This window comes from Sinohyriopsis cumingii, chromosome 12 (assembly GCF_028554795.1).
Source record: "Sinohyriopsis cumingii isolate HCF-2022 chromosome 12, ASM2855479v2, whole genome shotgun sequence".
Lineage (NCBI taxonomy): Eukaryota > Metazoa > Mollusca > Bivalvia > Unionida > Unionidae > Sinohyriopsis > Sinohyriopsis cumingii.
Window position 1 is genome coordinate 40,708,402 of NC_142972.1, and position 561,216 is coordinate 41,269,617.

Here is a 561,216-nt window from a genome sequence, read left to right on the forward strand (position 1 = left end):
GTTCTCATATTGTCAGACATTCCAAGCATCCACGCTCTGCTGATGATATCACAGTTGTGATGGCAGGCCATGTAACGATTATGTCAGAAAAGCGAATACCAAAGAACATTTGCAACTGTGAGCTGAAGGAAGGAAAGCGATTTCAGGGTGGTAAGAAGAAACGCTTCGAACATTCCCTCATTTCCTCCCTGAAAACTTTCAATATTGACCGGGATTCGTTAGCAGATCTCGCACAGAATCTCTCGACCTGGCGAAGTTTCATCAATACTGGAGCTAAAGACCTTGAAATGATGGGAATTGCAGAGACAGTGCAGAAGTGCGAACAGTGTAAACCTCAGAACTGCTGCACGTAATCCGTTGATGAAGCAGCCCGAAGTGATCCCTTGTGCAGTGTACCACAGACTGTTTATAGCACAAATCAGACTGATCAGCCACTGACATACTCAAAACAGTTAGTGATGTCATGGCCATCTTCGAAGTCGAAGGACGAACAGCAACCGTTGCTCGTTATTGCACACATGTAAAATTAACAAACATCTCAATAAATTTGAATTAGCAAGTTACTTTTCTTTGCTTCGGTTATGTATAACATTTTTTCACAAATATGAATGCTCGATTATCTTCTATGATTGTAAATGATTAAATACTGCGATGGAAAAAATGTCATATATCCTGGGAGTAGCATTATTGCGTTTACCCTTCGTGCTTACCATATAATTTTACTAAAGTGTAACCCATCCACCATACCACCCAATCCTTCCGGCTCACATAATTTACTCAGGTTACTACAAAAAGAAAGACTGAATACTTCAGCTTGTTTGCTTCTTCTCTTGTTGAATATAAATCATACGTAGTGAGTTTCTTGTTTATTTATATTCACTTCCCCATGAAGTAATCGTTCAGTTGAGCTACCTGTCTGACTCTCCTCCATACATTTATAGCTGATCAATAGGTTTAGTACATTCTCAAAAGTCTATTCAACATATGATAATAAACTGATGGTAGAATGAGAAACAACATTTATCGCACAAGCTCCATTCCCACCAGCTCTGTGTGTGTGTGTGTGTGTGTGTGTGTGTGTGCGTGTGTGTGTGTGTGTGTGTGTGTGTGTGTGTGTGTGTGTGTGTGCGTTATGTAGTGATGTTGTACTATAAATTGCACATTTAAATTATGCAGAGGGGTAGATTTGATCAAGGCTGCTGGAACAGAATTACCTCAAAACTTAATCTTCTTTAACATTTAGGGTAACTTTTGTAATGAGTCATGCCATTCTACAAGTGCCACATTTTCCTGTTATGACTTAATTCAGATGGTTGAGAATCAAATGCCATGAACATTCTGTCAGATGCGAGATATCCTTCCCATTCGATCCCAAAGCGAACTGTCTTTTTAAAGAAGAAATACGTTCTTACTCAAAAAAAAGTTTCCGTTTTTCTCAAGCAAAGTTTCCGTTATTAAGTATGTAAAACACAACAAACGTTCGTCAAATTAATAAATTAAAATGCATAGAAACACTTTTATTGGTCTACACTACATTCCCTCGCCTTCAATTCTCCCAGCTCAGGACCATCTGTATGCAGTTGATTTGGTAGAATAGCAAATGTTGGTTAGATGTATTTGCCCAATCTTAATTTTATTTACCGAAGCCAATATATAACACTCCCACTTCAGCAAAAGCTTTAATTGTAGAACACATGCCTAAAAACTGAAAATTGTCATAGGTCACAGTATTGATTGTTGTTGTTCTCTCTCTCTCTCTCTCTCTCTCTCTCTCTCTCCGGATCTCAAAGTAAGTTTCATTTGTTTGATAATGTGAACAGTAGTTGGGGCTACATCTAGGACATACAAATGCGGAGGCAGCGAGGTATGGAAGGGCGAGACGGGAACTGGGGGTAGGTGAGTAAGGTTATCATTTTTTGGATTATAAAACGAGTAACTTAACCTGAAAATCCGAAAATCGCGCCGTATTGTAGTACCATCTGAACGAAATGACGAGTAAAATTCAATAATTAGCTTCCGTTTGTTTTAGTGGCTTGTTCCTCGAATTTGAGAGGAAAAAGATGTATTTGTGATGTATCTATCTGTGCTACGATTTCAGGAATGTCAGATCTCTCTCTCTCTCTCTCTCTCTCTCTCTCTCTCTCTTGTGTTTTTCATGTAAAAGGTTAAGTAGACAAGACTACTGTCATGTAGAGACATTTACTTTTACACCATGCATCGTAAGAATATATGACCTGTAATTTTTGCCGTCGTTGTCGTATAAAAAACTTGGCGTCATCATTTTACCAGCGATTCTCTGGAAAAGGTTCATTTTCAAACATAGTGCCAATGAGGGAAACAAAATTATATTGTTTAACATGCATATGTAAGCCCGAATCTTTGATTTTGTGTGTCCAATAAGATTGCTGCAAATCATACTGAAAAAATTAAACTTGTTTGGAAAATATGTTTTTAGATGTGAAATACTTATATCTGAATCGATGATTCAATACATATTGAAGTATATGTAGAGGATTGTTTCGCTGAGTCCTTATTTTGTTAAAAAATATACAGAAGGAGACAAAGGTTATGTGTAAATAATATTTCTGTGTTTTGATCAAGTCGGAGATGATGATGTGTCTATCCGTTATCAAAAAGTGATCACATTGATTCACTACAACAGTTTTTCGCTACGTGAAATTTTCTTAATTTTTTATATTAATCTCTCACTATTGCATTTTATTTTGTGGGGGAAAGAAAACATTCATCTGAAGATGTCTACTTACTTTTCATTCTAATGTTAATGTTGTTCTTGTTTCTACAAAGCGGTTATAAAAAGATTGCACAGAACTGAAGTATTCAGGAGAGGTATTTTGAATTAAAAAATCACTGATGAGAGAGAGCACATTCAATAGCCGCAAAGCTTGTAATTTACCTTGAAGTAATAAAGCACTGTAGGGAGAGAGAGAAAGAGACAGAGAGAGCACATTCAAAAGCCACAGGCCTTGTAATTTATCTTGAATTAAAAAAGCACTGTAGAAAGAGATCACATTCAATAGCCGCAGGCTTTGTAATTTACCTTGAATTAAAAAAGCACTGTAGAGAGAGAGAGAGCACATTCAATAGCAGAAGGCCTTGTAATTTATCTTCATAAATTATGATTTACACCTATTAATTGTTCTTCACTCAAGCGAGGGGACTGTTTAACAATCAATGCCTTATCCAGGATAGGCAAGAGAGGCAGACAGACAGACGGACAGAGATAAAACCATTAAAAAATTGCTTCATTGTTACATAAAGTTGCCATTTCTCATTGTCCAGGCAGATGAAAGTACATATATTGGGCATCACTGACAGAACACCAATATACAATCTGCAGAGAGTTCAGAGAAAACTATAATCTGTCCTCCATTCATGTGACGCAGTCTCTTATGCTCTTTAAAACGAAATATATTTTCTAAGATTCCTAAATTCCTCATGAAAGTAAACTACAATTTTGGCTGATACAACTACATCTCAATGTAGACGACTTCGCTTCTTCTAAAACTCATAGAGAATTTGATTCCTTCGTCACTGGTATAAATAAAATCCTAGCACAATACAACTCTTACAGTTTCTAAGATTTTGAAATTAATAATTAAGAAAAAGTTTAATATGACATAAATGCAGTACGCATATTTTAGAAAGATCTGCACTCGATGCCTCAAATTAAAGAGATTCAGTATCAAAAGAAAGGTTTACTCTCAGATTCATTACCAAATTATAATTATGATTAAATATTCTGGGTCGACAGGTTTTACTATGCATACGGATTAATATAGAAACCACTGTGCAGGATGATAAGCAGCCGAAACAGAGAAATTCAATTTTATATTGAACCCCAGCTTTTGGGGAAAATTAGGATCTTATTAACTCAAATAATCATGACATTCAATTTTTCACCACATCTACCAGAAACGTATAAGAACAAACGTACAATTAAAAACATCGTAGCACAAATCTACGTAAGCTTGCAAAATCGGGAGAAAACACGACACGGTGGTTTTGATGGTGCCAGAATACAGTTGATCGCCATTGTCCTCTGCAGGATATAGCGCAGAAAGGATGACGCAGAAGTCATCGTTGTGTTTGACATTGATGCATGATTCGGTGGCCACGATTTGCCGTGGAAGGGGCACGTGCTTACTTCCTCACAATGGAGTGAATTTGAAGTTTGAAATGAGCCATAATTGACTGCTACGAAGATCCATGCCGATCCCGGTTCCTGATAATCTTCGATGCGACGTTGATAAACGACCAGGCGACGACGACGATGTGACTGAAATCGTATCTACGATACGCGATCAGCGATTTTGCTCTGTTCCACACGTCGATGCTCTTTTGTTCCCGCACAAAATGAACGTTACGGCGTGCGGAATCCCTTCTTGGTATCGACTTAAAGGATCTTCTGACACATTCGATCAATTCGTTCAGGGAGGATTCGATCTGGGATAGGGTATGTGAGTACCTTGTATGGATCGAGCAATGTCTCTGAGTACCTTTGCGGAATTTTACGCTCCATTGGTACTAGGCAAGATTCTAGTCTATCCTTGCGATGATAGATGTGTATATAATATAGTCCCGTCTGTCATTTTTTTAATTGCTTGTTAAATTTTTCATCGTTTTAATTGTTTGCTATTTTTTGCGAGATAAAATGTAATATATTATATAGCAAAATGCCTCTGCGTGGACTTAACTGGTGCGCGTAGTTACTCAAAGGTAACACGGAAAAATTCAACAAGTCGTGCATGGAAGAGTATTGCCAGCAGGATAATAAACTCATCAAGCAGGGAAGTCCTGGATTTAAGTCCTACCTGTGTTGTCAAAAGGAGTTCGAGGCCAACTCCAGGTGTGTCAGCGCTGCGGTGGTCGAACCATCAGGGCGATTAAATATTACTACGATAAATTGAGAACCATCCAGCCACTCAAACAACATTCGGCGGTGTTCGAAGAGTTCTTGGCCATGATTAAGCATGACGCTGTTAACATAGTTAACCACGACTCGGGTAATTGCTTTACGTGGAACCAAGACAGCTTGTGTTTTGCACAATAATGTAATATGAAGAACCTCATATCATGTTATTTTTTTGAGTGACTAATTGTAGAAAGACTATGTTAATAATAAATCTAACTGAGATTGAAAATTAAAAGAACGTTTTGATTATATCGCTATCCCTGCCCACCTTGTCTGTTCTACAAAATGTACAATATAGTATAAAGTATATACTAAAAGATGAAAAGGTGACAGCAATAGATTCTGACGATAAATTAAGCAGATGTTTATGATCACTGTGCGATGTCAAACAAGGAACAATTACTTTATTTTTAATTGATGATTGTGCCAAAATTGAAGATGAAATAAAAAGTAACAAACTCAACCAAAATAAGTTCAGTGAAAACATTTTGAAACATTTGTACAATGTGGTACCAACATGGAACTGACTTGTTCGCGCCAATGTCATTTCTTACAAAAATATATAATACTGAGCTGTTTATGCATCTTTCCTTCACGAAAACACATTGTGCAAAGAAACGCACAGATGTGATGCGTTTGAGTCGTATATATTAAGCCTATATTAATTACCTGATTATCGCAACAAGAGATCATTTCAGGCTTTGAGATTTTTCAATCAAATTAAAGATTTGGGGACATACAGTTCGCATGAACCCAAAGTTCCTTTCGATGATCTATTCTGAAGAATCAAGTAAGTTTGATAATATTTGCATACATAGCTTCCACTTACGAACATTAAATATACGCTAAGACTTTTTTTTCAACTTAAAGAGCGGCACTGGATGTCCCAAAGCGTTCAACAAGTCGCATAGTATCATAACATGAATGTTCACAGTACAAATCTAGAATATAAAAGTATTTTAGGGAGACTTACGTACACCAAAGCCCAAATAATCGTCACTAATACGTAATCAATGTGCGACACTTGTTCCATTTATCAATTTTCCTGTACTCTTCAAAGTATTGATTTTGACTGAAAATATAATCTACTTACAATTCTCGCTCTTTGATGGAGTCTCTATCTGTTGTAACGTTTTCTTTTTAATGTATCATTTACAAGTTGATACAGTGTATTTAATGTATCATTTACAAGTTGATACAGTGTATTTAATGTATCATTTACAAGTTGATACAGTGTATTCGGATACTTGGGCATCATTTTATAACATTCTTGTAATATAAAACCCAACTGTTCTTCCTGAAAAACTTATCTATAGATGACCCTGATAAACACACGACATTTCCAATACGTCAATCAATTTATTACGGTTATCTACGTACGTAATAAAATACATATATCGATTATTTAATAAATTCTCTCCCGTTTAAGACGTACAAGTACTGTATATTCAAACAGGATGTTTGACCTAGAAACACGTAAGTACATGTAAAGACTTGGAATTATTATTGTTTAGTAGTGAAGGGGGACGATAGGGGGACAATGGGACCCTAATGTTAAAAAGTCGGTTTGCCTTATGGGGACAATGGGAATTTAACATGGGGAAATTTAACGTTGGTGGAACTATAGCGGTACAAGGGAAAGCTTAACGTAGCCTACCTACGTTAAGCTTTCCCTTGTACCGCTATAGTCCCACCCACCAACGTTAAATTTCCCCATGTTAACTTCCCATTGTCCCCATAAGGTATTTCACTGTCTATGGACAATATGAATGGAACAGGGGTGACGTTATGGTACTGGACACTCGCAACAATGTTGCAAGTGGCTGTAACAGCGTGGCAAGGGGTTAACGTGAATATGCGTTACTCTAGGGACAATAGACACAAGTAGAGAGACATAGACATAGACAAGTAAACAAATACACAAATATGACAACAGAGTAAATCTTTTCGAGGCTATGGAGTGGCCCTGAAAAGGGCCTTTGGGTTTTTTGGTAACACCATTCCGTTAACATAGAGGGCATCTCATGGATCTTCTCCTCTTCCTCAACTTCGTCTGACCTCTTGACCGTAGATTAAGACTCTCTTCAGACAGCCTTGTCTCTCCACTTAGATCCTTTTGTTTCCAAAGGGCTGTCTCTGTCATCTGGGTAATTTCACATGATGATTTGACATACATGGGGTAGTCCGGGTTGAACAGCATTGACAATAGGAGGGCAGACGATTCTACGTTAGTCCACATCTTGTGGCAAGAACAGGTGAATAGAATGAAGTGAACCTCGGTTATTTATAGTGGAAGATCGGATCGAAACGGATTGAGTTCTTTCACCAATCCTAACACACGTTACAAAATTCAGTCACAGTGCGGAGTAAATCTTACAATCCGAAGAGAGCTGTCTCTGACGACACATTCCCTATGTATGCGCGCTAGCGTCTGTGAACAGTGAATCAATGCACCAGAGTTATAACATGACGGAAACTAAGAAGATGATGAAATGGGGTGCATAGGCCGTGGAGACGAGAAGCGATTGCATAGCCGTGGTTACCAAGGCAAACAAACTCCTATTTCCAGAAGAGAACGACTTTAGTTGGGATTTAATTGATTTTCTCAGCAACAGCGAGAAGAAAAGGCAAGAAGAAAACGACAGGAGGAAGAAGACGTAGAGAAAAAAACAAGGTCTAGGAGAGAAAGAGGACGAGTGCCATCTGTTTGCTGTACACGCCGACGAGGAGAAAGGAGAAGAAGTCATATACTTGGACGTGTGTTCGCTATATCCCTACGTGTGCAAATAGTGTCAATATCCCGCAGGGCATCAGCAATTGCTGACGGAACACATCAACGTGGCCAATAAAAAGGATTGATTAAATGTAAAGTCTTGCCTCCCACGGACTTGTACCATCCCAATTTACATCACCATTGCCAAGGAAAATTGATGTTTCCATTGTGTCTCACTTGTGCCGAAACGTGTGTGTGTGTGTGTGTGTGGGATTTAGAGTTTTAACGTAGCTTTAACAATTTTCCAGTCATATCGCTACGTCGTCTGCAGTGTGGCAGTATTAAAGTGATATCTAGGACTGGGGCATCATGCCGCAGACATGTAGCATGATGTCCCACCCAGTCACATTATCCTGACACCAGACCGACCAGTCCTAACACTAACCTCTTAATGCTGAGCGCCTAGCGAGGAAGCTGTTAATACCATTTTTAGGAGTCTTTGGTATGCCGCAGCCGGGTTTCGAACCCACGACCTCCCGCATCCGGGGTGGACGCTCTGAGCACTAGGATACCGAATGCCAAAAGGTGAAACTAAGACCAACCTTGTCAGCACACACAGGAAGAACGCGCCTTGACAGGAACGTGGGTTAGGGTGCAATTGTTTAAAGCTCTGGACCTAGGATATCATTTGTTACCACTTTCCCAGGACAGAAAAATACAAGGGCAACGAGATTCAGAAAGGCATTTTCACAGACTACTATGCCTTTTTGAAACTGAAACGAGAAACCAGTGGCTCTCCTTCCTGGTGCCACCCTCCAGAAGACCAAGAGAAATTCAAAGAGAAATACTTAGAACAGGAGGGCATCCCTTTAGACCATGTGGATAAAAATGAAGGAAGACTATCGTTTGCCAAGTTGATGTTAAATTGTGTGTGGGGCGAAATGGCACAACAACCGTGTTTACCCAAGACAGCGTATTGTCCGATCCTTCCCGCTGCTTCCAGATGATTCACGACAAAACCAAATACATGAACAACGTGGACGCCCTAAATGAAGACATGATATTAGTCAACTACGAAGAAGAACTGGACTTTGTAGAGGCTGACGAATTTGGAAATGTCATCATTACAGCCTACGTGACACCCCATGCTCGCTTAAAATTGTACGAAACTTTAGAACTGTTAGGAAATCGTGTGCTGTATTTTGACAAAGACAGTTTCAGCTGCATTGATTGCCTGGGTTACCATGACCCTGACATCAGAGGAGACCGTTTAGTAGCCTGGACGGACGAGCACTCCGACGACAAGATTCTAAGTTTTGCTAGTGGTGGTCCAAACATTACGGCTACGAATGCCGTAACCCCCAAGGTGAAGTGCACACCGAGTGTAAAGTGAAATGATTGAGTCTCGATTATTGCACCAGTCAAGTGGTGAAATTTGGGGTATTGAAAGAAGCCTTGCAGTCTGGAGAGGATCAACATTTTAAAGTGACCACCTACTAACCTAACAAGATTGTACGTTTAGCCACACACCAAATCGTCAGTCGACCCTTGGAAAACGTGTATCAAATCATGTACCACAATCGAGTGCGACTTCCCAATAACTTCACTTTATCGTACGAACAGACTGGTGTAAAAAAAATGGTTCCAAGACGATAGCCACCAACAAGGACAAAGACTTCGACACAGAAGAATCTAGTGAGAGACCCACTGCGAACTGCGAAGTTCAAACAATAAAATTTTCATGTCTTCTTGCAAACGTTTAAGAAATGGCCCAGTTGAGGCCTGAGGTTGCGTATGGATCGATGTATCTATAAAGATTCAGCTATTCTGGAACATACCTCATGGTCTTCGCACTGTCGTTGCCTTTCAATGGCCTTTCCACCCATCACACTACCGTTCATGTATGACGGTACCTTAGAGAAGGTAGTACCGTTGTCTAGGAGGATAAAAAGGAACACTTCCAAAACTAGGCATAAAAAGGAAAGATTTACAAGCTCGAGACTTCATTACGACAAGTATAAAAAGGGAAAATGTTCAAGTTCGATAGTTCATTGTAACTACAAACTCGGTGATTCTCAAGTGGAGTGCTGTACCTTGCGATGTCAGGGATGCAGTACTCTGTGACCTCAGCGATTCAGTACCACATCATGAGAACTTTGCTATGACCACTACTACAATACCTACCATGGAAAGTGATGGTGTACTTGTCAAACCTGACTGATGCCAAAGCGATACCATTCGTTATCGTACACCTTATCACTTTGCTGGTTTTCATTGTCGATGTCATCCTCCAAGTGAAACTATGCGGCTACCACCCTACAGATGTCATCCATGCCTGAACAAACTACTACGGATTTCACCGTATCGTCATAGAAATGAACCTGTGAAAGAAGGATATTCGTTCCCTGTGCGTTTGTCTGAATACTGCGACTTTGAAAGTCGATTACAACGTTCAAAGGAAAGCGGCAACACTATCAGGGAGGGCCTACCCCCGAAGAATTAGCCATAGCCGGATTTATCTACTTGGGCGATGTGATAAAGTCGAGAGCTTCAGTTGTGGTGTGTTACTACATGAGTAGGAACAGAAAGATTCGGCTTACCTAGAACATGCTCAATGGGCTCCGCAATGTCACTGCCTATCTTTTGTGGGACGACCTCAATAATCTCGTGATGTATACTTTACAAGAGAATATTCTTGGTTAGCCTGTGGAGTTGAGAGAACGCATTTACCGACAGTTTGTCAAAATACAAGTCAAATGCAATAAACATTGCATCCGAACGATCATCAACTTTTAAATTACTGCTGGTACCTGAATGTTATCAGAGGACTGATTCATTTGAAAGAATACCAATGGTCAGACATTGGTCAACTACTCAAGGACCAGAAGACTTTGGTTGCTACTCATTCTACTTTCATACGTGTTGTGAATGTCTAGTTTAGAAGAGTACATTCACAATCTACCCCTGGAGCTGAGAGAACGCATTTACCGAGAGTTGGACAAATTGCAGGGCCAGCGAAAAGAACAATTGCATCCGTTACGTCACTGATGTTGGAATCACTGGTACCTAAATGGTATAAGATTCATTTCAAATTGTTCCATTGGTCAAACATTGATGAATCACGTGAGATTCATAAAGTTTTGGATGCCACTAATTCTACTTGCAAGGTGACCATAGTACACCGCATTCCAAAGGAAGAATTAAATGATTTAAAATACATCTTTACACGAACAAATCTTGGTTCAAGAGGAAACTTCTCTGCGACGTGTGGTGTGTGAGTTAGGGACTAAACAATTTTTGTACGGTACTGAAATAAAACCACTTCTGTTCAAACAGTACACTTATTACCTTCAACAAAAAAGGGTATAAAAACTGGCTTCCATGCCACGACCATTATAGCTTGTGATACAACTGATTCCGTGGAAGGAAATCAAAATCACTATTTAGACTGTGGAGGAATACCAATACTTGTGAGAACTGTGTCCATTGAATTGGGGTCGCCGTGTGCTGTGTGTCTTAGCGACTTCCTTTCTGGATTTCGTTTAACAGCCGATTCCTTGTGGACTCTTTATGAACAGTATTTACCACAAAAACATGAGAGTGGTGGTACCTTTAAATGTACACGAGAAGCTCATTCTGTTAAAAGCCTTGCGCTTTCATCTCGATACGTCTCAACTTCTACGGGGGAAAAAAAGATTCGTCAACTTTTAAGCACTTAAGATGTTTACGAAGATGTGTGTGTAGCTTGTGACTTACACTCTCACTGGTCAGATGTACGTGACAAAAAGTTTGGTTTCGAGGCTTGGACAAAAGAAGTGGCAAAATATGCCCACGACTTGTGATCATAAAATCAAACGTTCAGTGAAAAAGTAACTTTCAAACCTGTGTTAACCGCAGTGCCAGAAGAACCTGCCGTCGAGGAAAACGACTCCATTCAGGACAGGACTGTCATTGACAAGGACATCCTCGAAAGACCATTCCGAGAGGGTAATTGTGTGACTGTGCCAACTGTAGAGACTCTAAGAACATTACAAGCTTTCCCTAGGGCACCACACCTTCGTTACCAAATATTTTGTACCGTGACTTGTTTATATTCCACTTCGATCATTTGGATGTGTATTTTACAGATGTACTTACAGTTTTGGTTTTTATGTATTTTTGTCTTTCGTAATCCATTAAAAAATGTTTTGAAAAAAGGTGTCCAGAAAAAGGCATAAAAACTCTTGTCTTGTCTGTCTTCGTTTCAAAAGTGACATTGGCTACCTTTGCTGTCTCTGCTCCCTCTTCCTCCACTTTCAAAGTCATCGATGAAAACTTAGATCGTGCCAGTTGGGAGCCCTTGTATTTTCGCCATCCCTTTAACATGTTAATTGCTGGACCTAGCGGCTCAGGCAAAACCGAATTTGTCAAACGTTTGATCGAACATAAACATCATTTGATCGATCGTTCATCTCAACGTATCGTGTGGTGTTATAAAGAGTGACAATCGGCGTACAGCCTTCTGCGAGAAAGTCAAGGCGATTCCATCATGTTTATGGAAGGCATTCCTGGCGAAGACGACGGGATCGTGTCTGACCCCAGTCAAACTCATCTTGTCATCTTTGACGACATGCTAGGAGAACACGAAGAAGAAATTAAACTGTGGTTTACGCGCAAAGGGCATTATCGTAATGCCAGGCTCATTTACATCATCCAAAATTTGTTTCAACAAAGTAAAGCCCATTGCACCATCAGTCTCAGTGCTCATTACGTGGTCTTATTTAAAAACCCATGCGATAAACCGCAAGTGAAAGTGTTAGCCAAACAGTTAGGAACTCCCTGGCTGACACATCCGTACGCCAATGCCACTCAAACCCCTCACGCCTACTTACTCGTGGATTTAAAACCCACCACTCCCGATTATTTGCGATTTCGTTCCCATTTGTTTCAGCGCTGGTGCCAAGACGGACGGTCTGTCGTGTACACGTTCCCGTCGATTTAACCAAACAAATCTATAAAAACCTCGGACACTTTTGGTCTGTCTCACACATCGTCAATATAACGTCCCTTCAGTCTCATCTACCCCTCAAACTGATTCGTGCCTTGTACGGCATCAGTTGCGAACAAATCCACAAATACGTGCACATGTCTTAGAGGCCACTCTCAAAGAAGTCTTGCGATGGTTCACGGTGACATCACGTTAATTACTGAAAGGTATCATTCACATCCCTCATCAAACAAACGCGTTTTTTGAGAGAAACAAAGTAGCCTTCATGCAACTGGCAGATCCCAGCATCGACACACAAACAAAAAGCATCTTATTTAAAAACTGGAAATAGCGGTTCTCTAGGAGGTGGCATCACTCGTTCCCTCTTAAAATGGGATTCCAATTCCCCCAAAGTCATCCCCACGAAAATAGCCACCCCGACCCAAACATACCCAAAAGAAAGAGAACAGTGGTGTAAAAACCAGGTCACAGCGCCAGAAAAAGACAAAAAAGAAAAAGAAAAGTCCAAAGAAAAGACCTCAGAAAACAGCTTCTTTCCGCAAGAGAGGCAGTTCGGCCAGGACGCAACCGTACACCCTAAGCCACCTCCGCAGGCCGATGAACGCGTTTTCAGTAGACTCATGTTCTTCCACTTATCCGTTGCTGGTGTTGCCAGCCAAACCCGATTTAACACGCGTCTTTCCTAATTTGAGGAAACAATGAAAACCCTTGTCTGCAGGAACTTCTACAGCGGTGACACCCTCCATCACTTTAGCTGCTGAGGCAGCTGTTAACAAAGTACCTGCCCCAAAATCAAAGTCCAAGAGAGATCGGACATGTTACAGAGTTTACTGGATTTATCCAAGCAAGAACTGTCCCGATTAAGTCCGTTGATAACCCCACCACGTCGAGTGATGCCTGCCATGAAAATATAGGACGGACCGAAAATTAGTGGCAACGAATTCTACTATAAAAACACCTGGGGTAAACGATGGGTATCAGTGTTTTTGTGCTCCGAAAAAAACAAAGATGTCACCCCCAAGAAGTCATCCCTCCATTAATTCCAAATGAAAGAAAAGGAATGCACTTCTTCCTCGTTTAGCCAAACATTGTTGCATGTTCTCTGTCCTGTCCAAAGCCCCTCCACCCATGCGAAAACCACTCATTCAAACATTCTCCAAAGACGTCGTCGACACCGTGTGTGAATGTTGCCTGAATGTCTTTCCAAAAAGAATTAAAGAAACGAGGCTTTCTTTTTTCACCACCGAGAATCCCGAAACCAAAGTCAGCACATTGAAAAAACGCGTGTGGAAATAGTTTACGCATCAACACACTCTGAAGAATATCGACGTGTTACCGCACCTAGTGAAAGCATACAACCAATCTTACCATCGGAACATAGGATACCAACCCCCCAAGAAGTGACTCCCGACAACGAAGTGACCGTATTTGAGCGCCTATTAGGTACGTTCCAGACTGTGGCTGCCCTTAAGAAAGGTGAAGTGCTGACAACGAGTGATTTTTAAATTATTTCGTCAGCCGGTATAATTTAACGAAGGATTGAATTTGATCTCTTTGTACTCCGATGTGGTGGTGTACAACGTGGTGGGACACACTTCCGAACCGTTACTGTGAGTCATTCCTTTCAATGTGGATTCTGCCGTGACTGCTGACAAGGAAAGTGGAAACACCTATCACGTTCACCGCGAATTTGTACTTCCTCATATTCCATTCTCCAAAGGGAAGACACGGTGAAACTCCATTTTCGAAAATGATTCTCTAACGACTCGTAAGTCATGTATTCTGTGTACAGAGGAGTCGCTCGACAGCAAGGACATGGTTTAGGAGATATGTTGAAATCGCCGTTTTATTTGGTGGCTCCAGTTTTGAAACCGATGGTGACACGACGAATGCACGCCTGGAAAGATGCCGCTTTGACGCAAGGCAAAAAATTTCTCCTAAATTTCATCATCGACAAACAAAACCCTAAAGAAGCCTTCTTGAGAGCAGGCAAAATGTTTTGCTTCAAACTGACAAAAATAGTTTGGGTCGACGAGAAACTCCTGTACATGCCCTGGACGCTGCCGAGTCAAGCATTCCTGTTTCCCTGACGCGACAGCAAGGACAAGGCAGAAAGAGACGACAAAGACACCCCTTCATAGGTCTTCACACCCTCAGAGCTAAACGACTAAGTAAGTACTAACCGTTTTTGATTATTAAATCAAAGAGAGACAAAATGATACACCGAGAGTTTTGTGCATGTTCCAAGTCGGAACTGGATCTGTTTGCCATGCTGCCCACCGTGATGACGATGCGAGAATCCCAATGGGTAAAATTTCATCCCGTCTGCTCTTTGACGGATTCAGCTCCCATCGAGTTTGAAATCAAAGGACAGCCCAAAGATTACATCGATCTGAATAACAGTTACTTATGCCTCAAAGTCAAAGTGATCAAAACGGACATCACCGCTCCAGGAGCAAATGGTAGAGTAGCTCCTGTCAACAATTTTTTGCATTCCTTGTTCAAAGAAGTAGATTTATACTTGAATAACAAACAAGTCAGCATCAGCATGGATACTTACCCTTACAAAGCGTACCTGGAAAATCTCTTGACATACGGTAAAGAGGCCAAGAACACTCATCTGGATGCTTACGTTGTATGGAAACCTGACACGCTGAATAAGCTCAACGAAACTGTGAATGATGGGGATAACCAAAATTTTGGATTCAACAACCATGGAAATAAAATAAAAGAGGGACGAATTTTCAAACTGATGGATTGTTTGCATTTGGACATGTGGTTGCAAGACAAGTATTTGCTGAACGGAGTGGATGTCTGCTTCAGACTGAATCGCAGCAGTGCCGTTTTCCATTTGATTGCTCATGCCAACGACTATAAAACTAACATCCAAGAAGCCAGACTCTACGTGCGACGCGTGGAAGTATTACCTAAAGTGGGAAACGATTGCCATTGCCACTAGACTCCTATCCGAGATCTAAGATCATCTATCCCAAGGAAAGTTACCCAAACGTTAGGTCACTGGCATCGTTATCAATGCAGCCCTCAACGGTACCCACGATACAAATCCTTTACAGTTTAAGCATTGCAAAGTGAGCAAGATCGCAGTCAGTCGCGATGGCCAGACCTTGTGTACAAGACCCTTCGAACCTGACATTAGTGGTGAGAAGACTTACTTGAAATCGTACTTGTCCCTGTACGAAGCCAAGGAGACAGCTAGGGACCAACACCAGTCACGGGATTTCATACGATAATTATGCAGGAGGCTACGCTTTGTGGGTCTTTGATTTCACTCAAGACCAAGGCAGCGACAAGGGACATCCAACCTATAAAATCTGGCCAACTGCGTGCGGAACTTCACTTTGCAGAAGCTCTAGGCGAGACTGTGAACGTCATCTTGTGTGCCTAATTCGATAATACGATAGAAATCAACAGTTTGAGAAAAAAACGAAAATAAAATGGATATCTGGGAACTTTATTAATTTCTGGAATCCTGACGTGTGCGCTAAAGATGAACTTCTTTATCACAAACCTAAAGACCATCAAGCGTATCATCAACATGAACAACAGTCATCTCCCAGGAACCCACTGGGTAGCCGTCTACTTTCCCCACAATGCCTGTGTGGGTTATTTTGATTCGTATGGATTACCGCCTTTGGAAGACGACATCATCAACTTTATGTGAAGAAATGTCCAAACGACAAGATTCAATAATGTGAAATTATAAGGCACAGATTCCATGGTGTGTGGACAATATTGTGTGTATTTTCTTCAATACACACAATTGAAGAAACGTCCACTTTTCTTGTCTTGCAAGCTGGAACATTTCAAATATCAAAGCAAGTATCAGGTGAGATGTTTGTGGGACATACATGTAGACTTATCCCAGTAATATTCTCCAAGTCGTGATGCAAGTCTGAGTTATGCACATGATGAAATATTTACAAAAGAGTGTCAATATGGTTCACACAGTATGGCATGGATTAAAAGATCAATGTCATTTGGAATACGACTTAATGATGGGTAACGTTTTAGAATGTTGCTCTGTCATGTTAATTAACTGCTTAAATTGCACCAAAAGTAAAAATAGTGCGCTAGACAGGTTAAAATATCGGAATCTTGGCTATCGAAGATGGTTCATGGTCATCATGACGACATGGTTGGTGTTGATTAAGCGTTTCAACACACTGGAAACGTGTTTTCTTGAAAATAATGAGGTATCGTGGGGTGGTACAAGTTAGTCGATGAAAGAACTTTACATTTCAACAAACCTTTATATTGGCAATCGTATTTGACTTCGATGTGTTCTGTCAAAATTCCATATGCATATTTGCATACACAAGGATAAAAGGAACATATGTCGATTGGTGGTATTTGTTTTCAAACGCGTGGTCCATTGGTTCGTCCACCAAACAAACTATCGCAGTTGGATTCAAAGGTTCGATGTGCAGACTGATTCACTAACTTTAATGTCCCACATTGCTATTTTGAATATTGAACTGAATTTATTTTTAAAACTCCTCAAGAAGTGTTTAATATATAAGTTTAAAAGACCTACGGGAGCTCTTAGGTATATAAGTACATCCCTATAGTTCTTACACTGTCTATTGCATGCACATAATTAGTATAGCTATATTAGGCTAAGTATTAGACATCTTAGACCAGTGGTACCCAAACTTTTTCGGGCCACTCCCCTTTGGTTATCCTCAGCGCCCCTATCTTACCCCGTAACAAGCATTATTCAGCATTAGCGCCCCCCCCCCCCCAGGCAATCCCACCGCCCACTTTGGGAACCATTGGCTTAGACTTACATATGGTTATGTAAACTCGTAGAAATTTTATCCAAAGATACGAGGGGTTGGGGCAGTGGACGAGCACTCTCCTCCTTAATTTGGACTTAAATGTGGCAAGGTAAGATGCACAGTCCAATTGATCTGTTGACAGTGTATCGATAGGCTGTTAAATGCATATTATAGCAATGAGTGATGAATTATAGCCATGTATCAAGATCTGAGGGCATGAGAAGCACTTCAGCGCCTGTTTGCCAAGCTCTCTTACATGAGACGCTTACCATTTCGTGTATTTACAACAGGTGCGTAACCTATTCAATATTTTCGAAGACACTTATTATGTAAACATATACTCTGGAGAGTGTCCGTCTTAGTACGTCGATATGTAATCACTTCCATGAACTTTAGGACAATTAAATGTACTTGAAGTTAGCAATACTCTGCTTCCCGCTGCTGCCAGTGTAGTTGCTCTTTACTGCACACTGCTAATTTCACGAACATTTTAAAAATTTTAATTAGAAAGTCAATTGTCTTTGCTTAGGTTATGTATAACTTTTTTTAAATAAAAAAATCCTGAATATTCTACAATATAAAAAGATTGAAAACGATCAAATCGCTCTTTGGGAAAAAATGATCCATCTACCTGGAAGAGAATCATCCTGTTGACCCTTTTGCTCTTGCCAAATAATATTCACTATAATATAATCCATCCCCAACACCACCCATTCATCCAAGCACACTTGATTTAATCAGCTCATTACTGAACCTTATGCTCAGTACTATAGCTTTATCGGTGTTTCTCTTTGTGATAAACATAAAACAAGATGGCTCAAAAACGGGTGGTGTCAGTTTTGCAGCAGGTTTAGAATAAACTAAACAAACTGGTCAGTAAATATAAACTTTTATTTCACTCTGGGCATAACGCAGAGGAAACGACATTTACACACACTAGTGGAATCAAGAGCCTCGGAGCGGGCTCATTATTAATTTCTCTATTGTTTTTCTTGTATAACACGCCATTGATGAATAATAATAATAATAATGATGAATAATAATGAAATCTCCAGAAGAATCTCCAGAAGAATAACAATCTTTTTATCCTTACATTCTATGAATTTCGTGTGGCTTGGCTGTGATTTGTGTGATTTAATTTTTTAACGTAGCTTTAACAATTTTCCAGTCATATCGTTACGATTCTGCAGTGTGGCAGTTTAAAGTGCTGTCTAGCACTGGGGGCATTATGCCGCAGACATGTAGCATCATGTCCCACCCAGTTACATTATCCTGACACCAGGCCGACCAGTCCTAACACTGACTCTTAATGCTGAGCGCCTAGCGAGGCAACTGTTAGTACCATTTTGAGAAGTCTTTGGTATGACTCGGCCGGGGTTCGAACCAACGACCTCCCGCATCCGGGGCGGACGCTCTAACTATTAAGCTACCGGAGCGGTCTTAGCTTGACTGTAAAAAATATTACTGTTGGACGAACACAAGGATAAAATGGCCGTTATATTAAAGATTTTCTCTTTTCGAGAATACTTTGGACATCAGTGGTAGAGTTCTATGGTTTTTTTGTCACAACACATTATTCATGATTGTTCAAACTATTGTTGTGGATAGAACATTTGTATTTATTTTTTCAAATCTTTGAGTTCATTACAACTCGTTTTTCGACAAAATTGTCAAACTGTATACAAATCACATTTAGTGAGTTTTTCATTTCGATGTAAAGTATTCGCTGAAATAAATGAACTGTCATGCTCTTCATATAGATATAACAGATGTAGCGTATTCTTATCAGCGTATTCAAGATAAGATAATGAAGTTGACGGTTGAATGAGGAACGGCATTTATGGCACAAGCCTCAATATTATCAAATGTATGGGGTGCATTAGAATTTGATGTAAACAGAGGACATTTATTAGAGTACACACCAACATAGTGAGGACACACCTCCAACAGATGACGCTTTCGGTTGAAAAAAGGGTCAAATCTTGCATATACGGATAAATTTAGTCCAGAACAACGTGAAAGCATGATTTGTAGAAGTGATACCCTTTGTGCACGTGTTGCTTGTTTCATAATGATGAAGTTTAACGTTCCTAAAAAAACTGGAGATACACTCTTGTAAAAGCCATGTCCTCAATTGCCTGGTGGAAAAACTGTCCCGAGATCTTATTTATTAAATTATATGTTTCCGAATATTATTGTCTCCCTTTAAATCCAAAGGTTAAATACAACAGCTGATTTAGATGAAGTAAAGCTGGTGCTAATAACTGTCGATGTATTTTTATTATTATTTCATATATGAATGTCCACAGTGAGAATCATCTCGACATAAAATCATGATGTATATGTCAAACACAAGCAAATAAATCCACGACAGGTCATACGAAAGAAGCACGTGAAACTGCTAGTGAAACCACGTACATATTTGTTTATAGAGTTGTACCAAAATTGTGTAATGATCCTATCTGAATGTAAGGTCAATAAGCCTACTTTGTAATGAGGTTTTACTACTGTAAGGCTATTGAACAGAAAGACGTGGCATGAACCATCATGAAATATATACGACCATTTGGAATCATTCTTAGTGTTAAAAAGATCATGTTATCGTGACATGAATAACGACAAAACAAATTTGGAAGTTACTTGCATATAAATTCGATAGATAGATAAATAGATATAAGTCAACCATCAGTTCCCAAAAAAAGATATTTCATTACAGCAATATATATCAATCTCGCAATCACAAGATTTGCGACAAAAGTGCACAATTATCATAAACTGTTGTATGCATTCAGTGTACTTTTAGATGCATATGCCTGCTTCCATTAATGATTCGGTGGCTTTAATTTACTGATAATGCGGTATGCTTGCAGTCTCTTGTCAAGAAAGGCTCATAAAAACAACGAACAAGATTTGAATACTCCAAAAGCACTTTAACCGACGGTACAGTGGCATCAGTCAAGTACCATTAATATTTATATCCTTCTAAATTTAAACAGCTTTTAGATAAAGCCAAAACGCACAGAATTTTCTAACGGAACACCTTGTATACTATTACTGTGTGAAACATTCCTACTCATACAGTATTTTACAAGTAAGTCGCACTTCCAATTGTAATAGTAATAGAGATCAGTTTGACCCTTGTATTTCATTTCCGGAATTACAGAACGTCGGGGCTTCTACACCACACGTCACTGCTGTAGTTATATCAAGGGGTTTCAGTTCAATTAAAATATTTTGTGTTTTATTGTTTTTAATATTTTTTATGGCTTACGATACTGGTACTTTTTCTTCAGAGATTAATATAAAACACTCTACAAAATACAACAGAAACAATATAGTACGCATCATCAATTTATATGAATAGCGTTGCAGAAACAATTTAAATTCTATGTGTTTTTGAGAGAGAGAGAGAGAGAGAAGATTCATACATGTATTACAAGAAGTAAATTCCATTATTATTTTTATTCAAACTATTGACGATTAATTTAGTATAATAAACGCTCAAATCCAGCTAACTGGTATGATTTCCAGTGGTGCACTATTCCGAAAACAGGTTATTTCTCCCAAAAGTCTCAAGGCCGGACATTCTATCCACCAATCAATTGAACAATCAATTGCAACAACAAACACTTAAATAACAATGTATTTGCCATAAAGAACCCAGGACAGTTCTAGACTAAACATTTGCGGAGGTTGTAGTTAAGAAATACTATTATATGCTATGACGCAGTCGTATCTGATACGGTATCTAAATTATTTTGCTTTCTTTGACAAAGTTTTTAAAACCATATAGTTGACATACATAATAATTATCTCCTAATCAAAATATTTTATTATGCAAGTGGAGCAAAACGTCTGGTTTCTGTGCTCTTTTCTGACAATATTCCTAATATCACGAGTTGATGCAATTTCTATATTCAGAGCCGGTACTTGTGAACATTCTATATAGTGTAATTTATTCCATTCAAGGACATTCCATCAGTCCGAATTAAATTCCAACCCAGTTAGGCTCCGCTTGGTGCTGCGTCCTCTTAATATAACGACCAAAGTTATTATTAATGGTTAATTGATTTGATTGAATAATAACCATAGGTCCAGAAAGAGAACGAAAGTGAGAAAGACGATTTCACATTTTTATATCGGAAAAAACCTTAGAGATATTGAAAAAAATAAGTCTGCAAGGTTTACACAAATTTCTAAACGTGTATACTATACAAAAGCTGAAACGTTACGTTTAATTGAACAGATTCGAAACACAATCTTTCTTCTGGCGTGTACATGGGCGTTATAGCTAACGACTATTTCTATGGAGGTCTTTGATTTATCTGCATAACTTGATAAATTAATTTACACTTTTCATATTCACATTGAACTCGGCATACATAGGTAATGGCAAATGAAAAGAAGAACAATTCAACTAGAAACTGTCGAGATGCATGGCATGGCATGGCATAAATAACTATGCATGGCATAAATAACTATGCATGGCATAAATAACTATGCATCGCATAAATAACTATGCATGGCATAAATAACTATACATCGCATAAATAACTATGCATGGCATAAATAACTATGCATCACATAACTATGCATGGCATAAATAACTATGCATCGCATAAATAATTATGCATTGCATAAATAACTATTCAGTTTTGCCTAAGGAACAGATGCATAAACCGTTCACTAACAAAATAATCTTCTTTCTCGCTCTTCAAAGCGTCAATATATATTGTAAGTTTGCATCAAAGGAGACGGGCACATATTTAGAGCTATTTCACACAGGTTTACGAGATATATACAGTCAATGGGCACGTTGCCCTCGCAGAAAATAATATGTTTTTTGTTCCGATCTCTGAGGAGGCCGTGGTTTATTCAGAAATGTCTTTGCCTTTGCATGTGGAAATAATTTATTTAAACGTATGTAAGAGCTCACCCATATGATGAGTTATTTCAATTAGAGATAATAATCAGTCTTTTCGAATATATAGTTCTCAAAATTTCACTTGCAAGGAGGGCGTGATTTATTAAAAAATGTATTTGCCTTTGCAGGTGAAAAGTAGTCAAACTTAAGCGAGAACCCAAAAAATAAGATCAATTACCTTAAACCGTATAAATATTCTTACAAAACGCAGGTCTCCCAAGAATCTTTTCATAAACTTATTTGGCAAATTATACACGTTTACGCCTAAATAATATTAGAATCAAGCATCTTTGTCCGATTAATAACATTCTTGTTTATAGGAAAAGAATATATAAGGAAGAAGAACCTAAAAAAGTAAGTACAGAGAGGAAATAATTAGAATACCACAAAAAAAATCTTACTTTCCTTATTTTATTCATTTAATAAACACGCACTACACAACCCCCATCACGCGTTACTTTTTTAATGACGACCAATAAGCTACAGTGGACAGTGAGTGCTTGATTTGGTCTAAATATCTGAATACGTTGAGCGCAATCACACTCAGTTCACAGCCAGCACCGCGATATTTATTGTAATGTTTTTGTTAATATTACTTTTGGTCCGCTGTAACATCTTTTTCAATACAGAACTCCACTTCAAGATACTAAATAGTTGTGAATGTGTGTTTGGTCTCTAACTTATCATGCCAGCTAGAGACAACGGAAAGTTTTTTTAGACGTTCTTCATGTAGTCGCTTGCTGGCATGCAAAAACTAAGTAACTGATAAAGTGATCGTAGCCTACCAATTCTTGGCAATTGTGACAGACCATGAAATACATAAAACAACAAAGAAAATTCTGTTCTGTCATATCAAGGGAAGGAACCTTAATGAGTGCCTACCAAAGACAGAATAACTTTATCTGTTTTCTTCTTCTTATCATTCTTCTTATTTTTCTCCCTCCTCCTCCACCTCCTCCTCCTCTCTGTTCTTCAATCATAGTTAATCAAGTCAACTTCAGAAACTATCGTTATTGTCCACATATAAACGTGATTACACCACGTGAAAACAATACACATATTACCTACTGAGAGCAACCTTTCACAATATAAACCTCTAGTCATGCGTATAGAAAGTTTACCGTTGAATAAACATATTAACTCCTATTTTGACATGCACTCTCACAAGGATGCTTATAGTTAAGGCTAGATTGTATATACAGCATGCTAAATATTATGTTTTCATGAGTAACACAAATAATTATGTTAATAAAGCATACGTGTAGGTCACAGTGACCTTTTAGTTGAAAAGCGTAGTACTTGTAGAGAAGCATCCATTTATCAAGCTTTATAAATCTTACATGAACTTTAAATAAAAAATATAAAAATGTCGTAGAATCATTAATATTGGTCAAATATATATCTTTATGCACAATGGGTGAAGTATATATCAAAATGGTTCCCTTAAAAAGTGTCATGATAATAGGTAGGAAAGTTTGCCACTAAAATGCAAAATCCGATGTGGTCATGAGAGAAACACACCTTAACCAGAGGCAATGAAAGGTCAAATATAGGTCACAGTTGTTACGGCCATATAGACTTAAACTAAGAAACAGAAAAGAGCGAAAATAATCAAGTTTTATAAAATTCAGCAAATTATTTATTTCCCTAGAATACAAAAGTATAACACTTTCAAAAGAACTTATAATATTGTGAATTAAATCCCATATAGTCCTAAACGTTCTATCACAAGTAAAAACGTATGAAGTTCTAATTGAATTCCAAAGGCATTTCAAATAAATACCAGTATTGAATGTGCTGATGTGCATGTAACCTTGAATGTGCTAATGTACCAATTGCGTGAAATATGGCTATGTGTCAACAGTGTTTTAATGTATCACAAAAATATATTTCAAAATGTCCCTGACTGAATTCGCTATAATTCACAACACCAAACTAATAATTGTATCCAAGAGGTATTAATAAGAACTTTGTAAATCCAGTGAATATTTTAAATAAAGAAAGCTACCCAGATTGGAAATTGAAGACTGATTCCACTTCAGATGTTAAGGTAGGAATGAATATTATTCCAGTAAACAACATTGATATAAAAAGCTAAGACATAATAATATAGACAAGATGTAGTGCAATCTATGCTCTAAAACATTCTATGTTGTCAACATGTTTACGAATTTCCAAGTGAAAAACTAATATCATACGTTCAGATACATGTAAACATGTTTACTTCCATCAATAATGATATAAATATTTAATATATAATCATCGATAAATGTTAACTATGGAAAATGTTGTTTATGAAAATAAATTACACTTATCAGGTAGACCATGAACTTGATTCTGGACAACATATACAAAATACAGATATGCATAACATATGTTCATGTCGAAAAGCAACAAAACCAATATAAAAATATACATAACACAATGATGTTCGTTTACAGTGTGTGTGTGTGTGTGTGTGTGTGTGTGTGTGTGTGTGTGTGTGTGTGACACAGTGACCTTAGTTTACCTTGAGCGTTTGGAATAAACATAGGTGGATTGAAACTAATTAATTGAATATATATCATGCAACACGCAATCTTGTTTGGACTGACACTCTTTTCTTGTCCGGATAAATAAATCAAGCAAACATGCAATTATACTCCTAGATCATATCTTCCACGTTTTTCTCCACAAAGTCAAGATAAATTAATACAATGCTTATAGATCAAAGTTCTACTCTTGTTATTTGATATTTGTATCTGTGTACTACAATGGCAATCTATTTCATCTTGGACTTCCATTTTGTAGTTACATGGACGTCAAATCTATACCTTGCTTGGTTCTGAACATTGTCGCTATTTGATGTTTGAATTCAGTAGGCATGTTTATCTAATCATAATTTTACATAGTATTAACAATATCGCTATTTATAGTGTTTGTTTCTTTTCCTGAAAAGAATATTCACTACCAAATCAAAACTGTGCAAAATTAAGCCTTGTTAGCGATGGTATTAATTGCTGTTTCTATGGCAATGCACGCCTAATTACGATATATTTGTAGAGTCAAAAGTTACACGGTAGTCGTCATCAGCGTAGCTGGATTCTCTATGCCACCTTAGAACTGTGAGTTATATATCGATGAATTGAATAATTTTATATCCAATTCTAAACTAATGATCTATGTTCTTTCATACAAATGTATCTATAGGAAAAATAAAGGTAACCATCTGTTAGATTGTGCATAAATGACTGATTATTCAGTTAGTGTTCATTGGAACAACATTTATTGCCATGCGATATTCACGTTCTGTCTAAAATTGACGCGAACTAACGTGTTCGATCGTAAGTTTTATCTTAATTACCAAATATTTTGGTTTCGACTACGACAGCAATTTCCCGGTAACAAACATACATATTTCATTTTATACTGTTCTTTACAGATATATAGTCATTTCTAGTAAGTTAACTTTCGCGCGGAATGTGACACAGAATAAGATACCCGCATGTGTACGAAGATGTGATATGGTTTAAAATAATCACGATAATAGCATATAGGAAGCATACAACAGAGACGTATTTCAGACTCATTCTTCTCTCTGTTACAAGGTTTACCATCCATCATATAAGGAACGCTTTTATAAACTAATGACATGATTTATACAATGACATATTCAATAATTTGAGAAACTTACCTTGTCGTTTTAGCACTCCGCCTATATAAATTTGAAATTAGGCGCGAGCTGGACATAACTTTTGAACGAAAATGGCGTTTTTGTCTACTTAAAATTGACATCGGGAGTCATATTGTGTATGAATGCGCATTGCAACAACTTTCCCATCTGATCTGTAATAAATATATTTTGTGATTATGGACTGGATTTACCTGTGCCAATTCTATGTGAAGTACATCGGAGTTCAGTGGCGACAGAGCAGCGTGTCGACATCTGCAAGTGTGTTTCTGTTCTGTCATTGAATATTTGAAATCATAATGTAGGGAAAATATGGCGTTTTTTCAATTGCAATTATCAAAAAAGACGCTATGGAATATAATGTTCATTTCATTTTGAGTGCAGTAAGGGGGATATAATTGCACTTGGAATATACTCGAAATTACAGTACAATTTCGAAATGTGTAATCAAGCTTGATAGCCCATGACATGGCTCATGTAATTCGGATTTGCAGAACTAAGAAATTACATTTAGAAGAAATTCAGGATGTAAAACTGTAAGTATACTTGATACCATTCTTATTACCAGCTAAAGAAGACTACTTATGCCTTGTCACTTGCGTGTTATTTGGAGGGACCTAGCAATTTTATGAAATATGGCGTCTATCTCCCGCCAAAATCCGAAACATTGTATCAAAAAAGTTACCGCGGAATTTTACAAAGCAGCGGCTATGTGACAGTCCACGAAACATCTGCTTTAGTTCAAAAACAAATTTAATCAACCAAACTGTAATGCGCCAACTATTGCACAATTCTGACAATGAAAAGTAAACAGAGAAAAAAATAAGCATATTATAATAAAGCATACATAAGATAAACATGTAGAATTAAAACATAGGAAGTTGGTGCAGTTATTCAAGTTCAATGCTACTATGTTGGAAGATACTGTGCTTTATTTGAATTTCCCATGGTAAATGCCTGTCAGTATTCACATAAAGGTTTGTTGATTTCTCGATGTTATTTAATTTAGTTCCATGAATGAATATATTGATATCTTATATTTTCTTTATTTTTTGCTTTAATCCAGTTGTCATACAGTTTGGTGTTTCTGTATTTAATTACATTTTGTTGCATTTACACCACAATATACCAGCATTCAACGTCCTGTTGTAAATTTAGTTCAAAAAGACGGAATTGTATCGCTCATAACATGTAGGGTTTGCTCTAAATCTGGGTCAAACACACATCTTCTAAAGTGACACCCATCTCAGCAAATCAAACGCAATATCATTGCAACAACACACACTAGTTGTCGAAAGCGTCAGAGAGCTACCAAATCCAGCTATATTGATATAAATCACGTCCTAAGTATGCATGACATCTTGGTCATAGTTGAATTTGTTCGTGGACCTGATAGCATAACCTCACAACTCTAGTTTGTTCAACGCGGATTTGAAATATGGTCACCAGAGGGGTAATAAGCTCAGCCAGTCATCATGCAACATCCTTCCAGTAATACGCACTAATCTGGCTCATCTTGATGATATAAGCCCATATTCCAAGTTTGATCAAAGCCTTATCAGAAATATGACTCTCATGATGGTACAGGCACATTCAGTCATATCCAAGATCACTTTTTGTTGCTCATTCAGGTAAATGTCCCTTGGCGCAACGAACCCGGACAACTAAAACTCGTTGTTAAAAATATAAAAGTCCATGTCAGTAGCCAAATCTTTACAGAGAACAATAAATATATCTTCGAATTATATGATCATTTTCCTAGCACACCGTGGCAAGCTATGCAGTGAAAATTACAACTGTCGCCCACAGCATTACTGAACTCATCTGAGATCTTGATGATACAAGATCATATTCCAACTTTGATCACAATGATATCCGAAATAAGGATTTTATAACGCTATTAAGCTCAGTCAGTCAGATGCATGATCGCATAATAGATATGAGTTGATCTCGCTCATTATCGAACTACTCCAAAAGTTCGATGATAAGACCCTTTTTAGCTTAATTGCAAGGCTAATCAGTTACTTTTCATCATCGTCAACACGAAGCAAGCGAAAGATAAAATCACGAATCCAGTGGATGAAATCGTCTTTGCTATTAAGATGCTTACTTTCGAAGTGCATTGTGGGAAAATTGGTAAGTTCAAGTGGACAGGTACACTCGTCAAGAAGAATAATGTTCAGAATCGATGTATTCTTCTTGCTAATTCCTTGAGCTATCCCAACAAAATATTCCAAGTCCCCATGAAGTTCTTCATTTGTATACAGTATTAAGACAATGTGGTTGCTAGATTCCATTTGTTTTGTCTGTTCTGCCCACCTCTGTTTTCGGGGATCTGCATTCTTGCTATTGCTGGTGATTCTTAGCCCGAAATTCCCAGACAAAAAGTCCTCCAGTTTCTCAGCGAGAACAAATATAGTCTCATCTGGTTCCGTGTCTTCGTCATATAGGAGGAAAATGTCAAAATTTGATTTTGCTATGGAGTTTACGTAAAACGCCTGTTGAAATATTTCACCGGCGTTTTCTCTTTTGCCCATAGTAACTAAGTAGAAAGCACACTCAAGGTATACCAACTTACGAAACTTTATACTAATTTCAATCCCTTCCTTTTTGCTTTGTTCTAACATTTGAACTGCATCCTCATAACGATTTTCCTTTAGTAACGTTTTAATCTCACCGCTAATTATTGTGGGATCGTTTGCTTCTTTCCCACCCAATTTCAAAATTTCTTGAAGGAAGGATCGAGTTTCGGCTGGTCTCTCAAGTATTTCACCGAGATCTGCAAGTGCTTTCAACATCTCAACATCCAGGTCTCGGTGCAGGAACATGTCTTTTAGTGCTGGATATGACATCCACTCCTCTTTAAGAAAATGCAGCGTTTTACCTTCTTTGGATGCTGTTTTTTCTAGTGCTTTTCTCCAGTATATGACAGCATCTGTCTCCCCTTCTCTTCTCAGTTCCAAATCTGTCTCTTGTTCGGCAATATCTCTACAACAGGCGCCAAGATTTTCATAGCAAGCCACTTCTAGAATGGCTGTGATGTTCTCTTCCATTTTCAACGTCATCAAAAATATATCACGTGCTTCCTTGAATTTCTTTATTTGCCTCAAAACTATGCCTTTATCCAAAGAAGCCCAAACGTTGCCAAATTTTATTGCTTTATCTAGATGATATAAAATTTCTTGTACAATCTCCTCTTCGTCCTCTGGTATGCTGAAGACACGGTCCAACCCTTTAGCGCGTGCCCTCGTTGACTGTTTAGTGCTTGTATGTTGTAAAGTGCTATCATCTTCTCTAGTTGATGATTTAACACTTGTTTCCTTTTCTGAAGTAGCTGATACGGACTTTTCATTTCTTTCAACAGTTGTTCTTGTCTTTGTCTGAGAAAATTCTTGTTTACTGTGATCGTGTCTTCTAGCAGAGGACCGACTGGGAACATTGTTTCCTTTGGCACCTTGGGTCAAATTAGCTAAGAACGTTTTATGGCGAATACATGTGCTGACTAGATCATATCTATTACTGTTTCCATTCCTATGACGTCTCTTGGCAAACAGTTTGTCTTTCAGTCTCTGCTTCAAAACAAGGGCAAGATGATGATGAGCATATGCTGTTTTTCTTTTAGTTAAAGACTTTCTTAGTACGTATTCTGCCTTGTCCAGTTTCTTTATATACCTGTAAAGTTTTCCACATATTTTCAAAACGTGGGAATCCTCACCACATGTTTCCATTGCTAAATCAAGGAGACCTTCGACACCGGTGTCCTTTACATCTTTGGGAAACAATTCTTCTGTTAGATTTTGGTTTAGTCTAACACCTTTTGATGTTCTATGTAAAAGTTCTGCGAGGGATGCCCAGCATCTGCCACTCCATCTGACTGAAAAATTGGAACAAGCAACTTCATGTAGCAATTCTGCCCCTCTTTTTATGCACTCTTCTTCGTCCCTCTTTTCCCATCCTTGTCTGGGCTTGTTTCCTAAATTACATAACTTACGATATATGATTCCGAGATCAAACTTCCATAAAGTTAAAGTAATAGGATGGATATCTTTTTCACCCTTGTCACGAACTAAGTTCTCAAGCATATCTTTGGACTTCAGGAGGTATGATGGACCTAGTACAGAGTAGCAGTATGCTATTTCCGCTTTTCCAAAGAGGAGTATGTTATTTTTAGATTCTGCTAATTTGTTTAATTCTTTGTTTCCTTCAGTAAGATGACCTTCCTCCCTTCTCATCCAAAGCCTATTGAAGAGAGAGACAATATTTTCTTTATCCAGTTCTAAAGCCTTTCTGTTGTAACTATACGCAACATCTCCATCATTTGCACTCCAGTATAGAAAGGAAAGCAAGTTATATATCCTTACTTGCTCTGTAGTTGATCCATATTCATCGGACGATACTTTTTCCTCTAACTTCTTATTCAATTCTATTATCTTGCTGCTCTTCAACTCTTTAATTTCAAGGTTGAATGACGATGGAAATACTTTAAATTTTTGTCGAAACTGGACTTCTTCTTTATCCATTTTGCATCTTCCTATAATGAAAATAATAATAATAATAATAATAATAATAACCATACTGTTTTCTAAACACAAGTTCACACGAGATCAATTTTATTTCCGCCGCATGAATCTTTGATCCAAATGTTAAATACCTGCTAATATGGAATTGTACAAGGAGCAGATATCTGTTGTTTACATAGGATAACACACACACACACACACACACACACTTAAATCCATAACATAAAACTCTTCGCTATAATGCCGATACTGCGGAATATTATTTTTAGGAGCAATAGTAGCATTCCCGCGTTTTCAATGGAATTTTGTGATATTGTCTGTCTGGACGTGTATGCATGATGTTGCAATATTCTTCAAACACCACTTGAAATACTCTAAATCTATGAATAGTTCAGGAACCCTTCAGTATTTTTCAGTTCTTTCATATTATTTTACACAGAAAGAGAAATATATGGTCTAAGGATGTCCATGATATGAATGTATATTTCGTAAAACCTAGTTGGGGTGTGTAAGATTATTAACCAAAAGTCGGCAACTATAATCAACACTTAATCAATTAATAAATAATCATAATAAATAATACAACTGTCGTGTTCGTATGAACTCAAAAACAAATGTAATTTGAGAAGTTGCGAGTCTATCGGGTTGGATGGAAGTCAACTCTTCCTATATAATTTTGAATATATGATTCATGTTGATTCTAATATATCGCAGGAAATTTATATATTTGTTACGGGATAAATCGAGAGGCTTTAGTGCAAAATTTCTACATGCCTTGCCAATGGGTAGTATCTATCTTCATATGATAGATAGATAGATAGATAAAAGTTAAGGCCCTTGTTCTGCTTAACGGGCATCATTCGAAACCATATTCAGTCAATCAAGAGGTAGGACAAGGAAGAACGCTATCAGCATGGCTATTCTTAGTCATGATAAATGACCTAATATCCTTGCTGGAGTCAACAAAATCTGGAATGCAAGTTGGTACCTTAAGTATGCCCTGTGTTTTACTTGCGGATGACACGTCCTTGCTATCTTCGTCATTTAATGGTATGTGTGTTTTTCTTCGCAACCTCCATGACTATGCATCGAAGTGGAAACTCCGGTATAATGCTGATAAAAGCAATATTGTCATATTTTCGAAGAAAAGAATCATGCAAGAATATAAGTTCATGCTCGGAGATAAAAGGATTCCAATAGTCTCTTCTAGAATCTATGCTGGGGTTACTCTCTCCACAGATCTTTCTAATACCGGTGCAGTGAAAAATGCTTGTGATAAAGGAAGATCACTATTCTATTTCCTTGTTGGGACTGGCATTGGAAAGGATGGAATGAATCCAATTAATAGTTCTAAATATGATCAAAAATAGTACTACCTGCAATGACATATGGATGCGAATTATGGTCCAACTTGAGCCAGTCACAGGTATATGATCTAGAAGTATGTCAAAGAAAAGCTGCAAGAAGAATTATAGGGCTTGATCAGCGCTCTTCTACAGAAACAACAATTAGCAGTCTTGGACTTTGGTCAGTAGATATGTAGATAAAATCAAATTAGTTTTCTTCAATAAAATCTGCAGAGCTAATGGTTCACTAGCATGGAAAATTATATTCAACAGAAGAATTCTTGACTTTCTGATGCACGAGAGCGAGAGCGTAGGTTTTGTTAAAGATATATATCGTGTTCTTTTGAAATACCATCTTGGCGGTTTTTTTCCACCTATACGTAAACACCCTATATTCTGTCCCGAAACCAGTCTGGAGGAGAAATATTGGAACGTCAGTTCACTGCTGCGAAGAATCATTGTAGAGATCTAAACTTGAAATGAGACCTGAACTTATACATTATGCAAGTGTCCATACTAGTCTTCAACCACTCGCTGTCTGGAAGCTTGGTAAATGTTTTCCTAATAAAATTTGGACTTCCGCTAACATTGCCTATATAACTATGTTTTCAATTTCAACAGAGAATGAATATAGATGTAAAGTCTGCAAAAGATTAACTACAGACAGAGCCAAGCATAAATACTATACTGCCAAGCCCTAAACGACGAACGTAATACTATGTTTGAAAAACTAATAGATGCAATAGACATTCTAGACTCGCACTGGCTTTTTGGTCAGGACAATGACTCATTACTTCATATCCTTTTGGGCAAAAGAGTGGGTATCTTTGATCTACGGATGATCAATCATGGCAAGCATTCATGTGTGTGGTGGCTGATGGAATAGACACAATGTACAGAAGAACAAATGACCTTGAAAACGATATATGATACTATGCTTGTTCAGTAAATTTCATTTCGATCTTATAAATTATCTACATGTGTTCAAAGTGAGAGAGAACATAAATCGTTACCGTCGAATGTAAATAATTCCAATTCCTTTATTTTCCTCTCTTAATCTATGCTGCATATATATCTTGTTTGCAATGAGTTCTCTCACTCATGTGTTTAGATATTGCGTTTTCTTTACGTTTCTTTATATTTATATACATTTGTGTATGTGTTATATATATGTGTGTATGTATGTGCATGTATGTATGTATATGTGTATATGTGCATGTATGTGTATGTATATGCATGTATGTGTGTATATGTGTGTATGTGTATCTATGTATGTATGTGTGTATGTATATATGTATGTGTATGTATATGTGTGTATATATATGTGTGTGTGTGTGTATGTGTATATGTGTGTATGTATGCATGTATGTGTATATATATATATGCATATATGTGTGTATGTATATATCTGTGTGTGTGTATGTATATATATGTGTGCATGTATGTTTGTGTATATATATATATATATATATATATATATATATATATATATATATATATGTGTGTGTGTGTGTGTATATGTATGTGTGTATGTATATATGTATATGCATAAATGTGTATGTGCATATGTGTATGTATGTGCGTGTATGTATGTATGTATGTATGTATGTGTATGTATGTATATATGTGTATGTGCTTACATCTGTTTATATTTGTGTATATGTGTATGTATATGTATGTATGAATATGTTTATATATATGTGTATGTATATGTGTAGATGTGTGTATGTACTCATATATATGTATGTGCATATATATATATATATATATATATATATATATATATATATATATATATATATATATATATATATATATATATATATATATATATATAGTACTGTAAGTCCATTAATGTCAAGCTATGTTTTCTGTATTAACAAAAAATTAACTGAATGAAATCTCTTCTGAAGAGGAAATAAAGAAAATCAGTCAGTCATACATACATACATACATACATACATACATACATACATACATACATACATATGAGCGAGATTAATTAATATTTTCCAAATCATCGTGATCCTGCTCTTCTGGGCAGATATATTACACCAGTGATCGACTATGGTCTGTCGATTACAACTATTTATTTATGATTTGATTCAGCATCAGTGGGTAGAGAGTGTAGGATTGGCATGTGGATATGATGTTTGTCCATATAATTGAAACAATCTTTGAGTTGCTTGGCTTACGTACTGTGTAAGTGGTGTTTTAAATCATCGACACAATTGTCAACACGAAGGTAATGATCGAGATGCACACAAATGTGGCCCCTGTGCTGAGACTTCGCAACTAATGAGATATTGTATTTTGTGTATGGGCTAAGCATTTCTGACTTAGCATCGAATTCTTTCATTAATGGGTTGATAATTATTTTTGCATCAATATCCATTATTCACAATCAACATACATAATTAAAAGTTAACATCACTGTCTTATTATATTTCGCGAGTTAAGGAGGTTGCTTTTCTCATTCGGAAGACCCTCTACTAACTCTATTCTTTTTAAAACTTGATATAGCTCCAAATGAAGTGAACAATGACAGTATTACTATGTTTACCATCCAGACATTAAATGTTAAAAGAAATTAACGATTTTTCAACTTTCGAGCAGAGCAAATATTTTCACCTTTTGCTCATACTTTCATTAAGGAGCAGACGACAGTTGTATCTGCGAAGCATTCTTCCTGTATTTTATAAGAGCCTCTATATGATCTTGATGTTTCCAAACTGGATAAAGGTTCAGAACATCTGCTACACGTCCAAAATATACAATCCGGACGCAGCCTCAGATGTAAAGGTTATGTTCTTTCCTTGTCATCAAAAATGTAATCCATTTAATAGCAAAGGAGGTAGGTGGGAGAGGGAATGATTATTATAAGTATTAATGGCTGAGAATTTTATTGTTACATGCAATCTGTCCACACCTTAGATCAATCTCACAGAGAGTTAACAACTGAGTCAGGTGTAAAATACCACTTTATCTAAAGCTCGGGGTAAGCTAGACAAGAAAACCGTGGTCAGTTTCTTGTTTTGCAATAACTTGAGAGCTAATATTTGGTTTAAAACATTCCTAGCCCCACTTTCACCACTAATGAGATCAAGGTCTCGTCTTAACCTTCGAGCCAGGGATCTGTCTGCGTGTTGTAAGCAGCATCCTGTCAAGCAATGATCGACAACGGGTAATGACTGATCAAACTATTTAAAATGGTTACAAAATCACAGGCCTGCAGACACGAATGTGGGCCACAGAAAAACGGATGAAACACGTACATATAAAGACTACTTGATTATTGTTATTTCTTGCAGAGAATACAATTTCTTAAATTACTGACTGTGTACGCTGGCACATTTCACAAGGTATCATCAACGTTAGGATTAAGGATATGTTACGATTCTATCTTTATAAACTAAGTCAAAAAAGAAGCGAAACCAACAAGTTTTTGTAAAACTCAAGAAATAATTTAATTATCAAATTTATAAATGAAAAATGTGAGAGGAACTTAGAGTATTAGGACACGAATCCAAAATAATATTGACAAAGTTCTATGAAAGTCTAACTGAACGAAAAGTACCATATAAATTTCAAAACCGTAAATGTACTGGTCCACCAAGAATCGTGACGTTGTCAAGACAGCATTGTCAATAACTCCTTCGAATAATTCACAACAGTTCCAGAATAATAATATAGTAAACAATAATGAGAACTTTCTATTTCCAATACACAGTCCAAACTAATGTTTTTCCTCTCGAATAATATTTGAATACAACATAAAATACGTATGCAGCCTTACAACAGGAATGCAAGAAATGAGGAAGAGACCAAGACTAGGGATGAAACTGATTGCTCAGTTCTTTATATATATCTTCTATTGCGACTCTATTTCACAATATAGCTCACATAACGGATATATTTACCTAGATTACCTCGAAATTGCCCATTCATGTGAAGCTGCTGAATTCTTCTATAATAGTCCAAACCCATTCAACAAATTATAAATTAATTCAAAGGCGCCAATAAGTCTTAGTAATAAGATTAATATTAATAACTGTCAACACATACGTAAGCATCTATTTATATCAGGAGTTACAAAAATAACGATATACATAACGGATATGCCCCCCCCCAAAAAAATGTAGCTTATTACACAGATTTTTCAACAGTAAAGTTGATTAGATCGAGAGAAAAAAAAAACAACAAAGCAAATGTGGTAACATGCCTTTGATCCATATTGACCGTGAAGTTTCGTTTGGTGGCGGTGGGGTTACCCATAATAACAGATATCGGTCTGTATGAAATGTATGCTCAGTGGAGAGTGTATAGAGTGTTTAACAGCTTAATCAGCTGTGTAACAAGAGGTGCAACAATGAAGTCTATGATTAAATTATTACTGACAACTGTGCGAAATGATTAGTTATTCGGGTCTATTTTCAAAGTATAATTGCGCAAAAGTTAACTTACCTCGTGAATTACCAATGAGGGTCCTCTTTTGTTAATTACGAAAACATCAGGCGCTGCAAAATAAATTAGAAACGTTGTACAAAATTCTCTTTTGTTGAGATCAGTTTAATATTTTTACATTTTGGTAATGGGTAAATTTCCCATTTTCGGCTATATCTATTTTCATGCAATCAAATAACAGGTTGGTTCTCTAAAACGAACAAGAAACAAAAATAGACAAATGTGGTGATTGATTATTTATAAAACCCAGGATCTTTGTTGAATAAAAATGTAATATATTAAAACATTCTCTTTGGAAAGGAGTGGATAAGGGGTCTTCGTGCCTCTGAAAATAGTTCAGATATCATTTTTCAACAGTGAACATATCTCACTCAGGACATCGTCGCTTAAGGAGCTTTATTGAAGATAGTTCGCTAGCGTTTCCTTTTGTCTTTTTCGATAAGTTTTCGAAAAATATTTCAATTACAAATTAATTATCTCCTTGTAGAAAGCTTTCAAGAAAACTAGTATTAGTAGATGCAACTATACCCTTTATATGGAAGTATGTCTTTCATCGTACAATTAGATCTAGCCCACGCACAAGATGTGTGTGTGTGTGTGTGTGTGTGTGTGTGTGTCTTATCAACCGAATTGGGGGCACATTGATTTTGGAGTTCAAATATCCAATATGCAGTTAATTGTTTATGGGAAAACTAATGACTTAGTATCGATAATGTTGCGTTAAGTGATCAGTTTAGAGCTGTGTATTTCATTTATGTCTTTACCACTGCTGCAGGTCTAAACTAGATTATAGCTTCTTCCAAATTTACATTGTCTACTTTGGTTGATCTCAAGCAACAATTTGAATAATGAAAAAAATTAATTCCTTTACACGAAATATAATTTCGACTTCAACTAACATCATTTGAAATTTCACAAGATGTTTGTTACACACACACACACACACACACACATATATATATATATATATATATATATATATATATATATATATATATATATATATATATATATATATATATATATAGTCACAAAAACAGATAACTGCCCAAATGCAAAACGTTTCCCAATGTTACGGGCTAAACAAGCTCTTCGTCATGAAAAAAAGATTGTTATGTACAAAACAAGGAGTTAACATGAGATCTATGAAATATTCTTGACACTTACATGTTAGAATCACTATGGACAATTTGCAAGAAGAGATATAACAATATAAAGTTCTGCAGAAAATAATAAACGATTGGGTTCTTGTGTCTGTCTATCACAAAGCACCCTAGATATCTCTCTCTCTCTCTCTCTCTCTCTCTCTCTCTCTCTCTCTCTATATATATATATATATATATATATATATATATATATATATATATATATATATATATATATATATATATATATATATATATGCGTGTGTGTGTGTGTGTGTGCATGTGTGTGTGTGTGTGTGTCCTTCAAAGTGTCTCAAAGCATGTTGCTGCAAGACGGATCATACGGTGACGATTATATGTTAAGTTCTCAAAAATAAAATATCAATAATTGTTTTTTTTTCCCAAAAATTAGAAGATAAGTCATTTCACCTAGAAAAACAAGAAGTACTACAAAGTACAAAATAAAAGATAAAGATGTCTAAGTAGGTAAAACGTACATAATATAAAAAATATATTCCCTCACAAATTCCAAATTTTGTATGCTGGTATACCATCTTAATATTTCATAATAGACTTCACCTAAACTCGTATAAGCAAGTCATGTTTCTGCAAGATTTGGGATACTAACGGTATCAAATCTAAATATTTGCAATGCTTTCAGTGTGGAAAGAGAAACTGAAACGATAATGAAGTTTCCTTTTCAAACGTCCAAGTGGAATTGAGATAAATGACTATGAGTATAAATTCGGTAGCGAAAATGGAGTCTTTATCCATACAGATATCGATGTAGATCCAAGGAGTGTTGCAATGGCACCCCAAACCATGTCTCCATCATTCAAAATTTCGGTACACATTGACGCGTAGCCACTATTGCAGGCTCTGCTTACATTAAATTTACTCATAACACGAGATGATTTGTGGAGGTTCTTTTGAATTGACAATGATCGAGGTTTGATTGGAGGATTTTAATAAACATAGTGGTAATTTTGGGAATAAAGAATGGTACATCATTTGCATGAATGTTGTGTGCAAGGCAAGCTCGAATGTAATAAATATCCTCACGATTGCAACACCTAATTTAATGTTATATAACGACAAATTCTCTTATTTCTCTGTGTATGGTCGTAACAGGAAATTACCTGGTTTTTAGTAATTCCTTTATAAAGGAAGTTTGCTAAACTACATAAGAATATATATATATATATATATATATATATATATATATATATATATATATATATATATATATATATATATATATATATATATATATATATAGTGAGAGATGATAGAGAGTGTATATAATTTATTGATATATTTATTTATCGTGTGCAGTGCACGCCCAGCCATTAAACAACACTATTATCAGGAAGGTGCAGAGCCAGCAGTCCATCGGGGATCTTTGTCAGTGGACAGTTGATCACAATGTGTGACATGGTCTGCAGAACTCCACAGCTACAGGAAGAAGCAATGGCCTGGTCCCTGCGCACAAGAGTGACTGCACAACGCACCTGTCATGTTCGGAAACGGTTCAAAGTGGTGAATATATGTCGTAGAAGGTTGAAGCCAGGTGGGCAGACAGATGGCTCATTTACGAGGGAGTGGTTTACAACATCTGCATATAATGCAGATAAGTCATGCTAATTATTTTCCTGTACATTTGTTTCTTCTCCACGCTTGTAGAACATTCTAAGCTACCCTATTAACATGTTGCGTTCAAACTACTTGATACATGACAAAGGCATTCTATAGGCATTTCACTCTCAATACAAATGGCCTGATCTAATATGTAAATAAAATTTAATACAATTTTGTGATTTCGTAAATAAATATATCAATTTCTTTAGCAAGGTTATACCTAATGGTTTTAAGAGGGACCATGCTCTGTTACAAATATAGTAATGTCGCAAAGTATTGACTAAAAAAATATTTCATAATTTTCCACTTTTAAAGTACAATAAATAAATAGTGAATGGGCAATCTCATGCCACGGCCTCTTCTTCAACTTGTGACCTTCTCCACCAACAAATAAGTATGATAGCATGCCTTGAATAGCAATTAAAACTGCAGTGTGATTTGGTGAAAGATCTTGCATCCACCCCTTCTGCGACATTTGTATTGAATAGTAAAAGCAAGCGTTAAAAATACATATTGATAATCAAAGGAATATAGAAAAATAATGAATACACAGCTGTATCACAGCTGTGAAATTCAATTTAGTACGATCTTTCACGCGCGAGAATGAAAAACAAAATGATCCACTTATAAATTGAAATTCCATCAATCTAAACATAATAATTACTCTAGGAAACTCTGCGTTAGAACACTGTCAAACAATTGAATTGATAGTGTTAATTAGCTCACAAGTCCAACTAATGAATATACAGAGTTAATTTTAACAATAATTGAACCATATCTGCTGAGCACTAACGGCGCTCGAGTGCAACAAACTACACTAATGTGAAGTTTTTCAAGCAACATAAAACGCGGAATAAAGCTACATCATGATAAACCCGACATAGTTTGGAGGGATCAAAGACATACTTTATAAGTTCAGCATACAGTTAATAATTTCAGGTAAAAAAAATAATGCCAATTTGTTTGAAAGTTTGGATAGTACCAAGGTGTGTTAAAAGCTTTTTGTGTTACAAAATAACATACAAGAGAATAAAGATATAGCTTTGTTCCATACAACTCACATTTATGCGAAATATTCGCTTTAGGCTGAGACAATCTTCATAATCTCTATGGGGGGGGCTTCTATTTTCCGCGGGCAATCAATTTATTTTGCAAGTTTAGGGATTACAACTGAAGTGTGGCAACAGTCACAATCAGTGTGCAACCCGTTCGCAGTATTTCTTTGGGTTTTTCTTTGTTTGGTGGATTTTTATCACCAATCATCATGATGAGACTGATCATATCGTTTATTTAATATTAATGTCTTTTTCTCTGACGAGTATTATCTACCCCAAAGTAAGGTTATTGCTGATAAGAGATCCGGCAAAAGGGCTTTGCCAAATACAGAATCGATATTGCAGCAACATTCGCGATTGATCGTGCCAAGGGAGGGTAGTAGTTATTATAAGTGTTGTTCCTCTACCTCAACTGCAATTAACCCCAGCTGGCCGCCGGTTGGTTTCGGGTGCTCCAAGGACCCCAAATAGAAAATGTATATCAGTTTTGCAACTACGTTCCACCCTAAAATGAACTGGTAAGTGTAAACCAGCCCATGTCAGCATAGGAATCATTCCACCGACGGTTAATATTTCTTGTCAAGATCATAAACTATTTGCCCAAGCCGCCCCACTGTATCTTTGGGTACAACGTATGAATCCTTTTTTGGGATATATACAAGCCAGGGACCACTGTTGTGTTGCCGGTCGATGAATGACTAAAGATTGTGATATACAAGCGCAATATGAGGAATGTCTACTCCATAGTTAAGCCGAATTTCTTCAGAATGTTCTTGATGGCCTTTTAACAGCAAGGAAACTTCAGTTACTCCTGGTTTGTCAAATATATTCCTGTGTTTGGTTATTATCTCGATTTGCGTTACATTTGCATTCTGAAACGACACAAGCACATGTTTTGGTGTAGTAAGACCGTGTTGGGTACTTATTTGCCAAGTAAATTGCCCAGCTGTGAGAGTTGATGGGTGTGCGTCTATGGCATGCAAGAGAAACGATCGCTTTGAAATGGTCCCCGACTGCATAAACGATAAAAAACACAATTATTTAGCCATTTAAGGAGATAACACAGATATACATAAATTCATCTTAACATCAGCACCTCCTGTAGACCAAATTTCATCGTTGGCGTTGTTTTTACGGAATAAGGTGACCTTAGCTAAACAATAAACTTGCGCATATCTCTTCAACCCAAATATGTGACTGAGTGGTACTGCATACGGAAACCTCAATGACTGGCCAAGTTGTGAGTGACGCTGTCTAAATCCAAGGTTAAATGTTGGGTTGGGGGTAAGGACTTCGGTGGTGTGAGCAGCAAGGTTTGTTTCAAAAGAACAACGATTAGCAGGAGCTGTTGTGCATGGTCTATGATCTGCACGAATAGTCGCGTCTTTGACAATCATCAGTGTTGGTCCATCTGTTCTCGTGTAACCATCGCTGTATATGGCAATATCAAAGTTGTCAAGAATTGATCTGATTTTCTTTCCATCGATGGAATAATATGCACTGTTAAATAACGCCATGATTCGGTTCTTGACAAATCAACCCCGGACATCGACGGGGTAATTAGCAAGTCGACTTGTATCAGTTTACCCTCAATTTCCAAACATGTCTCGCATGGAAGGAGGAAAATAGACGTGTCCTGCAATAGCAATTCTTTTTCTAATTTATTAGGGTCTCTGGACGGGTATAAATGATACTGAAAATCTCATTTACTTCAATCCACCAACACAGGTGCGACAATGTCAAATGAAGGATAACATAACTTAGAATTGGGCTATTATTTAAACATTATGATTTTTGTCTGATACAGTTGCATAACGGTTTACCATCTAAATCCACTTGCAGCTGCCAGAATTGCAATCATTGAATCTGACAATCTTTGTTGAGCGGCTTCATTAATAATATTACGAACCCCAGCCAGTATTGTTTGCGTTGATGGCAGTGTAACTGGAACCTTCGGTGCTCAAGTCACTGATCGCCGCATGCGATCCCGGTTGTATCATCTGATCCACAGTAGCACTCTTAATACTATCAACGAATCGCATTGCAACTTATTTAGTGATTGGTGCAGAGCACCGAGTATCTTTGGTGCGCCTTTGACCAATCCACGAACAACATAACTGAAGCCAGTTCCATAATATGTCGCTTAAACGGGTTGTCTGGTGATAACAATGCGTACGAGTCTGACATGTCCACCTACGACTATCGTTATTATATTAAATGTCAGGTCGTTCTCTAATGTTTAGTGTAAAGTCAATATTTCACTTTCGAAGAGCAATCATAAACGTTCCCGACTTGATCCACAATAGTTGAACGAATATGTGTCAGTAAATTATTATGACACGGAAAATACCCCCCTCCAGGTGCTGCTGCCGTAATGAATATCAAATCTCCTGATTAGACTGTTGTCCAAAAGCCCAAACAGAATATACCCCTCAGCAACAATGCCTGTCGTTTCATGACTACTTTTATAACTACCAATGAGAGCGTCCCAAGTTAAATTGATCTGACTTGTTGAGTTAATCCTCACAATGTCAGGCTCGAGATGATATCTCACACGAAAAACTGTTTATCGTCTGAAATGTTGTCAGGCCAACCTAAAACTGATCTTATTGACGACAGTACAATGTCAACCGCATATGGTGCTAAACCAATTGAAATGGCAAAACTAAGAGAAGGCACGTAAAGAAATGTTAGAGTCCTTCCGGTCACAATGTAGTTCTTTATCGAATTTCTTCATTGAACGAGTCTATAACGTACGCACCAGCGGAAAGTTCATTAGTATTTGAGGTGAAGACAAATGTGTTGTTTGGGGGGCAGACCAACAAACGGTTGTGATAAGATTTAGGCCATATGTAATAACTCTCAGCGACGCTAGTGTGATCTCAAGTGATGTGATTCATCATCGGTAACAGGTGCAGAAAAAAGTCACACTTAACTCTGGTTACGATGATGAGATCGTAGGCATCGAGGGAAATCTCTGTATTGTATTTACAACAACCTACTGTATCGCAGCATCTTATAATTCACGTAAAACGTAACCGTTTCATATGGTTCAGAATTTATCAAATTATTCAGAACTTATCATAGGTGTACGGACATCGTTCGTCCTATTTATACATTACGGATATCTTGAACAAGTATTGTTGCCCATGATGTCACTGGTGACCAATCCCTGTGACAAATCGGTGTGGCTTGAATTATGATTTCTGGTGCGTTGTTGCCCGCACGAATTGAATCTACATGTGTTTATAATCGATCAGCAAGGTCATTAGGGTCACACAGTCCACCAAGGCCTTATTTCTTTCGTGTACGTTATTGGCGCCAGGTTTTTACCTGTTCTCTTATCAAGTTAGATTTTTCGTCTTCTTCGTCTATTTTACGAGAATTATTGTTTTTGCATGTTTTTATTTTTTGTGGAGGCTTACACTTTGAATGAGGTGCAGCTGCTTGGTCCGAGTATTCTTCTACCTCAATTTCTGGAGTAAATACTGGTTGATCCAAACATTCTTTTGTCGTAGTTTCAGGGCCTACTCCATACGAATATTATTCTATATCAGATTCAAAGATTGGTTGATATTCTCTTGTCCCATACAAGAGTCTCATAAAATATTACACCGCTTGAGCTGCTTCATTACCTTTTCCAGCTTTCACCAAGGTACGTACTTTATTATAAGGGTCAAACATTTTACTAGAGTCTCATTTTAGACCCAGTAAACTTCCCATATTCCAACTTGACCTAAACCTTTTTTATGCCCTTTGATTGTTCCACGATCAGTAAAGCGTTCCCGTTGGAGTTAATATAAGACATGAATGGAATGGGTTTTCTTTGATGCACTGGTGACCTTTATCATTAATAGTTCGATTCACTGTATCCATCAATGACCAGTAACTGGATGGTGAAAGTGATTCTTTGATGCCTCGATCTTTAGGCTCTCCGACATCGTCTTCTGTTTTTACTTCAGCCACCATCTCTGGCAAGCGTGTAATAACCTATGCAGTTGCCTGTGTTGCTTTTCTGATAGTTTTGGTGCATTGAATTTCAAATTGGACCCGGTTCTACTTTTGTTTAAGTTAGCGCTGACACTTCTTTCGCGGTTGCTCTTGTAGCCCTTTTATTATCCTTAACAATTTCATCAATTTCTTTTGTTGGTTTAATGAGCAGTGCAAGTGTTTATTCAAAACCTGATGCGAGGTCTTCTTGGGCAGTTTGTAACATATATTTGACTTTTATGCAGACTTCTTTAATATTACGATTCAGTTCACAAGCGAATTTACAGCGTCGTTTCTCATACTCTCTTAGCAATCACTTTGCAGACATCTAATATGATTGATTTATTTTGTTAAATACACCCGTCTAAACCCGCATGATCTTTACACCTGCAAGTTCCAGTCAAATCAATGTTGAGCAAACTATACGGGACCTTTGTGTTGCTCGCAAACATGACACGAAATACATCCCCCGTGTGGACGGCGGCACACCAGATCCAATGAATATTGCCAAGACCATGCTCATCAATGTCACGAAATATCATCAACATGTTACAGTTGTCGCTGATCACTCTAGGTATCATTGAGTCAAATAAATGACATCGGTGTTATTGTGTCGTCCTCGTAAAAATATTTATGCGGAATTGACTTGGTGCTCTAGCATCAAATCATTGTACACATGCATTCAAATCGCCAACTGTTATTGCTTCATCTGTAGTGTAAAATAAAGCAATAGACGTTTTGCTTCTCTTGGTGTTACCACTCTTGTCACTCAACGCTTTCTTAAAATATTTTAAGACATCATAACACAGCTGGTCATCAGCCGATGATGAAGTCACGTAAAACCGATCGCAATTCAGCCATCTGAGAACCATATTTAAAAACAGCTGAGTTTTACCTGATCTAGCAGGTCCTCGATCAGTTCATTAACAGAGTTTGGAAATATGGTTCCATCACCATCTTTGGACAGTTTAGGTGTTGCCTTAGCGGATAAGTCAATGACCTAAAAAGTATTGATTTTTCCTGAAGCATCTGTGAATATTTATTTCGTTAAAACCATATTGACTAATACAATGTAAAATACAATAATATCTTCATATTGTGCACTATGTCCCGCGAAAACACGTACGGCAATTATAACTCGAGTTCAAACACGTAATGGACGAGAAGCGACTCTTAAACTTGGGTGCGATGTGAAGCAAGGAAGTTCACGTTTATAGGAAATGTCGTGGAAACGCAAGGACTGTTCTTTTCAAGCGTCGGCGGTTATATCGCGGCTGTACTAACAAAGCTACCAGGAACAGCATGGAGTAAATATCCCGGTGAAAAACACATTCCGGGATGCAATTACTGTGGACCTGGTACACGGATTGACTCGAATCTAACAACCAACCTAAGCATGGTGAAGTACCTGCGAATCGCATTGATGGTGCATGGTACTGACACGAAATTGCTTATAAGGCATCAAACGATATCCATGCAAGTCAGTGCAATGATGTCAATCTTATCCATGATGTAAATGCGATAGTGGAACCATGTGCTGGAAAACAAATCGCAAGACGGGTCTTCAAAAACGGCAATATTCCTAATATTGCAATTGGGGGCTCTGTCTCATGTGTCACTCATTAAAAGTAAATAGTATTAATACAAATAATGGATACAAAATGTCGGACATTATCGAAACAATTATACAGTCCAAGTTCGTACTGGAGAGGTGAAGTAGCAGTGGAAAACATAGCAAGTGCTGCAAAGGTCACTCAATGGAGTTGCTCGAACATGGTTCTCAAAACAAGCGTTGGGGCGAAGTTATATTCCAGTGCCAACACAATTTCACGTGGTTGGTTTTGATATCCAAATGCCAGATGAGTATCGTCAGGCTGATTTGTTGTTTGCTGATCGTGTCCATGATCGACAAGAGAGATTTCGCACCTATAAGTATGCGTTTACCATTGTTGATGTTGCTACAAGACACAAAACACAAAGCAGTTGACGTTAAAAAAAATCTCTAAATGTGTCGCAGATGCACTTGAGCTCATTTATACATGCGGACCGGGCCCCGAGTGGCCGAGTGGTCTAAAGCGCTCGCCGTTACGGATCACTGCCATCTCACCTCTGTCTGCGTGAGTTCGAGTCTCAGCCTCGGCTAACGTTGGTAAGTGAGAAAGCCTGCCAGTAGCTTCTCGTGGGTCGGTGGTTCTTCCCGGGGTTTTCCAGGGTTCTTCCTCCACCAATTATACTGGCCGCCATGTATAGCCTATCTTGTGCTGAAAAATGGCGTTAAACCCTACAACAACAACAACAACATACCAGCTGCTTTGCTACATTCCGCGTTAACCTTTTTGATACAATGTTTCTGATTTTGGCGATAGACGATAGATTTCATAAAATTGCTTGGTACCTACAAATAACATGCAAGTTATTCAGGCATAAACTGTCACCTTTAGCTGGTAATAAGAATGGCAAAAAATATACTTACAGTTTTACATTCTGAATTTCCTCAAAATGTACTGTCTTAGTTCTGCAAATGAGCCGTGTCATGAGTTCTCATGCTTGATTACATATTTTGAAATTGTACTGTAATTTCGACTATATTCCAACTGCAATTACATCCTTCTTACTGCACTAAAAAAAAACCATTAAATTCAATAGCGTCTTTTTGATAATTGCAATTGTTTTAGACATTATGATTTCAAATAGTCAATGACAGAACAAACACACTAGCAGATGTAAACACGCTTCTCCGCACTGCTTCAATCCGATGTATTTAATGCACAATTAGTAAAGATGAATCCAGTCCATAATCACGAAATTTCGTAGAATCGACAAAAATAGCGAAATCTATTAATTCCAGATCAAATGGAAAACTTGTGGCAATGCGCATTCATACACAATATGACTCCAATCTTCAATTTTTAGTAGACGAAAACGCCATTTTCTTTCGAAACTTATGTCTAGCGCGCAACAAGTTCAAATTTATATGGGCGGAATTATGTGCGCATTAATAATGTTGTTGTTGTGTAATGATGAATCTGCGCTTGTGTATTTAGTTTGGAATATGGCATGCATTCATTTACGTTGTTTCTTGTAGTGTATTTTGTTTATATAATTAAGCCTTAGGTAGAATAAGAAAATGAGCATATAAATAAAGGTTATTGCAATTGTATGGGAAAATATAAACTCGTTTTGTCGGATGGATAAACTGCACTCCCAAGGTCGTGCAGTATTCCATCCAAAGAACTCGTTCATATTTTCCCATACAAATGCAGTAACCTATAAATACAGAAGTCCTCTTCAAAATCTTCGATAGTTATACATAATAAGGTAATATTATTAATGTGATGAATGTGTGTTTGGTTTTTAAATTATCATGCTAGTTAGAGACACCGGAGAGCTTCTTAGACGTTCTTCCTGTAGTCTCTAGCAGGCATGTAAAATATAAGTAACTGACAATGTGATCGCGACCTACCAATTATTGGCCATTGTGACAGGCCACAAAAGGCATAAAACAACAAAGAAAATTCATTTGTATGATTCCTCCTCCTCATTCTTCTCCTTCTTCTTCTTCTTTTATTTTTCTTCTTTTTCTTCAATCATTGTTAATCAAGTCAATGTCAGATACTATTATCATTGTCCACCATAGAAGCATGATTATACCAGTATACCAGGTGGAAACATTACACATATGCTCATTGAGTGTAACAATAAAAACGCCAAGCCATTAATATGGTAAGTTTACCATTGAATAAACATATTAACTCCTATTTTGAAATACACTCTCAGAAGGATACTTCTAGTTAAGTACTATTATGTATATAGCATGCAAAATGTTATGTTGTCATGAGCTAACACAAATAATTATGTTAATAAAACATAAGGTGTAGGTCACAGTGACCTTTTATTTGAAAAGCGTAGTACTTGTAGCGAAGCATCCACTTATCAAGCTTTATAAATCTTGCATGAACTTTAAATAGAAAATCTAAAAATGTCGCAGAATCATTACTAGTGGTCAAATATATCTCTTTATGCACAATGGGTGAAGTATATATCAAAATGGTTCCCTTGAAACTAATTAATTGAATATGTATCATGCAACAGGCAATCTTTTTTTGGACTGACACTTTTCTTGTCCGGATAAATAAATGAAGCAAACATGCAATTTATACTCCTAGATCATACTCATCCACATTTTTCTCCACAAAGTCAAGATAAATTAATACACGGCTTATACATCAAAGTTCTACTCTTGTTATTTGATATTTGTATCTATGTACTACAATGGCAATCTATTTCATCTTGGACTTCCACTCTGTAGTTACATGGACGTCAAATCTAGACGTTGCTTTGATCTGAAAATTGTCGGTATTTCATGTTTGAATTCAGTAGGCTTGTTTACCGAATCATATTCTCACATAGTATTAACAATATCACTATTCAAAGTGTTTTCCTGAAAAGAATACTCACTAGCAAAACAAAACTGTGCCAAATTAAGCCTTGTTAGCAATGGTATGTTTCCATGACAATGCACGCCTAACTACGATATACTTGTAGAGTCAAACGTTACAATGTAGTCGTCATCAGCTTAGCTGGATTCGATCAGTTTTATGCCACCTTAGAACTACGAGTTATATATCGATGAATTGAATAATGATTTATTAAATTCTAAAGTAATGATCTATGTTCTTTCATACAAATTTATCTAGAGGAAATAAAATGATAATCACCTGTTAGATCGTGGATAAATGACTGATTATTCAGTTAGTGTTCATTGGAACAACATTTATTACCATGCGATATTCACGTTCTGTCTAAAATTGACGCAAACTAACGTGTTCGATCGTAAGTTTTATCTTAATTACCAAATATTTTGGTTCCGACTCCGACAGCAGTTTCCTAGTAACAGTTAACTTTCGCGCGGAATGTGACGCAGAATAAGATACCCGCATATGTACGAAGGTGTGATAAGGTTTAAAATAATCACGATAATAGCATATAGGAAGCATACAACAGAGTCCTATTACAGACTCATTCTTCTCTCTGCTACAAGGTTTACCGACCATCAGATAAGGAACGCTTTTATAAACTAATGACATGATCTATACAATGACCTATTCATTAATTTGACAAACTTGCCTTGTCGTTTTCGCACTCCGCCTATATAAGTTTGAATTTCACTCGCGCGCTAGACATAACTTTCGAAAGAAAATGGCGTTTGGGTCTACTTAAAATTGAAATTTGGAGTCATATTGTGAATGAATGCACATTGCAACAACTTTTCCATTTGATCTGTAACAAACATATTTTGGTATTTTTGTCGTTTGTACGACATTTTGTGATTATGGACTGGATTACCTGTGTCTATTCTATGTGAAGTACATCTGTAAGTGTGTTGCTGTTCTGTCATTGAATATTTGAAATCATAATGTAGGGAAAATATACATTTTTTCAATTGCAATTATCAAAAAAAGACGTTATGGAATATAATGGTCATTTCATTTTGAGTGCGGTAAGGAGGATGTAATTACACTTGGAATATAATCGAAATTATAGCACAATTTCGAACTGTGTGATCAAGCTTGATTACCCATATCATGGCTCATGTAATTCGGATTTGCGGAACTAAGAAAGTACATTTTGAGCAAATTCAGGATGTAAAACTGTAAGTATATTTTATGTCATTCTTATTACCAGCTAAAGAAGACAGCTTATGCCTAGTCACTTGAGTGTTATTTGTATGGACCTAGCAATTTTATGAAATCTGGCATCTATCTCCCGTCAAAATCCGAAACATTGTATCAAAAACGTTAACGCAGAATGTGGCAACGCAGTTGCTATGTGGCAGTCCACGAAACATCTGCTTTAGTTCAAAACAAATTTAATCAACCAAAACGTAAAGCGCCTACTACGTGAGTGTACATGATTTGTGCACAAAGTAGTTATCATACAGCCATCGCTGCACATTTCTGATATCACGTTCAGTAGCATGCATCGTTGAATTGTGTTGGTTTTTTTTCTTCTTTTTTTGGTGAACTTTGGCATCTCTACTTTCAAAATGGCTCAAACAGCTGGTTTACTTCATCCACAGACAAATAAAATAAATTAAAAATGCTGGCTTCTGCCACCATTGTCTGTTTACAAATAGAAAGTAGTTTCTTTTTTCACGCAAAATATTGCACGATTCTGACAATGCAAAGTTAACGGAGAAACAAATGAGGATATTGTTAATGAAGCATACATAAGATATACATGTAGAATTAGAAGATAGGAAGGTGGTTTGGTTATTCAAGTTCAATACTGCTATATTGGAATATACTGTGCTTTATTTGAATTTCCCACGGTAAATGCTGTCAGTATTCACACATAAAGGTTTGCTCATTTCTCGATGTTATTTAATTTAGTTCCATAAATGAATATATTCATATATTATCTGCATTATTTGCCTTACTCCAGTTGTCATACAGTTTGTTGTTTCTGTATTTAATTGCATTTTGGTGCTTTCACACCACAATATACAAGCATTCAACGTCCTGTTGTAAATTTTGTTCAAAAAGACGGAATTGTATCGCTCATGCCATGTAGGGATTGATCTAAATGGGGTCAAACACACAGCTTCTAAAGTGACACCCATCTCAGCAAATCAAACGCAATATCACTGCAACAACACGCACTAGTTGTCAAATGCGTCAGAGAGCTTCAAATCCAGCTATATTGATATAAATCACGTCCTAAGTATGCATGACATCTTGGTCTTAGTCGAACTTGTTCGTGGACGTGATAGTATAACCTCACAACTCTAGTTTGTTCAACGCAGATTTGAAATATGGTCACCAGAGTGGTGATAAGCTCAGCCAGTCAGATACAACATCCTTCCAGTAATATGCACTAATCTGGCTCGTCTTGATGATATAAGCCCATGTTCCAAGTTTGATCAAAGTCTTATCAGAAATATGACTCTCATAATGGTACATGCACATTCAGTCATATCCAAGATCACCTTTATGTCATGTGTGGATGTCGCTCATTCAGGTAACAAATATTCCTTGGCGTAACGAACCTGGACAACTAAAACTCATTGTTAGACAAATACAATTTAATGTCAGTAGCACAACCTTTACATAGAGCAATAAACACACATTCTAATTATCCGATCATTTTCCCAATACGTCATGGCAGGTTAAGCAGCGGATATTGGAATTGTCGCCTCATGCCATTATCGGACTCGTATGAGATCTTGATGCTGCAAATTTATATTCCTAGACTGATCACAATGATATCCGAAATAAGGATTTTATACCGCTGTTAAGCTCAGCCAGTCAGAAGCATGATCACATACTAGATATGAGTTGATCTCGCTCATTATCGAACTACTCCAAAAGTTCGATGATAAGAGACAATTAACTTAATTGCAAGGCAAATCAGCTACTCTTCATTATCGTCAACACCAAGCAAGTGAAAGATAAATCACGAATCCACTGAATGAAATCGTTGTTGCTATTAAGCTGCTTACTTTCGAACTGCATTGTGGGAAAAATGGTAAGTTCAAGGGGACAAGTACACTCGTCAACAAGAATAATGTTCAGAATCGATTTATTCTTCTTACTAATTCCTTGGGCTATCCCAATGAAATATTTCAAGTCCCCACGTGGTTCTTCCTTTGTATCCAGTAACAAGACAATGTGGTTACTAAACTCCATTTGTTTTGTCTGTTCCGCCCACCTCTGTTTTCGGGGATCTACATTATTGCTATTGCTGGTGATTCTTAGCCCGAAATTCCCGACGAAAGGTCCTCCAGTTTCTCAGCGAAAATAAATGTAGTCTCATCTGTCTCCGTGTCTTCGTCATAAAGGAGGAAAATGTCAAAATTTGATTTTGCTATGGAGTTTACATAAAACGCCTGTCGAAATCTTTCACCGTCGTGTTCTGTCTTGCCCATAGTAACTAACTTGAAAGCACACTTAAGGTATACCAACTTACGAAAATTTCAAATAATTTCAATCCCTTCTTTTTCGCTTTTTTCTAACATTTGAGCTGCATCCTCATAACGATTTTCCTTTAGTAAAGTTTTAATCTCACCACTAATTAGTGTGGGATCGTTTACTTCATTCCCACCCAATTTCAAAATTTCTTGAATGAAAGATCGAGTTTCGGCTGGTCTCTCGAGTATTTCACCGAGATCAGCAAGTGCCTTCACCTTTTGCCTTCTTTCTATGCTATTTTTTCTAGTGCTTTTCTCCAGTATAAAAAATCATCTGTCTCCAATTCTCTTCTCAGTTGCAAATCTGTCTCTTGTTCAGCAATATTTCTACAGCAGGCGCCAATATTTTCATAGCAAGAAACTTCTAGAATGGCTGTGATGCTTCCATTTTTAACGTCATCAAAAAGATATTACGTGCTTCCTTGAATTTCATTATTTGTCTCAAAACTTATTTGTGTGATATTAGATTATACTTTTACCAAGTAAGTTTTCCTGCAAAGTAGAATAATATAAAATTATTCTTAACAAAATTGTCCATACCTTGCAAGATTTCTCCTTACAACCTATTGTTAAAGCTGATTCTGAAATGGAACGTCTGCTAAAGGAAACCTATTTGATTCACCGTCTTAATACGGTATATCCAAATGGTCTAAATTCAAAAACACTATATGACATTCATTAATTTTTTATATTTTTTTATTGATTTTTTATGAATTATGTCTCCTGTTTACAATTAGATAAGAATATTTTTTATATTATTCTACTTTGCAGGAAAACTTAATTTGCAAAAATATAATCTAATATCATTCAAATAGGTTTACTAATTCTTTAAAAATGAAAGTGCATTTCTAAATTAATTCTCAATATAATATGATTAATTATTTATAAAATACTTGATAGTAAGCATTATGCACACCATAGTTTTTTATTATATAAATTGATTTCCGATAACTACTTAACATTTGTCAAGAATATATCAAGATATATGTCTTTTACATTTTTTTTATTTTCTATATCTTTAATAAATGTGCATTATACATAATATTTGGAAAAGCATCAGTGTCGCAAATAAATCATGATAAAACAGAAATACTAAAAATAGGGAACTGGAGGGGAAACCACCTTGGTTTCCCACCACACTTGATCAAGGTAACTGTTAAAGATTTAGGAATCTTCTTTGGGAAAAACGAAGAAAGAGAAAACTACAAAAATATAGACAAAAAAATCAAAGAGAATATCGAAATCTGGGCACTAACGCCATTATGCATACTGGAGCGTGCACAAGTAGCAAAAACATACATGTACTCTAACATGAACTACATAATAAACTCCGTAGATTTAGAAAATAAAAATTTAGATAAGATAGATAAGGAAATTACAAACTATATATGGAACTTCAAGACACATTACGTCCAAAAATCAACATTATATAGAGCCAGAACAAAAGGAGGCTTAGCCTTACCATGACCCATTTTTAAAAAATATACAAATATTATAAACAGATTAAAAAAACTACCGACAATACCAAAAAGTCCATGGGAAACCTTATACGTATATAGGTACGGCTTCACCTTAAGGAACAGGCAAGATATTTATAAAAAAAAAAACAAGTTATGCAAAAAGTTAGAAGTACCTAGACATTTTAGACAAACAAAAGAACTTTTATGCAAGTTTAGGGACAAAATGAATCTCTGGGAAAAAGACATACCTAAGACATATGACTGGATTAGGGAATATGAAGCAAAAAATAAAAGAAACAAAGTAGAGGAGGAAAACATCCCTATAGATTGGGATAGAGTGTGGAGGCACTGGGCCAACATCGGATCAGTTAAAATACAAAGTCTCATATTTAAATATTTGCATAATGCGTGGCTAGCAGGCGAGACTGCCTTGAGAAGAAGGATGATTCGCACAATAATCAAATGTCCCATGTGTAAAACAGCCAACTTCACCAAATATCATGCCATCGCACAATGTGAAAGAAGGAAGGATGACCGGATTAAACTGATTATGGAGATATGTAAAAAAGAGAGATATCAAAGGAAACATTTTATATTTGGACGGGAATTTCGACAAAAGAAAACAATAATTAAGATAACAGGATACATTACAGGACAATGATGGCCTATGGCCAGGTAATAACAATTACAAAATAACTAATATAGGCCATCATAACCGACTGAATTATTTAAAATTAAAAAATTATGGACTAATTAAAGTCAGTAAAAATTACTTGATATCTCTCAAAAATTAAATATAAAATGGATTTACCCCCCCCCATAAAAAAAAGAAACAACAACAACAAACAAACATAAATGTAATATGCCGTTAAACACTAATAAATTTGCATGTGTTTATATACCAAATACCAAACAGGGAGTAGGGGTAAGAAAGGGGCCTTGGTATAGCGCTCTTTACGAGCGCTAACGCAAACGCGGGCTAAGACCTAGTTCCCACCCTGATCTCCTTGCAGGTGGCTAATATATCGTTAAACACTTATTAATTTACATGTGTTTATATATAAATATCAAACAATCCTTAGGGAATATTCTCCTTACCTTTAAATATACAAAAGGACAGGGTATATGTATGGGGAAAGTAAGAGATAATGACGTAATGGGGCTATATCACATGGCGCCACGCGAAGTGGAAAGGCCCTTAAAAGAGCCTAAGAAAAACAAAACACCCCATATGGAACACTAGTACATGCAAAACACAAAAACAAACATAACACCTCTACTTATTTCTAAATCTAGCTCTCTCTTAACAAAACAGCTCCCGTACTGTATAGTTGACTAATATAAACTGGAATTTTGGCCACAAAAAAATAACAGAGGGGGCCAAAACTCGAGTCGGGTGAAATACGACAAATAAATAAAGTATGGGCCCTCATTCGAGCACAGCCCGCCTCATTTCAAAATTATGCGATGAGCGACACATATAAGCACGCACATAAAACACTAGGCTTTTTCTTCTCTCTCTATTGAAAATAGTACACCGCTCAGTTGCTCTTTCAAAAATGATTAATAATGTATAATACAAAATAAAATAAAAACTAGTACTAAGGCAAACTGGGGAAATTTGACTGATATGTTGTCTCAACACGGAAACTCATATAACATTCACACACATAGCAAGCAATACACATAGCAAACACGAGACTAAGGAGACCTCTAGCAAAGGTCACAAACACGAACTAGGGGAGCGAATTCGAGCGGGTGAAAGACACTTGGCTCGGATGAACACCCTTATAGATAACACTAGGAAATATAAATACCCCATCAAAAATTTAAAATAATTAAATTTTTGATTGAAAATTCTTTTATAAAAATAAAATAAGCAACATACCTGGGGGATACACTTACACATAAAACACTTTTCACTTTTTTGGAAAAATGGGGGGGGGGGGCATCTGTCTGGTGCCCCAAAAAAATTATAATTTTTTTAATATACATAATACAAATATTGATAAAACTGTTTATCTCTATTTAGTCATACATTATATACAAAATACAGATATACATAACATATATTCATGTGGAAAAGCAACAAAACCAATCCAAATAAATGTACATAACACAGTTACCTTCCTTTGCAGTGTGTGTGTGTGTGTGTGTGTGTGTGTGTGTGTGTGTGTGTGTGTGTGTGTGTGTTTAACACAGTAACCTTCGTTTACCTTGAGTGTGTGGTATAAACATAGGTGCATAGAAACTAATTAATTGAATATATATCATGTAACACGCAATCTTTTTTGTACTGACACTCTTTCATTGACATGATAAATAAATAAGTAAATATGCAATTTAAACTCCTAGATCATTCTCATCCACATTTTTCTCCATAAAGTCAAGAGAAATGTGTTCGATCGTAAGTTGTATCTTAATTACAGAAAATTCTGGTTCCGACTCCGACGGCAATTTACGCATAACAAACATATATATTTCATTTGATATTGTTCTTTAACACATCGTCATTTCTAGGAAGTTTACTTTCACGCGGAATGTGACACAATAAAGTACCCCCATTTCATTATTAGAAAATTAGTTGTATATGTACAAACACGTGTATAAGGTTACAATAATTACGATACTATCGTATATTAAGCATACACCAGAGTTTTATTTCAGGCTCATTCTTCTTGGGTTAGTCAACGATCAGATTAGGAATGTTTGTATTAACTAATGACATGATCTATAAAATGACCTATTCATTAATTTGGCAAACTTGCAACAACACGCACTAGCTGTTACATGCGTCAGAGAGCTATCAAACCCAGCCATATTTATATAAATTACGTCCCAAGTATGCATAGTGTAATTTCACAACTCTAGTTTGTTCAACGCAGATTTGAAATATGGTCACCAGAGTGGTGATAAGCTCAGCCAGTCAGATACAACATCCTTCCAGTAATATGCATTAATCTGGCTCATCTTGATGATATAAGCCCATGTTAATTTGATCAAAGTCGGATCAGAAATATGACTCTCATAATGGTACATGCACATTCAGTCATATCCAAAATCACCTTGTTGTTATCTGTGGATGTCGCTCATTCAGGTAAATATTCCTTGACGCAACGATCCCGGACAACTAAAACTCATTGTTGGAAGAAATAAAAATTGTGTGTCAATAGCCCAATCTTTATGGAGGGGGATTACCGCCATAATTCTATCCATGTATTTTCGAATTCTTCCTTGATGATCCATTGTAAATGACTGCTTCCAAGTGCTACTTTCCTTCTGCATTTTTGTCAATGGTTGCTTGCAAGTGCTACATTCATAATTCTAGTCATGAATTTTCTATTCTTCATTGACGCAAGCTGTAAATGGCTGCTTAAAAGTGCATAGATTTACTTTCCTTCTGCGTCTTTGTATCTTGCAATTTGCCAACTACTGAACTGATTATGTAGTCCGTCATATGGCAAATGCTATGTGTTATTACAAGTTTTAACATTCTATTTATAATCTTGCTATATAACAAGTTACACAAATTGCACCTTCCAGAATCATGGCTATAATGTGGCATAAAGCACGTTGCAAGTTAGAATCAAGGAAGTTAGCATAAAATGATGCCTCATTATGACAACAGATGGCGCTCTGACACGTCACTTTCTTACCATACAACTACTCCCCTGACCCTAGCAACAAGAGGTTATACCACTTTATGGCATGTTTGGGCGTCTTATTTAAAATATCATTCGAATTAAATTACAGCAGCTGATGTCTCAGATTATTAACATTCGGAAGAGAGGTGGCCTGCAAGTAGCACAAAAAATGTAAATTATCAAACTGTATACAATTACATGTATTTAAACAACGTTATATTTCCGCTAACCCATCCCACAACATTTTATTTGAACATATTGTCTGTTTAATTTACCGCTGGCGTACAATGGCAGAATAGGGTAGCCGCTTACAATCTTGGCATCCGTCCGTCTACGGGAGACGATGGCGTAGCTCCAAAGTACGCTTTTGCTTATCCTTCTTTTTAGCTCTCTTTTCAGCTTGTTTTATTCTTCTCCCTTCCTCTGCGTTTTGAACTCCCTGCCTGACAGCTAGACGCTAGCTGGAACGGTTGTTTGCACAGCTCTCCCAGTCGTTGACATTGATGTTTGCCGTTTTCATATCCTTCTTGCAAAAATCTTTGTAGCGCAGATGTGGTCGTCCAGTTGGTCGTGCACCTTCTGCTAACTCCCCATATAAAAGATCCTTGGGAATGCGACCTGGGTCCATTCTCTTGACATGGCCGAGCCAGCGAAGGCGCCTCTCGCTGAGTATGGAGAACATGCTGTTCATGTTGGCGCGTTCTAAAACCTCTGTGTTGGGTACTTTGTCCTGCCACTGGATGTGCAGAATGCGCCGCAGACATCTCAGGTGGAAGCTGTTGAGTTTCCTCTCGTGTCTTGCATAGGTGATCCATGTTTCGCTGCTGTAGAGAACTGAGCTGAGCACGCAGGCTTGGTAGACACGCACCTTGGTCTTCTCTGTGAGGTTGGGGTTGTTCCAGACCCTCTGCTTAAGTCTGGCCATCACTGCTGCTGCCTTGGCAATCCTGCCGCTCACCTCAGAATCAATGGAGAGTGAGCTGGAGATGTTAGACCCGAGGTATGTGAAGTTCTCGACAACTTCCAAATTGTACCCATCGATGGAGACAGAGGGAAGGGAGTCTGTGTCCTGTGCCATGACATTCGTTTCCTTCAAACTGATGGTCAGTCCAAATTCCTTACATGCATGGGAGAGGCGGCATACCAGCTGCTGAAGTCCATCTAACGTGTGTGATGTCAAGGCTGCATCGTCGGCAAAGAGCAATTCACGGATGAGACCTCTGTGACTTTAGTCTTAGCACGGAGACGGGCGATGTTGAACAGCTTGCCGTCAGCCCTGGTATGGATGTACACTCCCTCGCTGAAGTCCCTGAATGCGTACAGGAGAAGCATGGAGAAGAAGATGACAAAGAGCGTCGGCGCAAGGACACAACCTTGTATGACTCCGCTGATGACTGGAAATGCTTCAGATGTTGCGCCATTGAAGCACACTGTGCTGTGCATGTTCTCGTGGAACGACATAATGACAGCAAGCAGACGTGGGGGGCAGCCGATCTTCTGCAGGAGCCTGAAGAGTCCACTCCGACTAACCATGTCAAACGCCTTCGTCAGGTCTATGAAGGCAATGTAGATGGGCATCTGCTGCTCGCGACACTTCTCTTGCAGCTGACGTAGTGAGAAGATCATGTCTACAGTTGACCTGCGGGCTCGAAATCCACACTGGGACTCTGGGTAGACGCGGCAGGCTAGGATCTGCAAACGCGCCAAGGCAACACGGGCGAAAGCCTTTCCGACGATGCTGTGGAGGGAGATGTCCCGATAGTTGTTGCAGTCGCTACGGTCTCCTTTGTTTTTGTACAAAGTGACGATGTTGGCGTCACGCATGTCCTGTGGGATGTATCCCTGTTCCCAACAAAGGCAGAGGAGTGTGTGTAGGGGCTGGAGCAGTGCTGGTTTTCCGCTCTTGAGGACTTCAGGCGGAATGCCGTCGCTTCCAGGAGCCTTCCCACAGGCAAGTCAATCGATGGCTTTTCCGAGCTCTTCCAGGGTGGACTTGTGTCTAGCTCCTCCATGACAGGCAGGTCTGGAATGGCGTCCAGGGCAGTTCCAGTGACATTGTTTTGGGTTGCATATAGCTCGAGATAGTGCTCAACCCATCGCTGCAGTTGTTTCCCCTGGTCTGTGATGACTTCGCCCGTCTTGGACTTGGGGGGGGGGGCGGTCTTGTAGCTGGGGGGCATGTCGCCTTTTTGATACCTTCATACATTCCTTTTGTATCCCCGGTGTCAGCAACTGTCTGTATACTGTTGCAAAGGTTCAGCCAGTAGGTGTTGGCACAGCGGCGGGCGGTCTTCTGGGCCTTATTCCTTGCAATCCTGAGGGCTTGTAGTGTTCTGGGGCTAGGTGCAGCCTTTTATGCCAGGAGGGCTTTCCTCTTTGCCTCTGTCACGGGCTCCATCTCCTCCCAGTTTGTCTCATACCAGTCGACATTCTTTCGCTCCCTCTTCCCGTAAGCTGTGATGGCTGAATTGTACACAGAGTCACGACTTGGAGTCAATGGTGTCATCAGATGTCACTTTGGTGAGGGCTTCCTTCAGTTTGCTGATGAACTGATGTGTTTTCTCTGGGTTGCTTGCACAGCAGGTGTTGATGTGTGGGTGACCCTTCTTCTTGGCATGGTGCAGCTTCTTGGGTAATATTCGCACCTTGCTGGCCACGAGGGAATGGTCCGTGTCACAATCGGCACTGTGGTAGCAACGGGTAAGGAGGACACTGGCCAGTTCTGCACGCCTGGTGATGATGAGGTCTAGCTGGTGCCAGTGGCGTGAACGTGGGTGTCTCCACGACACCTGGTGGATCTCCTTGCATTTGAAGAAAGTGTTGGTCACACATAGGCTGTGGGAGCAGCACATCTCCAGCAGTCGCTGACCATTCTCGTTGATCTTGCCCCTTCCGTAAAAGCCGAGACAGGTGGACCAGGCCTCATGGTCAGTTCCCACTCTAGCACTAAAGTCTCCTAGTAAGTAAAGGCTTTCATTGTTGGGGATTCTGGATATTGCCTGATCCAGAGCTTCATAAAACTTGTCTTTCGCCTCGTAGGTCGAGCAGAGGGACGGGGTGTACACGCTGAAGATGTTGACCGGGCCTAAGGATGTTGACAGCCGGAGGGCAAAGATTCTCTCAGTACCTGATGATGGAGGTTCAATGAAGGCGATTAGCGTGTTCTTGACGGCAAAGCCTACACATTGCTGCCTAGGTTCATCCAAGGGCTTCCCCTGCCAAAAGAATGTGTAATTGGCTTCCCTGATTGTGCCGCTGTCAGCCAGTCGGGTCTCCTGGAGGCAGGCAATGTCGATGTTCAATCGGGAGAGTTCTGTAGGTCAGCGGTCAATCCAGGACACATGGTCCTGATGTTCCAGGTTGCAAAACGAAGAGTTGGAGTCTTCTTTTAGTCTTTCCTGGTGAAGAGTTTTGTGGCCCACTTGTCGAGATGGTTCTCTAAGCTCCACGCACCCAGTGAAGCAGACAGGCCATGGCGGGCAGCACCTTACTGACTGGGGGCTGCCCAGCTTGAGGCGGGCGGTAGCTGTATAGTGAGACCTGGTGATCTCTCCCACCGTCTGAAGTAACCCCTGGCGCCAAGCTCTACGCCAATCGAGCTTTGACTTAGAACCGGTAAACTGCTACTTCTCGTGTTGTGCCGACGCCGTACGACGACGCTTAAGTGTCCTCTCCAGTGGAGCTATGAAGCCTGGGCAGGATGGCATGGAGAATCAGCTGTTGCCCATGCAGCAGATCCCCCCTCTCCACGCAGCTGATGTGCCCAAGGGAACGACGAATGCCGATGCAGCGTGGCACCAGGAGTTGCCGGAATGACGTTGAAGTCAATGTCATACCGCCTTAGGGACTCCATCTCCCGATTTTCTGTCGGGGTTTACTCCCTTAGCCTTTCCCATGAGTGGGTATAGCCACAAGTCAGCAGAAGTTTGGAATCGGAGTTTTCCTTCTCCTAGATGGGCTACCATCCAAGGTTTACGAGTCCCATCTACCCGAAGCAACTGGTTTTAAGGCGCCAGCGGGCCGCCTTCACCCCTTCTCCTGTCAGTAGAAAACATGGTCTGCCGGGCTTCAAATCTAAGCCACTCGCGAAGGCCAAGAGCTGGATTTTAGTTGACAGAGGCAGTAAGAGACACAAGCCGTATGGGGCATTTTGGAGGATTGGGGCGCTTGTCTCCCACTCCCACCCCGGGCAATGTCAACCTTACAAGCAAGATTTAAGGCCCTAATTTGTTTATATATTCTCGTTAACAATGTTATTAGTTTAGATCATGCTAAGTATTTTAGAGTGCAATGCAAATTCTGGATTTTGTAGCAGTAAAGACCTGATAAGGTTTCAGAAAAGTGCAGATAATAGCACCTAGAGGCCATACTTTTATTTCTGTATTCACGAGAGAGAGAGAGAGAGAGAGAGAGAGAGAGAGTACATTACAGAGGTTAGGATTCTTTTTATTCTCTCAACCCTATGTAATTAAATTTTGCTGTTAATATGCAGTTTACAGTGGCAGGTTAGAGAGAGAGAGAGAGAGAGAGAGATAACCGGAAGTAAGGTAAAAAGTTAAATTATAAAGAATTCTTATATATGAATGGCATGGATGATTATGCAATAGCCAGCAAGTATTGTCACTAGTTGTCTGTGACAAGTATGTCATATCTCCAATTTCATTTTATATCCCCAATTCCAATACAACAGCAAGAGGCAAATGACTTTAAACTTAACATACAAATCACATATGCTACAAAAATATGACTTGTTTTATTATATAAGAAAAGTAATTCTAAGAGTATGAAATATATTTCCTATATGTAAACATAAAGAACACTTATAAACAATTATGTGATACTTTATTTTGACAGATATTATTTAAAACCATATTCATCCATCTATGAAGCGATGTTTATAGTACAGATAAGATGACTGACTGTATGGTACCTCACTGATAAAACATAAGACTCCAGTTTTAGCAATTATAAAACTATAATATATTGAATATATATAACATTGCTACCTCTACCAGTAACCTGCTTAATTTGTTTGTATTATTACTGCTACAGTACAGTACTAAAAGAGCCTGATACATTTGGATATGAAATTAATGCAGTAGTTAAAAATATTAATTGACATTTTTACATGCATCTTCAACAGATGTGATCGTTTTCTGTTCGAAGAATAAGACCCTCCCCAAAAAAAAGTTTCTAAAATAACTTGTAGAGCTTTTAAGGCTTACACTTGTTTGACTCCCCAACTCCGTCCATCAAATTTTATGTTTGATTATTCCAAACAATGCATCCATGAATTAGACATCCAACAGTTTAATTTTTATATCTGTCACCCTGAAAGTAATGGCGATAGCTCAAGACTCTCAACTACCCAGGATACGTGTATACCATTATATTGAATCAAACCTTAAAAAGTACAGAGATCAGTACAATCTTGCATTGTATAATTTTTGAGTAAGATCAGTGAGTTTTTTCTCCCCCATATTGGTATTTACCAACAAATTAAAGACCCCATGACTACCCTAAAACAACAAAAGATTGTCACAAAACACCCTCAACTACCCAATATACATGTAGGCAATCAAATAGAATAAAACCAAAACAAAGACAGTGATCTGTAAAATTCTACCTTGTATAATTATCGAGTAAGATCAGTAGAGTTTATTCTTTTGTTGATTCTTGCTGAAGACTGTCCCAAAACACCCCAGGATACATGTATACAATTACAATGACTTAAGGAAATATGCAGTTTTGGTGCATTCTCTCTCTCTTTCTTTGATAATAGATAGTTCACTAAACTATTTTCATATTGCAAAGAGCAGCACAATTAACAAGTCAGAATCATGCGTCACTACATTCATATTTCAAAAATTCTTTTGAAGTTTTTTGTTAAATCTTCCATGTGACAAAGAGCAGATGAATAATTAGAATCCAAAGGTGCTATATTTATATTTTTAAAATTCTTGAACCCACTTATTAATTTTAATTGGTTTGATAATGGTAAGAATTACAATAAATAAAAGTTAAATCTCCTGTAACATCTTTTATCTCTGATTATTTCCACTTTAAGAAACAAAAGTTTTAAAGGATGCAGCCAGTTTTAAAGCCGATTTTGGGGGTTTTAAAAAAAATATAAATACATTCAACGGTTGAGGTTCGGTACATTAACAATGCAAGGTAAGTAGTGGAAAACAATTGTACACTAAATCTAATCTTTCTAATCGCAAGTAAACATTATTATCATGATACGATCATGATTTTCCACAGTTTGATTATTTCGGTTTTTGCGGCAAAATATGTTCCAAAATGAAGATCTTGATAAGAATAAGAACACCTTTAAGGAACGCTTAATCGTTTAAAAGTCATTTTACCAATAAATCTTTTTTTATGTACTATTGATGTTGCTCTGAAATATTTTATTTTCGAGGGAGCTTATGTACAAGAGTGTCACAGGAAAAGATAGACGTTTTTGGAGTGCGTCAAAATAGGTGACGTCCAATATAATCCTTACAACCAGGGTTCGTCTGATGAAAGCTCGTTAAGAAGAGTACGAGGGAATATATCGTCATTTATCATCCTTACTAAAATAACTAATGTTTCCAAAGTAATGAGAGATATCAGTAAGAAGCTGAAATCTTAAACGGTGTAAGTAAATACTGAAGTGCGTCAAAACTGGGGTTGAAAAAGATGGATCACCCTGCTGTACTGTATGCGTTTTTGATTTCGTAAGGTGCTATAAATCACTTAGATCTTCGAGAAAGCATATGGTTTTAGAAACGATTAAAACTTTGTTGCTAACGTACACGTTATAAAAACGGGACTGAAAGAGTTATCGACACAAAATGAATGTCGTAAAGCTCTATGGGGAGCATTCATTATTTCTGGTATAGAAAAACTTTAGAAATTTAGAGCGCCGTGTGTTGTCATAATGCCATGCTAATATCTAGTATGCCATTATGACAATAAATGGCAACACGAGTTGGACAACAAAGACGATACCGATTAAACTTAGTATTTATATTGTTGCAAGGCCAAATCTGTATGAAAACAGCAGTTGGAATGATGTAATTGTAAAGTTTATAAAAAGAATATACAAAACTTGTAATAACTGACATAGCGTTTGTCATAACGATAAACCGCAGAATCAATTCAGTAGATGGCACATCGCAAGATACAATAACTCAGAAGGAAAGTAGATCGAAAAACTTGCAAGCAACCATTTACAGCTTGGAGCAATGAAAAAAATAATTCATGACTAGAATTATGAATGTAGCACTTGCAAGAGGTCATTCACAATAATGAAGAAGGAAACTGAAACTTGCAAACTACCACGTACAATTGGCACCAATGAAAATATAATATACATTGATAGAACTATGAAAGTAGCACTTGCAAGCAGCCATTTACAATAATGCATCAAGGAAGATTAGGAAATATACGCATATAATTATGGCGGTAATGCCCCTCAATAAATCTTTACATAGAACAATAAACACTCCTTCGAATTATATAATCATTTTCCAAGCACACAGTGGCAGGCTATGCAGTCAAAATTAAAACTGTCGCGCACGGCATTGTCGTACTCATCTGAGATTTTGATGATACAAGTATATATTCCTACTTTGCTCACAATGATATCCAAAATAAGGATTTTATAACGCTATTAAGCTCAGCCAGTCAGATGCATGATCGCATAATAGATTTGAGTCAATCTCGCTCATTATCGAACTACTCCAAACGTTCGATGATAAGAGCCTAATTAGCTTAATTGCAAGGCTAATCGGCTACTCTTCATTATCATCAACACCAAGCAAGTGAAATATAAAATCACGAATCCACTGAATGAAATCGTCTTTGCTATTAAGCTGCTTACTTTCGAAGTTTATTGTGGGAAAAACGGTAAGTCCAAGGGGACAAGTGCACTCGTCAACAAGAATAATTTTCAGAATAGATTTATTCTTCTCGCTAATTTCTTGGGCTATCCCAATGAAATAATCCAAGTAACCACATGGTTCTTCATTTTTATTCAGTATCAAGGCAATGTGGTTACTAGACTCCATTTGTTTTGTCTGTTCTGCCCACCTCTGTTTTCCCGAATATACATTCTTGCTGTTGCTGGTAATTCTTAATCCAAAATTCCCAGACAAAAAGTCCTCCAGTTTCTCAGCGAAAATAAATGTAGTCTCATCTGTCTCCGTGTCTTCGTCATATAGGAGGAAAATGTCAAAATTTGTTTTCGCTATGGAGTTTACATAAAACGCCTGTCGAAATCTTTTACCGGCGTGTTCTGTCTTGCCCATAGTAACTAAATTGAAAGCACACTCAAGGTATACCAACGTACGAAAATTACTACCCATTTCAATCCCTTCTTTTTCACTTTTTTCTAACATCTGAACTGCATCCTCATAACGATTTTCCTTTAGTAAAGTTTTGATCTCACCACTAATTATTGTGGGGTCGTTTGCTTCATCCCCACCCAATTTCAAAATTTCTTGAAAGAAGGACCGAGTTTCTGCTGGCCTCTCGAGTATTTCACCAAGATCTGCAAGTGCTTTCAACATCGCAACATCCAGTTCTCGGTGCAGGAACATGTCTTTTAGTACTGGATATGACATCCATTCCTTCTTGAGAAAATGTAGCCTTTTGCCTTCTTTCGATGCTATTTTTTCTAGTGCTTTTCTCCAGTATATAACAGCATCTGTCTCCAATTCTCTTCTCAGTTCCAAATCAGTCTCTTGTTCAGCAATATCTCTACAGCAGGCACCAAGATTTTCATAGCAAGAAACTTCTAGAATGGCTGTGATGCTATCTTCCATTTTCAACGTCATCAAAAATATAGCACGTGCTTCCTTGAATTTCTTTATTTGTCTCAAAACTATGCCCTTTTCCAAAGAAGCCCATCCGTTGCCAAATTGTATTGCTTCGTCTAGATGGCACAGGATTTCTTTTACATTCTTTTCTTCATCCTCTGGTATGCTGAAGACACGGTCCAACCCTTTAGCTAATGCCCTCATTGATTGTTTAGTGCCTGTGAGTTGTAAAGTGCTATCAGCTTCTCTAGTTAAAGATTTAACACTTTTTTCCTTTTCTGGGGTAGCTGACACGGTATTTTCATTTCTTGCAACAGTTGTTCTTGTCTTTGTCTGAGAAAATTCTTGTTTACTGTGATCGTGTCTTCTAGCAGAGGACCGACTGGGAACAATGCTGCTTTTGGCATCTTGGGTCACGTTAGCTAAGAACGTTTTATGGCGAATACAGGTACTGACTGGATCATGTCTATCAATGGTTTCGTTGTTATAACGTCTCTTGGCAAACAGTTTGTCTTTCAGTCTTTGCTTCAAAACAAGAGCAAGATGATGATGAGCATATGATGTTTTTCTTATAGTTAGAGACTTTCTCAGGACTTCCTCTGCCTTGTCTAGTTTCTTTAAATACCTGTAAAGTTTTCCACATATTTTCAAAACGTGGGAATCCTCACCACATGTTTCCATTGCTAAATCAATGAGACCTTCGACACCGGTGTCCTTAACTTCTTTGGGAAACAACTCCGCTGTTATATATTTATTTAGTCTAACACCTTTTAAAGTTCCTTCTAAAAGTTCTGCGAGGGATGCCCAACATCTGCCCCTCCATCTGGCTGAAAATTTGGAACAAGCAACTTCATATAACAATTGTGCCCCTCTTTTTATGCACTCTTCTTCGTCCCTCTTTTCCCATCCTTGTCTGGGCATGTTTCCAAAGTTACATAACTTACGATATATGATTCCGAGATCGAACTTATATAATGTTAAAGTAACAGGATCGATATCTTGTTCACCCATGTCACGAACTAAGTCCTCAAGCCTATCTTTGGACTTCAAGAGGTAGGATGGACCAAACACAGAGTAGCAGTATGCTATTTCGGCTTTTCCAAGGAGGAGTCGGTTATTTTTAGATTCTGCTAATTTATTTAGTTCTTTGTTTCCTTCACTAAGATTACCATCCTCCCGCCTCATCCAAAGCTTATTGGAAAGAGAGACAATGTTTTCTTGATCCAGTTCCAAAGCCTTTCTGTTGTAACTATACGCAACATCTCTCTCATTTGCACTCCAATTTAGAAAGGAAAGCAAGTTATATATCCTTATCTGCTCTGTGGCTGATTCAAATTCATCGGACAATACTTTCTCCTCTAACTTCTTCTTACACAAATCTATTTTCTTGCTGCTCTTCAGCTCTTTAATTTCAAGGTTGAATGACGAGGGAAATGCTTCAAATTTGTGTCGAAACCGGGCTTCTTCTTTATCCATTTTGCGTCTTCCTGTAATAAAATAAATAAATAAAGAGATAAATAAATAAATAGATAAATAAATAAATAAATAAATAAATAATAATCATGCTGTTTATTGAACAGAAGTTCACACGAGATAAATTTTAGTTTCACCGCATGAATCTTTGAGCCAAATGTTAATTACTGCTGATAGGAAATTGTACAAGGAGCATATATTTGTTGTTTACACAGGACAACACACACGCACACATATACTTAAATACATGACAGAAAACTCTTCGCTATGATGCCGATACTGAGTAATATTATTTGTATGAGCAGTAGTAGCATTCTTGCGTTTTCATAGGAATTATTTGATACTGTCTGTCTGAACGTGTGTGCATACTGTTGCAATATTTTTCAAACACCGCTTGAAATACTCTAAATCTAAGAATATTGCAGGAACTCTTCATTATTTTTCAGTTGTTTCATATGATTTTGCATAGAAAGAGAAATATTTCGTCTGAAGATGTCCATGATATGAATGTATGTTTCGCAAAACCGAGTTGGGATGTATCAGATTATCAAACAATAGTCGGCTATAATAATCAACACTTAACCAATTAATAAACAAGCATAATAAATAATACAACTGTCGTGTTCGTATGAACTCAAAGACAAATCTAATATGAGAAGTTGCGAGGCTGTCGGGTTCGATGGAAGTCAACTTTTCCTTTATAATTTTGAATATATCTATGATTCATCTTGATTCGAATATATAATATATGCATTACAGATGTCAAAATTATATATATATATATATATATATATATATATATATATATATATATATATATATATATATATATATATATATATATATATATATATATATATATATATATTAGGGCTGTACCGAATAGATGAGTATCACTATTCGGCCGAATACGAATACGAATAGTGTACCAAATAGATCTTCCGACAACTTTCAAAATTTCAAATGTAAGCAAAAGTTTAAGTTCAGTAAATTTAATGCATAAACTAAAAGTAAACAGTTAATTGCATGCAATTTTTGCATCCTTCTGCTAGTCTGTGTAAACTAGGAATGGAACTAATTTAACTAAACTTAGAAATTATCACTTATAGTTCAGTTAATACATGAATGCTGCGTTAGCTTTTAAAAACACCAATCGTTCCATGTTGTCAGCATTAAGGCAGCTTCTCGTTTCACTGAAGGTATAGCCAGCTGTACAAAAGAGACGTTCGCTTGGTACGCTCGTAGGTGGTGCAGAGAGGTAGCGTTTTGCAGAGTGACACAAGGTGGGAAATCTTGACATGTTTTTTTCCCACCAATCCAGTGGGTCAGTGTCTTGGAATACACGGTTCTGCCAGGTAGTTGCTCACTTCTGTTTCTATGGTGACATACATGTCGTTGGTATGTGCCTCAACAGGCTGCAACTGATCCTATGAGGTGCAAAAGTCGTCTTTTTTCTGTTTTGTATGTTTGTTGGCAGTTGTTCGTCAGCTGCAAGAAAAACTTCAGACGGCTGGATTGTAGCTGTAGATGACGTTGGCTGGCATCACTTATCCATCACTGAACTAACAAACTGTAGGTTGAATTTAAAGTAAAATTAACTAAGAAGTTTAACTCACAATTGACCTGCTCAAGCCTCAAACGCTGAATGTTAACGTTCAGTCACTGTATGCAAAGAATGAGACTACTGACACTGCGATACCGCGGTCCAGGCAGTAGGCAACGCCTGGCTGCAACCACATCATATATTATGTTAATGAGAGAGTTACTTCAGTCCACTGGCTGTAGCAGCCGCATATGCAGAAAGAGAGCACCACTAGTCCTATTCGGTCAGACCGCTACTATTCGGCCGAATACCAAATAGCTATTTGGTCCACTATTCTGTCCCGAAGCGAATACGAAGCGAATGCTCGGTACAGCCCTAATATTTATACTATTTTTATGATTTGACGCTGCATCAGTGGGCATAGAGTGTGAAATTCGCATGTGGGTAGGACATATAATTGAAACAATGTTCGAGTTTCTAACCTTACATAACGTGAAATTGGTGTTTGAAATCACCGACACAAGTGTCAACACGACGGTAATGACCCAGACGCACACAAATGTGGCCCCTGTGCTGAGACTTTGCAACTAATGAGATACTGCATCTTGCTGTATGGGGTCAGCATTTTGACTTAACATAAAATGCTTTCATTTATGGGTTTATAATTATTTTTGTTTCAATAACCTTTATTGCCAATCATCATACATAATTAAAAGCTAACATCACTATATGATTATATTTCACGAGTTAAGGGGATTGCTTTTCTTGTTCTTATTTGTCCGGTAGACGCTCCACTAACTCTATTCTTTTGTTTTCTTCCAACTTGATATAGCTCCAAATCAAGTGAACAATGACAGTATTACTATGTTTACCCTCCTGACATTAGATGTAAAAACAATTAACGATTTTTCAAATTTTGAGCACAGCTAATATTTTCATAACACTTTTTGCTCGTATTGTCATTACGAAGCCGAAGACATATGTATCTACCAAGCCTTCTCCCTGTATCTTATCAGAGCCTCTGTATGATCATGATGCTTCTAACCTGGGTAAAGATACAGAGCATTATCTGTTACACGTTCAATTAATACATTCCGGACGCATATTCCAAGTTAGGGGTTATGTTCTCTCCTTGTCATCAGCCACAAAAATATAATCCATTTAATATTAAGGAGGTAGGTGGGAGAGATAATGACTATTATAATTATTAATGACTGAGAATTTAATTGTTACAAGCAATCTGTCTACACCTTAGATCTACCTCATAGAGAGTTAGCAACTGAGTCAGGTGTAAAACACCACTTTATCTAAAGCTCGGGGTGTGAGTGACAAGCAAACCGTGGTCAGTTTCTTATTTTGCATTAACTTGAAAGCTAATGTTTGGTTTTAAAACATTCCTCATCCCACTTCCACCACCAATGAGACCAAGGTCTCGTCTTAACCTTCGACTCAGAAATCTTTCTGCATGTTGTAAGCAGCAACCTGTCGACAACGGGAATAGATTGATCAAACTACCAAACATGGTTACAAAATCACTGGCCTACAGGCAAGAATCTGGGTCACAGAAAAACGGACAATACACGTACATGTGAAGACTACTTGATTATTGTTATTTCACTGCAGCTAACAGCGTTTGGATCAAGGATATGTTACGGCTCTATGGTCATAAACTAAGTAATAAAAAGAAGTGAAACCAACAAGTTTCATAAAACTTAAGAAATAATTTAACTATCGAAGTAAGAAATAAAAATGTGAGAGGAACATTCAGAATTGGGGGCGAATCCAAATAATACTGACAAAGTTCTATGAAAGCTTAAATGAATGAAAAGTTCCGTATACATTTCAAAACCCGAAACCTACTGGTCCGCCAAGAATTGTGACGTTGTCAAGACAGCAATTTCAAGAACTCCTTCGAATAATTCACACTAGTTCCAGAACAATAATATTGTCTAAAATAATACGCATTTTCTATTTCCAATACACAGTCCAAACTAATGTTTTCCCTTACGAAAAATATCTAAGTACAACAACATAAAACACGTCTGCAGGCATACAACAAGAACACAAGAAATGAGGACAAGACCAAGAATCTTAAACAATCGGAATGAAACTGATTGTTCAATTCTCTCTTTATATACACTTTATATTGCGACTATATTTCACAATATACCCCACGTGACGGATCTACTTATTTTGTCTCGAAATTGCCCATTCACGTGAGCTATCACAAATAATGAGAAGTTACTGAATACTTCTAAAATAGTCCAAACCCCATCAACAAATTATAAATTAATCCCAAGGCGCCATTAAGTCTTAGTGTTAAGATTAATGTTAATAACTGTCAACACATACGTAAGCATCTATTTAAGATTCTATCTAAATTTACCCTCTTAAAAGACTCGGTCAGGTAGGAGAGATCTAACTAAAGATATCCAGTACAATTTACAGCTATGAATATAAATTACAAAAATTAAATAAAATCATGCATCAAGAGTTACAAAAATATCGATATACATAAAGGATATGTCAATATACAATTAGCTCATTAATCATATTTTCAACAACAAAGCTGATTAGCTGGAAGAAACAAAACTAATATGGTAACATACCTTTGATCCATAGATAGATATATAGATAAGGTGATAGATAGATAGATAGTCAAAAAAATAGATAATTGCCCAAATGCAAAACGTTTCCCAACGTTACGGGCTAAACAAGCTCTTCGTCATGGAAAAAAACTTATATATACAAAACAAGCACTCAGCATGAGATATATGAAATAGTCTTGACTCTTATATGTAAGCATCACTATGGACAATTTACAAGAATAGATATAACAACACAAAATTCTGCAAAAAGGTAATATCAGATCGGGTTCTTGTGTCTGTCTATCACAAAGCAACCCAGATATCTCTCTCTCTCTCTCTCTCTCTCTCTCTCTCTCTCTCTCTCTCTCTACATACATATATGTAATTTACTTTAATCCAGTTGTCATACAGTTCGGTGTTTCTTTATTTAATTGCTTATTCATGGTTTCACACCATAATATTCCAGCATTCAACGTCCTGTTTTAAATTTTGATCCAAAAGACCGGACCCTATCGCTCATGACATGTAAGATTTGATCTCAATTGGGTCAAACACAGTTTCTAAAGTGCTACCTATCTCAGCAAATGAAACACAAGATCATTGCAACAACACATACTAGCTGTTACATGCGTCAGAGAGCTACCAAATCCAGCTATATTGATATAAACCACGTCCGAAATATGCATGAAATCTTGATCATTGTCGAGCATGTTCGTGGACTTGATAATATAACCTAACAACTCGAGTTTGTTCAACGCGGATTTAAAATATGGTCACCAGAGTGGTGATAAGCTCAGCCAGTCAGATGCAACATCCTTCCAGTAATACGCATTAATCTGGCTCATCTTGATGATATGAGCCCATATTCCAAGTTTGATCAAAGTCTGGTCAGAAATATGACCCTCATAATGTTACAGGCACATTCTGTCATATCCAAGATCACCTTTTTGTTATGTGTGGGTGTCGCTTATTCAGGGAACACATATTCATTGCGCAACAAACCCGGACAACAAAAACACATTGTTAGAAACATAAAATTTCATGTCACTAGCCCAATCTTTACATATAACAATAAATTTATATATTTGAATTACGACTACAATACCTTATCGAATGTCACAACGACAAATTCTCTTATTTCTCTGTGTATGGTCGTAACAGGACATTACCTGGGTTTTAGTAAATCCTTTATAACGATAGTTTTCAAAACTACAGAAAGATATATGTAAGAGTCAGTGGTATGGTCCCAAGTTAAAAGTGGTGCACATATATCGTGGAAGGTTGAAGCCTGTATGTCAGACAGATGGCTCATCTACGACGGAGTGGTTTACAAGATCTGCATATAATGCAGATGTCATGTAAATTCTTTTCATGTACGTTTGTTTCTTCTCCAAGTTTGTATAACATTCTAAGTTACCCTGTTGACATGTTGCGCCCAAACTACTTGATACATGACAATGTCATTCTATAGGCATTTCACTCTCAATACAAATGGCCTGATCTAATACGTAAATCAAATTTAATAAAATTGTGGGATTTCGTAAATAAATATATCAATTTATTTAGCAAGACTATACCTAATGGTTTCAATACGTTTACACGAAGAACAAATTCAGCTTTTTGCAGTCTTACTATATTGGGCGTGATCAAGCTATTCGAAAATTGGCATTAACCTTTTTATTTTTATGAAGCTAACACCTGGTTTCATCAACCAAAGCTGAATGACTAAGGAAACCAGGGACCATAATCTATTACAAAATTATTATTATCACAGAGTACTGACTATACAAATATTTGATACTAACGAAATTTTCCACTCAAGAAGTACAATACATAAATAGTGAATGGGTAATCTTACTGCCACGGCCTATTCTACAACTTATGAACTTAAAATTTCTTAATGATCAGTCTCCACCAACAAATAAATATAATAGTATGCCTTAAATAACCATAAAAGCTTCGATGTAATTTGGTGAAAGAACTCGCATCCCCCTTCTGCGATATCTGTATTCAATAGTAAAAGCAGGTGTAAAAAATATATATTGATAATCAAAGGAATATAGACGAATAATGAATACGCAGCTGTAGCACAGTTGTTAAATTATATTTAGTGCGGTCTTTCATGCGCGAGAATGAAAAACAAAATGATTCACTTATAAATTTAAATTCCATCAATCAAAATATAATAAATACTCTAGAATAATCGGTGCGTCAGAACACTAACAATTAAAATGCTGGTTTTAATTAGCTCACAAGTCTAACTAATGAATATATAGTGTTAATAATAATAATAATAATAATAAGGACTTTGTATAGCACCTAATCTTTAGCAGCTCTAAGCGCTTTACAATATTAGACAACGCCTTTAACATACATAATGATATGATTACAAAAACAACACCCTGAAATTAGAAAACATAAATTACAGGCTCAGATCAGTTACGATAGGAAACATTATTAGGTTTTTAAGTTTGTTCTTGCAGTCGAAATAAGTGAGTTTTAAGAGCAGTCTTGAATGGAATCACTCTGTCTTTGTGTCTAGGTTAAGTGGACAATTCATTCCACGTTGATGGGCCCTGGTATGCAAAAGAACGTTGTCCATATGACTTCGTTTTCATAATGGGAATAATTAGTATACAACTGTCAGAAGAGAAGCGTAAGTATGTTGCTGGTGTGTACACATGGGTGAGGTCGGATAGGTATGTTGGACTGGAGTCCGTCAATGAAACTTTGCACAGAGAACAAATTTTGTGTTCGATTCTGGATCGAATGGATAGCCAGTGTAGGGTACACAGCATAGGAGAGGTGTGCTATGATCGTGGTACTCTAAGTATGATCCGATCAGCTGTGGTTAGAACTGTTTGAAGTTTCTGGAGTAGATATTGAGATGAACCAGACATAATTGAGCTACAATAGTACAGTCTTGAAAGTACTAATGAACACACAAGTGTTTTAGTGGTATCAACTGAAAGATATTTGCGAATGGAACTGATGCGTCTCAGCTCAAGATATCCAGCCTTGCATATGTTCATGACATGTTGGTGCAATGTGAGAGTACTGTCAAGAGTAACACATAGGTTTCGTACTGACTGTGAATATAATGTTGGTGTTGCTGATACTTATTGTTTAAAGTAAAGGTTGTAAATGAGAAAGTCTTTGTGTTGCGATCAGAATGGCCTCAGTTGTATCATCATTCATCTGCAGCTTGTTACATGTCATCCATGATTACACGTCAGAAATGCACCTCTATACACCTTGGATGGTAGCATCAACTTCAGTTGGGTGCCTATATTTGTATATTTGGGTGTCATCAGCGTACAACTGGTGAGACATTGGATGATGATATATGACACTTGAGAGCGGCTGAGTGTATAGAATGAAGAGAACAGGTCCAAGAAAAGACTACTGTGGAACACCACAACATAGATTAAATGGGCTGGAGTATATTCCGTTTGCAGTCACAATTTAAGTCATGTTGACTAAGTACGGCTGTATCATGAATGCCAAATACATGCTGGAGACGGTGAAGTAATATATCATGGCCTATAGTGTCAAATGCTGCAGACAAATCAAGGAGGGTGAGGACTGTAATCTTTCAACTATCCAAAGCAGAGAGAATGTCACTAACTACTTTTAGAAGAGTAGTTTCACTACTGTGGCAAGGGCGATGTGCAGATTGTACATTGCTAAAATGACTGTTTGAATTCAGATGAGATACAGGCTGGATTAGAACAACCTTTTCTAAGATTTGTTACATGAATGGGAGATTAGAAATTGATAAAATGTTGTATTCTTCAGCAGAGGCTTTACAATGTCAGTTTTGAAATATTATGGGAATTCCTCGGATGAGAGAGAGGTATTAATATCATCAGTTAGAGAAGGCAATACTGGATCTAAGCACTCAAGCAGCAGTGATGTTGGAATTGGATCAAGTTAGAATGACTTTGGCGCATTCTACATCAGGATTGTACGTACGAAATCCATAGAGACAGGTTCAAATGCTAATAATAGTTGCCTCTCAAATTCTGTATCCCAACTGTATGGTGACGACGAATCAATTTAAATTGTGGTGTCAAGCTTATCTCTAATGGTTTGTACTTTGTCACGGAAGAAATTGGGAAACATGTCCGGTAGGTCGACTGGAGAGAAGGTAGTTGGAAGTGGTGTACATTTGTTCCTTGACAGTAGCTTGTTAGTAATCTCAAGGAGCTTTTAGCAGCTCGAACTTTCCATGATCTTAGTACTGTAGTTGGCTGATTTCGCTGTATGGACTATATATGTGACATTCCTCTTAGCGGCTTCATAGATTTGCTTATAAATAGTGAGTCTGGTGGAAAGCCAAAACCTCTCAGCTTTACGGCGGTCTCTTTTAGCAGTGCGAAGCTGGTCCCTAAAACTGCTATACCATGGAGAACACTTCTGAACTGATACTATGCACTTGGTAGCTGGGGCATGTTTGTCTAGCAATGAACGCAGCCAGTTATCGAGTTGTTCTGTGGTAGGAGGTAAGCAAGTTGTTAGGTTTGCTTAAATGTCGTGCATTAGTTGGGTTCAATTTATCATACGGAGGTTTCTCTTAGTGGCAGATAATGATAAAGGGTTAGGGACTGATAAGTCAAGATGGCATATAATGCAGAGGTGATCTGATGCAAGTTCGTGGGATACCAGGGAGGACCGTAGAATGCTATGATTAGGTCTATAAAGACTACAGTCTAAAATATGACCATGTTTATGGGTGGGTTGGTTAACTGACTGTTTGACGTTGAAAATGTTAATGAAATCTAGGAGTTTTGATGTATTTGGGTTTCCGGGACAGTCAAAGTGAAAGTTGAAATCTCCAAGAATAATCAGGTTGACACCTATCGAATTTCCATACTCCAGGAGATTCGGAAACTGCTCCAAAAAGAGAGATTCAGTCAGCTTGTTTTTACTACTAGGAGGAGGGCGGTATAGGCAGAAAATATGAACTGACCTTTGCTCCCGTGTTAGTGTGGTTTGGACTAGTTCAAACAATGTGTGGTCGAAATTGAATGATGTGGTGTGGTTAAGATGTTTGATCATGGATTTCTTTGTGATTACTACAATTCCACCTCTGCGAGAGTGGCGGGGGAACGACTTGATGGAGTAACCAATGGGTGTTAGATCCGCGCACTTGGGCTCATCACCTTATGCTTTTAGCCATGTTTCTGTCAGTAAAAAATCGTCGATATTCTGGTCGTTGATAAAATGAACTATTCCACCTCTGCGAGAGTGGCGGGGGAACGACTTGATGGAGTAACCAATGGGTGTTAGATCCGCGCACTTGGGCTCATCACCTTATGCTTTTAGCCATGTTTCTGTCAGTAAAAAATCGTCGATATTCTGGTCGTTGATAAAATGAACTATTTCTGTGCGCTTTTCCGGTGGTCCTACTGATTGGGCATTGAATAAATGAAATACGCAGAGGTATCTCTTGGATAGTTGACACAAAGGCCAATAATTGTACCATATCTGCTGATCACTAACGGCGCTCAAGCACAACAAACTACCCTAATGTGAAGTTTTCAAGCAACATAAAAGAACGGAATAAAGCTACATTATGATAAACCCGACATTTTGTAGAGGGGTGAAAGACATACTTTATAAGTTCAGCATACAGTTAATAATTTCAGGTTCAAGAAATAATGCCAATTTGTTTGAAAGTTTGGATAGTATCAAGGTGTGTTAAAAGCTTTTGTTGTTACAAAATAACATACGAGAGGATAAACATATTGCTTTGTTCCATACAGCTCACATTTATGCGGAATATTCGCTTTACGCTGAGACAATCTTCATAATCTCTTCGGGGGCTTCTATTCTTCCGCGGGCAATCAATTTTTTTTGCAAGTTCAGGGATTACAACTGAAGTGTGTCAACAGTCAAAATCAGAGTGCAACCCGTTCGAGGGGTTTTCTTTGGGTTATTCTTTGTTTGGTGGATTTTTATCACTAATCATCATGATGAGACTGATCGGTGTGGCTTAAATTATGACTTCTGGTGCGTTGTTGCATGCACGAATTGATTCTACAAGTGTTTATAATCGATCAGCAAGGTCATTATGGTCACACAGTCCACCAAGGCCTTCTTTCTTTCGTGCATGTTGTTGGCGCCAGGTTTTAACCTGTTCTCTTATCAAGTTAGATTTTTCGTCTTCTTCGTCTATTTTGCGAGCATTAGTGTTTTGCATGTTTTTATCTTTCTGTGGAGGCTTACGTTTTGGATGAAGTGCGGCTGCTTGGTCCGAGTATTCTTCTGCCTCAATTTTTGGAGTAAATACTGGTTGATCCAAATAATCTTTTGTCGTAATTTCAGAGCCTACTCCATACGAATATTCTTCTATATCCGATTCAAAGATTGGTTGATATTCTCTTGTCCTGTACAAGAGTCTCATAAAATATTCCACCGTTTGAGCTGCTTCATTACCTTTTCCAGCTTCCACCAAAGCACGTACTTTATTATAAGAGTCAAACACTTTACTAGAGACTTTTTTAGACCCAGTAAACTTCCTGTATACCAACTTGACCTAAACCTTGTTTATGCCCTTTGATTGTTCCACGATCACTAAACCGTTCCCGTTGGAGTTAATATAAGACTTGAATGGAAGGGGTTTTCTTTGATCCACTGGTGACCTTCTTCGTTAAAAGTTTGATTTACTGTATCCAACAATGACCAGTAACTGGATGGTGGAAGTGATTATTTGATGCCATGATCTTCGACGTCGTCTTGTTTATTACTTCAGCCACCATCTCTGGCAAGCGTGTAATAACCTTTGCAGTTGCCTGTGTTGCTTTTCTGATAGCCTTGGTGCATTAAATTACAAACTGGACCCGGTTCTACTTTTGTTTCAGTTAGCGCTGCCACTTCTTTCACTGTTGATCTTGTAGCCTTTTTATTATCCTTGACAGTTTCATCAACTTCCTTTGTTGGTTTAATGAGCAGTGCAAGTGTTTATTCACAACCTTATGCGAGGTCTTCTTGTGCAGTTTGTAACATATCTTTGACTTTTATGCAGACTTCTTTAACATTACGATTCAGTTCACAAGTGAATTTACAGCGTCGCTTCTCATACTCTCTTATTAATTACTTTGCAGACATCTTATATGATTGATTTATATTGTTAAAAATACGCGTCTAAACCCACATGATATTTACTTCTGCAAGTTCCAGTCAAATCAATGTTGAGCAAACTATACGGGACCTTTGTGATCCTCACAAACATGACACGAAATACATCCCCCGTGTGGACTGCGGCACACCAGATCCAATGTATATTTCCAAGACCATGCTCATCCATGTCACGAAATATCATCAACATGTTATAGTTGTCACTGATCACTTTAGATACATACTCGTATCAATGAGTCAAATAAATGACATCGGTGCTATTGTGTCGTCTTCGTAAAAATATTTATGCGGAATTGACTTGGTGCTCTATCATCAAATCATCGTACACTTGCATTCAAAATCGCCAATTGCTTCATCTATAGTGTAAAATAAAGCAATAGTTTTGCTTCTCGTAGTGTTACCACCCTTGTCACTCGACGCATTCTTAAAATATTTTAAAATATCATAACACAGCTGGTCATCATCCGATGATGCAGTCACGTACAACATATCCCGCTTGAGTCATCCGAGAATCATATTAAAAAAAAGCAGAGTTTTACCTGATCTAGCATGTCCACGATCAGTACAATATCAGAGTTTGGAAATATGGTTCCATCACCATGCTTGGACGGTTTAGGTGTTGCCTTAACGGATAAGTCAATGACCTAAAAGGTATTGATTTTTCCAAAAGCATCTGCGAATATTTATTTCGTTAAAACCATATTGATTAATACAGTGTAAAATATAATCATGTCTTCATAGTGTGCAATATGTCCAGCGAAAAAACGTACGGCAATTCCAACTCGAGTTCAAACACGTAATGAACGAGAAGCGACTCTTAAACATGAGCTCGATGTGGAGGAAGGAAGTTCTTATTTAGGAAATGTCGTGGAAACGCATGGTCTGTTTTGTTTTCAAACGTCGGCGTTGGTATTGCGGCTACACTTACAATGCTACCAGGACCTGCATGGAGTAAATATCCCGGTGAAAAACACATTCCTGGATACAGCTGCTGGTGATCTGGTACACGGTTTGATTATACGACTCGAATCTAACAACCATCCTAAACCTGGTGAAGCACCTGCGAATCGCATTGATAGTGCATGGTACTGACACAGACATGTTTATAAGGCATCAAACTATATCCGTGCACATCAACGCAATGGTGTCTATCTTATCCATGATGTAAATGCGATTGTGGAACCATGCGCTGGAAAAGAAATCACAAGACGGGTCTTCAAAAGCGGCATTTTCGAGGCACGTCCTGGTTGTCAAGAGCCCTATATAACGCTGACAAAACTGCCCATTCAACACGTCTTTTGTCAAATTTATTTACGTTTATCCCTGACCTTCGCTGAACCCACTCTGGCGTTGGTATTTAACTGGATCCACGAAACAGTTCATATGTAGATATATGTATCTCGACTTGCGGTTATATGTCGATAGTCCATTCCGATCCTGCATTGGAGGATTTCTAAATCTGCTTTAGAATCTTTTCAATACCTTTGTCAATTTCATCATTAATGGTAAAGGTGTCATTACGGTCCAGGACTGTACGTGCACCGTTGTGAATCCACGGTGTTGTCATAAATCCATACTTGTCACGACTAAGAGGCATAACTAGATGTATATTTAGAACAATATATGATTTACCGGCATAATGGCACTACTATGGTTATCTGATTTAGGTTATCTCATTGTCTTAAATAAAATCCATAATCCTAATCAATCTTCTGCGTAATACGATAGTAGAGAAAAGTTCGACCTTTTGTAAACAAATATATGCCTGCGCCCTCCCTTTAGCCCATCCCACATCCAATATCTTCTCCCCAGAGGTACGGCTATTGGGGTAAGAACAGATGCATGCACCAATTTTATTTGCATATCTTAAATCGTCATTTGGTGGGTTAAGTAAGTGAATGTGTGGATATATAATTGCTCTTTACGACTCATACAAATTCCAGCAAGGTAGGGATGGAACATTTGTCGATTGCATGCATAAATGTGCCTTTTCATGCTCAGTTCGTATATATATATATATATATATATATATATATATATATATATATATATATATATATATATACACACACACACAGAGAGAGAGAGACTGACTCCTATACCATCTCGACCGTGCACACATGACCAACATAGATAAATAGATAGATAGATATAGATAGACAGATAGATAGATAGATAGATAGATAGATAGATAGATATAGAAAAATAGATAGGTGGATGGAGGGAGGGACAGACAGACAGACAGACAGGCAGACAGATAGATAGATAGATAGATGGATAGATAGATAGATAGATAGATAGATAGATAGATAGATAGATAGATAGATAGATAGATTTGCAAGGTTGGAAGTTTAATAGGTTCTAGATTATGACCCAGTATCACAATTTGATCCCCAGAGTACATGAAGAAAAGAACTCAGTGAAACTACTGCAACATACCACCACCACTCACCAATCTCACCTGACATGTGCTGAAACTTTTGTCAGCAATCTCACAAGCGCCAAGACATGTTGGTCCACAAATTTAGTAATTTTAAATATATACAAAACAAAGCTACTAAAATCCCGTAGTCCCAGACCCAGAGGATGTATTCCATGGTTCAGGGCCGGCCTTGGGCCAATTCGTCCTACTTGGCCCAATCGGGTGCCGCTCTTACAAGGGCCCCGCGCGTTAGCAATTTTTAAAAACATATATAGAGAGAAAGGCCCGGCCCTAGAGCAAGGTGAACGAGGCAACTACCTTGGGCCCCTAGCTTTCTGGAAATGCAATTTTCTGCTTGAGGCCCCGATGTCATGCCTTGTTGCCTTGGGCCCCGCATGCTGCCTTGGGCCCCGCACATCCTAGGGCCGGGCCTGGAGAGAAAGTAGTTTTAAAGAGATGGAAGAAAACTTGTTTAAAAGTTTATTTCCAAATCGGGGGGGGGGGGGGGGCGCCAAAATGATCCAAAATGGGCCATGCGTTTGCTAAGGCCGTTCCAGGAAAGGTTTGAAAGTTTAATCTTGAAATAATTTAGGAGTTTCACAACATTGTAAACGCACTCGCTCTCTCACAGACGGGATTACATGATATATACTTTAATTTACAAAAAATAAGATGATGAAACGCTGAATAAGACTGACATATAACAAAAGCTGTCTATGACTATACGATAAAAGATAATGCCTACGCAGATCTCATGCCAGTTTTATTTCCACTTTATGGGTATCAGATAATATTAAGTTAACAGTCTTGATAGGTTGGTTGGTGTGGATGAGCCAAATATTATGTGTAGAGCGTAGTATGTATAAATTGTTATGATATTAATGGACACTGCCATACTGGTCTTATATTATACGTATATCTGTGACCGGATGGTTATCAATGTTTCCATATCGAAAATACAATTGTGGTCGGTACTGTTACTAGCGAACAAAATTCTGAAACATTTGTGAAATTTATGCTATCAACATTTTAGTCATTGCTTCCGTTAACTTGATTTTCCTCTGTCGATTCTCTAATATAGTTCTTTAAATATTAATCCGCCAAAATTAATAGCTTTCATTATTATCGGTAGTTCCGTCTTCTAAGGGATCGTGACAACTATGCAAATTTGTCTTAAAACGTAAATATGCATTATATTTCTTTGTAAACAGTAGATACATTAATTTAGCTTGCAGCTGGAAGAACTATTATATGTGTAGGATGTATCTATGCTAGTGTGTGAGAAGGCACTTTCCGCAAGGCCAAAAGTGTGGATGAAGAGACGATAATCGTTAATGATGTATAAATTAAGAATTGACCCGGAAGTATACATAAGAAATTGCATACTTTATAAGAAAGTCTCACCGTCAGATCTGTTGGATATTAGTAGTTAAGTGGGATACTATAGGGACAATGGGACTTAGCATTAAAAAGACCCCTGGGACACTTTAGGGACAATGGAAATTTAACATGGAGAAAAATCGTGGGTCACTTTAGGGACAATGGGAATTTAACATAGAGTTTGGGTCTGTCTAGGGACAAGGGAAATTAACATGGGAATAGAGTTTGGGTTTGTCTAGGGACAAGGGGAATTGAATATGGGATTTTTTTTTATTTTTTTTTAAAGTTTTTTTTTAAATTTAAATTTAAATTTAAATTTAGAAAAGGGGTAGGCAATGGAAAGGCTATCTCTTTTCGAGAAATATGGCTGGCCCTGAAAAGGGCCTTTGGGTTTATGTTAATATTAATATTAACATAGATGGCATCTGTCACATCTTATTCTTCTTCTTCTTAAACTCCTTCTAACTACCGGTCCATACACAAGTACCCTCTTGAGACATCCTTGTCTTTCTATATAAACTCTCCTCATCCATTGACTAGTATCTGTCCTATCAACAACAGTCCACTTTGACCTGACATACATGAGCATGTCCGTCCTAAACATCATGGGTGGATGACTCAATGAGCGGGTACAAACACAAAATCACAAACACAAACACACAAACACAAATACACAAACACATACGCTAAGAAACAATAAACAAATCCATAATCTACTATCCACACAATCGTACGTGAGCGGGTACAAACACAAACACACAAACACAAACACACAAACACAAATACACAAACACATACGCTAAGAAACAATAAACAAATCCATAATCTACTATCCACACAATCTTACGTGAGCGGGTACAAACACAAACACACAAACACAAACACACAAACACATACGCTAAGAAACAATAAACAAATCCATAATCTACTATCCACACAATTGTACGTGAGCGGGTACAAACACAAACACACAAACACAAATACACAAACACATACGCTAAGAAACAATAAACAAATCCATAATCTACTATCCACACAATCGTACGTGAGCGGGTACAAACACAAACACACAAACACATACGCTAAGAAACAATAAACAAATCCATAATCTACTATCCACACAATTGTACGTGAGCGGGTACAAACACAAACACACAAACACAAACACACAAACACAAATACACAAACACAAATACAGAAACACATACGCTAAGAAACAATAAACAAATCCATAATCTACTATCCACACAATCTTACGTGAGCGGGTACAAACACAAACACACAAACACATACGCTAAGAAACGATAAACAAATCCATAATCTACTATCCACACAATCTTACGTGAGCGGGTACAAACACAAACACACAAACACATACGCTAAGAAACGATAAACAAAACCATAATCTACTATCCACACAATCGTATGTGAGCGGGTACAAACACAAACACACAAACACAAACACACAAACACATACCCTCACACTATCTTAAAAAAGAGTTAGTGTTTATATTCACACTACTCTACCTACACATTGACAAATTGATGGTTATTTCTTTTCTAGAGTATTGGGTAGCCCTGAAAAGGGCTGTTGTTTTTGGAACTTCATGGACACCTGGTTAATGGTGGCACCTTCCAGGCCTGGCGCCACATGCACATCTTATCCCCCAGTTACTTTTTACTTTTTTGGGGGAGAGAGCAGAGGCAGGATATGTCGCTTCAGAATCCCAATTTTCGCTCTCTGGGATTCTGAAATTTATTCTTCTTCTCTTCTTTTCCTTCTCCTCCTCCTCTTCTTTGTTTCTTCTCTCCTCCTCTTTGTATCTTCTTTCCTCTTCTTCTTCTTTATATCTTCTCTCCTCCTCTTCTTTTTTTCTTCTTTCTTCCTCCTCTCTTATCCTTCCCTCCTCCACAATGGCTTCCGCGGCCAGTTCATTCAACAGGCGCCTGGCATATTCCAGATGCACATGAAGTTCCAACAGTTTAGACAGTCTCGTGTTCATTTTTGGTGTTGATCAATCAACAAGGGTAGCTAGACTGCCCAGCGAGTTTCAATTTATAGTGAAAGCGCGGACGTGAAGGAAAACATCCCCCTAAAAAATCATAAAATTGATGTTACCTACATCATGACCAAAAACAACAACGCGCGGACCTAAAAGAAACACTCACTCACTTTTTATGCTACCCATCACTATTTTAAAATTTTTTATAAATCACTTCAATAGACTATCCACATACGCAAAGCAATCCAATCTAACTCCAAATATACACCTCAAACACCAAAAAAACATGATTTTAATCTACTATTCATACCAACTTACTTAAGCACTTACTAACACACAAACACATACCCTCACATTTTTTAAAAAAGAGTTAGTGTTTATTTTCACACTACTCTACCTACACACATTGGCAAATCGATCGTTATTTCTTTTCTAGAGTATTGGGGTAGCCCTGAAAAGGGCTGTTTTTTTTGTTTGCTATGGCATTCTTTTTTTAGTTTCTAAGAATGCGATGTCCTCTGAGGATAGACTTTCTGGCGATAGGTCTGCTTCTTCGGAAAGAAAAGAAGAACTCTTTGGTGTCGATACGGCAATCGACAAAGCCTCTGTCAGGTTCAGGTTGCTGCTGTTGCTGCTGTCTCTGAAGTCTGTACTTCTCTGTCCATTCTTCTTTCTCCCTGTTCATTTCTTCTCTGAAGAGCTCTTCTATCAGGTCTTCAGTGATTTTTAACATTCTCACATTCTCTATTTCTTCTGGCTTCGGTATCAGACTGTGTCTGACCCTATGCAAATTCACGTAGGCTTCGTTGAGTTTAGCTCGTTTGGAGCACATCTTCTTAGGAGGATGAGTCGACAATGGACGGTTAGACTGGAAACAACCCGGTTCTTAAAGTCAAAGCGCGGACGTGAAGGAAAACATCCCCCCACACGGTTTTTGAGTCGCAACGTTTAGTGAGTGTCATGAGAGGGATAGTAAGAAATGAAAGAGCATCAATCCAACATTCTTATAGCTAAACAAAAGACAAAGGCATTTTTTTCAAAACACAACATTTTTTATTCAAAAATCACTTAACACTAAACAACAACAACTCTAACATTTTTTAACAACAATGCAACACTAAAAGTTTCTCCACTAGGTAAAGAGGGATAACAGTCTTCCATGGTTTCTAGTAATCTAGGATGACTTCTCTCAAACTGTTGATTTCTATGGTATTATCGAATTCTGCATACAGGATGACGTTCACCGTTTCATCAGGGTCTCGGTCTTTAAACTGAATTTCCACACGAATCTGGCCGGATTTTATAGGGTGGAAATGTCCCTCGTCGCTGCCTTGGTCCGGAGTGAAATCGAAAGCCCACAAAGCGTAGCCTCCTGCATAATCCTCGTACGTAATACCGTGACTGGTATTGGTTCCTAACTGTCCGGTGGCTTCGTACAGGGACAAGTACGATCTCAAGTAATTCTTCTTGGTAAAGTCAGGTTCGAAAGGTCGGGTACACAAGGTCTTGCCATCGCGACTGACTTCGATTTTGGACACGCCAAAGTGTTGAAAGTAGAAAGGATTTTTTTCGGCAGCTCCGTTGAAGGCTGTATTCTCGACGATACCAACGATCAAACGTTTGGGTAACTGTCCTTGGAACAGATGATCTTCGATCATGGATCGCTGTCCCTTGGGAATGGTGAAGGTTTTCACTTCCACGCGTCGTATGGGATACTTGGCGGTCGTTCTGCTCAACGTCTGACTGATGTCGTTTCCCACTTTAGGTAACACTTCCACACGGCGTACGTAGAGTCTGGCTTCTAGGATTTTGGTTTTGTAACCGTCACTATCAGCCATCAAATGGAAAGCGGCACTGCTACGATTCAGTCTCAGACGGACATCCACCCCGTTCAGCAAATACTTTTCTTGCAACCACATGTCCAAATGCAAACGATCCATCAGTTCTAAACTTGTGTCGGCTCCCGTGATTCTCTTTCTTCGTTCTACAAATCCATCATTGTTGTCTTTCTTTTCATCAGTTTCCAATATTTCAAACTTGGTAGGTTCGTCAGCTTCCCATAGCACACAGGCATTGAGATGAGTGTTCTTGGCATCTATTCCGTACGTCAAGAGATTTTCCAGGTAGGCACGATAAGGGTAAGTATCCATGCTGCTACTGACCAGTTTGTTATTCAAGTACAAGTCCACTCCACTGAACAAGGAATGCATGAAATTGTTGACGGGAGCTACTGCTTCATCGTCTATAGCACCTCCAGTCTTATCTAGAATTTTGACTTTCAGGTACAAGTAACTGCTATTCAGATCGATGTAATCTTCGGGCTGTCCTTTGATTTCAAACTCGATGGGAGCGGAATCGGTCAGTGAGGAGACGGGGTGAAATTCCACCCACTGGGATTCTTGCATCGTCATCATCGTGGGGGGCATGGCAAACAGATCCAGTTCCGTCTTGGAACAAGCGCAAGATTCTCGGTGCATCATTTTTTTTTTGGTCTCTTTTCTCAATAATCGAAAACGTCTAAGTCTCGAACGGTTCTTCTTTTCTTGGCCTTTCTCGCTTGAAGTCTGGTGAAAGAGTGTTTTCGTCGTAGTCTCTTTCTGCCTTGTCCTTGCTGAATGCCTGACTCGGTAGCGTGCAGGGCATTTATAGGTGTTTCTCGTTGGCCTAAAATGTCTTTGCCCGTTTGCAGCAAGACATTTTTGTCTGCCCTCATGAAAGCTTCTTTAGGGTTTTGTTTGTCGATGATGACATTTTGGAGAAATTCTTTGCCTTGCGTCAGTGCCGCATCTTTCAAGGCGTGCAATCCGCGTGTCACCATCGGTTTCAAGACTGGGGCCACCGAACGAAAGGCCGATTTTAACATATCTCCTAAACCGTGTCCTCGCTGTCGAGCAACCCCTCGGTACACTGGATACATGACTTACGAATCGTGAGAAAACCGTTTTCGAAAATGGAGTTTCACCGTGACTTTTCCTTTGGTGAATGGAATATTTTGTCCCAAATCTCCTTTTAATAGTAATGTTGACCGTGTCCAAATACGACTTACTGACAGGCAAATAGTGAGGATGTACAAATTCGCGGTGGACGTGGTAAGTGTTTCCACCTTCCTCATCAGTGTTCGTGGCAGAATCCACTTTGAAAGGAATGACACGCAGTAACGGTACGGAGGTGTGTCCCACCACGTTATACTCCACCACATTGGAGTACACAAACATCAAATTCAGTCCTTGGTTCAGTTCTACCGGGGCACGAAATAACTTGCTAAAAGACTCGTTGTCGTAAACGATGGGTAATTCGTTTTTCTTGATCATGGTCTTTCTCATGTCCATGTCTCCGCCCAACATGTCAAACAATTCAGGACAAAATAAAATGGACAGGATTTTACTCCGTTCAAATTTCATCAAGAAGCGACGAGCTGTTTTGTGGTACTCCATGGTGACACTTTTGTTGACATGCTCCAAAGCTTTCAGAAACACGACATTAAACCTGGAGGTTATGGTGCTGACCAAATGTTGACCACTAAAATAATAGCCTGGGGGAATGAACAAGTGATAGGTGGTGTACTTTTGATTTTGTGTACGGGTTTTCTTGTCATATTTGACATTGCTATCCATCCACTGTTGCATTTGCTCGTCATGAACTTCCACATCAAAAAAATTTTGATTGGGAAGGACATTGAGGACTTGGGTCGGGTGAATCATTTCTACTAAAGCCACTTCCCAATGGGCTTCGTGATCTAACTGGATGGCCTGAGGTAATTTGGCCGTGTAACAGCACAACGTGTTCTTGGGAAACACCTCCATGGAACTGTCACTGGGTAAAGTTAAGTAAAATTGGTTTTGGTGACTCATAATTCCAGAGTTCTGTGGCTGTCCGAGGGGTTACTGGACGTCAGAGGCGTGTCTCCTTCTAAAATGGGGTTCTGGTTGTGATTGAAGTGGTGACTGGCACTGGCACTGGACACAAGGTTCCCGGGGTTCCCGTTCGGGGTGAATTTCAGGGAGGGATTAGGAAGCAGGTAACCGATGCAACTGCTCAATAAAATGGTCCACAATTGTTTGTCTCCTTGTTGCAAACTCAAATTGGCGATGGCTGCCCCGATGACACAATACACCACGAAGATTTGGCAGAAAAAGACGATTTGCGTTTTAGGCACACGTTCTCCACACCACACCCACAAGGGTTGTTTTTGTAAATCTTGCACAGAAGAACTAGGTGAAGGAGGAGTGGTCGACGTAGCTGCGTCTGCTGTGTGAAAGGGCATGATGGTCACTTCTTTTTATAGTCGATGACTTGCGAAGCGTCGATCCAAGAATCGAAACTGGGGGGATATCCTTTCCAACGTATTTTGACTTCTTTGACACGTCGTTTGCCCACTTTACGGGTTCTGCGTTCGAGAATGCTTTCGATGTCGTACACGTCGTCTTCTTTTTTGGTAACACGTTGTAACTCGGGCAAATAAAACGTTCCTTTGAGCACTTCTCCGTTCATGTCTTCCAATTTATAGACGACAGGATGACGGCCATGCACTCGTCCAGTGACGCGAAACAATTCGGTCGTCCAGTTAGGTAAGTAACCTTTGTCGAAAGTGCGTTTGGTTTTGCCAATGCGCACCCAATCTCCTACGGCCAACATTCCACTTTTCTCGGGGACAGCCCTCGTCGGGGACGTACCAAACAGGCGCTCAAACACCAACACTTCGTTCTCGGGAGTCACTTCTTGCGGGGCACGTCCGATGCTTCGATGGTAAGATTGGTTGTACGCTTGCACCAGGTGCGGTAAGATGTCGATGTACTTCAGAGTGTGGTGATGCGTAAAATATTTCCACATGCGTTCTTTCAAAGTGCGTTGAAAACGTTCCACGATGCTGGCTTTCGTTTCGGGATTCTCGGTGGTAAAAAAATGAATGTCACGTTTCTTTAATTCTTTTTGGAAAGCTTGGTTCAGAAATTCGGTGCCTTTGTCCGTTTGCCATCGAAGAGGGTGACGACCGCTTTGTTTCAACACCCGTTGCAGGGCTCGCACTAACTCGCTGCTCGATTTGGAAGTCAAGGGCACGACCCAGGCAAATTTGGAAAAGACGTCGATGACACAAAACAAATATTTGTAGCCACGATTGTAGCTGGCCAAATGAGAGACATCGGCTAAATCGGCTTGCCATTGATGATCGATGCCTTCCACTCGGGTGCGACTTCTGGCAAACTTGCGTCGAATGGGTTTGTGTAAAGTGTAGGTAGCTTGTTCTTGTAACCATCGTTGCACTTGAGGTAAACGGAGACTTTTCAGTCGCGTTTTGGCAGCACGATACAATTTTTGAACTCCTGCGTAACCTGCAGGATGGGAGGGATCGTAGTAAATGCTGGCTAAGACTTTTTCCATTTTTTGTGTTGATTGGTGTGTTAATAAGACACCCACACTTGGAGGATGCTACTCTTTTTCTCTTGGGGTATTTTCTTGGATTGCAATGCTTTGCGTGTGCGGCCAGCAATAGGTGTCGAAGAGGAGAAGGATGTCTGAGCGGGGGATATCGGTTCTTGTTTCACTTCTGTCTTCACTTCTGTCTTCACTTTCTTTTTCTCTTGTGATGAAGAAGGGGTGACCATCATCTTTTTAATCCATCCAATTCTGGAGGTAGGTGGTGTTGTTAACTTGCGTACTTTTTCTGGTGGAGTTTGAAACCCTTCCTCTTCTTCTCCTTTTTCTGTCTTGGTCACGGGTACTGGTGGTACTGGTACTGGTACTGGTACTGGTACTGGTGATGGTGCTGGACTTTTCATCAAGGTCTTAAAATCTTTCAGAGTGGGTAGAGCTGTTTTGGCTAAAGCTTTCTGGTGAAAGAGTTGCAGTCGTTGCAAGAGTTGACCGTACTTTTGCGATTTTTCTGTTTCGGACAAATCTTGGCGATCCATTAAGGACTGCAATTCGTGTTGTAACTGGGACATCTCGCTCAAATGGGGATTGGGAGGTAAATGAGGGGTGTGTTGTTCTTGCCACCGATGGTATTCCATCCATCGTTTGTAAGGCACTAAAGCTAGTTTTCGTCCTTCCATGGGGTTGTCAGGGGTCGATTCTGAGATCTTGGAACTTCCGAGGCCTTTTTATCTTGCTCCCACCAGTCCTCCCAACATGGTTCCCAAGACTCCTTTCAGTATGGGGCCTAACAAGAGAGGTAAAATACCTCCACGTTGCACTAACATCTTTTTTTGACGAATGGGAATTTTCTTTTGAACCATTTGGCGAAGAACGTGACGATGTTTGCCTAAGCATTGTTTCTGGTGTTTGGACAAAGGGATCGTGCCTTTCAAAACGTTCAAACAACATTCGCACACGGTATCGATGACCTCTTTGGAGGCTGTTTGAATGAGTTTTTTTCGTAGGGGTGGAGAAGCTTTGGACAGGACAGATAACATGTCCCCATGTTTGGCTAAACGTGGTGGCAGTCCTTTCCTTTTCTTTCCTTGGGGTTTTCTGGAGGGTGACATCTTTGAGTCTTCAGGAGCACCAAAAAAACACTGATACCCGACTTGGTCACAGGCCTTTTTTATACTGGAACGCGTCGCCACTGATTGTCGTTACGTCGTATCAGTTTGAGGACAGGCATGACACGTCGTGCAGGGGTACGTAACGGACTAAATCGAGCCAGTTCTTGCTTGGACAAATCCAGTAAACTTTGTAACATGCCCGATCTTTCTTGAACTTTGATTTTGGGAGAAGGTACTTTGTGAGCAGCAGCCACTGCCACTAAATTGGAAGGTCCTGCCACTGGGGAAGTTCTTTTGGGGGTCATCAACGGAGAAGTTCTTGGTGTGATCAACGTCTCCAAGTACTCTTCAGTTATGGGTGTCATTAACGGAGAAGTGGACAAACGTGAAGCTGCCGGAGACGCAGTCACCGCCGTGGCAGGTCGTGGTTTGCGAGTGTAAGGTTGCGTCCTGGCCGAAGTGCCTCTCTTGCGACTAGTTTTCTGTGGACTTTTCTTTTTCTGGGGGTTTCTTTTCTTTTTCCGGGGTGGTGGTGGTGTCTGGTCAGAGGAGGGTCCTGCCACTGGAGAAGTTCTCCTTGGCGACCTGGTCTTTTTCTTCTTGGGGCTTCGTTGGACTTTTGTCTTGGGGATAACTTTGGGGGCATTAGGATCCCATCTTAAGAGTGAGCGAATGATGACCCCTCCTAGAGTACCGCTCCCTCCAGGTTTCAAAATGATTTGTTTTTTGGTTTGAGTGTCGATGCGGGGATCGGCCAGTTGGACCAAAGCGACTTTGTTTCGATCGAAAAAGCGTTTGGTTTGATGAGGAATCTGAATGATTCCTTGGAGTAATTGACGTGCCGTCACCGTGAACCATCGTAAGACTTCTTTGAGACTAGCTTCTAAGACACGAGCTCGTGTTTGTGGATCTTTTTCTCGACTGATGCCATACAAGGCACGAATCAATTTGACGGGAAGATGCGACTGAAGGGACGTCATGTTCGCACTGAGAGTGAGACAGACGAAAAAGGGTCTGAGGTTTTTATAGATTTTTTTATGGGGAGTGAAATGAAGTCGAGGACGGAGACGTGTACAGGACAGGCCCTCCGTCTTGGCACCAGTGGTGAAACAAGTGGGTACGAAATCGCAAATCCTCGGGAGTCGTAGGTTTCAAATCGACAAGTAAATAGGCGTGTGGCGTTTGAGTGGCATCGTCGTACGCCTGAGCCAGCCAAGGCGTTCCTAACTGTTTGGCTAAGACTTGCACTTGCGATTTATCTCGAGGGCTTTTAAACAAGACCACGTAATGCGCATTGAGACTGATGGTGCGATGGGCTTTACTTTGTTGAAACAAATTTTGGGTGATGTAAACGACACTGGCATTACGGTGATGCCCTTTGCGCGTGAACCACAGTTTAATTTCTTCTTCGTCTTCTCCTAACATGTCGTCAAAAATGACCAAATGGGTTAGACGGGAGTCAGAGACGATGCCATCGTCTTCTTTAGGAATGCCTTCCACAAACACGATGGAATCGCCTTGACTTTCTCGCAAGAGGCTATACGCCGATTGCCACTCTTTGTAACACCACACGATTCGTTGAGGGGGTCGATCGATCAAATGATGTTTATGTTCGATCAAACGTTTGACGAATTCGGTTTTGCCTGAACCGCTAGGTCCAGCAATGAGCATGTTAAAGGGATGGCGAAGATACAAAGCCTCCCAACTGGCACGATCTAAGTGTTCGTCGATGACTTTGACAGTAGAGGAAGAGGGAGCAGAGACAGCAGAGGTAGCCATAGTGTGAGAAATGTCACTTGTGACACGAAAAACAAACAAGACAAGAGTTTATATACTTTTTCAGAACACGTTTATTGAATGTTTCAAACATGAATACGAAAGACAAAAATGCATAAAAGCCAAAGGCTTAAGTACAAGAATAAAAGTCACATGATAACCATGAACGTGGAATAAACACAAGTGTCTGTACAACATGTTTTGGGTAAAGTTCTAACCAGTTCTATAGTAGGGGTAAGGTCACACAAGTGTCCTCCCGAAAGGGTCTTTCAGGCCTGTCCACGACAGTCCTGTCCTGGGTGACGGGTTCTTCTGGCACTGTCACTAACACAGGTTGAAAAGTAACTTTTTTCCTTGAATAACTCTCGTGCATACTGGGCCACCTCTTGTGTCCAAGCCTCAAAACCCTGGTCTCGGTGATGTCCAACATTTGACTCCTAACCAATCTGGTTTCTTCTTCGTCAACGACATCGTAAGTTACTTCAATGAACAATGAACTATCGATCTTGCCTAGGGTTCCTTTTCATATACAGACCAATACCAACGTGACCGTACGGTAAGGTGAAGTGATTGGGAAGTCGCACTCGCTTCTGGTATACAATTTGATAGACTTTTTCCAAGGGTCGACTGACGATGTGGTGAGTGGGTAAACGTACAATCTTGTTCGGTTGATAGGTGGTCACTTTAAAGTTTCCATCCTCTCCCGATTGCAAGGCTTCTTTCAATACCCCAAAGTTGACCACTCGACTGGTACGATGATTCAGAGTCAGTCCTTTCACTTTGCACGTCGTGTGCACTTCTCCTTGTTTGTCCCGGTATTCGTAGCCGTAATTTTTGGGACCACCACTGACGAAACTTAGAATCTTGTCGTCGGGATGCTCGTCTGTCCAGGCTCCTAAACGGTCTCCTTCGATGTCAGGGTGCTGTTGAATCGGGTGATGGATGTAAATGCAACTGTCCGTGTCAAAGTACAGGACGCGTTCTTCTAACAGTTCTAAAGCTTCGTACAATTTTAAGCGAGCATGAGCTGTCACGTAAGCCGCAATGATGACGTTTCCAAAAGGGTCGTCTTGTACAAAGTCCAGATCTTCTTCGTAATTGACCAAGATCAAATCCTCTCGAACGACGTCCACGTGTTTCATGTATTTGGTTTTGTCGTGAATCATCTGGAAGTAGCGGGAAGGTTCTGTCAAATATTCCGTCTTGGGTAAACACGGTCGTTGTGCCATTTTACCCCACAAGCAATTTAACATCACTTTGGCAAACGATCGCCTACCTTCGTTTTTTCGATGTGGTCTAAGGAGATGCCTTCTTGTGCGTAGTATTTCTCTTTGAATTGTATTTGGTCTTCGGGAGTGTGACACCAGGAAGGATAGCCGCTGGCTTCTTGTTTCAGTTTCAAAAAGGCATCCATGTAGTCAGCGAAAATGCCTTTCTGAGTAGGGTCACCCTTGTGGTACTGTTGTGTCTTGGGAAAGTGGCAAATTTCGTACACTTCTAACAGTTGGTATCCCATGTCCAGAGCTTTGAACAATTCCACGCTGACCCAGGTTCCCGTCAAGGCACGTTCTTCCTGGCTGTGATGGCAAGGTTGGTCCTGGTTGCACGTTTCGGCACAAGTACGGCACAAGGGAAACATCAGTTTGCCTTGACAATGGTGAGGTAAGACGGGATGGTATAGGTTCGTGGGAGGCAAAACTTTACACTTGATCAAGCCTTCGTATTGTCGAATGTTTTTCAGGTCGATGTGTTCCGTGAACAATTGCGGGTGCCCTACAGGAAAGCGACAATATTTGCACACGTAGGGATACAGCGAACACACGTCCAAGTATTTGATTTCTTCTCCTTTCTCTTCGTCGGCTTGGTACAGCAAACAGGTGGCATTGGTCCTTCCTCCGTACAAACTATCCCTCGGGTTCAACGGGTCCATGAACTGGTAACTTTCCACGAGGCGTTTAAACTCGGGATCGGTTTTCAAACGGTGATCGTACTCGTGTTCCCACATTTCCACCACTTGGTATCCTTGCTGTTCTAACTTTAGGCGTCGCTGACAAGTGTCCTGGTACAAGTCTTCATGGTTCGTTGCAAAAACTGATTTTTAGTGCCACGGTCAGGGTAACAGACGGGACATCCGTGAAATAAGCAACCGTTAAACTCGTACACGATCTTGGGGTTTTCTAAGTCCCAGCCATCTACCGAATACGTTCCGATGGTCTTTTCGCCTCCTCCGTTGCGGGCATGCTGAATCCATTTGTCTTCCTTGTCTCACAAGTAATGTAACCAACGTAGGGCTTTGACCGAGTATTGACGCTTGACATAGTGGGTCGTTTGAGGACTGATGACAGCCACGGTGTTTTCAGGCATGAATCGTTGGCGGTACACTAAGGAACACGCTTTGGCAATGGTGCAAGCTTCTTTCAAAGGATCCACCCCTCCGTGTTCCATGAACAGTTCTCGAAATTTTCCACAGCAACACCGTAAAATGTCCACGTCGGAACGACAATACTTTAACATTTCTTCCTGAAAGTCGAAAGGGTCCGAGGCGTGAGCCTGGTACCAAGCGTAGAAAGCTTCTCGTTGTTCGGTACGCATGTTGTCGGGGTCGTAATAGTGAGCCTCAGGCAAATGGGGTAGAACAGCATGTTGATTGGCTTCCGTATTGAAAAAGTGTGGAAAGTACCCTTTAGCCATTTCTGTCATTCCAAACGTTTTAGGCATTCGGCTCAAAGGCATGGCCAAGTAACTCATCGAATCTTTAAACTGTACTTGTCCCACTTGCATGAAAATGATTTTGGCTCCGTTCAAAATCACTTTAGGACGTTCGGTGCCATGTTCCGTATAGTACCTCAAAAGAAACTGTCCATCGTATCCGGAGAAATTGTGAGCCATCACCGTGGCATGACGATGACAATCTCCGTAACGTTCGATGTCCTCTTGGCTCCACGTCTTGTCGATGGGGTCTAAGACCCATTGGGCAAAATCGGCTAACGTGTTTGGTCCCCGAAAGATTTTTTCACGCCCTCCAGGAATCTTGCTGCAGTTTGGGCAATGACTGAAGATAGGTTCTTGAATGCACTTCTCGCACGCTCGATGAGCCACGCAGAAATTAGGGATGTGAATGCCAGTCTCTTGCATGCATTCGAAATCGAAAAAGATGAAATTGCCTTTCTTCTTGTGACCGTCCTCTTTCTCTGGTGGGGGTTGGTATTTTTGCACGTAGCATTCGTGTTCCAAGTCCACGATGTGGTGACAAATGTGACATTTTTTCTTTCCTCGACATACGTGTGCCTTGGCATTGTTGGTAAGTATGCCTTGTCCACAGGTAGGGCACAATCTCAAGAGTTGACAAGCACATTTCTGCTGTGAACTTTGCGTCTTCAGATGTTGCTGGTAACAGGCAGGGCTGACAAACGTACGCAGACAAGTTGAACAAGGCACTGGTTCTTCGCTCAGACAGGGTAGAGAGGCCAAACATCCTGGGCATTTCAATCCACAATGCTTGTGTTGCTCTCGATTGTTATAACCATAATCACATTTCTCACAATAATAACCGTATCCCAGGAATCCAGTGATACTGGTAATGGTATCGAAATGGTCATCGTGATGATAGACATGAATGTATTTTCCGTCCTTAAAGTCTTGGCCTCGAAACAACAGAGACCCGCGCATTTCTTGAGGGTGCACTTTCAAGGTGTAGCGTGGAGCTAGGGCATCTTGCAATTTTTGCATCTCAGGAATGCCACAGGGTGTGTCTTTGGACAGGCCAGCTTGTTGCAACAGGAGTTCTGCTTCGTTTCGTTGTTTGGTTCGGTTCGATTTTCGAATGTTCTCCCAGGTTCTTTTCCATTCTACCGTGTCGTTCTTGTTGGCATAGGTTCGTCCCACCACGATGGCACGGGCTAAGCACATCTGGTCTTGAGGGTTGTTAATTCGGACAAGACTACGCTTAATGTTGCGAAGGTCGTCCACCAATAACATCTTTTTGCGTCCTGTCCCTTGAGGAAGAGAGACGTGAGCCATTTTCAGTGTGGCTTTACCATCGGTGATGTCAAACTGGTCATTAGATTGTTGTACGTGTTGAATCTTGTCCATGACTTTGGAAGGGGTTAGTTCTGCAGGTCTACTAAACTCGATCCAAACAGGGGATTTCAAACCGTCGTGATCTATGGATAGTGTCAAGCGATCGTCTTCTTTGGGTTGACATTGTCGCTTGAGTGAGGTGAGCAAAGAATCCCACATCTCGGTGATAAACCCTTCTGCTTTCTCCAAGGGTACGTCGGCCTTGAAATCTTTAAACTTCACCGTGTAGGTGTAAGCCGTGGTTCTAAATTTTCTAGAGGAGCGCTTTTCCGTCTCTCGAATGGAATAGTACTTTTCAGGGTTGACTAAGGGTGGTGAACTTGGTTTAGAGGGTTCGGATTCTGGTTCACTCATGTCCTCTTCAAAATCACTGGCATGAATTTGTGCCAAGATTTCAGCCCTGGTACGAGGCGATAGATCACGTTTCTGCCTCTTACTTTCTTCTTCTTCTTTCTTCTCGAATGAATGGGATCGTTTCATCTTGAGTGCAGAACGTCAAATGACTCAAGTTTAAACACCACAGACTAATTTATAGTCTTGGCAAACCAGCGTATATAAAAAGGGTGTGTGTCTTGTCCTTTCACTATTCATTTCACTCTCAAGCTGAGCACAACGATGGAAGAGACTACCCAGATGGAACGTTTCGTCAGAGCTTTGCGAGGGGTCATTAGAAAATTCTCTTCAGACCAGCCGACGGACTACTCTCCTTCCTTTCGAGATAAAAGTCAAGATACTTGCTATATCTGTCAGAAGAAAGGGCATTGGTCTTCAGAGTGTCCAGATCGTCAAAAAAGAACAAAAACAGGGACTAAAAGAGACAAAAGTCAAGATACCTGTTATTATTGTAAAGAAAAAGGACATTGGTCTCCAGATTGCCCAAAAAAGAAACAAGAGGAGTCAGAAGAAAAGAAGGATTCTTCAAAAGAAGAGAGGGATTCTTCGGAAGAAGAGAGGGATTCTTCAGAGGAAGAAGAGGAAGAAAGAAGACAATTCTATTTAAAAGAAGCAAAGAAACAGGAGAAGAAAAGAAGAAGGGAAGAAAATGAGGTAAAAACGGTGAAGAAATTCAAAAAACAGAGAGACTAAACAAGGAGAAAGAAGAAGTCAATGAACTTTTAATTAAAGTGTTGTGTTGTGAATTGTGAATTGGATTGTAAAAAAATGGATAAAAGAATACATGAATGATATAAGGTAAGTGTCTTTGAGTTTTGATTTTAAAATAAGAAGCTACACTCACGCACTCATACACAGACACGTACTATAAGGGTAAAATGGGTGGGGTTTATTTTTGAGTTATTGGCAAATTGAAATTGTATTTCTTTTCGAGAAATGTGGGTGGCCCTGAAAAGGGCCTTTTTTCTTCATGGTGAAGGGGTGAGTTTAACCAATCAACTTTAACTGCCTTAAGCCTTTGCCACGGCCAAGGCCTACTTCTGATGATTGGGTTGAAATCACTAAGGGTGGTACGACAGGCTTAGTCACAGGGTTGGCGTGTTTAGCTCGGGAAGGTCGTATTCTCTTCGGTCGTGATAAAGAAGTCTGATACATTTGTTTCAGACTTCTTAACTCCGCTAAAATGTCCAACAGTACCGTAGCCGTTTGATTTTCACCCTCTTGTTTCTTTGCTGCTACTTCTTCTTGCTGTTGTTGCTGTTGTTTTTTTCTTACCTCTTCTTGTTGCTGTTGCTGTTGCTGTAGGAGAAAAGCTTGTTCCGCTTCCTTTTGTCGTTGCATAAATTTCTCCAATTCTTCTTTCTGTCTCTGTCTAAAATTCTCCACTTGCGGTAATGAAGAAGGTAACGAAGGTTCTGGAACAAATTCTTGCGAGGTAAGAAAATCCACAAAATCCCAGTGTACCTCTTCTGAAAGTAAGTCCGGGTTCCCTTGGGCAGTCTCCCCTGCTGGTGCACCCCAATGGATCGTTTTCTGAGTTTCCGTCATGTTGAATCACTGTCGCATAGATTGACTGCACACAAGCGCTAACGAATCTATATAGACCACGTGACGTCACAGACTGCTCTCTTCGGATTGGATGCGAGCTGACTGAATTTTGTAACGCGTGTTCGGATTGGTGAATGAATTCAATCCGTTTCAATCCTTCCTGTACCTATAAATAAGCACAGTTCACTGCATTGATTCACCTATTCTCGTCGCTTCAAGATGTGGACCACAGTTGAGTCATCCACCCTTGTGTCTTCCATGATGTTTAGGACGGACATGCTCATGTATGTCAGGTCAAAGTGGACTGTTGTTGATAGGACAGATACTAGTCAATGGATGAGGAGAGTTTACATAGAAAGACAAGGATGTCTCAAGAGGGTACTTGTGTATGGACCGGTAGTTAGAAGGAGTTTAAGAAGAAGAAGAAGAAGATGTGACAGATGCCATCTATGTTAATATTAATATTAACATAAACCCAAAGGCCCTTTTCAGGGCCAGCCATATTTCTCGAAAAGAGATAGCCTTTCCATTGCCTACCCCTTTTCTAAATTTAAATTTAAATTTAAATTTTAAAAAAAACTTTTTAAAAAAAAAAAAAAAATCCCATATTCAATTCCCCTTGTCCCTAGACAAACCCAAACTCTATTCCCATGTTAATTTCCCTTGTCCCTAGACAGACCCAAACTCTATGTTAAATTCCCATTGTCCCTAAAGTGACCCACGATTTTTCTCCATGTTAAATTTCCATTGTCCCTAAAGTGTCCCAGGGGTCTTTTTAATGCTAAGTCCCATTCTCCCTATAGTATCCCACTTAACTACTGATATTACGATTATCAATGATCATGAATTATTATTGAAGGGTAGCGTAACATGGTTAGAGTCGGTGAGTTTGTCATATATACATGCAAATGTCCTCGTGTTTTTCTACAGCAAAATCTACGGTGTGTATCACAGTGCCAAGATTAGGCGTCAGCCATATCATTTGATAAAGATGACAGGGATATACGCTCAAGAGCGAGTTACCGACATTGTTGTGAAAAGCATTTCAGTTCAGCATATTAGGAAGCTGTGTGTTTCAACAATTTAGTATATAAAAAAGCTACGATTCAAATAATGATCTGTAGATATTTAGGTTGGTTACAGAATGAAAAACCAAGAATGACAGTAAAAATGAGTAAAAATGCCACATAAAATTGAATACAGCCCAACAAGGCAGGCACAGAATGATAGACGTACAGCCTGTTTTGAAAGACATATTAACAGAGATTATTAAAATATTCTAAATTGTTCAGCTTGGAGATCATTATAAAGTTTTTCACTGACATTATTCTCGTTATTTAATATTGCCAAAAGACGTACGACTGTGTCATTGTGTTTCTCATAAAATGTCAATGGCCAGTGCAGGCCTCCATACCTTTCACTAAGTTATCTTCTCCAGACTATCAGGAATGACCAAAATGTATTTTATTGGCAAACAGTAAGGGCAGAAAACAGTTTATGTTCAATTTCTCAAAGTTTTGAACAAAATCTACTTTTCCTTGCCACTCAGTGGATTATTAATCAATGTCAGTGACAGTTCTGTTTGATTGCATACAAACACGATTCTGATGTACAACTTCAAGGTCGGTTGACAAGAAAGTATGTTTTATTACATGTACGTTATTCTTTCACAAGCTAACTGCTAAGAGTTACAGCATACTTATGAAAATAAATAGGACATCAATATTACCAACATTAGAAACCATTTGTATATTATCAGGGAACCATCCCCCACCCACCCGTACTAAATTGAGGATTAACAATGATCAAGGAAAAACCAGTGACCTATTCACAGTTGCAAACAGAAGACATCCCACTCTCCATTTCACGCATCGTCCTTATACGATTATATAAATTACTAAATATTAAAGATTTCTGATAGTACTTACCGCGATTTCTTTTTCAAACCAATCCAACGACAGGTTGAATTACGAGGTTATTAGCACGAATTCTAATTCGGCACAGGTTAAGTCGCAAATACACATTCCGTTACGTCATGCACTTCCCAGCTAGAGAGTACAAACTAAACAAGAATCGATCGAGTTGTGTGGTAATGGTTGTTCCTTTCTTTCGCCTTATTCTCTGTATGGGGAGCCACAGGGGCCACCAGCTTGTTAAACAAGAAAGTTGCAGTTGGAGTTTCAATGTTATTGACGAGTATTCCAATGTGACATGTTGAATCAACTTGTTGGTGTTCAAAGTTGCATATCATATTTCAGGCTTTGCAATTTCATCTGTTGAATTTTATGTGTTGCGGTTGAAGATTTTATGTTGAATTACACAGTGATGGTTGAAATTTCAGTATTGTATGTCGAGAATTCCAGTTACACATATTGAAAGTTCCATTTGATATGTCGCGTGTTTAAACTGTATTTGTTGAATTACACAAAGGTTATTGAAAATTTCATTTTGTATTTCGATAATTAGAATTTCACACGTTTAATCTAACTGTGCTGAAAGTTGGCGAGTTTAGGATTTTCTCTGCTGAATAACACAGCTGAGGTTGAAAGTTATATTTCCTATATCAAGAGATTCCCATAAGTATGAAAGACATTGTTTTATGTGTACTCCTTTTTTATTCTTGCATCTAGTTTTCAATTTGTGTGATAATGATTCCATTATATGTAGTTTTAATGATGTCATGAGATAAATATATGGTCCGTGATCGGGTGAAATGACTGGCTCCCTCGAAAACCCTGCCTAAACAAAATCCCTAATGATTTTCATTATGTTCGTAATTTTTTCTTTGTAAATCCTTACAAGGATAGGATGCTTTTTTTCTCTTTTTTAAATTATTTGGTTATTTCCTCTGGTATTCTAAGTCCCGGTGAAATAGAACGTTGTATGTAGATATGTCTAGCTGAGTACCACAAATACCAGCTAGAAATAAACAACTGTATTAATTGTATACCCTTCAGTATTTCACTAATAGTTTATTTTCTAGCCTATGGTAGTGGGAAGCGAGACATAACATTCACTATTATGAAGTTAAAGCTATTTTTGTTTCAGTTAATAATTTAAGTACATTTCCTAAACCGCTTTATAGAGTCTGGTCATACTTGGCATAAATAATTATGACCTTCAAACAGTATATTCTGTAACGTGCTCACTTGCCCCTTTGACCTTGGATTCAAGTTCACAGAAAGTTTTCTTTAATTTTTTATTCTTTTTTTCTTATTTGCTTATATTTCCCAAATTCCTTAACAGATTCTCATCAAATATGGTATTCGCCATTACAAAATTAAGGCAATTCATTCTGCGGCATGCTTGCTTATCCATAGTGCCTTGTTGAAAAGGTCACAACCGTATAAAGTTTACAATAAGATTTACAAGTGTTTTCATTGGCTTATATTTTCTAAACTCATTGATGGATTTGTTCACACTTGAAAATGAGTCGTAGCGAAGATAATTGTTCATTTCTTGAATGCACATTTGCCCTTTGACCTTAAGGTCATGGTCACAATAATAGAAAATTTGTGTTACGGTTTCTTTTTGAGTAAGGTTCTTATAGTTTTGTTTTGTTATTTCCTTATATTTCCCGAACCACTGATGAGTTTTCTTTATACTTGCGTTAAATCACTTGGAAGCCAAATTCGTTTTGCGACATGAACTCTCCTCCATGTGATCTTTGTTCACAGTCATATAGAAAATTTGCTTTAGGATTTTAGTCAAAGTTTTATTTTTTCATTCGCTTTTATTTCCTAAACACCTTGATGGATTTTGTTCATCCATTCGATTAATTATTATGAATGTAAAACGATTAATACTGCAGTATGCACGCTCCACCTCTGGGGGCTGGTGTCAAGGTCAGACGTTTATATCATTGTGTTGATTATGTGCTTAACATGCAGTTCTTGGCCTTCTTGTGTTTAGTTGAGTTTATCAAGGATTATATGCGTCATAAGGATCCTGCTTGGTGTTGATATATGTCTTGGTGTTGAGATATGTCTTGGTGTTGAGATATGTCTCGGTGTTGAGATATGTCTTGGTGTTGAGATATGTCTTGGTGTTGAGATGGAAATAGAAATAGAAAATACCGAAAACGAACACACGTAAAAACTGTAATAGCTGTGATTTTAAAAACATGTCTAAAATATGGTTTTCCATCTAGAGACTCGACTTTGATAGAAAGAACAAGTGTCAAGCATGACAGTACCATCAATGTGTATCCAATTGGCCTAGAGCACTCCACAGCACTCCAGAAATAAAGTTTTCAGTCTGGTCGCTGTGGGAATGAAACACTTGCGAGAGAGAGACAGAGAGAATAATCATTTTCTATCTCACTAGCACATTATTATTCGTTGAGAATATCGTACATTGCCTGCTATCTATATTTAGCACAAAAAATGAATTAAGTTAAATTAAAATAGAATGACTCCTTTGTTTGGAATGAATTTGGATGGGAAGGGGGTTGGTTCTTTGTACTTTGTAAATTTTCTTCTTCTTTCTTGCTGCTACTGGGAGGGGGATTTACAAGAATATGAAAGTACACCCGTCCCCATCCCACCCCATGTCCGATTTATTTTCTGTCCCTCCGTCAAGACACTGAAAATAACGACATTCGTTGTTTATAAAAAAAACCAAAAACAAAAAAAAAAACCAATGACTAAGTGCCATAAATATTTTCCGATCGCCAACTCCGCTCCCCTGAATGGTAAATACTAACACATTATTGCTGTCAATAAATATTGAAATCGACACTACATTTAATTTTTTGATGAAGTTTATTTATGAATCAGCGCAGACAATGAAAAAAAATCAAAATATTATCAATTAAAAAGATGTGAGTAGGTTTCGGCCAATAAACAATCCTGTTATGATGCAGACTGTAAAATCATTAAAGCAACGCACACCTGAAGACCAGGAACATTAGAAACAATAATGCGACAAATTATATAATTTTATATCATTACGATTATAACAAATATTTACAAAAATACAACCAGTCATAAATGTAATTTATAAAAAACAAATGAAAAAGTTATGTTAGAAAGATCCGAAACAAATGGGGGGGGGGAATGTCCAAAAACCAAGCTGAATTAGAACAAAATTCACTTTGAAAATAATATATTAATATAAATTGCACAGGATGGTACATGTACGTTTCACAATCATTTTTATACATTATGACGTGGATCAAAATTTCAGGCTGAATGAAACAACTAATACTCTAACAGTCATGACGGCCATGGTCTTAAGAAGAACTCCAGCCCGTTATGAAAGTCCAAAGTCTGGTAAATCTGGAGGTATTGATCACTTTTGAGTACTTTTTCAAAGGAACTGGAAATATAACGGTGCCTATTTTATATTCTGTTTTCAGTAGACTGGTTTATCTCATATCCTTCTTGAAGTGTTGTACAATAGCTGTTACAGTATCCGCCGATAAAAAAAGGAATATAAATATAACAAATATGTAAGGATTAACCCATTACAAACCATCAGCAAAATATTTACTTTGATTTTAAATGAAAGATTAATTAAATAGATAATTTAGTATCAGGAGGAGTTTAAATCACACAAATATACATCACAATCAACACAAATCCCCTGTTTCTTCTTATTTTAGAGTTAAAAGCACACAACCTATTGTAATGGTTACATGCATATTGACTATACTGTTGCTGATGATCACTGACTGGAAAAGAACTATTTAAGTTGTAAGGGCAGATGAATTTACTACTATAAGCAAACATTACTTCCAGGTATGCGTCACAATCGTGTATGTGTAAACACTGTGGAGGTTCAAAAATAAAGTCATCGATGCATGGGCTACAATATTTTAGGTATGCAGAGGTTTCACTCCATAAATATTATCGAACAACCTCAAATTTCACAATTCCAAAATCCACTTAAAAACCTGGTCTATGAGCATATTGTATAAATCAGTACAACATATGCTACGTAATATTATATGGTTTGTATTTCCTGATTGTACTTACCAGTAGTTAGTGAAGACGCTGTCTTGTACAAGCGTCTTGGCAAAATCTGAGCGTCAAGAGAACAGTATCAGTGGATTATGTCACAAACAAATGACTAATAAACACTTGGCTGAATAGTGTACAAGGCACAATAACATACGACGAGCTACCAAGCTCATTATTTGGCATGAGTTTACCAAAACGTAATATAGACGGAACGGAATCCGTTACATGGATACAGAAAAATGATTAGCATATTTTTGATAGATTTTAATGTATCAATCAATTATTATATCTACCGATCTCTCTACTCATTAAATTTACCTGTTTTTATATGATTTCCTCCATCAGTATATAGAAAAGCTCAAAGAAGCGACACAGGAATATGTTTCGCAATGCTTATCATGCTGATAAATTACAATCGTCTCTATATATCCGTCTATCTGCATTTTCGTTTATCCGTCTGTCCATTTGTTTCAATGTGAATTTTATTAAATATATTATTCCTAATAGTAGAAAAGCTGTCGTAAGTCCGATGTGCATAATATAAATATATTTACAAAATACCTGACATAGATATTATTCCCTAATTTTTGCTCTTATAAAGTATTAAAGTGCAATTTCCCCATGTTTCAATTCAACCCTGAAATACGAATTTCATCTCCGCATATGTTGCACTGTGCTTTACGATGTGTATATATGTCTTTGGTGCAGGTATCAAAAATACATTGTACTATGGGCTAGTCGTGATTATGACAAAAATACCAGGGGTATTTAAAAAGTTCTGAATATTTTGTTAATTTTTTTATCCTTGAGTTAAGTAATAAATGTAATACCAATCGATAGACAACTTATCTTTATATATAATGACCTGCAGCCTTGCGTGTGGAACGCCAGACACCTGCAGCCACATCCGTGTGATGTAACATAGGTAAATGTGAGTGACGTAAAAATGTATGAAATATGAGTGCTTGATATGGATTTTTCACGTAGCTTTAAAAAACATCAGTCATATCGTTATAATGTGTACAATTTGGCAGTTTATAATGATGCCTAGCACTGGGGCATCATGCCGCAGACATGTAGCGTGATGTCCGACTAAATCACATTATCTTGACACCAGGCCGACAAGTCCTAACACTAACCTCTGAAAGCTGAGCGTCTAGCGAGGCAGCTGTTAGAAACATTTGTATAGGTCTTTGGTATGTTACGAGTCAAGGCTCTTACAAAAAGTAACAGGAAAAAAAGGGAAGACAACAAGGTTTGTAAAATTTAACAAATAATTTATTAGAATACCAAGTGAAAAGTGAGAAAAACACAACCTACGGTTTTACGGTTCAAATCCAAAAATAATCCAAGAATTAAAAAAATAGAAGTCCTAGTAATAAAAAGTCCTGAATGAATCTGAATTTGAATCCCGATGAAATCCTAAATGGTAGAGGATGACGTCTGTTGTAACATGCAAGTGCTGCAGTGTCAACAGTCTCTTGTTGAATCACAGAAAATATTATTCCAGTGTTTAAATTCTGCATAAATTTCGATAAATGTCCTTTTCCAAGAATTGGTTTATAACACTAGCATTCCCAGGAGAAAAAAAATCACTTGAAATTCAATAATTTGAAGAAAATAAAATAATTAGTCTAAACTGGTCACAACAACACAGCTTAACGTGTCCAATCTTTAAAGACCACTGACTAATTCAAAATAAAACATTAGATATGAGGCTAAATTAAGACGCAAACAGATTTCTGGATGGGGGTCAAACTTCTAGATGTTTGTAACAATTGATATCTGCTATTTGTCACGTAATCAAGGTTTGACCTTGACTTAACTTTATAACTTTTACTCTGAAAAAGAATTTAAAAGAATTTTTAAATACAACTGTCACTGGTTCTGAGACAAGGTCATAATCTATATATAGTGTTTCTATTATTAGGTGTTTCACAATAAAATAAAAAGGCAGGTCAAACAGAACTGAACTGAACCCTAAAAAAATCAAGTCCAATAAACAATATTACATAACAATAGCATGTAATGGAATAAAATTTAAAAAATTAAACTAACATGCATACATAACAGGTATGACTCAGCTTGGGTTCGAACACTCAGCCCCCCGCATACAAGGCAGACACTAACCATTAGGCCACCAGAGCGATTAAACTATCGGATAACAATTCTGCTTTTGTGTTTAGGGTACTCGCTGGCTTATATAAAAGCCAACTAGAATAAAGTTTGCGCATGCAGCTGTCTGTTTATATCCTTCGATTTTGAGGAGGTTTCATTATTTTAAAGACTATCACGAATCCATATAATTAAGCACGTTTCAGAAGACCGTTGGATACGATTGGAAGTGACTGTTGTGAAGTGGCAATTGACAAGTATGTTAGAAATACATTGGAACACATTTGAAGTATCACGGTCAGCTGTATTAAAAATTGTTGATGAAACATTTAATGCTCAGAAAGGTTTGTACAAAATTGGTACGGCAAAACGAGCAGAGATCACATTTAACATATCGGTACCGGCAAAAGAGCATTCATTTTTCCATGAAAAGGCCCTGGTCGTCAGTGTATCTGTATTGCAATGTTATTGGTCTTAAACTAAGGTACAGAAATGAGCGAAAACCAAGAAGTTTAGTAAACATCAATAAATATTTTTTTTTCCTATAATACAAAGTGACGATTTAAAAAGAACTTATAGAATTGTGAATTAAATCCCCAAATTGTCCTTAAAGTTCTATCACAAGTCGATATGAATGAAGTGTCAGTTGAATTCAGGTGGTTTTCTTAATAAATTGCAATGTTGAATATCTTGATGTGCCTGTATTCTCGACTGCGCAAATATGTCAATGACCTGGAGTGTAGTGATGTGTTAACAGCATTTTGATTTTCATAGAGGCTCGTTATTGTCGCGTAAGAGAAAACAATTTACATTACTTTTTATGGCACATCTTCAGAAAATATTGACGGCACATACGTGACTTGGATAAACACTGCAGGAATTTGTATTCATATTTATGGAAAATAATTTGATGATGCGGATCTTTTATATGATTTCACCAAGCATGGTAAGTAGTTCGTTTTAGAATAAATACAAAACTTTTTAATATTTAATTACTAACTCAACTATCAGAATCAGTTCCGACTCCTGAAATGCATTTAATTCACACGTTATTTGTATTTTAGACGTAAAAACTGATAACATAGCATGTATTACAAGTCTGCTTCCCGTGTTCAAAACAATGTCAAAGGGAGTTATTAATGCTAAGACAATAAGGTTATGACTCAGATGAGAAAGATATGGTCAGATTCAGGAACTATATGATAGAGTGAATTTAAACTTTTATGTTGTTAGTAAAGGTGTATGTTTGTTACCAAGTGACAATTGTGAAAATATATAGTGTCACGTTTGCCTGCCCGCGATTACGTAAGTCAGGAACAAAGGAATGGGTTAATGCAATGAGTATGTCGACCCTGCACTGTTATGGCGATTTTTGTTTGTACAAAATCCGCCTCGTTAGGTGTTAACACTCGCATACAGATGTTAGAAGCTTTGTTCTAAGAACAAAGGACTCTCCACGCTATTGTAAATCTTCCCGCTTTGACAGATGGCCTGAGGCTCGTCTGTTAAACTCAACCGACTGGGGATAGAATTGATATCCAGTCAGAACTGAGGAAGTGTGGGGCCATCAATTCGAACCAGAACTTAACAGTCATTCGGAATGATAACGAATTAGTGATTCGTAAGCCGTCGTACTGGTAAAGCAGAATATACTCACTCCGAGCCACTCGTGGTTTGGCGGGAAAACTCTTAGTATATTCTAAGGACAGAAAGCTTCGGAAAGGTCAGTGAATTATTTGCTCGATTGTTGCAAAATGTTACGGCATTGTAATTGTAATTAAGTGCAGTATGTAGATTTACTTACTAGAATCGTTGGCACGTATAATTACCCTTGTATTGTTTAATTTACATGCGTACTTGAGAAATGAGCTATGATTATGTAGATTGCTCGCTCGTCAGAATTAATATTGTATTTCGATATTTAGTTACTAATTAGTAAACTAGTATATTTATTCATGTGATGTTCTAGATTTTGCCATTGTGAATTAAATGGTAGCTTGTAAAATGGCTGCAGTGTGTAAATTTAAATAATATGGATATTTGAATATGTGTGTACACTTGTGGGAGTGTAAAGTACAGAAATGCGTCGGATTATTGTGATATTGTTGAGAATAATGAGATTAAGAATATATATATATATATATATATATATATATATATATATATATATATATATATATATATATATATATATATATATATATTGATGTGACGCAATTTAGTGATTTCTGTATGATACGTAGGATACCGCTCTTATTGTAACGTTGTTTCTATAAGAACGTGTGTGTTTTTCGATGTGCACGAATGCGTGGCCAAAGATGTAGATAACCTTGACCTGATGATTGATTGATTGTTGATTTAATGTGAGCGAGATGGCTAACACAAATGCTAACGTCCTTGTGTTTTTCGTACGAAGCTTTCGGGGACAGTAGTCAAGTCCCGAGTCTCAGAGAGACAGGATAGAAGTAGCCGGAGAACAAGCTTCGTTGAAGGAGAAATAGAGAATAGAAGTAGGCGGGGAACAAGCCTCGTTGAAGGAGAAAGAGAGAAAGAAAAGGAGGAGGAGAAAAGAAGACAAAAGGGGAAGAGGACAGGAAGAATCGGAGAACGCCGGAAGGAGGAAAGTAATCGGCGTAGTAAACACAGATGAGTAGAAACCAAGTACACGGGAATGCCATCTCACACTATAATCATGTGATGAAATAGGTTGTCACACGGTCGAGAGGAAGTAGATTGGTTGAGAAATTAATATCGTTTAATTTGTATTAAATTGTTATTCTTTTGGATTTCACCTTTGTGTTCTTAATAATTTAATTGTCGGTATTGCTGACTGGGGGCTCGGGGCTTTACCTCTCTCTATCACTAATTTCACTTCCTACAAACGAGCCAGGGTGGGAATTCCACAGTAATTCAAATAAATATTGGGAGCACCCCACCCCAACGCATAACAGGGAGTCACATAGAACTTCACATATAGTATCTCTGGATACAGCAATTTAAAAATAGAATGATTAGGATAAACCTGATTCAAACCCTACCATCACTTCGAAAGTATTGAGAAAAAAAAAACAGTATTCCAAGTGCTGATAAGCCTTTTGCGACAGTAAAAAAAACTGATAACAACATAGAAGACAAAGTCAGTAAACATTATGCACAGAAGAAGATGTAACTTAGGACCGACACGATCTGCCTTCGTCGCGAGTGTATGTACCCACACTTCATGAACGATGAAACATGATAATTTACTAACGTTAAAAAATAATCTTCATCATGAAACAGACAAAAATTTATATTGGTCCTAATTGTTGCAGGAACTGATACCGTTTAACATTTTTGAATAGTTTATTTGCATATGGAGATGATCTTTCAAAGACATATATTGCCTACTACGTACAGCTTCGCTAATTTGATGCGGTGTCTACACCTTTTATTAGAAATACATCTAAGAAATTCACTAATCCAAAACAAGCATACTAACATGTTCAGCATGGAAAGAAACATATTCTGCTATTTTTAAAACCAGCTTGTTACACTGATGGTAATAATTTTCTATGCTGCTGCTGATTTTTATTTTCACTGAAATGATAATTATCAATATTTACCGGTTTTAAGCCGTTTTCAGTTTTGTCAACGGCTTGTACGACCTTTCATCATGATGTAGGGGTATCATCACGTGTTCTTCCAACTCAGTCATTTTCAAATGTTTTCATAGACATAGCAGTATCTAATATGGTCATCCAATCAGCAGTAGCTATCGCAGGAATTGTTCAGCGTTTTTTTCTTCTATGGTTGTTTCAGCTAATCACATAATGGTAAATTATCTTTAACTTTTGAACTAATTTTTTTGCAATATTTTCTTAAACATGTTTCTCGGTCATGCTGTGTAAAATGTCCAGGTGCAAGAACATTCTAACTTTTAAATATGTTTCCATCTGTTCTGGCAGATCACCTTTGTCACAACTCTTCAACCTATTGTTCATACATTTTAAGACCTGCTTTTATGCATTATTTTTAAAATTCTACAACATTTGCAATACCCCATAACGTTTTGGAATATTTTCATGGGAATCATATATTACATTATCTGTTTTTTTGAACTGTTTATTAAACTACTCATAATTCCATAATTTGCATTGCTATTTCTCCTGTTACTTTTATGGGTTACCGTTATACACGTTTGGGTTATATAGGGTATTTTGGCTGTGTAACAGGTCGGTAGTGGTCTCATATACAAATATGCTACCCTAACAGCCTACTTTAACGGACATATCATTTTCATCATGGCCTACTACAGTGATCGGCACTAGTATTCATTTGATGCCGAATTTCACTGAAATTGAATTGTCCTACCACTGAGCTGTACATGACAAAGAGTTTGGTTTGTACTTTTAAGTTATTTCTTTCCAATTATTCTTTGCCAAGTGTTTATTTTATCCCCTCTTTGTACGTATCAAAAGCTTCTAATGGACTTCTAGAATCTCATATCATTAGCAAGATTGCCCGCTAGGTCATGCTATATTAACATAGCATTTCAGATTTCACATAGCAAATGCAAAAGCATAGGAAGTTTATAAAAAAAGTGGAACAAAGTATTTTTAGGTGAAAAATATTTGCCTCCTGTACAATGGGAATACGTTTAATCAACCGTTCAATTTATCGTGGCAATTACAGAGATTGTATCTATGTCATTAATGACCCCACTACCATAGATACTTAGAGAATTATACTCATATAAGCCACTACAGGTTTAACAAAGACTCATATCTAATTCCAAAAGAAAGAGCTTACACGTATAAAGAGCAAAGGTGCGATAAGAGTGATCCAGAAAAGGTTTACAATTCAGCACTTAAACAATCTCAGTGACTACGGCATGTCTACAAAATATGGCTTATTCACCAAGTTTCCAAGTAGGCACCATTTTATAGAAGCCAACAACAGCAATCATAAACTGGTAGTGAACTTTGTAAGAATATTTACATTGGCCACCAATGTATCTGATTTCTTTTAGTGAGTACTCAAAAGACTTGATTGCAAGGTACTCATTATACATACGTATTGTCCATCAAGTTATACGCCTACATGTAAGCAGACAACTATATATATATATATATATATATATATATATATATATATATATATATATATATATAGTGTATGATGCTCAAGTAAACATTTAACACAATCAGTTCTTTGAGGTAGTATTAATTATGTTTTTTTCATGAATTACATGTAAGACAGCTTGTGTTTTGCACAATAAATATATATCAAGAACCTCATTCATGGTATCTTTTGGAGTGACTAATTGCAGAAAGACTATTTTAGTTATAAATCTAATAGAGATTGAAAAATAAAAGAACGTTTTGATTATATCAATATCATCTGCCCAGCTTGATTGTTCAACAAAATGTACAACTGAGTATAAAGTATATACTAAAAGATAAAAATGTGACACAATAGATTCTGACGATAAAGGAAGCAGATGTTTATGATCACTGTGCGATGTCAAACAAGGAACAAATACTTTATTTTTAATTGATGATTGTGCCAAAATTGAAGATGAAAACAAAAAGTAACAAACTCAACCAAAAGAAGTTCAGTGAAAACATTCTGAAACATTTATACAATGTACCACTCTGTTATAAATGACCTTGATGATAATGGTATGTTAATCGCACTCCACAGAAAAAAGACTCGTCATAGATGATTATACAAATAGACTTTAGAAAAGCTAAAACAAATCAAGGAATTAAACATTAAAAGCGTATCGAATTTTCTTTTCAATATTGGATGTTTAAGTGTCCGTATGGAGGAGAATTAGCCTTAAACGTCTATCGTACGTCACGATTAACGAGCTTCTTTGAAGCAACTGAATCCATCTTTTAGTATATGACATATTGTTACTTTCGCTGATCCAATGACGAACTGTCAAGTAATTCAAAAGCACACAATGTGCTACCAACATGGGACTGACTAATTCCCGCTAATGTACTTTGTTACGGAAATATCTATTACTGCACTGCTTTAGGCATCTTTCCTTCAAGAAAACACATTATGCGAAGAAATGCACAGATGTGATATGTTCGAGTCGTAACAGGTTTAGACTAGATTAAACACGGAATTAGTATTATAAAACCAAGTGGCTACCACGTGACCGCTCTATAATGAGAAACAAACAGACATTCTCTTCTAACATAAATGAAGGATACTACGACTGCGGATAAGTCTGTCCGCCGTTGTAGCTTCATTGACCAGTACAAAAGGAATCAATAACGATGTATAGCGGATTTGACCTACATCATAACAAGCTGTGGCGGGGCTCCAAGAGGGACAGATCATATCTGATTCTTTAGCAAGACCCTTCAGGACTCCTCCACATCCAACTCAAGCAAAACAAATGTGATTGAATACAAAATTTCAATTTATCATCTTTTATGAAGAATCTAGAAGAGGGATCAAAACAGGAGATCATCATGATCCCCAAAAGGGGCCTGCAGAGATCCCTCTGTTATAATAAATGGAAAAACATTTTCCTGTAATTTAATTTAAATTTCAAATTACAAATAAGGGCGGGATGCCATATGAGAGATCATATAAGTGACACCCGGAAGGGACTCATAATTGCTCCCCTTCCCTTATATTATAAATACATAAATACAAATTATTTAATTTTAGACCATTGTGACTTGAAGATTTATATATAAATAAAGACGAGGCATGGGATAGAAAATCATACGAGAAATGATATCCGAAAGGGAATTTATCCGTTACCCTCTTCCTTATAATTAAATACAATAAAACTGAATATGACCAAAAATAATGAAAATTTTCATTAAAATACTATTAATTTAACCATAAAATTATAACTTGATAATGAGATATCACAGTTTAATAGAACTTTCAAATTTGGAAAGTAATTAAAATAGATGAACAATGAATGTGACAGAGAGTTCATCTCAGACGTTTATTAAAGTTTCTGATGATGGAATCTCTGCCACAGTTGTATAACCATCTCATTCCAAATTCAACTCACTAAAATGTTTCCATATAAATGAAGAAGCCTGATGTAATACCAGCGACGTCCAGACGGACTTTTTACATCTGGACATAGATTCGAGAACCAATTATTCCATTACAGAGAATCCCGCTGTTTGTTGGCAGAAAACGCTCGAGTCAACTCTAAATTGATCTGTCGCGCCATGAGGCAATTTTGCCCACGGGTCCTTCCATGAAGATGGGTCCGAAGCAAAATTTTCCCAGTGGTATGCAATGAAATCCGTTCTTGAGGAAAATACTACACAATTGAATTAATTTAACATACTAAGACCTATCACATGTATATACGTTATACGAATGTAAACAAATTGACTCAACTGAAATAGGAATCTAATGAATATGTAATACTACATAACGTATACATAACGATTAGAAGTACAAAGTACTACGGTACATCAATCAAAACTTAATACATCTCAACTCCCTGTTTGACAAACGGGGAAGGGAGAATTACCCCGAATTAAGATATACGCACTAAAATGTGCCAATGTCTGAACTATAAAAAAACCGCACCCTTTAAAAAATCTAATAATATACAGTATGCTATGGCATACAATAAAACCCCCTACACCACATACAAACATATATACACACTTATTATTCTTATATACTTACTTAAGAAAAGACTGGAACCATTTGATATAGATAAGCCAAAATAAAAAATACATACGTGGAAAAAAAAGGGAGAAAGGAGAAAAAGATAATAAAATAATAATAAATGGGACTAAATGACTGGCAAAATCAACTAAATAAAAAACATAATAAAAGAAAAAAAGGGGGTAGGAGACTGGCCCATGACATTAACATGTCACTAGGGCAATAGTACGACCCTAAATCGGAAGTCCAACTTATGGAACTCGGACCTCTAAAAGTCCTAATGGAGGTCGGAAAGTACACAAGCTTTTGGCTTCATGAGATTTTAAAAAAATTACAAATATAATGATAAAAAAGAAATTAACCCTGCAAAATTTATCATTAACATTATTGCGTTATTGTTTTATACAATGAACATATACAGATGTATTATGGGAGGACAGGGTCAACCCACACTAAATACACTTTTAGATATAATCAGGGTGTCACTTCTAAGTTCTAACCAGCTCTATGTGCTGGGATGGGGCTAAGATGTGTCAACAACAGCCTAGATTAATTACCTGATTATCGCAACTAGAGATCATTTCAGGCTTTGAGATTTTGCAGCCAAATTAATGATTTGGAGACACAGTTCGCATGATCCCAAAGTTCCTTTCGATGATCTAATCTGAAGAGTCGAGTTAGTTTGATAATATTTGCATATATAGCTTCCGCTTACAGACATTAAATATACGCTACGATTTTCATTCAACTTAATGAGCGGCATAGCATGACCCAATCCACTTAGTCTCACAACAGGAATATTCACAGTACGAATATAGAATATACAAATATTTTAGGGAGACTTTTGTACACTAAAGCTCAAAAAAGTGTCACTAATTCATAATCAATGTGCCACACGTGTTCCATTTATCATTTTTCCTGTACTCTTCAAAGCATTGATTTTGACTGAAAATATAATCTGCTTACACTTCTCGCTCTTTGATGGAGTCTCTATCCGTTGTAACGTTTTCTTTTTAATGTATCATTTACAAGTTGATACAGTGTATTTAATGTATCATTTACAAGTTGATACAGTGTATTAAAGGTATCATTTACAAGTTGATACAGTGTATTTAATGTATCATTTACAAGTTGATACAGTGTATTAAATGTATCATTTACAAGTTGATACAGTGTATTTAATGTATCATATACAAGTTGATACAGTGTATTAAATGTATCATTTACAAGTTGATACAATGTATTCAGATACTTGCGCAGCAGTTTGTAACATTCTCTTACTAAACAACCAACTGTTCTTGAGGAAAAACATATCCATAAATGACCCTGACAAACACACGAAATTTCCAGTACGAAACTCGATTCATTATCGATATCTAGGCATGTAATAAAACACCTATATCGATTATTTAATAAAGTCAGTCCCCTTAAGACGTACAGGTAGATTCAAGCAGGATTTATTGACCTAAAAACGCTTAGGTACATGTAAACACTTGTAATTATTATTGCTTTCTACCCCCACCGACTTCGCTGTTTTAAGTCCTTTTATGTGTCCGTCATCGTGTTTATTATTTTAATTGGTTATCATGAACTATTTATAGCTATTCAAATCACAGTAAATGCCAGGTGGATTTACACTTAGGTTAGTAGTTAAGACTGTGATTAATTAGTCATACTTAGAATATTTTCAAACTTTCAGAAGTTAGTCATTTGCAACTAAGTCTGGCAGAGTTGCATTGAAATTTTTCAATCGAGTTTGCTCAGATCTTTTAAACTAAAATTGATGCACGCCAGGAATACTCACTAGATATACAAAGCAATGCTCACCACTAAATGACTCAACCAAATTATTAAGACATACACAATCTTCTTAAAGTTCGTAGAAATAATGACTAACTTAAATCTTGAATAACAATTAAAATTTTATTTTAAGACATGTTATACTGCTATATTTTATATTGTACCGTACACGTGTATTTAATTTCTTGTATGTTTTTAAGGAGAAAAAAATTAAAAGAGAATAATTCTGAAGTGTTACGAGGTGTCGTACATACTGGATGTCATGAAGTGCAAATTTAGACTAAAATTTATAATCATAATTCCAAATGTTTAATGAAAATCAATGTAATTTTTTATTTGTGTTGTCTTGATTTGTGTCCCATATATTCATTAATTTCCACTTTTAAATTTGTATTTTCTCTTATGTAATATTACACATTACAGAAGGCCATTAGCGAAATCAATTCACGGTGTTGATATACAGTTAGACAGAGGATTCATAGACGTCATTATCCTAGTCTCCTTCCTTATCGTTCCTTATCCAGGTGTCAGGCGACACTGCCCGTCTGTGCTGGCTGCAAGTTCATTTGTCCTCAGGTCTCAACTAAATCCAACTGTAAGTTCTTTCTGCTCCTTAGCTCAGTCTCTGCACTGTTTTCCGTCATCTCATTCTTATTCCTAGAGCATTGAGTATCCTCCAGATCGACTGCGCATGAAACCCTTGCATCGTACTTCCACCAGGATGGGCCAATTTTCCATCCCTTTTTCAACATCTGGTACTTTTCCATCTTCCATTTATGCATCTACTGTTTACCAGGACGGCCTATTCCATCAAGATAATCCTATTTATAATCCCGAACCAAATGATGTGTGGACGACGTCACCTCTGCACAATTTTCGGGAATATATGTAACTCCCCCCCCCCCCTCGTCTATTCTCATCTCCAATGAATTTGCTTCTTGGAATATTCTCTTCTCTTTAATGTCTTTGCTTCCTGGAATATTCCATCATTGCTTCCTGATGCAGTTTTCTTTTGTCCCACTTTAAAACCTGGATGACCTACGGTTGAGGCTAGCTGGGTTCTGGACTTTCCAAAGTACTCTCTGCAACATATATGCCATCTCTCTAATTATCTTGTGTCTCATTTTGTATCATTCGTTGGTTAAGGCAACCAAACCATACGATCGGATATGACTGAGTTTATCTCTTTTTTGGCATAATGGGCACGTGGGATCATCTGTCAGGTTCCATCGTACAGATTTGCTGGCGAAGGAAGCAGATGGTACACGGAATGAAGCAGGAGCTGTATTTAAAGTTGTTATTATTGTCAAAGGTCTAGCCATGTGAGTTTCCATCTTATCCATATTGCATGGGCACCCATTTGGACTGCTCTAGCTGACTCTCTTCCCTCTCACTTCTGAGTATCTCTTCCTGAGGTTGCATCATTCCATTGCATGGATGTCCTGGAGCCGAGCCCTTCTCTTCCTTCATGTGTAGTCCAAGTGATATCATTATGATTCAATCTAATCACAGTATCATTCACTGCTTTGCTCACGGACCATTTTCTTCCTATCCTAACTTCTAGTCTGGCTCTACATACTTTCTTGTCACTTTGAATCCATCAAAGTTATCAGCAGACCAGTTCCAGTTTCTCGACTGTGCTGATAGAAATTTCATACACCATATATGGCTATGAGAACGTTGACTGAAAACCACGTGGTTACATCCATACCATGAACTTCGCAGCACGGCCAGATTTGTCGTTTCCGCAAGCTCTTTTCCAGATGTTGTTTCAACATATGTCCAATTTTATTGCCTTGCAAGCTGGAACATTTCAGATATCAAAGTAAGTATCAGCTGAGATATTTGTGGGACATAGATGTGGATTTATTCCACTAATATTCTCCACGTCATGATGCACGTATAAAATTAAGCACATGATGAAACATTTACAAATAGTGTCAATTTGATCCAAACAATATGGCATGGATTAAAAGATCAATGTCACTTGGAATATGACTAAGTGATGGGAAACGTTTAGAATGTTTTCTTGGCATGTTAACTAACTGCTTACATTGTACGAAAATTAAAAATAGTGTGCTAGATAGGTTAACATATCGGAATCTCGGCTTTCGAAGATGGTTCATGGTCATCATGACGACATGGTTGGTGTTGATTAAACGTTTCAACACATTGGCAACATAAAGGAAACGTGTTTTCTTGACATTGATGAGGTATCGCGGGTGGCACAAGGTAGTCGATGAAACAACTTTACATTTCATCAAACCTTTATATTGGCGCTCGTACGTGACTTCAGTGTTTTCTGTCAAATTTCCAGACATATACCGATGCATTGTATATGTTTTCAAACAAGTGTCACATTGGTTCGTCCACCAAACAAACTATCGCATTTGGATTCAAAGGATCAATGTGTACGATATCGTATTCTTCGACTATGCGTCAAACGTTTGTTTCCAAACGTCAGTCGTAATTGTGCTACCACATTTCTACCACTTGGCATCTTTAACTTCCCAAATTCTGAAGTGAAGATTAAAAATTGTGTCGTACACTTCTTTAATGGTGAATACTGTGAAAGGATTTTTCAGTGAAGATAATACGTTGGGTATTTATGAACTTAAAATCCATTCAATTCGTACACAGTCTGTGTGATTTCTAAGGCCCAGCCGTCCACGGAATAAAACCCAATCTTCTATACTCCACAGTTTGTAAAATAGTGTATCCACTAATCTTGTGAATATTGATAAATCACTGCCTCTTGAAACTCGCTAGGATGAGTTTCCGCCAACACATCTGCCAGTATTGTTTTGGCTTGGTTTATCCTTGCAATGGTGTTATCTTGTCATAACAGTATACAATTTAAGTGTTATTTGATTTGCATAATTCGTTCACTAACACAATACTGTTCGTATTTAGAGCTCTTTCACATATGAAACGTTTGCGATATATATATACATTCAATGGGCACGTTGCCTCGCAGAACATAATACGTATTTTGTTCTGATCTATGGGGAGGCCGTGGTTTATTCAGAAATGTCTTTGCCTTTTCATGTAACAATAATTCATTCAAACGTATGTAAGAGCTCACCATAGGATCGATAATTTCAATTACAGATAATAATCAGTCTTTTAAGGATATAGTTGGTAACATTTCACTTGCAAGGATGGCGTGATTTATTTAAAAATGTATTTCCTTTTTGAAAGTTAGTCAAACTTACTCGAGAACCCACAAAATGAGATCAATTATCGTAATCGTATAAATATCCTTACAAAACGCAGGTCTCCCAGGAATCTTTTCATACACTTATTTGGCAAATTATACACTAAATACGACGAGAATCAAGTATCTTTGTCCGATTAATAGCATTCTTGTTTATAGGAAAACAATATATAAGGAAGAAGTATCTAAAAATGCAAATACTGATTATTTAAGTGGTTTGCCAAGTAACACAAATGTTAATGTGGAGATTACATTAGGTAAATTTATAGAACCCATAATATACATCAATCGGTTTCCATAAAAACTCATACCCCTTATGTCTATTACTTTTAAATAGCGCACATACAAGGATTGTTGAATTTTCAAAATGATTTTTTTAACCTTAAAGTTTTAAACATTGTATACATTAAAACTATAAGAAATGATTGGTTATATTTGCTGATTCAACGTCTCTGCTTCCAATATTTCCAAGTTTTGTCTCAAAAAAGAAAATCTACTTTTTCAGTTTCAACACCCACTCAAACTTTTGTATTTGACATATCTATGAATTTTCTGCATTCATCGAGGAGCTCCAGTTAATTAGTAATGCACGCAAACTTCTCTCTGGACTTAGGAATATCATGCAATCAAATCAATTAACCATAAATAATAACGTCTGTTAGGGCTATTATGTCATCATTATAAATCTATCAAAATGTCTGAAATGTGTTAACAAGAACAGACTTCCTCTCCTCACGTTCAGCAGGTATACTGATGGAGAAAAATATTTAAAGTAGAAGAATAATGTAATCTATTTGACAACGTATGTTGTCAGAACCTGATGAAGCCCGCTTAGTTTGAATAAACTGAACCACCTTTGCGACAATACGTTGTAGTATAGATGAAATCAGTAATAAATTGGAACAGGTATTTTAGGGCCAATCAAAGCTGTCTCCTTTTAACCGAAGTTTATTTCAATAAAGGATTATACTGACATGCAAAATTATATGATCAACAGTTGAAGATTTTGCACGAGTGCTTATTGTAGTTGAAATCCATGAAATGGTTTCAATGATTAAAGACTCACAAAAGATTGAAACTATTTAAGGTATTTCATTAATTTCATTTCAAAATGATCTCTGTGAAATTAAGTAATGTGTATCACATGACAAAAATACCAATGCTAATTAATAAAAATAAAAAAATAGTATAAAGTGCTGACTTTAAATAGCAATCGGATGCCTTGGTTATTACGCCTACCCCGTTTTATGTCATCATTCAGTTATTAGTTGTCACTGGGTGTTATTAGGACACTTTACTCGACTTGGTTCTGCACTAAATAACCTAAATGCATTCCTGTGGCCTAAAATGCTAAGCAAACAAACATAAATCTAAATAGCACAGTAGCCATGCGATACATTCATGTATTTAATGCCGATAACACACAAATTAAACAGTGAAGTGTTTCTTTAGATGTTGTAATTATTCGTTTTGATGCCAGATGCTTTTTTTTAATACGAAAGATGTGACGTCCTGATGTCACAAATGACAACAGTGATCACAACTTCAAAGTCACAAGACGACGTGATGTTCTCTTTTTATGTTATTAATTTCAAGTAATAGTTTATTCTTAATGCCATCATAGAAGAAGACACGCACGCACGCCTGACTCCACCCACAACCTTTACACGGGCGAATCAAAGAATATGCAAGGCTTGTAGAACTTCCTACTTTTCATAAATTAGTGTTTCTTCCACAGTGATATCAATATTTGACGAATTGGGCTATCCATTATCAATATTTGACAAATTTTACTATCCATTAGAGAATGTATTATTTACAAATATCATAACAAACCCGAGATTTTTTCTCAACATATATCAAACGTACTCAGGTATACACAGTAGTAACACGTAAACGATTTCTACCCCAAGGGATGAATCGAGTTGTAGGTTTGTATGGCTAGGCCTTTGACTTTTTTGAGTACCGACTAAATATGGATGTAACAGAATTTGATGTACCACTCTAAATGATACAAAACATTTAGGATTTTATTTCTATCCACATGAAATATTAAATTATTTCTCGTTAAGCTATATCATCCATCGCAAAGTGAACCCCTATTTACTACGAATAAGCAATGTCCGACTGAATATAAACATTATGATGTATCATGTGTATTACAGTATCATAGAAATTTAATACCACTACAACCAGCAGGTGATATAAAGATTGCCAAGGATTTTCTTGGCTTGGAAAGGATTTAATATGTAAAATGGAATACGCGACTCGTATTTCAGCAGGTTGAGCAGAGAGGAGATAATTACAATAGCACAAAAAAAAACTTACATTCCTTAGTTTATTCACTTAATAAACAACACTACACTACACGTATGTCTAGTGCGCGACAAGTTCAAATTTGTCTTGGTGGAGTTATGTGCTGATTGATAATGTTGTTGTTGTGTAATGATGAATCTGCGCATGAGTATTTAGTTTGGAATACGGCATACATTCATTTACGTTGTTTCTTATAGTGTATTTTGTTTATATAATTAAGCCTTTGCTAGAATAAGTAAATGAGGATATTATAAAAAGGTTACTGCCTTTGTATTGGAAAATATTAACTCGTTTTGTCTGGTGGATAAACTGCACTCCCAAGGTCGTGCAGTATTCCATCCAAAACACTCGTTCATATTTTCTCATACAAATGCAATAACCTATAAATACATAAGTCCTCTTCAAAATCCTCGATAGTTGTCCGTAATAAGTAATATAATAAATGAGATGAATGTGTGTTTGGTTTTTAAATTATCATGCCGGTTAGAGACAACGGAAAGCTTGTTAGACGTTCTTCCCGTAGTCTCTAGCTGGCATGCAAAACATAAGTAACTGACAAAGTGATCGTGACCTACACATTTTGGGCCATTGTGACAGGCCATAAAATGCATAAAACAACAAAGAAAATTCTTTTCTATGATACCTCCTCCTCCTCCTCCTCCTCCTACTTCCTCTTCAAACATTCTTAATCACGCCAACGTCAGAAACTATTATTATTCTCCACCATAGAAGCGTGATTATACCAGTATACCAGGTGGAAACATTACACATGTTACTCACTGAGTGTAACCTATTACAATAAAAAAGCCAAACCATTACTATTGAAAGTTTACCATTGAATTAATATTAACTCCTATTTTGAAATGCACTCTCACGAGGATAATTCTAGTTAAGTACTAGTATGTATGAAGCATGCAAAATGTTATGTCATCATGAGCTAACACAAATAATTATGCTAATAAAGCATAAGGTGTAGGCCACAGTGGCATTTAGTTGAAAAGCGTAGTACTTGTAGCGAAGCATCCACTTATCAACCATTATAACGCTAACATGAACTTTAAATACGAAATCTAAAAATGTCGCAGAATCATTACATATTGGTCAAAGAGATCTCTTTATGCAGTAAGGATGAAGTATATATCAAAATGCTTCCCTTTAAAACGTGTTATGACAATAGGTAGGAACGTTTGCCCCTAAAATGCAAAATCCGATGTGGCCATGAGAGAACACAACTTAACCAGAGGCAATAGAAGGTAAAATATAGGTCACAGTTGTTATGACCATATGGTATTAAACTAAGTAACACAAAGTCCGAAAATAATCAAGGTTTTTAAAATCCAGCAAATTATTTTTCCAAGAATATAAAAATAAAGAACAACTTTCAAAAGAACTTACAATATTGTTAATTAAATCCCATATAGTCCTGATTGTTCTATCACAAGTCCAAGCGTATAAAGTTCCAATTGAATTCCAGAGATATTCCAAATAAATACCAATATTAAATGTGCTGATGTGCATGTAGCCTCTGATGTCCTAATGTACCAATGATATGAAATGTGGCTGTCAACAGTCTTTATCACAACAATATATTTTAAAATGACCCTGATCGAATTCGCTATAATTCCTTATTCCTTATTCCAGATGTATCATTTAATCCAAGAAGTATTAATAAGCACTTTGTAACTCCAGTGAATATTTTAATTAAAGAAATCTACCCCAATTGAAAATTGAAGACTGATTCCACTTCAGATGTTAAGGTACGAATGAGTATTTTTCCAGTAAACAAGATTGATATAAAAATCTAAGACATAATAATAGAGAAATTCAATCTCTTTTCTAAAACATTCAATGATGTCAACATGCTTACGAATTTCCAAGTGAGAAACTAATAGCATACATTCAGATAGGTGTAAACATGTTTACTTCCATTAATAATGATATAAATATTAAATATATAATCATTAATAAATGTTAACTATGGATAGTGTTGTTTATAAAAATAAATTACACTGAACAGGTAGACCATGTACTTGATTCTGGACAACATATACAAATTACAGATATGCATAACATAAGTTCATGTCGAAAAGCAACAAAACCAATATAAAAAATATACATAACACAGTGATCTTCGTTTACAGTGTGTGTGTGTGTGGGTGGGTGGGTGTAACACAGTGACCTATGTTTACCTTGAGCGTTTGGAATAAACATAGATGGATTGAAACTCATTAATTGAATATGTATCATGCAACACGCAACCTTTTTTGGACTGACACTCTTTTCTTGTCCGGGTAAATAAATAAAGCAAACATGCAACTTATGCTCATAGATGATACTCATCCACGTTTTTCTCCACTAAGTCAAGATAAATTAATACAAGACTTATACATCAAAGTTCTACTCTTGTTATTTGATATTTGTATCTATGTACTACAATGGCAATCTATTTCATCTTGGACTTCCATTTTGTAGTTAGATGGACATCAAACCGATACCTTGCTTGGTTCTGAAAATTGTCGCTATTTCATGTTTGAATTCAGTAGGCTTGTTTACCTAATCATAATTTTACATAGTTTTAACAATATCGCTATTTAAAGTGTTTGTTTCTTTTCCTGAAAAAAAATATTCAGTAGCAAATCAAAACTTTGCAAAATTAAGCCTTGTTAGCTATGGTATTAATTGCTGTTTCTATGGCAATGCACGCTTAATTGCGATATACTTGTAGAGTCAAACGTTACACAGTAGTCGTCATCAGCGTGGCTGGATTCGATCAGTTTTATGCCACCTTAGACCTATAAGCTACACACAGATGAATTGAATAATTTTATATCGAATTCTAAAGTAATGATCTATGTTCTTTCATACAAATTTATCTAGAGGAAATAAAAAGATAATCACCTGTTAGATCGTGGATAAATGACTGATTATTCAGTCAGTGTTCATTGGAACAACATTTATTATCATGCGATATTCACGTTCTGTCTAAAATTGACGCAAACTAACGTGTTCGATCGTAAGTTTTATCTTAATTACCAAATATTTTGGTTCCGTCTCCGACAGCAGTTTCCTAGTAACAGTTAACTTTCGCGCGGAATGTGACGCAGAATAAGATACCCGCATATGTACGAAGATCTGATAATGTTTAAAATAATCATGATAATAACATATAGGAAGCATACAACAGAGTCGTGTTTCAGACTCATTCTTCTCTCTGCTACAAGGTTTACTAATCATCAGAAAAGGAACGCTTTTATAAACTATGACATGATCTATACGATGTTATATTCATTAATTTGACAAACTTCCCTTCTCGTTTTAGCACTCCGCCTGTATAAATTTGAATTTAGTCGCGCGCTGGTCATAACTTTTGAAAGAAAATGGCGTTTGGGTCTACTTAAAATTTAAATTTGGAGTCATATTGTGAATGAATGCGCATTGCAACAACTTTCCCATTTGGTCTGTAAGAAACATATTTTGTGATTATGGATTGGATTTACCTGTGCCAATTCTATGTGAAGTACATCGGAATTTAGCGGCGACAGAGCAACCTGTCGACATCTGCAAGTGTGTTTCTATTCTGTCATTGAATATTTGAAATCATAATGTAGGGAAAAGATGAAGTTTTTCAATTGCAATTATCAAAAAGGACGCTATGGAATATAATGTTCATTTCATTTTGAGTGCAGTAAGGAGGATGGAATTGCACTTGGAATATAGTCGAAATTATAGTACAATTTCGAAGTGTGTAATCAAGCTTGATAACCCATGACATGGCTCATGTAATTCGGATTTGCAGAACTAAGAAAGTACATTTTGAGGAAATTAAGGATGTAAAACTGTAAGTATATTTTATGCCATTCTTATTACCACATAAAGAAGACAACTTATGTATTGTCACTTGCATGTCATTTGGAGGGACCTAGCAATTTTATGAACTATGGCGTCTATCTCCCGCCAAAATCCGAAACATTGTATCAACAAAGTTAACGCGGATTGTGGCAAAGCAAATGATATGTGGCAGTCCACGAAACATCTGCTTTAGTTCAAAAACAAATTTTATCAATCAAAACGTAAAGCCCCAACTACGTGAGTGTACATGATCTGTGCACAAAGAAGTTATCATACAGCCATCGCTGCACATTTCGGATATCACATTGTGAACTTTGGCATCTCTACTTTCAAATGGCTCAAACAGTTGGTTTACTTCATCCACAGACAAATTATTATAAATCAAAAGTGCTGGCGTCTGCCACCATTGTCTGTTAACAAATAGAAAGTAGTTTCTTTATTCACGCAAAATATTGCACGATTCTGACAATGAAAAGTTAACGAAGAAAAAATGAGCATATAATAATAAAGCATACATATGATATATATGTATAATTAAAAGATACGAAGGTGGCGCACTTATTCAAGTTCAATACTGTGGAAGATACTGTGCTTTATTTGCTTTAATCCAGTTGTCATACAGTTTGGTGTTTCTGTGTTTAATTACATTTTGTTGCTTTCACACCACCATATACCAGCATTCAACGTCCTGTTGTAAATTTAGTTAAAAAAGACGGAATTGTATCGCTCATGACAAGTATGGTTTGCTCTAAATCGGGGCTTACACACAGCTTCTAAAGTGACACCCATTTCAGCAAATCAAACTCAATATAATTGCAACAACACAACACACTAATTGTCGAATGCGTCAGAGAGCTACCAAATCCAGCTATATTGACATAAATCACATCCTAAGTATGCATGACATCTTGGTCATAGTCGAACTTGTTCGTGGACCTGATAGTATAACCTCACAACTCTAGTTTGTTCAACGCGGATTTGAAATATGGTAATAAGCTCAGACAGACAGATGCAACATCCTTCCAGTAACAGGCATTACTCTGGCTCATCTTGATTATATAAGCCGATATTGCATGTTTGATCAAAGTCTTATCAGAAATATGACTCTCATAATGGTACAGGCACATTTAGTCATAACCAAGATTACCTTGTGGATGTCGCTCATTAAGGGAACAAATATCCCTTGGCGCAACGAACCCGGACAATTAAAACTCATTGTTAAAAACATAAAATTTCATGTTAGTAGCCCAATCTTTACATAGAACAATAAACACACATTCTAATTATATGATCATTTTCCCAATACGTCATGGCAGGCTATGCAGCGATAAATGGAATTGTCGCCTCATGGCATTATCGAACTCATATGAGATCTTGATGATACAAGTTTATATTCCTAGATTGACCAAAATGATATCCGAAATAAGGATTTTATAACGCTATTAAGCTCACCCAGTCAGATGCATGAAAGTATATTAGATTTGAGTCAATCTCGCTCATTATCGAACTACTCCAAAAGTTCGATGATAAGAGCCTATTTAGCTTAATTGCAAGGCTAATCAGTTACTCTTCATTATCGTCAACACGAAGCAAGCGAAAGATAAAATCACGAATCCACTGGATGAAATCGTCTTTGCTATTAAGCTGCTCAAATTTCAAACTGTGGTGGGGAAAACCAGCAGCATTTTAATAACAATAATGTTTCTCAGCAGATAAACAAGAATGCTATTACCAGAGAAAACCAAACATCGTTTATTTTACATATGTAACGGTTTTCTTTCTTCCAAATGACGATAGAGATCTGAGAATGCAGAGCACTGAACTGTTATTGCTAGCATAGTGATGTACCTTATCAGTTAATAAAATGGTTTTAAAATTCAGAATGCTCTCTAAATTTGCAAAGTGTTGGGCGTGTCCAGTGGAATTTTCAAGGAGGCGGGAATTGAAGAATCATCTCACTGCTGCCCCCCCCCCCCTCCCCATTCAAGACTACGCCTTGTCTGCGTTTGGGACACATATGAGGAAAATATGTTTCGCAGTATGGTGGACTTGAAGCAGCATGACATGCAGTTACATCCTAAAGTATATGATGTACCTTCGGACTTGTTTGGAGAATGGAATGGTTTTTGGATGGCCATTCATCAGAGGGACAACAACCATGTTGTTGGTGCTTTTCCCAAGGAGAACAGTGCAGCTGTTCAAGCTAGGGTGAAAGTATTAAGTTGCGTTGGAAAGTGCCCGAATACCTTCCGCTCCAGGATGTCAGAGAGCATGGGAAGTTATATACAGCTCTGCAGCTAGGCGATCCTTTGAAACCCCTTCCTTACTTGTTCGGAAGGAACATAAAGAGAATAAACATCTGACATATCGAAATATAGTTCATCTAAAAATGTGTTTATACTGATTATGAAGATGATATCGACGGCATGATGGCACCCCCCTACTCACCATCTAAGGCCAGACATTAAAAGGAAACTTAATACCCATCAGGTCACGAAACAAGCTTTAAATTCCGTTGTGGGGATATTTGATTTGAAATCAAACAGGTATGGTACTAGGTTGATCTCCTGTATCTGGATGAAAGAGATGAATGCTGCCTGGTAAAAAAAAAATATGGTGGTTACATCGGACAGTTTTCGATCGTTACCAGAGGGAGGCGGAAGCCAGAAAACATCAGAATATATAAATAATGAGATCATTGCTCTCCTTGTGGTTTCCAATGGTAGTTTGAACCAGGCCGTAAGAGAAAAGAGTCATCCGAAACATGTGTAATGTCAGCAAAGAAGGCGAAGGCTCCAGAACCATTTGAGAACCCTTCATCCGCTAATCCAGCAGCTGCTGTCTCTCCATGTTCCATAACACCTGTCACAGTACCAACTGGTCAGGTCCTGTCAGCTGTTGTCTCTGCAGGACCTACAAACTCCAGCTCCCCACTCACTGGAGCCAAGAAGCGTTACACCTCTGCATGATAAAAACGTCTTAGATCTGTCAATGAAGAGGGACCAACCAGTCATGCCAGGCAAACCCATTACAGAGTCACTTCCGCCTGTATCGGCAAACAAAACAAGGGCAGTCAACCTATTGGAATGGGGCTGTATGCCCTTATTCCCATCAGCCAGACGGGAGTGGCAGGTGGATGCAGTCATCCAGATGCAAACATGGTCAAGTATGTTGTCTTGGCAACCCAAGGATTGGAAGAGGATTAATCCCGATCAGAAGTTGCTTTAGTAGGAGTATACCTCCATGATTTTGGAAAATTCCACTGAAAAGCCAGCACCGTTCTCCCTATATAGAGGCGTCTTTCTGGACAAATTTAATATGCTGACCCTCCCTTGTACGTCGGTCCCAATATCGACATATGAATAACTGATCTACAGGAAGACAAGTTACTATAATTATGAGGCTTCAAGATCCATTGCTATTGAGAATACATCTGTAGAAGATTCAATAGTGGAGAAAATGAAGCTGACAGGAGGGAAACAACCACTGACTTCCTGATCAAATTAATCCTAAAAGCTGGAGTCAGCCAAAGAATTAAGAATTAGCTCACAGACATCAACACTAAATAGAGTATGTATGTAACCCGGAGGTTCACCAATTAAGTTGGGGAGGGTGTAATACCGAACTCAATAAACTAAAATACTCGGCACTCTTAAGAACTAAATTCCTTTTCCAATAACAACCCAAATAATGTAATGAATGTAAAATATCTGTTCTGAACTTTGGTCTTTTTGACACACACACACACACACACACACACACACACACACACATATATATATATATATATATATATATATATATATATATATATATATATGTATCATACATACATACATACATACATACATACATGCCATTTCCGTAGCAAGGTCCATCGATAGCAATAAGAAGCTTGCACCTTGTTTTGCACGTGATTGTAAGCATTCCCCACCCTTTTACTAATCCAGCATCACCTGGTCAAACTTATCTACCACAATCCATTTATCCATACCCCAGTCGCCGGTGAGAAACTTGGGACATGAGATATTTTATATCCGCGGAAAGGGGCGCACGAATAGCGGTTGCTCGCTCGTCGTCCATTTGGCAATCAAGATCAGTCGCCCACCTTGTACTTTGTACACACGTAGGATGTTAGTTTTTCCGATTCCAAGTGGATCATACTCTTCGATACGAAACGTGCTAAACACGTAGGCGGTCCCTCAACCTTCTAAGGATCCAGTTAGTCTTTGGGCATCTCAAGCTTAGTGTCGCTAAGGCTGGCAAGTTCCTTTTCTTCCCATTTTGTTGCTCGCGCTTGCACAAGAGCCTTTGCCTCTGATTCCAGGTCCTTCGCCTCAGCTTTTGCAGTCTTTGTCGAGCCACTGTTCGGCAGCCTAGGCGCGTCGCGGCTTCTGCGGGTAAGAAGGTCGATCCCTCGTGAGTGCCTCAAAAAACTCTGCGTATTGGGCTCATCGTATCTGTATGTGCCATGCCTAGTCGATAGGTCTACTTTGCTATTATATTTTTATGAATAAAAAGGAATTGTCAGCGTAAAAGTGACACCATCCACTCAATACCGGCCAGGCGCTGAATTCTCGTAAATAATATTTTGTTTCTCCCTTACCCTTTTCTAGCAAATCATAGCACGCATATGTCCTCCCCTGTAGCGCACATAGGAGGCGTAATTCAACTTTACTTCTATTCTGCACTGGATACAAGCGTACATTGGCGAATCATTTTCCTATCAACTTCATAAAATTCGTTTACGCATTTTGTAAACACCTTTTCTGCTTCTCAGTCCAGTTCAAGCACATGTGTTAGTACTCTCAGTCAATTTGGTATATTTTAACAATACACTTTATAAATAAAATAATGTGTGGCTTTTAATGGCTTACAAGAGTAATCCCACTATTTAAGTCGGGCGCCCTCATGGGGCGCCAGGCGTTTCGGTGGGAGTTTGTTTGTTTGTTTCCGCTCTCTTGTTTAAATAAAGTTCCTGGTACGATTGCACACATCTTCGAATACGCCGCATATTCGCATGCCGTGCTACCCGGGGTAAAAAAAAAAAAAAAAAAAAAAAACCTATTCCCCGAAACCATCGTTTGCGACATTTGTTTGACAAAATGTGAGAGATGACCATCCCCGTGCCACTCGAATAATCCTACCCTTTTCTGGGGTGACATTAGGTACGTGCATGTCTGAGCATTCCTACCATTGTTTCTCCTTTCACTCCATGTATGAAAGAATATTAGCATGTTTATGCGCATCGTATGTGTCTATTTCCTCTCTTGACGGGTCTAATAGCAAGTTTATGTATGTGTAAATATACGTACTCTTTTCAATGGTCAGAAGGTGTAGGTGTTGGCCAGCAAATTAGTGGGTGATGTTCAGTCAGATGTCTTTTTGTTTAGTAGGAGTAGCTTTAACATTACATATGTCCATGACCCTATAAATTTTAGTATGATCGTTTCAACATAGCATTTGCCTTGCCCCAGACATAGCCATCAAAGTACACCTATGGACAGCCTTAACATTACATTTTTCATGGTCTCCAAACATTTTCCTTTTGTCCCTATAATAACATCTATAGAAAATCCTATGTATATTTTTAATATTATTCCTTGTCCCATATTGCACTTTTTGTAAAAGTAAATTTATGGAGATATAATGTTCAACTCCTTTTGTCCCCATATTGACAAATTAATGTCAATTTCCATTTGTCGGCCAAGTGCCACATTAATCTTAATTCCATGGACTTTTTAACCTATAATTCCAGTTATCTCTCAAGTACAGTGTATGTTCCTCAGGTGCCACATGCTGCTACTTACACCGGCACCGTGATTAATACTCAAGCAGAAAACCAAAATATTTGTGCAGATGACAGTTTGTTTTCTTCGCCTAACAATGACTTTGGCCTTTTAACTTTTTGCCAATATTGACTTTACCAAGTGCACGTTATCCACAATCGCTGGTCCAGATTTGATATATAGATCTAATGTTAGTATGCAGAAACTATTTTTATTCTTTCATTCACGCTGTCCTTGACCTTTTATCATATGGCCAAGGAATCAACAGGGTTCCTACTTGCTCTAAGCAGAAGTCATGCACAAAAGTTTCAAATTTAAACGGTGGCACAATGAAATCATTTTGTGGAAAAAGAAAACATGATTTTTCTTTCAGTCATACTGACCTTGACATTTTTGTCCAATGCCTCCAAAATTGAAATGTGTCTTCCTCGATGTAAGCACAAACCATAAACAATGTTTGATAAATATACATGACTGAGTAATCCATTTATTGTACGTAAACCATTTTTCTTCTTCCATGCGTATTTACATTTATCATTGAATTTTGGTACCCAGAAATCGATAGAGTTCTTTCCTACCCTAAGTACAGACATGCACAAAGTAACTGTGTAAAATGAGCGACAACTCGAGTTGCTGTGTAAAAATGAAATATGCGACAGATGGACGGGCAGATAATGTCATAGCATACTAAGCTTAGGTTTATAGCGGGAATACGAGAAAGCTATCTGACAATAACAGAGGTTGCTGAGGGTGAATGAGGTTTCATCCTACCTGTTTAGAAAGAACGAAGTTCCGTCTATAGCCGCTACGTTTTTTGCAGTAACCAGTTGTCACCAGTGGTCCGCTTGTTAATATAAATTTGTCCTTTGTGTGAGTTCCGATATTATCGACGTCGTTTGTATTTTACCAGTCTGCAATCATGTTTAATAAATATGAGTATCTATTTTGATTAAGAACCATCAACACTGGCAAAAGTACTTATTCCTGTCAATACAAGAATATAATGGGAGACTTATCAAACAGTCAGAGTATTTGAGAAAATTACAACGTAAAACACATGCACTTTGTCGAATGCTACTTGTTGTGACACTGCTCTGATTCCGTACTCAGATAGTTTTTGTACAAAAAGTATTTTAGCAATTTTAACGGTTATCTCGCAGTCTTGCAGTAAAGCACACACTTCATCAAACCTCTGCTGAAAACGATAATGAAAATACTAAATTATTTGTAAACAAATATATACATGTGCTCTCCTGCCTTGCTCAGTACACATCCAAAATCTGGTCCAAAGGTTTAAGTCTAATAGGATAAGAATAGATGCATGGATCAATTTTATATACATGTCTAAAATCGTCTTGCCATTATCAGTAAGTATATATATGGATATGGGGTCGCTCACCAATTATTAGTATCTTTGAGACAGTGGCGTATGTAAGGTGAAGTTATTTGCACTTAAAACACGCACAGCGGAGAGAATGTTGGCATACATCTATGGTACTTTAATGTAATGTGACTGACATTTCTTTGGGTATTGTAATTTTGGAAATTGTACATGATCTAAGCACACTGCTAACTAAAATGACTGCTCCCTTTTGCTCAAAGGATCAGCCTGAATTAGTCAAAAGTACACTATACATAGCAGCTATTAAAATACTGAAAATGAATTTACCAAACTAGACAATGACAGCTTATTAAAGTGTAATGAATGAATTACCAAATATATAAGAAAGTTATCGGCCTTTTTTTAATAAAATTTACCTCTAAAGTTCAGGAAGTGAAAATGACCAAGTGAACTAGCACTTTTTTGAAAGGTGCACATCTTGAGTATGACCAAGCTGTATACTCTATAACCCAAATTACACCCATCAATCATACACCAAAATATACTCTATAACCCAAATTACACCCATCAATCATACGCCAAAATATACTCTATAACCCAAATTACACCCATCAATCATACGCCAAAATAGAGGGAATTAAAGGTTCTTTGAACTATACCTACGATATACAAGGTAGTTTTTAAATAGCCAGTATAACGAGTGAGGAAAGCCGGGAAAACCCGTTTTCTTTAACATTCTATACAAAATACGAAACTGTAGAGCGCCACCTATAGAATGTAGATTTCAATGACCCAAACAAAATCCATCGAGGTGGAGAAGGAACTCAGAGCCATTGCCGATTGTTACTCTTTCACAAACTCAGTGCTAGTGTTACAGGAAACGCTATTCAAGGAAATAGGGTATCGCTAATACCAAATATCCATTTCTGTATAACTAGTGTACGATCCCCCACCAACCTGTACCGAACTGTGCATTATGAGTGATCAAGGGAAACCCAGCGACCTATTAACAATTGTAAAGAATGCACATACCAGTTTCCATTTAGCGCGTCGTCCTAGTTGATTATATAATGATTATGACAGGCTCAACGTCCCAGATTACTTTGCAATACACTTTCCATTACGTCGTGCACTACACAACTAGACAGACTGGTGAACGCAATGAAGAAGAGTTTTTTAATCGATCGCGTTTAGGTTTCTCAGATCATCGCTGTTTTTGTAACGTAATGCGTATATAAGATCGTACGAGTTATTCCCCTTGTGCAGTTATTGTGGGCAGGAGTCCGTTTTATGTACAAATTTAGTGCCGCAATCAGTGACCTAGTATAAAAAAATCGATAAAAAAAATCAAATACGAGTGAGGTCAAAAAGGTCCTTACTTTTAAATACCTATATTAAAGTAAAGCATAAGAATATTATCCACTTGACCAGAGAAGTCAATGGCAGTTCATACCGGCAACTTTCATGTCGAAGGTCATTTTTGACACCATGTGATGCTCACAGTGCAAATACAAGCCCTTTTCCTAGATGACAATTCTGCAAAACAGTGTGTGCTAAACAGGCTGATGCAATTGAAGATAGTTGTCATCCAAGCCGTTTTTGAGATATTCTACTTGCCTCAAACCCATGTGTTTACTGTTATGGAAGGCTAGCTCTTCTTCCTAGCCGACTATTGGTATTTCACTATGAACATACTGCAGAATAGTTATGGAAGGTGTACATGCCTAACATCAATTTCAAGAACAACACAAGCCCGAAACACCTAGTTCACAAATATATCCATATCTTTAAATAGTAAACAATAATACCTGAAAAAGTCACACCATAGCCTAAAGTTAAGAAATTTGCGACGGACCAATTTACGAAACTGGACCCTGCTACCTATAATAGATCTGCTACTCTTCTTTTATAAAAAGAGGATTCGTGCAACATGTGCTGCCGGGAGTGTGAAAACACAGTCCTGTCTTGTGTATTAAATTAGTCCAGTAGAATAATACAGTTTGTATGTTGTTGTGTGTGTGTGTGTGTGTGTGTGAATTTAAATTTGCACCCAGAACGTTGCATCAAAATTGGAGGCCTGCAATATATATCTTATCTTATTCTCCTTTCTTTCCATTCATCCATCTATATGTATGTGTGTCAGTTTTTAGCACAGATCGGTAGTATTGGAAGTGGGCTGAAAGGTGTGAAAACATTCCTTGATTAAAGAGGCTCTATTGCATACATTTTCAAAAACTTTTATTTTTTTCTGTTTGATTCGAAATGTCGAAAGAAAATTAATTAAGCTCACGTTAAATGTAATAAGGCCGAAAATCTCATTTAAAGACCGTCAAAATTAGATGTGTGTTTGGGTTTCCTCGCCTAAAAATAGAGCTTGGGTACGCTAATATGATTCACGTGACAATTGAGAATAGGAGAAGGAAAACTCCGATTCCAAACCTCTGCTGCCTTGTGGCTATACCCACTCATGGGAAAGGCTAAGGGAGTAAACCCCGACAGAAAATCCGGAGATGGAGTCCCTAAGGCGGTATGACATTGACTTCAACGTCATTCCGGCAACTCCTGCGACGCCTTTGGTGCCAAGCTGTATCGGCATTCGTCGTTCCCTTGGGCACACCAGCTGCGTGGAGAGGGGGGATCTGCTGCATGGGCAACAGCTGATTCTCCATACCACCCTGCCCAGGCTTCATAGTTCCACTGGAGAGGACACTCCAGCGTCGTCGTACGGCGTCGGCACAGCACGAGAAGTAGCAGTTTACCGGTTCTAAGTCAAAGCTCGATTGGCGTAGAGCTTGGCGCCAGGGGTTACTTCTGATGGTGGGAGAGATCACCAGGTCTCACTGGACAGCTACCGCCCGCCTCAAGCTGGGCAGCTCCCAGTCAGTAAGGTGCTGCCCGCCATGGCCTGCCTGCTTCACTGGGTGCGTGGAGCTTAGAGAACCATCTCGACAAGTGGGCCACAAAACTCTGCACCAGGAAAGACTAAAAGAAGAAATAAAAAGACTCCAACTCTTCGTTTTGCAACCTGGAACATCAGGACCATGTGTCCTGGATTGACCACTGACCTACAGCAGATCGACGATGCACGGAAGGCTGCCGTCATTGACAGAGAACTCTCCCGACTGAACATCGACATTGCCTGCCTCCAAGAGACCCGACTGGCTGACAGCGGCACCATCAGGGAAGCCAATTACACATTCTTTTGGCAGGGGAAGCCCTTGGATGAACCTAGGCAGCATGGTGTAGGCTTTGCCGTCAAGAACACGCTAATCGCCTTCATTGAACCTCCATCATCAGGTACTGAGAGAATCCTTGCCCTCCGGCTGTCAACATCCTTAGGCCCGGTCAACATCTTCAGTGTGTACGCCCCAACCCTCTGCTCCACCTACGAGGAGAAAGACAAGTTTTATGAGGCTCTGGATCAGGCAATATCCAGTATCCCCAACAATGAAAGCCTTTACTTACTAGGAGACTTCAATGCTAGAGTGGGAGCTGACCATGAGGCCTGGTCCACCTGTCTCGGCTTTTACGGAAGGGGCAAGATCAACGAGAATGGTCAGCGACTGCTGAAGATGTGCTGCTCCCACAGCCTATGTGTGACCAACACTTTCTTCAAATGCAAGGAGATCCACCAGGTGTCGTGGAGACACCCACGTTCACGCCACTGGCACCAGCTAGACCTCGTCATCACCAGGCGTGCAGAACTGGCCAGTGTCCTCCTTACCCGCAGCTACCACAGTACCGATTGTGACACGGACCATTCCCTCGTGGTCAGTAAGGTGCGAATATTACCCAAGAAGCTGCACCACGCCAAGAAGAAGGGTCACCCACGTATCAACACCTGCTGTGCAAGCAACTCAGAGAAAACACAGCAGTTCATCAGCAAACTGAAGGAAGCCCTCACCAAAGTGACACCTGATGACACCATTGACTCCAAGTGGTCCCATATCCGTGACTCTGTGTACAATTCAGCCATCACAGCTTACGGGAAGAGGGAGCGAAAGAATGTCGACTGGTATGAGGCAAACTGGGGGAAAGTGGAGCCCGTGACTGAGGCAAAGAGGAAAGCCCTCCTGGCATACAAGGCTGCACCTAGCCCCAGAACATTACAAGCCCTCAGGATTGCAAGGAATAACGCCCAGAAGACCGCCCGCCGCTGTGCCAACACCTACTGGCTGAACCTTTGCAACAGTATACAGACAGCTGCTGACACTGGGGATACAAGAGGACTCTATGAGGGTATCAAAAAGGCGACAGGCCCCCCCCCCCCCAGCTACAAGACCGCCCCCCCCCCCAAGTCCAAGACGGGTGAAGTCATCACAGACCAGGGGAAACAACTGCAGCGATGGGTTGAGCACTATCTCGAGCTATATGCAACCCAAAACAATGTCACTGGAACTGCCCTGGACGCCATTCCAGACCTGCCTGTCATGGAGGAGCTAGACACACAGCCCACCCTGGAAGAGCTCGGAAAAGCCATCGATTGCCTTGCCTTTGGGAAGGCTCCTGGAAGCGACGGCATTCCGCCTGAAGTCCTCAAGAGCGGAAAACCAGCACTTCTCCAGCCCCTACACACACTCCTCTGCCTTTGCTGGGAACAGGGATACATCCCACAGGACATGCGTGACACCAACATCATCACTTTGTACAAAAACAAAGGAGACCGTAGCGACTGCAACAACTATCGGGACATCTCCCTCCTCAGCATCGCCGGAAAGGCTTTCGCCCGTGTTGCCTTGGCGCGCTTGCAGATCCTAGCCTCCCGCGTCTACCCAGAGTCCCACTGTGGATTTCGAGCCGGCAGGTCAACTGTAGAACTACGTCAGCTGCAGGAGAAGTGTCGCGAGCAGCAGATGCCCCTCTACATTGCCTTCATAGACCTGACAAAGGCGTTTGACATGGTTAGTCGGAGCGGATTCTTCAGACTCCTGCAGAAGATCGGCTGCCCCCCCCCCACGTCTGCTTGCTGTCATTATGTCGTTCCACGAGAACATGCACAGCACAGTGTGCTTCAATGGCGCAACATCTGAAGCATTCCCAGTCATTAGCGGAGTCAAACAAGGCTGTGTCCTTGCACCGACACTCTTTGCCATCTTCTTCTCCATGCTTCTCCAGTACGCATTCAAGGACTGCAGTGAGGGAGTGTACATCCATACCAGGGCTGACGGCAAGCTGTTCAACATCGCCCGTCTTCATGCTAAGACTAAAGTCACAGAGGTACTCATCCGTGAATTGCTCTTTGCCGACGATGCAGCCTTGACATCACACACGGAAGATGGACTCCAGCAGCTGGTATGCTGCCTCTCCCATGCATGTAAGGAATTTGGACTGACCATCAGTTTGAAGAAAACGAATGTCATGGCACAGGACACAGACTCCCCTCCCTCTGTCTCCATCGATGGGTACAATTTGGAAGTTGTCGAGAACTTCACATACCTCGGGTCTAACATCTCCAGCTCACTCTCCATTGATTCTGAGGTGGGCGGCAGGATTGCCAAGGCAGCAGCAGTGATGGCCAGACTTAACCAGAGGGTCTGGAACAACACCAACCTCACAGAGAAGACCAAACTGCGTGTCTACCAAGCCTGCGTGCTCAGCTCACTTCTCTACAGCAGCGAAACATGGACCACCTATGCAAGACACGAGAGGAAACTCAACAGCTTCCACCTGAGATGTCTGCGGCGCATTCTGCACATCCAGTGGCAGGACAAAGTACCCAACACAGAGGTTTTAGAACGCGCCAACATGAACAGCATGTTCTCCATACTCAGCGAGAGGCGCCTTCGCTGGCTCGGCCATGTCAAGAGAATGGACCCAGGTCGCATTCCCAAGGACCTGTTATATGGGGAGTTAGCAGAAGGTGCACGACCAACTGGACGACCACATCTGCGCTACAAAGATGTTTGCAAGAAGGATATGAAGTCAGCAAACATCAATGTCAACGACTGGGAGAGCTATGCAAACAACCGTTCCAGCTGGCGTCTAGCTGTCAGGCAGGGAGTTCAAAACGCAGAGGAAAAGAGAAGAATAAAAGAAGCTGAAAAGAGAGCTAAAAAGAAGGATAAGCAAAAGCGTACTTTGGAGCTACGCCATCGTCTCCCGTAGACGGACGGATGCCAAGGATGTACTGCTGTCGCCGATGGGATGAAAGAATAGCAGTTTAAAATCCAGTTTTAGAGCAGTAGATGAAGCAAGCTGTATGTGTAATGTGACCATGGGGGTCATCTCAAAGCGTCAGTGATTGAAAAGTTTAGTTCTCTCTCTCTCTCTCTCTCTCTCTCTCAGAATAAAATAATAAAAGGATTAGCCCTCCATCTGTTTATTTGTACGGTACACATATTCATCCCCTATTCACACACAGTGCAAGGTTAATGGTAACAATTGAAGCTTTAAAAGAGTTGTATCATAAATAGGACAAATGGATCCACAGTCGTAGATGGACAACGTAAATCCCATACACCGTCAACATAATGGCATGATAATGTAAACATATATTTTTTTACCGTTATTGCATTATACTCAAGAACGGCCCATTTAGTTTTTCAGGGGAGAAGACTGAAATATTTTAACACCAATACTATAAATTTGCAGCATTCAGATAGCTTTAAAAAATCCCTCTAATTTGTGGGGAAAACACATAGTATATCCAGTCATATCAGTTGAAAAGAATTAACTATCTTGAGATAAGAGAGAAAAAATATTTCTGGTTTGAAAAATTCAAAGATCACTCACACTCTGCCACCACCACCCCCACAAATTCTATCAACCAAAATAGTTGGTTTGTCTTTTAGCAGGCAGTATTTTATTCTCCCTACGCACAGCAATTGCAGAAAATATAAAATATATTTCTTTTATTTCTAAAGTTTGACTTAAATGGCCATTATAGATTTTAAAAATATTAAAGCAAGTTTCTACATGGCTGATATCAAAGATGCTTGGCTGCTATGGAGGCATACGAAACAACATTAAATAAAACATGTCATATTTGAACATTACTTGAACGTTTAAAGACATTAAATGAAATGGTTTTGAAGATGTGAAAATTAATTTTCTTGCCCGGCTGTCATGGTGATCAAGATACGCATTTATTTGTAGATTATTACATAATATATATTTAATTCAATGCTCTTATAAAAATGTAACCAGTGACTTTTCGGGGCAGATGATAAAACATGTCTTTTCTACCTGTGCTATGTATATTTTTTAAATATTATTTGTTGGCTTTTTAATGATTATATGCCATGTACATCTGTATTTTGCACTTGACTTGTCCAAAATCAAGTGTATTGTGTACTAGACCTATAACATTTACTTCGTAAGCAACATAATACATGGCTAATATTTCTCTATGAGAGTAGATTAAATATTCGGATCATTATCAACAAAGGTAAACATGTTCATTTGAATCTGAGTCTAGTACGTCAGTCTTCCACTTGGAAATTCCTAGCCTTGTTCAAAATGTTGAATGTTTTATAAAGGACACTGACTTACTTCCTGGCTCTATTAATGTGTCGTAGCTTTTCATACAATGTTGCTTACTTGAAAACAATTATTCAATTTTGCCTTAACAGCTGAAACAGAATCAGTCTTAATGGGGTTTTTTTGTGCTCAGTTTTAAATTTGGTTGGATTTATTTATTCAGATTCTTGTTCAAAAAAGTGATAAATAATATTCTTGGACTTAAACATTAATTTGGAAACATAGTGAATTCAGTCAAGAACATTTTGGATTATATTATTGTGCTACATCAAAAGACTGTTAGCATATTGGCCATTCGAGACTACAGGCACATCAACAAAATTAATGTTATAATTTATTTGGAATACCACTGGAATTCAGTTGCAATTGTATATATCTGGACCCGTGCTAGAACGTTTAGGACTATTTTGGATTAATTCACAATACTGTAAATTTCTTTTAAAATTTTAATTTTGTATTATAAGGAAATAAATTATTTGTTGAATTTTACAAAAAATTTGATGGTTATCGGTATTTTATGTTACTTAGTTTAAGACCATAGAGTCGTAACACTTGGTTGCTATGAAGTTTGAATGGTTGCTTTGGATGCTATAGAAAGTTTATTCTACTATTGTTATTTATTTAGAAGTCAGAGTGTATTTTTGATCTGACTGCTATGGGAAAACTTTCACTTCATAAGTTCATGCAGGACATGTGTGTGTGTGTGTGTGTGTGTGTGTGTGTGTGTGTGTGTGTGTGTCCATTAAACGTATATATATAGTTATAAGATGGAGATCGCACAAAATTCCATGTTATGAGTTAGGATCAAGTTTTATACCACAAGGGCACAACCTAGGGTCTGTGCCAGATATATGTCTAATTTTGTTTCATCGTGTCCTTCAAACCAATATATAGATATATACTGGGGACCTCAGCAGCTTCCAAATGATGACCCAGAAGCAAGTCTACTTCCTCAGGGTCTGTACTGGAAATCTATCTGATTTCTTCTCATGTCCTTCAACCAGTATATGTTTGGAAGGTATGGATCTCAAAAGTTTCCACTTTAAGACTCAAGGGCAAATCCACAACATTTAGAACCATGACCTATCTGTATTGGATATGCTGGTATGTCTAGGTCAGTCTCATGTCCTTCAGACTCATCTATGGTTGTTGACCGGGGATCTCAGCATTTTCCATGTTGTGACCCAGGAGAAGCATACCCATAGGGACCATCCCTGGGCAAGACTAGAGATTGTACCTCAAAAGCCCAATGCATATATTATAGCCCTGGAATTGAAGATGACACAAACCAACTTTTAGATTTCCACCTTCGATCCTTAAATTATTTAGATTGATGTAAACATATCAACCATCCATCTGAAACCACTGTGTACATCTAAAAGACTACCCCCAATCATACTGCCACGTTTAAAGTCTGTGTATTTCATGGTTTAGGAGACACGTGTCATTACTAAAGGAAAGACAGACAGACTTACACGCAGACAGGAGAAAATAAACCCAATCCTTTCAAAACGATGCATGGATATTAAAAGTCACTGTTTTTTGTTGTTAGGTTAAACATTATCATTTTTAGTGATAATCACGAAAAGATTTCAAAGAATATCAAGATTTTGAGAAATATCTTTGATTGGTTAACAAAGTACACCTTTGATGAAACCGATTTTCATGAAATGAGTAACAAAACAAATGTACATACATTTATATTTGAATATAATGATATAACAAAAATCTACACAAATTACTACATCAGCAAGACTTTTTTTATACAAGTTTCAATAGTATGTATACTTTTATGACAAATGTAAACAACATAATCTCTAGCTTAAACATTCTTTTTTCTATCTACCATACCATGTAGTTCTAATTTCCTTCCAATGTTTCATAAAATGCATATTTTCTTTTCAATTGACATGATGTAGAATGAATGTTTGCGAGGTACATACGAGTAGTGAGTGGGGAAATGGTAAACGACATATAGCAACCTATACACGTTGAAGTTGATTATTATTATTATTATTATTATTACTTCCTCCAGTTTTACAATTGAAAAAAGATAAAGCTTTTAACGTCGGTGGTTTTTGTATGAAACTGTCTGTAGGTTATTTCATGGCATTTGTGATAACTAAAATTCAAAGAACACAAATTTGAATGTCTTTTGTAAACAAAACCTAGTCCCATTCCTTGGAAACACTGTACATAAGATATAGATATGATCAGGTTACAAATAAACATTGAATCCTTCACCATAACAGTGTAACTATTTTTTTTACAATGGGTCTATACGGACAAAATATTTTTGGATTGTAATATAGAAGAATCAATGGTAGGCCTCTGCTTAGATTGCTTGAATAATTCTGTTAAATAATGGTTTAAAGGTCTGTTGTGTCATGAGATACCAGCACAAAAGATAATGCATAAGGAATATAAACTAAAACAAGTTCAAATTATAGGTCAGCCTGCTGAATACGTCTGCAGTCTATACAATACATAATAAAGTAATGTCGAGTAAAGAAATTTCGAGTTTAACAGTAACGTTCTTTGCATTTAGCAATGTTAATAACTGTTCAGATAAAGTTCAAATGGATGAAATATATATTTACACCTTTACTTGCCACGTTAATTTCCAGTAACGATAATACTATTCATTACATGAATCTAGCATAATTACCTTTTATTATAATAACAATATATATATATATATATATATATATATATATATATATATATATATATATATATATATATATATATATATATATATATATATATATATATATATATATATATATATATATATAATAAAAGATGATTATACTATATTAATGTGTCCTATTTGACAGTAACAGTACAAAGTTTGTTATTATTAAAGGTAACGTATACATGAAGAATACTTAAAATACGTAAAAGTACCGGTGGGACATCTACTGCATAACAAATATAACCAGCAACAATATAATTGATTTTAAGCCATGTAAAAATATGTATCAGATTTCTCTTTAGCAACGAAGGTAAGCACTGTTATTAATGCAATCCATATCTTCATTATGAAAAATTAAAATGCATTAGTTCAGTTTTATTTCTCTGTGTCAAACTAGTTTTCTCGATCTCTTGATCTCTTTCGATCAATAGAGTTGAAAATATGTTAAGGCTATTGACCCTCGGTATAAATGTATGTAATCAATGAGAAGGCATAGTCAATGATACCTAATACGAACCCTACACAACAAAATGCATAGTCAAGAATACCTAAAACGACCCCTACACAACAAAAGGCGTAGTCAAGGATACCTAAAACGACCCCTACGCTACAACATGCATAGTCAAGAATACCTAAAACGACCCTACACAGCAAAAGGCATAGTCAAGGATACCTAAAACGACCCCTACACTACAACATGCATAGTCAATAATACCTAAAACGACCCCTACACAACAAAAGGCATAGTCAAGGATACCTAAAACGACCCCTACACAACAAAAGGCATAGTCAAGGATACCTAAAACGACCCCTACACAAAAAAGGCATAGTCAAGGATACCTAAAACGACCCCTACACAACAAAAGGCATAGTCAAGGATACCTAAAACGACCCCATCACAACAAAAGGCATAGTCAAGGATACCTAAAACGACCCCTACGCAACAAAAGGTATAGTCAAGGATACCTAAAACGACCCTTACACAACAAAAGGCACAGTCAAGGATACCTAATACGACCGCTACACAACAAAAGGCATAGTCAAGAATACCTAATACGAACCCTACACAACAAAAGACATAGTAAAGGATACCTAAAACGAACCCTACACAAGAAAAGGCATAGTCAAGAATACCTAATACGACCCCTACACAACAAAATGCATAGTCAAGAATACCTAAAACGACCCTACACAACAAAAGGCATAGTCAAGGATACCTAAAACGACCCCTACACAACAAAAGGCATAGTCAAGGATACCTAAAACGACCCCTACACAACAAAAGGCATAGTCAAGGATATCTAAAACGACCCCATCACAACAAAAGGCATAGTCAAGGATACCTAAAACGACCCCTACACAACAAAAGGCACAGTCAAGGATACCTAATACGACCCCTACACAACAAAAGGCATAGTCAAGAATACCTAATACGACCCATACACAACAAAAGGCATAGTCAAGGATACCTAAAACGACCCCTACACAACAAAAGGCATAGTCAAGGATACCTAAAACGACCCCATCACAACAAAAGGCATAGTCACGAATACCTAAAACGACCCCTACACAACAAAAGGCATAGTCAAGAATACCTAATACGACCCCTACACAACAAAAGGCATAGTCAAGAATACTTAAAACGACCCTACACAACAAAAGGCATAGTAAAGAGTACCTAAAACGACCCCTACACAAACAAAAAGTTGGCTGCAAGTATTAACTTTTTATACTTAGTTTTCCACACGAATAAGGCAAATTGTTCGGGACTGAACTTAAATGACCTGTTGCCATTCCATACTCTGTCGCCCATGCAGTAGAGAATCCCTGTTACACTCAACGACAAAATGATACACATTTTATTTTAAATATTCATTAAATATAGTAATAAAACTGTTTGAAGTGGCGATTTTAGCTTTGATCAGTTTCATAATCATGTCTGAAAATGATATATAAATCGGACATTGATAAGTGTTGAATGCACTCAATATTTAGTGACAATCAACATTTGGGTACAGCATCTCTTACCGAAATTGACTTCAAGTTTGCGACCACACAAATTCAGGTTCGAATACATAAATAAACAAAATAAATCAGAGGCACAAATCCTTACAAGTAAACTCACTATCATTAAAATATGTTGTTTGATGATGCTGAGCTCTGGAGCCTGTTGGAAAGTTCCCTCATTTATGTACAGTATTGTAGCGTTACATTAGCAATGTTTACTGTATCAATCCGCACAAGAAATGTGTTAACAAACAAAATTATTTTCATTTTAATATGAATACAGTCATTAATTTGACGTAATACACAGTTTGAAGCATTATATGCGCAACCTAAATTTCCAAACGTCTCTATCCTAAAATTATTGTCAAATGATGGAACTTAATTTCATCGATGTAGCAATGGCGCCGTTAATCGCATTGACACAGAATGGAGAAGAAATCGATTCAGATCGAAGGATTTGCATTTATAACATATAATAAAATTATAACCTACATTTTTGAGTACATATGAGGAAACATTTTACGCGTGAAGTGGAAACATTTTGTAAAGTCGTTCTTTAAATATTTACATATATCCACTCGAGAAACGTAGCTATCCTCTTTTCATCTTATTTACTCATTAACCGGTGAAATGTAAATTGGTATCCACAGAATATATCTATTTTTCATGCAATCTTTCTTGACAACAGATACAAACACTGAAACAAAATTACAAACATCGACACCAAACAAGCTCAGATTCGTCATTCGCTATGACCTTACCCTACACCACGAAAAAGTTCAACCAAACCCCAGAACAGATCAATTCGATTGCAAGAAAAAAAGAGTGAGCTTGTAAGCTTATTTCTTTCATTTAAGAAGGTTTTCGTTGAACGTTGCAAAAGCCGGGGGACTATTATGAATTTTAACCAACATACTGTCTTATTATTATATCGCATCTCAGAAGAAAATTTCAATTTTGAATCTGGATGGCTTTAAGAAAAGCGGTAAACACTGCCTATAGCTAGTTGTTATAGAAACTAAATAATTGTTAAGGAGACTGACAAAGTGGACTTTCGTGAGATACTTTTTACTAAATTTTTAAACTGTCTGGTTGTTTTAGAGACAAGTCGTGAGATTTTTATCTGGTTGTTATGGGAATCCGAGGTTGCTGGAAAGGTGAGAAACTTGATCACTTTATAGTGTACCAAAACATGATAGGAAATATTTTCGCAAAGTTTGATTAATACTAATATAGCTGTTGTCATTGTCAAATTCACAACAAATTAGCCGGCTAATGTTTCCTTTCGGAGATATCTAGCAAATGAAAGAAAAACTTGCGAATCCAGGATGTGAAATTATCATCGCACTGAAATAGTTTTGTGTCAAAATTCATTTTTGGAAACACAGATAGTTCTTGGGGATATGTACACTCATTAAGAAGAATCAGACTCAGTTTGGATTTCTTTTTCTTTTCGATTTCTTGGCCAATGCCTATAAAGTACTCTAGTTCCCCTTGTGGTCTGTCATTCGAATTCAAGATCAAAACAATATGAATGCTTGAATCCATTTGTTGTGTTTGTGCTTCTCTCAGCTTTCTTCCCGGCTTTACATTATCACTGTTCCATGTGATCCTTAGACCAGATTCTCCGGGCACAAAATTCTTTAATTTGTTAGCTAATTTAAAAGCAAAAGACGGACTTTCCGCCTCATTAGTCTCGATTTCCTCGTCGTATAGAAAAAATATATCAAACTCTGCTTTTTCCCTGGGGATTTCGGTGCAATCAATATCAAATGCCTGTCGAAATCGTCGACCGGCGTTTTCGTGCTGTTTTTTATTGACCAAATGAAAGGCACACTCAAGGTACACCAACTTACAAAACTCTTTACTTATATCATCTTTTCTTTTTGTGCAGTTCTGAAGGTCCAACAAAACTGCTGCTGGCTCAAATTCTCTTTTTGCCAACAAAATTTCAATTTCTCCACGAATTATTTTAGGGTCTTTCAGCTGTTCTTCATCCATTTCCTTGATTTGCTCATAAAAATCAAGTGTTTCACCGTATTTTTCAAGCATTTTGCTGACCTCAGCAAGTTCTTTCAGCACTGTAATGTCGCCCTTTTGTGACTGAAACATATCTCTTAATGTTGGATACGCCATCGATACATCTTTCAAGTAATCCAGTTCTTTGCTGGCTTTATATGCTATTGCTTCTATTGCTTTTCGAAGATATTTAATACAATCTGACTCAAATGTTCTCTTGTCCTCCTCATTTACTTCATCCCTGGCCATGTCTCTACAACAGGCAGCAAGGTGTTCATAACAAGACACAGTTATCATCGTTGTTCCTAATCCTTTCATATTCAAAGTCCACAAAAATGTTTCAAATGCCCTTTTATGCTCTTTAACCTGCCGCAACACTATTCCCTTTTCAACAGAAGCCCATTCATTGCCGAATTCGATAGCTTTATCCAAATAATACAAAATTTCTTTTACCGCCTCCTTTTCAGAGTCAGGTATATGAAACACGTGACCGAAGCTCTTTGCTAGTGCCTTCTTCATATTTTGGTATAGCTCGGGTTTAATTTGAGGTTTGTCGGTGTTCAATCGAAGATAGGGGCTAGTCAACTGCTTTTGCGGGTCGCAACCCCCTTCCGGAGAAGCAAGTGCTAACCCTCCGTCTACGCGTCCCTTTTCAATTGCCATGTTTTGGGGATTCTTCTTGGATACAGATATATTAGCATTTATTGAAGAAAGCTGGCGTATATAATGGTCCTTTCTTTCCGCTGGGTGTTGACTGCTTGGATGACTAGCGTTTCTCATATGGGTCAGCTCCTCTGGTGGCATGATTGCAAAACTTGGGTCTTTCTTCTGTGAACGACTTTCATATTCCTTGATACGGTTTTCATTTTCATAATTCCTGTGACGGCGACGTCTTCTTTCTCCATAAATTCTGAATTTCAGTTGTTTCTTCAAGACAAGAGCAAGATGGTGATGACCGTATGATGTTACCCTTATGCTTAGGGATTTCCTTAGTACTTCTTCTGCTTTGTCTACTTTCTGCAAATATTTAAAATGTTTTCCACTTACTTTTAGAACATGTGAATCTTCCATACATGCTTCAAGGGCTAAATCAAGTAAAGTTTCGACGTCTTTGTTAGCAATTTCCTTTGGAAACAATTCTACTTGACTTCTTGTAACTTCTATTCCAGTGAAAATAGAATATGAAAGCTCTGCGAGGGACACAAAACATCTGCCTTTCCATCTATCTGGACAATTAGAACTAACCACCTCATAAAACAATAAAGCAGCCTTTTTAATGAAGTCGTCTATGTTTCTCTCTTTCCAATCTTGTTTAGGCAATTGGTTCCCGCAATTGCAATATTTCCTATAAATAATTCCCAAGTCAAGCTTCCAGAGCTGCAAATCTTTTACTGCAATATCTTTGTTACCTATTTCAACAAGCAACTGGGTGTAAATATCTACTGACTGCGAGAAATAGAGTGGACCAAAGGTAGAATATGAGTAGGCTATTTCTGCTTTTCCTTGAAAAAGTAGATCTTGATTACATTCCACCAATTTTTCAACCTCAGTCAGTTTTTTGTCTGCTTCTGTCAATCGGCCATCTTCCCTTAGCATCCAAACTCGATTGCAATGTGCAACAATATTTTCGTTCTGCAGTTCCAAAACTTTTCTGTTATATTCATGCGCTTTATCTCTTTCACCTGCCTTCCAGTGTAAAAATGATAGCAAGTTATAATTTCTTGTCCACTCTGTATCTGATTCGAATTCACCCGCCTCACATTTCAGTTGTACTTTTTTCTTGGTTAAATCTATTTCTTTGCTTTTGGTCTTGTCTTCAATTTTAAGGCTGAATGACGAATGCAATCTACTGAATTTTTGGAGGAACTGAGTTTCTTCTTCGTCCATTTCTAACATTTTCTGAAATAAATTGAAAGGAAATTCTTTAATATCCCTCGATTCTTCCTTTTTGTATACATATTATCTTTCTTGCTAGAATCAGTTTCCTCATTTGCATTTTATCAAAAGATGTACAATTTTGGCTTCTACCCTTACGACCATCGTCAATAGCAGCACTTTTTTGTGGAAATAAACCGTTTCTATAAAATGAAATGCTGCCCTTAAACGTATCACACCATGTTTATTTTATTTTCACCTGTTTCTAGATTAAAATTTCCAATGTAAGCGTGTTATTTACAGCCGTATGAAAATGAATGCTTGTCCTATGTAGTTAAGACCACGGACCAGACTAAAACCCGCCCCATTTCTGAAACATTTACGAATGGGCTATTTCCTCTTGCTTTTTGTTCTTAATTTTTTTATTAAAAAATATGACCATAAATTTTAATGATAGCCAAAAACCGTACATATCTAAAATGGGGATAGAGGCAAATGCTTCTTTTTATTCACATCATAAACCCTTCAAAGTATGTCACGGTTGATACAAAAAAAAAGATAATTAATAGTAATATAAGAACGAAAGAAATAAATAACCATTTATTTCCAGACCTTTGTGTGACGTCATAATGACATAAGTAATACCATTTAGCGTTAAATCATCGCTTCCGGTCCAGAGCTTGAACGTGGAACTTCTTTTTCCTTGCAGGAATTTCATAACTAGGATCTTCTTATAACTTGTTGTATGAAAGGTTAGAATATAAGTCTTTCCATTCTTTAACTGGTATTTATTGTGAGTTAAGACAAGGAGAAATTTCAGCATAATCACCCCCCCCCCATAATAAATAAATATATATTCTGACATGGAGATAGAGGCAATAAATGTAAAGATCAAAAGGAATCAATTTGTTTATCGAAGGAAAGGCAATGGATTGTTCTATGACAAAACTGAATGAAAATGTTTAAAACTTTGGGAGACATCCTTGTGAAATTGTGATTTCATACTAGCCAACAATCGCAACTTTTAATCCATAGCCCAAAATATGAAACATTCTCGTTTTCGAAAATGTTATTACCATGATTTGAAAGGTTAAATTATGAAATTAGGCAAGAGAATGTTTGATTGTGTATGAAATACTATATATGTTCAGAAATTAGGGAGATGTAAATGTTTCTAATTAATGAAATCAGAGAAACATTACAAGACACCAAGAATGCAAAGTGGGTGTGGTGGAAAGTGACACATTTGTTTCACTTTAAAAAGACGTAATTATTATAATTTTGCGTAAAATCATTACTTCTAGTCCAAGCGTCAAACAGTGAGACCTTATTAATCTATCTCAGGAATTCTGATGGCTGTGAATTTCTCAAAGAATTTCATAGGAAAAGTTCAATTCAATTGGGGTTTTTGTCATTTGTTACGACTCCATGGTCTTAAAATAAGTAACAAGAGTAAAAACCAACACATTCTGTAATATTTGAAACTATTCATTTATTTCCCTAATATGCACTGTGAAAAAACTAAATATTACTTACGTTATAGCGAATGAAATCCTCAAGTCATTAATGTTCTATCAATTTCAAAAATATCAAATAATCCGAAAGAGTCCCAAAGGTATTCCAAACGATGGTCTGTATTGTAATGATGTATCAACAGTCCAGAAGAATCCGTGATATAATCCCAAATTTAGTTTAAATGAATTCACGGCTGTAAATATCCAAATAGTCTTAAAATGAGTTTACAATAATTTCATGACAGTTATTAAATATCCAAATGTTTTTAAGGAATTCACAGTTATTTCCTTCACCGTTATCATTCCAATTAACCTGAAGATTTCGAGTACTGTACATAACGAATGATTAAATTAAATAAATGAATATAATCGATAAGTACCAGGACTGGTGGTACTCCTAAGAATGCCTAAATCTACGTAATAATTATATTATACAGAATAATCCGATCTCGTGAACAACATCAGCTGTTTTACACCGATTAAATGCATGCCGTGATGTTTACTTGTACTAAATGGTACTACTCAACCTTTGAACTTTATGAATGAATTTATAGAGTTGATACATGACTCGTCGTTAAATTGCAAAAATACAAACATTGGATATTAGTCTTAAAAATGTCATTAACTAAATGACCCTTACAATAGCTATTATGAAAGCTTAAAACAAGGAGACATTTTTGTGATGTCCAAAAAATTATATAATAAATTGGGAGAGTGGATAAGTTGTTATAAATTAAACTGATAAACATGTCTAAGAGAATCAAGTTTGCTACCACATGAAAGCAATTGGATTACTTAATGTTGCAACGAAATTAAATGATTTACTGAAATAGTCTTTACTTTGAACTTTTGCATATTTTATAACTAATTCCCCTTTCTTCAAACTAGTGGATGAAATCTTGGATGTGTCTTCAGGAGAGGCATTCGAGTGCATGTTACCATGGATATAAGACAAATGAAATTTGTTGAATTTTGTTGGATATATATCAGTCAAAATTAACTCCTATGGGTGGAACATGTGATTCTTCCCACGATGCTGTGATTTAAAATCTCCATTTTAGCACGTTGCGCTCAGTTCTGGCAGTGGCCTGTTAAAAGGACACGCATGTCTTTCCATGGTATGTACGTCAAAACCGTAAGCTGTAGTAATTTCTAACAGCCGTGACGAGGTCTATTAACTCTCTGCAGGGGCTGTTCCAGAGCCCTCCGTGCCAAAACTTGATGAATAGTCGACGGAACGCGGCTTCCAGGTACTCTGGGTTAAATGCGTACTTGCTGCAGACCTTGATAATCTCCATGTGCTTTAATATAGTTTCAAAAAGCTTCTCTTACCTTCTAATATGAACTACCAAACAAGCCTAAGGTTCAGTTTTTAACCCGCAATACATTTGACTCTGTCGCTGTAACCCTCTGGACGGTCTTCCAGTCATCACCCTCGTACAACTCTATTGCAGGGTGTAGGTCTTGTGGCCCGACATGCAATCTGTGGACAATATGGACATAGGACACAATTAATTTTACTATATGTTATCCACATTGGTTTCTCAGTACTGACCTTTCCACTGCGTGACAATCAATACAAATCATATGCTAATCTAAAATACCTTCAAAGATGACTTCACGGTGAAGTTCTCGTCAAAGGTTGACCTGCTGTTTTTTTAGATGCTGAACTGTCAACACATCACCATGTAAACAGAACACAGATTTCACTTCCGGAGCATCACCAAGGCCTTATTACTCACTGTGCACTGTCGCCGAAATACACACATACAACAACACCCTGAGCTCATATTATCAAGAATAAACAGTTACCTTTAAATCCCTACCAAAAATGCATAAATAAAACTCTTCTATCACCACCAAAATGAGAGAGGAAAAAATGTTCTAAAAATAGACTAGAACTACATTCGTGGGTACTGAACTGGAAGTATTAATTGTGAACCGATTCCTGACAGGGTTAGACAATTTCACCTCCATGGATAAAACTTCCATCCGTGATCAAATCAATGTCTCTTAAATGCTGCTGCAAAGTTTTAAGGACTTTCATCCATGAATAGGCTTTTAGCTGACACCACTGTAACACAGACACAACTCAATTCCAAATGGCCGAATTTCAAAAATGCACAAAACTTAAAGTTTAATTGTGATTTTGCTAATCAAGATAAACACTTCAAATAAACTGTAATTAGTTTTTAGTTCTAACACCAATCTGGAAATTACTAGAAATTAAACTAGACTGTTTAACTTTCTTAGAAAATTCAATTTTAAAAAATCATACATATTTTGATATGAAAATTTAAATTTAACTTAAATTTTAATGAAATTTTAAAACCTGAAGTTGACAAATTTTGTTCTATGGCAAAGTCGCTCCATTCCTTTGTCATAAACATCAATGGTTTTCCTTATCAGGTGTGAAGCAATTAAACCAAAGCTTGTCAATGAAAGGTAACACCTGAAATCTGGTAGCATCTAAATACGCAAGCTAGGTCTAACCAAGTACATGACATCATTTCCACCCATGAAGGGGAGGAGTCTTCAGATGTCAGGCTTCCAGTAGTATTGAAGAGTTGGTGAAGTTCTCTGAAACCAAGCTAGCATGCCTTCTCCTAACTATATAAGTGAGAGAGACAGGATGATTCTTGTATTTTACATGCAGTTATCGTAACTGAAACCATGAAAGGGTACAAGAAGAGGAAGACAACTTTTTTTAAACCTGGATATATTCCACATAACAAAGGAGTCACATATCTGACTGATGATACTCTACCAAGTTCCAGTGCTGCATCTGTTCCAGTGACCAGAAGAATGGATGCAGACAAGTTCTCTCTCATAGCAGTGACAAAGCCGACAAATGGGGGTCTCAAGTCAGTTCAGGCACCAGACTGTAATGGCACACCTGGGTCTGCAAACATTCTACAACCATCATCCAAAGCAAAACTGGACCTGAAAGAGACAAATTTAAATGAGCATGATGGGACACGTATGATCTGTATGAAAAAAAATGTTGAAATGTGGAATGATATCATTCTTCGCCATGGCAATCAAGTCAACATATGTGGTAGACCAGAGTTCCAAATTGCTAATGAAATAAAATGGGGACTTGCTTGGAAGCATACTATGATGTGTAAAAACTGCAGCTTTAAGTCACCAGAGTATAAGTTGTATGATGAGATAAAAACAAATAAACCTGGGCCAAATCCTGCTGCTGTAAATATGATGTTTCAAGCTGGACTACAAGATACACCAATGGGCAACACCAGGGCTAGATACTTGCTTGCAGCCACTGACATTCTGCCACCTAGCAGAACATCTATGCAAAGGGCCTCCAACCTTGTAGGCAAAGCAACTGTGGAGCTGAATGAAATGGACATGACAAAGAAGCTGAAACTAGTCAGACAAGTTAATGTTATGTGTGGTGTTCAGCATCCTGAGCAAATAAATGTTGCTTTTGATGCGAGATACAATGCCATTAGCTTTGGACATGAAAAGAAACCTGGTCAAAGTTCATCACAAGCTGTTGGAATTGCCTGCGAAACTGTTACAGAGAAGCAATACATTGTGGGAACTACAATAGAAAACAAGCTGTGTTGGACTGGAGCATGGCTGAAGGGAAAAGGTTTTGATGTGAAATGTCCAGGAGGCCATGTTGACTGCACAGCAAATCTGTCACCAGTTGCACCACATTCAGAGTATGAAATGGCAAGAGAAATGGGACAAAAGTTTGTTCTGCAAGAGATTCTCATTAGACATGCAACAACAGATGGAGATGCACAGGCTGCTGCTGGCTTCCAAAATGCTTATACCATTCTGCATCCAATGTGGAAAGTAGAAAGACTGTCGGATCCCATCCATTTGGGTCGTTTACAGTTCAAACGGTGTAATTCTGCAATATTTAGTGAAAACATGTTTCCAGGAATAAGAACAAGAGAAGGAAAAAGGCTCAAACAGAAAATTGTCAGCCAAGACATTAAAGCACGTTGCGGTTTAATCTTCAAGCAAATGATGGAGGACAATAGTGGTGATGTTACAAAAATTAAATGTCAACTTCCCCAAGTATTGGATGCCACTCTGCGTTGTTATTCAGGGGACTGCTCCAAATGCCGGCATTATTCAAAGGTCTGTGGGGGAGGAAGTACTAACAGCTGGTGGATGCGATCAGCATACTTGGGCCCTCATCAAATGACTCATCTCAACATGGCAGAAAATGATAAGAACATCCTGCTAGAAGTTCTGAAAATGAAACTCTCCTGTGATGTTGTAGAAAGATTGCGACTGAACACAAACACACAGAAATGTGAGGCAGTGAACAGATCAATCAGTGTTTCATTACCTAAGAATGTGAACTATTCCAGAAACTTTGAGGCAAGAGTGCATTCAACAATACACAGACTCAATAACAGCCTGGGATCATCACTGAAAAAAAAAGTGACACACTTGGGAGGTAAACTTTCAACAAGGACTCTGAGATCACTGGAGACAATGGATAAAGACTGCACTTACCATCAGTTGTATCAAAAGCATCCCCAAACCAGGAAACGTATTCTAGCAAGACGAGGAAATATGATACAGGCCCATCTGAGGTACAGGACACAGCAAGGCAATAGGAAGTCTGACTACTGCAAAGGACTGCTAGATACCAAGGGCGATCACTCCTATGCAAAGGTTTAGCAGGAGCCAATGGACACTGCAGACAGAAAAAGTTATCTTAATTCCATGTGCAAAATGAAAGCGCTCAAATACACCATGAATAACACATTGTACAGAAGGGAAAACTGTAGTGGGGAAATCCGTAGGTAACACAACGCATGTTATGTGCAGTTGTGTTACTTACTACCACCTGATGAGACCTATGGAGAGGTCGAAACAGTTTTCTCTGAATATGAAGACACAAATAAAGAAATTAAAAAGCAAAATAAATAAAGATTAAAAAAATCAAAATTAAAATAACATGACATGACAAGACATGACTTACTAGACTAGCTGAATGAATGAATGAATGAATGAATGAATGAATGAATGAAAGGAAGGAAAGAAGGAAGGAAGGAAGGAATGTATTTAAGAAAGCACTGTCATACCAGCATGGTCTACTAAAATAAAGACCACACTCTTTCCTTTCTCCTTGTTACTCAACACATCCATCCATCCATCCATCCTTCCTTCCTTCCATGCCAGACATACATTGATATGGATGTGCGTGGGTGTAAAGGATATGTCATGATACCTGAATTTATTCCATATTACAATTTCAACTTTAACATGCAGTCTGGATAGTCACCATGGCCAATGCAATGACCATAACCTTTGCAATACTGTCTATTATTATTAATGGAATGACGCTCTAGAACCAGATGATCCACATTCACACACAAACTATTATGGCATAAATGGGATGCATCTAGCTCCTTTGGTATAGTCAGACTTCTCAACTTCACCATCAGTGCCAGTCTGTGAACATGTTTTTTCTTCCACGTGTTTGTTGTGGGATCCTTATATGACAATAGGCCATATAATCCATTGGCAGTTACATTTCCTGTCCATACTTTACAAACACTATTATGTGCTATTACAGAATTCAATGAAATTTTTGCTGACAGGCTTTCAAAAAAATCCTCCATTGCAACTTCAATATGGTATAGGAATACATTGCTGCTAATAATAATGAGTGTCATCTCCAACAGATACCATTTCTGTGAATTTATAGGGATTTTTTTTTTTTTAATTTTTAAATTTTTTAAAATTAATTTTTAAAAAAATTAATTAATTTTTTAAAATTTTAATTATATTTTCGGATTGCTACAGTCAATATACACAAGGTGTGAAAATCTCATGTGTCTATCATTAATAATAAAAATATTATAGCAATTTAAAGTTGAATCAATCCTTCCCTGACAGGACATAGGACACAATTAATTTTACTATATGTTATCTACATTGGTTTCTCAGTACTGACCTTTCCACTGCGTGACAATCAATACAAATCATATGCTAATCTAAAATACCTTCAAAGATGACTTCACGGTGAAGTTCTCGTCAAAGGTTGACCTGCTGTTTTTTTAGATGCTGAACTGTCAACACATCACCATGTAAACAGAACACAGATTTCACTTCCGGAGCATCACCAAGGCCTTATTACTCACTGTGCACTGTCGCCGAAATACACACATACAACAACACCCTGAGCTCATATTATCAAGAATAAACAGTTACCTTTAAATCCCTACCAAAAATGCATAAATAAAACTCTTCTATCACCACCAAAATGAGAGAGGAAAAAATGTTCTAAAAATAGACTAGAACTACATTCGTGGGTACTGAACTGGAAGTATTAATTGTGAACCGATTCCATATGATCCACTACCCGCTACCGTAAAATTACCGGCGATATTTCAAGGATGATCTTGCGCTTCATGGCTTTTTCATTGGTGACCATATCGTTAATGGTCGTTCCTAATTTGTGAACCTACCCTTCCCAACCCTCCAGATTCCTGTGGTGAACTTCTGTCACGCCGTTCGCTTTGGTGGTGTTTCCAAAAGTGTTCCATCACTCACTGCACTACATAGTTGAGGTCTCCGACCGTGAGAGGGGTCAGAATGGTAGGACTGTTTTGTCGTACGTCATGAAGGCTGTATATAAGTGCTTTCATCGGGTAGCTGTTTATATTGCAAGGTCCATCGATACCTGTAAGGTGGCGCTCACCAGATAATATGTACTTTTGAGAGAGTGACGTATGTCAGGTGAAGTAGTTCGCATTTAAAACATGCACAGTGGAGAGAATGTTTGCATACCTCTATGCTACATTAATGTAATGTGGATGATATTTCTTTTGGATATTGTACTTTTGTAAATTTTACATGATTTAAGATGGGGCCCCGAGTGGCCGAGTGGTCTAAAGCGCTCTCCGTTACGGATCACTGCCATCTCACCTCTGTCTGCGTGGGTTCGAGTCCAGGATTCGGCCAATGTGGGTATGTGAGAAAGCTTGCCAGTAGCTTCTCGTGGGTCGGTGGTTCTTCCCGGGGGTTTCCCGGGTTCTTCCTCCACCATTAATACTGGCCGCCATACATAGCCTATCGTGTGCTGAAAAATGGCGTTAAACCCTACAACAACAACAACAACATGATTTAAGCACACTGCTAACTAAAATGACTGCTCCCTTGTGTTAAAAAATCAGTCTGAATTAGTCTAAAGTACACTATACATAGCAGCTATTAAAATAGGGAAAATGAATTTAGCCAGACTAGACAATACCAGCTTCTGAAAGGGCAATGAATGAATTACCAAATATATCAAATGTAAAAAAAGTTATCAGCTCTTTTTTATGCAATTTACGTCTGAATTTCAGGAAGTGAAAATGACCAAGTAGAGCTAGCACTTTTTTGAAAGGTGCACATTTGAAGTAAGGCCAAGCTGTATACTCTATAACCCGTAGTACACCAATCAATCATACACCAAAATAAAGGGAATTAAAGGGTCTTTGCATTATACCTAAGATATACAAGTTTTTTTAAATAGCCAGTATAACCAGTGAGGAAAGCCGGGGACATTCTTTTTCTTTAAAATCCTAACCCTATGCAAAATGCGAAACTGTATAGCGCCACCTAAGAATCCCATGCCTTGATTTACGCGTGATTGAAACCATCCCACGCCATTATGCTCTACTAACCTCACCGGGTTAAAGTTATCCAACGCACTCCACTTATCCGTATCGTGGCTATCTGTAAGAAACTTAGCACGAATTAAATAATCGCCACTCGTTTGATGGGCATGATCTGGCGCCCATCTCGTAGATTGTACCCACGCGGGATGTTAACTTCTCCGATTACAAGATATCATCCTTTTCGATACGAAACGTGCTAAACATGTAACCGGCTAGTCGACTTCAAACTCATCCTTGAGAATAGGTGCAGGGTGCAGAGCTACCTTCTCCAGATCAAACGAGTCTTTGGGCGGCTCGAGCGTAATGTCGCTAATACAGGCCGGTTCTCTTTCTCCTTTTTGTGTTGCTCGAGCTTGTGCAACATCCTTTGCCTTTACCTCTGCTTCCAGCTCCTTCGCCTCAATTTTTGCAATTTTGGTAGTAACGATCTTCTTGTAACCGAAGCGCCTCGCGGCCTCTGGGGTACGACGGTCATTTCCTCGAGAGTACCTTAGAAACACTGCGTATTGCCGTCATCTTATTCGCATGTGCCATGTCTAGTTGATAGATGTACTTTGCTGTTTAATATTTATGAATAGAAACTAATTATCCGCATAAAAAAAACTAACCACTCTATATCAGCTAGGCGCTGAAATAGCACGCATAGTCCCTCCACTATATACACATAGAAGGCATACATGGCCTTTACTCATATTCGGCACCCGATACAAGCGTCTATGCCTCTATGTCTGCGAATCTTTTTCGGATGAACTTTACAAAATTCTTTTATGCAGGTCTTTCCGCACCATTTTTGCCTCAAAGTAGTATCCATGCACATGTGTTGCTACTCACAATTAATTTGGTAAATTTTAACATTAGTCTTCAAGAAAAAAAAAATTTGTGGTATTAAAACAGCACTTTAATGGCTTACAAGAGTAATCCCACTATTTTAGTTGGACGTTATCTTGGGGTGCCGGGATCCCAGAGCCAGCGCTTTGGCTTTTTTTCCTTTCTTAAATAAAACTCCTGGTATCATAAAAACAGATACTCCTTCTGATAGACTCCGTTTTTTGTGCATAGCGGGTGGGCCGGGTAAATAAAGAAATATCCCTGGAACCATTGTTGGCAGCGTTTGTCAAATTTGTTAGTAAATGTTGGTGCTGTTCAGCAGATGAGGGCTGGTCAGTCAGATGGTGTGTTGGCAAGGAGGTGTATTAGTACAACCAACTAGTTTTCACCTTACCAAGTGCAAATTATTCACAATGTTTGGTCAAGATCTGTTACGTGGTTCCAATGTTATTTTGCATACACTATATTTATTCTTTTAGTCACACTGACCTTGACCTTTGATCTTACGGTTGCGAAATCAACAGGGTTCTTTTTGTTCCAAGTCAAGCCATAGACAAAACTTGCTTAATTTAGACGACGCAAACCCACTGCATGATCTAGATGAGTGAGAACCCTCATAGAAAACTACTACTGGGTAATGGGGGTTCTGGCTCACTTTCAGCACTGTGTAATGAAGGATCCAGCCACTACTGGGGGTTCTGGCTCAGTGCGTGCGGTAATCTCCATGGGCACGTGTGTGAATACCATCGCTGGAGTAGCATTTATCGTGGAAGGAGCAAAGTCCTTTTTTTGTTAATGAGTAGGGTGGAAAGTCGATGTCGTTGTGATCGAAAGGTTCTCATGGAGTAGTATTGTAGACGTCCTTGTAAGGACTGTCTGTAACGATCATTGATTGCAATGTGACAGATTACTGCATTTTTTTACTCCTATGTGATGAGTATGCCACAAGTTTTATCTTTGAGCTATCCGAGTTTCTATTTATTGTCCTTGCAGTGAAATGGTTTGTTTCTGAATAATCGCTAAGATTGAAGAGACGCAGGTGTCTGGATCATTATCAACTCCATCCAGAGTGGATCGAGTTGATAATCATCCATAGAGATGCGATTGAAATTTTCGAAGACATCCATGAGTAGAAGTACGTATGTCTTCTCGTACAGGTCGTGATAATCGCCGAGAGTGTGACATCCGAGATCATTCCATATCTTGTTCGCGTACTGATACACTTCCTCCGTGATATAGGAAATTTGTAATTGAAAATAGAAGGTCTTCAGAGCGGACAAGAAGGCTTCATCAAATCTGGACCACGCTTCGATGTACTTGTAGGAATAAACTCCTTTTTGTTGGAGGAGAGAAGCATGATCTGAACTTCGGACAGGTGTGAGCGAGTTCTTCAAGTGACGACTCCATAAACTGTAAAGAATCGATGAAACAAAAGGGACCAATCGGGAACGACATGTATTTTTCGAAATTGTTGGGGATGCATTTGACGCGTTCTCCTACTGTAGCAAGAAGGGTCTTGACTCGTGAATGGCTGAGTGCTGCGATGATGAAAAGTCCATCATAACATCATCGATTGTCAACGACGACGGGGAAAACGCTGGATATTTGAAGCGTAGATTACAATCAGCGTGAGCAGCTCCTTGATAGTGACCGGTGATATAATAATGATCTCTGACATTTTTATCACTAGAATGAAAGTACTCTTCGCAGATGTGGCATTGCTGGGCTGCTTTGTGTTGATGGAGTTGTGAGAGGATAAGGGGAATGAGGGACATTGGATCTTTTCTGAGATCTTGGATGCATTTCAATTCCGTGACGAGTTGCTCAAAGAGCCAGACGACACAGATCTCTCCTCGTTGCTGAAAATAGGGTGAGGACAAACGTTCATCCACGAAGCAGAATGTTTTAAAACCAATAGCGCCCGCGATATGCTTATGTTCTACCTAAGAAAAAGAATGGTCTAGACAAAGAAAGTCCTCGTTCTTTTTCCAGTAGGCGCGTATTTTTTGTAGTGGTATTTGAACTGTAGTGTTTCCTCACGTGGCATCTGAACGACTTGTAGTTCCAGGCTGTATACCGACGAGATATGTTCATGCAGTCGTTGAGATTGAGGAAACATTCTCAGCAGCGGTTACAGAAATACTCATGATTCTTATGCTGCATTTATTGAGAACGATATAGCCGGCTAAAGCCTTTGATGTAATGCAGTCAATTCATGCTGCGTTGCGAGGCTGCCGGAAAGATCAGCATGGGGTAGGCAACGAACATTTTATCTTCCGCTTTTCTGTCATCGAGTCCAAAGACGTCAAGGGAGAGACCCTCGTTGAGCGATTCTAGTTTAGAGATTTCTTTGACCGAGGATGGAACAATTTTTCTCTCTGTGAACTCACGGACTTCAACAATTGCTTTGATATTTTTCTCGGTCTTTGATCTTATTCAGCATCTCTTGAGGCCGTTGGAACAGAGACAACGTGTTCTCGTGGAAGAACACTTCCCCTCTTAAACACAGCAGATTTTGCTCGACTTCCTCCGATCGAAATTGTTCCAGATATGCGTACGAGGCCACAGCCACATCGTGTTAGATATTCTAATACACGCTAAACATGATCACGTTAAAAAGTACTTTCATAGCCTTCTTGTTTTCAAACCCGGGTATCTCATCATTAGCGGCAGCAGGACGATCGCCGAGCGCCACCACTTCCATAATCGTGTCAACATCCTCGTATTTCAGGCCCACCTGCTGTAAAACTTACGTTTACTGATAGCATCTTTGAGAGGTTGAAATCCACGGAAGGGTTTTCGGGAGACCAATTTGTACACACACTCATAATCCTTTTTATGAGCCTCGTCGTCTTCCTTTTTAGCAAATCGTCGTCGTTTGACATAGCCTGTTTTCACAATGGTATCCGCGAGGCCTGTATGTAATTGGTGGATGATGTCGTGCACGAGACCCTCGATGGTTTTGATTAACCGCGCTGACTCTAGATCGTTACAAAATTTAGAGACCATCCAGTATCGATCAATGGCCTTCTTTAGGAAATACTTCCCCATGTCCCTTAAATACAGATGAGATCCATTCACGTCGGGATCTTTCCATCGCTCATGAGACTTCTCACCCGTATTTCTCACCTCGTTTAACCTCGCATGCACTCTTAGTGGTCTGCTTCAGCACACGCTGATCCTGGATAGCTCAAGAAGCCTCCTGACTAAATGCATCATCAAACAGCAACTGATACAACTCCGTCGCGATGCGAACAATTTCTGGGTTTAACACCATCAATCTTCCATCTGAGAATCCATTCACTCCATTCTTTCCTCTGACCCTAAATGTCCCTATCGCCACGGTTAGTCAGTTGTATCTGCAGCCAAAACTTAGAAGTGACTCCGTTGGTTCCCCATTCTTTTCCAGTGCCAGTGAATGCTGTCAGATGGGTTGAAAAGACCACACAGACCATGAAGGACGCTGATAATTCTGATGACGCTGAATCGACAATGCCACGGCGATTATCCGTGTTTCCAGAGAGAATGGGCACATATCGGACACTACTTCCGGCACGCATTGTAAAAACGGACATTTTTGTGGCGACTTTTTTGTTGGCTGCGGTTGGATAGACCGTCACAACCAGTACAGCTCCCGCCGCCACAGTGAGGGTTTCACCTGTTGTGGATAATTTAGTGCCTCCAAACGCGTTGAGCTGGCCACATGAAATTGCTTGAGTGGTATTGGTGATGGACCACGTAGTGGGAAGTCCATACAACCTTTGGTTTTGCATCGTGGTTGCTCAGTAGAGAACAATTTGAATATCGTTGACATCCATCAGATCATAGTAATTGGAGTTCTGATGTGAAATCCTTTTACACTTTCAACTCTGAAAGGCGTGTAATTGACACTCCCATCTCAAACATCGACCCAGATAGAACGATTAAAAGTGCAATGATGATATACTATGGTTGCTCTTGTATTAAGCCCGCGGTATAATCCCACACGTCATGGATTCTGAGACCTAACTCCAGACGTGGGTGTGGACAGGAGCATATCGATCGTCGCCTGACCTGCGACGGAAACCGTGCCAGTCACCGCCACATTACCGGTAATCGTGCCTCCTGTTTTATCGTATTTGCCAGCCAACTCCACCTCTAGATATGAGGCTCTCACAGGTTGATAAGGCCCTACTGCTGAAGCAGGAAGTCCGTACAAACTCGTGCCTCTCATGTTGATTTTTGCAGTCATCGTTCCACCCGTCAGTGACAATTTCGTCAGTGCCAGCTTGTTCACGTGAGACTATCGTGCGGCATTAGCGTCGGGAGGTGGATAACTCATGTCTTTCAGATCGATCCTACTGTAACCGCTCACGAGAGAGAATGACTTTGTCTTCATTCGAAGAGCTACTTCCCGAGCAGATCAAAGTCGAAAAAGGACGTGTATGACACGATTTTTGGTATAAAAAGTATATAAACCATGAATATCATTAACTTCGACACAAAGGAAAACGCCTCAGAGCATCCGGATCATTTTTGATGAAGGACTGCCATTGCATGATTGCGGTTCCAACCGGTCGTAGCAAAAACAATCTCCTCATGAGCATGCTTCTGAATAACATGCTCCAAAACGATCGGGTGGTCGTTTACACGCGTAATCCTCATCAAGACAAATGCCACACGATGAACGAGTTTGGTGACGCAGTCGGCAACAACGTTGCTGAAGACGTCTTCATGATAGCGAAACAAGAAGAGATTCAATCCGTGGAAGACTTGGACTCCGACTTGCACAAGATCATCGACGTAAACCAGCCTCTTCATCAACTGCTCCATCGCTCAGGTGTCCTTGTCCTTCGTAGACTCCGCTTCCAACGTCATTTATTCCACCTCTATTAACAACCCTCCAAGCTAACGCAAGCAACTTCGTCCCCATCCTTTCATCTAATGCCCCATCACCAACACGTACGTGATCTCGGAAATCATCAAGTGGCTGACCGATTAGTCCGGAACTATCATCGATAACAATAATGAAAGAATGTTCTCAGATTAAGTAATAATACGACAAGACCTTCATGCATACATCTCAAGCAAAATCGTCAGAGGATTTTTATCTACCCTGTTTTCTTCCGTACAAGCAGCTCTTCTAGGCATCGCCGCCAGAGCCGCTCCAATCGCTCTCAATGCACTTGAACCAGGACCCACTGGAGCAGCCTCTGCAGCGGAGACGGCGGTGGTATAAAACAAATAGACAGTAAAATCATGCTCACTCCACTGGCAGCACAACCTTCTCCCGTGGCTGAGACCCCAGTCTCCAGAGAGGCGAAACAGGCTCTTAAAATAATGGATAGGATCCTCACAGAGCAATCCGAAAGTATTGTATAAAAAGAACAACACACCTGCACAAAACGCACCCTATGTTGGAGCCATCATGTCCAGGTATGGCTTAAATTTTATCCCACTATTATAGCATAGTATCATGTATTCGGTATTCACTCCCAATTATCACAGTCTCTACTACGACACTCCCGTGGATGATTCTGACACCAAGTTCGAATACCTGGAGTATCAGGACACCAACATCACTAATCTCAACGCGAGCACCCACCAGATAATTCAGACGTGTGACGATGTGTACCTGCTTCCCCATAAGGTATTTCTTAAAGTATTCTGGAAAGTACAAACTAACACCGTTCCACCCGCAAACCATCGCGTCAATGCAAAGATCACGCTCAAAAACAACGGTGGTCGTTATTCAAGTCAGCGCCGTATCAACTGAACAATCCGACAGTCGAATAAATCAAAGGCGACTTACCTCAAAGCAACACCATCCTGAATTTGATCAAGTACAGCGATGACTACATGCGGTCTTGTGCCATAAACATGTAGTGGTTCACAGATACCAACGCAGAAGGGACGGTCCTCAACGACATTCGTACAAGTGTAGTTCCAGCCAATGTCGTTCCGCCGACATATACAGAAGCCACTAACACTATCATGTACAGACCCGGTTCCGCTAATTCAGCAGATATATACACTTTAGCTGCTATGTCAGCCGACGCTGCAGGATCAGCCCTCATAGTAAGTTTCATTGTCACGTTCTTAGCAAATTTGCGTACTACATACTATAAAGTTTGGTTTTCCGCTCGACGCGCTCTCACGGATAGTGGACACGAGATATGCATGCTGATTCCTCTTAGCAGCATCTTTGGCGTATGTCGAGATATCCGTACCATCTTCCGAGGTGTCAAACACACGATGGTACTGGAAAGGGATTCACCCGCTCAATACATGCAAAGAACAGCATCTGGAGCAGATGGAGAATTCACCATGACGTGGTTGTCGCTGTGGATTCCCAAAATCATTCCCTCCACCACACACGTTTTCGAGCTGAAAACGACATTAACGCGACTCACCAAGAATGTGCACTTCGTACAACTCCGCATCTACATGCAGAGGTTTACTGCGGATCTGACGACTACGTCGTGGAGAGTCTCCACCAATCCAGGCAGCTAACCTTCTAGGCATATTTTCCTGGATTTTCAGCTGGCCGCGCAGTACAACGATCTTCATCCACAAAATCAAAACAGGCACATCCTTAAACATCTCAATATAACTCGTATTCACGTCCACATTAACTCCAGACAATAACAAGAGAGAGGACTCGAATGCAGCATTGACGATGATACTCGAAATTATTATCGCGCCTACATGATGCTGGTGGGGGGCATGCAAAATTATCAGGATGTCTATACAGACACGCAAGTTTCCATAGGCGATTTTGCAGATTTGTATCCCATCTTCCACTTCAATATCTCCAAACATTCATAACACCTCAAAGATTCTCCTGCCGACATTGAAATCCGACAGATGGTAGCTCCAGGTTCTGGTTACCTCTGTTACGCACTGGTCACCTCAGTCCGAATCATGAAGATGAACGTCCTCAAAGGAAAAATGAATATCCTTGTATAGACATGCCAAGGAAAAAACATCATGAAGGAGACGAGATGGAAGCTTCATTGCCACCGCCATCGTTTTCTTCAACAAAACAATGGCTCCCAAGTCATTCGCTATAATCCTGGTACCCTTAGGACTGGCTGTAGCCACTGGAGCCATCACCTGAGCTACTCAAAAGGCAACCTTAGGAAACGGTGTGCGTCGAGCTATTGTGACCTAATTTACTAGATGTGAAAATTGTGGATACATCAATAAGAAACGAAAAACATCTAAGCTTTTCATATACGTCATCATGTCGTACGTTCCAGTCGAAGTAACGCAGTCCCCACATCAGAAAAAAAGTATTGCGGCGGCTACCACTCATAAAAGACCTGCTTCGATCCGTTTGAAAACCTAAGCACACTTCGAACCTGATCGGATCGTGCTGACCGAGCGTCAAGCCACTTTCGTCGCTAACCATAAGGCAGCTCGGAAAGGAATCATTTTGAACTTGACAGCCTCACAGCTGTCCAAACCAGGAGGGTTTAAAGGTATTCTTCAGGAGGCAAAGTTTAGTGCCATGACCTTGTATACAAAATGCACCACTGCTGATACTGCGAGCTCGATACTAGCTGGGAGGACCTTTGCGTGGCAAGAAATCTGTGCGTGGGAGATTGTAAAGGATGTAGACACCGACGTTTTGTTGGAGGAGCTATGGATGATGATCGAAAAGCTTCCTAAACCTTGTGGTGGATGGACGTTGCCAGGACATCATTGACACTAAACATAAGTTAGGAATAGGAGTAAAGGCAGCAGAAAATCCTGCAGAAGAGCTGAGTAAACCCGCATGCGAGCATTTTCCACGACGTAGAGTAATGGCCGTAGACGTAGACGAGATATAGTCAGCAGATCTCGTCGATATGAGAAATTATAGCGCGTACAATGATCGTTTCCATTATCTCATGACAGTCATCGAAGTGTTTAGTAAATACGCTTGGGTCATTCCTCTAAAAAACAAAAAAGGAACTTCCATTTTAAAAGTACTGGATAAAATAGTAGGAACACGAAAACCCCATACATTCTGGACAGATCATGGAACAGAATTTTCTGGCTTCAAAAAGTAACATCACCCTGTACAGCACTTATAATCATTTCGATGCCTCTGCCGTGAAATATTTTAGCAGAACTCTCAAAAATCCATGTGGAAAAGATTCACCAGCAATAACACCAACTGATACCCATATTTCCTTTCATACCTCGTTAACCACTACAAGCATACCTGGCATCGAAGTATTCGAATGACTCCCACAGAAGCCTCTTCCAAAAACAAAAAACAACAGGTCGAAGAGGCCTTATATATTAGATCCAAATGCAAGGTAGGAGATCGCGTAAGAATCAGCAGACAATAATCCGCCTTCGAAAAAGGATGCACTCCTAACTGGACGGAAGAAGTTTTTGTCGTCGATGCCGTTCACAAAACCATTCTACTCACATACACACTCAAAGATTCCTCAGGAGAACCCATCCAGGAGTCTTTTCACGAACAAGAATTACAAAACACAAGCCATGACGTCTTCAGGATTGAAAAAGTCCTCTCTACCAAAGGGAAAAAATAACTCGTCAAGTGGTTGGTTATCCTGAACACTTCAACTCATGGAGCTTCCTTGACTATGATATCGCCTCCGAAATAATCTTATCATACTCCTCCATCAAGCAATTCGCAAAGACAGTCCTACATTTTTCCGCATGCTCGTAAAGACTAACTTTCTCAAAGATACGCTTAAACACATACTCAGATTTTATGAATTTGGCACGATCCATCAACTGCACTCGAGTCACCTTATTCAACCAGTAATAAAATTAATTTCGCTGGGGCTCTGACAAATGAAAAGACTTCAATTCACTCCTGATGTAATACTGCTGATTGTTGCTCTGCCTGGACGCTGGTGACTGTGACTATGCCTCACCCACTCCTCGTCCTCCTCCTCGCTCTCTTCACAATAGATCATCTATAGTATATAACACAGGTCCTTATTCACGTATGATATCAACTCTTTCGCACACTGCAACCATGCCTGAGACTCCTCCTCACTTAAATCTTACTTTGGATCAGAGCTCTTCTCACTCAGATCCCACTTGTCTACACTCCAGGGATAACACGGAAGAGACGTCTTCACTATGCTACATGCACGTCTCTAATAAAGTAGCAGAGGAACCACGTAGGTGACACTCTAAGGAACAAGTGAGAACTTCCATGACCCAGCAGTCCGCAGGAGCTTCATCATCACGCAGTGAGCCTAAACCCTCATAGCTCAGTAGTACAATCTCATGGGGAAGTTTCACTCTCTCCTTCATCACCCAGTGAGCAAGAATCCCCTACCAAAAGAAGTGAGCCAGAACCTCCATAACTGGGTAGTAGAGTTTCATGGAGACTCTCCCGCTCACCAGTTTATCACGCAATGATAAACAGGTAAGTCAGAACCCCCATTTTATATTACTCAAGTCAATATAGGAAAAAATAACTATTATTTTTCTTTCAGTCAAAGTGACCTTGACCTTGACGTTTGACACCAATATTGATAGACGCCTTTCTTGTCCTAACAGCAAGCAATCCACAAAGTTTGGTAACTGTAGCTGGCTAAATGATAAGTAATTCCTCTTTCGGTCATATTGGTTATTTATTTTTTACACTTGTCACCCCGAATTCGATAGTTTATAGTTACCCTACGTGCAGACCATCCACAAAGTAACTGTATACAATGACTGACAACTCACGTTTCTGTGTGAAACTGAAATCTATGACAGATGGACGGACATTTATGACATAATACACTCAGACTTATGGCAGGCATATGAAACAACAATCTGACAATAATTTAGGTGTGTGTGTGTGTGTGTGTGTGTGTGTGTGTGTGTGTGTGTGTGTGTGTGTGTGTGTGTGTGTGTGAGTGATTTGGATTTTTAATGTAGCTTTAAAAATGTTCATATAGCTACGATGTCTGCAGTGTGGCAGTTTATAGTGATGTCTAGCACTGGGGCATCATGCCGCAAACATGTAGCATCATATCCCACCTTGTAACATTATCCTGACACCGGGCAGACCAGTCCTAACACTAACGTCTTAATGCTGAGCGCCAAGCGAGGCGGCTGTTAGTATGATTTTTATGAGTCTTGGGTCTGACTAGGCCTGGGTTCGAACCCGCGACCTCCCGCATCTGCTCTAACAACATAGGCCACCGGAGCGGTCTAGAGGTTTCTGAAGCTGAATGAGCTTTCATCCTACCTGTTGAGAAAAAGCAAAGCTGCGCCTACATCAGCCATGGTTCATTAACTCACCAGTGGTCACAACGATGTCCGCTATTTATATAAACTGTCCCTGTTCGGAGTTCCAGTTTTATCGATGTCGTTTGCATTTTACCAGCCTGCATTCGTATTCAGGAAAAATGATTATCTATCCATGCTGATTAAGATCAATTAACACAGAGAAAGTACTTATTCCAGTCAATACAGGAATCTGATGAGAGACTTATCAAACATTCTCAGTAGCTGAGAAAGTTACAACGTAAAACACATGCACGTTGTTGAGATTACGTGTTGTGACACTGATGTGATTCCGTGCTCACATAGTATTTTGTACAAAAAGTATTTTGTATATGGCTATAGAATGTAGATCTCGATGACCAAAACAAAATCCCATCAGGGTGTGATGGAGCCTGGGCCGTTGTCGACTGCATGCATATATATGTTTCATCGCGATAGTAAAAATCAAGGTTTCAAATAAAACTGTCGTTAGACATTTTTGATGATTAGAGAATAATGGACCTAGAACGACAGTATAAACTGAACTTTAAATTGAATAAAGCCCATCAAGAAAGGTGCAGATATGTACATAGCTATGCAGAAAGACATATCAATACAGATTATGAAAATATTCCAAAATGATCGACTTCGTTTCATAATAATGTTTTTCATTGACATTATTATCGTTGTTGTTATTACCAATAGACATGAATGATTGTGTTATTTTTTTAATTACCAATATAGTCATTCATACATATTATTTGTATCTCGCCTGACTAAAATGTCTTTTATTTTGCAAACAGTATGTGTAGAAAAGCAGTTTATGTACAATTTCTCGAAGTTTTAAGCATATTCCACTTTTCCTTGTGACTCAGTGGATTATTGTTAAAGTGTCAGTGACAGCTGACTTTCACTGCTTCAAATTTTATCGACGAAAAGGTATGTATGTTGTTTTTTTCATTGTAAGTTATTCTTTCACAAACTCCTTAAGTGTTAAAGGGTACGCTGTTGAAAGAAGAGGGCATCGCTATTACCAAAATGTATAGCCACTTCTGTATACTTAGTGCACGTTCCCCCACCCACCCCTGCTGAATTGTTCATTATCAATTATCTACAACGGAAAAACCGGTGACCTATTAACAATTCTAAAGAATGCACAGCCCTCTCTCGATTGCGCTTTTCGTCCTTCATGGTTATATAATTGACAACAATTTAAATATTTCTGATAGTACTTACCACTTTGGTTTTTGAAAAAAGAAAATAACAGACTCAATGAACAGATTACTTCGAATTCGTTCCAGGTTACGTACCAAATACACCTTCCGTTACGTCATGCACTTCTCAACTAGGCAGAATGGCGTACGCAAAAGAAATAATCGTTCGGGGTTTTAATCAGTCGTCCTCTTTTTCAGGTTTCTCTGACACTCGTTGCTTGTTTATTTTGTGTGCGTATGTATGTGTGTGCATTTTGAAGTAAAAATTGCACTTGGAATTTTGTGTTAGAATTGGATTCCTGCTACATAATTCTATTTTTTTTTTCTGCTTGCTTTACATGCATCGATCTATAATTTGTATGTCTGTTATTAGCAGAGTTCGTTATCATTGGAAGTCGGTTGATTCGTATGTAAACATTGTTATAGATACTTATATTCTCGTGCTTAAGGGTCTGGGATATAGTGATACCATTTGTATTACAGCTAGTCTGTTTGTCCGTACCTCTTTCTGTCCGATATATTATATCCTCCTAAACCACTAGGACATTCACCAAACACGTTACACTAGTTACCCATATGGTAGTCATCAGCGAAATTAGTAGGATTTTTATCTATCTACGCTGGCATCCCAAGGAGGAGGTTAAAGGTCAAATTTGCAAACGGCTTGACTACAGTGACATTTTCAAACATATTTTAACCCAATTTTGTATATAACAGTCATAGCAGGAAGTGATATAAAACATGTAGACCTAATGGATTGTGCTTTGTGATTCCTTACTCACTGATAATGGCGGGGGTTTGCCCAATTGCCTCGACATGATGTAATCGTCATATTGTGCTATACCATGAAACTCCAAACCAAGCCAAACTAAACAGATTTGTTTTCCTCTAAACTTGTGCTCGATGATATATCCTTTATTTGGTATTCATTCGTATTAAGTTAAAAGCAGCAAACAAATAACTATAACACTTAACCTAGGACTTGAAAACGTAAAGGAAACGCGAACTGAAATATTATAAAAATTAGTAAGGTGACCTGATTTCTATTACACAAATTACGTCCTGCAGATGGTAAGTGTAGAAATGCATACAAGACACTGAAAAATTGGCATACTGTATTTTATTTAAAGCACATTTTATATTGTTCACCTATTTCCAATAATTCAGATAAATACTAGAAACAACGCCACCCTCTAATTTTATTTTTCTTTATTAATTCCTTTGGCGTTGCAATAAGCCATATCTAATTTTACATGTTAAATATTATGACGTTTGCTATTGAAAACAAAGGGAAAAAAATACGCCAGACCTACTTTTGCACAAACAGCCCCATGCTATTAGTATTCCAGCACACAGTCTTTCTACAATTAACTTATAACAGTCTCTGTGAAAGAAAGCATTAACACATATAATTTCATGACATCAACTTAAATAAATGTCGTATGACCGTGCTCGAACATTTGAATCCCAGAAATGTTTTCTTACAAAAACCTAAAAAGAATTTTAAAGCTGAAGTTGATAGGAAAGCATCTTGACTGATACTCGTTGTAATATCAACTAAGGTACAATAATGTGAGGACTTCTCTTTATATAACAATATCGCAAAATAAGTTCTTAAATGAGGTTGAGCAAACAAAAAATCATTTCGGATAATTTACTTGGTACTAGCATTAACCGGACCAATAATCACGCGTACATATATTGTAAGTTACACATACGTGATAGTTACATGTCATAAGTGGTGAGTTACACATACGTGACAGTAACACGTACATACCTGATGTGGTACGCATACGTGACAGTACATAAGCAACAGTAACAGGCACATACCTGATAAGTTAGGCGTACGTGACAATACATAAGCGACAGGAACACGTACATAAGTATGACAAGGTTGTAACGGAGCCACGCGAATGTCTGGTTAAATGAGATTACTATCGTGTTAATGTGATGGAGTTTCGTGCTTTTTACATTAGACTTAAATTAGTTCATCACCGAAATCGTCCAGATCTCGCTAAAGATACTTCCTTTATATAAATTTGTCAGCAAAATAATAACTTCTAAATGCTGAAGGTGACCCAGTTCTATCATCACTACTTCGATCAAACATGCCAAAATTTTATGAACGATGGCAATTTGCTCAAGAAGAATATGCAAATATGAAAGTTATAAAGAGTTGAAAAGTAATTATCCTAGGCTGATGCATACTATGACAGTAATTATGTATATTTCGTTTGTACAATAAAAAGTACTTATACTATATCCATGTGTCCTACTTTACAGTAATTATGTATTAAGTATTAATAAAGTTCACATCCCCATGAGGAAAAATTCATATGCATGAAAACATTTGTGGCATCCCTATTGTGTATAAAAACAATAACCAGTAAAATATAACTAATTTTAAGCTATGTAAAAATATGTACCAGACTGTGAAACTCTGTTATTAATAGAGTCCATATTTTCATGAAGAAATATTCAAATACATTCGTTGTATAAAGGAAATAAACAAAGAAGCGATTTGTACATTACAAGGAGACACGTAACAGATTCAATTTCAGCAAATAAAACCATATTGTGGAACTAATTACTAGATGTGTAGTATATTCATAATGAACCATATCAATGGGTAAAAAATTAAATCGTGACAGTCGCGATAACACTTCAGAAACCATTTTCTTAATTTCCATTTCGGAAGGATATCTGCCCTTAGGTATATAATTCAGACATTGTATTTCCATATTTTTTGCATCTCTCTCTCTCTCTCTCTCTCTCTCTCTCTCCATCAAGATGAACGGATCTAAAATAGTCAAAAGTGTTGACCCTCCAGTATAAATTTATGTAATCAATGAGAAGGCGCCATCTAGAATGCTTAAAAGTGAACCCCAAATAACAAAACGTTTGTTTCATGTATTAACTTGTTATAATTACTTTTCTACATGAATCATGCAAATTGTCAGCTACTGAACTTAAATGACCCGTTGACATTCCATATTCTGTGTCACCCATTCAGTATCTTTACACTTAACGACAAACTGTACACTTTCGGTAAGAAGAAATCTTGATTAACTATAGTAATAAAATTGTTTAAGAGACGATTTTAATTTTCAGCACAATCATAATCATGACTGAACATGATGGAGAACCCAGGCGTTGGTGCGTGTTAACTACTCCTGAAGTTTAATGACAATCGACATTTGGGTACAGTATCTGTTACTGAACTAGACTGCAAGCTTGCCAATACACAAAATTCAGGTTTGAATGCAGAGAAGAACAAAGAAGAAACCAAAATATCATTACAGGTAAACTCAGTCATTAAAATATGTTGCTCCATGATGTTGCACTCTGAAGTTTTCTTTGACCGTTCTGCCAATTGTCTAAGCCCATCCCAGCATTGCTTACTGTACCAATCCTTAAGAAAACAAGGCGCGAAAAAAAAGGTTTTTAAATTTGGTATAAAAATGGTCATTAATTTCCCGAAATACAAATTTGAATCATTATATACACAGTGTAAATTTGTTAAATGTCACTACCCTATAACTACTGTAAAATTTGAGAACTTCATTTCATAGATGAAGCAATGTAGCTGTTAATCACACTGACACAGAATGTACAAACAAATAAATGTAAATCGAATAGTTTTGCCTTTATAAAATGTATAATAAAAAGAAAATCTACATTTGAGTTAATTTGTGAGGACCTATTTCACTCGTGAAGTGAAAACATTTTGCATTGACACTCGTGACATATATAATTATACCAACTCAAAAAAGGGGTAGATGTCCTCTGTTAATTTTATTTCCTTGTTGAAACGGGCAAATGAAATGTAAATTGGTATCTACTGAGAATTTCTACTTTTATTGCAATATTTCGTTTCACCAGATAAAAACGCGGACACAGATGATCCTTAATCCTTTTACCACGATCTCTAAAGTATGTAATGAGATCGTTATGGGTCTCATAAAGTCACCGTGGGCCCTATAGAAAAAAAAAAATCAATTTTCGACTATCTTTGACTGGGTCACTATGAAACCCTATGTAGATTTTATGTTTAAAATGTCGAGAGGTTTAACCTTGAGGCCACTGTGGGGACCTAAGACATTTAACGACGATCCTACTGACGATATAGTAGTTCTGTGACAATTGAAGACATACTGTATTAAAGATTATGCCATATCCTCTAATCATGAGTAAATCCGGGCACATCCCACCAACTATATTTGAGAGTGGCTACTCCCACTGATATATTCAATGCTGATATACTCAGTTATGACTAGTGGCTATATGCATATATCCTAGAGATATATATAATCATTACCAGTACCTCCGACAATGTTGCAAATGTAGGTAATTATAGGTTGCTGCATTTGTATGGGAAAACATGAACGAATTTTAAATTCTATTAAAAACACTTTGTGTTAGCTGAGAATCTAAGAGAAGCAGAACAAATCTTACAAACATAATATCCAAAACATCACAAATACCATCACTCAGCCCTTACATGCACAGACGCACAATCTAAGCCACTTTGTGTTAGATTATAATGTAAGCAGATGAACTCCAACAAAAATACTCTCGCATACCATATATACCATCCAACATCCCATTATACACTTTATCATAACGCATTGTGTTAGCTTACAATGTAAGAAAAGGAGAAGAAATCTCACAAACATGATACCCAAAACATCACCTATACCATCCCATACCCCGTACACACACTATCTCAAGCGTCCTGTGTTAGCTTAGAGTGTAATACAGTAGAAGCAGATGAAATCTCACAAAATATACTATCTCTTACACCACAAAAATACTATCAACCACACTACTATACCATCCAACATCCAAATGCCATCCATCAGCTATGTATTAGTTGTTTCCACATAATAATATAATATGAAAAGGTCAGTTTAGGTCAAGCAGAAATGAACTCAAGGTCAAGTCCAATATATAATGTTACATTACAATTGCATGTAATGAAGTAAAAAACAAGAAAAATTAAACTAACAAACAAATGATTCATCAAAGTAAAGTAAATATACATAACACAATGCTGAATAGGACAAAATCACACAGGATGTTAACAAATACTTCTCAATATTATTTTTTATATATTATAAGTTAGATCAAAATTTCAGGCTAAAGTAAACAATCGACACTCTTGGACTTAAAATAGCTGAAGAAGAACTAGAAAACAATAAAAAAGAAACGTTTGAAGTTTGAAACAAATAGCGGTATGGATGACCTTTTGATTGATTTTGTAAAGAAATTAGAAATAACCAGGTATCTATCTAATTGTCTATTTTCAATAAATTATTTGATATTTGATACATTCCGAAGCAATTGGGAAAAGCTGCTACCCCACCATTCACAACATTATAGATCTATTGGCCTTATAACAGTCATCAGCAAACTACTTGCTTCTACTTTAAATGATATAATAATTGAAAGGGTCAATGGAAATGACATATCAGGTAAAGACCAAGCTGGTTTTACAATTGAATCCTCCGCTGTGAGTCATATAATTACTCTAAACACAATGAAATGTAAATATCCCATGAGACAAAGTGGTATATTTTATGCTCTTTCTTTAGAATATGTAAAAGTTTGATCGTATTAATACGATATCACTTTACCATAAACTAGTAAATGAAAATATAAACTATAAAACTCTTGCGATACTGAAAGCCTTCTATGCAAATCTCAATACTTGTGTGAAAACGCCCATTGGTTTAACTGTCTGGTCATTGTTTTTAAATGGCTGAAAGACATACATTTCTGACCAGCATAGCGGTATAGCAATACAATGCGCTCAGTCATTTGCACTGTTGTAAATAGAGTACTTGGTCGCATTTGCTGAAAAGGCTATTCATCTTCAAAGTACTATAAGTACGTTAAAATCGAGAACGAAAGATAAGTTGTGGTGGTCAACTGTCCAACAATCTCTTTTTCAAATTTATGATCCTGAAATAGCGCCAATTTTTAATTATGGATCAGAAGTCTGGATTTTACAAGGGAAATGACATAGCTGAACATAAATTATTTGTAAATATGCTATTGGTATTATGAAATACATGTACACACCAAATGTTTTTATGAGCAATGAATTAGATACAATACCAATGTAAGTAGCATGAAATAGTAGAATACGTAAGACCTGGTTGATATTACTAGAGAATGTTGAGCAAATCGAGTTTTAAAAATCTATCGTTTTCACATGGAACGGGAAACGTTTGGGCAACTCAGTGAGTGGGTGATGAGAACGGACGGCGTTTTCCATTATATTCAATCAACTACGCAGAGATGTTTCTACAAAAACTAACTGTAGATTTAAATTCAATTAATGGATTATGATTCCATAAATAGATTAAAAACGATTGGAGTTATTGATACTTTACAGATTTTTAAAAAGTATTCATAGTGTTTGCTTACTATGCATGTTCAGATATGAAAACTTCCCTATAATCGTAAATGCACATGTTTAAAAAATATATTCTACGTTGAAAGACTGTATCTTCACTATGCAGATATAGAAGATGAGTTTCATGTTCCTGTTAAAATCCAATATATCATATTTTCAAAAATGCTTATTTACCTTTGAACACTCTCTGTGATGCATATCATATAAAGTTTTATAAATTCATGCACAGAATTAATTAATAATATTAATCCCTATATAAATGTTTGCTCTTTACATAGCAAAATTTTAACGGTTATATCCTGTGTATCAGTCGTACAATTATTATATTCCCTGGTTATACCACATTTTTATACATGTGTATAATTTGAACCTGTGTCCTAATTAAAAGAACAAAGAAAATGATGGTGGTGATGATGATGATGATAATGATGATGATGATGATGATGATGATGATGATGATTAATTAATATATACATATACACACACAGATACACATACCATATTAGTCCAATGTTTATATAAGTCAGTAGCTATATGCATACTAGTTAACTTTTTCAAACAGGGATATGTCTGTGTATAATTTTATTAAATAGTTGTCCATCTCCCCATCTGTACCGAGGGATTGATGAATGTGGTGTCGAACGCATCCGCGATACTCATTTAGATGCAAAATAATATTAACATACATCCAAATATATTCTTACACTCAAGGGGTCTCATAATGTTCCATTCAAACACCTGCGAGAGCGAGGTTTGATAGTCAGTGTTTTCTCCTATTTCAAAATAACTCAAGACAGCTATCCTTGACATCGGAAAGGCGAATAGCTTGACATTAATTGCAAAAATAGCACAAAAAAACAACCGAATAAATTAGATATCACAAAGCTATTCAAAATCCTACCACTGCCACCATAAAATATTTCCTGTTACACGCAAGAGATCTCAAAACTGAAAGAAATCAAACACCTGCTTGAGCGTACCTTCATAGTCCATGTTTCTCCTATTTCCCAGAAACTCGTGAGAACAGTCAATGTCAACCGAAAGGTTCTTAAACGCGCAAATAATACAGTGCTTACTTTTCTAATCACCTAATGGCCACACATCGCGAAACTCTAGTTATATAGTATGACGTCTGTTCGAAGAAACTGGCTAATTACTGGGAAGTGATGGGAAACCTGAGAGAGGATGATATACATCTGAAGGGTGTGTCACAAAGATACGCCATATAACCACTGGAGATAGACAAAGTAAAGACATAGATTGAATGTGTCATATTACTCAAAGTAACAGATTCATTAGCATATAACTGGTGTCTGGAATAGTAATATTAAAATAATACCGAAGTAGTATAAAATTGGGGTTAACAGTGTAGTTAAGGCAGAAATTATTAGTAACTGTAAGTAAAACAAAAACACACAGCAAATAAATATTAGAAGATTTCAAATGCAACCGGTCGTATACCAAAATGCAACCACATATAAAAACAAGCAGCATATTACTAATCCATAGATCCTGAACAAACCAGGAATTCATTTTCATTATAAATAAGTACGGGACGAGATTACACAATATATATTTCACACTGCTCGTAATAATTCAAATGTCAGTATAATGACCGTCCTGATATTCACGTTTTGACACCTGAAAATGCTGAATAAATGTCATGCTTATATTAGTAAGAACGATGTATGCATGTCGAGGACACTTCAAGAGGAAGAAAGCGTAACTCCAGTCGGTAATTGTAGACAACCTTACTATAAATGAGTTCAATCGGTTTCAAATGAGCACGTTTAGATATAATAACATCGGGAAATAGGTTATATTCATTACTACCTTAATGTACATTAAGAAGACTTGTTAGCTAGAATTTAAAAAAAAGAAGATTTTAGTACAAACAGATGTCTTAAACGTTTATTTCAGAAGACTTACCTATCTATTTTAGAAATAAACATCATGTCGTTTACCCATTAACACAATCCATCATCAATATTCAACTCGATGACTTGTTGTAAGGCACGTACGACTCGGATACTTGTTGCGTGTTTGGGAGGGGAGGTGACCTATCGCGAAAACGGTGCAAATGAGAGCGCATAACCCTAATTTGGTAGAGACCTCGGGGTCAACAAAATCTCAGCATAGGTTATGCTGCATTTTCTAAAAGTAGTCCCATCTGAATGAACTGACTGGGCATTTGGGTGCAAGTTACCTATCCGGAACTGACCGAATCACACCTGTTCGCTTTGTGGTTATACGCAAAATCCATAAGGTTGAGCTAAAGACATATTATATTATCGGTTTAGGTTATTGGATGCAAGAAAGTTCTTCACTATTTAGCGCATCTCCAAGAATGATCAGATAAAAATAATCATTTTCTTAGGATGCAATGAAACTCATAGACTCAATTAGTGTAGTCATACCTTTCATACTCAATGCCTAATGACTCGCACTCACAGTTATTGACAAACTTTCTCGGTGCAGATCTGTCGATTTAATCACATTAATATATTCAAGATGCATAGAACGAATGTGAAATTTCTGAATGCATATTCGATTGACTACAAATATACAGTACAGTAATTTGATTCTCCGCCGATCTGCGTTCAACGCCTCTTTACCCAAATAAATAATGGAAGAACAAACCTGCATTTCCTGCACGATAAAATGATTAAGCTTTACACAGAAATATCAGTGTGTCACCTCAGTCAAAAAATATCTTTTCTTACGTTGAGTTCTGGTATAATTTTACCACACTGGCTGAAATACCTTCAGAAATACTTATGGTTTCACATGGAATTTTTATTTTATTTTTTATTTATTTTATTATTTCATTTTAAGGGCTCTTTAAACACAGTATTGGCTATAGCATGCCGAGGAAATGAGAGCTATGTGCCTTTCCCATGGACACACTGAGACAGCGAAAGTGGGCTGGGCTCGGTGTGTATCAAACCCGCGATCCTTGGATCACAGGACTGAGGCTCAACCTACTGAGAGCTACAGCGGCTCCTCCCGAAATTAATATACTCAGCGCTTTGAAGTGGAGCAAAAAATGCATCCTCTCGGAACTTAAAGTGGAGCAAAAAGGCAAAACAAACATAACATTAGACTGCTGTTTCCGTCCAGATGCCTTTGAGGTACATATACATAGTAGAAATACAGCTGAAATATTTGTTCTGCACACGACTATATTTACATCAGGCTCTCAAAAGTTATGTGTTGCATAGCAATGAGATGCAATGTTGTAAAAGTGCCTGAGTGTGAATCATAAAGAGTGTGTAGTTAGTTACTGGAGACTTTACAACCCCTTTGCATTCTTGGTATCGAAGAACAGGGCTTAGGACAATTGCTGCAGCAAACTTAAAGGTAAAGAAAAGACGTATGAAATGTATAGGTAAATGCAAAGGAGTGTCCAGCAAAACGGGCATATTGTGGACTACTTGCAAACAGAAAGGTCATAAGTCACCAAAACCCTTGAATCGTAAAATTATCAAGCATCGTCTTGGTTGGAACAGTCTAAGTTTGATTTTATCCGTGAAACAAAAGCTCTGATGTTAGTGTGATAGAGAAAGAGGCGCATTGCAATGCATGTAAGTTACCTATAAGTTACCTAGTAGGCTACGTACTCACACTCAAATAAAGACTGAATAAGGTCACAGCCATGGACTTGAAGAGTACAAAGGACGCTAATACTCAGCCAACACAAAAATATATAAAGTCCTCTTTGTAAATGGAATAAACATCCGATTGCGACCACCCAGTATAAACGCCCCTTTCTCAAATCATTCTACTACTTTTTGGTTCCTATTTATTATGTTAAAGTGAAATAAAACCGCCTCCGAATCTAGACCACTAATATACATGTCAACATGTGTTTTTGTGTGTCAGCATATCATATAGACAAAATTACAAAATACAATGTTTAGTTCTTTTGCTTTCTCAGTTGAACCTATCTTGAAAATTGACAAATTTAACTGCCAAACAAAATCCATAAATCGTGCACTGAGTATGTTTACCGGTGACCCACGCTTCTCTTTTGATGTTGGTAACTGCCAGCTTCAGTTCAGCCGTAATTTTGTATCAACATCAAGAGCAAGAGTGTCATGACCTACATAATAGATAAGTGACATTTTGTGCAGAAACACTATTTCTTATTTCACTCACGATGACCTGGACGTTAGGCCCCAAATAGACTTGCCTTACCCCAAAAAATCAACCCATCCACTTACTTGTTGCAACACTGCTCTGATTCCGTTCACAAATTGTTCTCGTACGGAAGTTTTCGAAAATAAAAGGTTGAAAATGATTTAACTAAACATACATAATGTTAGACTCTCAAACCATTAACTCGCATACTACGCTTAGCATTTACCTTCAACTACCCTTGTACACTGTAGCTTAGCAGGGTCATGTGTTTACGGTTATCTCGCAGTCTTAAAAAAAAAGCCCCCAAACTACATACACATGTATCGATCTTTCTACTTAATACCATGCAGAAACAAATATAATGTTTGCACACGAAAAAGTTTCATTTTGCCAAACCCACATCCAAATTATGGGTCCCGTCGGGGCGAGAACACTGAACAGTAACACGAACGAATTCTAGTTGAATGTCTGAATTCGTCATGTCATGCTCAGTAAGTATTTGTCTGGCTATAGACTGGATATTTCAAAGACCCTGAGACAAAATCCAATGGGGTGGGGGACTGGAGTCTGGGGCCAATGTCGATTGCATGCATAATGTTTTGTTTAATGCTAAGTTAATGTATATATGGTATGATATGGAGATTTCAGTAGCAGTGACTACTTGATGCCCAAGGTGCATAACCAAGGGGCCTTATTTTAACCCCCAACCCCAAATTTATCGGGCATGTGCAGATACCTCCGTTAGTAACCACACACACTATTTCTCAGACATGTTGATCTCATAATTAAGAGCAATTTAAAGTATACACTAATCAAAGCCACCCAGACCCCGTAGGCCTAACCCCAAGGACCGCATCTCATTGTTTAAAGTTTGTATCTTGAACAGTGTAGGAGGAATTGCGCGACATTGCAAACGTATTCACGCAAGCACGGAGGAGATTACGTAATCCATGACGTTACTTCTAGCATTGAGGGAATAAAAAGCTGAAAACGTGGATGATACTGACACATAAGTGAAGATTTTACATAATTATACGATAAAGTTAATAGAGATGCAAATCTCTAGACAGTCAAGTTCCTCTTTAACGGAAAGAACAGTGACTCATTAAATGTTACCAATGCAGACCGCGCCCTCCATTTCGGGCATCCTTCTGTATGATCATATTAGTGACAAAATATTCATTTTCTTTTCTAATCGTACTTACCGTATTATATTCCAACTAATTCAAACAGAAGTTCAATGAAAAATAGTATTTGCACGAATTCTAACTCGTCGACAGTAACGATTCGCATAGATTTTCCATTACCTCATCCAATGCATTAATTAACCACTGGGCATAAAGGAGTACGCACAATAAAGAAGTTCGAGTTGTTAATCATTCGTTTCTTGTGTGTGTGTGTGCACGCGCGTGCGGGTGTTTGTGTGTTTAAAATAAACTTGTGCTTGGAAATTTGTATAAATATTGAAGAACTGCAACATAATGATCTTTGTCTCCTTTTCCATTCATCCGTATGCATATCCGTTATTAGCAACGTTCTGCAGCGCTGGAAGTTGGTTCAGTGGTGTATGCACATTCTAATGCATAGTAATATGACCATGTTTAAAGGTCGGGAATATCGTGATACATACGGTGTTACATCAAGTCTGTTCCTTGGCCCTAAAGCCTTGAAACAATCACCACACTTGGTACATTAGTTGCCAATATGGTAGCCATCAACGATCTCTCTCTCTCTCTCTCTCTCTCTCTCTCTCTCTCTCTCTCTCCTGAGATCCAAAAGAGGGGGTTAATAGTCAAATGTACAAAACATTTTAATACAGTAACATTTTCAAACAAAGCTATCTACCAGAACTGGGATGAAAGGAAATTTGTAATAACAGCGTTCATATGTAATAGACGATTACAATCATAGGTAGTTATGGGGGGGGGGACGATATGGGGAAATAACAACAATTGTGGAAAAAATTATACAGCAAGGGAAATTGATAGGGACAGTAATGTATAGAACAATATGGGTTTATATATGAAAATGGCGGAAAAACGTATAGGGCAAAGGGAAATGTATAGGGACAAATATTTATGGAGTATAAAGGAAATTTCGCATGGGTGACTTAATCTAGTTTTATAGAACAAACAAAATGTAGACACACACACACAAACACACACACACCCACATAACACCATCTCTTAACTAAGAATGTAAGAGAAGGAGATGAAATCTCACAAAACAAACTATACATCACACCATAAAATTACTATCCATCACACCATCTATACCAACCAACAATACAATACCATTCAACACCACTTACACAGACTATCCCAAAACGCCCTGTGTTAGCTTTGTATGTAAGAGAAGGATATGCAATCTTACAAACATACTATTAATCATACCTCAAAATACCATCCATCACACCATCTATACTATTTAACACCCCTTGCACACACTACCACAAATGCCATGTTATCTTAGAGTGTAAGAGGAGGAGATGAAATCTCACAAACTGACTCTCACACACCTAAAATACCTTTCTACACCCCATAAAAATAATATATATTACACCTTCTATACCATACATGTCCACCCACACTATCCAAAAACGTCCGGTAATAGCTTAGAGTGTACGAGAAGGAGATGAAAGCAAACAAAACATACTATTCATCACGTCATAAAACTACTATCCATCACACCACCTATACCATCCATCATCCAATACCAGTCAACCACCAATACACACACTATCACACAAGCAAAGTTAGTAAGTATTTATGGTCACACTTCTTAAACCTCACATACAAACACATACTAAAGTAAGGAAAGGGTTTTTGTTAGGAGAAAAAATGCAAAGACTAAGACACACACGCACACAATTACATCCTTACACCATTTTGTATGCAAATTGAATGGTCTCATATTTAGATGCTATTTACCCTTGAAAAGGGCTGTTTTGTTGCGTTCGGGTATTTGGAAATCTCTTAACGTCTGGGACGACGACCCTGTCTCGGTGCAGACCATCCTACGAGATAAGGTCTACCTCTGCGGAAAGAGAAGGAGAACTCCTTGATGTCCAATCGATATTCCACAAAAACTCTCTCTTCAATCTGTTGTGTTGCTGTTGTCTCTCTTTACTCCTGTCTTACTTTGATGTTATGGACATCCTGTAGCCCCATTTCCTATATTTTGGGGACTGCGATGTGTCAGGGAAGATATCACAAACACACGATCTTTTTAACATAAAGCAGTTATCACTGAACTATTTGACCCTGTCTATGGTAAACTCAAATTCTAAAGCCAAAACATGCATTCAGAAAATATGTAACAATGTATGATCTATTTTCTCTCAGATAGGACAAGGCGTGTTTTGGGGATGTCCGTTGTTTTATTGAAAACTTCGCCACATTGTTTTGTGTGTGTGTTGCCAAACATGACATCTGGGATATACAGCATATATTACTTGCAGTCAGTGTGGTAATAATGTTCGGGAGCTACTGAAATAATTTCTTTCGGGGCAGAGGAATCTCTTGATCTTGGGGCAGACGTGTGCTTCAGATTCTCACATGTCCTCTTCAAAATCGCTGGCATGGATTCGGGTTACCACTTCATCTCCTGTGTGAGGCAATATGTCACGTCGTTGCCGCTTATTGTTTTATTTTTCCCTCACTGAAATGGTGTGATCGTTTCATCTTGATTACCAATATCATTTGATTCGTTTCTACATGCAGCGGACACCTATATATAGTGTTAGTGTCTTACCGTCAGAGTATTCGTTCAGCTCGCAAAACAGTCAATACGCTGGAAGAGTCAACACAGATCGATCTTCTGGTCACATATTTGCGAAGAGTCATACAAACGTATGCTTCAGAGAAGACGACGGACTACTCCTCCTCACAAGATCAAAGTCAAGATACTTGCTATATCTGTTTAGATAAAGGACATTCGGCCCCTGAATGCCCACAACCTCTAAGCAAAGGAATGACAGGATAATACATGTTATTATTGTCAGGAAAAAGGACATTGGTGTACAGAGTGCCCTAAGAAAAAAGAGAACAAGAAAAACAAAAACAAAAATGAACAAGAGAAGGAGAAGGAGAAGTCTTCCAAAAATGAAGAACCCATTCCCGTCAAGAAGGGCAACAAGAAAGGGAAAATGAGGAAGAAGACATGCCTGGGAACAAATTCATTAGGTGCAATTTTAGGTGGTCGCTTCTCGTATTTTATCCTCTACATTCATACCTTTACCGACACAAATTTTAATTAATCCAAACGTCTTAAATTTTCCTTCCAAACATTTTCTCTGGTAATTATTGGAACTTTCTTTAATATTTAAACAACCGAAATGCTTTTATGCATGAACATTAGGACAAAACAATGTACTTGAAGTCTGTAGTAGTAAACAGTACTCTGCTCCCCACTGATGCCAATGTAGCTTCTTTGTATTGCACACAACTAGCTTAACAATCATCTCAATATAAGTAAATTAAAAGTCAATTGTCATTACTTAGGTTATGTATAACTTTCCTAAAAAAAACAAAACTGAACTGACTGATATCTAATATGATGTAAATGATCTAATACTTCGCTGGAAAAATTTCTCCATAAACCTGGGAATAGCATCATCCTGTATCCTTTCGTTCGTAGGCCTACCATATAATATTCCCTATAATGCAGTGCATCCACCACCCAACCAAATCCTTCCGGGGCACGCGATTCACTCTGTAATACAGAATCACAGGCTGAACACTTTAGCTTTATCGTTTCTTTTTCTTTGTGATACATATAAAACAAGATGACTCATAGACGGACGGTTGGTTTCAGCTTTGCAGTGGGATTAACAGGAACTAAACAAATTGATCAGTAAACAATTATTTTTGTTTCACTCTTGTCAATCATAACAGAGTTAAACGCTATTTCCACACTCTAGTGGAATCAAGAGCCTTTGAAAGGAATCATTATCGATTTTTGTTTTGTTCTCTTTCATAAAATGACCCTGAGGATGCTTCCATAATAATAGCCGCATGAAATCTTTAAAAGAACAATAATCTTGTAATCCCTACATTCTGTGAATTCCCTGTGGTTTGGCTGAACATTATTTACTGTTTGACCACAAGACAGCTAAAATGGCCGTTTTAGCAAAGATTGTTCACTTTTCGGGAATACAATCGGGATCTGTGGTCGATTTCTTCGGTCTTTTGACCCAGAACATTATTCAAGATTTTTCATGCACTTTGGATAATATAGTACTGGTATTTTTTTCTCCAAGCGAGAGTTCATTACAACGCATTTATCGACAAATTTCGACATTTACGACACAAGCCTTAGTACTATTAGCTGTGTGGGCGTGCATTTGAATTTGATGTAAAATAGAGGACATTTATTAGATTACACACTAACATAGTGAGGACACACCTCCAACAGATGACGCTTTCGGTTGGAAAAAAAGGATCAAATCTTGCCTCTACGGAGAAATTTAGTCCAGAACAATGTAAAACATTATTTCTAGAAATGTCCCTTTTTGCACACATCTTGTTTTTGTTTCATGATGATGAAGTTTATGTTTCCTACAAAATTGGTTAACGCTCTCGTATAAAAATATATCCTCAATTGCCTGGTGGAAAACTACATGTCATACGAAAGAAGCATATAAAACTGCTAGTGAAAACACGTACATAGTCCTAATAGAGTTGAACCGAACTTGGGTAATTATCCTATCTGAATGTAAGGTCAGAACGGCCGATTATTGTCAATTAAATCCCAGATAGTCCTGAACGTTCTATAACAGTTCCAAACGCAAGAAGTTCCGGTTGAATTCCAGAAGCATTCCAAATAAATAACAATACTGAATGTGCTGATGTGCCTTAGGTCTTGACTGTAGTAATGTACCAACGGCTTCAAATGTGGCGATTTGTCAACAGTTTTAGATGTATCACAGCAATATATTTCAAAATCTCCGTGACTGAAATCGCTATAATTCATAATTCCAAAATAATTATTTAACTCCAGTGAATATTTTAAATAAGGAAATCTACCCAAATTGAAAACTGAAGACTGATTCCACTTCAGATGTTAAGGTACAAAATGAGTATTTTTCCAGTAAATGAGATTGATATAAAAAGCTAAGACATAATAATAGAGACAGGATGTAGCTCAGTCTCTTCTCTACAACAGTCTATGATGTCAACATGTTTGCGAATTTCCAAGCGAAAAACTAATATCATACATTCAGATAGACGTAAACATGTTTACTTCCATCGTTTACCTTGAGTGTGAGGTATAAACGTAGGTGCATTGAAACTAATTAATTGAATATAAATCATGCAACACACAACCTTTTTTGTACTGACACTTTTCTTGACCGGATAAATAAATGAAGCAAACATGCAATTTATACTCCTAGATCATACTCATCCACATTTTTTACACAAAGTCAAGATAAATTAATACAAGACTTATACATCAAAGTTCTACTCTTGTTATCTGATATTTGTATGCTTATATATGTACTACAATGGCATTATATTTTAGCTTGGACCTTTTTATGAACTCTCACATCGACGTAAAAATCTATATCTTGCTTGGTTCTGAATATTGTCATTATTTCATGTTTGAATTCAGTGAGTTTGTTTACCTATTCATATTTTCACAATATCACTATTTAAGGTGTTTGTTTCTTTTCCTGAAAAGAATATTCACTAGCAAAAACAAACATGTGAGAAAGTAAGCCCAGTTAGCAAAAGTATGAACTGTTGTTTCTATGGCAAGGTGCTCCTAACTACGATATACCTGTAGAGTCAAGGGTTACACAGTGGTGAACTCATCAACGTAGCTCAGTTTGATCAGTTTTATGCAACCTTGGAACTATGAGTTACATATCTATGAATTGAATATAATTTTTTATCGAATTATCAAGTAATGATCTATGTTTTTTCATACAAACTTAGCTGGAGGAAATAAAAAGATAACGATCTATTAGATCGTGGCTAAATGACAAATTATTCAGCTAAGCAAAGTTTATTACCGAGAAATATTAACGTTATGTCTACAATTGACGCAAACAAACGTGTTCGACCATATGTTTTATCTTAATTACGAAATATTTTGGTTCCGACTCAGCATATTTCTCCGTAACAAATATACATATTTCATTTTATATTGTTCTTTATAATGATATCATCATTTCTACAGAAATTGCTTTCACGCGGAATGTGTCATGCATTTCTTTGTTAAAAAATTAGTTTCATAAGTACTAAAATGTGTATAAGGTTTGAAATAATTACGATAATATCACATATGAAGCATAAACCAGAGTTCTATTTCAGACTCATTCTTCACGGTTTGCCAACGATCAGATAAGGGACGGTTTAGTTTATAAACTAATGACATGATCATAAAAACGACCTATTCATTAATTTGGCAAACGTGCCTGGTCGTTTTAGCAGGATTTGACTATACTATAAAGAATACTATATTTCCACAAGCTGCTAGCGAGGGCACAGATTTGTTTAAAAACAAAATGATAAAACGTATTCCAAAGCAAAAATGAATTGGTTTGGCTTTGTGGATTATGGCACACAATACGAGTAGGTTATTTATTTCAGAGGCAATTGGAGTAAAGTGCCTTGCCCAAGGATGCACCACGGTAAACGACCGAGCTGATCCAATGGTAGAATTCGAACCTGCTCCTTTTCAGTCACAAGTCCGGCAAGCCAATCGGGGAACCGAGCTTTTATGTCCCCTGCCTTCACTTGTCTCCATTTACGACATGCGGAAAGGCGTATTGGGCCTCTTGAGCATCCACGAGTCAAAAGGGAGAGCAAAATTGACGCAACTCAAGAAGAAAAATACATGATATGTTTGTAATTAATCATTAGAATGAACTGAGCACACAATTTTATATTTTTGGAGTGTAAATTAATCCTGGTCATTAATTGTCACCTTAGACTGTACGAGAAAAAAAGAAGTAGACATAAATTCAATATGTAGTGAAAGTTAATTAAAAACAAGTTATAACAGATTTTGAAGCAATGTATTCAATTTTATATTAAGTATTGATTGTAATTTAGTATAATGCAGATTTCAAATGGCCTCATTTGAACATTTTGAATGTTAGAGCACATAAAATAAAGCCAAACTCATAGATTTAATTTGTCAATTTTTGCTGTACCACATGACCAATTGGCCTGTGCATGTCATATGTTCACCCATTAGAAGCAAGCAGCTGTCTTCCACAATGTCAAATGACGCAGAAAACGGAGAGAAAAACCAACATTATTATTATCTTATACGTATTTCAGACATTTTGCTTTTAAACTTTGTAATTGAAGCCGTAGCTGGGGTACATGCTATATGTCAAGAATCTGAGGTTTGGGCCCCTGGTTAACTGGCAAAGAATAAGGTGGGCACAGGAGCCTGCAATTGGTCATATAGGGAGTGAATTTGGAGGTTTCCGAAGGCGAGCATCGAAGAAGCACTACGTCTAAACGCTTTCAATTTAATCGTAAATTATTTTCAAAAGATGTGGATATTTTGCGACTTTCATCTAGTTATTATCACTGTTATCAGCAAGCGTTTATCTTTTCTTTCCTTTACCTATGACTATTACATTGAGTACAGTACTAATTTCATAAAATGGCGATCATTATATGTTAACTTACTTGTAGTGAATCATTGTATCACCTTCGTAAATGTACTCTTCAACTTTATTTAAAGTACAATTACTAATTAGGTGTTACTATTGTCACCATCATCAAGCAGACTTATGTAATATTATAAGAACAGAAATTAGTGCAAATTATCTTCCAAAGTTTCTGTCATATAGATTTTACATATTTTACTATAATCTGAATCAATATAACATCCCATATGTTATAGACAATAACTAATAGTTAACCAGTCCATATTGTACAGTAAGCTTGACTGTCATCACGCAGCAAATAGCCTGAATAACTAAATAAATTAACCTTGTAATGTTTGGTTAATCCCCCAAACAACCGACTGCACGGTGTACTGTTCTGAGAACACCGCATATTTGGGTACGTTTGTTTACGGCATATTGGGGTACGCTTGTTTACGGCATAGGGGGCGCTCACCATTTATTATTTACTTTTGAGAGAGTGACGTATGTATGGTGAAGTTGTTTGCATTTAAAACATGCACAATGGATAGAATGTTGGCATAACTCTATGCTACATTAATGTAATGTGGATGACATTTCTTTGGATATTGTACTTTTGGAAATTGTACATGATCTAAGCACAGTGTTAACTAAAATGACTGCTCTCTTGTGCTAAAAAAATCTGCCTGAATTAGTATAAAGTACACTATCCATAGCAGTTATTAAAATAGGGAAAATGAATTTAGCCAGACTAGACATTACCAGCTTCTGAAAATGCAATGAATGAATTACCAAATATATCAAATATAAAGAAAGTTATCGGCTCTTTTTTATACAATTTACCTCTGAAGTTCAGGAAGTGAAAATGACCAAGTGGAGCTAGCACTTTGTTTGAAAGATGCACATCTGGAGTAAGGCCAAGCTGTATACGCTATAACCCATATTACACCCATCAATCATACACCAAAATAAAGGGAATTAAAGGTTCTTTGAATTATACCTAAGATATACAACGTCTTTTTAAATAGTCAGTATAACCAGTGAGGAAAGCAGGAGAAATTATTTTTCTTTAAAATTCTAACCCTATGGAATATGCGAAACTGTAGAGCGCCACCATATCGGGGTACGCTTGTTTACGGCATATCGGGGTACGCTTGTTTATGGAATATTGGGGTACGCTTGTTTACGGCATAGTGGGGGACGCTTGTTTATGGAATATTGGGGTACGCTTATTTACGGGATATTGGGGTACGCTTGTTTATGGAATATTGGGGTGCACTTGTTTACGGCATACAGGGGTACGCATGTTTACGGTATATCGGGATACACTTGTTTAAGACTTATTTCTTGGGATTTTCCAGTAGATAAATGCGTAAGACATGGGCACATATTAACATGATCATTTAATTATCGATGTGTTAAATTAAATGTTTTTTTAAATTCATTTGAAAAACGATATGACTGTCCCTAACTGAGAAGGTGGTCGTTCTATGAATATTCTCCCAATCATTCTTAATCAATGTTTGTGGAGTTATTACCTGACTCTGATATCGAAATTTGAACTTGCATATGCCCAGACGTGTCTCTTCCTTAACTACATTAGTCTCTGATTGTCCTCATTTTCAATATTGATGATATTTGAAAAACATTCTCTGCTTAACACTCCTGAATTTCTTTATTATTTGCCTTAATCATATTGTCATACAGCTCGTTGTTTCAGTATTCAATTTCATTGTCTTTGCTTTCGCATCACAAAATAACAGCATTCAACGTCCTCTTGTAACTTTTGTTCAAGAGAAGGGACTGAATCGTGCGTGACATGTAGGGTTTGATCTAAATCGGGTCAAAATACTGCCTCTAGAGTTACATACCAATGTCAGCAAATCAAACGCATGGTCACTACGACAATCACATCCTAAGTATGCACGAATCTTGGTCACAGTCGAAATCGTTCGTGGTTTTGATATTATAACTTATTAATTCAAATTTGTTGAACGCGGATTTGAAATATGGTCAAAAGAGTGGTAGTTAGCTTAGCCAGTCGAGTGCAACATTCTTCCAGTAATATACACAGATCGGGTTCATCTTGATGTTATAAGTTGATTTTCCAAGTATGATCAAATTCGATTCAGAACTATGCCTTTCAGAGTGGTAGCAAGCACAATCTGCCCCATGGTCACCATTTTATTAAGACCTAAGATCACATTTTTAATTGATCTCGTTCATTTAGGGGACAAACATTCGTTGGCCCAACGAGCCCGGACAAGTAAAACCCTTTGTTAGGAAAATAAAATATCATGTCAGTAGACCAATCTTTACATAGAACAATAAATATAACCGCGAATTACATGATCATTTTCCTAGTACACCGTGGCAGGCTATGGAGTGAATATTAGAACTGTCGTCCACGGCATATCGAACTCATCTGAAATCCTAATGATACAAACCCATAATCCTACCCATAATCCTAGTTTGATCACAATGATATTCGAAATATGGTTTTAGAATGGTGTTAAGCTCAGCCAATCAGATGCATTTTCACATCATATATACACGTTGATCTCGCTCATTATCGAACATGTCCGAGATTTCCATGATATTACAAGTTCCATAAAAGTCGGATTATGAATATGTCTTCGGAGAGGTGATGTGCAATTGTTGACCGACGCGCAACGGATAGAGGGCCATAAGGTAAGCACACTTGTTATTATGGCCGGTAGAGCCAATTTCATTGAAAGTCTTATCAATATAAAAGACCCCCTTATTACTGAGATCGCCTTTTATTGGCTGCAAAGTAACAGCCGTTTCTATCAAGCTTAATCTCAGCTAGAGACCCAAGTGGGTCTGATAGGGCTCACCTTGCCTACATAGTTAACCAATTCACCTGGCAGACTTATGTAACATTATAAGAACATAACTTAGTGCAAACTATCTCCCAAAGTTTCTGTCATATAGATTTTCATTATCTTACTACAATCTGAATCAATATAACATCCAGAGATGAAGGAATGATTAATATGGGTAAATCTAACTTAAAGTCAAACCCATTCTAGACCTGGATTATATATATACAAAAATCACATATTTGCATCAAAATGATAAGATTAATCATCAATGGATATAAATATGGACAAATCTCACGTTGTATATAATATGTCTGAAACATATTGTTCAAACTGATGGACCAAGTCTAAGCAAAATCCAAACTAAAATTCGGTATCCAGTGTGGCAACAGATTACCTCATAAATATGTAAAATAAAAGGATGCTCATAGTCAAGCCCAAGCGACATGCTGATGATATAAGAATATTTAGCAACTTGACTTTAACAAAGAATCATAAATAGAATTGCTAAAATGTTGCCAAACTCAGCAAATTAAATGCAAGGTCGTCTCAGTGTTATGGGTATATCTCGTTCATTTGTCAAACATGTATGAAATCAAGATGACATAAGTCTAAAATCTAAGTTTGATCAAAATCGGTCAAAACACATGGCTTCCAGAGTGGTAACAAAGGACGACAATCAGATGCGAAGATCACCTAATAATTAATATATAAGGATCTCACTCATTATCAAAATCATAAGAGATATTGAAGATATAACGCTCCAATTCCTAGTTAAATTAATATCACACAAGAAACAGGGCCTCTAAAGTGGTAACAAACTGATTCATTTAGATGCTAGTTCATACAAGATAGTTCATGTGCATCACACTCATTATCGAACTTGTCTGAGAGCTTTAAAAATAAGGGTTAATATTTCAAGTTTGATCACAATGGTATCATTCATATCAGTGTGGCAACAGCAAATGTTGACGGATTGTCGACGACGTAAATAGGGTCATACCATTACCCCCTTTCATCATGTGGACATCCACAAACGCTAAAGTGATTATAATATGTCCAGTTTCGGCAAAGCGTGCTCGACAATAAAGGTACATGCAAAAGGCTGGTTCAAATCTTACAATTCTAGCAAAGTAAAAGTATTTCCAGAAAACCAAGGGATGATAGCTCCTCTCAATGTAGACATATTACCCCTTTTTTTCTAACATTGTACAGGTCTAATGGTGAACACTAGACGTTTAGACTTCTAATTACCAAAGAGTACATTTTGCCTTGAACATACATTAAAGTACTCAGTAGGGTAGGTCTGTATGTTGGACATATAGATATATACAAATAATATAACTCTACAGAGATTCGAACCCAGGTCCGCGGGGTAACGTCACCCATCGACGTCCTTGAACACACCAGTTCATATTCCATGACGACTAAGCACGCATCACCACAAAAGATGCTGTGACTGAATCGGTGTTACATGTACTCGTGTCTAGTAGATACACTTGCATGACGACCTAATAATTAAAACTCATGTATATACACAGTCATTCCGGATTCCAATGAAAGAAATTAAGGTATATAGGATTAATTATAGAGAATTATAAATACATAGGATTAATTATAGAGAATTATGAATATACACCAAACAGAACGGAAAGTGCTATCCTTGGATTCTATAAAACAATGCTTGATAATAGTAGGCAGAATCAATATTTAATACAAATAATACTATCATACAGGTAGGAGATTTTTAATTCGTCCCCTACGGAGATTCGAACCCAGGTCCGCCTGTGAACGGCACCCATAGCCTTGCCAGCACACACCAGTCCATATTCCATTACGACTAAGCATAAGATATATATATTTATTTTTTAAATTGTCTTTAAAAAGTCATTCTTGCAATGTAAACGTACCTGTCCAACGTGTGATGAGTAATGATGATGCAGTATTAAACACTGCCAAGGTTTCATCAGTGAAAATTGCACACCGAGTTTGCTTGAAATTCATTGATCAGCTGTAGAATAAACATTGTTCACGAATTCATCACTAACCCCACAGCAGCAGAGAGGGTTAACAGACCAATGGTCGAAAAGCGTCGAAATGTCGAAAATAAGCCTTCCTACAAATGATCGAAAAATGAAAAAGCGTCGACAGATTTAAAATGCGTCGACACTTTACTGAGAAAATCTCTCCGGAATTTGTCTAATTAATATTACTCCATTGTCGTTGGTGATTTTTTTCTATTTTTACACAATTACGTCTTCGCGAGGTCCCACCCACCCTCTCTGCTACTATAATTAAGTCATTATGTTATATTAAAATAATGGTACATCCGGAATCTCATACTGCATGGATAGCTCGAGAACGATTAGAAGCAATCAAAAACTTTCTCCCTGTTAGAGATTCATTCAGAAAAAAACTTGCAAGCGCAGCAACAATCACAAGTTGAGTACGAAGAAGACACTTAAAAACTATTTAAGCCCGTCACTACAGCTACTGAGAAAGCTTCAGCGGCTGTTGAAAAACCTATATGGGGAGATATTGCGGAGGAAGATGAGAAGAGGAAAAAGGGTATTTTTCCGGTATTAGAACAAACTGCAGCGCAGACTGAAAAAATAGCAAAAAGAACCAAACAAACAAAAAAGATTTTACGAGATCTTCCAACTGATATAGCTGCGGCTCAGCCTCCATCCGTTGGTGAAGAAATACTTGAAGATATTGGAAAACTTCGTACTGAAGTCGCCGACGTGAGAAAAGAACTTGCACCTGAACCCGAACCAGCAGAAGAAAACGTAGAATTGATTGCAAAATTTAGGAAAGGGTTTGTCGAAGATATTAGAAATACTACAAGAGAAAAATTACCCGAAACAATATTATTTTGTATAGTTAATAAATCTAATATTTTAAAACCCCGTCATGAAAAAGTAAGTGATGATAATCTTATTAAATGGATATATCACGTATATAGAAACAAAACACAAGCTAGAGGTCCAGAATACAAAAGTCTTAATGAAGAAGTAAAAAGACTTTATAGAGAGAAAATAAAACAACTAGAAGAACAACAACTCTCCCAGCAGGAACCTTCATATCAACTTCCTCCACCTCTGCAACAGATAGAACAACAACAATCTTCTTCACCGCGGGAAGAGTTGAAGTCGGAACTTAAAAGGTCTGAAGAGCTACTTAAAAAATCAAAAGAAGAAAGATCACCCTTAAGACTATTTAAGAAAACAACAGAAGAAGGAGCAACGGGGAGTGGTCTGGGAAATAATTTTGTTTGTCCCGATAATATCGTCGATGATGTGTCACGGTTAGAAGTTCTCATAGGAGGAAAACGTGCCGGGAATAATTCACCAGAAATAATTAATGAAGCAGCTGATATTTGTCGGCGCTTATTTCAAGGTGGTATCATGGATACCGGCGTTTACCGAGAACTTATCGATGAACTTGTTGATGATTACAGTGACTAGTTGTTAGATAAATGGTAAATAAAATAAGATGATAGTACATAATAATCATCGTAAATCAGTACAGGTCAGAGCGGTAAACTCACGATTACCAATCTACTGAGCTATTTACGGAGATGGACTTGGTGATGTTGTACGGGGATTATTCACAAGGATAGCTCCAAAAGTAGCACCTGTTGCAAAACAATTATCGATGAAGGCTATTGATATTGTTCGTGAAAAAACTCCTGGTGTAATTGTCAATGCTGCTGGCAAGGCGTTCTCGGCGATCAAAGATAGACTAGCACGATTAATGCGACGAAGATCACAACCAGTAAAATTACCAAGTACTGAAGTGATGCCAGCAAATGTCAGTAAAATAATAAATCAGGCTGCAAATCAAAACCTAGCGGAATTATCTGAAGAAGCAGAAATAAATATAACAGCAAATTTAATAGCAGCAAGCGGTCTTCGTCGACGATGACAATTTAGATCACCATTTGGAAAAATGGTAATTATAATAAAATGTTTAAACGTGTATCCGACCCAGCATTTGACATGGATGCACCAGTCCTCAAAGATGAATCGGTACGTGATTATCAATTTTATTCCCATGACGCAAGACAACCAAAGCAGCGGGGAGAATCGAATTACAGGTTCAGGATACAAGTAGATATTTCTTGCCCGCTGAGGTGTTTATTGAAGTAGAAGGTAAACTTGTAAAGGCGGATAATACTAACTACGGCGTCAATGACCGAGTTGGTTTTGTCAACAACGGGATTATGGCACTGTTTGATAGCGCCACATACATGATTGATGGAAAAAATATTGAATCAATTCAGAAGGATGTTGATATTGCTACAACCATACTTGGTCTAGCGAGATATTCTGATGATTACACAAGATCAGCTGGTCCAACAATGATGTTTGCTAAGGATATTACCGACAACGCTAATCATGTTCAGTATATTAAAATACGGACACCACAAAATACTGCATCTGATCCACAACCAGTTGATGATGGTCCTGAATATGCAGCCAGACCAGGTGCTGCTTTTGATATTATGGGAAAAGTTAATGCGAATTACAACTTAGGGTTTGCAACACGCCGAGAAGCGTTGTCAGGAGATAATAGAAGTTTTTCGTGTGCGATTCCACTTTCTCACATCTTTGGATTTTACAGAAATGTTAGAAAGGTCATCTTTGGAGCTAAACACACAATTGTGCTGGTAAGAAAAGGTGATGATAATGATGCAATGTGGCGAGGTGCTGGTGTTGCCGATGCTAAAGTAAATATAACGAAGCTTTCATTGTGGATGCCAGTAATGATTCCATCTATTGCTGAAGAACAAAAATTACTCTCTTTTACGGATCAAGGCGGTAAATCATTGTTATCATGGTTGACAGTAACCACAGATGCTATTCAAAGTACTGGTAATGGTTTATTCACATGGCATATAGCATCACAACAAGGTGTTTCTGCACCACGCCCTATTTTTATTGCGCTGCAAGACAATGCTCGGACGAATAATCAAGAACGTTCACATATGATATTTGACAACCTTGGAGTTAATGAAGTTTCCTTGCGGATAAACGGACATCAAGAACCAGCTGAAGATATATTGTTAAATTTTGGTCAAAATCACGTAGCGCGTGCATATCATCGTTTGATGTCATTTATGGGACGTGATCTAAACGTGGATACTGGGCTGCAAATATCACAGTTAGATTTTACAAATCTGTATCCGATTTATTATTTTTCACTGGAACATCTTGATTTATCCAAACAATCTGTCGTTGATATACACTTTCGAGCTCGTGTTACTAACCCTCCTCCTGATATAGCTGGTCCACCCCTTATTCGCGGCACCTACAGAGCAATCGCGGTCATACTCAGTGACAAAGCGATGTTACTTGAAGGTGGTAGTGGTCGAATGAGAGTCGTTGATGCACCAGTGGAAAATCTTTAATCATGTTATTTAAAAACACGAGTATTATCATAAAATGCCATATCATCACGTTAGTGTCAGTCTGACTCCTGGTCAGATTAAAAACATTCAATCAAATTCAGCAAAAAACTGCGGAATGAAAATATCACTAAAGCGAGATCATATCACGGGTGGTCAAAATAAACTATCATTATCAGAACGTCAACTTAAACATTTCAACCACGCTAAACAATCAAAAACAGGCGTCAAACTTAATCTCTGTCCAGATGCGATTAAGGACTCAATTAAAACAGGCGGTATTTTTCCACTTCTCACGGCTATTCCAACGTTAATAGCTGCTGCCTCTCCAGCCGTAGCAAAAGCAGCCGCATTAGGTGCTGTTGGAACAGCTGCTGGAATGGCTCTAAAGAAAGCAACAGGAAAGGGATACAAAAAAAGGGACGTGGCCTAAGATTACCGGGATCTCGTTGGGGAAGAGGTCTGAGGCTTCCAGGATCACTTCGTTAGATGCTCCAGCATCAAATTTTGATTTACTTGATGCTGCTAAACGATTAAAAATAAAAAAAAACTTCAGAGGTGTTTTTATGCGAGATCAATTACCGAAACAGCCAAACAGTGTTGAAACAGGTATTATTAATCTCGACTCGAATTCAGGACCCGGTACTCATTGAGTATCATACGCGGTTAATCCACGTGGAATCATTTATTTTGATTCATACGGGTTAGCTCCACCGCGTGAGTTTATCAAGTATGTTGCACCACTTCACGCGCAAGTTTGGTATTCAACGCTACCCACACAAACAATGACAGATCCGCCAATATGTGGCCGTGAGGCAATTAATGTACTTAACGCTATATCAAAATCATCCAAACCGCCACATAAAGTCGTGCATGATTATACAAGCAACCGATTCGTTTTAAACAGATCTTAAAATATAATGGTTTGATATTTACGGAAGAAGATCTTCTTCACGCGTTAAGAAAAAACCCGGCGACGTTGATCTGTCAAATTATGCCACTAAAGATGAACTCGCTGATATCATGAATCTTGCTGGAGTTGACCCAGATGAGGTTGTTATTTCTCAGGATCAATATGGTAAACTAAACACCAGCAATATTAAATGGAATGATATAATTCAACGAGTACTTGGTGCGGTCACGGATAATATCCCTGTGTTTACTGACAGCGGCAAAATCAGCGATTCAAGTATATCGTTTACAACCATCAAAAATCAAATTACAGCAAGTGTTGCTAATCGCGTGAAAAATACCGGTGACACAATGACAGGTGAACTCAGTATGAACGGGAACAAGATAGTAGTTTTAAGAGATCCAACATCCGACGAAGATGCCGCAACAAAAAAATACGTCGACGTCAACTACAACACCGTAGATGGTAAATTATCCACGCTGCGGGCCGAGTATGACGTTCATGTAAACGAGTTTGCAAGACTTCGTAGAAACTTTCAAAAAACTAATGAAACCGAAGAGGAATTTTTTGGTAATCCGTTGGGCGTTGACGTAAAACTCGTTGATATCAAGACGAACATCGACACGATCGAACAAACACAGAAGACATCGTAGCGGGGCTTCCTGAGATCGTTAATAAAACCAGTTTGATTAAAATTTCAGCGGGAATAACTCCCGGGCATATTACAAACACCGTATGCACTGTATCATCGGGATTCGCAACCTGGTCGCAGCAAAATAAAACTATCAAATATACCGCAACAGTCACTGGCGTGTACAGGCTGTCTGTGTTCAGTGCTGCAAAATTTGAAATATTTTCAACGTATCCATGGCGTCATTCAACTGATAAGTTTTCCGGGGTTGTATCTGTTATATTAAATAGCGGAAGCGAAGAAATTTTTATTCTGGAAGCAGCTGATAAGAAATTAACCTCAACATCTTACTGGTGTGTTTTTGTAATTTGTAGCTGAAACACCTCAATTATTTACTGCATAAAATATAATGAGTACCTCAATCGACGATGCATCTCAATACAGGTCCAATCAAGCGCGTGAATGGCAAACGAACTTAAAAGATCGAGTCGAACAATACACGGTAAAAGTAAAGAAATATCGACCACGACTAGTTATCGTCGACGTAACAGTTTATTTAGCATCCGCTGTTGTTGCTGGAACCGGTGTGATATTATCAACAATGGCAATGATGGCACCAGTAGCTGTAACTATTTGTATTTCAGCTACAACAACGATTGCAGGTGTGCTCAATATAATTGCAAAAAAAAATATGTACTTGCACGAATGAAAAATTATCCGATTACATGATAAGATTACATACAGCGACGGTCGCATACTCGAAGTTATCCTCGTTGTTATCAGCGAGTCTCAGTGATGGAATTATATCTGATTTTGAATTTTCCGAAATGATTAAATTATATAACAGTGCTGTTAAAGGTACGAGTATTAATAATGACGGAATTACTAGAGCAGATCGTGACAAACACAACCCGCACAAGACCACGATGATCTCGGTAAGCTCGATTAATCCTGAATTTAGTATCAATTTTCCGACTGCGATTCGCGCAAATGAAATTGCACTAACGTAATTACGAGTATATCACAGTTGGCCAAATATCAGATCAAAATCATTTAATGGTATAAAAGCAAATAATTCGCTTGTATTTGCTAATAAGAATAAACCCGATGGAACACCTGACTGGGTCGTTGTTGGAATACCAACTGGCAGTTATGAGATTGAAGACATCAATGAGGAATTTGCTCGTAGAATAAAATCAATAACAGGAAAAGAATCAAAAATATCGATTAACGTTCATGAGCCGACGCTATCTTCTGCGGTTGAGATACATTCTCCTGATTACCTCGTTGATATTTAACAGTCCACGATAAGATCCGTACTAGGTTGGCCGGATGTTACCCAAGTGCATGAAGGACCACCAAAACCAAAATTAACTGAATTTCTCACGGACGAAGCCAAGTTTCTAACAACTCCAGAATACCGAAATTTGTATCCATGGGATAATAGGGATACCCGTATTATTCATGATGGAAAATTATGTCCTATGGCACCGTTTTATATCATTGACATTGATATAAAAACTTGAACTAATATTGTTTATGAAAGAGATTTCAAATCATCAGCTAATAGAATTAAAACTGAATACACAACTACATTAACGACATTAGCATATTTATTCAAAAACTATATCCTGGAGTATCCCAATATCAATCTAAAGCATCAGATCATTGCAACGATACAACATTTAAATCAAATTGTAATAGATCTTAAATATTTTAATCAGACTATTATTGAAGTAATAAATGCTAATAATTATATAAATAAAGGAGAAAAAATAGTATCAAACAAGCATACATTGATCATTATAAATTAACTGAATCAGATTTATTAAATTTTACACTACCAGGATTTGAAACCGGCGAATTGATAAGATCACTCAATGATCTTGTCGCGAAAAACTTTCCTAAAATACGCGATGCATGGAGAAAAATAGCCCCACCAGCAACTGTTCTTAGATATAATAATGATCCACACGGCGGCGGTAGACACGTATCACCAGGAATTGTTAATATAACATCGACAATCGCGGTTAATCTAGTTTGTGACGTAATCGATGGTAGCTATCAAATAGATCTCGGAAAATCAAATCAGGCTCAACAAGGATACATTTTATACACGTTCAAACCACAAGTTCCCCCGGGGATTTGATCATGCAAGAACCAACTAATCCTGTTTATCTGCGGTGTCATAATATGTTAACACGAATAAATTTTAAACTAACTGACCACATAGGACGATTAATTGACCTGCGTGGGGAGGAATTGATTGTCAATATGTATGTGAAATCTTAAGATTTCTGTCGTAAGACTTTTATCGTAGAACTTTATCTTAAGATTGTCGTAAGACTTTATCGTAGATTTTTCAGAAATATTTTATTTTTATCAGAAATATTTTAATTTTATCAGAAATTGATATGGTAGTTGATACTCAAAATCGTGTAAATCGATAAGTTTGTTCATTTTGATGGGTATTTAGGTACTCAAAATCATGCGAATCGATCAGTTTTGCAAAAATACTACAAAAGAATATCCTATTATTCTGAAATATTTTATTGTGAAATATTTTTTATTCTGAAATTGATATGGTGATTGGTGCTCAAAATCATGCAAATCGATCAGTTTTGCAAAAATTACTACAAAAAATATCCTATTATTCTGAAACATTTTGTTTTATCAGAAATTGATATGGTGATTGGTACTCAAAATCATGCAGAATCAATCAGTTTTGCAAGTAATCTGAAATAATTATTATAATCTGAAATAACTATTATGATCAGAAATATTTTATTTATTCAGAAATTGATATGGTAGTTTAGTACTCAAAATCGTGCAAATCAATCAGTTTGTTAATTTTGACTAGAAAATGGGTACTCAAAATCGTGCAAATCAATCAGTTTGTTAATTTTGACTATTAAATGGGTACTCAAAATCATGCAAATCGATCAGTTTGTTAATTTTGACTAGTAAATGGGTACTCAAAATTAACAAAATTGATCAGTTTTTGCAAAACATAAAATATTTCAGAATAAATAAAAATATTTCAGAATAAATAAAAATATTACACTTGTTCAATCGTTTCACCAGCGAAGTTACTCGCTGACATGATTTTTTTAAAATTATCTTACACGAGTACTAATCGTTTTCTTTGCCTCGTATTCGTGGCATAACTCCGATCTAATTTTTTCTACTGCGGCAGAGAAAGGAACGAAGTCCTTGACCTGATCATATTTTACAGCAGCTAGTGACCGGAACATCGCTGCCTGAATTCGTTTTATAAACTTGTATTCCAGACGACAGTGTAAAACCACCATCATTTTTACGTTCTTGTAAGATTTCAAAATCAGAAATAATCTTTCAGGATTCAGTTCATCAGATATATTAATACTGTCTTTTTCTAATTTTTTAATAGCAACAATTACATCATTGCTATTTTCATAGTTCATTATTTAGTATATATATATATATATATATATATATATATATATATATATATATATATATATATATATATATATATATATTTAAAAGAAAAAATATATCCCCTATGAAACCCTAGTCGAGTGTTCTAGCGAGTTCAGGAAGCGGCACAGCACAACATATAGTATTTACAAGGACAGTACAACCCAGAACTCGTAGCTTGCCACCACATTCTACCAAGCTTAGAGGATACACGGAACACTACCCCTTATCAGAGCCCCTAACCCGTCAAACAACGGTCTAGAGGCCCAAGAGGGTGTGTTTGGTGAAGAGAGTACAACATATAATCCTCATTAAACTCGTAGCTTGCCACCAAGTTTAGAGGATACACGGAACACAACACGTAGTATTTACATATTTACAAGGACAAACACCAACCCCCATAACTTGTAGCTTGCCACCGCATTCTACCAAGTTTAGAGGATACACGGAACATATAATCTTAATTAAGGACAGCACAAACATACAATGAATGACATGAAATATATACAGTGAATGAAATCTTAATTAAGGACAGCACAACACGTAGTATTTATAATATATACAATGAATGAATGACATGAAATATATACAATGAATGAATGACGACACAAACATACAATGAATGAGTATATACAATGAATGAATGACGGCACAACATATACGGGGGTCATTCTCTACGTTCAACAGATCTTGACACCCACCCCCCAATAATCAGCCCGTGGGTGATACAAAACATGTATCTACCACCAGTGATGTGGTAGGTGGGTGTTTTTTTTTTGTTGAGTTTCGAGCCTCCCAATTAATTATAAAAATCGCAAATATGCGTACCACCGACAGTTGTCAGCCATGGGGATTCGATCGCCGGGCCACAAGTATTACGGTCCGATACGTTATCAACTGAGCTATCGAATCATCTAACAATATACGTTTTAGAAATTATTATATAGCTACGGTTTCTGAATAGATTGTAAAGTTATACATATTTCTACATTAAAACAGCGGTTTCTGAATATCTTGCACTAACAACCTGTTCTGAATAGATTTTAAATATTTCTGTATTAAAACAACCGTTTCTGAATATTTTGCACTAACAGCGTGTTCTGCCAAGATTTCTCGTAACAGATTGTAAATATATAAACAGCGTGTCCTGCCTTGATAAAATATATGTACATGCTACCACTGCATTATCAAATTACCTATAGATCGGTTTGTATATTTATGTATTAAAACAGCGGTTTCTAAACAGATTGTGAATATATAAACTGCGTGTTCTGCCTCGATTTCTCATAACAGATCTAAAAATAACTCGCTACATTGTACGATGGGAAATACGTTTATATTTTTTTGTAAGCTAAAAAACATAAATATCCTTCTACGAGTATAATTATTGATATTAATTACGACGTAGATAGTTAATTGACCAATTACGACCATAAAAATCAGAAGTCTACGGATAAATATATACATGCAGAAGTAATCTCCCTTCTCATGAGTCAAAAAATAAGTAGTATAAAAATGAGACTTTCTGACAAAAAAGGATAAATGGTTAAAAAAAATGGGTAATAAATATAATTCGAGGTAATTACTTGATAATGATGATAGTTTATCTCATTAACAATATTGGAACATGATTTTGTTTTGTTTATATTTCTTGGAAAGAGTGGATTTGGTTATATTTTTTGCGACAGAATATATTGAAAACCTTTCAGTATCGAAATATTTGCCAGCTGCATACATCGATTGAAATATAATTTCTTCACCCGTCTCTAAATTTATAGATAAGACTGCTTTGGCATTCTTATCATTACAACCGGTGTTTCCAAGTCTACAATTCTGACTTTGCGTGACAACCCTCAGATTGAATAAACGATTATTTTGAGGATTCCCGTCAATATGATCGATCACAAGACCATCTTTGATCAACCCCTTGTGACATTCATACACAAATCGATGACAGAGATAATTTTTCTTCCCAGCAGTAAACAATAGATAACCAGTATTAGTAACAAAACCAACTGGCACTTTCCTCTGACAATTTCTGATCACACCATCAATAATTGATTCGTAGTTTGTTATTGTAGGATGCTTTATAAACTCGTGGTTCATATCTTGCTCCATTATACAATAATATCATTTGTTTAAATCATAATTTGTCTGAAAACTTAGATAATCCTCCACGGATTTTATAGCGTTGTCGTTGACGTTATTTTTTTATCATAATATCTTTTAAGCTCTCTGTATCGTTTACCACCACAACACGCACACAACTGTGTTTTTCTTCGTACTCCAGCACCACATCGCAGACATGGTATTGGTCCTAAGCTTCCACGGTGAACGTGTTGCATGTGTTGTCCGCAGAATTCCTTCCTGCAGGGTTTATTACAAAGAGTTAATGATCCGATCATCAACCATTTGCATTGAGACATTGTATATATAATATTTTTTATTTAAATACTTGTCTGAAATATAATATGGATGAGTTTAAAAGATTATCTCGAATCAAACCTTGGAAAACAAGAAAATTCAACCTCGACAGGATATCTCCTGACGTGCCAATACGAGATCTGGTTGATCGGAAAATTAAAAGGTTTTATCAATAAAATTCAATACGCCAAGAAAGAATTTCACGCAGATGGTGCATCTCATGTCTGGTCAACGTTCAAGATTATTCGCAATGACAAAGTCAAGGCCAAAGGTATCATCGATGCTACGATGAGTGACAAAAGAGCAGCAGCTATTATTAAACAGCTCGATGATAGAAGTCATCTTTTCAGAACAAAATTTGTCATACTTGCAGAAACAGATAAGTGGATTATCCGTGACAAATATGATCCCGTCCACGGTGATAAAAAAACTGTCATACTAAGTAGAAATTCCAAACCAGGTCTATTGACCGGTATTGACAAACCGTATTATGAGCGAGCGTATCCTGTAACAGCAGTTATTTATGGAATCTATGTGATAAATAAAAAACCTAGCGTTGATAAAATGGCGCCAATGAAATTTTCAAAAATAAACTGTGTAGCTGAACGAGTAATAGAACATTTTACAAACGCGGCCCGTGGAAACGGTTTAACAGATAAAAGACGTAAAATAATAAACGAGTGGGTCGAAACAGTTAAAGATACCGGGGCGTCTATCAAAGATGTCACTGAGTTAGGAAAAAGATTAAAATTCCCAATAACCGTAGCGACGATAACAGGAGAGACTTTGTATAAATCAAAGTATAAATCAAAAGGAGCTTCGATCAAAATTATTGATCATAATGCACACGCGTGGACTAGCGCAGTAACAGTGTTTCCACGAAATTGAACTGTTAAATTTTATGATGATAATATGTTTGATTTTATTAACGAGATAAATAAAAACGATCCTGTGTCAGTGTGGTTATTTAAGAGCTCAGATGATGAAAAATATGATCAATTTGTGCGACCCAACGGTCAAATATATCGTAAAGAATCCCTTCATGAAGAAATGAAAAACCTTGCTCAAAAATATTCAGAAAACATTGATGAGTTCCTGAGCAACTGTTTTACTGTTCCATCTGTTGCAGCTCATGTTGCTAGAGAAAAAAATTCGTGGAAACCAACCCGAAATGAATTTCTTTCGGATAAACAATCAAGTTGCGTCGAGTATGGCCACGGCGGATTGTGGAATACCAAATATAATTACAACGATATGATATCTGTTGATATGGTTGCGTGTTATCCAGGAAGTTCTCTCGGATACGAAGATTGTTCTAATTATTTTGCAAGGTTCGGTCATCCAACACATGAAATGACGCGAGTATCGATAAATGGACCATTGCCGGATTTTGATCTAACTGGATTTGCTTGTGTTGAATCATTCGAGTTTGATATGGATCTTCATACGATATGTTATGTTTGGTTTGGTAGACATTTCTCAGAAAACGCTGGGCACCAATAGTTTTATTACGATATATGCTCGATTGTGCGATATTGGTATCGTTGGTGGTTAGTGAGGCAATTATATCATATAAGAAACAAACCGAGGTTTAGTTACCACCGGGGGAAAATATCAGTCTCGATGAGGTCATTAAGAAATTTAGAGAAAAATGTCCTGATGCTCTCAAGGATGATATCATCAAAGAAGCTCCTAGAATCCTCGAGATTAAACTCAATAATAGCGATAAAACAGCAAAGGATCTTGGAAGAAAAATAATAGGAAAGTTTACTCAAGGTGGTGCATGTCTCGAGTTAGAAAAATATCTCAATTGAGACGAATCGTCATGGACTCGTCAGTGATTAGTGATGATATTGACGAATGTCAAAGTGATATGATAAGAAAAAAATTAGCTGGTTATAAACAATCTGATAAAAAAAATAAACGCGATTTTGATCTCGACGTCGAATTTATCAGCACGTTGAAACAACAGAATAATCATTGTGCAAGTTGTAATTGTATAATGTTATGACGGTATCTAAAAAATGATCCAAGACAATTTACCATAGACAGAAAAGATAACAGTCGCGGTCATACACGAGAAAATATCATGTTGACCTGTCTTGAATGTAATCGACGTAACGGAGCTAGTTAAGTGATCGCGGTGGTAATTGTGTTTCCTCGGGAATTACTTGTAATTGTTCACGTACAAATCCACGTTGAGGAGCAGTTGAATCCAGCCTGTAGATTGCGGGTCTACCTGAGGATCTAGTTACGGTGGATATCTTATGTGAGGTAACACTCCAAATAGGATCAGTCGCCCGTTTTTACCACCTTCGAGTTCAAAAGGTTCGTATAAATACCTGACAGTGATATTACCTAATACTGGCTGTGCTGAAAGATCACGTCGTTGTGTAGGTATATTTTTTTGGCAATTGCATTAATAGGTTTCATGTTGGTTGTTCGAGTGATCTCATTATTTAATGCTGCTATCACACTTGGTAATCTTGCAACCCATTCACGAGATCTCGTATCCTGAATAAATTCCTTCGCGTATTGATATCCAAATAACCGCTCAGCGAGTGTTCGATTAAATCGTTCAATAGTTGCCTGATCACGATGAATTGCAGTATGTCCTCGTCGTATTTTGGTATTATGTTGTTTCATCAACGATGATACTGGACCAAGAAATTCCTTGCCAGGATCAATCTGTAGCAGCCGTGGCCATCGTAATGGTCGTCGTTGATAAATTCGTTTAAAAGCATCGGCTACTTCAGATGCTGTCTTCGTTGATAGCGGTTCTGCATCTTTATATCTACTTGCAACATCAACAACGGTTAGTGCGTATTTGTACATTTTTCTACGTACAGTATCATGTGGTAAAAACAGAATATCAGCTTGATGAACTTCATTAGGAACACTAACATCGAAATGTGCAAATCGAATTTGCTTAGGTGGTGGTAGGTAAATTTGCCATATTGCCTGTTAGATAACCACGCTTTAGCAGTAGAATGTTTAACCGCTGCTGTATCAGCAAGTTTACTAATTGCTGTTTTACCTTTCCAGTATCCTCTTGGAGAATAATAAATCGATTCCATTTTTATATATTACCAGCCCCTAGCGTTAATTTACCTTTCATCGCGGATCTTACTAACCAATTAGCTAATTTTTCTTTGATATTTTTATTTTTTATAGAATTTAGCGTTTAAATTAATTTCACATCTGCAATATGCCTATGTTGTAGATCATTGCTTTTATACGCAACATCATGAGTATGACATGCTTTATCAATAGCGTTTATTGGTTCCTCGCCTGGTTTTGGTTGATCCTGATTATCAAGCCTGATATCGAGTCGAGTACCAAGACCGCAATAATTATATCCTGGTAGATGTTTTTCTCCTGGGTATTTGGCCCACGGAGTTCCCGGTAACTTTGTTAATTCTGCTGCAATATCACCTCCGCGCTGCTTTTTTGTTTTTACTTGACTTTAGTTTTGGTTTTTTACCTGACTGCACTGACTTGTCAGTAGAGATAAATTTGAATTTCTTTGTACCACACCGCGTACACTTACCCGTAACTGCTGATCTATTATTTTTTGTGGTAATAGTTGTTAATGTATCCGTCGGGGTACGCGTCCTGCACTTCAAACAATATAAATCCATAGATATTTTATACAGCATGGATATAATTGATTTCTCAGCGACAAGAAAACGAGAACCTGTCAAGTATCATCCTGCGTTACCGAATTCCATCAGAATGATAATAATAGAACCATCTGGAAGTGGAAAGACACAGTTGCTACTTAATCTTATAATGAGATGGATAAAGTGGGATAAATTGTATTTGGTAGCCCCGTCAGTTGATGATCAACGATGTTATGATGTGCTCAAGGATTTTAATGGAAAACGCGCGATTACTGGATGACGATGTTATCAAGTTTATAACCGATATTGATGAAGCACCATCAGTAGATTCCATAGACGGATTTATTAATAATTTGGTTGTATACGACGATGTGATGCTGGATAAACAAATAAACCCAGCTAGGATTTTTTCTCGAGGTAGACATAAAAACACTGATGTCATTTATGTTACTAAACGATACACACAAATACCAAAAGTGATCAGAGATAACTGTAATATTTTAGTTGTGTTTAATGGAGTTGATACACACACGATGAGAAATATTCATCAAACTTGGTGCAGCGGTGACATGGATATAATTAAATTTAAAAACTTCTTTTCATGAGCGCAAGCTACTCCGCATGGATTTATAACAATAAATTTGCACGATCCTAGAACAAGATATCGTGTAGGTCTTGATAAAATATTTGGATGAATAGCAGCAGAGAGGGTGGGTGGCACCTCGGCGAAGGCGTAATTGTGTAAAATGCGTGCATAATAAAATAGAAAAAATCACCAACGACAATGGAGTAATATTAATTAGACAAATTCCGGAGAGATTTTCTCAGTAAAGTGTCGACGCTTTTTTAAATCTGTCGATGCTTTTTTATTTTTCGATCATTTGTAGGAAGGCTTATTTTCGACATTTCGACGCTTTTCGACCACTGGTCTGTTCACCCTCTCTGCTGCTCCCACCCTGAGCTGACTAGCCGAATTTGTTTTCATAGACACAAAATCTATATTCAAACACATCTCGTTTTTCCACTGAATAACGTCAATAATGTATAAGCCGGAAACCGCTTTGTCATACGAGTATAGATGATAGGCTCGTGATAACTTCAATGATATTTAAACATATCGAGCTCAGAGCCACCTAGCATTTATAGCTGTTGGCAAAACCCGAAATATTTGAGTATACGAAAAGATCTCGGTCGATTCACCAATATGTTAAATTGTCGATTCACCAATATGTTAAATTGTTTATTATATTGTTATTTTTTCATTTCATCCGCATAAAAAAACATTGCTGATATATATATATATATATATATACCCTAGGTCAGTCAAATCATGATTTTACGCCTCATTTCGCCTGTAACACTACACCATATTTAACATCATAACAATAAAAAAGGCGTCGCCAGATAATTGAACATTCCCTTCTCACTTGTTCCATTGTACAATTTATCAGTCCCTATAACAAATACTTCACATGGAAAAACGCAATAAATCGGACTGAGAACTATTTCCCCAAAACCGAGTTCCTATAATCACACAAGTAATCACGAAAATCCAAAACAAATCCTTAAATTGGAGAGCTATATACAAATGACGTACACTCCAAACTTATATATAAAGGTGTCATAGTGAAAATTTTCAGATGACCGGCCACTGCTTTATCCAGTCACCTTCAAATCTGTAAATCTTGGTCATCTCCAAAAGCACTCACTAAAACTATACTATCTCAAATTACAGATAGATCGACAGGAGACTGTTGCTGCTTTAATGCACGGCGAATCAACTACACTTCATTATCGTCAACATGAAGCAAGCGAAAGATAAAATCACGAATCCACTGGATGAAATCGTCTTTGCTATTAAGCTGCTTACTTTCGAAGTGCATTGTGGGAAAAATGGTAAGTTCAAGGGGACAAGTACACTCGTCAACAAGAATAATGTTCAGAATCGATTTATTCCTCTTGCTAATTCCTTGGGCTATCCCAATGAAATATTCCAAGTCGCCACGTGGTTCTTCATTTGTATCCAGTAACAAGACAATGTGCTTGCTAGACTCCATTTGTTTGGTTTGTTCTGCCCACCTCTGTTTTCTGGGATCTACATTCTTGCTGTTGCTGGTGATTCTTAGCCCAGCATTCACAGACAGACATTCCTCCAGTTTCTCAGCGAGAACAAACATAGTCCTATCTGCCTCCGTGTCTTCGTCGTATAATAGGAAAATGTCAAAATTTGATTTTGCTATGGAGTTATCTAAGGCTGCGTCAAAAGAATTGTCTGTGTCTGTGTCAAACGCCTGTCGAAATCTTTCACCCGAGTTTTCTTTCTTGCCAATAGAGACGAAATAGAAAGCACACTCAAGGTAAACCAACTTACAAAAGTTTTTACTAATTTTAATGTTTTCTTTTTGTCGTTTTTCCAGCATTTGAGCTGCTTCCTCATATAGATTTTCTTTCAGTAAAGTTTTAATCTCACTACAAATTATTGTGGGGTCATTTGCTTCATTCTCACCCAACTTAGAAATTTCTCGATAGTAGGATCGAGTTTCGGCAGGTCTCTCGAGTATTTCACCGAGTTCTGCAAGTGCTTTCAGCGTTGCAATATCCGGTTGTCGGTGCTGGAACATGTCTTTTAATACTGGATATGACATCCATTCCTCTTTGGGAAAATTTAGCGTTTTGCCAAGTTTGGATGCTATTTTTTCTAGTGCTTTTCTCCAGTATATTACTGCATCTATCTCCCGTTCTCTTCTTCGTTCCAAATCTGTCTCTTGTTCAGCAATATCTCTACAACAAGCGCCAAGATTTTCATAGCAAGAAACTTCTAGTATGGCTGAGATGCTTCCTTCCAGGTTTAACGTTATCAAAAATGTATCGCATGCTTCCTTGAATTTCTTTATCTGTCTTAAAACTATGCCCTTTTCCAAAGAAGCCCATCCGTTGCCAAATTGTATTGCTTGGTCTAGATGATACAGAATTTCTTGAACAATCGCCTCTTCATCCTCTGGTATGCTGAAGACACGATCGAACCCTTTAGCGCGTGCCCTCGTTGATTGCTTGGTGTTCGTGTATGTGGGGGTGTAGTGGTGGTTGTCTAGGGGTGGGGTTCTTCTTATAGACTTTAACGAATTATGAGAAGTTCCCCTGGTCCTTATTCAGAAGGTTAATTCTGGACACTATATTATTTATTGACTAAATATATTTATGGCTACGAGCCCCCAGTCAGCAATGCCGACAGTTAAATTAAAAGAAATACAAAGATGAAATTTAAACAATAACAATTTAATAAATGAAATTTAAAAGAATTTAAAGTAATCAATGTCTCTCTTTCACCCAATGATCCCTTTGATCATCATTTGAGTTCACAGTGTGAGGAGATTGTTCCCTTCTTGAGTGCTACTCATCTAAATCTCTTCGTTCCCTTGTCTTTCTCTCCTTTCGTGATCTCCACTTCCGCTTCCTCTTCTATAATCCTTGTTCCTTGCCGTTATCTTGACTTCCGGTTCCTCTTCTAGTATCCGGAACCCTTGACGATATCCCTTGAGGTCACCCGAAATTCACTCGGTATCTCTCACCGTCACCCGAAATTCTCTGAACTTCTCTCGTCCCCGAAATTCTCTGAAATTCTTTCGTCCCCCGAAAGCTTCCTGTTGAAAGGTATAATGCATTAGCATAGGGTTATAAAAATCTTCCCTCACACTACGTCACTGAACTGAACCATCAGTTTAAGGCGGGACATTTGGGTCGCGCATGCGCACACATCGAAATTCCCATACACTTCCGCCGCTTACAAAAATGGCGCCATAACACAATCACACAAAGGATTCAAATATCTACATACTGAGCCCTATCAGTATATACATACAAAATATTTCAAATATGATTGTACTAAAATATTACTACGATTAGTAATATGACTATCTATATATTTATATATATTTATATATATTTATATATATTTCCTACACAAGCGTACCAAATCCACAGTATTCACATTCAAATGGTGATAAACGGCAATCCGTTGCTCAATGGCAAAATCTATCATTACGTAAACAAATTTCTTGTCTACCAAAATATAACTACGCAAAGAATTACAATATTAATTCTTATAGCGGCTAGCGAGCAATACAATTCTTCACAAATACAAATCGTCCTTTCAAAAGGGCGTAAACGTAATAATCCACGAAATAATATGCACACATATTACTAGCGAAAGAAGAGAACATTTTCGCCTCACAAATAAGGTGTACATGGTAACATTATGAATAATGAGGCAACGAATCAACATCGTAATCAATCGTAAACAAAAGTACTAGCTAAAGTCATGAAAAAAATGCAAACTATTAAGGTCATAATTAACTATTCATACTTCAATACAAGTAAAATGTATACATACGACAAATTCTCTTCAATTAACAGCAGTCGTATCAAGCAGAATCAACGTAACATCAAATTTACCTGATCGAAGCTATTTCATGAATTTCCTAAATTCCGCCAATTTTTACGAATGGCTAACGGAGTGTGTGTCACTGCGACTCTTAAACACCAACTGACGAATTTCAGGCTTGTACCAGTCTTACGCCAGTTTCTCGAATCAAGTCCCACCTACAACGCATCCCGATTGGATGGCGACGGACTCTGGTCATTTGATCGAACTGTCAATCATAAAAATGTCAGTCTGTGTGTCCCCATGTACTGTCCAGCCTACCATTGTCGGCTTCCGGCTCTTTGAAGTTGTCTACGTCACGTGTTCCCATGTACAAAGATTCCCGCCAGATTTCCACTCAAGAGCTCAAACAAAGACTGGGTTACGTAAGAGGATTAGCCAACTTAGGCACTTGGAAAAACAAAGCTTACCTGGCTCCACTTACAGACTTATAAATACATGTATAATACAAGGGGTTGGGGTAAAACATCACATACCCCCCACGCTTGAGAATAAAATCAGGATTTTATTCACTCAAACTAAAAAAGCAAAAGTGTTACACGATATAAGAACAAAATCAGCAAAATGAACTAAATGCTAAACTGAGTATGAACACGAAAATATAACAAATGATCTATATCATTTCGGCGCTTCTACTCATGAAATCTGCGCCTACGTTTTCAGATCCTTTCACGTATCTGATCTGCATCTGGTACTGCTGTAAAAACAGCGACCATCGCATCAATCGACCATTGGACAACTTTGCCTGCGCCAGATAGGCGAGTGGTTGGTGGTCGGTCTCCAATATGAACTTACGTCCATATAGGTATCGCTCGAACCGTGATATGCCGAACACGATTCCGAGACATTCCCTCTCCGATACTGAGTAATTCTTCTCGGCAGCAGACAACTTCCGGCTGCCGTATGCGACAGGAAAAAGCGTCTTGTCATGCTCCTGGAGCAGTACTGCTCCCAGTCCCGTGTCGCATGCATCGGTGCGCAGAACGAATTCTTTATCCAAGTCCGGTAGACGAACAACTGCGTCGGATGTAAGTCTATCCTTTAGCGTTTGGAATGCGTGCTCACACGCATCTGTCCAAACGAACTTACTCGGGGTCCGTTTCTTGGTTAGGTCAGACAACGGGCCCGCAATCGCGCTGAAATTAGCGACATACCTCCGGTAATATCCGGCCAGTCCCAGGAATGACCTCACTTCCGTTTTCGTGGTGGGGCGTGCGGCGTTTCTCAACTGCTCCACCTTCGACTTCTCTGGAGACAGCGTGCCTTGGCTCAGGGTATGTCCTAAATAGTCTAATGTCCTGAAACCAAGGTGACATTTGGAAGGGCGGGCTGTCAAGCCCTCCTGACGTAGCCGCTCCAAAACGTCAGCTAACAGAGCGAGGTGTTCACCCCATGTCTCTGTAGCTAACAAGAGGTCATCCATGAAGTTGTGGACACCCCTATCGCGCAAGGGCTCCAACAACTTCCGCATCATTCTGGTAAAGACGCTGGGCGCGTTTTGTACCCCGAACGGCATCACCAACCATTGGTATGTCCCGTCGGGAGTAGCAAAAGCAAGCTTCGGTCGGTCTTCTTTCCTTACCGGAATTTGCCAATACCCCTTGGACAAATCCAGTTTGGAAAAATATTTCGCTTTCGAGACCGAAGCGAAGATATGTTCGGGGTCAGGTAGCATTTCAACTTGAAATTCTGTCACCTGATTCAGCTTCCGGTAGTCGACGCAGAACCGATGGGTGCCGTCCTTCTTCTGCACTAAGACTACTGGTGAGCTGTACGGAGAGTCGGCAGGTTCGATTACTCCTAGAGCAATCATCTGCTCGATTTCTTCCCTTACAACTTGTCGTTTCGCGTGGGGCAAGGGGTAGGGTTTACGCTGAACTGGTCGGTCGTCCACCATCTTTAACCCGAACTCGACAAGCGTCGTCCTCCCGGGTTTTTCTGTTAGCACGTCGGAATATCCGGCCAGCAAGGTCTCTATCTCGTTCCGCTGCCCTTCAGTTAACATGGGGTCACACTCCACGTCCGACGGAGTCTCGGCCCTCGTTAATGGACAGCTCGGGACAGTGTTAGCACCTTCCGTATCGCCTTCGATATCCTCGGTGACTATCGCTGCGACAACAAAATCGCTGGCGGTCTCCCTTTCCCGGTACCTCTTGAGCAAATTGGCATGGTACAATTTCTCTTTCGTCGGTAGCTGTATCCGGTAGGTTTGACCTCCGACCTTCTTGGTGACGACGTATGGACCCCTCCAGGAAACTTGCAACTTGTTGTGTTCCTGGGGCAACAACAACAACACTTTGTCCCCTACCTCAAACTGACGTGGTTTTGCGCGCTTATTGTAATTTTTCGCCTGTTGCGCCTTAGCTCGTTTGAGATTTTCTTGCGCGAGAGAACAAACCTCTTCCAGTTTGTTGCGCAAGTCCGCGACGTACTGGTAGGTAGTGCGTACTTCCTCTACAGCGTGGTCGTCTGTCCACAGCTGTCTCAGTACGGCGATTGGGCCGCGTACGGTTCTCCCGTACAAGAGTTCAAAGGGAGAGAACCCCAAACTCGCTTGCGGTACTTCCCGGTATGCAAAAAGCATGGCCGGAATATACCGGTCCCAATCCTTGGGGCGGCCTTCGCACAATTCCTTGAGCGTGTTTTTCAAGGTCCCATTAAACCGTTCGACCAATCCGTTACATTGGGGGTGATACGGTGTAGTCGTGAGGTGTTTAATCGACATGAGACGATTCACCTCCGCCATCACACGACTCATAAATTGTGTTCCTTGATCGGTCAAGATCTCGTCGGGCACTCCGACTCTTGACCAGATCGCAAACAGAGCTTCCGCGACGGTTTCCGTGTCAATGTTACGCAACGCAACGGCCTCCGGATAGCGTGTAGCATAATCGACAACCGTTAAAATATATCGATTTCCGTGCGCAGACGCGGGTTTTATCGGTCCGATTAAATCCACGGCAACACGTCTAAATGGTTCATCGATAAGGGGCGTACTCCCCAAAGGGATGGGTCGCTGATCCGTTTTCGGTGCCATTCCCTGGCATTTGTCACAGGAGAGACAGAACCGTTTTACGTCTCCCTGGACCCCTGGCCAGTAAAACTCTTTTACAAGACGGTCACGCGTCTTAGCAATTCCCATGTGTCCACCCATGAGACTCTCGTGTGCAAGTTTCAGTACTTCGCAACGCTTTTCCTTTGGCACGACGACTTGCTTGAAGTGTTCGTTGTGTTTCCTGGCGTGGCGATACAAGATTCCCTTCTTGTAGACAAACTTCACCGCGCCGTTCGGAGTTTCCCTTTCTGTTCCCGCTTCTGCGTGTTTGTGCAACTGCGCCAGAGTTGCGTCCTCCTGTTGCAGCTTCCTTAACTCCGCTGGAATAACATTACTAACCGGTGTCGATGTAACTTGGATTGGCTTTTGTTTCGGCTGTCGACTCATGGCCCTGGTTTCAACAGCACTCACTGGCATAGGTGTGCAGGTTTCGGGGTTCGGCTGGGGTAACACATAACGGCAACCCAATATGACGTCATGTGATAGCCCCTCCAAGCAAGCAGCTTCAATTTTCCCCTTCACGTATGGTGAATCGAGGTCAATGACAGCTACTGGTAATGAGTCACGCGCGCAGTTCGCGTACTGAACTTCTATTACCTCCCCTGTATAGTCCTCCGGCTTGACATATTTCTTGTCGACAAGCGCGGGGACGCTGCACCCAGTGTCATACAAGATGGTGGCGCCTTCACCATTGACAGTTGCGGCCGCAAGGTTGGCTGGGTTGCGACTCGCTTCCGGCACACCTTCCTTCTTAGCTACGACATTCACCTGGGTCTGCCTGCCCTTGGGACAGTCCCTGGCAAAATGCCCCAGGCGCTTGCAATTAAAACATGTCGGCGGCCCTCGCCGACTTGCAAGTCCTGGTTTCGTGGGTGAGGCCTGTCCAGGTCGATAGGCGGCAGCCCTACCTGTAGGTGCCCCTCCGACCTTCCCGTCGCCCTGACGGTTACGGACAGCCGGCTCAACCTCCCCCATACGACGCGACTCAGAGGGTCGGGGTCGGTCAGCAACCCCGGAACCTCCACTCTTCGAGTGCGCCTGCTCGTATCGCTCCGCCATGTTAGCGATCTCTTCGAGCGTCCGGTGTTCTCTTTCTGCTAAGAAAACTGTCAACTCGCGACGGTAAGTACCCAGGACATGTTCCTTGAGTATTACCTCGCGTAGCCCTTCGTACGTGCGTTCGACTTCGGCCATTTTCATCCACTTCTCAAATAAACCTCGAACACGGTTGTGGAATTGAGAGTGGGTCTCTGTTACCTTTTTCACCGAGTCCCGGAAAAGTTTCCGGTAAGTCTCGGCGGTCAGCCGATAATGGCAGAGAAGCGCCTTCTTGAGGGCAGTGTAGTCATCAGCCTCTTCTGCAGTTAAGCCGTGGTAGACTTCCCGAGCTGCACCTTGCAAAAAGGCTGAGACATTAATGGCCCAGTGCTGTTCAGGGACCTGATGAGCGCGTGCGAGTTTCTCAAACTGGACGAGAAAATCGTCAATAGCCTCCTCCCTATCATTGAAGCGTGACATGTTGATCTGGACTATCCGGTGGTCGATGAAAGGTCGGCCGGTTGTTCCAGAGCTTGTACTGGCGTCGTCCCGTCCGTTGGTCCTAGCTTCAACTCTGACCTTTTCCATCTCCAGAGTGTGAGCGAGTCTGGCTAGCTCCAGCTCTTTCTGGGCTTCTCGGTCCGCGGCTATCTTGGCTAACTCTTGGTCCGCTGCTATCTTGGCTAGTTCTCTCTGGGCTTCTCTTTCCGCTGCTTTTTCGGCCTTCCATTCCTTGATCCTTTCTTCTATAAAGGTTGCCAGGCGATCTCCCTCGTATCCAAGATCTTCCGACCCCATGGCGCGGTATTCCTTTATCATTTGTCGTTCGGTAGCCATTATACTAATGTAAAGTGATACCTTGTCTCAAAATTCAAACAATATACAGATATTTGTAATACCAGTTTAAATACTTACCTGTCGACAACAACTAGTTTCGTTCAGGTAAGATATTTGTTCGATATCTGCTTCACACGTACTGCTATGAATGGAAGATCTACAAAGCCTGCACATATGACAATAAAAATACAAGATGAGAAAATCACAAAATTTCAAATACAAAGAATGGAAAATATCTCACACTGTTCACTAATACTTCTACCAATAACTTTAAGTCCCAAAATAATATATATGTCTAATTCATATCCCGGACGAAGCGCCCACTGTGGGGGTGTAGTGGTGGTTGTCTAGGGGTGGGGTTCTTCTTATAGACTTTAACGAATTATGAGAAGTTCCCCTGGTCCTTATTCAGAAGGTTAATTCTGGACACTATATTATTTATTGACTAAATATATTTATGGCTACGAGCCCCCAGTCAGCAATGCCGACAGTTAAATTAAAAGAAATACAAAGATGAAATTTAAACAATAACAATTTAATAAATGAAATTTAAAAGAATTTAAAGTAATCAATGTCTCTCTTTCACCCAATGATCCCTTTGATCATCATTTGAGTTCACAGTGTGAGGAGATTGTTCCCTTCTTGAGTGCTACTCATCTAAATCTCTTCGTTCCCTTGTCTTTCTCTCCTTTCGTGATCTCCACTTCCGCTTCCTCTTCTATAATCCTTGTTCCTTGCCGTTATCTTGACTTCCGGTTCCTCTTCTAGTATCCGGAACCCTTGACGATATCCCTTGAGGTCACCCGAAATTCACTCGGTATCTCTCACCGTCACCCGAAATTCTCTGAACTTCTCTCGTCCCCGAAATTCTCTGAAATTCTTTCGTCCCCCGAAAGCTTCCTGTTGAAAGGTATAATGCATTAGCATAGGGTTATAAAAATCTTCCCTCACACTACGTCACTGAACTGAACCATCAGTTTAAGGCGGGACATTTGGGTCGCGCATGCGCACACATCGAAATTCCCATACACTTCCGCCGCTTACAAAAATGGCGCCATAACACAATCACACAAAGGATTCAAATATCTACATACTGAGCCCTATCAGTATATACATACAAAATATTTCAAATATGATTGTACTAAAATATTACTACGATTAGTAATATGACTATCTATATATTTATATATATTTATATATATTTATATATATTTCCTACACAAGCGTACCAAATCCACAGTATTCACATTCAAATGGTGATAAACGGCAATCCGTTGCTCAATGGCAAAATCTATCATTACGTAAACAAATTTCTTGTCTACCAAAATATAACTACGCAAAGAATTACAATATTAATTCTTATAGCGGCTAGCGAGCAATACAATTCTTCACAAATACAAATCGTCCTTTCAAAAGGGCGTAAACGTAATAATCCACGAAATAATATGCACACATATTACTAGCGAAAGAAGAGAACATTTTCGCCTCACAAATAAGGTGTACATGGTAACATTATGAATAATGAGGCAACGAATCAACATCGTAATCAATCGTAAACAAAAGTACTAGCTAAAGTCATGAAAAAAATGCAAACTATTAAGGTCATAATTAACTATTCATACTTCAATACAAGTAAAATGTATACATACGACAAATTCTCTTCAATTAACAGCAGTCGTATCAAGCAGAATCAACGTAACATCAAACTTACCTGATCGAAGCTATTTCATGAATTTCCTAAATTCCGCCAATTTTTACGAATGGCTAACGGAGTGTGTGTCACTGCGACTCTTAAACACCAACTGACGAATTTCAGGCTTGTACCAGTCTTACGCCAGTTTCTCGAATCAAGTCCCACCTACAACGCATCCCGATTGGATGGCGACGGACTCTGGTCATTTGATCGAACTGTCAATCATAAAAATGTCAGTCTGTGTGTCCCCATGTACTGTCCAGCCTACCATTGTCGGCTTCCGGCTCTTTGAAGTTGTCTACGTCACGTGTTCCCATGTACAAAGATTCCCGCCAGATTTCCACTCAAGAGCTCAAACAAAGACTGGGTTACGTAAGAGGATTAGCCAACTTAGGCACTTGGAAAAACAAAGCTTACCTGGCTCCACTTACAGACTTATAAATACATGTATAATACAAGGGGTTGGGGTAAAACATCACAGTGTATTGTAAATTGCTATCAGCTTCTATAGTTGAAGATTTAACACTTACCTCCGATTCTGAAGTAGCTGATATGGTATTTCCATTTCCTGAAACTATTGTTCTTATGTTCGTCTGGGGCAATTCTTGTGAATCATCATCGTATTCTCTAGCTGAGGACTGACTGCTAACATTGTTACCTTTGGTCTCTTGGTTCACATCATTAGCTAAAAATGTTTTATGGCGAATACAGGTACTGATTCGGTCATAACTGCCACTGTTTCTATTGTTAGGAAGTTTCTTCTCAAACAGTTTGTCTTTCAGTCTCTGCTTCAGAACAAGGGCAAGATGATGATGAGCATATGATGTTTTTTCTTTAGTCAGAGACTTCCTCAGGACTGCCTCTGCCTTGTCCAGTTTTTTTAAATACCTATAAAGTTTTCCGCTTATTTTCAATACGTGAGAGTCCTCACCACATGCTTCCATTGCCAAATCAAGAAGACTTTCGATATTATTATCCTTAATTTCTTTCGGAAACAATTCTTCTATTCGATATTTATTGAGTCTAACACCCTTCGAAATGACATGTAAAAGTTCTGCGAGGGACGCCCAACATATTCCCCTCCATCTAGCTGAAGAATCGGAACAAGCAACTTCGTATAGCAATTCTGCCCCTCTTTTTATGCACTCTTCTTCGTCCCTCCCTTCCCACCCTTCTCTAGGCATATTTCCCAAATTACATAACTTACGATACATGATTCCGAGATCTAACTTCCATAAAGTTAAAGTAATAGGATCGATGTCTTTGTCGCTCATATCACTAACTACGTCCTCAAGCATATCTTTGGACTTTAAGAGATAGGATGGACCAAATACAGGGTAGCAGTATGCTATTTCCGCTTTTCCAATGAGGAGTAGATTATTGTTAGATTCTGCTAATTTCACTAACTTTTTCAGTTCTTCATTTGATTCAGTAAGGTGACCTTCCTCCCTCCTCATCCACAGCCTATTGGAAAGAGAGACAATATTTTCTTGATCTAGTTCTAAAGCCTTTCTGTTGTAACTATACGCAACATCTCTCTCATTGGCACTCCAGTTTAGAAAGGAAAGCAAGTTATATATCCTTATCCGCTCTGTGGCTGATTCAAATTCATTGGACACAATATTCTCCTCTACCTTCTTCTTAAACAAATCAATTTTCTTGCTGCTCTTCAACTCTTTAATTTCAAGGTTGAATGACGATGGAAATTCTTGAAATTTTTGTCGAAACCGGGCTTCTTCTTTATCCATTTTCATCACCCTGTAATAAATAATAATAATAATAATAATAATGTCCAGTCTGTTTAGAATGTTTAGAAACCACTTTTTCACACTAGATCATTGGTTTAGCACTACCTCGTGAATCTATGATGCAAGGGCTAAATCCCTTCTGATAGAGATGTATTAGGAGCAGATATGTGTTGCTTATATAGTATAACATATAACACACACACACAGACAGACACACACACACAGAGATATATATATATATATATATATATATATATATATATATATATATATATATATATATATATATATATAAGCGTGTGCATATGTGTGTGTCGCTGCATAATTAAGTCCATTGCATAAAGTTGTTTGCTGTGATGAAAATTATGAAAATTATTATTATTACGAAAATGATAATTATTATTATTATTATTATTATCGCATTTTCGAAGAAATGTTTAGGGATTATATGATCCTGTCTGTCTGGACTTGTGTGTACGATGTGGCAGTACTCTTAAAACACCGCTCCAATACTTTAAACCAAGGAATCATGCAGAAATCCTACACTGCTTTTTCTGTTTCTTACGCGTGAATTTAAACAGAAGAAAAATATTTTGTCTGAAGGTGTCCGTGGTGTTAGTATATGTTTCGTAAGATAAGTTGGGGTATGTCAGATTAAAAAAACAAATAGTCTGCAATTTTTGAACAAGACTAAATCAGTTAATAAATAATGACAGCAAATAATACAACTGTCGTACATATTTCGTTTGAACTGAAATAAAAGCAACTCTTCGTATATAATTTTGAATAAATTTGTGATTCATATTGATTCTAATATATCACAAGAAATGTTTCTATTTTAGACGACACTACCATATTTTATTGAATATATCATAAAAGTAACTTTAAATTGTGTTTATTGTTTAGGAAGCATGTACATTTAAGATGTGTTACAGACGCGCATTGATTGATTGTAGTGCCAACTTTCTTTAATGATTGCATATGGTTAAAACTCTTAAGCGATGTTAACACACATACAAAGTTATGATAATTTAAAAACAAATTATTTTTCTTTTTTACTTTACATACATTACATGTGTCAAAAATCTGAACTATAGTAATGTACAGTATCTGAATCATCGTGTCACTGAGCAGACTTATCACACCATGACTGCCTAAGGTCTGTAAATTTGACCAATTACTTTTTTATGATTTGACCGAGGCTCGGTTGGGGAAGAGAGGGGGATCGACCGGTGGATAAGATGTTTTACATACAGCTAAGTTGTTAGGCTTGCATATAATTGAGTTGATGGGCTTACACATCGTGGAATTGGCTTATGACATCACTGACGCAAGTGTCAACGCATATCAGATGGTAATGCCACAGATGCATACAGACGTGGCCACTGTGCTGTGACCTGGAAACTACCTGAGCTTTACAGAAAACATTAACAATTTTTCAACATGATGATCTTATTCAAAACCCGGTTCCATGTTACTGAAAATCCATAAACGCGTGATTGTTCTAGCTGTAAGATGTATACACAGTTTTCTTTCTCTTAAAAATATCTTAACCTTTTGTAATAATTCTATTTAAATATTGAATATTCGTTCTTCTCAAATACTGCTGGACGGCCTAATAAAGGGGTTGTAATAGTTTCGTAACTTCGTGTAGAACCGGATAATCTATTAAAGAAATCTTCATTTAAGATTGTTGTTGGTTCTTTTTTATAAATTTAATACAGGCATCAAGCTTTAATTTACATCACTTGTATGATAATTATTATTATAATACACAAATATCAGTCTATAGATCATGTCTCTCGACGTATTTAAATCGAAAAGGTACCAACGTACCACTTGTCTCACCATATATATTCAGACAGTAATTTTAGCACTCATCAGTTTTCTTCCTGCCAGACTTCTTTTCGCACCAATTCTTGAATGGATCGCCATGAAAACATTATGTCAAGTACTATCATCAGCCAAATATCCGTAGACATTTTCAGCAAAACGCACAGAAATTATTCACGCACAACCGGTACTATAGTCTATGTACAAGGGAACGTAAAGTGGACGTCTTGTGACCAGGCTGGAGAACGGGGTTCACTGCCCGCCACATCGCAGACGATATTATTTGAGGTGAGCGTTAGCCATTTTTTGGGGTGTAAGATCCAGTGATACCGATAAAAAGCCCATGCCTTGCTTTACGCGTGATTGTAACCATCCCACACCCTTGCGTTCCTCCACTCTCATCTGGTCAAACTTATCTACCACAGTCCACTTATCAGTATCCCAACCGCCGGAGAGAAACTTGGGACACATTAAATATTTTATACTCGTGGAAGAGGCGCACGATTACCGGCTGCTCGCTCGTAGCCCATTTGGCAATCAAGATCTGGTGCCCACCACGTAATTTGTACACACGCAAGATTTTAGCTTTCCAGACTCTAAGTGGAACATACTTTTCGTTATGAAAAGTACTAAACACGTACGCGGCCCCTCGACCTCGAATTCATTCTTTCGAAAGCTGCGGTGCCAGTCCCCATTTAAGCCTTTGAGAATAGATGCAAGACGTTACATTGTCAGGATCCAACGAGTCTTTGGGCGGCTGAAGCTTAATTTCGATATGGCTGGCAAGTTCCTTTTCTTTCCTATTTGTTGCTTGCGCCTGCACAAACGCCTTTGCCTCTGTTTCCAGCTCCTTCGCCTCAATTTTTACAATCTTTATCGAGCCGCTGTTCTGGTAGCTGAGGCACTTCGCGGCTTCTGGGGTAAGAAGGTTGGTCCCTAGTGAATGCTTCAAAATCTCTGCGTATTGCCGTCATCTTATTTGTATGTGCAATGACTAGTCTATAGATGTATGGTGCTGTTATATTTTTATTATAAAAAGTATTTGTCAGCGTAAAAGTGAGACTAACCACTCGATACCAGCCAGGTGCTGCATTCTCGTAAATAATATTTTGTTTCTCCACTTCTTCTTCCCGGTAAATCATATACACATAGTCCATACCCTATAGAGCACAAAGGAGGAGTAATTCGCCTTTACTCCTATTCTGCACCGGATAGAAACGCACATGGCGAATCATTTTCATATGAACTTTACAAAATTCGTGGATGCATTTTGTCCACACCTTTTCTGCTTCCCACTAGTATTCAAGCACATGTGTTGGTACCCACAGTCAATTTGGTATAATTTAAAAATACAAGTGATCCCCAAAAAAGTGTGGTGTTACAACACAGCACTTTCACAGCTTACAAGAGTAATCCCACTATTTTAATCGAGCGCCCTCGTGGAGTACCTGGCGTTTAGCGGAGGTTTATTAGTCTTTCGTTTTTGTGTTTTTGGTTTCTTTAAGTAAAACTCCTAGTACGATTACACGCACACCTTGGGATACGCCGCATTTTGTGCATACCGCAGGAGCCGGTGTAAAGAAAGCTATTTCCCCGGAGCCATCGTTTACGGCGTTTGTTTGACAAAATTCCAGAGATGACCATCCCACTGCTACTTGAATATTCCTATTATTTTCATGGGTGATATTATGTACGCGTATGTTTGAGCACTCCTAGCATTTTTCTCCATCTCTCCATATATGACAGAATCTTAACATGTTTGTGTGTATAGCCTGTGTCTATTCTCACTTTTGACGGGTTTAATAGCATGTTTGTGTATGTGTAAATACTCGTACTGCTTACCTAGGTTAGAAGGGGTTGGCGTTGGTCAGTGAAAGAGTGGGTCAGTCAGACGGCATTTCGGTTAGATGGGGTAGTTTTAACATTACGTATGCCCATGGCCCTATAAATATTATTAAGAATGTTTTAATCTAGCATTTGCCTAGGCACAGCCATATCCATCAAGTTAAACCTATGTACATCATTAACATTACATTTTCCATTGTCTCCATACATTTCAGCTTTGTCCGTATGGTATCATCTAACGAAAATCTTATGGATATTGTTAACATTACATTTTGCCTTCTCCCAATTATACCACTTCTCAGAGTAAATTTATTGAGACATAATGTTCAATGCCCCGTGTCCCCATAGTGACATGCTAATGTTAATTTCCCCTTGTCCGCCAAATGCCACATTAATGTTAATGCTACTGAATTTTTAACATAAAATTCCAATAGTCTCCCAAGTGCAATGCGTGTCCCTCAAGTGGCATATGCTACTACTTCAGCCCGCACTATTTTTGATACTCAAACAGGAAAACCCAAATATTTGTGCAGAAGCCATTTTCCTTCTTCCCGTCACATTGACCTTGACATTTGATTGTTTTGACAAAACTGACTTGATCATGTACACATTACTAACAATGTTTGGTCCAGATATGATATGTAGCGCTGATGATATTGTGCAGAAACTATTTTTATTCTTTCATTCACACTGTCCTTAATCTTTTATCATCCGGTCGCGAAATCTACAAGGTTCTTACTTGCTTCAAGTACAAGTCCTGCACAAAACTTTCTCAATTTAAACGGTGGCAAAATCAAGTCATTTTGTGGGAAAAGATAAACATTATTTCTCGTTTAGTCACAGTGACCTAGACGCTTGACGTTTAACTCTAAAATTAATAGGCGTCTTACTTGATGTAAGTGCAAGCCATAAAAACAGTTTTGTAAATGGAGATGACTGAGTAAACAAGTTATTTTGAGTAGACCATTATTCGTCTTTCAGTCATATATATATATATATATATATATATATATATATATATATATATATATATATATATATATATATATATATATCTTGGAACCTGAAATCGATAAATGTATTTCTTACCCTAAGTGCAGACATCCACAAAGTAACTGTGTATGATTATTGACAACTAAAGTGTGAAACTGAAATCTCCAACAGATGGACGGTCGAATAAATTCATAACATAACGCACTCACGTTTATGGCAGGTATATGAAACATCCCTCTGAAAATAATAGACGTTTCTGAGGGTGAATGTGCTTTCATCTTACCTGTTTAGGGGGCGCTCACCAGATAATATGTACTTTTGAGAGAGTGACGTATGTAAGGTGAAGTAGTTTGCATTTAAAACATGCACAGTGGAGAGAATGTTAGCATACCTCTATGCTACATTAATGTAATGTGGATGATATTTCTTTTGGATATTGTTCTTTTGGAAATTTTACATGATTTAAGCACACTGCTAACTAAAATGACTGCTCCCTTGTGTTAAAAAATCAGTCTGAATTAGTCTAAAGTACCCTATACATAGCAGCTATTAAAATAGAGAAAATGAATTTTGCCAGACTAGACAAAACCAGCTTCTGAAAGTGCAATGAATGAATTACCAAATATATAAAATGTAAAAAAACGTTTTCAGCTCTTTTTTATACAATTTACATCTGAAGTTCAGGAAGTGAAAATGACCAAGTAGAGCTAGCACTTTTTTGAAAGGTACACATTTGAAGTAAGGCCAAGCTGTATACTCTATAACCCATATCACACCCATCAATCATACACCAAAATAAAGGGAATTAAAGGTTCTTTGCATTATACCTACGATATACAAGGTCTTTTTTAAATAGCCAGTATAACCAGTGAGGAAAGCCGGGGAGATTCTTTTTCTTTAAAATCCTAACCTATGCAAAATACGAAACTGTAGAGCGCCACCTTAGGAAAAACGAAGTTACGCCTACATCAGCCTTGTTTCATGTACTCACCAGTAGTCACAAATATGTCCGCTTGTTAATATACATTGTCCCTATTGGTTCCTATTTTATCAACATCGTTTGCATTTTTCCAGTCTAAAAATCATGTTTAATAAATATGAGCAACTCTACCTGTTGAATAAGAACCATTAAACTGGCGAAAAATACTTATTCCAATCAGTACAGGAATCTAATTAGAGACTTAATAAACATTTGGAGTATTTGAAAAATTTACAACGTGAAACACATGCATGTTGATGAGTGCTAATTGTTGCAACACTACTCTGTTATCGTGGTCATATAACTTTTTTACAAAAGTATTTTGGCAATTTTAACGATTATATCGCAGTCTTGCAATAAAACACACTCTTCATCAATCCTCTGCTAAAAAAAGATAATGAAAATTACCAGATTATTTGTAAACAAATATATACCTCTGCGCTCTGCTTTACCCAGTACACATTCAAATTCTGTGCCCTGTGGGTCAAGTCTAATGGGGTAAGAATAGATGCATGTACCAATTTATTTCCATATCTGAAATTGTCTTGTTTTTATCAGTAAGTGTATACATGGCTATAGAATGTAGATTTCCATGTCCCAAACAGTCATTTATTGTTCATCTCTCTCTCTCTCTCTCTCTCTCTCTCACACACACACACACACATTGCACACACACACGCGCGCACACACACACACAACATTATATATATATATATATATATATATATATATATATATATATATATATATATATATATATATATATATATATATATATATAGATATATGTGTGTGTGTGTGTGTGTGTGTGTGTCATCCTTCGTATGGCCAATACAGGCCTCCATACCTTTTATTAGGATCACCTTTCCAGTTTTTCAGTTTTTTAGGACTAACTAAAATGTCTTTCTTTTGCAAAAAGAATGTGCAGAAAAGCTGAAAATGTTCAATTTCTCAAAGTTTTAAAGCTAAAATCTTATTTTCCTTTCTATTCAGTGGATTACTGATAAGTGTCAGTGACAGGTGTGTTTCACTGCATATAAACTCTACATTTGTATACACTGCTTCAAACTCTGTCGACAAAAAAGTATGGATTTGTATCATTGTAAGTTTTTCTTTCACAAAGTCAATGCTAAGTTTTACAGGATATGATATTCTAGGAAATAGGGTATTGCTATTACCAAATAGCCATTTCTGTATAATCAGTGTACGATCACCCACCCAGCTGTACTGAATTGTGCATTATGAATGATCAGGGGAAAACCAGCGACCTATTTACATTTGTAAACTATACACAGCCTGTACTTCAGTTCGCGCTTCATCCTACATGATTATATAATTGACAAAATATTATAGATTTCTGATAGTACTTACAGCTATTGTACTTGAAAAAAATCCATGACAGGCTCAATGAACAGATTATTTCCACCAATTCTACTTCGTCCCAGGTTAAGTTGCAAATACTTTCCATTACGTCATGCACTTCACTACTTGACAGAATGATCGCTGTTTGTGTAACGTAATGCATATGTAAGATCGTACGAGTTATTCCCCTCGTCCAGTCATAATAGATTTGCTACTCTTCTCTTATAGAGAGAGAATAAGTGCAACATATGCTGGCGGGTATGGAGGTGGATTACCGCCATAATTATATGCACGTATTTTCTAATCTTCCTTGATGAATTATTGTAAATGGCTGCTTGCAAGTGCTACTTTCATAATTATATCCATTTATATTATATTCTTCATTGATGCAAATTGTAAGTGGCAGTTTGTAAATGCAATTTCCTTCTGCATTAATGTCAGTGGCTGCTTGCAAGTTCTACATTCATAATTCATGTCATGAATTTTCTATTCTTCATTGATGCAAGCTGTAAATGGCTGCTTGCAAGTGTTTAGATCTACTTACCTTCTGTGTCATTCTATCTTGCAATCTGCCAACTACTGAAGTGATTATGTTGTTTGTCGTATGGCAAACGCTATGTCAGTTTTTACAAGTTTTAATATTCTATTTATAAATTTGCTATATCACAAGTTACACAGATTGCACTTTCTAAGTCATGATTATAATTTCTCACCCATGCGACAGAGAAATCTACTTGTTTTGCTAACCTTACTTTTCTTGTCTCAGTCTAGTCATCCCAGACTAGTCGTCTCAGTCAAGGTGTCCACGCGCTCAGAACTACTTTAAAAAAAGAAACCCTTGTTGTCTTCTGCTGTGCCTGACGTAGTTGTACTAAAATCAAACAACAACAACAACAGCAACAAATATATAACAAAAACATAGTAACTTAAGTTAAACTCATCTTTGAGAACACACCATACAAAACATTTCGAGAGATACAAAGACCAACGCATGTGATGTCGAGTTTTTTGGTATTATGTTTGTTCGTTCCACACAGCATGGTCAATTTTATCCTATATAAAGGCCTAGCTCAGTACATGTTTAAATCAGCGTCATTAAATGTAGCTAAAGCTACCTAACTAGTTTTAAATACTTCGTGTGAAACAAATTATATACTGTTAGCTACATTTAATGACGCTGACCTGAAAATGACTGTGCTAATATACCAACAATATTTAATGACAAATAATACACTTACCAGCCAGAATGAATCATTTATCCGTCAGCACATTAATCCATAAGCAAATTTCACTGTAATACTTGCCATATTTCCAGGACAGAAAAATAAATGTTCAAAGAATCCGTGAACTTGAAAGTTTAGCACATGGTTATCTGCTAGAGTCCGTTTTTGGAGGGTCTATTATACACGGGGGTACTTTTACAATCAGTATTAAGGACAACACAAGTATGTCGCACACAATTTCACCTCCTCCAAAGAAAAGAATAGTTATATACGATAGTGACACAGATCTCTAATTACCCATGAATAATCTAAATGAAGATGTTACTCTTTGTTACAGCTTGTGCTAAGTATAACTACAGTAGAGCTGAGTAGCCAATATCGTTTTATTATTTACAATATAACTTTTCAAAATTGGAATTGATGAAAATAAAACAGTTTCTTGTGATAAATATTAATTATTTATTGTCAGTTTCATATAATATCCATATATTAAATGTGATAATACCTCATTATTTTGCGACGTTTTATGTTGTTATTTTTCTTCGCTCGCGCGTATAAACTGTGTACTTCGGACGCAACGGTCACACCACAGCCCTCATTAATATATTGATATTCATGCGCCGCATGTAAACATTGGACGTGAACACTAGTGCAGTATTCTTTTTACTTTAAAGGAAAATATTGGGTGAGAAAAATAATCTACGTTGGGGTTTAGGCCGAGACAAGGAAATCCCAGTCGCGGGTTCATATTCTGTCTCCCCACTCGGGCAAGCCTCGTGGGGAGACAAATAATATAAACCCTTGACTGGGATTTCCTTGTCTCATCCCAAACCCCAACATAGATTATATATGAAGCATCAATCACGTTGCAAAGATAGCATCACGCAAGTTAGCATAAAATAATGTCTCATTATGACAATAGATAGCGCTGTGACACGTCAATTTCTTACAATACGATTACTTCCCTGACATTTGCAAAAAGAGGTTATACCAATTTACGGCATGTTTGGGGCGTCTTATTTATAATATCATTCGAATTATATTACCAGTTTACAGTCAGCTGATTTCTCAGAGTATTAACATTTGGATAAGAGGTGGCCTGCAAGAAGCACAAACAAATTAAATGTATCGTGTTGTATACAATTAGATGTATTTACACAATGTTATATTTCCGCCTTTATTTGGACATTTTTTGGGTGTAATTTATCGCTCCCGCATGATGGTAGAATAGGGTAGCCGCTTGCAAGCAAGGTTTAAGGTCCTAATTTCTTTATAAATTCTCATTCAGAATGTTATCAGTTTAGAGCATGTCTAGGGCGCAGTACAAATTCTACTTTTTGTATCAGTAAGACCTCATAAGATTTGAGCAAATTGCAGATAATTGCACCTCAAGGCCATTCTTTCTCTTTCTTGTTCATTCACATGAGAGAGAGAGAGAGAGAGAGAGAGAGAGAGAACACACACACACACGTTGTTGTTGTTGAGTTTAATTATAGTGGCGTGCGCACAATTGTGCATGTGCCACATTTTTCTGACTGCACCGCAGCCTGTTAGTTGTTCCTGGGGAAGGGAATGGTACCACCTCCTCCAGGCTTTTATGGGTTATATTATAAATATATGTAGGGCATAGATGACCATACAATAGCCAGCAAGTATTGTCACTAGTTGTCTATGACAAGCATCTTATATCTCAAATTTCAATTTAAATCTCCTATTCCAATACAATAGCAACAGGCAAATGACTTGAAACAAGGACATCACATCCAATGCATGCACTGTAGCGTAGCTATATGCTAGAAAAATGCGAACTTATTTCATTATATAAGAAAATAAATTCTAACAGTATGAAATATATTTTCTATATCTAAACATAAAGAACATTTCCATACAATTATGAGATACTCTATTTCCACATATATAAAACTAGAAACTACAGTTTAATTTTATTTAAAATCGTATACATCCATATATGAAGCGATATTTATAGTACAGATAAGATGACTGATTGTATGGTACTTCACTGATAAAACATCAGACTCCCTTGATAGCAATTATAAAAATATAATACATTGACTATAAAAGATGTTGCTACTGCTACCAGTAACCAGCTCGATTTTTTATTATTATTACAATACAGTACCAAACTTGCTTGATACATTTGGATATGAAATTAATTTAGTAGTTGAAAAGATTAATACAAGTTTTTATATATATCTTCGACAGATGTGACTGTTTTCTGTTAGAAGAGTAACACACACACACAGACACACACAAACATAATTGTTCAAAAACTTATAAAGTTTGTAAGGCTACTCCGAGCTCAGGCTGTTGTAGCATCCACACCCACCCACCCCGCATAAACATCTTCATTTGTCTATGATTTTATCATTATTTTATCCTGTTTAAAATATAAGTTAATATTGTCATAACACAAAAATATCAGGACAATACAACTATGCAATAAAACAAATTAAATAAAAAACTATATACAGTCCTGTGTTTAACTTTTCATAGGAAATATTAGAAGAAAAAAAAATATTTAATGTAAACAGCATTCATAAAAAAACAATAAGGTTAGATGAATTAGTCTAAAGCAAAAAATATCATACAGGTAGGCAATTATAAGGAACAAATACCTGGACTGTCTCGTTACATTGTTCTTATAGATTTATTTGCCAATCCCTTTTGTTTTTCACTTTCACATGAACTGGACACACACTCATAATTGCAAATTCTGTGCAAATAAAATTGTAAATTCTGGATTCCCCGAGACACATTTCTTTTTGTATACCATATACATTTGTAAATTATGCCTCAAGAACATACCCTAGGAACTGCATCAAGAATTAATTCCAATACAGTTTTCATTACTTGATCTATATTTAATAAAACACTGTACAAAAATGCTCACTTCTGGAGAATTTTCTTTTGCGGGCAATAAAATAAGTTGTTTACACTTGCTATGAGCAATAAAACATGAAAAGGATTATATTTTGTTTTCTAATTTGTTATCTTTGATACTTTGACCTTCATAAAACTGTTATCTTTAAGAACCGGAGATGAAATTTTAAATTTGGCCTGTTATCCCTAATTAATGTGCCTTGGAACAATGGTTAAGGTAAATTCCATAATTTAAATGACTTAATCACTCACAAGAGAGAGAGAGAGAGAGAGAGAGAGAGAGATTAATAAGTAAGTTAATTTCTTCACAGAATAATAGAAACCACTAGCCAATTTCTGACTGCAGTTGTAAGATATCTGAGCAGAAGGTAACAGCTACTTTATAAGCATGCAAGGCATTTCAATGTAAGTTATATGCCCCCAAGTACTATTGCTCAGAGAAAACACAAGACTGGATTTCAGAAATTAAAACCACGCAAATAATAGTTTGTTACTTTGTGAAAATGGGGTAATTATTAGAAAATGGAGACCACTTGATGTACCTGCTGGTAATGAGTGGTCAGTGAGCAATTAAATTATTGTCCCTAAGTCGTATAGTCATAAAACTCCTTAAGCTGGTCATTTAGGCGTCAATAAGACGTATCACTAACTCCTGAATCATTGTTATTTGCCGAAAATTAAAAGAGATGTTTATACATACCATAGATCTGGTCACACTTGTCGAATGGTAGCAAATCCCAATCAGAAGATATCGAAGGCACATCTGCAACCTATTCCTGCATTTGACCAGTTCACAAGCCATTTAGCAGAAACCGCTCCGGTGGCATACTGGTTAGAGCGTCCGCGTTGGATGCGGAAGGTCGTGGGCGCAATGCCCGGCCGAGTCATAACAAAGACTTATAAAAAATATGGTACTAAAAGATGCCTCACTTGGCGCTCAGCATTAAGAGGTTAGTGTTAGGACTGGTCGGCCTGGTGTCAGGATAATGTGACTGGGTGGGACATCATGCTACATGTCTGCAGAATGATGTCCCAGTGCAATAATCACTATAAACTGCCACATTGCAGACATCGTAGCGATATGACTGTAAGGTTGTTAAAGCTACGTTAAAAATCCAAATCACACACACACACTCATAGGAGTTTTCATGAGCGATAAATTATCAACGCCACCACATACACGTGAAAGAGGAATAATCAACTTAGATTCCAGTGAACACACTGGTACTCATTGGGTCGCATGCTCGATTTATCCCAGGGCAATTATTTATTTTGATTCTTATGGATGGGAACCACTACGTGAATTGATCAATTTTGCGGCTCCTCGACACAAACCCATGTGCATATCAACGATACCCTCAAAAACCGCAACAGATCCAACTATAAATGAAACTGAAGCCTTGATGCGATCACAAGATAGCTCGCCAACCCTGCCGTGGCTATACATGGCTATACAGTGGGTCGACAATTAGTTGCTACTGTCACGGAACTATATACATCTATTGTTTATTTATTATTTGGATTAAATACATGTACTGGAGTATCGTTTCTGTGTACAGAGTTACCCGTGGGTGGGTGGTTAATGTATATCGTATATTTTTTCGAAATGGTGAGTTCGGTTTATCCCATGCTGTACGAGCAAAGTGCTTACGGTGGAAAACCCGATATACCTTGAGTGCACAGGCAGTGTATGGCTACATGGCCTCCGTTTAAATTACCTCATCTTAGAGCTAAACTTCACATTACGGAGAGTCTTGTCAGTGAGCAGTCCACTTTATGACGCGCGATCTCCAGCTGTAGAGATATGTGAGTTAAATATTATTTTCCTATTTGTATTATAGGATATAATTGTTTTACATTTATCTTTTATTTTAGAGAATTCCGACTTGTGTCGTATAATGCAATGCAAGTCTGTTTTCTAGTTTACCTGTATGTGTAACTTAACAGAACGATTATATTAGCAACAATGTATTAAGGAAGAGAAGGTTTTACGTTAGGTATGCGTATAAGATTCTTGTCAGACACAGGTTCACTTCTGAACCTGATTATCACCTTGGATAGTAATCCCGATAATATAATTTATATAAAATCATCAATGCAAGTTACAGTACATAACGACATCACGTGTTGTTATACATGACCGTGTCATTTGTAGCACACGAATTCTAATATTATATTTTCAGCTGACTGATTGGTGATTGATTGATTGATTGATTGATTGATTGATTGATTGATTGATGGCCGGTTACTGGTGAATGGTGACTGGTGAATGCTGAGTGTAATGCTGAAGGAGTGAAGGAGGGACGAAGTGATAGTTATGCTGTTTCTCCGTTTATGCACCATATTGTAGGTGTTGCTCAGCCGTGGTGCTAATTTGGGTTGTGTTATACCCAGTGTGCTGTTGTCGGGGTTGACGCTGGCCTGGAAGAAAAAAGATCACGTGGTGAAGAACCAGAGCGTCTGGACCAACGGGTCTGCAGAGAACAAAAGATTTTACTGATCTTTAGGCAGACGAGTAGGGGCAGACCGTTCGTGGTGGCCCCTCAACCATTCAACATAGCGTTGGGGCTGAGAAGACCTTTTGGATTTGCGTTCCACTCTGCAAGATTTATGTCCCTATGTTTCACTATTTGCGTGAATACTAGATCATAGTTCACCAACTGAGTGAAACACATCATACATCACTATCTGAGTGAACTAGCTCATTTATTACGATTTGTGTGGAAATTGTCAATTTTTACTTAAGTCATTTTTTCCATTGTTTGTGTGGAATCACTTTGCATCGTTAATCATTGCATATTTTTACTGTTTAAAGTTTTTTTCTTGCATATCAGTTCATATTTCATTTAAATCGCAATACATATCTGGTTCGTGCATATTTTGTTAAATATCCAATATTGTTTGCGCACGAATCAAACAGTCTTTTTCATTGAATCATTCATAAATAAACATTGTATTTTTACCATTAGTAATGTTCTTTGATATAATCCGACCCCAACCCGGTTATCTTGTAACAGCTACATAATTGATAAATATGGCCATGGACATGTATGAACGAGTAAAAAACCGCGGGGGGAGGGGGGGGCGCTGCCATGGACACTTTGAAATGTCGCAATTTACCACCAAAGCTGATTTAGCCTCCATAATTGACCTCACTGAGGTCGACCGAAATGAACTTCTCACGTTTCAGAATAAATTTGACCAGTTGAAAACCACCAACATCAAAATGACTGATATTATTAACAGAGTGTGTGTCAATCACGAGTAATTTCGCTGAATCAATGAAAACGGTAAAATCAGAGATTTTGCGATATCCCACTCGATCATCAGCATGAAGAAGAAAAAAACAGACTGCACGAGCTAGATACACAATGATGGGAGAACTCGGTATGAACAAAGCAAATAGTTTATGTGCGTAACCCGCATGGAGATCACGACGTGGCGACAAAAAATGCGTTGAGGCGACAAAATATTAAATCGCTTAAAGAAAAATATAAGCATGTAAAACTATTTAACCGGTTTAGTAATAATTACCAGGACGACTTTAACGACACAGTGTTGTATAAATGAGGCCATAAATTATAAACAAGATTTTACACGCACAAATGAATGAAGAACAAAACAATGATAGATCACAAATAGAAATTATTTGCACTACTGTATTTTTACATGTACTTTAGCGTAAACAACATTACTATCGGTCTAGCATCAGTGGATGAAATTTTAATTGTTAGTAGATGCTACAAGACGAACACAGGGACAATCATAACCGCAGTGTAGAGAAAATATTTCGAGTTACTTCCCTTGATGTGTCTGTTTATAGCATCAACACGTGTGAAGTGTCGAATTTTGAATTGCAGTGAACTTAAAGTTGAATGAATTGAGCATTAAAATTCTATTGCATTTAAGCCAGAAAAGCCTTTATGAAGGGTCACTCCGACCTTTCTTCGTTCATCCTCCCCCCACCCCCATGTCAATGTAAACTTCAAAGAGGCAACATTCCAACTCAGTGAAACTGACCGGGGTATTTTAACACGGTCCTTAGAAAAAAACATTTGAGCTACCAACCCTAACCGCTTAGTAGGAATCAAATTATCATTTTCTTCAAAAGGAAATTGTTACGCACCGTTCTTCACAGATTCTGAGCTGTCTAAATCTGATGAAATGAATTATTTCTTTGGGAAAAATTAGTGACGCTGCCTACAATTGGGCAGAATAAATTAAGGCGTACACTTCAGAAGCAATCAGAATTTAAAGTAACGACCATGGCCGAAATTCTTTAGTCTGAAATTTCCTGAAAGAGGAAGAGTAGTCTTCACTCCGGGGAGGCCTAAAGTGAGTTGTGCTTTCCTCGTTAAACAAGAAAAGGTGGCCGTCTTGTAAAAAGAAAAACAGGTTTTAGTGCTAGGACGCACAAGTTCTGAAAGAGAACAACAATAAGGTATGCAATTTTAGTTTCACGTAATATTCTATTATTTGATTGTTTGTTTTATGCAAATGTGTCTGCTATGACTAGGTTCCATATTATGTATCGTTTATTCAATTTCATGGAAATGTGTTGACGCTAGAGTTGTTATGCAATTTATTATTATTCAGTTTTATGGAAAGTGTTGATGCTAGAATTGTTATGCAATTTATCTTTTAATTTTACAGTTCTTAGTTCATTGGTATAATTGATTACATCCTATCCAAATGTTCGTATGAGTAGGATTTCATAGGGTTATATGAGATAACTTCCATTGTTTGTTAGGACGATACAGACTATCGTGAGTTAACGATAATTGCCTAATTATATCTGATTTTGTACTGTTTGAATAATCTTGTAGGTTAAGGATTGCTGTGAGTTAAAATTTGTGAATAATGTCATGCAATAGTAATCGAACATGTAGTAGTCTATGTAAAAGAATATGGTAATATTCGAAAGACGCTCGCGTGGTAATTTAAGACCTGCCGCTGGAAGCGAGGTTAATGTACGCAGTGTGTGGATAGCCAACATGCTCTGAGTACCGTGAGGGAATTTTATGTACGTCTAGAGAGTAGGGTATACAGAAATTTAGGAGTAATTTTGTCCTTTAAGGACCAGCTTTCTGGGAGAGAGAGACGGGACAGTCTGAAGACAGAAGTCCGAGGAAAAAGAAGGACGAGGTCAGAATAAAGGACCAGAAAGTCCACGAAGCTTAGGAAGTCGATGAACTAGGAAGACGTTGATACACGGTCAAGGGAGGAAGGAGATGCAAATCAGTCGTGGACATTGCGCTCTTTTCACCTCTCGTTATGATGAAAAAGTCGAACTTGGACACTCATGTTAAATTCTGTTGACAAAAGCTCATAATCGAACTTGAATTGGAATTGCCGTTATTAATTTGTTCTGATTAAATTTGTTATTTTCTTGTCAAAGGGGGCTACTATTGCTTTATTTCTTCCCAGTATTCTCGCTCAATTCACTGTTGAAATTATATTCTTCTTTCACTCCCGCTGGGCTATAATATCGAGAGAGGTCATCCTCTAGATAACGCCAGCCAAATCCACTTAACCACCCCTCTTACTAAGAGGGTGACGTTACAATACGTAACCTACCTAAACATTAACATTCATCCACAATGTAGCAATGGTTTATAAATAGATCGATTACGTGTACAAAATAGCTGTGGGAATGTCTTAGGTTTTACGGATAGGCTTATTGTCAGCTTGTCGCACTAAGAATTGTCGGAATTTGCAACCAGTTTTAGTAGGCACGGCCTAATTCTGGTTGTGGGTATGGCCTGGATAGCGTTGAAAAGATTATGGGGAACCCAACTCCAAAACCATTCAACTAAGGACTGGCTGCGAAACTGGTAGTATCGATTCCGCCTGTTAATCTGCAACTCAGGACCTAATCATTTAGTGATGAAGTTCCCAGTCTGAGACTGGCCTTTGCGAAAATTGGCGGCCAAAGCTTGGAGAGAGAGTTGGGGGTTGCATACCTATCATATTTGTATTTGTAATTTTTGGATTGTGAAAAATAACAAAACAAATTACTTTGAAACAAAGTTTTGCTAAATAACTGATGGCAGAACGCTACAGTCTGATAAACTCAACAAAGGTCACGATCTGAATAGCAAAGCGACAGTCTCAGCATCAAGAAGTAATGTATATTTTATTTACAAGTTTAATGGTGGCAGTATTACATAAGAATTCACAAATTTAGATGTGACGATTTTAAACAACAAAATGTTGCAGATTTCATGACAATAATAACTATATTGAGACATGTATTATCAAGATGTGAAAACTGTACAATACAAACAGGCATTACACTACGTATTTGGTGAAGATAAAAATACATTGTATTCAACTGATTTGGAGTGCAAATTAAAGACCTCGCAAAATTCATGTGTTCAATTTACAATGATTAAAATAAAAACAGAAGTAGAAATCAAGAAAAACAAAAATTGGATTTAAAATGTGTTACAAGTAGTTATTTTTTAATCAACCAAGGGGTTAACGAAATTAGATATAAATCTAAGATCAGTCATACGTTTTAAAGGACGGAATAAAAGCTACAACTTGCTGTAAAAAAGTACCATTTGTAGATTGTTGTAGATGGTAAATGTGTTGACTTACTAATGATGCCAAAAGAAAACGTAAAGTATTCTCTGGATGTCTTTATATCAGTTTAATTGATTGACAAAGAACAAATATTTAATACAGCTTTACCACGATAAAGTATGCAATGAGGGCGTTAAGGATCTCGTAGAGTCACTATGGGTCCTGTAAAAAAGTCCATTTTACGCCATCTTGGATTGGACTATGTTTAAAATGTCGATGTATGGTATTCAGTGACTGCGATTTTTTTAAATTTAACATTGTGGGTCACTGTGGGGACATAACATATTTAACGACAATCCTACTGAAGATGTATTATACCCGTGACAACTGAGGCACGAAGACATTCAAGATTAAACCGTTTTCTCAAAGCATTAGCAAATCTGGACATATCGGATCAACAATATATGCGAGTGGCCATTCTCATTGATATACTCAATACTGACTAGAAGTTACATGCATATATCCTCGATTTAGATATAAACATCACCAGTAATTCGGATAATGTTGCCAGTGTAGGTCGAATCAGATGATATCAAGACCTTAAATGATAGGTAGTGAACGCAAAATAATTACTGCAGTTCTGTTTCACATAATAATTAATTAAGTGAATTGCATTGCTTTCAGCAGTTTCAGAGAAATAATAGGAATAGTTCACAAGTTCAAAATAAACACAATAATGTCGGTATCTAAAGATAAGACCCATATGCTTAAAATATAACATTCGTCTGTTTAAAGCTAGTTGTGTTGTAGAACACCATTCAACAAAGTAAAAGTCCTCAAGATATTGAGAGTGTAAAATCACTCAAGTGTGATATATAGGTTGTATTGACCTGGTTTTGGTATAGTTGAGTTATTCTCTTGAGATGCCTCTATATGCCAAGTTTCATGAGTGCAAGTACAAGAAGGATTCAAGATAGTAAAGGTGTAACAAATCAATTGCTAAAATCACTAAAATTACTCAAGCGGAAAGATTAGGTCACAATGACCAAGCTCTTCTATGATTACACTGCCTGATATGCCTCTACGTTAAGTAGTTTATACGTGCTAGATTCATGCATGTTAATGAAATCAGGCCGAGAATATTGGGCATAAAACAAAACAACAGCTGAAAATACAAAAGTCACTCAAACGTTAACATTTTACAAATCGAGCTAGTTTATATATTTCCGAATTATTTTCATCAAGGTGTATCAAGATACCAAGTTTTCTGAGTACCTATTAAATAGGGTCTAATATATTGAAGATGCGACGAACAAATGGCTGAAAATAAAGATCATTCAGGCGCGAAAATTAGGTCACATTGACCTAGTTCTTGTAAGGATGAGTTATTCTGCATGTGATGCACAGTCAAAACGCCATATAACCCCTCACCACCTTTCCTACATAACTATAATTTCAACACCTTGTAAATTTTACAAGGTCAGTGTAGGATTATTTGACAAAAAACAAGGACAGTATTAACGAAGGACAAGATTAGAATTAAAACAATATATTCTGTCTCTGCAAGAAGCAACTGTTTTAGATTCAACCACATGTATATACCAAAGTTGATTGAAATCTAAACTTTTCCATATTTGTGAATGGACTGGGAAAAAAACGTTAGAATTTTTTTAAAATAAACCAGCTTGGAGGACTGAGTTATTGATAACACCTGAAGACAATCATAAAGTATATTGGAAATGTTCAATTGTGGGAGTTAATTAAAACGAAAATAAATAAATAAATATAACCAATTTAAATAATGGTTAACTGAATAATATACGTAAACAATACACAAATACAAGCAAACAATAAAATGTCCCTATGTGGTCTGACGGATTGTTCTGCCGCAACTGTGGTAGGTGTGTTATGGTTGGGGTGGGGTGCTCCGAATATTTTATTTAAATTATTATAGATGTCCCACCCAGGTTCGATTTTGGTTGGAAGTTAAATTAGTGAAAGATAGGTGTAAAGCTCCGAGCCCCCAGTCAGCAACGCCGACGGTTAAATGATTGAATATACAAAAAAGTTAATTCAACGAATAACAGTTTAATGACGACTCAATAGTCAAGTGCTTCAAATTTCCCAAGTACTCTCCTTCCGCTTGGCCCTGTAATAGCCTATTGCATCATTTGCTTTGTAGTGTGAGATAGCTTTCCACCTGTCCTTGTATTCTACTCATCTGTGTATTCTTCTCTCCTATTCCTCCAATTCCTTCTCCTCTTCCTCTCGACTTTCTCCAAATTCCTTCTCCTCCTCGACTTCTCTAAACTCCTCCTTCTTCTCCACTTTCTTCTCCTCGACTCCTTTTCCTCCTCCTCCTCGACTCTAACCACATACTAGACTTGTCGACTCCGACTGCTCTGTTAGTCTCACTTCCATCTCCCCTCTTAGAGACTCGGGTAACAATTGAATCGGAAGTTCTGTCCCCCAAAACGCTTCCTGTAAAAACACAATAACGTTACAATATTTTCTTTGTCTGTCACACTACACCCAGTCTATCATCATATAACGACTATTAAATTTCTTCGGTCACGCATTTATTCACATCTAAATACTCATACGTTCCTGTATGGTAAAACAACATCGTAATAAAAGCACGGTATCAATTACTTCTAATACATACATAGATAAATTGTGTCACATCAATACATATTCCTAATCCCATTATACTAAACAATATCACAGCAATCAGACGCATTTCTTTACATTACAACTCATAAAAGGTACACAAATATTCAAATGTCCATGCTCTGATATATCCATACAACCATATTAACTAATCGTACACACTTCAACCATTTTCCAAATTCATAATTCAAGCATGTGTAATATCTAACATATCACTGAATAAATGCAGTAGTTTACTACGGAGTAACCTGTTAGCGAATGACAAAATTAAATCTGACCACAAGCTAACAATCTACTTAATTCTCTAAATAATACTCAAATATGCATGTAAATGGACACTACAAAGCTATTTCTACATACTAAATGATCCTAGTAATTAAGTATACACATTACACATAATTACAATTACAATGCCCTAATATTCTGCAAAATAAAAAGAGCAAATAACTTACTGACCTTTACGAAGCTTTGTCTTTCCTTAGAATCTCCACTCTAAGTTGTACCGCAATATTACGAGTGGCTTCCTCTGAGTAACCCTATATTGCTCAACAATCTTTCTAGGCGAGACTAAATGTTTGCTTGCTAGTTAGAAGTTATAACTAGAATCAAAATTGTTATCACTATTCCCATTGGGTGTCGCTTTGACCAGATGCAATCAAACTTAGCGGACAATCATTATTTTAATATGTAATGGATAAAGCATATTTAAAACGTTTTAATTGGTGATATATATATATATATATATATATATATATATATATATATATATATATATATATATATATATATATATATATATATATATATATATATATATATTGCTCTGGAAGCCACACTATTGCTATGGAGAACTCCTCTGAACACAAATGTGATTGAGAATATCCTAAAAACCATTAATACCATGTTAAATTCAGAATTGGTAAGGACATTCTGAAGAAAAAATTGGAAAATAGGTTTATAGATCTAGCAAAACTTTGGTGTATCATGGCTTAGTAGTAACAATGCTAACAATGCTAATTTAAATTCAATCCCCCGTTATAGAGAGATGGTGGGGAAAACATGCTTTTCACCGGTAAGCATATGAAGCTAGACTGTTGCTAGGGAAGCCATCCCATGCATAGTTTAATAGGGTATATCCAAATAAATTTGTTTAAACTTGGCGAACCCTAGAAGTTGAAATCAGTATTTAGAATTGTTGATACAGAAGCCACACCATTGCTGCGATATGACCCTAGACACATTTATGATGAAATATGTTTTAAGAATGCCACCCAGACAAAATGTATATCCTGCTTGGGGAAAGACTCCTACCAAGTGTGACCACGCCGTTCCAGAGAAGAAGAGAAAATGGGTTACCAGCTGGTTGCTCAATGAACTATGGGAGTCGTCCAGACTTGATTTTGATATAACAAATTGTCACATAGATAGACCATGTTCAGACTGGATCAGGAAAGGGACTTATATACAAAGTCAATGGATACAGATCTACTCCATCATAGCAATGTCTGACACCTTATTACACAATGAAACACTAAAAAGTTAATCACATGTTATTGCTGAAATTCATCTGCTCTTGCAACATAGTTACATGCTGCATTTTCAACAATATATAATTACCTTCTAGGCGTCAAATAAAAGATCATTCTGTTCACATAACATATCTGAAATTATTTTCTTAATGATCATGTGTGATATTATTTTACAAAGTATTTTCTGCAGCCAAATTTAAAGATGTGAAATTATGCTGTTCATACAACATACACGGAGTTATGTAAATATGGTATTTGTAAAAATGATTTTAAACTAAACTATGCTATATTAAAATTTTATGTAATACTAATGGAAAATATTGGAGAAAAGTCCATTGTAAAGGAAAATAAGGTTCATTTAAAAAAAAAAATTTTTAACGCTCGATGAAAATGGCACATATATGTTTAGTACTGAGATCAATGTGGAGCTGAATTATTAAAACGTGCTGGTCCTTAGTTTCACGCACTTTCTCAAAACAGAACTGTCAGAATTAATTCCTTTCAAAAGTCCTTTTCGTAGAAATTATGAATAATTAGATGGAAATTTAACTATGAATTTCTGATGACAAGCCTTTTTAAAAAGTACAAATTATTATAAAAGTTAATGGGAATTTGGGAAATGTAACAAACCTTATACACCCATAGATATTTTTTTTTCTTCTATATTTCTTAATGCGTTTATAATTTAAATTCTATTTACATGTTTTCTTATCTTCTTTCTACAGTGCCGAAAATAAAAGAGCTGGGCAAACTTCGTTCGCCACTGTGCCGTCTTACTCAACCTTACGAATTTATTGTATTACCGAAAAGAGCCCTCTGCGCGTATTGTGTGGCTTACCTGGTGTAGTTTTAATCACAGCATCAAGCGATGTTCGCTTTTGGGAGGTGCGGGTGTCGCTTCCGGGTCGGCTTCACGCGTGTGCTACGTTTTAGACTGGTTTAAATTCTATGCTGGTAGAAGTTTGTTTGCAGACTGTCAAACATTTTGAGTATTTGAGGACGTAAACGTTCAACGCACAGCAAAATCTGTAATAATGTCAGAAAGAAAAGTTCTTAATGTAAGTTACTTGGGAAAAGCAACTAGATATGTTTTCAATAATATCATAAAAACACAGCTATTAGAAATTATGAAGAAATCAAACACGATACTTGATGTGTCACATATTTTCGAGGATATTAATGCTTTGCGTGAACCTCATCTTGAATCCCACTAGATCCTTTGTCCAAGCTTATATATATATATATATATATATATATATATATATATATATATATATATATATATATATTGGTTTATTGATTGTAAGAAAAACATAATAGTAAGATTGCCAGGTTTACTTTAGGAAGTCACGAGAGATCGTCTAAAGCAACACCATTTAAGATGACATTATTTGTTTAAGGACTTTCTGTAAAATTGTCAGTTGAATACTAATATAATAGAGGTTTTAAAGATGATCAGTAATTTTAATGTACTGGCTAGATGCAGCTGAACCTTTGTTTCTGTTAGGTGAAGACATTTTGCTTACACGAGTCCACTGGGGCTGATATTGTAGATTACAGTTTACCTATCAGTCACACATAAACTTCAAGGGAGGACACTTCTCTTCTCGTGTGATCTGTTTATGAATCAACATTGACATTTCAAGCTAAGTGTAGCATAATAAATTTGGTACCAATGTTTGACTCATGCATTCAGCTTTATATGCTACAAAAGTTTGTCTTGCTGTCATATCCTAGACCATTTTCCCATGCTCCTAGGCCGATAAATCAGCCCTTCACCTGTAATGATATTGATTTTCGGGTGAGGGGCTGATATAACATTCATTAAAAACTGCAATTATCTTTATCCAAATTTGGCTGCACACATTGGTGTACATATTATACACTTACCGGTATTTCTCATGGCTGTGCAGCTATCGTCAGCTAAAGGGTTCTTTTGGTGACATGTGGATTATATTTCCTGAGCAAATCATGTATTTGGTGACGTAAATTCACCTGGAATAGTACAAACATCTGTCTTGTGGCCATTTTGAATTTTGCACTTGATATGGCTATTACCAATTACCAGTGTGTGTCTTAAGTGTACGCTGGTTTGTTCCGGAATGATTTGCATGCAGCCAAATTGCACATTTTAATGAACAGGTAACATCAGACCCACAACATCATCCATCAGTATCAGCACAGATCTGTGGGGTTGATTTATTGGACTACCATGCTCCTACTTGACATGGCCATAATTGCACCCACTTAATATGCAAGCGCAGTGTGCGGAATGGAATACAGCCCCCCTATTGATCAGTGAAAATCGAGTTATCATAAGCATAGTTCACCGTTATTGGTCAACCAATGAGAGGGCAATATTCCATTCAGCTTGCTTTCACATCTTCACCAAAAATGTAGTCCAAAAGATTCATGTTTCATTTTGAATGAAGACCCTGATATTGTAGTTGTAAATCCAGGTTATTCATCAGTGACCACTGTGGTTTGGTAATTTGTTAAGTATCTACCTATTTGCAATTACAGTCCTATAATCAGTTAAATTTCATTTGGCCAAAAAAAGAAGTGTGTTTCCTTTTGCACTGGTTTTAAAATTAGGGTAGGTAGGTGGTTTTTTATTTTTAAACGTTACATACATTATAATGATTAGTATATATAATTTACCAAGTACTTCAAGTACTGGGCCAAACCAGCTCAGATGCACAAATCAATTTTGGGAACTTTTTTTAAACACACACACACAGATATATATATATATATATATATATATATATATATATATATATATATATATATATATATATATATATATGAGAGAGAAAGTAAAACAGAAGCTATACATTTTAAGGCCCTCCCAAAAATATGTTTCTGTGTGTGTGTGTGTATGTGTTTTAAAAAAAGTGCTTAGTACATTATATATATATATATATATATATATATATATATATATATATATATATATATATATATATATATATATATAAGCACTTCAAATTAGATGCACAAATCAGTTTTGTGCTATGTTTTTTCTACTTTTTTTCTCACCTGGAGAGAAAAGCATACAAGAGTCGGCAATAAAAAACGGACAGTCAGTCAATTGAAAACATATTTTTGGGAGGGCCTTAGAATTTATAGCTTTTACTTTACTCTTTTCAAGCCATATTAACAGAGTTCATTGCATGTACCTCTCCATCCAAACATACAGACTTTCAAGTATGACTACACTGCATATGAATAAGATACATTCATACACTTAAATATGTATTTATGATATACATGCAACACAGAATTTTCTAATTGAAGAGAAGAGGTGCTTAAAACCAACATTAAATGGAAATATCCATAATGAGAAATAGAGGACACAGTTCAAAATAAGAGCAGTGGAACACACACCTACACACACATTTTTATGAATATCTATATTGTGTGCTTAATTTTTGTCTATAATTGAGGGTTGGAGGTTTTGCCTACCTGACTTTTGTCTTGATTGTCAAAAGTAAACAAGATGTTGACTTGAATTTGAGTTCAAGTCCTGACTTTGTTTACGAGTTAATGGGTGTTTTCATTGAAAATCTATTATGTTGTAGGTCAAGCATGTATTTGTATATATAGGGAATTTGGTAAGCAATTATTCATTTCCCGTTTCATATCATTCTTTGGGAATCAGTGATCAGAATTTGTAGTTCTGTTCACATATAATTTGAGAAGACTTATTTATTAACATTCATTAGAATTACAAAGTGCTTATGTGACTTTTGGATTAAATCACTACTTTGGGATTATTGAGGATTCGCACAAATACATTCTGGATTATTTCATTGTGGTACACCAGGACATTGAATACTGTTAGTACATCAGGATATTCAAGACTACTGGAATTCATTCAAAAGTGTTCTATAATTTTGGACTTTTGATAGGACATATAGGATTTTTGTGGATATAATTCACAGTACCATAAGTGTCTCTTAAATTTTCACTTTGTAACATGAAGAAATAATGTAATTATTTATTTATTTTACTAAACTTATTGGTTTTGCTTCTTTCTGTTTCATAGTTTAAGACTTACGAGTTGTAACAATAAATACACTGTAAATTTAATATACATGTATATACAGCTGCTTCCTTTACCAAATTTGCAGTCCCAGCTCTAAAACTTGCAGACCCAGTAATAGTTTTTCTCTTCCAATAATTTAGAACATTATGAGTGTATTGTTGTGTCACAGTTTGCTTGTGTATGTTATTAATGCTCAATCATTGCAAAATATTTAGAATTATAATAACTGAATGAAAAAAGTAAGGCCGCTGATAACCATAGTAATTGCGATTGTTTGTGATGTTACAACTATAACAATTCTCAATACCTTTACCGTGCCATTCTTATTTATTTAATTAGTTTCATTCCATTTCAAATCCATAATTTTTTCAGGTTATTGGAAGACGAAGCAAATGACCATATTCCATTAACTTTTTGCCATTTCATCTTTGATCACACTTTTTTCATAAACTTTAATAAATTTCTCCACAGTATGTTTGCTCATTTATGATCCTTAAGTTCTAGATGTTCCTCCATAACCCTCAACAACTTTGTTACAGTTTCTTGTTTTAAAAGTACACTGCCCTTTGTTTTGATGTGATTATGTTGAACTTTGCAAGCTCACTGTTCTTTCGGGGTTGCCATTACATTATTCCTTCCACAGTCGCAAAACCTTATTCATAAAGTTAATAATATTCCATTGATTTCTTGTTTTTTGACCCATTGGAAAATCCTATTCCACAATTCATTCCACGAACTTCTCAGTCTCTTTGGCTTTCTGTTTTCCTTGTCAGAACTGGATGTATTGACTAATTTCTGTCAGCTAATCGCGTGAGAATCATGCTCATCTACAATATGGAAGCAAAGATATTTGGTAAATTTGCCATCAGGGCAACATATACTTGAAAACAAAGGCATGTCTCTCATGACGCCAAAAAGAACTGATTTTTTTTATCTATGACAATTAACATGGAAGTTTATATTCTTCTGATATGCAAAAGTAAATCCCAAAATCTTGGCATTATTTTTCTAAAAGTGGTTTGAGATAACATGCAAGTATACAGATTTTTGATACAGTGGATTAAAACTACTGAGTAATGCTTATCATAGAGGTGGCAAAGCACACATTCATGTAATTGGATTTTTGATCCAAATATGATCATTCAGCACCAACAATCAAGATCTAACAAATGTGACTTCACCTGGTCGCATCAAAATCGTGTAAACCTTATTTGATAGCTTGCCCACTACATGATTATCACCTTGTAGAACTGTTAAAATAAAAGCAAATTTCTCTGACCAAGAAACGTTGGCAGAACGAGGACTCTGCTATTGGAATTGTTATTCATAAAAAACTGAGTTTTGTTAGTTTTGCATCCCTTTAAATAATTTTATAATTTCTAGCACGTCTGATGTATCATAACAGTGATAGGCACACCAATTTGACAGGTAGCCATATTAGTTACCAGTATGTGCTCATAAGTTAATGTTTAATCCATGCTTAATATACAGAGCTTTGAAAGATAAGATCTGTCTGACTATGACATATAGTGATACAGAGCATTGAAAGATATGCATCTGTCTGACTATGACATATCATGGTAATATTCTGAAATGACTAATTAAATACAGATTCAGAAAACATATATGCAATCAGACTGACAAAGCTCATTCATTATGAAATATTTAGTAAACCAGTAAAGGAATGGAAAATTAAAACATTTCATAACTGGTAATTGTGATTGTGATGCTACAACTATAACAATTCTCAATGCATTTTCCTTGCTGTTCTTTTATTTTGTTTGCAGCCAGAAGCAACCATTACAATATTACTTTATTTAATTTGCCTAATTCAGTTTCATATCAAGAAATAACAATTAACTATATTCCATTCACTTTTTTCCATTTCATATTTATACTCTGTTTACTTTTTACTTAAACAAACTTTAACAAATTTCTCCACAGTAGATATAGAATCAAAATTCTCAAGTTCTGGACCTGGTGTTTTTTGGGTTGCCAATGCATTTTTCCTTACACAGTTACATCACAACACACATTGTACTTGGTACCACAGCCTTGTACTTGGTACCATAGCCTTGTACTTGGTATCATAGCTGATTTTATGATGCTTAACATTGGAGTTTGTATTACTCTGACAAACGAAATAAGTCCCAACTCTTGACTCAATTTTACTCAACACATATATGATAAAGTGCAAGTGTTCCAAAGTTTGTGTGATGATTTATAATCTAATTGATTAAAACTGATATGAATAATGTTTATCAAAGAGAGGTGTAAAAGCACATGTGTGAAAGTAGTCTTTTGATCAAAATGAATTTTAGGCATAAACAATTGATTAATAAGTGTCTTAGTCCCCTGTCTGCAAAGATCTTAGCTATGTGCTTCACCTTATTCCATTACAAATGTATGAACTTTTTTGTTTTGATAGCCCTGCATGGCTGATACTCTATTTCAGTAAATAGATCAAATAAAGGAATTTCACCGACATCCAAAAATGAAAAGCATGTATACTTTTATGCAGATTTGTGAATCCAGGAGAACTTTGAAGTGCATGATTTCTGAATCAACTGCTGTAATTAGGCACTTACTAAGTGACTTTGCAACTGAGCAAGTGACACTTTCATTGATTATCGGGTTGCTATATGCATCTTACTAACTGCATTTTTGAGAGGCAGTACAATAGCAGATGTGTAGTTTTCATTATTCATTTGTAATGTGTCTGGTTACACACCATTCTAATGCATACAACATAATGGTATTGGGATCACTGTCACTGCACCAGTAATGAAGATAAACATATACAAGTTTGGTTCTTCTTCATTACAGGCTATTTATCACACATTCAGTATCTGTTGAAACATTCAGTTCTTTAAGGGATCTACTAATAGATACTGATCTCATAAAAACTGCACCCTCCCCTTAATAAAAAATTAAAATTGCCCCTGATGTAAATGCAAGAGGGATGAGTATCCTTCATTTTGAAAATGCTCAAGAAATCACTGCTTATACGAGATGGTATTATTAGCCTTAGCTAATTACAGAATATTACATTTTCCTTTTGCTATCATGAAGTTAATCTATACACGTCACAGTCAGAACTAGCTTCTGCCGTTTTGTTAAATGTCCTGTCGATTAAAATTGACAGTTGAAGTATATAAGAAATATAGCGTTTGTCTTCAAAAATTTCATTATTGCATGTTATTATTGCATATCAGTTACCAGGTTTTAAAAATTGCAGGCAAAATATTTCTTCCAAAAAAAAGTTGAATGCGGGCACTATATTTGTTGATGTGAGTCATGTCATCCAGCATTTTACTTTTTTATTTCAGAAATACTATCCACCAGATTTTGATCCATCCAAAATCCCAAAGCGCAAACAAGCAAGGAATCATGTGTTCAACATTCGTATAATGGCACCGTTTAACATGAGGTAAGCAAGGTCTCTTACAGGGATGGTCCTGGCTTTTAAAAAGCTGTCGCCAAAAAAATCGCCAACCTCAATATTTTGTCGCCAGTTTTCAAAAAGTGTCACCAAAAAAAGTAGTGTACATTTTTCAAAGTGTTAATTTAGTCTATTAATGTAACAGGCAATGAAAATTACAAAAGATGGATTAGTTAATACTTAATTACAACAAGCATTAACAAAATGTTACAAAGTGTTACATGAAGATCCGTCGCGATTTTAGGGCTGCCCACTTGTTGAATGCAGTTTCAGAGTCTAATTTTTCACATCTGTACATGCTGATTCTCATTAAATTCTCGAGAGATGAGATGCAGAGCTTATTTCTGATGTCAGTTTTTATGAGGTTCATCTTACTGAATCCACGTTCACAGTCCTCAGTGCTGACAGGTGACACCAGTAATCTCTCAGCAGCCCCCCTCCCCTTTATGGCTAGCTTCACAAAGCTTGTAGCTAATTGCTTCCTAAATCCCAAGAATGATCACTGAATGCTGTATAAATTTTCTTGACAAGAAAAATAGCATCTCCATTCCCACGAATGAAACTTACACGAGTCAACACCTGGCAATATTGGACCGTATATATAAGCATAAATTCACACCCAATTTAGGGATTCTTTCACTCCTGTATTTTGAGAAATAAATAATTATTATTAATTACGCAAAACTGTACTTTTTTGCTATTTCTTGTTGCAGAGTTTAAGTCTCTGCAGCCGTAACACAGGACTGATGGCAAAAGGAAAAGATCAATGAGTAAAATGCTGCACTGGCGACAGATGTAATTGTGATTTAGATTTTTTCCATTTGCTTTGTATTTATACACAGTAGTCGGTACTTCAAAGCTTATCAGTTTTCTATGAAGGTTCAGCAAAACTATTGTATTGGTATATGTATAAAAAAAACAGAAGGATTAGCCATACAATTAATTGTATCTGTTCTATTCGCGTCTTCAGAAGTCGGTCAGTTGTAGGTATAGTGCGATAGCATGATTGACTGTATCGCAGCATACAGTACTCAGCCCAGATGTCAGCATAAGCAGATTATGATGTAACAATGCACTGTAAAGATGGGGTTGTCAGTAAGAACAAAGGATTGTTTGTGTAACAGATTGATTACAATGCATTGCTTAGTCAAGTTTGTGGCTTCCTTTCGTTCTGCCTTTTAATTTATCCAGTCCAAATCCATGATTGTATGTACAAATTAAATAACCAAAAAGTATGTCGCCAAAAAAATCGCCAGATGGGATATTTTTGTCGCCAGTAAGGAAAAAAATCGCAATTTGCAACACTGGCGAAGCCCAGGACGATCCCTGCTCTTATATTAATGGTACGTTTAACATGAGGTAAGCAAGGCCTCTTGTACTGATGGTACCGTTTGATATGAGGTAAGCAAGGTCTTGTATTAATGGCACATTTAACATGAGGAAAGCAAGGTCTATTGTATTGATGGTACCGTTTAACATGAGGTAAGCAAGGTCTTGTATTAATGGCAGATTTAACATGAGGAAAGCAAGGTCTCTTGTATTGATGGTACCGTTTAACATGAGGTAAGCAAGGACTCTTATATTTTAAACATTCTGCTGATGCATCAAATTTCGAAACTCATCAGAACATGTAAGTCATGACAATTCTATTTTTACATTCATGTATTATGTGAAGATTTTTGATGCATGTACCTGTTTAAAAAATGGAAACATTTAATTGACTTCTTAAGCACCTGGCAGTGGAAAATTACACCAAATTTGATGTAAAAATCCTGGCGTAGAGGGCTTTCACATTTGTACAAAATGATGCCAATCCACTACTAAAGGTGTAACAACATTTACACAGCTGTATCTAAAACAAACTGCAAAGCGGAATTCGACCAACTTTGACACAAAATGTTTGGGTATAATGCCTCTCAGTATTGGACCAGCGATGTATTTCCACCCGATATTGATGATGATTTGTAAATAAAAATAAACATAGAATCTTTGAAAAAATTGTTTTCATATGTAATCTAGCATTTGAAGAAATTTATACAGAAAGAATACTGTTGACCAAGATTTCTTGGCCATCTGCTCTTCCATTTCATATGATTTCTTTAGGAAATTAGTGATATCAGCTACTAGTATTAAGTCTTCTTTGTTGAATTTCAGATGCAATACATGTGGAGAGTATATTTACAAAGGGAAGAAGTTTAATTCACGTAAAGAAAATGTGGACAATGAGGATTTCCTTGGACTCAGGATTTTCAGATTTTATATCAAGTGCCCAAGATGTGTATCAGAAATAGCATTTAAGGTAAACCAAATCATTTGTGCTTAAGCCACCAAAACTAGAGTTGAGTTCACTGCTCTGTTAATTTCCATAAGGGGGACATGATGAAATGGTGCTGACTTTTCCTCATCATTTCCTCCAATGCAAGAAATTGTTTTTACTGTTTAGTAGAATACCTTATTATATATCTACCCTTTGGCAGAGCTTGCTATGCCATGCTGTTGTCTGTAACTTTTTCTTTTCTGCACAATAACTAGTTCTACAGAGTGGTAGAAAAAAAGCAAACTATTGATAATGGGGTAAAAAGAAGTCTAAGGTTAAGGTCACTTAGACTTCAAAAAGAAAAAGAGTTTCCATACAGACAGCTCCAGTGGCCAAGTGATCAGAGCATCTGCCTCAGATGTAGGAGGTCTTGGGTTCAAACCCTGGCAGTATCATGCCAAAGACTTATAAAAATGGTACTAACAGTTGCCATGCTTGGTACTCAGAATTAAGAGGTTAGTTTTATGATTGGTTGGCCTTGTGTCAGGATAATGTGACTGGGTTGGACATAAGTTACATGTCTGCAGCATGATAACCCAGTGCTAGACATCACTATAAATTGCCACGCTGCAGACATTGTAGTAATATGACTGAAACATTGTTAAAAAGCTATGTTGAAAATCCCAAACACACACACACACACACACACAGAGTTTCCATACAATAAAATCAGTTTTACATCACATATCTGGACCAGACATTGTTGATAACCTCTTCTTTGGGTAAGGAATAAGCCTATCAATTTTGCAGTCAAAATGTCAAACGTCAATGGCACTGTGACTGAAAAAAGAAAAATGCTCTCAGCACAAAAACAGTTGTTCTGCAAGGACCAGATTTTTGGGATAGCTTGCAGTTAGTGTAAGGAATAAACCTCTTGATTTCAAGGCCAAAAGGTAAAATGTCAAGGTGACTGAAAGACAAAAATTGGTTTCTGCACAATAACGTTAGTTTCCTATCACAGACCTTGACCAAACTTTGTTAATGGCTTGCGCTTGGTAGATTGAAGACAAATTCAGTAAAATCAAAAGTTGTCATTGTGACTGAATGAAGAAAAATGTATTCAGTAGAAACATTTTTGTTTTCTGCCATGTCCCTGCACTTAAGTTTGTGGATGACTTGCACTTAGTTTATGAAAGGACCCTGTTAATTTTGGGCTGCAAGATCAAAGTCACTGTGACTAAAACAAAAAGACTGGCTTTTGCATTGTAACTTTACTTCTAGACCACTTGCTTTGACCAAACATTTCTTGAAGGCTTGCATTTAAGGTATGAAAAAGTTTTAGTGGTTTTCGGTAGTCAAACAGTCAAATTTCAAGGTCATTGTTGCTGAAAGAAAAGAAAAAGATTGTGCAGCATAACTTTTTATTCTAGAGTAAGTAATCAAACTTTGTAGATAGTTTATAAATATAGGTACATATTTTGGTCCTGACAAGAAGATGTATATATCAATGAATCACTATGATTGCACAATGGTTAATAGTGAAACTAGAACTGCGGTTTTTGGTGGATTGTATTGAAACTTTCCAAATAATGGGAAGGGTAACTATCATATACTTGAAGTGTAAAATTAATAAACACTGGTCTTTCATATTCATATCCCCCCCCCCACTTGCATCAGTCAAGGTTTAGTCATTTTAGGAATGTAAACAATCTGTGTCAGTTAGGAAAGAAGGCAAGACATAACTCCTTGGAATTTATCGTTGATAAAAATTAAACATGATAAATGTAATTACTTATTGAGGACATGAGAGTGTATGTATTTAGCATTCTTAAAATGATGTATCTTTAGCATTCTCAAAACATTATGTCTTTAGCATTCTCAAAATGATGTATCTTTAGCATTCTCAAAACAGTATGTCTTTTACATTCTCAAAACAGTCTTTAGCATTCTCAAATCAGTGTCTTTGCATTCTCAAAACAGTATGTCTTTAGCATACTCAACTGCTCAAAACAGTCTGTCTTAGCATACTCAACTGCTCAAAACAGTCTGTCTTTAGCATACTCAACTGCTCAAAACAGTCTGTCTTAGCATACTCAAAACAGTATGTATTTAAAATACAAATAACTGTTTACTGGTCAGTAGATGGTGTCAAAGAATGGCAAATTTTAAAGTCAAATTGATTTAGTTAAGATGATGACATCCTGATTTTCAGATTTTGTGCATTTTAAATTAATGCAAAGAAAGCCCATCAAATGTGCTTTCAGATTGGGTCTGCACAGTTTGTTAGGAGTAATCAGTAGAACAAACAATATAAACCCTGATCTGCAGGTGCACTATGCAACAGCAAATCATGATTTTTGTTGTTTGCAGTTTAACTCAACTTAAAAGCAACTACATATGGTATATCTTTAAATGATAATTACTGGTCAATACACTGTTCAAGAATGGCATTGTTTAAAGTCCAGTTCATTCACATAAAATGATAGGGCATCATTTAATATTAGATTTTGGTACTTTTCAAATTAATGCACAGAAAACCAATCCTTAATATAGATAAAATGATGCAATATTTATAACGTTAATTGGGTTACAACTACATCATGTATTTTTTAATTACAGACAGATCTGGAGAGAACTGACTATGCCCTGGAAGCAGGTGCAACAAGGTTGTTCGAAGCAGAGAGACTAGCACAAGAAATGGCTGAGAAGGAGAGAAAAGAGAAGGAAGAAGATGAACTAAATCCCATGAAGGTATACTTACATTCTTTCATTATTCTGGTTTCATTCACTTCCACAACTATTTTATGTTTATGAAAGTAATACAGTATTTTTTTCTTCTCAAAATCTATGGAACAGAATTTGACCAAATCTAATGCAAAGCGTGAATGTGTTTAAAGTATGAATCATTGAAGAAACTCCACCATCAAATCTGACCAAATCAACTCACCTGAATATGACCAAATCAACTCATCTGAATATGACCAAATCAGCTCACTTGAATATGACCAAATCAGCTCACTTGAATATGACCAAATCAACTCACCTGAATATGACCAAATCAGCTCACTTGAATATTCCAAATTAACTCACCAGATTATGACCAAATCAACTCACCTGACTATGACCAAATCAACTCATCCGAATATGACCAAATCATCTCACTTCAATATTACCACATTAACTCACCTGATTATGACCAAATTAATTCACTTAAATATGACCAAATCAACTCACTTGAATATGACCAAATCAGCTCACTTGAATATGACCAAATCAACTCACTTGATTATAATCAAATCACATTTTACAGAAAGCATCCTGGCACACAATTTTATACAAATAATGCCAATCTGCCAATAAAATATGGGCACCATTACTAAAAAGTAGCCAGTAGCTTCTCGTGGGTCGGTGGTTCTTTCCGGGGTTTTCCTGGGTTCTTCCTCCACCATTAATACTGGCCGCCATGTATAGCCTATCGTGTGCTGAAAAATGGCGTTAAACCCCACAACAACAACAACAACAACAACTAAAAAGTAGAAAAACTTAAAACTTTGTCTCAAAAACAGCTCAGTGAAATTTGACCAAATTCAGCAGAGAACACAAGGGTTCGATAGTTTTTGAAGTTTGTTCAAATGATGTTAATTTGGCATCATTATAACTACCATTTCTAAACACAGAAAAACCTTTTTTTTAAAAATGGCTTCGAATAAACTGCTCACCATATTACACCAGATTTGACAAAAAACATAGCATGAAGGTCTCTCAGCTTTGTTCAAATGATGACAGTCCACCATCCAATAAGATCACTGTTGGAGACAAAAAACATAGCATGAAGGTCTCTCAGCTTTGTTCAAATGATGACAGTCCACAGTCCAACAAGAACACTCTTGGAGACAAAAAACATAGCATGAAGGTCTCTCAGCTTTGTTCAAATGATGACAGTCCACCATCCAATAAGATCACTGTTGGAGACAAAAAACAGCATGAAGGTCTCTCAGCTTTGTTCAAATGATGACAGTCCACCATCCAATAAGATCACTGTTGGAGACAAAAAACATAGCATGAAGGTCTCTCAGCTTTGTTCAAATGATGACAGTCCACCATCCAATAAGATCACTGTTGGAGACAAAAAACATAGCATGAAGGTCTCTCAGCTTTGTTCAAATGATGACAGTCCACAGTCCAATAAGATCACTGTTGGAGACAAAAAACATAGCATGAAGGTCTCTCAGCTTTGTTCAAATGATGACAGTCCACCATCCAATAAGATCACTGTTGGAGACAAAAAACATAGCATGAAGGTCTCTCAGCTTTGTTCAAATGATGATAGTCCACAGTCCAATAAGATCACTCTTGGAGACAAAAAACATAGCATGAAGGTCTCTCAGCTTTGTTCAAATGATGACAGTCCACCATCCAATAAGATCACTGTTGGAGACAAAAAACATAGCATGAAGGTCTCTCAGCTTTGTTCAAATGATGACAGTCCACTGTCCAAAAGATCACTGTTGAAAAAAAAAAAACAACACTTTTGCTCAAAAACTGCTCTGCAGAATTTGAGCAGATTTGTACAAATGATGTCTATCTGCCATCAGAGATGGCCAACATTCCTAAAATTGAAAATAGTTGAATTAAGGTTCAGAAAAGCTTAAAAATACTCGATCTAAAAAATCACTTAACAGAATTTGACCAATTTAATATATAAAAAAAAAAAAATATGTACACAACTTTATCTCAACAAATTACTTACCAGAATTAGACAAAGTTAGACAGAAAGCATCCTGACATAGAGGCCTATCAATATTTGTCAAAAATGTTGATGTGCTGTCAAATATGGATGAAGGTATGCAAAACTGGAGAAACCTTGAAACAGTTGTCTTCACAATATGTGCAATCAACAGAGCTGAAAGAATGTTTAAAGAAAGCATTCTGCTGACTCTGATTTTTTGGCCAACTGCAGTTACCCTTGGCTTTTAAGCAGACATCAGCCTGATGGTTAATCTCTATCCCACTCGGGTCTCTTGTTTTAAGGAAATAGTTGGATGGAATTTCAGTGAACTTGGTACAATCATCAGTTTTATCTGCCATCAGTTTAATCAGCTAGCTTTTGTACTTCAAAATGTAGCTGAACCTAAAAGACCAAAAACCGTTGGGTCTTAATTCAGTTTTTTACTTTTGAGGGTTTTCCATTTACTGAGCTTCTTTAGTTTCACCTAACAATTAGGTGTCATGTATGTGTTCTGACATACAAGTAGATGCTCATAGGTTTTGACAAAACATCAGTAACCAGTCAGAGAATCTGTGATAGTATGGATTTTATTGCCTGTATATGTGTTTTTATGTTGGAATTTATTTTACTTTTGCATGGCTTTAAGGTGTTCATAGACTATTGTATTTCCACAATTAAGTTTCAGTTTCTAGTGTTCTTTTTTATTGTAAAATTTTACATTTTTGGACTGGAAATTTTGGTTTCATAGTACATGTATATGTGTATCCTTTTACTTAGTTAAAATTGATTGAAATTAAAAAAGGAAAAATGGGGCCAAAAACATTATTCCATTTCAAGTGGATTTTATTTTACTCAGGTTCCAGTCTTGAGAAGTTGCACTGTATTATAAAACTTCTTTGCTTATTTAAAACTACAAGTTTTACAGACTGTCTCTTGTTATAACCCTATGTAATTTTGTTGCAAAAAGACTCTAACAGTGGTTGAAACTGGAGTCGTTGTTGTTGTGGGGTTTAACGCCACTTTTCAGCACACAATAGGCCATACATGGCGGCCAGTATTAATGGTACAGGAAGAACCCGGGAAAACCCCAGAAAGAACCACCAACCCATGGGAAGCTACTAGCAAGCTTTCTCACATACCCACATTAGCCGAATCTGAGACTCAAACCCACGCAGACAGAGGTGAGATGGCAGTGATCCATAACGGAGAGCACTTTAGACCACTCGGCCACTCAAGGCGAAACTAGAGTCAGAAAAAAATGGAAGATGTTACTTCTTCCTTTAAATAAAACAGGAGAAGTGAGAAATTTTGAGGAAGAAGAGAGGAACAAAAGAAGTGAAAATATAATGTTATCTTGCAAATGTAAATTTATTGATTTAAGATCTCATTATAGTTTTGATTGTGACCAACACAAGAAAAATTTGTATGAACAGCGACTGAATTTCCTTCCCATTTTTCAAAGTTAGTTAATCAAAATTAGTTAACAATACTGCAACATCATGTTCCTGATACTTTGAAAATCTGATGTAACAAAAACACTATCTAAACATACAGTACTCTTTTTTTACACAAAAAAACAGCAAAACTTCTTGCCAAAACTTTTTTTTTTTTAATTCTTTGTTGATTTATTTATTTCCTTGTTAGTTTATCAATTCACTTGTTTATGTGGCACTCAGGAGCTTTTTATATGCATGATCTGGAAGCTGAGTACTGGTAATATGCTGTTTTTTCTGATTCTTGTTAACAACAAAACAATCCAGTTTGGAAAACTTTAGCAGTCACAATTTAGACTACCAGCACCTTGCATTTGTCTGGCTATTCCTGCAGGTGTTTCAACATATTGTGATTTGGAGTAAATCAGTGTAAGTGGTAATCATCTCAATTTAACCCAGTCTTATCAAATTATCTTATAAAACATACCACACATGGTAGTAGACGGTCATGTAATGGTACAAGCTTGTAATTACATCCTTCAGTTCAGTTCCAAATTTGACCAATCACAGATGACTGATAAGAGATATTTGTGTGCTGCATGATTCTTAGCTGTGACTGTGTTGCATTCTGGGACCTTAGAGGATATTCACTCACATAGTAGTAGCTATTACAGGCACTTCAGGAAACCCAAGATTACAAATGTATGAGAAAACTGACATAGAGTAGGAGGGTATGAAAGAAAGCCATGTTTCACAGAGGTCATCTCCAAATCAGTGGGCAAAGTGGAAATTAGTCATATGCATTAAAAAGGAAAATATATGATTGATTGTAAAATGTTCTTTTAAGTTAGGTGAGTTTTCACATTCTGCCTTATGACAGTGTAATTGTTATGATTATTCAAAAACTCATTAATCACTGGCATGTTTCTCTAATGCACACTATATTTGCATTCATATGAATAAATATATTTACATTTAAATGTCTTTTGATGCTGTTTCTTTTTTCAGCAGTCATTTTAACTGTTAATCCAGTGAATTTTAATATGATGGACTTTGTTGGATTAATTACATTGGCTGTTTTACTTATCCATATCGACAGTGACGTTACTTTTGACTCACTCTGGTGGGGTCCATTCAAAGAGATCCATATCGACAGTGACATTACTTTTGACTCACTCTGGTGGGGTCCATTCGAAGAAATCCATATAGACAGTGACATTACTTTTGACTCACTCTGGTGGGGTCCATTTGAAGAGATCCATATCGACAGTGACATTACTTTTGACTCACTAAGGTGGGGTCGATTCGAAGAGATCCATATAGACAGAGACCTTACTTTTGGCTCACTCTGGTGGGGTTCATTCGAAGAGATCCATATCGACAGTGACGTTACTTTTGACTCACTCTGGTGGGGTCCATTTGAAGAGATCCATATCGACAGTGACGTTACTTTTGACTCACCCTGGTGGGGCCCATTTGAAGAGATCCATATCGACAGTGACGTTACTTTTGACTCACTCTGGCGGGGTCCATTCGAAGAGATCCAGAATCAGAAGTAGTAATATTTTTAATGTAGTTACTTTTTTTAAATACTTTTTTTTACCCATAGCATGAAAATGCACACTGTTACCTGAAAATATCAGGTTATGATCTTTGGGTTGGGAAGATGTCAGGTTATTATCTTTGGATAGGGGAATGTAATGGCAGTGTATGTAAACAGCATACTGATTTGCAATGGTGAGCCATTCATGTTACTCTTGGTACAGTATTGTGTTGCTGTCGAATGTTGTCATCATTAGGTGTAACCATCTTCAGAAAATATTTATATTATTATTAGTAGTAGTAGTATTACTGTATTATTATAAACATAATAATCATTGTCATTGTTATTATTACCATCAGCACAAACCACTTCCATACCAAGCACATTGATCATGGTATTTATTAATAACTGTAGCTGTTGGAGAATAGGACAAAGGCCAGTCAGTTTGAGATAGAGCAGATCGATGCACTTGAAGAGCTAAAAGAGATGAATATTAAGAAGTCCCAAATTGGCCACGAGTCGATGATCAAAATGCACCAAGCATATGAAGAACATCTTCAACGTCTGCAAGAAGAGCAGGAGGAAAATGAGATCAGGTATCAAGATACATTTCACTGTCCATAAGAGAACATTAAATGTAGGGGCATACAGTACAACCGTCATTAATTTCAATAGCCAGATTAAGTTTGATGAGTAGTCATTGTTATAGTTTATTGTAAATTTCAATAGCCAGATTAAGTTTGAGGAGTAGTCATTGTTATAGTTTATTGTAAATTTCAATAGCCAGATTAAGTTTGATGAGTAGTCATTGTTATAGTTTATTGTAAATTTCAATAGCCGGATTAAGTTTGATGAGTAGTCATTGTTATAATTTATTGTAAATTTCAATAGCCAGATTAAGTTTGATGAGTAGTCATTGTTATAGTTTATTGTAAATTTCAATAGCCAGATTAAGTTTGATGAGTAGTCATTGTTATAGTTATTGTAAATTTCAATAGCCAGATTAAGTTTGATGAGTAGTCATTGTTATAGTTTATTGTAAATTTCAATAGCCAGATTAAGTTTGAGGAGTAGTCATTGTTATAGTTTATTGTAAATTTCAATAGCCAGATTAAGTTTGATGAGTAGTCATTGTTATAATTTATTGTAAATTTCAATAGCCAGATTAAGTTTGAGGAGTAGTCATTGTTATAGTTTATTGTAAATTTCAATAGCCAGATTAAGTTTGATGAGTAGTCATTGTTATAGTTTATTGTAAATTTCAATAGCCGGATTAAGTTTGATGAGTAGTCATTGTTATAATTTATTGTAAATTTCAATAGCCAGATTAAGTTTGATGAGTAGTCATTGTTATAGTTTATTGTAAATTTCAATAGCCAGATTAAGTTTGATGAGTAGTCATTGTTATAGTTATTGTAAATTTCAATAGCCAGATTAAGTTTGATGAGTAGTCATTGTTATTTATTGTGTATCTTAATGCTGTCTATAATTTGATTTTTTTTATTGATATCCTTAACGTTTATTAAGTCAGCTTTCTCTGTCTGATGGGCAGCCATACATACCAGTCATGGAATGACTGTTTTCTGTCACATATAGAAGAGTTTGCAATTCCTTTCTTAGGATACCATCTGCATGTTGTTACCAGTTTAAAACTTTAGTATTATGTCTTATTTTGTTTATGAATTGAACTTTATATTTTACAGAATTCATCATGCAACTTGAAAATGTAATACACTCCTCATGAATTACTATAATGAAGCAATGGCTGTTTATTTAAAGTGTTTAATTGATTTGTAAGCTTTATGAATTCTAGAATCCTGTAAAATATGAAATTGAATTCTTATAATTATAAATAAACACAGATCTTAATAAATAACAAAACTATATTTTAACAATTGTTTGCTTGTATTGTCAGAGCAAGAATGGTGCATGAATACATAAATAGTTCCCATCCTGTCTTTGATATAGTACCTTCATGAAGGGATCTTAACCAGTTTAAATGTTTATTACTAAGGGTTTCGTAAAATTTGTAATTATTTGAATTTGATATTTTTCTCATGTTCATTCTCTTGAACAGACAAACCTCAAGCTTTTGGATGGAATTATAATTGCTTTGTGGGCACACAACTTGTTTATTTTTTTATTTTTTCTTTCTTTTTTTTTTTTTTTTTTAGTTCTACCAGTCCTAGACCAGAAGGGCTCTACCAAACAAATTAGAGTTAACATGTCCTGCTAATAGTCTAATTTATTACTAAGAAATTGAATACCATAATTCAGTTTTCACACTTAGATGCAAATAATGACACCAGTATGTTATTGTTTGTTTTGGGGAGGAGGGGCATGGTGGGATTTTACTCCCAGTACATCTGCAATGTAGTACTGAATGTCTTTTGCATTATCAATAAAAGTAACAAACTTTATGATAGTACTACAGTTAATAATAAAGTATAAATGCATTTGCCATAAATGTCAGTTTCATTTCAAAGGAGGCAACTAATATTTAGGAAAATGGTTAGTCATTATAGTAGTTATCTCCTGTTAATTTTATTCTTCTGATGATAATACTATAAACAAGATGGTAATACTGTAAGCAGTGTAATCAATAATAAAGTATAGATGCAGTTACCATGCATGTCAATTTCATGTCAAAAGAGACAATTAATATATTTTTAGAAAAATGATTAGACCTTATAATTTTAATCTCCTTTGAAATTTGTTCACATTATTATAATGCTGTAAACAAGATGGTAATTTTTAAAGTAATAGTATAAAATGTTTTAAAACAGAAATTATCATTATAATTCTGCAAATGTTTCAACTGTTGTTATAAGTTCCCCGAGGACAGAGTGAATGAAAGGCAACTCAAGTTTTATAAAAAAATTAGTACAACATATAGTAATCCACCTTAAATGATTTTCCCTGATGATAACACATTAAATAATAACAGAAAATAATTTTAAAAGAAAATATACTTTAGTGACATAAGGCAAGAAACCAGAATAATGATTGAAAGATTTCTTTAGCGCAGTTCATGATCATATAAAGCACTAGGAATAGCAATATCTCCAGAGTTGTTTTTCCATTTTTGTAAAGCAGTATACCCTCCAGGTTACCAGTATTTTCAGTGCTTTCATGTAATACCTGTGTGGTCATGAAAGTTAATGTGTAAAACTTATTATATTTTAAATCAAGTCAAATTCAGTTTGCTTTAAAATTTACAATTTTATATTTTCCCATTTTGGATATGGATACGGTTGCACTACAGATTAACTTGATATGATACAAATGTCAGCAACAGAGTGACCAGAGTGGACAGTAGAGTGGATGGTAGTTATAGACAAAGTAACAATCTTGGTTTCAGTGTCACTGACAAGAAAGGAAATCACATATCAGTAGAACTACTGCATGAATGGACATATGCATATTTTGTACAATATAGACTTGTGTATACAAAACCACAGATCTCCTACTTGGAAAAAAGACTATGTTCAAATATCTTGATTACTTTCAGAAATGTAGATGTTCACTGACAGAGGAAGAAGGTGCTTTCTTTCGACAATCATTGAAACTCAACCAGCAAGCAGTGTCACCACTATTATGAGACATGATGAATGCATGAATGTGATTTATTCGCTGAAAATTTATAATGGACAATAAGTTCTAACATTTTTCCAGTTTTCATTTCAGTGCCGCACAGGCTTATTTGCCACTGCTAAAAGAATTAATTCACATGATTATTGTTTGATACAAATTATAACCCATACACATTCTTTGCGGCAGTATTTTAAATGCTTGATCTTAAATACTGTGTTTATTGTTTTATGATTCAGTACTCTTACTTTAAATTGTTTTAAAGAGAAATTCCTATATTTCAGGGCCATATTTGGGGATAAAAATGGGGAAGCTGTCAAGCGTCTCCATGATGATTCTGACAGTGAATTAGAAGAGCCTCCCATAAAGAAAGTGAACACAGTGGTGGAGAAACCAACAGATATTTTTGTTCAAGTAAATCCCTTTTGATATTGTTAACCAAAATGCAGAGCAACTCAGACCCATGAAAGAATGTTAATTCATTTATTAATAAACTAAATGTTTGGTTAAAACTTTGCGTTCTTCTTGGTTTCTCATGACACATTTTTTGCCGCAATCATGTAACTTAATATGTAGATGTTTCATCTCTGTGCAGACAAATTAGGTCTCCAAGTTAAATCACTGTTGAGACAAATTAGATCTCAATGTTTCACCACTTTTCAGAAAGAAAAAAAAGACATCTTTTTTTCACATACCCTGACTTTCTTACTTAAAGAATAAGAGTGAGAGAAAAATGTCTACATAATGTTTGGGAACTAAATAATTAGGAAAAGTAGTTGTTAAGATCTTGTGAGACAAATGTTGCAACCTAAAGTTAGAGACAAGCAGCTAGTGTCCACTTAGTCACCATGCCATAGCTGGTTCTATATCAGTTTGCCCCACTGGTATATATAGAAAGAGAGCAAATATTTTATTAAAACTAGGAGCTAGTCAGTGTTCAACAAAACTACTAATGGTTACATTTATGGTTTTTAGTCTGTTATATTATCAAATCAGTGATGAATCTAAAAGTTTCTTCAGTAAATACAGTATACAACACATTTATTTCAGGAATGGCAGGATTATTTTTCACTTGATTGCTAACATAAAACACTAAAAAGGCATAATCTTTTACATATTGATGAGAAAGAAACAGCCAGTCAGATAGTCAATTGTTTCATTTCATTCTTTAGGAGAAAAAGGAACCAGCTCCAAAGAAAACACAAGCATGGCAGAAAAGTGTTGGTGGGTTCTCTTCGAAACAAAGTCTGGCAAGTCTTGTAAAAAAGAAATCCAGTTCAACCATTGACAAATCATCCTTAGAAAAAGAAGAACTAGATAGTAAACTTTTGTCAACAAGACAGGACTCAAATAAACCATCAGTATCGAAGGACCATTCCAATACAAGTTCTCCTTGGAGGTCTTCATCAGTTTCTGCAGCACTGTCAAAGAAAGAACCATCAGAAATTAAAGAAACTCTTTCATGTCTATCAGCATCATCAGAAATGAAAGGAAGAGCATCTTCAACATCAGCAGCAGCATCTGTCAAGGCAGGCAAATCCCTGGATGCATCCAGCAATGGAAAGCCATCTGTTGCAACAGGACTGGGACTTCTTGGTAGCTATTCGGATTCCAGTTCAAACAGTGATAATGGATCAGATGAGTGAACTGACTAAACAATGTAAATTACATGAACAACGGCAATCAGCTAGAAATAGGAATATTTGGAATTTGTATCCATGTGTCTTTACATACCACACATTTTTGGTGATGTGCTTTTTACAAAAGTGTGACTGAAAATGATATAAATGTAAACCAGGGTCTCTATGTGAAATATAGAGGAAATGAGTAAATGCAAGATCTATATTTAAAAAAGGTGTCATCATTTGAGCTCAGCACATTTTTTTTAGACAGAGAGAAATCTTCTGGCTTCTTATCATTTTAGTTTCTTCATGCTTCTTTGTTAAGGTAGGTATAGGGTTTAATTGCACATCAGCACAATATAGTGATAATTAAAAGAGAAATTATACAAATGTAATGAAAACTAAAAACTTTAGAAGAGAACAATATATTGTATGATTTTGTTCAATAATGAATTGAATTAATTCTGTTGATAATAATATTAATGATGATGATGATACTGATATTTGAGGCATGGTATTTGTTCAGAAACCATGTTTAAAGGGTGAACCTGCATACAGAGGTCACCTGTGTACAAAGAGCAATTTAGTTTTTTTCCATAGAAGGCTGCTATAGACAAGTCTATCTTTTTCTTGACATTTCATCTTTTATCAGTATGACACTAGTAAATTGTTGAATTCCAGTTAACATTTACACTAGACATTTAACTGAGACTATTTATTTGAGTATAATTGTTATGGATATTCATGTGAAAATATTCGTAGGTTCAAAAATTGATTGAAATTGAATTTTTACTTTGTTGGAAATCTGGATTGGAACATAAATTCTTAATTAGCAATATATGGAACATATGTAATAAATGACAGATAAAATTGTCACTTTTTCTTTTCTTTTCTATAAACTGTAATAATTCCTACAGCATAAGTAATTTGTGATACAAACTTGATACACACATGACAGATTATGAATATATTTCTGTATACTCGCATTTTTCAAAGATGATATTTTGACACTGATGGAGAGGGAAAAGCAGGTTATCGCTCTCTGACAAACCATGCATATTTGTTAGATTAGTCCAAGAATCAAGAACACAGTATAATGATTGTGTGTGGCTGTTATCGCACATATATGGATAAATCACTGCAGGGACATTCAGATAAAATACAGTATGTTAATTTTATGCTTTGCAATCAGTCTGTTGACATTTGCACAGTATCTTCAATATACAGTAGTGGCAAAATCCATTGTCCACATCCTGGAACAAATAGGACATTTTTATGGGTAAATGAATGAGGTATATTTTCACTTACCCAGGCTTTTATACACAACTGAGACATAAAAAAGAAAAAAAATTTGATTTGAAAAAAGAAATTCCCAATTCTGAACAACTAAGCCATTAGGAATTGTTTCCAGCCCTGATGTATATCTTGTATGAATAAGTTTCACTAGTTATATCTGGTATCAAACAAGTCTGCAGGTTGAAGCCATACAGATAAAGGCTTGATGTGGGAAATGACATGGACAGTGCTTTCAATAAATGAACTGAACACCATCTTACCTTCCTTTATTTTTTCAAAGTTTTGTTCACATTGAAGACACCAACAATGCAGGATTCCTACACATCAGGAAAAAATTTAGAGAATTTATATTTTCAGGAAACCCTGGAAAAAGTGAGTACATTTTATGATACTTTAATCCAAGGTCAGGGAATGTTGTACCTTCAGCCAATGAAATTTTAAAATAGAAAAGTGAACTCAAAAATGTGTTGTGCATCATCTTTGGCTAGGACTTCATTTTCCTTCCTATGATTTCAACACTAACACATCTTAAACTGTTTTAAATCTTGTTTCACACAACCAACATATTGCCAATAAAATGGTCATACAAAAGGTGGTATGGGGAGTGGAGGGAAGGTAAATATCTACTTTAATGGCAGATCAGTTTCATCGTTTTATGCGTAAATTTGCTTTTAGTCATGGAAAAGACACAGCATTGAGATTCTAGAAACATGGAAACCTAGTACTGGGTTAAATTGGCATTGCTGTGTTGCACTCTTCTTTATCAAGGTGAGACCAAAATTAAATAATTACATTAATTTATTAAGAAGTTATGAAAGTTCATATAAACTAATAACCATCCCAACACTTATCATGGGAAAATGTGGGAAACATTGTAATACTGCTGATATGTGCCTGACAGTTTACACTTAAAACAACTTTCAATTTTTCACACAGAAGACTTTAAATTTTATGAAATGGCTTGAAAACACTGGCAATTGAATGTAAAGTATGGCAACAACAAAAAATACTTATGGAAATAAGTAGGCATTTTGCTCTACTGGTCTTAGACCAGAAGAGCTTATGGGGTGGTCTGTTGTTTGTCCATCCATTAGCACAAGTTTGTTATTACTACTCCTAAACTGCTTTGAGGATTGCCATGAAACTTTACACACAGACATTCAGGCCAAATCAACATACTTGAAACTCTTGTTATTTCTACTCATGAATGGATGTCATATAAACAGGGGATTGTCACTGAAAGATTTATGATGTTCACTTGGTCCTAAAATAAAAGGTATCAACCATACATTCAACATGGTTACAATGTCAGACATCTTTAAAATCTTGTTATCGCTTTTCCTTCTGAATGGAAGGTCATTCCTGCATGAGGTATTTACCAGAGACTTTTTATAATGTCTAGTTGGTCCAAAATGAAAATGGTAGCAATCTGATGTCTATTATGGCTGCCACAGTGGCCATCATGAAAATATTGTCACTGCTGCTCCTTGTGAATGGTCATATCAACATGGAATTTTCAATGATAGACTTCTTTTGATGCCTTGTTGGTCCAAAAATGAAAATGGTGCAAATCTGACATCCAGTATAGTCACCATAGTGGCATCTTAAAAATCTTATTAATGCTACTTCTGAACAAAGACCAATACTGCAATGGGGTTTTCACCAGATTTCTTATTGTCTAGTTGGTCCTAAATTAAATTATTCACATCCAATATGGTTACCAGTGGCCATCTTCAAAATCTTCTTATCACTACTTCTACTGAATGGATGGTTGTATCAGCATGGGGTATTGACTAAATGACTTTTGATATCTAGTTGGTCATGATGAAAATGGTACTGCTCAGACATCCAATTTGGCTGCTATAGTAGCCATCTTGAAATTTTTTAAATAATTACCCCAGAATGAATTTGTCGTATCAGCATGAGGTCTGAAAGAAATCTTGTCACGTCTAGTTGGTCATAAATAAAAATGGTTCCAGTCTGACTTCCAATATGACTGCCACATTGCCCATCTTGAAAATCTTGTTATAGCTACATCTCTATGGCTTGTCATATTGACATTGTGCTTTCACCAGACAACTTCTCATAATGTCTAATTGATAATAAATGGGAATGGTGGCAATGTTATTTCCAATCTGGCCACCATGGCAGCCATCTTGAAAATCTTGTATTGTTACTTTTCTAAAATGCATTTGCACTAGAAGACTTCATATAATGTCTTCTTGGGGTTAAATGACGTCTTGTTGATCCTAAATTAAAATGGTTCCAATCTGACATCCACAGCTGCTAATTTGAAACTCCTGTTATTGCCGAAGAATATACAAGATGATTTCAATGCTCTACAGTTAAAACAGGGCTTTCCAGATGATTATTATTACAAGTCAGTTTGCCCAGGGCAAGCTGACTGGAAAACTAAACTTGCTCTTTGGGGGATTTGAAGTACTGGGTTTGTTAAAGGAAATTGCATTATATTTATTTTACAAATGTAGACCTTTCATCATCTTGTCATATTTGTTTGCACCTTCAAACTATGTCAATAACGAAGGCTATCAAAAAGGATATATGTAAATAGTACATGTAAAACAGATATGTAGATGAAGAAAGAAAGGAAGTTTAGAATGCAGAAATAGTTAAAGGGCAAACACAGACAAATATATGTATAAAACTGTTAATAGTTAACAGCTGGTAGAGCAGTCATTTGAAAATGGCCAGAGTGTTGTTTAGGTAAAAGACCTTAAACTAAAAACAGAAACAGCCAAGAACAGAACTATATTAACTTAATTTAATCATGCTGTAATACATCAAAACATTTTTTATATCTAAGTTTCTGCTTAAAGTTTAACTGATGATGAAAGTTTTTACATTAGAAAAGAACGTAAAACAGTCCCTGACTGAATTATTCCACTATCAATGGATTCACTTTTTTATTACTGTGGAGTATTACGGTATGTCCATTCACATGTCTACCTTTGCTGCAACATCAGCCAATTTGCACCTTGAAATAGCAACATGCGCCTAAATAATTTCTGACAAGTTATACTTTTGAGAATGATATAACAAGACTTATTTTTATTTAATTATTTTCCCGACAGTATGTACTGGTCTCCAGTAATAATCATGTAAAGTCAGGTGGGTAATGGTTAGAAACAATTGCTTTTTTTATTTCCAAACACACCTATCAAAGAAATGTCATGGGTTATACTGTTAACCATTATTAACTTGTCACCTTGAAAGTGATGACATGCATCAAAACAGTCTTTGACAGACCAATTAATCAGTTGACAAATTTGCACATTTGGAGTTCACAAACTGAGAGTGGCTAGGTTTGAACTTGAAAGTTAGGCAAATAACATACGTACAAATACTATGATTAAAATATAACTGACAAGTTGAAACAGACATTTATTTCTGATGTCAAAACTTGCTTTATATAGTACATTCACAATATCATGTCTGCATGAGAAACTGCGAGACTGACCTTGACAATGACTACAAGAAAATGACAGACTGTCAGTATGTTCAGTGAAATTAAGGATCAATATATGAAATAACTGTGAACAATTATGTATTTGAAACAAAATGGGAACATAACACATAATAAAGGTGCTAATGTAAACATGGGTTTTCCTTAGCTGAACTGGAGCTTGTCCCATGAGTCAGGCAAGTGGAGTTGTAAAACCCTGATAACAATGAAGAAATGGTCTTAAGTTCTGTAAGCTCTTTTCAGCTGGTAGAGCTGTCATTTAGAAAGACTTGTTAATTTAAAAAGTGGCACATGTCATTTTGAGAAAAGTAAATTAATTAAAACATAAATAATATACACATGAAGACATTAACAAAAATACTTCATTAAAAAATATGTATATCTTCTTTAAAAATGACAAATACTCAATAAACAATATCAGCAAATACTTGAAGAAGAAAAATAAGCACAACAACAGAAAGAAAGTGCTTTGAATTATCCAATATATTACCCCTGGAAACCTGAACTCAAATCTGAAAATTACCAACAACCCCAAAAAGATGTGCAAAATAAAAATTATACACAATTGTTGATATGAAAAATCTTTGTCTCAACTGTGCAGATCAGCAATTTTTAAACCACTGTGACAGTCTTTATGAATGAGAATCAAAAAAAATAATAATATTAAGTAACAGTAATAATGAAAACTAAACGAAACTCAATATTTGTAAAAGTATTTACAGTATAATTCTATACATATTACACCTCAACTGGAAAATCATACAACTCTTGAGTTCTGGATTTTCTATCAACCAATCACAAATGACATTTCTTTTTTAAGGTATTTTCTGATTGGCTAATAGCAGAAACTCAATCTCAATCTCAGTTTATGATATCTAGTCCTGCTTTCATCAACTGTGAAATTTCATGTTGCACAGCTTATAGACAATGAAAGACAATAAGATTTTATTGCGTATCTACTTACTGTGGATTAATTTCTTTTCACAAATATAATTTTTTTATTGGTATTGTGAAAATAATATTTTGACTGATTTTGTAATTTATGGAAGTAGGAGCAGGGTCTACTATTCCACAAAAGGATAATTGTTCATTGGGCTTTTAAATTTTTTGGTTCACAGCAACTACAAAATTCACTCAAATGGAGCCATGAGACAACAAATAACACTTTTTCAAATCAATATTAACCAATTATACACCTCTATTTTATTCAGAAATCAGACATAAGGCAGAGTCATAATCAAAGTATTGAGAATACTTATTTGACTTGGAGGTTTTATACAATATGCATTGCTCAAAACATTTTGATAGACCGACACCTGTATTGTATTCTATGTAATGTGCTCTTCAGGCTTGTTGTATTAAAATAAATCTAATTTGCCTGAGAAAACTTTGATGATGATGATGTAGATATGAAACGTGTTTGATTTGCTCTGTGTAACAGTGTTTATAGTTTATTATAATGGATGAATTTTTATATAAAAAACATAATTTGGACAAAAAAACATTTGCGTAAGAAAGTTTAAACATAAACTCCACTACAGAAACGGATACACTGAGGAATTTCTGTTCATTTAGTCAAGTTTGAAAGACGATTTGATGTCATTCTCCAACTCAAAACCGCTCCATGAAACCCTGTCCCTGATTAAGTTTTCATTAATTTGCAGGTTTGTTTGTATAATATGGCACATTAAACAGGATCAGAGGGATGAATAAAAATTACACGATATTGATAATCATATTTTTTTTATGTCCATATGCAAAAATATCCACGTCCCTCTAAAATAAACATCATCTGAATCGGATGCATTACAGGTTTTTTCTTTAACCAAAAATTCATTAAACAATTCATTAAATATTTTTAGAGAAAATATTTAAGCAATTACCTTTATGAGCATGTATAACTGAAATTATTACATACTGTTTCATGTCCTGTACAGAAGCAGTCAACAACTGAAAAGGGAAGTAGCCACTCCAAGTCTGATCATTTCCTCCAAGACAAGGAATTTGAGTTATGTCCCTTTATATAGCTTGGCTTTTCAGGACCAAAAGACCAACAAAGTTAAATATATTGTTACAGATATCTATATCACATAAATTATTTTTTAATACAGGTTTTATCTGATTCATTTGGGTTAATGACATTCTTATAATTGGTATTCTAATATTAGAATGAACTTTAAAGGTGAGATCGTATTGCCTGTGTAGAGTACAGTGTGACCCAGCTATAACACGTAGTTGGGAGACATATAACCCGACCATGTTATAGACTGAACCATGTTATAAGCAGCCAGGCAAATTAGCTGAAGAAAATAATGCATGTACCCAGACAATTTGGGGGTGGGGTAGGTAATACATGTAGGCACAAAAATACATGCTTCACTGGCATAGTTACCATCTTAAATCAAAGCATATTAAATGAGAAATACACATGTAGTGAAAACAGAAGGCATTTATATTTTACTTTATTCAGAGACCCATGCATTGGTACATGTACGTGTATACTATTTATATGTACATGACCAATGTATAGCATGAATAGAGTGTCAACACTGTGTACTCGCCCAAGAGTTTCATCACATACATTGAATCTGCAAGTAATTCCATTGAAAATGTGCACACACACAGAGATTTAGAATATTCAATAATTCTGTCACAGGTCATATAGGTCTGAATTCAATGGGGAAAAAATAGCACAATCACATAACGAATGACGAAGCACATTTAATTTTCAGTACTTCCCAAGTCGGTAAAAGTTTGTTTTTAGCCGCTGTTGGTGGCATTTGTAAGGATAAACTTTTTCCTGCAAAAATGAAACTTTCACTGCACAGTAAATGTGTTCCAGTCAAATTGGAAAATGAAACAATCCATCATATTCCATTGCTTTTATTTATGTTTGGTACTGACTGCCTTTGAAGAAAAGTTCTTTGTTTTTATTGAAGATTTTAGTCTGCTTTCTTTGATGAAGGGTGCAAGCATTAATGAAGTCAGCGCTAAAGGACAGCTTTGGAGAACCAAACAAATGCATGTTTCTTATTGTGGCGGCAACATCAAATAATTGTATTGCATGACTGAGACTGATTTTTTTTCTCCCTTTGCTTAGTATCTTTTTATAACAATCGGTGCTTTAAAGGTAATCTGTTTTCTTTGAAATTTCAGCAACCTATTTTATCTGGGTACATTTTTTAATATACGAATTGGCCATTGTTTGATCGATTGTAGATACTGTACCTCCCTGCCTAATGAATGGTATAACAAGTACAATCTTGTATTTTTTTTTTTTTATTTTTTTTTTTACTTTTGTGGTAGCGGAGTGATGCTGCCTTCAACACATGCACCAGAAATTTAAAAAATGGTACACAGTTGATAGAGATGCAGTTGTTCTGGTCTGATAACAGGGATTACTACAGAAAATGTGTGTTCTGAAGAATTTAATTCTGAGTGAAAAGAGGAGAAATTTTACTTACCAACCAAATAAAAATGTCATTCCATGTAAATATATTAATTACTAGCGAACACCTGAAAATCTGATGATCTCTGCTACCAGAAATGCCATTAAAAAAAAGCAGATATCTCAAAACATACAGTACTCATGCTAGATGTCAATATAATCGGATTATGATATAACAATGCACTGTTTAGATGGTTTGTCAATATGGACAAAGAATTTGTTTACGTAGCGATAGATAAATTTCAGTGCATTTTGTATCAAGTTTGTGGCTTCCTTTCATGGTGCCTCTGAATTTCTCCACTCCAAACCAACAGTTGTATATACAACTTTAAATGTCCAACAATGTTGCCAATAAAAGAAAAAATTCACCAGATGGTATATTTTGCTGCCAATAACGAAAATAGAATGCAAATTTGCAACATTGGAGAAGCCCTGCGCAATCACTGAATAAATGTTCTAACTTTATTTTTCATACTTTTAAGAAGAAAAAACTTTTCATGTATGAGCAAAATACACATAAAATTTCAAGAGCCATGCAAAAATCGTCTTGTATTATTCATATGTGATCTCTTCCCCAAAATGATAATAAACTTTTTACATTTTTTCATACTTTTAAGTTGTTTTTTTCGTGTACGAGAAAAATACATGTATGTGAAATTTCAGGAAGCACAACACACCCATGTTATATCCGAATTCGTGTTATAAGGGAGCATACTATAACGGGGTCACACTGTACATGAATTATGTAGTATTACTTGCATTCATAAATTAAGGTCAAATTGCCAAGTTCACTTCAAAAATCCTAATTTTAGTCTATACAGACCATGATGTTTGAATGCAGGCAAGGTTATCACCACATGATCTAGGGAGTACATTTTTACTGTAGATATGTCAAGACTGCCCTAGCTGGTGATTCGGTTAAAAAAAGGTATTCTGCAATATGAAGTAATTTAAATGTTTGGGTATCTTTTCTAGGGATTCAGATAAGCTTAATTGATGCATATTAGGTAATTATATAAAGAAATGAAAGCACTGCATTTTATTCTTCAGTTATATTTCAGAGTACAAGAGGATTTATTTATTTATTGTTCGTTGAAATTGTAGAGCTGAAATCTTTTATTCAGAACAGACAGTACCTTATTGGATTATTGCAAAACATTCAAAAACATGGATATTTATTAATTTCATAGGATTACCATGAAACTTTCAAGGACATTCATGACATTCAACTTTCATTGCACATACGACTTTAATTCAGAATACTTGTGGAGTGTTTCCAGATTACTGTAAAAACTTGTAGTACATTTAGGAAATTTTAGGAATTTATACTATACTGTAAGTTATTTTTAATTGTTTCACTTTGTTTTATTTTATATTTTAGGGAAATAAATTTGTAGTTTGGATCATAGAATGCTTGTTGGGTTTTCCTTATTATGTTGTTTAAGCCTGTATTACGTAATAATATAAAGTGCATTAGACACCCATTCAAAGTAAAAGTATGCCATAAACAAAGAGGATCCCTGCAAGAAAAAAATGATTTGTAATTTATGCTTTAAAAATTCATTACACAAAGTTGTGTATAGGTGTACTGTGTGCTTTAAAAAAATCCTTACACAAAGTTGTACTGTGTGCTTTAAAAAATTATTTAGCTGAATTTAATAAGGTAGAAAACTTATCATAATAAGCTAAAACCAATGATGTTATAAACTATGGTCCCATTATGTGAGCATACATACTAAAAGAGTTTGCTCCCTTGGTCTTTGTTGGGAGATAATCACTAAACAAATGCATTACCTCTTCCAATATGTTGTGCCATATAGAACACTTGCAAGATACATTTGTGAAGTTTACTTTTAAACAAATTAAGTTTCAAGTTGCAAGAAAATTATTATTTTCCTAGCATTATTTTTTTCTTCCTTTTAAGTTCTGACTTTTAAAAAGAAGGGTGTGAACTTATGTGTGAAATAGGCCTTTTCAGAAACCAGATTACTCCCACTGAATTGAAACTCTTTTGTCCATTCAATGTGCACGCTCAATGTGGCAGATCAACTTCCAGGGACTATTGCTCCAGATACCCACAATCTGTCTTACTGTTATAGTAAGCAGTTGTAAAACCTGAAATACCCGAATTAAAGCAAGCCCAACGTGTTGAAGTTTGAAAATTTAGTTTTTGTTCTTTATAGCAGTAGATATTGTTTCTTTGTAAGATGTAAATAGGCATGGCTGGTTTTTAGATTAACTGTCTTTCATATGTTTACAAAAGACAGACTGCATAAGATCTTGATTACTGAAATTTCCTTTGATATCAAAATTCCTTTGAATAATTCTTGGTCAGCATGCTTTGTTGTGATAAATGAAAATGCTGAGAGACAGAAAACGAGAGAGAGAAAGCTGGATTATCTAAATAGTATATGTCCTAGGAGTATCAAAAGAAAAGTGATCAAACATTTAAATGAAAATATTTCTGTATCTTTTACTTAATATTTGAAATAGTCACAAACAGTTGGAATGTGAAAGCAGTATCAGTAGCTATCCAGTTCTTCATTCAGTTTCTAATTTATTAATAATTTTTCTAACAAATATGCTTACATTTTTTACTCTAATTTTGCTATTATTTTCATTAAATGTTGATATTTCAATGTATTTGGTTGGATGTAACAATATTTCTGAATCAAATACAGTGTATCCTTCCTGAAGAATTTACACTCAAAGAGCTAATGGAATTCATCACCCAAAACATTTTGACATTTTAAACATTTTCTTTCTTCATATGAAATTTTAATACTTTGAAAAGTATCAACAGGCAATATCTGGTCTGACATCCTAAAATTCAAGATAGGTAGGTACACTTTTTATGGCATTTGATTAAATCTTCTTCCAATTGAATACCCATTTTATAAATTGTAAAATCTTGTATTTAGACAATTTTTTTTAGATGCAGAAAACAAGTGTTTTTTGTGTTACAGAGCACGGTTTTAATATAATTCCTTATGGTACTATCATTATCGTTTTAATATAATTCCTTATGGTACTATCATTATCGTTTTAATATAATTCCTTATGGTACTATCATTATCGTTTTAATATAATTCCTTATGGTACTATCATTATCATTTTAATATAATTCCTTATGGTACTATCATTATCGTTTTAATATAATTCCTTATGGTACTATCATTATCGTTTTAATATAATTCCTTATGGTACTATCATTATCGTTTTAATATAATTCCTTAAGGTACTATCATTATCGTTTTAATATAATTCCTTATGGTACTATCATTATCGTTTTAATATAATTCCTTATGGTACTATCATTATCGTTTGTATTATTTAACCACACATAACATAATCTTCCCTTTTGCCGAATTGTCTTTAAATGTGTTGTCAATTTATGCCATAAATGTCACAAACCTCAAAGATTCCTTTACCCATGTGCAGTCCCCAGAAGTGAAAGCCAGCACTGAAGATTTTCCTGCTCAAGGGCAATAAATCAGTTTACGAAAAGGCCTATTATATAAAATACATTGTGTTTTGTAATATTATGTAGGGAAAACACATAAGGCATTGGCATAACATGCAAGGTGTATGAATGTAACTCGGGTCATGATAATGAATTTTGTTAAATTGGTTTTTAAAGAGAAAATCAATATATTATTTCATCCGATAAATATGCATGTATCCTTAGTACTCATTTTGTGTGAAAATTTCTGAAACTTGTTGAATCATTTCAAACTTCTTTCTCATGAGCAAAACTTTTAAAAGATAAGAGATTATTCAACAGATTTTATAGAAGAGAAGCAAACATGCAAGATTAGCTTGTGAACTATGTTGACTGAATTAAACTAACATGAACATATACAAATAAAGTATCTATGCACTTTTAGATCAATTCCTTTTTGCCCATAATTTAGCAGAGTCAGCCAAAAAAATAATTCTGACCATTAATGACACTGCAACATATTCAACAACAAAAATTCCCTAGTTTTCCCAGTATTTAACAATTATCTCATGATAGCTGGTGTTTTTGACATATTATATCATCATAGCTGGTGTTTTTGATATATTATATTGTGATAGCTGGTGTTTTTGACATATTATATCATGATAGCTGGTGTTTTTGACATATTATATCATCATAGCTGGTGTTTTTGACATATTATATCATCATAGCTGGTGTTTTTGACGTATTATATCATGACAGCTGGTGTTTTTGACATATTATATCATGATAGCTGGTGTTTTTGACGTATTATATCATGACAGCTGGTGTTTTTGACGTATTATATCATGACAGCTGGTGTTTTTGACATATTATATCATCATAGCTGGTGTTTTTCACATATTATAATCATGACAGCTGGTGTTTTTGACATATTATATCATGATAGCTGGTGTTTTTGACATATTATATTGTGATAGCTGGTGTCTTTGACATATTATATCATGACAGCTGGTGTTTTTGACATATTATATCATGATAGCTGGTGTTTTTGACGTACAAGGAAAGACTGATGAGTACCCTACATGCCTAAGCTGTATGCAAACATCTAGACTCAGATCTACTGTTACTTAATGGGCCAGCAGATCTGCATCTACAATGACACTTCAATCTACTAATGCTTTGAGGACAATTACTTGTGACATGTTGGAGTATTTACCCTTTTAAAAACTAATCTTTTTACTTAACTCAGGGTCCCATTAATCCAAACCACTAAAAAAGCGAACAGGATGGTGTGCTTTTTCTTGCACTACTCTTTATAAGCTGAATATTTATCCCAACAAGGGTAATTACATAGAAAAGTATGGGACAAAGGACCTTGTCACTCTCATTACCTAGAAAAGTATGGGACAAAGGACCTTGTCACTAATTACCATTTCATAGAAAAGTATGGGACAAAGGACCTTGTCACTAATTGTCATTACATAGAAAAGTATGGGACAAAGGACCTTGTCACTAATTATCATTACATAGAAAAGTATGGGACAAAGGACCTTGTCACTAAAATGTCATTACATAGAAAAGGATGGGACAAAGGATCTTGTCACTAATTGTCATTTCATAGAAAAGTATGGGACAAAGGACCTTGTCACTAAAATGTCATTACATAGAAAAGTATGGGACAAAGGACCTTGTCACTAATTGTCATTACATAGAAAAGTATGGGACAAAGGACCTTGTCACTAATTATCATTACATAGAAAAAAGTATGGGACAAAGGACCTTGTCACTAATTGTCATTATATAGAAAAGTATGGGACAAAGGATCTTGTCACTAATTGTCATTACATAGAAAAGTATGGGACAAAGGACCTTGTCACTAATTGTCATTACATAGAAAAGTATGGGACAAAGGACCTTGTCACTAATTGTCATTACATAGAAAAGTATGGGACAAAGGACCTTGTCACTAATTGTCATTACATAGAAAAGTATGGGACAAAGGACCTTGTCACTAATTGTCATTATATAGAAAAGTATGGGACAAAGGACCTTGTCACTAATTGTCATTACATAGAAAAGTATGGAACAAAGGACCTTGTCACTAATTGTCCATAAAATATTAGCAGAATGACTAATTAAAAATTCATAAAATTTCCACAGGTTCATGATCAAACTTCTCTTATGAAATACACAAACAAAATGATGTGTTCCTGGGTGAATGTTTTCACTCTGACACAATTATTGAGATTACATGAAGCAATGTGACAGAAAGTTTGCACAGTCAAATTATAGAGGTCATAAATTTGCTGTGCTGACCCTAATCAACCCATTGTTATTTGACACCAGATCTGGGTTTGCAATTCTAGCATATGGGTTCAGTCAATTTATAGGTAATTAGTGTAGTAACATTATCAACTGTATATGGATTCAGCCCTTGTTTTTGTTTGCGTTTTTTCTTCTTCTCAAATTCACTGACATAAGCAGTTTCACATTCAAAAGATCCATGTATTTTCAGCAGTGTTTGAAAAATTATGGTTAATGGTTAAACAAAATGTGGCCCTATCATGGTATGCCCTGCCTTTTTACACAAATTCAGCATTTGTTGTTTAGATGGCATAAATCTATAATTAAATAACACTAGAACAATACTAATGGTGTCCCGCTAAGTGTCCCACAAGCTATTAAAAGATGGATTGGTCATCCTCCTGTCCCACTGATTCGGCTCATCTGGTATCCCAGCCAGCACATCACCAGTGGAAGAAGCAATTGCCTGAAATATTTTTTTTTATAAATTTGCTGACTACTTTACATCACATATTATCAAACTAGAAAAAAAATCATGGAAAACAAATGCCCCTCCATCCATACTGCACACAAATGTATCAAAGTGGATTGAATAGGGCAACACTATATCCCAAAAATATTTTGTGTGTAGACCTAAAACTGAAATTTGCATGCATGTTGCCAAGTGGGGCCCACCATCTCCCCTGCCCCCATAAAAAACACAAATAGAACATTTTCAGATTTGTTCCGATGATGTAGTCTAAGTTGTTTATAAAGCAACAGCTCTACTTTCAGTTTATGAATACATTTTACCAATACATCTTTATTCATCCTCTTCAGTAATGCTATAAAATTATGTATAAAAGAACTACATCTATAAAGTAATGTTAGATGTTCATATCACTCATGAGATATTGTACATGATCAGGTTTCAATTTTGGTGGAAAACCATATACATGTAATATAGAGAATTTGTTTGTTTTCTGTTCCCCAAAATGGGGAAAAAAGTGGTCCAGCTTACATGTATGAAATTTTGGTGCAAATTCAAGTGACTTTTTGGATCAAGAACTTGCACTGTTCTGGCCTCAAGAAATACAATTCAATATTTCTTTATAATATGTCATAAATTAGTGACAGTCTTAAAATCGGTATTGATACTTTAACATCAACAACAGTTTTAAATCTTTACTTCATCTCATTTGCAAACAAGTTCTAAAGAGTTAGATACAAATGCTTTTGACAGCTTTGAAACTACCAGAAATCAAAGGAATCTGGAGAACCAGAAGAAAATCACAATGTCAGTGGAACAAAGGCCATAGAGGTGCCATTTTCTAACCCCTGTATGGTAAAAGCATATGCTGAGCCAAAAATATAACAAGGACATACAAAAAGACCTTAACAACAGAGTGTTCAGCTTCTAAATAAAGTTCCTTCCACTTCCTATATCCAACCTTTTTAGGTCTTCCTATGTTTTTTGCCCTATATAATTTACCTCTCCAAAATGCACAGAATTATCCCATTTCCAGGATGGATTATTATAACAGCTTTTATTGCATGTTACTGTTATAATTTTACAGAACATGTTGTGTCATTTGTCATTTGTTCACTATGAATTTCTTAATGAAATGGCAGCATATTGTCATGAATTACATCAAACTTACAGGCCTTTTAACAGAAATATGCACACATTTAACAGCTTACCATATTCCTATCACTGTACACTGTCTCGTTGATCAGTGGTTGATGCTTCATGATGTATGCTGAACCTGGCCGAGAAAAGTGGGCATAGTCTGACTTTTGTATAGTTGGGTCATCCTTTACGACCTGTGAACAAATCAATATCATGACACTGTATGCAGGAATTTATCACATGGCTACTGTATTATTATGATTCCTGTACCCATATCAAACTTCTTCTATATATAACATGTATAATAACACTTATTAACATTATAAAGGACACAATAATGTCATGGATTGCAAAGGTGTAATGACAAAGGCTTCTGAATGAACTTCAAAGTCATTTCACTACATTATTTTCACTGAATCTTAAAGACAATTCACTAAATTATTCTAAATGAATTTGAAAGGCAATTCACTACAATATTCTAAATGAATTTGAAAGTTAATTCACTACATTATTCTGTATGAATCTAAAATCAATTCATTACACTATTATCCATGAATGTAAGTCAATACACTACATTATTCTGAATGAATATAAAAGTCAATTCACTACATTATTCTGAATGATTCTAAAATCAATTCATTACACTATTATCCATGAATGTAAGTCAATACACTACATTATTCTGAATGAATATAAAAGTCAATTCACTACATTATTCTGCATGATTCTAAAATCAATTCATTACACTATTATCCAGGAATCTAAGTCAATACACTACAATGTTCTAAATGAAATCTAAAGTCAATTTGCCATACTATTCTCAATTAATCTAAAGTCAATTCACTACACTATTCTCAGTGAATCTAAAGTCAATTCAATACACTATTCTGCAATTTCATAAATAAGATTAGTCTTTTTGTTTGTGCCACAAGAATAAGAACACATTCATACTCATTTCTTGGTTTTTTTTCTCACATTAATTATGAATACACTTATATTCATTTCAAATGACATTTTCATCAAATTACTGTATTCTTTATATTAATATACCCATATGAGAATTTTCTGATATGTAATGTTTAATCATGCCTCATGACATCACAAATGATGTGATAACATCTTGCAAAGGAAACGCATAGAGCCTGAGACTTCTAGATTCAATTTTAATGTTGTCTCACGACACTCTCCTGCTGTTTGGTCATATAAAATCAAGATTTTTCATTGTGCAATAAATAGAATCTTATTGAATAATTTCATTTTTTGCTCACCAAGGCTTGCAAAACATAGAAATTATTTAACTCATTTCAAAATTATAATTGTTCATTTGAAATGAGCACTCAAGTAAGATCATCAATTCAATTAATATTTAAACTGCCACTTTTTGACAATTAATATAACCTGTTTTAAGAACTCTGTCAATAGAGTGTGAGCTTTGGTATTTTCACGTTCAATTTTCATCCTGTCTACATTATCTTCCTGCCTTATGTTGTTTTCTTTTTTTTTAAACAAGTAAGAATGGCTACCATTGGTCCTTCACACATATTCATATCTTATATGATGTGATCATATATTTCATGATATAAAAGAGAATAGAGTATCATATGATATTTCCTATGTTTTGTGAGACATAATTTCTTATCTCTAATTACCATCTTTCACAACAATTAATCACCATTTTTTCAAAGTAGGAATGTTTACAACAAGCTGAAGCACCATTTTTGTATGTTTTCTCAACAGAAGAGTGTCATATTCAAGGCAAAACAATTGTCAAGTAAAAATAGCGCATGTGTGATTTGAATTTTTAATGTATCTTTAACAATTTTTCAGTCATATCATTACAATGTCTGCAGTGTGGCAGTTTATATTAATGATTAGCACTGAAGCATCATGCTGCAGACATGTAGCATGATGTTCCACCCAGTCACATTATCCTGACACCAGGCCGACCAGTCCAAACACTAACCTCTTAATGCTGAGCACCTAGCAAGACAGCTGTTAGCATATTTTTAAAAGTTTTTGGTATGACTCAGCCGGGGTTCGAACCCACATCCTCCTGCAGATGCTCTAACCACTAGGCCATCAAAGCGGTCTTCAGGTGAAAATGGTTAAGTGTATTTATAAATATAAAATTATATGGAATAATTGCCACATATCAAAATGTAGCTTTACCCAGAAATAAGTCTGCTTAAAGTATAATTTACTATATTATCAGTATATCTGGTAATAAATGTGTACTTTCTATGCCACTGATAGAGAGACAAAGAAAGACAGTCATGAGCAGTTACTGATAACTACACTGCAAGAAACTATGTTACAACTTTAAAAATGAAATGATTACTTTTAAATACTAATATTCATGCTCACACTTTTGGTGATTACACTATTATTTAGGCCATACGACTTGGTCATTACACCATGCATTTAGAATATATGACTTCAAATGAGCACTGCAGAAACTTCATTGTAATTACAGTGTGACCCCTCTATAACACGGTAGTTGAGAGCCATAGAACCTGACCGCTTTATAGACCGAACCATGTTATAAGCAACCAGGTCAGTTAGCTGAAGAAAATGTACCCTAAAAAAACTGTGGGGGGGTTTAGGTAATAAATGCGGGTGGTAAAATACATGCTTCATCGATACAGTTGCCATCTTAAATTGATGCATATTAAACGAGAAATACACCTGTAGTGAAAACAGAGAAGACATAATAGTTTACTTTATTTAGAGAACCATGAATTGGTACATATACATGAATCCTGTTTATATATAAATGTCTAATGTATAGCATTAATAGAGTATCAACACTGTGTACTCACCCGCGAACCTCATCATATACATTGAATCCACAATACAAGTGATTCCATCGAAAATATGCACACACACAGCTTTAAAATATTCAGTAATTTTGTAACAGGTCATATTGGTCTGAATTCAGTGGAAAAACTTAGCACAATCACATAACAAATGACAAAGCACATTTACCTTTCAGTACGTTCCAAGTCGGTAAAAGTTAGTTTGCATTTTAAGCCACTGTTGGTAGCATTCGTAAGCATAAACTTTTTCCCTACAAAAAGGAAACTTTAAAGCACAGTTAACGTGTTCCATTCATGTTAAAAAATGCAAAAAGCCATCAGATTCCATCTCTTTTATTTAAGTTTGGTACTGACTTCCTTTGAAGAAAAGTTCTTTGTTGTTATTGAAATATTGTAGTTGGCTTTCTTTGATGAAGGGTGCATGTGCTATTGAAGTCACCACTAAAGGGCAGCTTTGGAGAACCAAACAAATGCCCATTTCTTATTGTGGTGGCAACATAAAATAATTGTACTGCATGATTGAGACTGTTATTTTTCCAAAAGCCGAGTACATTTTCATAACAATCAGTGCTTCAAAGGTAATATGTTTCCTTTGAAATTTCAGCAAACTATTTTATCTGTGTACATTTTTAAAAAGGAATTGGCGTCTTTTGAACTATTCTAGTTACAGTCCTTCCATGCCTAATGAATAAACCAATAAATAAGATCTATTTTTTTAAAACAAATTTTTACATTTGTGGTAGCAGCGTGATGCTGCCTTCCACACATGCATCTGAAAATTAACAAATAGTCAACATACAATAGAGACACAGGTGTTCTGATGACAGGGATTATTACAGAAAATAAGTGTTCTGAAGGATTTAATTCTGAGTGAAAAGAAGAGGAATTTTACTTACCATCCACATACAAATGTCAGTCTTTGTAAAGATATTAATTACTAGTGAGTGGTTGAAAATCTGATGAAGGATAGATTATGAGACAATGCCTCGTCCAGTTGATCTCCATTACCAGAAATGTCAACAACAAAAATGTGGATATTTCACAACATACAGAACTCAAGAATTTGTTTATGTAACAATAGATAAATTTCAGTGCATTTTATATACAGTTTGCGGCTTCCTTTCATGGGGCCTCTGAATTTCTGCACTCCAAACCAATGGTTGTATATAAAAGTTTAAACAGCCAGCAATGTCGCCAATAAAAAAAAATCACCACATGGTATGTTTTGCACCCAATAAGGATAAACAATCCAAGCTGGTAACATTGGTAAAGACCTAAGCAATCCCAGAATTAACATATAAGTATTATTTTTCATACTTTTAAGAAGAAAAAAATACTTTTTCATGTACAAAAAAAATGCATACAAAATTTCAGGAACCAAGCCGCGATTGTCTTGTATTATTCATAAGCAATCTCTTACCCAAAATGATAATAAATTTTTTACGGGTTTTTTTCGTACTTATTAAGAAAGAATTTTTTTGTGCACAAGAAAAATACATGTGTATGAAATTTCAGGAGCCACACCATGACCGTGTTATATCCGAATTTGTGTTATAACAGAGTGCGTTATAGTGGGGTCACAATGTAGTTGGTCATTACACCCTGGATTTAGGCCATATCACTTTAAATGATCATGTAGAAGCTTCATTGCAATTAGCTGGTACTAAATGAATTGTTTTATTAGTTTCTAAACCTCATTTAAATTTGGCACAAATGCAAAGTCTTCAAACAATAGCAGTTATGTATTAAAACCAGTGATCACTGATGTTATGGATTAGTAACCTCACATTTACAGCTATATGTGTAAAGGATCTATGCAGCATGTTATGAATGAAGTGTGATGCAATGAGTAATACCACATACCTAATAATATCCTGAACAGACAGTGTCTTGACCCCTACTGGCAAACTGAATGTATTGATCTCAAACCCTACATGTGGAAATTGAAGTAAATTTACATAAAGGTTGGTAGTTTCGAGCTGTCAAATAATGTATCATGCATCTGAACATGGTACCTTTAGGAAACTTTTTCACCAATAATTTCTATTTTAAAGAAAGTAAAACCCGTCAATAGCAGCCACTCATGAGAAACAAACAAATTGTCCTTGATACACAGGTGACCTCTGTATGTGGGTTCACCTTTCAAACTTTATTTCCAACAAAAATATCATGCACCAAATCTTATTATTATTATTATTATTATTATTATTATTATTATTTTATTATTATTATTATTACTATTATTATTATTATTATTATTATTATTATTATTATTAAGTTTTTATCTGCACTACTCAATACAATCAGAGAAGACACATGTTCTCTCCCAAATTTATGTTCTACACAAGATCACTGTATCATGCTCACCTTAATCTGTTCTATAAATTAAATTTATCACTGACTTAAAAAAACTAATTTGGCAATTGATTGAAACTTCACATACCTTTACAAACCAGATTTTAATACTGAACAACCCCTGACATAATGAAAAGGGATGCAACTTGTTAAAGCTGGGGTCATCTGTTGCTTGAGTTATTCAACAGTAACTTGATGGAAGATATACTTGTTAACCTAATAATGAGCATTAAAATCATGGTTCAATGAAAACCACAAATTAATATTGAAAATAAGTCATTACTCTTGATTTTATGTCTCATTTATTGATTAAATGTTACATATATTTAATTTGTATTGTACGACTGAACTTTGTCCATAACTGAAAGTAGGAGTTGGGCCGACCTGACTAATGTATTTTTTCATAAACAACAAATTACATAGCTATTTCTTGTCTATAATTATAGATTATATTTTAAGATCATTATTACTTGGAGGCAAACCTGTTTACAGATGTCAAGTTCATGGTAAAGTGGTTTTGCAATTAAGGATGTTCAAGAAGCAAGTTGTTTATGAATTTGATGGAAAAATGACCCTCATCTTGGTTGTTATTGTGTATTAGCTTTTTTTTAATAAATAATGTTTACTTCATAATTAATCATTCCATATCTTAACATCAGTTTTAGTGGAATCAATTTAAGTTGTTTCAGTTAATATTTGACAGAATTTAATTATTTAAATTATTCTCTGGAATAACAAAGTGCTCATCAATAATTTCAGACAAAATCTCATTTTTTGAATTATTGTGAATTCATTCAAAGGCATTTTGGATTATATCATTGTGATACATCAACTGTTAGCACATCACCACATTCCAGGCTATTGATACATCAACTTGTTCAAGACTAAATATCATTCAGAACACCAGTGAAATTTGGAACTCTAAACTTCTGGACTTGTAGCATAACTTTTAGACCTATTTGGGTTTTAATTTATAATACTGTAAATTCTTTCTTAATGTTCGCTTTAAATTCTACAGAAATATATTATTTCTTGAATATTACAAAAATTTTGACTTTCACTCTTTTCTGTTACTTAGTTTAAGACCAGTGAGTCATAACAATTTATTTATTTATTTATTTATTTATTTATTTATTTATGTATTCATTTGTTTATTAATTACTAAAAGCATAAAAAAAACATCTCACATTTCTAGTACCTGGATTTTTGGGAATTTCTGCATTCACAATACTGTAATTTCCAATAAATTATTTTTAAAACAATTAACACTGAAATCAATAAAAACTTGAACAATAAGTGTTTTAATATTTTAGAAGTTTTATTATGATACTCTCTGTATAAATCCAGAGCTGCCTTGATATTTTTCAGTCCTTTTTCACCATGCTAGTATACTGCCAATAGGGTTTTCATTTGCTCCATATCACTACTGGTGATCTGCAATATTATCACAGTCCTTATTGGACAGGATTTGGTTTTGGAAATTAGGGATTTGTGCATGTAGAGTGCTTAAAATTTTTGTAATGTTTAAACTATTGCTTAAAACAGTAATTTGAGTAAGCATTTGAGCCAAACAGTCTAAAACAAAAGAAATACTAATTAAACCTTATGAAAATATTTATTTTTTCCATAGTAGAGTGCATCAGAAGTTTGATTGTGCAAAATATAGTACTATCAAACATAGGTCTGCTTGATTTTAATTCTTATCAGTTTGGTGTCATAATGCACTGTGCAGCATCAACTTACAAACCAAGATTTACTTGAAGTAACCAGAATTCTGCTGACCAAAAAGCATTTCCATGATATCAAGATAAGACCATTTCTACCTTTTAACTGCCTAGTGTTCAAACCATCTAAGATATTCTTCAGCAGAAAAAGATCTTTTACTTAGCTGTTCTAATGCATATGGATTTAACAGATGTCAGATAGCACCATTTTCAACCAACTGGACAGCTGAGGAGTTTTAGTGAAAACCCCATACTGCTATACCAACCATTCAGAAGAAATAGTGACAAGACTTTTAATATGGCTGCTGTGATGGCAATATTGGACAACAGTACACCATCATTTTCATTTAGAACCAACTAGGCAGGGAAAGAAGTCTTATCATGAACACCCATTCAGGAGGAGTAGCAATGACAACATTTCCAAGATGGCTACAGGTGGCCATATTAGAAGTTGAAGTGGTGACATTTTTTTAAGGACCAACTAGACCATGTGATGTATGTGTGAATAAAGTTTCATGGCAATTCTTGTCTACAATGGTTTAGGTGCTTTCAAGACATGCCGATATTGCAGTAATACAGACTGAGTGACAGATACTGAGGATATTGCAGCAGAGACTGATTGACAGATACTGAGGATATTGCAGTAGACATGAGTGACAGATACGGAGGATATTGCAGTAATACAGACTGAGTGACAGATACTGAGGATATTGCAGTAGAGACTGAGTGACAGATACTGAGGATATTGCAGTAATAGAGACTGAGGGAGATACTGAGGATATTGCATTAGAGACTGAGTGACAGATACTGAGGATGTTGCAGTAAAGACTGAGTGACAGATACTGAGGATATTGCAGTAATAGAGACTGAGTGACAGATACTGAGGACCTCTTTTCCAACTTTTACATAATGAAATATAAAAGAAACCCTGCCTTACAATAAGTCTACAAACCTCCATGGAGTAATCATGGTCTACTCTAGGACACGCAATTTGGGAATTCCTGCTAACTGGAGGGAAGGGAGAATGCTAAGGAAAGGCGCTCTTAGTTTTCTCAGCATATCTGGGTGAAATGACTGTCATTGGGGTGACTACTTCATCTAGCTGCTCCGTATCAATTACACTCTATTCTGACATGCTTGATTTTCTCAAATTTTGTTTAATGTATGAAGGTGAGTGAAAAACTGAGGAAACACTTTACTTATGTTTCCTATGTATATATTTTATCCTGATTGACATACCAAAAATTATTCCATCTGTTAGTTGGAAAACTGGTAGCTCACTTTGCAAAGCGTTAGACTCATAATCCATCCAAGAGATGTAGGTTCAATACCCACCCAGGCCAGCCCAGGTTGGCTCTTAGCTCCCATTTCCCATGCATGATATAGTCCAAAAATGTTAAAAATGCCATTAAAACCAACAAACAAGACCATATTTTACTCATAAGAGCAGCTGTACTGTATTGTCATTTTTATTCATATCTCTCAAGTACTAGCACAAAGCATGATAACATTAATAGGCTTTCTTCAGGTCACAGAAGCAAATATTAACCAATTTTCAAAATCTTGGTAGCCCATCCAGAACAGATAAAATGTTTCTTAAAAGTAACAAATAAATATACAATTTGATAAGACACTGCATCTTCCAACGAACCAATACATACATGTACGCAGTCAGTAACAATTACAGTCCAATGTGAATGCATGGTGTATCCATTCCTCTGATTACAGGAATAACGATAAACATAAGCTTTCCTCATGAAATATCTGCATGCATTTTGTTTCTCTTTATCTCTGTCAAAAACATTGTGGTGACACTATGGTTTGATACTGGGCCTCTACCAAAAATGAATTTAAGGATATTACAATATTTCAGCATCATGCAGTTATGTAGCAAATAGATTAGAATGCTTTCAATGTACAAGTAATTACTGATATCACACCCATAATCAATTAAAAGCATATTGCAAGACTCTTAAATACACGCTCAATCTATCAAATACTAGCTGCTACCAACTAAAAACAAAGAAGCCTGACATAAGATGACATTCTGGTGGTTTATCTATATACCATAAACATGGGTCTTCTTTGCATAATTTTCCATACCTACCTCGGTATTAATTGACTGCTCTGATGTGTGTGTGTGTGTGTGATTTAGATTTTTAACATAGCACTGGGGCATCATGCTGCAGACATGTAGCATGATGTCCCACCCAGTCACATTATCCTGACACCAGGCCGACCAGTCCTAACACTAACCTCTTAATGCTGAGCGCCAAGCAAGGTAGCTGATAGTACCATTTTTGTAAGTCTTTGGTATGACTTTGCCAGGGATCGAACCCACGACCTCCCGCATCCAAGGCGAACGCTCTAACCACTAGGCCACCGGAGCGTCTGACTGCTGTGATAGTCAGTCAAAACACAAGTTCATGCTGACATCTAATATGTACCTATTAGACACTGAACTGAGCAAATAGAATGATCAAAATATTTATTTTTAAAAGATCAGGACAAATTGTATGTGAATTACTTTTTAAATTTATATTCTGATTATGTTTTTGCAGTGTAAATACCTAAATATTTTTGCACATTTTTGTTTTTTAATGCCCTCATCATTTAACCCCATCTATAGCACTGTATCACAGACTTTTAACAGCACAACCACTTCATTCTGAAAATAACTTGTTCACCTACTTACAGTCCCACTGACTGGCTTCTTAGAACTAAACTCTATCTATCAGTCTGTTGTATTGTTGCTTAAGTACTTTTCTTCCAACTTGTATTCACACAGAAAACTGCTCAAAATTGTATCCCCATAAATCTATATTTTCCATCATTTCATCAGCATAACAGAATTTTCACTGAAAAATTATATTAATTCCATAAAATCTGCAATGGTTGTGATCTCTGAATTGTGAAACTTCTGGAAACGTTAGCAAGTGGTTGATGAAAAAATGATATTTTATACTCTATAGCTATGTTAAGCCAAAAGAATCATTCGTATGCATCAGTCTAGAATGGGAAAATTCCACCCAAAAGCCCTTTCCCTTGAGTCTGATGCAAAATTCGGATCACAATTACAAAATAATGATCAATATTGAGGGCATAAAGAAGGATTATTCTTCTAATATTCCGCAACGAAAAATGAGCCAGTGTCAAAATGGAATATTGTAAATACTGATCCAACTTTCAAACTGCAAAACACCACCAAAAATGTCCTCACCTTAAAACAGAGTATTAAAAGATAGGGTCTACAGTTGTGTATTGCAGATAGCCTGCAAATGATATAAATGTAAACCGGTCCAAAAAAGTCCACTCTTATCCATAAGCTTAATCGACATCCAAAAAAACTAACGATATAGTCCTCGATTTAACTTTGATATTGATCTGATTTAACTTTCATAAATAATAATGAAAAAACAAGTTTTAAAGCAAGAACAAACACAACAATGACTTTTTCAACTGTTCCTAATTTTAGTAATGCAAATGTTTGGCAATTAATTTTTATTGGGAAAGAATACTCAAGTGATGATGACAGTCATGGAGCTTTTGCCACTTCATGTGCACTGCTTGCAATATAAAGTCAAGTGATGAAAGACAGCAACAATGTGAAGAAAGAAAGAGATATGCTCCACTGGTGCTTTTCACTGGAAAACACAATCATACACATATACAAATGTAAGAGCAAAGTTTCTTGACAAGTTCAATGACAGCCACAGTTGCTATGATATACTGTAAATCACAAAATTATGCCAGCAATAGAAAAATTTTGTGACGAAAGAATATTTTATGAAATAAATATTTTTTTGTCAAACTGATATTATGAAGTATATATAATCAATTATTTGCACATATTTTATGCCATTCACATGCTGAATTTAGCGTAGCCATGAAAACTGAATGATGCTAAAATATTGTGATCTACAAAAGCTTAGTAACTAGTACATGTAACCTTAGGGGACATAACTCATAATACACAATCATGTGAAATATTCACCGTACAAAAATTTATTTCTTGGCTGTCAATATTCAGCTGTGGTTATTCCAAGTTCCTATACCTTGTTTACCTGAGCTAAGCCCACTTTAAAGCATTTTACCTAAAAATAAAAGAAATCAAATTCATTTACATGAGTGTCTATTGCCTCTATCATGCACTTCACAGGTCCACAAAAGCTAAGTTCCTTAACTCATTAACCCCTGGACGTTTTTGTCGTTTCACCTGAAATGCAAGTAGGAAACACATGTTGTGGGCTATTTCTAATACATCATAATACATCAACTTCCAGGTGATTTTCCATTAACCTAATGCCTAGTTGTGTTAGAAACATCGTTTTTCATTGGTTGTTTCAATCAAGCATGAGCGGAAGGGTAAAAGTTGGAGTTCTCTTTTTCTTCTTTTATTTTTGCTTAATGGACCCATTATTTTCATATCGAGACCACTCTTTATTTCAAATGCCCATCTTATCCAACGTTTTGTAACGGTTCATCTGCCTGTGTGCAGTTCAGACCAGTCTGCCTTAGATCTGAGACCAAAAAGTCTAAAATCCAGACACAAAATCGGATTCAGACCATGGGTGATTTTTGGGCGGAACAAAATTGGGTCCGAAAAATGAGGTTTTCCCTCTGTATTTTGTGGTGCAACTAGAACTTCCAGATTATTTGGTATCACTGTAGAGCTACATCTAACATTCTATAATACCACCCACTTTAGTGTATCATACATGACCTTGATGCTACATAGCTCGTCAGTAGGCTACAACCTCCTGCCACGTAAACGCAGCACCAGGGGTTAATGAGTTAAGTAGCTCATTGGATTTCACTAACATAAACCAAAAGATATCTTTCCTAACCAAATAAAGTCTATTTCCAATTAACAAAACCATTCAAAGCCAACCAATGTCTTCTGGTGACAATTATTTTCGCTGTAAGCTTCCTGGGATCCAAAACACTTCATAAAAGTTCTTGAAATTTTGCAACAGTTGATTGGCAAATCCAGATAAATACCTTTTTTACTATATCCATCCTTAATAATTCAGATTTTGGGGTTCTGCGGCAACCAGCAGCTGAAAAGCAATGGAAATATTTAAAAAGAGGTAAAATTAAATTGATAGAAGTATCGATTCATAAAAAATATTGCAAGACTGGTAAGAAATATTCTTCCAAGAATGAATTCTTATTTGACATGTGCCTTGAATGAATGTACTGAATAAATGAAACCAACTTTTTAACTTTTTATTCAAGTGATCCATTTCATGATATAGCTGGTTAAAATTCAAACATTCACATCAATAACTTTCTGCTATTAAAGTTGCCATGATGGATATTATTGTGATGTCATTAAGTCAGAGCTGGTTTATTGGCAAAACTTTGGTCTACCCATTTGCTACTGCCATACAATTCATTACAGAATTGATAAAAATAAACCACTAAGCAAGAATAACATAATAAACTCATGAAGATAAAGTCAGATTATGGAGGTATATGAGGAACCACATTCCAAGGGTATCAGATCAGTCTGACCTACTCTGAGGTTCAGCACAAAAGACATTAAGTACTTAAGAAAAAGGGCCAGGTATAAGGAGAGAAAGTTGGCATACCTCAATCCTACTATCATGTACATGTACTATGGCTGAAATGTCTTTATATCTGGTGTCACGGAGACAGAGAACTGCTTAAAGCAAACTGCTGGCGAGAGATGGTTGCTCCCATGTGGTTGAAAAATTAACCTGAACTACCATTAGTCCAAATTGCACTAATTTTATCAGTTAAAAAAAAAAGAAAAATGATTTTTTGCCAGATTAGGCAATGCTAACTTCTGAAAGTATAATAAATGGATTATAAAATATTGTTAAAAGGTTTTTTTAACATGTTATTGCCTAGGTTTTTTCAATTTACCTCTTAAGTCCAGTATGTAAAGATGAACAAGTGGAGCTAGCAGTCTTTTGAGAGATGCACATCTAAAGAAAGGTCAAGCTGTATACTCTATAACCCAAATAATAGCAATTATTCATAAACTAAAACTAAAGTTTATCAAAAGTTATTTTAATAATGCCTAGATACACAATGTCTTTTTCAAATAACCAGGATAACTGGTGAGGAATACCTGAGAAATTCTTTCTCTTCAAATATTAAACCCCATACAAATCATGAAACTGCAGAAAATAAAAATAAGAACCTATGGTCTTTTACTACAGCAAGACAACTATAAATGACTCATTATATAACCTCAAAATATTATCAAGATATTCTTAGATACTGCAAAAGATATTTAATTTTTACATTATATCCAAAACTAAACTCAAATTAAATCCAAACTTTCTAACAGCTCTCACACCTTCAAATCATTTTTCCACCAACTGTCATCTTGTTATATAACTGACTCAAGAATGCTTGCATGGACAATACTGCTTTCTCTAGTGAAATGCTTACAAATAGTGCAACAAAGTTGACATTCAGAATGTCATGTAGTGTGGAAATAAAATACAGAAATTATCCCTTACAAAAACGTTCTAAGCAAAACATCAACTACCAGCCAAATAAGTTACACAAAAAACTGAATCCAAATGAACTTAGAGGGAAAAGAACTACCAAACAAAGATGTTACACAGAAAACTGAACCCAAATGAACTCAAAGGGAAAAGAACTACCAAACAAAGATGTTACACAGAAAACTGAATCCAAATAAACTTAGAGGGAAAAGAACTACCAAACAAGGATGTTACACAGAAAACTGAATCCAAATAAACTTAGTGGGAAAAGAACTACCAAACAAATAAATTACACAAAAAACTGAATCCAAATAAACTTAGAGGGAAAAGAACTACCAAACAAATAAGTTACATAAAAACCTGAATCCAAATAAACTCAGAGGGCAAAGAACTACCAAATAAAGATGTTACACAGAAAACTGAACCCAAATAAACTTAGAGGGAAATGAGCTACCAAACAAAGATGTTACACAGAATACTGAATCTAAATGAACTTAGAGGGAAAAGAACTACCAAACAAAGATGTTACACAGAAAACTGAATCTAAATGAACTTAGAGGGAAAAGAACTACCAAACAAATAAGTTACACAAAACTCTCTGAATACTGCAGAAAACTCAATCCTGTTTGCATATACTATATAATTTCAAAATGATGCTTTAAAATCCAAAAAGGTATAACTTTGGTTCCTGATGGTAAGGCCTCAACTCTTTTTCCTCCATTTTAATTTATATGTGATTTTATAGGAAGTATATATTTTTGGAATGGAAATATAATAGCAAGATTAAATATTCTTTATTGTACTTGTTCTGTAGCTAAATCAAAACATATCCTACAAAAAACACTTTGCATCATTTTATGATAAGGTCATGGTTAATGATTAGGTCATTTCCATTTCTATTGAATTTTCAGCAAACTTTCATTGACAGTGAAGGCCTAGGTTTTATCATAAATTTCTTCAAAGCTAAATGGATTAATATATTGGAAATTAACTTGCCCTACTGAATATTCACTAGTCCTTCCCACAACCATTGATTGGTGACAAACAAAACTTTGCTAGCCATCAGACTTTCATACTGTGACAACAACTAGTCCAACAGGAAATTGACTAAAGACTAGTCAATTTTCTTTTGGACTAGTTGTCATGGGCAAATCTGATAAATCAGCCCCTCACCAGTGATGATATTGATTTTCGATTTAGGGGCTGATATTACATATTCATTAAAAGCTGCAAATTATTGCAGCCAATGTTGGCAGCACACATTAGTATATATTTTATACACTTACCGGTATTTATCATGGCTGTGGAGCTACCATCGGTTGAAGGGTTCTTTTATTGATGTGTACATTATGATTCCAGAGCAAATTCTATGTTTGGTGACTTATAAGTCCACATGGAATAGCACAACCATCTGGAATGTGGCCATTTTGAATTTCGCACTAGATATGGCTGCCAACAATTATCGTTATGTGACTAAAGTGTATGCAGAATTGTTCCAGAAAAATTTGCATACAGCCAAATTGCACATTTTAATGAACAGGTGACATCAGACCCACATATCGTCCATCAGTATCAACACAGATTTGGAGGGGGTAATTGATCGGACTAGTCTTGGGCTAGCGGACTACTACTAATTTTAAGCCCTGTATTGGCTTTATCCAAATCCTGCAATGCCCCATGCCCAATGATTTTACACAGAATTTTATAGGTGAGCTTAATGGCTGTCAAAGTGAAAAAACTGTATTCTTTTGCACAAACAGCTAAAATATATGCAAATGCATATGTAACAGCTAAAATATATACACACATGCATGTGTAACAGCTAAAATATATACACATATTCATATGTAACAACTAAACTATATACATGTGCATTATGTACTATAAAATATATACACATGCATATGTAACAAATAAAATATATATACACATGCTTATATAATAGATAAAATATATACACATGCTTATATAATAGATAAAATATATACACATGCATATATAATAGATAAAATGTATACACATGCATATATAATAGATAAAATGTATACACATGTATATATAATAGATAAAATATATACACATGCATATATAATGGATAAAATATATACACATGCATATGTAACAAATAAAATATATATACACATGCATATATAATAGATAAAATATATACACATGCATATATAATAGATAAAATGTATACACATGCATATGTAACAAATAAAATATATACACATACATATATAATAGATAAAATGTATACACATGCATATATAATAGATAAAATATATACACATGCATATATAATAGATAAAATGTATACACATGCATATGTAACAAATAAAATATATATACACATGCATATATACAGTAAAACCTGTCATGAGCGACCTCTGCTATGAGCGACCACCTGTCATTTCCGACCACAATCGTAATGCACGGATCGATTTTACTATATAAACGCTCTGTTATGAATGACCACCTGCTCAACGCGACCAGTGACCGCGATTTCTTGGCAAAATATGCATTTTGACACTGCTATGAACAACCACCTAGCCAAAAAAACAAAACAGATTGACACCACTGACCTTAACTTAATCCTTTGTAAACACTAGACCTCGGGATAAATGTAGTATGCAAACAAAGTGCACATTAAATAACACTATAGTTGAACAACCATATATCGAGATAAACACCTCTAACCATCATTTAATCCTTTGTAACAAAGACTGCATACACAGTAAAGATTGCTTTAATAAAGTATTTTAAAAAAATGTGTCTTTCTACAGTATCAGTTTTGTGAAATTTACAACTCCAGCGTACGGTGTCATTTGTAAACTGCAGTAAACCAGACTAAAGTACATGTCACCAACCGCCATTGTAGTGCCGAAGTCATGTGAATTGCCAGTAAGAGTAACATCAAAGGGAGTAATGATGGATATATGCAGTCAAGTTAGACGTTTGTATTTTTTCTTTATCTTTATGAAAACTCACAAAACGCCGGTAGTCCTTATGTCCCAGTGAGAAATTGTTTGAAAGGGCTTCAGTGTAGGTCTGAGTACATCGTTTGTCTTTCCAGTTAATCCATAAGGCCTGGAGGGTGAAAGAGCTCATTGTCTTTAATACTAGTAAGTGAGAATCATTTCCGGATTTTTTTTAAATTATTTTTTATTTCTTTTGTTAGTGTTTCACCAAGCCACCATCTGTTTACCTGGGTGCAGATGGTCTCAACCTTTGTTTATCGAGCTATAACGCTCTTGATTTAAACTTCGTCTCAGAATAAATGTATTGTTTCTTGATGAGTTAATTATGTCTTTTGGTTTCATTCATTGGTACATAATATATATTTATTCCACATTTCCCCAAAACCTGATAAAAACCAATAGTCTTTATAACGTCAACACTAATAACAATGGCAGAACCTCCGCTGAAAAAAAGAAAAATTTTAACACTGGAAGAAAGGATTAATGTCATTGAAAGAAATAAAAAACGGGAGACTGCTTGCAAAATAGCAGTCAGCTTAAGCATCGGTAAAACGCAAGTTCAAAATGTAATCAAAGACAAGGAGTCCATTAGAAACGAATGGCAGAAAGGTGCACAAGCACAGAGGAAATATGCCACGGCATGACGGACAGTTTACGGAGATCTGAACGAGCGAGTATGGGAGTGGTTTTGTGTTGCAAGGAGTAAAAACATACCAGTAAGTGGAAAGTTGATTCAGGAAAAGGCAATAATTGAGATACATGTTCAGACCAAACAGCTGAGTAAAACATGTCAACAAAGTATAATGGATTTTTTAAAAAAAAAACAAGTGAATAAGTGTATAGAATTATATACATCATATCTAACTGTTCATTTTTTGTACATATTAATGTGATGCTGAAATATAAATTTTATTCTTGTTGTTTGATAGATGTATATCTTTATTATATAAAGATATTTTGAGAGGAATGCATGCAATATTTAACAAGATTTATGAATAAAGGATATGATACATGTACAGTGAGTATGGGTTTTATTTATTTGTCAACAATGCTAACTATTGACCCTGAAAACCAGTCCATTTTCACACACCTCTTATGAGAGACCACCTGTCTTGAGAGACTGCTTTTGGTTGGCAGAAGGGGCGGTCTCTCATAACAGGTTTTACTGTAATAGATAATATATATACACATGCATATATAATAGATAAAATGTATACACATGCATATGTAACAAATAAAATATATACACATACATATATAATAGATAAAATGTATACACATGCAAATGAAATGTAACAAAATGTATGCACATGCATATGTAGCAGCTAAAATATATAAACACATGCATATGTAATAGATAAAATATATACACACATGCATATGTAATAGATAAAATATATACACACATGCATATGTAATAGTTATATATAAACATGCATATGCAACATAAAAAGAATACATAATGCATATGAAACAGATAAAATATATACACACATGCATATATAACAGCTAAAATATGTATAAATATGCATATGTAACAGCTAAAATATATGCATGCATGCATACATAGCAGCTAAAATAAATACACATGCATATGTAACAGATACTATTCAAATTATGTTCAATACTTCACCTGCAAAGATTGGCCATATTGCATCTAATGCTGAGGCAAAATCAACAGCAGTTCTGGAGAAAAAAGGAAGAGATTTTAAATTCCTTAAGACCTGTGCTGAGTTTTTAAGGCACAGATACCTGATGTTTCTTCCAAAAAGACATGTACATGTCATAAATCTTAATACCGCAGAAATTGATAACATCAAAATTAAAATGAAAACTTTAGCATAATCTTGACTGGTAAACTGAGTTGTGACCTGCCATATATTTCAATTGTTTCTCATGTTCCAAAAGTAAATATTTTTGGAAAATGTATGCATTCAAAATGATTCAAATTAAAGGTATAGTACACTGAAACATTGAGATTTTAATTCACCTGAACGTGTTCTAAAAATAAGGAGAACTAGGATTGTTTTAAGAGCAATTCACTTTTTTAGAGTACAAACTTCCTTATCCAGTTTTTAGAACCTTAAAAAATTATTTTCTTGTCAAACCTTTTTTAATGAGATATTTTCTTATTTTGGAAATAAACGACTACTGACACTAAACTGCAAACTGACAAAAATATCTGTATATAAATAAAGCAACTCCGCAAGCAGTACTTGTTCATCCAGCAGAAAAGATTCCAATAAATATAAAAACTGTATATAAATGAAGCAACTCCACATGCAATACTTGTTCATCCAGCAGAAAAGATTCCAATAAATATAAAAACTGTATATAAATGAAGCAACTCCACATGCAATACTTGTTCATCCAGCAGAAAAGATTCCAATAAATGTAAAAAGTGTATATAAATGAAGCAACTCCGCATGCAATACTTGTTCATCCGGAAGAAAAGATTCCAATAAATATAAAAACTGTATATAAATGAAGCAACTCCACATGCAATACTTGTTCATCCAGCAGAAAAGATTCCAATAAATATAAAATCTGTATATAAATGAAGCAACTCCACATGCAATACTTGTTCATCTGGCAGAAAAGATTCCAATAAATATAAAAACCATACATGTATATAAATGAAGCAACTCCACATGCAATAATTGTTCATCCAGCAGAAAATATTCCAATAAATATAAAAACTATATAAATGAAGCAACTCCACATGCAATACTTGTTCATCCGGAAGAAAAGATTCCAATAAATATAAAAACTGTATATAAATGAAGCAACTCCGCATGCAATACTTGTTCATCCAGCAGAAAACATTCCAATAAATATAAAAACTATATAAATGAAGCAACTCCACATGCAACACTTGTTCATCCAGCAAAAAAGATTCCAATAAATATAAAAACTGTATCTAAATGAAGCAACTCCACATGCAATACTTGTTTATCCAGCAGAAAAGATTCCAATAAATACAAAAACTGTATATAAATGAAGCAACTCTGCATGCAATACTTGTTCATTTGGAAGAAAAAATTCCAATAAACATAAAAACTGTATATAAATGAAGAACTCCGCATGCAATACTTGTTCATCCGGCACAAAAGATTCCAATAAATATAAAAACTGTGGGAAAGAAATTCTTATTCATCTATATGTAATATAATTTATCAAAGTTGGGTTTTCTTTACATAGTTTATTTATGGTGGCTACACTGATGAAATAATACACATCAAGATTTCAAATGAATATAGGCCTGGCTATTCTAATGTGGCAAAAGAAAAGAAAAGAACATCAAACCTCGGAACTCTGGCATGAAACGTTCATCATACATACCACCTGTTTAAAAGTTTGGGATCATTTACGCTCATAAATACATATCCTTGCAAAGTTCAACTGCTACAGGTCTTTGACTCCCTTGTTTGGATATTTGCCCACATATCTTACATAAACCATCCTCTCAAAACATTAAAATGCTTTCAGTCATACTGTACAACTATCTACCGAGACTTTTTAACAACACCCAGTAGAACAAAAACAGAGAAATCAGAGATCTATTGTATCTTGCTTTAAAGTCAGGCACACAGTCTACAAAGCTTAAAAATTCAGACAAGCTACACTGGTCATATATATTGTACAAGATGTCTGTCTTAATTAACTAAAGTTTAAATATGGATAAGCAGTCTCTGGTAAAGACAGCGGTAATTACCTCCCTTGACTGTCTTTGAGCATCAGATCTGGTTGATATTCCATTAGTTTCATGACAACCTTTCCATGACCCTGGAATGCAGCACAGTGAAGTGGTGTCCACATAGTTCCTCTGTTGGCAAGATTTATATTGGCTCTGAAAAAGAAAACATGACTGGATCAGGCATGAGAATTTTCAGGTCCTCTGGACTGCTGGTTTATAAACTGGCTCTTTTTTAATTCTGTTACTATGGAAGTTTGCCACCTTCTTATACTGCCACCAACAACACTCTACTCCCTGCATGGTACAATCTGGCACTAGGAAAGGCTGGGATGTTGTACTTAAAAATTGATACAAATCCTCTAGCTTATCACTTTCTCTCTTTGCATTTAAGAAAAGTGACTTGATTTTAATAATTTAAGATAAAATGTTTTCCCAGCATGAACACTGCACAAACAACTGCTTTCTGTGCTTGAACACCTAGAAGGGGACTTATGTTCCATAATATGCTAATCAAAAAGTAAAGGAGTCCAGTGCCATTATAAGGTGAAATAGTGGCTGTGGAACATTTCCTCTGAAAATGGAATTCTGTTTCTTAATAAAGTAACAAACAGTTACATCTCCTCCCAATCTGCAAATTTCATTCACCAGAGATATAAAGGTATGCCCTAAATCAATATTTTTATAACACAAACACTGGATTGAATAACTCTCTCGTAGAAATGCACTCAAAGATGGAGACTGGCTCTGCAAACTTAATCATCCATGCAATTCACATGTGAATAGGCAGATGAGGTTGAGAAGAGTCAAAACTTCCATATGCCAATTCAGACAGACAGAGTGCTGGATTGAAGATACAACTTCCATATGCCAATTCAGACAGACAGAGTGCTGGATTGAAGATACAACTTCCATATGCCAATTCAGACAGACAGAGTGCTGGATTGAAGATACAACTTCCATATGCCAATTCAGACAGACAGAGTGCTGGATTGAAGATACAACTTCTCACAGTTCACCAGAAATTACAGTTGTGAGACAATGGAGAGAAGGATTTACGTATACTGCAATAAAATTCTGAACTCTGTGTTTTTAAAGGATTTCATTAATGCTACTTTTACTGTTGACAGAGCTGACTTGAACAGGGTGACAACAAAGTCAATGGTCATTGTAAAAGCCCATGGACTGATGCTGAGACTAAATGGGAGTGCATGGAATTAGTATATAGTTCCTTGAAACTTAATCTGAATGACAAAGCCAGATGGATATGGAAATGGAAGTATGTGTCCATTTTTTGATAGGCAACCTTACCAACCAATACTGACTATTATCAACTTTTGGTGTGGCCGTGCATTTTTTGAGCAGGTTTAAATCCATCACTGCTCAGAGCTATCCAGTGAGAGTTGGGCACCAGTTTAAGTCTGGAATAAAAACCCTGAGTTTTGTCAAGAAAATTTCTCCACTGCCTACTCAGAGAAAAGAAAGCAGATCTCCTTCAAAAGAATTTCCATCTCCTCAAGATTGATTGAATCTCTGCCCTGGCTGGGAAAAATGAAAGGGAATGGGACTGGATACATGAAATCCAAAGCCCCTCAGAAACAACTTGGATCACCCACACATTTCCAAAAAAGATCTGGCACCTACAGGCAGGTTATTATTGGGTAGATAGGATGGAATGTCATCAAGAGGTTTAGGGAAGGAGAAACTTGTTTTATACCAACTCCAAAACTGAAGGGCCTATTGCCTTCTTAAGTTTGATTGTGGAAGGAACAACTGCTGTTGAGTGGGATTTGGCCTTCCCCACTTCTGCCTATGATCGTCTCTCCATGCTGAAACTAATATAGTTTTTATTGAAAAAACAAGGTTGGGGGAAGGAGAGCTGGAAAGGCAGCTCTTGTGTTACCTGTTTCCACACATTCTCAATACAGCTGCTAAACAAAGTGACAAATCAAATGGCAATGAATGCAGATCCAGTGAGTGATGTGGTTTAAGTGGAGATGAGTGGAGAAGGGCATCTCATCTCACTAAATCTAGCATACATTAGGCTATCTGGTCATAGCCTATGGAGTGACATAGAGCCCTAACAATCACCACAGAGATAGAGCTGTGGTCAGTTGACTTCCAAGAATGCTCTTTGCTTAATTTATTGATCAGATGAAAAATAATTATGGATGCCAAGTCAAGCATCAATGAAACAACAAATAAGTTCTGCGTAAGTTTGGATGTCACAAGAAATATATGGTGATCAATCTTGCAGAACTGTGGTTGTCATATCAACTACAAGAATGTTATTATCTAACCTCAGAATATTCTCACTGTATGAGTCCCAGCAGGTGCCAAAAGGCTGCAATACTCTGCAAGGAGTCCCCTGCATCGCAGATTTTGTCCAACAAATGGTTGGAGAGTTTATCCTCATCCTCAGCATCAACAGAGGTATTACCATTACTGACCTGCCTCAAAGATGGTAGCAATGGGAACTCTGACTCACCTGGGCTCTTCCAGTGGCCATTGTAAATATTAATTAGCATGCACAAATAAGTTGAGATCAAAGTGATCTTAACAACAAAATGTAGGGCCCCTCTGCTAATCTATTTTTGCAACTGCATTTCTTTCAATTTGGACATTTATTCTTCTTAAAATTTAAACAAAATACCTCTTAATGAGTACTATCTAGCCAGTACTGTACTGAGCCACCATTAAACCAATAAAACAAACATTCTTTTACATGATATCAACATTTTGGTACTATAATGAGTTGACTCAAAAACCATAGATTAATGCTGTTTTTGAAGAACAGTCAAATCTGTCTACAGTGGCCACCCATGAGAAAAGGCCCTAGTGGCCTTTGTAGACAGGTAACCTCCGAAAGCAGGTTCAGCTCTCAAATGTGGTTCACGACAAATGCATGTACTATGCAGTGAATACCATTAGCATTATTGCTTGTAGTTGTATCATTACTATTTCATGTGTATTATTATTAACAGCTGCAGTAGTATGTTATCAAAATAGATGTATTTAGTGTAGCTGTTTAGAAAAATATAACCAAACAACAAAATAAAAAGTTACACAAGATTACTGTATTCTCAATTAAATCCCTCATCTTGATCATCACCGATTCTCATATCAGTCACAAGTGTCTGTGTTTTGATCAATTTTAGCAGTTCCTTTAATCCAACTTTACCTATGACTGTAACATTAGCAGTTCCTTTAATCCAAACTTTACCTATGACTGTAACATTAGCAGTTCCTTTAATCCAAATGTTACCTATGACTGTAACATTAGCAGTTCCTTTAATCCAAACTTTATCTATGACTGTAACATTAGCAGTTCCTTTAATTCAAACTTTACCTATGACTGTAACATTAGCAGTTCCTTTAATCCAAACTTTACCTATGACTGTAACATTAGCAGTTCCTTTGATCCAAACTTTACCTATGACTGTAACATTAGCAGTTCCTGTCATACTAATTGTCAGTGCTCTACTTAATTTACTGAATAGAGTGGATTGTTTTAAATTAAGCTGACATAAATTCACATTCATAAATAAAGACAATAAAATTCAGATAAAGATATTTCATTTCATCAGTTTCCTTTTTATTTCTATCAGATATGTATAATTTCTCTGGACAACGACATCACAGAGCATCATACCATAGAAATGTAGCCATATCAACAATGTCTTCCCTTTTTGCACTAGTTGCATTGTTACATTAAAACTGTTACAAGTCACCGGTAATTCTAACAATTTCTTCCCTGAAAATTTAAACATCTAACTTATTAATATGGGGTATCAATATTAAAACAACACAAATAGCACCTGAAAATGGTTCATTCACAATGACCGAGTGATGTTATGTATATTTAATTTGCTTTGTCTGTTTGTTAGTTTTATTTTATTTTATTTCATTACATGCTATTGTAATGTATCACTGTATGTTGGACTTGACCATGTTCAAAATTGAGTATATTTCTGCTTGACCCTAATTGACTTTTGTTATATTATTCACTGTAAACAATTAATAAAAAGCTAAATTATTCTCTATGTGTATGGGTTTAAAATCAGTATTATTATTAATAGAAGAAGTAAATATGTTTATTTGGGTCTAAGTTTTGGAATTTCCTCAGTGAATTATACATAATCCAGGTTATTGTTTTGTAACCATCAGGTTCATTCTAGAAGGTTATTTTCCATTCAGTAATGGGGATTTTTTTAGAAAATGTTAATTGTGACCTGAAGTCAAGTAGAGAACTATATATAATGTAACTGAGAGGATTTTAGCAGTTGCTTTAAGATCTAGCACCTTGAAAGTGTATATTATATTGTGTCCAGTAGGGCTGAATATTATTTCTTCAAATTACTGAATTGAATATTTTCTCTGGAAATACAGAAGTGCTCTGATAAAATTCTTGGATAAAGATATTCACTGGAATTTATAGTGAATTCAAACCTGGAATTATATTACTGTTATTCAACAAAAAGACTGTTGGCACATCAACACTCCAGGAGCTATAACAGACACATCATAGCCTTTAGTTTTTGGATTTATTCGGGACTTTTCCTGAAATTTATTCAGGACTTTAAATTATTAGGACTTGTGTCTATAATTCTTGGATTATTTTGGGATTTAATTTGCAATACCATAAGTTCTTTTTTTATATATTTTTACATTGTATTTTAAGGAAATAAATTATTTGTTAAATTTTATAAAGCTTGTTGTCTTTTACTCTTTTCTGCTACTTATTTTATGAGCATAGATTCATAACAGTGACCTTGTATTTATCATGGAATCACCACATGTACAATGGAAATTTTTCACTCACACTAAATTCAAAGCTTCTCTTAGTTTCAAATCATAGACACCATTGCACTGAACTTAACTGAGGAGGCCCAAGTGGGCCAAATATTACTCACCTAGAAACTGACATGTCAGCTTGTGAATGAACAATAAACATATACTGAAAATTTACCAGGGAAAGAAAACTTGGAACACTTTTAATGTTGGCATGATTTATCTTCATTCCAATACAATATAAACAGTATCACTTCCTCGACATAAAAAAGATAATTCATTTATACAACCTGCATTGTCCCCTGGATTTCTCTACTCCCCATAAGATGTAATTAATAAACTTCAAACTGTTCATAGACTCAGTCTTAAAGTACATGGCATTCTAAAGGGTAAAAATCTGTGCAGTTAGCATGGATTCCTGTGTCTGCTCTTAAACCCCTGGGGCTCTGCTCCTGGAATCATAATTTCTAAACCATGTGGTTCAGCAGTCAAGGCACTGAATATGTGACCAGAAGGTTACAGACTTGAGTACCACTATTTCAAAAACTATAACATTTTTCTGGAGGGTTGGGAGGGGTAGGGGATAATGTCATAGATTTTTTTGCTGTTAGTAATTAAAATCACCAAGTGCTTCTGGAGAAATATATTAGGTTATCATATTTCTTTTTAATAAAGCTAAACAACACTGAATATATATTTAAATTAATTTGTGAGTATCATCATTTAATATATGAAATGCCTTAAAATAATGAACAATGCATGTGATGACATAAAAAAAAACTGTTTTTTCAGACACTTCTACATCGTAATACTGGCAACTGTCAAAAATTCTATTTAACCGAACATATTAAACCCACTTAAAAATATTCAGAAAATTTACCAAAAATGGTCAAGATATTCATTAAAAATTTTTATAAACTTAGACATGACTGTTTTAAGAAATATATTCTTCTTGAAGCAAATCTTTTTCTTGAACATAATTAAACATTTGAAGAAACTCTGATAATTTGATAAATTTATTTGTGCGCAACAAAGATAATTTTAGTTCTTCAGCCTTGAGACTGCATTGCATTATTAGATAACCATTAAGATCTTCTATTCCTTAGGAGAAACTTCTTCATTAAAAAATTTGTTACACATCACTGGTATTTTAAAACAAGTCTTGTAAATCTATTTGTATTATCAAAATATCAACAACCTAGAGTATAGCATGTACTTGATATAATGTTACTTTTTAATTTTCTTCAGATTAATATATAAATCATTCATTACAATCCAAAAATGTACTATTATTATTTGTTAATTTGATCTATTAAAATCTATACATCTTGCACTCTAAAATCAACTTTTTTATATTTCAACATTTTTTGAAAGGGGAATAACTCTGCATAATCTTACAACTCTGATTCTATGGAGTCTTATCCCTGACAACATGTTTACTTGCCAGGGAAGAGTAAACATTTGATCACACCATCTCCATCTAAACATGAATAATGGTATGGTTTTATGGCACAGCAACACAAGCAAGTGATTAAATGCCAAGGTTATTCTAGTAAAGTGCCCAGCAGACTCAAGTCTCATCATGATAACCAACCTAGACTGATCCAATGTTTGATTCCAACATGCACTTTTCATTCATGAGTCTGGCATACTAACCACTGAACCACCACAGCTCTTCTGAACATGAATAATCCACCAGATGGACAACTGGACAATGTAAATGACATGATATAAACAAGATGCAGTGTGGGCATCAGAACTTTACAATGATGTCTATGGCAATGTATTAATGACACATAATCTATCTGACACATCAAAAAAGTAGCTGCAATTTTTGCTACGGTCTGAACATACAAAACACATGCCTTATCTTGATCATACCATCAAGGAATGTAACAATTTCTACAAGCACTAACCTATCATCATCTATCCCCATGATAAGTAGTGAAGTTGAAATGGATTATCATGAGAAAAAAATGATACCTATATATCAAACTAAATGTTTTACCAATGGAGAGGTATACATACAATAAGAATACAAGAAAAGAACTTATTTTATTACAGACCACCAAATTTAAGGTGTCATAAGCAGCCACCTCTGGGAAGGGAGAAAAGTGATCTCTGAATGCAGGTGACTGCTTAATACAGGTTCATTTCTTCAATATTTTCATTATGGGACTTTACAGGTGACTGCTCAAGATGAGTCACCTATAAGGCAAGTTCACATACAAATGACACCAGTCACACATAGGACACAATTTTTGTTTTTGCTACAAACAGGTTTTTGCTTAATATGGGTGACCTATAAGGCAAGTCTGCATACAGAGGACACTTGTCCACTTAAGACACAATTGATGTATTCAGTATCTTTAAACAGCTTTTACTGCATCTTGGATTGGTGATAGATCAAAAGATTTCATCATACTGGCACTCTAAAAGCAACTCCACAACTTCGGCATATCCCCAGAAAGCAGCAATGGCTAAAGGGGTCATCCCATCTTTTGATTTCTCATTGACATCAGCTCCACTTCGTATAAGGTTCTTCACCTCCTGTTCATAATAATGAGTGAAAAAAGTATTCATATTCATAATCATTACGCTACTGTATCTCTTGAAATGTCAAACTGGCATATTACTTGACTGAACTTTAATAATAATAATAATAATAATAATAATAATAATAACAATAATAATAATAACAACAACAACAACAATAATAATAATAATAAGGAAAATTAATATTGCTTGGGATCAATTCAGAGTTCTTTAAAATAAAAATCATTCAGTTCCTTTGTGCCCAAAAATGGAATGCATTCCACAACAAATTAGAAAAATAACAACTAAAATAGACTTTTAGTAACAATTTAAGAAATTTCTGATTTCTTTTTTAAATTGTGATCAGTAATTTAATCATGGTTTCTTTTCAAACTGCTGCTGTTGCATAATCAACTAACATCACATGGTATCAGTTCTACTTCATTCTAGCTGCATAATCAACTAACATCACACGGTATCAACTCAACTTCATTCTAGTTGCATAATCAACTAACATCACACGGTATCAGTTCTACTTCATTCTAGTTGCATAATCAACTAACATCACATGGTATCAACTCAACTTCATTCTAGTTGCATAATCAAATAACATCACATAGTAACAACTCTGCTTGATTCTTGTTGCATAATCAACTAACATCACATGGTATCAACTAAACTTCATTCTAGTTGCATAATCAACATCACATGGTATCAACTCAACTTCATTCTAGTTGCATAATCAACTAACATCACATAGTAACAACTCTGCTTCATTCTAGTTGCATAATCAAATAACATCACCTAGTAACAACTCTGCTTCATTCTAGTTGCATAATCAACTAACATCACATGGTATCAACTCAACTTCATTCTAGTTGCATAATCAACTAACATCACATAGTAACAACTCTGCTTCATTCTAGTTGCATAATCAAATAACATCACATAGTAACAACTCAACTTCATTCTAGTTGCATAATCAACTAAGATCACATGGTATCAACTAAACTTCATTCTAGTTGCATAATCAACTAACATCACATGGTATCAACTCAACTTCATTCTAGTTGCATAATCAAATAACATCACATAGTAACAACTCTGCTTGATTCTTGTTGCATAATCAACTAACATCACATGGTATCAACTAAACTTCATTCTAGTTGCATAATCAACTAATATCACATGGTATCAACTCAACTTCATTCTAGCTGCATAATCAAATAACATCACATAGTAACAACTCTGCTTCATTCTAGTTGCATAATCAAATAACATCACATAGTAACAACTCTGCTTCATTCTAGTTGCATAATCAACTAAGATCACATGGTATCAACTCAACTTCATTCTAGTTGCATAATCAACTAACATCACATAGCAACAACTCTGCTTCATTCTAGTTGCATAATCAACTAAGATCACATGGTATCAACTAAACTTCATTCTAGTTGCATAATCAACATCACATGGTATCAACTCAACTTCATTCTAGTTGCATAATCAAATAACATCACATAGTAACAACTCTGCTTCATTCTAGTTGCATAATCAACTAACATCACATGGTATCAACACTACTTCATTCTAGTTGCATAATCAAATAACATCACATGGTATCAACACTACTTCATTCTAGTTGCATAATCAAATAACATCACATAGTAACAACTCTGCTTCATTCTAGTTGCATAATCAACTAACATCACATGGTATCAACTCAACTTCATTCTAGCTGCATAATCAACTAACATCACATGGTATCAACTCAACTTCATTCTAGTTGCATAATCAAATAACATCACATAGTAACAACTCTGCTTCATTCTTGTTGCATAATCAAATAACATCACATAGTAACAACTCTGCTTCATTCTTGTTGCATAATCAAATAACATCACATAGTAACAACTCTGCTTGATTCTTGTTGCATAATCAAATAACATCACATGGTATCAACTCAACTTCATTCTAGTCGCATAATCAAATAACATCACATAGTAACAACTCTGCTTCATTCTAGTTGCATAATCAACTAACATCACATAGTAACAACTCTGCTTCATTCTAGTTGCATAATCAACTAACATCACATGGTATCAACTCAACTTCATTCTAGTTGCATAATCAACTAACATCACATAGTAACAACTCTGCTTCATTCTAGTTGCATAATCAAATAACATCACATAGTAACAACTCAACTTCATTCTAGTTGCATAATCAACTAAGATCACATGGTATCAACTAAACTTCATTCTAGTTGCATAATCAACTAACATCACATGGTATCAACTCAACTTCATTCTAGTTGCATAATCAAATAACATCACATAGTAACAACTCTGCTTGATTCTTGTTGCATAATCAACTAACATCACATGGTATCAACTAAACTTCATTCTAGTTGCATAATCAACTAATATCACATAGTATCAACTCAACTTCATTCTAGTTGCATAATCAAATAACATCACATAGTAACAACTCTGCTTCATTCTAGTTGCATAATCAAATAACATCACATAGTAACAACTCTGCTTCATTCTAGTTGCATAATCAAATAACATCACATGGTATCAACTCAACTTCATTCTAGTTGCATAATCAACTAACATCACACGGTATCAGTTCTACTTCATTCTAGTTGCATAATCAAATAACATCACATGGTATCAACTCAACTTCATTCTAGTTGCATAATCAACTAACATCACATGGTATCAACTCAACATCATTCTAGTTGCATAATCAAATAACATCACATAGTAATAACTCTGCTTCATTCTAGTTGCATAATCAACTAACATCACATAGTAACAACTCTGCTTCATTCTAGTTGCATAATCAAATAACATCACATAGTAACAACTCTGCTTCATTCTTGTTGCATAATCAACTAACATCACATGGTATCAATTCAACTTCATTCTTGTTGCATAATCAACTAACATCACATGATATCAACACTACTTCATTCTAGTTGCATACTCAAATAACATCACATAGTAACAAGACTACTTCATTCTAGTTGCATAATCAAATAACATCACATGGTATCAACTCAACTTCATTCTAGTTGCATAATCAACTAACATCACATAGTAACAACTCTGCTTCATTCTAGTTGCATAATCAACTAAGATGAACTCTGCTTCATTCTAGTTGCATAATCAACTAAGATCACATGGTATCAACTCAACTTCATTCTAGTTGCATAATCAACTAACATCACATGGTATCAACTCAACTTCATTCTAGTTGCATAATCAAATAACATCACATAGTAACAACTCTGCTTGATTCTAGTTGCATAATCAAATAACATCACATGGTATCAACTCAACTTCATTCTAGTTGCATAATCAACTAACATCACATGGTATCAACACTACTTCATTCTAGTTGCATAATCAAATAACATCACATAGTAACAACTCTGCTTGATTCTTGTTGCATAATCAACTAACATCACATGGTATCAACTCTGCTTCATTCTAGTTGCACAATCAACTAACATCACACGGTATCAACTCAACTTCATTCTAGTTGCTTAATCAAATAACATCACATAGTAACAACTCTGCTTGATTCTTGTTGCATAATCAACTAACATCACATGGTATCAACTCTGCTTCATTCTAGTTGCATAATCAACTAACATCACATGGTATCAACTCAACTTCATTCTAGTTGCATAATCAAATAACATCACATAGTAACAACTCTGCTTCATTCTTGCTGCATAATCAAATAACATCACATAGTAACAACTCTGCTTCATTCTAGTTGCATAATCAAATAACATCACATGGTATCAACACTACTTCATTTCTTATTGCCTTCATTAGATGGTAGTAAATTAAATACTTTTTACATGCAGTGTAGATGTTTTAAAGTGTTTGTAATACATTTTACTTCCTATAAACCTATGCTTATACTGATATTAGCATGTGTATTGTATGTATGCTTGAGACAAATGTGTCATTGTGCATGTGTGTGCTTTATGTGATCACTTGTATAGTTATTTAAGTGTTAGGCAGCTATCCATTTTCAATGATACAGCCAAACTCTACAAAGTAACCTAAAACTGATGACAGCCTGACTCTCACAAAACTATTGTAACACAAGGGGTCACAATCATTGCGTGCCTGACAACAAGCACCATGCTGTAGTGTTATGACTCTATGGTATTAAACTAAGTAACTGAAAGAAGTAAAACCTTCAAGTTCAGTAAAATTAACAAATAATTTATTTATCTGAGTTACAAAGAGAAAATTTAAGAGGAACTTACAGTATTGTAAATTAAATCCCAAATACTCCTAAAAGTTCTATCACACATCTAAAAGTATTGATTGTTCAGAATGGATTCCATATTGAAGGTACTTATGTATCAATAGTGTTGAATACGTTCATGTACTAGCAGTCTTGATGTATCACAATGATATAATCCAGAATGTCTTTGAATGAATTCACAATAATCCCAAAATAGTATTTCAGTCCAAAAAGTAAATGACCACTTTGTAATTCAATGAATAATTTAAATAAATTATTCTCTCAGATTAAATCTAAATACAACAGTAAATGATTCCATGGACTGAACTCAAAACAAGAATGAATAATTTTGTTTACAACAGCCTTATATAAAAACCTAAGACACAATAAAATGACCAAGATATGGGTCACTAGTTTGCTTCCTGAACATTCTAAGTTTGTAAATAAGGCTAGAACTTGAACTCAGATATCACTAAACAACTTATCTGTAACCTACAAACATGACATTTTTGTCATGTTTGTCAGGTACACATAAAAACTCTATCCTCAGTAATGGATAAAGGTCAAAGACACAATACAAAATAAATGTATATAACAGTAGCTTTACTGATTTACTATTCAGTGCACCAAATGGCTTTGTTTTTACCTTGTCATGAAAATCATGCGAACATAGGCATTGTTTAAAAATCAACTCATTTGTTTTGATTAAAAAATTCAAACAGCTCTGGATAAATGTACAATGATATATATACACAATCAAATGATACTCAACTTTCTTTTACTTAATAGCTGGTATGTTTGAATGAAATATTAGTAAACACAATCAGAAATCATGAAGAAAAAATAAACAGATCTATGGAAAGGTTTCTTAATAAACAAAGAGCTATCAGATTATGCAATGCCCAATAAGCCATAATTTCTTCCTGTGAATTTCAAGGAATTACTCTTTTGTTTTTATTCTGGACTTTATTATTTTCACTTAGCAAACTTGATTCTCAGCTAGTGAAATTAGGTAAAACAAACCAAGCATGAAAATTCAGTCCTTAGCCTGCCATTAGCCTTTTTCATCCATGTCAGAGAAATTGTTAACTGTACATTTTAAGAACTGCCAATAATTATACATGTTTTAAAAATTACTGGACATTTTAATGAATTTTATTTTGAAACAAAACTATATTGGCATATTTAATTACATTTTAGAATCACGTGAAATTTGAGAAAGGGGAGTTAATTAGTTGGTTTTTAGCAACACTTTTAACACATTATTGGCTGTATCATGCTGTGGAAATGGGAGCAACGTTCCTTTCCATAGTAGACTCCAGGGAAGCTGACAATGAAATTTAACAGATGTTATATAAATAAATAAAAAAGGTTCTTATTGTTTCAAATGAAAGAAAGAAGAATAAATGAACAAGTGAATGAATTACTTTAGCAATATTCTCAAGAACATGGTGTTAGTAAATTAAAAATATAACCTTGTTTATTAAATCAATTTAAATTGGGAAACTGAAATGAAAAGATGATAACCTGTAATGTCATCCATTTCTGAACCACACCCTTTGCTGACTTGTCACTTAGTCATAAATAAACTTAGCTTATGGAGAAGGAATTTAGGACCAACTAGATATCAAGAAAGGTCTTCTGGTGAAAACCCTATGTTTATATGACAATCAATTATGGAGGAGCAGCAATAACATTTTCATAAGAAGTAGTTTAGTTTAAACCTCATGTTGATATAATGATCTATTTAGAAGGAGTGGCAATAACAAGATCTCCAAGACAGCAGCTGTAATGGCCATATTAGATGTCCATGTGGAACTATTTTCATTTTGGACCAACGAGACAACACATGAAGCTGTCTGGTGAAAACCCCATACTGAGATGACTTTCAATTCAGAAGGAGTATTGATTACAAGATTTTCAAGATGGCTGCCATGGTGGCCATATTGGATACCAGATCAGCATGACTTTCATTTGGGACCAATCAGACACCGTAAGAAGTCTTTTAGTGAAAATCCAAATCTGATATCACCATCCATTCAGTGCAGCTGCAATAACAAGATTTTCAAGAGATTGCTGTAATTGCCATACTGGGTGTCTAAACAGCACCATTTTCATTTAGGACCAACCAGACCATTGGATGAATGAGTGTGTAAAGATTCATCCCAATCCTCCAAGCAGTTCAAGAAGAGTAGTGATAACAAACTTGTGCTAACATGTGGACAGATGATGAACAAATGACCACCCCAAAAGGCCTTCTGGTCTATGACCAGTTATGCTAATAATGTAGGCAAAAATAAATTTAAAAAAAAACAAATAAAGAAAGCACAAAATATGTAAACATATAAATTCAAATAAAAATAGTCAATAAATATATATGTAATTTTAACAAATAACATCAAATTAAAGAAAAATAAATATAAATTAATTTATATTTCTAATTGCCTTGGAAACAAAAAAACTTTGATGTAACATCAGAAATTATATAAAATGGATTTTCTTCTGAATTTTTTAAAATAACAAGAGGTGATTAAACTAATCTCTCCCTCATCTTGCTCTGATCTTAAAAGTTTCTTGAAAAAATGAAAAGAAAGTACAGGAAATAAATAATGAACAATACTGATGATTTAATATTATAATTTCATGCTGATACCATATTACTAATTGATAGCTCTTACTCTTTTTACTGAAGCAGGATTACAAGTTTTGAAATAATTTGCTATACAAATATTTTCTGGTCTCAAATTAAACATTGCAAAAATCAAGACTGATGGATGAGCAGTAGAAAGTTCAGTACTGAAACATTTCCTTAAAAGCTTAAACTATAACAGATAACAGAATTAATATTATTGGCTAGTTTCTATTAACTCAAAGGGTATGGTTAGGCTTAAATGTAAGAGTAACTTGAAACAAATGTCTTTATAGTGTATTTTCCAGGATAAGCCTTATACCCATTGGAAAATTAACAGTGTTTTAAACTTTGGTGACCTAGATTTTGAACCACTTATTTATTTTACTCCTAAATCCACTAAACACAATAATACACAAACTGACCAAGTTGTCTTATGAATTTTATTTGGAATTTTAAAATAGATAAAGTTAAAATGGAGAAACTGTTTGGGATATTTTAATGGGTAGATTACAGTAACTGATATTCAAAAGCAGACCAGATGCAGACTTTAAGTAGGGGACCTTCTATGTCAACACACATATACATACAAGCGAATACACAGACCATATCACAAGAAAAATATCCCGATTACTCATTTGCTTTCAAATAAAAGGTAAACCAGAACACACTGATTACAAACAAAATATTTTGTTTGGGCCCAACAACTCTGGTTAGCACAATTATAACTGTTACACGATTTTAAAAAAAGGGGATGATACACTCATTATTACATACTTACATATATCAGACATATTAGTATCCAATCATGTAAATCCAATTTCATTACAAAGTTATACCTTTTCATAAAACATGCTTTATTTTTTTACATCATTACCACTTTTTACACAAATTTAATTCCTTTAATTCTTTTTCACCAAATAAAAATGATAAACAGAAGCAATTTCATCTATTGCCAGTTGAAATAAAAGACATCACTTGCTATTGCTAGACAGCACCACAGTTTGTGCCAGATGTCATCAATTCTGACTTACATCATTGATATTGGGGTACTTCATCAAAACCGAGACCTGACCCTTACTGTTCTAAGTAGTATATGCATTTTAACTGGCAGTAGCATGGTAAAAAGTTAACACTAATGGTAGTCCTACAACATAAGACACATCACCTGATATTTTTGTTCTAGGGGGTGATGGGTATTGCCACCTAACTAACGACGCTGTGAAGTGTGTTTTGATGCCAACTAACAGTGTAACAAAAGTCAAATTTTCAGGAATATCACACACAACTGGCAACCAATAACAACACTTATCTACAAAGTAAAGTTATAATGTTTTTGCCAGACTTAACTTACCCTGATGTCTTATTTAAATTTCTCTAATAAATTAAAATTCTTACAAAAGAAATGGACCTGTTTTCAAATTTCGTTGACCTACATTTCAGTTGGCTGGAAAGCGATGAAAGCCAGGAATGCCAAAATCAGGTTAAGTTGAAATATTATTCTTTAATGAAACGAATAAAAATATATTATGCCTATTGGAACTGTAAGCAATGTTTCATTTCATTCAAGAAATATATCCCCCACATGAACCTACTTAAACATACTTCAGCATACCTTGACTACCATCGCATTGCAACAAATTTAAATGTATGTCAACAGAACATGAAAATGTGTCCATTTACAAGAGTCATATTTTCATTCTGCCAAGATAAAGACAGCACAGTAAGTATATTAATTACACATAAATTAGTGGAAGAGTGTCGATATAAGCGGCCAAGTGTGTAAGCTATTCCTGAAACTTTGACTACTCATTCCAATGTCAACTGACATCGGAACAGCTATACACGGCCGTTATTTGGATAGTAAGACATTGAAATAAAACAAAAACATGTGCTATATCTTACACTGTAGGACTAACACTAATGGAACTGTTTGTATCTGCAGTTAATGCAATTCTTTGGCACTAAGATAATAAATATAATAATATAAATAGATTGGCATCTAGTACAATGAAGACAGATGATTACCTACACACGATTGAAATGTTCATGTTGGAATTTTCACGTTGTATTTTTGAGTTAACTCCCCTTAACTTTTAAGCTACAATCTCCATTCTAATGACTAAAAATGTACCTTTATAACGATACAGTGACATGTATATCGCAACGTAATAGAATCATTATGAAGAATTGTGAAGGAACAAATGTACCGTCAAAGATTTCTGAAAATGTTTGCTATTATTTCTACTAAGTTGCCAGTGAAACCATAAAGTCATATCTCAAATATTGAAAGTGTTTGACAACTGATATCTGTTCTATTATCTACTGATTTAAGAGTTGATTAAAAAGATGCATTTTCCATATGCATGAAACAGGGGCATCAAATTAAAATTTTGCTAAAACATGGCCAAAAATAACTCTTTTTTTTTTTACCGACAAATCTCCGTTGGCAGCGGCGGTAGCAACCGACCTATGCGCGGCCATCTTGGCAGTGTCTAATCGCACGGCCGCCGTGTACCATGCGTGCGGCTGCAGTATGCTTACAAGGGAAAAGTCTTATCATTACGGCGACAAATACTTGCATTAAAGACGAGTTCAAAATATTCGGCATGATTGAAGCATAGCTAAAATAATATATAGACAGGTTTCTGGTCAGGGGTGTCCAAGTACTAGAAAGCTAACGGGCAATAGGACAGCTATTTCAATAAATCATCCACTAATCGTGTAATCGTATCAATGGGAAGCTACACATCAATACCATTACAGGTTTAGGGACAGATTTCATTGGTCTACAAAACACAATAAAAAAAATGACATTGTTAAATAATCTTCTATTTCCTGTACATTAGTTGTTTTTAACGAGCACAGTAAAGTTTAATGCTAAAATAAGAAATATTTTATAAAGTAATGATGTAACTGGCTAAGTTAAATATAACAACGGTGAATTGCAATTCCTTGTAGATAATTTTGTACATGAGATGAATGTGACTATTGACAGATGTGCTAAAGTTTGTATTACTGCACACACACACACACACAAACACACACATCATTTGATATCGTGCTGTCCGCCCCACCCACTCCTGGACAATGGGAGGAGGAGAGGAGACTGTAGCTATTGCTCTATTTGTCCTTTAATCTGCGTTGATTGCATGAGTTTTACGAACAATGACTTTAGGAAAAGAAAAGCGCGGATCAGGTACACGTCTAACATAATTTATGTACGCAACGGCCGTGCGAATAGCCTGAAAAATCATGTTTACCACGGCAGTCAAACGTTCCTTCTCAGCTAGTGTACACGGCGGCTGTGCGAATAGTCTCGGCACCACAATCACGTGATCTCTAGCCATGTGCTCTGTCTGTCAATAACAACAAACCGGCAAACCGAATACGAGCTCATTAATAGCGTACCTGTCGCAAGGAATATGTCCTACTACGCTTTGCAGTATATGACAAATGGGATTACATGTGCAAGACATAGGTCTTGTGGCGTAAAAATGTTAGAAAAGAATAACAATTTATTGACTTCCAATAATAACTATCTGGATCATAGAAAACAAAAACTTGCGTTTTACCAACGAAGAAGTTCTCTCAATTCATTATCATTATATATATTAGCAGCTTTTGTGGCAGGTGGGTGCTACTTTAACAGTTTAAATGGAGATTTCGTTCATGATGACATTTTTGCAATTAAAAACAATAAGGATGTACTTGGAAAAACACCGGTGTCTTCACTCTTTTTCAACGACTTCTGGGGTAAACCGATGTCGGATAATACAAGCCACAAGTCGTATCGACCTCTGACGGTTCTTACCTTCAGGTAAGTGTTGCATCCTTATCAATCATACACCACGCACGCATTGCAAGTACTCACACAGTCCTTATCAAGCATACTCCTACGCATGCATGCACATACTCACGCAATCATAATCAGGCATTCACCACGCATGCATGCACGTACTCACACAATCCTTATAAATCATGCACCACACATATATATACGTACTCACATATTATTACTCATACACCACGCACGCATGCAAGTACTTACATAATCCTTATCAAGCATACACCATGCACGCAAACACCTACTCACAAAATCATAATGAAGCATACTTTCGCGCATGTATGTACGTTACTCACACAATCCTTATCAATCATACACCACCCACGCATGAACGTACTCACACAATCCTTGTCAGCATACTCCAACGCATGTATGTACGTATTCGCACAATCCTTATCAACCATACACCACACATGCATGGACTTACACACTCGTTATCAACATATTCCAACGCATGTATGCACGTACTCGTACAATCATAATCAAGCATAATCCCAGTCATATATGCACGTACTCACACATTCCTTATTAATCATACTCCTCGCATGCATGCTTGCATACACACAAGAACGCTCAGCACCATCTAACCGAGAATATGCGTTTAATATGTCATCTTTAATTCTCGTTTGTTAGAAATCCACTTGATTACTTATCTTACCTTTCTCTCTCTCTCTCTCTCTCGCACGAACGCACACATGCACATGCACACGTACGAACAACGAACAGTTATAAACATTGCTTATCAACTCTTTACAAATCAATGAAACCTACTATAATTGTGCATTGCGTAAAGGAATATTGCTGACCTCATCGTGATTTTTTTAAGTATAGATAATAATTTATCGATTGAAAAAATGACTGCTAGTTCAGAGATTTAGCATTTTATCTTAACTTGTATCGTTAAGCTTTAGAATGAAGAATTATGGACGCCGGAACATAGGGACAATGGGTTTCACCTCTAATCATGTTTTGGCCTATATTCATAAAGCATAATAGCTGACCACTACACGTCTGTCCCCGCCGCCGAATATAATTCTGCTGGCGCCACTTGGAACAATATCTACTCTCAGTTTTAAAGACTATTATCTTTGTCATGTCTAACTCTTTACATTTGAAAGATTACCGCTCTTTCATCCAACTCTCTCTCTCTCTCTCTCTCTCTCTCTCTCTCTCTCTCTGCCGTTGTGTTGACATAACTATGGAAGAGGGTTCTTAACGCTGCATGGAGGACCATTCATCATTTTAAGTCTGGCTTCGCTATATCTGAAAATTCTTTTCAAACACACAAACTTTGTTTTACTTTCCTTTATATTCCCCTAATTCGAGTATGCATTTAAATTAGCATTACAATATGTTTATAACTGTACAGTTTTATAATTGGCTGCGTGAATGATGGGGGTGGGGTGGGTAAATTAGACTATAATATTGTTAAGAATGAGAAAAACAAGCAAAACAATCGTTGTTTTGCATTATTTGGGATCGCACATTTGTGCCATAAAACACACCTTTACCTCTAAATTAAATTAAAGCGCATAAGTGGACATTTCGTTTGAGTGATTGCAAGTGTATTTATTATTTTCTGGATATAATGCGTGTCACTGTTGGCATCGAAAGTGTCAATAAATTCCTTGTCATTTGTAAAAGATTAGAATTTGGCAGCTTCTACATACTTATGTACTTATCGAAGTAATTTAGAATGTATATTGTATGTGAAATGATGCCGACTATATTTTTGTTTATTCCTAGGGCATCAAAACTAGAATACTGTATCCACGATAACATTAAATTTCCCCCATTGACTTAAAGGAAAATATGAATTTAATCGGTTGGTAGAATATTAAAATTAAACATTGACGATGTGCTAAATTTACATAAAAGTGTAATTGCTTTTCTCTACTTCATTTATATGAATAGCGACGTATTCAGTCGTGGCAACTGGAAACCAGTGCAATGAGTTTATATTCTGTATCTTACTGAGTGCATTTGTCCTAAAACGGAGAAAGTTTTAAACATTTTATAATGAAACATGATACATGAGATCAAATTGACCTCCAATGATTTAAACACTAAAATTACATTATGAAAAATCCATTTAGCATCTAAAACGAGAGGGGGGGGGAGAACCTTTTAGGAATGTTGAAAATATTAGAATTTGTGAGCATTGATTACACACACACACACACACACACACACACACACACACACACACTTTAACAGTGATGCTTCCATATCTTACTCTTAATAAATATAGAGTTTCAGTTTTTCCCTTGGACATTTACACATGTATTTCGTTTACATTCGTTATTTCGAGAAAACGTCGTTACTAACATAAACTTAATGTATTCAATAAAATTACATACTTTGATATTAAAACACACACACACATAATTTAACAGCGATGCTTCCATTTCTTTCTCTTAATAATATAGAGTTTCATTTTTTTTTTCTCTTGGACATTTACACGTGGTTTTCTTTACATTCGTTATTTCAAGAAAACGTCGTTACTAGCATACACTTAATGTATTCACCAAAATGATTTACTTTGATATAAAACGCAAACGTGTTCTTTATGGGTAGCAAAAAGAGTCAACGCTATAAATGCAAAATAAAATTACAATGAACAATTCAGACTCATGCCACACTCATAAATCCTCTATCACATAAAAATAAACTCCAACAGTACTGTCATTCATTCAAAATTTGCTATTGAAAGTAATCTATCCATATTTAATACGGATTTTAAAGCGTCGTTTTTGTAGCCACTCGCGTGGAAATGTATGGACGAAGCGAATATATGATAACACATGAACTATTCAGTTTGGATTTTATGATCGAATCGAATCGTTAGAGATCTCAATAAATCCTCAGTGATTTTGATTGCTGTTTTTTTTAATGTGAAAATGACAATCTCCAGTAAAAATCGGTCGAGAGATTTTATTAAAAAATTATCCTTTTCAAAATGTCCAAGCCAGATGGAAAGGCCAACATGAAATGAATGACCCCATTTATTTTATGTCGGCCTTTGGTTGGTCTTACATTGGTTTGTGTATCTAGGAGCTATTTATGCGATTTTGCTACCTTGAAATGAGAGGATTAATAATAATTCGTTCAGGTTTTTCGTGATTTTTTTATATCTAGGGTATATTTTCAGTTCTATGGACCACATGTCGTCTGACATGACAACTGAACCATAGGTGTTTCCACAGTGCACTGAATCCAGAATTCGATTTATTACGGTTTACTGACGCCAGAAAAATACGTAAAGGTCACACTAAAGAAAGCATAAAATGGCAGAGAGATATATAGAAACACATACATACATACATACATACATACATACATACATACATACATACATACATACATGCTTGCATAGGAACACATACATACATACATACATACATACATACATACATACATACATACATACATACATTAGGTAGGCACGTAGTTAATTGGGTTCATATATACGTTAGGAAATAAGAAATGGTACACATTTATTACATAATGGGGATAAATTTATGTTGTATTATATATGGAAAATGTTTCTTTGTCCCACAGAATTAACAGTCGTTGGTATTATGGACTCCTCGCCACAACGTAACTCTATCCATCTAATTACCGTGTGTTTTGTTATAATAGTTGTAATACTTGTTTATGTTTCTGTTGTGTATAAAATCAATACCAGTAATTTGCCTTCTTTTTTTCTGATGTGTAATAGTACAAATTCACCTGGTAACGAGCCAAGAGAGATATATGTATTGTTTCTTTTGCCACTGTCTGCTGTCTGTAACGACTTCGATTGGTAATTCAAGATCACAAAACTTCCTCGTCTGAGTAATTTACAAAATGCCCACTATCCGCCATAAATCATTTTAAGCATGATTGGGATTGAATTTGGATTGTGTAGTCTTTATTCCCGATACCTTTTGGCATCTTTTTTAACTTTTGTAGGATTTTATTTTCTCATACAAGGTTAAGTACAGTGAAAATACACGTGTGTTGCTACACACGGTAATGAGAGTGACACTATATGTGTAGTTGTTACACACGGCAATGACAGTGACAATACACGTGTTTTCGCCACACACGGTAATGACAGTGACAATACACGTGTAGTCGCTACACTCGGTAATGACGGTGACAATATATGTGTAGTTTATACACGCGCTAATGACAGTGACAATACATGTGAAATTGCTACACACTGTAATGATACATTTTAGTCATATACTAAGACTTGCACACTTTTAGTTGCTACACACGGTAATGACGTCTTTTGATCCAGATACTGACAAGCAACGTGATTTACACACCTGTAGTTGCTACACATTGTAATTGTTCTTTTATTGGTATATTAGTATGAACATATATATAGTCACAGCTTTTTAGTTAATAACCAGTTCTAAATTGTCTTTTTGAGGCAAGTGCGTTAATGTTGCTAACAATCTATGTATGTCATCAATTGTTAAGTACAGTCTCGTGTTCGATCCAAAATAGTTTACTCCTATCTATACAAGCTTATGTATGGTTGACTCCTGCTTGGGAGCTTAGGTATGTATGACTAATGCGCAGCTGTTGTTACCTGGACGACAGTAATGCAACCGCTTGCTGATGCATTTTGACTTATCAAGCAGCTATATGACTGTTCCCACAAGACCAAACCACTTACAAACATAAAATCGTCTATATCTTTGTTTGCTGTCTGTATAGAACCCATCTTGGCAAATATTACAGTACTTAATGCTCACAAACAGACATGTTTCTTGTTCAAGTGTTAGCTTTTTAAATAAATATTGCCGTCTTTCAGCTGAAGGGGACACCCGGGTGGCCAAGTGGTCTTGCCTTTACAAATCGCTCATACATCACACATATGTCCTTTTGAGTTACTTTCGGCTCGACCAACGTTGGTACGTGGAAAGTTTGCCAGCACCTTCTGTGAGTCGGCGATTCTTCTCGTGGTTGTTCCTCCACCAAATATATACAGACTTCCATGTATGGTATGCTGAAAAATTACGTTAAACCATACAAAACCAAACCAGAATTTTAGCTGAGCCATTTGGGTATCCGGATCGAAACCTACTGATTCAAGGGGTAATAAGAGTTTTACCTCCTTCCTCACGGTTTAAGAGAGCCTATTGACAAATAAGAAGTTTATACATTATTTATATATTGACATTTTCTTCAGATATTTCCATAAGTATTCTCGGTTAAGGACAGAACGATTGCATGAACATAAATACATTTTGGAACCAATAATAATAATAATAATAATAATAATAATTTTTAAAAAAAGAAAAAGATATGAAATGTGTTCGTAAGAATGAAAGAAAGCAAAGAATTGTTATAATCACAGGCAGTACAGATTTCGAAAGATTTCATAAGATTGTTTCTATTCTTTAACAGTTTAATGCATTTTAACTGTTAAAGGAATCTGAGACCAGATACATTTGATTATTGTTGTTTCAAACAAAAGAAACTTGAAAGATGAAAATAATAAAAATACTACCAATATTTTGTTAACAAGAAATTTACAGTTAACCAGGGAATCGTATACAAAATAAAACGAAACGCTCAGACAAGAGATTAACGTAGTCAGCAATATACTTACAATATCTTCTCCCCTTCCTAAAGAGAAAAAGAGAAATCATATTTCAATATATAACTTATCTACATTGGCATACTATTTATACATTATTCATTGGCATACTATTTATACATTATTCATTGGCATACTATTTATACATTATTCAATGGCATACTATTTATACATTATTCATTGGCATACTATTTATACATTATTCATTGGCATACTATTTATATATTATTCATATAATAAAATGAGCCATATCAGTTTATTTATTCACATTAAAATCTTTATTAATTTTCTTTTTAATTTCTATTTCTTCCTCCATTATGTTCACAGTCAATGCCTCGGATCTATACAATAACCTAACAAGAGTGTGTAACTAAGTTTTCTGTTATTTTCTGATTTGTTTGAGGATATATTTTCCAATTTTTCTGAGATTCTAAAAGCAAAAATAAAATCACAATAAAATATGACATAGATCCCATTTATAAAGTAGCATTTTTAATTTCTTTAAAATATATATTTGCTGATAAAATGAAAATGTCTAAAAGGTTTGACTGTTCATTGCGTGCTATATCGTTCTGTTCGTTAAAATACATATTTGCTGATAAAATGAAAAAGTCCAAAGGGTTCGACTGTGAATTGCTTGCTATATAATTCAGTCACATACCATTATTTCTAACTGTAAGTCTTCTAGTTTAACTAGTCAAATTCTAAACGAGTCTTTTCGACTACACATGTAGATATTTTCAACATTTTTCTTGTTTAAATGTTCTCAATTTGTAATAACATTTGCCTCAGTAGCTAGTCTCCCTCTTTCTATTTTCATCGCAACTGGTAGTCGGTCATGTTTCTCTTCTTCCAACTTTTCAAATTGTTAAAGCTACGTTAAAAATCCACACACACACACACACACACACACACACACACACTTTCAACTTTGCAAGTTTTCAACGCAATATAGCACCAATGCCCTATATACATCGCTAGTGAATGTAATGGGAGCTAGACCAGAACATTTTGTAGTTCTATGTGCGTTCACAAACCATATATCTTGTATGCGATGTTTATTTATACCATTTTCTTTTTTCTTTAGCACTTCTTGACCGCTCCATAGATGTTTTCCCCTAGGATCGTCCCGTCTCACCCCATACAAAATAAAGTTGTATTTTCTTTCATGCTTTTCTGTGAGATAAATGTTTCCTCAAGATTTTTAATGAATTATTCTATCTTGTCGTCTGGGGTCGGGAGCTCTTGCTTGCTATCTTTCTGTAGCTTTGACGCCCTCTCATCACTGAAGTACATGCTCTGTTAAGTATCAGTAATACTACGTTTCACTGATTTGTCACCGCCTTGTCAACCTGAAGTTCTGATCTCATAGTGTCTTCACTTCTTTTTATATCATTCATAACAGAGAGTCTGTCTTAATGTCTGTGGCCAGATATTTTTCATTTGCTTTCTTATCAAGTTCATTGAACAGTTATGTTTTTATAGTAAACAATTTATCAAAGGATATTTCCATGTCAGTTTCAGGTGCACGTTCATCCCCACCATTAGACACACCTCACATATTTGCCGCTGACACTTCAGTCCCAGAACATTTATCTTTAACTCTAATATGATGTTATTTATTTTCAACAGAGCTCGATGTTTAAGAAGTTTCTTCGTAAATGGAGGGGTTTGTTGGTTTTTTCTTGGTGTTTTCGTTAAAGGGACATAACACAGAAGTTTATCATTCCACACACACACTTTCATACACTTCTTTGCGAAAAATTACTTTTACCGTTTTAGGTCCCAGTCAACCGCTTGCTTTCCACGATATAAGGGAACTAAATTTCGGTACAATGCTCTTCTCTGTCGAGCTACTTTACTAGACGAGTCAAAAACTGCTTCTTTCCTGTGACAAAACCGGAAGTCCCGGCTTTACACTATCAAGCTTCGCTTGTTTTCTTTATTTCTTTAGTTTTATATTGTATCACTTTTATCCTAAATACGTGTTCTCAAAAACGTTTGGGTAAAATCAGTAAGAACCCATTATATCAGTGGGTGGATATACTTTAGCATGCAGTTGGTTTAGCTGTTTGACGGTAAGACTATTGAAGAAAGACAATTACTTGCTAATTATGGCGAGGCTTTTCGTAAGACCTCCAATGGACGTTAACACATGGTGTGCTTTTCAATAGTAATCAGCTAGAGCCGATATATTCCGAGTACCAGCTCGTGACGAGAACCTTATTTACCAACCGTCATGTTACGTATCAAAACAGTCCGCGCTTACAATACCGAAAAATATGCGATTTTATCCAGACGAAACGTGTGCTTCTCTAAACCCCGCTTTGCAAGCCGTGCAGCGATTAAATGTCATGTTTTCTTGTGATTATAAAGCCTTGAGTTAGGATTAAGGCTTTCATGATTGATGTAGATCAGTGGTTCTCAAACATTTTTGGCGAACTACTTGAATATTGCAAAGGGGCTCGGCGAAACACTTAATGATCTTTCCTAATGCTCATTGTACCAATAGCTAACTATTGTAAACTTTATGCGAACCACCTGAATGGAGCTTGAGAACCATCTCGTGGTACGCGTACCACAGTTTGTAAACCTCTGATCTGGATCAATCCATCGCGCTACTGTAGTGGACGGTAAAATATATGGGAACGGTGAATCACAAATTGAAACAACTGTGGCTCACCCCCACCCCCACCCACCCACCCACCCCGACCGTTGTGGTCCCCCGGAATTTGTTCTACCCTGTCCGCGGTTCTGGATAAGACTTACAAAGTTGGATGATCCATTTCTGAAAGGAAAGGGGTGGGTGGACGATTTTCCTATGTGACCAGAATTACAAATTGTACAAATCTACGTGTATTTAGATGACTCTTTAAGACTATATACTCGCGAAAACATAAGAACTTACAAATCTCTTTGTTGCCTATAATTAATTTCATAGTGGATGGATGCATACAGGTGAACACAGCATTATCGATGCCAACGTAATCAAATCCCAAGCCCAATCCGAGAAGCCACACGAGTTACACATAGCTGATAGTAATGTTGCAACTGGCCGTTGCAAATGTATCGTAAGATGAGTTAACTCATCATTATTATTCATATTTGTTCAAGAAGTTAACAAACTAAGGAGAGAGAGAGAGAGTGTAAATCCCTTAGCCAATCCAATGTACCATAAGCAGTTTTTGGATTCACATTCATTCCCATTTAATTTATTAACTAAATGGCAAATCTTTGATGAATCTGCTTAATATGTGATGTGCCGCCTTTGCTGTTCATTGTTTGCTGCTAATTAGATAAGTTAACTTTTTTTCGGATTATTCATTACCATGCAGTCATACGGGGGGGGGGAGCGGAGTTAAGATGAGAGTCACGATGCAGTAACATAAAGCAATAGATACTCATTTATTGTTAAAAATACTTGATGAAAACGTACAGTTCAACTCTTACACTTGTTTACTACTAGCTGAGGCGATCTAAAATGACAAGTGTTCTATTCATGTAAGAAGTGTAGGTCACTCGAGTTGCCCTACGTCAAATACGCATGACCGTACCGGATGCGGCTCTGGGATAGGTTTGGCCAGCTAAAAATAGTATCTGAAAATGATCTATAGGCAGAAAAAATGGACTGACCTTTGTTCCAGTGTAAGTGTGGTTTGGACTAGTTCAAAAGATGTGTGGTAGAAACTGAAAGTTGTGGTGTGGTTAAGACGTTTGATCACGGAGTTCTTTGTGATGACAGCAATTCCACCTCCTCGAGAGTGGCAGGGGAACGACTTGATGGAGAAACCGGTGGGTGTTAGATCCGCACACTTGGGCTCATCGCCTGATGATTTTAGCCATGCTTCTGTCAGGAAAAAGACGTCGATATTCTGATTGTTGATAAAATTGACTATTTCTGTGCGCTTTTCCGGTGGTCCTACTGATTGGGCATTGAATAATGCAATACGCAGAGGTATCTCTTGGATAGTTGACACAAAGGTTGACGATTTAGTACGGATTTGAAATGTTGTTGGCATCAGTTAGTCTTGAGAGACGATGGAAGTGCGCACATGAGATATGTCCCGGTTGGTGGTTGTGCAGCGTCTGTTGTGGATATGTAGTTCAACACGGAAGTGGCAGTCCTTGCTGCACTTGAATGTTGCGTCTGGTGTTGGTTGGATCTGCTTCTTCTTCCTCTGCGATCATTTTTCATCAGCTAGCAAGTATAGCTTGTCCTTGCCGGCTTTCAGACCAGTGATCAGAGCATGTCGCCAGCTTGATCTGTCTAGAGAGAGCTCTTCCCAGGTGTTGACATCGATGTCAAGGGCTTTCATGTCGCGCTTGCAGTCATCCTTGAAGCGGAGATGTGGCCGTCCGATTGACATTTCGCCAGAGGAGAGTTTCGAATAAAGAATGTCTTTGGGGATCCGTCCGTCATCCATCCGACGTACATGGCCCAGCCATCTGATGCGACGTTGGCCGAGGAGTGTGACCTTGCTGGGAATCTTGGCACGTTCGAGCACCTCGTTGTTTGTTACTCGATCGCTCCAGGTGATCCCGAGTATGCGTCGGAGGCATCACATTTGAAAGGCGCTCAGTCTTTTCTCTTGTGAGGCGTACAGAGTCCAGATTTCACTGGCGTACAGGAGAGTGCTTAGCACGCAGGCACGGCTCACGGTGATCTTAGTGTTCAGGGTCAGCATGCTGTTGTTCCACACTCTCTGCGACAACCTGAAGAGAGTTGTTGACGCCTTTCCGATCCGTTTGTTGAGCTCAGCATCGATCGAGAGGTTGTTGGTGATGGTAGAGCCGAGGTACATGAACTGACTGACCACCTCAAATTAGTAGTTGTTGATGATGATGTTTGGGGGATCCGCATCCTGAACCATCACGTTTGTTTTCTTTAGGTTTATGGGCAACCCAAACTCATCGCATGCTTTAGCAAAGCAGTCCATCAGGCGCTCTAGCTCAGCTTCTGTGTGGGTGGCTAGAGCAGCATCGTCGGCGAAGAGCATGTCCCTGGTGGTTACTTTACGCACTTTGCTCTTTGCCTTCAGTCGTGCCAGGTTGAACAGTCTGCCATCTGATCGCGTGTGCAGGTAGATCCCTTCTGTGGACGTCCCAAAGGCGTGCTTGAGTAGGACTGCGAAGAAGTTGCCGAAGAGAGTGGGGGCAAGGACGCAGCCCTGTTTCACTCCACTGTGGATGTCAAAGGGGTCGGATGCTGAGCCATCGTACTGCACTGTGCCCTTCATGGCATCGTGGAAGGACTGGATCATACTTAGCAGCTTTGATGGGCATCCAATTTTCTCCAGAATTGTGAAGATTCCGTCTCTTCTGACCAGATCGAATGCCTTGGTGAGGTCTATAAAGGCCAGGAAGAGGGGTCTGCGTTGTTCTCTGCATTTATCCTGCAGTTGCCTGACGGAGAAGATCATATCGATTGTGGACCTCTCTGCGCGGAACCCGCACTGCGACTCTGGATACACTCTGTCAACAAGCGTATGCAGTCTGTTCAGGATGACGCGTACGAAAACTTTACCCACGATGCTGAGAAGGGATATGCCCCATGTAGTTGTTGCAGTCGCTTCTGTCGCCCTTGTTCTTGTACAGGGTTAAGATGTTGGCGTCTCTCATGTCCTGAGGCACTGCACCCTCATCCCAGCAGTGGGGATTTACCTAAGGACAGTTTCTCTAAGGCCTTCTTTAGTTCGGCTACAGTAGGTTTCTCGTCCAGTTCGGCCATGAGAGAGAGAGGTTTTCAATGGCGTTGAGGGCATCATTGGTGACGTGGTTCTTTCTAGAGTACAGTTCAGAGTAGTATTCCACCCAACGCTCCATCTGCTTGCCCTTGTTGTAGATGGTATTGCCTGTGGCAGACTTCGGTGGTGCTGTCCCTTTCTTCGTGGGACCCATTGCTTTCTTTGTGCCATCGTACATGCCTCTGATGTTTCCGATATTTGCTGCTGACTGGATGCTATGACAGAGCTGAAGCCAGTATTCACTGGCACACTGCCGTGCTAATCTCTGCACTTTACTTCTGGTAGACCTGTATGCCTGTAGTGTCTTCTGACAGGGGGATCGCTTGTATTGCAGGTGAGCACTGCAACGCTCTTCTTTGGCTGGCATGAGTGTGCCGGAGTTAGCCTCAAACCAGTCATTGTTCTTCGATTGCTTCTTACCAAAGATCCGTGTGGCTGTGCTGTACACAGTCTCCCTGATGTGATCCGATCTTTATTTGGTACTGCCGTTGGGAGGTTCTGAATCAAACGTCTTGGAAAGAGCATAGGTGAATTCCTCAGCCTTGTCTGGATATGATGTTTTGCCCACATCAATGCGTGGTTTACCCTCTTGCCTAGAGCGTTGGATCTTCTTCGGCTGAAGCTTCATTTTTCAGCACACCAGCGAGTGGTCAGTGTCGCAGTCAGCACTGTGGCAGGTACGGGTGAGAAGCACACCCTTCATGGCCGACCGTCTTGTAATTCCAGTGTTTAGACCGGGGATGCTGTGGCTTTGTCTGAAAGAATGAATTGGTGATGATGAGGTCGTGGTACGAGCACATCTCTAGAAGGCGCTGCCCATTCTCATTCACCTTCCCAACGCCAAACTTGCCAAGACAGGAGGGCCAAGAGTCATGTTCGGCACCCACCCTAGCATTGAAGTCGCCCAGCAAAATCAAGTTCTCTTCCTTGGGAATTTTGTCGATGAGCGAGTTTAACTCATCGTAAAACTCATCCTTGGTATCTGTGGAGGCGCTTAGTGAATACTGAATCATGATTTAAGATAGGAATGTTTTTATAATATGAACTGCTTTCCAGTAGAACACTGTTATACTTAACTTCGGCCACTTCTCTTGGGTAAGCACAGTTAATTGTCTAGCATGACGGCAAAATCACATCCGCTTTCTCTATCACGTTAGTGTTAAATTTGCATGTCAAGTGAGAATTGGTGTCATATAGAAGTTGTGATTTCTTTCTAGTATTTGCCTATGTAAATGAGCCATCCAAGTATCTTTCTAGTATTTGCCTATGTAAATGAGACATCCAAGTATCTTTCTCGCATTTGCCTATGTAAATGAGCCATCCAAGTATCTTTCTAGTATTTGCCTATGTAAATGAGCCCTCCAAGTATCTTTCTAGTATTTGCCTATGTAAATGAGCCATCCAAGTATCTTTCTAGTATTTGCCTATGTAAATGAGCCATCCAAGTATCTTTCTAGTATTTGCCTATGTAAATGAGCCATCCAAGTATCTTTCTAGTATTTGCCGATGTAAATGAGCCCTCCAAGTATCTTTCTAGTATTTGTCTATGTAAATGAGCCATCCAAGTATCTTTCTAGTATTTGCCTATGTAAATGAGCCATCCAAGTATCTTTCTAGTATTTGCCGATGTAAGTGAGCCCTCCAAGTATCTTTCTAGTATTTGCCTATGTAAATGAGCCATCCAAGTATCTTTCTAGTATTTGCCGATGTAAATGAGCCATCCAAGTATCTTTCTAGTATTTGCCGATGTAAATGAGCCCTCCAAGTATCTTTCTAGTATTTGTCTATGTAAATGAGCCATCCAAGTATCTTTCTAGTATTTGCCTATGTAAATGAGCCCTCCAAGTATCTTTCTAGTATTTGCCTATGTAAATGAGCCCTCCAAGTATCTTTCTAGTATTTGCCTATGTAAATGAGCCATCCAAGTATCTTTCTAGTATTTGCCGATGTAAATGAGCCATCCAAGTATCTTTCTCGTATTTGCCTATGTAAATGAGCCCTCAAAGTATCTTTCTAGTATTCGCCTATGTAAATGAGCCATCCAAGTATCTTTCTAGTATTTGCCTATGTAAATGAGCCCTCCAAGTATCTTTCTAGTATTTGCCGATGTAAATGAGCCCTCCAAGTATCTTTCTCGCATTTGCCTATGTAAATGAGCCCTCCAAGTATCTTTCTAGTATTTGCCGATGTACACGAGCCCTCCAGCTATCTTTATAACTTTAAATAGCTACCCTAGTTGTGTTGTCCGTTTGAAATTTTACGTTACCATGCCCGAATAGTATGGTGTTAATAGAAATCATAAAAAATAGTTTCAGAAATGTGTCAATAGGCTAGAAAAGCATTTTCAACAGTGAACTTACTTTGATAGCTATTTCGTTTTTTATTTTCTTATAGTCCATGTACGATTATTTGTACTGAAAAAGAAAAACTTTCCAATATAGATTTAAAACTGGCGAGTATACCAACAACCTTCTTTTTATGTCTTAATTAATACGGCATTATTTTGTGTGCAATTTTTTTCCGAACGTAAGGGACGTTGTTTTAATTACTGCCTTTAAACAAGAGACTCTTTTCGTTGAACTCTTATGTAGTTAGAAACGTGATGAACAAAAAGGAGAGTCAAAAACGTAAACATTGAACTTAATATATGGCGCGTACGGTCATATGAACAGATGTCACAAGTAATTGATAATTTCGAGTATTCATCAAGGAGAGCTAGACAAATAATAATAATAATAGTAATAATAATAATAATAATATCCTTTATTTAACTAGGATATCACACTTAGTCATGAAAAATCCACCTGCCTCGTGGTCCTCATTTTTTGTAACAGGTTAGGTTAGTTAAAAATAATAATTGTATAAAGATGTCAGTAACAGACTCTAAATTATCCTCACACACGTACTCACACATATTTAAAAGGAATTAATATGTGTAAATATAGTGGTCAACACACACACACACACACACACACACACACACACACACATATATATATATATATATATATATATATATATATATATATATATATATATATATATATATATATATATATACTGTACTATATACGTCAGAAGTCATATATACATACATCGAATAAAACATGAACATTTTATTTCTCAACACAATGATAATGTTTCGAAGCAATCTTAAAAGTGTCAACTTTTATCCTTGTGTAACAATTGACCGTTGTTTATAACGAAGAATGCTCTTTACTTCGGTCGATCTATTTATATCTTTTTCGTTTTTCTTTTGAAAACTTTCTTAGTTATTGTTTTATCGCTTTTTCTTGTTGCTGTCGGTGTTGACAGCATTTTTAACACATTATTGGCTTTATCATGCCGAGGAATTGAGAACCGACCCGGCGCTAGATGGCTTACGAGTCCAACACCCTAGCAACTGACCTACCCCGTTTCCATCTTGGGATTGAAACAAGACTCAAAAGCATGTAGTGCAGATTTCATAAAAATTGGTTGCTCAATAAATGTAGAGGAAAAAGTTGAATGTTGTATGCTATATACAAATTCCGTCTGCCTTACCTGGCTAGGCAAGCATTCATCATGCTGCTCAATTATATAAAAACTATTCACACCTAGATGGCAATTGCATCGGTTAGTGTGACATTGGATTATTTGTTACGCGATAATTGATTTCAGACGCCAGCGGGGTGGGGTTATTTAGAGACTTGAACGCATTTCATGATAAAACGAAAGTCCCACTTCATCTTTCGTGCTGTCTTCATCGGGATTGAAATCTCATTACTTTTGTAAAGGCGAATCTGAATGATTATAACTTCTTGCCCCTCGTAGCATCCCATCCAGTACTGTTCCGTTTTATCTTTAACGTCATCTCGACTATCTAACCTGTAGGTTTTATCAGGATCATACAACAAACGTCTACAAGGCGAAGACTGCTTGCACACAGAAGCAAATGTTGATTGGATAAGAATCGTATAATAGTCCAACAAAAACCAGTTCAGAATGCCATTGATGAGAACTGCGCTAGTTGCCTTGTCTTACAGATTTTCTACGGTGCTGGTGAGGTTGATTGTTTGGTAGTTCTGACACATCTGGAGATTCCCTTTCTTAGGAAGAGTGACGATCAGAGACTAGGGTCATGCGAAGGGCCATTCTCCTCTTTGCCACTTTTTTCTTCTTTTTTGTGTGCAAATTGTTGTGAGGACATCTATCATGGCCCGTTTTCTATGTAATGCTAGTAGTCGGGCACTTCTCGTCACATGTGATGTCCTAACATTTTGTGTAATTACATTTTTTACATTTTTTAGAACTTTAATTAAATTTTTAGAACTTTAGTCACATTTTTAGAACTTTAGCATCCTTTAAGCCAGTATTGTGACTATGTTGTTATTGTTGTAGGGTTTAACGCCATTTTTCAGCAAACGATAGGCTAAACATGGCGGACAGTAATAATGGTGGAGTAAGAACCCGGGAAAACCCCGGAAAGAACCACCGACCCACGAGAAGTTACTGGCAAGCTTTCTCACATACCCACATTAGCCGAATTCGAGACTCAAACCCAAACAGAGGTGAGATGGCAGTGATCCGTAACGGAGAGCGCTTTAGACCACTCAGCCACTCGGGGCCCCTTGTGACTATGTAGTTAAATGCTAATACATGCAGGCATTCATATAATCGATAATGTGGGTGTGCTACCTACGTTCAGACAGGTCTACAAGAAGCAAATTGGTCTTAGTTGATAACTTGCATTTAAAGTAGGAAAGAAGTTTATCGGTTTTGTAATCAAAACTCCACGTCGCTATGACTGTAAGAAGAAAATTAGTTCCTCAAAATAAAATTCGTTCTAACAGGCATTCATGGACCGAATTTGGGGTAAGGATGAACCCTATCGATCTCGAGTCAAAATGACAAAGTTCAAGGTTAGTGCGATTGAAGGTGCAGAAGAAAATTGGTTTATCGACCCTGTACCTTCGCCTGAGCTTGTGGATGACTTAGAGATTTAATAGAGGGGAAAACAAAATCAAAGATCTAGGTCATTTTGACTGAATACAAATTTGTCTGCAGTGAAGAACGTGACATTATTAATGAGAATTGCACGTTTTCATCAAAAGATTCTTCGAAGTGTAATGTACCTTATTGCGTGAATTTTTTGTATATATTATTCCTGAAGACTGAGACTTTTCACGAAGAAAATAACTTTTCTTCATGAAAAGATTAATCGAAGTAGACAGGCACTTTTTCGTGAAATAAGTGACGTTCTTCATGTAGATGCAGGGCCGGTTCTAGTGGAAATACCCACCCCATGGTGGTTCACCCTCCCACAAAAGTTTACATTTGGCTTTCTCTCCCCATACCCACCCTGCCCACCGATACCGACGCCCTATGCTGTGGTGCACGTTGCTCATCTCTCGGTCCAGCCCTGTGAACATTTTCACAATAAAGTACCTATTTCCTACGTAAGAAAGCATAAAATTACGGACTATAGTTTCGTACAAACAGTATTGTTCAGTGAAGCTTGACAATTTAGGGGGACATAAAATCGGTCCTCATGAAAACACGCCTTCACTTTAAATGTAACCATAACTGGCTAAGATAATGGGACAATAAAAGATTGGCTATCTAAACAATAATTGGGTACGCTGAAACGGAGCAGCCTGCGCCCAGTACCCTGTTAATATCCGCCATCCAAACCCCAAACTCCTGAGACACACTGGATACTAATATAAATTACGTGCACTTTTCATGTGTATTAGTTTCTTCACAAAAAATTGCAAGTTGATGCAATATCCTATGAAACATTTTTTCATGTGAAATAAACAATCTGCATCAAAATATGTAATTGTTTGTTTTTTTTAAATCCAGTTTTTCTCAGAAAAATCCCTCATATGTGCTATTTTATAATAGTGTATACTCTGAATAAGTTAAAAACCGTTCACATTTTCGTGGGGATTTTGTTTTACAGAATTAGGTCGACAAGCCTTTGAAAAGTAAAAGGAAGAGCGTTCGTCCGTACGTTATTAATTTGTTTCTGCGAAATAACCTTTACTCTGATATATTTTCTTTACAAGTTGGTTGTCCTGCGAGAAATGAAGAACTCGTGTGTGTGTGTGTGTGTGTGTGTGTGTGTGTGTGTGATTATAACCCAACGTGGTTATTTATTTACGCCGCTGTAATTAAGATGCATACTTTGTGATGGACGATTTTTTTTTACAGTGATGCTTGGTTGAGAGGGTTCACTAAGGTTTCCAGTTTTTTTCATCTCCTGCTAAGACATCAATAGCAGGTTAGTAATTGTTCCGCCGCCAACACTTATGGTCTTACAAAGCATCGGGTATGATCCTTTCCAGGTAAATGTTGAAGAGAGTGTGTGAGAGGATGCACCTCTATCTGACTCCGACTATGGTTCTGAAACAGTCTCATAATTGCCATTGATGAGAACTGAGCTAGTTGCCTTGTCTTACAGATTTTCTACGGTGCTGGTTAGTTTTGCGTTAATATTATGTATCCGAATGGTGACCCACGAGACTGCAATGCCATAACCTGTCTAAAGCTTTCTTGAAGTAAATGAAGACATGACGGTGGTCCTCTTGGTGCTGCAAATACTTTTTTTACAGAGGATTCAAAGATTTAATATGTTCTATAGTGCTACGTCCCGCTCTGAAACCAGCCAGTTCTTCAGCAATGATGTGGATCGCTTGAGGTTTCAGTCTGTTGAAGATGATCTTAAACATAACCCTGCTTGGGTGACTGATGAGGTTGATTGTTTGGTAGTTCTGACACATCTGGAGATCCCCTTTCTTAGGAAGAATGATGATCAGAGACTAGGGTCATGCGGAGGGCCATTCTCCTCTTTGCCGCTTTTTTCTTCTTCTTTTTTGTGTGCAAATTGTTGTGAGGACATCTATCATGGAGGTTCCTCCTGAATGAACAAATTCTACTGGTATATCGTCTACCCCAGCTGAATTCCATTTCTTAAGTTCATTTACTGCAGCGTCTGTTTCTTCCCTGATGATCGGGTGGTCAATCTCTGTTATGGTCATTGGAAAGTTTAGAACAGCTTTTTCTCCAGAAGTCTCCTGGTTGTAAAGCTCTGAGCAGTATTCCGTCAATCTGTTAAGGATCTCTTGATCTTCTATGAGGCTCTATCTTCTCGATAGTTTATGGGGGCATTGGTGTTCGTTAGCACTAAGTTATTGTAGATGGCACATAGGCCGATAAATCAGCTTCTCACCCGTGATGATACTGATTTTCAAGTGAGGGGCTGATATCACATATTCATTAAAAGCTGCAATTATCTGCATCCAGATTCGGCTGCACACATTGGTGTGCACGTTATGCACTTGCCGGTATTGCTCGTGGCTGTGCAGCTACCGTCGTCTTAAGGGTTATTTTGGTGACATGTAGATTATATTTCCTGAGAAAATCATATGCTTGGTGACTTGTAAATCCACCTGGAATAGCATAACCATCTGTCCGGTGCCCATTTTAAATTTCGCGCTTGATATGGCTGTTACCAATTACTGGTATATGTCTAAAGTGTACGCGGGTTTGTTACGGAATGATTTGCATGCAGCAAAATTGCACATTTCAATGAACAGGTGACATCAGACCCACAACATCGTACATCAGTATCAACACAGATTTGTGGGGTTGATTTATCGGACTAGGTGTCACAGTCCAGGAACTTCAGCTGATACCCCCTTAATCGAGTATACTGCCGTGTATGCTGAGTGTTGAGGAGGATGGCCTTGCTCAGCATCACCACCACCCTAAAATCCTTCTTTGGAATGTCGTAGACTTCAAACATTGATATTGGTGGAATTTTTTCAAAAAATCGTTCTTTTAATAGCCGTCTGTCCTACGAGTCCTGCCATGGTAAACTGTAGATGGGCAATATATTTGATATGGATTTGCAACGATTCTTTTACGGATTTTTTTTTCTTTCTCTTTCTTCTGTCGTCTAGCTTTCGCATGCAGTGCATACATTTTTTTTAAAACTCATAACTGTACATCTAGGACATTCCCACAGCCACCACTTAATTAACCTAGGAAAGACTATTTTCACCACTGCCGTGTATTGTATTATGAGAGACTATTATAATAGATGCCGTGTACCAACCTTCGTGGAAAAATATGCATGTTATCATTCTAGACGAATTAACATATCTTCAATATTCATTATTATATGCTTATTTTTTTTTCTCCGTTAACTTTACATTGTCAGAATCGTGCAATATTTTACGATATTGAACTCACGTGTAACTTCATATTGAATTCACGTGTGCCCAATAGTGTATTAGGAACTACTTTGTAAACAAATCATGTGCACTGTCGTAGTAGACGCTATACGTTTTGGTTGATTAAATTTGTTTCTGATGAACTAAAGCAGATGTTTCGGGGACTGACACATACCAACTGCTTTGGCACATTCCGCGTTAACTGTTTTCATACAATGTTTCTGATTTAGGCTAGCTATAGACGCCAGACAGGATCCTTACAAATAACATGCAAGTGACAAGGCATAAACTGTCTTCTTTAGCTGGTAATAATAATGACAAGAAATATATTTATAGTTTTACATCCTGAATTTCCTCAAAATGTACATTCTTAGTTCTGCAAATCGGAATTACATGAGTCATATCATGGGTTCTCAAGCTTGATTACACATTTCGAAAATGTACTGTAATTTCGACTATATTCCATGCGCAACTACATCATCCTTAATGCACTTACAGTGAAATAAACATTATATTCCATAGCGTCTTTTTGATAATTGCAACTAAAAAACTTCATATTTTTCCCACATTAAGATTTCAAACATTCAATGACAGAACAGAAACACGCTTGCATATGTCAACACGCTTCTCCCTCGCTGCTTCAATCCGATGTATTTCATGGAGAATTGGCACAGATAATCCAGTCTATAATCAGGAAATTTTGTAGAATCAACAAAAATACCAAAATCTCATTCCAGGTCAAATGGAAAATTTGTTGCAATGCGCATTCATTCACAATATGACTCCAAATTTCATTTTTAAGTAAACCAAAACCCCATTTTCTTTCGAAAGTTATCTCTAGAGCGCGAATAAGTTCAAATTTGTCTGGGCGGAGTTATGTGCGCATTAATAATGTTGTTGTTGTGTAATGATGAATCTGCGCTTATGTATTTAGTTTGGAATACGGCATACATTCAGTTACTTTGTTTCTTGTAGTGAATTTTTGTTTATATAATTAAGCCTTAGGCAGAATAAGAAAATGAACATATAATAAGAAGGTTACTGCATTTATATGGGAAAATATGAACTCGTTTTATCTGATGGATATACTTCACTCCCAAGGTCGTGCAGTATTTCCATCCGAAAACCTCGTTCATATTTCCCCTTACAAATGCAGTAGCCTATAATTATTGTATGGCTGCGGACTTCACGTCAGATCTCTCCCATGTAACGAATTTCAATATATGCCGTAGGGTGCCGAGAGTAGTATCCCACTGATGGGTATCATGAAATAAAGTATTAATTAATAACGTCGAACGTTGTCTTCGGTTGAACGAATATATCAGTGTCACAATGAGAGAGAGAGAGAGAGAGAGAGTTTTAAATGGAGAATGTAACATAAAAGAAAGAACGAAAAATTGCTTGTATTTATTCTGTGGTCCTACTTATAATCATCATTACACATTGATTGTATTACCCTTTAAAGGAACAATGAAAAAAATCAACGCGGGAAAAAATAAAGGTTCCTAACCACTGTTCCTCGTATTAAAATTCAGAATTATACCACAGTATTGTCATTCGTATATCAAGTTTGACATATTGTGACAATATTTTGCACGTACAAATTCTGTATATTAGGTTTGACATATTATATTATATTTTGCAAGTACAAATTCCGCAAACCTTAGGAATATGCGTTGGCTCAGTGGTTAGCGTGCTGAACTTCAAATACAATATGAATATATTCCGCAAAAGAAGCAAGTAATATTTCCATTTAAATCTTTTGTATGAAAGTGTTGCACTTTTAAGTCAATAGTTTCTTCAGCTGAAGAAATATTATCTAATGGCAGAGTTTATTTCGCCGATGAAATTGTTTTAAGAACGGAAATTAATCAATAAGCAGTAAAATTTACACGCCAAACTGTCTAGAATGTTCCATTACAGAAAATCTTAAGGTTAGAAAATGTCTTTACTTCCTGCCATTCCTTAAAATAGTATAAAAGGTGTGACAAAATGATGTACAAGTCAAATAGGTGCTGTTCAACATCATATATCACTGTCCAACGTACATGTACTAATGAATGATTGAAGTATAATCAGTTGCGCAGTTGAAAATAAATTTTTACAGTCATCTAACCAGGTGGTATACATTTTATATTTTAATGAAGAGGAATAAACTGGGAAACATCTAAAAACCCTGTTTTTAAAATAATGCGAGTTGATCATTAAAAATTCGGAAATATAGATAGGGTCATACATTAAATTAGTTAGATAATATTGTCTCGTGTGAAATATCGTAAAATGGGACTCGAAGAGTTTTGGCAAAGAAAACTGGTGCTAAAGCACCCTCGATATCTGTGCCAAAACCCTTTTCGTCACCATGCTGTGCATTTTCTCTACATATTTATTTGAAGATATTGTTTATACAGTAGTACGTAACAGTTGGATTTCATCTATGAGCATATCTCTCTCTCTCTCTCTCTCTCTCTCTCGCAGCCAAGTCTGCAGGCTGTTCAAATAACGCGTAATGTCCCATAGCCAAGTCCGTCCGCTGTACAAATAACGCGCAATCAGAATATTAATGGGAAGGTTATTACATAGTTTACATTCGTCATCAAACATTCAACAAATCGCCGTGCCGATAGTTTTAGGGCAGTATGGTATACAACTATCGTGCAAATAGTCGTTGGAGAAATCAGTGCACTTCCGCCGTAAGAATAGTAGTCACCATAAATGTATCTACATCAAGTTCTAAATAAACGGGTATGGTTGTGTTTAGTTATAGAAATGACGTAAAAGAATGTTATGATACAGATGATTACATATTTTATTATCATTTTCTTTAAGATTATGAAGGGGGTGGGGGAGATCATTCAGACGTTCCGCCAGAACGGCTTTTCAAGCCTAACGATTACGTATTTATTACGTCCTGGTCAATGTCGGAATGGCCCAAAAACGTCAGGCTGTCTGTATTATGTGATATTTACACTTGAGATCTCGTCCTGCCATCAGTTTTATTACCAAGTCAGGAAATAACTTGTGGCTTTGTAATATATGACTAACATTTACTAATTTCTCAGTGGTGTGACTAAGAAAATTAGCTTCTTGTAAAAAGTGTACATAATTTTCATTTAGTGTTATATTTGATATTTTTCCACCAATTAGTTTTGATTGAATGTTTGATGGATGGACGGATGGATTGATGTTAAACAGCGCATCAGCACAAGACAAACTATTTAGTGGTGAAACAACATTGGTTAAACCTATTCAGATTTCTTTTTGGAACTGGAACTAGAATTCTAATCCCAGTTTAGGTAAATGCGGTGACTCAGTGGTTAGCGTTCTGGACTCAATATCGAGACAGTTGTGGGTTCGAATCCTACAATTGAACAAGCCAGTGTCAGCTACCGTTGTGTGTCATTGAGCTAGGCGCTTTACTCCAATTATCTCGGCCTTAAATAACCTACTTTTGTTGCTGTGCCGTAAAGCACCAAACCAAAATATTAGGTCACAGTAGCCACATGAACATAAAAACATGTAAGACAATACTGTAATGATTTTTACTACCTTCAATTTCAACAAGTTGTTATTGTTCTCTGTTTAAGAAAACACAGCTGCAACCACCAAAGCCACCACACAACATATCAATCAATTTATCCATCCATCCATTCATAACATTTACTTGAGAAAATACTTATATACAGTATATACTTATCACATGCTAACAACACTAATTAATTTAATTCTACTAATATTATAAAAATATATTAACAGTACACTCAATAAAAGAAATGAAATAACAAATCGAGGTTTGTGCCATTCTTAGAAACGAACAACAGCAGCTGACCCGATCTGAGCAAAATTTTATCTCACAATTCACCAATATGCAAGTCAGGCACGCTAACCACTAAACTACAGAACATTCGTATGAAATTGATTTAAATATGTACCTAAAAATAAATCTCATTATGAGCTGAACCGGTACAGCTCCCTGCGTCCATATAAACTAGTACAAGAACTAGAACGAGTACAAAACATAATGCCTGAAATGATAATCTCGTGTTAAGTTCGAAAACTTTACAACCTCGTTGAACCGAAACTGCAGTTTACAAGACCTTCTTTAAATTCACTCCAAGTCTAGATTGCAAAACATTATTTCCACTTCAAAGGTATCAAAGGGTTGATATTGCTAATGAATATGTATATAGTAAATAAGTCGATGTAACTCGGATATTGAGCCAGACTCTCCCTAGATTGTGTGTCATATCAAAATTAGACTTTTTTGGAATCATTAGATTTCACGTTTGTATGAAGTGATCTTCATAAATGGAAATAAACCTTTACAAATTACATAACATATGTACACAGGTGATCAATACAATCCATTCTAAAGACGTTGCAATATTAAGTGATGTTTCGCTGTTTATTATTGCTGTAAGCTAGGGAACGAATCATTTTTTGTATGGATCGCCACTGATGACTGTATGGTTGTTAGTTGTTATATTCAGCGGTTTAGTCTTTATATTCGATAATTTCTTCATAATATGTCCTGGCGTTTTATCATATGCGATATATTCGTCATTATACGTGATGTTTCTGCAGTTGTATGCGTTGGTTTTGCATTATATGCGGTTGTTTAGAAATTAAATGCGATACACTTGACATAATATGCGTTTATGTTTCATGTTAATATGTCCTGTGGTTTTGTCATCATTTGTGGCATTTACTATAAATGTATAGAATTCTTTTCCTTTATACTAGTATTTCGTGTGTTGTACCTTTCCTTCATATTGAGTCATTATATATGTATATGTGGTAGGTTGTCTGGGTCTCGACCAAGTGTACCATAATCGCGTTTGCTGGAGGTGGAATTGAAGAACTCTCACCTCACCTTTTTTTTAGCCGTTTATTATCACCGTTGACTTAAACATACGAGAGATTTGAAACTCGCGAACGCTTTGCTGTTCCCAAACGAGATCATGCGCACAGACCCCGGTGAAAACAAACAGGCAGAAGTTAAGTACGGATAAGTGACAAACTAACAGTTCAATTTGTAAGAATTTTGGTTTTAAGTGGATGTTTTAATTGGACGGATTACTTGTCGCATTAACTTTGGTCGTTGCATATATAGTTACTCTGGGTCTCGACTAAGTGCCACCATACTCGCGTATGTTGGAGGCGGAATTGGAGATTTCACACCTCATTTTTGTTTTAAAACAGTTTATTATCACCAGTGACTTATACATGCGAGAGAAAGAAATCTCTCGAACGCTGTCGTAGTTCCCACAAACCCCGTTGAAAACAACAACAAAAAAAGCAAACGGAGAATGCCAATAATTGTCAAACCATCGAATCACTTAGTAAGAATTTTTTGATTGGAATTTTAATTTTACGGATTACTTGAGGGTCAACCAGCAAACATTTTGATCTCCATTGCTATGGACAAAATGACCCAGTTTACTTCATTTTGTAATGAAAAAGCTATAAATTCGTGCAGCTGTGACGTCGAAAAAGAGACATTGCCCCGTTTCTTTCGTAAATAAAGAGCATATGTATCATTGTCTGTAACTTAAATCCAATAGTCTTCCCTGTCTGTGAGCTGGGGTTTTTTCGAACTGATTCTAAAGGAGAAAACAGTCACTCAAATACGACCTGTTACGTGAACGCTTGCAAAAATTATCTTGCAAATAATGGAAACCGTTATTAAAGTGTTGCAGAAATTAGATTAAAAAGATGGATTGACAAAGTTATTTATGTCAAATCTGTAATTCTTAATGCGTTTAGATACTTACTGACCGGTTTGTCCGTAGTGTGGTCATTCGTCCGGTGTTATATCTGAGTCTGTCATACGTTGATCAACCATGACATTTATACATTTAACAACCGTAACTCATTTAATATTGAAATCTGCTATAAAAAAAATTGTGAAATATGTTGTCAGAACCAACACGCCCTGCTCTTCAATTATATTTTTCATACTTAATAAATATACTTATGGTTCATCTTCTTCTTCTGTTACTATTTATGCTTATATACACATGCTAAGTTCTTCCATTCAGCTTTATATATATATATATATATATATATATATATATATATATATATATATATATATATATATATATATATATATATATATATATATATATATATATATATATATATGTATGTATACAGTACAAAGCAACCTATGCACGGTTTCCACTCCCTTCTGTTGTTACATTTATAAGAATTTCTGTCCTGTACCAAACAGCACCTCCACTTCATATACAAAATGTGTTAAACAATACCCTTTAAAACGCAACAAAACAAACGATACTGCAAAAGCTTCTCTGCAACAAAAAAATTCCTTCCCCTTTACAAATTTCGTGCATATTAGCCTCAGGACCAAGTTCTGTACATGCCATTATAAATGCGTCCTCTCATGATACTTTTCTAATGTACCAGTCTTATTACTGTTTAGTTTTTTCTTGGGAAGGCGATCTTTCACATACGGGTGTCTACCTTACTGGACTGTCTTTCTCGTCTCTATAAAAAAAAAAACAAGGCTACATTATTATAGCAGAATGGTGTACCATATACATATGATGTATACAGAATAGTGTGCAGTGCAATATTGGACTGTCTTTCACGCTTTGATGCGAGGAAGTTACGTTATTTTATTTTGATAATGTACACGTTGCATACGAATTTGACAGATAAAGCTGTGTACACGACAAGAATATATGTGCATTGATATTGTAACACGAAAGGGTATTGGAGACCTATGCTAAGCGAGAATAATAACAATGTCTCATCCTGGATTGAGTTGAGCGTTTCACCTATTTACACACACACACACACACACACACATATATATATATATATATATATATATATATATATATATATATATATATATATATATATATATATATATATATATATATCATCGCTTTCATATAAAACATTAGAGAGATCCTCAGATTTTCTCTAATATTTCAACACACTTTAACACCAATAATCACTCTCTACTCGATTTTTCTTTCATGCCATAAGATATTGTGCATGGTGACATGAATAGACTCATAAAAGAAACTTACTGGATTCATGAGTGAGATACTTTGTATCCTAATGGACTTAATGCCAATGCACTATATAAAATTGTATAATTTAAATTGATATATTGTATATCCCTTATAACAATATAATTATACGTCTCTATTTTAAGTGTTAGTGTTAGGAGATATGTGTGTGTGTCTGTGATTAGGATTTTTAACGTAGCTTTAACAATTTTTCAGTCATATCGCTACGATGTCTGCAGTGTGGCAGTCTACGGTGATGTCTAGCACTGGGGCATCATGCCGCAGACATGTAGCATGATGTCCCACCCAGTCACATTATCCTGACACCAGGCCGACCAGTCCTAACACTTAAAATAGAGACATATAATTATATTGTTATAAAGGATATACAATATATCAATTTAAATTATACAATTTTATGTAGTGCATTGGCATTAAGTCCATTAGGATACAAAGTATCTCACTCATGAATCCAGTAAGTTTCTTTTATGAGTCTATTCATGTCACCATGCACAATATATATTGGCATGAAAGAAAAATCGAGTAGAGAGTGATTATATAGGTTGCTTTGTACTGTATATATATATATATATATACATATATATATATATATATATATATATATATATATATATATATATATATATATATATATATATATATATATATATATATGAATGAAAGCGATGATTATTCATTCTCTTAAAATCTTGATGAAGTGTTTGTCCAACATATTGCATGCTACATTTTTTACAGGTTATCAAATAAATCACATCAATTGATATACAGTTAGTGTTATCACGTAGAGAAAATACCTATTTTGTATTAGCGCTACGGAAAGAAGTACTTTCTCTTATGTTTGCACATTGAGAGCCAGAAGAAGCGCAAATGCGAAACTAGTTGCACAGAATTTTCGGCGTTTGTGTTGTCTTTTATTCCAATTATATATATATATATATATATATATATATATATATATATATATATATATATATATATATATATATCATGTCTCAAGTGATCAAACATTTACACGTTAGAATATTTCTTACGTTTTGTAATTAAGGTATGTTCATTTCACGAGATTAACGCAATTTACCATAAAGTCTCGTTACTGGTAATGAAAGGCTTTTTACTGCTGACGACGATGGGATGAAATCATTGTAATGCACAGTAATGTCTTATCCAATGAGTCCAGCAGTTTTGATCAGGAATTGTAGAGCAATAGATAAAGCAAGTCATTTATTGTGTAATGAGATCGTGGGACCGCCATGATCACATTACAGTCAGTAGGTTGCCGTGGGGATCTTTATGGACCTGTCAGATACACTTAATATCATATTAGCACGAGACCTTGACGTTAGATAGTGTTTACAATTTTCGTTCTGGATGGTACCCTGTATAAAATAAAAACGGGGCGAATAGTCGTAATCTTTGATTCCCTTCGTTATAGTCTTATCAGCAGACACTCACCCTATCAGCGTGTTGCTTTTGCGCGTGTGTGCGTGTGTGTGTGTGTGGTTTGGATTTTAGACGTAGCATTAACAATTTTTTCAGTCATATCGCTACGATGTCTGCAGTGTGGCGGTTTATAATGATGTCTAGCACTCTGGCATCATGCTGCAAACATGTAGCATCATGTCCCATCCAATCACATTATCCTGACACCAGGCCGACCAGTCCTAACACTAACCTCTTAATGTTGAGCGACTAGCGAGGCACCTGTTCCTACCATTTTTGTGAAGTTTTTGGTATACTACACTTTGATATCTTCTGACATGAATTTAACAAATGAATCAGCTTTTATTTCGAAATGCCATATTGAAAACGAAGCATCGTCTCCGACAAGGGAACAGGTTATAATGATTTGAAGTTGATAACTGCATGGTATTCTCCATCACTGACAGGTAAAATAAAAAAATGAAAATTACAGTTAGTAACGTATATACTTGTCTCGGGTCATGCAATAGACACACGCGACTTCTTTTTACCCGTGGCACATTTGTTTTTTGTTTTTTGCTGATTATAAATATTCATGTTTATCTATTTGATTAGACAAATTATTTTCCCAGTTTAGGCCAATACAGTGAACATGTCTACATCTTTATCCACTGTGTCTGCTGCATATGTTAGGCTGTACTATATTTCTGGATAAAGTAAAAGAAAATAAGTTTCAATGTGATTATCAAGCCGAACGCACGGCCATAAAAGTGCAGGTGTTTCGCACAAATATATACAGTTTCGTTGTCTGATTGAGACATGCCCCCTCCCCCCCCAATCGCCTTCTGTTCATTGAACAACGGTTGGTATAATATCCTCTTAAACTTGCAATATAACTGTTACTGGAATGATCACAGAAAATACCTCTAGATAAGTCTCGAGATAGCGAAAATGTCTTTGTGGTTTAGGTTTTATAGCCATGATGAACCGAAGGATAGAATATGATCGGTGTTCCCTAATGCATTTCATAAGAAGTGACTACTAGTAATGGAACAGAAGCTGCGGCGCCTTAGTCATCTTCGCTCGCCTAGGTTCCCGTTTATTAACCCTAGCTACACTTTGGCAGATCGAACAGATATTTTAGTGCTTTGTCCTAGCGACATCTATTGGATTTTATGAGTTGCCTCCCTTAGTATGAGATGCCAATTAACCAAAAGCGTGTAACAGCGGTGCATATTACGTCAGTCGAAAATGGTAGAGGCGATTGACTTTCAAAAGGATACTTTGTAAGTTTAACATCAAAAGTATGACAATGTACCAGAGATAAGCCTTATATATTTATTTCTGCGAAAAGTATTTGCACAAAACACGGACGTTAACGAAAAATTAATTATTTTAATGAGTTCATTCAAGTTGTGTGCTCCATTTGTCTCTATCATGTAGTAACAGTGTTCAAATTTAAACAACTAAATTTTCATAAAAAATATCGATCCGCCAAGTTGTAGATAGGGTTGACATATCGGAAACCTTGGCTAGCGAATATCCAGCTTAGTGATAGGCGAGTAAAACTCAAGACCGTAGGGTTGCGGGTGTTCGAGTACACTTGGACAGTTTCAGTGTCATATTGAGACATGCATCCATTCAGTTTTTCTTTAATGCATGATATTTCATTTAATATGTTATTAAGCTAACAATAGACATTTGGGTTAAATGATGGTAGAAAGAAAATATAGATTAAGTTTTCAGATAGCGAAATATTTTTTGTAGTTTCGCTTGCGCAATTATACCCTTCCCGGTGGCTTGTGGATGTAGAATAGTTCCAATTCGCCCTCCTGTATGTGGTAAGATCCAGCTACTAGTAATAGAGGCGTAGTGTCTCAATAGTTAGTGTGGCGAGCTCACGACGAAAAGATGCGGATTCAGATCCTACCATCCGATCAAACCGGGAAGGTTAATATGGTGTGTCCTCGTGAAATACCTGGGCAAAAAATAACATAGTTACTGTTCCGTAAAACACCAAGCCAAACCAATCATTAAAAATAATTTCGCTTACAATTGCTCCACTTCTTTCTGCGCTCGTGAGATCACATATAACTGGCATTCTAAATCTTAGTGAAAGTACGTAATCTCTGTAATTTTTCCCCATGTTGCACTGCGGCATGTGAAGCTACCATTCAGTCACTGCAATTTAGGGTGATTGTTTCCAAACTAGCCGTTTGGGAAGTCATGCTTCAAAACGTTTTTTGTTACCAAACTGTTCAATACTGATTTGATTTAAGTATGGGACTATGTTTTCAAACACAGGAATTGAATAGATCATCATATAAGACAGAATGAAAACACGTGTTCTTTCTCTTTCGTTCCGCTCTAAATTAAAACTGTGGTAAACAAAATCTCATATGGGTAATGAATTAATATTGGCTTTATTAAAACTGTAAATTATTGTACTCGTTTCATAAATTCATTAATAAATCATTATCCTTCTGAAATCATCTAGTATGCTCCGTTACTATGCCCAATCACAGTTGCAAAAAATACGTACGATAACACCTCATGACGTCATGCAAAGGTTCATAAGGTCATTCAAGGAAAAGGCGTAACGCCTGATCCAACCGAATGCATTTCAAATTCATTTGTTACGACTTTATGGTCTTAAACTAAATAGAAAATGTAACACCACTGAGTTTAGTCAAATTCAACTAAGAATTTATTTCCATAAAATTCAAAGTGGCAATTTAAAAGGAACTTTAAGTATTTTAAATTCAATCCGAAATAATCCGAAAATTTCGATCACAGGCCCAAACTTATAGTGTTCCAAATAAATTCCAGTATTGAATGTGCTAATATGTCAATAGCCTTGAATAAGTCGATCTGCCAACAGTCTTGATGTATCGCAATGATATAATCCATAATGTCCATCAATGAATTCACAATAATCCCAAAATAGTGTACATTACAAACCTTATATAAAAACAAAGACACATTAAGATAACCAGGATGTTGGTGATTTTCCATCATATTCGTAAACATGTTATATTTCTAGAACCTTCTGCGGTCAAAAGGCCATATCAATAACAATTATTATCTTAACGTTCAATTTATAATCATGTATAAACGTTAGCTAAGCAGTATGTCCTCACAAAAGACCCTTACAATCTACAAACATGAACAAAAGTTAAACACAATATAGATATACTTACCACATTCCTCAACACTGGTATGCGCTTTGGTCAAATAAAATGAATATATCTTCGTCATGAAATAAATAGAATCTTACATGTCTGGTCATATAAAAAGAAATTTTTGAAACTGGCTGAATAATTCATTATTCACGCAAGGCATGCAAACGGGAAATTATTTAGGTTGTTTCAATGAGTAATTTTAAATTAGTATTCGTGTACAATCCTCTGTCACTAAAATATTCTTCAGTTTTGTCAAACGAAAACGGTAGTTTTGTCCATGTAGGTAGACTTTCACATGCAAGAAAGCTTACCATTGGCTTTCCTTGGGTCAGTGGCTCCATTTTGTATAGCCTAAAATAACAATGCATACAGCCTCAAATACAGTTTGTACAGTCTCAAATAATAATTTATACAGCCTAAACAATTTATACAATCTCAAATAACAATTTGTACAGCCTCAAATAACAATTTGTGTAGCCTCAAATAACAATTTATACACCGCTCCGGTGGCCTAGTGGTTAGAGCGTCCGCCTCGGATGCGAGAAGTCGTGGGTTCGATCCCCGGCCGAGTCATACCAAAGACTTTTTTAAAAAAATGGTACTAACAGCTGCCTCGCTTGGCTCTCAGCATTAAGAGGTTTGTTTTAGGACTGGTCGGCCCGGTGTCAGGATAACATGACTGGGTGGGACATTATGCCACATGTCTGCGGCATGATGCCCCAGTGCTAGACATCACATAAACTGCCACACTGCAGACATCGTAGCGATATGACTGAATTTTTTTTTTAAAGCTACGTTATAAATCCAAATCACACACACACACATACACACACCCACAATTTATACAGCCTCGAATAACAATTTGTACAGCCTCAAGTGACAATTTGCGTAGCCTCAAATAACAATTTGTATAGCCTCAAATAACAATTTATACAGCCTCAAATAACAATTTGTGTAGCCTCAAATAACAATTTGCACACTCCGAAATAACAATATGTACAGCCTCAAACAGCAACATGTATAGTTTCAAATAACAATTTCAACTAGGAGATAGGTTATCTTAATAAATTTCAACTAGGAGATTGGTAACATAGGGTACCCTTTTCCATTAAATTTCCTCGAAAATAACTATTTTCACATTAATTTATTCTTTCTCATTTCGGTAAAATTTAAGAAATCTGTGGAATTTAATGATCGTTGCGAAGAATATTCATCGGCATGCTGAAAATATAGTTTCAAGAAGAAAATTATTTTTTTTGGCTTAAGAAAGCAAAATCTTTTCTGGATTTCTTATGTTCGTACACGACCGTCCTGAAGAAAGATATTCCTTGTTGCAGACACTTCTGTGATACTTTCATATGCTTTTTATATTGTTCACAAGGAATTTATTGCAAAATGTTTATAACTTTGATCTAAAATCACTCATAAACAATCTTGATAATTTTTAAATAGTTTAGAAAGACATATAATATTTTAGGAAAATGTTAATGTGCCTGATTTTGTTTTAGTTATATCAATGTCATCAGAGCAGTTAAAAATCATATTTCATCTCTTTTGAATTTGAACGTTTTCTTTGTGTAAGTTTAAATAATAGAACATTCTTTGCTTGAAAAATGTAAATTATAGATTACGATCTTATTGATTTATTTATTTTATCAGTTCGTTTCAGTGGCCTTAAAAAAAATTAGAAAAATGTGTTTTCAATATTTACAACATACTTTTATTTCATTAAGAACATCTAAAACATCATATCCTTTTTGCGATTAAAAAAATCGTTCTCTTTTTTCAGATGGAACCATTATTTCTTTGGTTTGAATCCTCATAGTTTTCATGTGGTCAACGTCATCCTTCATGCTATCACCACCGGTATATTCGCATATACTTGCCATGAGGTGTTTTTGTTGCCATCATCCTGCGCCATATTGTCCGCGCTGGTGTTCGCTGTTCATCCGATTCACACAGAAGCTGTAAGTATTTACTTAATTATACAACACACCCAGTAAAGCAGTGGATACTATTTTCAAACATTTTTGGCTAGGGGGATTTTGATTGGTTGATTGTTTGATCGATTGAATGATTGACTGATTCATTGGTTGGTTTGTTTGTTTACTGGTTGCTTGATATTTAACGACACATCAGCCCATGATGACAACTGTTGGAAAGAGCACTGCCCAGAGACACACCAAAGCGGACAACCCGACCTGATCTAAGCAGGATACGAACCCACATCCTTTTGGTACCGAGTCCGGCATTACAACCACTGACTACCCTCAGCTCCATGGGGAAAGTATCTTAAAGATTTTTCAAAAAAGAATTTTGTGAACCAATAAATTTCCCTTTAGATAGTTACCCGACTTTTAAGGTGCGTATAATCTGATCTTATCTAGCAAAGTGCAGTAGTGGATAATGGGTCGTGTTGGTTCGGCATCATATGGATATAAACAATACTCTTGTATGGATATTAACAATACTCTTGTATGGATATAAACAATACTTTTGTATGGATATTAACAATGCTTTTGTATGTTCCACTTTGTCTTACGACGTGCTGAGCGCTACTTAAGAGGGTGAGCACTTACAAATGTTAAAGACCGAAATGTGTCTTGCTGATTTTTCTTCGTTTATTTGCTTGTCTGTTGCTTGATGTTTTTGTTTGCTTTGAGGTTATTGTTGTTTTGTGGGGGTTTTCCGCTTGTGCTGTTGTTTTTGAGAGGTTATACCTCTAAAAGGAGGAAATAAACTACTACATGTAAAGGGCCTGATCATGTTAAGTGTGTGTGGGGGGGGGGTTGATTTTTCCAAAATTTCAAAAGGGCCCTGCCCTTCCTCGAAAGGGCACTAAAGCAAAAGTAGGTTTATCTATTTAATCAAAGTGTGCATAATACCCAATAAATGTGTGCAAGAACAAAACGGTGGTCTAATTTGAAGTGACAAGTGAATGTATGTTTGGTCGTGTGTACTATTTTAGCCGGGGGCTGTCCGTATCTCCACCAAACCCCCACCCTGATCCGGCCCTGATGTATGCACTTCATATCTTCGAAATGTTTTAAGGCTATGTGTCTGACAGATAGGAGAGAGATAATTTAAGATATAGTGAAACCTTTGATGACCGAAGCCTCTGTACACCTAAGTCCACATGAAACCACTTCATCTTTACTTTCCGGAATTGTCCTTTCTTTACACTTAATAAACTTTGATCTATCGTGTTCAACACACTTAGGGCAACCAGATCTTGTGTAAGTCGAGTTAGTTTTTCCAGATCTATCGTGTTAGTTGGGCGTATGTATGTATGTATGTATGTATGTATGTATGTATGTATGTATGTATATATGTATGTATGTATTATGTATGTACCTACGTATGTATGTATGTACTTACGTACGTACGTGTGTGCGTGTGTGTGTGCGTGCGTGCGTGCCTACGTATGTATGTATGTACGTACGTATGTATGTATATGTATGTATGGGTGTGTGCGTGCACGCACGCACGCACGAACGCAAGCATGCATGCATGTATGTATGTATGTATGTATGCATGCATTCATGTGTGTGTGTGTGTGTGTGTGTGCAGTCAGGGCCGTCGCACGTTAGCGCTGGACGATTTGGATCCCCGCGAGAGGCGCTCCCCGCTCGGAAAATACTGCAAATTCTTGAAATTGAACCCCACCTACCCCCTGCTAGGGAGGTCACCCGTATCCCCCGCACCTATTGACTGCCCGGGTCGTTATCAGTAGGTGTAATGCTATGAGCAGTTGCATAAGAACAACCAAAACTGCTGCCTTCATTAAGAATGTCGCAAAATGCTCAATTTTGAAATATTCAGATTCACAAAGGGACCGAAACCCTTTTGCACTGAAAAGCGAAGGAATTTTTAAGTCCCCAATTATCAATTTCACGCTAAAATAAACTCCATATGAAAATCAGAGCCAATGATCAACAATAACCATGCAGAGTAAAATAACACCATCATACAACAACAACATTGGTACTTTAAAAATTTGACACGAGGGCATTCTTTATGAGGTCAGTAATCTTACCGACTGCACGTGGTCTTCGTTTTTGTTTTTTAGAAACAACTAAACTTCCTCCAATTGTTTTGAACAGGGTTTGTATTTTTTATGAACACTTGTTATCGAATTTCGAGTTTACCACCCTATGTTAAATATTTGGACAGTTAAAGTGGGTGGTATGTCAGCACTAATCCCTTTACAAAAACATAAATCACCAAAAGTGGGAGAATTGCAGTACAGTGTAGCCACTTTACCAGGGTACTGACGATCGAGACTTAGATTAGGAGCGTTTATCGGTAGACACTGCCATGTAGGTTGGATGGTTGCTATCAAAATTGTGCAAGTTTATTTGAAACCCTCTCAGCCCGAAATGGTGTGACCATATTACAAAGCACAAAGAAATGACTAATTTATTCCGTTACTGAGTCTAAAATGGCCTATCAACAGTATATCTGGTCAAATTTATTGAAATACCTTCAAGAGCCATAGGATAACATCAAACTAAAAGCACATTTCCCCTGGCTTAATTGGCTTATTTTGGTTCATTCTTAAAAGCACAGTTTACTTATTGCGTAACTATTTGACGATAAATATGGCCCCTGGGGCGCATCGGCAAGATTTATCCATTCGAATAAAAATATATCTCACCCTTACAGGGCATAGACACAAAGTTAATTTTATATATTTGTGGTAAACTTGTTGGAACGTCCGTTTTTGAAAAAGAAAGAACGTTACATTATTATGAAACATTAGCTTAAGATTGTGATTTATCAAGATGGAATTCGTAAGATATATGTATAATATGATGCCGAGTGATTATTAAGGTTACTATTTGAGATAGACTGGTTATATTTAGTTAGAGACTTGTTGTCTAGACTGTGATTCTGTTAAGTTCTGATAAATCGGGGATGGGTAATATTTATATATTTGTGGGTGTTTAAACAAAGATTGATAATTTTATTCAGAACTTGATGCCCAAAGTTAAAGAAATGTAACGAAACTTCCCTTTACGTAAATATTGCTTCATACCGTCCTAAGTGCGTCTTGAAGATCACATTTTAAATTGTAAAATTACAATAGCTTTGGTCCGACTTTTGGCATAGACTGGAAATTGAAGACTGGTAGGTTAACGACTGGGCTGATTGAGGGTTTAACGACGTATATAGTCATTTAAGTTTGTAGGTAAATCTTGCAATTGCAAATAAATAAGTAACACACACACACACACACACATATATATATATATATATATATATATATATATATATATATATATATATATATATATATATATATATATATATATATATTAATGAGGGTAACTCCGTTAATTGCACAATCTACCTTGAGGCTTCTAAGATATATGTACGGTTACATACAGAGTGCAATCAATCACTACCGATCTCACACATATATGTTGCATATATAAGTCATTTACATATAAATTACAGACCCAGACTAGTTCACTAAACACGTAAATTGTTAAACACACTAATAGATGAAGTTACTATCAGTGTTCTCTAGTCAAGTTAAACTCTTACATAAGACATACTGACATATATTTGTATACATAATTTAGCTGGAGAAGGTGGATAGGCCATGTGGTGTTAATTAAAATTTAGGTTTCATCCATGTATTGTACCCAATGTGAAAAGCTGACATGCTACAAGATTCTTTGATTACTTTTTGGATATTATGCTATATAATGGTCCCATAGTATTGAAAACTGCTTTTAAATAATTCTTTCTTGTATTTGGAATTAGGACGTTTTTGATATTGATTTAAAGTTTGAGATTCTGCTGGTTTCTCTGCATTTAAAATTATTTTTCAAGTCTGCATGGGCGGTCTTAAGAGAAACTGTATACGTCATTTTGGATTTCAGTGGGTGAAGTCGTTTTTCAAAGTATTGTCTAAGCAACGTGTTTCAGGTTGCGCATCTAGTACCATTGTATATACTCGTTTTTGCAGAGGAAATAGTTTCTTAATATTAACATCTGAAGTATTAACACCAGAAGTATCACGCCATATGATGTTACAATAGTCGAAATGAGGCTAAATGTAGCTTTTGCCTAAGGTGACACAGTACTGTTTTGGAATGAAATATTTTATTTTTTTTCGGAACCAAAGATAGGAATTTGTCTTCTTGGTAATGATATTTATATGATCAGACCAATATAAATTAATTATCTACAAGAATACCGAGAACTTTGTTCCTTAAAACCGCTTTAAGTTTTTTCGTTGTTATAGAAAAGATTCAAGTCATCTGTCTTTAATTTTGCTCTTTTTTGCTATGTTTTTATTAATGAAACCTTTGTATTTACAACTGTCATTTTCCTTGCACCATATTTTAAGCTTGTTTAATAACCACTGAAGATTATTGTCTCGTTTAGTTTTTGCAGTTGTGTTCATCAGATAAATTATTATCATCAGCATATAGATTAGTTGATGATATTGTATTCCCAGTCTGTAGAGAAAGATCGTTTACGAAAAAAAACATCTTGTCCACGTAAAGATCCTTGAGCCTCATCACAGTGTTTTTTTTGTCAGATACATGCTCATAAAAAGTAATTTTATAAAATCATTCGTTCAGGTATAAAATGAAACACTTGCGAACTGTATCACTACATTAGTAGATCTTTAACTTTTCTAAGTTCATGATCAACAATAACACTCCCAATTAACTTTCCTTTATCTAAACCCATCAGCCACGTGTCAACCATCGATTGTAGTGCCGTTTCATATGAAAGACTGCCTAAACCCAGACTGGTTATCTTGGAGAAGGTTGTGGTCATTGAGATGAAACATAAATGACCCACGCACATGCTTTCAATTAATCTTGAAAGAGTTGGATGGATAGAAAGTTACGGAAACTGAGTTACCTTCGCAGTTTTCTATAATTGAGAAAATTTACCTTTAGTCTCTAGACTATGATTACATATGTCTCTGCAATAGCATGTAATGCTACTTTCAGAATCCTTGGACCCATCATATCAAGAATTGTTGATTTGGTAATATCCATGTTTTGCACACAAAAAAATTTAAAGTTTAATTTAACTTTAGGAATTTCAAATCTATCATCTTCTGATAACCTTTCAGCATAAAGTCTTCTGGGATTTGAATGATCTGATTCAACTTTAGGTTCTTTAAAGTTTGAGGCCACATAAAAATAGTCATTAAACAAACTTGCAATTTGTAAATGGTCATTTGCACTAACATCGTCAATTCCGAGATGGAATACGAATCTTTTTCTTGGATTTTCTAGCTCTTAGTTCATTAAATACTCTCCAAATTGTTTTAAGGTTTCCGTATTTTCATCAAAAACGTTTTAATAATGTCTTTTTTGCAGTCCTAACCATTTTTTTAAAATTTTATTTCTCCAAAGTTTATACAAGTCACTACCAGAAGCTTTCAAGAAGACTCTTGCTTTAATAACATCAAATATATGTGAAGTAATCAAGCCTGGTTGATGATCATTTTGTATTCTTTGCATTTTTAATGGTGCATGCTTGATTGACTACAGTCAAAACCGAGTCTGTCCATGTATATAAGACATCATCTACATCTTCAAATATTGCCACAGTATCCAATGGAATCTGTTTTAAGTCCATTAGAAAGTTAGTATTGTTAAACTATTAAAAAAGATCTGTAAGAAATTAATTTTTGATGTACTTTTCCTTACTTGTTTCGGTTGCCTTTCGTGTAAGAAGAATGGCATAGGAACATTAATTTTAGAAAAATTTCCTGGAGTCTTAGTATATGTTATGTATATTTAATTTGCATTGTTTGTTATGTCCCCCCCCCACTATTAAATGTTATATATAAGTATATTTTGGACTTGACCTTGTCCAGAATCAATTTCACTCTGTTCCTGACAAATAATACATAGCTAACATTTGTATAGGTGTGTGAGCTAAATATTATGATCATTTAAAATAAAAGTAACATATTTGTTAGGGTGTGGGTCTAGGATATTGGAATTCTCCCATTAAAATGCATAGCCTGTCTGATGTTTACAATATCCTTATTATAATTTTGGTAAGAGACTGTTTTTTTAAATAAATAATCTAGTGTTCTAGAATAGAAAATTCCTTGAAGTCATAATATTTCAAGAAAATGCTGATTGTGACCTAGGTCAAGTAGAGAACTTTATAATCTTGTTTACCTGATAAATTACTCATTATTGATTTAACATCTTTAGGTAGATTTAGTCTTATTGTTGTGTCCAGTATTTGATTGGGTTCGAGTCTAGGATTCGGCCAATGTGGGTATGTGAGAAAGCTTGCCAGTAGCTTCTCGTGGGTCGGTGGTTCTTCCCAGGGTTTTCCCGGGTTCTTCCTCCACTGTTAATACTGGGAGCCATGCATAACCTATCGTGTGCTGAAAAATGGCGTTAAACCCCACAACAACAACAACAACAGTATTTGATTCGGGATGAAAGTATTTATTCAAACAATTATTCTCTGGAATTACAAAGTGCTCAATAATATTCTTTATCAAAAACTGTAATTTTGAATTAAAGTTAATTCAGACACGGATATATTGGATTATATTATTGTGATTCATCAAACGATTGTTAGCAGATCAAAATACTTCGTGTAATTGGTACATTAGTACATTTGAGACTACATGCACATCAATATCTTTATTCTTTAAGACTGGTTATATAAACTTTGTGACTCTTTGGGATATAATTTGCATCACTGTAAGTTCTTTTTCAAATATTCACTTTGTATTCAATGGAAAAAATTATCTGTTAAATTTTATAAACCTTGATGGTTTTCGCTATTTTTTGTTTGCTTATTTTAAGACCGTAGAGTCGCACTATTATAGATAGGATCAATTAGGGTTTCTGAATTTTTGTGTTTTTCTACTGGGTTTCTTAATTAATTGTCATTCGAAAAGGTTCCATACAATCAGTCCAGTTTTCACGTATCTGTTTATTTAGTAAATCCTTGTTTATATCGCCAAGAATGGAATATTCTTTGTCATCATTCAGAACTTTTTCTATCTATAATTCAAAATATTTATTCCGATTAACATGAGATGTATGTGGTCTGTATATAAAGCCAGTTGGGATGGGTTTGGAGTTTTGTGGAGAAATCTGTATTCGAACAGACTCGATTTTATTCAGTTCTAGACTTTAACGTCGATTTACGATAATACCACTATGGATGAAAACTGAGAGCCCACCGCTACTATTTTTGTTGTTGGTTTTTTTTTATAGAAAGCACGTGTATCATAATTATTTACTAACAAAAGGTTGTCTAATTGATTCTCCTTTAATAGTGTTTCAAATATTCCAGAGACATGTACTTTATTTTCTGGTGGTGTAAGCATAAGTCAACCTTGATCTATTTTGCCCCATATTCATTGTATATTTATCCGTCCAATAATAATATCGTTCGCATTTATCCGTAACGTCAAGATATTAGTTCTTGATAGGGCACTCTATAAAATGTCATTATTTAAAAGTACATGAACGTTAACTGCATCTGTATGATTGTATCATCATTCATATTGTGCTCATAAGTTTGCACATTGAAAGATATCTCCAGATTGCTGTTGTCACATTTATGAACACGTTTATTATTGTCAGTGGTATTGGAGGTATCACCATCAATAGTAAGGACGTTAGTCTTCTTTTGGTCGGCATCATTGCTGAATGCCTACTATCCTTTAGTACAGTTACTTTTGCCTTATGACGTAAGCCACGACAAACCTAGTATCTAAAGTTCCTCTCATGGTGACATTGGTAGCTGGAATGATTGTTTTCACCACACACACACACACACACACACACACACACACCCTCATGTCTAAGACACGTCAATATAAATTTTGCTCACCTGACCATATGACAGGCGAAATAAGAAAAAATAATTTTTTAGGACTCCCTCCTTACACGTGGAATTGAGAATCTAGTTTTTGAATATCTGACAAAGTCGACTGTCTGACCGTCTTTACATTCCAAGTAAATACTAAAAAATACAAGATTAGTTATTGAATAATTAACTAATTAATAAGGCTAAATAAAATTCACTAATTGTACATTTCTGCATTTACTATTCAACGTGTGTGTGCAGCGTAAAGTAGAATATGGAAAAGGAAAAGATATCTTTGTTTTTGTTAAACAACTTATTCAGTTGTCTTCTTCTATAAATGAAAGGAAATTTAGGTATTGGCTTCTTTTCAGCCGGAATAAATATACTTATCAACGGAATTAAAAGCAATGCCCGCAAGAATGTCGCTATATAATGCATCTCTTCAATCAAGCCTCAAGTTATATAACATAATGATCAGTTTGGCGCGAGCTCAGAAAATTAGCATAATTTTATATTTTTAAAAGACATTTTAAGGAAAACTATATGAATTCGTATTTTAAAACGTACATCTATGAAAAGGATTCATCCATTAGAATATTACAGTTTAAAGTAAAATTATACCAAATGGATTGCTAGTATGCAACCTGATTTGTTTTCACGTTTACATTTAACTGTGCATATTAAATAGTAACTATGAATAGTGAACTTTGAAGAAAAATGAAAGCAAAAGAAATATTTTCTTAAAATCATGAGCCATTTATCAAAATAAAGTTAAAAGAATTGAATATTTTGTGACTATCATGCAACATATGAATATTGGGTATCAACTGAGTATTTAAAGATGTGACAGAAGATACGGCTAACACCGCTCGCGACTATAAATATTGTCAGCTCGGCTTGTGATCACGCCATGGCGCAGGCATCTTCCTAGAAGCAGTAATATATAATGTATGTATGTATGTATGTATGTATGTATGTATGTATGTATGTATGTATGTTTTCTAATTTCATGGTGTTTATTTTTGTAATCATATCATTATGTTTTTTATCTTATAGGTGTTGTCTAATGTTGTAAAGCGCTTAGAGCTTCTAAAGATTAGGCGCTATAAAAAGTCTTCATTATTATTATTATTATTATTATTATTATTATATCTGTGTGTGTATGTCTGTATGTATATGTATATAGTCACGTTGGTGAATCAGTTTCTATTCACTATTCCGGAAACAAAATAAACTTATATCATGCAGTGTAAGGGTAAAATGTGGTCTTGGGCTGCATCAGTAAGAGCTAATTTCATTGAAGCCTATTCAATTCAAGGTTTTTTTTTTTTTAATAACACAAATCCCCTTCATTTGTTTATGCGTTCAACTATAATTTGGGCATAATATTACAATGGGTACCAAGTTTATTTTGCTGACTATAGCATTACATTTTCGGCGGCCACGAGGCCGTAAATAACTTTCAATCACCGTCTTAAAAAATGATACAAATATTCGTACTTTTTACGTCATACACCATGCTCACATGGAGCTGAGAAACAATCACTGCAGTTTGGGGTGGATGGGGTGGAAGTTTCCAAAGTGGTCTAATAACAATAACAATAATAATAATAATGATAATAATAATAATAATAATAATAACAATAATAATAATAATAATAATAATAATAATAATAATAATAATAATAATAAAAGTAAAAATAATAATAATGGTGATGATGATGATGATAATAATAATAATAACAATAAACAACTTTCTTTAACAAGGATAACACATTTTTAGTCATGACTGACCCATCTGCCATGTGGTCCTCAGTTTTTTTTTTATTGGCTATGTTAAATTTGTTTCTAGATAATCAGGTATCGTCGCAAACTCATTCATACATATTTGACATGAATGAATATATGTGACTATACTGGAAAACATGTACACATATAAACAATCTGTTATAGAAATGATAGCATTGTTGTGTGAATGATGTCACTGATTAACCAATCGGGAGAAAGAGGTTTACTAGTTCCCTTTGAGTGTTTTCTGTACAGATCAATAAAAATTCTTATAGATTTTATGACTGAGCACGTCCTTATACTTGAAGATGTGAGTGAAATGCGTTCAAGCCTATTTATCTTAATTAATTAAAACAGGTGAAAGATAGAAGACCCACATGGTCCTCTTGTTTTTATTTCTGACAGTTTTGGCCATGTATGCCAGAAGAAAAAAAATGTCGGTGTGCATGTATTTTGTTTGGTTGGGCACAGGCTGCTTTCAGATGTTTGCCACATACTGTTGGTTTGCGACTGATAACAACTTAGTCTAATCAAGTAAGCTAAAGGGCAAGACTAAATATTTGGATTGAAATAGCCTCTTCTCATGTTCAAACGAAAACGAAATTCGTGCTTATTTTAAGTTTTCTTCTCTCTATTATGCAGACTTTATACTTGAAGAAAAATACCCGTGCTCTTTTTATTTACGCATACTTTATCTTGTGATAAAGAAAGGCAATTGAAACACGATATTAAAAGATTTGATGCCCATCTTTTTTATAGAATGGCCGCTAGGTCGTCGGATTGTGCATGACATTATTAGACTATCATTCAGAACACATCGGCTATTTATGCAAGATAAAAGTATGATTTATAGAATTTACCTCGAAGTTGCGAAAATTGAAACATCATGAATTTAAAATTCAATAACTTTAAATTTCTGGATGCTCATGATTAAGCCTACAGTCATCGATAGAGATCCATCTTTCATGCAAGCTTGTGTGCGGAGAAAGCCATATGTCCCGCGGCACTTTCTTAAATTCCATGTGTTTGAAACGTGTTTTCAAGTCCACACCAAAGAATCAGATGCTAATTTCAGTAATTAGTGACACAACTCAGCTCTGTAAAAGGACTGAAATTCCATCAGTAAATCTTGGCTCTATTTTTTTTCCTGCTACAACTAGGATAAGCTCTCAAAGATTCTTTTTACTAAAAAAATTTCTTCCATCAACTAATCCTGGTCAGCCAAACCCATATGTACTCTACTTTATGTTATCCATTTCTAGACTGGTTCACATTCTTTCATAAAATTGGTACCATGGGTCCTTTACTTAGATTAGAGTATGTTGAGTGTAAAGTCAATAGACTCTCAACGCACTGTCTACGTTTTACTGACTTTGGCAACAAACTAATGATATATTGAAAAACAATGTGCAGGATTCTAATTTTGGAGATCCATCCTGGTAATTAAATATTTAATGAAGGGTGTATAATAGTAGGTTGCGAGTTTTCCAGGCAGTAAATGTATCAACTCTACATTAGTTTAATGTGTATGCAACTTTTAATAATCAAATATGATACTATTAAGACAAGAAAATAAAAATTGAATGTGCTGGTGACATCATATGTTCATTCTACCAAAAAGTGGTCTTCTTTCAATGAATTGGAAGTTTGTAATTTATGAAGCTATCTTTAGGATTAATAATTTAGCAAAATCACAATCTATATTCAACCACAGTTGACGCTCCAGCAATAAATTCGTATCCCTTCACCAATGACAACCAATTATCTGGACAAATTGCAGATGAGTCCGACTAATCTAGTTTTATTGCATAGTTTGTCTTTTCCTTTTGTTCAGATCTCTGGAATCGTTGGAAGAGCTGATGTTCTCGCAGCTGTTCTGTTCCTTGCATCATTCTTATGCTATGTCAGGTAATATGTTGTCATAATTGTAAAATTTTTGCAAGTACTTTTGCGATTTCCATTTTATTTGGAGTGTACAGTACATAAGCAATAAGCATTGAGCTCTCGGTGTGTGTTATGTATATCTATAGTATATCTATTATTTTCTTAATAATAGTTTCTGAGAGGGTCATTTAGTTAATTTATGTTTGCTACTAATATTCGATAATCGTAGTTTCCGCTTATAAGACGAGTCATGAGATATACGTAACTTGATTCATTTATGGGTTTCAAGGTTGTATAGTATTATTAAATGCAGGTAATTATCATGTGATCTAATTTCATGACATGAGTCCTAAAAGAACAGGACGACCTAATTGTTGATTAGTTAGTGTAAACCATGTGACCCCGTTTACTTGTAAAGTGATTTCGAAATACCAAGATGGTTCCTTCAAAGCTTCTTATTGTATTCTCTCTTTGCACATTAGCATTCTATATAACATAATTTTTTCATAGAATTATGCATTTTTAGTAGTACTATCAGTCTTGGGAGAGGTATTTTTAGAGGATTGATTAATTTATTTAATTTAATAATTCATTGGCATTACAGTGTTCTAACAGTCATTTAAAGACTATCTGGATATATAAAAGCGATACAGAATTGCTGTGAATTCATTTCAAGACATTTTGGATTATATCATAATTATTTTTTTCCCATACTGTTGACACATCAGTACCTTACTATCATTTGGAATACCTTTGGAACTCATTAAGGTTACTTTAAACAATTGGAATTGATAGAACATTGAAAATGTTAGAAAGTTATTCACCATATTGTAAGTTATTTTTAATTTTTTTACTTTATATTTTAAGGAAAAAATTAATATTTTCAATGATACAAAACTAGGTGGTTTTCCTCTTTCCTTTTACTTGTTTTAAGACCATAGAGTCATAACAAACCTGTTAGGTCTGACAAGATCTTTCCAATGATTATAAGAGAATGTAAGGAACGAAGTCACTTCTTGTCTTATGGTGATAATGCTGTGTCAAGGTCTCATCTGAAGCATTTAATCTTACATAAGCAGTAATAGTTTTAAATGTTGTTTTTGTTTGCTTTTTGGCATTATTTGTTCTAGAGGAGGGGAGTTAGGGAGAGTTAACCTGCATGCAAATTAAATCAGGAGACCTGTAGCTTTACTCTCCCAAACATTTCCATTGCTGTTTACTTTTTGACACTGAACAAAAATATAAGTTAGGTCAATAATTCCCTTGCATATAGTTGTGCTGTCACAAAATGTGTAACATATATGCATTATTAGTGGTACTAGAGTATGCTAGTGTCTAAAAAGGAACACAGTGACCTACTTTTCATATTTCAGGTACAGTTTGATTTTGCATTAGCATGTAAGTTTATATCTCCTATACTCTTGCCTCTCTAGATATAAAAAATTCTAAGTGTTTATCTTATGAATACCACACTTGTGCAGTAAAATTAGGCCACTATGACGTACTTTGTTATGCTAGAAACTAATTCAGTTATTTGCATTTAGAGTCTTATATCCAACTCTCTTGCCAGTACTGTCAGAGAACTTTGCACATTCTTAGGGAGAACTTATGTATTGGCTTGCCAAAAGTAGGTCACTGTGAACTACATTTTATACTTACTATCTGCTAATGGTGAAACAAAATTGCTCCTGTTACACTCATACCAGCTTTATTTCTCATCATAAAATATTTCAGAAGTATTGTTTCATTGTTTCAGATCTCTCGATGTCCCATGCTCCCTTCACAATATTCCAGTTGTTTGCAACATGTTCCTATTTGTGTGTTCCATACTGTTTGGTGGTACAGCAATGCTGTGCAAAGAGCATGGAATCACAGTCCTTGGGTTCTGTGTGGCATTTGATGTTCTTGTCTGCAGCAGGAAATGTGTTCTCAGGTAGTAAAGAAATGTATATTTTGTACCCAGTTAGAATGAAGATGGAAGCCTCTGGTTACAATATAAATAATGCAACCTATAAATTAGAGTGAAGATGGAAGCCTCTGGTTACAATATAAATAATGCAAACTATTTATAAGAAACTCCAGCAGGCTCAGTAAAATTTAACAGAATTTAAAAAATAAACCAGAATAAATGAATACATTACATTTCTTGGATTTCAATCATCACATCACCAGTCTGGAAATAGGTTGTATCTAAGTTAAATGTTATTAGTGAGACCATTTATTGTATCTAATTACAGTTTATTATACCTAATCCACTAATTCATGGACTAGCAGAGCATAAAAAGGTATTCATAATACACTGTAACATGTTTTACTAAATACCCATCAAATTCAATGTTTTTCTTTTCATTCATTTCAGGTCTATTGAAGCCAAAGTAATAAATGCAGACTGCTTCCCTTTACTGAAAAGAATTGTTGTCATGGGTTGTGCTGTAAGGTTCTCTTTTTTCACTGGGGTGGGTGGGTAATATTCTGTAATAGCTGAGAGCTGTCATGAGGCAATAAGGCACCATGTGTAAAACATATATTTGACATATCCCCCCACCTGTATTCAAATTTCCAAAACATGTAAAGAGCAGTAAATTTGCTTTATTCTATCAGAAATACCCTCAAATATCTGGCTGAATTTCCCAATAAAAAGATCTTCATATGAAGAAAAAACAAATGTTTTCTTTCATTTTAGATCCCTTGTTTGATTTATTCATCCCTTTTCTTGTCTGATTTGGCACCCATCTGATAACTGCTCATTGTGCAGCCTACTGTTTGCATATAGTTAGTATGTGCCAGCCCTGTGTACTAGATAAATCCTGTTACTATTTGAAAGGTGGGCACATCAGTTTTCCAGCTGCCTGTACAACAAAGCTATTAGCCTATTAGCATTGAACAGGAAGGTTTCAGTTTGTTAAGTGATGGGGATAATTCACTTTGTCACTTCACAACTGAGGTATCAACATTCAGAATGGAACCATATAATCCAGTGGTATAACTACTTATATGTTATAATACACAATGGCCATCAAATGAGACCATATTTATATATTGGGATGGACACTGGTCACTAAGTGGTCTAAAATGATTGCCATTATTGATCACTGTCATCAAGCCTGTGTCTGCTTGGGTTTAAGTCTTATGCTCAAATAACGTGGCATTGTGTAGCCTATTGTGTGCTGAAAAATGGAGTTAAATCCAAAACAACAACAACTTATTTGGAATATGCCCCTTCTACACACCACTGTTACAATTCAGACAATATATATATATAGACACACACACGCATTACTGGTAATGATTCAATATCACAACAGTTTCCTTGTGTCCTGAGCTAATTAAGCTCGTTATCAGTGGGTAGAAACAAATAACATCCACAAGGCACTAAACACAAGAGTGGGAAGAGAAAACCTGGACTGATAGATATTTGAATCACAGGGGAGAGTCTAGAAACAAGAGTTAAATAGTGGAGAAATCAGGAGAAATAATTGAAAAATGGTCTCAAGAAGAGAAAACTACAGTCCATTTGCATCGTTGGCGAAAATTTAAAGCAAAATTGTATAACAATAAACTCCACCATATTTAATGTATGATCATGGAGAACCTGTATAATTTAATTGCAAACAATGTAAACATTGCCATCTGTATAATATTAAGACATGACATCTGCATGATATTAAAACACAATGTCTGTATAATATTAAAACATGACATCTGTATAATATTAAAACATGACATCTGCATGATATTAAAACACAATGTCTGTTTGATATTAAAACATGACATCTGTATAATATTAAAACATGACATCTGTATATCAGAACATGATGTCTGTATGATATTAAAACATTACATCTATATGATATTAAAACATGACATTTTTATGATATTAAGACATGACATCTGTATGATATTAAAACATGATGTCTGTATGATATTAAAACATGACATCTGTATGATATCAAAACATGATGTCTGTATGATATTAAATTAAAACATTACATCTATATAATATTAAAACATGATATCTGTATGATATTAAATCATGATGTCTGTATGATATTAAAACATGAAGTCTAAATGATATTAAAACATTACATCTATATAGTATTAAAACATGTATGACATTAGATTTTGGAACTTGAGTATTCTGTATGACATTGGGTTTTGGAACTTGAGTATTCTGTATGACATTGGGTTTTGGAACTTGAGTATTCAGTATGACATTGGGTTTTGGAGCTTGAGTATTCTGCATAACATTGGGTTTTAGAATTGAGTATTCTATATGACATTGGGTTTTGGAACTTGAGCATTCTGTATGACATCGTGTTTTGGAACTTGAGTATTCTGTATGACATTGGGTTTTGGAACTTGAGTATTCTGTATAACATTGGGTTTTAGATTTGAGTATTCTATATGACATTGGGTTTTGGAACTTGAGCATTCGGTATGACAGGGTTTTGGAACGTGAGTATTTTGTATGACATTGGGTTTTGGAACTTGAGTATTCTGTATAACATTGGGTTTTAGATTTGAGTATTCTATATGATATTGGGTTTTGGAACTTGAGCATTCGGTATGACATAGGGTTTTGGAACTTGAGTATTCTGTATGACATTGGGTTTTGGAACTTGAGTATTCTGTATGACATTGGTTTTTTTGGAGTTTGAGTATTCTGTATGACATTGGGTTTTGGAATTTGAGTATTCTGTATTACAATGGGTTTTGGAACTTGAGTATTGTGTATGACATTGGGTTTTTTGGAGCTTGAGTATTCTGTATCACATTGGGCTTGGAACTTTAGTATTCTGCATGACATTCAGGAAAATACAGAACTAAACTAAAAGGATAGGACCAGCTTGGTTGGTTAGTATGTGACTTATATGCCTCAAACACTGCATTATAGTGAACAGCTGTCAAATCTTCCAGAGGAAATGCACATTTTGCCTCAGATCATGCTATGATTTGTAGATTTGACCTCTAATTATAATATTATATGTGAGCTATTTAACATCACTACAAGCTAGAAATATTGTTTTCTTGTTGCTTGCAACTTTTTTCAGTTACAGGTTACCTTTTTCTGTTACAGTTTACCTTTATGTTATCCTTGAGACTGTGGATGCTGAATGGGGATCTCCCTCCATTTTTAAAACAGGACAACCCAGCCTCATTTTCTGATTCTCTGTTAACCAGGTTAGTTAGATTTGTTCCCTTTTGTTATTTTTGTTCTTTCAAAGAAGCACGTGATTATTATTATAAGTCTGCATGTATGTACATAAATGTACAATTCCTTTAAGTTCTAAACATTTATGGACACACACACACACACACACACACACACACTGACAGAGGTCATTTAGATTTTCATAGGTGTAAAATTTGCCAACACTTTTGGAGTTTTGATCTTGCCCCTCATAATGGAAATAAGGGGATAGGAATGATTGTATATGCCACCAGATTTCAAATAACTACAGATTGTTTGTCTCACTTGAATTGAAGAGACCAGTGAGATAAATGACCTGAGTGTCAATACATGCCAGACTGGCATACCTGCATGGAATGATCCAAATGTGACTGGCACATTTCCACGGAATGATCCAAATGAGACTGTCATATCTCCAGGGAATGATCCAAGTGAGACTGGCATATCTCCAGAGAATGATCCAAATGAGACTGGCATATCTTCAGGGAATGATCCAAATGAGACTGGCATATCTCCAGGGAATGATCCAGATGAAACTGTCACATTTCCAGGGAATGATCCAAGTAAGACTGGCATATCTCCAGGGAATGATCCAAGTGAGACTGGCGTATCTCCAGGGAATGATCCAAGTGATATTGGCATGAATTTGGTGTGAGCTTGATATTTTATGATCAACCAATCACAAGAGACTTTACTTTTGCAAGACATTTTTGGACTGATTGATTGTAAAATTTGATCATGTACTCTGAGTTTCAAATGTTCTATGATCTAAATGTTCTACCCCTCCCTGTTCCCTCTCATTTAATTTAGTTTTGTGGTCATTACAACAAAACTATTGTGATCCATGCCCCATAACCATATATACACTTCCTAGACATGAAAGATAAATTATACATGCAGCTGGCATTTATGCAAGAATCCAGCCACTCTCCCAACCATTAGGTCAATAATAATAATAATAATAATAATAATAATAATAATAATAATAATAATAATTGGAAATCAAAATTAGAGCATACATATTATACTAATATTTTATTTATATGACATTCAAACAGATACACATATGTTTGTTCCAATGGAGCTTAAGGTTGAATTTAAAAAAAACTATGAAAAGAGGGAGTGAACTCTTTGCATCCCATCCCTATTGTGACCCCTACAAAATGTAGTTCTGCATCTTTTTTAGCTATTCACAATCCTTTGTAAATTATTAATCTACTTCCCTTTTTGAGCTTCTATGTTCATTCATATTGATCAAATAAATAAAAGAGATGACTAGGATTTAAAAATGAGAATTGGTTCAGATTAAGAACATAGAGCATTATAAATGTTGCTTGACTAGAATCTCAGTGCAAGTTCAGCCATTTGATTACTAGCAAGTACATCAAAATGAGTGGGGAATCATTCAAGCAGACTTCCAAACCAACAAGAGATAAATAAAACATTTAAAGCTATTTATAGTTGATCCAAGTCATTATTATGCTTTACTGTCCATTGCTGTTGACCCTAAAAGTGTTTTTATCCTCTCTCTTTCTGTTGGTCAGTTTGATTGCCATCTTTACAATCATAGGTTCAGAAACACTGCTGCCTGCCACTGGCAAAAACATTCACCACACTCCTTTCTCACATCACCCATGGCTTCTCATGATGGTCCAGAGAGAGAGAGAGAATTGGATTGAGAGGCAGTAAAACTTACACCCACCCCACCATCACCCACCCAGACTCAGATTAGATCATTCTTAATCAAGGAGCTAGATACTACAAGAATGGAAATAATAGATAAAAAAATAGGATGCCATCTCCAAAGCCCTAGAAAAAGTGGTATCAAAGGAATATATAGAACAAAAAACTAAATGAAATTGTTACTCAAGCTGGATTGAAGGATTCTCTAGAAAAGATGAAACAAGAATTAAAAAAGAAATACTTCAAAAGAGATTGAGGATCAGTGGAATGAGTTGGAAAATTACACAGAGAAATTTTCAAAAACAAAGCAGGAGAATAAGTCTTTACCAGAAAGAATTGATAAGTTTGAGACAGAAAAAAATGGAATATGAGTTGTGAAGGCTTCACTGAAGAAGAGACTGGATAACCTGGACCAGTATATCCAGAATTAAAATATTAGACTGTATGGGATAGGCGAAGGATGAAACCCTTCAACAGAGTATGGACAAGATCATATCTTTTTATAAAAATAAACACAACATCAGTATTGGACCTGGAGACATTAGTGTAGCACACAGACTGGGTATCCTTGATGATAATGTAAGCTTTTGACACTTTCTCATGGAATTTTATATAGAAAGTGCTTTCTTTCTTTAATTTTAGTAAACAAATGAAATATTGGATATATATATATTCTGTAGAAATGCAAAAGTATGCATGACTCAGAATGAATTTGCATCAGTTTTTTATTTCTTATTTATTTTCATCTTATTTATTTTTATTGGTAGCAGAAATGTTAGGAATTATGATTTGGAACAATAATGATATTAAAGGCATATTCATAAATGGATATGAAAATAAACTGGCTCCTAATAGATGGATTTGTATGCCTCAGTAGAAATGTTAAACACATTTGCATGCATGTTGAGACTAAAGGTGAATATCTGCAAACCAAAAGTGATAAAAATAAGGGCATTAAAAAATTCAAACACACAGATGTATACAGATTTAGAATTTGATTGGTTTTCAAATTTTTCCCAATTAGGAGCTGAGTTATCTGAGAATACAGAAGACATTGTTGACATGAATTTTGAAAACGAAATTCAAGATGAACAAAAACTGATAGGGGAATGGGATCTAAGAAAATTAACAATACATGGGAGAATTGTTGTTCTAATATCAACAGCTTTATCTAAACTGAATCATTTATTCTTCATGTTACTAAATCCAACAGCAAGTATTCTAAAAAGAATGCAAAAAAGTTTTTTAAATTTATGTGGAATAACGATCCTGATAAAATAAGTACAACTTATTTAATTAGCTAGAAGGTGGATTGTGCATGAAGCATCAATCATCTTTTATCAAATCTGGAAAAAATGTCTTGGGTAAAGCACCTGCTGACTAATTATTCTGAATGGAAAAAGATAATAGACTATTTTCATGATAAATACATTTTGTCCTATTACATATTTTTTCAATTAAATGATTTGCCGATATTGAGATTATCCAAAAATATTTTTAACAATTGTTTTGGACAGATGTTCTTTTAGCATGGGCAAAATTTATAATAATATAAAAAGATAAAACCTTCCTTGAAATTTTATAGGAGTGTGTATGGGAAAAAATATAATTATTAACAACAGACCAGTTTTGTATCGATTGTGGCTGTCAAATATGGTAAAATTTATATATCATTTCTTGAATGAACAAGTTTAGACTTATCATATGAAAAATGTTGTGATCTATATGATTTTTCACCCCATATTATTGCACAATATTACAGTATTATAAGTGCAATCAGAAAATATTTAAAAAGATTAAATTTGCAACATGAGAAAAAAATCTGCATCCTTTTTTCCTGAAGAATATTAAAGTTGAAACTTGAAAATGACTTATGTACCACACACAAAGGTATGTATATATTGTTTATGTGTCAACATCTTTTTATATTACTACATCTTCAGACATATTTCTTGGGTCATGTTGTAAAATCAGATTTATCTCTTGATGATGTTATGATGAGACAATGAAGATACTTGAGTAAACACGCTTCTACATAAATTTGAATTTTATCATTAAACATCCTGCTTAAACTATTTTATTTTTTTTTCTTGTAAGATGTTTTGTGTCCCATATAGTTGAAATTTAATGAGTACAATACATAAAAAAATGACTGCCTCAGATGTGGGAGTCATGGGTTCAAAATCTGACAAAGTCATACCAAAGACTTATAAAAATGGTACTAACAGCTGTCTCACTTGCACTCAGCATTAAGAGGTTAGTGTTAGGACTGGTCGGCCTGGTATCAGGATAATATGATTGGGTGGGACATGATGCTACATGCCTGCAGCATGATGTCCCAGTGCTAGACATCACTATAAACGTCCACACTGCAGACATCGTAATGATATGATCGAAAATGTTAAAGCTACATTAAAAATCGCACAAACACATATGACAGATGATTTTGTAGAATTCATGTAATAGGTTATTAGGCTTACACAGATGGAGAACTGCTAATGCAGAGATTGTAAAAGACAACTTTGAAGAACCAGAAAAAAAGTGTATTTTCTCTGCAGAAAACAATATTACACAGTGAGAACAATATATTAGTGTCTTGTGACAATAATGATGTACAAAAATTTCACCACAGCTGTTATAACAAATTGGAAAAATGTACAAAATAACTTTATTTTAAAGGTGTTTTCTTCATATTTTTATTTAATACTTGAATATTTAAAAAAATATGTATTTTATCTATATATGGAACAAGGAGTCTGAAATCAAGAATTCTTTTATTTATATCTTATCTCATATTTTTACTTCTTGACAATGAGAAACATTTATACAGTAGAACCTGTCTTGAAAGACCACATCTTCTGCCAAACAATCATGGTCTCTCAAGACAGGTGGTCTCTCATGATAGGTCACAATAATATATAATGAATAAATTTGTACGGTTAAGAATCTGGTCTTGAAGATAGGTGGACTGTCATGACAGTTCACAACAGTATATAGTCAATAACTCTGTGCAGTTGAGAAACTAATCTCTTAAAACAGGTGGTCTCTGAACAGAGGTCTTTTAAGATTGGTTTTACTGTACGTGTAATATGGTTTCTGTTCATTAATTATTAATTAATAAGGTGAGGTTTTATGTAGAATTATGGCATGTTTTTAATGGAACATTACATTGCCTCAGTAAAATGGAACCTCACTTAAATGGCAGAACTTGTGTGACTTTCATGAACAGTGTTATCAAGGGGTCACTACCTGTGGAACTACTGATTAGAACTTCTGATTTCAAGTTCCAGGAAGTTCTTCATGATTTGAATCAGCTTTTATGATCAACATTTGAAGGTTTGGGATTAATGGAACCTCACTTAAATGGCAGAACTTGTGTGATTTCAGTATTTGAAGGTTTTTGAAGGTTTGGGATTGCATTGACTAACAAATTTGGTGGACTATTAGTATCTAAATGACTAAGCTGTGAGTCACACTTTTACTAACACAGCCAATCTATATATGCACTGAAAACATAAAAATAATGTTCTAATGGAGATGGTGGTGACAGTAATATGATGGTGAGGTTAGTGGTTTTTGTTGATTATAATGGTGATGTTCATCATTTAAAAAATAGGGCAATTGAAGGACTGACCAGAAAGAATCAATTTATTAATTATTTGAAAAAGGTTAAATATTATTGTTATATCCCAGGTCTACTTCCACCTTCAAACTTTTACCTTTATCCTTTGGATGGAACATTTTCTTTTGGCTTTCATATTTGTACCTGTAATTATCACCTGGATTCAGAATATAGCTATCAGATCATAGAACTGACAGCAGTATTTTTCAGCTTGATATATTTGTTTGGACCTGGTGTTAGAGTAGAAAATAGAGAAAAGGTTTAATTTTCATTTATCTCATTTGAAAGCACAATATTGATAAATAGAGCTTTTCAGAGGGGGGGGCCAGAGTGGCCAAGTGGTCTAAAGTGCTCTCCATTACGGATCACTGCCATCTCACCTCTGTCTGCGTGGGTTCAAGTCTCAGATTCAGCCAATATGGGTATGTGAGAAAGCTTGCCAGTAACTTCTCGTAGGTCGGTGGTTCTTTCCAGGGTTTTCCCGGGTTCTTCCTCCACCATTAATACTGGCCACCATGTATAGCCTATTGTGTGCTGAAAAATGGCATTAAACCCTATAACAACAACCTTTTCAGACAGAATCCTCTATTCTCTTCTTTTGATATGAATCATCTCCATTTTATTTCAAGAAAAACAATGACATGAAGGCATTAATATACTGCCATATAAAATTAAGACCCTAACCTGAGGACTGCTGATCACTGCTCTCACTAGCAAAGGCATGCAGTATTGTGCAGTTAGGATCTAATTTATGTCACTAGCCGACTGCCACCATATATCATATATGTATTCAAATAATTATAGCTTTGAAATTTCTCAACCATTTGCCATGAAATCTTCAGTACAAAATTAAAAGGATGACCCTAATTCACAAGGGGTATTGAATACCAGTGTAAATTACTCTGAGTTTACATCGTGTTATCTTAATGAGTGGGTGTTGTTATCTCTGCTCTGGTGACATGCCATTTATCTAATAAAGAAATTAATGTATTAATAAAATTGAAAAAATGAAATATACAATTTAGAATCAGAATAATTGAGCTGAGAACTTGTTGTAGATATGGAGATAACCAACTAATTTAATGTCAGATACATCATTATAGTTAAATTCAGAATGTTAATTAGCAAGGTTTTGAAGATTACAGTTTTACTTGGATAGACTTGTTAATCTGTAGCACTGTCGATTTGATTTGTAGTAGATGTATATATTAGAACAACACTTTGAAATGAGAGGATTAACACAGAGACATAGAGACAAATTGAAATGCAGTTACTGTGAGGCTGGTTTTTCTGATGTACCATACTTTTTTATGTATACCTCACTATAAAGTCCTTCAATATACCACTACCCTTTTATAATGAAGGCATGTTCATTTCAACTTATTTGAATTTTGCCTTAACATTACTACTCAGAATATTTCACTTGTATCTGTTTCCTGAAAGGAATAAAATATGTTATTTCACACCATTAAATATTCACTTGTTGCATGCTTATGCATTATAAAACCATATCCTTGTTGTAACATACCTCAGTATAAGACTTCCTTCCTTTCAGTTTTTCTATGAACAGCGCTATAAAGAGAGGGTACTTATAACATACATGTTTCCATGTGCATGAAGCATAGACATAGCTCTGCCTTGTATAATTTGTCAGAAGATCAGAGTCTGTACTGGTTACTTCAGACCACGAAAAGAACGAACAGCAAAAATTTTAGTCAGTGAGTCACAGCAAAAACTCTGGTCTGTTAGTGACAACAAAGACTCTGGTCTCTCAGCAACCACAAAGATTATGGTCTGTAAATGACTGCAAAGACTGGTCTGTCAGTAGCTGCAAAGGCTCTGGTCTGTCAGTGCCCAATGTGTTACAGCAAATCTTGGTCTATGCTGTACAAAGATCAGTGTGACCCTTCCCTTCCCCTCATCATACAGCGGCTCTGAGGCAGCCAACCTGGGCTACACTGGGCAGGCATCAGACCTACTGGTACAACCTTTGGATTACACTCTACCAACTGAGCTGTTGTGGCTTTCTGGTTCAGTATGCAAATTAACATGTCAATACAGTATTCAATTTTGTCTAGCTAAATGAGACCTAACTTTAATTCTACATGTACTGAACAACTTTTTTAATACTGTATAAATCTTACATGACAAATGCAAGGTTGAATGAGTATAAAAATAAGTTTTGCTGTTCTAAAATTTAAATAAAGTGGACTGAATTGACTATCCAAAAATTTCAATAAATTTGACTGTGAGTTGACTGTCCTAAAATTCAAATAAATTTGAATATGAGTTGATAGTCCTAAAATTTGAATAAAGTTGAATATGAGTTGACTGTCCTAAAATTTGAATAGTTCAAGTTAACTGTGCACACTTCAGTGTAAGAAATGACATTTCAGCTGAAGGTTTCATCAATCAATCAAGTATTGAGTGCAAGAGAGATTCCAATGACCACTATAATAACCAATTAAATTGTCACCTAGATGTGAATCATTATGACAGACAAGAATTTGCCCTTCTGATTATGGTGAACAGAAAGAATTCACAAATATACTGGTATTCATCAATGTTCATGGCAACCAATCAAATTGTCACATTGATTCACATTATGTAATTAGACAGCATGACAAGAATGCCCTTCTGATTAGGGTGAACAGAAAGAATTCACAATATACTGGCATTCATTCATGTTCAAGGTTTTACATATTCCTACTTCAAAAAAATAATGAATGCTTAAAATTCTGGATTTTGAAAGCGGTAATGTTGTGTCCACAGAATCATAATTGTTTGTTAGGTCTAACTTTGTGTTTTGGAGCCACCATAAATCAATGAACATTGGTATCCTTTGAAAAATAATGACATCAAAATTCAACTGTAAATTCAACATTCTTCATGCAGTTTTTATGACACTTTCACAATACAAGTATGATGGGTTTTGTTTTTTTTGTTTCAGTCACTTGGAAAATTTTAAAATCAAAATACAGGTTTTAAAGAAATAGATAATAAATGAGTTGGTGTTCTCCACTTCCAAAAGGAAAGTTGAAATATATCAGCTTAAGTGTATTGTATTTATGTAAGCTGGCACTACTTCTGGAAAAGTTTTCAGGGAAAAGTGGGGAGTGGGTGGGGGTTTATCACATGTATTTAGATGTAGATCTCAGATTGCTTTACACACAATGTGAGTTCAGTGTATTCTAGATTATTCATGTTCCTGAAATGGGAGGAAGCAACTGAGGTGAATGCATGGTAGAAATATGATATCCTGATTTTTGTATACAATATAAAATAATTAAGCCGTCACATTTTCAGAGTACGCCTTTTTTAATGGATGAATTGAGACATCTAGACTGTATCACTGCAATATTTTGAAATCATTGACCTTGAAATGATGGACCTTGTTGAAATCCTTTCAGTACATACAGCATTCAGATCAAGTCCTTTATTATATAATCAGTCTAAAGCTAACATACAAAGGGATCATCGTTAATGGTAACGACTTCCTTATTGCCTGTCATTTTTCATTCATTCTATTTTATCTATAAAACATCAATCTATACAGATTATATCATTTTCATACGTCAAATTATGGTTTAGACAAACTTTCATTCTTATTAAAACTTTGCTAAGTTTTGTACATGAGCTGAAAGCAAAATTTTATAATTTTTATGTATCATTATTGGTACATTCAGAGAAATAATTAATAAAATGTGCACAAAAATTACAGACAGTACAGTCAGTTGGTAGAAAACTGGGTTTATAATCCAAGGTTTGCAGGTTTGAAAGACAGCTAGGCCACCCCAGGTTGGTTTCCTCTATGTGTCTTTGGAAAAGTCACTTACTGGTAGCTCCCATTTCTTTAGGGGGAGTCATGGTGGTTCAGTGGTTGGCAAGCCGGACTCAGAAAGGTTTGGGTTCAAATAATATCTTTGGATTAGCTCAGGTTGGTTGCCATGGTGAGCTCTTAGACAATGTCTAATTATTTCTGTAGTAAGTAACCTACTTGCATTGCTGTCAACACCAAGTCATACCCACTTCCATGGAATGATATAGCCAATAATGTTTTTAAAGTGCCATTAAAAACCAAACAACTTGAGAGAAGAAAAAAATGAATAGTACGGGCATCACTGGCTAAGTACCCTGAATCCCTACATTGTAATAATAATCACTTAATTATTGGTGAAAAGTAGATGTAGGTCGACCGTAAATTTCTTGCCCATTTTAATGATATAACTGAAAATTCAGGTAAAAATGCGATGCTGCAATAGTATCAGCATAGTTCAATGAAATATCATGTCTTGGTTATGAATCTTTTTAAAAAGTTGTTGATTATGCACAAAGTTGGATAAATCCATGAAAATCTAATGACACTAATGTCTTCTGATTTACATTATTTTACTGCACTTTATCATATGCAAAACAAATTACCAAAAACTGTCTGCTTGTGATTGAAATATCAATAAAATACACTGTCTGAAAAATAAATAGAAAAGTACATTCAGAAAATTCATTAAATAAATCTTGCCTGTGTGGTAGACCCTTACAGTGATGACTAATCTATCAAATGCATACACTTTAAGTTCTTAACAGTTGAGTGATTTTCCTTATGCATGACTGATTGATGTTGATCTCCTAAGTCGCACTATATTTATTTAACTACAGTGGTCTCCATCTTATAAGGCCACCAACTCTGCACTGAAAACTTTACCATATAAATGGGATGGCAGGGAATCAAATTGTAAAATTATCCTATTTTGGTGTCAGGATAGCTTTCCTGCCATCAGGGGTCTCTCAAGAGGGACATGTGCCACTGTATTGTGTTAGGCCCAGGGGACCAGAATTTAGACTTTTGGTGGAAAGTTGGTGTGAACTTATCATGTTGGGAAAAGATTTCTTAAATGGACAAAAAGCCAAAAATAAATTATTTGCACCTGGGGTTGGAGTGAGGGTGTGCTTATCCTGAAGCCTGGGCTTATTGTGGGACAAACATAGTAATAGTTTTGATACACTTTCCTTTCAGGTGACTCCTCTTGAATTCCAATAAAAAAGACTTAAGAGTTTTTCTCACATAATCAAACAAGCAACACATGTTACTGATCCTGAATCAACTTATTCATGAGATGTCTTGAGTTATAAGCAATAAAAAACAAATTATGACCCAACACGTTATTTCCCAGGTGATATTTGAAGGTTTAGCTGAGTGAAATTCAGAAAAAGTTCTGCATTTAAATCACATCAGCATAAAAGAGGATTTCGAATGACTGCATTTTGACTGATTGCTTTGAACCTATGGTGAAATTTATTAGTTTCATTTACCAACACTTTTATGCCTGATTTAACTGTGTCAAACTGAAACCTTTTCCTGCCAACAACTCCAAATCTGTTTGCTTCTGACCCCATTATATCCACACCAATCATTAAAATGGTTTCACATATAAAGTTTGAGTTTTTCTGTCTTAAGTTAATTGTAGAAATGTAAGTTACAAATCACTTTTCTCCAGCTGTAAGCAACAGGAAGTAAAATTTATTTTTAAAATATCTATGTTATATACACAACATAAAAAAGAATAAAACTTCAAAGTTTGTTTGTAGAGTAGAATTACATAGTCAACATTCAGCAATTAAAAGAGGCACCATATTTGAAGTATAACTTGTTATTCATGTTCTTTTAGGAAGAATAATCAATTTTACTTTTCTACAGGAGGGAATGCAATTCATATAAAACAAACTGACCATATATTTTAAGGATTTTATATTTTTTACCTTTATAATTTATTTTATACACATTGTATGGCTTTTTACTGTTCCGGTAGCCTAAGTGGTTTAAGCGACTGCCCTTGATGCAGGTGGTCACGGGTTTGATCCCTGGCCAAGTCATACCAAAAACTGATGAAAATGGTACCAGCAGCTGCCACACTTGGTATTCAGCATTAAGCAGTTAATGTTAGGACTTACCGGCTTGGTGTCAGGATAATGTGACTGGGTGGGACCTGATGCTACATGTCTGCAGCATGATACCCCAGTGCTAGACATCACTATATGCTTCCACACTGCATGCATTGTAGCAATATGACTGAAATTTTTTTAAAGCTATATTACAATACTAAATCACACACACACACACACACGCACACACACACCCCTACCTCTTTATATCTTAATTTTTATACATCTTATGGCATTTTAATATCTTGTACTTCATGCTTATATTTATTAAGAAGGGTTTATTTTCTGACTTTTCTTTGCAGTTTTTTATTTCTGCATTTTTAGAACTTTACATTTAATTGGCACCATATATGTAGCCATTATTGTGCTTAGGTGCCTTGAAATATTAGTACATATATATTTATACCTTTTTGTACAGTTTATTGTATTAATGTTCAAGCATATTTGACTGAAATCTGTATAATTGACAACAGTTAATTTATACCCTGTCTTTGAATATGGGAATAATGATGTGACAAGCCATTAATTTAGATTTTATGGGCTAATGTTATTTCTCTGTACAATGTTTCCACCTAGTGAAAAATGATTCTTATTTCTCTTGACATTAAATTTAGTAGTGATGGCCCAGTGAATGACTATATTTTGCAAACTTTTTTTTTATATCATCATCTATGCAACCAGTTATCATCTATGAAACCAGTTATCATCTATGCAACCAGTTATCATCTATGCAACCAGTTATCTGCCTGAGGTGTAGCTGGCATAATACAGGTTCTATAGTAAATCCAGATAGTCATTTCTTTTCTAATTCTTCTGCCATATTCTGTTTAAAAAAGAAAATTGTCATTTTCTTTCTCCTTTATTCTTTCTTTCTCTCTCACACAAACCTTACACTGAATTTTGAAAATGACTGCATGAGTGCTTATATAAACAAGCAAGGATAAAATTAAAATTATAGTAAAATGAGCAGATATAAGTACAGGTTTAGTAAAATAAAAATCATTAAATTCATTTCTAAGTCATGGGAATAAAATTAGTAAAAAAAATAAATTTTGATATTCCAAACCTGTCTTGTAAGATCAATGCTATAATAAGCATTTATATTTAGTCCAATTTTCAACCTTTAATCCATAAACATTTGAAAAATTTTAACCTTGTTTTAATAAAGAGTTTTATTTGAACTAAATAATTTTTTTAATTTAAGTAGAATAAGTTCCAGGTGGATAAATGATATGAGATGAGATCTAAGCTGTGAAAAAGATTTTTTTGTGTGGATAATATCTGACCCAATTTCTAACTTCAAATTTATTTCAAATATACACTCTGCAAAGTTATAGCCCATTTTGACTGCTGCTTTTGAACTTAGAGGCATTCATATTCTGACAGGGGCATTAACTACCATCAATAATTCTCTTGTTGTACTGGTACTATTTTTATCTTCAGGTGTCTGACCTACAGCTACCTATGGAGTTTTAATGCCTGGCTTCTTCTGATGCCATCCTGCCTCTGTTATGACTGGCAAACAGGCAGCATTGCCCTGGTTCAGAGTCTGGGTGATCCAAGAAATATCTGTACAGTTTTTTTCTTTGTGGTGTTGTTTCTGCTTGTACAAAAAAGTTACAAATACTTCAAGGTAAGCTATGCAGCAACTACTGCATATAATTACCAATAACAACTAATAATATTACAATATAGGTTCCAGTAAATTACCAATAACAACTAATAATATTACAATATAGGCTCCAGTAAATTACCAATAACAACTAAGAATATTACAATATAGGCTCCAGTAAATTACCAATAACAACTAATAATATTACAATATAGGCTCCAGTAAACAAACAGCTATTTTGCATATCTAATTGAAAGTTTTTTGACATAATTTAATCTCATTGTTTTTGAAAAATTGCATTTTTGTATTTTATTATAGTAATGATTTATATTGCACAATGTTTGGAACAACTATTGCAATGTTTTATTAATTGCTTATTCTACACTAGTTGGACCAATGGAATTTCAAGTAATAAAAGTCATTCTAGCATTTGGACCAATGGAATTTCAAGTAATAAAAGTCATTCTAGCATTTGGACCAATGGAATTTAAAGCAATAAAAGTCAGTCCAGCATTTGGACCAATGGAATTTAAAGTAAAAAAAAGTCAGTCCAGCATTTGTATTTTGCCTGTTATTCCGATTGTCTGAATATGATTAATCTGTAATAATTTCATCCTAGCTTTGCTCTTTAATAAGAAATTAATAAACCATACTCATATTTCAATAAACAACTAATATCATCACACACTAAGAAAGTCACTCATTCTTTCTTGCAAAACATTTTTTACACCAGAAGCATGATTTTTCATGTCAGTCCTATAATAAAATCTTCAAGATCTCACTGCCAGATTATTTCATTCACAAACTAAACATTAGATGAACCTAGTTATTGAACAAAATATTTAATCCTTTTGAATAATTTCAATAAATCAATCTTATTATGGTGCTGAATAAGTGCATTAAGTCATTGCTATTATTTTGTTGAATGATTTTAATAAATCACTGCTGTTATGGTGTTGAATAACTTCAGTAAATCATTGATATTATAGTATTGAATAACTTCAGTAAATCATTGTTATTATGATGTTGAATAACTTCAGTAAATCTTTGATATTATGGTGTTGAATAACTTCAATAAATCATTGTATTATGGCATTGAATAACTTCAGTAAATCATTGATATTATGGTGTTGAATAACTTCAATAAATCATTGTTATTATGGTGTTGAATAGCTTCAGTAAATCATTGCTGTTATGGTGTTGAATAACTTCAGTAAATCATTGCTGTTATGGTGTTGAATAACTTCAGTAAATCATTGATATTATGGTGTTGAATAACTCAACCAAAACATTGTTATTATAGTGTTGAATAGCTTCAGTAAATTATTGCTGTTATGGTGTTAAATAACTTCAGTAAATCATTGATATTATGGTGTTGAATAACTCAACCAAAACATTGATATTATGGTGTTGAATAACTTCAGTAAATCTTCGATATTATGGTGTTGAATAACTTCAGAAAATCATTGATATTATGGTGTTGAATAACTTCAATAAATCATTGTTATTATGGTGTTGAATAGCTTCAGTAAATCATTGATATTATGGTGTTGAATAACTTCAGTAAATCATTGTTATTATGGTGTTGAATAGCTTCAGTAAATCATTGATATTATGGTGATGAATAACTTCAAAAAATTATTGATATTATGGTGTTTAATAAAAGTCATAGTCTGTTAGATGAAGGTTATATTAATTAAACCAAAACCGTACCTGAAATAAATTCTGATTCTTTTCGAGAATTAATTAATAACTAAATTATTGTGAATTTAAATTATTTTCACAAATATAAATTTTTCTTGTTTCAGAAAGAATGATCTTTTTATTACTTGTTCAGTGTTGTAGACTGGTTGATATTTTTCACAGTTGGAATGATGTGGTTTAGATGTTAGCATGCTGGACTTGTGAACATAAAGGTGTGGGCTTAAATCCTACCATCATATCAGCTTGCTTTGGCTATTGTTGTGTTTTTTCATTTGGCAAGGAACTTGACTCCAATCATCTCAGCACTAGACAGACTACTCATGTAGTTGTGTTTTTTCATTCTGCAAGGAACTTGACTCCAATCATCTCAGCACTAGATAGCCTACTCACATTGTTGTGTTTTTCATTCTGCAATGAACTTGACTCCAATCACCTCAGCACTGGATATCCAACTCATGTTTTTGTGTTTCTTCATTTGTCAAGGAACTTGACTCCAATCACCTCAGCACTTGATAGCCTACTCATGTTTTTGTGTTTTTTCATTTGGCAAGGAACTTGACTCCAATCATCTCAGCACTAAATAGCCTACTCATGCTTTTGTATTTTTTCATTTGACAAGGAACGTGACTCCAATCACCTCAGCACTAGATAGCCTGCTCATGTTTTTGAGTATTATCATTTGCCAAGGAACTTGACTCCAATCACCTCAGCACTAGATAGCCCACTCATGTTTTTGTGTTTTTTCATTTGGCAATGAACTTGACTCCAATCACCTCAGCACTTGATAGCCTACTCATGTTGTTGTGTTTTTTCATTTGGCAAGGAACGTGACCCCAATCACCTCAGCACTAGACAGCCTACTCATGTTGTTGTGTTTTTTCATTTGGCAAGGAACTTGACTCCAATCATCTCAGCACTAAATAGCCTACTCATGTTTTTGTGTTTTTTCATTTGGCAAGGAACGTGACTCCAATCACCTCAGCACTAGATAGCCTACTCATGTTTCTGAGTATTTTCATTTGCCAAGGAACTTGACTCCAATCACCTCAGCACTAGATAGCCTACTCATGTTTTTGTGTTTTTTCATTTGGCAAGGAACTTGACTCCAATCACGTCAATACTTGATAGCCTACTCATGCTGTTGCATTTTTTCATTTGGCAAGGAACGTGACTCCAATCACCTCAGCACTAGACAGCCTACTCATGTTGTTGTGTTTTTTCATTTGGCAAGGAACTTGACTCCAACCACCTCAGCACTAGATAGCCCACTCATGTTTTTTGTATTTTTTCATTTGGCAAGGAACTTGACTCCAATGATTTCAGCACTAGATAGCCCACTCATGTTTTTAGTGTTTTTTCATTTGACAAGGAACGTGACTCCAATCATCTTAGCACTGGATAGCCTACTCATGTTGTTGTGTTTTTTTTTCATTTGACAATGAACTTGACTCCAGTCGTCACAACACTAGATAGACTACTCATGTTGTTGTGTTTTGTCATTTGGCAAGGAACCTGACTCCAATCATCTCAACACTAGATAGCCTACTTATGTTGTTGTGTTTTTCATTCTGCAATGAACTTGACTCCAATCATCTCAGCACTGGATAGCCTACTCATGTTGTTGTGTTTTTTCATTTGGCAAGGAACTTGACCCCAATTACCTCAGGACCAAATAGCCTACTCATGTTGTTGTGTTTTGTCATTTGGCAAGAAACTTGACTCCAATCATCGCAACACTAGATGGCCTACTCATGTTGTTGTGTTTTTTTCATTTGGCAAGGAACTTGACTCCAATCATCACAACACTAGATGGCCTACTCATGTTATTGTGTTTTTTTCATTTGGCAAGGAACTTGACTCCAATCATCGCAACACTAGATGGCCTACCCATGTTGTTGTGTGTTTTTCATTTGGCAAGGAACTTGACTCCAATCATCACAACACTAGATAGCCTACTCATGTTGTTGTGTTTTTTTCATTTGGCAAGGAACTTGACTCCAATCATCGCAACACTAGATGGCCTACTCATGTTGTTGTGTTTTTTCATTTGGCAAGGAACATGACTCCAATCACCTCAGCACTTGATAGCCTACTCATGTTTTTGTGCCATTAAACACTAAACCAAACCAAATTACTATTGGTTCTTTAGTTTTATTGCATATTGCACTACTAAAAAATCTGACAAAAAAATTGCTACCTCATAAATGATAGGAAATTCTGTTTTGGGGAATTTGATAAAATTTCATCAGATCCCCACATTCTTCTATATTTCCTTTAATTAATTAATTATTGGTTATTTTTATTGTTCAGTTGATATTTTCCCAAAACTGGACTTATCTTTGAAATTCTTGAAGTCCAAACAGTGAAAATTGTGCAGAACTGAATTTTGATGAAAATAAATCATGTAAGTCCTTCCTGATTAATGTGGTCATTTCACTAGGGTCTCAAACTGTGTAATATGAAAAAGCAAAACCAACAAGTTTTGTATAACTTAAAATATGAATTTATTTTCCCTAAAATATATCATGAATGAATTAAAAATAACTTACAGCATGGTGAATGAATTCCTAAAACCCTAAAAGTTATATCTATTCCAATACCTTGTTCACCAAATAATCTATCAAAATATTCTTGATCACTTGCTTTGGAAATATCTTAATGTTTGTCAAGCTCAGGTAACTCATCCTTCTTTAAGGACTCTAACCCCTCCTTGGTAGGTTCTGCAATGAAGTACTCTGAAAGCTTTTTGGTCTCAATATAAATATCCCAAATATGTAAAATTAAAACACTAGAGAATAAGAACATTTCAAACCAAGGTGAAAATAGAATTTCAAAAACAGTTATAATGTTTCTCAGAAATATCTAAATCTCTTAAATATTCAAGTCAAATTCAAGTTGATAGCACCCCAGTTTCTTTTGTTATGACTCTTGGGTCTTAAGCTATGTAACATGGGAGAGCAAACCAACAAGTTTTGTATACTTAAAAATATTTTTTTATTTCCCTAAAATACAAATTAAATTTGTTTTCACAAATAACTTACAGTATGGTCAATGAATTCCTAAAATCCTAAAAGCTCTATCTTTTCCAATGTTTCTGAGTAATCTATTTCAATTCCAGAGATATTCCAATAATGTCACTACAGTACTGATGTGTTAACAGTACAGAATAAATCACTGATATACTACCAAAATGTCTTTAAATGAATTTATGGTAATTCCAATACAGCTATTATCAAATTTGTATTTGAATGAATGTCAGAGCACTGCTATTCCAACAAATGAGTATATTAAATAAAGGAATCAATCCTCTCATATATCAGTAACTCTTCCAAGACCAATAGTACTACTAAGAATGCCTAATTCTATGCAATAATTCCATTATACAGAATTCCAATATGTATTAGCCAGAATCCAATACCAGGCTTTGAATGAATCATTGATGATATTTTGAAAACACTTTACCATAAACAAGGGTCAAGTGGTTTACACTAACTAATCAGGTAATAGGTTAGGAACCCTTTTAGAAAACCCATGAGCTCCATTCACAAAAACTCATGTCCTTCTTGGATCACATGATATTTATCTGAACTATCGTACATCTCAACCTGGGAACTTTATGAATTAAACAGTGAACACACTATACATGACTCATATTTAGTGTGAACTTATTATTATAGGACATTAGCATTAAAAATATTAACTAAATGATCCTGTCTAAAAAGTATTTTTAAGAAAAAAATACACATAATATCAATAAACATTACAATTTACAGTGAAATTGCAATAATTACATTTTTGACAAAGAAGATTATCAAGTATTGCTTCAACTAAGCTAAAACTTAAAGGATGTAAAGATTACAGAGCTGAAGTTGCCAGTGAAAAACAACAACCTGTAATCTCAAAGTAAAGAAAACCAAAATCCTTTACCCTCCACAGCAGCTTAGTTGTTAAAGTGTCAGACCCATAATCCAAAGGCTACAGGTTCAATACCCACCCAAGCTAGCTCAGGTTATCTGCCTCAATGTGCATTTGTGAAAACCTCTTAGCTCCCATATCCGATGCGAGACAGCCAGTAATTTGTTAAAAGTGTTGTTATAACCAACTAACCAGCTAACTAGTGAACTCTACCTATATATAACAAGAAACTGAAAATATTGATAAGAAATGCAGAAGGTTAACAAGAAACTTGTACTGAATAGAGTCAATAATAATGCATTTTAAACACCATTACATGGGCAGATATTTAACAAAGATGCAATATATAAGGCCAGCTTAAATGTTATAACATGGGCAGATATTGAACAGAGATGTAATAGATAAGGCCAGCGTAAATGATATTTCATGGGCAGATATTTAACAAAGATGCAATAGATAAGGCCAGCTTAAATGTTATTACATGGGCAGATATTTAACAGAGATGTAATAGATAAGGCCAGTGTAAATGATATTTCATGGGCAGATATTTAACAAAGATGCAATAGATAAGGCCAGCTTAAATGTTATTACATGGGCAGATATTTAACAGAGATGTAATAGACTGAGCCAGTTTGTATTAGAATAAACAGTGACTCAAAAACTGCTATGGGGACGTCCATTAATTATGTCAGCAATTTTTAGGCAATTTTTTACCCCCCCCCCTTGTCAACAACTGTCAAACTTTCAGTGACCCCCCTAATAAAATTATGTCAAAATTTTTTTACCCCCCCCCCCAAACTAACAATATTTTATACGGCTGGCTTTTATGCTAAAAATAGAATTATGGAAATTAAAAGGTCTACAAATAAATTTTAATACATTTTTTTTACTTGTTTAACAGATTTCAAATTGACTATAACACTTTGAATTCATGAAAATAATCAAGACTTTATATTCTAGCTTCTATCATCTTCCCATGGAGAAGCCAAATGTACCTCAATTGTTATAATGGGCATAGTGGCTGATTCATTAATTTCTTCAAATTAATACCATATGTGGTTAAACTGTCTACAGTCTACAATCTACACTGAATAAAAACAAAATATGATGATGCAAGACTATGACTTCCTTGGCAAGAGCTCAACCGGTTTAGGATTAAACTGGTGGGCTGTTGACGGGCGAGCGAGTGTGTGCCATACCAATGCACCAACTAATTTCCTATTTTTAGATTTATTAAATTTATTGTAAAAAATAACATTGTTGATATCAATTTATCTTGAACTCCCCCCCCATGTCAACAATTGTCAAACTTCTTCAAACCCCCTCCCCCCCATTTTGTTGACATAATTAATGGACGACCCCTATCTGGAGATTTATTATTATCAATGATACCTTGCTGCCTTTCTTTTGTTTTGTCCAGTATTACTGCTATAATTGAAGACAGTATGAAATATTTCCAATACTCTTTCAATATGAATGACAAGTTTTATTAGAGTAACCAGTTAAATAATAAGTTGCTATGACCCAATTTCAATACAGTGCTGTAAGAAATGAATAAGGACTGAACAAAAAATGTGCAATTCTATTTGCAGGAAAAGTACAAGAATAAACCAGATCCTGTTGTGATATCACTGCTTTTAACTGTGTTGCCATTCCTTCCTGCATCAAACATATTCCTCAGGGTGGGATTTGTAGTCGCTGAGAGGGTACTTTATATTCCAAGGTGAGATCTGCTTGAAGTCATCATATAAGATAGAAACAAAATAAACTCTTTCTCCATTGCTATTCCATTTACATCAAATTGTCTAATAGGCTTAAGTACAGCTATTGATGTTTATTACATAAAATTGTCTAATAGGCTTAAGTACAGCTATTGATGTTTATTACATAAAATTGTCTAATAGGCTTAAGTACAGCTATTGATGTTTATTACAACAAATTGTCTAATAGGCTTAAGTACAGCTATTCATGTTTATTACATCAAATTGTCTAATAGGCTTAAGTACAGCTATTGATGTTTATTACATCAAATTGTCTAATAGGCTTAAGTACAGCTATTGATGTTTATTGCATCAAATTGTCTAATAGGCTTAAGTACAGCAATTGATCTTTATTAAGTGCCTGCACACAGCGCAGCTACAGCACGTTTCAACTTCACTTAAAGCACAACTATTGCCTACTGTAAGTACAGCCATTGATAATACAAGTTTCTATTTACCACACCTGTGCAGATTTCAGCCTAACTTAAGATTCTTAATTTTCAGAATTGACTTTGCAGATTCTTAATTTTCAGAATTGACTTTGCAGTTTTCCATACATATTGACATCTATTTGTTTTTCATACAGAGAAGACCACCTGCCTTCTAAATTGAATTTTTTCCCCTTCATACAACAATTTTTAATTTATTGACATTTACTATGCCTAATTACAGACTTGAAGATTGGTTCTGGGGTAAATTTATATGAATTATTCCTTGTTGTACACATTGGTAAGAAGAAAGGCATGCAGACATTATTATATATAATGTTACAAGAATATTATGGTCTTTCTTAATGACACTGTTGTAGGAACCATAAAAATAACCTATTGCTAAAAATGAGGTTCCTAATACAGTGCGACCCTGCTATAGCATGCTCCATTATAACATGAATTTGGATATAACATGACTGTGGCATGGCTCCTGAAATTTCATATATATGTATTTTTCTCATACATGAAAGTTTTGTTTCTTTCTTAAAGGTACAAAAACTTGTAAAATGTTTATGATCATTTTGGGGAAGAGATCATGTATGAATTTTAATGTAAGATGATCGTGGGATGGCTCTAGTACACAAAAGTTTTTTTCTTCTTAAAAGCATGAAAACTAATGTGTAAAAAGTTTATTCAAGGATCACGCAGGGCTTCACCAATGTTGCAAAATGTGATTTATTTTCCCTTCTGGTGACAAAATATACCATCTGGCAATTTGGAATTTTTTGTGCATCATTGCTGGTTGTTTAACCTTGTGTATACAACCTTAGGTTCAGAGTGAAGAAATTCGGAGGCACCATGAAACTTGATATAAAATGCACTGGAATTTATCTACTGATAGACAAATTCTTTGTCCATATTGACAAACTATCTTAACAGTGCATTGTTATATCATAATCTGCTTATTCTGATATCTGGCCTGAGTTCTGTAATGCAGTGAGATCGCATTTTTGTATGGAGATTAACCATATGAAGCACCATCTAATAATGGTTAATAATGGTTCTTTCAGACAAAATAGTGTCAGACTATCAGCAGCTCAGTAGTAATTAATATATCTATAGCAAGGTCAAACTGTACTACGATCTGTAGGGTGTACCCAAAAACTGAATATTACGTTGGGACACACACACCCCATTTGAAAATGGGGAAAATAATATAAGACTTGAAAATATGCAAAAATTTAAAGTATTTGTCTGATTTATTTACATGATATTTTAAATGTTTGAGTAAATCTGACAGGTGTGCATCCTAGAATAGACCCTATGTATCTTCCAACAAGGGTGAGTTATAGGAGTTTTTAAAACACCCAAATATGGGGAGAGACAAAATACACACAAAATAGGGATCAAACAAAATATGCAAAATGGAAGTTAAATCAAACATGAAAAATAGAGGTATTTAATGGTGTAAAATTATAATTAGTATTTATTTCCTATGAACTAAAATCAAGTGAAATAAGTAACAGGAGTCAAGTATTAATAAATTTCAATCAATCTGTGACCATGATCTGCTATTGCATAATGTGCTGACTGATCAGCTGTATGTTGCTTGTTTGACTTATTAGGTCTATCAGTTGTATGCTGCTTGTTTGACTGATTAGGTCTATCATTTGTATGCTGCTTGTTTGACTGATTAGGTCTATCAGCTGTATGTTGCTTGTTTGACTGATTAGGTCTATCAATTGTATGTTGCTTGTTTGACTAATTAGGTCTATCAATTGTATGTTGCTTGTTTGACTGATTAGGTCTATCAGCTGTATGTTGCTTGTTGGACTGATTAGGTCTATCAGCTGTATGTTGCTTGTTGGACTGATTAGGTCTAACAAATTGCATAGACCAAGATCTATTGGCACATCATCTGGTTCTGTGCAGTTCGCATTTTTACTAAAATTATAAGTGATTATACTACATGTCAAATGGCTACTCTAGCTTGAAAAAAAAGAAGAAACAATACATCTTCCATTAATTTCAGCTTTAGTTTCATTCTTTCAAGATTATTATTTGAAAATGTGCTGACAATCTACAAATAGAGACACTATTCTGTAGAATGATAGTTGTTATTTTTGTGTAGATATGATACCACTGTTGTGCTTTACTGTGTAGATATCAGCTGTATGTTGCTTGTTTGACTGATTAGGTCTATCAGCTGTATGTTGCTTGTTTGACTGATTAGGTCTATCAATTGTATGTTGCTTGTTTGACTGATTAGGTCTATCAGCTGTATGTTGCTTGTTTGATTAGGTCTAACAAATTGCATAGACCAAGATCTATTGGCACATTATCTGGTTCTGTGCAGTTCGCATTTTTACTCAAATTATAAGTGATTATACTACATGTCAAATGGCTACTCTAGCTTGAAAAAAAAGAAGAAACAATACCTCCTCCATTAATTTCAGCTTTAGTTTCATTCTTTCAAGATTATTATTTGAAAATGTGCTGACAATCTATAAATAAAGACACTATTCTGTACAATGCTTATGTAGTAAATAGAACAATTCTGTGAATGAGAAAGGAACTTAAAAAATTGAAAGTAAATTCAGTTACTGTGGTACATAATAATTTTCATTCCTATTTATTCACAAAACAAGAGTATTACATTGAACCATTTCTTTGGTGCCACAAGCAAGGAAACTAGGAAGCACTTATAGTAACATTATAGAGGGGCATCTGGTCACACACACACACACACACACACACACACACACACACATATATATATATATATATATATATATATATATATATATATATAGAGATATAGATATATAGATATAGATATATATATAAAGAAAGTCATTATGTAATAAATTAACATTAAATTATATGCCTTTTTGCCACTCAATAACCCTAGCATGGCTTTGATTTTTAATGGACTGTTGGTGATTGCAGATTTTATCAATTTAGGTCAGGACTCAGCTCACCCTTTTTTACAATAAACTTATGAACTGTGGGAGGAAGATGTTATTTTCTAAACAGTATATCAATGCTATGACAAAGAGATTACTTCTTTAGATAAAGTTCACCTCAGTAGAATGATCGCTGTTATTTTTGTGTAGATATGATACCACTGTTGTGCTTTACTGTGTAGATATCATACCACTGTTGTGCATTACTGTGTAGATATCATACCACTGTTGTGCTTTACTGTGTAGATATCATACCACTGTTGTGCATTACCGTGTAGATATCATACCACTGTTGTGCTTTACTTTGTAGATATCATACTACTGTTGTGCATTACTGTGTACACTTATTAATATGTAGATATCATAGCACTGTTGTGCATTACTGTGTACCCTTTAGTATTGTTATATAATCTTAAAGAAGCCATGTTAATTCAGTCAGTAAAGTATCTGACTGGCAATTCCAGGGTTATGGGTTCAATACCCACCCAGCCAGCTTGGCCTGGCTGCCTTGGAGTATCTTTGGAACAGGAACCCCCACCTTTGGAATGATACAGCCAATAGTGTGTACAAGTGCTGTTAACACCAGATTCAATGATTTTGAATCATTACCTTCAGGGAATGACTTTACTTCGTGGTTTAAATTTGCATGAAAAACTATTATAAGAGTAATGTGGCAATTTTTCCAAACACTACCATTTAATGGTCAATTGAAAAAGCTGGTTCAGAAATGTGCCTTAGTCAGCACAACGTCTTTTTACAATATTGCTCTACCAGCTCTTATGCCACAAAGTCGAGTTGAACCATTTTTGTTCAAATATACAGTCACTGATAATTAAAACAATAGAAAGTGCTTATCTAATTATTAGACAACAGATTTTAGAAAATATATTTTTAGATACCATTTTGATGTAAAGTATGGCACTTAGAAACTGTATCTCTAATGGTGCAGTTACACCTGTGCAAATTTAAATTCATGTAAACTCTTTTTGTTAATCCCACTGAGTCAGGAGATAAACACAGCAATCACTTTGGCATCCATTTACATGTCTCTACAATTATCTATCTGTCCACAACCTTGATTAAGGTCAATGTTAATTTTTTTTTTTAAATTTCAAGCTTAATAAAGTCAGGCTGAACAAAAGGGAGTCTTCTTTTATTATTTAAAGAGAGCAAAGAAGTACCTTTTTATCCTTTCATGACAACAATGAAGTACCTTTTTATCCTTTAAAGTGAGCAAGGAAGTACATTTTTATCTTTTAAAGGGAGCAAAAAAGTACTGTTTATCATTTAAAGAGAGCAAATAAGTACCTTTTCATTCTTTAAAGAGAACAAATAAGTACCTTTTCATCCTTTAAAGAGAACAAATAAGTACCTTTTTATTGTTTAAAGAGAACAAATAAGTACCTTTTTATCATTTAAAGAGAGCAAAGAAGTACCTTTTTATCCTTTAAAGAGAGCAAAGAAGTAACTTTTTATCCTTTAAAGAGAGCAAAGAAGTACCTTTTTATCATTTAAAGAGAGCAAAGAAGTACCTTTTTATCCTTTAAAGAGAGCAAAGAAGTACCTTTTTATCATTTAAAGAGAACAAATAAGTACCTTTTTATTGTCTAAAGAGAACAAAGAAGTACCTTTTTATCCTTTAAAGAGAACAAATAAGTACCTTTTTATTGTTTAAAGAGAACAAATAAGTACCTTTATATTGTTTAAAGAGAACAAGTAAGTACCTTTTTATCCTTTAAAGAGTGCAAAGAAGTACCTTTTTAATATTTAAAGAGAACAAAGAAGTACCTTTTTATCCTTAAAGAGAACAAATAAGTACCTTTTTATTGTTTAAAGAGAGCAAAGAAGTACCATTTTATCCTTTAAAGAGAGTAAAGAAGTACCTTTGTATCATTTAAAGAGAACAAATAAGTACCTTTTTATCCTTTAAAGAGAGCAAAGAAGTACCTTTTTATCCTTTAAAGAGAGCAAAGAAGTACCTTTTTATCATTTAAAGAGAGCAAAGAAGTACCTTTTTATCCTTTAAAGAGAGCAAAGAAGTACCTTTTTATCCTTTAAAGAGAACAAATAAGTACCTTTTTATTGTTTAAAGAGAACAAATAAGTACCTTTTTATCATTTAAAGAGAGCAAAGAAGTACCTTTTTATCCTTTAAAGAGAGCAAAGAAGTACATTTTTATCATTTAAAGAGAACAAATAAGTACCTTTTTATCATTTAAAGAGAGCAAAGAAGTACCTTTTTATCCTTTAAAGAGAGTAAAGAAGTACCTTTGTATCATTTAAAGAGAACAAATAAGTACCTTTTTATCCTTTAAAGAGAGCAAAGAAGTACCTTTTTATCATTTAAAGAGAGCAAAGAAGTACCTTTTTATCCTTTAAAGAGAGCAAAGAAGTAACTTTTCTCCTTTAGAGAGAGGAAAGAAGTGCCTTTTTTTCTTTGAAAGAGAGCAAAGAAGTACCTTCTTACTGTTTAAAGAGAGCCAAGAAGTACCTTTTCTCCTTTAGAAAGAAAAAAGAAGTGCTTTTTTATCTTTTAAAGAGAGCAATCAAATATCTTTTCTCCTTTAAAGAGAGCAAAGAAATGCCATTTTATCCTTGAAAGAGAGAAAGCAAGTACATTGTAAATTTAGTGAAAAAGTAGGCATTGAACGTTAGATTCTTGATAACACTTTCTAAAATTAAAATTTGCCAAAATGTTGCCAGAGTTGGAATGGGTTGAGACATGATTGATTGTATTAGAGCTACAATTTATAAACTTTTTCACTGTCAAGCTGATAGAGAAATTAATAAATGGGTATGACCACGTGTGTGGAATGATTTTGTGCATGAATATTTTTTTACATCCAACACTTAAATGTCAGACAGCATGAGAGTGTAATATTATATTTCTGTGTCGATCCATTTTCTCATATTCAGTAAACGTAGCATGAACTTTTCATGATTTTCATGTTTACGACATATAAATAGTTACACCTGCTATCAAGGAGAATAAAATTAAGTTGATTTTTACTGACTCACTGCATTTGCACAAAAAAATATTTTTGACTATCAATTGACTTAAATAAGTGCTGTAACATTGCTTTTTATTGTCTTGCTACATTTGAAGAAATGATGTATCATTATCAATTTAACTACTGATTGCTGTCTTGCTACAATTGCACAAAAAAAGATTTATGGTTCTAGTTTTATTTTTAGAATGACTTTCTTGTACTTGGTGCCAGTAAGTTTCATTGGGCATCAGATACAAGGGAGTTGAAAGGAAGATAATTAAGACATTTAATTCTATATTATTCACATGAAGGGAAAGTTTTTGCATAAACTTGTAGATAGGTAGCTAATATCAATTGCAACCCTTTAGTACAAAAACTTTTCTGTCATTCTGTAATTTATATACGGTACATCCAAGCCCGCTTCTCCATGTTTCTTCACTTTGTTTTTAATGGGAAAATATGTGTATAATTTGCAATGACACATAGCATTACTCCCTGCTGAAATTTCGTATAATGTAACTATGTATATATATATATATATATATATATATATATATATATATATATATATATATATATATATATATATATATATATATATATATATATATATATATATATATATATATATATATAGCATGTATGCTGATTGACCATGATATGTATAAAATTTTCATTAAAAGGAAGCAAGGCTTTCCTTTTCATGAAAAATTTATATGAGTGGTATATCAAAGATACAGGATATATACTATTCATTTATTTTATTTATATAACATACTTGCATTCCAACATTACATTTTCATTCATATTGATTAAATAAATATAAGACACATTTAAACAAGAAAAGTAGAGCAGTACAAATACAGCATGATTAAATATTTGAATATTGAACACACTAGCTTTTTCACATTGTAGATAGCATATTTAATAGAGTTGGAAATATAAACTAAGCAAAATGAGGAACCAGCAAGAGGTAATTCAAACATTTACACTTACATTTAATCTAAATCATTATTATGCTTTAATTAACATTGTATGCCAAAAATACAGTTCTTTCTATCTTCCATTTGTAACTTTCCCCTTTGTGCTGTTTCATGTGACTACATTTTTCCATCATTCATAGGTCCAGAGACATCATTGCATGACACAGATGAACATTCATCACACTAGTGTTTTAGTGGATTTTTGCTGGTACCTTTCAACAAAGGTTCAGATAGAGAGAGGGAAAGAAATGGGTTGGTGGGGTTGGAGAAACTTACCATAAAGGCATTTATTCATTGCCAATCTCTATACTTCTTTATTGGTTGATCGGTCTGCTGCCTTATCAACCCTCAGAATAATTAACACCATTTTTCAGCACAAGATAGGCTATGCATGACAGCCAGTATTAATGGGGGAGGAAGAACCCAGGAAAACCCCAGAAAGAACCAATGTTTTGAGGGTGTTAATATAAAGCAATCTGATATACCAATACTGGTGGTATATCATATCGTGATCCACTCATGGTGCATTTACATATTTATGAATTTCCTCTGATTGATCATTAACAATATTAAAATAACAAGAAAAATAATAATAATCCATGTTTTCTAAATGGATTAAACATAGTACACAATTTCATTGCAATGCCTACTGTTTTTCCTTTAATCTCCCTCTCTCTCCCACTCTGACATGCATAAAGGACAAAATATGTGGAAAGAGAAAGAAACAAAATTGAGCTTGCTCTTTCAAAATGAACTTACACCAAATAACCTACAAGAACCTGTGTCTTCATAATGATATGTGTACACTTTCCATAAGACTTATTGACAGTGTTCACAATACCAATGATGCAAAGTTGCAATAGTCTGTCAAGACCAATGATACAAAGTTGCAATAGTCTGTCAACACCAATGATACAAAGTTGCAATAGTCTGTCAATACCAATGATACAAAGTTACAATATCCTCGTCACCAATTTGACAACTTAAATCTCATCCTTAGGTCAGATTTTCTTAACTTGTCAGACTTAAGAACGCATAACATTTGGAGATAACAACAGTCATTTTTTTGTTGTTGTAATCAAATTTCAACTCATAAACTTGTCTATAAATGTTATGATGATAACATTTTAAGAGCATTTAACTCCTTGGGTGAGTAGATATCCTAATTTAACTACTTAATGTGCTTATTTACCCCATTTTCACTAAATGCATACAGGTTTTCCTAATATAGGGACTGGTGTCTTGCCTTCAGGTAATATAGCTTGAGCATTTTTTATTCTAAGTTGGAAACAGTACTCTAACAGCACATCAGTCCAATAATGGCTACATGGTGTTAATTAAAGTTATAAAAATGTAAAATTGAAGAATTGCACAAAATCTTCATAAGTGGCATGGAAGCAAATAGGTGCAAAATTTACTATTTTCTTATAACATTCAAACTATACAGTGATTGTGCATTTTTGTTTTTAGATTTTGGTGATTCAAATCACAAACACATTGTTGTTATATGAAGCTGAGAAAATGGGAGCAATGTACTTTCCCAGTGACACACATCGGCAGCCAACAAGCCAGCTAGGGCTGGTATGGAATGGTACTGAGCCCATGACCACTGGATTACTAGTCCAAAGCTCTACCAGCTGAGCTACAGTGGTTCCCTGTACTGTAGTGATAAGTGTGTTTTTGACAAAGAGTTAGCTACAACAACTTTAAGGAAAAAGAATGAGGCACAAATATTGTACAATAAAGGGTGTAAAAGATTTTCAGATACACAAGTAATTAAGATACATAAGAAGTGATTAAGATACATAAAAGTACTTAAGATACATGAGAAGTAATTAAAATACGTAAGAAGTAATTCATTTTTTTTTTCATAGTGCCAGTTTGATGTTCAACATTATTTCATCATCACTGGAAAAAAATCAAGAAGGACCTTAAAAAATATAGATATTTGAGAAAGAAAGTTTTTACATGCCCGGTAAAAATAGGCGCCTTACTGATTAAGTACATTGCAATTTGTTTAGTGATGAAAGGTGATACTGAGATCACAGCTTCATAGAGTCCAATTCATCTCACAATAAAGGTATTGTTACTGGGTGGTAGAGGGTGATTACACGTGATTACAGCACCATACAGGCAATTCACTCAACAATAAAGGTATTGTTTTTGGGAGTTACAGTGAGCTAACTAAATTGTCATGCTTCCCATGTTTTGTGCAATCAAGCAGTTTTTTTAATTATTTTATTGCCTCCCATGGTCTCCTAGCTAAATGGAGTTATATTATTTGAATTTCTTTGAGAAGTATTAAGAAGAAATAGCCTAATCATTTCAATAGTATTGATATTAATAAGTACTAGCATAGATATTAATAAGTACTAGTATTGACATTAATAAGTACTAGTATTGATTTTTTAAGTACTAGTATTGATATTAATAAGTACTAGTATTGATACTAATAAGTACTAGTATTGATATTATTAAGTACTAGTATTGATATTAATAAGTACTAGTATTGATATTAATAAGTACTAGTAATGATATTAATAAGTACTGGTAATGATATTAATAGTAATAGTATTGTTATTAATAAGTAATTGGTATTGATATTAATAAGTATTAGTATTGATCTTAATAAGTATTAGTATTGATATTAATAAGTACTGGTACTATTATTAATAAGTAATATTATTGATAATAATAAGTACTAGCATTGATATTAATAAGTAATAGTACTGATATTAATAAGTAATAGTATTGATGTTCATAAGTACTAGTAGTTATATTAATAAATACTGATACTGTTATTAATAAGTAATATTACTGATATTAATAAGTACTAGCTTTAATATTAATAAGTAATATATTGATATCAATAAGTATTAATATTGATATTAATAAGCAATAGTATTGATATTAATAAGTAATAGGATTGATGTTAATAAGTACTAGTATTGATATTAATAAGTATGGTACTAGTATTTGTATTAATAAGTACTGGTACTGTTATCAATAAGTAATATTATTGATATTAATAAGTACTAGTATTGAGATCAATAACTACTGTTATTGTTATTAATAAGTACTATTATGGATATTAATAAGTACTATTATTGTTATTAATAAGTACTATTATGGATATTAATAAGTACTATTATTGTTATTAATAAGTACTATTATGGATATTAATAAGTACTATTATTGTTATTAATAAGTAATATTATGGATATTAATAAGTACTATTATTGTTACTAATAAGTACTATTATGGATATTAATAAGTACTATTATTGTTATTAATTATTACTATTATTGTTATTAATAAGTAAAATTATTGATAATAATAAGTAATAGTATTGGTATTAGTAAGTACTTTTATTGTTATTAATAAGTACTAGTAATGATATTTACAAGTATGTACCATGTTCTGATTAAGTTAAATTAACACAACAAAATGTGCAAAATGTATTATCCATATTTCTTTTTTATCCTGCTGTCCATCCATCTGTCTGTGCTTCTCCTCCCATGCTGTTGGTAGGATTTGACTGAAATTTTGTAGGTTACATATGTGATTGGTATAACTATGCAATAAGGTTGTTTATATTTCTTTGCCTCATTTCTTGTTAACTTATTGAAAAGCAGTAGCAAAACTAGTAATACTTTGAGAATAATATTTTGGGAAGAAACTTTTTCTCCGTTATGCCGCTTGAAGGATTTTGTTCAAACTGTTTAGGCTAAATACTAAAGTTGTTGATGTAGAATAAATGTACAGTTAAGTTTGACTTTTTCTTCAGTCGTATTATTTTGTGTAGATTTTATAAAATTTATTTAAAGAAGAAATTATTTTGAAAAGTGAAGTGGTAGGAAGAAGCCAGTAATCACTTCCTTAAAAGAAAACTGATGGAGGGATCTCGCTGAACTTTGAATATCTAAATAAGTGGTTGGTACTTGTTTTATTTTTTTCTTCTGCTTCATTTGTTGGAAAAGATTTGGAACTCTTTGTGGGAAAGTTTGTATTTGAGAATTAAGTGGTAACAATAAGCTTGTTATTACATATTTTCCTATGTTGCTTGAATTATTTTGTTGAATCTATGAAGGCTAAATAAGTAGGTCAGTGCATAGATATGCAATTAAATTTTTCTTTTCTCTTTAATGTTTGTTTGGCAGATTTCTTTAAAATTGTTTTTAAAAAGATTTTAGTTTTAGAAGCAGTGGCAGTAAGAACTGTCATCTCTTCTCCTCCAATGCTGCTCAAAGGATTTGCTGAATTTGTTTAAGGCTAAATAAGTGGTTGCTATAGATGGGCAATAAGCATTTTACATTTTTTTTCTGTACTTAATTTATTTTTGGGGAATAATTTGTTGAAATAGAGAGATTGTGAGATCAAGAAAGAAGTTCATTAAGCCTATATTCAAGAGCTGCTAAAAAGCTTTAACTGAAATTTGTTTTTAAGGCTAAATAAGTGTGACATACAATCACATCAAGGCTTTACTTTTTTCCTCTAGCTTGTTCATGGGGACAGCATGCAAATTTTGTTTTAGTTGTCATGCTTTCATGCATTTCCCAGAGTTATCCACACTCTTAGTGCTAAATTTATTTGCTATATGTATGATATTTCTTATATATAAAGTATGATAAATTGTGTGTGTGTCACACAGCTTTTAATGGTTTGTCTTCATTCTTGTTAAACTTTATTGATGGGAGATTGGCATGTGCACAATATTCTGCAATCATGCTCCAAGACATTATTCCAGGTTCTGCTTCTCCCTTGGTGTTAACTACATATTTTGGGACTTGTATCACCCGTTGAAGCAAGATGGTCAGGGGCATTCGTGTGTTATGGACACATTTATATTGGGTTTTTTTTCCATAAATATTTTGACACATTGTTGTAATAATAATCCATGTGGTTGACATCATGTCATGTAAAAAGCTGGAAGGACTTCATTGAATTTCTGTAGGTGCAGTGGTTGTTGTAGGTGCAATGGTATACTTCTTTCCTGTGACTTTTTTGTTTTTTTGCTGTATTAAATTTCTGAAATAATTGCCAAAAATGACATTAGAAAGTGGAATTTCAGGTGGAAGATTATGATTGATTTTAGCAAACTAAATGGAGGATTTGGAAATGGCTGGTCTATATGTACTATAAGGGGAATTGTTACTTGAAGCATGGGAGGATTTGGAAATGGCTGGTCTGTATGTACTATAAGGGGAATTGTTACTTGAAGCATGGGAGGATTTGGAAATGGCTGGTCTGTATGTACTATAAGGGGAATTGTTACTTGAAGCATGGGAGGATTTGGAAATGGCTGGTCTGTATGTACTATAAGGGGAATTGTTACTTGAAGCATGGGAGGATTTGGAAATGGCTGGTCTATATGTACTATAAGGGGAATTGTTACTTGAAGCATGGGAGTACGCATGTATATGGCTGAATCTATATCTAGTTGAACTAAAATTCTTTCTACTGTTCAGTCATTTATTTTAATGGGTATTAACTTTTTTTAAATTTTAATTAATTTTTTTTTTACAATACTTAAATTTGTAGATTGGGAAAATGGTCAGTTGATTTGGTACCATAGGAGGATCATGTTTCTAAACATTTGTGTTTTTTGTAGCAAACACAAAATCTAAAAACATTGGTAGTCTACTCAAAGAAAAAGTTGTGAATTCAAAGTACTGTAACTATCAATATTCTTTCTCTCTTTTCAAAATTAGTTCAATTAGTTCAATTTTTTTAACATTACAACACAGTCAGTGAAGAGAAATAATCATTCAACTGGATTTTTTAACATTCGAAAGATCATTCATCTGAAAAAAGATTTAATGATAGATTTTGTGCTTTTTTTTGTACCTGCTTCTTGAACAACTTAATACATTTTCAGCAGTAAGATGGATTCAGGTATATTAAAATAATCTTGATATCCACAAGCCTGTTAGATGGATTAAGGTGTATTAAAGCAGTCTTGATATCCACAAGCCTGTTAGATGGATTAAGGTGTATTAATGCAGTCTTGATATTCACAAGTCTGTTATCAAAGCATCATTTTAAACAGTGGTAACAATTTTCAGAACAATATTTGTCCCATCTGAAACATCTTCTACAATATATTCTTTATTTGAAGATAATATAACTGTACAATTAAATATTCAGAAATTCATTAGTCACAAGTTTATAAAATCTATGAATAAACCTCAAAGATCTGAATGAATTTGTGAGGTAATAATTCATGAATTATTTAATTATATTATAAGGCAATTAGGTGCACTGGTTGAATTTTTCATTACATGCTCAAAAGATTCATTAAAGTCCTTACTATAACTAACATGGCATAACACACTATTACATACTCTAAAGATTTATTGAAGCCCTTATTACAACTAAGATGGCATAACACACTATTACATACTCTAAAGATTTATTGAAGTCCTTACTACAAGTAACATGGCATAACACAATATTACATACTCTAAAGATTTATTAAAGTCCTTACTATAACTAACATGGCATAACACACTATTACATACTCTAAAGATTTATTGAAGTCCTTACTACAACTAACATGGCATAACACAATATTACATACTCTAAAGATTTATTGAAGTCCTTACTACAACTAACATGGCATAACACAATATTACATACTCTAAAGATTTATTGAAGTCCTTACTACAACTAACATGGCATAACACAATATTACATACTCTAAAGATTTATTGAAGTCCTTACTATAACTAACATGGCATAACACAATATTATACATTCTACAAATTCACTGAAGTCCTTACTATACCATTACAAAACACAATACTACAAGCTCTGAAGATTCATTGAAGTTCTTACTATAACTAACATGGCTTAACACAATATTACAAGATCTAAAGATTCATTGAAGTCCTTACTGTAACTAACATGGCATAACACAATACCACAAGCTCTACAGATTTATTGAAGTCTTTACTGTAACTAACATGGCATAACACAATAACCATTTTTATACTTAGAATGATTCAGCTGATGTGCACAATTGATTCCTCCAACCAACTCCAATATGGAGAGAAAATTAAACCAGGATGTACATTTGGTCAGAGAAATCCAAATATTTGCTCTCATTATCAAAATAATGTTTTTACACAGATACCATACTCAAACTAATATAAAACCAGGATGCTTAGGAAATTCATTTTTGGGGTAAATACTGTGTACACCAACATACAAGTCGGGTCAACCTGCATAAAACAATTCTGATCTGACATCGCATAATGTGCCATCAGATCGAGGTCTATGTTGCTTGTTTTACTGATTACTCCTAAGAAAGCTGCACAGACCCATATATGTTATGTGATGGCATATCCAAGTCCATGCAGGTTGCAGTTAGATCCCACTGGAAAACTAGTGTACACTTGGGGTAAAATGTTGATCCTATGCACACGTCTCCTTACCCTAAAACTGCATTGTTAACTGAACTATATGTAATCATCAGAAAAATTCAATGGAGAGCCTGCCTAATTCTGCCTTGAATTTAGTCAGTTTTCAGCTTCTGTCCTATAAAAATGTTATTATTGGTATGTCTGTTTTATAATATGTAATGTAAATCAATATAGCTACGTTGTTCATAATGTGAAAAATAAAATTTTGGCTTTCAAAGCTCTGATCATTCCCAATGAATAGGAGCATTATAACTAGTGTAAATAAAGAAATTGTGCTTTAAAGGAAATCCTAAAATGTGACAGTAATATGGAAGACAGGGGCCTGTAACATGCTTCAAACAGTATTGCATATGTGTTAAGGGAGCCATACACTATGCTATGGCTTTGTGTGGAGCATGTAATGGTCCCAGTGTGCTATGCCAAATGTTTGTTTGACATAAAAGGATAAACACTTATGCACATCTAGTATAGAGCTTGTGTTGGGAACAAATATCCAAAATATAAAACCCGAAAGTCATCACTAATCCTGTAACAAGTGTCAGTAAATGGGCAGACACTTTCTGTATTTGGTCTTAGTATGTTTTTTCAAGGAGCCTAGTTATCCTGTTGCAATAATTACAAACAATGGAGCTGCCTCCTTTGCAATGGACAAAGTATTCTACATTAAACAGTTAAAAACAGAAATCTACAAACAAAACATTTTTTCAGCAGCATTTTGTTAATGTTAAATAAATTACTTTACTATGAAATTATGCAAATGACCTGAAATATTTGAAATAAGGGTGGGGTGCTTATAAGATGGAGGTGCTTCATAGAATGAATAAGACATGTAGACCACACAATGATATTCAGATATCCTAATCAAGTATCAATGAACATTTAACAGTAAAATGTAAAGTGATCTGTTCAGGTTCACCTCTTTTCACAGGTACAATCTCAGGTGGTGCAATAAACAAAAAAGGAACATACCTGTGACAGATTTTTGACATCAGTTTACAATATACAGACATTATTGTTTGAAAGAAAACTGAATTTGAATAAGCGTTGTTCAGTAATGTAATTATAAAGAAAAGACAAATGTATAATATATGACTTCTTTTTCTGTACAGGATACAGGTCATTACTTTTTCTGCTATAAGGAATCAACCATTTAATTTTCTGGGTGGGTCCAGGGATTTATTGGGGGAAAGAATTATGGGTCCCAAATAGGTTTTAAAATATGCTTTTGCTCTGATTTTTAGGGGAAAAAAAACAGTTCTTTCCATCATATTGGTTGAATTAAAAATTATCTTGAGATAAAAGAATACAATATATCCAAGACAGAAAGAAAATACACACCCCTCCACCACCCCATAAAAAGATGATTAATGGTTGGTACTAAATAGGCTGATTTATAACCAACACTGCTTCATTAAACTTGTGTTAAATGAGTTATTGTGTCTTATGTAACTACTTGTAAAACCTGTCCTGCTTGATAGGAGAGAAATATTTCATATGGTATAAGACTGGGTGGGGGGGGGTAAATTTTTACTAATTAGGCAGAAAGGAAATTTGGTACAGAAATCACATATAAAGATATATATAAAAGAGTTATTTAAAACTGGGGTGTCCTTACAGAAATATTTTCAACTTTTGCAATACTTTGATATACCTATATTGTACATTCTGCCATTAAAAATTACCTAAAAAGTAAGCATTTCTTTTTTTTTTAAACTTACAATTTATCATATGTACCTTACAAATTTATATTTCAGTTATACCCATTTGAAAATGGTTTACTATTTCTAATATAACTATGGTGCATCCAAAAAGTACATTCTTAAAATAAAAGTTCAAAATAAACTCTCATATTACCCTAGGAAAGGATTTTAGGGATAATTTGTATGTACTTCATACCTTTTTGGTACTTGTGGGCATGTACTTGGGTCCAAAGGCAAATGTAATTAAATGATACCTGTACATATGTTACTTTGATGTTCATTTCTGATGCACAGTTCACGCTAGAAGCATGAAACTTGATGAGGATATGCACCTCTATTAGTACTACACTATTACAACAAAAAGGATGGCAATGTTACCTATACTTATACTGGCTTTGCTCATGCATTATATGTACCTGAATACTACATGACTGATGACTTTGGTGTGTTTTATGCATACTATTTTACCTTTAGAGTCATGAAACTTAGCGAGGGGACACATCGTGGTATACAGAAGGCCCTTCCAACCTGTGAAGTTGACATTAGGAATATATTTTTTAATATGGTGATTATGGTGATAAACTTTCCATGTAATGACTATACACTGTATATTGCTTCAGGTTACTATCAGCACATTAACTGTGTAAATTGTATGTGTAATTGAGTTGGTATTACAAGAGTGGATTGCATTTCATGTGAGGTCTTCTGTAACTGGTGTATGTATGTATGTATGTATGTATGTATGTATGTATGTATGTCTATCTATCTGTCTGTCTGTCTGTCTGTATGTATGTCTGTCTGTCTGTCTGTATGTATGTATGTATTGTATGTATGTATGTATGTATGTATGTATGTATGTATGTATGTATGTGTGTATGTATGTGTGTATGTCTGTGCATGCATACATACATACGTGTGCGTGTCATGTCTAATGCCAATTTAATTTCCACATAATACCTCATCTACAGTTATCAAAACTTGGCAGATGGCTTGCACCCGCTGTAAGAAGGAACTTTGTTCATGTTGGAGTCAAAACAATCAAACAACAAGGTCAATGTGACTGAAAAATGAAAAATAGTTTTTGCACAATAACTTAAGTTCTCCACCATCTGTACTTTCCAAGCCATGTGCTTGCAATTGGTTTAAGAAATACATCTCCAAACATTTCAGGTCAAAAGGTCCAAGATAAATCTCACTTTCAAAGAAGAAAAATGGTTTCTACATAAAACTTAGTTCTTCTTTACTTACCAGGACTAAATTTTGTGGACTGCTTGCACCTGGCTTAGGGACACTGCTCTGGTGGCCTGGTGGTTAGAGCGTCTGCCTCAGAAGTGGGAGGTCGTGGGTTCAAACCCCGGCTGAGTCATACCAAAGACTTACAAAAATGGTACTAACAGCTGCCTCACTAGGCGGTCAGCCTGGAGTCAGGATAATGTGACTGGGTGGGACATCATGCTGCGTGTCTGTGACATGATGCCCCAGTGCTAGACAACACTATAAACTGCCACAAAGCAGACATCATAGTGATATGACTGAAAAATAGTTAAAGCTACTTTAAAAGTCCTAATCACACACACACACACACACACACACACACACCTGGCTTAGGGAAGAAGACTACTGATTTTGGAGACAAACAGGAAAAAGTGACTGTGGCTGAAAAAAGAAAATTTATTTCTTCATAATAACATAATTTCTACATCACCAACCTGGACCAAACATTCAGGATAGTTTACAGTAAGGAAGAATCATGTCAATGTGACTTAAGGAAGAATAGTGGTTTCTGCACAAAAGTTACAGCTTTTTTGTAAAGGACTATTAAACACAGAAAGCAAATAATGTTCACATCTTCCTTGACATATTCATGTAAATCAAATCATAATTATTTTCTATTGTATCCAAGTAGGTCAATGGACAAGATATCAGAAAGGGGACAGTGGCGAATGCTTTCTGGAAATTTGCCAGTGCTCAATGTGATCCTGTTGACTTCCTTTTATTAAAAGTTTTCATCAAAGTGTTTTCCTTGTATTATTCAGTCTGAGCATGATGCTTGTTTGATTTTGCATTCATATGAAATAGGTACAGGACACACAGCTTGAGTTCCAAAATGAGACTAAATCAAGGCATGCAATATACCAAAATGAGACAAACATAGGCATACAGAGTACCAAAATGAGAAAAAATCAAGGCACACAGGGTATAAAGATGAGACAAAAATCAAGGCACACAGAGTACCAAATTGAGACTAAATCAAGGCACACAGGGTATGAAGATGAGACAAAATCAAGGCAAACAGGGTATAAAGATGAGACAAAATCAAGGCACACAGAGTACCAAATTGAGACTAAATCAAGGCACACAGGGTATGAAGATGAGACAAAATCAAGGCACACAGGATACCAAAATTAGACCACAAAAAAAGCACACAGTGTATGAAAATAAAAGTTAATTAAAATGGTGAATTATTTCTAACTTTCTGATTTTTTATTTTTCTTTATTGCAGTTTGGGGTTCTGTCTGGCTGTAGGGGTGGGTGTGCACACTTTGCTGAGGAGGTGGAGCCAACACAGGATTCTAATAATAGCCAGCTTTGTGGGACTGCTAGCAATAATGACATGGAAGACCCTCAGACAGAATGAAGTATGGAGGAATAGGGAGACACTCTTCAGGTAAAGTACAGCATGTTAAAATAAAATTATTAGATTTCAACAAAGTTAGTAAAAAAATTTACAAATGTGGCAAAGAGACTAAATTTGCAACAATACTGATTTGTCTATTGCTTGTTTACTACTAAGGATTGAAAATCATAAATCTATGAAAATCATATGAGATAGTTATTTTTCTATCTTATATACTAGCTTACAAATTGAGACCAGCAGCAAACAATATAGACCCTGATCTGCCTTCACATAATGTAACAGTTTGTTGTTTGTTCTGCTGATTATTGCTGTCTATGTATTATGCAACAGTAGATCTGGGATTGTGCAGTTTGCCCTTGAACTTGACTTATAAGCGAGTGAATATGGTACTTGATATTTCAATCTAAAATCTTTTCATTATTAAAAACTTGCAATTGATTTTACTCAAAAATAAGATAGAAAAATATATTTTCTTTTTCAACTGCAATTTATTCTTTTATACATGAAAAAATATAATGAATTAGAGAGGAACACAAACATTATTGTCTGTCCATGGGAGTCATACTACCTTATCATGATTGAAGTGATACATACTTGTAATCAGTGAATGAGATGGGATCCCTGACCTTACCTTAGTTAGCAGGAAATGCATTATTATGAAGTTTCTTATAGTGAGGGAGTTATGTACATACAAATGGTAAAGTAATATAAGTATTTAATATACTCATGCATATTTGTAATAAGGAAAGCATATTAAACATTTTTCCATATATTTTTCCATTCCATATATATTGAAGTTCTGGTAATACAGTTTATAAGGAAATTCATTTCATTGTGAATATTTTTTATTGGTCCTGTAGGGTTTTGATAAAAGGGGTTCAACAGTATCCATACAAAATACATAATGACAATCAGCTTTGCATGAAAATTTGTAATAAGAATTCTGTACTTAGAACTGAGCCAACAGAAACATAAATCAATGCCTGGAGATCAGAAAGCTTTGAGCTTGAGTTTATTTCCACCCTCAGCCAATCACAAATGAGATTTCAAAAAGTAATATTCTTTGTGATTGGGTGAAACAAAATCTAAGGCTGAAACTCAAGATGGAAGATTTATTTAATGTCCAGGCCAGATCTGCTGATATATGAGAGGTATTTTAAAACTTCAGAATATTTTCTTTTAATTTCTTTGTGTCTTTGAACTTGTCAATTAATCTAATGCTGATTGATGGACAAAATAATGTTGTATAGAATGAACTGCAGCGGTGTCTACAGCATGCCTGGCATTACATTGGCAGATATATGCATATGATGTAACAGTAAAATGACTGTGATGTAAAAATGTTTGAGGAGAATAATTCTGCTACCAATCAGAGAGCATACTGTAAAATCTGGTCACTCTTAGTGTACTCTCTCACTAACATTAATGCTGACTTGGATGAAGTTTATAATGTAATTCTTTTCTTACGAGTCTAGGCTCTTACAAAAAGGAACAGGAAACAATTGAAGACAGCAAGCTTTGTAAAATTTAAAAAATAATTGTTTCCCGTAGAACATCAACTGAAAAATGAGAAAATAAACTTGTAATTTTATGAATCAAATCCAAGAATTAAAATATAGAAGTCCTAGTAATAAAAAGTCCTGAATGAAACCGAGTTCGAATCCCAATGAAATCCAAAATGGAAGACGATGATGTCTGTTTTAACCTGTGAAGTGATAGTATCAACAGTCTCTTGTTGACTCACAGAAAATATCATTCCAGTTTTTTAAATTCTGTATCAATTTTGATAAATGTCCTTGTCCAAGAATTAATTTAGAGCACTTTAGTATTTCCAGGGAACAGAATCACTTGAATTCAAAATAATCTGAAGAAAATTAAATAATTAGCCCAAACTGGACACAACATAAACAACTTGACAATTCTTTCTTAATACATCAGTAATAAGTATAACTAAGTAGTGAAACAGATTCCCAGATGGGGGTTAATATCTTAAAAATTAAAGTTTCTTACATGATAAATATCACGTAATCCAGGTATGGCCATGACTTAACATAATATTTCTTACTCTGAGAAAGAATATAATTTTTTGTACAAAAAAGTTGTTTACTAAAACTGTCACTGGTTCTGAATCAAGGTCAGAAACTAGATACAGTATTGCTATTATTAGGGGGTTACCAATGAAAATTTTAAAAAGTCAGGCCAAATAAAACTAAACTTAATTCTAAACAAAATAATAAAATCCAATAAACAATATTACATTACAATAGAATGTAATAGAATAAAAAATAAAAAAGGTAAAACATAGGACAAACAATTAAGTTAAATCAAATATACATAAAAGAAAAAAAACATTTTATATAATAACATTTTTTAAAAAAATCTTATGTATGATACAAAGTGTACATGAAATAATATTTCTATACATGGGAAAGTGCATCTGCTATTAAATTGTCTTTTCCCTTGATCTGCTTGATGTCAATATTATATTCCTGTAACAACAAACTCTACCCTAATAATCTTTGATTTTTTGTGTTTCATCTTGCCGATGACAGTAAGGGGGTTGTGATTAATAAACACAATAATCAGAGAAGGAGCTGAACTAATGTAAACTTCAAAATGTTATAATGTTAATATCAAAGCCAAACATTTCATCTCAATTGTTGAATAATTTCTCTTGTGCTTATTTAATTTCGTAGAAAAATAGCTTACTGGATGATCAACACCATTTTTATCTTCTTGCTCCAACCCCAACATCACTTGCATCAACAGACAGTTTAGATGGTTGGCTGAAATCTGGAGCTGTAAGAACTGGCACACTCTTAAGTATGGCTTTTAACTTATCAAAAGCCTCCTGACATTTTTCAGTCCAATGAAACCTAGTTTTCTTGCTCAATAAATTTGTCAAGGTTTCAGCAGTTATGGAAAAATTGAAACAAAATTTCCGATAGTATCCAGCTATACTTAAAAATTGCATCAGTTGCTTTTTACTAACAGGCACAGGGAATTCAGAGATAGCCTTGACCTTAGCATCTACAGGTTTAACTTGTCCATGTCAACACATCCCACGATATGTCCTAGAAATGTTCCACAAGCATGGCAGCGACTCACTTTTGGATAAATTAATTGTCAAACTTGCATCAGTGAGTCTGCCAAAGAATTTCTGAATTGTTGCTAAATGTTCTTTCCAGGTGTCATTGTAGATGATGACATCATCAATGTAAGCATCACAATTTTCTAGACCAGAGGTAGTCATGTTCATAAGATGTTGAAAAGTACATGGTGAACCTTTCATCCCAAATGGCATCACTTTATATTGATCAAGTCCATCTGGAGTCGTGAATCCTAAATTTCTGTTGCTCTTTCCATTAATGAAATTTGCCAAAATCCTTTGAGGTCAAATTTGGTGACATACTTTGCATTTCTGATTTTGTCAATGCAGTCATTGATTCTTGGCAATTGAAATGAATCTGATTTAGTCACACTTTTCATCTTCCTATAATCAGTGCACATATGAAAAGTTTTTTCTGGTTTCAGAACAAGTATACATGGTGAATTCTAGTCACTTTTACTGGGCTCTATGAAATCATTCTCCAGCATATACTGAATTTCTTTTTCAAGTATTCCTGTTTGAGAGGGTTCATACTGTAAGGGTGTTGTTTAACAGGTGTGGAATTTACAATTTCAACGTCATGAAAAAGTTTGTTCTTGTAGGAATATCTGGAAGTAAGTGCTCATATTCAAGTAACAACTGTTTAAGTTCATTCCTTTCTTGTTGTTGCAAATGTAAAAGTTTCTGGTCTAGATTATTTATAATTTCAAAATTCTGAAGATTTATCGCTCAAGATCAGTCCAATTGCATCCCTTCACTTAAATCCTCACTGAGTGTGATAGGTACAACGAAATTAATTGCATGATTAACCTGGCTATATCTCTCGACATACTGGTACTCCTTTTAATTTATTTACATCCCAGGAGTACTATTATTATAATTTAACACATTTTCTTCTTAACTTTATATGAACCGTAATACCTAATCTGAAGAAAATTTTGAAGAATGAGCAAGAGAGACAGAATTCTATTACTAGACTCAAAAGTTCTCTCCATTGTAGTTCTGTCAAACCATAATGTCACTTTTGACTTGAATTGCTGGATGCCAAATTCAAACATAACTAGATGGAAAATTCCAGACCTAAAATTTTACCCTTGATCAGATTGGACAGATTTGGGAAGGCCAAATAGAGTAAAAATCTTTATCAAAGTTTTTACTATTGTTTTAGATTTAATATTCCCCAAAGGAATTGCCGCTGGGAACCTTGTTGACACACACATTATTGTCAACAGGTATTGTTTCCTGACTTGGTCTTAGGTAAGGGACCATCACAATCTACCATTATTCTGCTAAATGGTTCGTCAAATGCAGGAATAGGTTGCAGATGAGCCTTAGATATCTTCTGATTGGGTTTTACTACCATTTGACAAGTATGACAAGATCTGCAGTATTTACAAACATCACTTTTAATTTTTGGCCAATAGAAGTGATTCAAGATCTTGTGATAAGTTTTATTAATCCCTAAATGACTAGCCAAAGGATTTTCATGGGCCAGACTAGGTATTTCCTGTCTGTATCATTTTGGTACTACAATTTGATAGTTCACTGACCACTCGTCACCAGCAGGTACCTCGGGAGGTCTCCATTTTCTCATAAGAATCCGATTTTTTATAAAATAACAGTCAGGTACTTCAGTGGCTTCAGTTTCAGTAATGGCTTTTTGAAACAAACAAGAGATCTCAGGATCTTTTTCCTGTTTGATGACATGTGATTATCATTTATCACCCTGATTAGAAAAAAGAGAATGAGTCATTAACAGAGGATCACTGTGATCAATACCTTCTGATTGATCCAAACAAGGAGTGAAAGTGACCTCATCAAAAGCCAGACCAATGCATGTGTCAGCTAAAGGAATACGTTCCTGATCAACTTCATTCTCAAGAGCTTTCTTTGCCATAGCTCTAATAACTGCACAAGCTGGGTATAAATCAGGGAATTCTTTTTCAAAAGGATCAACTTTCTGATCCAATCAAGGATTGTCAGTTACAAGTGGATTATCCACAACATTATCTCCAGCTAGGCTGTTGCCTAGTAATAAATTAATGTCAGAAACTAGATACAGTGTTGCTATTATTAGGTGTTTACCAATGAAAATTAAATTTAGTCAGGTCAAACAGAACTGAACTTAATTTTAAAAAAACAATTTAGTCCAATAAACATCATTACATTACAAAAGCATGCAATGGAATAAAATGTAAAAAAAATAACATTTAAAAAAAAATTAAAACATTGGATAAACAATTAAATTAAATCAAATATACATAACACTTTGTCTTATACTACAATACTGAGATGGCCTCATCGTTTTAAAGATGACTTCAAATCCATGAAAGATGACCCATGTTCTGAAAGACCATTGCATTCAATTGGTGAATGAAAAGTGACTTGTAAAGATGCTCAACACAGTGGAGAATCTTTTCATCATCATGGCATGTATTCATCATCTTTTTTCAATATGGTAAAGAATTATTTGAAGTTCAGAAAGGTTTGTGCAAGATGAGTCCTTCATTTGTTGATAGCTGCAGTTGATTATAAAAAGAGTGACCAGGGACATTTGGATGAAAGTGAAACAGGTTATGAAACATAAATTTGCTTTTTCAGTGCAAATGGCATGGTCATCCAGGTGCACCCTGGACATTTATATGCCTCCAAAGTGACAGACCTCCAGAAGGAGTACAGTATCCAAACATTGTCACATCCTTCCAAAAAGCTCTGATTAAACTCCAATTTATATTTGGCTGAACCCTGTTATCAAAGATTTATAGAGGGACAGATGATTTGAAAGCCACAATGCAGTTTTCCAGTGTATGAAGAACATACTAAAAACTGAATACAAAATGGGATATACTAATTGTATAATCAGGCATAGAAAGTGTGTACAGGTGTATGGGGAATACTTTGAGGGGATGCACTTATGTACTGTTCACTTATATGAGAAGTTTTTTATACAGTGCACTAATATTCTGAAATGTTTAAATAACAGTTACACTGGTAGTTCAGGGTTTGGACAATTGTCATAAAATCCTGAGGACAATGATCAGCATCAATCCAGTTCTGCTTTGCATATGTGTTCACAGATCTGGCTCTACTCTGTTTACACTGGACACATAACTACATCAAAATAAATGAGCAAATACATTATTAATTTTCATTAAATTTACTGATAATTTGACAAGTTTGATGTACAGTCAAACAGAGACTGGCAAAAACACAGTTGTAGCCAAAATATCCCCTGGCTACTAAATTTCTCAACTGGTTCTAGATTTTCCAAAAGGCTACTAAATTTCCCAAAATGGCTACTAATTGTCTCAAATGGCTAGTAAATTTCCCAAATGGCTGCTAATTGCCCCAAAATAGGTACTAATTGCCCCAAAATGGCTACTAATGGTTCCAAATGGCTACTACTTGTCCCAAATGGTTATTAATTTGTATAAAATTTATGAAATTTCTATTTTAAGTACTGATTTTTTTCACCTTTGTCTTTTGCAAAATGAGTCACATGTTTTAATTACAATCAAAATTTAAGACTGTAGATGTAATTTTGGCATCTACTGGAAATTTCGCAGTGGGAACCAAGCCTTGCATGTTTATTGGGCCATGTGTGATGAAGCATATTGTAAATTATATAATTTCTTTGCTGTTTATTCTTTTTGTTATTTTGCGGCATTGAAAATTCTGCATACAAAATTCAAAGGAATCTTAATGACAGTTAAATAACGGTTGTTTACTAATCCCACTTTTTCTTTCTTTCTGTGCAGATATATAATCTGCAATTTGATTTTTTGAAATAAGGTAGCATGAAAAATATCTACCAGAATAAGATAAAACAGAAAAATCATGAGCCATGGGACTGCATTACCTGGAGTTTTTTTCAAGTACATAGATAATTATAGTTAATAATAATAATAATAATAATAATAATAATAATAATAATAATAATAACAATAATGATCTGTAATAAACATCAATGAAAAATACCATGAGCACAAGTTAAGCACAACATTTTGATAGTTATCTTTTATGCTGACTTATCTGAAGAAAAAAAACACACATATATATATATATATATATATATATATATATATATATATATATATATATATATATATATATATATATATATATATATATATGACAGAGAGACAGACAAGCAGACAGACAACATAGTACATGTAAATAAATAAATTGACCTATATTTTGTCTTTTGCATTACCTCCTGTTTGAATACTTTGATACCAGAAATATAAATAATTACTAACAGAGTGTAGACATGACATCTACATTATCATACAGACATCTAGACATGCAATATTTACCTGGACAGCGTGCACTCATTAGAGTTCTTAGATTGACACATGTGTGTAACAGAAGGTAAATTATATATTTTTTCACAATATTTTAAAATGTAGCTTTGATCTGGCTCATTAAATTTGATTATGTAAAAAGATTTCATGTTTAGATTAGATGTCTGTTGTCACACTTAAGCTCACAGAAGGCGAGTTTATTATATTTCAACACCAGAATGTGCTGAGTGTAACATTTTTAAAAGTGCCTTTATAACACAACTTCATTGTCTCAGAATTTAGCATACTGTTTGTCATTATCAAGAGTAAAAGTGTTTCCTGCTCACAAAAACTACCATGTCAGACCTACCTGTACAGGTTACCTTTATTAGGCTATCACCTGCCTTAAACAGCAAGTTTATTTCAAGGTCCATTATATCAAATTAAAGAAAGGTATTTTTAAAACCCACCTGTCTTAAAAGGACATATTTATACTGCCCCTGAGATGGCTTCATAAGACTGGTTTATGTTTACTGTAAAACCTGACTTAAGACTATGGTTATCAGAGACCACTGTTCATTTAAGACTAGATTCTTTATACATGCACCTGTATAAAGAGATCAATGCATAATGGCTGAAGGGTGGTCTCTAAAAACAGAATTTTGAAGAAAAAAATGTATATTTCTGACTTTACCTTTAGTTAGTAACTTGTGCTTTAGCCACTATGATTTTAAAGTGCTGTAAAACCCTACAACACACATACACTCAATACAAAATTTACTGATTATTGCACATATTAACTAATTATGTGTCAAACACACATACCACAAATTCACTACTTTTCAAGGTACATGTATATTAATTTTATGGATTTTATAGTTATTTACAAGTCATGAATCAAAAGAACCAATTAACAGTGATCCTAATGTTAATTCAGTGTGACCATTTACAATGATTCTTGTATTAAATTAGTATGTCCACTTCCACAATCCACATTGATCCTTGTGTTAAATTAATATGACCACTTCCACAATCCAAAATAATCCTTGTGTTAAGTTAATATGACCACTTCCACAATCCAAAATGATCCTTGTGTTAAATTAATATGACCACTTCCACAATCCACAATGATCCTTGTATTAAATTAATATGACCACTTCCACAATCCACAATGATCCTTGCAATAAATTGATATGAACACTTCCACAATCCACATTGATCTTTGTATTAAATTAATATGACCACTTCCACAATCCACATTGATCTTTGTATTAAATTAATATGACCACTTCCACAGTCCACAATTATCCTTGTATTAAATTAATATGACCACTTCCACAATCCAAAATGATCCTTGTGTTAAATTAATATGACCACTTCCACAATCCACATTGATCTTTGTATTAAATTAATATGACCACTTCCACAATCCACAATGATCCTTGTATTAAATTAATATGACCACTTCCACAATCCAAAATGATCCTTGTGTTAAATTAATGTGACCACTTCCACAATCCAAAATGATCCTTGTGTTAAATTAATATGACCACTTCCACAATCCACAATGATCCTTGCATTAAATTAATATGACCACTTCCACAATCCAAAATGATCCTTGTGTTTAATTAATACGACCACTTCCACAGTCCACAATGATCCTTGTGTTTAATTAATATGACCACTTCCACAATCCACATTGATCCTTGTGTTAAATTAATATGACCACTTCCACAATCCAAAATGATCCTTGTGTTAAGTTAATATGACCACTTCCACAATCCAAAATGATCCTTGTGTTAAATTAATATGACCACTTCCACAATCCACATTGATCCTTGTGTTAAATTAATATGACCATTTCCACAATCCAAAATGATCCTTGTGTTAAATTAATATGACCACTTCCACAATCCACAATGATCCTTGTATTAAATTAATATGACCACTTCCACAATCCACATTGATCTTTGTATTAAATTAATATGACCACTTCCACAATCCACAATGATCCTTGCAATAAATTGATATGAACACTTCCACAATCCACATTGATCTTTGTATTAAATTAATATGACCACTTCCACAATCCACATTGATCTTTGTATTAAATTAATATGACCACTTCCACAATCCACATTGATCTTTGTATTAAATTAACATGACCACTTCCATAATCCACAGTGATCCTTGTATTAAATTAATATGACCACTTCCACAATCCAAAATGAACCTTGTGTTAAATTAATATGACCACTTCCACAATCCACAATGATCCTTGTATTAAATTAATATGAACACTTCCACAATCCACATTGATCCTTGTGTTAAATTAATATGAACACTTCCACAATCCAAAATGATCCTTGTATTAAATTAATATGACCACTTCCACAATCCACAATGATCCTTACATTAAATTAATATGACCACTTTCACAATCCACAATGATCATTGCATTAAATTAATATGACCACTTCCACAATCCAAAATGATCCTTGTGTTAAATTAATATGACCACTTCCACAATCCACAATGATCCTTGTATTAAATTAATATGACCACTTCCACAATCCACATTGATCCTTGTGTTAAATTAATATGAACACTTCCACAATCCAAAATGATCCTTGTGTTAAATTAATATGACCACTTCCACAATCCACAATGATCCTTGCATTAAATTAATATGACCACTTCCACAATCCACAATGATTCTTGCATTAAATTAATATGACCACTTCCACAATCCACATTGATCCTTGTGTTAAATTAATATGACCACTTCCACAATCCACAATGATCCTTGCAACAAATTGATATGAACACTTCCACAGTCCACATTGATCTTTGTATTAAATTAATATGACCACTTCCACAATCCACAATGATCTTTGTATTAAATTAATATGACCACTTCCACAATCCACAATGATCCTTGTATTAAATTAATATGACCACTTCCACAATCCAAAATGATCCTTGTGTTAAATTAATATGACCACTTCCACAATCCACATTGATCCTTGTGTTAAATTAATATGAACACTTCCACAATCCAAAATGATCCTTGTGTTAAATTAATATGACCACTTCCACAATCCACAATGATCCTTGCATTAAATTAATATGACCACTTCCACAATCCAAAATGATCCTTGTGTTTAATTAATATGACCACTTCCACTGTCCACAATGATCCTTGTATTAAATTAATATGACCACTTCCACAATCCACAATGATTCTTGTGTTAAATTAATATGACCACTTCCACAATCCAAAATGATCCTTGTGTTTAATTAATATGACCACTTCCACAATCCACAATGATCCTTGTATTAAATTAATATGACCACTTCTACAATTCACAATGATCCTTGTGTTTAATTAATATGACCACTTCTACAATTCACAATGATCCTTGTATTAAATTAATATGACCACTTCTACAATTCACAATGATCCTTGTATTAAATTAATATGACCACTTCTACAATTCACAATGATCCTTGTATTAAATTAATATGACCACTTCCTCAATCAACATATTTCATATTTAATAATACTGATAATGTCACTTTATGCAAAATCAGAAATCCCCACCCCCCCCCACCACCCCCCATTGCCCCCCACCCCCTGCCCCCAGTAAAGCAGTTCAACCTATTTTGAACTTGCAATAGAATGAAATGAGATACTTTGCAGTCTAATGTTTTATTTCAGCTTCTTCTTGTCTTTCAGAAAAAGAGTGGCATTATCTTGTCTTTACATCAGTATATTACATCTTCAGTTATGTTTTGCCTTTAAGTTAGTATCAGTGAGGCACAGTGAGGCACAGTACAGTGAGGCACAGTGATGAACTCATTTATATTTTAATAAGATTATTTATTGACTATTCAAATAGAACCTTTTTGAACATTTTGACTCTTAATCCAATAAATTGGACCACATAAGGTGCCAGCAAATAATCCTTTTTTATGGAGTCCTTCTTTTATTGAACTATTAGGTATTAAGCTGATCTGTGCAATCATATGTTTGCTCTGGGATAAGATTTCCAGTTGTATCTCACTATGGTATATACCTTTCATTTACTGGATATGGCAGTGTCATGTGAACAAATTAACAGATATATAAATCAAAGTTTAGTGATTTTGTTGTTCTACTTCTTTCCTTCCTTGGTTGAAAGTAACTTCCTAAATCTGTTACATGCTTTAGTGTTTTATCTAGGTCATGGGATTTGTGCACGTCTGTAACTTCCTGCTGTAAAAATATAAGTGAAGGTCCAGACAAATATACATGGAGGACAAGATAAATTGTACAAAAAAAAGTTATAATGCAATACATTTTAATTATATCTGTACATATCTTAAAAAAATGGAAATAATATAATTGGCAAGTTCATTGCTCATAATTTCATTCCATGTAAATGAAAGTATCATTGCACATGGGCCATGTATTTTTTGTGTAGAGGAGTTCAGTAACTGCAGCCTCAGGACAGTTCATTTAATCAAGAAAATATCATCCATTTCCTGTATATGCATATTCATTTTTTATATGAAACTTTGTGGATGTTACAGTGATTCTAATTTCCCTACCAGCCCTATAATTTTTTGTATATATATATATATATATATATATATATATATATATATATATATATATATATATATATATATATATATATATATATATATATATATATATATATGTACTACGTACGTATATATATATATATATATATATATATATATATATATATATATATATATATATATACAGAGAGAGAGAGAGAGAGAGAGAGTACATATACATCATTAAGTGGAATCTAAAATTCATTTTTCTCTTTTACCTCCTTCTTTCAATACATAGTTATCAGAAATCAAACTATTTACTAATAGATATTAAAAATACATTAGCACCCAGACATGCAATATTTACCTGTACAGCATGGATTGCTTGTTCTTAAATTGCTGCCTGTAACCAAACAGGAAGGAAAATTTGACATTTTCCATTAAACATATATTTTAAAATGCAGTTTTGTTCTGACTCACTGAATTTGATCATTTTGAAAGATTTCAGGTTTTGACCCATTGTAAATTCTTAATGCATGGATAAGTTTTACTACAAGGACAGAACACATGTCTTGAAGGACAATGGATATGTTTAATGGCAGAAGAGGCCATCTCTTAAAACATGATTTACTGTGAATTCATTTTTTTTTGATGATTTATTTGTTGATATATTGTCCACTAGAAGGGGACATACCAGTCAGCTGCTTAACAGGCAGATAAAACCAGACTTTGTTCTCAGAGCAATACAACTTTTATTAGGTCATCATTATACATGTTCCATCATAGGCTAGTAACAGACATTAGTCATGTGACTACACTGAGAAACTGTATGAATCTACTATGCTCTGTTTCAAATTATGCTACATCAATTTTATTCAACAGTGTTAATAGTGGGGGGTTTCATGGTTATATCAAACCATGATTTTAAAGAACAATTTAATAATGTTCTTTGTGTTAAGTCAGCGTATGACTGACATACTAAAATAATAATAATAATAATAATAATAATAATAATAATAATAATAATAATGAGGACTTTGTATAGCGCCTATTCTTTAGAAGCTCTAAGTGCTTTACAACATTAGACAACACCTATAAGATAAAAAACATAATAATATAATTATTACAAAAACAAACATGAAATTAGAAAAAACATTAAAAAATACAAAACATGCTGAGAATATTTCAGGTAGGAAACATTATTAGGTCTTTAAGTTTGTTCTTGCAGTTGAAATAAGTGAGTTTTGATTGTTATGTTTTGCAAAACCAGTAATATTTTTACCCACCCACCCCCAACGAGATGAAAATATTTTGGAACCTGTAATAGAATAAAATATGACTGTGCAGTTGAACTTTTACTTAAATTTCATCTTCTCTTTTCTTTTCCAAAAAATGAACTTTGCTGTGCTCCACAATGGGAGTGATTATGGTCATACCACACAACCTTTGTTTGCATGTTCAACTGTCACACCTTGGTTGAGTTTTTCATTTAGATCAGTTTCAGGCATTGTGGTGGAGAAATAAGCTCTTTAACATTTTCTATTCAATTCCTGTTGTAAATTCGACCACATAAGGTGCTGGCAAATAATCTTATTTTATGGAGAGGCTCTCCTACTGAACCACTGTGTATTAACTTGACCTGTGCAGTCATAAAATGTTTGCTCTGTGGTAAGGTTTTCATTTGTATCTCTCTATGATACTTGCCTAAAAATTAATGGAGGTGGCTGTGACATGTGAACCACAGTTTTTTTTTCTTCCTTTGTTCCTTTCTTGGTTCACAGTAACTTCCTCTATACGTTGCTTCCTTCTGTGCTGCATCCAGGACTGTGTAATTCATGCATTTCTGTGTAATTCAAGCATTTCTGTGTAATTCGTGTATTTCTGTGTAATTCATGCATTTCTGTAAGATGCTCCTGAAGAAATATTCATGAAGAAGAAGAGAAATCATGCAAAATAAATATGCTACATTAGCTATTTCAATTTGTCTGCATATATCTTATAAAGAAACCCCACTACAATCTTGAAGATGTAGAATATGACCCAATTTGCTCCTATGTCATAAAAGGTGACTAAAAAAAATGGGGCAGCACTGGGGTTTAATGATTGGTATGTGGGACTCAGACTAAAAAGGGTATGAGTTTATATCCTAGGATCCTTAAGATGACCCGACCATGCTGTTTCTATGCACAAGGAACTTTAATTGCTTCAGCAGCAAAGCTGTGATAAAACTTGCAGCCTTGCACATACACCATGTAGTTTTTGCCTTGAGGGGTTCTACAGTTGCTGTCTCAGTGCAGTCTGTTCAAGAGGTTATTATTTATATTATGTTGGTGTGTATTCCCAATAAGCATTAATGCAGAATGCTGAATCTTTACAAGGGTAGAAATAATTTAAAATGGCTTGTGATGCAGAAAAATAATCACCAGTAATAAAAAAGCTTGTGTTTAGGTCATTTTCTTATCCATAAATGTTTACTGCTCTTCCTATTTTGGAAAAAGGAGTGTCTCAGAACCCCCTCCCTTTTCTACAAAGTCCTGGATGCAACACTGTGTCTTGTAAAGTCTAACATTCGATGTGGAGCTGGAAATGTGTGAAAACTTGTCATAAATTAAATGTTATTCATTTTGTTGTCATAGTTTAAACATTATTCATTTTGTTGTTAGAATTTAAACATTATTCATTTTGTTGTCATAGTTTAAACATTATTCATTTTGATGTCATTATTTAAACATTATTCATTTTGATGTTAGAATTTAAACATTATTCATTTTGTTCTGTTAAATGATTTCGCTTGAAGGCCTCTGTGGTTTATCTTCTTTCATGTCCATTTGCTCATTAATAGGAAGTTTTAACATGTCTCAGTCAGATGCTGATAGGGAATATCAGAAGTTTAATAATTGCTAAAAAGATAGCAAAGTATAGCAATGTGAATTTATACATATGGTAGTTCCTCACTGTAAAGCACCTCAGTATAACACAGTCTCGATACAACACTCAGTAAAACACAGTCCTGATTCAACACTCAGTAAAACACAGACTCTGATACAACACTCAGTAAAGCACAGTCCCTGATACAAGTATTATGTAAAACACAGTCCCTGATACAACACTCAGTATAAAAGGCCAGATACAAGTATTATGTAAAACACAGTCCTGATACAGCACTCAGTATGATAGTCCCTGATACATCATTCAGTAAAACACAGTCCCTGATACAACACTCAGTATGACAGTCCCTGATACAACACTTCATAAAACAGTCCCTGATACAACACTCAGTATAACAGTTCATTATACAAGTATTATGTAAAACACAGTCCCTGATACCACACTCAATATGCCAGTCCCTGATACAACACTCACTATAACACTGTCCCTGATAAAACATTCAGTATAACAGTCCCTGATAGAACACTATGTATAACATGATGATTTTACTGATACAACATGCTCATTACAACACAGCCCCAGATACAACAAGCTCAGTATAACATGGTTATTTTACTGATATAGCATGCTCAGCATAACACAGTACCTGATAAAAGACTCAGTATAACACAATCCCTGATACAATGCTATGTAAAACAAGCCTATTTTATTGATACAACATGCTCATTGTAACACAGTCCCTGATATAACACTCAGTATAATGTGGTTATTTTGCTGATACAACATGCTCAGTATAACATGGTCAGTGATACAACATGGCATGGTCATGGATCTCATTAGACCAGTTGAAGTGAATTTCTCATGTGGTGTATCATGGTACATTTTTATGGCTCCTCTGTACAGTGTAAAACTGAGGGACCATGCATATAATTTTATTTAGCAGTTTCATTATAGCATGTTCTATGGCTCCCTTGAACAGTGTTATAATGATAGGAAACTGCATTATATAGAGAAAACAACTTGTACTGAAGTATCTTAAAGATTTTACAAGTTAGGTACAGTGGTGATATATCAACAAATGGGTGTAGGGTAACACCAGGCTTTACTTGAGTGGTTATTGTCTTTGCCACAAGTCACAAATTTAAAGACCATGGATACAGTGATCCTTTCTATGGAGACAATAGAACCCCTACCCCACTCTATCTATTTAAGTGCTTAGAAAATGTCTTTTTTCATAAAATCATGAAAATTTATGCCAATGAAAATAAACAATTTCACAGTACATGATGGAGCAATTTCTGTTATGAAACTGATATAACAACATTATGGATACACTAACTTTGAGGGTAATCAAAAGTTCACTATAAACATATTACGGTTTATGGTCAATGGAAGATTGTGTACTCATGCTCATTTCAGCTGAAATTTAATAAATAAATTGAATAATGCATCTTTTGCAAATCTGGCCGGCAGAAGATTAAAATCACTCAATGGCTTTCATAAATTTGATTTGAAATGAGTACAAAACTGAGATTCCATTCAAATATTCTGTTTCTCATATGATGAAAAATATAATTTTTAGTCAGCAAAATATAGCATATTAAAGGTGAAGTGATACTACCTTGAAGTACTTTTGGATGCAGATGATGTTATGTTTTTGCCTAAGATTAAATTACGAATTCATTCCTGACATCCTGAGGTGTAACGATACAGGAATGTGTAATAGACATATTATACGGAGTTTTCAATGTCTACAACACAGAAGTCATCTTGTGAAAAATGATTTTCTGCAAAGACAAAAATTATTTACTATAAGAGGTTAATCAAGTGAACTGTTTATTGCATACCAGCTATGGTGAGATAAAGTTCACAATCATGAAATCTGTACCCTTTAAAACAGATCTATAAATTACTGGGAAGATATGGAAAGTTTTATTGCTCTATCTCGGTAGACACTGGAGGAAAAGTGCAGAAAAAATGATTTTTAAAAATGTATTAGTGACCTTGACCTTAATATGAAACCATGACTATGATGCATGAGAGGCCATCAAACTAGGACACATAAACATACTATTGTTCATGACTGTACATCAAACTACTTTTAAAACAGAAGCAACAGGAACCCTTAAAATATTGACCAGAGAAAAAAAAATTTCAGTCATATCGCTAGGATGTATGCAGAGTGACATTTTATAGTGATGTCTAGCACTGGGGCATCATGCCACAGATATTTAGCATGATGTCCCACCCAGTCACATTATCCTGACACCAGGCCGACCAGTCCTAACACTAACCTCTTAATGCTGAGTACCAAGTGAGGCAACTTTTAGTACCATTTTTGTAAGTCTTTGGTATGACTCGGCCAGGGATCAAACCCGTGACCTACCACATCCGAGGCAGACGCTCTAACCACTAGGCCACCGGAGCGGTATATGAAGTTTTATCCCTTAATTTCAAATGGCTTCAAAGTTAAGGAGCTTAAAGGTAAAATTGTGATAGAAAATGTAAAATATTGAGTGGTGCGCTTGACCAGGAAGAAAACATCCATAATGTGGTATGAAAAACACCTTCTATGTATCAAGTATAATCCTTTTATCTCAGTTTTAAGCTTATAGGGCAGATGGAAATAAAAACTTGAAATATTGAACCCTGACCTTGACCTTGAAGACCATATCCCCAATGTGGTGAACAACACACCTAATGATGCTGTATAAGATTACAAGTTTCATTTCTCAATCAAAATAAAGTTTAATTTCTCAATCAAAATAAATGGATTAATGTTATAGATCAGAAACAAACACCCAAACGTCTGATGGTCATTTGGAAGATAGAAACACAGATGCTATGTCCATCACTTTTCTTTGAAATGGCAAGGGACAAAGAGAAAAAAGGGATCAAATTTTGGTTGGATTTTAATTTATGTAAAATCAAAATCTCTAATTTTGAAGTCCAAAGTTCACAATCCATTGTCAGATTCTTTTAAGGCATTCATGATTTCTGTGCTTGATTATGCCATTTAAAGAGTCCACAAGATCCCAATAACTTGGAGAATTCAACATTTTTTTAAATATAAATTAAAAAAATCCCACTCACCAGATCATTTCTCAAAATAATAATTGTGAAGGGAATAAACTAAACTGTCCTTAAAATTTACAGTGTACACTGTACATTGAATGGAGTAGAAAAATCAACAGTTTGATGATGATGGAATTTCAGACCATTCATACAAAGCAAATATTTGCTCATTTGGATTAAAACAGGGTTCATGCCATTTCAGGAAAATAATATTTAACTTAAAGTTTGTTCAAACAATAAAGACTTCTTTGAAACGAGAATTATCTTACAGTTTTGCTAACACTTTGCAAACTGCTGTCATTAAAAACTTCAGATTAATCTATCTTCTGGACAAATGGGCCTAATTTTAAATACCTTAAAATAAATTTTTGGACAAATGACCCTAATTTTAAATACCTTAAAACAAATTTCTCTCCTGATGGTTTCATATTAAAAGAAAACATTTGATTAAAATCAGATTGTAAACTGTAAAATTACAATACATTCTTAAAATTGAGATTTTCTTAATTGCATATGATAAGGTCATATACCATATATCCTCACTTATAGGACAAGTCCAGCTACAAACTGCACAGACCCAGATCTTCCATTGCATAATGCAATGGCAGATCTGGGTCTGTGCAGTTTGTTAGGAATAATCAGTTGAACAAACAACATAGACTCTAGTCTGCAGGCACATTATGCTATGGTGGATCAGGATCTTTGTTGTTTACAGTTTGACTTGACTTACAAGTGAATATATATGGTATATATGCAGTAGAAGTTTACAGTCTTGGACCATTGCAGGCCCAAAGTTTTCTGAGAATGCAGGCATTAGAATGGTTGTACCCCCACTGCCACCACCACCACCACACCTCTGACTAATTTCTTGCTTTTTTAAATAATAAAAAGGAGTGATGTGAAAAACTTGTATGAGGCCATACCTGGTCAGTAAGGAAAATAGCAGTTCAGCTTAACATGGTGCAACAAATTACTTTTGTTGCAATATTACTAGATGTTTTCAGCAGTACTTCTACATGAAAATGGTATGAAAATAATGTCAAAGGAGTTTCTTGTTGTCATAGGTGGGGTAAATTCATTGTATGAATTATTAGTGAATTGGTATGGTCAGATACCAAGTCCATTGAAAACATAACTGGACATTGCAGATGTGCTTCACATGATAAGTTTCCTACTGATTCTGTATAATTCCATATGGGTCACTTACAAGCCATGTGACTAACAGTACATGTATTTTAAGTGATATTTCATACTGTCTACTTAAATTTAAATCCATTAGTGTTCATGTATGAGAACTTAAGTTAGAATATGAAACAATACAACTGAAAACAATAAAATATTTTTTTTGTTTACATTTCATTGTAAAATGAGGGATTGAAACTGGTGACCTTAGATTTTGCAGTCCATTATACCATCCACTGTGCTACAGACACAAGTCATTGTTAGGTGCACAATTACTAAATATGACATTGTCCACTTCCTAAACTTATCCAGTCTATTCCAGTGTTGCCCATTTTCCAAACATGTCAGCTCTATTCCAGTGTTACTTAGTTCCCAAACTTGTCAACTCTTTTCATGTGTTGCCCAGTTCCCAAACTTGTCAACTCTGTTCCAATGTTGCCCAGTTCCCAAAATTGTCAACTCTATTCCAGTTTTGCAGTTTGGTTCACATCATGTTATGTGACATCACAAAGATTAATTAATTCATTGAAAATGTTTGACGGATGACCTCTTCTCATTTCATTAGCATGAAAAATCAAACTTGAAATTTTAGTTTCAGGTTTCAATGTTATTTCAGTGATGATGTTTATATAATAGGTTTTTGAATTTGTACTGAGGAAAATTAATGAGGACTCATTGTTATGGTTGGTCAGTGGACTCGCCCTTTTACTTGTTGACTCACAAGCTTGTCAGTGCCTACCACAACAATTCAGCCACACAGATGTATTACAATCCATTGTCAGATTGTTTTAAGGCATTCATGATTTCTGTGCTTAATTATGCCATTTAAAGAGTCTAGAAGATCCCACTAACTTGGAGAAGTCAACATTTTTTAAATATAAATTAAAAAAATCCCACTCACCAGATCATTTCTCAAAATAATAATTGTGAAGAGAATAAACTAAACTGTCCTTAAAATTTACAGTGTACATTGAATGGAGTAGAAAAACACACAGTCTGATGATGATGGAATTCCAGACCATTCATACGAAGCAAATATTTGCTCATTTGGATTAAAACAGGGTTCATGTCATTTCAGGAAAATAATATTTAACTTAAAGTTTGTTCAAACAATAAAGACTTCTTTGAAGTGAGGATAATCTTACAGTTTTGCTAATACATTGCAAACTGCTGTCATTAAGAATTTCAGATTAATCTATCTTCTGGACAAAAGGACCTATTTTTTAATTTCTTAAAATAAATTTCTGGAGAAATGGCCCTACTTTTAAATACCTTAAAATAAATTTCTGGAAAAATGGCCCTAATTTTAAATACCTTAAAATAAATTTCTGGACAAATGGCCCTAATTTTAAATACCTTAAAATAAATTTCTGGACAAATGGCCCTAATTTTAAATACCTTAAAATAATTTTTGGGACAAATGGCCCTAATTTTAAATACCTTAAAATAAATTTCTGGACAAATGGCCATATTTTTATATACCTTAAAATAAATTTCTGGACAAATGGCCCTAATTTTAAATATCTTAAAATAAATTTCTGGACAAATGGCACTAATTTTAAATACCTTAAAATAAATTTTTGGACAGATGGCCCTAATTTTAAATACCTTAAAATAAATTTCTGGACAAATGGCCCTATTTTTAAATACCTTAAAATAAATTTCTGGACAAATGGCTCTACTTTTAAATACCTTAAAAGAAATTTCTGGAAAAATGGCCCTAATTTTAAATACCTTAAAATAAATTTCTGGACAATTTCTCTCCTGATCGTTTTATATTAAAAGAAAACATTTGATTAAAATCAGATTGTAAACTGTAAAATTACAATACACTCTTAAAATTGAGATTTTCTTAATTGCATATGATAAGGGTATATACCATATGTGCTCAGTTATAGGACAAGTCCAGCTACAAACTACACAGACCCAGATCTTCCATTGCATAATGCAATGACAGATCTGGGTTTGTGCAGTTTGTTAGGAGTAATCAGTTGAGCAAATAACATAGACTCTAATCTGCAGGCACATTATGCTATGGCAGATCAGGATCTATGTTGTTTACAGTTTGACTTGACTTATAAGCAAGTATATATGGTACATATACAGTAGAAGTTTACAGTCTTGGACCATTGCAGGCCCAAAGTTTTCTGAGAATGCAGGCATTAGAATGGTTGTACCCCCACCACCACCAACACCACACACCTCTGACTAATTTCTTGCTCTTTGAAATAATAAAAGGGAGACATGTGAAAAACTTGTATGAGGCCATACATGGTCAGTAAAAAAAATAGTTGTTCAGTTTAACATGGTGCAACAAATTACATCCTTTTTTGTAAAGTTGCTGAATGTTTTCAGCAGTGTTTCTTCATGACAATGATATGAAAATAATGTAAAAGGAGTTTCTTGTTGTCATTGGAGGGGTAAATACATTGCATGAATTATTAGTGAATTGGCATGGACAGATACCAAGTCAGTTGAAAACTTAACTGGACATTGCAGATGTGCTTCACATGGTAAGTTTCCTATTGATTCTGTATAATTCCATATAGGTCACTTACAAGCCATGTGACTAACAGTACATGTATTTTTAAGTAATATTTCATACTGTTTACTTAAAATTAAATCCATTAGTGTTCATGTATGAGAACTTGAATTAAATAATCTGTTACATATTTTGCCAAAAAACACCTTAATAAAACCAAAACAGTAGAATATGAAACAATACAATTGAAAACAATAAAATATTTTTTTGTTTACATTTCATTGTAAAATGAGGGATTCAAACTGGTGACCTTAGATTTTGCAGTCCATTATACCATCCACTGTGCTACAGACAAAAGTCATTGTTAGGTAGCACAATTACTAAATATGACATTGTCCACTTCCTAAACTTATCCAGTCTATTCCAGTGTTGCCCATTTTCCAAACATGTCAGCTCTATTCCAGTGTTACTTAGTTCCCAAATTTGTCAACTCTTTTCATGTGTTGCCCAGTTCCCAAACTTGTCAACTCTGTTCCAATGTTGCCCAGTTCCCAAAATTGTCAACTCTATTCCAGTTTTGCAGTTTGGTTCACATCATGTTATGTGACATCACAAAGATTAATTAATTCATTGAAAATGTTTGATGGATGACCTCTTCTTAGTTCATTAGCATGAAAAATCAAACTTGAAATTTTAGTTTCAGGTTTCAGTCTTATTTCAGTGATGATGTTTATATAATAGGTTTTTGAATTTGTACTGAGAAAAATTAATGAGGACTCATTATTGTAGTTGGTCAGTGGACTCGCCCTTTTACTTGTTGACTCACAAGCTTGTCAGTGCCTACCACAACAATTCAACCACATGAATGTGTTACTTCAATGGAAAAAAAAATGTAAATTCTGTAAAACTGCCACTTGAAAGGATGGAGATACATGCTGCATATACTCATGTGTAATTCAGATTACACTGCAAACTGCATGGACCCAGATCTGCCATTACATAATGCACTAACAGATCTAGGTCTATGCATTTTGTTAAATCAGTAGAACAAACAAGATATAACCTGATTTGCTAGCCTGTTATGCAGTGTCAGACCCATGTCTGTGTTGTTCGCAGTTAGAGCCAATTTATAATGGAGTATATGTAGTATTTTTTGTACAAAGTACATATGAAAAGCAGACAGATCCGCTACTTGAAATACAAAAGAATGTGTTCAGAAAAAAGTAATGCCTGATTACTTATAAAAAGATAGATTACTTCATTGACAGGTATGTGAAAGAGTACATGTATTTTGTGTCCATGAAAACTTTAATGGCAAAGCAATTTAATAGTTCCATTTACATCACTACTATTATGCCACATGAAAAAGAAGTAAACATGATTTAGACTTTAATTATGATGGGCAAAAATGAAATATAGAATTTTTAAGCCATAATATATTTCAGTTTTTATTTCAAATGACAGAATACAAAATAATATTCCCTATGCCTTTGATTAGTTTAAAGTTTATAATAAATAGATTATTGAAGTTGTACTTCAAAATATTCACTTGGACCCGATTTGGTCATGTGAGTATTGGTCAGGACATATTCGTTACCCATATGTATGAAGCATGTGACTGTAAATTGCATGGACTCATGTCACTATTGCAAAATGAGTCAGCAGATCTGGGTCTGTGTCGTTCAGTTTACTGCCATATTAAAGTAGGTTGAACTGTGTAGACTCCATCTGTCCATGTGCTGTGTGCTGGTAGATCTGGGTCTGTGTTGTTCATATTACTGTAATGGAACTTAATGTGAACAGTGTAGACCATGATCTGTCCATGAAGTATGTGCCAGTATGTCAGGGTCTGTGTAGTTCATATTACTGACATATTATAGTACTTAATGTGAAAAGAGGAGACCCTGACCTGTCAGCATATTGTATACCAGCAGATTTGGGTCTGTACTATTTATATTACTGCCATAGTATGGTATTTAATGTGGAAAGCATAGACCCTGATGTGTCAGGACATTGGGACAGCAGGTCAGTGTCTACATTATTTTAGTTGGATGTATGATACAGTTGTAAATATGGCAACTAAACTTTATAAAGTAGTGCCCAAGTCTTGCCGTCAGCTATGGATTGCTATAATATTTCTCTCTTTCTTGTAGCACAGTTTTAATGGCAGCACTCATTCTGGCTTGGAATTTTGTTGTATTTTTTCTCTCTTGTCTGATTCAGATCTGGGATTCACATGCTTCCACACAATTCAAAGGTTCACTATAACTATGCCAACCTCCAGAAGGATATGGAAAACAATAAGGAGGCAGTATACCACTACAACCAAGCAATATAGTAAGCATACAGACCTTTGTCTTTCTATACAGTATACCACTACAGCCAAGCAATATAGTAAGCATACAGACCTTTGTCTTTCTATACAGTATACCACTACAGCCAAGCATTATAGTATGCATACAGACCTTGGCCTTTCTATACAATATGCCACTACAGCCAAGCAATATATTAAGCATACAGACCTTAGTCTTTCTATACAGTATGCCACTACAGCCAAGCAATGCTGTAAGCATACAGTCCTTTGTCTTTCTTTACAGTATACCACTACAGCCAAGCAATATAGTAAGAATACAGACCTTAGTCTTTCTATACAGTATACCACTACAGCCAAGCAATGCTGTAAGCATATATTCCTTTGTCTTTCTATACAGTATACCACTACAGCCAAGCAATGCTGTAATCATATAGTCCTTTGTCTTTCTATACAGTATGCCACTACAGCCAAGCAATGCTGTAAGTATACTGACCTTAGTCTTTCTATACAGTATACCACTACAGCCAAGCAATGCTGTACGCATATAGTCCTTTGTGTTTCTATACAGTATACCACTACAGCCAAGCAATGCTGTAAGTATACAGACCTTAGTCTTTCTACAGTTTATCATTACAGCCAAGCAATAGAGTAAGCATACAAACCTTAGTCTTTCTGTACAATATACCACTACAGCCAAGTAATGCTGTACTAATATAGTCCTTTGTCTTCCTATACAATTTACCACTACAGCCAAGCAATGCTGTAAGCATACATATCTTAGTCTTTCTATACAGTATACCACTACAGCCAAGCAATACTCTAAGTGTACAGACCTTAGTCTTTCTATACAATATACCACTACAGGCAAGCAATATAGTAAGCATACAGACCTTAGTCTTTCTATAAAGTATACTACTACAGCTGTATGCATACAAACCTTAGTACATGTATTTCAATATGCCTGTTTCAATAATTCAGGGTTTGTTAATGTTGTTGTTGCTTGGGGTTTAATGCCATTTATCAGTACATGATAGGCTATACACCAAGTTCATGATAGGCTATACCCAAGTTCAACCTACACCAGTTATACTGCCATGGTGGTAGGTTGAACTTGTGGAAAACATCAGTAAGAACCACTGACCCATGGGAAGCTACTATAAGCTTTCTCACATATCCACATTGGCTCAACCCAAGATGTGAACCCATGCAGACAGAGGTAAGATGGCAGTGATCAGTAAAGGAGAGCACCTTTGACCATTTGGCCACATATAGTCCTTAATTCAGGGTTTGAACTTCAAAATAGTACTTGCTTATTTTATTACCAATTATTCACCATCTTTGAAATGCATCACTAGCATTGGTTAAAAAAAATTGCCAAGAAAAGTTTATTATTTTTGTTATGCTCCCACTGCAGTAGACTAGAAGGCATATTACTTTGCTATTGTCGGTATGTTCATCTGTCTGTATGTCCAGTTTTATGTCAATCTGTCAATCTGCATGTCCATCTGTCTGTATGTCAATCTGTTGTTGTTGTTCTAGTGTTTAATGCAATTTTTCAGCACAAGATAGGCTATACATGGCAGCCAGTATAACTGGTGGAGGAAGAACCCTGGAAAACCCAGGGAAGAACCACCGACCCACGAGAAGCTACTGGCAGGCTTTCCCATGTACTCACACTAGCCGAGCCTGAGACTCGAATTCATGCAGACAGAGGTGAGATGTCAGTGATCCGGAACAGTGAGCGCTTTAGACCACTCGGCTACTCGGGGCCCCATATGTCAATCTGTATGCAATCCTGAATGTTAATCTGTCTGTTTATCAATATATATGTCAATCTATCTGCATGTCCATCTGTCTGTATGTCAGTCTCCATGTCACTCTGTCCATATGTCAATCTGCCTGCAATTCACTCTGTATTTCAATCTGCATGTCCCTCTGTCTGTATGTCAATCTGTCCATATGTCAATCTGCATATACATCTATCTGTATGTCCCTATGTATGTCAGTCTGTCCATATGTCAATCGGCCTGCATGTCCCTCTGTCTGTATGTCAATCTGTCCATATGTCAATCTGCATGTCCCTCTGCCTGTATGTCAATCTGCCTGTATGACCATCTGTATGTTAATCTGTTTCTGTATCCATATGTATGTCAATATGTCAGTATGTCCATATATATGTCAATCTGCCTGCATGTCAAGCTGTTTGTCTATCTGTTTGTATGTCCATCTTTATGTCAATATGTCAATCTGTATATCCATCTGTATATCAGTCTGTCTATATGTCTATCTGTCTGTACTTCATTTTGTCTGTGTGCCCATTCCAAATCTGTTTTAGTGCAAAAGCACTAAAACAATTAAACTTTGAGCAATTTAAATTTTTCACACATCATCATGGTAATATATAGATTATATTTGTGGGCTATTACAACAACTTTCAGTTTTGTGCACATTTTTTAATTAATTGTATAAACTGGACTTATTTTACAGACTCCTATTCAGCATGATTAAGCAAGAATCAGTTAGACTAAAAAATTAGGGTATTATATTTAAGTTTATTTATAGATGTTCTCATACATTCTTGGGGCATTGCAGCAGTTTAATTTTTAAATTTTTTTGAACTTGTTGAACTTTATAATTTGTTTTACTGACAACCTTGAAAGCATGCATAAGCTAAACATTTTATATTAGACAAATTTGGAAAACTTATTTGTATTCATATGGAATGAATAGACTCTGGGGCCATCACGTCAATTTTTAATTTTATTCTTATTTCTAAACTTTTTAGACTTATTTTGATGAAAACCATGCTAGCATGATTAGGCAAAAGCCATATGAGACAAACAAATAAAAACTGTGGTTGGCAAATTTAAATGACCTGAATAAATTGTCAGGCCATTATAACAATTTTAAAACTTTTTTGCTTCCATTGGGGCAATACATATTTTAACAAACAAAAATCTGGTTGCAATATATTTTGCTAATAATTACCATTTATCCATTTAAATATAACATTGTTTCTGTCTTAGTTTCTTCACAAAGTGTAGAAAATTAAATAAAGTTTCTTCAATTAATGATTAAATCAATTCAGTGGAAATGATCTCTGGACCCTTGAGTATTTGTTTGTTCCTGTCTGCACTTTGTTCTTTATTATTATTATTATTATTATTATTATTATTATTATTATTATTATTATTATTTACAGCTTGGATCCAGAGCATGCTAGTGCCCACAATAATCTAGGCACTATTCTGCAGAACAGCACAAAGGCTGAGTTTCATTTTAGGGAGGCCCTAAGGATTAACCCTCAACACAGGGGTGCACATGTCAACCTGGGATCTCTTCTTTTGTGAGCTCTATTTAAAATGAGAAAATTTTCATTTCCTTTATCTATTTTGTATCACAAGATTCACATTGTACAGTTTAGAACCGTAGGCTATGAGATATTGGAAGTTTTATAGACCCACCATTTAATTTTTGGAGGAGGCAGGAATTTTCCCTCAGTCTAATTTATTTTTGTTCTTTTTCCTCAAGATGATTACAATAACTGAAACGTATACAATGGATACAATTAGTTCTTTTTATTCTACAAATCAGAGCAAAAATATTTGTTTCACGCTATTTTGGGCCAGAATTGTTTTTAAAAATCGCAAACTCCTATCCAATAGATGTAGTGGTATGTCATGCATTAATGTAAATTGTCCTTGGCCTGCCATCTGGAATTCATATTTTAAAAGTAAACACAAAATTGTGAGAACAAAGAACAAAATGATTAAATTTTCATGCTTGTTAAGTCTGCTATATTCAATGTAATACACACACTGCGGTGAACATAAGAAATTATCATTTGTGTAAATTTCATAAGGTTTAGGCTACATGCACTTACTGATAGTATTATAAACATTAAGGTCTCCATCATGTATCTGCATACTAGATGATTTTGCTCCCTTTGTGTATGATGGGAGCTCTCCACTTTGGAGGTGTATTATCCTTCGCAATATGATAAATGTTGAATAATGTACATATAAGATTCATTTTTGAGACTGATTTAGGTCACTTTTACCGAGAAATGAGACATGCATAGTTATATGTTCCAATAACATTGTGATGTTTTCGGCAGGTTTTAACATCAGAGCTTCATTATCATAAGGCATGCTGGGATTGAGATATTATGTAGTAATATAATTTATTTGTAGTTTTGACCTAAAAGAAGGTGTGTGCCTATTAACTATGAAAGACATGGTGGGAGAGAGAGACTACCATACATTTAAATTAAGGCACAAGGAGTGTTACACTATATTTGGTAATCTCTTTCCTTCATCATGCCATCATCACATTTGCGTTAATTATTGAAACCAAAGACTAGGTTTGTAATAAGCCATGACAGACGAATATGATTTGTAGTCTACTTTTACAGCAAGTGCACTGTTTTCTGTAATAAAAAATTGGTTAAATATTTGTTAGGGATTTGATTGCTAATCAAGTTGTTTTAAGTTTAGTACTTGAATCATGAGGACTACTGGATTAAATCAGAGGTTAACATGCCTGACTTGTGACCAGAAGTACACAGGTCTGAATTATAACAGCAGACCAGCCTGGGTCATCTCCTGCTGTGCATTTTCAGGCAAGGCAGTTTACTCCAGATTGCTCTGGTGGCCTAGTGGTTAGAGTGTCCGCCTCAGATGCAGGAGGTCATGGGTTCAATCCCTGACAGAGTCAAACCAAAGACTTACAAAAATGGTACTAACAGCTGCCTCACTTGGTACTCAGCATTAAGAGGTTAGTGTTAGGACTGGTTGGCCTGGTGTCAGAATAATGTGACTGGGTGGGACATCATGCTACATGTCTGCGGCATGATGCCCCAGTGCTAGACATCACTATAAACTGCCACACTGCAGACATCATAGCGATATGACTGAAAAATTGTTAAAGCTACGTTAAAAATCCAAATCACATCACACCACAATTACTCCAGTTGACTCAGTACTAAAATTACCTACTTGTTTTACTGTGTCATAAAACAACAAACCAAACCAAACCAAATGAAATCCATACTACTGGCAAGGATAAATACTGAGGGCATATGTAAATAAGATTGGCATATGTGGTTTAGATATAACCTTTAGCTCGACTTTTTTCTATCATCCATCTGTCCTTTTTCACAAGTTTGTTATCACTACTTGAAAACTACTAGGAAGATTGTCATAAAACTCAGTTTTACGACAATCCTCCAATTAGTTTAAGACCAACTAAAACTGGAATGTGTGTGTGTACTGTACACATTCAAACATATATTCAAGCTTTAGATGGTCCTACATGGCAGCCATCTTGAAAATCTTGTTATTGCTATTGCTCCAGAAATTCACCTTTCTGGAATCTAATATGGATGGCCATTTTCATATAGGGTTTGTCAGGGGCCCCGAGTGGCAGAGTGGTCCAAAGCCCTCACCGTTATGTCGAATCACTGCCATCTCACCTCTGTCTGCATGGGTTCGAGAGTTGGGCTCGGCCAAGGTGGGTACGTGAGAAAGCTTGCCAGTAGCTTCTCGTGGGTTGGTGGTTCTTTTGGGGGTTTTCCCAGGTTCTTCTTCCACCATTTTATAAGCCTATCTTGTGCTGAATAATGGTGTTAAACTCCACAACAGCAATAGGGTTTGTCACCAAATGACTAAATATGATGTCTAGTTGGTCCTAATGAAATTAGAAAATAGTACTTATCTTAAATCCAGTATGATTGCCATTGCTGCCATCTTGAAAATTTCTTGCTGTGCCAAGAAATATTGTTGTCATAGAGTATCAAATGTAAACAAATCCAGACTATTGGAAAGTGCATGTACTATTGGTTAAAATGTATGTAGATAACTTTGTTGTATGACCTTAAGACATAATTTTTCATTTTTTCTTTTATCAGTGTTTTAAACATTCTTTAGAGAATAAGGATCCTAATTAGTATTGGGTGGTATGACAAACTTACTGTACATTTTAAATTTTGAACAGAATATCAAGATGTTACTTGGAACAGTGTGCAAAGGGAGACAACTAAAATTGAATTAAAACTTTCTTAAGCAGTTTAACTTGTGATTTACATATCTTATGAACTGTATAAGAAAAATGTCCAAGAATTTAAATTATTTAATTATTATCAATTAAAATTTCAATTAAAACATGTATAATAAATGATATGCAGCATTAAAGTTGCTAGAAAATTTTTCAGGATACCAAAGGAATATTTATCATGGTCACAAAATCCATTCTTATAGAAGCAACACAAACACGTGTTAAAGAGAGATAAAGAAAGATTCATTCAATTGTTTTTGGGGTTAAATAACATTTCATTATGATACATCTAGCTTTAGGTTTTGAAGCGCAACAATTAAAGTAAATTTGCACTTCAAGCAACATTAACTGACACACTAGATGATCTAGAATGTTTTAAAATAAATTTAATAGAAACTTATTCTAACCAGCTGATAATATTGTATTCATGCTATTTAGCTTAAAATTTAAAACATTTCCCATGCATAGAGATTTTTCTTTAACTGTCATAATTCATTTGAACTAATTCCTATGTAATTAATATGAAATGCCACCTTTGTGCATGGCTTCATAACTGAATGACAAAATAGGTAGCTAAAATTGATATAATCCATCTTTTTTCAATCAAATTCAAGCTGTCTGAAAAAGTCTTGGACTAGTTAAGTGTATGGCTGGAAGGAGGGACATAATACAATTATTACATATTGATTGCAGTTACCTTAGGTTTAAAATTTGAATTTGTCCTTGTAGTAAAAGAGGAGACCATGAGCTGGGAATGAAATTAATCCAGAGAGCCCTATTTTTGGACCCTAAAAACTATGAGGCGCTGACAGTGTATGGAACTATGCTAATGGAAACAGGGAAGGTGACAGAGGCAGGAGAATTTTACCATGCTGCTCTCAAGGAGAAACCGGATCTCCCCCTTGCCTACAGCAACTATGGCACCTATTTACAGAAAAGAGGTAATGTACAAAAGAATTATAATGAGGCATTGATTCCTAAAAATTTATAGTACTGTACAAAATAAAAGAGTCAATTCCAAAGCCTGATTACTGAAAATATTTTTCCAGTACTGAAATAACATATCAGTCCATGTAACTAACTAATCACAAAAATAAAATTACTCCTGTCCTCAACTGCAGTTTGCATGGTGGAAGCATCTTTATCTTGTCCCTATCTTGTCCATCTGAGTATCAGTCTGAAGCTTCTAGTTTTGGACCTATCTTTTGCATCATTGAATCTACCTTAGGCGTCTTGCTTTGGCCCTCTCTTGTCAGTCTACGTATCCATCTTGCTTTGGCCCTCTCTTGTCAGTCTATGTATCCATCATGCTTTGGCCCACTCTTGTCAGTATGTATCCATCTTGCTTTGGCCCTCTCTTGTCAGCCTACATATCCATCTTGCTTTGGCCCTCTCTTGTCAGTCTACGTATGCATCTTGCTTTGGCCCTCTCTTGTCAGTCTACGTATGCATCTTGCTTTGGCCCTCTCTTGTCAGTCTACGTATCCATCTTACTTTGGCCCTCTCTTGTCAGTCTATGTATGCATCTTGCTTTGGCCCTCTCTTGTCAGTCTACGTATGCATCTTGCTTTGGCCCTCTCTTGTCAGTCTACGTATCCATCTTACTTTGGCCCTCTCTTGTCAGTCTATGTATCCATCTTGCTTTGGCCCTCTCTTGTCAGCCTACATATCCATCTTGCTTTGGCCCTCTCTTGTCAGTCTACGTATGCATCTTGCTTTGGCCCTCTCTTGTCAGTCTACGTATGCATCTTGCTTTGGCCCTATCTTGTTTATTCCATCTTAACCATCTTGTTTTGGTCCTGTGTTTTCAATCTATGAATCCAACTGAGACATCTTGTTTTTGCCCTGTCTTGACAATCTATCCATTTTGCTTTGGCCCTGACTTGATTGTCTCTATATCCATCTGAGGTATCTTGTTTTGGTCCTGTCTTTTCTATCTATGTATCCATCTGAGGCATCTTGTTTTGGTCCTGTCTTTTCTATCTATGTATCCATCTGAGGCGTCTTGTCTTGGTCCTGTCTTTTCTATCTATGCAACCATCTGAGGCATCTTGTTTTGGTCCTGTCTTTTCTATCTATGTATCCATCTGAGGCATCATGTTTTGGTCCTGTCTTTTCTATTTATTTATCCATCTGAGGCATGTTGGGAAAATTTCAAACAATTTGTGCTCTCTCTGCAAAAACTCTGACAACATTTTTGATGTCTTCTATGGGAGTGTCCAAAACACAGAATCTATCTTGACTAGGTTAACTGAGTGCAATGATCTCTATAACTTTATGTATCAAGGAGATCATTTTTGCTTGGTGTAATAGAGGATAAAGATCTAAACATGTGATTAACTTATTTAAAGTACAGAAGAAATTGTATATTTATAACTGCAGATTTAATAGTAAATTACCATATATGCTTCAATTAAGAAAGAACTAGAATTATACTTTTTGTCAGTAAAGTAGTCTGCATACACAAGATATACATGAAAACTTTTGATACAAGATGGCAACTTTACAAAAGTTGTTTTTAAACTAAATATTAATTTTTCACAATTTACCAATTATTCCATAGTAAAATATGTGTTGATATGACGTGTAAATGCAAAAGTAGGTTCAGTACACATGTCTGTTTACAATGATTTATTCCTGGGTTGGTCCACGTGTTAGACTGTTTCTAGCCACCTAGATTGTCACAGCAATGCCATGTGCAGGGGAATTACCTATTAATTAATATGTTTCTTTGTCTATAAATACCTCTGTATATATAGGTGTGTGTATGTGTGTGTGCTTTTATGTATGTACATATATGTGTGAATATGTTCATGTGTACAGTATATGCATGGATATGTATTTGTATGTATATATAAAGTGACTTTTCATTATTTAATGGCCAGTTTTATAAGAATTAAAGTGACCATTTGTTGTACCATAGTTTTTATGGCCACTTTGATAGGCATCAGAATGACCTTTTGTTGTACCATAGTTTTTATGGTCACTTCGATAGGCATCAGAATGAATATGTTGTACTATAGTTTTTATGGCTGCTTTGATAGGCATCAGAATGACCTTTTGTTGTACCATAATTTTTATGGTCACTTCGATAGGCATCAGAATGAATATGTTGTGCCATAGTTTTTATGGCTGCTTTGATAGGCATCAGAATGACCTTTTATTGTACCATAGTTTTTATGGCTGCTTTGATAGGCATCAGAATGACCTTTTGTTGTACCATAATTTTTATGGTCACTTCGATAGGCATCAGAATGAATATGTTGTACCATAGTTTTTATGGCTGCTTTGATAGGCATCAGAATGACCTTTTGTTGTACCATAGTTTTTATGGCTGCTTTGATAGGCATCAGAATGACCTTTTGTTGTACCATAATTTTTATGGTCACTTCGATAGGCATCAGAATGAATATGTTGTACTATAGTTTTTATGGCTGCTTTGATAGGCATCAGAATGACCTTTTGTTGTACCATAGTTTTTATGCTGAAGATGCCAAGCTATATATTATCCACTTCTTATGCACTTTATATGTTGAACACCAATCATTCTAATTATTAATTTGTCTATTTTATTCTCTATCCTAATGACAGGAAACTATGAAGATTCAGTAAGTTACTTCCGTCAGGCATATTTCCTTGACTCTGGCTCCACCCAGGCTGTGGTAGGACTTGCATATGGCTTGCTGCAGCTTGGAAAACCTCAGGAAGCTGAACAACTCTTTACACAGTAAGGCTGGCTTTTTATGTTCTATTACAACCATAAAGGATGCAGTTAGCCATGCTTGTCTATCCTGTCCTCTAAGTGTCCGAATTGCATCTGCCTATCATGAATTCCATTTCTATGCAGCACTGTTTACAAGACTCCATGAAATCAAGCCAAGTTTTATTTTGAGGTATTTTTACAAGTAAAAGATCTACCTTAGGTAAAGTTCAATCATCACCATTTTCTGATGAAAGTTGACAGGGAATCATCACCATTTTCTGGTGAAAGTTGACAGAGAATCATCACCATTTTCTGATGAAAGTTGACAGAGTTACTGGCCTTGATTGACATGGAATTTTATCCTTCACTATCTTATTAGTGGGGCATTTGTGTCTTGTGAACACATTTGTAGTTTCTTTCCTTTAAATTATATGTTGAAGTATTTCCAAATGTTAACATACAGTGTTGGATTCTTGGTCTGCTACATTATACATTTTCTTGTATTAAGCAAAGGATGGCCATTCATGACGTGGTTCAAAAATTTACTTAACATTGATTCAACACATCCCAGTTTCTTTCATGAATGAATTTGCCTTTAGCCTGCAGAATCTCTTGTTATTAGAAAAATCACTTTCTTCTATTTAAATTTCTTTGATTCTGGGTATAAATTTGATTTAGTGATAGAAGTTTTTTAAAATAATTTTTCCAAATGTTATTCTTTTTTCAAATGCTCATCACAAAATTTTACACATTCTGTTGAAATTCTGTACACTTTTATGCATTTAACAACAGATTTGAAAAGAACTCCTACATAGGTGAAAATATCATACAGTTGCTTACCTTTGTAGAGGTGAATATTTAGTTTCATGAACCAGTAAAAGTCATATTTACCAATATGAAGAAGAGGTCAATATCACAGGTTTACTGGTTCATCATAAAATCACTGAAACAATGGTCTTAACTGTTTCATTACATGATTTAGTGAATAAGATTTAAATGGTCTTAGCTGTTTTATTACATGATTTAGTAAATAAGATTTAAATGGTCTTAACTCTTTCATTACATGATTTAGTGAATAAGATTTAAATGGTCTTAACTCTTTCATTACATGATTTAGTGAATAAGATTTAAATGGTCTTAACTGTTTCATTACATGATTTAGTGAATAAGTTTTAAGTGGTCTTAACTGTTTCATTACATGATTTAGTGAATAAGTTTTAAATGGTCTTAACTGTTTCATTACATGATTTAGTGAATAAGTTTTAAATTTATTTTGTTTTATTACAGTGATAATGTGGCAATTCAACTATATGATTCCACCAAAGAATGCATTGGTGACACAACATTGTAGTATCATGAACAATCACAAATCATCGGATGACTTGTCACAAAAAAATGTCTTTATGAGAATTATGTAATAAATTTACATGATTGTTTCTAATCAAAGTATACTTTGACAATACTTTCTAATATTCAGATATTATGCAAATTCCATATTATGTAAATGAATATGTATTTACTGTGAATTCCCTATTATTCATGGGATACTAATTTTCATGGGGTACCAATATTCATACCTTTTGTGGTTACTTCAAACCATGAATGTAATAATCTGACCCCAGTCCACAAGTTTAAATACCAGCTAAGATGTCTACAAAACAACAAAATTCTTTATCAGCTAAACTAAATAATTGAAAATAAAGGTGTTTTGAAACAGTTGAAATACATGATATTCCATATGCATTTTCTCTGCAGAGCTGCGTACCAAAATCGTAACAAGGAAACATTAGACCACCTGGCAATGTTTTATTACCGAACCCACAGACTGAGTGAGGCTCTAGATGTCTACGAGGAATTGATTCATCTTTCTCCCAACTCAACTGAGATTCTGATCCGTTATGTAAGTTAATTATTTCAAAACATTTAATTTTCCTGTGTGATTGATTGTTTGGTTGGTCAGTTGACTAATTCATTGGTTGATTGACTGATTAACATTTAATGATGCATCAGCACAATAAAAACTATTCAGCATCGCAGTAATGGGAGTAACGTGATGTATCCAGTCAGGCACACCAAGGGAGGAAACCCAGGCTGGCCTGAACAGGATTCAACCCCATAGCCCACTTTGGGAATTACATATGCTAACCATAGAGACACGACTTTCTTCCACTCATCCATTCAGTGAAAATATAAACGATTCTATTTTTCTTATTTATGTGCTGATGTTCACATTCTTTTGAATTAAAAAAATTAGGATGGAATTTGAATCCAGCTGATATCTAAATATCCACTGTCAGGTCAGCATCAGATCCTGGTACAGTAAAACCTGTTTTGAAAAACCACTATTATGCAAAACCACCTGTCTTGAAAGACCATATTCTCAATGCACAGATTTATTGATTATATAGTGGTATGACCTGTTATGAGAGGCCACCTGTCTTGAGCGACTATAAGTTTTTAGCAGAAGGGGTGGTCTTTCAAGAGAGGTTCCACTGTATTTTATATGTATCTATACTGTGAGGATAGAGTTAAACTGGACTTTAGACACATCCAAATGAACCGAGTATTAGTTAGTCTTCAGAGGTTATCCATCCAATCAAACTCCTAATTTTATACATCATGTGGACTCCGGAAACTACACCTTAGTACTACAGGGATGCATCCATCATCCACTAGTACAAGCAGAAAGGCAACAGACAATTCTGCAACAACCATTAGAGTATCACATTGCTGCCAGTAGATGGCAAATACTTACCAGAATTCTCCTGAATTGTCCTGTAAACCATATCATTCAAAGGCTTCTGCTAGAGAGTCATTGTGGCTTCAGGAAAGGACAAGGGACCACAGACATGGTGTTTGAAGCTCATCAGTTCCAGAAGAAATGCCAAGAACAGAACTCCAGCCTGTAGACTACTTCATCAACCTGGCAAAAGCCTTTGACACAGTCAGCCATGGAGGCCTATTGAAGATCATGGCAAAATTTGGTCGTACAGAGAAATTCATCATGATGGTATGGTAGTTCCATGATGGCATTCTTGCTCATGTTGTGGATGACAATGAGTCATCTGAACCATTCCCAGTCACCAGTGGAGTAAAGCAGGGTTGTGTGTTGGATCCAACCCTCTTCAGTATGATGTATACTGATGCCTTCTCTGACTGTGATATTAAATACTGAACTGATGACAAGCTCTTCAATCTGAGGAGACTACATGCAAACATAAAGCTACAGGAAGTGACTGTTTGTAATCTTCTATTCACTGCTGACTGTTCTCTGAATGCCAAATCTGAGTCTGACACAGTGTGAACTATTTCTCTTCAGCTTGTGAAAATTTTGGTCTCACAATCAGTATCAAGAAGACTGTCTCAGGTGATGCACCAGGAAAACCTAGCTTAGAGCCTACCATCACAGTACTGGTCAGACCCTCATAACAGTGGACAAGTTCGCTTTTCTTTGAAGCATGCTGTCATGTGCAGTCCACATCGATAATGAAAATAACATCAGAATTGATAAAGCAAGAGTGGCTTTTGGTGGACTATGTGCCAATGTATGGTAGTACAGAGGAATCAGTCAACAAACAAAACTTAGGTCTACATGGCCATTGTGTTGCTAACCCTGTGGTATGCTTGTGAAACAAAGGACAGTGTACAGATGCCATACCAAGAAGCTGAACCATTTTCACATGGACTGCCTGAGTAAAATGATGAGGATAAGATATCAGGACAGGGTCCTGCAGACACTAAAATTCTCACAAGGGCAAGTACTCCAAGCATCACACTTTGCTGATGAAACCAAAGTTGAGATGGACAGGCCACATGATCAGCTGTCCAAAAAGCACATACCATATAAGATCTACTGTGGTGAGCTCAAGGATGCAAAGCAATCTCTAGATGGTCAAAATAACTGCTTCCTAAAGATTCCCTCAAGTCATCCCTGAAACACTTCAACATTAACCCTGAATCTTGGTAAGATTTCACACATGATTACCACACCTGGTGGAGTCTCATTAATACTGGAGTTACAGACTTAGAAAAGAAGAGAATTGCTAAGGCAGTGCAGAAGCATGAGCACTGTAAATCTCATAACTATAGCATGTCCTCTATTGATCTAGCAAGCTGAAGTGGCATAACTATAGCATGTCCTCTATTGATCTGGCAAGCTGAAGTGGCATAACTATAGCATGTCCTCTATTGTTCTAGCAAGCTGAAGTGGCATAAATATAGCATGTCCTCTATTGATCTAGCAAGCTGAAGTGTCATCTCCTATCAAGTGTACCAAGGAGTTCAGAACACAAATTGACTTGATCAGCTAACCACAGACTCACAGAAACTAAAGCAGTGAATAGTGTCATGGTCATCTTCGAACTTGAAAGATGAACAACAGAAACAATGTGCTATGAACAGAACAAAATGTTATTAAATTTCAGTATCCCACTATGTTTGGCTGTGAAAAACAGCACATATGCCTATTTCAAGCTGTCAGTTTAAAGACTAAGTGCTTTATTATTCTTTCTAAAGTACAACATGATAAATGTTAACATTCTTGCTTAAAGGAGTGTGGGTGAGCATAAAATAAACACCTGTCAATATTGGGCATGAAAATGGTCAATCCAAGTCATTGTTGCATATAGAGACTATTTAGACTTGTAATATTTTTTGCTCATAAAAGTTTCTAATGTTTACTGATCAGGTCTCAAGATAAATATAGTCATCAAAAATCAACCTGACAGTCTGGATTTTGTGTTTCTACCTGCAAAGATAGCAGCAGTCCTTTGCATTTGAGAGGATGTACATGCATCCTAGAATAGACCGTGGCTTATAGACAGCACACCTATTGTATAAATTTGTACATGCATGCTAGAATAGACCATGGCTTATTCAGAGCACACCTATTGTATAAATTTGTACATAATCCTAGAATAGACCATGGCTTATAGACAGCACACCTATTGTATAAATTTGTACATGCATCCTTGAATAGACCATGGCTTATTCAGAGCACACATATTGTATAAATTTGTACATGCATCCTAGAATAGACCATGGCTTATAGACAGCACACCTATTGTATAAATTTGTACATAATCCTAGAATAGACCATGGCTTATAGACAGCACACCTATTGTATAAATTTGTACATAATCCTAGAATAGACCATGGCTTATAGACAGCACACCTATTGTATAAATTTGTACATGCATCCTAGAATAGACCATGGCTTATAGACAGCACACCTATTGTATAAATTTGTACATGCATCCTAGAATAGACCATGGCTTATAGACAGCACACCTATTGTATAAATGTGTACATGCATCCTAGAATAGACCATGGCTTATAGACAGCACACCTATTGTATAAATGTGTACATGCATCCTAGAATAGACCATGGCTTATAGACAGCACACCTATTGTATAAATTTGTACATGCATCCTAGAATAGACCATGGCTTATAGACAGCACACCTATTGTATAAATTTGTACATGCATCCTAGAATAGACCGTGGTTTATAGACAGCACACCTATTGTATAAATTTGTACATGCATCCTAGAATAGACCATGGCTTATAGACAGCACACCTATTGTATAAATTTGTACATAATCCTAGAATAGACCATGGCTTATAGACAGCACACCTATTGTATAAATTTGTACATAATCCTAGAATAGACCATGGCTTATAGACAGCACACCTATTGTATAAATTTGTACATGCATCCTAGAATAGACCATGGCTTATAGACAGCACACCTATTGTATAAATTTGTACATGCATCCTAGAAAAGACCGTGGCTTATAGACAGCACACCTATTGTATAAATTTGTACATAATCCTAGAATAGACCATGGCTTATAGACAGCACACCTATTGTATAAATTTGTACATGCATCCTAGAATAGACCATGGCTTATAGACAGCACACCTATTGTATAAATTTGTACATAATCCTAGAATAGACCATGGCTTATAGACAGCACACCTATTGTATAAATTTGTACATGCTTCCTAGAATAGACCATGGCTTATTCAGAGCACACCTATTGTATAAATTTGTACATGCATCCTAGAATAGACCATGGCTTATTGACAGCACACCTGATGTATAAATTTGTACATGCATCCTAGAATAGACCATGGCTTATAGACAGCACACCTGTTGTATAAATTTGTACATGCATCCTAGAATAGACCATGGCTTATACACATCACAGCTAATGTATAAATTTGTACATGCATCCTTGAATAGACCATGGCTTATTGACAGTACACTTATTGTATAAATTTGTACATGCATCCTAGAATAGACCATAGCTTATAGACAGCACACCTATTGTATAAATTTGTACATAATCCTAGAATAGACCATGGCTTATAGACAGCACACCTAATGCATAAATTTGTACATGCATCCTAGAATAGACCATGGCTTATAGACAGCACACCTATTGTATAAATTTGTACATAATCCTAGAATAGACCATGGCTTATAGACAGTACACCTATTGTATAAATTTGTACATGCATCCTAGATAGACCATGGTTTATTGATAGCACACCTATTGTATAAATTTGTACATGCATCCTAGAATAGACCATGGCTTATAGACAGCACACCTATTGTATAAATTTGTACATGCATCCTAGATAGACCATGGCTTATTGATAGCACACCTATTGTATAAATTTGTACATGCATCCTAGATAGACCATGGCTTATTGATAGCACACCTATTGTATAAATTTGTACATGCATATATTTGGAGGTTAACTGGGTAAGCTTGATATTCCTAAATATTTCATGCTTATACAAAATAATGTAATTCACTCTTTGTTTTTAATTTTGCATACCTTTCAATTTATAATACATGTAAACATCATTGATTTATACAAGTCAAAATATTTGTCCACTAATGTTTGGTACAGAAAACTTGTATTAAAATATCTTGCAAATATTTGTTCCTTTTAACTCAGAATAATAAATATTTTGACCTGTAATTATTTGTACACCCCAAAAATAATTATCAAAAATGTACAGACAGTAAGCACAGGTATAACACAAAAAGATTATCACTCAAAGACTGATTGCTGTGAAGTTCAGGTAGGACACAAATAGTCCTAACACTTGAGGAGTAGTTATTATCAAGGAAAGATAGGACACAATCAGGCCTGTTGATCAGGGAGGGATTCTGTGAAGTACTGGTAGCACACAAACAGGCTTTTTACACAAGGAGTGATTATTGTGAAGTATTGGTAGCACACAACAGGCTTTTTACACAAGGAGTGATTATTGTGAAGTACTGGTAGCACACAAACAGGCTTATGAAACAACTAGTGATTATTGTAAAGTACAGGTAGCACACATACAAGCTTTTTACACAATGAATGATTATTGTGAAGTATTGGTAGCACACAACAGGCTTATGAAACAACTAGTGATTATTGTAAAGTACAGGTAGCACACATACAAGCTTTTTACACAATGAATGATTATTGTGAAGTATTGGTAGCACACAACAGGCTTATGAAACAACTAGTGATTATTGTAAAGTACAGGTAGCACACATACAAGCTTATTAGACAAGGAGTGGTTACTGTGAAGTACAGGTAGCACACAAACATGCTTGTCACACAATGAATGATTACTGTGAAGTACTGTTAGCACATATTAGTAATCAAGTTTATCACTTGAGGATTAATTATTGTGAATGAGGACAATTGCACTATTACTCTATTCATTGACAGCATATATGTTGTTGGTCTCACTTTTGTGTCTAAAATTTATATTCTTTCAATGAATCATCAAACATTCTGAAATGCTTTAAGCACTTAATGAAATCTGTACACTGTTATGTATTTTGTCCCTTTTTCATTTGCATGTGTTCAAATTTAAATTAAAACAATCAGCAACTTTATATTGGCAAAAGTAACATTACTTTATCATGCTCAAGGTTTTACAAGCTTCCAGTTTAATTGAAAAGTTTTTATAGTTTGGGTTGAGAACAAAACCTTACATGGAATATTTTCAGTATATCGTGTACTATCATATGGAAAACATATTGTTCTCACAGGGTAGATAAGATAATTGATTGTCAAGAGGTTTCATTCCTACTTTTAAATTTAACAAGAGAAGTTTGAATGCAGAAAGTAATTGCAAAGATGTGGTGACCATTTCATTCACAGTACACCCAAGAAAACTCTTATACACATATTACTCCTTGAAGTTTTTAATTGTCAGAAACTATTGCTGTTAATAATGACAATATGCTGCTGAGGCTGATGCAGTCATTAATATTGTGACATAAACTGCTGAACCTGATGCAATCATCCCTGCAGAGTGTGATATAAACTTATGCAGTCATCTCTACAGAGTGTGACATATAACTGACGCAGTTATCTTTACAGAGTGTGACATAAAACTGATGCAGTCATCTCTACAGAGTGTGACATATAACTGATGCACTTATCTTTACAGAGTGTGACATAAACCTTATGCAGTCATCACTACAGAGTTTGGCATAAATTTCTAAATGCAATTACTACAGAGTGTGACATACATTGCTTAAGCTAATGTAGTTGTCATTACAGAGTGTTACATAAACTGCTGCGGCTGATGCAGTTATCGCTACAGAATATAACATAAACTACTGAGGCTGATGTGGCATAAACTAGTGATGCTGATTCAGCCATCAAAACAGAGTGTGACAAACTGCTGAGACTGATGCAGTCTTCACTAGAGTCTGCAAAAAATGCATGAGGCTGATGCAGACATCAATAGAATGACATAAACTGCTGAGGCCAATGCAGTCTTCACTAGAGAGTGTAAAACACTGCTGAGGCTGATGCAGTCATCACTAGAGTGACATAAATGGCTGAGACTGATGCAATCATCTCTACAGAGTGTGACAAACTGCTGAGGCTGATGCAGTCACCACTACAGAGCATTATAGCTTTGTTTATTAAGTAATGATCAGGCATAGAAAACAACTAAATAGCATTCCACAACTATATTGACATCAAATGCAAAATGGATCATTTTGTAAATTTTTTTTCTTGAAAAATTGGAATTTGTCTATATAGCCCTCAGCTGCAATGTATATTTTAAGACTCAATCCTAATGAGGAAATTAGTGTGCGATTTTCAGCTGTAATTACATGATTTCCTCCCATTTTTTACATAATGCAAAATCCCTGATGCACCATCATTTAGTTATGAGAAAGAGGTGCTCAGGTTAAAGAAGTGAAGACTATATTAATATATTCTGCTTGAGAGGTAAATGGTGAAAAGTATTTGACAAACTCTTTAAGATTGCATGTGTCCAAATTATTTTCATTTCCTTAAGCCTAAACATTATATTGATCAAGATTATGATTTGGCCCAAAAATAATATATGGAATTTATTTTATTATTCATCCATAAATAATTAATGACTCTTGTATTTCCTAGGCTCTGACTCTTGGAAGTTTGAACAAAATCAGCCAAGCTCAAACAATATTTCAGCATGTCCTCTCCATAGATCCAGGTCACATAGATGCATTAAGGCATCTTGCAAGCTCCTTTGGCGTACAGGGCAGACACAGTGAGGTAAAAAAAAAAATGCTATAACTATTTTACTAAGCATACATTTTGTTTTCCATTTTGGCAAGCAATATACTGTTACTTTGCAAAATATTTAAGTAAATTGCATAATGCATAAAATGGAAGATTATGAAAGTTTGTTGCATTTTACAGATCCTTATGTTGTAGATAAATTGCATAATGCAATAAACTGTGTATCATAGCAACCACCATGATGCAATAAATGTTGGTTATATGCAACAAGTGCCTATATATCACTGTTCTGTATATCACTGTTCAAGGAAATCTTTCTCACAAATTTGTTAAAGACTTCTTTTACCGTATTTTGATGGATATATACATGAATGCAGGCAAAGTATATACATGCATATACATATGCATGCATAACAATGTAACATGCTTACATATATACATATATTCTACGTACATGTTTTTTTTCTTTCTTACTTGCTCATGTTTGTTTTCATTTTGGATGCAGCCTGGATATATTAGTTTCCTGAATGACCTCTTACAAGCAATTTACTGGAGTTTATTGTTCCAATATTGATATTATTCATCTTTAAAAGATTTGTTTAAAGTCAAAGGAAAGTTATGTCCACTGATACCCTTGCTAAAGAGGTTTCAAATAGGGGTGGGTGGATGGGTTAAGCAAGGATTTGTGAATTAAACTCTAGACAACATATGGTGTTCTTCTGCTTACTTTAAATGAAAATTGTTATGAGACATAAAAAATAATCCTGTAGTTTCTGTTTATTTCTCAGGCAGTGAATTACCTACAGATGGCCATATCAAAACTTCACCATTCTCCAGATCAAAATATACTCCCTGATCTGTATTTTGAGCAAGGAAACCATTACAGGGACTTGGATCAGCTCAATGAGGCATTCAGGGTTGGTTCCATGTTATTAAAATATGAATTTGAGTAAAATTACAAAATCTGATCTTTCATTTAGGTATTTAAATTAGCCTCTTAACTGTCTTTCATCTCACATTATAAACTTTCTTTATAGTTAAATGTCTTTCATCTCACATTTGAAACTTTCTTTAAAGTTAAATGTCTCTCATCTCACATTTTAAACTTTCTTTAAAGTTAAATGTCTTTCATCTCACATTTTAAACTTTCTTTAAAGTTAAATGTCTCTCATCTCAAATTTTAAACTTTCTTTAAAATTAAATGTCTTTCATCTCACGTTTGAAACTTTCTTTAAAGTTAAATGTCTCTCATCTCACATTTTAAACTTTCTTTAAAGTTAAATGTCTCTTATCTCACATTTTAAACTTTCTTTAAAGTTAAATGTCTTTCATCTCACATTTGAAACTTTCTTTAAAGTTAAATGTCTTTCATCTCTTATTTGAAACTTTCTTTAAAGTTAAATGTCTCTCATCTCACATTTTAAACTTTCTTTAAAGTTAAATGTCTCTCATCTCAAATTTTAAACTTTCTTTAAAGTTAAATGTCTTTCATCTCACATTTGAAACTTTCTTTAAAGTTAAATATCTCTCATCTCACATTTTAAACTTTCTTTAAAGTTAAATGTCTTTCATCTCTTATTTTAAACTTTCTTTAAAGTTAAATGTCTCTCATCTCTTATTTTAAACTTTCTTTAAAGTTAAATGTCTCTCATCTCACATTTTAAACTTTCTTTAAAGTAAAATGTCTCTCATCTCCCATTTTAAACTTTTTTTTTACTGGTTCTAAATTTAATAAATTCAATTTGTCACAAGCAGTTTATTTTCAGTTCTAGTAGATCTTTTAAGTTTATTTAAATGTCGATTTATTTTTGTGCATTTCAGTGTTATAATATGACGCTTCAACTGGATCCTACAAAATATAAAGCTCATGCCAATGTTGGTGCTATATATCACATCCAGGTAACTTTCCTAATATAAGTTTAACATTAATGTAACAAATGACTTCTTTCATAGGTTTTCCTCAGGTCATTCATGCAAGCTTTAATTCCCTCGTTTGATACTGAATGTGCACACAGTACCCATGGAATCGGGAAATGAACTTGGGGGTTTGATACTGAATTGAGATGTACTGTTAATTCATTTATTTTTCATTGGTATCAGTTTTTGGACATTTTCACAATGACATTTTTTCAGTGCTTAAATGTGTTGGTGGGAAAGAGATCCTGTAGGATATTGTTTTCACTAGAGGTTCACTTATTGGTGGTGAAGAGCTCCTGTTATTTTCTCTGAAGAAGTTATTTTTTAGTGACGGAGAAAATACTTAGTCCACAGGAAAATACCTAACTCATAAATGTTCATACAGTGACAATGGATTACTTGTAATATTGTTTAAATAATGTTCTAGATGTGTGTGTGCAGAGAGAGGACAAAATGATTTTTCTGCTGTGGATTTTCAAACAGGATGCATTCATTAAGATGGCTGCCAACACTCAATGATCAACTCAACTGCCTTTCATCACTTGCCATCACTGTACTGGTTTTTGTTGTGACCACTACAGTTAATACATATCATAATAATATTGAAATATATACTTAGAGACAAAATGGATTATGGATTATGGATTCATCTATCACACCAATGTCCACTTTCTCACACTCTTCTAACTCAGAACATTTTTCATTTGAAGGATTTTCTGATGTAGAGCTAGACCTTCCTCTTAAGGACTATTTAGAGGGTATTATCTACAATGTGAAACATTTAAATTCAACCAATTTCACAATAACAATTTTGACAACTGGATTTTTCCCTCAGTTCCTGGAACAAATTAAAAAGGAATTAAAATTTGATTCATCCCAGTCAAAGTTTACTATTACAACACATGCTGATGACTAAAATGTGTACTTATTTTTATTTTTAATTTTGCTGAAAGTCTAATGGAAGTTAGGGGTTATGGGTCAATGAAATGGAAAGATAAGAACTTCATCAGAATGGCTACTAATCTATTTTTAGAATCCCCTACCAGTGAAGACAGTTTCAATTCCACAGGTTTACCTGATATAGTGGACTCAAATGAGAGTTGTAGTCATAGAAACCAAGGCAATTAGCTCCCACTTCCTTGGCATGATGTAGCCAACTATGTGGTGAAAGTAGCAGTAAAAACCAATCAATCAACTGTGTATAACAGGTTTCTTAAATTCATGCATTGTATGCCTTAAATGTTGATAAACTTTAAATTGGTGTAGGTAAAATAATAAACAAAAACACAACTTCTATTTTCTTTATTACCTAAATTCAATTCTGCATCTGCTTTCTCTTTGTAAAACATGCTTTCTTTCCATCCTTCATTTCCTAGTTTTCCCAGTAAAAGTCGCATACCCTCTGTATAAAAGCCATCTGTCTATAAAAACCATTTTTGGCAAATCCTGGCCTATAAAAATCATTTTTGGCAAATCCTGAAGGTGGCCACTATAATCAGGGTTGACTATCATTATTATTATTATTATTATTATTATTAATTTTCAGGGTGATTTACAGAAAGCCAGACAGCATTATCAAGCTCTTCTGTCACACGACCCAGATAATGAAATCGTCAGAGAGAATATACAAAAGTTAGACCGACTGGAACAAAGGCAGAAACTACAGAACTAACTGAATGTTATGCCATGATATTCATCTCCAGAATTCCTGAACTTTGGATACTGTTTTAAATTTTCATCAGAAATCTCAGCATTATGAGTGATTTTTTCTTTCTTTGACAGCTGACATTCAGCTATATTCCATGTTCTTGTATTGTTTTGTTTTTATTTATAGGTGTAGTCTGTTTGACTTGGAAGTGAACCACCTTTTTTCCTGCTTTATTTTAGAAAGTTTTCTCCTACTGGTATTACTTACTGTTCAAATCAAATCAAAGATAAGGACATATTTTTTTAAAATATTTGAATACTGAAAAAAAGTTGTGAAATTTTAGACCTTTTTAAATACAACTTTAAATGTTGATTACAAAATTATCTGTAATTGGGGTCAAGGACACTCTCCATTTCTTACTAGACACTGCATGGTCTCACAGTAAGAAGGCATTGTTCCACTGAATTCTGTTGAGTGAATAAATTCAATTAATGTATGAATAAATAAATGTTTCAGCACACAAAAAAATATTGATAATAAAAATGAGTTTGGGGAAGAAAAAAATTATGGAAATATTGTGCATTCAAAAACAGAAGCAAAATCTTCGCATATGTTCTTTTATATTATATAAGCCACAAGGAGAAAATATCAGATCCACATTTTAAGTAGAGAAATATACATTTTAACATTGTTATATATATCTTAATACAAAGAGCTGATTGTTCATGTGAGACTGAATAGCTGATTTGATCTGCAGCTAGTGAAGTTGTCGATCAAGGCCTGCACTTATAAGTTCATGTTTTGAATGAAATTGGGGCCTGAAAGAAAACTTGAAAAAAAGTTAACATTCTTTTCAGTTGCAATTCCAATTCAATAACTTGCTGTGTTTTAATAATTAGTACTTTAACATACTCATCCATGAAAATGGTAAAGGTGTACTTCACTTTCAATCAGTACCATTCTTCATGCCGGAGATCTCAATGCAGTACCCTGCTTCATGCCAGAGACCACAATGCAGTACCATGCATCATAAAAAGATCTCAATTCAGTACCATGCTTCAAGCCAGAGATCTCAATGCAGTACCATGCTTCTTGCTAGAGATTTCATTACAGTACCATGCATCATGCCAGATATCTCAACAAGTTATCTGCTTGAAATCCTCAACTTTGACTTGTAGGAGGGTCATTCCAGATTAAAATTGTATTGTTTCAATCACTCTTTCAGTTTAAAGTATTACTTTTCTAATCTTATGATCTGAAGTAGTTAATGCAAAGTAATATTTGGATAACCTTCCATGAGTTCCATATAGATAGTTTTGCCTGATGTCAGATTCCTTCATGTGAGCTCTCTTTCAGTTAATGAAAACCATTATAGGGAAGATAAAAAAAGATGACAGTCACTTCTGTAAGGGAAGTAAATCCAAATGACAAAGAAATACATCCTTAGCAAACAACACAAGAAAACTTGAATTAAACTGATGATATTCTGGGTAGTCCTGAAGGATTTATCTAGAAAATATCTGATTTATCAATGATAATTCCATCTTTTTGAAATGAAAATATTCCTTTCTATTTACAAAATCTCCTTACACTTTGCTGTATTTGTCCCCCGACATATTGTTGTGTATTGTCAGATACTGATTCCTATATGGTTATATACTGTCATGCATTTCTTTGCATAGTATTGCTGACCATGTTTAAAACTGTTGAGCATAGTGCTATATTTCAGCTTTTAAAAGTATTTTATTAGTTTTTACATTTTTCATTTGTTTAACTATTATCTGTGATGTTATATATCAAAATGACCGAACCCCATACAGCATATAAATTATGTCAAAGATTTCAATATTTGATCTCAGTATGCATCAATTCAGGTTTAATTTTTATTTTCTCAAAATATTTTTCATTTACCAAACGACTTTTAGTTGAGCAAAAGGCCAGATCATAAAACTCTTGAGCTTGAGATTTGTGGTCAACCAATCACAAGAGACCTTACTTTATTAACATCTTTTTTGATTGGCTGACTGTAAAACTCAAACTCAGACTCATTAAAAAAGTTTGACACATGATTGGTCAGTGTATAATTAGACATTAACCAATCAGACATCATAATTCGTAGTTAGTTATGTCTGAGATTTAGCATCAGAACTTTATTTTTATAACCTCCGGGCAAGGATGAAAGTGTTCATTGTTTATAAGTGTCAATTTAATTTTGTCATATCTTTAAAGAAAAGTGACATAATATACTCTCTCACATTAAATCAAGAGATGTATATTTTTTACTTGTTATATTTATGCAGAATAAATTGAATTTTTAAAATGCATCATAGTTATATAAAGTACCGGTAGAACAATATTAGATATTTTTAATATTGTTAGAGATTTATTCTCTATGAGACTGAAATAATAAAAGTTATTTATATTATTTATATCACACTTGTTTGTTCTGTTATAATATAAATGTATCATGTGCTAATTCTGTCTAATGTTGTTAGACAAATTATCATTTTTTTGTCTCTTTTGCAATCCTTGCAAGTTGAGAACATCCTAGCATATTTCATCAAGTTTTGTGTCTAACAAGAATATATTTAGGATTTGTGTCTAACAAGAATATATTTAGGATTTGTGTCTAACAAGAATATATTTAGGATTTAAGTTTGTCACATACCATAATGAGATGAATTAGTTAAAACCATTTTTGTAGTGTTTTAATTCTGGATTATTTTCAAAGACCCCTGATACTAAACCACTTTCTAATCTGAAATCATCATATGACGTATCAAAAATATGACACAGGTTTATGACATATTATATTAAATATGCCATTGTGATACTATAATGATGCTTAGTAGTTAATTGATATCCAATCAAATTGTGTCAGAAGAATATATTCAAAGTGTTATCATGACTACCCAGCTAGTGCCATATCTGTGACAGGACATGCCAGCTCTCATGTTTACGGATTACGAGGAGTGTCATAAACTGACATCCTTCTCAATTTGATTAATCAGTACATAAATGCTTCTCTCATCACAGACCTACAATCAGTCAAGCAGGGATAAAAATAATGCTAATCCACCATCCCACATTTAGCAATGTTGCAGACAGATCACCGAGACCTAGCCATCAATAATCTGCCTACTGATACATTTTCACTTTAATCTTGAAGCCCAATTTGTCTACCTGGTCAAGTTAATGGAAATAAACATTTAACTCTTCTGAAAATACTGACTACAAAATTAAAAACTATGAAGAAGGCCAAAAACTTAAAATGTAAAAGCTGCAAAATGGCTATCATGAACTGACAAATTAAACAAGTACTCTCTGAGGTATGTAAACTATGACATACGTAAAATCGCAGATATGCAATGAACCATAAACATACACAGACTGTTTTCTATCTGCGAATTGAGTACACCCACAGTATAATTTCTGCTTCTTCTTTTGTGTGCATGCATAAATCATTTCTGTTACATTTTTCATAATGTTAATAATTGTTTGTGTTTTTTAAAGTTACCCTTCACTATGATGTCATATGTAGCCTAGTAAAACTCAACTTATGTAAAACAAACATATATATAGAGGTCCGAGAAACATAACCTTTAAGTATCTTAAAAGTATTTGTATCAATCAAATTAAGGATGATAACCCCATGATTAACAATTAGATCTGAAAATATCTAGCTCAACATGTGCAAAATGTACAAGATTTTCTACCAGACGCTTACTTTATACCCTAAACTCAAATAATGCGACTGGGCAAGATGTGTAGCTTTTTAAAAAATTTGTCAATTATGTGTCTTGTTCAGTTTCTGGACACAAGTTTGTTAATGCACATAACTGAAGAACATGGTTGTTAAAGCCCATATTGTAAATGCCCACAAATCGAAAGCATGATACAATATACTTTTGCATGTATTAAACTTTATCAAAATTTGTTTGAAAGTTATAAATAAATGTAAACAAACAGAACAGCTCTAAGTGAATTTCAAAATAATTCCATGTTAAAATGGTTTTATTCCTAAAATTCTTTGTTTTCATCTTCAAGAATATCGATCATTTCGTTGCTGTGATTCATCTAACACTTTAAACTGTCTCAGATATCTGCACTAAAGATTTAAAAAAACATGCATATACTCAAACCAGGCCTACATCAATTTCAAATTCATTGTTGTGTGGAGGCCTCACCTATAACATCAAAGCTGTGACAAAAACATATCCATGGTAACAGTAATTAACATCTTTTGTACGTTTCCATACTTAAGAAAATCTGTAATACACCTCTCCCTTGATAACTCATTCACAGCAGGGTCCAAAACAGAGTGCAGTATAACCATGGGTATGAGTTACCAAGGGACCTCCGAAAATTTATGAAAGGGAAGGACTTTGTGAAAAGTGTGTGTTTGTTTGGGGGCTAAATAGTGAATATTCAGTTTATAATTGTATTGGGAATAATTCTCAACAAGAAACTTTTCTGTATAAATTACTTTATTCTCAAGAAAACCAATACCTGGAAGGTCAATAAAAACACTAATCCAAGAGGTTTCAACACACACCACATGTGTAACAGGAATAAATTATTATCAGCCAGGAATCCAAATTAAGCATTTTAAATCAAGTAGCAATTTTAAAAATAAAAACTGTGTGAATACATTTATATTATATTATATAAGGGACTGTGTTACACTTAGGAGAATCAAAGCATGGGATCACTGTAGTTATTAAATTACTGACGCAATTTGATTAGTTCATTTTTTAACAATCAGCTGTAATTAAACCAATACCACAATACATACAGATCAACAGAGGTAAATGCACTACACAATACCAAAAACTACCAAAAAAAGATAAAGCTTTACAAAATAATTGTTGGCAACAAGTTTATAAGATAAATGTCTCCAAAACTGAATAATGTCAGCTGGGTGAGAACTCAATCGTGAATTTGTCATTTATCTCACTGTCTGTCACCATCTGAAAAATAAACAGAAACTAAAATGATTACTACCATAAATAAGGGTAAAATGCACAGATTCTGCGCAGCACCTATGGCCAAATACATTTTACCATGCTGGAAAAGAGAGATCAGCTGTGCAACACCTGTGGCTACACACACTTTATCATGTTTAACATGTTAAGTGTATTCACAGATAGTTAAGAGAGTTGACCAAGACAGATCAGCTCTGTGGCACCTGTGGCTACATACATTTTAGGATGGTTACAGTGTTATGTGTGATCACAAATGGCAATGGGGATTGGCCATAACAGACCAGTTCTGCAGCACCTGTGGCCACATACATTTTAGGATAGTTACAGTGTTATGTGTGATCACAAATGTCAATAGGGATTGGCCAAGACAGATCAGCTCTGCAGTAATTACATATTAGGATGGTTACAGAATTATGACCGGAGAGTTGAACAAAAGTTATGCAGCTAGCATTCATGAGTTTGATTATAGAAAGTAAAGGTAATTACATAACTTTGACAGATTCACACTTTTAACTGACACTTTAAGTACAGCAGTTTCGTTTTAGGATGGTTACAGTGTTATGTGTGATCACAAATGGCAATAGGGATTGGCCAAGACTGATCTGCTCTGCAGCACCTGTGGCCACATACATTTTAGGATAGTTACACTGTTATGTGTGATCACAAATGGCAATGGGGATTGGCCAAGACAGATCATCTATGCAACATACACTTTACCATTTTTACTGTGTTAAGTTTAATCTCAGATGGTTAAGAGGACTGGAGAGTTGGCCAAAAGTTATGCAGCTAGCATTCATGGGTTTGATTATAGAAAGTAAAGGTAATTACATAAGTTTGACAGATTCACACTTTTAACTGACACTTTAAGTACATGAGTTTCATACCACAAGATCTGAAATAGAGTTAAGAACCTCATTTAAACAACAGTACATTTATTTTTCTGAAGTTTATTATACCCCCACACTTTTAAATAGAACCAGAAAGCATACTGATTTTCTAATGCCTGTCTCGTATATCTGTATGTCCTTTTTAGTGTAGTAGCTCAACTATTCAACTTCTGTCTGTCCATATGTCTGTATGTCCATTTTAGTGTAACAGCACAACAACTACACCTTTCCCTTGATAACTCATGCACAATGGGTCCAAAAACATAGCTGGCACTATAAGCAAGGGCATGAGTTATCGAGGGACCTCCATAACAATATGAAATGATACCACAGTCACTGGACATCGAGAAAACTGTGGCGGGGTGGGCAAACTGGTCTGTTTAATGACTGAATACTTGTAAAATTGCATTGGGAATAATTGTCAATAAAGCACCTTTTCTAACTAAGTTATTTGTTTTTATGTAAAATTACCTTTATTTTCCTAAGATTCCACCAATGTGGGTATGTGAGAAAGCTTGCCAGTAGCTTTTCGTGGGTCGGTGATTCTTTCCGGGGTTTTCCCAGGTTCTTCCTCCACCATTAATACTGGCCACCATGTATAGCCTATCGTGTGCTGAAAAATGGCATTAAACCCTACAACAACAACATTTCACTTAATAAAAAATGTTATTTAACTGGTGTTTATTTATTACAGTGCTGCCTCAACTTGGCATTAGGGACAATTTCATTGATCAAAATTTCACTGCATATTTCTTTAGCACATATTTACATTTTTGGGACTTAAGACTTTGTTGGCAAAAAACATGTTAGCACAACTGAGCAACAACTCGAGGAAGAAAAATTAAATTTGGCAACATGTTTGTGTATATATATAAACAGCCTGAATTTTTTGTTGTATTTTTTATGCATTTGGAATGTTTTGGACCAAGACTTTTTGACAAAATGACTTGAGGTAGAGAAATGGGACTGGCTGTGCATATCAGTATGTATATACAGATGAAATGATTTTAAACCAACTTTTAAAAAACTGGATCCATACATCTTATTGTGTTATAAGCAGGTGTCTGACTGAGCCAGGTGTGTGTTAATGAGGAAGTGTTTCATTTACACTTTTCTGTCAATAGTTGGAATATCTGTGAATTGCTGGAAAAGATCCTTATTTTAACACAAATTCCAGAGATTACCTTTGAAAATTCAGCAAGTGTTATCTCCCCTTCATTGGCTAGACTAGGGTTACTGAGTGTATGAAATGTCAAGGCTAGTATGTGGTCGTCAGACAGAGCATTTCCAAACATGGTCTTGAAAAGTCTGAACATGTGGTCATGCCTCAAGACATTTTTGTCTTCCTTGTCAAACAGCTTGAATAATTCTGAAAAACGGAAATTCATATCAGCATTGGTACAGATTAATTAAATATTGTTTCATTGCCAACCAAAGCAGTTGCTTTAAATAATTTTAAAGTGTAATGTAGCCTCCTGATGCTGTATATCTCAGTGGTTAGCATGAAAGACTCCTACACAAGAATAGAGGGATCAATTTCCATGCCAGTCTGTGTTGGTTGCAATGTTGTATCATTAGGTAAATCACCTGACTCATATGTCCAACAAACCTAAGCAAAGCAACTAGACAAAAACATTTAGGTGTTCCTAGCTGAACCACAACAACTGTTGATTTCTCATCCACACCAATCATATGTGTCTGGCTTAAACACGTTCTGTCTAAATCTATGGCATCTGTCTATCCATCAATCTGTCTGTCCAGCTATCAATGTATGGTATCTAAGGTATCTGTCTGTGGTATCTATCTATCCAAGGTCTCTATATGATATTAATTTGTTCACCTATCTGTCTGTGTCTATCTTACCTATGTATCTAAACAATTATGGATCATTTCACGGACCCTAAATCTGATTGAACTGCACTATTCAATTTAATCTACTCAGTGGCTTACAAGTTCTTCATCATTGTCCTTATTAAATTTTACTTAAACTTTGGTCTTTGAAATTGTTAGGTTGAAATTTTCCAAATCTGATTTTCATATATCACTTATCTTCTTTTAAAATAAAAACATTAATCAGAAATTACATTTTAAATTACTCCCAAAGTTTTACTGTAAATATTCTTTATCTAATTTGAAATTTCACTAAACAACACTTCAGACTGTAAATTCCTTTACTTCTATAAATATAAAGGTCTGTATTGAATAAGGGCTGTTTCTGTCCTCCCATCAATTGTATTGGTATGATCTATATTACAAGTATGAGGTGGTTTTGATTTAATTTCTGACTTAAGTTTTAAGTTCATCTGTTGGTTGCCATAGAAAATATCATAGCAGATATGCAAATTTCTCATCATTTCCAAGTATTTCTGATTGATATTGTCTATCCATAAACTATTCATGAAATTTTAAAATTTAAAATGACATTATCCATTTTTATTATTTTCTATAATAAAGCTGCATAAAGAAAGTTAATCTGTGTTTCCATGAGGTTAAGTTTTAACAATTTTTGACCAAGTAACAAAAGTAAAAAACAGGCAGAAATTTTGTATCATACAGGATGTGCAATGCCATGATCGTCTTATATCTTAATTTAAAGTTTTAATGAAGTATTTTATAGCAGGGTTTCACTGTACACATGGTAAGTGTTACAGAATTTGCAAAAACATTTTGTTGTATAACAGATCATTAACTTACTTTCTTTCTTCCCACTAGCATCGGTCCTGGGACTAAATATGGAACATATGGCAAGAAACTGCCTGGGATGTATTTTTGTGGTGTTTGAGTCTTTCAAGCTTTCAATGACAGCCAAAGTAAATGGGTTTGATGCAAACTCCGGCATCTGTGCACATTCAACACATGATATACCAGTACTTCCACCTCGTGAAGAATCAAAACTACTGTACCTCTTGAGAAGAAAATTAACTTCTTCAAGTGTGACTGAAAAAGTGTAATAATAAATATAAATAAGAGATAACTTTATTGACTTTCATGTCAACTAGGCAACAAGTTATGCTAGCTACATCAAACTCTAACTGACTTTGATGCTGGTTTAACTGTGGAGGAAACTGGACAACTAGGAGAAAACCACTAACTTTTGTATGAGTGATCATGTACCCTTATACATTTTGCATTATAAATACAAATGCAAATTGATATTTCAAAAGAAAAGTATAGTCCATCCATTATGTCATAAAGGAATACTCATTCTGAGGATTTTACTGAAACATATGATGAATAAATATAAAAATATAAACTGAAAAATCAAGGACAAATTGGAGTTTTTAAAAATAAGATACTATCAAATGTTAAGTATGCAAACAAAATGGTCACACATTATCAATCATAATTTTTTCGGCCGGTAAGATGTGCAAAAGTTTACACAGCTGAAAAATATTTTATTAATTAAGCTGGTTCTCTCAAGATATTTTTAAAGGTGTAGTGGTGACAGTGTAGGAGTTTAGTCTTCTAACTGAACTGCCAAAGATTGCTCTTTACCAGTGATATTCATAAACCTATAAAATGACTATATACATATGATGTTCGGTGCATTGAAACCTTTGTATCTCACTTATTTGTTATGACAAATGAATACATTGCATAATATTCAATAAACATTGTTCGTTTTTTAAGTACAAAAATATCAAAAGGTAAATTTTAAGAGCAATTTTATTATTTCACATGTAAGAGCTTCCATATGAACAAAGATTACTGGTTATGTCTGGCTAATAAGTTAAATGAAACAATGTTAATTCAGCATGTCATACTTTGTGATCATGTGCCCATAAGCATTCCAAACAATTATTCTGTAATATTATTATTATAATTATTTCAATTCCTTCTGCCACAAATCTTAAGACAGTGCATGTGTGAAAGTCAACCTCCTAATCTCCAGACTTCTCATAAATTACTCTATGCTATTTACTTTGGCAACTTCTGCCCCTTGCGCCATGTGAGGTGTGGCAGTGTGACAGCTCAAGCAAGACCTTAAATCTGCAAAACAACAATAATTTTGGAGTCTAAACACAAAACCAAAACCAAAAGTTAAACAAAGGAAAAACCAAATCAACTTTTATTATCACTCACAAAATACTGAGAGAGTGTTGTGTGTTTCTGAAGCATTACACCTGCTAACTGGGAAATTAAATGGTACTGGCCTACAGTGGCAAGTCAATATCATGAGGCCCTTCATCTGATACACGAGACATTAACTGGTACTGGCCTACAGTGGCAAGTCAATATCACGAGGCCCTGCATCTGATACATGAGACATTAACTGGTACTGGCCTACAGTGGCAAGTCAATATCACGAGGCCCTGCATCTGATACATGAGACATTAACTGGTACTGGCCTACAGTGGCAAGTCAATATCAAGAAGCCCTGCATCTGATACATGAGACATTAACTGGTACTGGCCTACAGTGGCAAGTCAATATCGTGAGGCCTTGAATCTGATACACAAGGCATTAACTGGTACTGGCTTACAGTGGCAAGTCAATATCATGAGGCCCTGCATCTGATACATGAGACATTAACTGGTACTGGCTTACAGTGGCAAGTCAATATCATGAAGCCCTGCATCTGATACATGAGACATTAACTGGTACTGGCCTACAGTGGCAAGTCAATATCATGAGACCCTGCATCTGATACACGAGACATTAACTGGTACTGGCCTACAGTGGCAAGTCAATATCATGAGGCCCCGCATCTGATACACGAGACATTAACTGGTACTGGGCTACAGTGGCAAGTCAATATCATGAAGCCCTGCATCTGATACATGAGACATTAACTGGTACTGGCCTACAGTGGCAAGTCAATATCATGAGGCCTTGAAACTGTGGAGAAATTAACTGGTACTGGCCTACAGTGGCAAGTCAATATCATGAAGCCCTGCATCTGATACATGAGACATTAACTGGTACTGGCCTACAGTAGCAAGTCAATATCATGAGGCCTTGAAACTGCTGAGAAATTAACTGGTACTGGCCTACAGTAGCAAGTCACTAACATTAGGACTTACATTTGCTAACCGAAACATTGGCTGGTACTGGTTTACAGTGGCAAGTCAATAACATGAGGCCTTGAAACTGCTGAGAAATTAACTGGTACTGGCCTACAGCGGCAAGTCAATAACATTAGGACTTACATTTGCTAACTGAAACATTGGCTGGTACTGACCTAAAGTGGCAATTCAATATCATGAGGTTTTGCATTTGCTAACTGAGAAATTGGCTGGTATTAGCTTAAATGGCAAGTCAGTATCATTATCTGGTAACTAGTTTAGAAATCCTCTGTCTGCCCCCACCTCAAACTCCAGTGACTGGTTGCTAGCTTCACATGAAGAACATAGATAAATGTTGGTCCTTTTGTGGTCTTGTGAGTACCAATGTGTGGCACAGCTGTCAGTGAAGCTTAGAAAAATTTTACAATTTTTTTAAATCATAAGGAAAACCGCAAATGTTGCAGGGTAAGATTCCAAACTAAATTTGTATGAAAGAAATATTTTTTTAATAGCTGAAACTGGAAAAATTGATTATGAAAATGAATATTACTAAAACTGAAGCCACATCAATTTGGGAATGATAAACTACACATTTTCGTATACACCAATTCATGAAACATGTTTTATTATTTATGATAAATAATATCTTCACTTTTGTTTTTACAATCAATTTCCTCAATATCAAGCAAATATGTTACATTTTTGGGAAAAAATGCCTGGCAGGGTCCAAAACCTCTCAGAAGCCCTGAGAGTATATTACTAAAAAAATTCTTTTTTTTATGATCATTAAACTCATCAGCTGTGATGTAACTAATAAAAGATGCAATAGAGAAATTAAGATGTAGAGGCAGCACAAATGAAGGTGGGCTAAGAAAGTGCAGTTAGGGTAGGGGGTAAGGAAAATGAAAATGACAGGAAGATTGAAAGGAGCATGGCCTATTGTTCCAGACAGTGCACTGTCTAACTTGCATGGAGTTCCTTTTTGAAGAGACGCAATATCCTGAGTCGTCAGACCTGCTGATGTACCATTCCCCTGAAAACATCAGAAATAAATCCATTGATTTTATTCTACATTATGTTCATACAATTTCTCAAAAATTACAATTAATATTTTAAATATGTTTAAAAAAGCTAAGTCGGTCTTCATGATCTGATCATTCTCCAGGTTTTAACCTAAAATAGATTACATAGACTTACAATGCAATGTATACTGGACTGTGAAAATAAGTGTTCAAAACTTTGGCTGGCCTGGGAGCTCAAAACATGTTATTTTTATGGCAGTGCATTAACTTTTTTCTAACCAATTCTTGTCTAAAAGTTGACAGGTTTAAGTCCAGCTGATTCTGAAAGTTGATTTTGAACCCTTTGCAAAAAAAAACTGTCACAAAAATCAGACTCATAATGAACTGTTTAAGGCTTTATATTTCAACATGAGATTATATAAACTTCTATCTGGCATATAATGGCTTTTAATACTGATATATCTCCTCCTTAGAAGGTACCACAGTAAAAACCCTTCCTGATCATCTGGTTTATTTTTCTTCCTATTGCTAACTAATTTCAAAATAATCAATACCATTTTATTTATTTTAGCTCTGCCTGTAACTTTATGTAAAATGTTCACAATCCATATTCAGACTGCAGTACATTTTTAATGTCATCATAATGCAATTTCAGGTATTTCATTTGCTTTATTTCTTTTCAAGTTTGCTAAATCTGAACTTTGCAGAACTATATTCACACAAAAATAGTCACAGCATCTACATAAATTACAAATAGAGATAACCTCTGAAAGCTGTAGTATTTTAGTCTCTCTTGATTTCTTTGAGGTTCATGACAAATCTAATAATCAAAATGACTGATGACTTATTTTGACACGAGACTTGAAAAATCTATAACATTTTAGTAAAGGAATGTTTCCCCTATATGATTTGACAAATTATTGCTGTTATTTTACATTTTATTAATATGTTTTTGGATTACAGCATGTTTTATCATGACCAGGTATTACAAACAGCAACAATACAAAGATATGAATCATGTGCATCTACAATAATAATAATAATAGTATAAATAATAATAATAATTATTATTTGCATTATTGTTGTTGATGTTTGTTGTTGTCACTGTCAATATTATTATTATTATCATTATATGAAAACATCTTACAATTACTATTTAAAAAAAATTGGTACAATGTTTCAAAACAAATCTTTATTTTCAGAAAATTATCAAAGAACAAATGAAGACTCAAGTAACAAATATAAACCCAATGAAAAAGAATGAAAGAAAGAACCAAATCACCTGTACATAGGTAATATAAGTACGAGAGACTTTTGCCTTTTAAGTCTCATCTATATATCTTTTCTTTTTAAATTTTGGATAGAGAAGAAAGAATGCGATCTTAAAATCATTTAACATCAATGTCTTTTAGTTTTTAAATTAGGAAATTAAAACTAAGAGTCAAATGCATTTTATTCAAGTTTGAATAAAAGAAAAGTAACTGCTCAGTCGTTAATGAATGATGGGTCTTTATTTCTTAAGGTATATACCCATTTTCTAGTCCAGTGTGTGTGGCCAAACAAACAGAGCCAAAATATGAACATGAGTTACTATACGTGTTCTTTTTATTGAAATAATGATGGCAGTCTTTTGATAATGTGTTGGCAATGTATGTGTTGTGACTGATGATAATGGAAGATGCATGCTGATATGTGCTGTGTCATGCTGGTGCCAGTTATGATGGTTCTGATGTTAAATGAGGGTGTGAATGATGGGGTAGGACAGAGAGAGTGATACAGATTTAAATTTGGCCCCCCCTCCCCTGCAAAAAATTAGAAATAGGCACCCCAATGTCATACAAATTTGGATTTTGGGCCCCCTTCTTGAAATCCTATATCCCACCCCCACCATTATATTGCAGGTACTGCAGGGGTGGTAACTATGCCCCTGCTCAGAAAAGTTAAAAGTCAGAAAATATTAACATTTTGAGATTTTTCATCTGGTTATAAAGTGTTACACTGTATTTTTAAGATTAAATCCTTATTGATACTCCGCCATGCAAAAATGAAGACCAGCAAATATTTCAATAAGTATGTAATTACATTTTTACAGCAAAAATACTGCTCTCTGTAAATAAGTATTTCAAGTACCTCTGCTGAATCTCATCAACTTTCACAACATACATGCCATATATATATTTTCAAAAAACACTTATCATGTTGAGATAACAGCAGACTGGTAGAAATTTAATTTGGGTCATGACATGAAAAAATATTCCAATTTTTCTTGCCAATAAGGAACCATCTTTTACTTGTGTGTTCTTGAGTAACACTCTTTAAATGGATTATTTGCTATCTTATGTTCAGTGGAAATTGTGGTGGAAGTTGAAATTCTTTTTTCAAATGCATGCTAACAGCATATTTCTTATTAACACTGCATGCATGGGACAAGCATAACACAGTCTGACCATACCACTTTTATATTCTCTGTATCCTAACATTCTCACTGGCCCAGCCCATAAACATGTGATAGTTTGCTGAAAAGGAAGAATGTTTCCAAAACTAAATCACGTAAAAGTATTACTGTGGGACAAAGTATTACTGTGGGACAAAGTATTACTGTGAACACAAATAGGTTACCAATGGGACAGATAAAGGTCATTGTGATGATGATGGTAATATTTATGTCGATGGTGGTGTTGATTTTGATAATCCTCTCTCTGATAATGGTATTATTTTTATGATAATAGTGCTGATAATGGTATTATTTTTATGATAATAGTGAATTCTTCGTTTCATTTTCCATGTTCTTCTTCAATAGGTATGTGGCCCAATAAAGAACAAAATAGGAGCGCAATACAAATTATCGAAACCACGTGTGATAGATCGCCTTAACACTGCATTCATTAACCTTTCATTATGAGTGGATTTGTAGAGAAATCTACCACGTGTGGGTATTTCATGAGGGCCAGTTACTGTACCCTTCTCAAGTTCTGTGTTTATAGGTCTCGGTTGATTATTCATTATTTAAGAGATGTCGTTTTAACTTTATCTTTAGTAATGTGAACTTGCCATATTAAATATCGATATACTTGAAACTGTTCATCATTCCATTTTTGCTCCAATTAAATCATTTACAATGTTTGACAATAATCTAGTTTGCTGCATCAAAGCAGCCCAAAGTTTTGTTTACAGTCCATCAGCAATGAAGAGTCATTCAAGGGAAGTAACCCTTTCCTGGTGTATGTGTTTTGTGATTTCATATAGATGTAAAGCAAATCAGACACACACAGCAGCAGGGAAGTTCTACAGACCAGACCGTTCCAACAAAAAAAATCCTCCTACGAGAACATTTCCCGTAGAAACCTCAGAAAGCAGAAATAAACCTTTCCAGAAAAACTAATTTGCGTAAATTCGACATAAAGTGCAATTTTTGTGTGCAAATTATATCATTCTGGACAAAGAAAAAATATGATTTTTTTTTTTGGGGGGGGGGGGTGGGAAAATAATCGGGTGTCGAGTGTGCACGCAAGAAAAGGCTGCAGATACTAATTTTATCTCACATTAAAACAATATAGTTGAAAATAAGATGAGTCAAAAAGCTAGTAGAGTTGGGGAACCTCATTCTGCTAGATTAGCGCGAGAACAATTAGCGGCAGTAAAGAAGCTTATTCCGACAAAACGATTATTTAAGAAAAAAGTTCGTGATTACGAAGATGTACAACATGGAATTTCTGAGGTATCGTCAAAATGGCTGAGTCCAGTCACTGGAGCATTCGAAGATTTCGCATATGGTAAACAAAAGAAGGATAAGGAACTTAGAGATATCGGGGTTATTCCTATGACGAGAGATATCGAGCAACATACCCGAGTGGTTCCGGGTAAACTTGAGCAAATTCGACGCGAACAAGAACAAACACGAATACAAGCGCAAGAACGAGCAGAAATACAAGCGCAACAAGAACAATTGCAGCGAGAACAAGAACAGCGAGAACAATTGCCGCAAGAACAACCTCAAAGTGAAAAAATAAAAATTTCGGGTTCCGATAAATTTACCGATGAGACTATCGCAAGAATAAAATCAATGAATCCGGATGAGGTTGTAAAATTTGCTGTGGAAAATTTTGAGAAAGATAGACGAAAAAAACTGATGAAACCGGGTCAATCCGAGAGAATAACATACACAAATTGGATAAGGTGGGTATATTATGCATACAAGGGTGTCAAAGTAGTTAAATTTAATGATCCAGAATATACTAAATTTATTCTTTTGGTAGGTAATTATGAAAAGATATACAAATCTAAACCATTATCGCTACCTTTGTCTTCATTTCACAAAGTTGAAACTGAACCAGAAGAATTTGAACCTAAATTTCCAGAAATTAGACAAAAAAGAATCATGCCATCAAGATATTTTACCAGTGCTGCTCTTGAAAAATTTAGTGACCAAGATGAATTAATTCGAATCGCAAGGTTTGGTTTTATAGAACCAGAAAATTATTTGAAAACAAAACGTCGTGATTTAAAAATGTCAAAGGAACAATGGATACCTACTGTGTATTTTGCTTCTGTGGGAAAACCTATTGATATCGAAGATCCTGATTACAAAATTTTTGCAAGAGAAATAAGACGATTAGATCAGGAAGAAATATTAAAACCGCCCGAAGAACTTGAAGATGAACCCGAAGAACCAAAAACAGGAAGCGGATATACAGTTTGCCCTGACAGTGTTGTCAACGATGTATCTCGCCTCGAAGTATTAATCGGAGGAAAACGAGCCGGAAATAACTCCCGTGAAGTAGTCAACGAAGCATCAGATATTTGTCAGCGATTATTTCGTGGTGGTGTAATTGATTCTCACATTTACAAGGAACTCGTCGATGAACTCATCGATTAAAACAATACAATTGAAATAACATGATTGTTCACAAACATCAGAGCAGACCTAAGCAGGTCCGCATAGTAAACTCTCGATTACCAGTGTACAAATATATTCACGGTAACGGACTCGGCGATATCATTGGAAGTCTCGTCACGCGAATAGTGCCTAAAATCGGACCCGTGATTAAGCAACTAGGATTGAAAGCGATAGGAAAGATCGGTGAGACTGCCATTTCTGGTATCGGTAATTTGGCCAGTAAGGGCTTCAATGCTGTCAAAAATAAAATATTAAATTTAACTCGCAAAAAACAACCCGTCAATTTACCTATCACCAGAGAAATGCCACCCGAAGTCAGTAAAGCCATAAATGACGCGGCAAATAAAAAAATAAATGATCTAGCGCAGGAAGTTGCTAAGACAAATCTAGCGCAGGAAGTTGCTAAGACAAATCTAGCGCAGGAAGTTGCTAAGATAAATCTAGCGCATGAAATTGCAAATACAAACCTAGCAAATGGAGTTGTTAATACAAGTTTTATTTCAGGCAGTGGTCTTCGTTTTAGACGATATTATTAATAATAAATGTTCGCACAGGTGTCAAATGAAGTATTTGACATGGATGAACCCATAGGTAGGGATACATCAGTGCGAGATTTCCAGTATTTTTCATATATTGCGGTTGAACCAAATACACCCAATCGCTTGGAAATTCAAGTTCACGATACAACAAGATATTTTCTTCCATCTGAGGCATATATCGAAGTTATTGGGGAAATTGTCAGACCAGATGGTACCAATTATGGAGACGATTTCAGAGTCGGATTTGTCAATAACGGTATTATGGCATTATTCAAAAGCGCTACTTATATGATTGATGGAAGAGAGATTGAGTCAATTACCAATGATGTTGACTTAGCAACAACGATAATAGGCCTAGCGAGATACTCGGATGATTTTACTAGATCAGCCGGCCCTAGTATGATGTTTACCAAGGATAATACTAATCGTCCTGAAAGTAGGCCGTTTCTTATCAGACAACCCAACAATCGTGCCAATCCTGGTGTTCCCAATGCAGATGTCGAAGATATGATCATTAAATCCTTCCCTGATTACAATCTTGGTTTTACCACAAGAAAATCTATGTTAACAGGGAATAATAGAAGATTCTCTTGTGCTATTCCGTTATCTCATATATTTGGATTTTGCAGGCATTTTAGGAAAATTATTTACGGAGCAAAACACACCGTTACGTTTATTAGAAAAGAAAATAGCAACGATGCTATCTGGCGAGAAGGTGCCGTCGATTACGCTACCGGCGTGATAGGTCCAAATGATGCCGCGAATAATAACGGCATGGTAAGATTACTAAAATTTACTTTGTGGATGCCAGCGATAACTCCGTCAATAATCGAGGAAGAAAAATTATTATCATTCATGAATCAAGGCGGTAAATCTGTAATGTCATGGTTGACAACAACAACAGATTCCACAACTACCAATATTAACGGTGATTACACTTGGCGCATTGCATCGCAGCAAGGAACATCTGCACCGAGGCATATCTTTATTGCATTTCTACGTACCGAAAGATATCATCAACTATACAGTCATATGATATTTGATAAAATTGGAGCAACAAACGTTTCGTTGAGAATAAACGGCCAACAAGAACCATCAGAGGAAATATCCATTGATTTTGAAAATTATTCGACAGCTCGCGCATATCATCGATTGTTAAGTTTCATGGGTCGCGATCAAAATGTCGACACTGGATTGCAAATATCACAGCTGGATTTTAATACTCTCTATCCCATCTATTACTTTTCCTTGGAACATCTCGATTTGGTAAAACAGTCGGTTGTCGATATTCATTTCAAAGCCAGAATTAACACAGGAGCAATTAATCACAAGGTAATTGCGGTGATCCTCAGTGATAGAACAATGATCCTAGAAGGCATCAGTGGTAGAATGAGAATCATAGACGCACCCGTAGAAAATATGTGATAAATTCCAAATTTAGATTAAGCGGTTATTAATAATGCCATACGATCACGTCAGCGTAACTCTGACCCCGGGTCAGATAAAAAAGCTACAAGCAGCAACAACGGCGCGAAGAGGTTTGAAATTAACCTTAAAAAACAATCAACTTCACGGTGGACCTAACAAACTATCGCTAACTAGAAGTCAATGTGAACGTTTCTCTAAGGCCAAATCAGCAAATACTGGTGTTCATGTGAGTCTTTCCATAGGCGCCATCAGAGACATGGTCAAAATAGGTGGTATTTTTCCTCTATTGGCCGCTCTTCCAGGATTGATAGCTGGAGCTCTCCCCATGATTGGAAAGGCAGTAGGATTGGGTGCACTCAGTGGCGTGGGTTCTCAAATAGGTTCCGCAATAGCGCGAAAAGTTAGCGGAGGACGATACGGTAAAAAAAAGGGAGGATTTATCCCTCCGCTCCTAGCCATGGGATTGTTAGGAGCAGCACAAAGACGGCGACAGCAAGCCCGAACACAAGGATCCGGTCTTTATCTGAGACGACCCCCGTACGGATCCGGGTTAAGTCGAGCCTACCAGCCTCAAATTTAGATTTAATAAGTGAAGCAAAAAAAAGGAAAATAAAATTTTTCAGAGGCGTATTTATGCGAGATCAACTACCAGACAAACCGAATCGTACCGAGACAGGAATAATAAATCTCGATGATAATACCGGTCCTGGCACACATTGGGTTGCTTACGCGATTAATCCTCACGAAGTTGTCTATTTTGACTCATACGGATTAGCACCACCAAACGAATTTATCAAATATGTATCTTCGCTGAAAATTCCGGTTTGGTATTCAACGCTTCCAACACAAACATTAGCAGATCCACCAATATGCGGTCCAGAGTCAATTAACGTTCTTGATGCAATTTCAAAATCATCCAACCCTTATCGCAAAATTTTATTTGAATATACCGTAGATAAATATCATGGTTGACATTTACGGTAGATCCCTCTTTAGGAAAGAAAAAAGAGAAGCAGTCGACATTGATACATCAAAGTTTGCAACCAAGAGCGATATTAGCAATCTTCTATCATTGTCAGAGGTGGATCCTGGCGAAGTTGCTGTTTTTCAAAATACCGAAGGGCGATTACAAACTAGCAATATCAAAATAGCTGATATAATTAAACGAGAAGAATATAACGATCATATCAGTCAATTTACCCGTCAATCGGATTTGGTATTAAAATCTATATCTGATATTACCGATATCATTGCGGAGTTTCCACCAAAAGCAGATCTCGCGAATATAAAACAAAAAAATAATGAGTTATCAGCGGCGTTACTTCTGAAGGCTGATAAAGCATCATACGACGATGCCCAAGACAAAATAAATAAGCGACTCAACAAACTATTTGGCGATCTTAGAAGACTCGACGAAACATCAAGTAAACTTGGAAAAAAACTCGACGAGGATATAAAAAAATTCATTGATACTTTGTCAACTACACACAGCGATCTCATCGAGAGAGTAAAATCCATCAACGAGGAAATTACTAAAATAAATATCTCGATGGGTCAGAAAACATCAATCGACGATCTCAAAAAAATTAACGAAGAAATTACTAAGATAAATACCGTCAATGAAAACTTTCTTGCCACAATAACAAGAGTCGACGAAATCAACACAAAAGTATCATCAATGAACCTTGGAAAATTATCGCGAATTTCGATACCAGATGAAGTAGAAACAAAAAATATACAATGTAAAGTGCCATTTGTTGTAGAGATGCGAAAAGAGGCATGGTGGACACCCGAGAATAACACATTTAAATTTAACCCGCCAATTGATGGAGTATATCGAATATTCATTCAATCTTCGGCAGGTTTTAAAATAAAAGCCGCAGGTGGTAAAATTTTCGGTGAAAATTTTAATTACATTATGTACGCAGGTTACGATAGAATATTTGTGCTAGAACCACCAGATAGAACCAATATGGGACCATTCGGTTATAGTATAGTTTTCGAATTTTTATGCGAATATAGTTAACAGTAATCATGCAATTGTTATCGTAAGATAACTAATAAATGACCGCATCGGATTACCGATACAATCAGGCGCGGTCATGGCAGGATTCGCTAAAAAAACTTCTCGACGATTATCAGATAAAAATAAAGAAGTATCAACGAAGGTTAGTTACTATTGATGTTGCTGTGTACGCGGTATCTGCTGTGGTCGCTGGTGCAGGAATAATTCTATCCGCGGTAACAATGATAGCGCCAATCGTAGCAACAATAATAATCTCGTCAACAACAACAATCGCCGGTGTTTTAAATATCATCGCGAAAAAAATATCCTCGTGCACAAGTGAAAAGTTATCATCGTACAGAAGTAAACTAAGGTCAGTGACGCGTACTCGAAATTATCATCGTTACTTTCTGAGAGTCTCAACGACGGTATTATATCCGATCTAGAATTTTCTGCAATGATCAGTATTTACTCGGAGATTGAACAAATGAATATTAATAATGTCCGAGCTAGCCCAGATCGTGACAAACACGACGCCGCCGACAACAACGTTAATATCGCTAAGTTCAACGAAACCAGAATTTAGCATTAATTTTTCAACACCAATCAGCGTCAACGAAATTGCATTAACACAATTGCGCGTCTACAATAGCTGGCCTAATGTTAGATCAAAATCATTCGGTAATTTGATGCCAAATAATTCACTTGTTTTTGCAAATAAAAATAAACCCGATGGAACGCCAGATTGGATCGTCGTTGGTATACCAACGGGTAGTTATGAAATTGATCAGCTGAATAATGAATTTACCACTAGAATATCAAATATAACCGGCGATGCTACTCCGGGAATAAAGATATCTTCACATGATCCAACGTTGTCATCAATGATAGAAGTGAAATCACCGTACGTGGTAGATATTTACCAATCATCGATTAGGAATGTATTAGGTTGGCCCGAGGTCGCACCTCTGGTAGAACCAAAAAAATCGGATGTTATTATTCCAGGTTGGTATGATGAAACCCTTCCAGAACTACCGGAACCAAAAAAATCGGATTTTACAACCGACGAAGGATGGTACGAAAATACAAAACACAAACCTTTGATCCACAGCGCCATCAATCTCATGAATAACCACAAATTTAACCTAGTAATGTTCGCTTTCACTTTTATTAACGAAAGAATTCTCTCATGGCTGCCTCTTCCTAAAATCCCCCCAGATGTGAAAATCTTCGACGCTACCAACATTAACAGGATAATAGCCCCCATAGACGGTATCTTGGTAAGAAGAACACTAGACAAGTTTATTCAAGAACACGAATTACAATTAAATTTATTGCGAGGATCATTTCATGAATGCATCCTAAATAAATCTGGTTCATGTAGCGAAATTATAAAGCACGTGAAAATTTTAAATCAACTTGCGAATGATATTGAATATTATCATGATATGTTTATTCGGGCGATAGTCGACGATATATCAATTGCCGATTATGTTCTCCCTATTAGCAAATTCGAGTTGATCAAAAACTCAGGAGAAAAACAAAAATTCATGAGAGTATTTGAATTAACCGAGGAAACACTGCCAAATTTCAAATTTCCCAATTCTGATTTTGATGCGATGAGAAAATCCGTCACTGATACCATTGATGATTTATTTCCGAAATTACATGCCGCATGGACTAAAAAAGTACATTCAGAATTGATTCTTAAACACAATAACGATCCTGACAAAGGTGGACGACATATATCGCCGGATATCGTTAATATAACGGAAGTTATCGCGATTTATCTTCACGCGGATGTTGTCGAGGGTAGCTATAATGTTGATTCGTCAGTGTCGAATCAAGCGAATCAGGGATTTGTATTGTATTCGTTTTCACCTAGCGCATCTCCTGGTTATTTGATAATAAAAGAACCAATGAATCCGTTTTACCTGCGATGTCATAATCGATTGTTGACGAGAATAAATTTCAAACTAACGGATCAGAAAGGAAATTTACTTGATATACGAGGAGAAACTGTAAGTATCAATTTACTAGTAAGATCGTGAGAATCTCTGATTCTTGAATCTATCTCCCAGGAAAAAATGGGCGAAAAAAATAAATAAAAACCAGGGGAATTTTCAAAATTAATCTTTTTTTTTGTTTTGTGGAGATATTCAGGAATCGGAGGATTCCCTAATTTTGTTTTCATCGACAAGTTTTTTCAACTGCCTGACACGCGAACTTGTAATTTTTCTTGATTCGTATGCGTCAGATAAAATCAACCTAGCTTTCTCCACTAGCGTCGATAATTTAACGAAATCCTCAATGCGATCATCGTTGACTGTAGCTAGTGATTGATACATCGCAATTTGGATTTTCTTTATTAATTTGTATTCGGACGGCAGTGTGTATTTGTATTCGAGTTTTCCTTGAACAATCGTCTCGAATTCTGATCTGATTTTACTTGTATCTAGATCCGATGAAAGATTTATTTTTTTTCTCAAGTCATCAATAGCTTCGATGATATTGCTTATGATTTGTTCGTTCATTATATAATTTTGTAATATTCAATTATTCTTCAAAATCTTCGTTATCTGAGTCTGGTATTATTTGGATGTAGGTGAATCTGATCCATGCGTCGGAATTATATGAAAATGTAGCGTGAATTTTTCCTTCTGCTACTCGCCACACTGTGGCGGAATTAATTTCATAATGTTTTGCAGCAGCATTCATTGTTTCGAATGCAAGTTCTTCACCTGTTTCTTGATTTATCGATTTGACAGATTTAGCGAATCGCGAACCACCTGTATTACCAAAGGCGCAATTTTGACTCTGAGTTACCGCTCGAAGGTTATTTAGTTTGTTATTGAGTTTATTTCCATCGATATGATCAATAACAAGTCCAATTTCTATTGGTCCTCGAAAACACTCGTAAATGAACCTGTGATTGTAATAACCCGTCTCTCCTCCTTTTTTGTTTTTGCGGATGGAGAACAATAAATAACCGGAATTATTAACCCTACCGACATTTTTTTTCGTTCTGTCATTTCTGACAATACCATCTTCAGATGCCTCATATCCACCGATTGTTGGATGTGATCTATACTCGTATGTAGGAATCGTTGATTTTGAATCCATTATATAATATTTATATGTCTAAATCGAAATTTGCCTTGAATCTATTAATATAATCTTCTTCACATTTTATCACCGAGGAGGATTTCTTTTTGTAATATCTCCGTAACTCACGATATTTTTTTCCTCCACAAGAGAAACATAAGCGTGTCTTTCCTCGGGTGCCAACTTGACAAACTAAACATCGCTGTGGTCCTTTGCTGCCTCGTCGAATTGCATATATATGAGCGCCGCAATATTCACCTCTGCAGGATTTGTCGCATGATTTTGTTGATCCGACTGTTATCCATGAACATTTATTCATTATATTTAAACATTTGTCTAAAATATAATAATGGATACATTTGATCTTGATGAGGCAGAATTTATCATTCCTGAAGTTGATCGTGCTAAGAAAGAATTTTTCGATGATGGAGCGATTCATACCTGGTCGACGTGGAAAACTAACTTCGTTAATGCTACGATGAATCTAGAACGAGCGAAGAAGATAATCGATCATATAAAAAACTCACATAAAGAAGAACGATTTATCTTTGGAATAAAATTTATCGCACAAATGCCTGATGATACTTGGATCATTCGCGATAAACGAGACCCAATACGCGGCGGTAAGAAAAATGTTGTTCTTGATAAAAATTCGAAAACAGGATTATTATTGGGAATTGATGGTCCTTATTATGCTAGAGCTTATCCTTCTAGTGCTGTTGTTTATGGAATTTACCGGCTGAATAATAATCCTGATGTAAAAAATCTACCTGCGATGAAGGAATCTCCGAAAATAAATTGCGTTGCTGAGCGCGTTATCGAGCATATGAAAAACGCTCGTCGTGGATCTGGCTTGACTCAATTGAGATTGGATAAAATTAACTCATGGGCGAAGACGGTTGTTAATGGTGCATCGATTGACGATGTTGCTGTGTTGAGCAAGAAACTTAAATTTCCTATCACGGTTAAAACACTATCGGATGAAATATTATATTCATCACCGTATAGTTCTCGAGGAACACCAATCGAAATTGTTGATCATAATTCGCACGCGTGGTCGCAGTCGGTAATGATATTCCCGAGGGATCGTTCTGTTAAATTTTATCCCGTGGAATCTGGGAAAGACAATTCCGATGCAATGTTTAGGTATATCAAAATATTAGCCGCGTCTGATCCAATATCGGTTTGGTTATTTTCGAGCGAAGAAAAGTATGATCAGTTTATCTTGCCACGCGGAGATATTTACCGAGATGAAATATTACACGAATCGATGAAAAATATCGCAGTGAAGTATTCATCAAATCCCGATCAGTTACTGACAAATTGTTTTACTATTCCATCTGTTACTGCTCACGCTGCTAGAGAGAGAAACTCGTGGAAACCTACGAGAAATGAATATCTCGCTGATATTCAACTTAGCTGTATCGAATACGGCCATGGAGGATTATGGAATACCAAGTATTATTTCGAGGATATGATTTCCGTTGACATGAGCGCATGCTATCCTGGAAGTTTCCTCGGATATGGTGATTGTGCAGATTACTTTGCTAAATTTGGCCATCCAACCAGCGATATGACAAGGGTATCGATTAACGGACCGTTACCTGAATTTGTCATGACAGGATTTGCTTATGTTACTTCATTCGAGTTTGCTGAAAATTTACATAAGATTTGTTATATTTGGTTTGGTCGGCATATATCTCAGCGAAGATGGGTTCCCACGGTATTGTTGAGATATATGCTGGATTCGTCGATGTTAATATCGTTGACGGTGAGCGAGGCGATTATATCGTATAGAAAACAGACCGAGGTGTGGTTGCCAACGGATTGTGAAAACGCGAAAGATATTGGAAGAAAAATTATTGGTAAATTTACTCAAGGAGGATCAGTTGATCATAAACACCGTCACGCTAGGTTATTTATCAATGATACTGAGATGGATTTTATTATTGCCGATACAGTATCGCGTGGAATATTTTGCAACAGAGAAAATATTATTATTGATGGAGAAAAGTTGGGTACCGTGATTAGTTACCTCGATGGAGAATCAGCGCAGTATACTCATTTGCGGTCATCGATGCTAGCTTATGTGAGTATAAATTTGTTATCGATGATAAATAAATTTGCTGATATCGCGGTAAGGGTTGCAACGGATTCGTTTTATATCGATAAGAAATATCAATGCAGGCTAGAAAATTTAATCACTGATGGTTCTTGGGGAACTTGGAGAATAAAAAACGAGGATATTCTAGATTATTGCGAGGACGCCGATGTAGAAGATTGTGATAAATTTCATAAAGATAAATGCGATGAAATATCAACGGCTGCATCTGCATTCGATCCGATTTCACGAAGTAAATTTGTCTACATGAACGGTCCTGGTGGTAGCGGTAAAACAACAAGAGCGATAAATTTATTTTCAAAATCTGATATGATCGTGCTGACTCCAACTCACAGATTAGCGCGAGAAATAAGACAACGCGGCGTTGATTCTTGCACGTATCATAGTTATTTCAAGTACAGCGGTGGATTATGGGATTCGGCTCGTATGGGAAATAAATATATCAACAAAATTATAATATTTGATGAAATTTGCACGGTAAGTCTTGTCACGTTAAAATCATTCCTGGATTGGTTGGAAGAAAAAAATACCGCCGTAATAATGTGCGGAGATCACGGTCAGCCCGATCCTATTGATGGCGAATCTCCTCATGAATGGCTTAGAAACTTCGTAGACTATTATGAAGAGATTGACGCTGATTATAGATCCGATGATATTTTACTGACCGAGTTTAAGAAAATAATTAGATTACAACCGAATAAGTTTCAATGCGATGTGATGAGAAAAATAATTGACGAAACTCCGATGGATATTTTTCTAAATTTGTGGCGTCCAGATCATCTGATTGTTGCTAGTAGAAAGATTGTTCGCGATGTTATTCAGGAAATGTTATTCAAACTTCATTGTGAGAAATTTACAACATTACAGGTACCGTTGTGTTACAGACCCGCTGATACCAGAAAACAAAATATTAACGTTATTTTGCCATGTGGAGAAGAAAAAATACTGGTTTTGAATGATATTATTTTCGTTGATATTAATCTTGTCAATGATGCGATAAACGCAGAAAGATCGCCATGGAAACTTGGATACGCAACAACGATACATTCATCGCAGGGATTGACAGTAGATGGCCAAGTTTGGATCGTCGATGATAGAATTTCCTGGTCAAATTTAGTTTATCTGGCCGTGTCTCGAGTAAGAAAATTATCTCAGTTAGGTAGAATTAGATTTCACATTAACGACGATGGCGGTAGTTGAGTATCTTTCGGAATTATTTGTAATTCTTCTTTGGTAAATCCTCGTTGTGGTGCTAACGAATCTAGAAAATAAATTGCTGATCTTCCTGACGATCTTGTTACAGCTGATATTTTATGTGTTGTAACGCTCCAAGTTGGATCGGTTGCTCTTTTTCTGCCTCCCTCAGCTTCTCCTTCCTTATACAAATATCTTACAATAACACTACCTAGCACAGGCGGAATAGTAGAATTTCGTTTTTGGGATATATTTATTTTTGTAATTGCAGTTGCGGGTTTCATTGATATTGTTCGTGTTACTTCGTTATTTAGTGCGTTAATCACGTGAGGCAATCTTGTTACCCAATCATGAGATCGATTATCTTGGATAAATTCTCTCGCGTACTGATATCCGAATAATCGTTCCGCTAGTGTTTTATTGAATCTTTCAACGATAGCTTGATTACGATGAACACCAACTACGCCACGTCGGATTTTAACATTATTCTTCTTCATCAATGAAGTAACCGCGCCAAGAAATTCTCGTCCTGGATCAATCTGAAGAAGCTTCGGCCATGTTAACGGAGATCGCGAGTAAATTTTCTCAAATGCCTTTGAAATTTCCGTTGCTGTTTTATTCGATAATGGTTCTGCTTCCTTGTATCTACTTGCTATATCAACGATGGTAAGAACGTACTTGTATGTAACTCCGTCAACAGTATCATGAGGAAGAAACATTAAATCAGCCTGATGAACTTCGTTGGGTACGCTGACGGAGAAACTTGCGTACGGTATTTTTTTAGGCGGAGGAAGATAAATTTGCCAGACCGCTTGTCTTGATAGCCACGATTCAGCAACCGAATGCTTTACTTTTGCTGCCTTGGCAAGTTTAGCTACTGCTGATTTTCCTCGCCAGAATCCTCGCGGAGAATAATATATTTGTTCCATTATTATTTACCAGCTCCGAATACTAATTTACCTTTCATCGCGCCTTTTATCAACCAAGTTGCCAATTTCTCTTTAAAATTTTTATCAGGAATTGCGTCTATTGCGTGAATTAATCTAATATCAGCGAGATGTCTTTGTTCTAAATCCCCGCTACGATACGCAAGATCGTGGTAGTAACATGCGTTATCAATGGCGTTTACTGGATCTTCACCCAAATTTGGTTGATTATTATTGTTGAGTCTCATATCTAGCCTCGTGCCGGGTCCGCAGTAATTATATCCTGGCAGATGCTTCTCTCCGGGATATTTCGCCCAGGGCAACCCAGGTAGATTTGTTAAGGAGGTTGTGATGTCTCCTCCGGTTCTATTTTTTTTTTTACAAATCTAAACTTGATTGTCTTGCAAACTTCACATTCACCCTTGATTGCGTTTCTGTTGTTGCGTGTGACGATTTCGATTGGATTTATCGTAGCAGTGCGCGCGCGACACTTAACACAATATAGATCCATGTATTCTAGTAACATGAATGTAATTGATTTTTCGGCCACGAAGAAACGCGAGCAAATAAAACACACCGCGGCATTACCAAATTCGATAAGAATGATAATCATTGGACCGTCAGGATCTGGAAAGACGCAGTTGTTATTAAATTTGATAATGCGATGGATGAAATGGGATAAATTGTATTTGGTTGCGCCATCTGTTGATGATCAGCGATGTTATCAAGTATTAAAAGAATTTAGTGATAATACTGATGAGGGCACAATCGAATTTATCACGGATATCAATGACGCTCCATCAGTGGAAAATTTAGACGGCGATGTTAATAATCTTGTTGTTTTCGATGATGTGATGCTGGATAAGCAAACTAACCCAGCTAGGATATTTTCGCGTGGCCGACACAAGAATACCGATGTGATTTACGTGACGCAGCGATATACGCAGATTCCAAAAGTGATTAGAGACAATTGTAATATTTTATCAGTGTTCAATGGCGTTGACACTCACACGTTGAGAAACATTCATCAAACTTGGTGTAACGGCGATATGGACATAAATAAATTTAAAAATTTCTTCAGTCACGCCCAGGCAACACCGCACGGATTTATCACGATTAATCTTCATGATCCGCGTAGTAGGTATCGAATCGGTCTTGATCAAATTTATTCATGAAATTGCAGCCTTTTCTTGCGTGCACACTCGACACCCGATTATTTTCCCACCCACCCCCCAAAAAAATCATATTTTTTCTTTGTCCAGAATGATATAATTTGCACACAAAAATTGCACTTTATGTCGAATTTACGCAAATTAGTTTTTCTGGAAAGGTTTATTTCTGCTTTCTGAGGTTTCTACGGGAAATGTTCTCGTAGGAGGATTTTTTTTGTTGGAACGGTCTGGTCTGTAGAACTTCCCTGCTGCTGTGTGTGTCTGATTTGCTTTACATCTATATGAAATCACAAAACACATACACCAGGAAAGGGTTACTTCCCTTGAATGACTCTTCATTGCTGATGGACTGTAAACAAAACTTTGGGCTGCTTTGATGCAGCAAACTAGATTATTGTCAAACATTGTAAATGATTTAATTGGAGCAAAAATGGAATGATGAACAGTTTCAAGTATATCGATATTTAATATGGCAAGTTCACATTACTAAAGATAAAGTTAAAACGACATCTCTTAAATAATGAATAATCAACCGAGACCTATAAACACAGAACTTGAGAAGGGTACAGTAACTGGCCCTCATGAAATACCCACACGTGGTAGATTTCTCTACAAATCCACTCATAATGAAAGGTTAATGAATGCAGTGTTAAGGCGATCTATCACACGTGGTTTCGATAATTTGTATTGCGCTCCTATTTTGTTCTTTATTGGGCCACATACCTATTGAAGAAGAACATGGAAAATGAAACGAAGAATTCACTATTATCATAAAAATAATACCATTATCAGCACTATTATCATAAAAATAATACCATTATCAGAGAGAGGATTATCAAAATCAACACCACCATCGACATAAATATTACCATCATCATCACAATGACCTTTATCTGTCCCATTGGTAACCTATTTGTGTTCACAGTAATACTTTGTCCCACAGTAATACTTTGTCCCACAGTAATACTTTTACGTGATTTAGTTTTGGAAACATTCTTCCTTTTCAGCAAACTATCACATGTTTATGGGCTGGGCCAGTGAGAATGTTAGGATACAGAGAATATAAAAGTGGTATGGTCAGACTGTGTTATGCTTGTCCCATGCATGCAGTGTTAATAAGAAATATGCTGTTAGCATGCATTTGAAAAAAGAATTTCAACTTCCACCACAATTTCCACTGAACATAAGATAGCAAATAATCCATTTAAAGAGTGTTACTCAAGAACACACAAGTAAAAGATGGTTCCTTATTGGCAAGAAAAATTGGAATATTTTTTCATGTCATGACCCAAATTAAATTTCTACCAGTCTGCTGTTATCTCAACATGATAAGTGTTTTTTGAAAATATATATATGGCATGTATGTTGTGAAAGTTGATGAGATTCAGCAGAGGTACTTGAAATACTTATTTACAGAGAGCAGTATTTTTGCTGTAAAAATGTAATTACATACTTATTGAAATATTTGCTGGTCTTCATTTTTGCATGGTGGAGTATCAATAAGGATTTAATCTTAAAAATACAGTGTAACACTTTATAACCAGATGAAAAATCTCAAAATGTTAATATTTTCTGACTTTTAACTTTTCTGAGCAGGGGCATAGTTACCACCCCTGCAGTACCTGCAATATAATGGTGGGGGTGGGATATAGGATTTCAAGAAGGGGGCCCAAAATCCAAATTTGTATGACATTGGGGTGCCTATTTCTAATTTTTTGCAGGGGAGGGGGGGCCAAATTTAAATCTGTATCACTCTCTCTGTCCTACCCCATCATTCACACCCTCATTTAACATCAGAACCATCATAACTGGCACCAGCATGACACAGCACATATCAGCATGCATCTTCCATTATCATCAGTCACAACACATACATTGCCAACACATTATCAAAAGACTGCCATCATTATTTCAATAAAAAGAACACGTATAGTAACTCATGTTCATATTTTGGCTTTGTTTGTTTGGCCACACACATTGGACTAGAAAATGGGTATATACCTTAAGAAATAAAGACCCATCATTCATTAACGACTGAGCAGTTACTTTTCTTTTATTCAAACTTGAATAAAATGCATTTGACTCTTAGTTTTAATTTCCTAATTTAAAAACTAAAAGACATTGATGTTAAATGATTTTAAGATCGCATTCTTTCTTCTCTATCCAAAATTTAAAAAGAAAAGATATATAGATGAGACTTAAAAGGCAAAAGTCTCTCGTACTTATATTACCTATGTACAGGTGATTTGGTTCTTTCTTTCATTCTTTTTCATTGGGTTTATATTTGTTACTTGAGTCTTCATTTGTTCTTTGATAATTTTCTGAAAATAAAGATTTGTTTTGAAACATTGTACCCATTTTTTTTAAATAGTAATTGTAAGATGTTAACTGGTACTGGGCTACAGTGGCAAGTTAATATCATGAAGCCCTGCATCTGATACATGAGACATTAACTGGTACTGGCCTACAGTGGCAAGTCAATATCATGAGGCCTTGAAACTGTGGAGAAATTAACTGGTACTGGCCTACAGTGGCAAGTCAATATCATGAAGCCCTGCATCTGATACATGAGACATTAACTGGTACTGGCCTACAGTAGCAAGTCAATATCATGAGGCCTTGAAACTGCTGAGAAATTAACTGGTACTGGCCTACAGTAGCAAGTCACTAACATTAGGACTTACATTTGCTAACCGAAACATTGGCTGGTACTGGTTTACAGTGGCAAGTCAATAACATGAGGCCTTGAAACTGCTGAGAAATTAACTGGTACTGGCCTACAGTGGCAAGTCAATAACATTAGGACTTACATTTGCTAACTGAAACATTGGCTGGTACTGACCTAAAGTGGCAATTCAATATCATGAGGTTTTGCATTTGCTAACTGAGAAATTGGCTGGTATTAGCTTAAATGGCAAGTCAGTATCATTATCTGGTAACTAGTTTAGAAATCCTCTGTCTGCCCCCACCTCAAACTCCAGTGACTGGTTGCTAGCTTCACATGAAGAACATAGATAAATGTTGGTCCTTTTGTGGTCTTGTGAGTACCAATGTGTGGCACAGCTGTCAGTGAAGCTTAGAAAAATTTTACAATTTTTTTAAATCATAAGGAAAACCGCAAATGTTGCAGGGTAAGATTCCAAACTAAATTTGTATGAAAGAAATATTTTTTTAATAGCTGAAACTGGAAAAATTGATTATGAAAATGAATATTACTAAAACTGAAGCCACATCAATTTGGGAATGATAAACTACACATTTTCGTATACACCAATTCATGAAACATGTTTTATTATTTATGATAAATAATATCTTCACTTTTGTTTTTACAATCAATTTCCTCAATATCAAGCAAATATGTTACATTTTTGGGAAAAAATGCCTGGCAGGGTCCAAAACCTCTCAGAAGCCCTGAGAGTATATTACTAAAAAAATTCTTTTTTTTATGATCATTAAACTCATCAGCTGTGATGTAACTAATAAAAGATGCAATAGAGAAATTAAGATGTAGAGGCAGCACAAATGAAGGTGGGCTAAGAAAGTGCAGTTAGGGTAGGGGGTAAGGAAAATGAAAATGACAGGAAGATTGAAAGGAGCATGGCCTATTGTTCCAGACAGTGCACTGTCTAACTTGCATGGAGTTCCTTTTTGAAGAGACGCAATATCCTGAGTCGTCAGACCTGCTGATGTACCATTCCCCTGAAAACATCAGAAATAAATCCATTGATTTTATTCTACATTATGTTCATACAATTTCTCAAAAATTACAATTAATATTTTAAATATGTTTAAAAAAGCTAAGTCGGTCTTCATGATCTGATCATTCTCCAGGTTTTAACCTAAAATAGATTACATAGACTTACAATGCAATGTATACTGGACTGTGAAAATAAGTGTTCAAAACTTTGGCTGGCCTGGGAGCTCAAAACATGTTATTTTTATGGCAGTGCATTAACTTTTTTCTAACCAATTCTTGTCTAAAAGTTGACAGGTTTAAGTCCAGCTGATTCTGAAAGTTGATTTTGAACCCTTTGCAAAAAAAAACTGTCACAAAAATCAGACTCATAATGAACTGTTTAAGGCTTTATATTTCAACATGAGATTATATAAACTTCTATCTGGCATATAATGGCTTTTAATACTGATATATCTCCTCCTTAGAAGGTACCACAGTAAAAACCCTTCCTGATCATCTGGTTTATTTTTCTTCCTATTGCTAACTAATTTCAAAATAATCAATACCATTTTATTTATTTTAGCTCTGCCTGTAACTTTATGTAAAATGTTCACAATCCATATTCAGACTGCAGTACATTTTTAATGTCATCATAATGCAATTTCAGGTATTTCATTTGCTTTATTTCTTTTCAAGTTTGCTAAATCTGAACTTTGCAGAACTATATTCACACAAAAATAGTCACAGCATCTACATAAATTACAAATAGAGATAACCTCTGAAAGCTGTAGTATTTTAGTCTCTCTTGATTTCTTTGAGGTTCATGACAAATCTAATAATCAAAATGACTGATGACTTATTTTGACACGAGACTTGAAAAATCTATAACATTTTAGTAAAGGAATGTTTCCCCTATATGATTTGACAAATTATTGCTGTTATTTTACATTTTATTAATATGTTTTTGGATTACAGCATGTTTTATCATGACCAGGTATTACAAACAGCAACAATACAAAGATATGAATCATGTGCATCTACAATAATAATAATAATAGTATAAATAATAATAATAATTATTATTTGCATTATTGTTGTTGATGTTTGTTGTTGTCACTGTCAATATTATTATTATTATCATTATATGAAAACATCTTACAATTACTATTTAAAAAAAATTGGTACAATGTTTCAAAACAAATCTTTATTTTCAGAAAATTATCAAAGAACAAATGAAGACTCAAGTAACAAATATAAACCCAATGAAAAAGAATGAAAGAAAGAACCAAATCACCTGTACATAGGTAATATAAGTACGAGAGACTTTTGCCTTTTAAGTCTCATCTATATATCTTTTCTTTTTAAATTTTGGATAGAGAAGAAAGAATGCGATCTTAAAATCATTTAACATCAATGTCTTTTAGTTTTTAAATTAGGAAATTAAAACTAAGAGTCAAATGCATTTTATTCAAGTTTGAATAAAAGAAAAGTAACTGCTCAGTCGTTAATGAATGATGGGTCTTTATTTCTTAAGGTATATACCCATTTTCTAGTCCAGTGTGTGTGGCCAAACAAACAGAGCCAAAATATGAACATGAGTTACTATACGTGTTCTTTTTATTGAAATAATGATGGCAGTCTTTTGATAATGTGTTGGCAATGTATGTGTTGTGACTGATGATAATGGAAGATGCATGCTGATATGTGCTGTGTCATGCTGGTGCCAGTTATGATGGTTCTGATGTTAAATGAGGGTGTGAATGATGGGGTAGGACAGAGAGAGTGATACAGATTTAAATTTGGCCCCCCTTCCCCTGCAAAAAATTAGAAATAGGCACCCCAATGTCATACAAATTTGGATTTTGGGCCCCCTTCTTGAAATCCTATATCCCACCCCCACCATTATATTGCAGGTACTGCAGGGGTGGTAACTATGCCCCTGCTCAGAAAAGTTAAAAGTCAGAAAATATTAACATTTTGAGATTTTTCATCTGGTTATAAAGTGTTACACTGTATTTTTAAGATTAAATCCTTATTGATACTCCGCCATGCAAAAATGAAGACCAGCAAATATTTCAATAAGTATGTAATTACATTTTTACAGCAAAAATACTGCTCTCTGTAAATAAGTATTTCAAGTACCTCTGCTGAATCTCATCAACTTTCACAACATACATGCCATATATATATTTTCAAAAAACACTTATCATGTTGAGATAACAGCAGACTGGTAGAAATTTAATTTGGGTCATGACATGAAAAAATATTCCAATTTTTCTTGCCAATAAGGAACCATCTTTTACTTGTGTGTTCTTGAGTAACACTCTTTAAATGGATTATTTGCTATCTTATGTTCAGTGGAAATTGTGGTGGAAGTTGAAATTCTTTTTTCAAATGCATGCTAACAGCATATTTCTTATTAACACTGCATGCATGGGACAAGCATAACACAGTCTGACCATACCACTTTTATATTCTCTGTATCCTAACATTCTCACTGGCCCAGCCCATAAACATGTGATAGTTTGCTGAAAAGGAAGAATGTTTCCAAAACTAAATCACGTAAAAGTATTACTGTGGGACAAAGTATTACTGTGGGACAAAGTATTACTGTGAACACAAATAGGTTACCAATGGGACAGATAAAGGTCATTGTGATGATGATGGTAATATTTATGTCGATGGTGGTGTTGATTTTGATAATCCTCTCTCTGATAATGGTATTATTTTTATGATAATAGTGCTGATAATGGTATTATTTTTATGATAATAGTGAATTCTTCGTTTCATTTTCCATGTTCTTCTTCAATAGGTATGTGGCCCAATAAAGAACAAAATAGGAGCGCAATACAAATTATCGAAACCACGTGTGATAGATCGCCTTAACACTGCATTCATTAACCTTTCATTATGAGTGGATTTGTAGAGAAATCTACCACGTGTGGGTATTTCATGAGGGCCAGTTACTGTACCCTTCTCAAGTTCTGTGTTTATAGGTCTCGGTTGATTATTCATTATTTAAGAGATGTCGTTTTAACTTTATCTTTAGTAATGTGAACTTGCCATATTAAATATCGATATGCTTGAAACTGTTCATCATTCCATTTTTGCTCCAATTAAATCATTTACAATGTTTGACAATAATCTAGTTTGCTGCATCAAAGCAGCCCAAAGTTTTGTTTACAGTCCATCAGCAATGAAGAGTCATTCAAGGGAAGTAACCCTTTCCTGGTGTATGTGTTTTGTGATTTCATATAGATGTAAAGCAAATCAGACACACACACGAAAAAAAAAATGAAAAAGAAGAACAAAAGAAAACAAATAAACTTAACCATTGCACGCAGTCTTTTCAAATCTATCTATCCGTCCATGATGTGCGCTTACACTTTAGTGCACTATTAGTGAAATGTGAACAATTTTAAAAGACCAAAGTGTACAGCGTTTGATAGAGCGAAGTTGTTTGCTGTTAGCTAAAGGATTTACGGAGAGTGTTATAGGTTAATTTTGACACATCGCTTCAGGAAGTGTAACAATTTTCAAAGGGAACATGTTCCAGTGCAAAATAAACCTATGCATGTATATGTGTGTGTGTGTGTGTATGTGTGTGTGTGCGCGCGCGCGCGCGCGTGTGTGTGTGTGTGTGTGTGTGATTTGGATTTTTAACGTAGCTTTAACAATTTTTCAGTCATATCGCTACGATGTCTGCAGTGTGGCAGTTTATAGTGATGTATAGCACTGGGGTATCATGCCACAGACATGAGTAGTAAGAGAGGTAGGATTAGCCTCAATGGGAATTAGCATTACAAACACCCTTGGGTCCGATTAGCCTCAAGGGAAATTTAACATGGAGAAAAATCGTGGGTCGGATTAGCCTCAAGGGAAATTAACATGGAGAAAATTGTGGGTCAGATTAGCCTCAAGGGAAATTTAACATGAAGAAAAATCTTGGGTCTGATTAGCGTCAAGGGAAATTAACATGGGATTTTTTTTTTTTTTAAAAAAAGGGGTAGGCAATGGAAAGGCTATCTCTTTTCGAGATATATGGCTGGCCCTGAAAAGGGCCTTTGGTTTATGTTAATATGCCCTTAACATAAAGGGCATTTGCGACATCTTCTTCTCCTCAAACTTCGTCTTACAGCAGGGCCATACATCAGAGTCCTCTTGAGGCAACCTTGTCTCTCTATATAGACTCTTCTTATCCACAGGCTGCTGCTGGTCCTGTGGACAAGGGTCCACTTGGATCGGACATACATGAGCATGTCCGTCCTGAACATCATTGTTGACACAAGGGTTGAAGATTCAACGTCGGTCCACATGTTGAGGCTCCGAGAATAGGTGAATCAATGCAGTGAACTGCGCTTATTTATAGGGACAGAAAGGATTGAAACGGATTGAGTTCATTCACCAATCCGAACACGCGTTACAGAATTCAGTCAGCCCGCATCCAATCCGAAGAGAGCAGTCTGTGACGTCACGTAGTCAATATAGATTCGCTAGCGCTTGTGTGCAGTCAATCTATGCGACAGTGATTCAACATGACGGAAACTCAGAAAACGATCCAATGGGGTGCACCAGCAGGGGAGACCGCCCAAGGGAACCCGGACTTACTTTCAGAAGAGGTGAATTGGGATTTTGTGGATTTTCTCTCCTCGCAAGAATTTGTTCCGGAACCTGTGTTACCTTCTTCATTACCGCAAGTGGAGAATTTTAGACAGAGACAGAAAGAAGAATTGGAGAAATTTATACAACGACAAAAGGAAGCGGAACAGGCTTTTCTCCTACAGCAACAGCAGCAAGAAGAAGAGGTAAGAAAAAAACAACAGCAACAACAGCAAGAAGAAGTAGCAGCAAAGAAACAAGAGGGTGAAAATCAAACGGTCACGGTACTGTTGGACATTTTAGCGGAGTTAAGAAGTCTGAAACAAATTTATCAGACTTCTTTATCACGACCGAAGAGAATACGACCTTCCCGAGCTAAACACGTTAACCCTGTGACTAAGCCTACCGTACCACCCTTAGTGATTTCAACCCAATCATCAACATTACGCAGTTCAGAAGTAGGCCTTGGCCGTGGCAAAGGCATAAGGCAGTTAAAGTTGATTGGTTAAACTCACCCCTGCACCAAATAAAAAAAGGCCCTTTTCAGGGCCAGCCACATTTCTGGAAAAGATGTACAATTTCAAATTGCCAATAACTCAAAAAAATATTCAACAGCCCATTTTACCCTTATAGTACGTGTCTGTGTATGAGTGCGTGAGTGTACGTTCTTATTTTAAAATCATAACTCAAAGACACTTACCTTTTTATACCTAATTTATTCTTTTCTCCATTGTTACAATCCAATTCACAATTCATAACACAACACTTTAATTAAAAGTTCATTGACTTCTTCTTTTCTCCTTCTTTAGTTTCTCTGTTTTTTCAATTTCTTCACCGTCATTCCCTCTTCTTTCTTATCATTTTCTTCCCTTCTTCTTTTCTTCTCGTGTTTCTTTGCCTCATTTAAATAGAATTGTCTTTTTTCTTCCTCTTCTTCCTCTGAAGAATCCCTCTCTTCCTTTGAAGAATCCTTCTCTTCTTCTGAAGAATTCCTCTTTTCTTCTGACTCCTCTTGTTTCTTTTTTGGGCAATCTGGAGACCAATGTCCTTTTTCTTTACAATGATAACAGGTATCTTGACTTTTGTCTTTTTTATCCCCTGTTTTTTTTCTTTTTGACGGTCAGGACATTCTGAAGACCAATGCCCTTTCTTCTGACAGATATAGCAAGTATCCTGACTTTTATCTCGAAAGGAAGGAGAGTAGTCCGTAGGCTGGTCTGAAGAGAATTTTCTAATGACCCCTCGCAAAGCTCTGACGAAACGTTCGATTTGGTTAGTCTCTTCCATCGTTGTGCTCGGCTTGAGAGTGAAATGAATAGTGAAAGAACAAGACACACACCCTTTTATATACGCTAGTCTGCCATGACTATAAATTAGTCTATGGTGTTTGAACTTGAGTCATTTGACGTTTTTCACTCAAGATGAAACGATCCTATTCATTTGAGAGGAAAGAAAAAGAAAGTAAGAGGCAGAAACGTGATCTATCGCCTCGTACCAGGGCTGAAATCTTGGCACAAATTCATGCCAGTGATTTTGAAGAGGACATGAGTGAACCAGAATCCGAACCCACTAAACCAAGTTCGTCACCCTTACTCAACCCTGAAAAATACTATTCCATTCGAGAGACAGAAAAGCGCTCCTCTAGAAAATTTAGAACCACGGCTTACACCTACACGGTGAAGTTTAAAGATTTCAAGGCCGACGTACCCTTGGAGAAAGCAGAAGGGTTCATCACCGAGATGTGGGATTCTTTGCTCACTTCACTCAAGCGACAATGTCAACCCAAAGAAGACGATCGCTTGACACTATCCATAGATCACGACGGTTTGAAATCCCCTGTTTGGATCGAGTTTAGCAGACCCGCAGAACTAACCCCTTCCAAAATCATGGACAAGATTCAACACGTACAACAATCTAATGACCAGTTTGACATCACCGATGGTAAAGCCACACTGAAAATGGCTCACGTCTCTCTTCCTCAAGGGACTGGACAACGCAATAAGGTGTTATTGGTGAACGAACTTCGCAGTACCAAAAAGAGCCTCATCCAAATTCACAACCCTCAAGACCAGATGTGTTTAGCCCGTGCCATCGTGGTGGGACGAACCTATGCCAACAAGAACGACACGGTAGAATGGAAAAGAGCCTGGAAAACTATTCGACAATCGGACCGAGCCAAACAACGAAACGAAGCAGAACTCCTGTTGCAACAAGCTGGCCTGTCCAAAGACGCACCCTGTGGCATTCCTGAAATGCAAAAATTGCAAGATGTCCTAGCTCCACGATACACCTTGAAAGTGCACCCTCAAGAAGTGCGCGGACCTCTATTGTTTCGAGGCCAAGACTTTAAGGACGGAAAATACATTCATGTCTATTATCACGATGAACATTTCGATACCATTACCAGTATCACTGGATTCCTGGGATATGTTTATTATTGTGAGAAATGTGACCGTGGTTATAATAATCGAGAGCAACACAAACATTGTGGATCGAAATGCCGAGGATGTTTGGCCTCTCCACCTGTCTGAGCGAAGAACCAGTGCCTTGTTCAACTTGTTTGCGCACGTTTGTCAGCCCTACCTGTTACCAACAACATTTGAAGACGCAAGGTTCACAGAAGAAATGCGCTTGTCAACTGCTGAGATTGTGCCCCGCGTGTGGACAAGGCATACGTACCAATAGTGTCAAGGCACACGTATGTTCAGGAAAGAAAAAAATGTCACATTTGTCACCACATCGTGGACTTGGAACACCAATGTTACGTGCAAAAATACCAACCCCCACCAGAGAAAGAGGACGGTCACAAGAAGAAAGGCAATTTCATCTTTTTTGATTTCGAATGCATGCAAGAGACTGGCATTCACATTCCTAATTTCTGCGTGGCTCATCGAGCGTGCGAGAAGTGCATTCAAGAACCTATCTTCAGTTATTGCCCTCACTGCAGCAAGATTCCCGGAGGGCGTGAAAAAGTCTTTCGAGGACCGAACACGTTAGCCGATTTTGCCCAATGGGTCTTAGACCCTGTCGACAAGACGTGGAGCCAAGAGGACATCGAACGTTACCGAGATTGTCATCGTCATGCCACAGTGATGGCTCACAATTTCTCCGGATACGATGGACAGTTTCTTTTGAGGTACTATACGGAACAAGGCACCGAGCGTCCTAAAGTGACTTTGAACGGAGCCAAAATCATTTTCATGCAAGTGGGACAAGTACAGTTTAAAGATTCGATGAGCTATTTGGCCATGCCTTTGAGTCGAATGCCTAAAACGTTTGGAATGACAGAAATGGCTAAAGGGTACTTTCCACACTTTTTCAATACGGAAGCCAATCAACACGCCGTTCTACCCCATTTACCAGAGGCTCACTATTACGACCCCGACAACATGCGTACCGAACAACGAGAAGCTTTCTACGCTTGGTACCAGGCTCACGTCTCGGACCCTTTCGACTTTCAGGAAGAAATGCTAAAGTATTGTCGTTCCGACGTGGACATTTTACGGCGTTGCTGTGGAAAATTTCGAGAACTGTTCATGGAACACGGAGGGGCCGATCCTTTGAAAGAAGCTTGCACCATTGCCAAAGCGTGTTCCTTAGTGTACCGCCAACGATTCATGCCTGAAAAGACCGTAGCTGTCATCAGTCCTCAAACGACCCACTATGTCAAACGTCAATACTCGGTCAAAGCCCTACGTTGGTTACATTACTTGTGCGACAAGGAAGACAAGTGGATTCAGCATGCCCGCAACGGAGGGGGCGAAAGGACCATCGGAACGTATTCGGTCGATGGCTGGGACTTAGAAAACCCCAAGATCGTGTACGAGTTTAACGGTTGCTTATTTCACCGATGTCCCGTCTGTTACCCTGACCGTGACACTAAAAATCAGTTTTTACAACGGACCATGGAAGACCTGTACCAGGACACTTGTCAGCGACGCTTGAAGTTAGAACAGCAAGGATACCAAGTGGTGGAAATGTGGGAACACGAATACGATCACCGTTTGAAAATCGATCCCGAGTTTAAACGTGCCGTGGAAAGTTACAAGCTGATGGACCCGCTGAACCCGAGGGATAGTTTGTACGGAGGAAGGACCAATGCCACCTGTTTGCTGTACCAAGCCGACGAAGAGAAAGGAGAAGAAATCAAATACTTGGACGTGTGTTCGCTGTATCCCTACGTGTGCAAATATTGTCGCTTTCCTGTAGGGCACCCGCAATTGCTGACGGAACACATCGACCTGAAAAACATTCGACAATACGAAGGCTTGATCAAGTGTAAAGTTTTGCCTCCCACGAACCTATACCATCCCGTCTTACCTCACCATTGTCAAGGCAAACTGATGTTTCCCTTGTGCCGTACTTGTGCCGAAACGTGCAACCAGGACCAACCTTGCCATCACAGCCAGGAAGAACGGGCCTTGACGGGAACCTGGGTCAGCGTAGAATTGTTCAAAGCTCTGGACATGGGATACCAACTGTTAGAAGTGTACGAAATTTGCCACTTTCCCAAGACACAACAGTACCGCAAGGGTGACCCTACTCAGAAAGGCATTTTCGCCGACTACGTGGATGCCTTTTTGAAACTGAAACAAGAAGCCAGCGGCTATCCGTCCTGGTGTCACACTCCCGAAGACCAAATACAATTCAAAGAGAAATACTACGAACAAGAAGGCATCACTTTAGACCACATCGAGAAAAACGAAGGCAGGCGATCGTTTGCCAAAGTGATGTTAAATTGCTTGTGGGGTAAAATGGCACAACGACCGTGTTTACCCAAGACGGAATATTTGACAGAACCTTCCCGCTACTTCCAAATGATTCACGACAAAACCAAATACATGAAACACGTGGACGTCGTTCGTGAGGATTTGATCTTGGTCAATTACGAAGAAGATCTGGACTTTGTACAAGACGACCCTTTTGGAAATGTCATCATTGCGGCTTACGTGACAGCCCATGCTCGCTTAAAATTGTACGAAGCTTTAGAACTGTTAAGGGAACGCGTCCTGTACTTTGACACGGACAGTTGCATTTACATCCATCACCCGATTCAACAGCACCCTGACATCGAAGGAGACCGTTTAGGAGCCTGGACAGACGAGCATCCCGACGACAAGATTCTAAGTTTCGTCAGTGGTGGTCCCAAAAATTACGGCTACGAATACCGGGACAAACAAGGAGAAGTGCACACGACGTGCAAAGTGAAAGGACTGACTCTGAATCATCGTACCAGTCGAGTGGTCAACTTTGGGGTATTGAAAGAAGCCTTGCAATCGGGAGAGGATGGAAACTTTAAAGTGACCACCTATCAACCGAACAAGATTGTACGTTTACCCACTCACCACATCGTCAGTCGACCCTTGGAAAAAGTCTATCAAATCGTGTACCAGAAGCGAGTGCGACTTCCCAATCACTTTACGTTGCCGTACGGTCACGTCGGTATTGGTGTGTATATAAAAGGAACCCTAGGCAAGATCGATTGTTCATTGTGACTACCAAGACCGAGCGAAAAAGATGAATACTTTGAAAGAGGCATCGTTCCAGTTTGGGGATTGTAAAAAAGTTGTATCTTCCTCTAGTATGACTAATATTGGATGGATAAGACCCAGGCATTGCGACGGAAAATGTCCGGAAGGAAACTGCGATTGTCCATGTGGTTACCATTGTAATTGCGTAACGGAGTTTGCAGATGAGTGCGATTGTGAGCCTTGCGATGGATACGATGCTGTACCTTGTGACCTGAGCGATGCCGTAAAGCATCATGGGAACTTTAGTGCCCCTACCCCTATCATGGAAAGTGATGCTGTGCGTGTCAAACCTGTGGGATGCGAAAGCGATGCTGCTCGTCCTCTTGGACATTTTACTGGGTTTCGTTTTAAAGGGGAATGTTCACCTTCACGTCTACCCCCCTACGGATGTCATCCAGCCCTGAACAAACTCCTGCCCATGTCACTCAACCCTCATCGAAACGAACCTGTGAAAGACGAATATTCGTTCCCTGTGCGTTTGTCGGAATACTGCGACTTTGAAAATCGTCTTCAATCGTTCAAAGGAAAATGGCCTAAGTATCTGGGAGGACCGACCCCCGAAGAATTAGCCAGAGCCGGATTTTTCTACTTGGGCGAAGGAGATAAAGTCAAGTGCTTCAGTTGCGGTGTGTCACTTCACCACTGGGAACCGCAAGATTCGGCCTACGTTGAACATGCTCGATGGTCACCGAATTGTCATTACTTACCCTTAGTGGGACCGAGACATTGAAGTAACTTCTTACCATAATAATCTGTTCATGGATACTTTACAAGAGAACATTCGTGCTTTGCCTGTGGAGTTGAGAGAACGCATTTACCGAGAGCTGGTCAAAATACAAGTGAAACGTAAAGAACAATTGCATCCGTTACGTCACCGGTGTTTGAACCACTGGTACCTGAAGGCTATACAAGGATTGATTCAATTGAAAGTGTTCCATCGGACAGACATTGATCAACGATCCTCTAGTTTTAAAAAGGATTGGTTTGGTATGGACGATTGTAGTTACACCATTGTAAACGTACTGCATCGAATTCCAGAGGAAGAGTTAACGAATTACCAACATCTTGAACACAATGTCAACTTGGTGAAAGAGGAAACTTCTGAACGAATTGTAATGTGTAGATTAGTGACTCAACGATTTAAATTCGACACTGAAGTGAAACCATGTTTGTGCAAAGAGTACATTTCTTGTGTCAGACCAAAGAGGATTTAGTATGACCTATTCATGGATACTTTGCTAGAGAACATTCGTGCTTTGCCTGTGGAGTTGAGAGAACGCATTTACCGAGAGCTGGTGAAAATACAAGTGAAACGTAAAGAACAACTGCATCCGTTACGTCACCAGATCTTTAACCACTGGTACCTGAATGGTATAAGAGAACTGATTCGTCAGAAATTGTTTCAGTGGTCAGACCTTGTTCAATACTTCCAGGCCCCCGATGATTCACGTGTTGATCATTTTGGTTACTTCGAGATTCACCTAGAGCAACCCATTGAGGAAGACAAGGTAAAGGATTACCAACATTTGTTACGTGGAATCTACTTAGCGGAAGAGGAAACTTCTAATCGAACTCTGACGTTTCGGTTACAGTATGCAAGATTTACATTCCCAACTGGAGAACGAAGATCTCTGGCTAGAAAGTACGTGTATTCTTTTCGAAACAAAGAGACTATAAAAACAGGCTGCTATGCCACGACTTATGTCGTATGTAATCCAACAGATTCCGTGGAAGGAACTCAATGACCATATTCAAACTGTGGATCATTACCATCGATTATTACAAGAACTGTATCCATTCAATTTGGGACGACAAGTGGTGTGTGTCTTAGTGACTTGTTTTCTGGGATTTCGTTTACCAGCCGATTCTTTGTGGACTCTTTACGATCAGTACTTACCACCTCAATGGCCTTAAATGGTCACGAAAAACTCCTTTTGCTCAAAGCCTTGCGTTTTCATCTGGATACGTCTCGACCTCAACAGGAAAAAAAGATTCGTCAACTTTTAGCTACGCAAGACGTGTATGACGATGTGTGTGTAGCTTGTGACTTACATCCCCATTGGACAGATGTCCGTGCCTGGAAAGAATGGGGTTTTGAGGCTTGGACCCAAGAAGTGGCCCAGTATGCACGAGAGTTGTTCAAGGAAAAAAGTTACTTTTCAACCCGTGCCAGAAGAACCCGTCACCCACGACAGGACTGTCGTGGACAGGCCTGAAAGACCCTTTCGGGAGGACACTTGTGTGACCTTACCCCCTACTATAGAATTGGTTAGAACATTACCCAAAACATGTTGTACAGACACTTGTGTTTATTCCACGTTCATAGTTATCATGTGCCTTTTATCCTTGTACTTAAGCCTTTGGCTTTTATGTATTTTTGTCTTTCGTATTCATGTTTGAAAAAAAAAACATTCAATAAACGTGTTCTGAAAAAGTATATAAACTCTTGTCTTGTTTGTTTTTCGTGTCACAAGTGACATTTCTCACACCATGGCTACCTCTGCTGTCTCTGCTCCCTCTTCCTCTACTGTCAAAGTCATCGACGAACACTTAGATCGTGCCAGTTGGGAGGCTTTGTATCTTCGCCATCCCTTTAACATGCTCATTGCTGGACCTAGCGGTTCAGGTAAAACCGAATTCGTCAAACGTTTGATCGAACATAAACATCATTTGATCGATCGGCCCCCTCAACGAATCGTGTGGTGTTACAAAGAGTGGCAATCGGCGTATAGCCTCTTGCGAGAAAGTCAAGGCGATTCCATCGTGTTTGTGGAAGGCATTCCTAAAGAAGACGATGGCATCGTCTCTGACTCCCGTCTAACCCATTTGGTCATTTTCGACGACATGTTAGGAGAAGACGAAGAAGAAATTAAACTGTGGTTCACGCGCAAAGGGCATCACCGTAATGCCAGTGTCGTTTACATCACCCAAAATTTGTTTCAACAAAGTAAAGCCCATCGCACCATCAGTCTCAATGCGCATTACGTGGTCTTGTTTAAAAGCCCTCGAGATAAATCGCAAGTGCAAGTCTTAGCCAAACAGTTAGGAACGCCTTGGCTGACTCAGGCGTACGACGATGCCACTCAAACTCCACACGCCTATTTACTCGTCGATTTGAAACCTACGACCCCCGAGGATTTGCGATTTCGTACCCACTTGTTTCACCACTGGTGCCAAGACGGAGGGCCTGTCCTGTACACGTCTCCATCCTCGACTTCATTTCACTCCCCATGAAAAAAAAATCTATAAAAACCTCAGACCCTTTTTCGTCTGCCTCACACAGTGTGAACATGACGTCCCTTCAGTCGCATCTTCCCGTCAAATTGATTCGTGCCTTGTATGGCATCAGTCGAGAAAAAGATCCACAAACACGAGCTCGTGTCTTAGAAGCTAGTCTCAAAGAAGTCTTACGATGGTTCACGGTGACGGCACGTCAATTACTCCAAGGAATCATTCAGATTCCTCATCAAACCCAACGCTTTTTCGATCGAAACAAAGTCGCTTTGGTCCAACTGGCCGATCCCCGCATCGACACTCAAACCAAAAAACAAATCATTTTGAAACCTGGAGGGAGCGGTACTCTAGGAGGGGTCATCATTCGCTCACTCTTAAGATGGGATCCTAATGCCCCCAAAGTTATCCCCAAGACAAAAGTCCAACGAAGCCCCAAGAAGAAAAAGAAAAAGACCAAGTCCCCAAGAAGAATAACTTCTCCAGTGGCAGGACCCTCCTCTTACCAGACACCACCACCCCGGAAAAAGAAAAGAAGCCCCCAGAAAAAGAAACAGAAAAAAAGTCCACAGAAAAAGAAAAGTCCACAGAAGAAAACTAGCCGCAAGAGAGGCACCTCGGCCAGGACGCAACCTTACACTCGCAAACCACGACCTGCCACGGCAGTGACTGCGTCTCCGGCAGCCTCACGTTTGTCCACTTCTCCGTTGATGTCACCAGGAACTGAAGAGTACTTGGAGACGTTGATCACACCAAGAACTTCTCCGTTGATGACCCCCAAAAGAACTTCCCCAGTGGCAGGACCTTCCAATTTAGCGGCAGTGGCTGCTGCTCACAAAGTACCTTCTCCCAAAATCAAAGTCCATGAAAGATCGGGCATGTTACAAAGTTTACTGGATTTGTCCAAGCAAGAACTGGCTCGATTTAGTCCGCTGCGTACCCCTGCACGACGTGTCATGCCTGTCCTCAAACTGATACGACGTAAAGACAATCAGTGGCGACGCGTTCCAGTATAAAAAAGGCCTGTGACCAAGTAGGGTATCAGTGTTTTTTTGGTGCTCCTAAAGACTCAAAGATGTCACCCTCCAGAAAACCCCAAGGAAAGAAAAGGAAAGGACTGCCACCACGTTTAGCCAAACATGGGGACCTGTTATCTGTCCTGTCCAAAGCTTCTCCACCCCTACGAAAAAAACTCATTCAAACGGCTTCCAAAGAGGTCATCGATACCGTGTGCGAATGTTGTTTGAACGTCTTGAAAGGCACGATCCCTTTGTCCAAACACCAGAAACAATGCTTAAGCAAGCATCGTCACGTTCTTCGCCAAATGGTTCGAAAAAAAATTCCCATTCGTCAAAAAAAGAAGATGTTGGTCCAACGTGGAGGCATTTTGCCTCTCTTGTTAGGCCCCATACTGAAAGGAGTCTTGGGAACCATGTTGGGAGGACTGGTGGGAGCAAGATAAAAAGGCCCTCGGAAGTCACAAGATCTCAGAATCGACCCCTGACAACCCCATGGAAGGACGAAAACTAGCTTTAGTGCCTTACAAACGATGGATGGAATACCATCGGTGGCAAGAACAACGCACCCCGCATTTACCTCCCAATCCCAATTTGAGCGAGATGTCCCAGTTACAACACGAATTACAGTCTTTGATGGATCGCCAAGATTTGTCCGAAACAGAAAAATCACAAAAGTACGGTCAACTCTTGCAACGACTGCAACTCTTTCACCAGAAAGCTTTAGACGAAACAGCTCTACCCACTTTGAAAGATTTTAAGACCTTGATGAAAAGTCCAGCACCATCACCAGTACCAGTACCAGTACCAGTGGTCAAGACAGAAAAAGGAGAAGAAAAAGAGGAAGGGTTTCTAACTCCACCAGAAAAAGTACACAAGTTAACAACACCACCTACCTCCAGAATTGGATGGATTAAAAAGATGATGGCCACCCCTTCTTCCTCACAAGAGAAAAAGAAAGTGAAGACAGAAGTGAAACAAGAACCGATATCCCCTGCTCAGACATCCTCCTCCTCTTCGACACCTATTGCCGGTCGCACACGCAAAGCCTTGCAATCCAAGAAAATACCCCAAGAGAAAAAGAGTAGCCTCTTCCAAGAGTGGGTGCCTTATTAACACACAAACACAAAAAATGGAAAAAGTCTTAGCCAGCATTTACTACGATCCCTCCCATCCTGCAGGTTACGCAGGAGTTCAAAAATTGTATCGTGCTGCCAAAACTCGACTGAAAAGTCTCCGTTTACCTCAAGTGCAACGATGGTTACAAGAACAAGCTACCTACACTTTACACAAACCCATTCGACGCAAGTTTGCCAGAAGTCGCACCCGAGTGGAAGGCATCGATCATCAATGGCAAGCCGATTTAGCCGATGTCTCTCATTTGGCCAGCTACAATCGTGGCTACAAATATTTGTTTTGTGTCATCGACGTCTTTTCCAAATTTGCCTGGGTCGTGCCCTTGACTTCCAAATCGAGCAGCGAGTTAGTGCGAGCCCTACAACGGGTGTTGAAACAAAGCGGTCGTCACCCTCTTCGATGGCAAACGGACAAAGGCACCGAATTTCTGAACCAAGCTTTCCAAAAAGAATTAAAGAAACGTGACATTCATTTTTTTACCACCGAGAATCCCGAAACCAAAGCCAGCATCGTGGAACGTTTTCAACGCACTTTGAAAGAACGCATGTGGAAATATTTTACGCATCACCACACTCTGAAGTACATCGACATCTTACCGCACCTGGTGCAAGCGTACAACCAATCTTACCATCGAAGCATCGGACGTGCCCCGCAAGACGTGACTCTCGACAACGAAGTGCTAGTGTTTGAGCGTCTGTTTGGTACGTCCCCGACTAGGGCTGTCCCCAAGAAAAGTGGAGAGTTGACCGTAGGAGATTGGGTGCGCATTGGCAAAACCAAACGCACTTTCGACAAAGGTTACTTACCTAACTGGACGACCGAATTGTTTCGCGTCACTGGACGAGTGCATGGCCGTCATCCTGCCGTCTATAAATTGGAAGACATGAACGGAGAAGTACTCAAAGGAACGTTTTATTTACCCGAGTTACAACGTGTCACCAAAAAAGAAGACGACGTGTACGACATCGAAAGCATTCTCGAACGCAGAACCCGTAAAGTGGGCAAACGACGTGTCAAAGAAGTCAAAGTACGTTGGAAAGGATATCCACCCAGTTTCGATTCTTGGATCGACGCTTCGCAAGTCATCGACTATAAAAAGAAGAAGTGACCATCATGCCCTTTCACACAGCAGACGCAGCTACGTCGACCACTCCTTCTTCCCCTAGTTCTTCTGTGCAAGATTTACAAAAACAACCCTTGTGGGTGTGGTGTGGAGAACGTGTGCCTAAAACGCAAATCGTCTTTTTCTGCCAAATCTTCGTGGTGTATTGCGTCATCGGGGCAGCCATCGCCAATCTAAGTTTGTAACAAGGAGACAAACAATTGTGGACCATTTTATTGAGCAGTTGCATCGGTTACCTGCTTCCCAATCCCTCCCTGAAATTCTCCTCGAACGGGAACCTTGTGTCCAGTGCCAGTGCCAGTCACCACTCCAACCACAACCAGAACCCCATTTTGGGCGGAGACACGCCTCTGACGTCCACTAACCCCTCGGACAGCCACAGAACTCTGGAATTATGAGTCACCAAAACCAATTTTACTTAACCTTACCCAGTGACAGTTCCATGGAGGTGTTTCCCCACAACACGTTGTGCTGTTACACGGCTAAATTACCTCAAGCCATCCCCTTAGATCACGAAGCCCATTGGGAAGTGGCTTTAGTAGAAATGATTCACCCGACCCAAGTCCTCAATGTCCTTCCCAATCAAAATTTTTTTACGGTGCAAGTTCATGAAGAGCAATTGCAACAGTGGATGGATACCCATAGCAAATATGACAAGAAAACCCGTAACAAAGAAAATCCAAACTGGACCGACTATCACTTGTTCATTTCCCCAGGTTATTATTTTAGTGGTCAACATTTGGTCAACACCATAGCCACCAGGTTTAATGGCGTGTTTGGGAAAGCTTTGGAGCATGCCAAAAAAAGTGTCACCCTAGAGTACCACAAAACAGCTCGTCGCTTCCTGATGAAATTTCCTGAGGGGTCTAAAATCATGTCTTTCTTATTTTGTCCTGAATTGTTTGACATGTTGGGCGGTGACATGGAGATGAGGAAGAAAGTAGAACAACAAAAAGGCGAATTACCAGTCATTTCTGACAACGATACTTTTGCCAAGTATTTTCGTACCCCGGTAGAACTGAACCAAGGACTGAATTTGATGTTCGTGTACTCCGATGTGGTGGAGTATAACGTGGTGGGACACACCTCCGTACCGTTACTGCGTGTCATTCCTTTCAAAGTGGATTCTGCCGCAAACGCTGACGAGGAAGGTGGAAACACTTACCACGTTCACCGCGAATTTGTCCATCCTCACTATTTACCGGTCAGCAAGTCGTATTTGGACACGGTCAACATTACTATAAAAGGAGATTTGGGACAAAATATTCCATTCACCAAAGGAAAAGTCACGGTGAAACTCCATTTTCGAAAACGGTTCTCTCACGACTCGTAAGTAAGTCATGTATCCAGTGTACCGAGGGGTTGCTCGACAGCGAGGACACGGTTTAGGAGACATGTTAAAATCAGCCTTTCGTTCGGTGGCCCCGGTGTAGAAACCGATGGTGACACGCGGATTGCACGCCTTGAAAGATGCGGCACTGACGCAAGGCAAAGAATTTCTCCAAAATGTCATCATCGACAAACAAAACCCTAAAGAAGCCTTCATGAGGGCAGGCAAAAATGTCTTGCTGCAAATGGGCAAAGACATTTTGGGTCGCCGAGACACACCTATAAATGCTCTGCACGCTACCGAGTCAGGCATTCAGCAAGGACAAGGCAGAAAGAGACGACGAAGAAAACACCCTTTCACCAGACTTCAAGCGAGAAAGGCTAAGAAAAGAAGAACCGTTCGAGACTTAGACGTTTTCGATTATTGAGACACAGAGAAAAATGATGCACCGAGAGTCTTGCGCTTGTTCCAAGACGGAACTGGATCTGTTTGCTATGCCCCCCCCCCACCATGATGACGATGCAAGAATCTCAATGGGTGGAATTTCATCCCGTCTCCTCATTGACAGCCTCAGCTCCCATCGAGTTTGAAATCAAAGGACAGCCCGAAGATTACATCGATCTGAATAGCAGTTACTTGTACTTGAAAGTCAAAGTTCTAGATAAGGATGATGGTGCAGTAGATGACACTGAGAATATAGCTCCCGTCAACAATTTCATGCATTCCTTGTTTAGTGGAGTGGACTTGTACTTGAATAACAAACTGGTCAGCAGCAGCATGGATACTTACCCTTACCCTGCCTACCTGGAAAATCTCTTGACGTACGGAATAGATGCCAAGAACACCCATTTCAATGCTTGTGTGGTATGGGAAGCTGACGAAGCGGGCAAGTTTAAGATAGCTGACGCAGGTGACAATGACGGCTTTGGGGAAAGACGAAGCAGAATCATAGGTAAAAAGAGTTTAGAACTGATGGATCGTTTGCATTTGGACATGTGGTTGCAAGAGAAATATTTGCTGAACGGGGTCAATGTGCGCCTGAGACTGAATCGCAGCAGTGCCACTTTCCATTTGTTGGCTGATGAAACTGCTACTAAGACTGGCAATCCTAAAAGCCAAATCGAGGAGGCCAAACTTTACGTACGACGCGTGGAAGTGTTACCTAAAGTGGGAAACGACATCAGTCAGACGTTGAGCAGAACGACCGCCAAGTATCCCATACGACGTGTGGAAGTGAAAACGTTCACCATTCCCGTTGGACATCATTCCATGATCGAAGATCATCTGTTCCAAGTTACCCAAACGTTTGATCCTTGGTATGGTCTCGAATGCAGCCTTCAACGGAGCCTTCGCTGAAAATCCTTTCCACTTTCAACACTTCAACGTGAAGAAAATCGAAGTCAGTCGCGATGGCAAGACCTTGTGTACCCGACCTTTCGAACCTGACTTTACCAAGAACAATTACTTGAGATCGTACTTGTCCCTGTACGAAGCCACGGGTCAGTTAGGAACCAACACCAGTCACGGCATTACGTACGAAGATTACGCAGGAGGCTATGCTTTGTGGGCTTTCGATTTCACTCCAGACCAAGGCAGCGACGAGGGACATTTCCACCCTATAAAATCCGGCCAGATTCGTGTGGAACTTCAGTTTGCAAATCCTCTGCCAGAGACAGTGAACGTCATCCTGTATGCAGAATTCGATAATACCATAGAAATCAACAGTTTGAGAGAAGTCATTCTAGACTATTAGAAGCCATGGAAGACTGTTCTCCCTCTTTACCTAGTGGAGAAACTTTGGAGATGGAATGTGAGGAGAATGTGGAAGAAGAAGAAGTGATCATAATGAAGTCAAGATGGCCAGAACAAGAAGCCCATTTAGTCTCCTGTTTTGCCAAACACTTGGTGGAAAAAATGACGGAATTGATCAAGAAAAATTGTTATGGATGTCAAAACGATCATCCCAGTCAAATTCAACACGATAAATGCCTGATGTTGAGTCAAGAAGAAAAATTGGACGAGTATCTGGACGAAGCTTGGAGTCTCATCTCGAACAAAGACGTGTTGCACCAGTGGTATAAAGACTTGCGTGAACATTCTTGTCCACCATTAACCACTCAAGAGATCCATCGTATCGAAGCTCTCCTGAATCAGAATGAGGAAACAGAACAAATAACCGTTTATTCGTCAGACATTTTCAAGCAAAAAGTCAGGATCGAATTGACGACTTATTATTACCTGTGAAGAAGAAGAAAAAAAACACAAAACAATGGATACCTGGGAACTGTATTATCTTTTGAACCACAGTTCGTATACGGCTTCTTGGAATCCTGTCGTCTGTGCTAAAGATGAACTCCCTCATCGCAAACCTAAAGACCATCAAGCTTACGTGATCAACACGGACGACAGTCATCTCCCAGGAACCCACTGGGTAGCCGTTTACTTTCCTCAAGAAGGATGTGTGGAATATTTCGATTCGTACGGATTGCCCCCTTTGGAAGACGATATCATTGACTTTATGAGAAGAAATGCTCAGACTACCCGATTCAATAACGTGAAATTACAAGGCACAGATTCCTTGGTGTGTGGACAGTACTGTGTGTATTTTCTGCATCATCGCAGCCTGGGCTATTCCTTAGAACATTTAGTGACTCATTTCGATCCTCGTTCTTCTGCTAGAAATGATGTGAAAGTAGATCGATGGTTTTGTGACCATTATGCTTATCTTTTGTCTCAAGCTAGGAAACGTAGTGTCCATCAATGGCCTAATGATTTCCAACAGTGGAAATCACAATTTCATTCACAACGTTGTCAGCCCTGTTTAAAGTAGATTGTCCATTGAGAAAAAAATGTTTGTGATTTGAAAAAAATTGTTTGATGTTATAGTGTTGGATTATTGTTAAAAATGTTAGAGTTGTTGTTGGTTAGTGTTAAGTGATTTTTGAATAAAAAATGTTGTGTTTTGAAAAAAATGCCTTTGTCTTTTGTTTAGCTATAAGAATGTTGGATTGATGCTCTTTCATTTCTTAATATCCCTCTCATGACACTCACTGAACGTTGCGACTCGAAAACCGTGTGGGGGATGTTTTCCTTCACGTCCGCGCTTTGACTTTAAGAACCGGGTTGTTTCCAGTCTAACCATCCATTGTCGACTCATCCTCCTAAGAAGATGTGCTCCAAACTAGCTAAGCTCAACGAAGCCTACGTGAATTTGCATAGGGTCAGACACAGTCTGATACCAAAGCCAGAAGAAATAGAGAATGTGAGAATGTTAAAAATCACTGAAGACCTGATAGAAGAACTCTTCAGAGAAGAAATGAACAGGGAAAAAGAAGAATGGACAGAGAAGTACAGACTTCAAAAACAGCAGCAACAGCAGCAACAGCAGCAACCTGAAGCTGACAGAGGCTTTGTCGATTGTCGTATCGACACCAAAGAGTTCTTCTTCTCTTTCCGAAGAAGCAGACCTATCGCCAGAAAGTCTATCCTCAGAGGACATCGCATTCTTAGAAACTAAAAAAAATTAATGCCATAGCAAAACAAAAAATACCCCTTTTCAGGGCTACCCAATACTCTAGAAAAGAAATAACGATCAATTTTGCCAATGTGTGTAGGTAGAGTAGTGTGAAAATAAACACTAACTCTTTATTAAAAAAATGTGAGGGTATGTGTTTGTGTGTTTGTGTGTTTGTAAGTGATAAAGTAGGTTGGTGTGGATAGTAGATTAAAATGATGTTTGTTTTTTTGGGCTGTTTGAGGTGTATATTTGGGGTTAGATTGGATTGCCTTGCGTATGTGGATAGTCTATTGAAGTGATTTATAAAAAATTTTACAATAGTGACGGGTAGCATAAAAAAGTGAGTGAGTGTTTCTTTTAGGTCCGCGCGTTGTTGTTTTTTTTGGTCATGATCTAGGTAAGATGAATTTTATGTTATTAGGGGGATGTTTTCCATCACGTCCGCGCTTTCACTATAAATTGAAACTCGCTGGGCAGTCTAGCTACCCTTGTTGATTGATCAACACCAAAAATGAACACGAGACTGGAGAAACTGTTGGAACTTCATGTGCATCTGGAATATGCCAGGCGCATATTAAATGAACTGGCCGCGGAAGCCATTGTGGAGGAGGGAAGGATAAGAGAGGAGGAGGAAAGAAGAAATAAAGAAGAGGAGGAGAGAAGATATAAAGAAGAAGAGGAAAGAAGATACAAAGAAGAGGAGAGAAGATACAAAGAAGAGGAGGAAAAGGAGAGAAGAAGAAAAAATTTCAGAATCCCAGAGAGCGAAAATTGGGATTCTGATGCAACATATCCTGCCTCTGCTCTCTCCCCCCAAAAGGTAAAAAGTAACTGGGGGGCAAGATGTGTATGCGGCGCAAGACCTGGAAGGTGCCACCATTAGCCAGGTGCCTCTGAAGTTCCAAAAAAACAGCCCTTTTCAGGGCTACCCAATACTCTAGAAAAGAAATAACGATCGATTTGCCAATGTGTGTAGGTAGAGTAGTGTGAAAATAAACACTAACTCTTTATTAAAAAAAATGTGAGGGTATGTGTTTGTGTGTTTGTGTGTTTGTGTTTGTAAGAGCTCAGGTATGTTTGTGTGAATAGTAGATTATGGGTTTCTTAGCGTATGTGAAGAGCATAGTTAGGGTTTTATTATATGAAATGAGAAAGTAGGGGATGTTTTCCTTCACGTCCGCGCGTTGTTGGATCATGATCTAGGTAAGATCAATTTTATGTTTTTAGGGGATGTTTTCCTTCACGTTCGCGCTTTCACTATAAGAATCCACAGTGTTAGTTGTTCAAACCATTCTGCAAAGAATAAAAAGAAGATGGCGTCAAACCAAATGGACAAAATACAAACCTTACAAGACGTTTTAGACAACTTAGGAATAATGGAACAGATGCTAATAAGACTCGTTGAAGACCATTATTCCTATAGTCCCCATCGTGTAAAGATGGAAATTAACAACTTAAGAAAAGCAAAGGACAAGATTAGTGGTGTGATGAAGGAAATAAAGGAGGAGAAGGAGGATGAAGAGGAAAAGATAAGAATAAGAACATGGAACGAAAAAATTGAAAAAGAAGAAGAAAATGAGAAGAGGAAGAAAGAAGAGGAGGAAGAGAAGAAAGAAGAGGAGGAGAAAAAAAGAAGAGAAAGAGTGTTGGAGATAAAATAAGAAGTTGGTGGAGGAAAAGAAGAAATTAGAAGAACAAGAAAACCCAAAGGCCCTTTTCAGGGCCAGCCATATATCTCGAAAAGAGATAGCCTTTCCATTGCCTACCCCTTTTTTTTAAAAAAAAAAAAATCCCATGTTAATTTCCCTTGACGCTAATCAGACCCAAGATTTTTCTTCATGTTAAATTTCCCTTGAGGCTAATCTGACCCACAATTTTCTCCATGTTAATTTCCCTTGAGGCTAATCCGACCCACGATTTTTCTCCATGTTAAATTTCCCTTGAGGCTAATCGGACCCAAGGGTGTTTGTAATGCTAATTCCCATTGAGGCTAATCCTACCCCTCTTACTACTGACATGTAGCACGATGTTCCACCCAGTCACATTATCCTGACACCAGGCCGACCAGTCCTAACAAAAACTCCTTAATTCTCGAGGCAGCTGTTAGTACCATTTTTGTAAATCTTTGGTATGACTCGGTCGGGGATCTAGCCCACGACCTCCCGCATCCGAGGCGGACGCTTTAACCACTAGGCCACCGGAGCGGTATGTATGTATGTATGTATGTATGAATACGTGAAAGTAAGGAAATATACGGGTAAAGGTAACAAAAATACCCTAAAATGGAAAAACATGAGGAAAACACACATACATAGTCACATGAACGGAACTCTCACCGGAAAGGAGAATATAAATGGAACAACAATCAAGAATAACATTGTAAAGTAAATGAAAACCGCTTCGAACAATTTGAAACATTTTACATTTGACTAGTTCTTCCTGTCACTAAACTAAGTATCTTCAACAGCATTTTTTAAAATACTGTTTAAAAAACGGGAAAGACTGGGATGTACCTATAGTTATTCATGTCAAGCTTATCGTTCTCTCCACCTTTCAAAAGAACAACAAATTACATATTCAAAAGAGTCGGCCTAAGTTTCCAAAAGAGACGATTCAGATGTACACATGGCACAAACTGGAACTAATCAATTTAAGAGACAATGTGCTCTACGTATATTTTATGATGACCACATGATTTATTTTTCTTCAGCTCTCTCACAGTTCCTTCGTGTAATTTTGCATTATGATACCACACAATTGGTTGTCCATTCCTTCTTCAATATCTGAATCCCCAGTATTCTTCACGGCATTTTTATTTTCATCAGCAAAAGATCATCTGAAATGACCGGCTAGTGTTTCAGTTCCTAGTTTTCACGAACTCAATGAGGGTCTCGAATTTATGTCTCAGACTACATTTAGTTCAAAGATATCTTGTCTCTGACTCTTCTTGTGCAACCTTACTATTCTAGAGAAACTTCCTATATCCAATTTGACAGTTTTTTTTTCTTTCTAAATCATTGTGTTGTTCCTGTTCAAACGGTCCTTTTGCATTGCTTAATCGGTTTCTGAAGTTTCTCTTTGCACTCTTGTATCCTGCATATGATTCATGCTGCAAACCATGAGGACGTTCGTTTTTATCCATAAAAGTTCGTTTTGTTCTCACCAACGTATGCAGCTCAGTTACATTAAGAAATTTCCGATAGGGCGTACTGTAAATATGCAATGTCGTGTATGTAGTTTTAATGATTCTAAAATGTTCATTGATTCCACTTTTGTACATCACCAGCTGGTCTGCAAAGCTCTTCTCCAGCTGATTTTAACTGGACAGTGCGAAATCATTCATTCCTGGAATTTGTCCGGAACTATCAACTCTGCTCTTACAGTGACCAAAGATATTTAAATGGCCATCATCTTTATTGTTGACACTACTGACTAAAATATATTTTTGTAGAGAGTTCGAGAACGAAGTAGATCAAGGACGAGTCTTGTCTGTCAGATGAGCAAAATGAAAATCCGGTCATTCTATACTAGGTTTACAACTTGTAGAGATTAGATGCCAGGTTTCATCACTGGAATGAAATGAGCAACCTTTATCGTGTTTACTTTTCGGAACCACTCATTTGGGCAGATCTGAGTTGAAGTCACCACAAACAATCACTAGATCTTTCTGACTTAACTTGTCAAAAAGGGATTCCACTGTTTCCGTTACTTCTTTATTCTCCTCTAAAGAGACATTCGTTTAAAGAAACTGAACACAGAACATGGATAATTTTAAAGCGCGCATATTAATTTCAACTACAACAATTCTCGCGTTTCCATGGGACAAACCGGCAGCAACTTTAGATCGAGAATTGCAATTCCTCAAATGCCGGAAAACCTTTTCACTCCACTGAATATCATGCGGCTGATTCGTACCTGGGTTGAGTTAGAAGCATTATTCATTTATTATTATTATTATTATTATTATTATTGTAATAAGCAATATATTAGGTAATATATTAGTATTTCATTTTATATACGTGTAGGATGATATGATGTTTTTATTTTATGTGCAATATAACTCAGATTGACAACAATATTACAGTCAAAACTCCAATGGAATACGAGCAAGTACGAATTGAAATATGGATGTTGAAATAATTGGAAAACCAGGATATACGTAGTCATCTCAGTACTTTACAATCATGAACCTATGGTAATTTTCTCTTCATAAAATGGAACGATCACGGAACATAATGAGTATAGATGATTTGAAATTGACAAACGTTTGATAAAATAATGTCGATCATTTTAGAAAGTTTTCTTAAAGCGCCAACTTTCTCAGAACTCGACCATTCTATAAACGTTAGTAAATTTTGTCCGATACAAGAATTATTTCGGTAGTATAAGCTAATTGAAAGGAGATAATGATATTCATCACCCATGCAGTTTTGCATGCAAAGTTTGCACAATCTTTCATGTTCAAGCAAATTTTCTCATTTTCCCATTCCTATAGGTAAACAATGATTACACATTCGTTTTTATTTTTCACTGTATTTGCAATATGTGCAAAATGTATTGTGTCTCAGACTAGTATTAACTAATCATTTACAGTCACTCAACGAATAATCCAGACTTAAACCAAATAATGTGTTTTAATAAACATTCAGTTCATTGTGCCGTGACAACTTGTGGAAGTATCTGCCAGGTGCGCAGCCACCACCGAAATGGCAGAAATTACATAATGACAAGAGAGAGAGAGAGAGAGAGAGAGAGAGAGAGAGAGAGAGCGTGTTTGCGTATTGGATCAAGAGAAGAGACGGTGATTTTGTACATTTGCTCTAGTCAGAGAAATATGAAATTGCGCTGGTACTTCATTCGCTGATGAGCGTTCAAACTTCCACAAATTGTTCTTGGAATCACACAATGGAAGCATCTATACATAATGGCAGAAAAAGCACGTTAAATCATAGCAGAAAGTTGGTTGCTGAGAAGCAGAGCAGATTGTGACATGTTTGAACATGAGTGTCTTGAAGAAACTTGAACAGGAACTTTCAACTTTTGTTGAGTTTTGTTGGTGAAATACGGTTATTATTTTGAGTTTACGCAGATAAATAATAAATGTTGCATTAAAAACTGAACTGACTTTCTGTTTGATTTTAGCAGGATCAGTAAAATATATGCAGGATCAGTAAACAGTTTATTTTGTTAATCCTCGGATTATTGAAAAAAAAATCACAATTTTGAGGCACACACACACACACACACACACACACAGAGAAGCTGTCATTGATTAGGATGTCTGTCTTTAAACATACTGGTAGCCAGGGACGTCATTTCAACTTTTTTCGGGGGTGGGGGACTTGATGGGGGGTGGGGCAAAACTTGATGGGGAGGCGCAAAACTTGACGGGCTTGTTAATTTTCGTATATAGGTAACAGCAATTTTATATTTTACAGCACATGCAAATTCAGGGGGTGGGGTGGGGCCCTGCCACCCGCCCCCCAATGACGTCCCTGCTGGTAGCCCTGAAATGGACTGTTGGTTAAGATATTGGTAAAGGGCCTTTCGTTAAGCGTGTATATGTTCACAAAACGCCTTAGCAAAGACTACACCTTTGACTACGCCTGCATGAGTTTCTAATTTCTAGACGCCCATACTTAACTACTTTTTTAAGCACTCTCGCCTCTCTACGTAAGTACTTCAGACGGAGACGGTTGGTGGGGTGGGGGTGGGTGATCGTCCACTTGGCATAGATCTGGATGTTGGGATAACAAACAAAAAATAATTGAGATGTTCCCATCCCGAATCATGGCTTGAAGGTGTCATAAGATTTTTTTATAAGCGAAGTAGAGAACCCGCCAAACCCAAACATTACACGTCGATCACTATTATCTTTATCTGTTTTAGTAAGGTGTTTACTGCTATATTGAAATCACAGAACAAAAGTTTCCTTAGCAGTGACAATAACACTCTTTATTACACTCAGGTAACACGCAACATATAAGGTAAAGTGTTAGTATCTCACTTCGCATGCGTTTGCATTAGTCATGGAAGGTATCTCACTTTGCATGCATGTACATTAGCCATGGAAGGTATCTCATCTGCATGCATGTACATTAGCCCCATGGAATGTATCTCACTTTGCATACGTGTACATTAGCCTGGAAGGGATCTAACTTTGCATGCGTGCACATTAGCCATGGAAGGTATCTCACTTTGCATGCGTGCACATTTGCCATGGAAGGTATCTCACTTAGCATACATGTACATTAGCCATGTAAAGTATCTCACTTTGCATACGTGTACATTAGCTATGGACGATATGATGCTTTTCACAGCAATTACAATAAACTCAGACTGACAGCAATATAACATTCAATACTCCAATGGAATGAGACACAATTAAACTTAAATACATGGATGTTGACATAATTGGAAAGAGAGTATATATATATATATATATATATATATATATATATATATATATATATATATATATATATATATATATATATATTACGATAGAAAGCTCATACCTTTACAATTATGGACCTATGGTACTTCTCTTCCTAAAAAAATGGAAAGAAAACAAACACATCGAGTAACATTTTCGCTAGCCAAGGTTACGATATGACAACCTCCTTATCTACGCCTTGGCGTATCAAACATACATTTCTGTGCTTCGGGTCTGTGAATTTCCTTGGACGCGGCGGCAAGCCAACGCATATAATAAAAATTAAGTTGTTCAGATTTGAACACTGTTCCTGCATGATCGAGAACACTGTTCCTACATGATCGAGACATTGTTTGTCTGTTATTTTTACATTTTTTAAAAATTACATTACATGTTATTGTAATGTAACATTGTTTGTTGGACTTCACCTTGTCCAAAATTTGAGTTAATTTCTGCTTGGCCTGATTGATTTTTTTTATTATTTTTTATTTCATTTATGTAAACAACTAATAATAGCTTCATTATTCTCTATGTGTATGAACTTATAAACCGAATTCTTCAGGTAAACAAGAAGTGGTAAATATGTTGATCAGGGTCAGGGTTTTTGGAGATGCCCATGTGAATTTTATAGGCTATTGTGTTGTAAGTAAACAAGGCTCATTAGATCATTCTAGAAGGTTATTTTCCGTTAGGTAATGGTTGTTTTTAGAAAATGCTAATGTGACCTGACGTCAAGCAGAGAACTATTTTATCTTGTGACTGTGAGGATTTTACCGGTCGTGCTTTTACATCTGGCACTTCAAGTTGAATTATATTGTGACCAGTTTGGGGTGAATGTTATTTTCTTCAAATTATTGAATTCAATTGATTATTTTCTCTGAAAATACAAAAGTGCTCTGCTAAAATTCTTGTATAAAGGCATTCATTTGGAATTTATACTGCATTCAAACCTGGAATAATATTTATGTGGTTCAACAAGAGACCGTTGACACATCAGCACTTCGTAGACCATAACAGTCACGTCATCGCCTTTAATTTTAGATCTCTTCGGGACTTGAACTGAGTTTTATTCAATACTTTTTATTACTATGACTTGTGTCTTTCATGCTTTGATTATTTTTGGATTTAATTCGCAATACCGTAAGTTTTTTTTTTTCTTTCTCATTTGTCACTTTGTATTCTAGGGAAATAAATTATTTGTTAAATTTTACAAAACTTGTTGTCTTCACTATTTTCTGTTACTTTATTTTTAGAGCTTAGACTATATATATAATGACCAAACAGGGAACTAAAAAAGGTATATAGTTACTAAGACAAAATAATACATATATCAATATGGATTTCCTGCCAGCTGGCCTTAATACTATTTTGGTTCTACTCTATGACGGCTGGCATTTCGCAATCGAATCTTTTGATTGGTGCAATCAAAAATATAATAATCAAAAGAAGTTAGGACTCGTACTTTCCCACATTGGACTGACAATTGCGCACAACCATCCATTTAATTTTGATACGATAACGGATACAAAATATAACAGTATGCTGTAAGAGCGAGGATGTGAACTTTGACATATCGAAAGCAGTTGGGGACATATAAAAACTGACATTTGTTGATTTTAAAATTGATTTCAAAATTGTAATGTCATTGAACGATTTGGACCTAAACTTTTTTAAGGATTATATTTTGTCGATAGCTATGTCCTCCTGTTGTGCAATAGACTGGTAAGCTTGATATATAAAGACGACGGTCGCGTTTGAGCAATATACACAAGATGTGAGAGGCACGGAACAAGCTAGTAGCTACAAATTTGACGGGACGCCCCGAGAAGCGCCTTTTTGCTCAAACATTCGGAGGAGAACAAGAGATAAACATGGCAAGTACTGTTTATTAATTTTGTTTATTAACTTCTTTGTGTAGTTGGTTAGCATGGTCCAACAAAAGAACGCAATAAATTCCAAGACTACCCCAAAACGCGTCATTAGATGGACCGGAATAAACACCAGAACGAAGGTATTTACCGGAATAAATGCCTGAATAAAGGTATCTACCTGAATAATTGTGTAATACCAAAATAAAACGAGGATTTAATAGTTAAATTGCATAAATATTTAAGTGAATTGGGGGGGGGTCAATTAAATTGACATCCAATTTATAGACCTTCGTGTTTATCGATAAAGTAGTCTGAACAAGTGTGTCTCATTGTGGGCAATAATGATTCAGAAACACTTGCATGCTAATTTTTTTTTTCACTGCTTAAATTCAGTTTATATAGAAGACAATAGAAATGTTAGTTGTAGCAACCAAATTATGCAGAAGAAACAAGACAATTTTTTGTTGTTGTTGTAGGGTTTAACGCCATTTTTCAGCACACGATAGGCTATACATGGCGGCCAGTATTAATGGTGGAGGAAGAACCCGGGTAAACCCCGGAAAGAACCACCGACCCACGAGAAGCTACTGGCAAGCTTTCTCACATACCCACATTAAACAAGACAAATAAACACCTGATTATTTTATCAGATTTATTGTGAATTAAGTTAATTCAAGTACTCAATAATACAAATTAAAATACTTGTATAATATAAAATGTGAAAGAAAGCTAGTACTAATGATTTTGTAGGATGACAAAAGACGAATATAAATACGCAATTTAAAAAAATACAATGTTAGATGCTGCATCATATATCAATTCCCATTATAATTAAAGAAATTGTACATTTCGATTCAATAGGAAAACAATCTTACATAATTTAGATCTAATTATCAATTTAATATCATATAAATATAATAGAGCTCTCAGATGTAGAAATGACAGTAACTTAGCATTGTCATATGCTATACAAATATTTAAATGCATTAATAACCCATGATCAATGTCATTAGTGTTATAAGTCCAGATTTTCTTGTCATTGTTCTTTCATTCACACTTGTCATTCTCTGTCCAGGCTTTTTACCTTTGCTCTTAGTGGCAGCTACTGTCGTCGATCCATTAGTTGAGGTTACATGTTTAGATTCCTTTCAGACAAAATGATATAGTACTTGAGAAAATGTTGCCAAAATGGTATAAATGAAGCTAGTACAAATTTCTTTGGATTTCAATTGTGAAAGCAAATGCTGTCATCAGCAGTTGAGTCTGTTTTTACCTAACTTTTTTTTTCAAGGATGAGGTTCCTATCAACTTAGATGACAGTGTTGTTCATTGTTTTGTTTTTTGCTTTTGTCTGAGATGACAGGTGTAAAGAAAATTATTTGAACCAGGAAATGCAAATGTAATGGCTTTCGCCATTCCAATTACTCGAGGTCACACTTGTCCATGTCGGAGGCTATAACTACAGTTTTAATGCATACAGAAAAGAGAGTAGATTTCAAAATTACTGTTGTCATGTATAAACAATGGACCTATTAAAGCTGGCATTCTACATTGCATAAGGTATCTAAATTCAATGTCTATTTTGTGATTTCATATTTTTCCAGTTATCACCAAATGTGTGTACAAACATTGGAGAAAATTAACAGATTGGTATCTGATTACTAACACCTCAACTAATTTGTAAAGTCCTGAAATAAATAACTTTTGATGACGATCAACCAAGAGTATATTTAATCCTGGTCTGTTCTCAGCTTTACCAAAGAACTCGTGTGACGAATGTCGCCAATAGAACAATGTATTCAAAAGGACTAAAATTCTAAAAGAATATGAATTCTTGATGTGAATACTTAAATTATTTATCACACTGATTATTCAGTGGTAGTGACAGGCCTCTTTAAAGGCCATTTTACATGAAGAAACTGCCACTATTTGGAAGAATATATTCAAGTCTCAGCTGAATTTTTGAATCCTTTATTTGTTCAAATTTGCATAATTTATATGTAAATGAATTCAATTGCTGATAAATTTCATCCCTATATATATCTTAATGTAATTTAAGTTAAATATCAATGGCATCCTTTGCAACAAATACTTGAGTTGCAAACAAAACCCCAATTTTGTTTACAAATGCATGCAATTTAAACCATCTTTACAGTAAACTTTTATTACATTTTGTAAACTAAAAAGTTTGAAAAGAGAGAAAATCTGCATTCTTTGTTGGTTGTACACAATTATTCTAGTAATTTTATTCCAGTATTTATTCCCGTTAATCTAGTGACTGCTCCAAAACACCATCAGCTGCCCTAGATACTTGACAAACAAAGACATCTCCCCTCAGCAATAAAATTTTAGAGATACAATTAAATAAATTCAACAAAAACAATGAACTGTGATCAGTTTTAAGTGACAAAATTATTAAAATGCTGTATCATGTATAACTTTAGAGTAATTGCCAAGAGAATAAATTTGCTCTGACTAAACAAGAGATTTAGATAGAAATGTGATTAATATTCATATCGGATAAATTTATGAAAATTTGATGAAGTATGTGAGCTTTACCCCTCTCTCTCTCTCTCTTTCTATCTTATGGTAGATAATGACGCCGGTATTGTATAAATTAAAATTGAACAACTTCTTAGTAAACCACTTTTTTATGACACAAGAGCAGTAAACTTTGAATAAGTCAGAATTACTGCTAGATTAATATTTCTGATTTTTTTAAAAATAAAAATAATTTTTAAAATAATTTTTAAAATAATTTCATTTGTTTGAATGAGAATTTGAATTTATTAGCAAAAGACATCAGGGTAAGTAAAGTACAGCTAATGCAATATGACTAATTTGTAGACAAGTGTCAGTATGGGCTGCCAAGTGTGATATATTCCTGAAAATGTAACTTCTTGTTTTGATGTTAGATGACCTTGGAAGATGCTACACAGCTCTGTTGTTTAGGTAGTAACATGGCAACACCAAGAATGCAGTATAAGGGGAGACGTCTTACATTGTAGGACTTGTCAGTGATGGCAGAGGTCAAGCAGTCACGTGATATCAGCAATAAACCCCTTTCCAATGTTGTTGTATAAATAAAATTTGAAAATTCTAGATAAAGGATACATACAATTCATAAAAAAGACACAGAATCATCATCATCATTTATTCCAAAAACAATGTCCTGAAGCCTGCAGCTGTAGCAGCATCATCAGTAGCCAAGGTTCCATTATGTTAACCCTATCTACACCTTTGTGGATCAATCGGGTAGATGTATTGCAGTGCTTTGGGTCTGAATTTCATTGGATGCTGTGGCAAGCCACCTCATCCAATCAAATTAAACTTGTTCAAATTTGAACATTGTTCATACATGATCTGGAGAAGGGGAGCACACACCTGGAATGGACTCATAAATGAGCAATTTTCCACTGCCAGTCCATGATTGTAAAATAGTATAGATCCTTTCCCTCAAATACACCTGTTAATCTTGCAAAGTATCCATTTGAAGTCGATGGTCTAATGTACAAAGCAGCACTGGTACATGCTAAGTGGTTAGTTGGCATTGCTATTTAAGGGAGGCAACTATGAAATCCAATAGATGTCGCTAGTACAAAGCACTGAAATATCTGAATGATCCTCCAAGGTGTAGACAGGGTTAACATATCAGAACCTTGGCTAGGAAAGATGCTGTAGCAGCATTCTGGAGAAATCCATATTTGTCGAGCATAGAGAGAAGGTCAATACAGTAGTCCCATGGTACCAAGAAAACCATTGTTGGCAATTGCTCAATGCCCGCTACTTAGTGGCTACTCAATGCTGTCACACATTAGTGGTGGTGAAGTCCAACTTTCGGCTATGACCCGGGCCCATCACCCCATCATAAAGGTCAAAGAATTTATGTTGGGTGAGAATGGTCATACCCAAGACCAACAAGTAGTTCTCCATCTTTTTTCTTCTGACATTACTGGTGGTGCTACCAGTAATGTCAGAAAACAAAGGCAAGAACTACTTGTTGGGTCTAGGACACAACCAGTCATAAATGTCGAAGTATATAAAATGGAGTGAAAGGGTTAGAGGAAACTCGGACTAGATGGTTGGTTGTTCATAACTTGTGTTCATTTGTTTGCTGTTCCCTATTTAAATTGTTCATAATTTTAATTTTTTAAAGTTTAAATTGTATAAGCAATCTGTTGCAAACCACTCTTTGTTGAAGTCTACATAAAACTTTAAAAAAATTATAATTTAAATCTCCCAAGTCAATTTTTATTGTAATCATGTAGAAAGAAATTCAAGTTAATTGCAACCGATTTGAATAAATGTTACTGTAAATTAAAAAATCATAAAAAAAAGAATAAATGATCAAGCCATAATACAGATACAAAACAAGAAGATGAAGTTGGCTTAAGTTAGGAGGCTGATGGACTCAGTCCCTCTCCTCTCTCTCTCTCTCTCTCTCTTTCGCTAGGCAAAGAACATTTTTCCTATAATTTTTGCTCTTTTGGCAAAAGTGATGACTACTGTTTGTTTTCCATTAGGAGGCATTTATGGAAAAATCCTGCTAGTTAAGTCAACCAACATGATTCTATATTAAATATTTCATTTGCAGGTTGTGATTGACAAACTGAGGGCTGTCATGGGCCATCAGGAAAAAATCCGTAACATAGCTGTTATCGCCCATGTCGATCATGGAAAGACAACACTGACAGATTCTCTGTTGGCAAAAGCAGGGATTATTTCCCTTGACCAGGCAGGTACCAAGCTGGCCACAAGCACACGAGAAGATGAAAGACAAAAAGGAATAACAATCAAGTCAACGTATGTGTTATCTCATTTTAAAAAAGTGTCATTAGAAATTTTAAATTACTCATGCCTTGAAATAAAGTGGCAATGACAACTTCTTGTCTTCTGAAAGAAAATGGATTAATTAAAGTGGTCACACTTAGGTATGCCCTTTTTATTCTTCAAATGAAAAGAATTGAGACTAGGTTGAGATAAAATGTCGGTTTTTATTTGCTTACTAGAATACTTGTAAATCTTCCAATATTATATACTGTACAAACTTATAGGCTCCCCCTATCACCCCAATATTAAAAAAGAATGGACATTTCCCCTAACCCGACTGACCCAATGTGTTTTAAATATTTTTTTGCTAAATTATCAAAATATTTTGCTAATTTGTTCTGTGCATAGTTCAAGAAAATAAAACATATACTGATGTTCATACAAATATGGCTTGACTTTTAATGAATCCTACATACCTGTGCTAATTTTGTTCCATGCATTGACAGAAAATCTTTAAAGGGGGGGGGCCTTACGGAAGTTAAGGAGGAATTCACTATCAGTAGTGTGTAAGCTTGTATAAGGATAACAACGACAACATGGTTACCTAATGCTTATCAAGGCGAAGTTCATCCACTAGAAGAACTTTATATTAATGAATATTTTACATATAATCTATAATGTTGGTACGTGAGAAAGCCTGCCAGTAGCTTCTCGTGGGTCGGTGGTTCTTCCCAGGGTTTTCCAGGGTTCTTCCTCCACCAGTTATACTGGCCGCCATGTATAGCCAATCTTGTGCTGAAAAATGGCGTTAAACCTTACAACAACAACAACTACATATAATCTATAGTACCTCCATGCACAAATGCTTATATTAATCTATTACATTCTACAAATGCCAATGAGATAACAAAATTGTAACCTGTTGCTCAGTGAGAAGTCTTTAAAACCTTCCAAGCAAAAGGTTTATTTTTTAAATGATGAAATGCAGTCTTTGTTTCTTTATTGTAGGCAAAAGATGCATGTGTGTCTGTTAATAAGTACAAAAAAACTTTTATTTCAGTGCTGTCTCTCTCTACTATGAACTGGACCCGGTATCCCTGAACACTGACAAGGCTCCTGAAAAAGAGGCCTACTTGGTCAATCTCATTGACTCTCCTGGCCACGTAGACTTTTCCTCCGAGGTAACAGCTGCGCTGAGGGTTGCAGATGGAGCTCTTGTTGTGGTGGACTGCATTAGTGGTAAGGCATAGAACAAACTTTGTGTAAGGTGGCGATGTGGGTCTAATTTGGAAGCTTTAACATTTTTGGAAGCTAAAAGTCCTGTCCATTTCTTTGCTGGATTTGGTTTGGTGCTTTATGGCACAGCAACACAAGTAGGTTATTAAGTGCTGAGGGAATTGCAGTAAAGTGCCTAATTGCCCAAGGACACACCACAGTAACTGACCCAGGCTGGTCTAGTAGAATTCAAACCCATACCCTTTTCCATCATGAATGCGGCACACTAAACACTGTGCCACTGCTGCTCCATCTTGGAAAGAAAAAACAAATTTTGCTTTGATCTGCTATGTTTATTCATTAAGGTTAACATTTTTAGGTGAAAAAATTGGTGTGCTTTAAACGCAGCGAGCAAAATATGTCAACTTGTAAAACATTGGTGTAGACACACAGCCCTTTCCACTAATTTGGTTTTAAAGAAATACTGTACATGTCATAAGTTACACCATGGAAGGCTTGTAAATACAAGATGTTAAGTGCAACATTGGCACAATGGTTTGCTTGTCAGACTCGCAAGGTGCAAGTTAAAATTCTATTTGGAAAAGTCCTTTTTGATCGCAGTGATGTATGTTTCTGGGCAAGACACTTTAACTTGAATAGTCTCTGCACTATATACCCTTTAATGTGTTGATGTGCCATTAAATAACAAACAAAATTATTGTAGTAAAACCTTTGAAATAATGGTAGACATGGCATCATTTAATTTTTTGATGCACAAGTGAAATGTACACTCCCAATTCTAAGTTTGCATGTTCCTAATGCTTTAAGGGAAGACAATGGATTCCTATTGCCAGACTTTGTAACATGAGATTTCAGATAGTGAAATCTGTCTAATCCAGATCCAGACAATTCTGAACAAGTTATTTTGTTCTGTCCAGAATGCATTTTGTATTCTGTTATTTCAGTCTTTATTAAACACCTGTTGATCCAATGAAACCAAATTATTTTCTGTCAGAAAAACATTTTTTAGCCTCAAATGTGTTTCAGTTTATGATAGTTTTATTGTATTAATTCTCTACAACTGGAAAAGAGCTGAGCTTTTATGTTCTGTTTTGCAGGTGCCTGTGTGCAGACAGAGACTGTACTGAGACAAGCATTGATGGAGAGGATCAAACCCGTATTGATGATCAACAAGTTGGACCGAGCGATATTTGAAACACAGCTGTCTCCAGAAAGTTTGTACCAGCAGCTTCGCACTATCATCGAGAATGTTAACATAATTCTAGCAACATACGGAGGGGAAGAGTCATCACCGGTTTACACCATTGTAAGTCGGGGTAACCAGGATTTTTCTGGGAACAATCTCTGTAAAAAATGTGTAACAGGGAAATATCCATCTTGATTTGAAATAGATCTTTAGCGTATCTAGTATAACTATACAATTTATCTATATATTTCTTTTTGCATGAAATTATTACTTACTGTAATGTGTGCTATAAAACGTCTTGGGTAGGGCAATGAAATAGAAAATAACCAAGGATAAATATTGCAATATGTAACTTGGTCAATCTTATTCATTCTGCATGGGAAATCCTTTAAAATGAGAGCCATTTCAACAAGTCAGAAAAAGTAATAAGAAAACATTCTGCATTCATCATAAAAAATCTGCCTTTCTCAAATACCCCCCCCCCCATTCTTTTAGATAATCATGCCTTGATATCTCTAAAATTGTTTAGGTGCAAGGGGTAGGATTGTAGATTTCTTTATTCTGCCCTTTTGACAAAGAAAGTATTGATAATTTTCAAGAAAAAAACGAATTATGAAAGGTCCACATTTGTCCATTAACCTTTTACCTCATAGAGTGTATAGCTTTTTAGCCCTTCAATACACATGAAGCAAAGTTACCCACTACAGTGTGCTATAAATAGAACATCTGTTACCTATTCAACTCCATACACATAGGCCTGCCTGTTAACTGTTAAGCAGTGTAGTGTATGTTACGTTTGACAGCAATTTTAACCATTTTACATTTTTGGTACACATCTATTATGTATGGAAAAATTTAAGAGTAAATCCGATCATTATAGCTGTGTAATTATTTTTCACAGAAGAATTTTTTATGTGCTTTAAAATCTTGAGAGAACTCATTCACCGTCAAGTCAGTAAAGCCGCGTGATCAACCGTAGCTGCCATTTCTCATACTCAATATTTACAAGCTCTTTTCTGCGTCTACATTACTAAGTCAACTGAATTTGATAATTTATAAAAACTAATTGCTACCTACATCAATATCAGAGCCTTTACCCAAGTTATTGAAGCTTTCATAGTTGTGATTCTAATTGTGAAAAGTACTGAACGAAATCCGCGACTTCCATTTTGGAGAGTGGAGAATATGACCCAGTTACTTTAAGTAGCATATTTCGACCAGAGCATAAACAGCGACCATGTGATCTGACGTAATGGTCATTCACAGCAATGAATGAGGTATCTAATAGGGGGTTTTCCCCAAAGGTGGCACTATGAAAACCTGCTAAAAATGGCTGATGTTTACAGCAGGCATCAAAAGGCACTTTTATGCGAATGGAGTAGACCTGGCATCCAAAGGTGCTTGTATGCGAATCAGGTAGAGGCATCTAAAGGCGCTTGTATGTGTATGGAGTAGAGGTGCCCAAAGGCGCTTGCATGAGGTAAAGGGATAATATGAAAGTATTGAACATAGATTGCAATTTAATTTATTCAGTAATGAAAAACAGTCAACATCAAGAACTAAGCCTTTGTGTACATGCTTGTTTTTGGTCAGTTATTGGGGATTTTGTTTTGTACAAATTGTAACAGTTTTTTCTTTCTTTCTGCTGTAATGCACGATTCAGACTAAAATGAATAAAGCAAAACTGTACAATTTCTAGACAAGTTTACTGTTATTTTGTTAAAATTATTGGATTATTTGGTTTGATTCATGTTCAGCTTGATCCATCAAGAGGAAATGTTGCATTTGGATCTGGTCTACATGGATGGGGATTTAACTTGAAACAGTTTGCCTCCATGTACTCAAAAAAGACAGGAGTAAAGGAGGAGAGATACATGGCAAGACTATGGGGAGACAACTTCTACAATTCTGAAACAAAACAGTGGAGCAAGTCACAGGAAAAGGGTTATGAGCGAGGGTTCAACAAGTTTGTTTTGGAGCCTTTGATTCAGGTATGTTAAAATAACAGAACTGGTATTTTATTCAACAAAACATTGATTAGACCAGAATAAAAGAAAAAAAATTGGACGTGAATTGACAAATATATCATATTAAAAAATTTAAAATATTCAAATTTAAAATTTAATTTAATGTAAATTTAGCATGATTATGCCTTGCATGTCAGTTTATAAATTGGATAATGTTTTTAACCACTTTGAATTTGACTATAAATTTCGTGAAAATAAGAAAAAGAAAAGAAATATTATATTGCAGCTATTGTTTTCATTTTTTTTTCAAGAACTTCAGACTTAAAATGTAGGTTTTTCTTTAGAATGCTAAATGTTTGATGAAAACTTGTCTTAAATAGTACCTAAATTTCACTATCGTTAATGTTACTACAACCACCCTAAAATCTGAGTGATACTTGTAGTTGCATAAAAACTAACCTCAATGACAGCCAAAATAGTGACTATTATGCATTATGAAAATTACATATTGAGTGATGTCTAAATCATCCAGATGCTAAAAGCAACCAAGGCCAATGAAACTGAAAAAGTGGAGAAAATGGCATCGAAGCTTGAAATTAAAGTTAGCCAAGAAGAGTTAGAACAAGAGGGCAAACACCTGATGCGTAAAGTCATGAAGAAATGGATGCCAGTTGCAGATGCTATGTTGGATATGATAATTAGCCATTTGCCTTCCCCCTTGGTGGCACAAAAGTATCGGACAGAAATTCTCTATGAAGGACCACTTGACGATCCAGCAGCTACAGGTTCCTTATTTATTATTATTTTTATTATTATTATTGATCATTTTTCCTTTTGAAAATATTTTACTTAAAGTTAGATTTTTAGGGTATCTATTTTAATGCTAAACTTTTGTAATTCTTTCTAACATAAAGAAAATGGATTAATTAAAGTGGCAGAAAAAATAGTTATCTAATGTTTAATAAATACCATACTAAACTTGTCTAAATGTATTATCATTTAACAGAACATGATGTCAAAGAGATAGTACAAGTAAAGGTAGTTTTTTGAAAACGTAACTTAGGTTTTCTTTCAAGATTACATTGCCGAAAGAAATGCCTTGCATATTAAACACATTTCACTATTGCGTTCTCTATAGGTTACGATAATCTTTTTCGAAAGTTTTCTTAAGACGGATGCATGGTATAAAAGTCTGCATGTTTTTAAATTGGATATAATTTGCTATTTAAGTTGATTCTTGTTTTAATTAATGAACTATTACAACAACTATTGGTCTAATTAAGTCAAATCATTTGGGGTCCATGCAGCTGTCCAAATTTGTTTTCTGTTACTATGATTCTTGTTTATAGCAATGAAGGCATGTGATCCAAATGGCCCATTGATGCTGTACATTTCTAAAATGGTACCATCCCTAGACAAGGGCAGATTTTATGCAGTGGGCCGTGTTTTCTCTGGTACTGTTGCAACTGGCCAAACCGTGAGAATCATGGGACCTGACTACAACCCTGGCAAAGAGAAGAATATTGACCTCTTTGTTAAGAACATACCCAGGTACAAATTTAAAAGTTGTGGACATTTTCAAATTAATACTTCAGAATTTTACCAATTTTCTCTCTCTCTCATATACATGTTATGCCTTTTTTTTATAGTGGAAAGCTTTATTAGAGTTTGAGAACTTGTAGACCAATTATATGTGCTTTGTTATATTGCAAAAGAATATGCTTAAAATAGAGTAGTACCAAATTGTTTACGTTGGGTCCATTCTGTGTATTTGGTTGATATATAGTCATTAGTTTTTTGTGTTTAGTTTGCACATATCCAAAGTGACTTGATAAATCCTTATATTAAATGCCTAGTTTGATTTATAATGTCAGATCCAATGTTAGCATGGATTCTTGACTTTAAGTGCTTTTGTCATGAACTGTACAAAGGATTTTATGGTTATGTTATTTACCAGGATTACTATTGAACATTTATATCACCTGTTTGAAGTATTCAAGAGAACATACCAAAGATACATGGAATATAAAGTTTTGTTTGCTTGTAGGACTGTAGTGATGATGGCAGGGACTGTGTTGCCAGTTGATGACGTGCCTTGTGGAAACATCGTAGGCCTGGTAGGCATTGATAAGTATCTCCGCAAGACTGGAACCATATCCACATATGATCATGCACACAACTTGAAGGTAATTTGTAGACAAGATGTAGCAAGATTTAGATCTTTATAATCAGAAAAAAGATTGTCTGCCTTTCTCACTGAACAAAATCATTCGTAGAGAAATTTACCTTGCTGATTAAGTGAAGATTTATATGCCAATTTTTGTTTTGAATAAGCCAAATACAGTATTATTTGAAAGAACCAGAATAACTGTAGGATACTAGAAATTAGATCTATATGTTTAAAGCTTCTTTCTGTGGTTACATTCAGGATTTTTAACCACCAAATTGCTTGGTCCAACAAAGAGAATGTGAACGAGTAAGAAATAACTGATTTTAGTGTTTAATTCAGTCCCTCAAGCCCTCAGTAGTCATCTTTTTCCATATAATGGACTCTGTTTTTTTGGCAACCAAATGTTTTAGCTGGATAATTCTGACTATTATAAACTCCATCCCTAGGTCTTGAAGTTTTCAGTCAGCCCAGTTGTAAAAGTGGCCGTTGATGTTGTGAATCCTGCAGATCTTCCAAAACTAGTCGAAGGATTGAAAAGACTTTCCAAATCAGACCCAATGGTTCAGGTAAGCCTTTTTTTCTTTTATTCTTTCCTATCCTCAATCTTGCCTGACATTTTTTCTTTGAATATTTTCCATTTTACTTCTAGTTTGGAAGTAAATGAGTGTTAGCTTTTTTTCCCAGTGGCAGCTGTCAGTGTACATTAATTGGGTACATGAAAGAGTTCTGAGGGAAGAATTCAAAGAAATTCAGAAATATTGTTACTAGTATTACACATTTTTATAAAAATTTACATTTTGTGCATTACACATTTTATTTTGTTATTTCCTGCACCAGTTTAACACTACATAGATCAATTTCTAAAAAATATTAATCTGTTTCCTTAAATTCTTTGAAGTTCAATTCTTCAGGTTGTGCTTTTAAAAAAAAAAGAATAAAAACACGTTTGTGCTTCTTGATCAGGAATTAAATCATTGAAGAAATTTTAAACATCTTCTTTGAACTCTTTTGCAGTGTACTTTTGATGGTGGTCAGCACATTGTAGCTGGAGCAGGTGAACTACACCTGGAAATATGCCTTAATGACCTGGAAAATGAATATGCAAGTGTACCCATCAAGGTGAGAAAACTACTCAACTTGTGCGTCTTGTTGTTGTGACATTTTTGTTATACTAAATTTTGATTTAATACATGCTTTTTCAACTTCTTGTATGTATCAAAGTCAAACCTGGTGATCTAGAAGAAGCTAAAAAACTGCTTTTGAGTTTGAGGTCTTGCCAAACTCGGATTTTGTCTTGGCAGCCTTTTGCTTGAAGTGGCCACTTCGCAATCATACAGATTATAGTCATTTTTCTGTTTGAGTCTTCTTTTGAATCCACATGTCTTCTGATGGCCTTTGAAAACCATTCTGTTGGGATATTCATTCTTTGTTACTGTGTAATGGAGGATAAGTCATCTCCATAAAGTATTAGTATTTCCGTCTCATTTATTTTGATACAATCTTTGAGTATTCAAGCACATATATGAACAGGTTTTATCAAAAGAAAACTGTAGCAAAAGAAACTGAACTGAAATGAAATTAACTTGATCATGTGTTAAAGTGTTTCAAACAAAAAATATTTTATGCATCAAATTGTGTCACTTTTATAATATTGCATACTAAAGCTAATATATATTACATTCATCAATAATTTTTGTAATAATCATTCCATTAGAAATCTGCACCAATAGTCAACTACCAAGAAACAGTGAGTGATGTATCCGATAGAATATGTCTGGCCAAGTCAAACAACAAGTTATGCCGTCTTTTCATGACCTCAGAGCCACTGCCAGAAGGATTGGCGGGTGAAATGGAACAGGTACTGTCAAGTATATTTGAGTACATTTACTTTACTCTTTGTTTGCGCATGATTGTGAGTTGTAAATAGAATGTTTACATAGCATTTGAGTTTGTAATATTCTAGGTCAAGTTTTGTTTACAATTACACTGTAATTTTGAGTTGGAATGATTCACATCTAGGTCAAGTGAAAATGTGTGTGATAAAGAGTATAAATAGGGATTTGATAAACAAATCATTCCGGTTTTATATCAGTCTGTGAGAATCCATGGTCACAGTTTGCAGTTGTATTGTTGAAATTGCATACAATTTGATGGGAAATGTTTAGTTAAAATATTCACTGGAATAAGGTGCTTATTGAAATTTGCAGAAATACACTACTTTGGGATTATTGTGAACTCATTCAAAGATATTCTGGATTAATTTACTTGGAGCCTTCTATATTTTTAGACTTTTGATAGGACATTTAGGAATATGTGGAATGAACTCACAAAAACATGTCTTATGAAATTTTACTCAGTATTGTAGAGAAATAAATTGCTTGTTGATTGTACTTAAATTGTTGGTTTCACTTCCTGTCTGTTACACATTTAAGACCTAGATTCATAACAGTACATACTGATGTTTCCATTTATTCACATTAGGGGACCTCCATATCACAATAAAATAAGTTGCTTAAAGTCAGATGGTCTAATGTATACACAATAAGCACTCTTGCAATAATATGCTGGTCATTTTGTAATGATGTATATATTTTATTTCTTTTGAAAGGTAAAATACCAGATGTTGAATCCACCAGTAAATGATGTCCCATAAATTTATCCTTCTCAGAAACTATGAAATGTATTAATGTAGCCTAGAAAAGTGCTAATGGATCGTGATATTAACCTTATATTGATATTATCTTTATATTTATATTAAGCATATAGATCCAAAAACTTCCACTCAATCATTTCCCCCACCCCACCCCCAATTGTGTAAAATACTAGCCCAGAGTGGATTGCTTCAGGGGTTTGATGGCAATCTTGTGGAAATGTTCGATTTCATTTGATTGCCATTTCATTACTTGGGACTGAATTTCATATTGCAAATAAATCCCATTCTGAGGCGTAATGTTGTAATGTTCTTTGATTTCCTTACCATGATGGTCAGCTACAATTTGTTTTCAGGGAACCATCAGATTTGATCAAGACTTGAAAGAGAGGAATAGACACCTTGTAGAGACATACAATTTTGATCTGGATGTGACGAAGAAAATCTGGTGTTTTGGCCCTAACGGAAATGGCCCCAATATGTTTGTGGACCTGACCAAGGGGGTTCAGTACCTGACTGAAATCAAAGACACCTTGAAAGCAGGATTTGAATGGGTCACCCATGAGGTATGTGTTTTCTGTAATTCCATTTGCAGCATTAGCATCATTCAACTTATCAAAAGCAGCTGGTATTTGGATTACCTCATTCATTTGCCTTGTTGTCGTTCTTACATTCCCCAACTCTCGAGATAAATTTCTTCTCAAACAAGAGTCATTTTTGTTTTATGATGACAAATGTATCTGAGGTCATATTCTCCCTTGATATTTGATGATTTTAAGGAAGGATGAGGCTGACATTTCTTGGCATTGTTTATACTGTTACCACATCAGCACCAATATTCATGAACTTATAAAATGAAGTGATGAGTATGGATGGATGCAAATTAAGAAAAACATTCCTAGTTTGTAAAACACATATTCACATGCTTTGATCCAGATCCCTAAATTCAAGCCTTTAGGGTATGACCCTGAGGATAAGGATTGACCCTGGGACAGATGTCAATAGGATATGTCCTTGAGGATAAGGATTGACCCTGGGACAGATGTCAGTAGGATATGTCCTTGAGGATAAGGATTGACCCTGGGAAAGATGTCAGTAGGCTATGTCCTTGAGGATAAGGATTGACCCAGTGACAGCTGTCACTGCCTAATGTTCCTGAGGATGGGACAAATTATGGTGGGGTATGTGTGTGTTTTCATGCCCAGCAAGTATTTACATGATGATGGGTTGGGGTCTTAATTGTTTACAAGCTATGAAATAGGATCCAAGCCCCTAGTGTAGAGATGGATCCCATGAACAAAGTCAGTTTAATATATAAAATATCCCCCTGTGCCTAGTAAATGCATATATCATCATAAGGCAGGGATCTTAAATGTTTCCAATGGTATGACCCAGAAGCCAAGTTATTCAGGGTAAGGGTAGACCTCAGGGTCAAGGGTCACTTGCAGTTATTTTATACAATTGTCTATTCATGCCAATTAGGTTGATATATATAGTTAATATAGGGCAGAGATTTTGGTAGTTCCTGTGTTGTTACTACAATGGGGTAAGTTCTTAGGAGTAGGGAAGGAACATAGGAGTCCCAGTCTGATATATATCACTTGTGCAAATTGTCATAGTAGGGAGACCTTGCAAAAAATTTTGGCACAATCAGCATCCATAGAGCTATCTTTAATCCTGGTTCATGTCAAGCTGTAGCAGATCAAGGGCATCACGACCATACATAGCTATGTTTGTACATGCACACTTGCAATATCACCTCACTTCAGTTCATAAAATGTACATTTTTGCATGAAGAAATGTCAAGACTTTTAGAATAAATTATATAGTTCTGATGATCTTTTTCCCTCAAAACAGGGGGCGGTGTGAGACCTTGGGAATTTGGGATATTAAATATAAATTTGTTATCAGCAAGTGCAATGTGCATGTACTTCTCCTGTATGTGGAATCACATATTTATATTTTATATTATTCTCATTGACATTTTCTAGGGAGTTCTATGTGAAGAGGTTACAAGAGGTGTCCGATTCAATCTGCATGATGCCCATATCCACTCTGATCCCGCCCATCGCAAGGGATCGCAACTCATCCCAGCTTCCCGTAGATGCATGATGGCCTCGATGTTGACAGCAAAGCCACGGCTATTGGAGCCTGTATATTTGGTTGAAGTGCAGGTAACTGCTAAATATTTGAAAAATGTTTTCACATGAATATCACGTTTTTCATTATAAATGCTATTCTAAACAAAGAAAACACCTAAAAAGAGCAAAGTACTTGAGACAAAATGTAACATGGCATTTGCTTGTAATACAGAAAAGTTTGTCATGGTTTGCAGAAGTTTATAAAGCTACACTTCCAAATTTAATCCCACAGAGGATATTTTCTTTACATGTATTCAGTTTTCTCATTCTTAAATGATTATTAAAATAATTTATTGTATTACATCCCCAAAGTTTAAGTTTCATTAAATGCCATTTAAATAACATTTATCATACAATGACTTTTCACTTTTATTAATTTGTAAACAATTTATTTAAAAAAATCAGTTTTTGTTAAATCCAAAATGTTCTTGCATGTGTGTTTGTGTGTATATGTGTGTTTGTCTGTGTGTAATATGGGCCCATGGCAAACATTTTGTAGGAGTAAATTTAATAGCACAAATCCTGGTCCTATGCCTTTTTGAGTTGGTATTTTAATCAGTTTTTACTTTTCTGTTGTAGTGCCCTAGCTCAGTGGTCGGAGTAGTATTTAATATTATATCACGAAAACGAGGCAACATCATCAGCGCAACTGAATTGGATGGTACTCCACTGAGTTTGGTCAGGGCCCACATGCCAGTGAATGAATCTTTTGGTGAGTACAATCTTTTCACTTTTAGTTAACCTTTTTTTTAATTTCTTATTCTTTCAGTTCTTTTTTTTTTCAACATTAGAGAACACAACTCCTGTAATAGGTATAACCAGCAACAGTCATAAGTATTATTTCAAAATTGTTACAATATGATATACGAGCTCATATTTGGCTATGTGAACTGCAGTTTATATGGTTGTCTTGAGAACTTAGTGATTCTTTTGGGACAAAATCGATTCAGTCTTTGGACAATATCCTGGCCATAGCCTTTACTCGGTGTTTGTCCATATTCTGTAATATGATCTATATTAATGTTGCAAATTGTGCAAGATTGTAATTGTTGCCTGATGATACGTGAATGTTATGTGTTTATTCTCAAGAAACTGATTAAAACTTTGATAGCTGGCTATCCTTTGTAGTATCTCCATTTTCTTGAACATTTGGTAGTTTACTCTTTAATAAACCCTTTCACAAGCTCATTCTCAGTCATATTTTAATATCTGCAAGTAATGCATTTGTATGTCAAGTTGTGTGATTTTTTTCTTCCTTCCCTGTTTGTAGGTTTTGTTGGAGAGCTTAGAGGCAACACTAGTGGCCAAGCCTTCCCACAATGCACGTTTGATCATTGGCAACTGTTGCCAGGTGACCCTCTTGACAACATGTCTCAAGCTGGTCAGACTGTTAGAGAGATACGGCAAAGAAAAGGATTAAATGTTGTCATCCCATCACTGGACAACTTTTTGGACAAAATGTGAATTAAAAGTGAAAATTTTAACTCCAAGTTCCACATTATTATGACCCATTGTGTTTTTATATATGCAAAAAAAGTCAGTTTGATTTAATAATTTTTAAGGTTAACTGCACTTAAAAAATGAACACAGCATCAATTTCATCACAAAAAGAAATGCAATGAGCAAGCAAAACAGGAGACGAGAAATGAAGGAAATAAAGAAATGTTGAATGAAGTTATTGTTCACTTTTTCTTTGACATTGTTATAATGTGTTGGAGAAAGAGAGAGAGTATTTATTTATAAACATTTGATTGGGTGTACAAGGAAATGAGATTCTTGTCACACAAAAAAGTCTGGTTATAACGTGTAGGTTTTACATTTTTAAAAGGACTTTGCTACCTACTTTAAGCATAATTAAGGTTACATATACCCAAGTTATAGACAGTCGCCTATTGTTCTGGTATCACACTCTTTAGTAATTTTTGTCAATAGATTTACAATACTTTTGTTAACCATAAGAGGTCGTCATGGATAATAATTTGCAGTTGGTTTCAGTAATTTTGGGGTGGTTCTGTTAATGAACTTACAAAATTCTATCTAATTGGCACCTGTAGTGCATGGTTTCATACAGAGAAGTAACCTGGACTTTCTTGCAGATATGCTTCAGGTACAAATTTTAACTGTGGACAGTTTCTGCAAGCATATCATTTCAAATCTATGACTTGCCATTGTGGCAGATATACTATAAAGTTGTGTTGAAAGCAAACTTATTCCTAGTAAACATCTCTGCTGATATGCCTATGTGCTTCATAAAGCATAACAAAAATACAACACATAACACATGGGAAGCTTTTATACAGGAGTTCTACAGCAAATGTTTTATTCATAGCAAATCTTTCATGATCATTATTCCTGTATCAACAGTTTTAAAACAAATTTTTTTTCTCACAAATTCTATACAGTTTTATGAGAGTGATAAGAACTTGAATGATCATGTGACTTGAACATGTGTGCAGTTCCAGTGTTAGTGTATGCATGACAAAATCGCACACATCTAGCAAACTGAAACCTTCTCAATCACATGAGAGTAAAGATTACAGTTATGAAAGGCACCCTAAAACATTTACCTGCTTTAAATATCTTGCTTGCAGATATGCAGTAAGTAAATAAATTAAAACCTTGGAAATTACACTAAAAGAAGGTATTAGAGCCAAATGGTCTTTCAGGCAGATGTGCATTAGATATTAGGGCGACTTTCAAATGACAGTATTTTGAAAAGACTTGCTCTTGAATATTTAATGGATTATTAAGAGAAGTTTTGAAAGCGTCATATAATAAAAGAGGGAACTACTACTTACGTATTTTACAAGTATTGAAGTTGCATTTGCACAATTAAGGAGGCACTGTAAATTATAAATGTGCATGTACAACAAAACTGATCAGCACCATATATTTTATTTCAGATATGTGCCAGCATGTAGCGTCGTTATGATTTCATTTCTTTTATTGCGTATAGTAACGAACATTTTCATTTGGAGCAATTTTGGGGAGAATAAAATTGTAGGGGTGGGTGGGTGTTACGTTTGCTATGCCCCAGTTATATAGTCATGTATAAGATATAATCTACCTATCTTGGGAATATTACCGCGGCCTTGTGTTCGGTCTCTAAAGATTGCCGAGGGGTTAGTGTTGAACTTTTATGCAAGATTACCATGACCAGCTAGAGACTGGAAACTTGAGTTGGCAAAGGCGACCGGTCGCGTCACTTAACAAAGGCTTGCCGTTATCACACAAACATGTTAAAGGTTTATTCAAGGAAAGTCCGGGGGGGAGGGAACGGGGCGTGTTCTTATCCGTCCCCACGTTGACAGACAGCGAGACGTACATTGTCCGCTAAATTTGATTGGATCGGTCAACAGCGATATCCAATCAATAATTGAGATAGAGGGCGTGATTACAATTAGACTTGAATAATACCTTCCGAACTCGTAAGATTAACTTGGTATTCACCTGGAAGGATTGCAGATCGAAAGGGTTTGCTCCAAGAACGAAGCCACTCGTAATCTGGTGGCAGAACTTAGAGGCAGATTCTAAGGAAAGACAAAGTTTCGAAAAGGAAGCTTTTAAGGGGAGAGAGAACTTGCGGTTCTATTGGGTCCCAATTCTTCAAGAGTTGGAGACGGAATTGAGACTGTAGCCGAGACAGTGAAAGTCGACAGAAGTGTAGACGTGTAGGAGGAGTCTAGAGAAAGTTGAGAAGAAATCTGGAGAAAGATCAGGGAGGAAGAGGAGAAGGAATTGGGAGAAATAAGAGAGAGTAAGGATGCAACAGATGAGTAGAAATACAAGAACAGGTGGAAATCAATCTCACACTGCTAATCAAGTGATGCAATAGGCTTATTAAAGGGTCGAGTGGAAGGAGTGTAATTGGAAATTTGAGTCATTTGATTATTGAATTATTATTAAAATTGTTATTCATTGAATTTCAACCTTTTTGTATATTTAACCATCTAACCGTCGGTATTGCTGACTGGAGGATCGGATTTTTACATCCATCTTTCACTAAATTTAACTTCAACAAAATAGAGCTTGGATGGGACTTCTATAATAGTTTAAATAAAATATTGGGAGCACCCCACCCCAACCATATCCGTCACAATATGTGGTAATAATCTCAAAAACTTTCGTTTTAATACAATTTATATTTTTTTTTAAAACAAAAATGATGTTACATGTAGCTTTATCAATAAGAGAAGCAAAGTAAAAATGAAAACAATTAGCATTTTGATAATAAATTTTAACGCGAAATTATAAAATGTCAGTTGCCATAACAAAGATAGCCATTGGTCATCTGATTAACATAGCACATCGTATAACATCAAAGTATTTTATGTTGGTACTTACCCCATGTGAATTTTTATAAATGTTTAGCGTATGCTGAAAATTTCATTTCAAAATGATTGAAAAATACATATAAGTTGTGACGATTTTAATTCGTATATCATATACGGTGGCAGTCGGGAAGATATGATCCAGTGGTGTAGTGCTAAATAAAGAAGTGAGAGAATGCATGTTATTCGGTGGGACGGGGTCAATGACTAGCGCAAAAATAGTGAGGGAACGCAAAAAAGTAAGGAACGCCGTTCCCGCGCGTTCCCACAACTCTACACCACTGGTAAGATTTGAATTCCAACAAATTTCTTTTCCAACTATACTTCATCTTCGCTAGCCAAGGTTCCGATATCTTAACCATATCTACACCTTGGCGTATCGAGCAGATATTTGTGTGCTTCGGGTCTGTGAACTTCATATGATGCGGTGGCAATGGAGACGTAATAAATATTTTGTGTTGAATAAGCGTCTGTGCAGCTTCTTTCTAGAAATTATCAGTTGTAATTCGATGGAGAAAAATTATTTAATATTATTCCAATACCTATGGTGAAAACCAAAAATTTCTGATTACCAGAACTCGCTGTTCCTGATCGTACTGCTACCAGTGTTTAAGTCTGAAAATAAAGTATCCTAAAACCAAGTCCATTTGAGAATACACAAACGCAATTATTGATTAATAAACGAAATCATAACTTTATATCAAATTTTGAAAGTTGTATTGTTAATATGTATATTTGTCACATGACATGAATAGCGATGTGGGTAAAATTGGAAATAGGTGAATAGTCAAATTAATGAATCCCAAACTGGCAGGGGTTTACTTCCGTCAACTTAAGTGGATTTATATATGTAGTCACTTGAATGCAGGAGCTAGACCCTGTTTCTGATATGATGACAGCCATCATGAGTGAAAATATGCGATTTGGATAGAGAAAAGGGAAATAAGGGCTAAACACCCCTTAAACTATTGACCTTTCTCTAATCGGGTGACAACACGTACTATTGCAAGTAAGTAAACAGTGGCATAGACCTTAAGGTACACATTTTAAAATATTTATTATCACTAAAAATGGGATAAAATGTAAAGTAAGAAAGCTGCTCTTTTTAACACTGATGTTCGTATTGTACATGTTATTGTTACTCTGAAAGATAAAACTGAATGAATGAAAACATACTTAACTCTGATCCATTGTTAATATATTCTAGCTGGAATGAATTAAAACGTGTCATTTGAAAATCGCTTGTAAATGTGTTAATATTGTGATTGTGTACATATTGGGCAAAATTTCATGTAAAGGCTCATACAGTTTTACACTAAGCGTGTGTGAAGTTTTCTCCGCCAGATTAATAGCTGGGGGATGGGGTTTTTTGGAAGGAATTTTCTTTCGGCCACGTCCATTTAGGAGCCAAAACCAAACGTCCTTCATGCTCCTGAATATTTATTTTCATTCCCAGAGAAAATATTATCATTATCATGTGTGACGTTTTCTTCTATGGCCTACTTTTTGTGAATAAACAGTCTAAACGGTCGTTTTAACCGAAAATTTAAATCTAGCCCATACTAAAAGTAATAACAACAATAACAATAATCACATGCCGTACGAGTCATTGCATTCCATAAAAGGCCTTGTTAACTTCGTTTTCTTTGTAAGATGAAAGGAAGAGAAAGAATATAATTTGTCTACCTTCATGAAAACTGGATAGTTTCGAATATCACCCTTTAACATAATGAACTGTAATGGTCTCGAATATTACACCACCACATCATGATCTGTAATGGCTATATCCATAATTCTCTAGCTGTAACAATAGAGAATAGCTGTACATTTTTTTGTAATGTGCCGTAATAATGGACGAACCCTGAAGGGGCGATCAAACTACCATGATACATTTATAAAAGAAGAAAAAATGTACAGTTATATCTCTTCATAGGTGGAAACATGGATATAACAGATTTAATCCACACTACGCTTATTTAAAATAAAATGCTCTTTTGCTATGTTAGGCGAATATGAATATTTTGAAATATATATTATTTCTTACCAATCCTGAAAGACAATGGACCATTCCATCTTTGTTTTAATCCCTCAGCAAGGGTAGCTAATATTATTAAAATCAGATCTTCACTATCCTACAGTAAAGATCTGATTTTAATCAGATTGCAGGGCGGCCCGTTCATGTACCGAACTAGGCGGTTGCCTAGTGCCCCACGTTAAATGGGGTGCCAAATTTGAGAAGAGTGTTATGGTAGGGGAAGGGACAATTTTATGGTTCGTCTAGGGCCACCCCTGTCCCTAATTAGCACCGAAAGCATGGCTGCTCGTGTATTTGTTGAGCCAGTCACATGAGTAAGTATACTTGAGGATACCCCAACAAGTTGTTCTCCGACATCCCCCCCCCCCCGACATTGCTGGTGACAGAGAGCAACTGTCTAAGGCACGATTTGCGATGTAGCGTCACCCTTGTTGATCATGCAAATTACCAGAACGCTTGCTAGTAACTAATACATTTATTTCGACTGACTTTTGTTGAGAATAGTCACTTCTTTTGAGCCATGGCATTGAATCCACCAGAACGCTCACTTTTTTGTCTTAATCCCTGACAGAAGAGAACACCCGTGTATCCATCGGCGATTGGCCTTAGATTGGAAATGCTAATGCACGCGTGTGATGCAGCATTACCATAAGTCAAGAGCAACACGTCTTAAACTACTATCACGGGGAACTGACTAGTGTGTGTGACGGCGGTTATACATACATACATACATACATACATACATACATTCTTTCTGTCTGTATGTCTGTCTCTTTGTATTTGGAGCACTCAGCTCTTAACTACTGTGCTAACCTGATGTCAAAATATAGAATATTAAAATTATAATTGACAACAGAGTATTGAAACTGGGGATTAAAGATAGCAAATAGGAATGTGACTTTTTGCTGATAACGGCCATGGTTTGTAATTATGCCCTGTATGCAATGAATTTGGTTTCTGCAGGCTGCGATACAGACTTTTATTTGGAACTGGAAAAGATTTAATAGGAAGATATTTGTAAGAGTGCGTTGAAGGGAAACCCACTCCGGCTCTAATATGCGAGCTAGTCATAATTTGCGATGGAAGCATTCCTTATAAAATAAATCTATATAAATTGTCTCAAGATAATAACATGGCTAACACGAAGTAAATACAGTCCAAACCGAACCAGTGAGATAGAGTTTCGACCTTTAAGGGGTGTAAAATATGGTGTTTTTGTATGTCATTTGGAAAATTAATATAGGTAATCACAGCGTTTCAGAACTTCCGGATGTAATCAGGGGCGGATTAAGGCTCACTGGTGCCCTTAGCACTGACAAATCTTGGTTCCCCCCTCCTTTCCACGTACACCTGGGAAGATTACCCTAGGGTGCACCATGATCAAGAAACAGAACATTGTGATCAATTTGCACTAGTTTTATCATTTTTTGTTACAAATCTTCATTCGTTTTTTTTTCTTTTCACCCTTTTCTCAACTTTGTAGTGCCCTCTTTGGCCCTGGTGCCCTAAGCACGTGCTTAGTCTGCTTAATGGTTAATACGCCCCTGGATGTAATATGTTGTGAAAACATGTGCTTGATGGTATTCGTATGGTTTTAGAGGGTCTAGAATCACTATGCTTTCAGGATGTGTTTCTTGATGATATTTGTAGTGTTTTAGAGAATTTAGAATGAATATTCTTTTATAATTTGCGACCGCGTTATATATAATTGTTTTAGCATGCACTGAAAAAAAATATAATTTTAGGGCATGTATTTAATGATATTTATAATATTTTGGAGATCTTGCCTTTTGGGGTACTCGTCTGATGACACGTATATTGTTCCAGAATGTTATCGGGGCTTAGTGGCGCGAAATTTGGCGGCATTTATGTGTGTTAAATGGTCACGGATGAACATGCTTTTGTAAGGAGCGCTTTTAGTGCTGATAGTGTTATTGGATCTAGAAAAATGAATGTTCTTCCTGAATGGTTTAATCAGAAAAACATCTAGTAGCCATAGCCATACGCATTGATTCCATCATTCCTGATAAATTCTTCTGCGGCGAGCGGCGGTAGGTATGGTACAGTCATCATGTGTACTGCCATGTCTGGTTTCTCTCTGTATGTAATGCAATTCAAGTTTCATCTCATTTTTTAAAGCATGACCTTTTTATACAGCGCATGGTTAAATTCTTTATTAACAATTGGTCTTAATACCCCTTTGGCCTTTATAAGTTTAGTGGTTATCATAAAGAATGATTAATACATTTTCGGCCTAAGCCCGATATAATCATTTAGATTTGCATTGGAATCGTCATTGCATTTTCTTTCTACTTTTTATAGGCGGATGATTAGCAGAATAATCAATTGTGTCTGTATATAACAAACTCATATTTTCACAATACATTTTCTAACTAATTCATTGGAATAAAATCATATGGTATTCATTCAACCAGTGTTTTTGACCTGTATCATTTCATGAGCTAACGGATAATTGTTGTGTCGGTCACGCAATCTAGATCAACTTCCAAAATATATCCTATCTCTGGATCATCATCAGCAGCAGCATCGATATTAGCCGGTACTTTATTACAATTAGTCCATTTTCAGGGCAGTAGAGAGCGATCACGGGCCCTGTGGTAAGAAACAGCTGGGCCTCTCATAGTTCTTGTTCAACCAGAATTTTTCTTTTATAAAATTAAAAAGTGTTGCTCGTCCCGGGCCTCTTTACGGTCCCCGCCCCCCACCCCACCCCCTTGCCGGCCCTGTCCATTTGAATTCATACGTTTGTAGGGGCTGCATCATAGCCTAGACATACATATTATTTGGATGCATTACAAATTTCTCTGCTTCAGCAGAGTCGAAACCATTAACCAATCGGCTGATCGGTTTGCAAAATCGTTTTGTTACCGTTAAGTACATGTATTGGGCAGGATCTAAACCATAATGCGTGACTTAAACTTTTCTAAAATGTTTTTAAATAAAACACCAGTCAGCAGTAACATATCGATGTGTATATAATGTTTGTGAGCAAAGCATTGCCCCAAGATGGGTCAATCATAAGAGCAGTGAACCAGGCATATTTGGTGAAGCGTTTATCATCAAGGAATATTACTTGGACCAGTGCTTTTGTCCTTGCACATCAGTGGCATCACGAATGAAATTGATTCAGAAATTCGCCTCTTTGCAGGTGACTGTATATGCAACAGATCAATAAAAAGCCTTCGGAATCCTGGAATTCCGCAATGAGGCAGTAATAAGCTATGACAGTGGGCACATAATTAGAGTATGCGGTTCCAGCCTAACTTGTCATCTCTTCCACATATTGCGAAATTGTTTGCTTTCAGAGGTTTAGTTAGACTTTTTTTAGAGTAGTTTTGTTTAGCTTAGGACCCGCACTCGCAGGTTTTCCAAGATGAAATGAAAAAATCCGAAAATGAGGCGCCAGGTTTGTTACATTTAATTATGATTATACCCCAGGATGTATGACCTCATACTCAAATAAATTGCCTTGGAAACCATGAAAACAACATTGTCCGAAAAATAGATTCATATTTTTTTGCAAACTTTTTTTTTTATAAAAAAAAAGCAAACTTACCCTGTTACAATTTGAACAAGCCAAAAGGAACCAGTAGGAATCAACATAAATGAACATACTTGATACATTGCCTACCTGTCACTTTACCTTCCTGATTCCCTCCCTACCTAACTCCTTCGTGCCCCAAGTGGCCGAGTGGTCAAAAGCGCTCACCGTTACGGATCATTGTCATCTCATCTCTGCCTGCGTAGGTTCGAGTCTTGATTCGGCCAATGTGGATAAGTGAGAAAGCTTGCCAATAGCTTCTCGTGGGTCGGTAGTTCTTTTCGGGGTTTTCCCGGGTTCTTCCTCCACCATTTATGTTGGTCGCCATGTATTACGACACATAACATTTCTAGCGTGGTAAGATCCACAGGTTGACTTGCAATCTACATACTAGATTCAACTGCTCCTCAACGTAAATTTGTACGCGAGCAATTTAAAGTAATTCTTGAAGACACACAATTGCCAGCGCATTCACTTTTGTAAACAAGCGCATCGAAGTCGATTAAATTCATTACTGGTCAGCATCACATTTTCGCGTGTGTGACCAAAATTACTATTAATTCTTTCTAGGGTAAACTGTGTTGGATTATTATTTGAATCCTGCCACAACATTGCTGTGTTACAAATTGCACAATGATTATTCGTTTGCTGTTACAGCGTCATAACAAATTCAACATCGAGATTAAAGTCACGTTTATTTTTTGTCACATTGTTTATAACCAACTATTTTTTTCTTACTACATCAATAACATTATCGCTATTACCAGCAGTTTTTGTAAAGACTGTACTAACTCTCCGCAGCTGAGATATTCTTCTGCCTCAAGACACTGCAAGTTAAACTATATTTAACCATTCGATACGATCTTCAACAATCCAAATATTAATATCAGAAATAGTTAATCCCTGAGATGAATGAATCGTTCTAGTATATCCTAGAGTTCACTGAGTTTTGTCCCTGACTCCGTCAGACATTAACGCGCTCTCAACAACACTGACGGTAACTAAAACAATATCATTTGACACAAGATTTTGTTTCTCTGATGATCCTGGTATATCAACGTCGATATTTTGTCGTCGCGTATCTGCTGGTCAATAACATAATGGTACGGGTAGATTTGAAATTTTTTCTTTACGTAACATAAATATTTGTTGTTGAAGTGTATCGCAAACTATCTTTCTACTTGCAATTATCAAATCATCTGGTCTGTCTCCATAAATTTCAAAAAATTCCAAAAAATTCCAAAATTTGTTAATAAGAGTTTCTGAAATTATTCCACGCATTATTTCACAATGAATATTATTTGGTTGTAGTCTCATTAATTTCTTAAATCGTCTTAATTCTGGATCAAGTTCTCTATGATTATCATTGATTTCCTCATAATAATCAACAAAATTCTTTAACCATTCGTGTGGAGACAATCCAACAAAAGTTGGTGGTTGACAAAGATAGCCGCACATTATTACAGCAGTAGTTTTTGTCAACATCCAATCAAGAAATATTTTTAGTGTTTCTAGCGGCACTGTACATATTTCATCCCATATAATAATCTTTGGAGTATATTTCTCGCCAATTCGTTCAGAAGTCCATGTATCTCCCTTCCATCGAAAGAAGCTGTGATAAGTATGAGATTTAACTCATCGCTCGTTCATTTCTCTGGCGTGTCTATGTGTAGGTGTTAAAACAACCATATCAAGTCCACGAAATAATTCAATCACACGTGTCGTTTTACCAGAACCCCCAGGCCCATTGAGATAAACATTCTTATGTCTTGCTACAGGATCATACACTGATGGTGCTAATGATAATTCTAATATTATTTTTTTTAAAATAAATTTTTATTTTATTTTAACGTCGGCAGATTCAGAGTAACCAAATATCTTTTCTTGTTTTATTCTCCATTCTCCCCATGATGCATAAACGCCATTATGTAATTGTTCTAACATTCCTGTATCTTTTTATCAATATAAAATTAATAAGTAGCGACTCTAACCGCGGTATCAGGAAATCTGTTTATCATCAATAGTAAAATTTATCGAAACATACGCAAGCATTGACGCTCTTAAATGAGTAAACTGCTGTGACAAACCATCAATATAACACAATTGTACCTAATTTTGTTCCATTTGGCAAGAAAACTGTTTCTCGACCTATAAACAAATTTCTCTTCGTTGTATCAGTAATTATAAAATCTAGTTTAGCATCAACTATAACCAATCTTGTACAATGTCGTTTATGATCATATGATCCTCCATGGGTAAATTTACCAATTATTTTTCTGCCAAGATCTTTAGCGATTTTATTCTCAAAATCGGTTACATCAGGAGTTTCATCATCATAATAATATTTTTTTTTTTGATGTGGTAACCAAATTTATTTTTGCGGACTATATGATATAATTGCTTCACTTACTGTTAATAATAATAGCATTTCTACATCAAGCATATATCGTAATAATATTGCTTGAGCCCACATTTTTTTTTTAAAAAAGTGTTTACCAAACCAGACATAACAAATTGGATGAAGATTTTCGGCAAACTTAAATGACTCGATACAAGTGAATCCAGTCAGGTCAAAATCTGGCAATGGTCCGTTTATCAATACCCTGATCATCTCGTGTATTGAATGTCCAAATCGCTCAAAATACTTAGAACATTCTACCATTCCAAGAAAACTTCCGAGATAACATGCAACCATATCAACCGAGATAACATCTTTATAATCGTATTTGGTATTCCATAATCCACCGTGTCCGTATTCGACACAACTCGATATTATATCATCGAGAAAATCAAACCTCTTTGGCTACTACGAAAATTTCTCTGTAGCAAAATGAGCCGCGATTGATGGACTCATAAAGCAATAACTAAGCAACTTTTCATGATTGTTGATATATTTCAGAGCAAGATTTTTCATTTCTTCGTGAAGAGATGATGTTCGATAAATCTCACCATTAGGTCTTACAAACTGATCAAACTTATTTTTCTTCGATGCAGATACTTTCATCAAGTTTTCTGAATTCGTTGTGATTTTCTTCAGGACTCTGAAATAACCATACTAATACAGGATCTCTTTTAATTATCATGTTTGTCACGGATAATCCAATTCACGTCTAATCCCATAAAAAAATTGTACTCTGAAAAATATCTTCGATTATCGAGATAATTAATAATCGTGGCTGCTCGTTGTTCCTTCATTGTAGTATCAATAACATTTTCATCGTTAATAATTATAAATGTTGACCACATGTGAGATGCGCTATCTTTGCTAAATTCTTTCTTGGCGTCACGAATACTTTTAATCAGAGTTTCCGTTGGATCGACCAGAGCTCGCCACCGCAAGTCAGGATTTCTTCTGTCTAGATCGAATCTAGATTTAAAAGGCTCGATTGTAGATAATCCCTCAAATTACTCCATATTATACTTAAGTTAAATATATGTAATGATTCAATCAAAGAATAAATGCATATGGCTTATGATAGGTTCCACAACTAACTGTACCAACGTTTGCGTAAACGAATTTTGTTGAATTCACTTACAAAGTGTACGAAGAGGGAGTTATGTACCAAAACCGTGTTTGAAGTGTGGTGTTGGGGTTAGAGGCAAAACGCAGTTATGTGTGCAAGATGGTGGTAAAAACTACAGAGAGCTGAAAAGATAATATGGTAAAAAATATCACCGACAATAATGAGTCATACAAAATGCTGACGATTATTTCGCCAGATTCTCAAAATAATTAGACAAATAAAATTATACAAAATGGAGCGAAATAAATTTGCAAAACATCCCATCATCAAGAATTACGAGGCATCTCGTGATGATGTAATCAGGTACTGTCGACTAAAAAAACCAGTTAGTAATGGTACTAACGCTATTATCTCATGTTCAATACTGAACATTATTCCAGTCATAAATTCGTATACGAGTGTTTCAACAGATTAATCGAGTAGGGTCTTATGATCGATCATATTAATGGGCTGAAACTCGACAATTTCTTGGGCTACCCAAAGTCAAAATAGCAAATTTGGAGAAACTGGTAAATACTGTGAATTTCAAAAAGTTATTAAATCTGTAAATACAGGAACTGGCGATTCAATGAATACAGCTGGAAAATATTTTGATATTATCTCGCGTTCGGTAAAACGTGTCGCAGATAATATTTCCAGATCGTCTTTTACGAAGAAATATCAACAAAAAATAATATTTTATTATTGTTGAAGGGAGATAACTCTGTCAAGCTAAGCTCTCTGCGGTTGAGTAATTACGTAGTTATCTCACTTTTTACTGCGTGAATGGCTAGCGCGATTATTTATTATTTTTTGTCGTCGTAACTAATTATATACAATAATTTTACCATCTGTGTGATAATTAGTATCAGTAAAGTAATACTATTTTGTAATAGATCAGATTAGTGAAAGTATATTTACATCTCCTAATTTCGTCTTCGTTAACAAAATCAACGCAGAAAATCAATTGCCTGCTTTGTAATGCAGTAGTCATTTTTAGATTTTGTAGTCTGACTGATTTTCACAATTACAAGTATCATATGCCCCGTTGAATTATAAAATTGGACTGCTTTTTATGATATTAAGAATAATTCACTCAACAAATTATAAAACCTGGCTGATTTTCACAATTACGAGTAACATATACCCTATCCAATTTGAGAAACAGTGAAGAACAAGATTATAATATTTATTCTGTTAATAATACTTTATATGTATTTTTCTGTTTTTTATAAAAAAAAGTTATTATTTTAAGTATCATTCACCCCATCGATTATAAAATCTGACTGATTTTCCTGATTTAAAGTACCATATACCAGTCACATTAAAAAATCTGATTGGTTTTCACAGTTACGAGTGCCATATACCCCATCAAATTCAATAATCAGTGAATAATAAGATTTTTTAAAAAATATTCTGATAATCTTATTTATTCAGATTATAATATTTATTCTCATAATAATATTTATTATGTTTTCTGTTTACAATGAGATTTATATATAATAAGCACCATTCACCCCATCAAATTATAAAATCTGACTGATTTTCATGATTTTTAGTACCATTTACCTGAAATCTGGACGAGAATAGGTAAAAAATAAAATAAAATTCTGTTATAATATATATATATTTTTTTTGTTTTTGACAAAGTCAAGGATGAAATTATTATAATGTAATTTTTTTATTTTTTCTGTTTTCGATGAGATTTTTATTATTTTGAGTAATATTTACCCCATCAATTTGATGAACATGTTTGATAATCTGAAAAATTATGGGTAATATACCCATCAATGTGATGAAACTTTTTGATAATCTGATTTGATTTGGGTAATATGCCGATTAATTTGATGAATTTGTTTGATAATTTGATTTAATTTGGGTAATATACCCATTAATTTGATATAATTGTTTCATAATCTGAAATATCATTAATATTGATAAAATCAATGATAAAATTATTGAACATGAAATAATGAAATTGACTAATAATCTGAAAAATTAGGGTAATATACCCATCAATTTCATGAAATTGACTAATAATCTGAAAGGTTTTGGTAATATACCCATCAATTTCATAAAATTGTTTGAAAAATCTGAAAAAGTATGGGTAATATATCCATAATTTCATGAAATTGTTTGATAATCTGAGAAAGTATGGGTATTATACCCATCAATTTGATGAAATCTAACTGATAATCATTAAAACAAAAATTATTCTGTTATAATATATTTATTTGTTTTTGTTTGATAAAGTCAAGGACGAAATTATTATGTATCTTTCACTTTTCTGTTTTCGATGAGCTGCTTTAATTATTTTCAGTATTATTTTATCCCGATCAATTATAAAATCTAACTGATTTTCATTATTTCAAGTATCATTTTACCCCATCAATTATAAAATCTAACTAATTTTCGTTATTTTAAGTATCATTTTACCTCATCAATTATAAAATCCGAATGATTTTTGTTATTTTAAGTATCATTTACCTGAAATCTGAGCAAGAATCAATGAAAAATAACTTTTGTTATATAGATTTTATTTCCCCTGATTATGAACCAGGATTGAAAATCAAAAACGAATGTGAAGCTCTATAATCTTACAAACAAATTTATATTCAGGGTTGCAAACCGAAAATCAAGTAAATGTCCGGATTGGTCAGTGAGTTTGAAATGTATCCTTGACAATAGCGGATTATGACATCGCAAATAGACCGGATTAATCGGTTCTTGTACGATCACATTTTCAGGAGGTAGTTGCGGCGTAAATGAGTATAAACTATGTCCTTGCTGAGCTTGATTTGACTTTTTAAGATCTGTTTTATTACTGCCATCAATTACATCACACACAAGATTAACTGCGGTCGTTGATGTTATATTACCAATTCATGGCGAAATATGACGACCTTCGCCAAACCGATCATTGATATATTTGATAATATTTGCTGGTGGTACTATTGTTCTCCACGAATCAACACTTTTAGGAAAGTTTTCATTAATAAGATTGTTGGCTGAATTTTTTAGTTCTTCTGTTTTAAATTCTGGTATTACGAACGTTGGTTATTTTATTATGATTGAGGAATACTTGTAATATATTTTGAGGTAAAATTCGCTTAGGTTGGGAAGCACTTTCTATGATTTTTTATTAAGATAATCAAGATCTGATACAAGCTGGTTCAAATGTTGTACTAACTCAATAATATGCTGGCATGTATCATTGTTGTAATAAAGTGTAATACTAGAAAATAAATTTTGTAATTTGTTAATTGATTGTTTATAACTGGATTTGGTCGGGTTGGAGTTTTCTTTAATCGCTTCTTCTTTTACGATCCATTTCCCAACAACATCAGTAAATTCCCCAAGAAAATAATCAGAAGAATATAGACTTAAACCTAACTATGGATGTTTTGTACCATCAGATTAATATTTATATATTATTTTTTTCGTTAGTATTTATATCACCCGGGTAGTTTCTTGGTAGTTCTATAAACTTCCATGGGAATTTTTCTCGATATTCTGGAAAGTATTATAAATATTTTCTTATTCGTGAGGATATCAACGTATTTTGGTTCTGTTGGGCCTTTATTTTCTGGTGCTATTTCTGTCCGTCCTAATACACTTCGGATCGATGATTGATATATATCTACTGCATAATCTAGAGAGTCTATTTCTATCGCAGATGATTTAATTCTGCGCTGGAATTCATCGTTGATTTGTTCACTTTGATAATTGCCCGTAGGAATTTCAATAACTTGCCATCGGGTTCATTTTTATACGAAAATATCAAAGAATATTTTGCTGGTAATCCACCGAATGAATTTATACTTATATTTGGCCAACTATGATATACTTGTAATTGTGCTAGTGCTATTTCTTTCGCTGGAATCGTAGTTGGAAAGTTAACGCTGAACTCAGAATTGGTCGAGCTTGCTTATATCATCGTAGTTTTTAACGGAGTTGTATTAACGACAATCTGCTGTAGTAACTCGTTCGGCTTTGACATTATTATTATTATTATCTTATTATTATTATTATTATTATTATTATTATTATTATTATTATTTAAATCGGGCCTGGATTCTATCATATTCATTACTTCTTTGTGAATCTTAATCATCTCCGTGAACTCATTAGCTGATATGACTTCATCATTAAGACTTGATGATATCGACGAAGATAATTTAGAATATGCTTGGATTCGATGCGTGTAATTTTATTATATACTCATGTAATTTTGTATTTTTTTGCGATGATATTAAGAGTACCAGCAATAGTTGCTGCAGCTGAAATACAAATTGTTACGACTGCTGGTTATGTCATTATTATTGTTGATAGTAATACGCCGGTTTCATCAATAACAGCAGACGCCGAATAAACAATTATGTCAACAACAACTACGTCTGGGATATTTTTTTACCTTTACTGTATACTCGTCGGCGATATTTTTAGTTTTGTTTGACATTCACGTGCTTGACTGTATCTGTAATGTTGAACGTTGATTGGGAAGTTCATTATATTTTAAGTAGGTGGTAGTTTAGCAACTAATTCAAGACGCCAATAGTACAACACGGGGTTGCCATTTTCTTCGGTTTCCACCACAAATATTTCCTCGTCTTTTTCCTCCAACATCACTAACGTATATCTAGAGGATCCAGTTAGTGGATAACGCCGTGAAATTGTGGTAGATATCGTAAATGTCGTATTGCTGAGTACTGAGAACCTGTATAACCCGGTAACCTCTCCGCGATGTTTAATTTATTTATTACGTGGTGACCATAATGTTGATCCAGATGCTACCATATATACTATACTGTCGGTAATTGTTTTTATGTCAACGAGTTTAATGTCGACGACTGGTGGACAAAAAAGTCATTAATGATACTATTTACGTTTATATGAAAATTTAAAAACGTTTGTACATGATTAGAATATTCATATCTAAATGTCGTCATTCCATCATTGATTTTCATTAACGAATTCATCATCCGAATGTTAATATCATCGAAATATTTCTTCGTTGCAGCGTCATCGCTTGATTGTGGTTCTTCTAGACCAGCAATTTTATTATTAGTCATATTGAGAGAACCAGTAATTTTATCACCTGTGGCTAATAAACGATTTCAGTTCTGATCATGTTGATGTTGCCGTCTGCATATCCTTTTGTTACCACATCATCATCTGATTTTGGTTGTCTCACATAAATAATTGTATTTTTACTTATAATGAGATTGCCGTACATAATATCCCCAATTCTTCTGATACGTCCAGCAATTTCTCCCAAGATTGATAGAACTGATTCCTCTGTTTTTTGTAATTTTACCGTTTTAAGTAAACACCACTAAGTTATCATCTGTTGCATCTGGAACCCGCAGAATTATATCTGTCAACGGGATATTACTCGTCTTTAATCGTCCTTGTTTATCTTGAAAAACAACTACTTCATTTTGGTCCACATTTGCAAGACTCAAAAGATTAGCGAGTTCATCCTTGACGTCTTCAAGGGTTGCATATTAAGATAAGTCGCCCTGATGTTTGCCTTGAGTCTTACTCAGAGAAGATCTTCCGTAAATATCTACCATTATACTTTAAGATCTGTTTAAAACGACAGACCGTCTGCTTGTATATACTCGTGCCCGACTTTATTAGGCGGTGTTTATGATGACGACACAGCGTCGAGTACAGTAATTACTTCACGCCCGTATATTGGCGGATCTGTTATTGTCTGTGTTGGTAATGTTGAATACCAGACTGGAGTTTTTATTTTGTTTACATAATTTAAAAATTCTTTTGGTGGAGCCAACCCGTACGATTCAAAACAAACGATTCCAAGTGGATCAATTGCGCATGCCAGTCAATGAGTACCTGGGCCAGAACTTTTATTGAGATTAATAATGCCTGTTTCAATATTGTTTTTTTTTTGTTTTGGTAATTGATCACGCAGAAAAACACCTCTGAAATGTTTTATATTAAATTTTTTTAGCAGTATTAAGTTAATAAAAGTTGGACATAGGAAGAATTAGCGAAGTGTCCCTGGAAGTCTCAGACCTTTTAAGTACCAATGATGGGTTTCTGGTAATCTTAGACCCCTTCCCTTTTCAGAAGTCTTTATTCCTTGTCCTGTTCTTTTCTTTAATGCCACTCCAGCAGCAGTTCCAACAACATCAAGTGCAGCTGCTTTTGCACAGCTGGTGCTACAGCGGCTATTAACGCTGGTATAGCTGCAGGAAGTGGAAATATATTACCTGTTTTTACTGCGTCTTTAATAGCACCAGCAGAAAGATTAAGTTTAACGCCGGTTTTTGATAGTTTGGCTTTATTGAAGTGTTTGATTGACGTTCAGTCAGTGATAATCTATTCGGACCACCTACGATTTGTTCATTTTTTAATGATATTTTTATTCCACATTTTCTTCTGATACTGGCTGTAGTTTTATAATCTGACCGTGAGTCAGACTGACACTAACATGATGATATGACATTATATATCATGAGCGATTTAATTACATGTTTTCTACTGAAGCATCAATAACTCTTATTCGTCCACCAACACCTTCAAGCAACATTGTTTTGTCGCTGGGTATAACAGCGATTGCTTTGTAATTACCAGCAGCGGGTATTGCGTTTACTCGAGCTCGAAAGTGTATATCAACGACAGATTGCCTGAGTAAGTCTACATGTTCCAGAGAAAAGCAATAAATTGAATACATCGTTGTAAAATCTAATTGTGACATTTGCAGACCAGAATCAACATTTTGATCACGTCCCATGAATGTCATCAAACGATGATATGCACGTGCAGCATGAATATTCTCAAAGTTCAGTATTATATCCTCAGCTGGTTTTAGATGCCCGTTTATCCTTAATGAAACTTCAGTAACACCAAGTTTGTCAAATATCATTGGACTGTGCATTTGTGAGTTTACTCGTGGAGCATCTTGAAAAGCAACAAATATATGTCTTGGTGCAGAAACACCTTGCTGTGATGCTATATGCCATGCGAATAAATCATTAATGTTAATTTGAACACTATCTGTGGTCATCGTCAACCATGATAATGTTGATTTACCACCTTGACTCATAAAAGAGAGCAACCGTCGTTATTCGTCGATTGATGGAGTCATTACTGGCATCCATAACGAAAGTTTTGTCAGTATTACTTTACCAGCATCACCGATAGGGCGCCAGATTTGCTTCCATTTTCCTGAAGCTGATTTCCATTTTGCTTATGTCTTACTTGATGAAGAACGTTATTCCTTTCTTCGTTTAATATCTCCAAATTCCAAATCTTCTTTTTCTCTTGTCTCCTTGATGGTTTAGCTTCTTCAAGTTGCAACTTCTTTCTTCTTCTTTTTGTCTCCTTTCTTGATTTACTCGTTCAATATACTCATGTACTTTCTGGTTAAATATGCCAAATTATAAATATCTTCCTTAGATCTGATTTGTTGAGTATTAGTAGCGATGCGATATACATCCTTAATCCAATCAGAATTCTTTAAAGTGTTAACATATTCGTGTTTTACATATGTATCTCTATTACGATATCCAAAAGCGGCAATCTTAATTGATTTATCTGGGTCAAGGATATCGGCAATACCTTCAGGCGTCAATTTATCCATAATGTTAGTTTTAACTCTTCGCAGAGGTTGTGGTTGAACTTCAGGTTGTGGTTCAGGAAGGTGTTGAGGTGGTATTTGAGCTGCTTGAAGACGGACAACACTATCAACAGGCAATGTCTCAAGTGCTTTTTGAGCCGCTTCAGTTGCTGTAACAATTTTCTTGGTTGGTTCGATAATTGGTTTGAATAATTGTTCTGTACCTTCTGCAAATTCCACCTGAGACTCCTGACGTGTTTGTAGTTGCTGCTTGACAGCATCACGAACAGAGAGATATTTCTTAATTGATTCTAGTCGCTCTCGAGCTAATCTAGCTGTACGAGATTCCATTATTGATATAATAATGATAGAATTACTCACACATTACAGCAGCAGGGAGGGTACGACCAAAAATGAGTGTCCGACGGGTAAACAAAAATACGCCTTAAAATTTAGAAAACACGAACGACAAAAATGAATTAAAAATAAATAACCCACTTTAGAGAAACTCTCGGTTTTGGTTACAGGCTTCGGTTTTGTGTTATTACGCTTATATTTTTCATTTATCATAGGAAGTTTTATTTTTCATAAATGGACCTTCCAGCAAGTGTTTTGTTCATCCTCTCTGCTGCTTGACGAAATACGAACATGTGGAAAGCTGAAGTTATCACCGTTCAAACAAAAATGTCCTTATTGCAGATTAGCATTTCATTTTCTTTGCAAGTTCTGGATCATTGTTATTGTTTATGGCTATAGGATAATTGTCTACATCGATAAAAATTTAAATATAGTCTTTCTCTTATTGCAAGTTGCTACCTAGGCTACGGTTACTTTAAAATGTCGTTAGAAAAAATAATGATGATAATAAATAATACTAAATAATAAAAATAACCTTTATTCATCTTGAACACTTCATATATAATTTTAGTCCTAAAACAGACAAGTAAAACAATTTAATTAATCCTTTTTTTTGTTCATTTGAGGGCTGCGAGGTCCAGGGTACACGTAATGGAGAGAGAAAGCGTTCTACAGGAACATGTACAAACAATTCTTCGCGAGAATGACCAAGACGTCGATAAGGCCACGATGTATACTCTGCAATATCTATCTGAAGATGAGGTGAGTTTACATGTGCAACATAAATTCAGCTATTAGTGTTACCAATTAACCAAATCGAAACCCAAACAGAACTTGTTTCAGTATTCTGATTCCGCTTGCAAATATAATCTTCTACATGTTAATCCACATGTACAAATAAATTAGTGTTCATAGGAAAATTAACATTCGTTCACGAAATGTTGAAACAGAATGACTGGGCCTAACAGGTATTATATAGTGATTCAACTTAATACTTATTACACTTGCTTTCAATTTTTGATGTCATCAAAGCTAGGTATGTATAGGAAATAAAACAAAATGACGCTTATTTTATGTCTTTCAAATATTATACTGTAAAAACCATGGACATGAAAAGAGATTAAAAGGATTTGAAATTATTATCTTTACCATGCTGTACTTACGTCTACTCTGTATATATATATATATATATATATATATATATATATATATATATATATATATATATATATATATATATATATATATATATATATATTGCTTCCTTCCGAAATCTTGTAGATAAACAGTTATAACCTGAAACTAACTCTATTTAGAATTGACTAATAAAATGTCATATATTTCAATTAGGAGTTGATCATCTCTGGTGAGGGGAACACTGTGCGAAGAATAAACTTCCTTGCGCAAGTGATACTCGAAATTAAGAAACCTTTTGAATTGATATTAATCAGTGTTGCCAGGGTTACGATCACGGTAATGGAACAATTTAGCACTAGCACAAAGTTGACAAACACATTGTTAGGGTGCCCACTTTGTTAGTGGCCTTTGGCTTGGTTATCGTTATCTGAGATGATCGACCACGGTGTTATTGCCCGGATAGAGTCAATTTAACATAAATTATGAAATAAATGAATGGAACAACAAAGTTCTGACTGGAGCTATAGATTAGAATAACAAACCCTCGTGTGTAAATTGTAACAATTTAATCAATTACATAAACAAAATGAATTTCAACGTGACATCGAATAATACACTTTCTCTCAGAAAAAGAATTACCAAATGAAAACGAAATGCAATTAGCCAATACAAAATTTCATCACAGAATCGAGTGAACGAAACGATCGAACTCATTTACTCAGCATGTCTGAATAATCTCTGTGTGTGTGTGTGTGTGTGTGTGTGTGTGTGTGTGATATGGATTTGTAACGTAGCTTTTAACAATATTTCAGTCATATCGCTACGATGTCTGCAGTGTGACAGTTTATAGTGATGTCTAGCACTGGGGCATCATGCCGCAGACATGTAGCATGATGTCCCACCCAGTCACATTATCCTGACACCTGGCCGACCAGTCCTAACACTAACCTCTTAATGCTGAGCGCCACGCGAGGCAGCTGTTAGTACCATTTTTGTAAGTCTTTGGTATGATTCGGCCGGGGATCGAACCCACGACCTCCCGCACCCGAGGCGGAGGCTCTAACCACTAGGCCACCCTCCATAATCTGGTTGCCTCCGATCCTTCCAAATTCAATGTTAGTGACATGTCATTCCTTCTCCTGTCCTCTTTACCTCTCTAGTCTCTTCGAGTCATCAACCTTGATGTGGTTGTGTGCTCTCTTTCCCCACTGTGTGGTGCAGATATGGAGCTATGTTTCCCCTTTGAAATAAATACATAAATACGCAAAATAAAATTTTGTCAGGCTTTTTTACCCCTGAGATCGAATAATAATCCCCACTCATGCCGTGTCAAATATCGTCTTATCGTAATTCTACAGAAACAAGGGTACTATGGGTCAGTTCGCAACTGACAGGGGATACACATAACCATATTATCTTAAGATTAATGTCTTTTCCTAGAGCTAGTCGCATTCATTAATAGATTATGACATAACATAGACACAATAAACAGTACTATGACCTACTTTGGGCTATAAATCAAGGTCAAAATACCATTAACTCTCGGTAAAAAAGAGATCATATTTTAATTACACAAATAAATTAACGGACTTCAGTCTTGTCTTAACTAAATTACTCGCTAACAATTCATTGGCGGGGTCCCGAGTGGCCGAGTGGTCTAAAGCGCTTTCCGTTACGGATCACTGCCATCTCACCTCTGTCTGCGTGGGTTCGAGTCTCGGATTCGGCCAATGTGGGTATGTGAGAAAGCTTGCCAGTAGCTGCTCGTGGACCGGTGGTTCTTTCCGGGGTTTTCCCGGGTTCTTCCTCCACCATTAATACTGGCCGCCATGTATAGCCTATCATGTGCTGAAAATGGCGTTAAACCCCAACAACAACAACAATTCACTGGCATAACATTTCCAGACATAGTACAGTCAAAGCCTACGTGATTCATGTCAATTGTTGTTGTTGTTGTGTGTGTGTGTGTGTGTGTGCGTGTGTGATTTGGATTTTAACGTGTTATATATAAAAAATCGGTCACATTATCCTGACACCAGGCAGACCAGTCCTAAAACTAACCTCTAAATGCTGAGCGCCAAGCGAGGAAGCTGTTGGTACCAGTTTTATAAGTTTTGACATGGCTCGGCCGGGGTTCTAACCTTCTAACCAGCTACCTCCCGCATCTGAGAAAGACGCTACAACATTGACTCATATATGTGATGCAATAACATTTTACTTGCACAAAAAAAGAAGGTGAGAGAGAGAGAAATCACTATTTGATTCTGAATGTCTTCAAATTTTCTCAGAGCGATTCATTTTGCAGGCAGATTTTTTCGTACGCAGCTTTCTGCGAAGTGGAGGACATCCCGATTTCCATACAACAGGTGAAAATATAACACCTCTTCACTATGCGACCGAGAGAAACTTTGTTGGACTGTGCAGGGTACTTACTGAAAGCGGGGCTGGCCCTTGTGTGAAGAACAATTCAGGGATCACTTCGCTGGGAACAGCCTTTAAGAATGAGAATGATGCAATTGCTTCTTTACTCATAAGGAACGTGAAAGACGAAAAGTCGAGTATATTTTACACGTTTTCTGCAAACTTTAGAAATGTGCTTTTGTTGCATATTCTGTTAAGTTCGTGAACTCTCCTCTTACAAGCAGTGAATCAGAGATTTCGTTTTAATCGTCAACTTTTGAAACACGCAAAAGTAGGATTGTTGTATTACAAAAATTGGAATTTTTCCTCTTAGAGTGTATTTAAAGAATGTAATAAAAATGATTATCGGAAAATCAGATTTTAAAAGTTGTTAGTTTATTAGAAAATGTCGAAAGAAACTTAAAAATGTCAACTTGCCCCATGCGAATCAATATTTTCAGGCAAATTGCATGCAGAGGTCAATTACATCTTTATAAATATTTTGCTACATTTTCAGGGTGCGTTTGATTTTCAAGGGAAACAACGCAAGAGACGAAGAGGCAGACTATTTTCGTTTCTTCCATCTTTTGAAGCAAAACCTTCAGGTACAATGTGAATTAGGTCAGAAAGCGTTTGGTATGTATCTAATTGCAGTTTACAGCCGATCAGTATGGAATTAATATTTTAAGCCACTATTTCAGATGCATTGATATATTGATTTAGTCCATAGGTAGATAGGTCGATATATTAGATAGATAGATACATAAATAGATAGATACATACATATATAGATACATAGATAGATAATTTTGTGAATATCAATGGTTAGAATGTTTTTTTCGTGATCACACACATATAACCCTTTTTGATGAGACGCCTGTTCTATTTGTCTTGTAAATCTCACTAACTTGGAATGTCCAAAAACTGATGCATCATTTAAATCAGATCCTTGTACTTGGCATAAATAAAAGCTGACATTTGACTTATTCTTTTTTATTTTAAAGAAAACAACTCTTACAGTTTTGGACTGTATGATTGACCTCATTAATCACAGAGGCCTAATTCGTGCTCACAATGACGTATTAGACTCGGACCAACATGCATGGACGCAGTCCAAGCGAGAAAGATTTCGATGAGAACTCTCCATCGATTTTTCAGGAAATTGCCGAGCATGGAAACATGGTATCCAGTCATATTATCAGCATCATCCCTTTAATAAACCAAACAAATCAGAAATCAGAATCATTTCATCTGAATAGCTAATACAGTCGGTATCTATATTGTTCCTCTATTTTAAAGGAGCAATATAATAAACAAACAGTGCCAGCCTGAAGTTTAAAGAGCACTTGAATTTTACCATCATCCAATCAAAATAAAGGTCCTACA

At 36.0% G+C, this 561,216-nt stretch overlaps 9 protein-coding genes and 1 long non-coding RNA gene across 18 annotated transcripts; 4 read left to right on the plus strand and 6 right to left on the minus strand.

Moving 5' to 3' along the window:
- Positions 1-62,083: 62,083 nt before the first annotated feature.
- Positions 62,084-100,957, minus strand: LOC149786313 (uncharacterized). Its single transcript, XM_089976706.1, has 2 exons — positions 100,824-100,957; positions 62,084-67,551 (listed from the first exon to the last, which is right to left on the minus strand). The coding sequence occupies exon 2, from the start codon at positions 67,538-67,540 to the stop codon at positions 65,039-65,041; it is 2,502 nt and encodes an 833-aa protein (XP_089832832.1). The 5' UTR covers positions 67,541-67,551; positions 100,824-100,957; the 3' UTR covers positions 62,084-65,038.
- A 41,147-nt stretch (positions 100,958-142,104) lies between these two features.
- On the minus strand, positions 142,105-182,347 carry LOC149786314 (uncharacterized). 9 transcript variants are annotated; one of them, XR_016424907.1, is made up of 5 exons: positions 182,207-182,347; positions 155,029-155,212; positions 153,296-153,471; positions 143,954-149,038; positions 142,105-143,912 (listed from the first exon to the last, which is right to left on the minus strand). XR_016424907.1 is itself a non-coding variant. In XM_089976712.1 (5 exons), exon 5 carries the CDS (start codon positions 149,033-149,035, stop codon positions 146,393-146,395), a length of 2,643 nt encoding a protein of 880 aa, XP_089832838.1. In that variant the 5' UTR covers positions 149,036-149,038; positions 151,861-152,011; positions 153,296-153,471; positions 155,029-155,212; positions 182,207-182,347; the 3' UTR covers positions 142,105-146,392. The 9 variants fall into 9 exon arrangements, 8 of the variants coding, with proteins under 8 accessions (XP_089832838.1, XP_089832833.1, XP_089832835.1 ...); XM_089976712.1 differs by adding an exon at positions 151,861-152,011 and having other exon boundaries at positions 142,105-149,038; XM_089976707.1 differs by having other exon boundaries at positions 142,105-149,038.
- Positions 182,348-212,175: 29,828 nt separating this feature from the next.
- LOC149786315 (uncharacterized) lies at positions 212,176-218,667 on the minus strand. Its single transcript, XM_089976715.1, has 2 exons — positions 213,368-218,667; positions 212,176-212,556 (listed from the first exon to the last, which is right to left on the minus strand). Exon 1 carries the CDS (start codon positions 218,284-218,286, stop codon positions 213,970-213,972), a length of 4,317 nt encoding a protein of 1,438 aa, XP_089832841.1. The 5' UTR covers positions 218,287-218,667; the 3' UTR covers positions 212,176-212,556; positions 213,368-213,969.
- Positions 218,668-218,805: 138 nt separating this feature from the next.
- Positions 218,806-228,869, minus strand: LOC149786316 (uncharacterized). Its single transcript, XM_089976717.1, has 3 exons — positions 228,749-228,869; positions 220,510-221,737; positions 218,806-219,186 (listed from the first exon to the last, which is right to left on the minus strand). Exons 2-3 carry the CDS (start codon positions 221,731-221,733, stop codon positions 219,097-219,099), a joined length of 1,314 nt encoding a protein of 437 aa, XP_089832843.1. The 5' UTR covers positions 221,734-221,737; positions 228,749-228,869; the 3' UTR covers positions 218,806-219,096.
- A 15,621-nt stretch (positions 228,870-244,490) lies between these two features.
- LOC149786317 (splicing factor YJU2-like) lies at positions 244,491-267,808 on the plus strand. Its single transcript, XM_089976718.1, has 7 exons — positions 244,491-244,648; positions 250,971-251,071; positions 253,238-253,382; positions 255,960-256,091; positions 261,460-261,641; positions 264,921-265,050; positions 265,809-267,808. The coding sequence occupies exons 1-7, from the start codon at positions 244,625-244,627 to the stop codon at positions 266,280-266,282; spliced, it is 1,188 nt and encodes a 395-aa protein (XP_089832844.1). The 5' UTR covers positions 244,491-244,624; the 3' UTR covers positions 266,283-267,808.
- Positions 267,809-277,639: 9,831 nt separating this feature from the next.
- Positions 277,640-318,652, minus strand: LOC149786318 (uncharacterized). Its single transcript, XM_089976719.1, has 7 exons — positions 318,566-318,652; positions 309,116-309,240; positions 301,921-302,055; positions 299,839-299,891; positions 293,741-293,799; positions 281,916-282,038; positions 277,640-280,701 (listed from the first exon to the last, which is right to left on the minus strand). The coding sequence occupies exons 1-7, from the start codon at positions 318,614-318,616 to the stop codon at positions 280,594-280,596; spliced, it is 654 nt and encodes a 217-aa protein (XP_089832845.1). The 5' UTR covers positions 318,617-318,652; the 3' UTR covers positions 277,640-280,593.
- Positions 318,653-319,533: 881 nt separating this feature from the next.
- Positions 319,534-458,471, plus strand: LOC149786319 (protein O-mannosyl-transferase TMTC1-like). Its single transcript, XM_089976720.1, has 18 exons — positions 319,534-319,952; positions 352,996-353,173; positions 364,660-364,733; positions 366,466-366,642; positions 367,069-367,141; positions 369,787-369,890; positions 382,589-382,778; positions 389,969-390,099; positions 409,133-409,297; positions 433,080-433,193; positions 436,373-436,516; positions 439,954-440,165; positions 442,816-442,951; positions 444,683-444,827; positions 452,373-452,510; positions 453,266-453,394; positions 454,299-454,376; positions 455,941-458,471. Exons 1-18 carry the CDS (start codon positions 319,558-319,560, stop codon positions 456,064-456,066), a joined length of 2,709 nt encoding a protein of 902 aa, XP_089832846.1. The 5' UTR covers positions 319,534-319,557; the 3' UTR covers positions 456,067-458,471.
- Positions 458,472-460,511: 2,040 nt separating this feature from the next.
- On the minus strand, positions 460,512-470,413 carry LOC149786320 (uncharacterized). Its single transcript, XM_089976721.1, has 5 exons — positions 470,395-470,413; positions 467,890-467,953; positions 464,609-464,851; positions 463,099-463,283; positions 460,512-461,012 (listed from the first exon to the last, which is right to left on the minus strand). Exons 3-5 carry the CDS (start codon positions 464,751-464,753, stop codon positions 460,956-460,958), a joined length of 387 nt encoding a protein of 128 aa, XP_089832847.1. The 5' UTR covers positions 464,754-464,851; positions 467,890-467,953; positions 470,395-470,413; the 3' UTR covers positions 460,512-460,955.
- A 48,203-nt stretch (positions 470,414-518,616) lies between these two features.
- LOC149786321 (elongation factor 2-like) lies at positions 518,617-536,591 on the plus strand. Its single transcript, XM_089976722.1, has 15 exons — positions 518,617-518,800; positions 523,392-523,600; positions 524,628-524,806; positions 525,901-526,109; positions 527,747-527,980; positions 528,489-528,741; positions 529,306-529,507; positions 530,004-530,142; positions 530,573-530,692; positions 531,141-531,245; positions 531,841-531,984; positions 533,133-533,342; positions 534,768-534,950; positions 535,497-535,629; positions 536,188-536,591. Exons 1-15 carry the CDS (start codon positions 518,798-518,800, stop codon positions 536,379-536,381), a joined length of 2,517 nt encoding a protein of 838 aa, XP_089832848.1. The 5' UTR covers positions 518,617-518,797; the 3' UTR covers positions 536,382-536,591.
- A 3,000-nt stretch (positions 536,592-539,591) lies between these two features.
- LOC149786322 (uncharacterized) lies at positions 539,592-559,975 on the plus strand. Its single transcript, XR_016425196.1, has 3 exons — positions 539,592-540,257; positions 556,920-557,055; positions 559,756-559,975. It is a non-coding gene; the product is annotated as an uncharacterized LOC149786322 (long non-coding RNA).
- Positions 559,976-561,216: the final 1,241 nt, after the last annotated feature.

Excerpts from the sequence above, each read along its gene's own strand:
- LOC149786315 (XM_089976715.1), bottom strand. The coding sequence starts at position 218,286 with ATGGCTACCGAACGACAAATGATAAAGGAATACCGCGCCATGGGGTCG.
- LOC149786313 (XM_089976706.1), bottom strand. The coding sequence starts at position 67,540 with ATGGATAAAGAAGAAGCCCGGTTTCGACACAAATTTGAAGCATTTCCC.
- LOC149786317 (XM_089976718.1), top strand. The coding sequence starts at position 244,625 with ATGTCAGAAAGAAAAGTTCTTAAT. Across the intron at positions 253,383-255,959 it reads TATCAGAAATAGCATTTAAG|ACAGATCTGGAGAGAACTGA; the intron begins GTAAACCAAATC and ends TTTTAATTACAG. Across the intron at positions 261,642-264,920 it reads CAGGAGGAAAATGAGATCAG|GGCCATATTTGGGGATAAAA; the intron begins GTATCAAGATAC and ends CCTATATTTCAG.
- LOC149786321 (XM_089976722.1), top strand. Across the intron at positions 523,601-524,627 it reads GGAATAACAATCAAGTCAAC|TGCTGTCTCTCTCTACTATG; the intron begins GTATGTGTTATC and ends CTTTTATTTCAG. Across the intron at positions 530,693-531,140 it reads AATCAGACCCAATGGTTCAG|TGTACTTTTGATGGTGGTCA; the intron begins GTAAGCCTTTTT and ends ACTCTTTTGCAG.
- LOC149786319 (XM_089976720.1), top strand. The coding sequence starts at position 319,558 with ATGTCCTACTACGCTTTGCAGTATATGACAAATGGGATTACATGTGCA. Across the intron at positions 364,734-366,465 it reads TCATTCTTATGCTATGTCAG|ATCTCTCGATGTCCCATGCT; the intron begins GTAATATGTTGT and ends TCATTGTTTCAG. Across the intron at positions 444,828-452,372 it reads CTGAGATTCTGATCCGTTAT|GCTCTGACTCTTGGAAGTTT; the intron begins GTAAGTTAATTA and ends TGTATTTCCTAG.
- LOC149786320 (XM_089976721.1), bottom strand. The coding sequence starts at position 464,753 with ATGCCGGAGTTTGCATCAAACCCATTTACTTTGGCTGTCATTGAAAGC. Across the intron at positions 463,284-464,608 it reads TGCTAGTGGGAAGAAAGAAA|AATTATTCAAGCTGTTTGAC; the intron begins GTAAGTTAATGA and ends TCCGTTTTTCAG. Across the intron at positions 461,013-463,098 it reads CACTTGCTGAATTTTCAAAG|ATGGTGACAGACAGTGAGAT; the intron begins GTAATCTCTGGA and ends TTTATTTTTCAG.
- LOC149786318 (XM_089976719.1), bottom strand. The coding sequence starts at position 318,616 with ATGGCCGCGCATAGGTCGGTTGCTACCGCCGCTGCCAACGGAGATTTG. Across the intron at positions 293,800-299,838 it reads AATATGGCCAATCTTTGCAG|CTGCTGGTTGCCGCAGAACC; the intron begins GTGAAGTATTGA and ends ATTGCTTTTCAG. Across the intron at positions 280,702-281,915 it reads TGTACAGTGATAGGAATATG|GCAATTGCTTCTTCCACTGG; the intron begins GTAAGCTGTTAA and ends AAAATATTTCAG.
- LOC149786316 (XM_089976717.1), bottom strand. The coding sequence starts at position 221,733 with ATGAAAATGGATAAAGAAGAAGCCCGGTTTCGACAAAAATTTCAAGAA. Across the intron at positions 219,187-220,509 it reads CAGCTACTTCAGAATCGGAG|GAAGCTTTCGGGGGACGAAA; the intron begins GTAAGTGTTAAA and ends ACCTTTCAACAG.